The 576,716-nt window shown below is 41.6% G+C and overlaps 1 protein-coding gene across 4 annotated transcripts; it reads left to right on the forward strand.

Moving 5' to 3' along the window:
* The first annotated feature begins 13,350 nt into the window (after positions 1-13,350).
* TSNARE1 (t-SNARE domain containing 1) lies at positions 13,351-483,921 on the forward strand. Of its 4 annotated transcripts, none has more exons than XM_054295392.1 (14): positions 13,351-13,383; positions 28,771-28,869; positions 58,161-58,211; positions 113,935-114,057; positions 167,779-167,856; positions 175,276-175,345; positions 225,217-225,307; positions 228,639-228,713; positions 230,698-230,754; positions 261,311-261,475; positions 297,154-297,226; positions 310,393-310,475; positions 424,122-424,237; positions 482,973-483,921. In XM_054295392.1, exons 4-13 carry the CDS (start codon positions 113,973-113,975, stop codon positions 424,215-424,217), a joined length of 873 nt encoding a protein of 290 aa, XP_054151367.1. In that variant the 5' UTR covers positions 13,351-13,383; positions 28,771-28,869; positions 58,161-58,211; positions 113,935-113,972; the 3' UTR covers positions 424,218-424,237; positions 482,973-483,921. The 4 variants fall into 4 exon arrangements, with proteins under 4 accessions (XP_054151367.1, XP_054151235.1, XP_054151170.1 ...); XM_054295260.1 differs by lacking the exon at positions 482,973-483,921 and adding an exon at positions 447,851-447,869 and having other exon boundaries at positions 261,308-261,475; XM_054295195.1 differs by having other exon boundaries at positions 13,352-13,383; positions 261,308-261,475.
* The last annotated feature ends 92,795 nt before the right edge of the window (positions 483,922-576,716 follow it).

The raw sequence follows: 576,716 nt of genomic DNA on the forward strand, positions 1-576,716 counted from the left end.
GTTCCAACCCCCTGCCATGGGCAGGGACGCCTTCCACTAGATCTGGTTACTAAATTCCCATCCAGACTGGCCTTGAACAATTCCAGAGATGGGGCAGCTTCTCTGGGCACCCTGTGCCAGGGCCTTACCTCCCTCACAGGGAAGAATTTATTCTAAATATCCCACCTAACCCTGCCCTCTGACAGTGGGAAGCCATTTCCCCTTGTCCTGGCACTCCATGCCCTGTTCAGCCCTTTTGTAGCCCCTTTAGCTACTGAAGGGTTCTCTAAGGTCACCCCAGAGCCTGGAGGGGTGGGGGAAAGGTGGTTGTAGGATTTGGGGGTTTTTCCCATTATCACACTCTGATTTAATTGGTAATAAATTCAATTATTCTTTGCCAAGTTGAGTCTGTTTTGCCCATGATGGCTTTTGGTGAGTGTTTTTCCCTGACCTTATCTCACAGCATGAGTCATTGCATTATCTCTCCCCTGTCCAGTTAAAGAAGGGGAGTGACATAGGGACTTTGGTGGGCACCTGGTGTCACCCAGGGTCAACAGAGTGCTCCAGGTGGGGTCTCACCAGAGCAGAGAGGGAGAATCACCTCCCTCGACCAGCTGGCCATGCTGCTTTGGACAGAGGGAACTTTAACTAATTTGGGGTCCAGGGATTCCCTATAATGCAGCATCCTTCCAGCCACAAACTGCAACATCTGTTCAGCTTTGAAGCAGAGAAAGCTTTACCTTGTGGATGCCTCTTTTGCACCATCCAGCCTCTTTCTTGGAGATCTGCCATCAATGACAGCTTTGAAATGGCTGAATAGCCAGGATATTTTAAGGAAGTAGATGTACTGAAGGTGGGGATGAGGCACTAAAGATGCCCAGAGACCACAGCACAGACACAGGTGTGAAGTGCCACTCTCAGTGCTGCTCTGTGTCCTCTCCAGTCAGAAGCACTTCACAGACCTGTGCTCATCTCTCCCACTCACATAACACAAAGAACAAAGCTGTCCTAATGAGAGCAGGGTGTATTTGCACTTAGCATTTATTTCCTTTTAGAAAAAGGATGTTCAGGCTGAAAAGAATCAGTGATAAAACCTCTCCTCTGAAACATACAGCTGTAGCTCACTACAATAGTTAGTAAAAGCTCATTTTTAAGAAGAAAGGCAAAGTAATTTTCCAATCCCTGGACAATCTATTCGAGAGCAGGGATGAGGCTCAACAACATTACAAAGGCCATCCACCGAGGGAGGTAACCTCTATTATTTCATTGGACACCCTCTAGGAAAAAGCTCTTCCATATGAGGATTAGGGAAATTCAAACAAATTCCCTTTCTTTATCATGTCAGACATGACTGTTTTGTTTAACCTTTAAGGTCCTCTGCAGTATATTTTTTACACCCTTTTGATGCTCTCCCCCAAGAGATTGCCTAGGATCCCCTCTTTCATGAGCTGCAATGTCATGTTGCTTTTTTGGCTGTTCCTTCATTGGGTTTATGGAGCTTTAGGGCCCTTTTTCCACACAAAAGCACAGCTTTGCCTAGCAAGATAGAAAGCAGCTTTAACCCAGCTGCATGATTAGCACATTTTTCTAGGACATGGGAATGGTGGATTGGAAACTTCCCAACCTGTGAGACTTGAGTCCAAACCACTCACTTCCAACGCAGGGAAGATAATCTCTATTACACTGCAAAAAGACAGATTTTGCATTACCAGACAGTCAGGACTGTGTCATTGGTGATCATTACATGCACCCAGAACATGATTTTGAGATGAGCTTTCCTGGGGTGTTGGAGAAGAGAACCAGAGTCCTGAATCTCATGAAGTGCTGGGAAGGAACTGCTCAGCTCTGCCGAGAAAGCAGCACCTCTGCATATGCACTAGGGAAAATTTTAGATATCCAACATTTAATACTTCCCATCCCTGGACTCCCTATCCCTGGGGCTCTGTAAGATCAGGCTGGATGGAGCTCTGAGTAATCTGGTTTAGTGGAAGGTGACCCTGCCCATGAAATGAGATGATCTTTAAGGTGTCTGTAGAGGCCTAGAAGATAAAGGGGGCTGAGGTTTATCCCTCAAACACCAATAGCTCAAACACACTTCCTTCTAACATTAAACAGTGGAGCCAGCCAAGGGTTTTTATGTCTGGAAGAAGGGGCTGTATGGAGGTAGGGCAGCCTTTTTGGGGACAAATATCCTTGTTTTGGGTCCTGGAGATCAGGACAACTCAGCAAAGCCCAAGCACAGGAATGAGGTTGAGAATTGGTGTAAGGAGGGCCAAGACCATCCAAGATCCCAGAAGCTTCTGACCCATTTCCACACAGGTCTAGAAGAACAGGCTGTGGATGATAACTGATTTGCATAAAAGTGAGAAATTTATCTCCAATATGGGGAAAATTTATCTATAAAAATATACCTTCACAAAGCCTGGGCGCATGGGCACCCCATAAGCTGGATCAAGACAGGACTGATGATTTCCTTCCTTCCTTCCTTCCTTCCTTCCTTCCTTCCTTCCTTCCTTCCTTCCTTCCTTCCTTCCTTCCTTCCGCCCCTTCCTTCCTTCCGCCCCTTCCTTCCTTCCTTCCTTCCTTCCTTCCTTCCTTCCTTCCTTCCTTCCTTCCTTCCGCCCCTTCCTTCCGCCCCTTCCTTCCTTCCTTCCTTCCGCCACTTCCGCCACTTCCGCCACTTCCTTCCGCCACTTCCTTCCTTCCTTCCTTCCTTCCTTCCTTCCTTCCTTCCTTCCTTCCTTCCGCCACTTTCTTCCTTCCGCCACTTCCTTCCTTCCTCCTCTGTTTAATCCATCTCACCCTCTTCTCTTCCGTTCTATCCATTTATTCAGAACCCACTGCCAGTGCTTACACAGGAGGTCAGGGAGTAACTTAAATAATTTTCCACACCAAGTCTGCAATTTACCTATAAAACTTTGTAAACTTTGTCTGACTATTGTTGTTCCTTTTGCTCAGGAGCATCTACAAGGACTGAAAGCTCCCTTTCCCTTAAGGTGAGATGTCACACTTCCTTCCAACATTAAACATTATGCAATTCTAACAGGAAAAACATTGGCATTTATGGACACAGGTGCCTAAAAATCCCTAAGAAATCTTTTCTCAGACAGTTTTTCAGAGTAACCATCCCAACCTTCTCTATGAAACAGGACCTAATTGCTAAAATTTCTTCATTTGGATCTCATTTCCAGTGCTAGAAAGCCACCAGAGATCCAATCAGTATTGGCAACCTGTACTACAATCACCTTGTTAGCCAAAGTGCCTCGTGTGGGTCTGGGTGATATCTTGTTGTCTGATTTCTTGCTCCCACTATTGCTATATGCAGTCACGACACTGAGAAATTTTAGGAGGAATTTTAGCAACATAAATAAGGGCAAAGAAAAGCATATTTTCCTGATCACAGACTATCTGCCAGCCATTCAGATGGGAGGGGAGGAGCTGATTTAGGCTGCTAAATTTAATTAAAGCATATGTTCTTGAGCTCTGCAGTGGGATATCCTCAAATCTCCCTTACCTTGTCTCCTTTCCAGGTCATTACAAAGTTTAAATCACATTGAAAGGTTTTTGTTTCACTACAATATTTTTTCTCTATTTCCTCCAGAGAAATCATACAGAAACCCCTAGCAATAAGATATTAAGACCATTTGCAAGAGGACAGCAAAATTAAGATGCTTGGAAGATCAATCAGGAAAGCAGTTATCCCTTATTAAAGGTATTAAGAAATATAAGATGATGCCATTTATTGTTAGAAGACATAAAGGCAGATGGAAGATTAGAAGAGACACATGAGGAGCAGCCTGGGGCCACAGACTAAATTGGCATCAATGACACAGGTAAGGGAGGTCCTGTGTGTGGAAGCAAAAATTAGAAACCAAAAGGAAGGTGATGTTCTATGAAGTGCTTCCTTATCTTTTGCAGGTCCAGAGAGACTGGTGGAGAGGCAGAGTATGAATGTAAGACAACTTCAGGCTCAAATGACATGTGTAGAGTGTCAAAATCCAGCACAGGAGAGGCAGAGTTCACCTGTGGCATGGTCATTTAAAATCAGGGAGGCTGTGAGGGAGCTTTTAGAGTGGGGAGTGAGGGAAGTCAAACCAGAGCATACGGCTTGGGATGACATTTCTAAAGATGAAGACACAAAGGTAGGTGCCTCTCAATGAAGAATAGGTCATGGGAAGTAAGTACTCAAACAGAAAATGGAAAACAAAACATTTGACATTTGAAAAGGTTGTGGAGACAGGAGCTAACATGGCAGTTTTACTATGCAAATGCTGGAAACCTCAGAAATGCAGGTGATGGGACTGGCCTTTCTGAGCCTGAATGAGGAGAATGGAAATACACACACCAAAAACTTGGTGGAGGGAAAACAATCAAAGGGACACTGTATCAGGTAAGCCAGATGCTGTCAGGAGAGAGGAAAACAGATCAACAAGAACCTCTATGAACTGAAACTCCAGGCCAAGATGGAACAATGCACCTTTGGGCCAACAGACATTTCTACACACCTGTACAGTGGTACTGACTGATGTAAAAAATCCAAAAATGTAGGAATAGCAGGAAGGGGAATCATAAAATCATAGAATGGGTTGGGCTGGGTTGTGAGGATCATCTCATTAAATATCATCTCATTCAATCATTTTGCCATGGGTAGGGACTATCTTCTACTATTCCACGTTGCTCCAAGCCCTGTCTAACCTGGCCTTCACCACTTTCAGGGATGGGGCAGCCACAGCTTCTCTGGGAAACCTGTGCCAGGGCCTCCCCACCTTCATGGGAAGAATTTCTTCCAAAAATCCAGTCTAAATGTCTCATCTTTTTGTTAAAAAGATTCTATCACAATAGGCCCTGGTAAAAAGTCTTTCCCATGAGCAGCTTTAGGTACTGGAAAGGGCTCTAAGGTCTTACCAGAGGTTTCTCTGCTCAGCTGAGCTGAACATTCCCAACTCTCTCAACAGCAGAGCTGCTCCAGTTCTCTGGGCATCTTCACCTCCTCCTCTGGACTCATTCCAACAGGTCCACTACCTTCTTATCTCAGGGTCCCAAAAGCTGGAAATATAAGCTCAGGTAGGGTCTCACCAGAATTGGGTAGAGGGACAGAATCCCATCTGTTGACATGCCAGACACACTTCTGCTGCAGCCCAGGACATGGCCTCTCACCCACTAGCATCCTGAGGGATTTCAGATCCCTCCATGGAGACTGAGCGAAGATCACATCTGAGTCTGAAGCAGCAGCTGGTGACTGATCCCACAAGAAGATACACAACCCCTGGGCTGCTATAGAAATCTAGTTCAAAATCTCATCATGAAGTCAGCATCCTGCAGCAAATTCCACCACATACCTTGCATCAACATCCCAATGGGAGAAAATGGGCTGAGCATCCACCAAATCTCTGCTCAAATCCAGCAGCAGGACTGGGTAGAAAAAAAGCTCTTACAGAAAAGTTAAAAAAGGGAAGTTAAAGGAATTATATCCTTACAGATGTTGACAGTACCATCAGGGTGTTGAGAAGGAAACAAGTCACTGGTGTGATACTGGTTTGCTCTTGGACAAAAAAATTGAGTGAGTGTGGTTGAACAGGAGGGTAGAACTGATATTAGAAATAAGAAAGAAATATGGAAGAAACAGGGTTGATAAAAATCCCAGACCTGCTTCGAGAGGATGCCTGAAAAAAAAAAGTTTGCATTAAAAAGACAGAATAACCACAGACAAAACAGCAGGGCTGGATATATTTACCCAAGAGTTTTAGGGCAAATAAAAAATTAAATATCTGAATTATTAAAAACAATGTGCAATGTTTCACTTAAAGTGTCCCTGGTATGTGAAGACTGGAGAGGATCCAGGACAGATGCAGGGAACTGCAAACTTATAAACCTGACATCTGAACCAGACAAATTATCTGAAACTTTGATGAAGGAAGGTAAAAAGATTTCACTTCTGGTTAATTGCACCTTAAAGATTTCTTGGGTTTTTTTAATGGACTAACAAGTTGTCAATAGTCCAGAAAATAAACTTATTTTGGATGTCCAAAAAAAGTTTTAACAAAAGGTATTTAAAAGAAATAAGCAGCCTTGGGATAAGATCATCCTCTTATCTGGTCTTAAGTAATATAAATAATCTTTTAAAGGCAGGATGCAAAGGGTGGGAGCAACAATTTGGTTTATTTTGGTGCAAGGACTTGTGTCCTTAAATGAAGGTAATGGAAATTAAAATAAAACAAAGAACATTCTTCATGGAGTAGATGTCAGTCATGAAAAATATAAATGGACATTTTTATGAGCTAAAATCTGAGGAAGGAGTCAGCAAGGATCACAACAGGTTCAGGAAATCTCAGAACTCAAAGTAGCTGGAGATTGGCAGAGTGCTCATCAGAATCATCCTGAGCTCCTTCAGCACCCACTTTTGGTGAGGGGAGAAGATGGGTCAAATGTATGTGGGTCTAAAACAACACTGTTTTTTTAAAAAGTGTTTATTTTAAAACAGAAGGTGTTCAAATTTCTTATGGGCTTAATCTATCCAACCCATCCCACTGAAGAGGGAATTGACTGTCCAAAAGAAAAGATTGTCCTACAGAATACAGAGGCTTTGGGAGACTGTTTGGTCCATCCCCAAATCATCTCGACCATCACAAAAAAACCACTTCTACCGATGATTTGTGATTAATTCTGCTTTTGAAAACTTCCAACAGCCAAAATTCAGGTCTTCCCAGGTAGTTTGTACAAGTGATATACAAACCTTAATACCAGATAGTGGCTTTTCATATCTAAATTAAATCTTCTCCCACCAATCCAAGCCAATTTAAGCCAATGGCTTCTTGACCTATCCTCAGTGGGCATGTACAACAGTTTTTCTGTTTCTTTTTGCAGCAAGGCTTCATATATCAGACACGTTATTCCCATTTTCCCAGATCTTCAATTTTCTAGATTCACCAAGCTCATCTCTTTCAATGTTTGTAAGTAATTTCATTGTCTAGATCGTGGATCTTTCCTGCTGTTGTTCTTTGTTCTTTTCTCTCACTGCCTTATAGTGTGGACAGAAACTTCAACATAAGTTTTGCTCAGTCCTTATAAACACTGGAAAAAGCACTTTTACTTTTGGCATTGAATCCCCAAAACTTTGGTTTTATCTTTGGGCATTTTTAAAATTTTCTTTAGGAAATGGAAGATTTTCTCACATGTCTCAGACCAGTGTTACTATTTAAAAATGATTCTGCAGAGGCATTTGCAGTTTGAACAGAGTTATAATCTGTTGTGAGAGATGTATAAAATCATAAAATCACAGAATCATCAAGGTTGGAAAAGATCTCCAAGATCATGGAGTCCAAGCGTGGAGCCAGCATTACCAAGTCCATCACTAAACCATGTCCTTAAGTGCCCCCTTATGTAGTACAAATGTGTAGAAAACCTTTTACCTTTGAAAATGTGTTATTCAGGGGGAAAAAACTATTTACTGGATGACAGCAGAGGCAGGAAGAACAATTCCTGACTAATGAGTGGTAGTAACTGCAGCTTTAATAACAGTAACCAAATAGAGACTTGATTATGGTAGAGGAAATTCAGCCGTAAAAACAGATGAATAATTAAACCAGAATTAGACGTTTTAAGTCCAGATGTTTTTCTTATTTTCTATTTTTTCCCTATATTTTCTTATTTTCCTATAGATCCACTCATATTTCAGGGGATCCTTTTTCATTATTTCACAAGTGCAGCACAAAAAGGAGGTTTTCAGTTATGCTCTGGATACTTTAGATGCCCCAATGTCACTATAGGAGATGAAATAACACGAGGCGCACACACACTGTTGTTCTCAAGGCAAAAAAGGGAAGTTTATTTTATGACTCTAAAAGAATTTATAGATTTCTAAAAGTGACAGTGGATTGGAGGGTGAAAGTGCCACTTCTCCAATGACACTGGAGGAACCAACAGTCCATCAAATTTCTCTTCTTCTATAAAAGAATGCAAAACAACAAGTTATTTACAGAAAGTGTGTGAGAATGTTACAAGAATGTAAACATCAGAAGGCTTAGAAAATCTTAAAAAATCAGGGTGACACCTCAGAATGGTTTGGGTTGAAAGGGACTTTAATATTATCCCATTCCATCCCCTCTGCCATGGGCAGGGACGCCTTCCACTAGACCAGGTTGCTCAAAGCCACATCCAAGCCAGCCTTGGTGAAGAATTATCATAGGGAAGGAGGAAGCACTGAGATTTTCAGACCTGAAATCTCCTTCCATTCATGTCAGAATCCAGGACATCCCTCCGACTGTTCTTAGCAGCCAAGACCCCTGACAGGGGTGTCAGAGACCCTGGCACAGAGCCCAAAATGCCTGTGGTTTTGATTATGACCCGTGGAGCAAGTTACCAACCTTAGATGAAGATCTGCAAGCCATGACAAATTAAGCAGAATGATAGTGAATTTATCACAAGGTGAAAAAGTAGATTTTGGGGTTTTTAGAATGGGGACTCAGGGGGGCAAGACAGAGGGATCTGCATGTGTCCTGCCTTTCTCCTTCTTCTTCTTGGCCTCCATCTTCTGCTGTGATGTTGGCACTTTTAGATTGGTTCAGAGTAGAAGCTCACTGTCTAACATAGGTGATAGGTATTGGAAAGTAATTGTAAATATTGTACACGTAGTTTTTAGTATAAAGACATAACAACGCCCCAGGGGCAGGCAGAGTGTCTGGACTGTCCTGCTGAGTGGACCTTGGCAAGACAGGAGAAAGAATTTTATAGATAAGATACAATAAACAACCTTGAGACTGAGAAATTAAGAGCCCTGACTCCTTCTCCAAGCGCTGGGCTGGGAAAAGAGACTTTCCAACTTTTCTCGGGGTCACTCTGACCAGCTGGAGATCCCGACGCATTCACTCTTTGCTGTGCTTTCTTTGCATCCTTTGTACCTGCAGCTCCTGGGCCACAGCTCCTCTGTTCCCTCCATTTTTTCCCTCTGATTATCCAGGTGCAGCACTGCTGAACCGAGCGAAAGATCGCCGGTGTTTTGTCATGGAGTTAAGTGGAGTGAGGGATTTGTTCCGACCTCTGAGTTTTCCTTGCCACCAGCCCCGTTCCCTCACTGTTGTGTTACATCTGTTGCTCTCAGCATGGGCTCCTTTAGCTCTGTCAACATCACTTTCAGTTGCCACTTGTCATCCCTGCTCCGAGCTCGATTTAATATCTCCAGCTTCCATAAGCAAAACTGATCACCGGGATTACTGAGAGTATTGGACGTGCTTTATTGAGGAGGTGATTGACTTATCACTGCCTCAAAGTTTTTTACATTGGCTTGTGGCTTTTATTTTCCTAATTCAGATGCAGTCAGATGTCTCCAGAAAAGGAAGGGTCAGATGTAGCAACGCTCAGATAAATCCGAGTGAAATGCCACTAAAATCCAAAGCTATTGCTATTAATCCACAGCTATAACCAGATGTAACTGATGCAGGAATACACAAAGTATTGAAAATCATTTCTTTATGGCTCGTGAGTCTTCCTTGTGACTTACCAGACCTGCCAGGTGGTCACTAGCCTGGGACATATATTGTTGCCACTGCAGTACTTGATGAAAACATCTGTTTTATGCCAGATTTTGCTCGGTCCTGGAATTCAAGTCTCTCTTGGACTTTAAATAGACTGAAATAAGGTTGTTCAGGGATTAGCTGGCTTTTTCCAGACTCCTTTTATTGTTGCTATAATATCTTTTTTATTAAATTGCTCACAGGTAGCAACATGCGGATGTGCTGTGATAAGCTCTCTGAGCTGTGCTGTTTTCAGGGAATCTCAGGTCACTGGATGAATGTCTGGAAATAGGAAATAAGAGTCAGTCTTGGTTTTGTGAAGCATTCAGGCCGACTTGTGTTTGTTGTTGTGCTCCTTGCAGTTGACTGGCTCGGTGTGTAAAGCATTTGAGTGGAAAACAGCATTTTTATCAAATAAAAAAGTGCCTTTCCTACTGTGTGGTTGGCCAATTAATTCAGCATTGAAAAGTTGAGTACTGCTAAAAAAATCGGGTTTTTTTCCAGCAGTCTTCAGGAAAGCCACAAGCCCAGCCTAATAACTGAAAAGGGTAGGAAAAGAAATAGTAAAAGAAAGTAGGAATCTGGAAAGGAAAGAGGAGAATAATTTCTCATTTAAATCTGAAAAAAAACTGGACCAAACAAAGAAAGAAACTTCTGAAAAGAAGTTTTGTCAGGTTTGGTTTGGGTTTTTGTTCATTTGTTTTGTTTGGTTGGCATTTGCTGTTTTTTTGGAGGGTTTTGTTTGTTTGCTTGGGATGGGGGGTTTTGTTGGTTTTGCTTGCTTTTTTTGTTTGGTTTTTTGTTTGTTTGGTTTTCTTAAAGTGGAGACTCCTTAAGCACAAATGTAAAAGTACCTTAAATAAATAATTCCTGGAACATTTTAAAATCTGGAGAAATGTGTTTGTACATGCTCTGGACAAATATCCAGGCTGTCTCCTTCACCTGTTTGCAATGATAAATTGTTCTTTTTTCTTCCCCAATGGTTTAGTTGCCATGTTTACATCTGTGCCCTAATGGGATAAATTAGGCACTCTCTGACACTTTCTTGTGACATATTTTTTATTTACCTCACTCTTCCTGAATTTATTAACACTTCCAGTCAATCCAATACAGGAGAGAAGTAAATAGCACCTTAGACAATATACCTGGTGTTAACAACATAATCCAAATTATAACCTAAACCCCACACTTTATTTAATGCACGTTATTTGTCTGGGTTTTCCTGCTTTGTAGAAAAGTCCTGTGGTATAGGAATGAAATCCCAGTGAGTAATTTGTAAGGATGTAATAAGGTGTAACACAAATTGTTACAGGGAGGCCAAATCCACACAGCTCAGGGAAAAAGTAAGCAAGAGGACAATTGGACTACCTTTCCATAAATACTTCAATAGCCCAGCTATTAAGAGGTTATGATTTAAGATGATTCACAAAAGAAACCTGTGAGCCAAAAGGAAACTCCTTCCAAGGAGTGGAAGAAATTCCCTGAAGACACAGCCAGCCTTAGTGGGTAATCATCCCAACAGGGATGAGGTGAAAGCATCACAGCTGAGTTTATTTAAATGTTGTTAGAGATCCTCCATTTCATCTTCATGGAGGAATAGGGGCAATTTTCCAAAGCAGAAACACACTGACAGCTTCATCCCCAAGTCACATTTCCCAAACCCTTTCAGGTTCAGGGCCTGACCTCCAGGAGTTTTGTTCGTGTGGAATGAAATCGCTGCTTCCACCTTGGGAAACACCACACAGCATCTGGGAAACTGGGAACTTCCTCCCACTCAAAGATGAGGAATACGAAGATTAAGCCGTTTTAATAAAATTTTGGCCCCTGGAGCTTTTGGTTCCCATACAGCTGACTGAATATTTTTCAGATTTATAGATGTTATCACTGTGGGATGGAACAAAGCTGTTAATTACATGGGGTTTTTTCTTCCCTGAATTTAGAGAAAGCAACATCTTAATGACGCACAATGCCTTGCTTATGTAAAAGACCTGACTTCCACACCATGCCAAAAACCCACCCTCAGTCTTTCTAAAAGCTGTTACAGATCAATAAGCAGCTGTTAATAACAAGGACCAGCCCTGCTGCACACAATGAGAAGGTTTGCAACAGCTCAAATTCCTCAGAAGAAAAATGTCCCAAGAGAATGTGCAGCATTATTATTGTATGAATAACGCACGTATTGATTAAGCAGTATTTCTCCAGCTCCAAAATGCAAAACCAGCAAGATGCAGCCTGCAAACCAAAGCAGTCATATGAGATTTATCCCACTGTAATTTTTATGATTGCTGTCCCTTGGAATACTTGGGCTGTTTTATATTGGCACGTGTTTATATATTTCTTTTCTTATTTACTTTCATGAGGCTCACGCTGGAGGTAAATATGATTTGTACTGAAAATTACTGCAAAATTTTCACAGTGGTTTTTGAAATGTAATCTATGCTTCTTGCAGGATTAACTCATTCTTCCTCCACCCTCAAAAAAAAAAAAACACCCAGCAAGACACAGGTCTTTGCACATGTAGCTGTAGTCAGAGGATTTTGCAGACGACAAGCAGATAGCTGTATTTCGTTATCAGTATATTTTTATGTCCCTTCTCCTAAGGGATTTTCCTCAGAGTCCACAGAAATAAATGATTATTAATGCAGCAAAAGATGGAGGCAACTGCTCCGATAGCAGCTCGGTGCTGTAAAACCCTGAAGTTTATGGAGGCTCAGGTGGCCCCTCAGCCCTTTTAAAGCTTTTTTTAAGCAGGGCTACTGGTGCAGAACTCCATTTCTGAACAGGCAGCTGGCTTGTCAGTCCCTTGTTAAAATGAATTGTTGGTTAAAGGCTCTATCAAGAAAATCCTCTTTATAACTCCTTTTGCAAGCCAGCCACCACGTAAAGCTGCTGTCGCTGGGCAAATAAAAAGCGAACTCCTCGCAAGTACAGTTGTACTCCAGACTGTTCTATCAAAGCACTTGGGCTGGGTGAACCTCCAGTCTCAGGCTGCAATTTGTGGTGTTTTGTAGAGAATTAGTGACTTTAGCAGCAGGAGGTTGGTGGGGTTTATTCATTTATTTCTGTGAGCAGTGCCCTGGGCACTGAGGCTATGAAGGAGGGCATGGACCTGTCAGGGAATCACGGAATCATTAAGGTTGGAAAAGACCTGGAAGATCACTGGGTCCAACCATTCACCCGGTACTGCCAAACTCACCACTCAACCCTTTCCCCAAGCGCCACATCTACACTTCATTTGAGCATTTCCAGGAAAGGTGAACCCACTACTTGACCTTTAGAATGCTTGGCCAGCCTTCCAGTGAATAATTTTTCTTGATATCCAACTGGAATCTCCCCTGGTGCAACTTGAGGTCACCCCTTTTCAGGCTATCTCTTGTTATTTGGGAGAAGAGACCGACTCCCCTCATGGCTACACCTTCCTGTCAGGGAGCTGCAGAGTGATGAGGAGACCCCTGAGACCCCATTCTACAGATTAAACACCCCCAGCTCCCTCAGCCGTCCCTGAGGAGGATGAAGGTGGGAATGAGGGGGATGAGGGAGATAAGGAAGATGAGGAGGATGTGGACCAAGGAACGTCCCCCGGAGTGGTGGCAGGCGAGCAGCGAGTCCTGAGGGGCGGCCCCGGGCCGCGCCCTGAAGAGGGAGGTGCTCAGAGGTGGGCGGGGCTCCCTTTGGGCCGTCCCCTCCGCCGATTGGTTGCCGGGTGAATGGGACGGCACTCCGCGTCGCGATGCACTCTGGGAGTTGTAGTCCAAAAGGGATGTTCTGTCGGCGGTATCAGCGGGATGTGGACTACAACGATGAGGGGGGAGGAGGGGACACGTGGTCGCGGTGGGCGGGGCCGAGGTGGTCACGTGATGTTTGGGTGCCGGCGGTGACGGGCGCTCGGCGGCAGGTGAGGTGCGCGCGGCGGTGCCGCTGAGGCGACAGGGGGGGGTGACACGGGCTGGGAACGTGGGACAGCGGTGACACTGGGGCTGTGAGACACGGGAACCGGGCTGGGCTGGCACTGGGGGTCTGTGTGACACGGGGACAGGCGTATGTGTGTGTGTATGTGTGACATGGGCACAGGCATGGCCTGGCGCTGTGTGTGGGCGTGCGACATGAGGACAGCGCTGGCCTGGCACAGGTTCGGTGGGGAGGGCGTGTACATGGGGATGGGGCTGGGCTGGCACTTTGAGGGCGTGTGACATGGGGACAGGCTGGCCTGGGGGTGGGCGACGCGGGCACAGGTGTGTGTGACTTGGGGACACGGCATGGCGCAGGGGGGATGTGACATGGGGACAGGGCATGGCATGGGGGGGATGTATGTGATATGGGGATAGGGCTGGCACAGGAGGTATGTGTGTGACATGGGGACAGGGCTGCCCTGGCATAGTTTGCGATGCGCATGTTACTTGGGGACAGGGTTGGCACAGGAGTTTGGGGTGTGCATGTGACATAGGGACAGGGCTAGCACAGGGGGCACGTGTGTGACATGAGGCATGGCACAGGGTGTATGTATGTGACATGGGAACAGGGCTGACCTGGCATAGTTTGGGGTGTGCATATGACATGGGGACGGGGTAGCACAAGGGGGGTGTGACATGGGGACAGGAGTGCCCTAGCACAGGGGGCAATGTGTGACATGGGGACAGAGCTGGGTTGGCACAAGCTGGGGGGTTGCGTGACGTGGGGACAGATCTGAGCTGGCACAAGCTGAGTGGGTGTGTGACATGGGGACAGAGCTGGGTTGGCACAAGCTGGGGGGTTGCGTGACGTGGGGACAGATCTGGGCTGGCACAAGCTGAGTGGGTGTGTGACATGGGGACAGAGCTGGGCTGGGACAAGCTGGAGGGCTGTGTGATACAGGGATAGGGCTGGCACAGGGTCTGTGGATGGAAACTGGGAGCAGTGGCTGCTGTTGCAACAGTGTTTTTTGTGTGTAATGAGTGATTTGGGGACAGGGCTGTGAGCAGGGAGGGACACGTGTGAGGGTGCTGTGGACCACACCTGTGTCCCATGTCACCAGTGACTGGGTGAGGATGGGATGTGCCTGCGCCCAGTTTGTCACTGTCCCATAGCTGCTGAGGAAGAAACCCTGATTTATCAACTTCCAGCACAATGATAACTCTGGGAACTGCTCCTGGCTTGTCTCGTGCCCCATTTTTTCTCAATTTTAACCTCACACAGGGCATGATGTTGTTTATTTATCACTTTTTCCTCTTCCAGGCAAATTCAGGAGCTTGAGGCAGTGGGATGGCTTTGGAAGTACAAGGAGAGGAAATAAAACCACTTTCAAATGTACAAAGCGCCGCTTTCTGCGGTGGCCCTCGGCTGACTGCAGAAACTTTTTTTTTTTTGGGTTGCTTTTGTAGTTGGAAAAGTGTTTGTGGTTTGAAGCTTTTAATAAAAGCTCCCCCAAGCTGTGGGGTACAATTAACCTCCGGCATCTGGCGCTGGAGTGGACTTTGCTGGGGAAACTTCGTGTTCCCATGGAAGTGCTCGGTGTCTTTGTGTGTATATCAAAAAGCAGAGGGTTTGCAGAGCTAAAAGCACGTTTCATTCTGCCACCAGCACGCTGAATACGCCCTGCAGAACCCTCTTCTTGTTAGCATTTGAAGTTGTCGGTGACATTTTGCAGCTTGAGGTGCATCCTTGTGTCTGGGAGTGCTGCAGGAACAAGGAGATGTTTGTTTGCAAACCCTTGCGTGGGGTGGCGGCTCCAAGTTTTGCTTTGTGCTTTATTCTGCACAGAGGATTTAGGATTCAGCTGACTGAATCCTTAATTTTTACTAGCTGTGGAGTGGGAAGGATTGATTAAAATATGAGGGGTTTTCCCCCACCCTTTTTTTTTTTTTTTTTGGTTAGCAATAAGGTTTATACTTTATGAAGCATTTATCCCTTTTTCCAGGCTGTTTTTTCCCCCTTTGCAGTTGGGCTGTGAAAATACAGTGCTCAATCCTGCCCTGCTGGGCTCTGCTGTGGTCCAGGTGTCCCGGGTCCAGGTGTTTCTGTTCTTTAAGTCACCACTGACTCAGCCCAGCTGCTGTCTGACCCCTTGATGCTCTCCTGCTCTGCTGTCTGCTCCAGCTGTGATGCCCTTTTCCATCTCATCTCCAGGCTGAGCTCTGGCTGTTGTCTGGAGTGTTAATCATGGAATCATGGAATGGGTTGGGTTGGAAGAACTCTCAAACACCATCCAGTTCCACCCCCCTGCAATGGGCAAGGACACCTTTCTCTGTCCTGGGTTGCTCCAAACCCCATCCAACCTGGCCTTGGACTCTTCCAGGGATGGGGCAGCCACAGCTTCTCTGGGCAGCCTCTGCCAGGGTCTCCCCCCACTGTCAGTAAGGAATTTCTTCGTTAAATCCAATTTAAATCTACCCTCATTTAGTTCAGTGATATTCCCTTTTCTCCTATCACCCTGTACCCTCCTGGAAAATCCCTCTTCTTTGTGTTGATGCAAATCAGGTTTTTAAATCCCTGATGTGTCAGGGCATTGCTGTCCTACCCCTTGTTGCCCTCCTGCTTTGCCAGCTGCAACATCCTTTTCTCTCTCATCCTCAGTCTGGTTTCTGGACTTCTTCTAGGGTGTTAAATGTGCTGATTCCCGTTTTCCAGTGGTCATCCATGCAACAAATCACCCTTCCTGTGCTCCAAGGCCTCCCACCTTCCTGGTTTGCTTTTGTTTATTAATGCAACTAAAAATTAGCTTGACCAGTAATGCAGCTTTGATGGATGTGGGAGAGGCTGATCAGTGCAGCCACGTGTCCTGCTTGATCCAGGCTTCTTGTTCAGATTCCATCCCTGTTTCCTCCTGTTCTTGTGTCTAAATCAAGAATTACAGGGTGGTGAGGCAATGAACCAGGCTGCCCAGAGGAGCTGCGGGTGCCCAATCCCTGAAAATATTCAAGGCTGGGTTGGATGGGACTTGGAGCTACCTGGGATAGTGGAAGGTGTCCCTGCCCATGGCAGAGGTTGGAACTGGATGAACCTAAAGGTCCCTTCAATCCAAAGTGTTTTGTGATTCTGTAGTTTATTTTGTTAAGACGGGTTGAGTTGAGTTTAGTTGGCCAAAGAGACTGGTAGAACAGAGATTTCAATATTTTATTCCCATCCTCTCTTATGCAAGCAACCTCATTCATTTTCTCACAGCGTTTATTTATTTATTTAAAATATTTTAAACGTCTTATAATTTACTCCTCATCACCCTCACAACCCTCTGGTGTGACCAGGTTTCCCTTCCTGCTCTGGGTCTGGAGAATCTTTACCAGGAGTGGAGGAAAAATAAATATTCTGTGTCTTGATAAATTTGCACATAAATATTACAGCACTTAAAATGTAATTGAAAAGAAATAAAAAAGAGGGAAGCTGAAAATGAATGAGAGTATGTGCTTCCCCTTCATATATATATATATGTATACATATTTAAAATGGTATTTTGAATTGTTGGTTCTTCTAGGATTTCAAGAATATTTAAATACCAAGTGTGAAAGGGCAAATAATATCAAGATAAAAATAACACTTTCGATTCCCTGCCTGTACCATAAACACATTCTGCTCCATGAAAGTGGAATGAACTGTTAAAAACTTGTAATTTACTTTTCCCATCTTTATTATCCTCCTTCCTACAGTTCACCTGCTTTGTGCAGTGAGGTGAGTTGGGTGGCTCTCACTTGGGTTTTTATGGACCTTCCAAGTGTTGCTGGTGCTTCAGAGGATTGGAAATTGGTGACACCTGAGGGGTTTAGGTGGGCAGGAGGAGACTTTGTTTTATTTAAAGTTGGAATTGTCATTGTCGGGGCAAAGGCTGATTGCACTGGAAAGGACTTGTGTGTCCAGGTTTCGTCCCAGTGAGGAAGGATGGATGGATGGATGGATGGACAGATTGGTGGATAGATGGATTCGTGGATGTGTGGGTGACTGAATCTTTCCACTCAGGACATGGTTGGTCTTGTGTTTCCACCTCTGGTGTCTGGGCTGGGGGATGAACAGATTGAGGCAGTTCTGTGGAGAAGGACTTGAGGGTGCAGGTGGATGAGAGGCTGGACATGACCCAGCCACTGCACGTGGAGCCCAGAAATCCAAGCGTGTTCTGGGCTGCATCCAAAGCTGGGTGGGCAGGGGCTGAGGGGGTTCTTCTGCCCCTCTGCTCCTCTCAGGTGAGACCCCACCTGCAGAGCACAGATGGGACATGGAGCTGTTGGAGCAAGTCCAGATGAGGCCACCAAGGGGATCAGAGGGATGGAGCCCCTCTGCTGTGGAGCCAGGCTGGGAGAGCTGGGAGAGCCTGGAGAAGAAAAGGCTCCAGGGAGGGTATAAAGTCCCCAAAGTGCCTAAAAGGGCTCAAGGAGAGCTGGAGAGGGACTTTGGACAAGGATCTGGAGTGATACAACAGGGAAAATGCCTTCCTACTGGCAGAGAGCAGGTTTAGATTCAATATTAGAAAGAAATTATTATTGTGAAGGTGAGGAGGCTCTGGCACAAGTTTTCCAGAGAAGCTGTGGCTGCTTCATCCCTGGAAGTGTCCAAGGCCAGTTTGGAAGGGGCATGGAGCAACCGGGGATAGTGGAAGGTGTCCCTGCCCATGGAAAGGGGGTTGGAACTGGATGATCTTTAATGTCCTTTCAAGCCCAAACCATTTTATGATTCCTGACCATTAGAATGTGTGTGTTTTCCTATAACATGATCCCCTCAGTCTAAATTTAATCCAGCTATTTATGCATGAGCCTAACTCACAACTGGAGTATCAGAATGTACCTCCATGATGGAGTTTGTGGGGGAAATGCTGCAAAACTTCTTCCACAGCAGCATCACCAACCTTTCAATGTGCATTGTATTTTTCAGAACACTTTTTGCCGCGTGCAAATCCAAAGTGTGGCCCCAAACTGGCGTTGGTGTTTTTGGCACAGGGCACCACAAGGCTGGAGGAAAGCTCTGCCCTTTGTTTGATGCTGAACAGAAAGCTTCATAAAATATTGGTGCTTTTTTCCTACTGCAAAACAGCCAGAAGTGTCTGTATTTTGCTGTCAGAAAGGCTATTTGTGGTTTTTAATAATACACTGTATTTCCCAAAGAATATGGTCAAGATAAGAATCCTACTCCCTATTTTTTTTTCTGCTTGCCTTGCAAATGGTGGCGTCTAAGATTAAAATAAAACAAGAGTTAAATTAATCTGATTTAACACTTGCAAGGAGGTTTCTATTTAAAACTCTTTTTCTTCGAAGTGTCACTAGTCAGGAAATTCAGTAGGCAGGTGCCATCTCTTTGTTGCAGTGCATGGGCACATCTCTGCAGTGTTTCTGATGATGGAAAAAATAGCATTTAACAAAAATAAAAAAGGGACAGGATGCATTATATTTTTTATTTTTTTATGTCCATTTACTGTGTCCATTAGAAAAGCAAAGATTGCACTGATAATCAGTTGCTTTTTAAATATATCCTGAAGATTGGTACAAAAATAAGAAGAAATGGTGTATCAGCAGGTGGTTTTGAATTATTTTTTTTTTCTGGGATGCAGAGGCTGTGGGGAAAAGCTCTCCCAAGGGCCATTTAGGTGTTTTGTCAGTTCATCTGCTGAGATGCTGCAAGAAAAATCTGGAAAATATTTCCCGGCTTCTCCTTGAATGAAGTCAAACTTGGCTGGAATACCTATACTTACTATTTTTATTTTTTGGTAAAATTCCTTTTTTTGGAACTAAATACTGATGTTGGGTTAGGTGATGATCTTTTCACACTCTCTGTCATCTCTTTCTTAAATAAAAGCAGAAAATAACTGCAAAATGTTTGATGCTCTTCATTGCATAATGTTTGTTTTGTTCTTGCTCTGCTGTCCCCCCTGCTGCAAAGCCAGACATTGCAAAAATAAGATTTTTTTGAGGTTATTGAGGACTTTATTAGTCCTCCTTCTCCTCTCTGCATACATTTATTGTCATTCTGGTCTTGAATAACTTGGCCATGTATTTTTTTTCCCCTTGTAGGACTCCTCCATCATCTGGTGCATGGAGTAAAGGAGTGCAGGAGACAGCCGTGCTGTAGGATTTTATTCCAGAGCTGTTGCCATAGTTCTTATTTCTGTAAAATAAAACATTTTCTTCTTCCACGAGAGACTTTGATCATGCTCATTGCTGAAACCTATTGCTTTTTTTTCCCCATTTTTAATGAATCTTCTTGTGATGCTACTGCGTGGAGGAGGGAGGTGCCTCCTTTGTTTTTCTACATGTGAAAAACCAGGCAGATTTGGAGGTGTTATAACCCAGATTTTTGGATTAACCCATTTCTGGGCTGTGTGAGATGCCAGAGACTCAAATATGGTATGAGGGAGCTCCCAAACTTGCTATTAATGGCTGCTTTGTAAAAAATCCCATACAAAGCCAGGAGTTCTGTTTTCTTCGTCCTTCTTCCCCAACTTTGAAATTCCCTAATTTTTTGTGAGAGGAAAAGAGGGAATGGCTTTAAGCTGAAGGAGCTGAGCGACTGGTCTAGTGGAAAGTGTCCCTGATCATAACAGGGGTTTGGAATGAGACAATTTTTAAGGTCTCGTCCAACCCAAACCATTCTGTGATTCTGTGATTTACAGACATGTGACATCTCATGACTGTCACTACAGTCCTCATGCAGTGGTGCTGCCTGCCCAGCTACTGTGCCCCAGTTTTTGGGGTGTCTTAGAGGAACAAAATCCTCCTGGGCTGTTCAGGGAAGATTTGGATGATGTCTCACTGGGTCTATGAGTTCTGGAATAGTCACTTCAATTTTAGATTCATTGAATCACAGAACAGTTTGGGTTAGAAGAGACCTTCAGGATCATCTCATTCCAGCCCCAGCCATGGGCAGGGACACCTTCCACCAGACCAGGCTGCTCAAAGCTCCATCCAACCTGGCTGTGGACATTCCAGGGATGGGAAATGCTCAGGATCACAGGGACCAGTGGTTGCAACTCACTTTAGGTAATTGCAATTAGATTTGAGCTGAATTATTAGCAAATGCTTTACAGCATCCCATATCCCAGCATGGAGATGTTCACCATGCTCCAAGTTCTTCTGATTTTGGAGATAAAAATGCTGCTGTGCATCTGGAGATGGGGAGGTTGATGAGACTGCAGAAGTGCTGGGTAGCACCTTGTTTCATATAACCCTGTACGTGACAGAAATTCTTGTTGGAAGCTGCAGGGCTTCAGATTTCCCTTTGTGTGAACTGAATCAAGAGCTAAACCTTAATACAGCTTTTTACTATATTTTTTCCCCCCAAAAACAATTGATTTGTGATCCTTTGTGACACAATTCGCTTTCTAGACTCTCATGAGAGCCTCCTAATTTCTAAATACCTGACTTATACAAATTTAGACATAGTGTTACATAGCTAGAGATGTGATTCACTTCCAAGTGTATCAAATGTCTTCTATTGTGTGCTGGTAATCTCCAGCTGCTCCCTTACCTGAGGGCCTGTTGCTGCTGGGGTGACCCTGATGTCAGTCCCATCAAATATTCTGCTGCAGGTTGTGGATGCTCAGGGAAAAAGTATGAAAAATTAACCTTATAAAATACATATGTTATTGAATTAACAACTAATTTCTGTAATACAGTGCATAAGACCATATATATAAAACTCAAATATTTATAATAATACTGAATGTGGTTTTGTTTGCTTTTTTGTTCTGGTTTTTTTTTTTTTTTTTGCCTTTGTTTTAAGGAATTAAAAATTTTAGTCTCTTCTCTGCCAAAAGTGATGTGGGATTGATGTGGGCAGGATGAGGCCATGGTGAATACTCATAGCTGTGATCAGGGAAACTTGTCCAACCTCTTGATCCTCCCCATCCTCTTGCTTTAAAATCCCATGCAGGTTTTAAAGCTATCCAGAGCTGCAGCGATGGTGAAAAATCAAGTCATTTTACTAAATCTACTTTTACTAATGATAAATATAGTAAACCCCTAAAATAATTAAAATAATGATGCTTAAATTGTGTTGAGGTTACTGCATGCTAGAGGTTCAGTTTCTCAGAGTCAAGGACCTTCAGCTTCCATTAACATCAAATGCTCAAAGATGGTAGTAGGTGGCAAAATGTGGGTGTGGAAGCCCGAGAAATTCTGTCCAAAGCTTTTTGACACTTGTCTTTTAGAGAAAAACTGTGTGCTTTCCAAAGCTCTCCTAAGTTTTGATCATGCACCATGGGGATGGTGTATGATCATATTTTCATACTTATGGGTTAGTTTTTAAAAATGTAATGGATTCTGTCCTAGCCGAGTGCCCAAACCAGCCCTTGGAGAGACGTCTTAGCAAGTGGTGAAAACAGGATTGCAATATTTGTGTAAAACAGGACACCTTTTAATTTGAAAAAGCAAACTGAGACTCCCATTACAGGTATTTTCCTGTTGATCATCTTCAGAGCTGAGGCAGGTGGGTTTCATAGGATCCTAGAATTGTTTGGCTTGGAAGGGACCTGCTTCCAACCCTCTGCCATGGGCAGGGACACCTTCTGCTATTCCAGATTGCTCCAAACCCCATCCAACCTGGCCTTGAACACTTCCAGGGATGGGCCATCCACAATTTTTCTGGTTTTGTCTCCTTTGTCCCAAACATGAGGCAATCATGAGACTGGAATTCTGGTGGGTTGGGTTTTTTTTTTATTCTTATGGGAATACTGGCAAATTAATTGTCAAGATCCTTTTCCCTGTGCATGGAAGCCAAGGTCTGCTTTTTTATTTTCTTTTTTTAATTTCTATTTTTTGCGTATTGTTCAGGTGTACCTTTGTTTCCTTTCATATCTAAAGATATCACACAGGTTCTGTAGTCTTCAGGCTTGCACTTCTCTCTTTGGCCAGTTCTTTTCCTACTGCACTGTGCTTGCCTTCCATTTAAAAAATAATTATAATTTAAGTGTAATCTCAGAAACAGAGTTGTGCATCCTAGTCCTGTTTGTGTGGCATTTGAGCACAGAGTATAAAGAGTGTACAGAAAATAGTCTGGAGATCCTCCTATCCCCAGGGGCACTCACTGCCTCTCTGCCTGTACTTCCTGAATTTGAGCATCTCTTTTCCTTTTCTTCCTGGTGAGACCAAAAAAAAGTTTTTGAATTTTCCTTTGTGGCTGTTTTGTGGGTTTGAGATGCTGCTGGCTCCTTCAGCACCATCAGGGTGTGAGATCCTCCTGCTGGGATGGTTTGGCTTTTGCTTCTTTCCTCCACCAGCAGAAGGGAAATTACTTTTCAAAGTTTGTGGTTCTTCCTTGGCTGGGGCAATAAGCCAGGTCCTTGGAAGCAAGTGGTGGCCTGCAGGGTAAGGAGATGAGTGGTCTCCACTGGTCATTTACATGCAGTTCGTAGAAGGATTTAGGTTGGAAGGGACCTTCAAGATCGTCTTGTTCCAATCCCCCTGCTGTCAGCAGGGACACCTTCCACTAGACCAAGCTCCATCCAGTCTGGCCTGGAACAGTTCCAGGCAGATGAGTCCCTTGGCTTCTTCCCTCTACAACAACTTGGTCGAGGGACACTTCTGGACTTGATGTCCTCCTTGCTTCTCTCCCACACCCCAGAGAGGCAGCTGGTTATCATGAGTGGATGTCATCTCCATGGACATCATCTCAAAGCTTACCAGCATCATGATAAATCCCTTGTTATTGGCTGGAGCAATGTCCTCTGGTGGTTCTCCAACCTCTATTTCCATTAACTCACCATCCTGGGCAGACTGAGCCTGGATATTTTGCCTGGCTGGCTGCAAAGCACTTTGCTAAGTTCTCCTGAGCAGACCAGGGTGACCTTGCACTCGGTGATTTGGTAGCTGGGCTCCGATGCCGATTCCCTGCGTGGCATCTCATAAATAGCTCCAGTTTTCAGTTTCATTTCCCAGACCTGTTTACACCTTGCCAGAAATAATTACAACCTCTGAGCCTGGGGTTTGCTGGGTGAGGGGGAGGAGGGCAAGGAGAAAAACCTGCAATCCGTGTTTTTTCATGCGCTGTCGTCAACGTGGTGCTGCCAGCGGGATTGGGATCTCCCTTCTGGGGCATGAATCAGGCTGTGCTCGCATCCGCCGGCATCGCTCCCCTTCTGTGCTTGAGAATTCTTCCCCTTCCTCTGTTCAGCATTATCTTAAATTCATATCCCAGGCGGTGTCTCCCTCACCTGCTTTATTACCTCTTAATGTGTTTTCCCAAGAATGTCTCGCACGCGGATAAACCTCTCCCGCTGCCCTTGTAAAACCAGTTCTTTCTGCGCTCTTCCTCCTCCAGCGCCTGTGCATTTTTCCTCCATCCATGCAGAGCTACTTCTCTCCTTCTTGCCATGTTTTCTTGAGCACCTTTGGAGCCTGAGCATTCTCCTGGAGAAGCGGGTGGATGCCATCACTGCCGGCTTTGCATCCGAGCCGGCGCTCGCTGTGGTCATGTGTGGAGCCAGTGGGGAAGGCAGGAATATTTTTAGCCTGCACTTCTGTGAGCTGCTCAGGGGGCCGCCCACAGCAGAGTATTAAAATAATAGCAGGGACATTGGGTAAGCTCTGCAGCAAAATGTTGATATGCAAATTGCCATCTTAAGAGCAAACCTCAAGGCGATTTTTGGCAATGCATGCAAGGCTCCAGAGCGGTGTGTTTTGAATAAAGATTACAGCAAAGGGATTTTGCCTGGAGGCCACACTCGTCTCATTTATTCTGAAGCTTAGCAGAGCTGGTAATTCAGTGTTGGAAGCCAACAGGGTGAAACGTATGCACCTTTAAAAAGGTATTAGATTAGCATTGGTGAAACAAAATGTCACGTCACCTCTGTAACTGAAATTTCCAGGCTTGCAGGAGCAATAAATTCGGTTGGATTTCATTTGCAAGCAGTTCCTGGGCGCTGTCCAAGGAAGAGGCGGCTCTGATGGCAGCAGAGTTGGTTTGGGAGGTTTTGAGGCATTACCTGGTGAAAAAAATGAGCTTTTGCCAGCTGATTCCACATTTCTTGGACTTTTTCTCTTCAACTTGGTGGTGGCTGGCTTGGCTGTTGGAAACCTTGCAGTAAGAAATCAGATCACACATGAATTCCTTATTTTTGTTGGGGTTTTTTTGGTTTATTTTCCTGGCTGTTGAGTTCATGTTGGCACTACTAGGAAGGAAACAGCAGTAAATTTGTAGTATATTAGAACAGTTTGAGTTGGAAGGGATCTGAAAGATCATTTTGTTCTGACCCTCTGCTGTGGGCAGGGATGCCTTCCAGTAGACCAGGTTGCTCCAAGCCCTGTCCAGCCTGGCTTTGGACACTTCCAGGGATGGAGCAGCTACACTGACATTTATAATGTCATGTCGAGCTTCCCATCCACCAATATCCTCAAGTCCTTCCTCTTGTCAGGGCTTTCCTCAATGGAAGATTTGAATTCTTTCGTTTATTCCAGTTATTGAGGAGCAAGGATGAAATTGTAGGTGTTTTCATTATTCTTTGTTTCCTTCACCCATCAATGCCTGGGCATTGATAGGTAAAGGAAAAATTCATATCACAACAAATATATTGCTCTAGAATTGAAAAGTGGCAGTAAATTAAAACAACATGTGAATTTTGGTGGTTTTTTGAATTTTTTTCATTCTTGAAGACTGTTACAAATCCATCCCTTTTAGAGGTTGGAGAGAGATGATTTTGAGTGGGAATACAAGTAGTTGGTAGCTAATTTTTCTCACTTTGAACGAAGCATGGAAGAACCAGGTGGCTGAGACTCTGTGGGAACACATTCTGACTTTGATACAAGTTTGTGTTGATCAGATCTTAGTTCACTTGTATCCTTTTACTTTAATTGCGTGTTCCAGCACCATGAGACTTTTAAATATCAGATTTTGAGAATGTTCTCTGCCAAAACTGCACGCTTTAAGTGCAGATCCTGTTGGCAGGCATCTCAGGAGCTGTTGACTTCCCTCTTTTGCAACCTCATCCTCTCTTGCCGAGTTTTTTCCCTCCTTAAAATTCTAACATCATTTGATAAAATAGCCAAGCTCATGGGTGTGTAGCCCTGTGAAGATCACTGTGTCCTGCCTGCATCCCAACAGAGCCAAGTGAGAACAAGAAAAACATCTTGGAGTTTGGTTCAGGCACATCTTGCTTGGATCTTGTTTGTGTCTGTCCTTTGGTGCGTCCTGCTTCTCCCTGGCCTTAAACACAAGATGCTGGTTTAGTCTTCTCATGTTTCCTTGTGCCTTGATGAAGTATTGATTTTTCCCTCCAAGGTGATGAAACTCTGGTCCTGACTTTGAAATGCTCCAGGTCTCCACCTCTCCATTATTGTTCCTTCTTGATTATTTCATTTGCAGGAATGTTCTTAATTTTCCCTGAAGCTTGTTTTTTGGTGGTGTATCAGGGAACATCACAGCTGACTGTCATGCCAGTGTTTTTGTCTTTCCAGATTGTGTTTCCTGAAATTTCCCATCAAATCTGTGTTCAACTCCTTCTGCGTTCAGTCTCCTATTTTAAGGTCTTTATTGCAGGAATTATCTCTGTAGTCTGTATTTATACAACATTTCATATGATGCAGATGTGATTCCAAAGTGGTGCCTTTGATAATACCTTTAAATTGTTGTCTTAGTAGTTAACAATCTTGAGAATGCTGTCATCTTATATAAACATTTTTATTTATATAGGTCAGAGACAAAAATAAGACATATTAAGACATTGTAGATGTTAATATTTAAAAATAAAATACAAGTAATTAAAATATACATGTATTTTTTTCTGGCCCTACCTTAGTTCCTTTGGTAGTTACGACACCAGCTGCTTTCTGTGGGGCAGCTGAAATGCTGAACTCTGATCTCAGCAGATAAGAAATATTTTTGTAAAGCTGTGCATTTAGACTAATTCTGTCTGCCGTAGAATGTGCTGAGGATTTGTGATCCTCAGCAAGCATTTGACAGATCTTAACTAGTTCTGCTCTGTCTTGTCAATCAAAATTAAACGCCCACCTCACTCCTTCCTACTTTCTCTCTCTTCCAGCCTTTTTATTTAGGTTGGTCATTAAAATTGCTCATAACCATAGAAACGAGGAAAACCCGCCCCTTACTTTCCAGAGCCTCAGAGTGATATTCCTGTACTGACATCATGTGAGTTACATACACGATGGCTTAAAATAAAAACCCCAAAACCTGCAGGTGGGCAGAGTTGTCATTAATTCCTCCCTATAATGGAATTGTCCCAGTGGATGCCAACCAAGGATCACATCCCTCTTGCATTCCTGTATGGAGAATGCAAAAGCGATACAAAGGAGAGGCCCTGCTGAGGAAAAACCACCAGAAACAGATTGAATTGGAGAAGAAAACATCAGTTCGGAGGATGGAACTGGTGGGAGGATGAGATAAGGAGAAGATGGATGGGCAAGAAGTCTCATGTGCAATGTGGGGTGGCTTTGATCATTCCAGTATTGGTTTTCATCCTCCTAGGGCTGCCTTGGGTGCTTTGGGAGAGGGGCATAATGACATTTCTGGGAAATTGGACCACCAAGTTTCTACACTTAAGGACCTGAATCCCCACTTGGCAGGATGGGGTGTACCATGGCTTAGTTTGTTCTGGAAAATTGCAGTGACCACTGGTTTTTTGTTTGTACAGGCAGTTTAAAAATGCTTGTCCCAAGGCTATGTGAAGGTGATAAAAACTCCTACCTAGCATCCAAGAACATCCTGAGATTTCAGTGCTGGACTCTGTGTGCTGCAGAAATAATTCTGTTTTCATTTGGAGCAGGACGGCCTCAGTTTGAGACAAATTTTGTCATTTATTTCTCCCCACCTTCAATTGCAATAAATCATGTGTAGGAAAGTCTCCAGGATGGAGATGTGGTTTGTTCCTGAATTAGCTGGATGTAAAAGTTTCACCACTCTTTTAATCTGAAGGCTTGTCTCTTGGGAAGAGGAATTTTGACCTTTGGCCAGAGAAATAACAAGGAAGAAGTGTTGTGTGATGTGGCATGACAAGGTGCTGCTGAGCAACATCTTAAAATTTAAAGGTCTTCCTTATTTACCCTGTCTTTGAAAGCTGGTTCTGGGTACTGCACTTTAACTTAAAGGCTATTAATCATTATTTTTTCCCCATGTTTTGGAGGTGTTGGCTTTTGAGGGTGTTGAAGTTGATTGTGAAATCAAAGAGGAGGAAAAGGTAATTGGATGGTTTTTCTAAGGGTAGAAAAACTCAAGGCAGGAGCTCCTTTGGCATCCTCTGCTGCTCTCTTTGGCCCTGATGTCATCCCATGTGATTTTACTTTACCATTCCATCATAAGGAGGGATCAGAAGGCTTTCATGGTTAGTCTGGAAGGCTTTCTCCTGTGTGGTGATGCTCCTCCTGCTTAAAACAAGCCCAAAATATCAGCATTTTCATTAAAACACTTTCTTTGAGGAATAATTGCTGTAAAAAGTCTGTAATGTTTTTATTTCAGTACTTTGCCCAGTGTATAAGTGCCTCTACCTGAGTTACCTAAGCCCTTCTTTTTCCTCTTTTCTCTTTTACTTTTTATTAAAACATAACAAACTGCATTAAAAGTGTCTTAAATTCCTTCTGGAGCATTAGTTTCCAAATTTGGGCAAAAAAACCCCCACAAACAGTTGTGAAAGTGTGTGTGGGAAATGAGTTTATCATATCATTACAGTCTCCAGAGTTATCTGAATTTCTGGATTCTTATGGTTGCTGTTCCTGATGAGAGGAAATGGCCTCAAGTTGCACCAGGGGAGGTTTGGATTGGATATAAGAAAAATTTCTTCACTGAAAGCATGGTCAAGCATTGGGCAGAGTGCTGGGGAAAGTGGTGGAATCACCATCCCTGAAAATGTTCAAAAGTCCAGTGCTGGGTCCACTTGGTTGTCTCAGTGGTGTGGTTCTCTCTCAGCAATCCCTATATTTGCATGGGCTTTCTTTTTGTAGGAAATGCAGTAAAAATGTACTAAAAACATCATAAAACCAGTTTAACTGGCTAATACTGACTATAAAATATGACATGGCTAAACAGGGGGAAATGACAGTAATGTGCAGACAAGTTGCAGAAAATGAAAATTACTTACTGTGTTTCACTAGGCATCCCCTAAAGTTTGCACCCTGAAATGAAAAGGAAGAAATATTCTTTTGTTTCCTTTTTTTTTGGTGTGTGTGTTCCATTGTCAACATTGTGTAGGCCAAAAGCAAAGCTTGCCTAATATATGGATATGTTTAACAAATTCACAGGGTGTGAAAACTCCCAGTTGAATCTAAAGATACAGCTAAAACCTCAGTCTTGGGAATCCCTGAGCTTCAGGCTGAGGGAAACAGAGCAGATAAAAGCCTGTTTGTGCTTTTCACATCTGATTTTCTTTTTATTTTCCCTTTTATCTAAACAGGAACAATACTGCTGAGCTGGGCCTTGGGTCCATTGGGTTATTGCTGCCAAGTTCCCAACAAGTTGCTCCACAGCACAGCGGAATAAAATTGTGGGTGAGGTAATGTTTGCTGCTTCCTTTCCTTGATAATCCTTCTCATTTCATTTTTTATTCTTTGATTTTGGATGATTTTCTCCATATGGTTTCAGCTTATTGGAGGTGATGCTGTATGTTGTAGGGGAGTAGGGGTGTAGGAATGCTGTGGGCTTTGCTCTTGCAGATATTCACCTCTGGATCACATTTTCTGCTCTTGCAGTGGTTTCTTTGTTTTAACTGGTTACCACTGGGTGATCTCCATCCAAATTTTCCCTCTGACCTCTGATCTTGGCTGTTCATTAAGCTCCGGGATGTCCCCTGCTCATGGAATGTTGACTTTGAGCTGGGCTTTCTGGCCAAAGCCAGAGTTGCTGGGTGTTCTCTGCTAGGAACAGATGGTCAGTGAAAGTTCCATTTTTCAAGGTGCAGCAGACTGTGTCTGTAAAGCCTATGGAGTTCTTTAACAGCAATAACAGTTTTCTTAAACTGCATCTGGTTTTCCCACCTGGAATATCGTTAACGGTAATTTGTATCATGGCTGGAATGGTTGTTTCATGGGCTCTGGCTTAATAGGAGGAAATAAGTATTTTCTTGGGTATTTTTGGTTTAGTGTCTGTTTTTTCCTTGTTAGAATGTTGTAACAGAATTAGTAAAATGGATGGATTCTGATATATCTAAAATGGTATATCTAAAATGATTCTGATATATCTAAAATGGATACATTTATCTGAATTGATTGGTTATCTTGCATGAAGAAACTGAAGATACTGAAAAAATTTGAAACAACTCCTAAAAAGGTTTCTTTTTTAAATTTTTCAAAAATTAAAAAAGGTTTTTAAATTTTAAAAAATATTTTTCATTTCTCTACTCCTGTTTTCCATAGCCCTTGGAGCGTTGGCTTGTTCCAGCCCCAATTCATACACAGAGCTGAAGAGATTTCGTAACATTCAGTAAAAAATATGCATAAATTGTGCCTATTAGTGTTCTGAGTAATTACCAACAACAGAGTAAATTCGAGGTTAATGAGATTAACGGGGCAGAGGAAGGAAAGCTCTGAGTGCCCCTCCCGGTGGCCCCGGAGCCCAGGGTGGCCCCGTTTCTGTTGACAAGCCCAGCATGGCTGGAGCTGCAGCAGTGATTTTGCTGCTGTTCCCCAAACAGAGCCTAATGAGTTCCTACTGCTGGCATTCTGCTTTAAATGCTGGATAATGTTATTAAATCCCACTCCTTGTGAGGGCTGTTTTTAATAGTTGTGTTTAATAGTTTTGTTTTTTCCCCTGTTTGCTCTGGTTCTGGGGATCAGTAATAAGGTGCGTGGTTAGCCCTTGTTCTCTGACATCTTCTCCCAGACATCTGGTACCCTCCTGGATGTCTCCTCAAAGCCATCAGAGGAATTGACCAAAGTCTTTTCATGTTACTGTCAGAATATTGTACTCAGAAGTACTTTGAGATTAACCCTTGTTTTCTTATCCTAAGATCCATCCTGGCTTGATTTCATTTGTCCTGTGCCTTTTTCCCTCTAAGAGCTCTTCATTACATGCTCTCCAGTAAGTCTAGCAGGGACAGAAAGTCCAATTTCCAAGCAAAATATTTTTATTTTTCTACTCTAGTATCCCTCAAGCCCTCTCTCTTTTCCAGGTTAGTGGGTTTTCTGCTCCCTGTCCATCATCTTCCAGCATCCTCTGGCAGTTTTCAATGTTTTATCAATGTCACTACCTCAGAATTGTTTATTTGAGTTTTCTCCACCCAAAACTGCATCTGCATGGTTCCCTCAAAGCTCTGGGCACCGACTCCCCTTGCTGGTCACGTCACAAACTGCAACCTATTTTTTTTTTTCTGTTTTAAATGAAAATGCCTTACCCAGAGACCTATTTCGTTTACTCAAGATAAATGTTGTACTTATGACTCTGGTTTTTCTTGTTCCGGCAGTTCTGATTAAACCATGAACTTTCCATGTAAACAATTCAGGTAGAATAGGTGCACTGCACATTGCCTAAATGAATTATTCACCTCTTAGCTTTTGTTTTCATTTCTTGGATATTCGTTTTTCTTTTTCGTGTGGGCTTATTTTTTAGATTTATTTTATTATTGCAAGTTGTTCTCCTGTTTCAATTGTGTAGAGCAGTGATTTCTCTCTCCTCTCAGTTCTTTCATGTTTTGTTGTGAGGTTGACTGGTTAAGGGATCAGGAACACACGTAGTGTTCTCCTCTACCCTTCCAGTTGTAGGGAATAATGAGGAAGAACCAGGAAGATCCAGTAGATCAATACCAGGCCCTGAGCCTGGTGTCACCAGCAGATTTTTGGGTTTTCTTATGGGATGCTGTGTGAGTGAGGCCCTTTGTTCTGCTGTCTCAGTGCAGGTAGGGGAAGGAGATCCCTGCAGCAGCAAAGGCACCAGGGTTATTGTTGTGTTTGAAACCATGAGAATGGCCATGTAGGAATTAGAGCTCCTTCCCCAAAAAGAGATGTGGGAATAATAGCCCAGCTGAAGTGCATCTGCACCACCGCCTGGGCAACAAACAGGGGGAGCTGGAACCCCCTGTGCAGCAGGAAAAATATGGCACAGTGGCCATGAGGGGAATGTGGTGGCATGAGTCCCACAGCTGGAGGGACAGGGAGCAGAACAAAGCCCTGATAACCCAAGGGGAAATGGTCAGTGACCTGCTGTGCCACTTAGGCCACCACAAGTTCTCTGGGGCCAGATGGGGTCAAAGAATCACAGAATAGCTTGGGTTGGAAGGAATCCTAAAGATCATCCAGTTCCACCCCCCCTGCCATGAGCAGGTGCAAAAAGCAGGGACATTTCCCACTGTCCCAGGTTGCTCCAAGCTCCATCCTGGCCTTGAACACTTCCAGGGATGGGGCATCCACAGCTTCTCTGGACAACCTGTGCCAATGTTTCTCCACCCTCATTATGATAAATTTCTTCCTTAGAACCTATGATGATGAGGTTTTGATAGGAACAATTCCTCCCCTGTCCTCTGCAGACATGATAAAGGACATTTTGAGGGAGGGTAAAGTAGATACTGAGTTTTTTTGATGGGGTGATCTCTTTTCCTGTTCCCCTGCTCCCTGTTGGTAATTGGGGAGCAGTTGATCTGAGCATGGTCTCTCCATGCCAAGGCCATGATTCCCATTGCTGGTCAGCCTGTGGGGAAATCCTGCTGGTGCTTCCAGATGTCGCAATGCAGCTGGACAGAGAGGTTGCTGAGCTCCAGGACAGCGAGACATCCATAAATCAAGAAATGTGTTAAATCATATCGTCTTAAATGGCCATAGTTTCATTGGGATATTTCTGCAAATAGAAAAGTGATGGAAACAGCAAATGTGTGTGTGTGAGTGCAAGGGAGGGACTTGCACATATTTCTGTGTGAGGGCAGGGGAAACGACTCAGCTTGCTGCAGCTTGTTGCTAATATTTGTGTCTGAGTGCTTAAAATTTCACAAGAGATATTAAGACTTGAGAAATGTGTTTTGCTGCCTTGTAAGTGTATGATTAAACCTTCATCATTTTCTTCCTTTTCACTGTGGGAATCTTTAAGTCGTTATGCTTGTTTTCTTCAGGCATCATACTGAAAGCAAAGAGTGGCGTTGTTATTTATTTATTTTTTGGAACGTGCTCCTCTCTGCCTGTTTTATGGAAAAGCACTTTAATTGATCTTTCAGACAGTCAAGAAGAGGACAAAGAAGAAAATATTTAATGCAGCATATAATTCTTTCTGGTTTTGCCTCAAAATAAAAAGCCACTTTGCAAGGATTTATGTATCTAAACACGTTTTATGTAGATGGAACAGCTACATTTTATCTGCCTACTGCAGGAGGTTGATGCAAAGAAATGCCTTGATCAAGGGTATCAGCTGGTTCTGGGTAACTCCCAAACTGTTCCAGTGGTGAGCACATTGCCAGTTTCTTGCCACCTTGGTTACAATTGTTGTATCTTTCTATATTTGTGATTTCCTTGACTGTTTTAATTTAATCTTCTTGAACGTTAAACATGAAAATGATGCAGGTCCTTTCCTTGCTGTGCTGTACTGAAGCACAGTAACATCCCGTTCAACCAGGAGTCTTCCTTATGTATTTTGCAGCTCCGGGATGCTTTGGATGAGGTGAGAGGACTGTGGCTTCTCTTTAATTCTCCTGCTGCATCCAGAGCTTAGTCAAGCCTGGCACTTGAACATAAATTGCCTGAACTGCAAAGCATCACCTCAGTGTCAGCACCTCCCCTCTGTCTGTTTTAGGTGATACAGCTGCAGGGATTCGATGCTGTTGCTTGCTTCCCTGCAAGGTTTGAAGGCTGAACATCTTCAATGCTGGTGGAGTCAGGAATATTTACAGGCTGGAATCACCTTGCTTTGGCTCTGTTGTAGTCAAAGGTCAAATTAAACAGTGTGTGTCAGGTTCTGTTCCGTGTTTGTGATTTGTTGTGGCTGAGATGTGGAATGCACACACGAGTTAATGCACACTTCTGTGGTTTGCTCCTTCAATGCTAAAGATTTCTGGGCATATCTGGACATGGCCTGCAAGAGTCAACTGAGAGACTGCCTGAAAGCTCTCCCTGAAATAGTGAGCTTTGGAAACCCCTCTGTAGCCTGGGAACACTGAAATGGGGGCCATGGGCTTGTTGTCACCTTCATGTGCTGGAGATTTTGTCCATTTAATTGAGTTAAAATACTTGGAAGAGATTCATCTTTTTAGAAGTTGTGTCAATGCCTTGAATGTCTCGAGTAAGTGAAAATCCCTTATTGAAATAGCTTTTTGATAGTTTGGAGGTTTTCAGCTGCATTCATTTGAAATATGCCTTGTGCCATGACTTAAGAGGGTATTTTCAATATATTTTTGGGTTTCTTTTATTTAATATTAAGCTTGAGAAAGAACAGCCCCTGTCAGCCACTCTCCCCCCCAAAAAGAAGGATGAGTAAAAACAGGAAATAAGCAAGAGGAGCTTGTCATTAAACTTAAATCCACTTACAAACATCTAGTAAAAAGGCATCTTTAGAGGCTCATTCTGTACTTTTATTGCAAGGATGGTGTTATACTGGTGTATATATCAGAGAACTGGGTAACAGCACGTCCTCTGTCCTCAACAACAGCTTAGAGCTGTAGGTTTTTGTGCTCAAGCTGATGAATATTTTAGCTTGATGTCTCCAAGGGTAAAATGAAGGAGTAGCTGCTCTGAGGGATTAATACAGAGTGAATTAGATGTTTGTAAAAGGCATTAAAAGTTGCAGTGGCTGTGTTGAATCCTGGCATTGGAAATGTGAGGCGAGATGCTGGGGTGCATCCCCCTGCTGCAGAGGGACATCCATCTGGATTGCAGGATGAAAACATCTGGTTTTTTGTTAGCTGGTGCTTAGATGACATGAAAAAAGGGGGAAAAAAGCTTACTCCCCACTCCCTCTCCTCTTTCCCAGTATCAATCATAAAAATAGTTGTAAGAAACCTCGGGGATGTTGCTTCTCTTTTCCCTCACAGCTTCAGCCAGCACCACAGGCCGAGTGCTTGTGGGTACCACAAGGATGATGTTTCTTGACCCCAGAAGCTGCATCCTGACTTTTTCTCCCTGTCTGCCAGCTACAAAGCAGGAATAAGATAGCCCAGTGGGCAAGGAGATGCCCAAGGAATAGCTCACAATAGTGGGTGGTGGTGTCCTCTGAATGTCCTGCTCCTACAGCATCACCAGGATGGGAGCCAGGCACCATCTTTGATGTAGGTAAACACTAACTGGGGGTATTGAGACCTGTTTTCTCACTGCCAGGGTTATTCTGGAGCCCCAGCAATGCTTGGAGCAGCCCAGCCCTCGTTCTGCTGGTTGGGCTCAGGGCTGGTTATTTTGCCACCTTCTCAGAAATCTCTGTCAACTCAGCTCGCTTTTTTTAGAAATGTGCTTTCATCATTTGTGATCCGAAAGGCTCTCCTGCAATGGAGGAGGTTTGGGCTGTTATTTTTAACTGAATGTTTCATTGATCTCATTTACAGCACTAGCTGCTGGTTCCTGTGTTAGCAAGAGAGCAGCGAGGCAGCCGTGGTGTGGGACAGGGAGGGAGTGCTGTGGGGAGGTCTTGAGTTCCCTCCCTTGTCAGAGCTAATTCATCACAGAGCTGCAGCCTAAAGATGATTTTTTGCATAATTTCAGGCCAGTAAAAGTCAGGGCTCCACTGTCTTGTAGGTGAATTCATGGATTTCAGCCCTGTCCAACATTTTGGCCTCGGTGTCTTTAAGCCAACACCAGAGTCTGATGCATTACAAACAAAACCCCACCAAGAATAATTTTAAAAAATGATTAGATTTTGGATAGACAAGATGCAGTTTCAGCTCTTATGAAGCAGCTTGTGCTTTCTCTTAGGTTAAATTAATCTTGCTGCATTCCCAGCTGAAGAGTTTGTTTCAGCTACTGGCACATGGTGGGACCTTGGCTGATGTGGGAGGATGGAGGGTGGTTTGTTTCTTCTGGCCACTGTCATTCTCTCCTGGAGAAATGGAGGCTCACCTTATCACTCTCCACAACTGCCTGGAAAGAGATTGTAGTGAGGTGGGTGTCAAGTCTCTTCTCCCAGGTAACAAGTGACAAGATGAGAGGAAATGACCTAAAGTTGAGCCAGGGGAGGTTTAGATTGGATTTCAGGAATAGTTTCTTCACTGCCAGCATTGTTAAGCATTAGCAAAGGTTGCTCAGGGAAGTAGTAGAGTCACCATCACCAAAAACATGGACATGGCAATTGAAGATGTGTTTTAGTGGTGAACATGGTGGTGGTGCTGGGTTAATGGTTGGACTCAATGATCTTGGAGGTCTTTTTCAACCTTAATGATTCTCTGGTTGTCTGTGATGTGGAGAGCAAAGCCTTCAGGGAGTGTAAATGGGACCTGGGAGCACCTGAAACCTTCAATGACAGGCTGAGTGTTAAGCTCAGTCCTAACCAAGTGTGTAAATAAAGCTGAAAGCCTCAGGAGTGGGTGATTTTTCTACTTGATGAGCCAGAAAATTAAATACAAACAGAATATTTGGGGCCCAGGTCCGAAAGTAAGAGCAGATGAGCACTACTGGGTTGTTTACAGAAATATTTTTTTTTACTTTTTTGATAGTTTGAAGTCTCTCACTTCCTTTAAGGCTTTCTTCTGTCGGTGTCTTTCTGCTTCTTCCGCTGAAGTAGGTTGGTTGAGTTAATCACATCAGAGGGAAAAAGTACAGTTCACTGATTTTCTCCTCCACCCAACCATCAATGTATGTATTCACCAAGCACGTAAGGACTTAATATCTCAGTGTCCTCAAGGAAAACTCAGGCAAATTCACTGACTATCTGTTTTTTTGGTATCACACAGTCAATCAGTTAACATGTGTCCAGGTCTAGATTATCCATGTGGGTTGTTTGCTGCCTCTCTGGGGGCTTTGGAGAACAAATTGAGGCATGGATGGGTCCTGAAGCTGAGGAGAGGAGTGTCCATGGATGCAGGGAGGGTGTGGAGAGGTTGTGAGAGAAGTATCATGAGGATATGGAGTAGGAGAACAGGGGTTGTCATGGCAGGAAGTTTTTTGTAGGGAACATAGGTGGGGATTCGCTGTTGATTTCTGCAGTCCTCAGTTTATGCACGACAGAGATGTGTGGGTTTATCACTGCTAAGCCTTGTGTTGACAAAAAAAAGAGTAGAAGAGATATCTTTTTTTTCAATATGTTCTGAAAGTTGGACATTTAGGACATTGTCCATAATCTTCCTGATACAAAATAACTGAATTACTTAAAATTCCATATATTTGGTGTATGCCCTCTCCTCCCCTGGCTCTAATGAGAATGTTAAGGAACTCTGTTGTGAAAAGTAGCACCTCTGTGAGGTTGGGGTAGCTACCTGTGTTTTAGAGATCCTCAGGTGTTTGTTTCAAGGCTAGTGTGTCCATGTGGATAGTCCAAATTTAGAAAGGAAATCAAGGTGAGATTCAGCTTGTCCTGCTAGGTTGAGCTTCTTCATATTTTCACAGAATCACAGAATCTTCAGGGTTGGAAGGGACCTCTGGAGTTCTTCCAATCCAACCCCCTGCCAAGGCAAGGTGACACAGGAACACATCCAGGTGGGTTTGGAATGTCTCCAGAGAGGGAGAATCCATGCTCTCCCTGGGCTGCTGTTCCACCCTCTGTGAAAAGAAGTTCTTCCTTGGGTTGAGGTGGACTTGCTGTGTTTTAGTTTATGGCCATTGACCTTGTCCCGTTGCTGAGCACCATAAAAAGAGCCTGGCACCATCCTCTTGACTCCTTGAGATATTTGTGTGGATTGATGAGATTCCCTCTCAGTCTTCTCCAGACTAACCAGGCCTGGCTCCCGCAGTGTGTCCTCACAAGAAAGACCTTTCTCCCAGCTGGACTTTGAACCATGGAGAATCCACTGAAGCCAATGTGGGTCAGTTGTCTGCTGGTGACATAGAATCATGAAATCATGGAATGGTTTGGGTTGGAAGGGATGTCAAAGACCTTCCCATTCTAACCCACAGCCTCGGACAGGGAACCTTCCACTAGACCAGGCTACAGGCAGTGCAGACTTCCATCATGTTCTTCCAAAAAAAACAAGAGCCTCTCCTTTACTTTAGAAGCTGTGTTTTCATCAGATGATAGTGTTCAGGAGGGAAGAAGTGAACTCTTTACATCGCTTATCTCCTGTATCTCAGTGCTTATCTCCTGGAGCATTCACAAAAAGGCTGAAAGCTGAAGTGTAGCCAGCTCAGGGCAGCAATCCCCTGCATTCTGCTGCAGGGAGATCCTGGCTCCCCAGACTTCTGCACCAACAGGAATGAGCCATCTGGGAGGCAGGAGATGACTCCAGACTGTTCTGCTGGTATGGATGACTTTGCCAAGGAGGAGGTTCCTGTCACACTGGGTGCTACTATTGATGGCACTGATGCAGATCTTGTCTGCTCCATCATGAGTGCTGGAGATGAGCTCACTGCTCTGCCTGGAGTGAGGAAGGCTCTTTGCACACCCAGACTTTCTCTCTGCTTGCTCTTTTCCCTGAGTGGCCAAATAAGCACATTTTTTCCTCTTGAAATGTTGTTTGTAAACTTTTCTCTTATCTTCTGCTGCCTTCAATTTACTAATGACCTTTCCTGCAGCCTGAATGCAGTGCTCCTGGTACTGTGAGCAATGTAAACTGTCTTAAATTATACCCCTTGTCCTCCATCCATCTCAGTTTGGTTTTGCAGGGAGATCGTGTGTTATCACTTGGAGTTTGCTTTCAGAATTGAGGATGGTGATAAATAAATGCTGCTGGTAGCAATGGGAGAACGTGGACTGCTTTAACCAGCTCAATATGTGGAAAAGAAAGAAGAATGGCTTTTTAATTTAATTTTTTTTTCTCCATGAATTACTTGTATAGAGCCCTGTATCTTCTTCACCCTAGGTTTTCTAGGGTTATAGGCAAAGATGCTTCTGTCAGCTGATTTTCCTGCCTCACATCTGGAAATGCCAATTAGGGTCACTGCAGCAAAGGCAGCTGCACTAATGCCAACTCTGCTATCTGTGCCTTCCTTTGCATGCTTCCTCTGCACCTGGAATTGTTTCCCTCTCCATGAAATAACTTTTGATTGGACACCTACAGGTGTGTTGCTGTATTTTCCTTGGTAATCTCTGACACTCTCCTGATTTTTACACTGCAGTTTAGCAGAAGGGCTGTTGAGATCCAGCTGTGTTGGCATTCATCAGTTTTGCTCTGACTTGACTGCAAACAAGACCCTATGCTTTGTTTGCAGTCAAGATGGTGAAAAATCCTTAAAATAGAAAGACAAATTAATGCAATGAATAATATACATCTAATTTTTGGATTAAAGTGACTAAAATCAGGCCACTGTTTAACTGAAGGACACTTTTCTGTTAACTATGGTCCCAATTTCTTCAACAATGGCAGAGTAATGTCGCAGATCCATTGGTTGGAGCACAACAGATTTATGTTGGAAGCAAAATGTGGCATTTGATGGCTGGGCACAGGATACTTGGAAAGCAAGAACAGAGTCTTCGAGCCTCTGGTTGTGGGACACCTGCTTCTTATGGGGGTTTTGGGATACAGTACATTGATACTCTGGTGCTTGTCAGAGTATGTATATAAAAGTCAGGGAATCACAGAATGGCTTGGGTTGGAAGGGACCTTAAAAATCATCTTGTTACAACCCCCTGCCATGGTAGGGACACCTTCCAATAGACCATATTTCTTCATGCCTTGTCCAGCCTGGCCTTGAGCATTCCCAGGGTTGGGCCAGCCACAGCTTCTCTGGGCAGCTGGTGCTAGGGCCTTACACCCTCATAGGAAAGAATTTTTCCCTCCTAATGTCTAATATAAACCTGCTCTGTTTAAGTTTGAAGCCATTTCTCCTTGTCCTATCACTACATGTCCCTCTCCAGCTCTCTTGCAGACCCCCCTTCATGTACCGAAAGGCCACAGCTTTGGTCACCCTGAAGCATTTGCTTCTCCAGGCTGAACAACTCAGATTCTCTCAGTGTCTCCTGACAGGGGAGGTGTTCCATCCCTCCTCATGGCCCAGTTCAGAATTATAGAATCATTTTGGTTGGAAAAGACCTTTTAGATCATCAAGTGCAACCCTTAACATTGTGCTGTGAAATGAAGGTGACTGGAGAACTGGAGCATTAGTGGCTGACTCCATTGCTTTTGGTTATACCACCAAGACTGGCCTTGCTGTGGATGGGGACACCAGCCAGGATGGGGACACCAGCCAGGATGTCACAAAAGAAATGGCTAAAGCACGATCCTGAGAAGGAACATCTCCATCTGCTCTCCACACTCCATCTGCTGAAGAGCAAGTAGAAGGCCCCTCATTTTCCACCGAAGTGCCTTTCACCTCCTGGCATTTCATCTACCACTTGCTGTGTCTACTTGCTCCTCCACCTCAGGAGAAACCATAAACCTAGTTGGTTTCTCATTTGTTTACTCATAGATAATCCATTCACTGGGTATTTGCTGCAAGTGTTGTGCTCTGGTCAATTTCTCTACTCTGGTGTTTAATTGTCTTTCTTTCCTTGATTCATAGAATCTCAGAATAATTTGGGTTGGAAGGGGCCTTAAAGATCAAACTCCTGCCATGGGCATGGACAACTTCCACTATCCCAGGTTGCTTCAAGCCCCATCCAACCTGGCCTTGGACACTTCCAGAGGTATCCACAGCTTCTCTGGGAAATCTGTGCCAGAACCTCACCACCCTCACAGGGAAGAATTTCTTCCTAATAACTAATCTAAACCCACTCTCCTTCAATTTGATTAATTTCCCCTGTGTCCTATCACTTCATGCCCCTGTGAAAAGTCCCTCTCCACCCTCTCTGTAGGGCCCTTTTAGGTGTTGGGAAAGGCTCTAAGGTCTCCTGGAGCCTTCTCTTCTCCAGACTGATCAGCCCCAACTGTCTCAGCCTGTCTTCATAGGAAAAGTGTTCCTACCCTTAAAATTTCCCTTGATTTTCAGGCTGATAGTTATGATTCAGGATTTTTTAAATTTGTTTTTCTTTTTTCTCTGATTTGTTAAAGCTTTCCAACAGCTTCAAGTTACAGCAGCAGCTGAAAAGGCAGGAAATGGGACCAGTCAAAGGGAAGTTCAGCACAGACCTTTGGTGATTCTTGTGTCACTGTCATTCTTTGTGATGATCATCACCATGTTGCTGGGAAAGGCTGAAAAAGTGGTATCTGTCACTGCACAGCCATGGGGCCATTTTGTTTAAACATATCAGAAAATTACAGGATGAGTGTCTGGAGGCAATGCCATGGGAACAAGTAGTAAAGACTTCTCTCTCAGCTCAAGATGATCTCTTTCCTGGAGGGCAATGTCGAGAAATGCATCTCCTGTGACTTCTGCATCCCTTGTGACACAGCATCTCTCTTGACTTTTGGTAGCCTATTTGTGGAAGTATTCAGAGAACATATTCTCCTACATATTCTCCCATCTGTCTTTTTCCCAAACTCACTGGCCTTGGTGGATGCTTAAGAATAGATGTGCTTTCTGCGTTATGTTGAGAAGGCAGTAAAGAATTTATTTTTTGACCTTTCTGTGTTTAGATGATAATATTTTTAGTATCTTCTATGATGGCTGCTTCTGAGTTTATTTGGACTCTCTTTTACCATTTAAATGCAGAGGAGAGAACTTGATCAGTGTCTTAATTCAAAAGTTATTTTGGGTTGTTCTGCCACCTGGGCCAGGCTGTGCAAGAACCCTTTTCATGACTCTGAATTGTTTTTTTACGTTGTCCATAAAACTCTTTTTTTGGGAATGGATGAACTCTGCCTGTAGCATTTACTAGTTCTCAAGAATGTGCAGTTGCTTGGCTGTACAGACCCTGAATAAACATGCAAAAAAAGGGAGCCCAAAATATCATCCTACCATCAAAAAAGTGTGAAATGGGAAGGAAGGAATTGTTTCTCCATGTAAACTTTCTTTTTTTTTTTTTAATTGGCTTCCTCACCACATCAATGTCTTTTTCTTCTGTTTGCCACTTACCTCATCTTAAGCTTGCAAGCAGATGACTCTGGATGGTCTTTTCTAAAGAAAAGGGATAATACAGGCGAGAAACTCTCAAAGGATCTTAAGACTGTGAGATATGGAAAAAGCTTTCTATAAAATGACATCTGTTGGGGATGTGATGTATCTCTTGAATTCAGTGTAATTAGACCCTGCTCAGCTGTGTAACTTTTGACATGGATTGGCATCTGCTTCTCTGAAGGCTTAATGGTGCCTTTAATTATAAGTAGTCTAGGAATTGCCTAGAGAGCCACAGGCTTCATTTAGCTCAAGAATCTCCCTTTTGGATGGTGATCAGGAAAAACGTGCTGAAAAGAAGAGCAAGCAGTGTCCTTATATGCAAATGTGGTGATGAATCCTCCCTGGGTTTCTCCTGATGGTAAATCATTAAGGCTTGGCTTCAGCATTTCATGTTGCAACTTAGTTATGACAACTTTGGCTGGTCTCATTATGTGCTTCCCTGTGCCTTTGGATCCTGGAGTTCTTGCCCTCTAAAACCTGTGCTGTATGTCAGTTATTCAAAAAATTCTCTTATGTCTCGAGTATTTCCTGACTTCTTTTTTTTCTTGAGGGAGATTTCCTGGGTGTTTTTTTTTTTTTTTTCTAGTAGGTTGTAGGAAGCTGAGAAATTCTTCTCTAAACTGTTCCTTGTTGAGGCTTTTTCTGCTGTGTTTGGTGCAGTTTCCAAATCAAACTCACTCCTTCAGTGTGTCCCCTTTCTTCTCCCCAGTCTCCATGGGGCAAGAAGCATTTCAGGTCTTCACCTCTCAACATTTTCTGAGTGGCTGCTTCTCTATTAAAAAGATTAAGAATCAAATTAAACAGCACCACCAATTTTACCTCACAATTTTCCTAGAATTCTACAGTGATTTGGGTTGGAAGGGACCTAAGGATCACCTATTTCCAAAGCCCCTGCACCTTCCAGGTTGCTCCAAGCCCCATCCAACCTGGCCTTGGACACTTCCAGGGATGGGGCAGCCACAGCTTCCCTGGGCAACCTGTGCCAGGGCCTCACCACTCTCTGGTAGTGAATTTTATGTGGTAGTCATCCATAATAATTCTATTTTTCCTTAAAATAATTTTGATATTATTCTGTCTCCTTTCCTATGCCTCCCATTGCTCACCTGAAAGGATTAGCTTTGGGCAAAGTTTCCTTTTGAGGTGCCAGTGGTGACATCCAGTTCCTTTCATTGGATTCAGCTTCTGCTAGGAATGCCTCCTACAACACTTCCTCTCCATCTTTGTTTCACATTTATTGGGCCTGGTGTACATAATTCTAAGCCTTATTGAAGTAAAATTTCTGAATAAGAAAGGAAAATCAACTTGCATGCTCAAGAAGGCAGCGAGTTGGAATTTTGGGGACCATGAGCTGCTGTGAGGGTCTTAAGGTGTCGTTCCCGTTCTTTGCCCATCAGTTGATGTCCTCCATAATCACAGAGCCACAGAATGGTTTGGGTTGGAAGGGACCTTAAAGGTCATCCAGATCCAAACCCCTGCCATGGGCAGGAACACGTCCCACCAGACCAGGTGGCTGATCCTGGTTTTGTTAATTTTGGGGTCAGACAGTGACAACAGCAGTCCCAAAGGACTTGAAGAAGTTCCTGGAGACCTGTGACTCTTTCCATGGTCAGTGGAGCACCTTTGGGTGGCTCTGGTCCCTTGGCTGCAGAGCTGGATTCATAGAAACAACACTTCAGTTACCTGGGTGAACTTGGCTTTTTCTCCCTTCCTTATTCCTAACACATTCAGGGAATTCAAATTGAATCCATGTTAGTGTTTACCATTTTCAGATGTGCTCAACTCAGCACTCTGGCTGCTGTTCACACCCCTGCAAGCCTCTTCTTGCACATCACAATCCTTTGAATGATCAGAAAATCTTTGACAAAGTATTTAATTAGCTGTGTTAGAGCCTCGCTGCCCAGACTTGGCAATATTTGTGATTCTGCTTGTGTTTGCTTCCTCCTAAGTCATGACTGGAAAAAAGACAGCTGTGCATCCCAGTCAAAGCTCACTGGACCTGGGATCCCTCTGAGATCGTGCATCACCCAGGGAGCTGTTTTGAGCTTTCATCTCTTGCTGTTCATGGTGATTTTTCCACATTAGAGAAACTAAGGTGAAATTTTTCTACCACTGGAAGCCCTAAAATCAAAGCAGAGGCATTAACTGCATTCAGAGTTATGACTCAGAGCAGGTTGCCATCATTTTGAATCTTGTGTATTTAATTCCTTTGCAGAAACATCCCCTTGGTACAATAATTCCCAGCCCAGATCCCACCTAGAATGTGTAACATCAACTGCTAAGGTCATCTTTCCACTTTGGGACAAACATTGGGATTGTCACTTGAAGGATCCTCCTTGTTTCTTTGCTGCCTTTTACTTTGTTCCAGACTCCTGGCATCTTTGCAAGGGAGGGAGGTATTGAGAGAAAATAATTTACAGGGCTTGGTGGCATGGTGCCATTTTGTTACAGTGTAATCACGCTTGAAATATTCAATAGAACATCATTCTGGAGTTAATGGGGGAGATTGTTGTTGGATTATATCCCATGTGATTTTTCTTTCTGTGTGTGGAGAGTTTTCTTGCTGCAAATGAGATAAATAAAGGATTATATCTACATTTTTAATAGCTGGTATCAGAAGTGAAGCACTTCCAATAAAGTGTTCCTATATTTTCTTCCCACATAAGACTGTTTTACAAGCTTATGTCCTTCTATTTTTTTACCCTCTTTAAATAATCTTAAAAATCAGGTTAGAAATTGTTTCCCTTTGCCCAAACTCTGGATAAAACATCTCTTCACAAAAATAGCAGAATGATGTTGCACTTTATTTGTTGCAGGAAGAAAAACAGTGTGTTGGAGGTGAACAAAAGAGTGAAGGTTCTTTGAGAAGATGGGAATGGCTTTTTTCTATTTTCTTATGTTTTTTGGTGGTTGTTTTCAGATCTGCAGCAGTGACCTGGTGATGCTGGGCAGGTGCTGCAGCTGCTGGAGGGACAACAGAGAGAGGGCTGTGAGAGCATCAGCAGAGTATTTCTGGGTGTCAGGAGGCTGCAGGATTCATCTTCCCATCAAAGCAGGGCTGAGAGAAATTGAGGCCCTTTAGAGAACCATTTCAGTTCATTTTCAGTATCAAGTCTGGAAAAATCAAAATGTCCTTCCATACAGGCGAGATAAAATAGAGGTAATTCAAGGCAGCTTGAATCTCTGTTTTTCTCAGAGACTTTCAGCAGATATTGGGATTCCAGGATGGTTTGGGTGGGAAGGAACCTTCAACACCACCCAGTTCCAGCTCCCTGTCATGGGCAGGGTCAGGACCAGGATACTCAAAGCCCAGCCCAACCTGTTCTGTTTTAAAACTGGTGATCTTCATGGTTTTATTGGAGATGTGTGTACAGCACCCACTGCCCTATTACTCTTAGATTTAGTATTGGCAGCAGTTTCTTCTTCAGTGTGTTATTCCTTGTCCTTTTTTCTAGGGAAGAAAAGTATTCTTGACAGTCACAAAGGACACTGGAGGAGATAAAGTGTTATTGTATGGTAATTCCTGTGCTCCAAAGTTACAAGGAACCTTTGATCAGTCCTCTGCATGATTATCTTAATATCATGAAGGCTGATAATGTAAATGGAGATTTCAAGCTTGACCTGATTCATAAATAGGATAAGTTAAAATGATGAACGTGATTGAGTTATTTGCTGCAGCTGCTTCCAGGGCTGGATTGATTTGAATTTCTGCTGACGAGGCGTTGAGACCTCTGGGAAGGACATCCCTGAGTTTATTAGCAGAGTGCTGGGGAAGGAGGAGTTTTGGGAATGTGGAGGGTGGGTCGGCTGGGCTCTGAAGCCTTGGACTGATAGTGAAGTCTTTTGCAATAATTGGGTCTGGTTTTAGCAATTTAATATAACAATTTTTGTGGAATGGTGTGTTCCTGGTACTGCCAGTGCAGTCAGTGCATCTCAGTGATGGTTCCTGTTTTGCCTGGTACCGTGGGCATTTAAACAAATTCTGACTTGTTGATCAGTGGTTCTTTTTGGGTTATTTGTGTGTTCTGGTAAAAGCTTGTAATGGCTAAAGATTCTTTGTTGCTTGTTGAGATTTTGTCTCAGAAGCTGTGAAATCAGTGGGGTGAAGGACCCAGGCCAGATCTGTGCTTTGAAAATATTTCTGCTGCAGCATCTCAGTTGCTTATCTGAATGTCAGACTCAAATCAGTTTTTCTTCCTCTGTCTTAAGATTTCACCTGTGTATAACTTCTAACAGAGTTTAAATTGGGTCTGGAATCTTTGACATACAGAAATTTCTGGTTGTGGGTCTGTCTATAGGGTTTCTTGCCTCCTGGCTCTTGATGAAGAAGGAGCATCTCAGTGGTGTCACTTCCCACTAAAGTGAGGTAGCTTCAGCATCACAGTGGTAGCACTTCCCACTGAAGACTTGAGGCAAAAAAATCATGGAGATCAGCCTGGAGAAGAGAAAGCTCCAGGGAGACCTTGGAGTCCCTTCCTGAGCCTAAAGGGGCTCCAAGAGAGCTGGAGAGGGACTTGGGACAAGGCACAGAGTAACAGGGCAGGAGACAATGTCTTTAAACTACCAAAGGGCAGATTTAGATGGGATATTGGGAAGGAATTATTCCCTGGGAGGGTGGTGAGGCCCTAGAATGGAAATCCCAGAGAAGCTGTGGCTGCTCCATCCCTGGATCTGTCCAAGGCCAGGTTGGACAGGGCTTGGGGCAGCCTGGGACAATGGAAGATGTTCCTGCCCATGGCAGAGGGTGGAACTGGATGATCTTGATCCTCACCCTTCCCCATATGCTGTGTGTGGCTGTGTGCTCTCCTGTGCTCTCCCATCTCCAGCTGGGATGTGTTTTTTCTCTAGATATTCACCCCCATCCCCACATCTCATCTACCAACTCTCCTTTGCTTAACCTGCAAAGATTTAAGGCACTTAATGGCTGGAGGCTTTGGCAGCATGAATTGAAAGCCTCTTATAAATCTGTGTTTGGTGGTCTTCACTATTTAAAGGTAAAAATAACTGTGTCTCCTTCGCTGCTGCTTCAGGGCTCTGTCCTTGTGTTAAATTCTCCTTCTTACTCTGTCTCTTCTGTAAATCCTGCGGGTTGTAACAGTCCCCTAAATCTTGCAGATTGCTGTAGAAAATATCTTTTGTGCTTACTTGTTTGTTAGTTTTAAGAGAGTCATTTGTATTTGACCAGCTTTACATAACTCTGTGTGTGTATAGATATATATACACCCATAATACTTCATTCCTTGCACAAATGCCTATATATATTATATTTTTCTTTAAATTCTAAAGAGCTGGGTAAACTTCCTCAACCTGTTTTGAAGTGATGCCTTATTTTTATGCAAGTCAAGATCTCAGTGCACGGCAGATGACCCCACAGAGGCACTGCAATACCTGTTCCCATTTCTGCACCTCATTTATAAAGCACCTGAGATCCTCTCATTGTCTTTAACTTCTCCCACATCCCAGCAAACCTGGTGTTGGCAAATGCAGCAACTCAGCTGATGTGCACTGATTTGAAAAAAAAAAAAAAAAGGTTTTCCTGGTGCTTTAGCTTTGGGAAGGGGATTTTAGTGCATCTGCATTTCTACAGGCATCTGAATTACAGCCCCCTTTTATATTTTGCTTTTTTCCTCTACATTTTTCTCCAGCACTGCTGCTTTTTATGGAACTTTTTAAAAACAAAAATAGTGATTTTTTTTTTTCCTACTCAAAAATCAGTGTCTGATGCTGGAAAGAGCTTTTACAAATGCAGCACAGTGCTGCTGCTGGGAACAGCCTCCCATAGCAACCTTCAGCTGAAAGCTAAAATCACATCCCCCCATACGACAGCTTTATTATTAGATTGGCATGGGAACCCTTTGGAAGGGGTCTAGGTGGCAGCAAAAAAGTTCCTCTAGATTCTGTATTTAGGAGGGTTTCTAATTTATTTTAGATTTTGTGGGGGATTTTGTCACTTTCCAGTTTTGCTTTTGTTTTTTTGGTGGTTTTTGGGTTTTTTTTCTGGTTTAAATTTTCTTTTTCTCGGATTGAATAAATGTTAGGAAAGTGAGAGACACCATTCTAGGGAAGATAGAAGATCTCTACCATGGGGAAAGACACATGATCATGGCTGTCACCAGAGCAATTTCACAGAAAAATAGAATCAGAATAATTTGGGTTGGAAAAGGAACCTTAAAGATCATCCAGTTCCAGCCTCTGCCATGGGCAGGGACACCTTCCACTATCCCAGGTTGCTCCAAGCCCCATCCAACCTGGCCTTGGATACTTCCAGGGATGGGGCAGCCACAGCTTCTCTGGGCAACCTGTGTCAGAGAAGAATTTATTCCCCAATATCTATTTTGTCCTAATACTTATTTCAAGTTTTCTACTTCTGCACATGGACAAGATGGCAGTCCTTGCTGGAAGGCTGGCAGCAGTGGATTTGGGATCAGGTTGTGCTTTTTTGGGATTTGTGTTTATTGCAGTAACATCTGTGCCCTTCCTGTTGTTCTGCCACTTTGCAGACTCGTGTCACATCTCTGTGCTGGCTCTGCTTCCTCAAAACTTATGGTGGGAGGACTCAAAGGACCTGGAGAGCCAGGGGAAACTCCTGACAGTAGCTGGGAGACCAAATCAGGATATTCCAGATCCAGTCTGAGATAAGACTGATAATGAGAGAGTTTTTCTCCTGAGCTTTTCATTGAGCTTGGCGTCTCTGATCTGATGATTGGACAGACTCTTCCTCTCCACTGGAAATCCAGATTGGGTGGAGCTTGGAACAACCTGGTTTAGTGAAAGGTGTCCTGCCCACGACAGGAGTCTTGGAACCAGATGTTCTTTAAGGTCCCTTCCCACACAAACCCTTCTGTGTTTCTGTGATTCTCAGAAAAACAATTGCAGAATAATTGGAGGTGTGTGGCTCACTCTGAGCTGGAGGCTGCTGGGGTGAGAGCCATGAAATGCCTTGTGCTGTTGATGATGCCAACTGGTATCAATCCCCCCTGGTCATATTTCACTGGTGCAGGGAAAGCCACATCCACACTTTTGAGCCACCCGGTCCATGAGAGGAGCAGCATCACTCCTGCTTCAGGTTTCTCATCCCCTCCTCTGTTCTGGGGAGGAAGAAAGCTCAGTGGAGGAGAGGGGGTGGTTTTCTGTGCTGGCTGAGAGTGATGAGACAGCCAGGCTTAGACCCTGGGAAAGCTCTGGTGACAGAGAAAAGGGTTTGGGGTCCATGTGAGGAGTTGCCTCTCTTTATCTGTGGTTCCTTCAAAAGCCTTTCAAGCTTTTCTAACAGGCTTTGTGAGTGTCTCCATCCTCCATTTAAATCCTATTTCTTTCCATCCCTTTGCACTTCATAGAGAAGCAAGAAGTGACTCATTACACAGCCTACAAGGAAGCCTTAATGAATAAATGCATTTAAGAAAAAGAAGAAGAGAAAAAATAGAGTTCTGTCTGGGGCAGACTAGTGCTTTTGCTGTCTTGAACTCTGAAATAATAAGTTAGGCTGCTTCTTTTTTATTTGCTTTTAATTAATTGAGTCACTTTTGTGCTGTTGTGAAGACTAATAGGACTTTGTTGGGACTAGAACTGTGGGTTTGTGGGTTGCTTTTTCTATTTTGGGGTTTATTTGGTCTTAATTTGCTTGAAACATCAAGAGCAAAATTTGCAAATCTCCCAAGCCTCTTTCTTTTCTCTTCTCCTTCAAACCTTGTTGCTGGCAGCGTTGCATGGGGAGAGGAGCAGTGAAGTGCCCTGTGGTGCTTTCTGCTCATCTTTGGCACTAATTGGGGCACAACAGTGTTTTTTGAGGCACCTGCAGTGTTTTGGAGGTTGGTGGGCTCCCCTTGCCTTGCAGAGGAGCTGTGCTATCCTGCCAAGTTCCTGAAACAATTCTGTTTGTTTACCTTCCTTCCTTTGCTGCTCTGATGGAAAGAACCTTGGTGACACTTTTCTCTTTTTCTCCTGCAATAAAATCACCTCACAGACCTACAGTTTTAAAGCCAGAACTTGTACATCCCCTTTCTTCCTTCTAAATATTCTGTTCAGGCTGGAATCTCTGCTCAAGACTCCTGAACAGAGCAAGACACAATGTACATATATATTTTTATATGTCCTGCATTGCATGAATTAAAAATAAAGATAAAAAATTAGTAAAATTTATGTAATTCATTCAATGCATGAATTTTGGAGTGCATGGGAGCAATAGGGGCAGTTGGCTGGGTCTAGTAGTTGTAACTGGGAATTGCACTTGTTTTTATTTAAAAAAAGTGAAAAATGTCCCTGCCTATGCCAGAGGGGCTGGAGCAAAATGATCTTTAAGGTCCTTTCCAACCTAAATGATTCTTTGATTCCACAGTTCTGTGATTCTTCATTTTGAAGACTCTTCCTGAATTCAAAATCTCATTAGGGTTCCTCTTCTCCATGAGCTCCAAGTCTGGGCTGTTTTTTTTCCTATTGTTTAAATACAGCAAAGCAATGTTTCCAAAGGCAAGGAAGAGGGTGAGAAAGAAGTGTGGGTGCTCCTCGGAGATCGAGCCGATCCATTTTTGTCTTGTTATATATCATTTTAACTTAATGCTGTTATATTATTTCAGCTGTGCTTGGTTTTCAGATTGGGTGCAGATACGAAGTTGCTATAACAACATGATGATTCATACAATGAGAGCAACAATCTGCCTGGATTTATTTTTCTATCATGACGACTTAGATGTTTTTGATGGGGATTTCTGTCTATTTTCAGATAGGCCGTGCTGTTATCTCTCTGCAGCGATTTGTGTTGGATTACCTGGGGTTGAGGTGGTAACACCTGGCCTTGTGTAACAGACCCAGAGGTCTTAAAGCACTGCCCAAAGGTCAGGGCTGTGGTGCAGGATTTAGGGTGGGAGATGGAGGCACAGAGATGTGGAGGAGTGGTCCAAGCAGCTTCAGCATGTCAGGTGTGCAAACACAGCACCTGGCACCTTGTACCTGTGCTCAGGTGGTTTTTCATCTCACTTCTTGCAGTGATAGAGCTGCCAAACTGATGATTTCTGAGAGCCTCCTGATCCTGTTGTTTACAAAGAGAAGCACAAGTTGTTTTGAATTTTTCCTAGAAATAATCTTGTCAGTGTTTCTGTTGCCACCTAAAGGTTCTCTAGAATCACTGGGGAATTCAGGGGTAAGACCAAAAAACATTAATGGAATCACAGAATGGTTTGGACCTTGAGAGGGACCTTAAAGATCATCCAGTTCCACCTCCTGCCATGGGCAGGGACACTTTCCACTATCCCAGGTTGCTCCAAGCCCCATCTAACCTGACTTTGAACGTCCAGGGATGGAGCACCCCCACCTTCTCTGGGCAGCCTGTGCTGGGGCCTCACCATCCTCATGGTAGAGAATTTCTTCCTAAATTTAATCCAAATCTTTCTGCTTTTAGCTTAAAGCCATTTTCCCTTGTCCTGTCACTCCATGCCCTTGTCCAAAGTTCCTCTCCAGCTCTCTTGGAGCTCCTCTTGGACAGAAAGGGTGCTCTGAGCTCTGCCTGCAACCTTCTCCAGACTGAACAGCACCAACTCTCTCATCCTGTCTTCATAGCAGAGATGTTCCAGAGGATTTAATTAATAAATCTGTTTATTTTAAATTTTTTTAATGGCAGTCTGCAATAACAAAAATGCTTTATTTAGGTATTTTAATAGGGGAAAAAAAAGATAAATACCTAGAATTAGGGATGATTGATTTTTCTGTGAAACATGACAAATTATATAGAAATATCTATTTCCTGCCAATTTCACTTTTCTTCTCCTTTGAAAGACCAGTCATGTGGGAAGTGTTTCTAGGTACCTCCAGATACTTTCTCAGCTTATAAATTCTGAATCTTGAGCAGTGGAAATAAAAACCTTGAGCTTCCAGAAGCCTCACACTGAGAACTTTCTCCTTCTCTCTCTCCTCTCTCTTTTCTGTCCCGATGTTGGGAGTTTCAGATAACACAGAGAATCACAAAATCATGGAATGGTTTGGGTGGACAGGGACCTTAAAGATCATCTTATTCCAATCTTACTGCCATGGGCAGGGACACCTTCCACTACCCCAGGTTGTTCCAAGCCCCATCCAACCTGGCCTTGGACACATTTAGGGATGAGGAGTTCTCAGCTTCTCTGTGCAGCCTGTGCCAGGGCCTCACCACACTTACAGTAAAGAATTTCTTCTCAATATCTGATCCAAACCTGTCTTCCTTCATTTACTTCCTGCTTTATTTACATCTGTAAATGGAGCAATGTGCCCTGCTCAAGCAACTTTCTTGGAGTTTTGGTTTTCTCCAGTTTTAAAGATGAGATTTTTAAAAAATTATTTATTAATTTTTATTTTCTTTCTAACAAATACTGGATTATTAGATTTATTTTTAGCAAATTTTCCCCCATGCAGAGCTGTAGCAGGGCTTGATGCCTTTTGGAAAAGGGCTCTTCCTCCTTGCACTCTCCTATGCTGATCTGAAAACCATCCAGAGATGAAAACAGGCTTTTGTCCAGCCTGTCTGTTGAGCTGGTGTCTCTTTATTTCCCCTGACAACTGGAATGCAGTTGATCCTGTAAAATGTCTGGGCTTTCTGTCCTGCCTAATTGTGTTAAGCTGCATTTGCATCCTAAAGAGAGCGGCTGGGAGAGGCTGTTGAAGCCTTATATACATTTTTAAGCTCATAAATGCCATCAGCGAAGTCTGAAACATCAGATAACTGACTCTGAAGGCCTTGCTGAAATGCACTGATGCCTTTATGAGTTGTCTTCCCCTGCACAGAGTCTCCAGATCCTACATGTGTTGCTGCCAGCTGTATTAGGGATGAGGAGGAACCATAACTGTGAAAACAGCCCTGGGGGCTGTAAATATCTGCACACCATCAAGGGAATTTTGCGGTTTTGCAGGGGATCATGTTCTTGTTCCTATGGCAAGAAGCTGTTTTCAGGCCTCTCTTCCTGTGTCAGAGGAGCCATCTCTTCTGGTGTTTCTGAGCATGTGCCCTGCCAACCCTCACTCCACCTTTTCAGCAATTAAATATTTGGGCACCACCATAAAAATCCAGTAAAAGTGGAGACAATGGAAAATATATTCCAGTCAATCACAACTTTTTCTGGAGGTCTGTTCCAAAAGTTTAAAGCATATGAGGAAGGTAAATCAGCATGGTAGATGAGATTTTGTGGGCATCACTGAGGGTTGTTGCTTTCACTTTGCTCCTGGGCATGGTTTTTATCCCTTGACCACATTGATCATCCTGACCTGATCCCACACAGCCTCTTCCATGCAGAAAGTTGCAGATTTTTCCTCCTGTGACCTCCACTGCACATGGGAGGAGGACTTTCATGTTTGGCTTGGTGGTTTCTTGGAGGAAACCTCTTTCTGTTCATCACAGCCCTGCAATTTCAGCCTCTGACTCTTGGTGCTGGTGCTTCTTCTCTTGCCTGTGTTTCCTTCTGGGCAGGTGACAGAGCTTTGCCAGTCTGATACCATGGCCTGGGACAAAAGTCTGTGTCTCACCCAGCTCCTTGAGTGCACGTGAGCATTTCTGTGCTGGGTAGAAGATGATTCTCCCTCTGAGTCATGCAATTGCTGTTCCCTTCTCTAAGAAATCTGGTAAAATCAGTAGAAGTAAGGGGAGGGAAGAAATGGAAAGTGTCTCTGCATCTCAAGAGGAAAAGCAACAGCTCCCCCAGGGTAGTTGTTTTGGCAGCAATCTGCATCTCAATTTCAACCCCAAAATTGCTATCAAGGGCAGGCAGCTGTGTTTGCTCTCCCAAAAGGTGTCTGAGAGGGTGTTGGTTTTCTTGCTGTGGTCATGATGGTGTGATGAGCCATGAAGGAAATGTCAGCCACGTGCATGAGGAAAAGAAAAAAATCAGTTGGGGTTTGCAGCAAGACCTTGGGAATGTCTTGACTTGCCATGTTGGTGCCTTGCTGCTGAACTGGGCTTTCACGGTGATTTCAGGGCTGTGAGTCAGGGTCTGTCCCTCTGATAGAACTGCTCATCTGAGCTGGAATTGCAGTGTAGGACCAGCTGTAACTCAGATATCCGGGGTTTGCCCTGGTCTGGTAACTCAGTGTTAGGTCTTTGCCCCAAACCTCTCTGCTGATGTTGCATTGAGGGTGGAGATGTTTCCCCAGGTGGTTCAGATGGAGGGACACTAATCTGATCATGGGACTGGAGGTATGGAGACAGGCTGAGGGAGTTGGGGTTGTTCAGCCTGAGGACAAGAAAGCTCCAGGGAAAGCTGAGAGCCCCTTCCAGTGCCTAAAGCGATTCCAAGAGAGCTGGAGGGAGAGTTTGGACAAGGGCATGGAGTAGCAAGAGAGAATGGCTTCAGACTGAAAAAAGGCCATGTTTGTATTAGATATTTAAAAGAAATTTTTCCATGTAAGGGTTGGGAGCACTGGAACGTGTTTCCCAAAAATGCTGTGGATTTCCCATCACTGGAAGTGTTCAAGGCCAGTTTGGAAAGGAATTGAGCAACCTGGTCAGGTGTCCCTGCCCATGGCAGGGGCTTGGACCAAGATCTTCTTTAAGGTCCTTCCAACCAAACCATTCTGTGATTCTGTGATTCTCAGAAGCTTTTTCTCCTTAGGGATGCCTCACCTCATGAAGTGTCATTGTGGGGTTGTCCCTGAACTTTGTGTTTACTCCCACCTGTCCCTGAGGTTTTTGCAGAGATTAAATGAATTCTCTTCTGGTTTCTTTATTTTACTTCTCTCATGTCAATGTGATGGTACAGTCAGAACACTCATGAACTCTTCAGCAAATTTTTCCTGAGAAAACCTCATGGTTGCCTTTTCCTTCTCCAAAATGTCTGGAAACCACCATTCCCCTGCTTCTCTCATAGCCATTTATACTGGAGGATGATTGTCAGCCCTGTGATGGAGGAAGCTGCTCTAAAAGCAGCTTTGCTGTGTCTCAGACATGGGGTTGGTCTGCTGGAGCAGATGTGGTGGTACGGCTGGAACCCTGCTCTGAAGCCTGGTAGCAGCTGGAAATTCAGTTTTCCATTAACCCCTTCAGCTGTTGGGAATCTCTTGATGTTCTGCCTGGTGGATTTCAGAGAGTGAGGCGAGGGCGGGTGTACATTTTAATTTTAGTTCTGCATGATGGAAGATGCTTGCAAGCCCATCATATTAATTTCAAAACTCTTCAGGATTGTGCTCATTTTTCTGTAATAGTGCAGTGGGTTGGCTGGGGAATAAGCAAGCAAAGCAGGAATTTGGGGAATGGTAAAACCAACCATGCAGACATGAGTTAGTCTGCACAGCCTCTCAGTAACCACCTGAGTGTCTCCCTTGACCCTGTTCCTACCCCTGGAAAAAAGGTTCTGACCCCTGAATGATCTTTGCATCTTTTGGGGCTTGAAAGGACTCCAGTTGTGCAGTTCATCCATCTTCCACTGGTCCCATCTGCTCATTCATCCTCTAGGAGAAGCAGGGTGGATGTGATGCCAGAAGAAACTGTCAATAGAGGGGAGGTCACGGAGAATTCCCACAAAGGAGCTGAGTAATGGAAGGTGATGGCTCCAGCTGGAGCAGAGGCATCTCCACAAAAAGGCTGCCCTTCCTCCTCTCTAATTTCCTTGCAGCTCAGCTTTGACAGCATTAAAACTTCAGGTGATCTCCATGTGAAAGCCTTTGCTTGCTCAAAAAGGGGGAGCTGGTTGCAATCCAGGGATGCCATTTTGGGCTGGGAGGAGGAATACTGCAGGACCATGGGTGTGGATGTGAGGTGGCTCAGCAGCAGGGAGTGAGGAAGCCTGGATTGATCTCTCCATATCAAAAATATTGGTACAACAGAGGTGTTCAGGGGAGTGTTTTTGTTGATTTGGCTTGCTACTGTCCTGGTTTCCACCCCAGAGGCTCTTTAGATGTTTGGAATATTGGGTACATCACAGTTGTGATGGAATTTCCTGGAGAATCCAGGAGAACCCAGCAGGGAAATTCCTCTAGACAGCAGCTGATTGTACATTGTACAAGTGAGATGCAATCTGTGCCTCCACCTCATGAGCTGTGTTGTTGCTATTTTTATTTTTTTTTAATAAATACTGTGTTTGTGCACTTGGATGACATTTCCCATTCAAAAAATGGAGGGGAGGAAGGAATGTGTCACCCACACCCAAGGTGCCAGGCACATAACTCAGGAGAATTACTCATAAAGCCACAACCTCATTATCCAGCTATGAAGGATTTCTGCCACCAATTTCCTCAGTCTGGCCACAATCCTGAAATTAATCTCACCTAAACAGTCAGGAGTGTTCCCTCTCTCAGTGCAGGCAGAAATTGTTTTGCCCCATGGTTGAATTCTTCAAACAAATACGAAAACAGGCAAAACTCCCCAAAATGCCCAAAGTGTACTAATTAAGCTGGTGCATTTGGGGTGTTAGAAAAGGATGCTCCCATCCCAGTTCCAAGCAGATGATGGAATGCACAGCATGGATGGAGCAGACTGGGGAAGACTCAAAGCACGAGCTGGGAAGTTGAGGTGGTTTTCTGTAAAATTGATCTCAGAGTTTTCCCCTTGTGAACATCTCAGGAGGAGGGATAACTTCCTCTTTTGGGGAGCAGATGGGATCTGGAATTTCAGTGTCCTTGTGGGCAGTGGTAGGATGAGCTGAATTTTGAATCCTCTGAAGTACCTGCTGCTGTATTTCTTTCTCCTTCTGGAGTCCCCTGGGGTTTGGCTACTCTGAGTGATGTCCTGCAGGAAACAAGGACAATGAGCCTGTGATGGTTAAAATCCAGACCTAAATGCACCTCTTAAAATATTTTTTTTTTAATTTTTTTTTCTGGAGCAGAAAAGAAAGGCCTGTCAAGTCACAAATTCCCAGCTCTCAGCCCCTGGTTTTTGTTTTTAGGCGGGTTTTTGGGGGGTTTTTTTGTGTTTTTTTTTGTTTTGTTTTTTTTTTTTCCTAAAGAAACAGGATGAAGGAAAGGGGCTCTGGGATGTCCAGGAGAAAAAGCATCCTTATAACCTGAGCAGTGATGGTGTGGCTCAACAAGAAGCTGGAATCCGAATGTCCGGGGCCAAACCAGGGATCTGCACATCACCATGTCCTGGCCACTCTTCCCAAGCAGCAAGTGACAGGACAAGAGGAAACAGTCTCAGCTTGCACCAAGGGGTTTAGATTTGATCTAAGGAAAAAATTCCTCACTGAGAGGTTTTTCAAGCATTGGAAGAGGCTACCCAGGGACATGGTTGAGTCACCATTCCTGGAAGTATTTAAAGATGTGTGGATGTGGCACTTGGGGACATAGGTTAGGGTGGCCTTGGCAGTACTTAGTAGTTGAACTAATGGGTCTGAAAGGTCTTTTCTAACCTAAATTATTCTGTAACTCTGGGAAGCTGAGAGCATTTCTTCTGTCAGCTGCTGGCTATGACTGGTGGCTGTAAAAAGTTTGTGTATTGCCTTTTATCTTGCCAAAGGGCATATAAGTGCTGCTAGGCATGTCCCAAGTGTGGGTCACTGAAGGATGGGGTGGATTAGCACTCATCTGAAGGGAAACAAGAGGGGAAGGAGTGGGAGGATTGAGCTGAGTTGCCCCGTGGTGATTTCCATAGGTTAAACGGGCAGGTCAGTGGGAACTACATCCTCCAGATGTAACAACTCCATAAGATCAGTGTTTACAAAACCCCTCACACAACTGGAATCAAATGCTGATTAAACCTCGAGGCTGGTTGTCCCCAGCCTGCTCAGCAGCACACACTCACTACTTGCACCACTTTTTGATGTTTCTCACTCCGAGCAACAAGAAAATCCTCTGCCACAGAGTGCAATTGGCTTGGTGTGTTTGCACAGAGGTCACCAAGGGCTGGGATTGCTGCTCTGCTCCTCTGGGCAGATATAAATCATTGCTGCAATTTTATTTCTGAATTTTTCTCTCTGGGGAAATTGCATTTTTTTTTTATTTTTTTATTTTTTAGATTTTTTTTCTTAACTGAGCTTTCTGTAGACAGCATGCATGTAGGAAGTATAAGCCATTTGTATAGGAAGCATTTATAAATGCAAAAGGATTATTAAAGTGTTCAGCCCACAGTGACCAGAGCTGAAGGCAGTGTGTGAAGGGCTTCCTAACTGGTGTTAATTGAGCAACGCAAGCAGGAGTATTAATTAAAATGCCTTTTGTGAGCTCTTGAGAGCTGCCTGGTGCTCATCTAATGCAGGACCTGCCCCTTGGGGTTCTACAAGTGCTTTTTTCCTGGCAGCAAAATCTGCTGCTTTTGTAACCAGGGGGTGTTGTTTCTAGAATAAAAGCTAAAATTGGAAATTCTTGGTAGGTAGGAGTGTGTGTACGTGTTTGAAGGCCAGCAGGAGAGAGAAACAAGCAGCTGGTGAGAAATGCCAAGACCTTGATTCAGCAGGGCTCTCCCTCTTCTCTCAGATCTGACACACTGAAATGCTCAACTGGATTGTGGCCAGAGTGCTCCTCCCACAGCAAGACTGGACACTTAAACAAGGGATTATCCTTTTCCATTGAAGATTTTAATTTATGGAGTTTTTTTGTAATTTTTTGTAAGGTTTTAATGTTATTTATTATTTTTGCAGGTGTTCTGCAAACAATTCCAACCCTCTACTTTTGTACTGTTGCTAATCTGGAAATATTGAAACTTTCTAGGAATTTTAAAGATTCATATCAACTTTCTTTTGAAAAGGAGGTGCTGCTCCCCATGCTCAGCTGTGATGTTTTGAGGAGCCAACAGCTGGTTTTGTTCAGGATGTGCCTGGATATCAGAGCTCTTGGTGTGCTGATGGTTTCCATGTCCTTAACCATGACAGCGAAATAAGTTTTTTTTCCCAGTACTTACCACTTGTCTTACTTTTTCTTCCAGATTAGAAGAAATTCTTGTGTGCCCAGGAGAGCAGGACTTGGGAAGCAGCTGGTAAGAGCATCTCTTCAGGAGAGGGTCACCTGAACGTGGAATTATGGGGCTCAGGCAGATGCAAATAAAATTTTTCCATTGAGAAACCTTTTTTTTCCCCATGACTTTCATTTTATAGGAGTTTCACTCCCTTTTGGAATGAGTTGCTTTATCTTCATTCACATAGAAAGCAACCTTATCCAGGAGTTGTCTCAGAGCTTTGGCCATATTTTCATGTTCTCCCTGTGTTCTCATTGTCTTTATCCTTTGCTGGTTTCATGTCTTTATCTCTGGAGCAAACCATGCACAGGAATAAAATAAACATGGAGAATGCAGTTCTTTGAAACTTGGGTGCCTAAGGATGCCAGGCAGAATTTGAATCGTGGAATAGTCTGGGTTGGGAACAATTTTGAAGGTCATAAAATTCAATGAGCAGTGAGATGTCCAATGATGGGACATTTCCAACTTCATCTGCTTGCTCAGAGCCTCATCCCACCTGACCTTGAATCTTTCTAGCCATGGGGCGCCTGCCACCTCTGTGGCCAACATTTTTGTGTCTTTCCAAAATCTTTTATCTCACCTGAACCCCTACCCTCTTTCAGTTGGAAACCATTACCCTGAGACTACAAGCCCTACTAAACTGTCCATCCCCAAATTCCCTGAAATCACTGAGAACTGCCTTGTTCTGCAGATCTTCAGATTTAACTTCATGTTCCTCATCTTGGAAACTCCTGCCAGGGTGGTAAAGCCTTGTTGGTCTCCTGGGCAGTGTGAAAGGCAAGCAGGGGAGTGCTGGTCCGTGTCACACTGTTGGGATGTTCATGTGTCCCCTCCCAGGGAAATTGCTTCTTGCTCCAGCAGCAGATCCAGCTGTGGAGATCCATTTGTGGGCAGCACAGCCACAGACAAGTTCCACTGGCTTTTTCTGGGATTATTCTGTCCCTCCCACCTGGTTTCCCTCCCCTTGGAGGCATAGGGAGGTTTACAGGACTCCTTCTCAGTGACCCTGGAGACAGAAACTGATTCATCCCCCACAAGGCTCATGCTTGGGGAGGGAGCAGTGTTTTGTGTAATTTTCCTGTCCCCTGTGGCAGCACTGGTGCTGAATCAGTGTGATGGGTGTCCTCTTTGATTCAGGTGATGTTTCCCTAAATCCCAGTGCTCATTCCCTTGGATCTGCTCCCAGCAGGACTGAGCCCAGAGCTTTAGTGGTGTTACTGCTGTCCTGAATAGTCCCCAAGCACCACATCTGGCTCAGGAGAGAGAACACAAATTGTCCTCCCACACGGGTCTGGGCTGAAAACCAGAGGATTTGGCTTTCAGTACCAGCTGGTTGTGCCTTAAAACAAATTTTGCTGAGGGCATCTTTTCTCAGCTTTATGGTTTTCTCTTCCCATTTCTTACTTTCATGTGCAGTTTCTTCTGTGTCGCAGAAAGGAGCAGCTACATGGGAGTGTGGCCTCTGGGAACAACCTGGACAATGAAAAAGAAAAAAAAAGCTGTAATTAGCCAGGTGATGGAGCAGATTGTTTCAGCAGTGAGGGGCAAAATAACTCTTGTGGCATTTCTGTGTCTCTGACCAGTCTTGCTCTTGCTGGATCTGGAGTCACCCAGTGCAGGGCATTGGTGGTGGTGGAGTGAATTGTAAGGAACACCAAGTGTGATGAATGTGAAAGTCCTGTGGTGCTTTGGGAGTTGTACTGATGGTGTCAGCCAGGCTGGGCTCAGGATGTCTCTCCCCAGCTCTCATGGTGGTCCTTGGCTGTATTGACAACATTTTAGTCCCCATAAATTTGTTGACTGTCCTGTCCTGTCACTGTCCCTGTGTTTGTTGTCTTTGTGCTCTTGTACACTTGTTGATCGCCCCCTCCTCACCCGATGTGTACCAGGGGTCTGTTGCTCTCCCTGTCTATCTGCTGCATGATGAGAAAAGTGGATAAGTGGATGGAAACCCTTAGGGAAGAGCCACACACTCTAAGTTGGGTGTGGAATGCTCTTGAAAACCTCACTGTTGTTAGCCACAGGTGGTGCTTTGGGAGCAAAGCTATGGAAGGACATCATTACAGCAGAGAGTCCAAATCTCTCCCTGCTCAGATTTGTTCTTCTTCACCTCCTGATACCCTGCAAGTCCAGGCAGTGGAGTTGTTTTGAGCTCTTTCATGCTCTGTGCTGAGTGAGCACTGGTGAAGGCATTTGTGCTGGAAGGGCTGCACAGGGCACAAGCAGAAGGTGCTCCCTGGCCCCAGCCCTTCATCCCCATCACCAAGTGTTTGCCAGAGGCTGCTGAGGTCTGGAGAGGCCACTCCTTGCTAAATAGACCAGCAGGCTCCCCTGGGGACTTTGTTCAACTGGGCTGACCCGTGCTTCAGCCATTCTGGTGATGCAAGTAAGAGAGGTTGACTGGGGCTAAGCTTGCGCCTGGATTTGTGTCCAGCATCAGCTTCACTGCTCAGACTTTTTGTGTTTCACTGAGTGGTTTTCTGGCTGGTCATTGGTGCTTTCAGTTATAGGTGCAGTAATTGGAAAAGCTGTGTTTTTATTAGTCATAAATGTACATCTGTGTGCACACAACTATCTATAAAATAAGCCTTTAAAACAAATGGAGATGTAACATCCATGTGTTGATGTCCTCATTGTGCCCAGGTCCTTGATAGATCTCATTGCATTTTATCCTTGTCTCCATCCTTCTCATCTCTTCAGGTGTCAGTGGTGAACCCCACAAATACTGCTTTTCATGAACACACACGCTGATTTTGTTTTCAGGGGTGTGAAGGACCTGGGTGCTTTGTTTGTCCAAGGGCACATAGAAGGGCTCAAAGCTGGTGATGGGACAAGAGGAAATGGCCTCAAGTAGTGTCGGGGTATTTTCTGAGTTCCCCAGATAGAGGAGGAATTGAGAATCTGACTCCATGTTCTTAGAGGGTTAATTTATTATTTTTTGATCTGTATTATATTAAAGAATGCTATACTAAACTATACTAAAGAACAGAGAAAGGATACAGACAGAAGGCTAAGAGATAATAATAAAAAACTCTCGGCTCTTTTCAGAGCCTCGACACAGCTTGGCCGTGATTGGCCATTCAGTTAAAACAATTCACATGAAACCAATAAAACAGTGACCAGTTGGTAAACAGTGTCCAAACCACATTCCAAAGCAGCAAAACACAGGAGAAGCAGATCAGATAATTGTTGTTTTCATTTTCCTCTCAGGCTTCTCAGCTTCCCAGGAGAAGAAATCCTGGCGAAGGGATTTTTTAGAAAATATGACGGTGACACAAGGGGAGGTTTAGATTTGATATTAGGAATAATTTCTTCACCAAAAGAGTTGCCAAGCATTGGAACAGGCTGCCCAAGGAAGTGTTGGAGGGATTTAACAGGTGTGTGGATGTGGCATGTGTGGTGGTGCTCACAGGGGTCCCAGGACGAGGGAAGAGATGAGAATCTTAACTCCATGTTTCAGAAGGCTGGTTTATTATTTTATGATATATATTATATTAAAATAAAATTATATATTAAAACTATACTAAAAGTATAGAAGAAAGGATTTCATCAGAAGGCTTCAAAGGGAAGGAATGGAATGATCCTAAAATCTTGTGACTGTTCACAGCCTCGACATAGGTGGCTGTCATTGGTCATCAAGTAAAAACAATTCACATGATGGGTAAACATTTCTCCAGATCTCATTCCAAAGCAGCAAAACATGGAGAAGCTGAAGCTTCTCAGCTTCTCAGGGGAAAAGATCCTAGTAAAAAGATTTTTCATAAAATATGTCTGTGACATGTTGTGGTGTGATGTGTATTTAATTCCAATAGTGACAGGCACGTGGGGACATGGCAGAGTGGTGGCCTTTGCAGTCAGTGCTTGGTTAATGGTGGAACTTGGTGATGTTTAAGATCTTTTCCAACCTAAACAGTTCCATGATTCTTTGTGGACTCCTGGTGGACTTGGCTCACAGTGAGCTGCTCTGTGTGCTCACCACACAGGAGATCCCTGATTGTGACACTGCTCTGTGGGATGCCTCTGAGTGTGTGTGGAAAGGAAAAAGAGCCATTATACAACACCCTCGTGTGGCTGTCCCAGCTGCCAGCATGTGATGTGAGTCCTGTGGTGACCCAAAATCCCTTCTCGCTGGGTGGTGGGTTAATCTCATAACTACCCACGCCTGACCTTCCTGGGAATGTCCTGGCATTCAGTGCACCCCCCCCCAGAGCAATGGGCAGTGTCATCAGGCTGCTGGCACATTTTGTGTTTTCTCAAACCACTTTCTTGGCCAGCATTCCAGTGCTGGGGTGGTTTCTGGCCGGAATTCCTCCATGTGGTGGTCCCTGCTCAGTGAGCGGAGCTGGCTTCGCCTCCACAAAGCCTGCAGCTCCCGTCCTGCTGCTTTCCCCCCTGCATCTCAATCCTTGCATTCCTGCAAGGGAACAAGATAATCTCTGTGCTGGTTTTGTAGCAAACTCTCCTCAAAGTGACAGCCGTGGGCAAGGCTGTGTGGCTGTGATGTGCTGGGATTGTTGATTCCTGGGCCGCCCTCCTAATCCCCTTAGCGCTGAGAGTTGCTGCTCTGAGCTCGGTTGTCTTCCTTGAGAAGTGCTGCCTCCAAATAACCAGGGATCTGCACAAATTCCCTGGCCTTCCCTGAACAAGTAGGAAGGTGTTCTCCCACTTGAGCAGGGTGCTTTGTTTTTGGCAGAGCCGAGCATGCAAATGGAGGGAAAGTTTCCATTGTTGGATGCCAGCGGTGCTGTCGGGCTGTGGGAGGTGTCTGCTGTGCACCACATGGGAAGAGGGTTACTTGTGATTTGGGAGTGCTCCTCAGATGGGGAAAACCTGGGTGTTGAGGAAGGATTTCTAATGAGAAGGCTGGAGCACCTCTCCTTGGAAGATGGGATGGAGGAGTTGGGGCTGTTCTGCCTGGAGAAGGGAAGGCTCCAGGGAGACCTCAGAGCCCCTTCCAGTGCCTGAAGGGGCTCCAGGAGAGCTGGAGAGGGACTTGGGACAAGGGATGGAGTGACAGGACACAGGGAATGGCTTTAAACTGACAAAAGGGAGATTTGGATTAGAGATTAGGAAGAAATTCTTCCCTGTGAGGGTGGTGAGGCCCTGGCACAGGTTGCCCAGAGAAGCTGTGGTTGCTCCACCCCTTAAAATGTCCAAGGCCAGGTTGAAGGGGCTTGGAGCAACCTGGGATAGTGGAAAGTGTCCCTGCCCATGGCAGGGGGTGGAACTGGATGATCTTTAAGATCCCTTCCAACCCAAACCATTCTGTGATTTTATAATTTTATGATTTTTTTTTCTTTGCGATGTAGGGGAATACAGGGAAGTGAAATTACAATTATTGCAGTAGGTAAGGGCAGCTCCTGGATGTTTGTAATATTCAAAAATTGAGATTGATTTCCGCTGCATATTAAGGGATTGATGGAAGCTTTCCTGTGCTGTGCAGGTGTTTGGATCAAGCACCAGCACCTGAAAACACATGGATATAGAAATTAATGTTGTTCCCACATCTCACACTAGGACAGCAGCTCAAGTGACCTCTTTTCCAGCCTAAAAACGTTCTCTTTTTCTTCTAAAGTATGGTGGGGGAAAGATGAAACTGTCCTTGTCCTCCCTCTATCAAATGGCTGCCAATTTATGGTTGGGATTCTGTGATAGAGTTGAGGATTTAATTTGATTTATTTATGCATCAAGTTTTTAAAGGATGAGGATTAATTTTTCTCTTTTAACCTGGACTTTACAGAAACTCAGGTCCCAAAATCAAGAGCAGGTGCCTCGTTGTCTCAAGGCAGAGACATCTGTGAAGCCACCTTCATTTCTGCAGTGAGCTGCCAGTGAATCTGTCCTGTGTCAGGCCAGACCTTTTGGCTGCAGCCTCCATTTTTCAGGGCCCATCAGTATATTTTGAATTATCTGCATCCCTGGGCCTTGCAGCTTTCTGTTTTCTCCCTATTGCCAGATTTGGATTTATTTTTTTTGTGTGTGTGCTTTAAAAACATCTCCCCCTCACACAGGCAGGTTCATGTGCTGGTTTGGGATGACAGCCTAGAGCTGGTGTTGTGCAAGGTACCGGCAAAAGAGGTAAATCCAGATGTCCCTTTATTTTCCTGAGCAGAGAGGAAGAAGCTGATGTGAGTTACTTCTGCCTTTAGAGATCCAAAAGGCTGAATGCATTTCTATTTCAGCTGAATGAAATGGCAGGCCTCCAGCTTGCTTGCTGCAAAATTGAGGTTATTTTGTGGAGCCGTGGTTGGGATATTTCCTCTTTTTCCCTGTGCTCTCACAGTATGTAAAGACGCAGATACCATGTAAGGGGTGGTGTCAGAGCAGCCACTCCGGGAATCACAGAATCCATGAAATGCCTTGGGTTGGAAGGGACATTACAGATCTTCTTGTTCCAACAACAAACGGCTCTTCCAGACCTACACACAGCTCAACATTGTGATCAGCATCCCTTGGAGATGGATCACAATGTTGAGCTGTGTGTAGGTTTGGAAGAGGATTGTGTTGGCAGCTACAGAGCAGAGGAAGGCAAACAAGCAGTGATTGCACAGGAATGATCTCCAGAGCCCAAAAAAATACTCACCCAGCATCAAACAGTAAGAGGAGGAAACCCTGTGGCACTATCCAAATCTGTTGTATGAATTCCAAGGGAAAGGACATCACTCTCTTCTAAAATGACAGGTTTTCTATAAAATTTGAAATGTTGATGAAATTTCGAAATTCTTCGTGACTTCCCAATTCAGTTCTGCTTCCCACTCTCATTTTCCAGGATAGCTACAACCCATAGCAGGGCAGGAGAGATCATAAAGTCAAGGAGGGTCAGGATAATGAAGGATAGAGGCCATGGAACAGTGCCTGTCACGCAGGGGGAGCATTTCAACATTTCAAGATGTTTTGAATCAATGTTTGTGGTTTTAATGTTGCTTCTGCAGGTTGGTTTATGCCATCAATCCCAGTCTCCTCAGCAATGTAATTGCCTGAGATGATCTGCTCTGGCTCAAGCTGGCCAGCCAGGAAGGATCTGGAAGTTTTGATTTAGGACTGTATTTTAAGTTAGAAAAAAGTGTTCTCTGTCTGTTTTGAAAGAGCAGCCGGGAAGCAGATAAAGAAATCTATCAATTTTGGTTTTTAAACAGAACATATAAATAAATAAATGCAGAAGTAAATAAAGGAAACCTGCAAGCAGAGAATTGAAAAAGTTCAACTTCAATGCTGTTCTGTGTGAATATGATTCCAAAGGATCAGAGCACCTTTGCCAAATGAAAAATATTGTCTGTGCCTGCTGGCATTGCTCATTCCCAATAAGGTGCAGTTGTTCAGTAAGTTACAATTTTGGGGGTGAAATATCTAGAAGTGATTAAAAAGTAATTTAAAATATCTGTGCTTTCCCATTAAGCTGTTGCCAGGGGCATTGAACAGTCTGTATCCTCCCCTGCACCTTAGAACCAGCCTTTTGTCACACTGGAGGCATTTTTATAATAAAAATACATAAAATTACATCATGTATCGACCAGAGCTCAGTTAACTTAAGCACATGCAAGGCCTCTATTAGGAAACAAAAGCCAGTGGCTGGGGACATTGATTTTTGTAGGAATTAGTAAATTTGGCATATCACTGTATTTTTAAATAGCTCCATACCCTCCCAGTGCCAGTTGAGGAAAGATGGTGTTTCCATTTTTCTCTGACCTGTAAATTGGACAAGAAAAACCCTGTTTTTTCTCTTTCCCTCTTTCTTTCCCCATCAATTTCCCTGTCCTTTTCCTTCCTTTTCCTCTTCTTTTCCTTTCCCTCACTGTCTAGAGATCTGCCTCTTTTCCATTTTCCTTTCTTCCTGCCCTTCCATTTTTCTTTTTTTTCCCCTTCCTTTTCCTTGCCCTACTGTGTCTATAATGTAAGCAGGCTAAACAAAAGCTCAGTGCTGGAAATCTTTACAAGACACAAATCATGGAATAGTTCAGGTAAGAAGGAGCTGTTAAAGGTCACCAAGTCCAATGGTCAGGGACATCCTCAACCACATCCCATTGCTCAGAGCCCCATCCAACCTGACCTGGAATGTTTCCAGGGATGGGGTATCCACCACCTTTTCCAGTGTTTACCACCAACACTGTAAATAATTTTGTCCTAATATCTTGTCTAAATCAACATTCTTTTAGCTTAAAGCCATTCCCCCTTGTCCTATTGAAACAAATCCTGCTGAAATATTTTCCCCACATTTATTTTCAGGAAAGTGGGGGATTTTTAGAAGAAAAGGGTTCTTAGATTGTTCAAGGCCAGTTGGGGTGGAGCTCTGAGCAGCTTGGCCTGGTGGAAGGTGTCTCTGCCCATAGCAGGGGGTGGAACTGGATGGTCTTGAAGGTCCCTTCCAACCCCAACCATTCCATGGTTCTAAGTGCTGTTTCTTGGCTGAGGTGAAGTTTTCCCAGACCTGCCCTGCAGAGGCTGTTGGCATTGACTGGACTAAGTGTTTTTTTCTCTCACAAATTGCATTTCTGATAAGCAGCTCAAATTGCCTTTTAAGAATTAAAATTCAGATTTTATAATACCTTACATAGTCTCTGCTGCTGCTGTAAGGTAGCCATAATTCAAAGGAAAACTTTTCTGTCTAATTTAGCAGATACTTAAACATGGTGAGAGATGGATATGGGTGAGGGGAGGACATTCTACAAGCTGATGGGATATTTGCAATGTACTCTAAAAATTTCAGTTTATAATTACTTATTAGACAACAAGGGGAGGAAAAAAGTTGGGTGGTAGAGAAGTTGACTCATGATATTGAAGTGATAAACAATTTTCTCCTTAAAAAACCCAAAAGGCTGTGTTTTTCAGTAGCTTTTGAAAGTTAATATTTACAGGACTGGAAGTTGATAGACTTTCTATTATGTCTTAACTGATTTTGATGGGGAAGAGATTTCTGACTGTGTCACTGCCAGTTAGATCAGCTTTGGCAATGCTCTGACAGGGTTTGCACGGATCTGATGTTATCCAAGGAGAAGTGCACTGGCACAGACACGAGCTGTGAACCCACCCATAACTTTCTCATGGTTTCTGCAGTAGCATTTCCCTCTAATGAGGGCAAAACAAACAAAATCCCAACTTTTGAAAAGTCCTGACCTGGATAAAACTAACCTTGGCTTTTCTGTCTTGTGTAATTAAGTTCTCCTGTGGCCTTTCTTTTGGTCCTGTTTCTGCCTGCAGATGTTTCTGAAGAAATCCTGAGCTTTGGTATAAAATATAACTCTGTGTTTTAAAAACTCTACCCCTTTTTACTTAATGTAATTGCACCTTTGTTTTAATATATTAAATACCTATATGTCCTGCAGACCTTCAGATAACATCATAGTTTTACTGGTGGCAATTAATCTCATTTCTGAACTGAGGTGTAACTACAGGGCTGCTTTGTTTGTACATGTGCTTGGTTGTATGAGATTTTCAATCCCACTGCTCAAATGGAAAATTGGGAGGGTTTATCCTCCACAGAAGGAAAACAAGGAGCATGTGAGTCAGGAAAAGAAATTTGTGAGGTTTAGTGAGTACCCACTCTTATTTTTTAGTTGGCAAGAGTTTGGCACTGTTTGGAATTGCTATTTGGGAATTTTTAAAGTTGTTGGCAAAGTCTCAATTTCCCTCGTGTCCTCAGCCAGCACCTTGGATATCCTGTAGTGGGGTTATGATGAAGACAGAGCTATTTCAGGTTATGCTGTTGGGGCTGCATCTCCAGGTCCAGATCTTCATACCTTTCTTTTTGGTTTAGCCCAGCTCATGGGAAATAATTGGGCTCTTAATCACAGAATGGTTTGGATTGGAAGGAGCCTTAGAGATTGATCTCATTCTGCCTGGTTGTCTGTGGCCAGGATGTTATTTTATGAACTCCTTTGCCTTTGGCTCGTGGCATTGAAGTTTGCTTAGCCTCTGCCACATGTTGGCTCCATGTCAGGAGTTTTTCATCTCCTCTATCTGAGCAAGAACGGGCTGAGTGAAGTGGTTGGAGGTGCTGAGGGAGATTTTTCAAGCTGGACATGCAGGTGGACACCCAGGAATCTTCCCAGTGCCTGCTGTAGCCAGGAAGGACTGCCCAGCCCTAATTCTTTCCTTTAGACACAGGCACAGTGCACAGTGCACAGTGGTGTCTTGTTGGCTCAATTTCATCCTGCACATCACAATTTGGCCACTTCTGCCTCGCAGCTGGACGCAACATAAATTTGTACAGAGGAGGAAAGAACTCAACTCCTGTGGGAGGTCTGAGGCTGTGAATTTTTCTCTTTCTGAACAAATTCCTTGTTTGCAATCCTCTAACCACTGTCCAGTCTTCCCTGTGGGCTCAGCAGAGATGTCTGGACCACAGCCTTGTTTTTCTTGGCTCTTCCCTCAAAGTAATTGAGGAAGTAATATGAGTCTCTGGGGTGTCTGGGAAAGAGAAGATGGAAGCTGCTGCCCTAACTTTCAGTGCTGGTTTTTCAGGACTGGTGTGTGTGTTCAACAGTTCTTCAATGCATCTGTAGGCACACGGTGGATTCTTGGAGGGCAAGGAGATGGATTTTGATGATCCTTGTGAGTCCTTTCCAGCTCAGGATATTTTGTGATTCTGTGGTTCTGCTGCTATGGCTGCTGCTTGTGTGGTCCAGGCTCCTCACCTGGGCATGATGGTGGGGCTGCCCGTCCTTAATTTTCATTGTCTCCCATTGGTTTGATCTGGAATTTGCTCTCTCCCTTGATTTGGGATATGGGGATTTGCTGACCCATCACACGTGGGAGTGTCTGCAGCAGAATTGTTCCAGGATATTCAGGTGGTTGTTCACAGTTGGGTGTTTCTCTGGCTATTAATGGGATGAGCTTTGGTGTTTAATCCTGCTTGAGCCCTATTTGAGACCTTTCTGAAGGACTTTGGTCAAGCCAGGGGTCCAGCTTTGCTGCTATAGCTGTGCCACACAGCTCTACTGTCAGTTGTTGATGCCGCACCTTTTGAAATATTCACATTTAATGGCAATACAAGGCATGTCTGAGCCCTGAAATGCCATGGAGAAGCAAAGGAGTGGAAATAGAGTGGCAGCAGAGCTTAACATTTCTTGGCTTTTTTTTGTGTAGAGCTATCTGGGTTTTGTGCATTGACTGATCTGCTTGCTTGGGCTGCTGACATTCATCTCTCTTGACTGTCAAATTCAGTGTAGTGGAAATGTTAATCTGACCACAGCCACAATGCAAAGAAGCATCTTCAGGTGAAAACACACATAGAAGCCTTCTTAGGAATCTGTTTAGGTCTGAAGAACAAATCTGTACATGATGCTGGTCATGTTTGCTCATGTTGTGCAGTGAAGTCCCATCCCAGCAGCCTGTGGGAGCTGCTTGGTGGTGTCTCCTCCTGCACAAGACAAATTCAGGGATCCTCCTCTTCCTTAGTTCATGGAACAGGGCTCCCACTGGGATCAGGGGGGTTTTAATGGTGCATATCCTACCACATCTCCAGTCTGGGCTAACCAACATCTCAATATTTAAACATACCAAAGGACATAAACTTCTCTGAGATTCCACTCAAAACTTTGGAACATGGGGATGTCCTTTATTTCCAGGCCATACCTGTGTAGGATCTAAGCCATAATCACAATCCTTTGAAGTTTTAAGCCTCTGTCTCCTTCTGTATGCTCTCTTCTCTGTGCTGTCACATTTGCCTGTCAGGCTGTCTCCTGCTGAATTGGGGTTCCACATTGATACAAGATTTTCTGGTCCCCTTTCAAAACACCTAATTTCCTTCTCCCTTTGTCATTTGCATGATATTAAAGCTGTTTCTTTTTTTGGTGGCTTTCCTGGGATCTTGGACTCTCCTTTGCTGTTCTCTCAAGTCCAGTTCACTCTGGGTAAGGCTGACCTGGAGGCAAAGTTGCTGTTGCTTTCTGAATTTTTGGTCCTTTTTATCCAGGGCATGTTTGTAAATGGTGGCATTCTGCTGGCTCCATGCTACATGGAGAGCACCAGAGCTGTCCTGCCTGTGGGATTGTCCATGAAAATTTAGCTAGGTAAATGATGCTGACATCATTTATCTGTTCAAAGCAGTTTGGGAATCACTGTGTGATCCATAGGGCAGGACTCTGCTGAGGAGGAAATCTCAATGCAGCAGAGATTCCTGTGCTAGAGGTGAGAGTGGAGTGTCCAGGAAGGACAAAACCCCAACCAGGATCTTGCAGGATGGTTTTTCTCTTGGTGTATCTGGTAGGGGTGCAAGGAATGTTTTTGAATGTTTAATTGAGGGACCATTCTGGTGAGTTCTGCCATAGGGAGGGGAACAGGGGCTTCACCTGCAATATCATCCAGGGTGGAACTTTATTTTTTGTCCATTCTTTTTTTTTTTTACTGCTTTTTGGATGGATGGGCTGGAGGACAATGAGTCAATGGATCCTGTGTGCTTGGAACACTATGCTAATTTTGGATAGCTAATTGTGAAATTAAATTCTTCCAGTCCCAGGACCCATCCATGCTGCTCTAGTTGGGTGATGATCTGACTCCCAGGTGATGCTCCAGCTCTGGTTCTTCTATCCCAGAGAGGTCACAGCCTGTAAAATTGCCTCAGTTGCTCTGGATGGAGCCTGAGCACGTTGGAATAAAGCTTTCACCCCCAGGGAAAGCATGCCAGGCTCATGGTGGCACATTTGATGTGTGTGTGGGACAATGAGCATCCAACCTCTGCTGCTCTTCTGCAGAAATATTTTGTCAGGATTTCTCCCCCTCCCTTTATTTGTTGAGCAGTGTGTGAAATTCAGCGCATTTGATGGAATGATAAGATTTACCTTTGAAATGGAGCTTTTGTGTATGAACAAACCTGTGTGGGGATAGATGGAAGGAAAGCTCATAATACCACCAAAGTCTTTAAAAGCTACGAGCCTGAGCCTGCTGTCCTCTCTTCACCTCAATTTCTCAGGTGTGACAAGCTTGAAAGCCAGAAACCTGTCTCTGACTGCACACTAGGCATGACACAGTGAGTATATTTTTGGAAAATGAAGAACAATTGGTGTGTTACTGAAGGAAAAATACAACTGATGCTACTTTACTGAAGGAAATCCCACTGCTGCCTCTTTTTTTTTTTTTTTTTTCCCCTGGAAGCTACAGAATTTACTACACTGTTTATGTGCTGAAAGAAAATGGTGATAAATTAGTCCCTGTAACCAATCCTACTTGTACCACAGAAATAGTTGTATTTATGGAAGTGGTCAGACATGCAGTGGTGTCCAGAGATGTATGGCAATGTTTACCCCAGACCACAGCATTGTGTGATTTCACAGGGCACAGAGCAGGCCATGATGTGTGTCCTAATTAGTGTAATGCACCTTGTAATAGCTGTGAAATAAATTCTGCACCGAAGCTTTTGGCCCAAAAGCACAGGATCTAATGCAGATTCCATGGAGATAAAAGGGGAAAAAAAATAAATTACCTAATGTTGTAAAGGCTTTTGAGTGAATTCTGAAGTACATCTGTACATAATCATTGGAATCACAGAATGGTTTGGGTTTTGGAAGGGACTTTAAAAATCATCCAATTCCAACCCCCTGCCATGGGCAGGATCACCTTCCAGTGGACCAGGTTGCTTCAAGCCCCATCCAACCTGGCCTTGAACATTCCCAGGTTTGATGGGGCTTGGAGCAATATGTAGGTGTCAAGTTTGTGGGCAAAATGTGTGTTAACCTTGTTATTAAATGTGTGTTAGCATAAAAATGTGTGTTAACCTTGCATTGCTCACCCTTTTCCTTCCATGACACAGAGCTTTCCTCTGTCCCATGGGCTCATTCTCCCTCTGTCAACCCAAGGGAATTGTTTATTGATTAATGCATTAATCAGCCCCACATCTTTGCTTGCACCCTCTTGGTGTGGCTCTTTTTAGCACTTGGTAGTTTTAGAGAGAGGGGATGACTGATGATCGTGTTCTGAAGCTCTGTGAGTGCCTTCCAGTTCCTTATCTCTCTTGCAGATGGTATTTAAGTGTGCTGCAAAACAAAATTCTCATGTGGGAGTGGATCTCCACATGGACTTGTAGGATTTCTTCTGGTGTATTGCTGAATGATGCAACCAAAATCAGCTTTTTTTTTTTCCTTTTTTTTTCTCATGGAGCTCCTGGAGGACTGTCAAGTACTGATGTTACCAATTCATGGAGAAGGAAACTGGCTCCCCAAGGGCTTTTGCTGTGAAGTGCTGTCAAGAAGGACTAAGCTGAGACCTTTGAGCTTTGCTTCCCAGCTGAGATGCCCTCCAAGGGCTTGGGAAAACAGAGTTTCTTAGTTGGCGTAGGATGAAATTTCCTTCATTACTTGCTATCTCTCTATCTAGTGTAAAGGCTTTTTTTCCTTATTTTTTTTTATAAAGAACTTTCATTATTCAGATCTTTATTAGGACAGATTTTTATTTTTGGGGCTGGTGCTGTGGCTGGTTTTTTTTTTTTCTGTTCTCTTTCTGTTCTCCCCTTATCTGGTTTTCCTCTGTAGATCATGAGTATTTGATTGAGGGTGGAAGAGTCAAACCAACACAAATTTATTTGCTCTGTCAAACTTCCTTTTTGTAATATTCTTCTCTGTGTAAAAGATGACACAAAATCAATCTCCTGGTTGGCGTTGTCATTTCTCTTCTGGCAGCTTTTGCTCAGCGATCATTATTTTTTGTTTGGCTGCATTTTATTCTTTAATGTGTTTTCAAATACATCATCAGATAACAATTGTTGAGATCCTCCCTCCCTTTGAAGGTCTGAGTGCAGATGTGAATTTGTGTGGCCTTTTTTCAACCTTCTGTGATCATGTCATGCTGTTCTGTTACAGAAGGGATACCAGGGGAAGGAACTGAGTGCCAGTCAGGAATGAAGAATGAGGATATTATCTTGTGGAATGGGATGTGGCTTCCATGATCTTTTTCAAGCAATGCATTTGTGGAAGTTTCTTCCAAATATTTTTTTTGTTTTGTGCTCATATTCTCTCAACTTTTCTCCCCCATCATGCTGCCCTTCACTTTTTCTGGTTCTCCTTCATTTTTGTGGGTGACTGTGAAAGCAGCTGCCTGATTTTAAGTGAAGTGAACCAAAATATGGATTTTTAAATCTACTATTCCAGTGGTGAAATTATTTTTCTTCCTGAATACTTTAATTCAGTACAAGTTCTTTCATACTTTTTTTTTGTTTCAATAGACTTTTTTTAGAACCTTTATATGTGTAGAATTCTGGATTCAGAGGGGGAAAAAAAGAAAATAAAACCATATGGACATATTTGAGCTTCTAATATGAATTGAATGAACTTTTAATATTTTTTGTAGTCAAAACTTTGCAAAGCTTTCTCTTTCCTCCCTCCCACACAATAAAGATGATTTATGAGTTCCATGATCTGAGGAACTGGTCTGTAAAGACTGGGGAAAGTTATTTTTGTTGAGAGAGTATTGAGAATGGCAAAGAATAATGACCAGGAGGACTCAGAGCCAGGGTGAGCCCCAACAGTGAGAGGACAGAGGCTGCTGATTCAACCTCCAGTTCATTTACTGGAAGATCATTCTTTGCCCAAAAATCCACACTGGTGAAATTTTAAATTCAAATTTAGTGAAGGATGTAAATATAAATCTGAATGTGATTCTCTTTGACTGTGAGTTTGTCTTATCTTAGGGGAGAAGATCAGGGAGTTCCTTCCTACCCCCTGAAGTGGATCTGCACAGATTTACCCCATGTTCAGCAGGAAATTGCAGATTTCCAGAACACCTCTGATGGCAACTGTGAAATTACCCTTGCAGTTCTGCCATTAAGCTGCTGAAGAGATTTATTTCTTGAACAGCTGTTCTCAGATGGGAATTTTCATTTCTCTCAGTAGGATTGGAAGCTGGGAAGAAAATTTGGCTGTTAGGTTGATGAGGCAACAGTCAGAAAATTATGAACAAAAAAGGAGATGTTTTCTTCCAAGAGTTTTGCAGTAAAATTCTATTTAATGCTGTCTTCAGCTGTGTCCCATTGATCTTTTTGGTGAAAGCTGTTTGACACATTTGAATTTATGCATCTAAACAGTTTCTTATGATGGTTTGTTGGGTTTTTGTTTTGTTTTACCGTAACACAAAAGGGTGACAGCAGTTTCTCTAAAAAGACAAGCTAAAATCTTGTAAGTTACCATTTTTTCCAAGATGTCTCAGCTCCTGAGGAGACAAACTGCTCTCCTAAAGGTGTTACAACTCACTTTTGAAACCTCAAGATTTTCTTAAGATGCCTCCCTTCTCCAGCAGTGATTAATTGGTGCTCCTGTAACCCAGTGGATGGAGTGGCCTGGTATAAATCCAGGCACATGGAGACCTTTGTTCATCTTTAATCATCTGCTGTCCAGTGCCACAGTGGAATAAATTATTATTGTTGTTATAAAAGCTACAATTTATCTTCGATCAGGCTTCATGGCTAAATTTTTAATTTTTATTTTGTTTTCCTTGAAGCTTGGTAGATTTTTAAAAAAATTTTTAATGTCTACCAATAGAAATTAAATTAAGAGCATTTTAATGTCTATCAATATAAATGAAATTAGGAGTATTTGCAGAGGTACTGTGGCCACACAGCTACTGCTCATCACAATCTGACTGCAGCGATTTCTCTTCAAACTGACCCAGAATAACTCTGGGTGTGTTTCCCTCTGCTCTTGAATATTTGATTCCCAGGCACACAATCCTCCTTTCCCTTCCTCATATCACTTCACTTGATGCATTGGCGAGGGCTGGGTAGAACAAACAGGTATTTTGTCCTCATGAGATATTTGGCAGCTCTTTATTGGCTTTCTCAGCGCCGTTCTCCTGATGTGAGCCGAGGATCAGAAGCTGGGTTTATTTTAGGCGACTTATAAGACAAAATATAAGCTGCTTCAGCTCCTTTTCTTCCTCTGTGTAGGCACAGGCTACACTGTGGGAGCCACTGGAATTATATCTCTGAACAATGCAGCCTTTCATCTTTTCACAGACTGCAGTATATATATATAATCCGACTGGTTGGTTTATTACATTTTTATTGCTGTCAAATTTTTCCAAAGACTAGACTGGGAGGAAAAATGCCTTCAGAGTGAGATCTGTGAAGGTGTGAAATGGGCCCTGAGGAGGCCCACTGGGAGCACCACAGCTTGAGTTATTGCGAGGCAGGCAGCCCAGAGGATGAGGAAATCCCCCCTGGAGGTGATGGTGCCTGGGTGACCTGGCTGGGATGGATTAACCTGTGCTGGGCTCACCTTTCCACAGGTGGGTGGGTCCTGCTGGGAGCAGAATTGGCTGTTCCCTGTTGTCACAGACATCTTTTATGAAAAATCCTTTCCTTAGGATTTTTTTCTTTTGAGAAGCTGAGAGGCCTCAGGAACAAAATGTAAACAAGGGTTATCTGCTGCTGTGGAATGCAACAGGTGCATCTGTGATTGGTCTCATGTGGTTGTTTCCAATTAATAGCTAATCACAGTCCACCTGTCCGGACTGTCTTGGTCAATCACAAACCCTTGTTATCATTCTATTTCTATTCTTAGCTAGCCTTCTGATGAAATCCTTTCTTCTATTCTTTTAGTATAGTTTTAATATAATATATATCATAAAAAAATAAATCACCCTTCTGAAACATGGAGCCAGATCCTTGTCTCCCATCATCCTACGACCCTGTGAACAACACCACACCCTATGAGTCTGTGGGTTTAAAACATCTCTGAGATGCATTTCCAATGAAACAGCCAAAGTTTCTGTGTCTTACTGGACTGTGTTTCTTCATTTTGATGGCTTCTGAATGGTTAATTCCAGATATTCTGTCACTTGTTTAAAAGCCTTTATTTCCCTCCCCTTACTGGGGCCTTTCAGTACCTAAAGGGAGCTTATAAAAAGGGGATGTGGGATGCATATTGCTAGGAGAAGGGATAATGGTTTTAAATTAAAGGAAGGTAGATTTACACTAGAGATTAAGAATCTCTAGTTTCTAATTTTTTTTATGGTGAGGCCATGGCACAGATTGCCCAGCTGTGGCCTCCCTATCCCTGGAAAGTCTCAAGGTGAGATTGGACAGGGCTCTGAGCAAACTGGTCTGGCTGAGGAAGTCCCTGCTCAATGCAGGGGATTGAATCTAGGTGACCTTAAAAGGATCTTTCCAGCCCAACCTTTTCTATGATTCTGTGATTTTCATTTCTCCTGGAGAAATACAAAGTGTTGAGCAGGTGGTGGTCTTAAGGCTGAAATGAAAATGAAAGGACCAAATGCTGAGTGGTGCAATAGAGCTCTTGAAATCAAGAGCTGATGGTTATTTTTCACATTTTGAAAGCTTTCTTGATGGACCTGCTATCTTTATCTCAATTTTTTTTTCTAAAATTTTTTTTTTGGTAATCTGCAGACACACTCCCATTCTGCTTACCAAAGCCCCCATCCTGCAAAGATTGACTTTCTTTTCCCATTTTGGAGGAAAGAATGTCTTTTCATAGGCAAGTGGTAATGTGGGGAGGAACTGCTGCAGCAGAAGATTTGAAAACTTGTCTCTATAAATGGTAAAGGCGAATTCAGCATTTTGAAAAGAAATATTATTTTTAATGTACATCTTGGTGGAGGCTTGAGCTTCATTTGCATGGCTGTACGAATGCAAGCAAGAAACCAAGTTATTTCTAAAAAACTCAACAGCCCAACTTTGCTTTTTCCCCTAGAAAAGCTCCATATATTGTGCAGGGTGCAAGACCTCTTCTTCTCTCCGCCAGGGAAATTTCTGTTCTTTTACATTCCTCCATTTTGCCACAGAGGGCTTCCTTTGAATCACCCAAGACCTGATTAATTCCTTATCCCATATAGATGTGAATCCTGGCTGGATAAGCTCCTCCTTGTATTTTAAGCTAATAATTTGAGCTCCATGGAGGTTATCTCTTGGGGCTCTTCCAGAGAAGAACCTTGCCACATAAAGAAGTTCCTTTTCCTTTCTGTGATTATTAAAAGATGTGAGGCACCATTTGCAAGAGTATGTCCTGAATACTTTTTAGAAACTTTTTTTCAAAAAAAAATATTTTCCAGCTCTCTGTATTATTTGATCTGTTATCTGTTACCTTCACTGTAGAAAGTGCCTTGCTGCATTTCAGTGATAACCTTATTGCTGTGTATCTGAGGCGGTGTTTAGGTTTCTGTAGTGCTTTCATTGTGGCATCTCCAGCAGCTTTGCAAGTGTGCTGGAAAGTAGGTCAGTGTTATTCTCATTTATAAAATAGAGGCTGAGCCTTTGGGTTTCTCTGTAACCAATTTTTTTTTGTTGCTCGCAAGTGGTTCTGGCTGTGGAGAAGTTGCTGACTTTTCCTCTTCACTTTGCAGTTCTGAGCCTCCCCCTCCTTTCCCTGTACAGCTACAAAACCACTTCTGGGATGGTGAGAGAGATTTGCCAGCATTGCTCATCCCAAAATTCCATGTTGAAGTTTCCTTCTGCCCATAGAATGGTTTGAGTTGGAAAATACCTTAAATCCCATCTCATTCCAACCCCCTGCCATGGGCAGGGACACCTTGCACTAGACCAGGTTGCTCCAAGCCCCAAACAACCTGGCATTGAACAAATCCAGGCACTGAGCAGCCGAAAATTCTCTGGTCAACCCTTCCAGTGCCTCACTCTCATTTTTGTCCTTTCCAAAATCCCTTCATCTGTGTCTCCAGGAAAGCTCAGAACTGCACACAGGGGGAAGATGAATGTGAAAATTTATCTCCAATGCAGTAATTCAACTTGACCTTTTCTTGTGTTTTAGTTTAGCATTTTACAATTATTTTTTATTTTAAAATACCATTATTATTAGTTTAGTGTTTGAAAGTTATTTTTTTGAGTTCTTAGAGTTTCCCAGGAGAGGCTGATCCAAGAGTGGGAGGCAAAAAAACGTCAGTCCGTGTTATGCTCTTATTGAATTCATTGAATTCATTGAAATTGAATTCATTGCCTTTAACAAAATGTTCAAAAAATAGTTTTGGAGGGTTTGCCTAGAAGCTTTCTGTTTCCCTCACGTTCACACCTTGGAGTGCTGTTGTCACAGAATCATGGAATTGTTTGGGTTGGAAGAGACCTTCAAGGTCTTGTCATTCCAACCTGGTCATCTTTGAGTTATCTGAGCTAAAATCAGGTGTTCCCCTGTCTCTATACATGAAATAAACCAGTGACTGCCTTTCCTTGGAGATCACAAGTGAAATATTGGAAAATAACATTCCAGTGGCAGATACCATCCCAGAAGGATCGGTGTTCTTGAATTTCTCTTGGATCCCTGCAGCTTCTGTGATCCCTGAATGTTTTTTAATCCTAATGGATGTGTGTAGAGGGGTTTTGGTTTATTGAAAGATGAGATCTGTGGTGCACTTGGCATTGGTCTCTGGGATGAGCAACTGGAAAACAGCATTTTTTGTGTATTTGGCATTTGGTTAAGCAAAATACATGGTGTTTTGAGGGGTAGTTCTGAGTGGTCCTTGACTAGGCAGACAGAAAGGCTTCCAAGCAATTTGCAGCAGTTTAGGCCGATTTTTGTAGCAGATTTGGGTCACTGTATCCCATTTTAAGCTCCTTTTATGGCATTTTGTAGACATTTGATGGCTTTCTATGAGAGCCATCCACAATATCATCTACTTCTGTGGCTCTACTCTCATTCTGTCTTTCCACCCACTAAATGCTACAAACCACGCAGTTACCCTGGAAAAGGAATGGCAAGAGCATTTCTAAGGGTCCCATAATTTTGTGATAACTGAAATTTTGCTAGATGAAGGTGTTCAGGTGAATTTAGAATATGGATTGTGCAATCAGCCCACCCATCTCTCACTGTCTGTGAAGTGTCTGACTCCAAATCTGGCAGCCAGAGAGGATTTATACCTTTGGATACCATTGATCTTCTCTGATTTAACTTGGCATGGGATTTAGAGGAGCTGTGTGGAAGTCCCTTGGAGTCCATGATGCCTTTAAAATGTCATGTTTGACAAAAGAAATCAGGGTTGTGATGGCCTCAGTAAAAGGCAAAGTCCTCCATAGGGCGCAGGCAGGAAAATGCTGAGCAGAAGGAATTGGAAATGAAGGGGAAAGCATCAAGCGCTCTCAGTAAATTTTGGTGTAGGCCCCTGGTGCCTGTAAATAACTCTGTGCCACTGCTTGCAGCAGGGTTGGGAAGTTGGGCTCTGAGTGCCTTCCTGAGGAGAAATCTGCTTTATTTTCCAGCCAAAAGACATCAGCATCTAATCCATTTCTGGTCCATTTCTGCTGCTCCTAGAAGCAGTGATGATGTGTTGATTCCCACAGCTTGTATTTACTGTGGACTCCAAAGGTGTGACATCTACTGATGCATCAAAATGTCCCTGTTAAGCATTAAAATGTGCTTTGTTTGGATGTGTGCATTAAAGTTGGTCTTCTCCCCTTTTCCCTCAATACCAAAAAGCTTCAGAGAGTTACAGAGTTGTAAACAGCTACAACTCTGTTCATGAATTAAATGGCAAATAATTAAATCTAAAGTAGTTTGCTTTTCTCTGCCACAGAGTTGTACTTGCTTTTTGGACTGGGAGCTGCCAGCAGTGTAAATTAAGAAGTTTCCAGTTATTCCTAACCTGTTTTGAAAATAAATGCATGAAAATAAAAAAATAGAAGCATGAGACTCTTTTGAGGTGGGTACTGCCCACAGTCCTCTCCTTCCATGGTGTGGAGTTACAGTTTTGGACAGGAAACGTTGTCCAGAGTGGTAGATCTCAGCAACAAGGCTAGAAGGGATGTTTAATGAATGTATTATTATATTAGTGAAGGTCAGCAGTGCTGCACTGAAAAGAATTCAGATCATGCTGTTTCAAAGGGCTGAAAGAGATGTTGCAAACTACAAGTTAGGATTTATTTCTCTGAAAATAATTATCATCCTTGCAGGCAAGAGAGGGTGCCTGCAGAGAGCTTTGTCCATGGCAAATGTGCCGTTTAAAAGACTCTGCACTCATCTCAAATAGCATCATTCCAAGCCAAAAAGCTACTGCTCTTAGGTAGTTCAAAAGTTGATTTTATTTTTACCTCTTTTTTTTTTTAATCAATTAGCAGAATAAAAATGTCACTGCTATATATGGGCTGTAGAAAGTTAATGTTGCTTTTTGACAGGATGCTCTTGTAGGAGAGCCCAGCTAAGGGGCACAGCTATGGATGCTGAGCTGCCTGTTGGAAATAGCACAAATTCAGCCTTTGATTATTATTTTTCACCATATTACGTCATTTCTCCACAAAATTCAATTTCTCTGTCCTTTGTGTGCTGCAGATTGTCACTGGATTTAAATAGCATTCACTTTGTGCTTGGGAAAAGGGGGAGGTTGAGAGAGTCCCTTTGAGTTGTTTCTCTTTTTTAGAGCAGGGATGTCTGTCAGGAGGGAGGTGGGTTTGGTGGCTGACTATAATATATTTGAATTATAATATATTTATTTTTACATTCATAATACAAAAGGCTTGTTCCTCCAGTTAAACACGTGGGGTTTTGGCAGTTTTGGTGTGACAGAATGCAAATAAACCTCGAGGGCAGGTAGTGAGGCTTTACTGCAAACAGATGCTGCTCTCAGCTCCCCAGAATATTCTCATCCTGCAAAAAATCGTGGAATCACAGAACAATTTGGGTTGGATGGGATCTTTAACACCATCCAGTCCCATCCCCTGCCATGGCTGGGACACCTTCCAGTGGACCACGCTGTTCAAAGCTCCATCCAGCCTGGCCTTGGACACTTCCAGGGATGGGGCTCCTTTGGGAATCCTGTGCCAGGGTCTTATCACCCTCTCATAAAGAAATACACAATTTCTTTCCAATATCCAATCTAAATCTCCCCTCTGTCAGTTTGAAGCCATTCCCCCTTGTCCTGTCACTCCATCCCTTGGGACCTTGTCCCAGGTCCCTCCCCAGCTCTCCTGGAGCTGCTTTAGGCACTGGAAGAGTCTCTAAGATGTCTCCAGAACCTTCCCTTCTCCAGGCTGAGCAGCCCCAGCTCTCCCAGCCTGGCTCCAGCCCTTGGAGCATCTCTGTGGCTTTCTGTGGACTGGAATTTCACTTTTATTCAAAATGTGATCCTGGGTTTGTGGGTGTTCAGGTGCTTATGGAGAAGATTTTGTTTCCCACTTGGAAATGAGATGATTTCTGCTGAGGAAATCAAATTGATAATGGATGGGCTTTGGGAGATGCAGTTCTTGAGCTTTTCACCTGCTATTCCACCACCTCTTTGCCTTGTCCCTTTTTTTTTTTTTAATATCTACGAGTAGATAAATATAAAAATGGGAAATAAGTAAAACAGCTTACTGGAACACAGGCAGCTGTTCTCCACAGCAGAAGGGATTAAAGTGCATCTAGCTCTTTGCCCCTCTATGGTCTGGAAAATGATTCCTTTTATTCCAAAGCAGATACCCTAAATAAGGTGCTTGACTCCATCAAAGGTTGCAACCAGTGGAATCAAGCAAGAAAAGCATGATTTAAACTACTGATACTATTCACCTTCTGCTCTTGTAGTTGTAGACTAATGTATTTATCTTTTTTGTGCTGGGTGGTGCACGTGAGGGGTTATTCTGTGAAATAGTTCCTTGATAGAAGAAGAAAAATGTCTACAAAAGGAATGTGCTAATGCTGTTTCCATGTGGGATGTTTTTATGGTTATCCCACTCCCACCAGCACACACACACATGCAGAGTCCCAGTGAATAACCAAAAGAAATGGTTTTCAGCTTAGAAGTCAATGTGGTATTTATTGACTCTTTAGGGACTATGGAATCTGATATTCTGGTTTTGGGTGTTCCTATTGCATCAGTATCCTTGTTACCCCAGGGATGAAATCCAAGTGGGACTCAGCCTGAGGAAGACGAATAGAAAATGTGTTTTCAGTTTGTGTTTTTTAGGTGGTGTAACTGCTGCCTTAGTGGGAAATTATCTCAACTTCAGGGCTCCCACTGCAAGTCAAAGTATATCTGATGAAAATAGGATTGAGGCCAAGCGTGTGTCCTCTGATTGCCATGACTTTCCAGCTGGATGGGGCTTGTGGACATCAGCTTTTCTCTCAGGGAGCTTCCAGCTTGGTTTCTGCTGCCTGTGGGCAGTTCTGTAACCATCAGCTGTGATGGCACCACTGCTGTTCTCACCTGGTGGAGCTCTTGAATGGCCCTTGGGGTAAATCTTGTCCAGGGAGAAGAGTCTTGAGATGGAATTGAAGAATCATGGAATCTTTAAGGTTGGAAAAGATCTTTAAGATTGTCAAAGTCCAACCTTTTAACAAACACCACCACACCCCCTAAACCATATGGTAAAGTGGCACATCTGCTCATTTTTTGAACACTTCCAGGTATGGTGACTCTGCTGCTTCTCTGTTCCAATGCTTTACCACTCTTCAGTGAGGAAATTTTCCTTTTATCCAACCTGAACCTCCTCTGGCACGACTTAAGGCCAGTACCCCTTTCCTGTCACTGGAAGCCTGGAAAAAGAGGCTGAGCCCCAGTTCACCACAGCCTCCTTTCAGGTAGTTCTAGAGAGCAATAAAGTCTCCCCTGAGCCTTCTTTCCAATTTAGACACCAGCAAGATGATGATGATTTCTGGAGGACAACATCATGAGCTCTCAGGACTTTATTGTTCAAGTCAAAATAGGGACAAGTAGTGTGTATGATTGGCTGGGTGTACTTTTTTTAATTTATGGTTTGTTTGTTGTTTTCCTGAGTGTGAATTGGCAGGATTTTTTCTTTAAGCCTTTTTTGAACTTGGTTATCCTCAATTGCTTCCTCTAAAAATTTCTCTGAGCTCATATCACGATCCATTATTTGTGAGCGCTTCACTGCCGGTAGCAGATATCTGAAAATGGAAACATTTTGCCTGGAAATGAGAGGGATGCTGCACACTTGTGTTGCCTGGCTGGACAGACAGGAATTGCAGTTCTAGGTTGCTCTTGACCTTGTGGTAGAATGTGCTTTGCTGTTTACTGAACCTGGGTGTTGCTATGCATGATCCTGCTACTAAATTAATTTGGGAGAGTGTTGCAGGAGGCAGGAAGATTTCCAGAGCAAGGCAGCAGCCCTTGGGGATATTTGCTCAGAAATTTTGTCCTTGCCTTGCTTTTGTTGTTGATTTGTTTGGTGTGTGTTTTTATTTCACTCAGAGTTCATTGAAGGCTTTGCTGGAAGAGCCCCTTCAGCCATAACCTTTAAAGCTGCCACGTGAAGTACAGTGGCAGTCAGAAAATCCTCTCTCTGAAAGTGACACGGTGGCACACAGTCAAGGATTTCATCCCTCTCCCTTCTTTTTTTGTGCAATGAAAATTCAAATTTGATTTCCCCACTCCTTTCTACAATGTCAGTTCTCCACATCCACCCTGAGATCTTGGTGGTTCTTCCCATGAACTTCCAGGAAAAACATCTGGAATTTCCCATCTCTTTTGTTGCATTCACTTTTTCCTGCCTTTTTTTTCAAAGGAAAAGTTAATTTCTCTGACTCAGAGGAGGGGCAAGTGCAATTGTTAAATATGTTTTATACAGCCTTGCTTCTGGTCACATATTTTGAGTGACACCAGCATCCAGCCAGCCCTAAATCCTGCAAAACTCACCTTGATGTGAATTTTTATTTATCAGTTTTACAGTTCTTCTCTGATTAAAGCCTGGCTGTGCTTCACCTGCATCCCTCTTAGCCAGGGGGAGCAGGACGTCTTTCCATTGCCCAGTCAGATGGATGCTCAGCACAGGCAGCTCCTGCTCCTGGTGCTGGAGGTGTTGGAGGCTGGAGCTGGGCTGGTGAAGCCCTCAGGAGCAGCAGGAATTATTCACGACAGGATCTCTCTGTCCTTGTCCCCTGCAGCTCTGTAATAGATTGGTTTAGGTGTTATAATTCCATTACACTTCCCCACCCCTTCCATTTCTCTCTCTGCTCCTTCCACCCTTCCTCGGGGTTTAATTTATGCAAAGGAAACTCAGAATAAAATAAAAAAAAAAAAAAAAAGAAAAATAAGTAGTGATAGAAACAGGAAGAGAATCCCATTGCTCTTTGCATCATTCCCACCCATATTTTGAGAAAGGATGTAAAATCTTGCAGTTAACATTGCTGTTTTTAGCTGCAGAGCACAGCTCTCTAAATGCAGCCAGTGAATGGGGTAGGAAGAGAGCTGGGATGTTCCCTTGCTCTGTGGGAGCATCCCAGGTGACCAAGGATGAGGGGGAATGGGGAGCAAGGATCTGATCCACCTGGTTCTCAAACCATTAAACCAAACATGTTCAACTGGAAGTTACCAAATTATGTATCTGTATTTGCAGATATTTATTTGTTCTATATAGGGTATCATAGAGTGGTTTGAGTTGGAAGGGCCCTTAAAGACCTTAAAGACCTTTAAGACCATATAATTCCAACCGCCTTCCGTGGGAAGAAGTGCCATGCACTAAATCAGGTTGCTCAGAGCCTCATCCAACCTGTCCTTGAACACTTGAAGGGATGAGATATCCACAGCCTCTCTGGGCAGTAACACGGCTTGCATTGTTTCTTCTGTCTCATCAGCAAGTTTTAATTAATATGGAAAAGAAGGTCCTAAATAAGGGGTTTTTTTTTCTTTTTTTTTTTCCCCACTCCCCATTTGTCAAAGTAAAACTGGTGACAGCTTCAGGCCATGAAAAACACCCAGAAGATTGGGATAGCAGCTGGGCTAGGGATGGGAGTTGCCTCTTTAATTACTTCTTTTCCATCTCCAATCTTTTGCATATTGGTCCAGCACCTCTGAGAAAATTCTTCTGCAGTGTGTTTATTATTTAGCTCAGAATAACCTTTAATAATCTCTATCATTTTATATTTATGTGCTACATTTTATTTGGCAGCATCCTGCAACTCACATATCACATACAGAAATGGTGATTTTGTCACGGAAAGAAACAACACACCAAAAATTGGATTTTCTTTTTAATTGAGGTGTCTAACCTTAATTACAGCAGGCTGTTGGTCCAGCAAAGTTTTTGCTTGAGGAAGAAATCCATCGACAGCGTTTTCACCTCACTGAAAGACATAAAAATGAAACCCTGGATATTTTGTTCTTGTTTGCTAATGCAGAGAAATAACAACTTGGAGTATGAATAATGTAAAAGGCATGCAGTAGTTTGTGGGAGAAGTGAGTCAGTTCTGCTTGGTGAAGCAGGCTGGAAGTTCACCCAGAAAGAAGCACCTCTTGCTATGAATGAATGAAGGAAAAAATGTTTGGAGGTTATTTTTAATAACAGACGTGACATTTTTGAGCTCTTGGATGGCCATGTGGGAATCCAAGGCGTGTGCAGACAGACAGGGACTGTGAAATGGAGCTGTTCGGTAGTAAAAAGCAGTAGTAGAGGTGGTCTGAAGTTCTGGAGAGGTTCTTATGGAAGTGAAATAGGGAGATTTTTTTTTTTATTTTTTTTTTTATTTATTTTACTGCTACTTCATTTTCCCACCAAATAAAGTGGGTTGATTGATTTTTTTTTCCTGGGTAACTAAGTATGATACATAGAAAGGCTGATAGTTTTATAAATCATGAATTTATTGAGTATGACTAAAACTTGTGATTTTTTCAAGGACAGAGAGGAAAGAGGGATGGTGCAGTGACAACCTAGGGAGACTGGAAGGTTCTTCTTTTTCTTTTTCCTTCCTTTTCCTTTTTCCTTTTTCCTTTTTCCTTTTCCTTTTCCTTTTCCTTTTCCTTTTCCTTTTCCTTCTCTTCCCCTGTTCTGGAGTGCTTCATCCAAATGAAAGCCTTTCTACAGATTTAAACCATCACTTTAGCTGAACATTTAACTTCCACAGTGGTGTCTTGGGTTTTTTTTTAGAGCATTAAATGATGGTAAAACTACTAATTTTTATGCATGTGCTTAATTACTTGAACTTCTGCAATTAAATTAATTTTGATTGAAATGTTGTTGCACACATGGTGTTGTTTGGTGGCATCTTCATGATCAGAGTTATCATTAAATCCACTTTTCCTTCCTCTGCTCTGTGACCTGGTTGGTGGCTCTGGGGTGGAGACAATATCTGTAAGGCCAAGTGGGAGAGTAGATCAATATCATCAGGAGGATTTCATCCTGCTTTTATTTTCTGTTTCCCTTTCTCTTACTTTCTTCTTTTCCTCCATGGGAAGCCAGATGTGGATGGAGAAGGCTGTGCACTTAAAGGCTCTTGGTTTAAGCGACATAGGATGGAGCCATGTGTGGCACATCCCTCAAGCAAAAAGAACAAGAGGAAACAGCCTCAGGTTCTGCCAGGAAACATTTCTATTGGATATTAGGGAAAAAATCTTCATAAAAAGCCTTGGAAGAGGCTCCCTAGGGAAGTGATGGAGCCACCATCCCTGGAGGAGTTTTAATGACACGTGGATGTGGCACATGGGAATGTGGTTTAGTGGTGGCTCTGGCAGTCCTGGGTTAATGGTTGGTTTGATGATCCTAAAGGATTTTCCAACCTAAATTACTCCATTATGTGTCTGTCATGCTCTGGTGGTGCATGGAGGCTCAGTGTGGGGAAGAGGAGGAATTGGGGAATCCTGTTTTGACAAGGAATTTGGGAGGACTGGTGTTAATGGATGAAACTCCTGATGGGGATGTTAAAACCACTGCACTCATTTACTCAGCACAGGGTGAGCTGATAAAAGGTGAGTGGAAGGTATCAGGTGTCAGAGAAGTCTGAATTTGGAGTGGAGTCTGAGCTGAAAATGGCAAGGTTTTGTTTGCTGTGAGTTGCTATGCTAAAGAGCATTCCCCTAATGCTCTTTCCCATCTGGAGGACAGAGAAATCAAAACAGGTTATGAAGTCTTTTTTTTTGATGATCTGCAAGAAGAAAAACAAACTAACTAACCAAAACACCAAAAAAAACCTTCCCCAACCAATCAACAATCCAACCCAAAAAATAATCTTCTTGGAACCAATAATAATTTTCAGTGGTTTCTGCAGACTGTAGGCTACCACATTTAATAGAGAAAATGTGTTACAGCCCACACATGTAATCATGTGCTTCCTCATGCTAGAGACACAATCAAAGTATAAAATTACACAGAAATGTGGATTCAGAAAAATAAAAAAAGGTGATGGTGGCATCTTGCAACAGGGAGACAATAAATTGCCAGGAGAGAAAAGGTATGTGTGTACCTCCAGCAAATGGACATGAAAACCAGTAGGAGAAATTGGAGGGGGAATTAATGGATTCAATAATTCATTAATTCAGGTAATTCTTGGTACTCTTGTGTGGACATGGACATTTCTATGGGAGATATCTTGTGATCACATAAATGAGTTAAAAGGCAGCAAATGGGAATTTGACAACTTTTTGATGTTCTAGAAGAGAAGAAACTTAATTCCTTGTTTTAAATTCATGAAATTCTGAAGTTAAAATGCTTGGACTTACTTCTCTGGAGCAAAGGACATTGTCCTGCATGTAGCTAAAATGGCACTTGAATAACTTGTTAAATGTCCATGTCTTAAGAATCCAAAGGGGTGATTTTGTGTGCATTTGTATCATGGCCCATATAATCACTTACAGGAAATGTAACAGAGGTGAATAATAACATTTTTCCTATTAGCTTCATATTAAGGTGGGTGAATCTGAACTTGAGCAATTTGCAGCACAGCAGATCTGAGCAGTCATCATTTCCACATTAATAGCTGAAATCAAATCTGGGGTGAATGCAGATTGGTGGAATTAATTTCATTGTTTATCAGATCTCTGCTGGTTTCTGCTGTTACAGTCTTTCGGTATTTTTTTTTTTTTTTTTTGGAGTCCAGTTCTTTGAAGCTCCATTTTGCTATATTTTTTTTAAATAGGCAATTTGGGGATCCCAGGTGCTGCACAAACACAAGAAAAAAAATAGAAACAGGTTCCATGTGGAATTATTAATTTCAGATTCTGGAGAAGTGTTTTAGAGGGTGCTCATGTGTTAAATATTTTGGTGTAGCAAGAGAGCAAAGGATAGGTTGGAAAATAGCTCTGCAAGAGGGAAATACTGTCATGTAAGGGAATGTGGAGCAAGTGGAAGAACAGCAGTGCCAAATCTCAGGATAAAGGAAAAATTCCATGAATGTGTGAGGCCAGGAGCAGGTCAGGAGAAGAGTTACAGGGACAGGGCCAAGCCTTTGGATGTGGTTGGACCTGAACTTTCTAATTTCACTTTTAGGCTGTTGTGTTTTACACCTATTGCTGCCTGGGGTGGATCAGCCTCTGCAAACCCCCCCCAGCTGCTCATTCCTCCCTTTCCCAGCTGCATGAGAGGGGAAAAAGGGGATAAGGGAGCTGGTGGGTCAGGATACAGACAGGGAGATCACTGAGTAATCACCCTCATGGGCAAAACAGACTTGACTCGAGGAAAATTAATTTATTGCAAATTAAAATGCATTTGGGTAGTGAGAAATAAAGATGAAATTAAACCCACACTTTCCTTCCATACCCCAGATTTTTTCCCGTAATGGAAAAACCCAGGAGCTGTTTCAAGTCATTACCTAGAATAAAATCTGTCTCTCCAAATTTTCTTAGTTTCTGTAGATGTAAATCTCCTATTCTAATACAGGGGGGAAAAAAGGCCATAAACAAACAAAAAAAGTAATTTTAATATTTAATGGAGAAGAGTAAGGCTATGATGTATCTGTATAATTTAAACACTTCTACAGAGAGAAAAACAAAAATGGAATGTAAATAGCTCCTGGGGAAGAGGATGATTCTTTTTTTAAGGACCTCAGACAGCAAAGCTGGGGTGTTGGTGATGCTGCTGTGGACTCCAACCACTGGCTCAAGACCTCCAGATGAGAGGTTACTGATCCAGGGAGGGTGCCTTGGAAGCCCTGAGAACCTCAGTGCCAACAGAGAATTTTTTTCCTGGATTTATGTGACCCAAACTCATAATTTTCTGCTGAACATCAGTTTCCCACTTCAGTTATCTTTGGTGCTGCTTTCCTTCAGGAGCTTCAGTTTTTGCATGCCAAGGCAGTGAGTTCTAAGAATCATGGAATGATTTGGGTTGGAAGGGACCTTAAAGATCATCCAGTTCCAACCCCTGCCATGGACAGGGACACCTTCCACTGTCCCAGGTTGCTTCAAGCCCCATCCAACCTGACCTTGGACACTTCCAGGGATCCAGGGGCAGCCACATCTTCTCTGGACAACCTCTGCCAGGGCCTCATCACCCTCACAGGGAAGAATTTTCCCCTAATATCCAATCCAAACCTTCCCTCCTTCAGTTTGAAGCCATTCCCCCTTGTCCTGCGGCGCTTGTCCAAAGTCCTCCTCCATCTCTCTTGTAGGCCCTCTTTCCTCTGGGCTCTCTTTTGGTGCTTTGTTGGTGTTCCATCAAACCTGGCAGTAGAGTTGGACAGGACTATTCCAATGCCTAATCTATCCCTGTTGGACTGTTTTGGAAACTCACCCTACCTCTGGAATTGGCTTTCATTAATTATAGCCTGATACCTTGGAGTTGATGAGTTTGTTAACTCTGGGACACATCCATTTTCTTTGGTCACTCAAAGTGATGCTCTGTCCCACAGGTTTCATGTCATCAGTGTGGCGTGGTCTTGTGGATGAGAACACTTCCTGAGGTTCAATAAACCACAGTTTCCATAAATCCATACTGATTTTATTATTTAATAACGCTCTCACAACTGAAGTTTCCAAGAGATGAAGGATCAGTGCATTGAGCTGTCCCTTCCTTGCTGGCGAGAAAGGAAGTGTTAAATTGCCCATTGCAGCCCAAAATTAAATAATTCTTCTTTAATAACAGAGACCGACATCAGCTGTTTCTTCTTCTTTTTCTTCTTTCTTTTCATTTATTTTTTTCCTCTTCTTCTCCTGGATTTGTTGTTGGGCTGGCAGGCCATTAATGAGCCCAGCATTGCCTGCTTTACCCTTTTACTTTGATCCCACGTTAGCTTTTTTTCTGGAATCCCCTTGATTCTCTCCAAATGGTGTCACAAATCAGCACTAATGAGCCAAATCGCTGCTTGCCCTGCTCTTTCACAGTGTTTGGTGCTTGTGCTACCCAGGCTTGCTGGATTTAATCACATCTGAGCTGCTATTTTTGGGCTTTCCTGAGCAACCGATGGGGTGGACAATAATTTCCACTTACTTTTAGTGAAATTTTGTGTTTGGATGTTTATCAAATATTTTCCGAAGGTGGAAATAATTTACAAACATTCCTGATTTATCTGAATTGTTCCTGAGTTCAGTCTCCTGACCTTTACCAGCTCCACTGTGAAAATTAATTTTTGCCTCCAACTTTTTTTTTCTTAGTTATTTGGGTTTTTATTTTTTGGCTGTAGATTTCTTGTATCATTTTTTTGTGATGGCTTAGGGAAGATTTTTCTGGATTTTTTCTCTAGTTGATTTGTTTTCTTTTTTTTCTCCCAAATACATATGCCAACGTAAGGTTTTTTAGTGTTTTATACAGTTCTTTACCCCCTGTAGGAAGGGCTGCTATCTTCCCTAGCTGAGAATTGTGGATTCCTTTGAAATTTCTACATGTTGTTATTTTTATCATCTCTTACACTCTTCTATTTTTATAATTAAATACCTTTTTAAAACAGGCCTTTTAAAACCAGAAAAGTTCTAGACTTAATTTTTCTTTAATAGTTTTTGAGGTTTTTTGTTTTTGTTTTTGTTTCTTTTTTTTTTTTAAGTGAATGAGTCATGGTTACCCAAGCAGCCACTAATTTTCAGTTCTTTGATCAATTCCTCTGTATCAAGATGAAGTCTATCACTGAATTCCCCGGAGTAAAGAACAACCTTTCTGAGGTAGGAGACTTGTCATCTGTGATGTTTAATAATTCCAGGGGTGTTTCAGCACTGACAGCAGGAGGCTACAAGCAGATGCCACTTAGGCTGAAGTCCCTCAAGAAAGAATTTTTCTTAACATTTCATAAATAAATGCTGGTCTTTGGTGTGTTTGTTAGTGATGTGGAAGTGCTGTCACGTGTGGGTTTGGATTCTCTTGCTTTGTTGGTCACTCTTGAAGAGGTTAAAACGTGGAAAAGTCATGTCCCAAGTATGCCAAGGCCTCTATGGGTTTTCAGGCATACAATTATTGAATGGTTTGGGTTGGAAAGGACCTTAAGGACCATCTTATCCAACGCCCACCGTGGCAGAAACACCTTTTTTGGTGATATCCATCCATATGTGGCTATCAAATGGAAAGACTTTGAATATTTTGACCACCAAATGCTTTTTGAGAAGATGGTGGTGAAATAACTCCTGTCAGAAAGGTTGGCATTGATACACTGAACGTTTTGTTAATTTTTTTCCTCTTCTGGTGGTTGTACTGAACTGTAATGAAGTTTACATCCCTGTCTTCTTCACTGTCTGAAAAGGTCTGGGTTTATTTGGTCATGAAATGTGTCAAAGAATTTTTCAAATGCTGTTAAATTTTACTTCATTAAGTAAAAAGTTTGACAGGTTTCTTCAAAGGTTGGTGAATGTGGTTTCTGGGTTCTCCCATGGGTAAAACAGCATGAGAGGCTGGGCTGGACTGTGATAGTTGAGAGTTCTGACAGATTTAGGAAAGGAAGAAGCTCTCCTGAGACCACAGCTTGAAATTATTGATTGGTGTTCACCCTCTCCAGAGGATTTTGGGTAAAGGTTGGCAGTCCTTATCTTTATTCGGGATTCTGGTGCCTCTGTTTGATTAATTACAAACTTGTTTCAGAGAGGATCAAATAACATGGAATTACATATTGAGACTCACTTGACAAATCCAAGTATTTTAAAGAGATTCTAGCTGTCTCATTTTTGAGTTATTTTAAAAGCTAATTAAAATATAGAATTGAAATCACTGTAAGAGTGTATGTTGTAATTTTCATGGAATCACGAAATGGTTTAGGTTGGAATGAGTCTTAAAGATCATCTAATCCCAACTCCCCCTTTGCATGGACAGGGACACCTTCCACTAGACCAGGTTTCTCCAAGCCTCATCCAGCCTGGCCTTGGACACTTCCAGGGATGGGAATTTAAAATACAGAGATTTATATAGACGCAAAACTGAAATGGTTTTTTGCTGATGGAGAAACTTGTGTGTGCAGAACTCCTGGAGAAGAGCTAGAGAATGAAATGTCTCAAAACTCATACGGTCTTCTTCTTGCAGGAAATGCAACTTTCTCTTTTTTCTCCTTTTCTTCTCCTTGCAGGAAATGCAGCTTTCCCTCTCTGCTCCACCCTTGTGAGATCCCCTTGAGTAATTTGTCCAGGTCCAAGGTCCTCAACATAAGAAAGTCATGGACTTGTTGATGTGAGTCCAGAGAAGAACATGGAGATGCTCCAAGGGCTGGAGCCCCTCTGCTCTGGAGCCAGGCTGGGAGAGCTGGGAATGTCCAGCCTGGAGAAGGGAAGGATCCAGGGAGACCTCAGAGCCCCTTCCAGTGCCTGAAGGGGCTCCAGGAGAGCTGGAGAGGGACTTGGGACAAGGGCTTGGCATACCAGGACAAGGGCAAATTACTTCCAGCTGAAGTTGGGGAGATTTAGATTGGATATTAGAAATAAATTTTTCCTTGTGAGGGTGCTGAGGCCCTGGTACAGGTTGCCCATAAGAGCTGGGGATGCCCCATCCCTGGAAGTGTCCAAGGCCAGGTTGGACAGGGCTTGGAGCAACCTGGGACAGTGGAAGGCGTCCCTGCCCATGGCAGAGAGGGCAGGGCTAGATTTCCAACTCAAACTATCCTATGCTTTTGAGGCTTTGTTGTTTGTTTGGGTTTTTTCCTTTGTTTGTTTTTGGGTTTGTGGATTTTGCACTTTTTAGTACCTTTTGAGCCTTTAACTTGCCGAACCATCAGTTGAGCTTGAAGAGTCTTCCATGTATCCATCAGGCACTGTTAGCTCTTGTAGCTGTTTTTGGTAATTAAATAAGCACTGAAGGAAGGCTGTGCACACTCCTGCAAACCACTGTCTGTAACACACAAAACATCTTGCTCTTGTATTCTCACTCGGACCAACACGGAAAGAAACACCTTGAGGGTTTATCTGTGTTCTCTTTATTCCTCTATATTTATAAATATATACACGACTGGGAAGACAGGAAGAAAGAGGAGCTTTTTCCAGGGAGTGAACTAAATCACAGAGTAACAATACCAGGGAGGAACATGAGCAGAAGCAGCAAGGGTCAGCCTGCCTTAATGATATTACACCGTTTGAAGTTGTTATTTTAAGAGCTTTTCCATCTCGCTGTACCTGAGCACTAGTGTCATGCTGTTAAATCTGGGAGGCTGAATTGCTTCAGTGTGCTCTGGGACAATGTCCTGATGCAGGAGGGAGGCTGTAATGGCTCAGGTTAACTCATACCTGCTATGTTTGACAGCTGAAGTGCTGTTCCCTGTGCTCGTCCTTCCCTTGCATGGGGGAATTCCAGGAGTGGTGAGTGTGTGGTGGGGATGTGCTGATTATTGCTGTGCTTTAAACAGTGCCTGGGTGTGAACCAGTGTGTGCCCAGCTGGGCACAAAGGCCAAGGGCATCCTGGATTGTATAAAAATAGTGTGGCCAGCAGGACCAGGGCAGTGATTGCTATCTATGCTGGCCACTGGTGAGGCCACACATCGAGTGCTGTGTCCAGTTCTGAGCCCCTCATTTCAAGAGAGACACTGAGGAGCTGGAGCATGTCCAGAGGAGGGAATGGTGCTGGAAAAGGGTCTAAAGAATAAGTCCTATAAGGAACAGCTGATGGAACTGGGGGGGAATTCAGCCTGGAGAAACGGAGGCTTGGGAGGGATTTCCTTTCTCTCCACAACTCCAGGTGGGTGTTGGTCTCTCCTCCCAGGGAGCAAGGAACAGGATGAGAGGAAATGACCTTGAGCTGCATCAGAGAAGGTTCATGTTGGACAGAAGGAGGAGTTTCTTCATGGAAAAGGTTGTTAACTGTTGGAAGGGGCTGCCCGGGAAAGTCGTGGAATCCCTATCCAGTTCTGAGCCCCTCATTTCAAGAGAGACACTGAGGAGCTGGAGCATGTCCAGAGAAGGGAATGGTGCTGGAAAAGGGTCTAAAAAATGCATAATATAAGGAACAACTGAGGGAACTGGGAGGGGCTCAGCCTGGAGAAAAGGAGGATCAGAGGGGACCTTCTTGCTGTCCACAACTCCCTGACAGCAGGGGCATCCAGGTGGGTGTTGGTCTCTCCTCCCAGGGAGCAAGGAACAGGATGAGAGGAAATTACCTTGAGCTGCATCAGAGCAGGTTCAGGTTGGACAGCAGGAGGAATTTCTTCATGGAAAAGGTTGTCAACTGTTGGAAGGGGCTGCCCAGGAAAGTGGTGGAATCCCCATCCCTGGAGGTGTCCAAGAAACAACTGGACATGGCACTCAGTGCTCTGGTCTGGTTGACAAGGTGGAGATCAGTCAAAGGTTGGACCTGATGATCTCAGAGGTCCTTTCCAACCTAGATGATTCGGTGATTCTGTGAATTATGTTGTTCATAAAATACTTAGTTAAACTTGCTGCTATATTTTTCCTCCCCACACTGCTTTTTTTTTTTTTTTATTTCTCTCTGAGTAAGTGATGGTTTTGAACAAGTGCACTTGAATTTGGTTGCCATGGCGTGTGCCTGAAGCCTGGTGCAGCTCCTAGAAAGCGCAGGCTTGACTTTGAGCGTGGATGTCACAACTGAGATCCTGGGTGGCTGATTACAGCCTGCATCTGCCTGGAGCATCTCTGGGATGCTCTCCTGAGGACATGGTGCACTCCAGAATGGGATAAAGGATATCTCTGTGCCTTTCTGAGGAAAGCCAGCACGGGGAGACATCTCTATCTCTGTGTAATGCCTTCCTCAAGATAAAGGCCATGGAAAGCCGGCAGTGCTGGATGAATTTGCTCTGCCATATGCTTGTGGAGGAGTGTTTTTCTGAAGCTTTTATATATGACTGGTAATCATAGATTGGTTTAGAGAGACATTTCTGAAAGTGTGAAGGGAAAGGAAGGGCAGCATGGTAATTTGAATTAATTGTAGTGTTTATCAAGTCAACATCCAGTGGAGACCAAATCATTATGTAGTCTCTTATTCTGCTTGTAAAAAGCATAATAACTGAGTAATGAATCCAAGGTCAGATTGAAAAAAAGGGGTACATCTCCAACATCTAAAACATTTAAAGTTCTTATCTCATAATATGTGAAATGGCTTTGGAAGCAGACCACAGTGGGGTGGGTTTTGCTTGTTTGCTTGTTTTTCCCTTTTAATCTGCAAATAGATATCTGGAGATAGTTCTTTGTGTTGCACTGAGCTGAAAACAGCCAACAAAGACAGAAATTTTGGGTTAGCACATGCACCAGGGAAAAATTTCTCCACTGAAAGAGCTGACAAACATTGGAACAGGCTGCCCAGGGCAGTGTGGTGTCACCATCCCTGGGGGGATTTAAAAGATGTGCAGATGTGGCACTTGGGTACAGGGGGTAGTGGTGGCCTTGGCAGTGCTGGGGGAAGGATTGGACTCAATGATCTCAGAATGATCTTTTCTAATCAATGAAAATTCCATGATTCTGTGATTGTTGTGGTAGAAATTAATGTTTTAAGACCTTTGGCTCCCTTACTGGTGGTGGGGAGAATAAAGATGCAGAGCCATGAGCAAGAAATCTTAGAGCCATGACCTGGACCTTCATCCCTTGAATTTAGCCCACTGTTATTTTTAACATCAAATCCAGAGCTACCAAACTGTGGCTGGATCCACACCCTGAAACAAAAGAGTTGAGTTGCTGGTGTTCAGTCACATCCTTCTCCAAAAGTCCTGCCAGGACTGATGGGATAATTGGCATCAGTTTAAAGGATTGCTCTGTTTCCCTCTGCTCCATCACCCATGGGACCACAGCAAACAGAGAGTCAATCAGCAAGTCATGTACATATAAACTGCCCCCTCCTCCTCGGGGAGCTGAGCTCTGTCAGCCTGGCTGTTGGAAAATGGAATGTACAGATTTAGGAGCAGAAAATTTGGCTGGCCTGAAATGAAAAAGTGGGTGTTTTACCCTTATGACACATGATGAAGTATCTTTTGGTATCTAGAGACAGCGCTGTCAGGGGACTAGGCTGTTAATTTATTATGTGAATGATGGTGGTATCGGGCTGTGCTTATCCAAGCTAAGCCTATTTTAATGATCAAAACCTTGAACCTGGAATTTAGGGAAAAATTTTGGACTAAATTAAGCAAAGGGACAATCTTTCTTTTGTATAGGATTTGTAGAATCAACATTGATTAATTGGAGTTGCAGTAATTACCCACTGATTAAAGTCAGTTGGGTTTTGATGGTTTATTTTGGTTTGTTTGTCTTGGGGTTTTTTTTGGTGTTTATTTTTTCTTTTTTTTTTCTAAATAACTTGATTATATCTTCCATGAGAGTTTAAAACCAAAAAATAAAAATAAGACAGGTGGAGAGCCTTTGGTTTCCACCTCATCAAAAAGAAACGTAAGTTTTGGTGACAGAAGATCTGTAAATATTTTATAGAATTCAGACAGGAATCCATCTGGACCAGATTTCTTTTTTTAGCGTTTCGTTCTCTTATAATTTGTCTTAATTTTATCTGCAGAGAGCAGCTACCTCAACTTTTTCAATTGAGTGTTTGAAGTGTTTGAAGATGGATTTTAAAATGTTTCCCTGTAAAATAATGGCCTGGTAGAGGCAGGTGTTTCTTTTGAGCAATTTAAAGTGGGACTACCCCTCTCTGCTGGCACACCCTCTGTTTTTGCAGTGAAACCATTTATTCTGAAAGATCTGTAATGTGTACAGTGCCTGGCAAAATTTAGTTGATGCAGTTTATGATACCTACTTGAAATAACAGCAATACCTTCTAATTTTTATGGGCATGTGATCATTAGGGGTCAGATTCCCATCTCTTTCATGGAAAACATTTAATCCTTGGATTAAAGCAGCACAAAGAAGGAGGCACTGCTCAATTTGAATTCATATTTCTGGCCTTGTTGTGGAACCCATTAGACACAACTCCCTGCACCCTCCCAGTGCTCTCATGATCTTAATTGCCTGAATTGTTTGTGATTTTGTTTGACCTTAAATTATTTCCTTTATGCTTCAGTTGCAGTGTTTTTATTTTCCTCTTAATAGTGAAATTAGTGGTTGATTTGAAAGGTACAACAGATAAGCTTTTCTATCCTCTTTAAATTTAAAGACAGCTTGCATTTTTGCATAGCTGATGTGTCTTTTGAGCATTATTTTTTTTCAAGTTAAATGTCACTTAATCAGGTTATTTACCAAGGGGAATGCAAATTATGGAATGGTTTATTTGGGTTAAAAACTCATCCAGTTCCAACTCTCTTGCCACAGAAAGGGACATTTTCCACCAGATCAGGTTGCTCAGAGCTCCATCCAACCTGGCCTTGGAAACATCCAGGAATGAGGCATCCCCAACTTTTCTGGGCAACCTGTGCCAGGGCCTCACCACCCTCTCAGGGAAGAATTTATTCCTAATATCCAATCTAAACCTGGCTCCTTCAGTTTGGAGCCATTCCCCCTTTGCCTATCAACTCATGTCCTTGTGAAAACGTTGCATAGGAGCCATGAGCTTGTGAGTGGTTCTGGAAACAGAGAAGTGTCCTTGGACTTCCCATGATTTTTCTTCTTCTTCTTTGGAGCTTTATGTGCTCAGGGACTCAGCAGCCACCACATCCCCTCCCCTCATCCCTTCTAGACCCCTTGGATCCTCCATGACATAGGAGGGGAAGCAAAAACCTCTGGACAGGACAAAAACTCCTCCAGCTTTTGTCCAATTAATTTTTGTACAGGACTTCTTTTGTTGCCTTTGTCACTTTATTTTTTGGTGGTGACAAATCTCCTCAATTCACCCTTTATGTTTTGGACATAAAGTTTGGACTCTTTTTTAATTATTATTATTATTTTTATTATTTTTATTTATTATTTTATTTTGGACATATGTTTGGACTCTTCCTACATAAGCTGTTCCATGCTTTTCACCTCATCCTTGAATCTTCAGTTTCATTTTCCCCATCAAAACACTTTTTGCTGCCACTGGCACCTTGCGGCTGTAATTTCCATGCATTATTTTGTGCCTGTGCAGGTTTGGATGGCTTCCCAAAGCTCTGAATGTAGCACAAGTAAATGGTGCAATAGAACATTTGAAATACAAGTTCTTTTGGTCCATGTCCCAACTCCATTACAGAGGTCTCCTTCCTTTTTTGCTTTATTTATTTTCAGAATGGTGCTTTCTTAAGGCTGGAAAATGGCTTTTGAGTCAAAAAAAATCAGTTAAAAACCTGTCTCATGGCTACAAAGGGCAGGAGGAAACAATTCTCAAATGTGGATCCTATTGTTTATGCAGAGTCAAGTTGCTAAAAACAACGAAACAAAAAAAATAAAGGGACCGCTGAGATTTGACAAGCATGGATAGAGGATATAAAAAAATCAAGTGTGGGTGTCTGCATTTCTACTCAATATTGCATCTCTGTGTAGTGATGTTGGAATAGGAATTCCTGGGTGGTGGAAGTTCTGTAGGAATTGCTGTCACCAGCTGAGAGCAGGCACAGCAGAGCAGAGTCTGTCTCTCACCTCACCTCACCTCACCTCACCTTATTGGGACTTAAATATTTCTATACCTTATAACCACCTTAATTCACATTCATCCTAACAGGGATGCAATTATATGACATAATTGCAGTTCTTTTGTGCAGAGCAGCAAAATGAAGCACAGACAGATGGATCTTGTGCTCTTCATCAGGTGTGAACTTGGCTGCAGTTCCTTCCTTGCGCCCATTCCTGCCTTTAGCCTCCAAAATGTGTTTAAATAAATTCATAAATTCACAGATGGATTATATTTTATCTGCCTGGACACAGAAGGATGCTCAGCCATGAGCCCTTGGTATGTGATAGGTCTCTGTCACTGCTCTTCCTTTCTCCTTGCTCTTTTCTTTCCTCTCTTGGGTGATGGAGATCTTCAGGTTATCTTCAAACCTGGCCCTTGGGGCTTGGTGTAACCTTGTTTAAATGTCAAGGCTTCTCCCAGTGTTTTCCCATGTTCTTCAGTCAGAGGTGGTGCATTCAATACCACACAATGTATTTTTGTTCTTCTCTTTTTCCTTCCTTCTTTTCATATTCCTGTTGCATTTTTGAGCCTGTGTAAGGTTTCAGGATGCACAACAACCTGTGGCATGAAGTTCTTGCTCAATTAGACTTTACATGACGGTTATTTTCTTTCTTTCATTCCTGTCTTCTCCTGAATTTACTTCATTACCCCACCGTTCTTGCACTGGAAGAAAAAAAGAGGGAGGTTTGCTTTTTCCAGGTGACTCAGGAATTCATGGGGTGTTATTTTATGGGAATTCTCTGCAGTCCAACATTCTTTTCCCAGTCTGATGAGACATGGCTTTTTTAGTTCTTCTATTGCAGTGGAAAGAAAGTGGTAGAATTGGTTAAAACATTGAAAAGACTGATGAAAATTATACATTTAAAAGTAAATTTCAGGGATTTAAAAAAATCTGTTATATATTTTAGCTTCCCAGGAACTGCAAACTTCTCCCTCTCCCTCTCTCTGTTGAAAAGTAGGCACCTCCTATGCGTTTTGACTGGGTCTCCACTCTTCACTTAAGTCTCTTCCAGTAGCTTGGGTGCACACTGAGAAGTAAGGGTCGGGTTTTTTTCCCAAGTAAAAAGTGATAGAAAAGAAAAAATAACCTTAAATTGTGGTAAAGGAGGTTTGGGTTGGCTATTAGGGAAAATTTCTTCACCAAAAGGCTTGCCAAGCATTGAAACAGGTTCCCCAGAGTAGTGGTGGATTCACCATTCCTGGGGGAATTTATTAGACATGTGAATGTGGCACCTGGGCACATGATTTAGTGGTAGCCTTGGCAGTATCTGGTTGGACTCAATGATCTTAAAGGTCTTTTCCAACCCAAAAAATTCTGTGATTTAGGTGCCTTAATTTACAGCTGTTTCCCACTCTTCTGCCAGCCCAGAGGGCTGTGCATCACCAGCCAGGTGTCCCAGCCCCACCCAACCCTCAGGACATCTGAGATTTATTTGGCACCCACATTTTGACAAATGCACCCACACTGCGCGACCTGTCTTCACCAGGATCTTACATACAGTTCACAGAGAAAAACTACACCCTCTTTCTTGGTGGAAAAACCAGCAGTCTGCATTTTTAAGGGCAACTCTTCTCTCCTGTCCAGGGTTTGCCACTGAGCTGTTTTGCCTCGGCTCGCTCGGGGCTTGGCGTTGCTCTCGCATGAGTCACGCGCTGGAGCCGAGCTGCTTCTCCTCCTTGATATTTGCTCTCGGTTCCCTTTGGTGCCATCATGTGCTACAAGAGCTCCTCAGCAGGAAGGAGGAGTCCTCCAGTGCCTGGTGAACTGTGAAATTGGCTGAAATGGGGCTTTTTAGGGTCCCTGGTTCATCACTGATTGGAAGCTGTGTCAGAGCAGACCTGACCAATACTTTTCTCAACATGAGGGTGAATGTACCCCAAAATATCTGTCTGTCTCAGTTTGAAAAGACAGGTGTCTGCTAAGGAAGGCAGGAACCTCCCTTGAAATGGAAAATGCAAACCTCCTCCTTCCAAATTATTATAATTTTGAAATTAAGGGGCTCTTCGGCAAAGGTATGGGAGTAGGAAAAACAGTTCTTTACTAGCAAAACTAAAAATACAAATGCAATAGTACAAACAAAACAACACCGACAGAGTCAGAATATGCCCTGACACCCTGTGGGTCAGGGTGGTGGCACAGTCCCATTCCATGGTGGCTCAGCCCTCCTGCAGTGCCAGCTGCAGTGCCCTGTTGGAGTAGGGATCCTGGACAAGGGTGGAGTTTTCCTCTGAAGGTCCAGGGGTGGTGAAGATGGGCCTGGTCTTCCTCTGGGAATCCAGTGGAGAAGAAAGCTGCTCCTCTGGGAATGCCGTAGGAAAAGGCTGCTCTGTTGTTCCACATCTCAGATTATACCCGGGTAGGAGTGCTTGGCTCCTCTCCCTGGCCAGAGCATCTCCCAATGGGATGATGGAATTTTATCAGCCATGCAGGGACACTCACTGGTTCATTAACAGAAGATATCTCGCCAGAGGGAGGATTGGTTAGAAGAGATAAAGACATAAGGAAAACTGCCCAATTAACAGAAGATAACTGCCCCACCTCTAACTGATGGCAAATAGAATAAACACCCCCAGCTCCATCTTACAACCTAAGACACTGTCATTAGGGTGAAAGAATGATGGGAAGGGGATGAATTTAGCTCTCCACAGGCTGCCTCAGGCTGGTAGCTGTCTCTGCTGTCTCACAAATGCTTGGTGAGTGCAGCTGGTCTGGAGAACACGAACTCCATTGACAGCACATATTTACACATCCAGATGTTCTGTGTTCACTGTCTTCTTGTCCTGGCCTGTAAAGCCTTCAAACAAGGTGAAATCTCTTTTCTCTTGCTGTGCTAATCCTGTGCTCTCCTACCATGTTCTGCTGAAAGCAGAAGATGTGGCAGGAGGTTCAGCTCCATTGTGGAGCATCCTCACCTAGTGAGGGTTGGGTGTTAGCATGTTTTCCAAGGATTTGTTGCTGTGTTTTTCTGCTTTGTCCCTTTGGTGAATATCTGTGGTGAAAAACACCTCTACTTCTCGTTCCTCTTCAGTCCATGTTAATATTCATCCTGTTGCCTTGCTGCAAGCAGCCCCAGCAATTCCTTGCCTCCCTGTGACTGTTTCTACTGTGGAACATTCCTTTACTTTTCAAACAGTTTTTAAATGTTTTTTTGTTTGAAAAGAAGGAAAGTTGAAATTAAGATAATGACAGTGCTCATCTTCCCTCCTGGCTTAGGGAGACTGTGTTGTGGTTTAAAAACACAGGCAGAAAGTCTGTGAACATCAGATTGGTGGAATATTAAGAACCACTTGAAATAATTAAGGGAACAACCACGTTCTCCGACAGTGAGAGGTTGTGGCAAAACTGAATTAGTTGGAAAATTTGCCATGGTTGTGTTTCCTCAAATATGTGCAATGGCAGGTTCCCTGTAAGTTTTTTAGCAAATTCACTTTAGTCTGGTAGGAAAATTGGCTCACGGCCACTGCTGACTCTGGGCTATGATTCATGAAAATTTCTTCACCAATAGAGTAGTCAGGCACTGGAACAGGCTGCTTAGGGAGGTGGTGTAATCACCAACCAGGGAATTGTTCAAAAGGCTTGTGGAAGTGGCCCTTGGGGATTTGGTGGCTGTGAACATGGTGGTGTTGGGTTAATGGTTGGAGTCAATGATCTTAGAAGTTTTTTCCATCATTATTCTGTGGTCTGTTGATTAGATTTACACTGGACATAACTAACTTGGATCTTCTTCCATGATCTTGGTAGGAAACATGAAATGAAGATACCAAGTTGTTTTCTGTCTCTTGATGAATCACAGCCAAAGGTAGAAGTATATTCTTTATTTCTCACTGAGCTCTGTGTCCTCACCAGACCATGCTGCTTCTCATTTACCCTTCTGCAAGGTTTATTTATAATGTGACTGGTAGTAAACACTGGTGGAAGTGAGAGCATATTCTGATTGTGTGTATTGAATAACAATATTTCTTCTTTGGGCAGTGGAAACGAGTTATGCTTGTTGATGGGGGAGCAGGGAGCAGGATCCTGGGATTTAGGAATCTATTACTTTATTAATTCACCCATTTTGCCCTGCATCTTCCTTCCCTAAGCAATTGCAGCTCTGTCTATCAAGATGTTCCCGAGGACTCGGAATTTGTTACCATCCTCAGATGCATTTTTCATTATTCTGTTGAAATCCAATATAAATTTATAAATGCCATTTCTAATTTTGTTAAGCTGACCTAGTGTGGTGCAGTTGGTCTCTGTCCATTCGTGCGTGTACTTCTTTTATAATTAATAAGTTTACTCTAACGTCAGAGTAGCAAACTAGACACCAGTTCCCTCTTCCCTGTGTTCCTCCTCCCTGTTTTTTATTACAGCAAATAGACATTAATATTCATCTTTTGTAACCAGTGAAAAGGCAGATGAAACCTAGATTTTGAACTGACTGGAAATTTAATTTTGCTGTTCACTGAAATATGTAATACTTCTGTGTTTGTCTAGCATATGGATAGATTGAGACTGTTCTACATGCAAGGTTCACAAAAAATAGACAGCATGGCACAAAAAAGCAAATAGAAGAAGGCAATACAGGTAAAAAATAGAAATAAAACCCTTGAGGTAGAAGCAACAGAGTTTTGGAGCATCTGTACTTGGGCAGTTCAGAGTTTGAAGTTGTCTAGATCATCTTCTTCAGGAGCCAGAATAAATGTTTAACCGTTGTAATAATGTCAGTTTAAAAAATAGGAAGGGTGACATCACATCTTGATCAAAATGAGCTCAGAGTGACCTGGCACTAAGTCATGGTAAGGCCTGGAACAGCAGAAAACATTACACACAGCTCAGTGCCCAAAAGATCTCTGGTCTCCCAAAGACTCAGGAGGCTCCTTTTCTCTTGATCTTGAATTCGTCAGTATCAGGGAAGCCTGATTGCTTCTCCAGCAGTGAAGATATTTGGGTTCTGAGGGCTGGCCTTGCTTGTGCCGTCACTCTGTCATTTATCACCCTCAGCTGCTGCTTTGGGGAACCAAACTGTCTCAGGGTGTGCTGCCTCGTGCTCTGAGGGTGGAATGGATCCTTCTTTCCATGGCACCTGTGATCCTTTTGGTGGAAGACTTTTTCTAGCAGGTAGTTTTGCTCTCCAGAAGTTTACATACCTTAAAGGGGAGGGAGTGGTAGGGTCTATGAATCTGAAATCTCCAAGGTAAACAAAACATATCCAGCCCTTCTTCTTGGCATTTGCCTAAGGCCAGCCTGTCTCTGGTGCAGGATTTGAAGCCTGTCTTCTGTTCTCTTGTGAGATGATGTGAAGACAGGTAGGTGTGGAAGGAGAGTCTGTTCACTGAAGTGGCAGCTGGGACTGACATGAAAGGAGGATAGCAAGCCTCCAGATTGCTTTCCTTGCCTCTGTTCTTCGTGTCTGACGTGCAGACATTGGTGCAACGTGTAATGTGTGCAGACAACTTGCATCCACCCCTTCTAAACTCTATTGCTTGTGGTTTCCTTCTGCTTTGTGTTTCGTGTCAGTCCATCAGATGTGAAGCCCTCTGACATCAACAGGAGGTCCTGTGTGAGGGCATCCAGAGCTTGGTGGGGTTGGAGGTGCCTTCTGATGGGCAGGAAAGGGTCTGTCCTACCTGATGGGAGCTGCTGTAGCTGCAAACCTTGGGGATGACTGGGTGATGAAAGAAGGGGTTAGACAGGAACTGTTCCTGTTGGCTTTGCGTGGTGTTGCTGAGCTGGGTGAAAAATGAGCTTGAGCAAAGGCTGCAATCAGATGTGCTGAGAGCAGCCAGAGCTCTTGGTGTCATTGCAATTAGAGGCACAGTGAGCCAGCTGTCTCTGCTTGTGGCTCGGTGTATATCTCCATAAAATGTCATGGGTGTCTTATCTCGCAGCCTGTCCTGATTCTATCTGTTCCTGGGACAGAATGCTCTGCTCCTGGAGACATCTACAGTGGCAGCAGGGAAGAGAAATCAAATCTATTGGGAAGCAATCAGGTGCTTTCCTCAAATAAGGGCTTTGATGAGGAAGAACGCAAAAAAGAGAATTTTTGTCATTCTTTCTGAGCAAGACAAATTTTTGTCTTTCTTTCTGGAGAGGAGCAGGAACAGCTCATTCCTGAGATAATCTCTGCTGGTTTTACTCTGCAGCTACTCCACGGTGCCTCCGTGGGCGTTCGCTTTGCTCTGCCGTGAGCTTCACTGGAGGAGGGGAGGCAAGAGCACAGTTCAAGGGATTGAGTCAGGCTGTTCACAGTCATTCCTGATGTCACGCCAGTCAAGCACCACACAAGTGTCTCCAGAAGCTTCTGGAAGCCTGTTTAATTTGTACAAGATTATGGATATGATGCCCTGGGGGTTTTGTTGTTGTTGTTTTTTTTGTTGTCGTATTTTGTATCTTGTCAGCCTAGGCTAGACAGTGAGGTCCTCAGGCTGTGGGGATGGAGATGACTTCATTCTCCAAGGACCTTCCATCAGCTTTAGAATTCATCTGGGAAGCAAAGTGTGAGGAAATATCTGCACTGCTGCTGCACTCCCAGCCCTGCTGCAGGCTGGGCATTGCTCCTGACCACCCACCCTCCTGCCAGGCATTTCTGCAGCTCCTGAGCTCTGCTCTCCTCTCCTTGCCTGCCCAAAGCCACCCAGGGACATGACACTAATATTACAAACTCCGCAAAAGATCCAGAAGGAAATAAATTAACTCAAAGTCATCCCCTGCAGCCACTCTGATTGACCTCTGACAGTTGTGTTATGAGGCACTTGGGGATTTGTGCAATGACACCAACTCAAAGCTAAAACCATTGAGTAAAAACCCAACAAAACAAAACAAGATTATTCCACAGCAGAGCTTGTTCATACGTTCAGGCTCTGGGAAAAAGAGGAAAGAGACATTTTTCCAGGTAAATTCCAGGTTTATTGAGTTCTGGTTTTAATAATTGAGAAAAAAACCCTAAGGAAAGAAGCTGGAAAGCAGAATATCTATGACACAAGTGACAGAGTCAACCCTAAGCAGAAGGCTTTGCAAATATGCCCTCTGATCTCATGATTTCAGAAAACTTCCATATTAACCAAGTTACTCCTGGCTGAAGATGTCCCTGCTCATTGCAGGAGGGTTGTCATAGACCTTTAAAAGGTCCTTATTTTATTTTATTTTATTTTATTTTATTTTATTTTATTTTATTTTATTTTACTTTTATTTTTATAATTATTCTTTTTAAAATTATTCTGTGAGCCTCTAGTACTCTGCCAACAGGAGAGCTCTGTCAGTTTTACAGGCAGGGAAGTGGAGGCAGCTCTATGGAAAGCAAGGAAATTCTGATTATTCTTCCTTGTGGCTCCTGTGTAAACAAAACTCCCAGTGAGAAATGAAAGGAGGTCAACCTGTTTAGTTCATTTAAGGGAGGTTAAAAGGCAAAAGAGAGATCAAACAGCAAAGTTCAGGAGTTGGGAAGACACAGCTCTCCTAACAGTGGCTGGGGATGGTCCTTCCTTAACTGGAGCCTCAGGGAGGCTCTTATGGAAAGAGTGACCTGCGCTGGCCAAAGGCTGTAGGGGTTGATGTGTAAAGATGATTTATGTGAAAATATCTGCAAGCTCTTTATGAAGGTCAGGCCAGTCAAAGGATTTTATCTGGTTAAAAAACCTCAGAAAAAATATGTCTAGGTGGGTCATCCGGAAGTGGAGGTGTCCTCATCATTAAAGAGTTCTGAAGCCCCCAGGGAAGGCACTTCTCCATCAGCAAGGTGGTGTTAGAGCTGGGAATGGAGCACCTGGACAGGACACAGAGGGGGCTGTGTGAACCCAGTGAAGGTCAACAAGTGCAAGTTCCTGCACCTGGGTCAGGACAATCCCAAGCACAAGCACAGGCTGAGCAGAGAATGGAGTGAGAGCAGCCCTGAGGAGAAGGACGTGGGGCTGTGGGTGGATGAGAAGCTCAGTGTGACCCAGTAATGGTGCTCTGGCAGCCCAGAAAGCCAAACCTGTCCTGGGCTGTGTCAAAAGCAGGGTGGGCAGCAGGTGAGGGAGGGGATTCTGAACCTCTGGTCTGCTCCGGTGAGAGACCTGGAGTTCTGGGGTCATCACCATAAGAAGGATGTGGAGCTGCCTGAGTGAGTCCAGAGGAGGCCACAAAGAGGATCAGAGAGCTGGAGCAGCTCTGGAGAGAGGCTGAGAGAGCTGGGGCTGTTCAGCCTGGAGAAGAAGAAAAGGCTCCAGGCAGAGCTCAGAGCCCCTTCCGGAGCCAATGGGGGCTCCAGAGGAGCTGGGGAGGGACTTTGGACAAGGAGTAATGGCTTCAAACTGAAAGAAAGCTGTCTTAGATTTAATTTTAGGAGGAAATTCTGTATTCAGAGGGTGGTGAGGCCCTGGCACAAGTTTTTCAGAGAATTTGTGTCTGTCCCATCCCTGGAAGTGCCCACAGTCAGGCTGGATTGGGCTTGGATCGATTCCTCTGAGTGTGGTGGGATAGTCAAACTTGCTGAGGATACACTGCCCCCTCATTCAGGTCATCAATGGAGATGTTAAACAGGATTGGACCCATTATTGAGTGGTTTTATCACCTCCAGGTGCAAGAAGATCTTTCTCCATGGTGCCTGTTCCCAGAGGTTCTCTATCCTTCCTCATAGACTCTCCCAATGTCTCAGTTCATCTTTCCGGCTTGGGTTTAGATCTATTCCCTTGTCTTGCCCAAAAGGAATAGAAATAATGTTTTCCTCCCTGTCTCTTTGCAGCAGCCTTGCAGAATTGAAGGATTGAGTCTTCCCATCAATCTTCACTTCTGTAGGAAAAGCAACCCCATTTACTCAATCTTTCCTATCAGGCTATGTTTTCTTGACCCGTTGTCATTCTCCCAGTTCCCTCCAGACTCTCTTCAGTCTCTGACAATAAAAATCTTTGCTGCAGAATTTGTTGCTTACAGCTGAGGATCCGCAGTGTGGGGTCAAGCAGAAGGTTTGCTTCCCTTGTTGAGAAGATTGTAATCCTATTTACACAGCCTCTATTACAGGAAATGTCACTGCAGATCCGTGCTCAGCTGGAAGCCTGTGGCATCCATCCATCCATCCATCCATCCATCCATCCATCCATCCATCCATCCATCCATCCCTCCATGCAGCACTGGCCAGCAGCTCCCCATCCCCTGTTGGTGCTCTCCTTTGCTCTTCCTAAATTCAAGCCCCTGCAGTTCATCTGGATTATGCAGAGCCTCATTTTCTTTGTTGAACATTCCTTCTGGTTTGTTAAGATTGTTCTGGAGGCTGGAGCTGTCATCTCACTCCCCTGTTGGGTGCTGTGTGTGCGTTGGATGAGGATAATTCCTGTTCCATCACCCAGCTCACTGCTGAAAATACACATGGAGAGAGCAGAGCTTGGTGGACACCACCCAGATTGTTCTTTGGGTAGGACAACAGTCCACTGAGAGTGTTTAATGGTGAAAGAGAGCAGGTTTAGATTAGGCATTAGAAATAAATTCTTTACAGTGAAGGATCTGAGGCCCTGGCACAGGTTGGCCAGAGAAGCTGTGGCTGCCCCATCCCTGGAAGTGTTCAAGGCCAGGTTGGATGGGGCTTTGAGCAACCTGGTCCAGTGGAAGGTGTCTCTGCCCATGGCAAGGGGTTGGAAGCAGAGGATTTTTTGGGTTCTTCCAACAGTTCTGTGATTCTATGATTTTTCTAATTAAAAAAAAAAATGCTGCAGCTTTTATCAATTTCTTTGGCCATGCAAACATGAGACCATAACAGGCACCTGTGACCGTGTTCACAGGGGTCTCAGGTTGAGGGAAGAAACAAGGATCTGACTCCATGTTTCAGAAGGCTTGATTTATTTTATGATATATATTACATTAAAACTATACTAAAAGAATAGAAGAAAAGGTTTCATCAGAAGGCCAGCTAAGAATAGAATAGCCAAGAATGATAACAAAGGCTTGTGGCTCGGCTCTCTGTCCGAGCCAGCTGGGCTGTTGTTGGCCATTAATTACAAACATCCAACATGGGCCAATCACAGATCCACCTGTTGCATTCCACAGCAGCAGATAATCAATGTTTACATTTTGTTCCTGAGGCCTCCCAGCTTCTCAGGAGGAAAAATCCTAAGGAAAGGATTTTTCATAAAAGATGTCTGCGACCGGCACCCACTGCCTGCTGACTTCTATAAAGAGTTGAAGCTTGATTTGATATGACTTCTTTCCAGCTGCATAGCGGCTGTCAATTCTGGTTTTCACCATACTTTCAGGGGCTTTATTCCGCTGTCTTTACAGGAAATTGGAAAAAAAACAACCTGGTGGATTTGCAATTTTCTTACTCTTTTCTCCATGTGTTTAGTAAATAGGCACAGTAAGGACCCTCCAGTCTGCCAGGAGGGCCATGAATGGCTCTGATGCTGTTTCAGGCATCACAGGAGGAAAATTGCAGAATCCCACAGGTAGGAAAGAACATCTGAAGGTTGTCTTGTCCAACACCCTCCTGAGAGCAGGGTCACCTGGAGCAGGTTTCTCTGGCACCTGGTCACTCAGGGCTTGAACATCCCCAAGGATGGGGAACCTACAGCCTCTCTGTGCAGCCTAATGATGTTTGATGACTCTTACTTAAAAAAAAAAAAAAAAAAAAACCAAAAAAAACCCCCACAAAATAAGCAAAAAAGCCACTCCAACCCCAAAACAAGCAGGTTTTTTTTTCTTTTTTGAAGTGGAATTTCCTGTATTTCAATGCCTCTTACTTCTTGTCCTGTTAAGACCATTAAGAGTCTGGCTCCATCATGTTTGCTTATTTCCATCAGATATTGAGACAGTTTAATACCACCACATCCTTCTCTTCTCCAAGGGTGAAGAGCCCCAGCTCCCTCAGCCTTTCCTCATCCCATCCTTTCACCATCTTTATGGTCCCTCACTGGATTCTCTCCAATATGTCCATGTCTCTCCTCCTTTCCCACTTTTTTCCAGTATTGTCTGGAAATAAATGTTCCAGCTCAAGTCTTTCTCAGCCAATCTCAACTTTAAATATAAATAAATTGTCTAAAGGGCTGTTGTGGTTGAATTCCAGCTGGCAAATAAGTTCCACACAGCCACTCCCTCACAGTCCCCAGCAGGTTGATGGAAATGAACTGGATGAGTAAAAGTGAGAAAGCTTGTAGGTTTAAATAAGAATGGTTTAATTATTGAGATGTAATATAACAACAACAACAACAACAACAACAACAACAACAACAACAACAACAATAATAATAATAATAATAATAATAATAATAACAACTATTTCTTCCATTATGAAATCTCGCCTTTCATTCCCACCACTAATGCTGCTCATCCAAGTGTCTCTAAATGGAGACTGATGGATGTAGGGCTCTTAAATTTAATTTTGCCTGGAGGTTTTACTTGCCAATGTCTTTCCCAGTCCAAGAGATATGGACAAACTCTTTCCTTGAAATCCTACATCCTGCTACTCTAGTCAGGCATGATTGGCTTGTATACAGAATATACAAAGCAAGTACCTAATTTCATTAAAATACAAATTCATGCCCCTTTTTAGTCTGGCTTGGATGTGTTTATTTTTTTTATTTGTATTTCAGTTGATGAGGATAAAGCTGTGATAAAAGGTTTTTTTCTTCTTTCTTATTCTTTTTTTTTTTTTCTGTCTAGTAGGTTAGGAAATGCTTGTTCCAATTTGTACAAACTGCCTTCACAGTAAATTGGACAAGTTTCCCTGAGGAGCAGTAGACAAAAGACTTGGGACGTGCCACGGGGATGGGGAGGGAAATGCTTTTATTGCCAATCAAATTAAAGGCGTTTAGATCTGCTCTTAAATTTTCCTGTAAATATATTACTGTGGGGTAAGAATTTGGCTCCAGAGCTGTATGAATAAGGGATATTTCAATAGCTTGGTAGGATGGGGTGGGAGGTGGCTGCTGCTAAAAAGGTTTGGTTAAGCTACAACAAAATATTTTATTTTCAATTCTTTCTATTTTTCCTCCCTTACAAGGAGAAAAAGCTTTAAAATGGAAACAGGTCCTGAAAATGATAAATCAACATTAAACACTTGGAGTGCTCTAAACCCCCCCCTTCTCTCCCCCTTTCACACCACTCTGTTGGAGAAAAAATAGATGCATTCACTGTTTGCCAAAACAACACTTTCCCAGTTGTAATCAAGGCATTTTACAACAGGGTGGAGACTTTCACTCTGTGTTTGATGTCTGTGGCCTTGGGGAAGTCATGGCAAGAAATGTTTCCACTTGCTTATCTCTAAAGAGAGAGGATGAGTCAGGAAAAATCTGTGTACAGAGGCTGTTTTCAAGCTCTTTAGTTGTCCCAAATCCCTGCAGTGATCTTAAACTGTGGGAGAAAAAGAAAATATTCCTTATTTCTGCCCAAAAACTTTCTCATAACTGTCTTCCATGTGCCCATATTTTCCCAGGTAAATTTTGGATCTTGGGTTGCATTTTGTGATGACGGTTGTGCTGGTAGTTCTGAGGTCACCTGAGACCTGGGAAAGCTGGGGTTTGTTCCCAAGTCCATCACAGACTTCCCAGCTGAATCTTCAGCTGAGTCTTGTAGGTTTTAGTGGTTGTGATCAAGATTTTCCACCAAGACACCACAGAATCACAGAATGGTTTGGGTAGGGAGGGACATTAAAGATCCTCTTGTTCCATCCCCTGCCATGGGCAGGGACACCTTCCACTATCCCAGGGTGCTCCAAGCCCTGTCCAACCTGGCCTTGGACACTTCCAGGGATGGGAGAGCCACAACTTCTCTGGAAAACCTGTGCCAGGGCCTCACCACCCTCTGAATATAGAATTTCTTCCAAATATCCCCTCTAATCCTACTGTCTTTCAGTTGAAAGCCATTACTCTTTCTCCTACCAGTCCATGCCCTACTAAAAAGTCCCTCTCCACCTCTCCTGCAAACTCTCCTGAGCTACTGGAAGTTGCTCTAAGGTTTCCTGGGAGAAAGTACAATTGTAGGGTGTATTTCCATGGAACTCATGGTTTAAGTACAATTGCAGGGTGTATTTCCATGGAACTCATGGTTTAAGTACAATTGTAGGGTGTATTTCCATGGAGCTCATGGTTTAAGTACAATTGTAGGGTGTATTTCCATGGAGCTCATGGTTTAAGTACAGTTGTAGTGTGTATTTCCATGGAACTCATGGTATAATTACAATTGTGGGGTATATTTCCATGGAACTCATGGTTTAAGTACAGTTGTAGGGTGTATTTCCATGGAGCTCATGGTTTAAGTACAGTTGTAGGGTGTATTTCCATGGAGCTCATGGTTTTGCAGTTTTGATGGATTGTTTTGCTGTTGAGTGTTTGGTTTACAAGTTTTCCCTTTGCTTCCTCCTGTTTGCTCCATTTTCTGTCTCCTTCAAGCACACTCCAACACACACCCTCACCTTTTCTCTGGCTGCTTAGGCTCTCACAGCTCAAATTCCACAAGTTTGGGCTGAAGGCTGTTTCCCTAAAATGAAGGATTTCTGCCCTGGGGGCACCTGGAGCCTGGGATGCCAATTATGCGTGTGCGTGGCACACTGAGGCTGGCAGGGGAAGCTGCACTCTGGATTTTCTCCACTTTTAATGGATTTAGCTCCCAACCATTGCTCTGTCAAGGCAGTGGCACTTTCATCCTCTTTTCATGTGTCTGGCCCAATTAAGGGAGGATGGCGAGTGATTTCTTTTGGTCCTGGAGTTCCGCTGTCTGGTGCATCTCAGCGCTGATTTTTTTTTTTTTTTTTTTTTTTTTTTTGCTTGGTTTTGAAAGTCTGAAAGAAAAAAAAAAAAGGAGAATGAAGTACAACAGGTGCCTGAGGCCATCAGGCTGTTCCCAGTACAGTGCAGAACTGGGATTTTCTGGTGCTTTGCTTTGCATGGAGGACAAACCAAAGGAATAGCAGCAAGTATCAGTATCACCCCAAAAGAGACTTTTTCTAAGATATTTGTCAATTAGGACATCATGTAACACCTGGTCTTGTGCCACAGGAAGTGGAGGCCATTGCCAGCTCTCTGTCAGAGGGAAAATGTCTGGTCCAGAACATGAGAAATTTGAATATCCAAGCCCAGAACGATGCATCACAGCCCATAGCATCCAACCTAACACCCCAGAATCTTTCTCAGTGCAAGAAAGTCATGGAACAGTTGGAGCAGGACCAGAGGAGCCACAAAAGGATCAGAGAGATGAAGGAAAGGCTGCACAGCTGGGGTTGTTCAGCCTGGAGAGGAGAAGGCTCTGGGGATTCCTTGATGCAATATTTAGTATAAGAAAGAAAAGGACAGACTTTTTAGCAGCACCTGTAGTGATAGGACAGTGGTTTTAAACTAAGAAAAATGGTAGATACAGAGTAATTATAACGAAGAATTTTAGTTTATGGTAAGGTAAGTAAAACACTGGAACTTCACTAGAAATATTTCAGACTAAAGAAGTTGGACTGGATGACCTTCAAGGGTCCCTGCCAAACCAAACCATTCTGATTTTTCCATCTCACCAAAAATGTTGCTATTCTTGCAAGATTGTAACTATTTTTTTGTGGTAGAAACACCAGTCTGGGGTGTTTTTTTCATAACCTTGGTGTAAGAAAGCAGCAGCTAGGTTTGGTCCTGTATAATTTCCCAACTCATGCAGCACCTTTATCTCCTCTCTTCCTTTGCTACCATCATCTCCATGCCTTTGAGCTGAACTACTTTGACACCAAAGCCCTGGACACTGTTGAAATGCTGGAGGATGTCTGGGTGAGGCATTTCTGTGGATAAGGAGGAAGAAGTTGTCTTCCACTGACTGCTGCATTTATTTCATTCTGCTGCTGCTACCTCAGGCCTTGCAGATTTTTAATTTTTTTTTTTTTTTTTTTAACCAGCAAGGCAAAATAAATCTGGCTCAAATATTTCTGCTTCAGGCCCAAGAGCTTATAACAGCAAACTGTCTCTTTTGAGAGCTCATCAGGGCTGCAGTGTGATGGATAAACTCCAGCCAGCTGTGTACTGGTAATGTTCCAGGAGACAGTATCACCTTTTTTTTTTGATGGAGTGCTTAAGTCTTTACCTTCCAGCTCAGGATCTCAAAGCACTTTGTGAACAGCAAGGAATTAAAAGTTGCCCTTTATCAGTGGAGAAAATGAGACACAGGGAGGTCAAATGGCTTGCTTGCCCTCAAAACCATTTGTAGTCCAGAACACCTGGATTTTAGTGCTTTTAATTTTTTTGCAGGTGGGCATGCTGAAGTTTGGAGATTGCTCCGTGTCTTTTATTTTTCTTCTCAGTCCTATTTTTTCCTTAGGCTACTGAGGTTTAACTGACTTTTAACAGGGCTGTGCCTGTCTCTTTTTTTTTCTGTTTTTTAGGTTTGAAGTGTAATCCAGCATCCATCACTCTCCAGAAAATGTCTTATGGATCCATTGATGGGAGTGGATTTGGGAGCAGGAACCCATTTGGAGGCCCTTCCAGACAAGGCTATCAACCTCTAGGTGAAGTATTGATCCCCTGCTGTAATTTATTCCACCTGAGGGCTGGAGTTTGACTTGCTCAGGTTCACTGTGGCTGCTGTGTAAATGTCACACCCTCACCAGGGGTCATTCCTGACGCCGATTTTCAAAGGTGAAACCCAAACTTTTGCAGTTTGATCTGCGTGATTGAGGCCTGACCATGCTCAGAATTTGAGGCTGTGGCATGGGAGAGCAGCACTAATGAGGGTTTTGGGGGGAATTCTGGGGAACCAGAAGGAGAAATGCAGAATATTCCCTAAAGTGGCTTGTGTCTTTTGTCATCTCCCCATCACCTTTACAAGAAGTTTGTCTCAATGGTTGTTCTCAGGCTGGCAGGTGGAGGGAGTAGATGAGAGGATGTACAAAATGCAGTGGGCTGTGCTTTCCCAGAGGATAACTTTGATGTGGAAGCTGCTTGATTTTGAGAAACATGCTTGGATGTGGCAAACAGGATCAAAAACTCACTCAGGAAATACTGAAACCTAAAAGAGTGGGATTGAGAAAATGGCCCTGGATTCTCTCTTTGTGTTGTTTTTTAAGCAGAGGCCAGACCAGCTCTAGGGCTGATCTGGGTTATCTAGTCTGGCTTTGAGCAAGTCTTTTTATCTGGAACACATCCTTCATTTTGTTCCTGTGTCTGGTTTGCTCTGGTAACATGGCAAAGGGGTCTCTTTTCCTTTTACCACCAGGGAAGAACATCACCACACTCTCCACTTGCCTTTGATTTCAATATTCACTAACACAGCCTGATTTGGTGTTCATGTTTTGAGGGTTGCAAATGTTCTTTGGAAACATTTTTTTTGTTTCATAAATAGTGGTTCTCCCTGGATGGAAATATATATATATATATTTAAAAAACAGAGGTTTCTCTTGTGTTTCTCTCTTCTTAGAAATTTGGGGTTAATTTTGATGGCTTTTTTTCTTTGACTAGGAAGAGGGTATTGAAGTAAGTACAAGTTGTCTGTTCAGTTGTAAGTAGTGATTTTTTAGGCTATTCTGCAAGGCAAAATTAAAGGCATAAAAGCAAGGAAGAATGGGATACTTGGGCACAATCAAAGAACCGTAAGAAAACAGAATTGAAATGTGGATTAGACAAACAATGGATCTTAATGCATTGTAACTTACATTTGAAAAAAAAAAAAAACAGAATGTTTATTGTGCTGTATGAAAGAGCCTCTGTTTTTAATGCAAATTCACAGAATAACTCAAGACACTAGAAATCTCTAAATATTTGAAGACATCCTTTATTGTTCCCAGCTTGTCCTCAGCTTGGCAGCTGGAGCTGTGATGCTGAAGCCACCCTTAGTGGATGGCAAAGAGGAGCTGGTGTGGAAAATTCAGTTATTTTGAAACTGCCACTGTGTGTTGGCTGCCCAGCAGAGCCTGTTGGTGCTCTGGGTTATGGCTTAGACTTGAGAGCTGGTTTCCCCTCCAGGCTTGCACGCATCCTGTCTGGTGGCATTGCCATGGACACATCTCCAGGGTCCTCCAGCCTCCAGCCACGATTTTCCCAGCCAGCCAAAATTGGTTGGTCCCTTAGCTCAGCATCCCTGTAGAAAAGATTGCAAGGGAAGGGACCTGTTTGCACTGGCCAAGGCATCTTGGAGAAGTTTCCTTTCTCTGTGTCTCAATCAGAAATTTGTTCAACCTTGAGAAAAGAAGGTTTAGGGGACACCTTTTCATTTTGTTCCAGCGTTTACAGGTGGCCACAAATGAGATGCAGACTCTCTTTTCACATGGCAAAGATGTAGAGTATTGTGTGCAAGTTACTCCTGGGGAGATTATCAGAGACTCAGACAAGAGGAAAATGTTTTGCCATGAGAGCAATCAGCCTTTAGAATAAGCTCCCCAGAGAAGTGGTGGATTCCATGTGACCATGTTCATGGGGTCTTAGGATGAGGGAAGAGATGAGGATCTGACTCCATGTTTCAGAAGTCTAGATTTATTATTTTATTATATATATTACATTTAAACTATACTAAAAGGGTAGAGGAAAGGATTTCATCAGAAGGCTGGCTAAGAATAGAATAGGAAGGAATGATAACAAAGGTTTGTGGCTCGGATCTCTGTCTGAGCCAGCTGGGCTGTGATTGGCCATTAATTAGAAACATCCAGCATGGACCAATCACAGATCCACCTGTTGCATTCCACAGCAGCGGATAATCAATGTTTACATTTTGTTCCTGAGGCCTCCCAGCTTCTCAGGAGGAAAAATCCTAAGGAAAGGATTTTTCCATAAGAGATGTCTGCGACAATTCCAGAATGTTGGAACAATTTTAAAGTTCATCTGCATGGAGTGCTGGGCCATCTTGTCCAGGCTGTGCTTTTGCCAGGAGAGGTTGGATCAGATGATCCTTGAGGTTCCTTTCCAACTTGGCATCCTGTGATTCTGTTCCATGCTCATCTGAACCTGTGTCCCTTTGCCAGAAGATGGACGCTTTGGATGCCTTTTGTCACAGCATCCCCAAATATTCCATTAATTGAGTGCCAGGAGAGGGTAATGCAGCACTAATTATCTGCCTCCTGCTCCTGGACAATGGATGACTGGTTTGCTAAGAAAAATTGCCTTTTGTATTAGATCATGGTGTGGCTGGAACAAAGGAGCATGGCCTTCCCACCAGCATTTGTGTCTCTGCTCTCAGCAGGGACAGACCTTAATGGGAATGTTCTGTGTGTGCTTTAAACCTCTCCCTCTCTTTGTAGATAATAAATAAATCAAACCAGGTGTCCCTGCAGGTAAATGTCCAACAGTGGTCCAGTGGTTATATTCAATATCCAGCAGAAAACCCTGAGATCCAGCAGCAGTAAAGGTGTTGGGGGTGGAACTGCTTCATCTGTAATACAGACAGCAAAAAAAAGAGGGCTCAGGTTTAATTTGGTTTTGTTTAATGAGGGGTAATACTGCCATGGGGGTTTCCTCTGTGCTTATGCATCTGTTTGCCTTGGCTCTGTTTCTTCCATGCTCAATCCAAATGTGCAGCCAGGATGGGAAAGTTTAATTACTTGAAGGTGATCCCCTTGGCTCTGGGCTGGTGTGATGATGGATGGACTCAGAGCTCGTCCTCAGGCCATGTGGAGGTTAATGCTGCTGACCAGCCTAATTAGGGAGATCCACAGACTCCATCTGCAGAGTTTGGGGAGGATCCTGAGGCAGTGTTTTCGGAAATTTGGTTTGCCCTGCACACCTTGGTGTCAGAAAACTCTAGTTCGGACTCTGGTTTTGATGGTGGATATCCAGGATTTCTTGGGAAAAAATAAAAACTATTATTATTACTATTATTATTATTATCATTATTGTTGTTGTTGTTGTTGTATTGGTAGGTTTTAGGAGGAGGGAGAGAGAAGCTCAGCAGAACTCAGATGTTCTGTGGCCTTAACCAAGGAGCATCCTGAGGTGTCTCACAAGCAGGATCACCAGGATTACCTGGAGTAGAGCTCTTTGGGACTTCGGTTGTCCCACAGCCACTGAGGGACAGCCAGGAGTGGCAGGAGGAGGCATAATCCATGTCCCTGCTTTGCAGCTGGGAGTTACAACCTCCTCCAGCAACATCTGCTTCTCATATCCTCATTCTGATGCCCAAAATCATTGTAAATCCACGTGTTCCCCTGTTTCTTTGTAGGAGCTTCTCTGGGCTTCATCTGAGCATTGGTGTTGCTTGGAAAAATTAGAAAACAGGTAGTAGAAAGTTATTGTTTTGATTTTTCTTTTAGTTTTTAAATTTAAAGCTGAGAAATGGAAAATATTGATGTAAAATATTACTTTTTAAGCACTGTGACATGTCTAAGATAAACAGAGAGCAAACACTGTACAGCAGTAGGGAACTCTGGATCCTCCTATGTGCAACCTGCAGTCTCTACCATCCTCAACCTACCTTCCCAAAACCATCTTTTTGTGGGGAAAATGAACAAAACCTGCCTTACACAAGGAGGCATATAGGTCAGGGAATTTAAATAGCTTGGATTAAAATGCCACAAGACAGGGAATTTTTAACACTGCTTTTATTAACCTTACTGTAACCTGGACATTAAATGCCAGCTCTGAAAAGGTAAGGTTAATTTCATATTCCAGCAGTGCATTGCTTCCAGGTGAGCTCAAGGGACTGCTGGGTCAGTGCTTAATTTGGCTGTGACTTCATTTAGACCATTTCCCCCTCAGTTTCTCCTGAAGATTTTGTGTGGGACTCTGGCCAGGGTTGTACTCAAGATATATCACATGTGAGTCTTTCTCCTGGTTGGATAAGGTTGGTTATCTTGTCACTGAACAGAATGAGATTGGTCCCTGCAAGTTGTCCTTGGCAGTGTTCTCTGTGTATAAATCACCTAATTATCATTTTAATACTTAGCAATTGTTAAATGAGGTTTTTCTACCATTTTTTTTTCTGGAATCAGGTCTATGATTTTATTTTCCCTCCCATCTCTACCACTCACCTGCCTCTGTGCTGTACCAACCAGCCCTTGGGTGGAAAATCATGTGCCAGTGATGCCACTGTCCTGTCATGGAATTGTTTAGGTGGGAAAAGCCCTCTGAGATCCTTAAGTCCAGCCATTAACCCAGCACTACCAGGTCTACCACTAAACCAATTCCCCAAAAACTACACATCTTGTAAATCCCTGCAGGGATGGGGACTCAGCCACTTCCCTGCTCCAGGGCTTGACAGCGCTTTCAGTGAAGAGTTTTTCCCAAATATCCAATATTCCTTACAGATCAACCACCCTTCTCTCTTCTTCAGTCTTATTTCCCTCTTTTTCTAGCAGTTCAGAAAAATGATTTTTCTTTAAAAACACACCATGGAGTTCATGGTTGCCGCCAAGTCTGGCAGAGTCACAGAGCTCCTGTGCTCCATGGGAGGGCATGTTCAGATGATGGTGACTGCTTTGGTGGGCTGGGGCTGGCAGAAGCTCTGGTTTTGGGGCAAAACTCACTCAAAAGCTCAGGTAAAAACCAGCACCATGGCCTGACTGTGGGAAATAGCAAAGGTAAGAAGATTTCTAGAAAGGTAGTCAATAAGCCACAAAGTTAAGAGAGTTTCTTTGTGGTTGTACCCAGAGGGGGAAATGTGGGAAATAGTAAAGGTAAGAAGATTTCCAGAAAGATGTAAAAGCAGGACTTAGAAATAGAAAGAACAGAAAACTTAGAGCTAGCTGTAGCTGCAAAGTCTGAAAGTAGAAAAAGTTACAGTTGTACAGGAAGCAAGGCCATGAGACAATAGCTTGAGTTTTAGGCTTGGCTAAGATCGACCTTAATTCTGCAGAAAAATATACTTAGCTAGATTGTAGAAGGTTTTAAGCTTAACAATGAAATATTGTGAATTGTTAATAGAAAGCAGACAAGCAAGCATTGTGTGAGGCAGGTCTAAGTGTACTTTTAGTGGTTGGTTAGAACAATTGTCTGTAAGCTTTAGCAGTATGCTATTGGCTGGAAAGTTTTTAAAATGCCCTGTAACAAGGAAATCTTTGGCTGCTGCTGGCTGTACATGAGTTTCTGCCATCTTTCTCTTGTCTCAACCACGTAATGAAGCTCATGCTGCCATAAAGCTCAAGGAAGGTGTCCCAACAGTCCCATCCCTTTGTCAAAAACCCCAACACACCTGAGCACCACGTGGGCTCACTGCAGCCCCAGGTCTGGTGCCGAACCATGGGAAGGAATCCACTGCCAGCCCCACATCTCGAGGCTGCAAAGAGATGAAGCACAGAACAAACTCCTGGGTACACAAGGAGTCCCCCTGGGGTTAATTTACTCTGGGCAGGTGGTTAATCCTGCTCTCTTGGGGTCTGAGCACTGCTTTGGCTTTGCTTTGGCTTCTTCAATTAATTCCAGTATGTGGAATGCTTTGCTGAAGGGAATTTGAAACCTGTGGTCATTGCAGTGAAAGGCATTGTCCAGAGGGGCTGGTGGGAGGTCCAGGTCTGGTTGTGGCAACACCATCCAAAATCATGCATTTAAATGTCCTCAGGAAAGAGTGCTAGAAAGAGTTAAAAACAGTGAAAAAAAGCAAGAACAAAATTGTTGATTTTTTGAGGGATATTCAAAGCTACTATGCAATATTAAGAGTGGTTTTTCCAAAGGCTGAAGTCTCAAACTGAAGGGCAGGGCCAGATCACATTCAGTAATTCAAACAAACTGTCAAGTGTGGAATTACAGAATTATTAAAGTTCAAAAAGACCTCCAAGATCATCAAGTCCAAGCTTCAAAGAAGGAAGGACTGAAGATGTAACCTCCTGTAGCACTTTTTCTCTGTCATGCTTAGATGGGTTCACAAACATTACTCCAAGGTTTCCTTCTGGACTTGTCTCTAATTTAGAAAGCTCTAAACAATAATGTGACTTGTCAAATGCTGTATAAAACACTTCTGACAGTCTTAATGATTGACTTTGGCTTCTAAGTCTTAGGTGTCATGGTATTTCTTGACTTTTTGGTCCCACAGAAGTTGAAGAGATGGGTGTCATATTTAATAAGTCATTAATAAAGTGCAAGTTAAAGTCTAAGTGCAAACAGTACAAAAAATCATAATAAGATGATCTCTCTCACTAGACAACCCCAAAAACATTTTTGTGGCATCTACAAAATTATTTCATATTGTTTATCTGCTATTGTGCAAAACTTCCAAAAGTTATATATTTATGTTCTTAGTCCATTTTCACTAGATTTAGAAGATCTTCTCTGCCTTACATCCAGTTTTTGGAGATCTTAGCAATGATTTAATGAATTAATAAGACTTAAATTAAGAAAACATATTAAAGAATAATGAACAGCATATTTTATAGCAAAAGGAATTGCCAGGAGAATTAACTTTCAAACACAAATTGACTTTGAAACTGTTTGTTTTGAAAACCTCTGCCCTATCCCTTTTGGCACTTTTAACGTTATAATGAACGTTTTGCTTTAATTTCAGTATTTCAGGAATTGGAAATGGTTATGCATTTATTTATATAACTAGCAAAACCAGAAGACACTATTGGAATAAATAAGTATTTTAATGAAATATGTGAGGGTGAGGTGACAACTTCTTAGCAGGAAAAAAACCCAAAAATACAACAAAACCAACAAACCAATACAAAAGCCTCTTGGGGAAAATAAACTTTTTTTTTTTTTCTTTACTAATTTTATTTGCTAGTCTTGGTTATCCAAAGCAATTTTAATGCAAACATATAAACCTCATGCTGGCTGTCCCAGTCTTTGACAGAAAATCAAAAATGAAAAAGACTCACCTTTCCTTAGGCATTTCAGCTGGAAATGCATTTAAATATCAGAACAGCTCAGAACAGCTTGCTTCATTTTCCACTCAATTACAGTGGAATTAGAAGTAGTTTAAGAAGATCCTCTGCCCAGAGCTGGCTTGTGTGCTAGAGGTGCCTTGGTAGGGAAAGCAAAACAGAATTTATGTTGCTGGTGGAAACTGTCCAGTGCAAAGTGTCCCTGCCCATTGCAGATGTTTGGAACCAGATGTTTTTTATGGTCCTTTCCAGCCCAGGCCATTCTGTGATTCCATGAATGTTCTTGTGATTCCTTTCTCAATGTGTGCACCTGGGGCTGCCCTTCTGGGTTGTCTTTCCACATGGGTGTATTTTTCTAAAGGAGAAGAGACTGCCCTGTGCTTTAGTTTCAGCTCCTGAAATTAATTTAGCCCAATGTCTTTTCCCTTCTGGCTGCTCTTTCAAAAGCTTTTCTTTGTTTTGGTGGCGGAGGGAAAAAACGTTTTATTAACAAAAGAAAACTCAGCTACTGCCTCATTCAAACTTTGTACCAGCTCTTACTTGAGCTGTTCAGACTGGACAAGACATCAGTGATTTTAAACTGAAAGAGGGAAGATTTAGATGGGATTTGGGAAGAATTCTTCCCTGTGGGGGTGGTGAGGTTCTGGCACAAATTGCCCAGAGAAGTTGTGGAGTCCCCATCCCTGGAAGTGTCCAAGGCAGGTTGGATGGGGCTTGGAGCACCCTGGGATGGTGAAAGGTGTCCCTGCCTGTGGCAGGGGGGTGGAAGTGGATGATTTTTCAGGTCCCTTCCAACCCAAACCATTCTATATTTCTGTGATTCTCTGATCAATGCTTCCAAGATTCTTTAATTCTGTAGATGGAATCCAATTGTGTGGCTTTGAAACTTCCTCAGTTTCTCAAGAGCACTTCTCTGGTCAGGAGAGCAGAGCACTTCTCCAACAAGCCATAAGGGAGTGCTTGGCTCTATTATGAAATTCCTGCAAGTTCTGCAAGTCTTCCTCAACATTTTCTACACCACTGGGCTTCCACCCTGTGCTTTGTATCCTGTTCTTTCCATCCTGGCACTACCCAATGCTGGGATAGGATCTGCAGCCTGTTGATCTTGATCTGTGCCTGCAAAAAAAGTCCACCTGAAACAAGATACAGCTGAAACTGAGCAGCGGGATTGCTGCATGACCTTGCATGAACATCTGTCCATGTTTGCTGAATGGGGATCCATGGGAAATAGGCTGGGGCTGGAGCAACCCTTCTGCAGCTGTTTGATTTTCCATCAGGGCTGTCTCTACCTGCACATCCCAGTGCTCCCCAGGGTCCTGCTGTGCCAGGCAGATGTGCTGCCAGGATGGTTTCATTCTGAAATCAGTGGTAGTGCAAATCAGAGCTTATTCCAGGTTTGCTGGAGTATTTCCAGTGTCTGGTGTAGTGACTGCATCCCAGTTTGGTTCATCGAGCTGTCTCCCCAGGGAGGAAGCAGAATCAGCATCCAGACAGGCTAAATACACAAATATTCCAGCCAGCATTTCTTCCTGAGGTTCTGCAACTCCTTTCCTGCAATATTAATAGAACAAATCCCAAACTTCGCTGGAAAAGGTGGTGTCCAGAAACAGACTGCCATTTCTAACACAGCTTTATCCACTCCATGTTGTATTTCCTTCTTGGGAAGGTGCTGACACTTTTTATTGCCCTTATGGCTGCTAAAAGGTTTTTTTTTTTTTTCTTTTTCCTATTGCTTTTTTGGCTTTTTTTATTAATGTGCGCATCAGGAAACCAAATGAGGTTGAAATTGAATTCAGCCTGGTCTGTCCTAGTTTGGATATCCATGTACAGTGATGCTCTGTCTCCTCCACTATTGCTATAATAACCCCAGTAAATTTGGGAGTGGACATTCCTGGGCATTAGAAGAAGAGCTGCAATAGTTTTTGGCAGGAATTTGCTTTGTCCCAAAAATTCCCCAGGTGTGAATCAGACACTGGCACACCTCAGATTCTTAGCCCAGGTGAGATTGTGTTACCTTACCCTGGTCTTCGGCTGCAAACAAACTTGATATTAACTGTATTGCTCCAAAATTACTTTTTCAGGTTTTTTTTGCAGCTGCAGAATTTCCACTCAGGGTTTTGGCTGTAAAAGTGAACTAATCCAAAAAGTCTAAAACCTGGGATAAAGTTTAGGAAGGAAAAACATCTCTGTTGCCTGTGCTGTTGTGATATGGACAATGGGTGCTGCAGGACATGCTGGGTGAAATGGAACTCTGCATGTTTCAGATGTTAAGATATCATTTATATTAATAATATTAATATTTAAAGTAATAATAGATAAACCAACAAAATCTCTGTGCATAAATGCAGTTTGTAGCTTACCAAGTGTCTACTCTTTTGGAGAGCACATTCATGTTTTGGTTCCTCTGTCACTACTCCATGGTGTGGCCAGGTGCAAATGTCTTAATTTCCCTGTTTTCTTGTTTCTTTCCCCTCCTATACTTAGTATTATCCAACTAATTAAATGTTTGAGGACATAGAATTTCTTAACTGAAATAATTTTCTAATTAGAAATAAAAGAATTTAGCATCCTCTCTGTGTGAGTGAATTTTCCTTTTTCTCTTTGAAAATGCAAGTGGAGTTTTATGGCATTACCTTCTGCCAAGAAAATGGAGATGGAGATTTATAGAGATACTGAAAAAACATATATTTTGGTTTGGGACAAATTTGGAAGGGAACTTTTACAGGGATGAATTTTTAAAGGGCAAAATTTAGTGGCCTTTCCTTTCACTTTTTTGAGAGAAAAAAAAATTCTTTTGAGAGAAGTGTAAAAAACCTGTTTGTTTAATAAGCATTCATAAGCATTAAAAAATGAATACTATTAAACAATAAAACCTTTTGTTGTTTTGAAGAGATGGTAAACTCAGAAAGTCTTTTTATGGATTGCAGAGAGAGGTTTTTGTGTGTATGTAAAGCAAAGGAGAGCTCTTTTTCCTTTCCCTTTTGCTTTTAGAATCAGTCTTAAAGGTGCAGGAGTTAATATCCAGCATAAACAGAACAGATGAGGGTGGATACAATAAAGTCACCCTGGGACAACACAGTTGTGGTTTTCTCTTCTGCAGCCCCAGTCTAAGGATGTATTTATTTGCAGAACACACACAAATCTCACTTCTGTATGTAATGGAGGGGTAGACACAGCTGACCCAAATACGTATGACACAAACAGAATTTGAATGGAGAGGAAAAAAAAAAAAAAGAAAAAAAAAGGGAATAAAGCGTTTATCCATGCTGTCAGCCCAGAAATATTATTTGTGAATATCTCTTTTTCCAGGTGATGTTGGCTTGGAGGCTGACACTGGCAGCTAGAAGTGGGCAGGGATTAAAGATCAGCACGGGAAGGACTCGACAGATGTAGGCAGGTGGATTGGGGATTAGGGTGAATTAGTGTGGATGGAAAGCATTTAGGAGCAAGGAGGGGTTTTAAATTGGATGTTAGCATGTATGCATTGCAGATCTTCCCTGAATTTCTCTGTTAGACTTGGATATTAGTGGTTGGGATTTATGAGCACATTCAGTGGCTGTTGGTGTGGAGAAGCAGCTTCAAGAGGTTCTGAGATGTACAAGTCGTTGTTTAGATGTTTGTAAAACAATTTCCAATTATTTCTTAATCTCAAGCTGGAAAAAATTTTTGGGGATATCTCTGTGTTTCTCACCTTTTTTCCTGGCTGCTGAGGGCTGCAATGGGATGATGAAACTATTATTTTTTTCTATATGAACACATGCTAAGTACATTACAAATTCTATAATTCCTTCTAAAGCCAATATTTTTAGTGGAAATCAAGTTGAAATCAAATCAATCAAGTGGAACTGAAATCTACTTGAATTGGTAGGCAGGTGATTCTTGGGACATACAGTACTGGGATTAAAATATTCCCAATGGGCTTTTTTACAGTTTGTGTCCTATTTTCAGAATCTCTTTAAGGTCAGACCTCAGAGATCTCCAGGTACCTGATGATGCAGCTGTGGGTGTGGGAATGGATAATCCAAGGTTCCCCTTTCTGCTCTGGAAGGTTTTTAAGGATCTCTTGAAATTTTAACTAGTGTAGATTTGGTGTTTTTCTTCGTTTTGTTGGTTTTTTGTGGGGTTTTGGGGTGGATTTTTTGGTGGTTTTTTTTGTTTGGTTTTGGTTTTGGTTTTGGCTGTTTTTTTTTTTTTTTTACAGCCAGTCAAACCTGATTGCTCTTAAATCCCTTGGTGCCCAGGAATGTGCTAAAGTGGAATGTTTCCCATGGATACTTCTGCGTGTTTGGTCATTCCTTGCTTTGAAATCTTCACCCAAGAGATTTGGGAGTGGATTTTCAGAAAGACAAACAATATTCCATACATGTGAATGCACAGGGCATTATTTGGTTAGCTGGGGAATTTTATTTTATTTTTTTTTTCTCTAAATGCTCTTCTCAGGTCCTTAGTGGGGAGGAGAAGAATGAAGAGCTGATCACAACCACGCTGCATAAAATACAATGTTCTCTATTCCTTCTCGTCTCCTAACAGAGATACAGAAATGGACACAGGGATAGAGCTGCAAAGTAGAGGGACAAAGTTATGTAAAGAAGGTTTTTTGAAGTCACAAATCCCTCTGAAGATTTTTAAAGTCATAAATCCACCTTTTGGGGCTGGGAATAGCACTGGACTTGAGCTTGGCATGTAAAGCAGGTCTGTTGCATATGAAGCTGTGTGGAAGCAAGACCACTGGGAACCATCCCATTCTCCCCTAAAAAAAGAGGTTTTGAAGGGAAAAACTATTCCTGGGAGTCTGGAAATTTCAGACCTCTTATACTTTTCCACCTGTGTGGAGGCAACCAAAGTGATGGGCTGAGCAAAGTAAGATTTCTGTATCACTTTCTCCCACTCATTCCTCTGAGTTCTTTTTTATTATTATTTTCACTTCTGCAAGAGGGTGTAAAGCAGAGATTTAGAAAAAGAGTTTGGTGTAAAATACAGTCTGCAAAGAACTTGCGTTTATGACAAAATGCAGCAAAAAAAACCCCTTTTATTGCACTCCTGTAGTAGTCATTTTTCTTAGATTTATTTCAAGTCTGCTGCAGGAGTTAACCAGGTGGAGAAGGAGGAGATGTCAGCTGATTTTCCTGAAGTGCTTTCCCAGCCAGACTGCAGCCAGATGGTTGGGACTTTGAACAATACACAGATAATTCCAAGCCAGGATCTAACAACAATAAAATCACTAAAAAAAAATATGCACGATGTGTATACCTGGGGGGAATGGATGTGCAGTGTGTGGGGGGTTTTTTTTGAAACATAATTTGGAGGTTTCTGTCATATTTGGAGTTTTCTGTCATTTCATACCTCTCCTTTTATAGTCTTACTGCTCAACCAAAGTGCTGTTGATTCATACTTTTAAATTTTGGTTCTGTTAACACAATTTCAGTATTTTCAGTTATTTTTCAATTTTTTTTCTCAACTTCCTGGGGTTTTCACATTTATTGCTCATTAGTGAAGAAGAAACCAGGCCATATTTACATCCTGACAGGGAGAAAAAGTTCAAGTTTATGTACAATAAGAAAATAGCCACTGTGGCAAACAAGAGCTTCCTTTTGGGAGATTGAAATTCCTGGAGATCAGAGAGGTTGGGCCACTTTGTATTTGGGGAATACCTGACACACTCTGGTCCAACAAGATGAGGGATTTTAATTGACTTGTTAGTGTGTCTTAATGCTTCTTTTTCCCTCCATACGCTCAGATTTGACTTGGTAAGTCAAATACAGCTTAGTAAGAATCCAGCTTTTATTTTAATTATTATTTTTTATTTTATTTTATAATATTATATTATTTTATTATATGTAGTAATTTTTTATTTTATTTTATTTTTTATTTTGCTTTTAATTTTATTTTATTTTATTTTATTTTAATGATGTCTAGTTGGTGGGAGGAAGGTTTCTTGTCTTGCTGCTGCTCTCCAACGCTTTTGTTTCTGGTAGAACATCCTGTCCTTTTTGGTCTGAATAGACTATTCCCCCTGCCCTTCTTTTTCTTTTTTTATTGTTGTATTTTCCTTTTTTCAGTCATGTCTGAGATGTCCTCAGAAGTGAGGGAGAGGGAGTGAGGACAAGGCCAGCATTTCAGCATCACCCTAGGCAGTGGCAGTGCCTGCCTGCAGTAGAAAACCTCAGGAAAACTCCTGGTAGCATCTCTTCTCTGTGGAATTTACATCAGGGGGCTGTGAGTCAGGCAGGAGGGGTCTCACTGCTGGAACACCCTGTGAATTCCTCTTTTGGCTGAAAACAAAACCCAGCCTCACTTTTGGGGAGAAATGCTTGGTATTCCTCTTGATTTGCCGTCCCTCTATTTCCTATTTCTAAAAATCCCACCCCCTCCATATCTGATGGTTTAGACACAACAGGAATTCAGCTTTATTCTCCCTGCCATCTTTTTCTTTCCATCTTTCCCCAGTTGTTTTCATTCTGCATCTCTCAGTCCCTCTCTTGCTCCTGCTGCTTTCCGGATTTCCCAAAGCAAAGGCAATGCCATTGTTTATTGCATTGTTTTTTGTGCTGCATAAATACTTTCCCTAGTTTGGCACGAGCATATTTAAATCCACATTCTGCTCAGTGCAGACTGAGGAATGGCTTTGTGCTCAAACCCAACCCTTGCCCTGAAATCCCCTGGAGCTCCAGCTCTGATCTGCATCTACATGGGCACTGCTCTCAACCACTTTCCTGAGCAGTCTGTTTCAATGCCAGACAACCATTTTGGTGAAGAAATATTTTATAAAATCAAATCTAACCTTCCCCTGGGGTAAAGTGAGCCTGTTTCCACTTGGCTTGTTCCTTGCTCCCTGAGAGCAGAGCCCAGACCCAGATCATCAGTAAAGATATTAAATAGGGCTCTCCTCAGTACTGAGCCACTTGTGACCAGCCACCACCTGGATTTAACTCCATGCACCACCAGCCAGTTTTTTCCACAGAAAACCTGTCTAATCCATGCACAGCCTGTTTACTAGAGTATCCCCATGTGTGTCTTGCTTCCTTGACAAGGAAGAGCGGAGGGAGGAGAATGTTATCACTATTTCCTCAGAAGGTTTTCTTTCCTGCCCAGCCTGCAGGCAGGACAGCATTCAGGAGACCAACTTAAGAGTCAGGAGAATTTGTCTTCTGTTAAATTTCTTCTCCTGTTGCTTTCTAAGTCATATTTATTCACCCAGGATGAGTTTTGAGAGCTGATTTGCCTTTCAACAATGACTGTGTCACATCTAAGTGAGGCAGGAAAGGAGGGGAAGCCTCTACAGTGTGTCAGAAAACGAAGATGATTTAGTGGCTGCCGGTCCTAAAGGATTTTGATGCTGAGGTCCTGAGAAATCCTTAAAGGAGCGAAGGTGTCAGATTCCAGCATGAGAAGTAGCTCAGTTCCTGGGAGGAGGCTCTAACAGGCCTTTTAATGACCCCCAGTGGCCAAGATCAGTTTTATCTGCAGCTTGGCAGAAGCACAAGCCCACGGAGGAAAGGCTCTGCAGCAAAAGTCGTGCACAGAGCTTGGCCAAGCGCCGGGAAATGAAATCGTGATTAACCCAAGGCTGGGACCCAACTGGAGTTTCCTTGTGGCAGGGCTGGTTCCTGGGCTGCAGCACATAAATGCTTCCCCCTGGGCTCCAGCTTGGCTTCCTCTGGCTGTGCCTGCATTTAGAAGATCAAAAAAATAGATCAGAATATTGGCTTTGCCTTCTGGGCGGAGCGCCACCAGGTTTGAAGATGAATCATTTAAAAATAAACAAGTTTGTGTTGGTGTGCTCTAATGCAGGAGCTGTTCTGCACCTTTTTTTTCCCTTTCCTTTTCATTTTCCTTTTTTAAATATACTTGATAACTAGCCTTCAAACTTCAGTGATTCAGAGGTCCAAAGCTAATTTTCCATTTGGATGTTCTGGTAGGCTAAATGTTTTGCTTTTTTTAGAGAGGATGTTTCTATTTCCAGGTTTAAAGTTAGAAAAGGCAAAATGCTTATTGATACCTGCATTGGTATCAAACTTGTGACTGCTCTGCTCACAGATAACTTGTAAAACTTGCTGCTTCAGGATTGAAAATTACATTTGAGCTGGAACATTGAGGCTTGAGAAACAGATCAAGTGCTTAAGTGTGTTTGTTTTGAAAATCAAAACCTTGATTTTCCTTCATGGTTTGCCCTCAGGAGGATGCTTAGAACACAAGGCTCTCTAACCATGTATTTTCATACTAAGATGTGTGGATAGCTTAGTTTTTATACTTTGGCATATACATTAGGGAGTTTTTTTGGTTGGTTGGTTGGTTGGTGGTTGGTCCAAAGTTGGTCCAACTACCCATCAGCAAATGAAAGTTGCTGTGGGAAGGCATCACCATGGCCAAAAATTCATCTGAGCACAAAGAGGGAGCAATTATTTCTGTCACCCCAAAGCATATACACAGTTCTAGTGATTGTGGTAAAGGGTAAGGAGATCAAACCCTTCTCCTTTTAATTATAAAAACCTCCTAAAAAATCAAGGCTTTGACAGACCATTCCCTTGTGGGTTATCTTTCCATTTTGTACCTTCTCCATAGGTCCTGGAGGCCATGAATTTCTGTCCTGATCCATTGGCTCAGATCTTGTCTAATATCTCTACTTGCCTTGGGAAAAAAATTATTTGGAGAAAAGTCTTCTAAATTTTCTGCTGGAAGAAGTTTTGGAAGGGAGGGGGTATAAAGAGGATAAAGAATCGGTGGATGTCTGTAGAACAGCACTGTATAAATTTAGGGAGATGAGGGACAAGGCAAAAAAAAAAAAATCGTCTCTTACAGATGAGGTTACAGTATCTGGTTGAGACTTTATGAATGAATGAACAGATTCATAGAATTTATGGAATGGTTTGGGCTGAAAAGGACCTTAAAGATCATCCAGTTCCACCCCCCTGCCATGGGCAGGAACACCTTCCACTATCCCAGATTACTCCAAGCCCCATCCAACCTGGCCCTGAACATATCCAAGGATGGGGCAGCCACAGCTTCTCTGGGCAACCTGGCCAAGATGAGACTCATTTCTGTCCTCAAAAGGTTTTGGAAGGATTTCACATCACTGCCATGTGTGGGAGAGGAATCAAGTGGGGAAAGAGGAGAGAGATGGAGAGAATGGGTGTGGCAATCCCACATGGCAGAGCAGTCCTAAGTTCTTTACTCAGAGGTTGGTGAGGCCCTGGCACAGGTTACCCAGAAAAACTGTGGAATTCTCACCCCTGGAAGTGTCCAAGGCCAGGTTGGACAGAGCTTGAGGCAACCTGGGATAGTGGAAGGTGTCCCTGCCCATGGCAGGGGGTTGGAAGGAGATGATCTTGAAGATTCCATCCAGTCCAAACCATTCTGTGATTCCATGACAAGACTCAGGAAATTGGACTACCATCCTCAGGGCAGAAGAAATGGAGAACAGAAAGTTTCCCAGTCTGCATATTTCAACTTCTTCACAGTAATTAGGGACAGGCCAAGGTAAAGTTGCAACCCCAGCTTGGGTGAAAATAACTTTTCTGGTCAAACTTTACAAACATTGCCCAGTTTTAGTGTCAGATCAGAGGAGAAATATTTTGTGCATGCTGAGTTTCCCACTCTTGAGACTGGAGCAAGAATGTATCACTGACTTTGTTAATAGGAAAACAAGACCATGATGGAACAGAGCAGAGTGCTCACTTGGACATGATCTCCTGACGTTCCTGGTGATTGCATTTTATGCAGGATCAAATACTGACTGTCTTTTGAAGCTTTCATCGTAATTCTTCAAGGTCAACTCCTTGTGTTCCAGAAAGGACCCAGCTGAAAGGTAAATTCTGCCTGATTGAAATCTGCAAGGCAGAACCCGTGTCCTTGCCTCTGCAGTGACATAATTTTGCTCTGGGATTTTGGAGCAGGCACACACAAATGGATTGGAATACAGCAGGCATGTTTGATGTCCTGTCTTAAATCCCAAACTATTAACTTAATTAATGTTGTAGGCTCTTAACACCTTTCCCCACTTGCGAGCTACCTTGCGTGAGACTGGAAAATGATGCTGCTTCACCTTTCCTGGCCTTGTTGAGGCATAAATTTGTGCTTTTTGGTCTGTATTAATTATTTCCCTCTCAAGGTCCTGATCATTCTTTGATGGGGAGCTCCATGTGTGCTTTTAGCTCTGGGGTTAAGCAGCTCTCTCACCTCATGCCAGGGACAGCTGCACTTAGCCAGTGTGTGTAGAGGTACATTTGTAGATACACAAACCAAATTCCACTTTCTCAGTGATTCAAGGGTATTTTAAGGGGCAAAAGAGTTTTTTTCCCCCACTGTAAAGGTGGATAATATAAATATGCAGTCTTTTTATCTCCAGTAATACTGTCCACTGACACAACCAGCCTAGTAATGTGCTTTTGTTCTTTTGCTTGTTTGTTCTTTTTAGGGGTGCAGAAAAACATGTAGAGCTGTTCTATTTGATTTGCTGTTTGTGTGGACAAAGGGGTGGACGAGATGGTTTAGCTGCCATTCACCGTGGACAGTAAATTCTGTTTGAGCAGTGCAGTGATGTGTCACTGAAAATAAACTATTTGAAATGGGTGATTCCTTAATCAGATGCTTTTAGATATTTCCAAAGTGTTCAGATTAGAAGTTTTTCTGAAAATAAAATGGGGCTCAGAAGGCCCCCATTTTTCAATAAGAAGGTCTCCACCTTTCCTCCATAGGAGGAAGGGATGTGGGAATTGTAGAAACTTGGTTTTTCCTAGTGTTCAGGACAAGACTGAAGAGTTGGATACCCCAAGGTCTTACCTCAGACCTGACATTGAATCCATCAGCATTTCAGGGCAAAATCTGACACACCACTTCTTTCTGTAATGATGTTGGCAATTTGTGTTACAAGTTGCTCTTTTCTTTGTAATTTTGAAGCAATTTGAGGATCTTGCTGTGATTACCAAGGAATATTTTTTTTGTTTCCAAGCTGTCAGACTGGGCAACAAGGAAGGAGGAAAAATCTTACCATCTTCCTCCTAGGGATCAAAATGCTGGTAAAGGATAGGGGAAGAGCTTGGGTGTCCAGTGTCCTTCCAGACATTTTGCCTCCTGTTAATTCCCTCGCTCCCACGTGCATTTCATCATCGTAAAAGTCTCACTGCAGATTTTGCTTTGAGTGCTAAAAGCTTTGCTCCCCTCTGCCTTCCTCTGTGATTTAAAAGCCCCAGATGCTGATACATCTCCGAGACAGAATCTATTACACTTCTCCTGCCAAGCCGAGCTCTGGCACTTGCTTTATTTCCCTCCTCCTAACACTCAATTTGCTCTTTGTCGGTGCTCAGCTGGCCCCATTGCTGAGCACCAGCAGGGCTCCCCTCCATGCACTGCCTCCCATTGGCGGTCTCCTTCTTAATTTAATTATCCATTTCTAATGGATGTTTAATATCTGAGCTGAATTTACAGCACCAAGGCCTTCCTGCACCTTCTGTTTCTCCAGCAGTGCTTTGGAGAGGACAGGACGGACCATCCACCACCTGTGCCACAGAGAAGAGCTGTTCTCCAGGGTGGGAAATGCCTTTATCACGGTTTTGTTTTATTTTTTTTTTTCTGGAATGTGGATGCTGGTGAATTCACTTGTGTTTACTAAGCTTCCTGCCACTTTGTAGCAATTTCCAATTTTCCTTCTTTGTTCACAAATTATGAGATGTGTTGAGAATGCCTTTGTTCACTTGGATCTGTTCAGGTGTAAGAAGGCTGCCCAGAGAGGATTTCCAGGTTTCCCAGAGAAGTTGTGGACTCTCCATCCCTGAAGGTGTTCAAGACCAGGCTGGATGGGGCTTGGAGCAACTTGGGATAGTGAATGACATCCCTGTCCATGGCAGGAGTTGGAATAAGATGATCTTTAAGGTTCCTTCCAATCCAAACCATTCTGTGATTCAATGATTTTTGTATGGCATGGTGCAGGGATAACTTGTTCTGGGATTCTTAATGGAAGACAGGGAAACCTTCAGATTTCTGAAAAAGAGATAAAGACATCAAGACCTCTTGCTGCTGGCCTTCTAACTGGTACCAATTGCAGAAGAAGGTGCAGAAAAAAGTGCAAAATTGTTCTATTTGATTTGCTTTTTGTGTGGACAAAGGGGAGGATGAGATGGTTTAGCTGCCATCCAACATGGACAGTAAATTTCTTCCCTCTCTCGTCTTTTGTCCCACATGAAGTGAAATGAATGGCAAAGATGTAATTTCTCAGACATGAAACCTTGTGTGGCTATGTTCTATAGGGTTAAAACAAACAAAAACACAAATGAAAACTGTGAGCTATTTGCTTTCTGGGAAATTTCTTGCTTTCGCATCAAAGCTTCAGCTGGGAAATTCGGGTGTAGTTCAAAAGTGGAAATATAATTTCCTCAGAGGAGTATCTGCTAGAAGGTGGGAAACTAGTAAATGAAAACTGTTAATATTTATGTGAACATCAGTTCCAGAAGCCAATGGAGGGGGATCAGTATTCTTTCCCTGGAAAATAGGGATTAAATCTGTCGCTGTCATCCAGTTTCAGCTGTGGTTCTGGTGCATTTATTCATTACTTTATATTCTCAGAAAAACCTACATTTCCAAGTTGTGTTTGCCCACCGCAGAGGGACAGGCAGTGGAAACTGAGTAGGACAGGTGGTGCTGTCTTTTGGGAAGGCAAGGACAGAAAAGATCTTGCTGATGCTCAAGGTGTGCAGTTGTGACACTGGGGGTTGGGAGAGCAAAGCCTGGGAATGCAATATGTGTGATTTGTTCCACCAGGTATTTCTTGGACCATAGAGTGGATTTAGCTGAATTCCTCTGGAGGGAATTACAGTTTCTCTCTCCCAGTATAACTGATACTCATGTACTGAAAATAAGTCTTTCTCCTTTTCAAGGACAGCTGCAGTAAAGAGAGCTTAGGGATGAATTTACTCTTCTATCTCCTCCAGTGCTGCTCCACAGCAAGAGAGGGTGAACAGGTTTTTTTGGTTTTTTCTTTTTTTTTCACTTTTCAAACACTATTTATGTGGGCTGTAAATATGCTCAGCAGCATTTTTTAACTCTTAAGAAAACCAGAGGTTTAAAGCACTCAACCAAAGCAAGGAACTGTGTTCCAAATTCATCTCTCCCTCTGGAGAGAAGGGAACAGGGGAAAAAGTGCCTTTATGAGAAGCAATCTCAAGTCACTTTGTGCACTTTGCTGGAGGGATGCTGTAAGAAATAGCAGAACCTACAGCCCTCACTCTTTTTTTCATGTCTTTAGCCACTGGAGAGGATAATTCAATACATTCTCCTGAAGGGGCACGAAGCTCTGTGAGCCACCAGCGCAGCTGCCAGTTTAGGATGGCTGGATTTAGTTTAGTGCTGCTCCTAAGCTGATACTGGCAGAGTTATTTAGCTCAGACACCCTGTCCTGGTGTGGCTTCAATCTGTGCCTGGCAGGCTTTGGTCTCTTGGGCTCTCTGGTCTAGTGGAAGGTGTCCCTGCCCATGCCAGGGAGAGTGGGAATGAGATGATCTTGAAGATCCTTTCCAGCTCAAACCATTCTGTGATTTTTTGTGTATTGTAAAAAAAGAAGGGACGGGGTAAGAAAAGTGACCAGACAGCTTCCTCACAGTCTATACCAGTGCTGGCAATTCAGCTCTTGCCTGTGAAACCTCCAGAGGATTCCTTAGAGCTGGGCAGGATTCTTCCCAATGTTTCAGCAATGCAAAGAAATGGTTAGACAGTAATAACAGAAATCTAAAAAAAAAATTAATAAATACAACAGGCCAAAAGAACAGCTTGCTTATTTATTTATTTATTTATTTTCACCACTGGGGGAGGAAAATTTGTTGCTACTTGCAATTTTCCCACAGCTGACAAATTCAAATAAATATATGTAGTTGTAGAATCATAGAGTGGCTTGTGTTGGAAGGGACCTTAAAAAATCATCCAGTTCCAACCCCCTGCCATGGGCAGGGACACCTTCCATCAGACTAGGTTTCTTAGAGCCCCCTCCAACATGGCCTTGGACATTTCCAGGGATGGAGCAACCACAGCTTCTCTGGGCAACCTGGGCCAGGGCCTCACCACCCTCACAGGGAAGAATTCCTTCCTAATATCTAACCTGAATCTGCCCTCTTTTAGTTTAAAACATTAATTCCTTGCCCTATCACTGTCTGCACATGTAAAAAGTTCCTCTCCCTCTTTTCTCTAAGCCTCCTTTAAAGCTGAATGCACATATTTGGGTCTATCAGATGTAAGTATCATGTTTACTAAGCTTTGTTCTTTGCTCAGAAGGACTGGTAGGGCTTAAATGTGCTCAGAATGGAGAAGTTCTCCAAACTTCTTCCAAGCTGTGTTTTCCAGGAGAGAGTTGTATATGTCTCCTGCCCAAGGACACCACTGTGGTGTGAGCATAATTTCCATTTTGAGAGAACAGGATTCATGGGCTGGATGGAAAAGACAGTCCTGACTGCCTGAAAGGAATGAACACCACAGTGCTGAGCACCTGCCTTTCATCCCATCCACTGTTTTGGGTCTCCAACCCTGCTGCACACCCCAGCAAGCTGGTTGTTCTTGGAGGAGCTGTTAATAGACACATGTCTGTGGGATCAGGCCCACCCCTAATGAGCAGATTTAATTAATTAACCTGCCTGGCAAGTTCATGTCCTGGGCTTGAACAAAGAAACATCCGCAGTGGACTCTTGTGGGGAGGAAGGGTTTAACTGTGTGTGCTGTGCTCGTGATGGAATGTCAGGGAGCAGTTCACCCCCAGAAGAGGTGCAAAAATGGTGATTATTAAAATTATAACCATTTATCCTACTAATTCTAGGGTTCAACCAGGCTGGTGATGCCTTTCCCTGATGCTGGAGATGGTGCAATTATTTTCATACATGCAAAACTCAGATAATGTGAGAGTGCCAGTGCTTACTCCGATATAATTATATGAAATGTCAAGTTAGTTTAAGAAATACTTGGGGGAACCCCTACCTCTGTCAAGCAGGAATATGCCAAGTGTTTCAGAAGACAACTTGTTCCTTGCTATTAAAAAAAAAAAAAAAAAATCTGGCCAGAAAGCAACAGTGTGTGCTGTGTAATGTATCTTAAATATTATAGTAAATCTTGAGTATTATAGTAAAGTTGAAACAGTAGATGTGACTTTCCTTTAAAATTTGGAAAGGTGAATAAAACAGCTTTGTGTTGCTTTTGGTGTGACTCACAGATGCCTTTTAATTCTGCTGAGTCTCAAATATGGTGAATAAAGGTAGAATAAAAGTTGGGGGGAAAGGTGTAGTTAGCTCTCACAATGTAGATCCTCTGTCCTCAAGGGGATGGACTTCTGATTTAGAAGAAAGGCCTGGATGAATATAAGGAATGGGTGTGCTCTTTGCTGAGATCAGAGTGTGGGATTTTATCCTCTTGAAGGCTTTGAGGCACAGAGAAGCCACATCATGGTAACAAGTTGCTGTGGTTTGTCCAGTGAACCTGATGCAAATGTGAGATAAATCCCACACACTTAAATCTTCCACATGGGTGTAAGCAGGGCAGATTTATCTCGGTGTGTTGTTGACTGAGAGCACATTGGTTTCATGGGGTCAGTGCTGTGATTTGGTTGTGTGTCACAGTCATCGAAACAGTGACACCGATTGCTCTCACTTCTCACCAAGAATTCAGTCTAAAAGTGCAAAATGCAAACATCCTCTCTGAATCTGATTGTCCAGGAGTGATTATTAAATTCAGACGTGTTTATGGAGGGATATTAAATTTCAGATGTGTTTTATGCTTGGATATAGCCTTGTTCAAGATGTGGATGGCATGTCCTTCTGCAAGAGCCAGGAGGTTCCAGCAGCCTTCAGAAGTTCACTTTTGATGCAAACTACTTTTGAGATGCAAAATATTTGGAAATCTCTTTTGAACATAAGGCTGGATTTAGCAACATCCTTGTGGCATTATTGGATAAACAAGCACTTTGCTCGCCAGTGTCATAAGAGTGTTTGAAGAAATAATTGGCTGCTATTTTGGGGTACAGCTTAAGTAGAAAAATATGAATACGAAGTGAGGAACTTTGTCAGTATTTAAGAAATACTCTGCTAGACTTGGGAAGATAAGTGTCATGTTAAGAAGAACAGACAATAGCTTCTTTTACTAATTATGGACAAAGACTGCCTGAATTTTAAGGAAGCTATCTAGAAAAAGGAAAAAAAAAAAACTTTTACATAGGCATTGAGAGTATTTTTGGTAGTCTTTGAATAACAGTTTTGCCTTCTTGGTAGTTTTCTGCAAGATCAGTAATGTCTGTATGGAGACTAAATATAAGGAATAGCTGGCATTTGATTAATGGTGAAATTCTGCATATGTCTTGCCAAGGTTAGATGGGGCCCTGAGCAGCCTGATCCAGTCAATGACATTCCTGCCCTGATGGTCTCTAAGGTCCCTTCCAATGCAAACCATTCCATGATTTAGCTCCTCTCTCAGACAAAGGTGGTTGCAAGGCTTATCAGTGTGCAGGGATGTTCTCTGCATGGTAGTTAAGACACTAAGACCAGTTCTGGGTGGATCTTGGAGGTCTTTTCCAACCTTAATGATTCTCTGATATTTCAGTCTGGTCACACCTTGGGAAAAGATGTCACAAATTCTACTGGTAAGGGAAGAGATGTGTTTTTGATAATAAAGCCACTGGCATCATTGCTACTCCTCTGAAGCCTCAGATTTATTTTGGGGAGCTGAGAAGACCAAGTTTCTTTTTCTCAGACCTTTGGTAGACATCCAAATTCAAGCTTCTAGGTCCTAAAGGGGGTCTACAAGAAAGCTGAAGGGGAGCCTTTTTCGACTACATGTGGTGATAGGACAAGAGAGGTGACTTGAAACTGAGAGAAGCCAGGTTTAGATTGGTTATTAGGAAGAAATTCTTTGCTGTGAAGGTGGTGAGGCCCTGGCACAGCTTATCCAGAGAAGCAGTGGCTGCCCCATCTGTGGAAGTGTCCAAGGCCAGGTTGGATGGGGCTTGGAGCAACCTGGGGTAGTGGAAAGTGTCCCTGCCCATGGCAGGGTGTTGGAATTAATCCCTTCCAACCCAAACCAGCCAGTGATTTATCCTATTTAACAAATTCTGAAAAATGTTGCAATAGAAAGGATCAAGAGTCTCTTCTGGTTTAAAATATCAGGTTCTTCATCATAACACAGAAATTAGAGGTGAGTTGTTTAAGACTCTCTAATAAGAATGAATTTGTCTTCCTGGACTTGTGCAAGAGTTTGAGTGGGAACTTCAGTTCTATAAATCAGGGTTAATTTGACCCATTTATGAGAAAGTAAGTTATTTGTAGGAGCACAATACACATCAGTCTTATTTCTGCCAGCAAAAGATGTTCCCAGCAGAGAAGGTGCCTTTTGCAGGTCTGGTCTCAAGTGGAGCAGGAGTTGATGTGCTCGTTGTTGAGAAATGCTGGGGACATTTCTGCTGCTGGGTCTGTCTGTCTGTCTGTGTGGGATGTTGCTGTTCTCTCTCTCCTTGCAGTTCTTAAATTATTAACAAACAGTTCTTTTTGGTCATTATCTCCTTTAATATGTGTGAGGTTGTCTTGGTTTGGAAAGACAGGAGTCTGCTAAGGAAGGCAGGAGCCTCCCCTGAAATGGAGAATGTGAACCCTCCCCACCCCTCCAAATTGCTATAAATTTTAAATTAAGGGGCTCTCAGGCAAAAATATGAGAGCAGGAAATAACAGTTCTTTAATAGGGAAAGGAAAAAAAAATAAAAGGCTTAAATCAACAATGCAGTACACTAGAACAACACTGACAGAGTCAGAACCCAACCTGACACCCTGTGGGTCAGGGTGTTGGTACCAGTCCCATTGGAAATGTGGCTGCAGTCCTCCTGGAGTGTCAGGGGTGGTTCTGTTGGAGCAGGGAGTCCTGTAAAAAAGGATGGATTCTTCCTCCAAAGATCCAGTGGAAGAAGAGGCAGTTGCTGTTCCTCTGGAGAACCCAGTGGAGAAAGCCGTGCTGGTGTCTCAAAACCTCTGGATTATATCTGGGTAGCAATGCTTGGCTCCTCCCTCTGGGCGGAGCATCTCACAATGGGATGTTCTAGTTCTTATCAGTCATGCAGTGACTTTCAATAGTCTGTTATCAGCTGATATCCCCTCCCGAGGGAGGAGTGATTGTGGTCACTCAAAGAGAGAGATAAGGCAAACTGCCCACTTGACAAAGGTAATCTGCCATACAGATGGTAATTGAAAACATCTTGCATTGCAATCTTCAACAAAGGTGTTCCCAGTGAATCTGTTCCCAAAACTGACATTGCAGAGCATTTCTGTGGGTATATAAGGGGCATGGATATATGATTATTTTCCCCCTTGTCATACATTTTCTGGTTTTGTGAATTTGTTTAGGTACAATTCCTTGGAACACTGTATGAAGGCTCCTCTTTTTAGTCCTGCAGACCCTGGCAGGACTTTTGATTGGGCTGAGTCATCCTCCTAACCTGTGCCTATGACCAGCACCATGGAATTCAGCCTATTTTTACAGGCAGCTTCAGGGAGATAAAAACCTGCTCTACAGAAGAAAAAAAAAAATAAAAAAGGAATTTTTAAAGTCTGAGGTGATAGGCAAACCTATCAAAAATGTGCTTTTCAGCTCTGAAGTAATGTGAAATCCTTTGAAAAAAATCAAAGTATGTTTTTATGCTTAGGTTATGCCTACATAATTATTTCATAGGTAATCACCTGAGTTCAATCAATGAAGCACAAAAGAAACTCTACAACTTCTATTATCTACTTTCCCTCAGAGCTCTTTCTCTCCTTTTCCCATCAGGTCAGTTTTCATGGTAGCTGAGCACCTGGTTAATACATTTAGATATTTCAAGCCGCATTTGGGGATCTGTGTGTGTCAAACACCTCTGCTCCCACACCTGTGGACATTCCCAACTTTGTTTTTTTCTGCCACTTGGAGAGTTCATGGTATGCACCTCCATAGGCTTGAAGTGCATTTTGGACAGGCCTGCAAACCCTTGGAGGAGCCTGGAAATTTGGAGTGCTCATCACTGCCATGCTCCATAATCAATTAAATGACTCCCAAATGATGTAATTTTGGGCTCAGGCTGACCTCAGAGAAATTTTGCCCTGTTTTCATACCTGGAGTCCAGCTCAGATCTGGAGGTTCTCTCCCCCAAGTGAGCACTGTAACCTGTGTTATCCTAAAGGACCAATAAAAAGAGTTTGTATTAATATTTTTGGCACTGATTGGTATCACCCATTAGCCCAGGGGGAAAACCAGTGTGTGCTCCTGCCACTGTTTGATTTAGTCCTGATGAGTCAGAGCCGTTAATTCTCTCTGCTATGGCTCCCTCTGTAAATTAGGGATAATTATTGCCTTCCTCACAATTCTGAGGTATATTGGAAAGTGAGGTTTGGAAATATATTTTGTTTTTCAGACACGGATGTGTTAAGATTAGAACTTCCACCTACTTTTTTTCTCATCATTCCTGCAATTATAAGTGTTGCATTTTCTGAAAAGCCACCTTGGCATTCTCTGTGGGTTTTGTTGTTTGGGGAAGGGGATCTTAATTAAATGGAGGAATTTCTGTGAAGGTTTTGGTCAGAATCTGATGTGGAAAAGCTGCTGTCATATTCCTGGGATGGTGGTAGCATCACAGAATGGTTTGGGTTGGAAGAGACATTAAAGATCATCTCATTCCACCCCTCTGCCATGGGCAGGGACACCTTCTACTATCCCAGGTTGCTCCAAGCCCCATCCAGCCTTGCTTTGAACACTTCCAGAGATGGAGCAGCCACAGCTCCTCTGGGCAACCTGTGCCAGGGCCTCACCACCCTGACAGGAAATTCAGTTTATTCTAAAATCTAATCTAAGCCTCGGCTCTTTTTTTTTTTTTTTTTTTTTAATTTTCTGGCTTTTAATTTATGGCTAAAAACATAGGCCCATTGATAAAGACAAGGTGGTGATTCTCTCTGCCTTGATGATTTTAAGCCTTTAATTAATCAATTAAATTGCTTTTAAATTCTTTAATATTGATAGAGAAAAATAAACCTTTCTTTGTTGTTACTGTGTTTATTCTCTTGTGGCAGCAAAAACTTCACTTTGTCTACTTTTTATATATTTTTTTTAATATTAATATTTGTTCTTTGGATACAGCCTTACAGCAGCCAGCACCTTCAGTCCTGCAGAGCTGTCTGCCCTCGAGGTGGAAATTCAATGTTCCACAGCCCTTTCCATTGCACTAAGCACGGCCCATAAAGGTACTGGAGTGGTCCTGGCTGGGATGGCTGACACTGGCTGGGTGCCAGGCTCCCACCAAACCTCCTTCTCACTTCCCTCTTTAGCTGGAAAGGGGAGAAAAAAAATATATTAAATGCTTTTGGTTTGATATAAGCGCAAGGAGAGAATTTCTGACCTAGGCAGAACAGTCTCAACGTAGGGAAAACTAATTTAACATTGCTGTTCAAAAGTCAAGTTAGGGTCATGAGAAATAAAAACAAATCTTAAAACACCTTCCCACCACTCCTGCCTTCCTCCCAGGCTCAAATTCTATCAGTGTTTTTATCACCTCCTCCCCTCCAGTGGTGTGGGATCTCAGGGAATGGGGCTTATGGTCAGTTGATCACAGGTTGTGTCTGCTGTTCCCTCCTCAAGGCTTGGGCTTTTTACGCTGTGGTATTTTCTGGGGTCCCCCATAGCAGGAAGGAAATGATGAATCTGACTCCCTGTTCTTAGAAGGCTAATTTATTATTTTATGATATTATGTTATATTATATTAAAGAATGCTATATACTAAACTATACTAAGGAGTAGAGAAAGGATGCAGACAGAAGGCTAAAAGATGATAATGAAAAATTAGTGACTCTCCAGAGCCTCGACACAGCTGGACCGTGATTGGTCATTGAGTCAGAACAATTCACATGAAACCAATCAAACAATGACCAGTTGGTAAACAATGCCCAAACCACACTCCAAAGCAGCAAAACACAGGAGAAGTGGATCAGATAATTGTTGTTTTCATTTTTCTCTGAGGCTTCTCAACTTCCTAGGAGAAGAAATCCTGGTGAAGGGATTTTTCAGAAAATATGATGGTGACATTGCGCTCTTCTCCTGCTCCTCCCATGCAAGACAGCCCTCCATGAACATTTCCAACACCATGGGCTGCAGTTTTCATGAACTGCTCCAAGGTGGCTCCCTCCCATGGGATGCAGCCCTTCAGGAGGAGGCTGCTCCGGCAAGGATCTCTGATGGGGTCACAATTCCTGCCAGCAAACTGCTCCAGCCTGGGCTTCCCATGCAGTCCAGCCCCCTTCAGGCCTGTCGCTGTTCTAGTGTGGGATTCTCCATGGGCTGCAGGTGGATCTCTGCTCCCCCATGGATTTGCTGGAGGACAGCTGCCTCACCAGGGTGAGAGCAACATCTGAGAGATGCTCAGCGGAGAGGAGCAAAGCTGAGCCCTGCTGATCTGCATTTGGTGACCCCCGAGGGTGGCATTGTGGTGTCATAATATGGTTTATCAGGAAGAGGCCACTAGACAAAGCCTGAACAGAAGACCAGCTCTAAATAATGCCATGGAGCAGAGTTTGATTTTTCCCTTTGCTTTCAGCTTTTCTCTGCCACCCACTCAGTGTCCTTCGAGCTCTGAGTGCTGGGAGCTGAGTAATGCTCTGGTGTTTATCCTTCATTTTGTCATAATGAAAAGTGGCTTTGGTTCCATGAATGTGTAATTTAAGTTCCCATCAGAGACCTGAGTGGTCTCAGCCTCCCCCAGAGTCTTTCTCATTTGCACCAGCTCATGCTCAGGTGTTGGTTTTAAAATAGACAATATTTCACAACACAGGGAGGGTGTTAAGCTATTGACAGGAATCTAAATGAGAGCTGCAAAGATGGGGAAGGGTCTGGAGGTGAAGCCATATGAGGCATGGCTGAGGTCACTTGGTGTGTTCAGCCTGAAGAGGAGATGGAGGGGAGGCCTCATTGTGGCCTTCAGCATCCTCGTGAGAGGAAGAGGAGGGACAGGCACTGATCCCTGCTCTGTGTGACAGTGACAGGACCTGAGGCAATGGCCTGGAGTTGTGTTGGTGAGGTTTAGGTTGGATTTCAGGGAATGGTTCTTCCCCCAGAGGGTGGTTGGGCACTGGAACAGCTCCCCAGGGCAGTGGTCACAGCTCCAAGCCTGACAGAGCTCAGGCACAGGCTGGGATTGCTGCAGGGCCAGGAGTTGGACTTGCTGATCCTGCAGGTTCCTTCCAACTCAGGATATTCTGTGATTCCATGATTCTCTTCTGGGCAGACTCCAACACAGTTATTTGTTGACATTTTTAAACAGGCACTGCTGGTTTTACCATACAATGACAGGGGTGGGATGGGATAAAATGGCTCAGACAGCTCAGAAAAGGAAGATTTGCTTTGCAGAATGCTTATTATTTGATTATTTAGCCAGGCAAGAGTTGTCATTTGGAGAGAGAGAGACGAGAGAGATGTTATCAACAAAACTGACTGGATTCTTACTTTTATCCTCTCCACTGTCAGAATAAAATGAATGTCTTTCCTTGAAGACATATGTATTTTTCTTGATTTCTAGAGGATAAACTTGAAGTTTAATTATATTCAGTGGTGCAGTATTACTTCTCATCTTCTGATCACTTTAATTAAATTATTGCAAAGATTGCAAAGTATTAATCTGGTGGTTGGGAAAAGTGAGCAAGCGCTTGGGAAGTTCTGTGCAGTGATTCTTACCTTGAAGCAAATTCTCTGTAACCATCTATGACTCCATAATTCTGTTTTTCTTCCTAATAATCTGCTAATAATCTATTTCCCTGGGTTATTCAGAAGATGGTGTAATACCTAGAAGTGCATGAAACATGTAAGACATTATGGAAATTATGTTCTACATTCATCAGAATGACATGTACATTAAAAACTCAACAATTTCATTAACAGCACACTTCAAATTTTCATGAGAAATTTGGAGGTTTTAGCAAAGATTTAATAGCAGGTGCTTTTAATGTTCTTGCCTTGTAGGACATCTCAGGAAAATATTTACATTGAAACAGAAATATGCTATAAAATGTGCTTTATGTGTATCTATAGCCACATCGCATCCATCTAAATACTGTAAGGTGAAGAATTATCACTAATATTCCAATGGTAACAAATGTACAGAGGAATTTAGATTTTTTTTAATTTACCTGCTTTGATATTCATAAAATAAAGTGTTATTGATATTTTAATATTTTATATTTTTTAATCTTTTTTTTTGTTGTTGTTGTTGTGGACCGGGTTTTTGTTTGTTTTTTCCTTTTAAACAGCAAGGGATGAACAAGTCCCCACTTGATACTGGTGAAGTTTCAGTCTATATGGCTGAATACTCTTATAATGCATCCTGCTGTTGAATGCACCCTATATGTGTTAAATCCACTGAAACTAATGGCAATATCTCCAGGGATTTCCAGGTTTATCACAAAATAGAGCTGGGAGCCTGTGCAGTGCCTGCTTGTGTGCTCACCCAAACCAATTTGCCACAGTTTTCTTTTCAGCCTTTCACAGACTCTTGTGTATATTGGGTAGGGCACACCATTAGAGTACTGGTGTAATGCAGAATTCCATTTTATAGGTGCCATGTATTGCAAAATGATGCATTGTGGTTGCAATAGTAATAATAATTATAATAATTATAATATTAATAAATAATGGATTTTTGTTGGAATTTCTGTCTTTATATATTTTCTGCTGAACTGAAATTCCCATGGTTTCACTTGCTTTCCCTCACCTCTTAGGAGCAACTCTGCATTGTGCTAGAGGCAGGTTTTCTCCCTCCCAAAGGAAACTATAGCTCACCAAAATAAAAAGATCTTCACTTGTCTCAGTGAAAGGGAGCTGCACCTGTAAATGAATTATTTTATATCTATTGATGTCAGATGCCAGGAAACATTTATTAGTATTGATTTGGACTAAACACATCTACAAGGGCTGCTCCCTTTGCTGTTTCCCACTGGCAGGTTCTATGGACACCCTCCCCTCACTGATGTGCAGCCAGGTGGGAAAGACAAGCTGAGAGGCAGCACTGGGAAGTTTTCCTCTCTCTGCTGCAGCTGTAATTAGCTCATTCCCTTGAGTGCCAGTGAATTTCCTGCATGGGCTTCCCTCCTGAGCTGTGTTCATGTGGACAGGATGGGCAGAGTGGCTTGGTGTTGTCATTACATTACAAAGATTCTATTATCATTACATTGCAGGGGTTCCATATTGCTAGAGTTTTGTACCTCCTTGATGTTTCTTGTAGGCACCTCCTCTAGGCACTGACTCTTCCTTGTCCTCACAGCAGCCAACTGACTCCAGTTCCCCCCAGCCAATCAATCTGCTGTTTTATAACACTCTTCTTATTGGCTACAGCTGTGGCCTGTTAAAATCAGGCCTGCTCCTAATGCTTAATAATTAACCCAGCTGCAACTCTTTAGGGGATAAGATTACTTTCTATACTACCTTTATTTACTTATGTTCTATCCCCCTACAATTCCCCCTTTTTCTTTTAATTACAGAGTTGCAGCATTTCTGGAAGGACATGTTCAAATAAATTAACATTATGACACATTCATATATTTCATTCAGAACCAGTAGTTACACAGATGCTCAGACAACATATTACAGTATCAATATATATATATATTTTTGAGTGTTGGTTCAGTTTTGCAACTTTTCTCAGTTTACAAAGTACTTATCTTCAAAATCTTTTATACTCATATTTAACAAACACTAATAGCTGCAATTGATATATTTTACCAATAGTTTAGTATTCAAGTCTTTTTCCCCAAATCCACAGGGTTATATAATCAAATCCTGTTTCCCCAAATCCACAGGGTCACATAGCTTACTATTTAAATACTTTTTCTCCTGAATCATGTCGGGGTCACCACTTTCTGTCATTATATTACAAAGGTTCTATTATCATTATATTGCATGGGTTCCGTATTGCTAGAGTTTCATATCTCCTTGATGTTTCTCATAGACATCTCCTCTAGGCACTGACTCATCCTTGCAGTAACAACTGACTCCAGCTCCTCCTCAGCCAACCAATCCACTCTTTTATAGCATTCTTCTTATTGGCTACAGCTGCAGCCTGTTAACAAAAGGCCTGCTCCTAATCCTTTATTATTGGCTCAGCTGAAACTCTTTTGGGGTAAGATTACTTTCTATACTACCTTTATTTACTTATGTTCTATCTGCCTACAGCTTGGCACAGCAACACCTTCCCAGCAAGGTCCTGGATTGTGCTGTGCAGCCTAAGTGAGGTGTAGGAAGAGGGGGATGCATTGTCCATGAGGGAAACTGCCTCATTTAGGGAGAGCATGGATGGGAACATTGCTTAACACTCATGTTGGCACACATTTCCCTGCCCACATGGCAGTGGGGCAGTGGCTTTTCCTCTGTCCCCACCCTGAGGGCTCCTGGCAAGGCTGGCAGCTCCTCTCAGACAGATTGATTGCTCTGTCCCATCCTCAAATCAGGCTCAAGTCAAAGTTGCTTTATTGACTTAACCATAATGCGAGTGTTGCCAAATCTAATACGTGGGAATTAAATGGCAATTATCCATTTATTTGAGCTGGCTTCTTCCTCCCTCTGTGCTTCAGCTCTCTCCCAGCTTGCAAGGAGCTCTCCTAATTGAATGCTGCTCAATGCAGCGCTGCCAGCTCTGGCTGGGTGGAGGGATGGGGGCAGCTCTTGACCCCCTGGGAGAGGGGAAAAGCTGTTCAGAGCAACCTGGAGCACTTCCAGACCCAAATCTGGTGTGAACATCCTGACTCAGGAAGATTTCCCTTGTGCTGCCCTCCACAGCTCAGTGTCCTCCATCCCCATCCTCCATCCCCATCCTCAATCCCCTGTCTGAGGTGTCTGCAAGAAAATTGCCCTCCATGAGATGGGTCAAGAGGTGGAGCCGTCAGATGAGAGTTTAGCAAGGAACAGGAAATATTTGCAGGCTTTTTAGGGCATCACTATAGGTTTTCTCTTAGAAAACCAGTATTTGATGCTCATATTTTTGTGGGCTGTACCAGGTCTGTATTTAGGCTGTCCAACTCTGGCACAGCTAAGATCTGACCTGGGTTCAGATCCCAGCAGGATCTTCTGTGTCACTGGGTATCTCAGAGCTCACCAGCTGCCAGAAATTGTTTTCTACCATTACCAAAATACACCCAGGGCATGTGGGACTGTGTCTCCTTCATCAACAGAGCAAATGCTTTTTTTTTTTAATTATAAAATCCTACAATGACCTGAGATTTTAAATATCATCCAACCCCTTGCCATGGGCAGGGACATCTTCCACCATCCCAGGTTGCTCCAAGCCCCATCCAAGGTGGCCTTGGACACTCCGAGGGATGGGGCAGCCATGACTTTTCTGGGTAACCTATTTGTACCCAATGACCAATATCACAGAATCATAGATTTTTTAAAATTGGAAAAGACTTTTAAGCCGAATTATAAACCCAACCCTGCCAAATCCACCACAAATGCGCCATAGTATCACCTTGGTGTACTTTCAATGGGGAAACAGGGTAAGAAAAAATAGTCTCCAAAAACTCTGTATATTGCAACCTTCTGAGTAAAAACCTACATTTTGATGAAAGAGGAAAAGAATGATAATGAATTATTAACAAGATGAATCTTGCTAATGTCCTTTGAGTTCTGTTCTTTAAACAAGCTGACTATTGTTTAAGAGATAGAAGCCTCCAACTTTTTAATGGCAGTACGAGAATTTTAACTTTCCATGTCTGTGAAGCTTGTTTTTTTAAATTTTTATTTTTACAATATTTCAAGACAATGGCATGGAAGTCCCCAGATGTAGTTCCAGCCCATTTAGACAGAGAGTGCTTTTAGTGATGCAAAGATGCTCCTTTTAAAAGAGTTGTTTTCCACCTACTCAGTCTATAGGTGCAAAACTTCACTGGAAGTTTTGAAATTCTGTTATTTAGTCATCTTGGGTAAAAATACATCTAACCTTGGCATTAACAGTTAAGTAGCATTAGATATATATTTTTTCTGGCATGCCTTTCAGCTCTCACAATCATGGATTTTAAAGCTGGAAGGGATCATGAGATTATTTTGTCAGTCTTTTTGAATTACCTGCATGCAAAGAACTTCCTGCAGTATTATTTGATGTATATTCAACTCCTTGCATCATCCTTGCAACTGAGACCCAAAGTTGCCATTTCCCCTCAGTCTTGCAGGCAGGATCACAGAGATTTTCCATAGAAACAGGGGACCGGGTTCCAGTGGAGAAGGGAGAGAGCTTCAGATGTTGCAGGACCAGGACTTGGGACCATTCCCCTGCTCTTGCCCCCAGCCTGCACAGACCATGGCCCATGGTCTGGTAAGGTTTTGTTTTCCTCCTGTTTGCCAAAATAACCCAAAATCTCTTGTCAGAGACCAGAGTGGTTCTGCTTCATGGTGCTGTGGGTGCCTGTTGTGGGTCTGTGGGGAGGGAAGGGGACACAAAAGGAGCCCCAATGACTCAGATGAGAGCCCGATCAGGGCTGTACAGGTGATTTTGGCTGCACCAAACCAGCAAACAGCCTTGGGTTGGCTGTGGGTGGGAACATTTTCTTGGAATTATAGAACCAAGGAATCCATAAATCTGGAAAAGACCTCGAAGATTATCAACTCCAACCTTTGACCAAATACCACCATGGCCATGTTGACTCATCTTTTGGTGATGGTGGACTCCATCACTGCCCTGGGCAGCCTGTTCCAATGCTGAGCCACTCTTTCAGTGAATAAACATTTTGTAATATCTGATCTGAACCTCCTTGAGGTTTCCCATTTTTCTCTCGTGAGTTTCCTGGGAGTCCAACCCCACCTGAGCACCACACCTGCCTCCAGGCAGTTGCAGAGAGCAGTGGGGTCTCCCCTGAGCCCTCTTTTCTCCAGACTGAACATCCCCAGGACCCAGCAGCAGCTGGTAGATACAACTGCCCAGCAAGCTCATCTTGACACATTTAAATATTTGGGAAGAGAAATGCTGTGGGATTTGGTAGATCAAAATTCTATTTCTCTGGAGCAACACCAATACCAGCGTGGTGAAAAGCGCCACGTACTCTGCTGTTATAAATCTCAACCTGTATAAATTTACCCCAGGTTTGTCCCTGTAGGTCTTGTGCCATTGCACTGCAAACAGATCCACAGTCACAGTGCTCAGCTTGTTGGCTGATATTTTGGTTATTTTGTGTGTATCTTGTCTCTGACTAAGCACAGATGACGGAGGGGTGTGTGCAAGTTTGCACCTGTGTGTGCCTATGTGGGGTTTTGTTGCTTTTTTTATGACTTGGGACTGTTACACAGTGAGAAAAAAACCCAAAACAATTAGCTTTTTCGTTAATGTCTAGTGGCACCAGTACAGAGAATTTCCTCCTGAATATTCAAGCTTTTCCCCCCAGACATGCAGGCAGCACCTTTCTGAGAAAGACACATTTTAGAGATGTAATTCTCCTTACAAATTGCTTTTCTCTCTCGGTGTGCTCTAATTATAGAAGCCTTGACTGCGTTTGTGCACGCACAGAGGCTGCAGCAGGAATTTCTGATAAAATCAACTCACTCAAAGGAGCTGCTGCTAACTGCTCGGGCTGCTGGGTACAATGAACTGGAGCAGAAGTGCTGATTGACCTCCTCACATCTCTGGGGGAGGTTAAACCATCTCAAGTGTGGAATTAGCACAGCACAGGGAGTGGGATAGGAGAATGAGTGAGGCTGCCAAACTCGTTTCCACCTGTTTTGGGGGAAATCACCTCATGCTGAACTTTCCAACCAGGCTGTGAACTCGTTGGAACAGGATGGGTATTAGGGGGTGATCCCCCCCTTCTTGACAATCCTTCAAGAGCTTCAAGCTGTCTTTTCTTTGTGTCCAGTGGGAGATATTTTCTGTTTTCAGGAGGAATTGGCTACTGTGACTTTTACATACCCAGTGTGGTTTTCTTGGTGCTTTCCTTTAGTTCATTCACCCAGTGCAGACCAGCAGTGGAGAATTTGACCTGCAAAACATCTCGTTCCCCAGCAGATCCATGTGTCCCACCTGGTGGACATGATCTTTCTTGTGGTTGCCCAGTGGGGATAACACCTGGGAGCTGCAACATGATGGGAAACCTGTGGGAGGCAATTTCTGACCACTTGAGGATCAATTATTGCCTCTAAAAAGCACAATTTTACCCATTTCAGCAGCAGTGTAGCAGATTTCCTGCAGATTGTTTTGCTGCCCAGTGCCAGTTCCCTCTGAGCAGGGATTTGGAAAGAAGAAAGGCAGGATATGACCACAAAAGAATCACAGAATCATCAAGGCTGGGAAAAGCCTTTGAGATCATCAAATCCAACCTTTGACTAGAAAATCACTGCGCTCCTGCTCCTTGGATCTTCATCACTGTTTATTTTAAGGAAGAAGAGGAGTGGTCTGTTGAGGAGCTGTAGAATGAGGGAAGGTTGGAAAGAACCTCTGGAGTTTATAAATTCTAAGATCTCTGCTCAAGCCTGACCAGAATGGATGTGTGGGATCTACTAAATCAGAGGGTTTTGGGAAAGCTGCAAAAGGCAGGCCTCAGAGACAGTAGAACTGTGATTAGAGCTAAGCAATAGCCATGAGAGAGGTCAGCAGAAAAATTATTAAAACTGTAGAAAAGCAAGGACAAATAGAACAATGGTTTGTGTATTAACGCTTGTCTAGAATAACTCCCTAAGCTACAGAAAAGTTTATCTAGCAAGAAATTAAGAAGTTCTAAGCTTAATAATGGGGCTCTGTGCATTGTGTTTTAAGGCTTACAAGCAGGTATTGTATTTGAAATAAGCAGGCATTGTTTTAACCAAACGTACATGTGCTTATAGTGGTTGGATGGAATTACTGTCAATATGCCTTTGCTTTGTGTGATTGGTCAAAAAACTTATAAAGTAAGTTGTAACATTAAGTTCTTTGTCTGCTGCCTGGGATGTGAGCTGATGGCATCTTTCCATTGTCATAACCATGTAATGAGACTGATGCTGAAAAATAAAACAGCTCAAGGCACGTTCCACAGCAGCCCTGTCCCATTTGTGATCTGTAAATAGCCCCCAGCCAGCGATATGGATGGGCTGAAATTTGCTGTAGATGACCACAGGCCCTGGGGATGCCCCATCCTGGCAATAGAGATGGAGGCAGTTTTGGGCATCCCTTTGTTTCAGCCTTCTCTTCCTAAGAAGCAGCAAGGAGGGGATTTTTCCCAGGGAGGAATGTGACACATCTCAGTCTCCCTGAGCTGCTTTGTCAGCTCTGCATGGCAGCAGCTGCTGCTGACTTCAAAAGTGGTGGGTGGGAAAAGCAACTGAGAGGCTGAGGGAAAGAAGAAAAGAAAAAGGAGGCAAAAAGAGGTAAAAGGACAAATAAAATAGGTTGGATTTGAAGAAACTTTAAAGATTGTCTGATTCCAGTTCCCTGCCTTTGACAGGGACTCTTTCCACTAGACCAGGTTGCTCAGAGCTCCATCCAGCTGTCTGTGAAAACTTCCAGGGATGGATGAGACACCCACAACTTCCAGGGATGGGATATCCCCAGACTCACATCCAAGGTCCCCATTAGGTGGCCTCTATTGGCTCATGGGTGAATGAGTCCCCTGTCCCAGCCAGAGGCTGTCCCCACCTTTTGTCCCCACCATTTAATGCTGGTGGATGCAAAACCAGCACAAGGGAAGGTGGTGGAGCAGGGATTTGGCAGCAGCCCTGTTCCTTCTGCTGGAACATTGAATTTTCTTATTGCAATCCCAACATCAACAAAAATCCAGAGAGCCACTGCTGGCCGCTATTACAGCGTCCTGAGTGGGTCGCTGCTGGTGAGAGAGAGACGGTGAATCTTGTTTCTTGATCAGAAGGCTGGATTTATTGATATATGATACATAATACATTATAACTAAACTAAATGGAATAAAGAGAGAAGTTGCAGATGCTGCTACAGCTAAGAAGAGAAAAGAAAGAATCTATAACAAAGTTGTGTCCAGGGACTCTGTCCCCAGGTTGCTCCCGTGATTGGCCGTTAATTATAAACAAGCACATGAGACCAATCACAGAGGCCCCTGTTGCATTCCACAGCAGCTGATAATAATTGTTTACATTCTTTTTCTGAGGCCCTTGCTTCCCAGAAAATGCAGAAATCTGAAAGAAAGGATTTCTGTGAAAAAATGTCTACGACAGGCCGCACCCTGCTCACATGTTCACATTTACTATTTATAGAGGTGTGCCCAGAAGGGAATGGTTGTAGGTGTGCTGGAAACCAGGCGTTAACCCTTTTATGGGCATTTGATAGGAATAGGTGTGGGGAAGGGTTTTCCTTGACCTCAGCTGCAGCAACATGCTCAGAGAAGCTGTGGCTTCCATCCCTGGAAGTGTCCAAGGCCAGGTTGGATGAAACTTGGAGCAACCTGCTCTGGTGGAAGGTGCCCCAGTCCTGGATGGAACTGGATGAGCTTTAAGGTCCCTTCCAGCCCCAACCATTCTGTGATTCTGTGGTTCTATCACTTGTCATGGAATAAGTGTCAGAAAATTCCTGTAGCACTTGGCAATAACATTTGAAGAGAGGCTACAGGAGGAAAACAGACGTGAAATAGTTCAAAATGGCATTTCTTGGATTCTTTGACAGAATTACTTCCTTGACCCTTAAATGATTATTTGCCTGAGGGTTCTCTCCTTGATGTGTTCCAAAGGGATTAAAATATTCCCTCCTGTGGAGGTTGCACATCTGCCCGAGCTTTGCTCTTGGAACCAAAACCTTTCAGATATATTTTGGTTTCACCTGTTTGATATGTCTTGTACATGCATTTATGCATTTTTCCCTGCATGAGCAGTGGTGCTGGTACTCAGGGGGGTGATGTAAATGATTCTTATTTACTTGTTAAGCTTTTCCTCCCAACAGCTGTCAATTATGTTTAGAACTTATCTGCAAATGAAAAAAAAAAAAAAAAAGAAAGAAGACTTGCACTAACTAAAGTATTTGGGGGAAGCCCTCTTTTTTTCTAATTTTCTGCTATTTCATTTTTTTAAATATGGGCAAATTTTGAGAACACCGTGTTTCAGTTCAAAATGTCAAAACATCAAAACATTTCCCTTTGAAAGCTTGCAAGGGGCTGCTTCAACGATGGTAAAGGGAGGAAGGAAAAAGTCTTTCAGCTGAAACCAGCTTACTGGGTTTGGCATTTGTGTCTGTTGATCTAAACCAGAATGCTTCAGCTAATAAACCAGTTGTCTAAAAAATTTAACTCAGCCTTTTCTTCATCAGTTTCCTGTCACTTCCACTTTCTCATACTCATCAGTATCATCATGCCGTGGAATTTTTTATTTATTTTTTTTTTTAGGCAAATACTTCAAGCCACGTCTCAGTTTTATTTTGAAAGAAAGGGAGAAAGTCTGTGTTCAAGTATATAATAGAGTCTTTTCAATTAAGATGGAGAGCAAAATCTGGTCTGCAGATATTTAATGACTCCTGCTGAGAATGAGGAACAGAGCAAAGTTCTGCTGAATTAAACAGCAAAAAAGCCACTTTTTGTCTTGAAGCTGAAGGCAGAGTTGACCCTGAGGGTGGATCAGTCCTCCTGAACATGGGGCTGAGCCCCAGTGCAGTGTAAATGCTGCTGGTTTACCCATGAGGAAGGGATATTGTTGCTTTACAAAGGTGCAGAGGACACTTCAATAATGTCAAATTAATGGTAACTCCCATATAGTCCTTTTCTTTTGTGTGCAAGTGTGGGCATAAAGCTCATTGTCCAAATCACATCATACATGGAGAAACTCCATTTCCTCTGTAACTCTGCACAACTTCTAATGAACTTCTCTTTTACTTGAATTTTATTTTTTAGCTCTGTCCCTTTAGGGCTGTGTTGCTGTGCTGAGTTAGAGGTTTCCTTGTACAGTAACAGGTCTGTGATATTACTTCTTATAAGGGTGTGTAGAGGACAAGGGAGAATGGATTTAGATTAGATATGAGTAAGAAATTCTTTACTGTGAGGATGATGAGGCACTGGCACAGGTTTCCCAGAGCAGCTGTGGCTGTCCCAACCCTGGAAATGTCCAGGATCAGGCAGGACAGGACTTGGAGCAACCTGGGATAGTGAAAGGTGTCCCTGCCTATGGCAAGATGTTGGAAGAAGAGGATTTTTATCATCTCCTCCAACCCAAACCATTCTACAACTCAATGTTTATAGCTGAAATCATCTGTGGAACAGCAAAGTAATGTTTTTTTCTATGCAATACATGGCAGTAAGACGATGTTCTCCTCTACTCCTCCCTTGGTACATGGGGACACACTGTTCCTGAGTGAATGTGTACAAAAAATAAATGACTAATCCTGTAAAATGTTTCCCCACATTGACCATTTCACTGTGAGGAACAATAAAAGGGCTGGCCAGCAGCTTGCTCAGGATCTGAGAAATCAAAATTTGGTCCATGTGAATCCCAGGGAGAGGCAGCTGAGCTGGTGCCTCCTGTGCCAGTCCTTCCTTTCCAGGGAATAACTACAGCAATAATTGTGTAACAAGAAACATCCTATGGCCACCGCTACAACCTCTGCTGACCAGCTGCAGATTCCATAAGCTGTGAGTGGCCAGATCCACATCAAATGTCCCACAGAAACAATCCCAGGAGACTTCCAGAAGCTCTAGCAGATGGCACTTCATCTTCCTGAACGACGTATGGGGTCTGGTACATATGGATTATAAAACCCTGTATAGGTTTTATGATTTCTTCCAAAAGAGCTGATTCTTGGAGCCAGATGGTTTCTATTATGGTTAATCTTAAGCAAACAAGAGTAATTTTCCTTCCTCTATTCAGTAATGCTGAGAAGGTATATAAAGTATGATGCATGAATTAGCAGTATGGTTTTCTTATTTAAACATGATAAAGATTCCCAATAAATGGCAAGGGGTGTATTAACATTTTTCATTTCTTTTTAAAATGTCTAATAAATTACCTTGTCCTTTTTTTTCTTTGATGGAGAGTTGAAGCTGTCCAGAAGATGAGGGTGCATCAGTTGGAACTTTGAGTTGGGAAATCTGCTCCAGCATTTACAACATTACCCATGCACAAACCTCTTCTTCCCATAGATGGGTGCCAGCTGTTGCATTGCTCCATTGCTACTTTCCATTGCATCCACTTTGTCTCTGTTTCAGCAATTTCTGCTGTCCTGTCATCCCAGATCTCACTCCATCTCTCCAGGGCTTTTAGTTTGTGAAAACTCTTCATGCAGGTCTCAATTACTCTGCAAGGTCTCTCTGAGATTTTTGGTTTTACTTACTGTGGGAGCAATTTTTCTTCTGTGTCCTTGAAATGGCCTGAATTTTGAGTTACAAAGAAAGTTATGAAGAAAAAGAAAATGAGAAGAAAAGGCATTTTCTGCACTTGAAATTCTACAGCTTTGTGCTGCAACAAGTGTTGACTCTGGAACAAACTTGAGGGTCCAGCATCCTATTTACAGGGAGTGTAGAAATATCAATTTAGCTGGAACATGGAATGGTTTGGGTTGGAAAGGAACTTAAATCATCCAATTCCAAACCCCGCCATGGACAGGGACACCTTCCACTTTGTAGAAATACCCATTTACCTGTGTTTGGGTTGGAAAGAAATGATCCAGTTCCAACCCTGCCATGGACAGGGACACCTTCCACTTTGTAGAAATATCCATTTAGCTGGATCATGGAATGGTTTGGGTTGGAAAGGAACTTCAATCATCCAATTCCAAACCCTGCCATGGGCAGGGACACCTTCCACTGTCCCAGGCTGCTCCAAGCCCCATCCAGCCTGGCCTTGGACACTTCCAGGGATGGAGCATTCACAGTGTCCCATCCCAATGGGATGTGTTTGTTCATCTGGAAAGTCATGGCAAGGTAATATTTTATAGGATTTCTCTTTTTTGTTCATAGGGATGGTTTCTTCTGCTACCACTCACTTGCATCACATGGACTTAATCAGGGAAAAAAAAAAATCATCTCCATCTTGTCATTAATAGCCTGAATCTTTAAAAAGATATTTTCTAAGGCAATTAGTGCTGAGTTCATTAATAAGACCAGAAGAGAGGCTGATTAAGTGCCAGTTTAAAAATAAAAAGAGTATTTTGTGATTTATACCACCAATAAATTTTTAAATAACGACATTTCAAAAATATTTGGATTCTTCATCTTTTTTTGCTGGCTGTTTTCACGTTACACTCCCAACAGTTCAGGCAGCAAGTGTAAGATTAATCATTTCCACTTTGCTTTTCCAGTCAATTCCTTTACATTTTCTCATCCTGTTGGTGCTGTTGTTTGTGTTTGCATTAACACAGGACTGCAGACTATCCCAGGAACATGGCAGTACAAACAAAACTTGCTTTCACTCAGGTTTGATTTATATCCTCATACAGCATCAGTATTAAAAAATGAAACAAACTGTCAAATACCTTAAATTGCATTTTTTGGTTTTTTTAATGACTTAGGTATTCTTTTCAAAAATTCAGGCAGACACTGCCTTAATGCTTGCTTTTGCCACTGCTTTGGAGCATGAAGGAGGGAACATGATTAGACTTTCCATCTTGAAATGCAAGAAGCAATAGGATTTGATAGGGATATTTCAAAAATTAATTGCTATTTTCCAGTACATTGATTTATTTCAATCAAAAATGAATTGTCCTTTTAACTATATCCTAATCCACTACCAGCAAAAATAATACTAAAAAAAACAATACCAAAAACAAAGTGATTTTTTTTCATTTAGAAGGGACTTAACTGCACCTTGGTAAGACATCAGAATTATGCAAAATCTTTTAAAGTTTGTCTCCCCACTGCTTAAAAATGGAGAAAAAACTCTTAATTGTAAAACTGTCCAACCAAAACCAAAATTTCCACACTGCCAAAATTAGCAGCTTCTAAATTCACTACCCAGCTCTGCTCTGCATTTATTCTCCATAAAATTTTGCTTAAAATCCGAAGTCTATTTTGCATTTCACCATCACAGAAAACCAGCTTTTCCCCTAATTCTCCTATCTGGAGAAGAGCACTGCAGCCTGTGTGGATTCCCGTGGTGAAAGTGTGAGTTTTCTGAATTATTTTGTTCATTTTACAGAGAGTTTAAGCAGGTGGAACAGGGCTGAGGATCCCACCAGCTCCCTCCCCACGGGCTGCCAACCTCGCCTGACCTTCAAGTCACTTTTAGCCATTGTGCTGCCCCCATGAAGTGATGGGCTCTTTATTTTAGTAACAGCCTCGTGAGTCTTTGACATTTCCTTCCACTAAACCAACAGGAGCTGCTGTTTTTCTTAGAAATTAGAAGGCAGTGTGTTTGTTTGGGTTTTTTTTTTTTTTCCACGCTGGTTTGGGGTTTTTTTTTTTTTGCTTTTAGTTTTTGTTCCCTGCTGCCTAAGCAGGAGCATAGGATGAGAACAGATTTCTCTGGCAGCATTAATGCAGATGTAGGGAATGTCAGGTTTTGTGCTGAAGGCTGATGTTGTTGTCTGGCATCTTTAACAAGCTTGGGAAGAAAAGAGTGAGAAGCACAAACTGTCACTTTCTGCTGGGAAAAATATCTGATATATTTCTAGTGTTTTTTCAAAAGCATGGAACTTGTTAATAATAAATTGAAATAAACAGTTAGGGTAGTAATGTAGCAAAGTTTGTTGTTTGGTTGGAAGTTTTGTTTGAGTTTTGTTGAGTGTTTTCCTCCCCATCATGAGTTGGAAGCAGCATGTCTGCTTTATCCAGCCCTTTGCTTTTACAATGGAGTGCAGCTCATCTTCTGAGTAACACCTTGTGCCAACAGCTTTTTCTTGTGCTCTTTCTGATCCTCTCTGGGAGTTCTCTGCACCTTGTCAAGATTGTGCTTGCTGATTTTCCAGGAATTTGGTCATGGATTTGCCATTCACTTGCAAAATCCACCCCTAGAACTGGAGGGAATTTGGGCAGGGATGCTAATTGCTCACTCTGGGCTCATGGAATGTGTGGTGTCCCCAAGGAGGAGCCTCTCCACTTGGCCAAGAGTCAGGGCATGGTCTGGCACAGTGTTTGTCTCAGGGCTGGCTCTAGGAACAGTTTGGATATTTCCCTTTATTTCCTCAGTAGCACATGGGTGGGTTTGGGAGGCTGTTTGTGGCTGCTGTGAGAAAGTTGGAGAGGCACCCTCAGGGACATGGATCCAAAGGCTTGGCAAAGCTGAACAGTGAGTTGCTGACACATTTCTCCAGCCATGGCAGGGGGTTGGACCTGGATGATCTTTAAGGTCCCTTCCAACACAGACCCTTCTATGATTTCTATGATTTTAACACAGTTGCAGATTTCCTTGGCCACACTCGTACCTGAGCTGAGACTCTGGCACTGTGTGTGCTGTCCTGGGCACACCAGGTGAGGTGCTATTCACTGGAGAGTCTTTTCCTTTCTTCTTCAGCAGTTTGTTATTAGCATATTTGCTAAAGAAGGAAACCAAAGTGAACAAAAACATCTTAACCAGAAATAATGCAAAGCAAATCTTATTGAATCTTGATTGCACTGTGAAAAGATAATCATAGAACCATAGAATCATTTGGGTTGGATGGGACGTTCAAAATCCTCTTGTTCCAACTCACCTTCCACTACAACAGGTTGCTCAGGGTCCCATCCAACTTTTCCTTGAACATTTCCATGGCTTACACATCCACAACTTCTCCTGGCAACTTATGCCAGTGCCTCATGGATCTCTAACATTTCCTAATGTTTCTTTTTCTCTTTGAACCAGCTCTTGGGTACACAGAGGTTTGTATTTTTGTGGCAGAGGACTTGGTGCTGTGTTTGGAATAGCATGGGGCTGTTTCCCTCATGGTGGAGATGGGAATTAGGCAAAGCACTTCTGGGTTTTATGCTCCTTCTAAGTGGTTTAGGACAAAACTCATCTCTTCGCTGATTTAAATGGGAGTGCAGGAATTGTGTGCAGCCTTTATCCTCAGCTAGGTTGTTCGGGACAGACTTTCTAAATCCTGTATTTTCTTTAATTTCTGAAGTTGACTTTTAGTGCTAATTAATTCCCACCCTTTACCTTCTAGAATTCCATAAGGGATAATTCTCCATGGCTGGAGTGTCCCTTGCAGTGCCTGCTGTGCCACCAAGGGCACAGACACTTGCCAGGCTGACAAGTTTTGGTGCCACTTCCCTAGCCTTAATTACATGGGAAACTTTTGCCTGAATAACCTTTTTCCTTGGCTTCCTAGACTTCCCTTGGGATAGGCAATGTATTTATTATTTCTCTCAGAAATGTGTATTGTCTCTGTATTCAAGGCTTCTCTTGTATTTTATTTTCTAGGCTTTTCCTAGAAAGAACCATGCTGAGCTCCAGTTAAAACTTGCAAGCTCTACCAGGAGCATTGATTATGGGGACACTGCACCAACTTCTCTGGGAATGTGTTAATTAAGTGTAAATTTAGAGGTTTAGAAAAGGTTCAGGTATTGAGACTGTTTCAGAGAGCCCAAGACAAAAATGGGACCCTAGGTACGGTCCTTACCAACCTGAAATGGTTCTCCCTGCCTGCTTTGCCTCCTTGGTCTTATCCCCTCATTGAATTTAGGGCCTGAACTTAATTTAGCTTAGAGATTATGAAACCTCTGGCCAACTTGCTGTAGCTGTGGCAGGACTTTCAAGGGAAAAAAAATCTATTCAGTGAAAGCAGATGTGTTGGTTTTACTTTCATTTTCTCTGTAATTTTTTCTGGGAGTGTTATCTGGTGGGGAAGTGAGGTGGGAGCAATGTCCTTCAAATGGAAGGGCAGGCACTGATTTCTCCTCTCTGGTGACCAGTGACAGGACCTGAGGGAATGGTCTGAAATCATGTCAGGGGAGGTTTATTGGATATTTGGAATAGTTTCTTCACCCAGAGGGTGGTTGGGCACAAGGACAGTACCAAGCCTGTCTGAGGCAAAGAAGCTTTTGGACAATGCTTTCCGACATATGATGTAATTTTGGGATTGTCCTGTTCAGGGCCAGGAGTTGGACTTCAATGGTCCTTGTAGGTCTCTTCCAACTCAATCAATTCTGATTATTTGTTTTCCCTTAGGGAGAGGAGAAGTAGGCAGGTACTTCACTACTTAACACCTCTCCCTTTTAGATAGGTGGGATGAAACATGTTCTTCCAGCTGACAGGAATTTTGCCTTCAGGTAAAACTTCATTTCTAAAACCAGGAAAAATGTATTTTGTACGTTCGAGGGAACTTGGACAAATCAGGAAGATGATTAAAAAAGTTAAAAAAAAGAAAAGAGAACAAGAGTTTATAAGTGTTAATGCAAACAGAGACCTTGAGTTAACCCATGGGGAATTGAGTTCTTGAAACACTGACCCTGCTGTGTGAGGAGGGCTTTGAGGGAGGATTGGTGCAAACACCAGATTCATCCCAATTTTCACACCTGTAATTCCAAATGTGCCCCCTCTTTGTGCTGTGGCCGTGCTGAGGAGACCCAGGCCCTTTTGGACAAATCTGTACCAAAGAGCCTCAGAGCTTTTCCATGTGGAACAGCCTCACATTTTACAGCACTGATGAAAATCACATTGCCTGATGAGTGTGATTTTTGCTTACATTTCCCTTTATCACTTATTTCGCTCAAATTTCATCAGCAGGAAATAAAAACCTCCCAGGCTTGCACACCAGGAGCAACTTCACAGTACACATGATTCTTTCATTCTCTTCCATTTCCTTTTCTATTTTAAGCTAGTTGTTTTGAGGAAAATAACTTTGTTCAAACCTGTCCTTGACCAATCCTTTCTGTCCTGGTGTTTGTTGAAGGTTTTTCTGACCAGTGTTAACAGGAGAGCAGAGGTGATGAGGAGAATCAAGGTTCCTGTGGTTTATATGAAAGGGGAAGGCAGTGGAAGACTAAAACAGTGTTCTGGCAGTGGAAGAAACCAAGGGTTGTGTGGAAAATGGGATCAGACACCAGAGAATCCACAGGGAGGAACACCCTGGGAAGCTTTTGAGTATTGGGGACTAAAGGGCGGAAAGGTCTGGGGTGGGTGCAGGTGTCTGTACCCCCATCACTTCTTGCATTTTGCATTTTCTTCCTTACATGACAATCTGCTTCTTTCTCTTTACTCTTTCTTGTCCTTGGCCTCCTTCACCTTCTTCCACCTTTTCACTTTAATGCCCACTCTTGTGTAAAAACTAAAATAAAGACATGAATTTATCACATTTTTTTCTCCAGAGCAAATCTCTTTTCCTCTCTGGCCAGCAGCCAAAAATCAACCTTTTCCTCTCCCTGGAGTTCATTTCATGGCTCTCATTGTGGATCTCAGTTCTCAATGAGGAATTATTCTCTTGGATAATGGTATGAAAAGGGGGGAACTGAAGCTTTGCAATGGCTTGAGTGGTCCCGGAGGAGGAACAAGATGCTGGATGGATGAGACTCATCCACTCAGCTCAGCTGTGAAAGGGTTAATCCACAGGGCTGGGTGTGATGGGTTTGAATCCCTACTGCTGGAGGTAAATTCAGGATTTGGGATGGATGGCTTGAAATCAGAGTGAGCAGGTTGCTTCCTGCCTGCTTTTTTTACTCCTTGCAGGTGTTTCATGGCACAAAAGAGGAGATTGGAGACCAAGTAATTTTCTGTGGGAGTTTCTTCAGCAAAGGATGATGCTGTAGCCTCAGTTAAAGCTTTCAAAGCAGAGGAGATGCAGGAAATCTGTGACTTTCTTTACCAGACCACAGATATAATTCTTGGTGGTGCTTTGGTGATAAATCCATGGCAGTTTGAGGTGCTGAGTTGCTTTGCTACAGCCACATTAGGTATTGTAAATAGAAAGATCAAATTCTTGTCCTGTTTTTCCTTTTTTCCCCCATTTTATCTGAGTTACTTTAATTACAGCTGCTTCTTCTTTGCAACTTATAGGTTATTTTGAGTTTGCCACAAAATTGAGTTCAGGGAGGGAATTGACTTCACCTGGCTGCAGAAAAGCCATTAGGAGCTCCAAATTAGTGTGAAATAATTAATAGGAAAGGAAGATTAACGTGGCAAACACGGGTGCTTTTCATTAACATTAAGTGAAAGGATGTTCCTGTAGGTTCCTTTGCCATGAGTGTTGTCCTGGACCTCCAGCAATTCCCATTTACATTAATTTTATATTAATTTTATCCAGCTCACTCCAGACAAGACCTTATAAGCCTGGTCAGGCATCGTATTTGGCTTGTCCTAAAGAGGAACTGAAATAAATTCTGCTGGGATTTCTTCTTCCCTACCAAAGCTGCTGCTGGTGGTGCTTGGGTCTATTTTTGTCCTTGGGTTCTATTTTGCTCCAAGAGCAGACACCACATCCCTCCACTGTCCATTCCTCACCCAGAGTTGTCTCCTGTAGACAAAATTGTGATGAATTAAAGATTATAATTGCTCTGAATCGTGGAAAGTGATACACTCTGAGTATTCTCTGAAATAGTGGTTGCAAAAGTCATGTGTAAGGCTTGCATGGATTTTTAAACTTCTCAACCACTCCTTACAATTCCCTGAAGGGAGATTGCAGCCAGGCTGGGGTCTGTCACTTCTCCCAAGTAGGAAATGGTAGAAAAAGAGGAAATGGCCTCAAGATTCACAGGGTGAGGTTTGTATTGGATATTAGGAACAATTTCTTCAATGAAAGGGTCATCAGTTATGGGAACAGGGTGTCAGGGGAAATGACTGAGTGAAAATCCCTGGAGATATTTCAAAGATGTGTAGATGTGACACTCAAGACACAGAGTTCAGTGGTGGTGCTTGGTTAATTGTTGGATTCAAAGGTTTTTTCCAACCTAACTGATTCCATGATTCAGTTTCCTTTTTCTTTCATTTTTTTCTTTTCCTCCTTTTTTGCATTGATCCAGAGTGACACAGGTGACACAGAGGTCTGAGATGCCCCTGCCCAGCAGATGGGTGTGAGGGATGCTGCATGGCTGGATTTAAACTTGCTGAAGCCTCACAGATTTTTGTCCAGAGGAAGAAATTTCTGAGCTAAAACTCCACACCTAAATCACAAATTTTCTCAAGGTCCCACTCACAGCTGAGGTCTTGTGACACACTTTGCTTTGGCAGAGCAGGTATTGAAAAACTCTTTTTTCTATCTCTTTCACTTACCTGGGTGCCTGGGGAGGTTTCAGGCAAACTAAAGGAAAATTAAATAGGCAAATATCAGAAATGCCATTGTTTGCTGCTGCTTTAGGAGTTGGTTGATGGGAGTTTGAGTGACCTGGTCTGGTGGAAAGTGTCCCTGCCCATGGTGGCAGGACCAGATGATATTTAGGGTCCCTTCCAACCCTAAACATTCTGTGATTTCTATGAATAAAAATAAATATAACAGCAATGAATACAGCAGGAAATCAGTATATTCTAGGCAAGGAGGAGGTTGAACTGATTGCAGAGGAAGTTGGGTTGTCCCGGGATCCAAGGGGATTTTCCTGGAAAAATAATTGGAAACAGTACAAATGTTTTGTTTTTTTTTAAATTATCCAGTTCAGAAAGTAAAGGAGAAACCATTTGCATCTGGGATTTTGTAACTCATCCACTGTAAAGCCTTCACAGCCTTGAGGAATCCCAGTGCAAATAAAAGTCATTTTTTCCCAGCTGTGTCCCTGAACTCTCTTAGTGTCAGGGCATGTATTTAATGCATAACATCACTTATTGCATATCAGAAACCTCCTAATCCTTCTTGGGGAATCATAATATTTAAGCATTCACTTGATGTAATCAAAGATGTTTAATTTTTTATCAGACTTCACATCCACTTTACTTCTCAGTCTTGGTCTTTCTTCCTTGGCTTGGTAGCACAGAGGCAGTTTTGCTTTGCTTTCTGCTGCTGTTTTTTAAATTGTTCTGTTTGTCTGCTTGAGCTGCTGCATCCTCCATGAATAGTTACAACATCTCGGCTTGATGTGTTGGAGCTTGAAATTGGAGTAGTTAAAACAGCCTTCCTTGTTACTATTTTCTTTTCTTTTTGCAAAATAAAAACGAAATAAAAGCCAGAACTGGCAGCATGCTGTGACGTGAAATAAAAAGTCTAGGGGCAGGAAACTGCAAGCCAGATACAGTGCAATCTTCTCAGGAAAAAAACATTCTCCTTGAATTGCATTTTCAAAGTAACTGTTTGGAAATTTTGGACAAAAGTTTAATTTGTTTTGTTGGTTGGGGTTTTTTTTGGGTTTAATTTGCATTTTTTTTGATGTGAGAGTGATTGTGGTTGCTGTTGGATAGGTGTGGACTGAGAGGCCTTTGAGGAGGAGTTTGTAAGCTCACAGTCCTCTTCCATTTATATAATTTTGACTACAATGAATACGTGGAGGCTTAAAAAATGAATTATTTCCATGATTTCAGAGTATGATCCACATGCATTGTCTCTTTCCCATTAGGGAATTGTGGCACAGGGTGAGAAAACTGATCTTGCACCAACAAATATAAATAAATCTCACCCTCCCAAATTAGCACCTGAATTCTTTGGTAGTTTTTAACTTCATGGAACAACTCCGGGCTCTCAGCGTTGCTCTGTGTTTCCTTCTCAGTGAAATTGGTGCTTTTCCTGCCTTTTGCAATGTTTGAGATGTTTCATTTTGACTCTTGTTGTGACTTTGGCATTTGAAATTACTCCAGAGGCACCTGCTGGAGGCTGGGCAGGAGTGTCCCCATGTGGGAGCACTCTGGATTCTGCAATCTGGATTATTTGGGGATTTAATTCCCAGCTGTGATTCCAGTTGAACTCCCAACCCTTGGTTTGGTTGCTTCATGGTTCATCTGGGGCTTTGCTCAGTACCTCAGTGCATGTAGATTCAGGATCACTGGGCAAGGATAAAAATCTTTTGAGGAAAATTTAGTGTTTCTAAAGAAAGAATAAAAAAAGAAGTTAAAAAAAAAAACCCCACCAATCCAAAATGAGTTCTATCCCAAAATGTGCAGACCAGTTTTCTCTGGAACATGTTAGCACCCTAAAAATCCAATATAAAAACCTCCTAAAATGGGGTAATCACAGTCTGTAAAGACCTAAAAATCTTTTCCTGTGCTGCTCTTTTGCCAGGGATTTAATGAGAGCTGGACTTTAATGAGTGGGACAGGGGAGCCCACACTAATTTCAGCTCTTCTGCAGCCTCCTCTATAGAACTGTCACAGACACATTTTATGAAAAATCCTTTCCTTAGGATTTTTTCTCTTGAGAAGCTGAGAGACCTCAGGAACAAAATGTAAACAATGGTTATCTGCGGCTGTGGAATGCAACAGGTGGATCTGTGATTGGTCTCATGTGGTTGTTTCTAATTAATGGCCAATCACACTCAGCTGGCTTGTACTCTCTGTCTGAGACACAAGCCTTTGTTATTCATTCTTTCCTTTTCTATTCTCAGCTAGCTTTCTGATTAAATCCTTTCTTCTATTCTTTTAGTATAGTTTTAATATAATATATATAATAAAATAATAAATCAAGCCTTCTGAAACATGGAGTCAGATCCTCGTCTCTTCCTCATCCTAAGACCCCTGTGAACACTGTCACAATAGAACAAAGGAAAGGAGTGTCTGGGACAGCTGATCTAGGAGAAACTGCAGGAATCGAAGAGTGGGAAAATCTCCAGCAATGAGGCCCTGTGCATTTGGATTAAACAGCATTTAATACCCTGGATTTGTGTCATACTGACTGGCTGATCCATGACTTTATTTACAGCTGTTACGGGGCTGAGCCATCTCAGTGAGTGCGAGGAGCAGTGGAAATTCTGCTCTCTGGATGTGCAGCTGCTCCTCCAGCACTGGGAGATGCATCCTCAGCCCTAACCTGAGCTGTGCTCCCAGCAGGCTTCTCCTTTTGCCCAATTTTCCTCATTTTTGCCTTGCTCCATCGTTGTCTTTCTGCTCTGGCACGTGCAGGTTGGGCGTGTGGTGCTTTAGCAGCTTAGGGAAATCTGGTGAAGGGATGCAGAGTAAGTCAGAATTCCAGTCTGCCGACTTAAATAAATGAATCTCAGCTCCTGTTTGAGCCTGAGATGCTTCACCTCAGAGGAGCAGCTGGGGGATAACAGGGGCTGTTGGACTCTGCTGGGTGGACAGGTTCTGAGATGCTTCAGGATGTGACCAAAGTTTCTGGGAAACCCAAAAAAGCTGGCACAGGTGGGAGGGGCAGGATAAAAAAAAAATCATCTGGAAAGCTGCAGCATAAAACTGGTGAAAAAGACATTGCTACAAATGAGTGTTTCTCTGGTGGCTGTGATCAATCAAAATTGAAATGCCTGGTTAAAGCTTATTTGTGTGATGTATCTTTACTTTCTGAGATGGGCTTAATACAGCCATAATTAATGGTGTTAAGCTGAAGGAAGGTGGATTTAGATTGGATATTTGGAATAAATTCTTCCCTGTGAGGGTGGGGAAGCCCTGGCACAGGGTGCCCAGAAAAGCTGTGGGTGCCCCATCCCTGGAAGTGTCCAAGGCCAGGCTGGATGGGGTTTGGAGCATCCTGGGATAGTGGAAGGTGTCCCTGCCCATGGCAGGGGGATGGAATTGGGTGATTTTTAAGATCTCCTCCAATCCAAAATATTCTGTGATTCTCTAGCATAGCTCAGCCCACCAGCACATGACTCCTTCTCTGGGGGTGATCAAACTGTGGATAAGTTGGGGACAGTTTCAGTTTTTTAAAGTTGGGAAATGAAGCTAAAAAACCAAACCTGACCAAAAAAAAAACCCAGAAAAATCCTATATAAACAAAAAAACAACAACAAAACCCTCAAAACCAACCAAACAAAAAGCCCCAAAACAGCAAAATAATAATAATAATAATAATAATAATAATAGTAGTAATAATAATAATACAACCAACCAAGAAATACCCCACCCCAATTCCCCAATTTCCACCAAACCTGAAACCCCAAAATATTCAAACCCTCACTTCAGTGTTCTCCTTAGTGGGCAGATTTGAATACCTTGGCTAACGTGAGGACCTTGGGAATGAAGTTGTGAGAATTTTTCTGTGCACTAGCAGTAAAAAGTTCTGACACTGATACATTGTCCCTTGCATTTGAGCTATCAGGAAGGAATGAGAAGAAGAGGAACCTCTCTTGGGGTTAGGAGAGGAATGTGTGGAGATCCCACTGAGCTCCCAGTTCCCTCCTGCCCCAAAAGCTTTGACCCCACAGAGCGGGTGCCCCCTCCTCACTGCTTTTTCCACAGGCAGGACCTGCTGTGGGCTCTCCTGCTATGGAAAGTGCTGGTTGGCCATCACTTGGCACTGGCGTTTCTCATTCACTCGTGGTTCTGATACTCCCACTTGGTAAATGAGGATTTATGGAATTATTTGTATTCAGGTTGCTGACAATCCCTACAAATGCCATCTCAGTCCATGTGGGCTGCATCCACTGTGTTGCAGCAGCATCTTCATTGTCCTGGTGGTGCTGGGTTTGTCTGTCCAGTCCAAGTTCCACCACCAGGCCCTGTGTAAAGCAGCATCAGACCACCCTACCTGGGCTAAATTTCTGCAGCAAGCAGGAATCTACATCCCATTTGAAAGCACCATCCCCCTTTCAAAGTGATTGGTGGTGTCCAGCATTAACAATTTATTTTTTCCTGTTTTTCTCCTCACAGCCACTCAGATTGATCCCAGTGAGCTGCAGGAACTTTTTCAGGAGACTTCAGCTAATGTCTTCCGAATTAACTCCAATGGTGAGTAAAATGAGAGCTTTCCTGGTGCCTTCTGTGCTGTCCTGCTGATGATTCCTGTGCATGGCCACAGCCCCTGGCAGCTCCTCTTGTCAGGGAGCAAATATTAATGCAGCTTTTCTGCTGCTGCATCTCACGAGCAGCAGCACATGTCCAACACACAGCTCCTTAAAAGATGTAAAAATATTCCGCCATATGTTCCATCCAACAGGCACAGATACATTCCAATCCTTCCTGAGACCACATCTTTTTTTTTTTTTCTATTTTTAATTGTGTCATCTGTTACAATAGAGAGCTGAGAGCTCAGAAAGGTGGAACAAGCCAGGCTCGTTTTCAAATATGTTGCAGCACTGCTGTGTTCAGAGCCTGTCACATGAGCTTGCGAAACATCTATCTCCCTTAAAAAACACCAAAATTCTGCTGTTCTTCAGTCTCTAGGTTGGGCAGGGGTATCTCCCCAGCCCCTAGAGATGCAGAGTCCTCCTTCCTTTGAAACAAGCTGTGGCTCATCAGTTTTGGTGGGTTAGGCTGGAGGAATTTATCTTGCAGACAGATATAAACTATAATTGCTGGGTGGAAGGTAATGCCGCTGTACCCCAGTTCTAAAACATACCAGTGTCAGGCTGCGATCTGAAATTATCAGTGCTGATTTTACAGTAGACCTGGAAATTGCTTTGGAATCATCTGGACAGCTTTTGTGTCTGTTCTTTCTGTTTTGGGTGACAGACAGGCCTGGCCTAGGTGTAGGGAAGGGATTTTAGTGCCTCTTTATTTGTGTAATTCTTCCCTAGTGTGTCCTAGGGGTGAAGCCCTGGTTGTTGTAGCAAACGATCCTTCTTAGAACAGGGATGGGAATTAAAAACTTCTAAAATGTAGTTGTCTCTACTTTTGATGAGTTGTGTGTGCTTCATCTGCCAGGAAAATTCAAGCACCAATTTTTTCTATGATTACAATTGGTGACCCTTGAATTGGTGACACACATCCCATGTAAAAAAGGGATTATGGCCACTGTGGGAGCTTGAACCTCCCAGCTGTGATATTTGGCTTTCAGGTGGGTGAATAACCACACCATAAAACACAAAAGTACCTGCATTAGCACCAGTTTTGGCTGCTCCAGCACAAATAATTTTAATTTGACAATGCCAGTGATGAGTGGTAGTAGCACTTCTGCTTCCAAACTAAAGGCTCAGACTGAATTTGTGCAGCCGTCTCATGAGTCTGTGTGTGCTGTTCCTGTCCAACCTGGCCAGATTAGGGCTGACTTGATGTGCCCCTGTGCTTCCAGCACAACTCCCTCCACAGTGGAGTTTTATCCTGAGAAAACCTAAAGGTGAATGGCACATCACTTTCGAAATACCACAACCCAATTTCTGTTTTCATTCTTTGTTAGAATTGCCTTAACCCCTTCAATTCATGTTTGACAACCACTGTTGTTGTTATTTCTCCTCTTGAGATGGTGCTGATGTGTTTCCTTTTGAGTTGCCTGAACTGAGTGCTCTGTGAAGCAGACAATGACAATACTTGCACTTAAAACTATTCTGCAAAAATGGAGAGGGTGCAGAGAAAAGCCAAAACCGTTTGATATCTGAAAATCAGACTTTAAAATTTGTGCCATCCAAATTTCTGTTTGAGACATCCAAGAGGACTCAATCTTGGTGTGTAAGTATCTCTCTAGGAAGAAAGATATCAAATAGATAACAAGGGGCTGGTTAATCTATTGTTCTCACATAGAAGGAGATCAGGAGATAAGAGTTAAAGCTAGATAAATGCAATTCTTCTATATGAGGGTAACCAGCCATTAGAACTGCTTGTAGAGGGGGCTTGATGGATTTGGCTTTGCCAGGAACCTTTAAATCAAGATTCAAATGTCTTTTTTATAAGATATACTTTAGTCCAGCTGCAGTCCCCAGTCTTGATGGGGAGTGATGGGACAAAATTTTATTGGAGGAAATCAGGTTGGATAATCAGAATTGCTCTCTCTATGGCTTTTAAAATCTATGAATCAATGAATCTATAATGCCCTTTTAAAGTGCTTTCAGGTTGAAGAAACGTCCATAAGATACTTTACTGTTGTTGCTCTGTTCACTACCCATATTATTTTTTTTTGTCTGACAAAATCAGTTTCATTCAGTTTATTTTTTATAGTCTTTCCCCAAAAAAGTTGTTAGAGATTTTCAGGAGAAGGCTGTTGAGTGTAGTGCTGAGATTTGGCAGAGCCAATTCACTTTAGGTAAAGAACATTTTAGGCTTAGAAAATGGGGAAGAATGCTCTTGATTCTTTCTGTAGTATAAAGTCACTTCAGGAAAATCAGGAAGCTCTGGCTTGGAGCATGGAAAATAAGTCAGTGATGTTGTTTGTGGCTGAGCAAGGAACAGGCAGCTACATTCCAGATGCTCACCAGATAATGGGGTTACTCCTTTTGTGCTGGGCATGGTGTGCTGAACATCCTAAAAATTGCATAAATCCAATCACAGCTCCCCTTTCCCTCCTTTTCCTGGCTTGCTGCAGCCTCCCTGGGTTTTTTGAGGTTCCCTGTTGTGTTTGGAGATCTAACTGTGCTCCTGAAATGTTCTTGTCCCTTTTGGGGTGCTGAAGATCATAGATTTGTGGAGTCATACAATCGTTACGGTTGGAAAAGATCTCCAAAATCTGCAAGTCCAAGCTTTGAATGCCACCAAGGCCACTAAACCTTGGGAAGTGCCTTTTCAGTTTATTTTTGGGCATTCCCAGGAATTGTGACTTCACCCCTTCCCTGGCCAGGCTGTTCCAAGCTGTCAGGAGCTGGCCATGTTATGATTTTGTTGTTTAGATTCTAAAAATCCCAGGTTGAGGCCAATCTCAGCAATACCTTTTATGTCTTTGGGGAATGACTATTTTTAATGAAACAAGGAGTCAACTTTGTACCAGGATTTTAAAGCACCATTGAATTTTATTGAGTAACACTGCAGAAGTAATAAACACAGTGTGCTTTGTCCCTCTTTGCTGTCCTTATTCTTTTTACAGAATTCTGAGCCTTTGGGGTGATTTAAATTCTTCTTGGGCCCTTCAGGACTTGCTTCCTGACCAAGGGGGATTTTACAGCTCTGAGTTGATTGTGATTATTCTCACCCATAAATGCTTCCTGCTCCCTTTTTCTGCCATGAAAATGGAAATCTTCCTCATTTGTTGAATAAAAATTTTAGCCAGGACAGCTGGTTCTGTTTATAAGCTACTGGATCACTCTCCTGCCAGGTCATGAGCTTTTAGACTTTTTTTAATGCCATCTATTATGGAAGTATGAAAGGGTAGAGGGAGATTTTTCCTAATCTTTGCACCTGCTTTCTTTCTCTTAATATTTTGTCGCAGCTGAAAATAAGGAAGGTTCATTGAATCAGAGAATAGTTTGGGTTGGAAGGGACCTTAAAGGTCATTTTGCTCCAACCCCCTGCCATGGGCAGGGATACCTTCCAGTAGACCAGGTTGTCACATAGTGCATTGAATTTTGAAACTTTTATGTTTTGGGTTTTTTTTTTAGTTTAGTTGATTTTCCTATCAGCGCATAAAAAGGAACTCAAATACTGCCTGAATTTGTCTCATTTATGGCTTTTTTTTTTAAATCTATACTTTTATCGAGACCTTGCATTTTTTTTTTTCATGTGCAACTTTTAGCTGCCTCTTAGTAAGTATCTTATAAGTAAGTACAATAAATAACCCTCCTAAATGGAGTTGCTCTGGTGCATCTTGCCTGGTCAGTGGAGGATATCCTGGAGGAATCAGGGCTGTGCTGGCCAGATGGAGAACCTGAGCTCTCTAATGGCTCTCTTGCCTCTCTGACTCCTGCTCCTCACTCTTTAATGACTGCCCATAACTAGTTGGTGCCATGTACAGTCCCATTAGCTTGATCTTAAAGGCTGAGCAAAGGATTTTCCCGGATCCCTCAGGTGTGATTGAGTCTCCATTGCCATCTCAGGATGGTTTCTCACCCCCCATTGATTTAAGGATTGCAATGGCACAGGCAACTGGGAGCCAAGCTCTCTGTGAATTAAATCAGTGCAGCTCCAACATCACTGATGCCTTGTGAGTGGGCCTCATTCTGGAGCACTTGGGCATGCCTTTTAATGATAGAAAGAACAAGACTTTTAAAATAAGATTCCTATGTGACGGTGTTCCCAGGGGTCTTAGGATGAGGGAAGAGACGTAGATCTGACTCCATGTTTCAGAAGGCTTGATTTATTACTTTATTATATATATTACACTAAAACTATACTAAAGAGTAGAAGGAAAGGTTTCATCTCAGAAGGCTAGCTAAGCTAAGAATAGAAAAGAAAAGAATGATAACAAAGGCAGCTGCCTCAGACTTTCTGTCTGAGTCAGCTCTGCTGTGATTGGCCATTAAGTAGAAACAACCACATGAGACCAATCACAGATCCACCTGTTGCATTCCACAGCAGCAGATAACCATTGTTTACATTTTGTTCCTGAAGCCTCTCAGCTTCTCAGGAAAAAAAATCTTAAGGAAAGATTTTTAATGAAAAGATGTCTGCGACATTCCTCCAGCAGAGATTGATGTTTTGCTCCTCTGGTCAAATTACTGCTCACATGACCAGAACTGGTACATTGAGAGAGATTTTCCACATCCAGCACAGGATCTGCAGAGATTTTGATAAATTCATTCTTGGTCAAAGCAAGTTAGATTTAGCCCAGAGTAGCTCAGATTTAATTATAGAAGCATAGAATGGTTTGAGTTGGAAAGGACCTTAAAGATCACTTGGTTCCAACCCCCTTGCCATGGGCAGGGACACCTTCCACTATCCCAGTTGCTCCAAACCCCATCCAACCTGGCCTTGGACACTCCAAGAGATGGGGCAGCCACAGCTTTTCTGGAAAACCTGTGCCAGGGCCTCACCATCCTCACAGGGAAGAATTTCTTCCTAATATACAATCTGAACCTGTACATCCTCTCCCTCTTGTTCTATCACTTCATGCCCTTGTCCAGAGTTCCTCTCAAGTTCTCTTGGAGCCCCTTTAGGCACTGGAGGGTGCTCCAAGTCCTCTCTGGAGTCTTCTCTTCTCTGATTAATCCCAGCTGTCCCAGCCTGGCTTCACAGCAGGGCTGCTCCAGCCCTGTGATCATCTCTGTGGCCACCTGGATTTTCTTCTACACATCAACATCCTTCTTGTATGGGAGCCCCAGAGCTGGATGCAGTGAGGGAAGAGATTGGAGGGGGAGAATCATCTCCACTGAGCTTCTGACCACTCCACTTTTGATGCAGCCCAGGGTTCCTTTGGCTTTCCTGAGATTTAGGAAAGTCGTGTTGGAGTTTTAGTCCTGCTGTTTTCCACATAAGAAATGGTGTATCAAATTGTAACCTTTGGCTCCTCCAGCATGCATATCTTGTCATTTTGGGACAACTGACATTTATTAATTTGTCTAAATACTGTGTTTGAATTGGAATATTAGGTAAAATTATTGGATAAGAACTTAATCACGGATCACTTTCTCATCTAACTGACGAACAATTTCCTCACCTCTCGCATTCATATTTCATATTCTTTTCACCTCTTTGTAGGTTTTCCAAAATGCTGAACAAATCTGACAGCCCCTGGGTTTGCCTTGGTGTAAAATAGCTTGAGTGTGAAGTCTTGAAGTGTTTTGTTCAGGAGCAAAACTGCTTCCCACTCCATTCTTCTCCAAAGCAGTGGCAGTAAAACTCACTTTGAATTGTCTTTATTTTTGCAGGTCAGGTTAGAAAGGTTCATGGAGGCTGTAGCTGCTGGTTCTCTTCTGGAATTGCACACATGACATTAACTTGTTCTTACAAATTCAGTGTCCACACAAGTTGTTTATTTACCTTGGCTTGCTGTCCATTCTCCAAGGACCACACTCTGCTCTGTTCCAAAGGGTTGATGGGCCAAAAAGTATTTTTAGTAGATGCAAAATTTTGTATTTGAACTGTACAGCATGTGTATTCCAAGGGAAATTGATTTGTTAGGATTGTGGAGAGGGAAAGAGGGAATTATAGTATTCATGAGATCTCTGCAGGGTCAGTGGTGTCCTTCCACAGAAGCAAATGGTTATTAGTGAAAACTTCCAATTTATTCTTTAGAACACTGTGCTTCCAGCAAAGAAAAATAATTATCACCTCAGTTACAGACAATTCCTTGAGGCTTTATCTTACCGAATCTCCAAACTCTGCAGTAAAATCTGTTACTGAGAACTAGCATTGATGGAAATATGTGGTGGTATTAAAAGTTTTTTTGAATATTCATGTAGTTCAGGCACATTAGTTACTTTTTATGCTGTTTAGTGACTTTTGGTGTCAAGCCAGCAGAGCCCAAAAGAGAAGAGAGGATTTTGTCTGACAGTGGAAATATAATTAAGTGACTTTTTCAAAATTACAGGCCAAGTCCAAGTCTGCAGAGTCATTAAAACAGAGGATTTCTCAAATTTCTGCAGAAATAATTGAACCATGTTTTTAATCTGTTCTTCTTTCTATCCTTAAATATTGAAGCGTGACTGATAACGGGTTATGGGTTTTTACAACTGGAAATGTCCTGAAAGAAATCCCACATGTAAATATCAAGAATGTAATTTATTTAACATTTTCCATTGTGGGAAATCGTGAAGTGCTTTGCTTGCTGGCTGTGCTAAGTCCAAAAATAGTGACCTGTTGTTAATTTGAAAGTGAATTGAGACAGTGAAATTAAAGGATGGAAAAAGACAACAGTATTCCTAGATTTCTGCTTTTTTTATACACACACGCATATACATATAGATATTTCTTAAATCTGAAGTAATTGAAAATTACAAAGCAAACCATGTTTTCACCTTCCAACTGCTTTTAGAGTATTCTCTTCTTCTGATGAAAAAACCCAAGAAGTTGATGAGCACAAACACGGGAGATAATCACATCTCCATATTTTCTGAGCCAAAAGATAGAAAACATTTTGAGTTTAAGCATCTTGAACGAGGAGATGGAAGATACCAGAGTAGACATCAGTGTTCTGCCTCTTAATTATAATTCAGAGCAATAAGCAGTTATTATGCAATTTCTTGCCTCTTCACCAGGGGCACATTTCCAGCTGGAAATGCTCAGTGCACAATTCTGTGTCACCTCAAGGCTGGAAGAGTCAGAGATCTGTGCAAGGTCCATGGAACTGAGGTTTTCCTGACGAGGGGTCATATTCCATCATGTCATGGCATGTTTTACATGGATTCACCATTCAGGCTTCCAAAGAACTCAATTTATCATTCTGTGGGAGTGGCCACTGGTAGATGTTGTCCCTTTTCTCTCATAGCTTGCTTGTTCAAGTACTTAATTGTATTTAAAAATAAAAAATAAAAAATTAAAAGGCAAACATCTGAACTAAGATCCAGTATATTTTTCTCTCTCTGAAAAGGTGTGCTATTTCTTTGTCTTTTCTTTCTCTGCTGTTGACAGTGACCTCTCTGGAGAGAAGTCTTCGATCCCTGGGGACCTCAAACGATACTCAAGAGCTGCAGGATGGACTGTGAGTTTATTTTAAATTGTTGCAGATCTTTCTTTGTCCCAGCCTTTTCATTTTTTTCCCCTCATCTATCCTCACCTTCCATCCTTTTATTATAGCGGGGCACCTTTTTGTCAGGATTGCTTTGGTTCTTTCCGTTCCTGTTGGTGATTAATGGCGGTAGGATGTGTATTGATCGTATAAAGCTTTGCTTGTGCTGGTTTCATGTGGCAGAGAATGGTGTGGAGATAACACAGAAAAGATGGCCCATGGTGAAAGACAGCATTCTGTGGTTCTTGGGGTGCTATTTTTCTGTTGTTTGTTCCTTTTTTGTTGTTGGGGGCGGTGGTTGTTTATTTTTAAAGTGAAGATGGAGTAGGAAACTGTGCTGGTTTGGGCAAGGATGGAGATAATTTTCTTCACAGTAGCCAGTATGAGAGGCTGTGGTTTGGATTTGTAATGAAAGCAGTGCTGATAATCCAGGGATATTTTAGTTACTGCTGAGCGGTTCTTACACAGAGTCAAGGCCTTTCCTGCTTCTCACCCACCCTACCAACAAATAAGGAGTGATTGAGCAGCTGTGGGCGGTTAGCTGCTGGCTGGAGTTAAACCAAAACAGATGTTTCTGTAGCTTTTTCTTGTTCCTTTTCTTTCACCCACCAGTTCTACTTGGCCAAGGTCCATGGACCCAAAAGGAAAGAGAAAAGAGAGGCATGTAGTGACAGAACAGGGAGGAATGACTTCAAACTGACAGACAGTACATGTAGATTGGATATTAGGAATAAATTCTTCCCTGTGAGGGTGGTGAGGCCCTGGCACAGGTTTCCCAGAGAAGCTGTGGCTGCCCCGTCCCTGGCAGTGCCCAAGGCCAGGCTGGTTGGGGCTTGGAGCAACCTGGGATAGTGCAAAGTGTCCATGGCAGGGGAATTGGAACCGAGTGATCTTCAAGGACCCTTCCAACCCAAACCATTTCATGATTCTATGAAAAAACAAAAGAGGGAGAGGATATTTTATAGGAGGAAAAGTGTGTTGTGGTGTTGGAAGCTGCATCACAGCATCATGTGGCTCAGCACTGACAAAATGAAACTTGATTTGCAGTTGCCGGGGACACAGTTCAATAAACTCCCTCTTCCAGAGCTGTGTACACACAAACTCGCACAGTTAGCTCTCCTTGTATGTCTGCTAATTACAGAATTCAAATGACTTCTCCAAATGTAGCACAGTTTATTAAAGGTGCCTCCCTTCAAGCAGCTTGCAGGCAAAAATCAACTGTTAGGATATGTCTCTGATTTCATGTGTGTGGCTGCTGTTCCTGCTGAGATTTGGCTGTGAAGAAAGAGAAGAATTTGGGGTTTATTTCTTTATTTGCCTGATAGACTTGACTGACCTTCTCTATGCAATATAAACTCTCAGACCTGTTTGCAATTTCTCTCCTTTTCTCTCCAATCCATTGCTTTCAGCAGGGCATCAGATCTGCCCTAATTCACATATACCATGTTTTGCAAACCAGAGGATTAAAAATAGTAATAGTCAGAAGATTTGAAAGTAAATTTAGGAGATTGGAGAGGATGTAAGAGTAAAAAGTCAGCCTGTGGAGATTGATGTAATCAGGAAAGATGTTTACATGTACAAAATAATTTGCAGCATGAAGCACCTTAATAACTGCTGGAGATCCTTAACCCAGAAAAGACTCTGCATCATGCAGATATTGTGTTTGCTCTCCTAAACTATTTTTTTTTTTTTAATTTTAATTAAAGAATCAATTCCTTGACTCCTCAGAGCACTCCAGAAGCATGCCTGGATAATTTTCCTCTTTCCTGAGCAGTTACATAAACAGTTGCATAAGGCACTAATTGCACTAATTATTTTTTGATCTCGGAATTATTGTTAATTGTCCAGATAGTTAAATGCAGGTTTTTAAAATTTTAACTGTGCTTCCCTACCCCTGTCATGAGCCCCAGAATTCCTCCAGCTGTCTCCTGGTTCATCCCGTCTCCCCATTGCCTAATGGATCTCCCATTTCTCCCATTTGGCTTTTTGCATCTCCATACAGAGCAGTACCAGGGTGCGCTGCTGAGGAGGACCAGCAGCTCCCTTCCCTTCAGTCCTCCCTCTCTGTCATCCTGTGTCCTGTGTCACAATCCATCCTTACAAACGGGTTTCGTGATGGTTCATGGATTGATCTCAGGGTGCAAAAAACCGACACAGCACAGGGGGTTTGCAGTGATACTCAAAAAAAATGTACATTTATTGAATGACCACAGCAAAATGTGATAGAGAGATTAAGGGAGAGAAAAAGATAGAGAAAGAGAGAGAAAAGAGAAAGAGAGAGACTGAGGGAGAGGGAGATATAGCTACCAAACATAGAGACGAAGTCCTTTGATCCAGTCCAGTCGAGGATCCGCCTGTTGCGTCAGGGAGATCTCAAAATCTCTAGCTAACTATGAGGTTTTCATTATGATAATTCTATTGAAAATTTTGAAGGGGGAAAACAGAAACAATAAGGAATAGATGTAACAGGTAGTCCATGTTCTCAGCAGGAAACCAGAGCCATTGTTTTCTTGGTCCAGTGCTCACATCCTGCAGGCAAACATCTCGCTTTGGTCAGCTTGCCTCCCCCACACACCTCCCCCGGGCTGGGGGTTTCAGTCCCAGTCCTTGGAAGGAGCAGAGGGGCCTTTGCACATGGGGGTTTCATGTCTCAGTCCTTGATGGAGAGGCTCCTTACATCTCTACTTGTCTGTCATGGTGATTATGAACAGGCGAGAGGGCTCTTCCTTTAGACCACCCTGAAGCTTAGGAGGAGACCAGCCAGGCTGAGAGGTGGGGAGGATTCCAGAGCTAATGTGCCAAAAGGGCACGGTGCCCTCTTCTCATTGGGCTCAGTGTAGCACACAGCAAACAACACCTGTGAAAACAATAACTTAGCACTGTGCTCTCAGGTCTCAGGGCCTTTGGCATGTGTATCTTTCTCCTACAAAGCCAGAGATTTTCAGACAGTAGGGGTCTTACTTCAGTGGTCCCCAAATGACGATGGTGAGGCAGATGCGGGAAAATTCGGACAGACTCTCACACCCTGACACTGACGTGTCCTTCCAGTGCCCCCCTTTCTCACCACCAGGCAAACATCCCCGAGTGCTCTACAAGAACTTCAGCTTGTCCCTCCTGAGAGCTGCACCAGCAAAAAGCAGCGTGCCATGAATCACTAGAGCTGGCAGGGCTGCATAGATCTCTGCTCAGGAGGGTCAGCTCTTCAGGTGAGACCTTTGGGGCAGTGCTTTCTGCTTCCACGGCTGCAAATCACGGCTTAATCTTCCTCCTCTGCCTCTTGACCCCTCTCCTTCAGAGGCTGATGCATGGCTCTCCTTGAACACCCTCTAGCTTTGGAGATGGGAGCAGTGAGGGAACATTTGGCAGGTTTATAGCCCTGGCTGTTAGGAAAAGGATAATGGGTTTGGGTGTCTAAGTAGTAAAATTGCCACAATTTCTGCTTCCTTGTTAAGTGGCTGTCACTCTGCCTAAAATGAGGCTGCCTAAAATTAGGCAGATGAGGGAAGGCAGAGTGTTTGGGAATAGGGATTAATGGTGAATTGTTCTGCCACACAGGACATTCAGCTACTTTGGGCTGTAAACTGCAGAAGTGTTTGCTTACCTAGCTGCAGGGTCCTGATAAAACAGAAAAAAAACCCCCAAAGTTACCTGTTTCCTTGCCAAATTCAGGCAGACTTTCTGCCTCTTAAGCCCAGGACTGACAAAGGCATCAGATGAGGGCAGGAGTTTTACTGTCAAATTGGTCTCTTTCCTTTTCTGAAATGGTTTCTCTGCTTTTGAGAGCTGAGTCTTTCAGAATAAGGATTGTATCTGTGGCAAGTAAATTTGGGAGAGTTCATCCCACATGTAGTGCCAGCTCTGGTCAGTGAGACTTGGCTGCTGCTGGGAGCAGGGTATATATCAGACCCAAAGTGAATAATCCTGGTCGAGGCTCTTCCCAGAGCCAGCACAAATATTTGTGTGCTGCATGCTTGGAGCTGGATGTGCTGGCAAGTGAAATGTAAATGCCCATACAAAGCTCTTGGCTGAATGCAACTGACCCTAGATTAATTGGGAAGGGAGTGGGAGCAAAGGGAAAAAAGGTGGAAGGAGCTGGGATGAGGAGCTGAGGCCAGGAGGCAAAGCTGAGGCTTTCTCCTGTGATGCAAGAAAAATCGACTGATTTGTTTTCTCTCTGACCTTTGGTTTAATAATCCAGGTTTCAGAGGCATTTATCTGCTTTCTTAGCCAGAGTGTGTGGGATGAGGGGGTTCTCCAACATCAGGCACTGAGTTTTTAATTTAGACAAATCAAATTAAACACCCAGGTAGAGCACTGTCTCCAAGAGACAGTGAAAACCAATCTCCTTTCTTTTGACTGGTGCAGCTCTTTGGTCTCCCAACGTCTTCCACAAAGTGGAAGTGAAAATGAAAGCCTCCCTCTAACCTAGACAATGCTCTCTGAGAGATAGAAGAAAAAAAAAAATTAGGAATCTTTCATTTTCACACAACCTGATCCTGTCTTATTGTGATCTCAAGAAAAGCAAAGTGACCATGCAGGCTGCAAGAGGCATTTGCTGACTATGTGGAAGCCATGAAACTGAGTTTGAAGGGGCAGTGAAAGGTCCTTGATGTCCTTTCCTTGGAGTTTGGGTGGCTGGAGAAGAGGTCCAGGCTTTCCAAACCAGGCTCCTGCACTGCTGAGTGCCACCTGAGTTTGTCACCTTATTGGACATTTGACCTTGTGTCATTGCAAGGTCAAGAGGAATAAGAGCATTGAGTCACAATCACAGTTTTTTACCATTTTCAAGTGTGTCTGGGATGTAACCCATGAGTCTTCACTCCTTGACTAGTCACTAGCAGAAAAATTTGCCTGTGTAAGTAGGAATTATAAGAGGGATATTTTTGGGGCTTTTAGCAATGATGAGATTTTAGCACTGATGAGATTTAATAAAAAAAGTGTTGATTTCTCCTGATTTGAAAAAAAAAATGATTTTTAGCTTTCACCTCACTTTTCCCACTGGCATTATTTTTTTTTTTTAAGTGCACATTATTGAAATATGTGGGATTTTTTTCTTACACCTGAGAGAAGGCTCAGCTCTACATCTGTACAGTGTGAGAGAACAAACCTGCTTTTCTGGCAGAACTGATACAAAACCTTGGTTAAGATGGTGCAAGTCAGAGAATTCCTATGGCCACAAAGGAGTTCCAAAACATTTTCCAAGTGGGGAAGCTGAGTTTGAGATCTGAGCTGCTTCAGGGTGAGACAACTCAACAGCCCTGGAGGAGATTGAAAATGCAGCTTTTGTATTGCTGCTCTAACCTGTTTTTTCGTCAAATATTAACTTCACTGAGCACCTCATTTCCTTGGGCATGCATGTATAGATTGCTATATTCTCTACTGGGATTGAAGGGAATTCCATTTTCCTTACCCTTCCCCAGGAAATTTGCGTCATCACCAGCAGATATTTTAGGAGCAGTAAAATCAATTAATCTGTTTATTTGCCACCCTAAAACTGATGGAAGCCTAGGGTGAAGTATTGTCAGTTTGGGGTGAAATATTGTCAGTTTGGGGTGCTTTTGGGAAGAGAGACATCCCTGTCCAAGACTGAAGCCACAAGCTCTTCGGGTCTCTCAGGCTCAGTCTGAGGTGCTTTGCTGGATTTGTAGAAGCATTTTTTACACATTTGTTGACATTCAGGATAGAATCAGTAAGTTTGTGACAGATTGGACTCATCTGTGGGTCTTGCCTGGCACAGGTTGTTACAACCTCTTATGGATAAGACCCTTAAAGTGGTTGCTTACATTTTTGGTCTCTGTCAAGCTTCAGCTCCTCCTGACAAGGTCAGAAAATCATGGAATGGTTTGGGTTGGAAGGGACCTTGAAGGCTGTGTAGTTCCAGCACTCCCCCTCCATGGACAGAGACACCCTCCACGAGTTCAGGTTGCTCAAAGTCTCATCCAGCCTGGCCTTGGACACTTCCAGGGATGGAGCAGCCACAGCTTCTCTGGGCAGCCTGTGCCAGGGTCTCAGCACCTCCACAGCCAAGGATTTCTTCCCAATGTCCAATTTAAAGTTGCCCTTCTCACTTCAAAGTTAATTCCCCTTCTCCTGTCCTTCCATCCCTTCTCCAAAGTCCCTCTCCAGCTGTCCTGGAGCCCCTTTAGGCTCTGGAAGGGGCTCTGAGCTCTCCCTGGAGCCTTCTCCAGGTGAACACTCGGAGCTTTCCCAGCCTGGCTCCAGAGCAGAGAAGCTCCAACCCTCAGAGCATCTTTGTGGCCTCCTCTGGGCTCACTCCAGCAGCTCCACGTCCTCCTGATGTTGGTGACCCCAGAGCTGGACCCAGCACTGCAGGTGGGGTCTCACGAGGTCATAGCAGAGGGGAACAATCCCTGCCTTGATCTTCTGACCACACTTTCTCCTGATGCAACCCAGGATGTGATTGGTGACTCTTGGAGCTGTTGAGGTGCCCCAAGGTGTCTGAGACAGTTTGGGAATTTTGGCACGAGACTTTCTGTTCTTTCCCTTCTGAAATGGCAGCATTAGGTGTGGTGGAACACTGGGACATCTCAATGACACTCTGTGTGTGGTGTTTTCAGGGTCCCTGTGGCAGGAAGGAAATGATGAACCTGACTCCATGTTCTTAGAAGGCTAATTTATTATTTTGTGATATTATATTATATAAAAGAATGCTGTAATAAACTATACTAAAGAATAGAGAAAGGATACCCAGAGATAGAGAGATAGAGATAGAGATAGAGATAGAGAGATAGATAGAGAAGGCTTAACAAGTTAATAGTGAAAAACTCGTGACTCTCCAGAGCCTCAACACAGCTGGACCATACTTGGTCATTTAGTAAAAACAATTCACATGTTGGATAAACAATCTCCAACCACATTCCAAAGCAGCAAAACACAGGAGAAGCAATTAGATAATTATTCTTTTCATTTTTCTCTGAGACTTCTCAGTTTCCCAGGAGAAGAAATCCTGGCGAAGGGATTTTTCACAGAATATGACAGTGACACTCTGTGATACCCTGATTCAAAGGAGGGAAGTGTCGCTGGCATTTCACCTTCAGGATGAAAAATTGAGGTGACTCAGTTTGTTCCCACCCAACTCACATTGCACTAAGAAATGCAATAACCCTTTTTGGGGGAAGCTGTGGGATCATTTGTACCTTAGCTGGACCAGAGGGACCTTTGGACATTCCTCTGTTCCTCTGGATGCTCCAGGGAGGTTGAATAGTTCCCCTCATGGCTTGAAGCCTCACCAACCTGCTGCAGAGGTGGATGGATCAATGCCCCTCAGCTTTTCTAAATTGACATGAAACAGTAAAGACTTTTTTTCCTCAGTTACCTTTATCATTTATGAATATTTTTTCCTTCTTCCTTTCTTGTTTCACCATTATGATTGATAAGTTGGAGGTATAGTTTAAATTTATTTTTTAAAGCATCTGTAAAAAAGATTTAAATTCAGATTCATTTAGAGCAGAATGATGTTTTAAAGTCATAATTTGCAGAAAGAAGATTTGTTAAAGTAAATCAGACAGAAGCTTTTAAGTGTCAGCATGTTTAATTAAGGGTAGAATTTAATAATGTTTTATATGGTTTTGTTATACTGCTTGTAGAAGCTTTAAAAAAAAAAAGAGATTTCCATAAATATTTTGAAATGTCGTTTTGATTCCGTTAATATGTTAAACCCTTCAAAGTAATACCTTCCCTGTTCAACTCAAAGCAGTGGGATTAACTTTATCTATCCCCCATTTATCGCTACTGGCATCAATTTCTGACAGGAAAAACCTTCTAGGTTTTGGCAGTAAAAATGGGTTGCCAGATTGCAACATTTGCATTTAACTGTATAATACACTCTCTGCCTTAATAACTGTATTTATGTGACAGATCTCACCCTTAAGAATCCCAGAGCTTCAGCTATGTGACATCCCTGTGATAAATTACAAAAACTGGTGATGAACTGCAGAATCCTCCAATGATGATAAATTCATACACTTTTGAACTGCCTGCCCTGCTTAGAGAGGTCCTTGGAGTATCCCTTCACATGCTCGAGCAGTTCCTAATGGCCACTACAAATCAATCTGTCAGCAAAGTTTTGCTTTTCAGTGTTTTTCTCCCCAAATTGTCCTTGTCGGATTTCTGAGGTGGCCAGAAACCTTGGTCAAAGCAAAAGTGTCTTCCCACATCTAGATGGGTTGTGGATGTAGGCTGGGAATTTTAAACCCTTTTGTAATGGAGGAATTATTTGTTGTGGCAAGGGATGGATCCTCCAGGAGATGACAAGGAATGGTAACCAATAATCTCTTGAAGGTCACTTACTACTGCTGCTGTTTATGCAATTTTTTAATGCTTTAATGTAATTTTTTTTAATGCTTTCATGTCTCAGTTTATGGTTTCTGTCCTCTCCTCAGTGCAGTGGTGGGTCAGAGAATCACAGAAAATCCCAGCCTGAGTGAGGCTGGAAGGCACCACAGTGGGTTGTGTTGTTCTTCTTCACATTCAGGTGGAACTTCCTGGGATCAGTTCCTGCCTGTTCCTCTTGTCCCATTGCTGGGCCCCCAGAGCAGAGCCTGGTCCATCCTCTGACACCTCACTGCAGACACTGACAGAACCTGATGAGATCCCCTTTCCAGTTTCCTTTTCTTGAGTCTGAACAAACCCAGCTCCCTCAGCCTTTCCTTGTAAGAAAAATGCTCCAGTCCCTTAATTACTTTCATGGCCCTGCACTGGACCCACTCTAGGAGCTCCATGTCCCTCCTGTCCTGAGGAGCCCAGAACTGGACAGAGCACTCCAGATGTGCCTCACAGGGCTGAGCAGAGGGAGAGGATCACCTCCCTTGACTTGCTGGCCGTGCTCTTCCCTATGCACTTCTTGACCACAAGGGCATTGCTTGTTCATGGACAACTTCTTGTCCACCAGGACCCCCTGGTTTTCCTTCTCAGAGCTCTGCAGAGTCAAGGGAAGAATAGCACACTCCATGCTGGTGAAAACTGCATTGATTTGGAGCCCAAGCCTGCCCACACATCCTTGTTCCCATCTCCAGGTTGCAGATTTGCCCCCTGGCTTGAACACCAGGGCTGCAAGGTCTCCAAGGTGGATGAGGAGCAGCAGAAATTACCACTGTGTGAGCCATGTCCTTGCACATCTGCTCCAAGGATCTGCAGCAGTGTCCCATGGTCTTTATGCCATTTGGAGCACAGATCTGGGTAAACAATTAGATGATTTTTTGCCTTCTGCCAGAGACTAGATAATGGAAAAATAATTCTTCTCACCCCATTCTCCCCTTTGGTGCCCCAGGTTAAAAAATGTTTGCTCTTGTGGCATCCCACACTTAAGGGGAAGGGAACACCTGAGATTTGTGGATCTTTGTGGCCAAAAGGAATGGCAAAAGTCAGAGGATCCACACAAGCTTACAAAGATTCATTAATAAATTGTAAATTTAGCATGGAAATCAGTATAAATTAATCCCTGACTTCCTGTCTAAGCAAAAGGCAGAGGGTTTTGGATAAGGGGGTAGAGTGGAAAGGAAGAGAGATGGATTAAACATGGGGAGAAAGGGAGAAAGAGAAAGAGAGATCACCAATCCTGGCTCCAGCTTTGGTCCAGCTGATGGGATGTCCAGGATCCTGGAGTGTGTCCATGCTCAGGCTTCACAGGGTTACCTTTTATAGATAAGTTTTCCTTGCTATTTTCTCTCTTTCCATGCAAATCAGTTGTCAGTCACAGCCTGTTCTTCTAGACCTGTCAGAGCCTTCAGGGATCTTGGATGGTCTTGATCCCCACCACAATTTGTCCCTCATTCCCAACCTCATTCCTGTGCCTGCACTGTGCTGAGTTTTGCTGATCTCCAGGAGCCAAAACCAGGATATTTTTCCCAGAAAAGTGATGCCCTACCTCTGCATGGCCCCTTCTGTAACCACATCCTTTTCCTTCTCACAGCATTTTATTACCAACAATCCTTGCTTGGCTCCACGACCATCCAGCTATCAGATTTTGAGACATTCACTTTATCTCCCTTATCTTCTGTGCTCCTCTGTTTTGCATTTTGGAAGCCAACTGCATCCCCCAGTGAGCACTCTATTTGTAGCTTGAAAATTTTACGTTACCAGAAGTGTGGCTGGATATTGCAATGTGTAAAAATATTGTCATGTTTGGGTTGTTTTTTTTTTTATAAATTTATTCTTAGATGTTTATCTGGGAAAAGCTGATTTCACACTGATGTTGCTTTTATTTTTTTGTTTTGTGGGTGACAGAAGGACGAAGAAATAAATAGAATAAAATGTTCCTTCTCATCTCTTGGGCACCACAATAGTTTTGCTAATTTTTCAGAAGCCTTTCTGAGATTAATCATTAAAAAGTATGCAAATTTCCCTTCTTAATATTACCAAAATAGTAGCTTTTTAATTTGGAGTTTGCATCTTTTGACATTTTCATGTATTAGCAATGAAATGTGGGATATGATTAGGTAAAAATTCGTGTTTCAAGCAACAGAGAAAAATTCATCCTCCCTCACCTTGAAAAACAAACTAGCTTCAGATATTTTGCCTCTCTCCTCCTGCGGAGTTATAGAAAGTGCAAGACAAGATCACATTCAGTTAGCATAGCCTGCAGTGGGCAAATAATTTTATATTTGGGTTGTAATATCCACAGGCAGGAAGTTTATCTAATGACTTGAGATCCTGAATGGAGCCACTTCCCTCTGGTTAAGTATTTACAAGTTTTATAAATTTTTTTCAGGCCAAAAAATAATTCTTGAATGGGGGATAGGACAACTCCATGTTTGTGGTGGGTTTTAATGCCATCAGTTCCAAATTGAGCCATGCAGTTCATGTGGATTGGCCAGAGGAACTGTGGGATGAGGTTTGTTTGGGAATTCCTGTCTGGAGTGAGCATTTGTCAGGGCTGAGCATTTCCAGGGGCTCCTCCAGGGCTCTGGCACAGCAACACAGGCATGCTAATGATTGTTGGGATCCTTTTGCTGGTTTTATGTAACAATGATTGTTGGGATCCTTGTGTTGGCTTTGTGTAATAATGATTGTTGGGATCCTTCTGCTGTTTTTGTGTAAGATCTGGTTTATCCTTTGAGCCTGGTGCTGCCCACAGAGCTGGGAGCAATGGCAGAGTGTTGTTTGTTGTGACTGAGCCATCCCACATTTTTGCAGGATGTCTTTTGGAGGAATTGGCATCCTCTGGAAGGTCTGTTGTGCTTGAGGGAGGGAGAGAGAGAGGGAGGAAAAGAGAAGGAGAGAAGGAGAGAAGGAGAGAAGGAGAGAAGGAGAGAAGGAAGGAAGTGGTGGAAGGAAGGAAGTGGCGGAAGGAAGGAAGTGGCGGAAGGAAGTGGCAGAAGGAAGGAAGTGGCGGAAGGAAGGAAGTGGCGGAAGGAAGGAAGGAAGGAAGGAAGTGGCGGAAGGAAGGAAGTGGCGGAAGGAAGGAAGGAAGGAAGGAAGGAAGGAAGGAAGGAAGGAAGGAAGGAAGGAAGTGGCAGAAGGAAGGAAGGAAGGAAGGAAAGAAAGGAAGGAAGGAAGGAAGGAAGGAAGGAAGGAAGGAAGGAAGGAAGGAAGGAAGGAAGGAAGGAAGGAAGGAAGGAAGGAAGGAAGGAAGGAAGGAAGTGGCGGAAGGAAGGAAGTGGCGGAAGGAAGGAAGGAAGTGGCGAAAGGAAGGAAGGAAGGAAGGAAGGAAGGAAGGAAGGAAGGAAGGAAGGAAGGAAGGAAGGAAGGAAGTGGCAGAAGGAAGGAAGGAAGGAAGGAAGGAAGGAAGGAAGGAAGGAAGGAAGGAAGGAAGGAAGAGAGAGAGAAAGAAAGAGAGAAAGAGAGAGAAAAAAGAGAGAAAGACAGAGAGAACAGAAAGAAAGAGAGAAAGAGAGAAAGAGAGAGGGAGAGGGAGAGGGAGAGGGAGAAAGAAAGAAAGAAAAAGAAATAAAGAAAGAAAGAAAGAAAGAAAGAAAGAAAGAAAGAAAGAGAAAGAAAGAAAGAAAGAGAAAGAAAAAGAAAGAAAGAAAGAAAGAAAGAAAGAAAGAAAGAAAGAAAGAAAGAAAGAAAGAAAGAAAGAAAGAAAGAAAGAAAGAAAGAAAGAAAGAAAGAAAATAGACTCCAATCTCAGAGCAGAGTACAAGGATTTGCCAATCTGTTGCTTGCTGGGGAAGTCACTCTGGGATGAATATCTGCATTTTTCCTGTAGTGATTTAATGGTTGACTCCTTTCACACTCTGCTCCATCAGGAATAAACCCTTGGAGCAGAAACCCCCCACATCTGCCCCCTGCAGGAGGCACACCAGGGGTTAAACAGATCTTTATGTTATTTGTGTGGACATTGGGTGCTTAAACCGAGCAAGAAGATGTTTTTTGGCAAATAACACTTCCAAGTTCAGCACTGCTGTGAGGTCAGAGGGAAATCATAGAACCACAGAATGAATTGGGTGGGAAAGGACCTTAAAGGTCATCCAGGTCCAACTCCCTGCCCTGGGCAGGGACACCTTGCACTAGAGCTAGAAATTCATAGGGGATTTGGTTTAAACCCCTTTTCCTTGTTTGAAGTGAAACTGGGTAAGGCAGATCAGGATGGTCTTTGGGAAAATGTATTGGAGAAATAGTAGTGGATAATTCCAGGTGAAAACAGAAAAAAAGGAGAGAAGAGGAAAGGGGAATGAAAAGAGGGAGAAGAAAGGAAAAGGGAAAGGGAAAGGGAAAGGAAAAGGAAAAGGAAAAGGAACAGGAAAAGGAAAAGGAAAAGGAAAAGGAAAAGGAAAAGGAAAAGGAAGGATTTTTAATGCAATATTGACTGGTTGTTACTAATGGCACAGCTTTTTGTCATATAACATGTGAACTAACAGATTTACTCCAGAAAATAATTGTGATCAGCCAGGAGTCCACAACATCTTCTTGAATAACAAAGCTGAAGGTCAAGTGTTCAACAAGCAGATGTGTTTTATTTTTATATAATTGAAACCTCAAGGGGATTTATATGTGTTTACCAGGATATTTTATATTGCTGTCTGCTTATATTCTTTGTTCACAAAACACAGATGCAATTTGTACATGGAGTCTTTCCCTACTTGCATCCTGTGATCTTCATGCATTCAGCCTTGCAGAATAATGAACAAGTAATGTCATGCTTCTTTCCTAGATTACAGTGTCAAAAAATAGGAATTTTCTTTCTAGATTGAAGATAATGAATGGGAAAAAAAAAAATCTTACTTCCCCAGTGTACATCCTTAGGGATTAAACTAGCTGAGGGGGAATTTTCAACCTCCTTTTGAAGTTATTTTTTTAGTATTGATACAGTAAACAGTTACAGAAGGTTCAAACTGCACACTTGAATCCCTGCTCTTTGCAGCAGTAAACAGTTCCATGAAGTTTGAGTGGTTTTGAGTGCCATGAGTGCTCTGCCACTTGGTCCCATGGCAACAATGATGCTATGAAAGGTGCAGACAAAGCAAACTTGGTACAACATTCAGCAGTGTTTTGTTTCAGCTGTATTTCTCCTTTTCTTTCTCTTAAGCTGCAGGAAATGTTAACCCTGTGTGCCAAAGTCTTGTCTAACGCCCTTTTGGAGGGTGTTATAAATTATAATATACCCCCTTCTGGGCAAAAAATGGAAAAATCTGTTGCCTTGAGAGGAGGTGATTATGGCTGGAGTCCAGTCTTGCTTCTTGGAGGCAAAACCTGGGGAGAAATACAAACACAGCAGCAGGAGGTGGAGCAGCAGCTTTTGTTTCTGGTGCTGAATCCCAGGAGGTGCAAACTGAAAAATCCTGGCCAAAAATAGAATGTAGCTGATCTGGTGAGCTTGTGCCACCCTTGAGTCAAAATTCTCCTCCTGGATGTGTCTCTGAGCATGGCTTTGGGCAGGACCTCAGGGCTCCAGAGGAGGCTGATGGAGGGGACTGACCAAAAGGTGTAAAAGAAAAAGGGGTGGACCAAATTGCTGTTTGATCAACACAAAGGATGCTGCCTGTGGGATGGGGGCAGGTAAATTGGTGTCATTTTTTCAGGTGAATTTGTCCCTGGTGGAAAGAGGAGATGAGAGCAGAATGAGAGCCTTGCACTGCAGTTGCAGGCATGCGTGCAGGTTCCACACCTCAAATTCTGGGTTTATTTCTGAGCCCTTCACAACAAGAAAGACATTGAAGGGTTGGGATGTGTCCAGGGAAGAGCTGGGAAAGGCTCTGGAGCAGCTGAGGGAGCTGAGGGGGCTCAGCCTGCAGAAAAGGAGGCTCAGGGCACACCTTGTCTGACAGGAGGTTGTGAACAGGTGAGGGATCTCTTCTCCCAAATAACAAGCCATAGGATAAGGGGAAGCAGCCTCAAGTTGTGCCAGGGGAGGTTTTGATTGGATATTAGGAAAAATATTGTGCATTGTCAAGAATTGGAACAGACTGCCCAGGGCAGTGGCTGATTTCCCATCCCATGTAGGGATGTAAATGAGACACAGATGTGGCATTTGGGAATTTGGTTTAGGCCTTGGCAGAGCTGGGTTAAGAGTTGGACTTGATTGTTTAGGGGTCTTTTCCAATTAGAATTCTGTGATTCTGCAGCCCTGACAATGCAATCTCCTCTGAAACAGCAGAAGCTGGGGTTGTACTGCAGGGAGCAGAGCTGACTGGGGCAGAGCAGGGTTTCAGTGATTGTCTGTGCATGGGCTCCCAAGAACTGAAAGTTTTGTGGAATCACCACTTTGGGAGCTTCCTGTTCAAGGCAGGATTGCAGTGATTTTCCCACTGTGCACTTTTCTTTTCCTCTCAGTGAATTACCCTGTAGCAAAGCCTTGTGCTGGAAATTCTGGCTGTGTTCATGGTACTGCACACGAGTGCATTTGTGTAATTGTACAGCCAGGTTAGAGATAAAATCATCTCAGCTATTTCAGCTGGTGCTGATGGATCATTTCTCCATAGACCACTGAACCTTCTGAGGTAGCAGATTGCAAATGGGATTTAATATGGGTTGGTATTAACTGTTGAGATGTTTGAGAAGGTGGGCAAGACAGCTGAGTTATTTGCCAAAAAAGCAGGTGACAGCAGCAGGTTGACAGGAGATTTAGATTATTACATTGATAAAGCTCCTCAGTCTCTCCTGCTTGATTTGCCACTGGAGTATGAAGGAAAATCCAGCTATGTCACATTGTCTGGAGAGCAGAAATGAAAGCAAGTGAGATTATTGAATTGCTGAGCATGGAAAATTCCCCCAAGCCTTGCAGAATAATGTATTTTAGTGATGCTGTACAGTTTATAAAGGTCAGTTTGCACTTCAATTACAAATCCAGGTTTAAAGGTTGTAAAGGACACAAGAAAAAAATAGTGACTTATTTCTTTTTTTTTTCTTTTGTAATTACCTCTTGGAATGCTGGTAATATTTCAGACTCATTTGTAAAAAGATTTCACAGTACTATAGCAACAGGCATTTTAAAAGCCTCAGTAGAAATGCTGAAAATCTAGGTCCTAGTTTTATTTCTTCATTTTACAGATGGAAAAAAGAAAGCTAGTGAATTTTTAAGGTTCTACAGTGAATTAATCACAAAGTTGGGTAGCAGTCTATTATGAAATGTTCAAAGTCAGACACCAAACCAAGTTTAAATAAAAGGAAGTCATGATCCTTTAATTTTTTTTTTTTAAATTCTTTTTTTTTTTTTTTTTTTACCAGCATTCTGGTTATTAATCATCTTTATTGAATATGATTTCACACAGACCTGGGAGTGCAGGCTCTTTGCATCCTGGTTAATTCTAGAGTTGACTGAGCTGACAAGAGAAAAGGTTTCCCGCAATGAGCAAATGACAAGGGTGAAAAAAAAAAAGTAATAACCTTTTCTCCTGCATAGAAATGCTCTGAATAGGGTAAGAAATGTTAGTTTTAGGTGGGTGAGGAAATGCACTTTAGACAGGCACTCCCATCCCTGGTTGGCAGCAGCCCCATGGCTCCATATGAATCTGCTTTCCTTGGCCATGCCTGAGTGACCACACTGCTAACAAGCCATAAAAAGAGACAGCAGGGTCACAGGGTAAAGGTTGCTGCATTACAGGGCCAGAACATGCTAATTGCAGCCCTGAAAAGTGAATTTGAGTGGATCTGTGCAAATTACTACATTCTCAGGCTGGGAGAGGGAGATTTTTTCCCCCTCGCAGCAGCTGAGGAAAGCTGCCTCCCTTGACACGTGTGCTGCAGCCTATTTTATGAGTTTCTCCGTTCCACCAATTATGCCTGTGAGATGGACAATTAAAAAAGCATCTGTTTTTACAGCAGAGCACGGCTGCCTCTGGCATTTTATGTGCCATGGCGGGTCTGTACCTAGGGGAGGAAGATGAGGGATGGAAAACGTGGTCATAAGGAAATAAAAAAAAGAAAAATAAATATTTGAAAGAGCTATTCTCCAAGATGTTGGCTGGGTGTGCACCCCCTGAGCTGCCTGGCTGGTTTTAACACAGCAAAATGCTGGACAAAGGGGTGGGCAGCAGGGCTGGTGGGAAGCAGGTCCGTTTGGGACTGATGGTTTTGGGATAAGAGGTTGGATCATGGCACTGGAAAGGTTCTTGGGCACCAGACCAGGCAGGTGTCACCCAACAGAGTTCCTGCCTGAGGAGGGAAGGATCCTTTCTGTCACAGACATCTTTTCATGAAAAATCCTTTCCTTAGGATTTTTCCTCCTGAGAAGCTGAGAGGCCTCAGGAACAAAATGTAAACATTGATTATCTGCTGCTGTGGAATGCAACAGGTGCATCTGTGATTGGTCTCATGTGGCTGTTTCTAATTAATGGCCAATCACAGTCAGCTGGCTTGGGCTCTGTGTCTGAGCCAAAATCCTTTGTTATCATTCCTTTCTATTCTTAGCTTAGCTAGCCTTCTGATGAAACCTTTTCTTCTATTCTTTTAGTATAGTTTTAATGTAATATATATCATAAAATAATAAATCAAGCCTTCTGAAACATGGAGTCAGATCCATGTCTCTTCTCTCATCCTAAGACCTCTGTGAACACGGTCACACCTTTCGGCCCTGGAGAAGCAAGTGATGGATTGATGCTTTAGATAGAGGTGGTGCAATTTAGGGCGATTGCTTTTCCCTGTCCTGCCTTGTAGGAAATTCCACATGGCTCATTGCTATGGAAGGAAAGAGAAGCTAAAATTTACAGGACAATATGTGTTGAGTGTTTTCATGTGTCCAAAGCCTTTGGGCTGGATGGGTGGCACATGAGACACCCTAATTCCAGGAGCTGATCTCAGCTTTAGCTGACTCCCCACAAAATTCATTCCCAAACCCACCCACCTCCAATAACGCATCACTTCCCACCATGATTTCTTCTGCATGGGCAGGTGTGGGCTTTTGGATCTCATCCCTTCCCAAGTCTGAGCTCACATTGCGTGCTGAGCCAGGAGAATTGGGGAGATGGGCTGTGATGCTGGCACCCAGCGATCCCAGTCCCACTCAGAGCCTTGGCCACTGCCTGAGGGAAAAGTGCTCCAGTGCACGTCACTGCTGCTGCTCAGGGCTCATTAGTCACAGCCGAGGAAATGTCAGCTATGTTTCATCCTAATTTTTATGAAGCCACTGGGGCTCATTTTCTTTCTGCTCAAGCAGTGCAACCAACAAGAATTATTTTAGCATTTACCTGTTGTCTTTTTTTTTCCAGAAATATAATTAGAGATAAATTATTTATATAGGTGTACATATATATGTGTCTATATACACAGACATATATATGTGTACACTACACAGACATTCTTAAATAAATATGTAAAATATCTTGTTATCCATATAAAATAATCACTTTGCATTTTTGCTTTTTTTTTTTTTTATTTTAAAGTGTCTTGTGTGTTGGTGTGTCTGTTATAAAGACACAAAAATTGAGGCATGGAAAAAGACGAAGTGGAAAAAAAATTGGGATTTTCATTTATCTAAACCCCCATTCAGGGACACAGTTTCCTGGTCCTGCTGCAGCGGTTTTTGCTCCCACTGGAAGGTTTCCTCCTGCTCCAGCTTTCAACACAGAGGTAACAGATGTAAGAATACAACCTGCCCTAGTGGAAGGTTCCCTGCCATGGGCAGGGAGGTTGGAAGTAGACAATCATTAAAGTCCCTTTCAACCCAAATTATTTAATTATTCTAATGAAGAGATAATTTTATTTGGATGGCAACAATGTAAGATCAGTTATACACCTCCTTTTCTATTCCTAGTAAGTAAAGTTCATGAAATAGTGAGTATTTTAGTATTGGACTCGTCTCTCATTCAAGACTGCTGACCATTTTTTTTCCTCCATTGTTTAGATGTTAAACGTGTGAGTATGTGGTGAGTACTCTTCTCACACTTGTTAACTGCCAAAATGATGAATAAAGAGGAAAAAAAGGAATGCTTGGGCTTGTCAGTGATGCTTATATTCTGTTGAAAGCAAACCCCATTATATTTTCTTGTGAAAACATTTCTGAATCCAGCTGCTAGACCACAGAGTCATTGTGAAGTAGAAAAAAAATTAAAATAAGATATATGTATATTAATTATCATTATGTTTATACTCAGAAATCCAGAGCATCTCTTTATTGCCATTGCCCAGATCTCCTTTTCAGAGAAAGAGCATTTTCCCTAGACTGGTCTGAGCAATTTTCCCAATCCACCCATCCAAATAAAATGCACAAAACCACAGCAGCACCTGCTTCCCTCTCTGCATTCAGCAGGGGCTGCGACATGGAGAGGGCTGGGAAGATCTGGTTTATGCATGAGCTGCTGTGCCTGCTCAGCAAAAGGAGATTATTCCTGTGCAGATGGGCAGTGTTCCCGAAAAATGCACCTTGGTGGATTGCCTCTCTCATCCCTCCCCTTCCACCTCAAGGCAGGTGACAGCTACCCAGGATAAAAGTAATTTCTTGCTGGTAATTGCACAGAGTGTGGTTCCATTATTTACAGGTCTGCTGCTCATGTGGGATTTTGCCTTGGATTGTGTTCAAGTGGATCTTTTCCCTAGATTTTGGAGGGGACTGGCCAAAATCAAGGTGTGATTTTTATTGCTCAGCTCTAACTTCTTATTATCTTCTAAAGCATTAAGAAATTATTCAATGCTGATTAGGCTTAAAACTAACAAGCTGTGAGAATAAAGCTGTGGTGCAAAGAGCTGCTCCCTTTGTTGTATAATGCAGGATTCTCTGAACAGTTCACCAGGAACCCTCCTGGCTGGACCATGGCCAAATCTGCTGCTTTTGCATGTTGATTAACACCTGGACAGGAGAATTTATGGAGGGAGATTGGAACTAGATGATCTTCCAACCCAAACCATTCTGTGAGAGGCTCCAGAGCTGCTGGTGTGACATCCCTCTGTGAGGTTTCTCTGTACAGAGTCTTATTAACATCAGCAGGAGCTGTTGGACCTATGGAGAAAATGTGGTAGCTTAATGAACGATGATCCAGGCAGCCTTTTATTCATAAATGATGGTGCAGATGAGGGCACAAAGAGGGGAGTAGGAGCTGAAGGAGGCATTAAATCTGGCATTTTTGGAGTGGGAAAATCATCAGCATGAGGGGGAGCTGGAACATGATGGACTGTTTATTGTGAGAGAGGAGAGATTTATGATGAGCGTGTGAATGGCTCACTGTTTTCCCCATTGCCTTCTGTTTTCGTGGAGGGATAGAGTTTCTAGCTGAAATCAAAGTTTGCCTAAGCAGGAACAAAACAGTGTTCAGAGAAACCAGGGGAAAAAAAAATAAATAACGTGAGTAAAGAACCTCACATGACATTTTAAACTACCCTTGGCACAGTGTAGGATGATTGTAAAATTGCAAAGATGCCTAGAAAACACAAACTCAGAATAATTCCTGGGTGAAACAAGAACAGGATTGGCTTCAAAAGAATGCTGTACATAATGAAGTCAGATAAAACACAGAAAGCTGACACCATCCTTTTGTTTGTACCCATAAGCATCATACTTGCTCTTTTCAGCCCTTCCCTCTCTCATCAATGGGGTTAATAAAAATCACTCCCTTCTTTCATGACCTTTCCTATGGCTTTTATAGCTCGATTCCTTCCACGCTGGTGGATGCAGCAGCAGATTTACACTCTGGCTTGCTTGCCTTGTATCCTGTGCATCCTTATTTATTGTGCCTGTGAATTTGCTGTGTTTTCTGGGGCACTGCTCTTAATATTTTGCTGGCTCAAAGATTTGGTCCCATGAAAAGCAGCTGAGAGAGGTGAGGGTGTTTAGCCTGGAGGAAATGAGTTTCAGGGGAGACCTTACTGCTCCCTAAAATTAATTATGGAGGTTGTGGTGAGCTGGGTGCCAAATTCTTATCCCATGTGACAAGTGTCAGGATGAGAAGAAATGGCCTCAAGTTGCACCAGGGGAGGTTTAGGTTGGGTATTAGGAAAAAATTCATCATGTAAGGAGTTGTCAAGCGTTGGAAAAGGCTGCCCAGGGAAGTGGTGGGAGTGTTCAAAAAACAGGGGATGTGGTACTTGAGGATGTGGTTTAATGGTGAACATGATGCTGGTTGATTAATGACCTTAAAGGTCCTTTCCAACATTAAAAATTCACTAGTTTTGTGATCTAATACAATCACATATTATGACTTTCTTAATTAAATGCTGATTTCATGGATACTCCATTTCCTTGTGACAACAGATGGTTGGTTTTATAAAAGGTTCTTTGACTGGAGCTGTAAGATCTTAGCACACACCTATAGGCAGGAGTCTGCTCACCTGGGGATTACCTGATGTTAATATGCAGCCATTTGTGGGGTTTTTTCAGCATTTAAAGAGGTGCTGCTTGATACATAAATGTCTGAAGCCTTGGGGAAGATGCACAATATTTGTGATGATTTGTATTTTCCTTCAGTAGTGGGTTCAGGCTATTTTGTGGTAATGTTTGTTGGGTTTTTTTAGGGAGTGGAGTGATTTTTAATTCAATTTACTTGTCACCGCTGTGATTAATTAATATGCAAAATAACAATGAAAAGATTATTTTAAATCCATTTTTAATAATTTTACCCTCTTTAGTTTGATGCTGTTAACACATGTCTGTGCAGTCTGAGCTGTGCGTATGGTGGAACATTAAACTCTGGCTTTTGAAATTCAGATTGGTGAGAAAAAGGACAGACAAGCAAAAATTTTAAAAAAAGTACAATCCTTTATTTCCTATAAAGCCTTAAGACTGGCTCCACAGCCGTCCCAATCCCAATTTTATTCAGAGGAACTGTTTTAAGAAAAAAATGTTCTGTACATCCATGGTACTGGAATGTGGTAAAACAATTCCTCTGGAATTTCTTCAACCTCATGCTTCACATATAACCCAAAATTATTTTATTATTAAACAATTTGTTGCAATGTCTTTAGAGTGCAGTAATGCAGAAAGACTAATTTGGTTTTCAAAGGGTGAAACAGAGGAGCCCTGAGCACCCCCATAACAAAGTATGTGCCATGGACAATATTTGAGGCTTTAAGCTTTTAGATGATGTTGGCACCTCCTTTTTAAAGACCTAGGAACAACTGCCCAAGTTATTTTAGCCACCCAGTCTCCAAGAGAGGAGGAAAACAGGAATGCTTGGATAACAAGGATGTGTCAAGCCCGTTGTCCACCCCTCCGCTCATTCCCAGTCTCCAGGTTTGTCCTCTGACAGAAGCATTACTGCACATCCTGGGTGTAGAGCTCTCCTTAATGGGGTGATTAGGGGATGCCTGATTTAAGCACACTAAAAAAGGCCTGCTGGCTTTTATTTACTTATTTTTATTCATTTCTTTGCTTTGATAAATAACCTGACTTGTTTGAAAATGCATAAACTCAAAACTTGTATTTCTGCAGCCCTCCTGGGGTGTCTCTGCCCCATTATGGTTCTTATTGGTTTTATTCCTCAGATAAAAACCTCTGTTATTGCCAAATAGTTTGTTCTGTAAATCTGCATTTCTAGAAGAAACAAGCAAAATAAATTATATTATAACGTGACAACAAATGTTCTATAAAATTAATTTGGTTTACCGTTCACCCTGGGGAAGTAGCCAGGCTTAAATTTGCTCTTTGACTTGAGTTCTTGACTAAAACCAATGTTTCTGGGTAAAATATTACAAGTGAAGTTGCAAGGCTTATAATAATTCATCACAGCCTGAGCATTTGGTTTGGCACACACCTAAATTTATCTCCACCCTGCCTCCATTGCAGGGATGTCCAAGCTGCTGGTATTTGCGATGGTTTTAGTCAGCAGCCCTTTGAACAGCCAAACAAGGTGTGCAAAGCTCCCCCAGTGTTTGCTTTGCTGGGGCAGCAGCTGTGCCAGAAGCAGCTGTGACAGTGGCAAGGATGAGAGAGGTTGCAGGGAGGTGTTTTGGTCACTGTCAGGATCAATATTTCACTCCCAAAGCAGGGCTGTGTCTCTCAGGGCAGGTGCTCTGGGGACTGGAGGATCCAGCAGATCAATCCCATCAATTTTCCTGGCAGTGAGTCCCTGGCATCTTCCAGTCATCCCAGCCTTGCAGCACCTCAGGGTTGTGCATTTTGTTATTCCCCAAAACTTGTTGGGGTCAAAAGGGAGCACAGTGGTTTTATTCTTAGTCCAATTTTCTTGTTAATCTAATTTTTTCACACTCTTACTGTCCAAATTATCTAATTTCGACAGCTGATTAATTAATAATATAATTTAAATTGTTCTTGCTGGTACTTTTGGTTTTTCTGGTTCCCAGTTATTCAGGTTTTTTGTCCTTTTTTGCCTATAAAAAGTCCTCACCATCCCCAAAGTTCTTACCTGTTCACAGGGCAGTGTTTCTGTGTTTCAGACTGGGATTGCTGCTGTTCCCCTGTGCTTGCACTCAGACACTCCTCATTTTAATTCAGGCTTTACACAGAGCAGTCACCTGCTATTTCTGTGAGCTGACACAAAACCAGAACAAATTTAGTCAGTGGCAATCATCCAGATCATTGTTACAGCAGCTGAAATAAGCCCAGATGGGCTCAGGTCAAGTTCAGTCTTTAAAACCCTGCACTGTCAGGTCAGGCCAAAAACTGTAGCTTTTTGCTAAATGATGGCAAAATCATATTTTCTGACTACTTTTCTGGTCACACCAGCAAGAAGAAACAACAAATTTTGGTGTGACTAGTTAAAAAAAAAAAAGTGACAACCCAGATTGTCCCAGAAAAGAGGATTGAGGCTTAAATGTGTTAAGAGCTGAGGTCAGTGTGAGAAATGACCCTGTGTTATGCCCAGTCCTTCCAGATTTGGGAAATTATTTTGGAATAGGGAATGAATGATGCTGCGTGACCAATGTGTCCCTAAGTAGAAATTACTTTTGAGGACCAAGCATCACAGTTCTAAAAAGGGGCAATTCTGGTGACAGGTTTGGAGTGCAGCCCCTCTTTTCCAGGGTTGCTCACTTAATCTGAGGGCAAGCAACAAATGGGATTTACTATTCAATGTGTAGCACAAGTTACCCAAAGGTCTTCTATAGGTTTTATATTGGCAAAAACTCCTTCTTCAAGTGGGTATAAAAAATACTGAATATTTGCACAGATGTGTGTCCCTGAACAAAAAGAATGTGCTCTACAGAAGGTGTTGAGGACTTGCATAGTTTAATTAATAATTAAATTTGATTTATTTTTATTTTTTAATTAATGATGTAGTCAATGGTCACTATTTTTTCATGCCTGATAAATTTGAAATTCCTCCCATTAAAGGGAAATATCAAACAGAAAACATCAGCTCTGTCATTTTTCCATGCAAAGATTCTCTTCATTCTTCCTGTTCTCCTCTTAATAAAAGATTTTCCTACCCAAAGGATTATGCTGCTCATGTGCAACTTTCAGTATTAACTTGGTTTATCCCCACCCCTTTGTTGTGGATTCAGTTTTGTGCTTTTTGTGTGTTTTGTCCCATCTTTCCCACACTGGGTTTTGCCTTTGCTTTTGTAAGGGGCAAACAGACCTAAAGTGATGGAGATGATTGATGGGGGTGTCAGTGTTTTGGGAAGGATAATGTTCCTCTCCCTTTCACAGCTTCTAATTCACCCCCTTTTTTTTTTTTTTTTTTTTTTTTTTGGGCGGGGGGTTGTCTTGTCTTGATTTTTTTTTTGTTTTTGTTTGTTTGTTTGGCATTTTTTGGGGGGTCTTCATTGGTTTTGTTAGGTTGGTTTGGGTTTGTTTGCGTGCTTGCTTGTTTGTTTTTATTGTTTTGTTTTGGTTGATTGGTTGGTTGTTTTTTTGTTTGGTTTGGCTTGGTTTTTCACCTTCTGGGAGTCTCCTGGAATTTCCTTCATTTTTTTTGGTGCGTCTTCCAATTCCTTCTGCATTCCTTGATTTGCCTCAAAAGATCTTCCATTGCTCTGTCCTGAGCCTTTTGCTTGTCCTGGCACTGAACCAAACTATTGGGTGATGATTAAACTAATGAGTGTTGAAACATTTTGTCTTTGCCTGGCAGGGTGGTATTCAAACTCCCTCTTATCATCTGAATCTTAAATTCCACATAAAACCACAATTTGTTAATTAAACTTTCTCCGTCACGAACATTGGATTAATGCTGGTGGCTCATTAATGTCTGAGGACAGCCCGGGTGGTGATCAATCTCTTTGGGATGGGTTTGTTGGGACTGACCTCCACAATCCAGTCTTTGAGGGAGATGGGAGGAGAAGGCTTTTTATTTTTCCCCAGGGACTACTTCAAAACAAGTGTGAATTAATGTGGTGCTGAAATGGGAGCTCTGGTGTGTTCACAGGAGACAAAGAGCATGGAGCTGATCTCTGAGGAGGAGGAGGAGGGAGCAGGGACACTCCTGCAGCCCAGCGAGTCACTGTTTTCATCCATTGGAAAATGTCTCCTAGGAAACCAGGGATTGCAAACAGCCAGCTCCAGCCCTGGGAATGCTGTTCTTTACCTAAATAAGCCATGGAAATGCTGTTCTTTACCTAAACCAGCCCTGGGGGCTGAGCACAGCTCTTGGTTGAGCAAAGCTCCTTTGGTTAGAGGATGGCACTGAGGAATTCCAAGTGCTGAGAGTGGTGAATAGTGCAAAGAAAAATCAGCAGGGCTCAAGCAACCAACCATTCCCTCCTCACATTCCCAGGCTGCCCCAAACCATCTCTCACCATCTCAAGGCTGTGACAAGCCAGCAGGGGTGGGCAGAAATTTCATGGCTCATCCAGAATGCCGAGGTTTTGTGACCTTGCCTGCTGGCTCTGCCTTTCAGAGACCAAACTGGAGATCCCCACCCTGCTGTGCCCCTCCCCTCCACACATGGCTGTGACATCCCTGTGGCCACCTCCTCCTGCATGGGGATAAGGCAGTGAGGGGGACCTGCCACTTTTGCAGATGAGTTTCCTCTGGTGAGCCTCAAATTAGAGGTGGCTTTTATTTTTTCCCTTAATTTTCTTGTATTAATGGAAAGGAAAAGAAGAGTTGTGATGCTGTGTGTGACAGCAGCCTTGCAAAACAAGTCAGTAAAGCAGCACTTTTTGTCTGGGGTTATAAATATATTATATATATTATATATATATATATAATATGTATATATACCTTCATATACATAATATATTTATATAATATACTTATTTATATGTTATATTATATTTTATATATATATAAAAATTATATATTATAGATAATCTATACATGTAATATATATTTATTTTATATACATTATGTATACAATACATATATTATATACATATATTATATATATGGGAGTATCTATAGTATTTTTCGTCTGGGAGGAGGGTGTGTGAGCAGACCAAGCTTAGGCTTTGCCTTGTAAAGACAGGTATTTCAGCACTGTGCTCTTCAGAGAGACCTGGCCTAGTTCAGTCTGGGTGTTAAAGAGTTGGCATCTTTTATTAGACCCAGTGTTAGAGTTGTAAAAATAAATAAGTTTCCTTCAGCTGTACAGGGAGTCGCTTGTAGGCCTAAAGCTTCTTCCAGCTCTACCACTTGTTTTGATGAAAAAAAGTTACCTCTGCCTAAAAATGTCCTACATTTGTTCTCAGGCCAGAACAACTACAGCAATTTACCCTCTGTTACCTGGGGAAAGGAGGAAGATTGTCCTGAGTGCTCTGGAAGAAAAAACTCCATTTTTTGCAGATGGTTTGGGCTGCTGTGGTTCCTGGGTGGGACTGGATTGCAGTGCAAAAATTGCAAGCTGCTCTGCAGAGACATCCCTTCACTTGAAAATGCATCTTAAAGGGTGGAAAATCGAAGCAAATTTTAGGTTTTAAGGCTGTCAGCTGAATCACTGCCTGCCTCTCTCCTCTGGCACTGGGTGGTTGAAGCCAAGAGGTTTAGGATAATAAATTACTGGGAAGCAGGAGTTTCTATTGGGAGGAAAGGGAGATTGTCTTGTGTTAAATGGCAAAGGGAAAACAAATAGCAGCTGATCCTTGCTCTGTTGAGCAGAGACAGCTGAGGTGTGTTCACAGGGAGTGGTGACAATTGTAATAAAAAGTTGCAGGCATGAGTCCTTCAGTCCAGCATCACCAGGATATTGAATGGGATAAGAAATAATAGTAACCATAGAATGTCATCATGTTCAGCTTATCCTTCCCTTCCCTTCCCTTCCCTTCCCTTCCCTTCCCTTCCCTTCCCTTCCCTTCCCTTCCCTTCCCTTCCTCCTCTCCACACCAATGTGGAACTTAAAACCAAAAACCAAAACCAAACACCAAAACATCTGGTATTGGTTTAAGACCAAATACCAAAACCAAACAAACCAAAACCCAAACTGCAACATCTGGAATTGCACTTTCCCTGGTACTTCCCACCTCATTTCCATTCCAAGGCTCTCAGGAATGTCTCAAAGCCATCCTAGCTCTCCTTAGGCACCATCTGATGGGAGGAGCATTTTGCCATGGTCCTGGAATTGAGCAGGAAATCTCTGGCTGGAGGCTCCCTGTGGTTGGTGTTGGAATTTCAGGCCCGCTCTTGCTCCAAGGTCAGGGTGAATAAAACTCAGGAGATTTTATTTTTGAAATCTCACTCTGAAGTTTATTATCCTTCTCTATTACAAACTCTTGAGATGTGAGCTCTCTCTAACAAGTCAAGAAAGTGAGCTAAAATGGTGTCTTTTCAAGGCTACTGAAGTCCCAATTATCCAATAAACAGTTGACATCTGTATTATTTATGCTTCTAACCCAATTATGATCACCCAAAACCCTCAATGTGGACATCTTTCACCCAGTTAGAGAAAACTGTCCAGATTCATGAAGAAGAAGGAAGAAGGTGCAGAAAAGACATGGAATCCACACCCAAAATTCTCCATCTTGGCTCCCATATATCACCATATACAAAACCTCAAATCTAAGTTTTTTTCACCATGTGAGATCACACAATACTATCCAAACTACATACACACACTCAACTTCTGAAGCCTTTTCCAAGGTCTCAGGTCAAATGAGGTATTTACCTAAAATTTACTTTACTTAATTTCAGAAAGCTTGAACTTTTCAGCCATCAGAGTTCCAGCAGGTTGGCAGGTCAGGAATGTGAGCACTTGGCAGTGAGCAGAGGTGGCTCCTCTGTGGGCAGCCATTGCCATCATAAAGGGAAGACTGGATGGCACAAAATCTTGGTTTTCAGCTGGCAAAATGTGGAGGTTTAGAGAAACAGTAAAAGAATTAAACCAGAATTGGAGTTGTACTTGGAAATGTGGAAAAACTGGAAGTTTTCTGTTTGGCAGCTTGTATTTCCTTAAGTTCTCCAAAGGACTTCTTCAAACAAAGGATTTGAATTGTTTGGGCCCCCAGGACAAGAAGGATGTGGAACTATTGGAGCAAGTTCTGAAGAGACCACAAAGATGCTCCAAGAGCTGGAAAACCTCTGCTTTTAGAGCTGGGCGTGATCACAATTATTTTAATTATCTCTTTTAACTGAAACCTGGAAATATTTTTCCCTCTCCCACCCCTCCCAGCCTTCCACAGGAGAGTGCAGGGGACAGGCAGAGCCATGAACAAGAGGAACTCATGGAGCTGATCACTCTGGTTTGTTCCTCACACTCCATCTGTTTACTTCCATTATCCCATATCACATTTTATGTACCTGTTGCCAATTTGCCCGTTTTAACTTTTTTTGTGGGAAATTCCATGTGTAGTATTTGCCTGGTTTGTGTAAGAACATCAAAACACGAAGGCTCTCTAAAATACTGTACTTGCTTAAAATAAGCAACCTAAAAAAAAAAAAAATTAAAAAAACTTCAACAGAGGAGTTCTTTATCTGCATTGTGTGGGGGATTGAGAAACCCTACTGATGTTGCCAAAGCTATTTTAAGCTACGAGAACACAATACATTTGAAAGTTTAATTGCTTGCTGAATAATGTAAACTGTCAAAATAAATACTCAAGGTCTTGCATAAAGGAGAACATTAGGGAAAAAAAAAAAAACCAAAAAGACAAAGAAATGTGAAGTCAGTCAGAAGTGGAATCACACTTCACCCCAGCGTTAGCAGCACCTTTATTCCAGCACTCAGTAACTGCAGCAACAAAAAGCCAGCAGAGGTTCCAGGGGTAACACTCTATTTTCTGGAGCATTTAGAAATATGTGGCTGGGTCCCACAAGTGCAACTGCTCAGAGATAATCTCCCTCTCCCAAAGCTGATGGGATTCTGGCTGCTTTTTCCTCTGACCAACCAGAGGGAACAGTTTAGCTCCATTCTGCAGCTGATAGAAGCTCTCACCCTGCAGAATGCAGAGGCTGTGGGAGCACTGGGATGGACAGGAGGCTTTAGAATGACAGAGATTCCCAGAGGGACGGCTTGAGAAAAAACACCAAACTGCTGCTTGGTTTAGTGGTATTCGTTGGTGCATTTTCCCCTCATTTTACTGAACTTGAGGATCAGGTTTTGTGCATTTTCTTTCTAAATCAACAGGATTACATCCGCAGCACGTGAGTTCTTCAAACCATCCCTTTTCAGAAAGAAGAATAAGGAAACACTCTCCCTATCCCTGCAAAATCCAGGGAAACACAGACATCAAGGGAGGTTTTGTGGGGTTTTTTTGACAGATCATTTCAATTTTGGCTGAGTTGGTGAAGAAGCCAAGCAAAGTTGGCAAGGATTGATACTCTCAGCTAATGGGAAGTTGAGCTCAGAAACAATTAGCATAAAAAACCTTGACTAAGTGAAGCAATTTCACCCTTGTTCTGCAGGTGGATTTTAACACCTAAGATTGTGAGTGACATTAATTAAGATTCTTAAATTCCTTTAATTGGGTTGGGCTGGTGGACCATAGTAGCAGTTTTTTAACAGTGAGCTGTGCACTATGAGATGTGTTGTGTGTTCTCATGTCCTGCCCACAGCAGACACTTCCACTTTCTTCATTAGTCCCAGGAATGATGATAATTTGACTGTGGAGGGGACAAAGAGCCAGTGCTCCTCATTGCCTGATGTAGGTGAAGATGCACTGTCAAGTTGTTAATCCCTGGCTCCTGTGCAGGCAGAAGATGATTTCTGTGAAACTGAGCCCTTGTAAAGGATGTTCAGCCAATCACAATGTCAATGGCATTGCCATTTTAGCCAATGGTCGTTCAGCCAATGGCAGAGTCATTTTGGGGCTGTGAGGGCATTTGAGCCTCGTGGTGAGATGTGTGTCAGGAGCCTGGCATGGATTGTGCAGGTGTGGTGTTACAGAGTCAAACAGTTCAGATGGGGAAAGAGATTTCAGATTATCAAGTCCAGCTGCCAAGCCAGCATTGCCACAACTGTGAAATAAATACAGGCAGGAGACTTTTCTCCTTTTTAATGCCTTTATTTAAAGTGATCACCTCAGGTGGGGAGAACCAACGGGTCTGCACTCACGCCACTGCTGCTCCCAGGAGTGATGAGGAGGAGGAGGAAGAGTGCAGCTGTATCCGCTGGCCTGTGGGCAGAGCTGGGAGTTCCATCCTCATGAGACCATCAGGATATTCCCTAATTTCCTGGTTTAACATTTGAAGTCCTCTGTCTAGCTGTCATCCTTTAGGTTAGGGTGAGGGGTAAAAAGGGTCTTAGCAGGTACTGGATTCTGTTCCTCATATCTAGACATCACTTTGATTCGTCTATTTCGTGTTGGCTCGTTGTTTTTAGGGGGTTTTGGCTAGGTTTGGTGAGGGGTCCCTCCCATTGCATGCTGGTTCCAAAGTCATTTACATGCTAACTCCAAGGTCCCCTCCTCTTCAGCATCTGGGTGCCATCGTCCAGGAAGCAGCAGGGGGGACTCACAAAAGGGGGAATTCTTAACCATCAACAACAGATAGTTAATGAAAATAACAGGCAATTGCAATAACAAACAGTTAAAACTCCACCTTGGCAGCAACTGGCCCAACCTGTGAACTCTGCAGCCTTTTTAAAAAATGGGCAGCTTTTCTACTCATAACAGTCACCACATCCTCAAGTGCCACATCCTCCTCTGGGGTGGTCACCCCACCACTGCCCTGGACTGGGTTAACAATGACAACCCTTCTGGTTAAGAAATTGTTCCCGATACCCAATCTAAACCTTTAGTGAAACAATTTGAGGCTTTTTTCTCTCATCCTGTCACTCATTACCTGGGAACAGAGCCTGACTCTCACCTGGCTGCATCCTCTTGTCAGGGAGTTGTAGAGAGGGATAAGATCCCCCTGAGCCTCCTTTTTGCAGGATGAGCCCCTTTCCCAGCTCCCTCCTGGTGTTTTTGACCCTTCTCCATCTCTTTTGCCCTTCTCTGGGCACATTCCAGCCCCTTAATGTCCTTCTTGCCATGAAGGGCTGAGAACTGCACACAGCACTCGAGGTGTGACCACAGCAGTGCCCAGCCCATTGGGACAATCCCTGCCCTGGTCCTGTGGCCACACATTGGTGACACAGAATTCCAGGGATGGATTTTTAACACCTAAGGTTTTGAGTGACATTAATTAAGATTCTTAAAGTGCTTTAATTGGGTTGGGCTGGTGGTCCATGGTAGCAGTGCTCAGCCAAACCAGTGCCCAGCCCAGAGGGACAATCCCTGCCCTGCTCCTGTGGCCACACATTGGTGACACAGAATTCCAGGGATGTGGCTGAGATATCCTGCGTCTCCTCTGGCTTATACAACCTGCTTCACTTTCCAAGGAAGAAGGAGGAGAATGAATGCCCAGGTCTCACTCTGATGAAGAACTGAACGCTCCCTTGTCACCTAAAAACATTATTCTTATTACCCAAATCTCTCTGCTCTTCTCCCAGCACAGGCACACCTAAGAGGAGTTTTCCTCCATGGTTTACTGAGTCTGAAAGGCAAGATAAGGAGTGTGACAGCTCTCTGCAAAGTTAACTGGAATCAAAACTGAGTATTTCTAATGGGTTTTCTCTGTGCTTGCTATCAGGCCTGATCCTCATAAGTGATTTCTCTTGTCAGCGCTAAGTCGGTGTGAAAATATTTCTACTGGAATTCAGAGCTGGCACAAAGTCCAGGGAAGTCTGAAGGAGCTGAGTTAGACTGAGTCCTGCCCAGCAGCACATTTCTGTAGAGTCAGTCACAAAGTTATTCCAAAAAGGAAATTATCTGAACCATTTTTAAAACAGAAATTTGTGTTGCAAAGCACTGCCCTGATGTAGGTCAAGAAACTCAGCAGGAATTCCCAGGAATGGCATTCCCAGGTTTGACCATTTAACAAGTGAGTTTGAAGGAAGGAAAAGGAATTTTTCCTGTAAAAACTCTGTATAACTCAGGGATTATGCAGCAGGACAGAGTGGAATATTTTCAGTGTTCACAATTTGTGGTTAAAGTATAAAAAAAGATCCTGAGAAAACACAAGCCATAATCGAGATCTATTAAAAAAAAAAAGGTGTTTCTCAGTGAACCTTGTAACATGGTCTGGGTTTTTATTTTAATTATTTTAATTTTTTTTTTTTAATAAATGATGCTGAGAAGTGACTTGTTACAGAGTACAAGCCCCTTCAAGTGGGGAAAGTTCTTAAATCTATCAGGGAAAGGAGTGACAAGAAGAGAGGCTAAAAGGTTGACACCAGAAAAATTAGAAAAATTTAAAGAAAAAAATACAATTAACAAATAGACTTGAGTGTGCTTAACTGGGGAAACCCATCACCAAGGCTTTGCTGTGCACGTTTGACTCCACTTGTGAAATGAAAGAGGCTGAGCAGGTGTCTCAAAGCCTTTTGAACTGTATTTTTCTGAGGAGATGCTCCCAGCACAGGAGGAAATGCTCCCACCCTGTGAAGATAGGCAGAGGCTGGAGGTGAGAAGGTCTCCTCTCCTCCTGAGAGGGATTCTCACCTTGCAGCAGAGGTGTTTTCACTGAGGTGATCACACAAAAATGCTCTGTTGTCAGCCAAGACATAGAGCTGCCTGTATTTAATTGGAATATTCCCATTTGGTGACTGCATCCAGATATAATAATTCTTTTTTTTTTTTCTCCACTTTCTTTTTAATTTGAAGACTATATCCACCACTACACTGCTGAATAATTTAGTATTATTTACAGAGTGTGGGCTAAATAATGTTCTTTGATGATGAACTGGAAGCCTTTTTCCCACCTCTCACTTTGTGATCACCCACCACATCAACAATGATGGTTTCCCACCTGGACTGAACTAAAAACTGGATAATGTCAAATGTCTCTTTATGTTTCTGCTGCTTCACAAATTATCTGCAACGCCTCTTTGGCTCTTCCTTTTCTTAGTCACAAGGTGGGTCATGGGAAGCTGTGTTTAAAGGACAGAACACAAATTCCGGGAGGATAAAGAAGAGGCTGTAGGCAGGGAGCAGCTGGAAATGAGTAAGAAAATTTGTAAAGAGGCCACAAAGGTGTATTCTGGAGAACCCTGCCCCCTTTTGTTCTCAGACATCTGGGTTTATAAATAGGAGATAATGGAATGCAAAGTCCTGCAGGAACCGTGAATAATGAGATGGATGATGTACAAGAGCAAGTGGAGGTCACAGAGATAAACTGTAATAATGCCTGAATTTATTGGGGAGGGGAAAATGAGTTGGAAATGACTTTGGCTGGCTTCTTGTTTTAAATGGTAGGAAAACAAGGTATATAAATCCTGAAAAGCAAAAGTTCAATTCAAGACACCGGTGCAAATCGAGAGTAATTCCATTAAAGGTAATGGAATTACGTCAGGGTAGGACCAGAGGGAAGTTCAGACCCAATTACATCTTGGCCCTAAAATGAGATTTCAATATTGTTTGCCAGCATTTGAAGTGCAGTGAGAGCCCCAAATGAGAGCATCACTTTGCTGTGCTGGGTCAACCTCCCGGCCCCACGGACAAGGCAGAGAAAACAGGAGGAAAGAAGCAGAAATCAATTCTGAGTACAACAGAAAGGGGGAACTGAAGCAGGAAAGAAGCCAGAATGTTAAAACAGAAGTAACCTGGCTCATTAATGCACTTTTTAAAATAGTGCTGTAAAAGGAAAAGCGAGTGCTGTGCTCTCTGTGGGAGCAGTGTGCACCTGGCCAGTGCTTTCAGTGCAGAGGAAAAATTGTCCTTGGAGTCAATTGTGGAATAAAAAACAAAGCCAAACAAAAAGTTTTGAACGGGGAAGCTGATGTGAGACACTTGGATATTTGGCTGGAAAGGAGCAGTCTGGGGTGACCTCAGTTTTTTGATCTTAGCAGGAAAAAATAAGAGACAATCCAACAGAAAATGCAGGGTAGGAAAACATCTCCTTTTTAAGGTTATTTCCTCCAGCTTTTAAAAAATCTTTTTGCTCCTCCACTCAACATCTGAACAAATCAGCTAGTGCAGTCACAATGTTAAATTTCATCTTATTGTGCAAGTGAGGAATAGTTATTTTCTTCAACAACAAAAGGAAAAATTTATTCTGCTGAACAGGAAACATGGAAAAAGCCAGCATATATGAAATAGGCTTTGGTATGGTCAGTGCTTTCTCCTGAACCCACAGTTTTATTAGTTTTTTATTATTATTACTTAACATCTGTGTGGTTTCACTGATGCCTTCTAAGCTGCTTTGAATTTTTAACAATTAACTGAAACTGAAATACCTTGGATTTCCCCCAACCATCCCATCTGCAAACAGATTTTCTCAAGAGACAACAGCTGTTACTGAACTGCTGGGCTCTTCTAACAAGGCATGCTGTCTAAACTCTGGTAAACTTTTTATCATCTCCAATTTACTGTCCTGGACAGTGCCAGGCTGGTTGGGAAATAGCAAAGGAGTGTTAAAAATCAGCTCTCCAGGGAGGGAGGGCAGAAGGGAAGAGGATATTTCTGCAATATTTTCTTTCTATTGAGAAAAGAGTTCCCCGATCTGATTCTGGATGTGATCTGACAAATATCCAGGCATTTGAAAATTTGATTTTCTATCATTGTTAGAAAGCTGCTGCTATGGATTGCTGGTTTTATTTTCTGCTCTCAGTGAGACAGCACCCAAGACCTTTCTTTGTGGTTATCTCTGACATCTTCCAGCCTCTAAAATAATAATAAAGCACACTTTTGAAGTGGCATTAAATTAATACATTTATGCAAAGGATTGATGTGGAGCACTCAAAGGAATACAGCTGACTCAGCAAGTTTCTTCATGGGAGTTTTTAGGGTAGATAAGATCCTGCACTGATAGAGATTTTTTATCTTCTGTAAGAGATAGAAAGTATGGCACAAAATTTTATCTCACCAAGGGTGTAAAATCTGCTGAAATCTTACTGAACTGAAGCTGTGGCTGCCTGTGACAGGGACAGGCAGGGCTGGGAATGGCTGCAGCCATGCCAGGACCATTGTGGGCGCTCTGGTCTGATGGAGCTGCTTAGAGAGCCCCAAAATACCCAGCTAAATGTTGGTCTAACAGGGTGGAATGTATGGGCAGAACATTTCTGTTTGGCAGTGCAGCTAAAAATATCAACAGTTCTCTTTGCTGTTCCACCCAGTGATGACTTAATTTCTTTTAATTTTTTGTCATTAATGAGGAAAAGTAGATAATCAGGAAGCAGTGATTTTATTTTTTAAATTTTATTTTATTTAAATTTTGTGGCTGCTTCAGGGCTTTCCAAACATTTTGATAGACTCTTGTTTTTTTTTTTTTTGACCAGAGATAGCCCTCACTTACCCTTGGAATGAAGTGGTGGAAGGAAAAGGGTGATAAATTCTGGGGAAAAGCACCAATCCAGTAATCTGAGCAGAGCTCAACACATCACAAAATCATGTTGTTTGGGATGGTTTTCTGGTTGTCACCTGGACCAACAACAAGAACAAGGCCAACTCTGATCAGGCTTTTGGCAGCCTCAGGTGTCTGTAGACCTCAGTTAAGGGAGATGGTGGGACTCGTTCCTGTCTTATCACTTACCCATGCTGGCCTCATGCCTCCAGCTGGCTTATATTTGTACCTTCTCAGCAATTTTGGGATAAGGGTGAAGGATCCAGGTGAATATTCCAGCCAGAAGCCAGTGCACAGCTTGTGGGTTGACAGCAGAACTGATTTGTGGCGTTCTCTGTGCAGGAATCGTCAGCCTGGAGAGCGAAAGAGCTGTAAGGGCAGGAAATCTGCCTGTCTCCAGGGAGTTGGTGTTTTTAAACCCATGGAAGGAGCAGACACTCAATTCCTACAGGTTTTTGAGTAACTAGAGAGCCACAGTCTGTGTTTTGGTGCCTCCAGGGTGGTGCAGCCCTGAGAAGAGGTGGTTGGAAGGGTGGCTTGGGTGTCACATGCATCAGTGGTCATGAGTCTGGATCTCACCCAGCGTTTGTGGTTTGTTCACTTGGGAGAAGTCCTGAAACAAAAAACCAAACCAAGAAGTGGTTTGGGATTTGGGATATCTGATACTGACTGTTTTTTCTCAATTAAAGAATTAACAATGGATAGTGAGGGATCCCTTTCCAGCCACTCTGCCCCCAGCCTGCAGCACTGCAGGGAATTGTTGTGACCCAAGGGCATGGCTCTGCATATAATCAACTATCCCAAACGTTTTATTTCAATGGTTTTATTCAAAAAATTATTGATTCAAATCAAACAAGATTATTGATTCAAATCACTCAAAAGCAGTTCAGAAATTTAGAGTTGACATGTGCCTTCTGTTGCTACCACAGCACACATCAACAAAGGGATTTTAGTGAGCTGACAAGGACAGGAAAATCTCTGCTCTATAACAGCTGATCCATCACCATTTATCCAAATATCATGTGTCTGAAATTCTCCAGATTTTCACTGTACTCCAGACGTCCATTTTCAGGTGAACAAACTCTTCTGTTCATTCAGGAAAGAAAAGGAAAAAATTATATTTAGGATTACTCCCTTTAGCTTCTTGCATTTCAGCCTGACCCTGTTTTGATGTCAAATCCTTTTATTTTAAAAAGAAAAGTCAGTCACATGCTTCAGTAGCATCTCTCCTGTGGTGCTTTGGTCCTTCAATGGACATTGCTGCTGGATTCATTTAGGGAACTTCTCAGCTGGATCCATGTGCTCAACTTTCTGGCAGCTGTTGCATAAACTTAGCACACTTACCCATTTTTTATGAAAGGCTGATTTTAAGCACTGAGGCTGCAAGGAAACACGTTTGGGCTGCTCCATCTGGTTTTACAGTGCACTAAGTGTGACTTTCTCTGTTTTCTTCTCTTTTTGGGTCCCTACCTGCACAAATGCAATGTGATTTTCAACACATGATTTTAAATATTTAAATAAATGTAATTTCCTACCCTGGTTACATTTGCAATGGCTCATGTTGAAGCAAGGCAACAGAGGCTCAGTCTCTGAAATTTTTTATTCTGCACATGAGCCTCGATTCAGGGAGAGGAGAAACATTATTGATCTTTCATCAGGTAATTTTCTTTTAAGCGCCTGCATTGGACTCTTAACAGTGGTTCTTAAGCTGAATCCATTTTCCCCCTAGAGAACAAATTTGCTATCAGCAGCAGAGGTTTCTGATAACGGGGCTCACAGTTTTCACATCTGAATGGATTGGAAAGCTTGGATATTTCCCTTGGCCCTCCCTGTAAACAGAGAGTTGCTGTATCTGAGTTCATTAAATGCTCCTGCCAGCACAAAGAGAGCCTTGCCTCACCTGAAACAAACCTCAGAGCCTGGTGATTTGTAATGGACTTCCTCAGGTCTTTCATTCTGTTTGTTTATCCTTTTATTATCTATTTGTACTCGTTTCTTACTAGGGCAGGGTCTCTTTGAAGTTTAATTTTTTGGACGACCAGTGGTGCATTTTAATTGTCGTGGAGGCACAAATCATCCTGGCCACAGTCTAAGCGGTTTTTTTGTCATGGACCAGGGGTGGTGATTTGCACAACTCCTGTAATACCAGCCTCTTTTGGGTGCTGGTGCAAAATTTATTGCCCCACAAAATGGGGTCTTCATTCACATGGCCGCTCTAGCGGGTGTTTTATGGGCCAATAAAGTGCCTTGTGTTTTTGTAATCTAAGTGCTCGTCTGCTTTATGGTCTGATGTCACTTGCAGGGCGGTGGGGAAGAGCGACTTCTGGCACGCTGGAAATTATGCATTATTGTCACCTGAGAGCCTGAAGGATCTTTAAAGTAATGAAATGTGGGGCTGATGAGCAGAGGAGTCTCACTAGTGGCATTTCTTTTAAGATTTTTGCCTGTTTTGGAAAGGTAATCATTCCTGAAAAGAGACAGATACATCTATCTGCCTGCTAAATTAAAGTGTTGCTCGAAAAGCACTGCCAGGCAGAGGGAAATGTAAGGTGAATGGAAAGGACAGTGAAGGAGAAAGAAAAGTATTTGGAGATTTAGACTCTGTATTTTGAGTGCATTGCACTCTGTGTGGGATAAATATATTAATTTGCCTTGTACTTCACAGCTTGCCCTTATGCTCAGAAAGTTGCAGAGATGTCAGATTTAAAGAGGCATATGAAGTATAAGGGATGGAGCAATAGGTGGCAAGTAGGCTGCTGAGATCCATTTCTCTTCCCAGCGCAATTCCTTCCAGTTATCTCTGTGCTTTTGAGAACAAAGTACAGTATGAAAACAAATAAAACCACAACAAAAAATCCTGCTATCAAGCAAACATATTTTAAAGCTGATTCCTGCCTTATATTATGTTCACACTTTTTTCTTCTCCTGTCTTCTGCTCAAAAAAAAAAAAAAAAAAAAAAAAAGAAGAGAAAAAATAGATCTTGGCACAAGCGCCTCAAGGGAGTGTGTTCAGAAAGCGCCAGCACTGTTACCAACATCGACTTTTACGCTTCACTTTGTACTTTAAAATGTCTCTTTGCTCCAGCTGACCTCCCTCTCTGCATAGCACTGTACTCCAAAACCCCTTCCAGCAGAGGAGGAGGTGGAGGAGAGAGGAAAAACAAAGTTATGGAGCACTTGGTGTTTGCTCTTGCTGGGGAGTTGAGGGATCTGCTCAGGATGGTTCAGAGAGAGCAGAAATGGCACTGGTGAGAGCAGAGAGCCCCAGCCCACAGGACATGGAGCAGTTAAAGTCATTCTCAGCAGCAGAGGAAGTGATCACCTTCAGAAGGAGTCATGAAGGTAATTTTATTTTTTCTGTCTGAAGCAGCAGCAGTTTGCAGCTTCCCATTCTGGTCCCAATATTTTTGCACCAGGCAGGCTGAGAGCTGCAGGTCTGGATCAGGACATGGTGATGGGGATAAATGTGGGATGAATTTTGGGTGGGTGAGGAAGTGGTTTGGACATCCCCTATCAGGGAAAACGTGATCTGAGCACCAGTGAGAAGTCCTGGTTTGTTTCCTCATATGCTGGAGCTGGACAGATAAGGACTGGGAGTGGCTTTATAAATGTGTGATGTCTTGGAGCAGGAGGTCCTGTCTTAGCTCAGGTGGTGTGGCTGGGGAAATGTTTTGAGAATGCAGAATCCCAGAATGGGTCAGGCTGGAAGGGACCACAGTGGGGTCACTTGGTGCCACCTCCCTGCTCCAGGCCCAGGATTGTGTCCAGATGGCTCTGGAATACCTGCAGGGAGGGAGACTCCACAGCCTTTATGGAAGATTCCAGTGCTCAGAAGGAAGTTCTTCCTCCTGTTCTGGTGGAACTTCCTGGGATCAGTTCCTGCCTGTTCCTCTTGTCCCATGGCTGGGAACACCAAGCAGAGCCTGGTCCCTGCTCTGAGCCCTCCCTGCAGACACTGACACAGGGATGAGGTCCCCTCTCATTGTTTTTTCTTGAGGATGAACAGCCCCAGCTCCTTCAGCATTTTCCTATCAGAGATGCTCCAGTCCCCACATCATCCTCATCACCCCTCACTGGCCCCATTCCAGGAGCTCCGTGTCTCTCCTGTACTGAGGAGCCCAGAACTGGACACAGCACTCCAGATGTGCCTCATCTCCTCACCAGGGCTGAGGAGATTTACACAGGAATTTGGAATTGAGCGTCTGAGTTTAGGGAGATTGATATAAAAATAGGATAGTAGCAAACTCTTGGAATGAAATTGTTTGGGATTGGTTTGTTTGTTTGTTTTTGTTGTAGGAATTAGAGGACTTCTAACACCTTCTGGATGGTGTTTGGTTTTGGTGAAATTCATATTGTTGGGAGTGTGAAAATAGTATGGAGGGAAAATTTAGTTCCTTCTCTGTAGGACATGTGAGAGAGAGGTTTGGGACCAGAGAGGTGAAATGTGGGACATAAACAAAGCATAATAAGACTGGTTTTTCTGGGACAGAAAGGAGTCTATCTGTGTAATGAGAGGTCCAAAAGATGCTTTCCTGTTTAGAAGGGCATGGACTCTATGGATGAGCCATGTTTGAAGCAGGACTTGTTTGTGAAGTTGCATTTAGATACTAGGTGAATAAACCCAAAATCATCTTGTCCCTCCTGAATGGAGTTTCCAAATGGAAAAGAAAGAGATGGCAGGAGAAACCCAACTTATGGGATCCATAAACATCTGTCTTGGAAGCCAAAAGCTGTGCCATTGCCTCTGCCAGTGATGGTACCAAAGAAAAACAAATAGAGCAGGAGTTGGCTAAATAGTGGATTTCTTTGCATGTTGTGTCACTGTTAGTGGAGTTTGCATCATCTTCAACACCTGTTGCAGATACCAATCCATTTTCATTGCACAGATAGGTTAAATAATTGATATTTTCAGTGCGCTATTTGTTAACATCAGTGTGGAGCTTTATGAAGTCTTTTTATAGTGTCTAAAAAGTATTTCTAGCAAACCTGGTGTCCCCAGTGCTGTTGTTTTGAAACATCGTCTTCGTATTCTCCATCAAGAAAACCAGTGTTAATCAAACCTTGCTCCAGTTTGGTCTGTGAACTTCATGGTGACGTTTCCTTCATTTATAACCTGGGATGAAATTGGGGACCAGGGTAACAAATGTGTTTTCTGAGCTGCTTCCTCCTGAACCCCACAGCTCCTGATTCCTACCAGGGCTGTGCATGAAGGCACCGTGTCCCTGCAGGGCTCTGGATATTTGTCTGCTGCTTCTTAAAGCTGACTTTCCTGGAGATGATAAACCACCTGGCTTTGCTCTTTGGACTGCAGAAGAATTGCTTGGTCATTGCCTTTCTGTTTAGATTTCCTGCTAGTCCAAGGGTGGACATTTTTCACGGCTCTATGAGACAGCCTGTTTGCTCCTCACTGACAATTCCAGGGGCACAATTGCTGCTAATGCCTTTTCCCTCTCACTTAAATCCTGATGGAGGAACCGGGTTTGGGCACATCTCTTAATTTAAGCATACACACAGGAGCATTTGTGCTTTAATGCCCCTAACTAGAAATACACAAATAACCACAGCCAGCTGAAAAGTGTCTCAGGCTGTTTGTTTGCCTTTGATTTCTTGCTCACTTCACAAAATAACAAAAATCATTGCAGTGGTTTGAGTGAAATGGATTCATTTTTCAATTAAAATTGCCTGGATTTAAGCAAAGTTCGGGTTTTTGTTTTTTTTTTTTTAATGAAACATGTATTTTCTGGGATGAAAATGCCTACATCTCAGAAATTGATGTGATTTGTTCCCTTTTTGCAGATGTTTGCTCTGCATGCTCTCGCCACTGAAAAAAATTTGGTGGCAAAAAACCACATGAACCAGCAAAAGCAACTTTCAATATGGAAATAAAACCTAAAAAATCTACATCTCTCTTTACCAAAACTTTTCATCCTCCAAGTACTGGCTCTTTTATTAACAGTGGTTCCATTGTGATTTCTCAAGGAGAGCTGAAGCAATCATTCATTCACATCAGCAAAGAACCCTTCATCTTTGCTTTTCACAGTGCCCTGTCGAGCATTGAATGCATGTTAAATGCTAAAACCAAGAGAGGGAGCGTGGAAAGTATAATAGACTCCATTAATCTGCAGTGCCATTTATCTCCTGTCCATTTGTCTTTCCCACATACGTGTCTGTGAGTCTATGTGTGTGTGCAGGGCACCTTCTGGCACCTTTGTGCACCCTCAGAGCAATCTCTGTGGTTCTTTATGCTGAAACACACAAGATAATCTACAGGAGCATAAATTATGAGAAAACTTGTTTCAAAAGTCATCGTTTTTATCTTCATGAAGTCCTTGGGGTTTGTTTTATTTTGGATTTTGAGTCTGTAGCTTCCAGCCCGTGTTCTGCAACGAGCATGTTGTTAAGAGGGAGTTTGCATTTGTTGGAGCCCACACACAGAAAGATTTGAGGATGAAACTAAGACAGCATCCGCATCTCTGCCATTCCAGGTCAGGGGAATTTTTCATCCCAGAGTCATTGAATGGTTTGGATTGGAAGTGACCATAAAGATTATATAGTTCCAACCCCCCTGCAGTGAAATTTCCACCAGTTTCTAAAACTCTTTCTACAATATATAACATTTTTCTGTCTTTTTCTGGACTACAAGCAGGACTCAGAAAGTCTTTAATTCTCCCCTCCAAGTTGACTTAACTCCTTCTACAGAGCCCTAAAAGCAGCGACCCTGAGCTTTCCCTGCGCAGAATCAGAGTCACCAAATCACAGAATGTCTTGTGCTGGAAGCAACCCTAAAAATCATCGAGTCCCAACTCTGAAAAACCTGGAAAGGCAGCTCCAATCCAAGCTTCAGCAAGGAGCTGCAGCAAATCACAGGAAGGAAGGCGTGATAGCAGCTCTGTAGGTTGAGTGTTGCTCAGCTGCTTTCGGTGACTGCTGCAGGCACCGCCGGCTCTGCCGCTGGGAATTGCTGCAGGAACACATCCCTGCATCCCTGCGACCTCTCTGTGACAGATGCTGAGCTGCTGTCCCCTGGTTAATGCAGGAATGTGAGAGGCAGGGCAGAATTAGAGAGCACGGGCAAAGCAATCAGAGCGGTCACAGCCGTGGTGCCTTTATCTCAGGGCACTAAAAGGATTTTCGGGGCAATTTCGGAAATTTGGGTGAATGTTTAGAGCTCATGGAGGGCAGCTGAGGTCCTTGGGCTGGGAAGGGAGGGATCTGTTTGCTTTTTGCAGAAATCTGGTGCAGGAGGATGGTTTACCTCAGCGTAAGTGAAGTTGCAAGAATAGGTAAGAAGAAATAAGCAGTTTATCAGCACCTGGAAGGAAAAAAAAAAAGAACCATAACTACCACGATCAGTAGGCATCAGAGTTCATCAAAATAAAATTATGACAAATTAAATTAATTTCTGCCTCTCAGAAGCTAAGAGGCTTACTGCATAATGAGGGAGAAGGAGGTGTAATATATCTCAAGTACTAACAGGGTGGTTCCAAAGATTTAAGGGGCTCTCCCATTAGGAAAGAAAGTGAAACTTTTAAAAATAAAACTTCCTTGGGAATACTATGGGTGGGAGAAAGAGAAACAAAGTGAGAAGTGACTAATGGCAGTGACATTGTTGGGCTGCTTCCCATGGGGTCCTTTTTTAGAGCTGTCAGCAATGGCTTGACAGATGGAGTCTGAGGCGGTGCTGAGCTAATCTGTAGGTGATGCAGGGTTAAGGGGGTGTCTCATAAACTGTTTGGCAGATAATTCCATTGAAAAGCACAAATCTGAATTGCTGGTAGTGGTTGATGAGTAACTGGCTGCCTGCAGCTGGTCAAATCCTGCAGGGGAGCCAGCATTCTCCTTATTTCAGTAATAACTGCTTCTTTATTTATGATTATTTAATTTTAAGAAGCCATGATGGAAAAGGTATTTAAAAATAGGTATTGAAAAAGCCATGAAAAATTTTGCTAAGGTTTGCACTTCTGTGATGAAATTTGTGAGGGCTGCTGACAGAAATTCCTGCTTTTTAATGCAGAACCACTGAACAGCAGAAGTGCAAACCGTGTTCCTCTCTAGAGATGGTATTTCAGCCTTGTCAGGGGGGTTTGAAATACCTCCCCTCCTTTTCCCACACAGCCACAGACCATCCCCTAAGCTCCTGTAAGAAAAATAGTGCCACGTCTCCTAATACTTTCAAGTGACAGGTAAATTGGAAATCCATGATGCTTTTATTTTAGAATATTGTGTGGCTTGAAACCTGGACGTAGCAGTCCATATTTCTCCTGACTTTTACTCTGCTGGATGATTTACACCTATGCAAAAGGGTTTGCTGACAGATCAGAATTAGAGCTCTTACTTTGCTCTGTTGTAAACTATTCCTCAACATGCACAATTAGGTCTTGAAGAAGAAAAAGTGTGGGGGGGGAAATGGCTGAGAAAGTCAGTTTGGAGCCAGAATAGGTAGATTTAACTGTTCTTCCTTTGCTGACTGTAACAACACAGTAAATATACTTTAGGGCTTGGGGAAAATTAGTGCAACAACTTAGTCCAGGTTGGATGGGGTCCTGAGGAACCTGATCTGATGGGTGTCATCCCTGCCCATGGCACAAGGTTTGATCTCTGAGGTTGCTTTCAACACAAACCATCCTGTGAGACTGTGATTCTGTGAGTCTAAAAAATAACTTTTCCTCCTAGTTTGTCTTCCTGCTTTGTTTACATCTGCAGTAAATGTTTAGAGGTGAGAGATGCCCCCTGAATTCATCACGCAGAAACAGAGCCATAAGTCCAGTCCTGGATAGGGAAGATGTGTTCTAATGCCTTTATGAACAATTCCATGGGTGAGGGGATGGGTGTTCATGTCTTTGAAATGGGTCTTAATGTCTCTGTTAACTTCAAGGATTGTTACAGAACCGTCAGTTTGACTCCTGAAACAAGTGGGTCTGCACAAGCCTGGGTTTCTGAACTTTGGGGTAAAGCGCCGGGTTCAAGGGGGAATATGGGGTAGGTGGTTTGGGAAGGCTGCACCTTCCTGGTGCCTCACGCAATGGGGAAAGGAGGAGTGCAACATGTGGTTGGGAGTTTGGGATGAGGGAGGCTGCACTCTCCAAAACCCTGAGAGAGAGAAAACCCTGTGGATGTGTGTCGCAGATATCTTTTCATGAAAAATCCTTTCCTTAGGATTTTTCCTCATGAGAAGCTGAGAGGCCTCAGGAACAAAATGTAAACAATGGTTATCTGCTGCTGTGGAATGCAACAGGTGCATCTGTGATTGGTCTCATGTGGCTGTTTCTAATTAATGGCCAATCACAGCCCAGCTGGCTCGGACAGAGAGTCCGAGCCACAAGCCTTTGTTATCATTCCTTTCTATTCTTAGCTTAGCTAGCCTTCTGATGAAACCTTTTCTTCTATTCTTTTAGTATAGTTTTAATGTAAAATATGTCATAAAATAATAAATCAAGCCTTCTGAAACATGGAGTCAGGTCTTTGTCTCTTCCTGCATCCTAAGACCCCGTGAACACCGTCACAGGTGTGCCCTGGTGGACTCTCTCCCTTCATTCACATAAATTGGCTGAACTCCTCTGTCAGCTTTTCACAGCATGATTTTCCATACATCCTGGCATTTCTGTGATTCTCTAAAGTGCAGTGATATAAGGCAGAAAACGTTTCCATCCTACAGATGAGTGTTTCAGCTTCCTCATTATGAGAAGAGGGGAGGCCGACACTGATCTCGCTGGTCACCAGTGACCGGACCCGAGGGAATGGCTGGAGCTGTGTCAGGGGAGGCTTAGGTTGAAAATCAGGAAAAGGCTCTTCCCTTAAAAGGTCATTAAGCACTGAAAAGGCTCCCCAAAGACTGATCATGGCCCCAGGACTGCCAGAGCTCAAGGAGCATTGGAACAATTCTCTCAGGATTGGGGTGGGATTGTTGGGATTGTCCTGTGCAGGGCCAGGAGCTGGGCTGGGATGATCCTCGTGGGTCCCTTCCAGCTCAGGATATTCTCTGGTTCTGCTGTGGGATCATCCTGCCTGTGTAGGATACACTGCAAGGTTGGGTCACCTCTCCAGTGAGGATTCTCTGCATCATTTTGGAGGTGCGGTTGAAGCTTCAGACTAAGTTTGAGAAACTCCCATTGAGTCATGAAGTGCAGAGAGGATCCTTTTCCTTTCTAAACTCCTCTGAGAGGAGCCTGGAGGCAGCTGGAACCAGGCAGCTGGAACTCAGACTTGTCAACAGTCTGAGTTTTACAACTTGGTGCCTCAGATTTTAATGGTGGCAAATCAGATATATGTCTATGAAAATGGATTATTCCTTATGATAAATGATTAGAACAAAATAACTCAATCAGGTTTATTTACTACGCAGCATAAAAGCTAAAAACAACTTAGAGTATCAGACAGTATAGTGCACTAAATCAAAGCAATATTAAAGAAATCATGTTAAAGCTACCAAAACAAACAATTATCAGAGATTGATGCAACTCACCCACCAACTGAAGGCAAATCTTTTTCACTCAGCCTTGAGGGAAGTCCTTGGGGCACATCCTTTACTCAAAGGATGAATGTCCACACAGACTCTAAAGAGGAATAGGGTAGAAAAACCCACTCTATGAAAACTGGACTAGACTTTTGTAATTTAGAAGGGCTGACTGCCAGTCTTGTGCCTCCAGGTCAGTTTGGCAGCTCCTCTGCCAAATCTCTGCCTCACTCTCAGGGTGTTGGTTTGAGGCTGGTGTGGCAGATGGGTTTTATTACAATTCAACATTTTTAATACAATTCAACACCAAACCCCAGCACATGGTGCCCCTCTCAGGTCACCCCTAATAATTTGAAAAATAGGGCATTTTTCGAGGTTTTTGACCATATTCCAGGACAGAACTTCATGCTACAGGTGCCCCCTCCTCCACAAACTACAAAGAATCTCCACTGGATTTTCTCTGTAGTTGAACACCTTTATTAGGTGGAGAAAAGGGAATAGGATCCTTAGGCTCCATTGCTGTCCCTGTGGGCAGTTCATGATGTTTTATCTACATGTATTTGAGGTTTGCTGGGTCCTATCAGTTCCCACAGCCACCAGTCCTGCACAGAATCCATCTGTACCACAGGAAGGAGATGTCCTGTGGTGCCAATCTCCCTCTGCATATTTGATGCTCCCTTTTGCATCTGTCTCCAGTAGCAATGGAATAAATGTAAATGCAGCTGCTCAACCCACTTCTGCTTAAGCCACAGATCCTGCAGCTCAGGGCTCTGCTTAAAGTCCTCTGATTTTTACCTCTTTTTGGATAAGAAAACTGCAGTAAATATTACAGTAGCTTGTGAAAAAGACAAGTTTTGAGTTATGCTGAGCTATCTGATTTAATTCCTGCCAATTCTACTTGACCACTCTTAAGTGCAAAAATTACTCCATTGCTGTGCAATTGCCCTGTGCTAAAAAGGGGGATTCTGAATCTAATGATGTTCAAACCACTACAGCAAAGGTATCTTTGATCTGTACCCAAAAAACCACATTATTGCTGTTCCATTAGGGATCAGATGAAAATAAAATACGCTGTATCTTGTTTTATGAGTGGAAATGGCATTTCCTGCTGGAGCTGGAACACAAAGCTCTTTGGGATTATTGTGAGTATCGTCAGGCACGATGAGGCAGAGAGAACTCCCTCCCTTGCTGGTGTTTGCTGTTGCACTTGGGGCCTGATTATTTTCCCACTGGCTTGACCATTCATCAAGTGTCTCAAAGAAGCAGCAGAGGCAGAAGTTCAGCTCCTTCCTGGTGCTCCCTGTGGATGGAGGGGAGCAGCCTCTCCGCAGAGCTCCTTTTAAAACTGGATAAATAAATTAGAGAGATGATCGCTCAAAGAACAAACTGTGAGCAGCTGGGGATCAAGGATTCACTGGACCATGCTCCTCCAGCAGAGGAAACAGCAGCCGCGGGGAGCTCGTAGGCAGCGGTTTGGCATGCCCTGGATTATTTAGTGCTTTGTCTTTGCAGCATTTGTGCATGCAGAGATGCTCAGCAAAGGATGTTACCCCTCCTAAGAGATGCCCTCTCTGGTGCTCACCCTGCCAGGGTTTGTTTTCAGAGCAGAGCTGTAGGCAGGTAAATCTTTTACTGAGTTTGTATTTTAGGTGCTTGGCAGCTCCACAGATGGAGTATTAACTTGCTGTTGTGTGTGGAGGACTCTTTTGAGAAGGAAATTTTATTTGTGAGAGACACCCCTTTAATTAACTTCCACACTTCCATGGGGAGCAGAATATAAAGACAGATAATAATACTAATAATGTTGTTAATACTAATAATAAAAACAACAACAAAAGCAACAACAACAGCAACATATCTTGTTACCATTACAAATTAAAATAAAATACTGCAGGAAGCAGTGTTTTGAGACGGCTTCTTTTTTTTTAAATAAGATCTTAATAGCATTTAATGTGAATTAAATATAATAATTGTCTGATTCCTGAGCACATCTCTGAAACTGAAGAATGAGAAGTTAATTGTGCTGACAACATAGTGGGAAGTGCCAAAATCAAGCACCAGCATGTTGGTTAAAGTGCATTTTGAATTAAGAGGTGGAAGGCAGAACTTTGATTTTTTTGTACTCCTGCTCCCACTTATTTTTCTAGCAGAGTAAAGTTCGTGCCCAGCACGAATTTATTACGTAAGATATCTAACACAAAATTTACATTACAATGCAAATGAAGAAGGCTTTATTTAACTTTAGAGATTGGGAAGAATCAGATGCAAGAGCCTAACAAGCCATTTTACTTTGGGGATGGGGAATTAGTGGAATGTAAATCCCTGAGTTGTTCTGTGGGCAGATAATTTAATGAGGTCTGCAAAAGGGATGTCAACTCCAGCAACTTGCTTTCTGTTAAGAGGAATTAGGTATGGAAATCTGAGATTTGAATCTACTGCCTGTAGAATTCATGCATTTGGTGGCAAGATATACTTGATTAAGAGATTGGGGATCAGGCTGACTGTGCACTCCTCAATGTTAGCAATGTGACAGGATTCAATTCCCAGCTCCCTCTCTCTCCGCAATGGCAGTGAGGAATACCTGTCTGTGATAGATATGACCTGTTCCATCTCAAATTAATAGTGATGTAATTGCTCAGCTGGTGTGATGAGTCCTGGGATCATCAGTAAATGAAGTGCATTCTGATGAGTTAACACAGCAAATTGTATTTTAATTTAAATAAGCAGAGGTAATAACTCATTATTGGATCTGCTTTTGTCTTCATATGGGATTATTTCTCCTTCTTGCGTGGTGCCAGAAGAATCTATGCCTTCTGTGTGAGTGTTCGTTCAACCATTGATACACATCTGAATTCCTGTTCTGCGACTGAGAGGTGTTCTCTCCATGTGTACTAAGCTTTCACTTGTAGGTACCTTGTATGAACTCAAGTGTAATTTTATTCACTGGGAGAGTGGGGAGACCCTGGCACAGATTCCCAGAGAAGCTGTGGCTGCTCCATCCCTGGAAATGTCCAAGGCGAGGTTGGATGGAGCTTGGAGGAACTTGGTCCACTGGGAGGTGTCCCTGCCCATGGCAGGGGTTTGGAACTGGATGATCTTGGAGGTCCTTTCCATCCCAGGCCATCCTATGGTTCCATGATCCTGGACATCTTTCCCAACTGAGTTGTTTGCACAAAAACATTGAAGTGGGGAAAAAACTGCTGAACTTTGGATTAAGACCTCAACAAGAGAGGTCTTGATGTTTTCATAGTTAAGATTGTGTTTGGTTTGGTGACTGGCCTTGATCTTCAAAGGAGGTGCTGGAAGAGCTGACCTTGGTCTCAAAAGAGCTGCTCTCCTTCTGAACTGACAGACAAAAAGGAAGGACCTGGAGAGACAAGCCATGGGTCTTCAGGACTTAGGGACCCTGAATGGACATTTCGACATTTTTTAATCAAAGAACCTCCATTCACTTCAAATCTCACCACTGTATATTAAAAAAATAAGCACTGACAAATGAGTCTTTGATACAACTGTGGCTCATGCTCATGTGTGTCCTCAAAGGGAGAAAAAATATCATTTTCTCCAGGTCTTTTCCAGGTATTTCTTGAGGTTTTGAATGAAACCTCATGGAAAACCACTTCTTTCTGATGAAAGGATATGAAGTGCTCTCTGGAGAAGCTTAGAAGCTGAGAGTGCTCCATTGACCTTAGAAAGCTTGAGAACTACTGGACTGAGCTAATAAATATCTTTGGGAAGCTTTTATGTCTTTTCCCATTTGTTTGTATGGTCCCAAAGAGCAAGGCTTGCAACCAGTGCTTACAAGGAATAATGGTACAGGAATTTGGTGTGTAAAAGGGGGGGACACCCATGACTGGAGGGGTGACTGGTTTGGCTCCATTCCTGCCTGTTTCAGTGCTGGAGAAGCAACTTTGCACCTTCACATCCCCAGTGCTTTCCTGGAGATACTGTGTCATTAAGGGGCAGATGACCAGGGTAAGTAAATTTGTCCTGCTCCATTTCAGATTTCTCTCCTGAGAACAACATTTTTTCCTGGGCAAACAATCAGGCAAATCCCCTGTCCTGTCTCCTTTGGCTGTACAACCCTTCTTTGAAAATTTGCAGCACCAACCCTCTCTGATGGCCTTGTTCCTTGTCCACCCCCTGTTCTCACCTCATCACTTCCCTTTGAATGGTTCACAGGCATTGCCTTGGTGCTGACAGCAAGGAGAATATTTTGGGCAGCTCCTTCCCAGTAATTCCTTCTGGTTTCCATGGCTGGTCAAGACCCAGGACTCCTGCAGCCCTCCTGAGCCAGCTTGTGCTGCTGTTGTTGTGTTGTCTCAATTGCTCTGCAGCCTGATAGATTTCTCCAAGTGTCTCATTATGCAATTAATTTCAATTGCAATTCCCATCATCTCCTCTCTTCTGCAGGCATGCCACCCAGCAGGAGACTAATAAAACCATCACGACTAGCACCAAAGCCATCAAGCAGCTGTCTGAGGTTGTCAGAGGCTCATCCAGGGTACGTGTCACTCAAGATGCTGTTGGGGGAGAATGATGGGTTTTGTGGAAGGAGGAATAATGAAAATAAGAAGTGGCAGTGGGTGCTTTAAAGCTGTTCAGCTCTGTGTCTTGCTATAACTTTCTTTCCTCTCAAACAAGTGTAGTTTTCACTTATAAATGACCCAGGGGAAAGCGGCTGCAGACACCAGTTCTCCTCCCAAAACTGGATCACGTAGAATTGGAAATCCAGAATTCAGCAACAAAGCCTTTGGCCAGTTCACATCTATCTCAGGGTCTCAGTCTGGGTGAAAAATATTGCAGAAATCATCTGAGTCACATCACATGAGTTTGGCATTAGTTAAAGACTCAGTTGTGGGGTGCAGGTGAATTTGGGAGTCTGTTAAGTGCCTGGAAAGGCCAAAGCCATGGAATATACCTGGATATGACACTGATTCAGTGCAAAGGCAAATTTGGGGGTAGATAAATCCAGGCTGTGGCCAGATCAGAGCAATATTTTAAATTAGCATTTACCCCACTCTGAATTCCAGTTTATCCCAGAAAATCCCATATTTTTGTGTGCAGACTGGGCTGTCATCTCTAGGTTCAACTCAGCAGCAGTGTCACAGGGCATAAATGATCCCCATCCCATTGTCCCCAGTGCAAATAATGGACAAACAGAAGGTTTTTGACCTCCCAACAATGATTTTTTACCCCAGATGTTGCTGCTGACTTGGACCATGATGTGCATCGTGGACAAGAACACAAGAAAACCCTGGGGACCAGATTCCAGCTGGTGTGAGAGTTAAAGGAGAATTTTCACCTACATAACATTTAGCACCTGAAATGAAAATAAGGACAATTTTTCTTTATTTCTGCTACACTCTTGCTTCCAGCATCCATATGGTTTCTAAGTCAGGAACTTTCCTGAGTTCATGTTTTGTTCTCACTCACTACCTGCCGTTTTCCAAAGTCCTGTATTACTTCAACTCTGCTCTCACTGCCCTTCCACCTAGAAATAAGACTGCTCTAAACACACAACTCATCTCTGACCAAGTGGTTTTTACAGCCTGGATTTATGGCACTTGCCAGCAGGCAGTTGAGATGAGGATTTAAAACTTGGATCACCCGGGGCCACCTTGGTAACCTGTGAAGGACCATGTGCAATTCAGCCTGCCTAAAAAAAAAATCAATGGGTAATGGGCTACTCCAGAGGATGGGGAGGGAAACCTGGAATGACTGTTTCCACATGTAGACATCAAGATTAATGCAAGAATAATTTTTAACATGTTGCTTTGACTAGTGATGGATGGCAAGGACTGTTTTGTTTTTTTTTCTTGTTTTCTTGCATAATTACATCTGAGCTTGATGAAACAGAAGATGCTGCCTTGGAGATATGGGGATCTGGGCTTTTTTTTTTCTTCTTTTTTTGTGCTGATCTCCAGGCTCTATTTTGTGACATAAATTGGGTCCAAAGGGGAATCAGGGAAGGTCACATTAAACTCAATTACAGTGCCACACAAGAATGTCATTATTTGGCCTTGAAGCCCATAGGGACTCTCAAGAGAAGAGCTTTTACTGTCATGGGGAGAAAATGGAAAATTGAAGGGAAAATATTTAAGAGCTAAGGAAATAGACACAGAAATAATTTCAGTAATACGAGGAATAAACTTGCTGCTCTCTATTAAATTGTATAATAACATTTTTCTTCTCACTGGTCAATTATTTTAACTTTCTTTTTTTTTTAAATTCTTCTTTTTAACAGTAGAATTTTAGTAATTAAACCTACAAATTTTGATAGAAAGCCTGTAGCCATCATCCCTTACACAGAAGAAATTGTTCTGGTGGATATTGGCTGCTGGTCAGTAAGTCCCTCATGGGAATCTGGGTAGCACTGCAAACTCTCCTCCCATAAAATTACTCACAGCATGAAAAGCCTTACAGAGCTTTATAGTTAGTCCTCACCGATCCATTTTTCTGCGGATTGCTTTGCATGCACACACAGAAAAAAGAAGGCTTTTTTTCCCCTCTTTCTTCCTTATTTTCCACCAGTAACACACTGCCAACGAGATGCAATATGGGATTTTCTCTGCCTTCCCATAAATCTCCAAGTGCTGCTGGAGATATTGGAGTCAGGATGCCCAGCTGAGCAAATTGATGGTATTGCAGGAGCAAAGATGCTGCTCTAAGTGGATCAGTGTGCCACAAGGCAGGAGACTGATGGAAAATGGCTCTTTTAGGGCTTCATTCCAAGCTAACCTCAAAGGATGTAAATAGAGAGGTAGAGCTGGAATTCCATTTTTTGGTAGGGTGAGTGCTGGAGCATAAGATCTGCTCTCCAGGGTGACAATCTTATCTTATTTTGCATGTGGAACAAACAGAAGGTTTATGGGCCTTTATCTGTAAAATGGCAATAATGACACTTGCCCTGCTCTAAAAATGGTTTTAAATCCTTAGATGAAGAACTGAAATATTCTTCTGTGTGTGAAAAAACTAGCATTAAAATTAAAAATGTTTATTTCATCCATTATAAAATCTACTTTTGTAATCCCAAGCAGTTTTCTGAAACAGCTGAAATGGCTGGAAAGTGAACATTTCTGCTCAGTAGCTTTAGTGTAAATTGGGTTTTGCTTTCCACTTGCTTTTTAAGATGACATCCCACTTCCTTGCAGGTTTTTCCTCTGCAAAATCTGGACATGTGAGCTCTTGCATATGTGAAATCTCAAATCCAGGGTGTAGAACAGTTCCAGGAGAACTGCTTGGGTTTGGTCATATTTACATCAGGCTGTGCTCTTCCTTCCAAGAACAGAGGTTCTAGCATTGGAGGATTTTTTAAACACTAGGGTTTTCTTAAAATATAGATTAAAACCTTGCAGGAGCAAGCTCCAGCCATAAAGGCAGTGACATTTGGGTTCGTGCTTTGGAAAACATGAAGATAAGCTGGTTTCTCACAGTCAGACCAAGGAGAGGGGATGTTGTGGCTGTTTGACTTTTCAAGTCCAATAAATTTCCCAAATGAGGTGATCAACTCTATCATGACTTATCCTGTGGAAAATTAACTTTTTATAGAAAGATCCCTTCAGGTATTTTCTCCAGTGCTATCTTGAATATCCAAAGTGGCATTTTTTTTTAAATTTAACCTGGCCTGCAAGACCAAAGCATCACATTTCCTAAAATAAAATCCTGTTGCATCCTGGCAGCCTCGGTGTGACTGATTCTTTTAGGATACAATTGGTGCCCACCTCATTTATTTGGTGTCTCCCACCAGGACAATTTCCCGTGGTCACAGAGCCTGCTATAGGATTTATCTCTGACAGACCTGCTAATAAGCCTTTTTTTTTCCCGCAATACAGCAAGAAAGGCTTCAGCTGGACAGGCTGAAGAACCAACTCTCAGATGCCATCCAGAGATACGGAGCTGTGCAGAAAGTGAGTGTCCCTTCTGCTTCCATCTGGGAATCTGGGAATGTGTTAAATGTAATTCCTCAGAGCCTGGAGCATCTCCACAGGGCTGCTAATGCATGGTTTCCTCCCTGTTTTCTTTCTTTATCAGTAAGAATTTGTGGTGTTATAGAATTAAGGTTGGAAAAAGCTTTTAAGATCTTCAGATCCAACCATGCACCTGAGCCATGTCCCTAAGGGCCACATCCACACATTTATTGAACACTTGCAGGGGTGATGTCTCCACCACTTCCCTGGACAGCCTGTTCCAGTACTTGACAAGCTTTTCTCTGCAGAAATAATCCCAAATATCCAATCTAAACCTCCCCTGGGGCAGCTTGAGGCCATTTCCTCTTGTCCTGTCCCTTGTTCCCTGGGAGAGGACATTGATCCTCACCTGGTTACACCCTCCTGTCAGGGAGTTGGGGAGACTGAGGTCTCCCTTGAGCCTCCTTTTCTCCAGGCTGAGCCCCCCCAGCTCCCTCAGCTGCTCCTGCTCAGATCTGTGCTCCAGCCCCTTCCCCAGCTCCGTTCTCTCCTCCAGCCCCTCAATTCCCTTCTCATTGTGGATGGCTCAAAACTGACCCCAGGATTTGAGGTGTGCCCTCCCCAGTGCTGAGTTCAGGGGAAAGGATTTCCCCTGGCTTAGCCATGACATTATTTTGGTGTGCCTCCACCATTATTTTTGTGTGCCTCCACTCTCAGGGGAGAGGGGATTGCACAGTTCACCTTCTCTGCTTGCAGAAAATGTGCAGGCAGCACGGATAATTCAAATGTTACCCCAACTTCTGGCCCTGCTTTGCTGTTTGGCTGTGCCAGAAACTTCCCAGGCACATCTTGTGGTTGGGATCTGTTGGAATGCTATGGAACATTTTTCCAACAGGGATCTGTCACCAAGATCAAGCTGTTTAATAAAACAAACAAAGCCTGAACTCCAGTACCTTAATTTGCTTCTTGCTCACCCTCCTTACCCTGGGGAGGCTCTGCTGATGAGCAGATTTGCTTTGCTTTTAAACACTGTAGTAATGACTTGAATTTAGCATCCCCAAACTGCCTCCCTCCCTGGCAGTGCAAGTTAGGAGATATATCTGGATTAATGAAAAGGCAACCTGGACAAACTCTGGTGGCTTTGGTATATCACTTTAATGAGTCTGACGCATGCCTGCAACAATGGGAAGGATATATTGTAATTATAGAGGTGTAATGAAATTTGACTGGCAACATGCACTTAATAATGTGTCTCTATTAGAAACACTCTGGACTGATTGATTTCCCAGCACTTGCTGCCTGTGCCTTAAAAATTAAATAAATAAATTGGTGTACATAAAATTGCAGTTCAACAGCGTGTCTGTTGTGTAATAGAATTGCATCATCTCTAGTGCTGCCTCATATTTCAAATCATTTACCTGTTCTATTCAAGAAACTGAGTGTGGGGTCTTTAAATAAAATTATTTTATGTGTTAAATGAGAAGTTGGAATTATTTGGATTAAGAGCTCCACCCTGGTATACACACACACGAATCTTTTTTATGCTTTTTATCCCCCCCCTAATGTTCATGAGTACAGTCCATGTGAACTGTACAGGATTGGATTTCTTTTATTTTAAAAACTGTCATCAATTCAGAAGTGCCAAAATTAACCACTGCAGTTTGTGAATGCCCGGCTGCCTCAGGAAAACAATCTGAGTGATAAATTGCTACTTATCCACGTCCTGGCTGTCATTCCCTAAATGCCTGTTTCAGTTTTGATAACCTTGTCATTCTGGAAGCTTTGAAGACTTTTAATGCCTGCAAGACTGAAGTTTTCAATGCTTTTATACTGCCTTGTTTTTTTTCCTAAAGAGTAAGAGCTTTCTCTATGTCCTTTTCTTTAGAAAGTAGAAGAAAATAGCTTCATATGACTCTTTCCCTAAATATTTGGACTCCTCTCAGCCATTTTCCCTCTGATTTTTTTTTCCTTTTCCTTTTAACAGAAAATAGCAGAGAAATCCAAATCTTTGCTTCCTACTGGGCAGAGAAGCACCAAACAGGTAAGTTCATGTGTGTCTCTGGGTTTAGAAGTAAATAAGGTGCTAAAAAAAAAGCTGTTTTCTAACCCCGTTAATGATGCTGAAGAGCTTGGAGCTCCTTCACTGCACGCATTGACGCCAGTGAGGTGAGATTTTCCAATAGAGATGTATGATGTCTTTGGAGGTGGAAGATAACAGGACTCAGGAAGAAAGATTTATATAAGAGCTGTTAATTATTCTCTGCTTTTCTGTCCTCATGGGCCTGTTTTTCCATTCTTGAGGGGAGTTTTGTCTGCTATGAGATATATCAAAAAGCAGTCCAACACCCCCTTTTCCTGGAAGCTGGGCCTGTAGGTGTGGTGAAATCACATTCCAAGGACAATTTCTTGGAAGAAATTAAGAAGAGTTTTCATCAAACCTGTCCCCAGTTTTAAGAGGGATTAGGTATTCTGCTTTCTTTGTCTACATTCCACTGTGGTTAACTACTATATACATATGCAAATTGAGCCTTTTTCTTCTTTTTTAGCCCATATTAGGAAAGTTTTCAATGAATAAATACTATATAGAATCAGAGTATATGTATTTATTCTAATTTGTGTATACATATTCATATACACTCTGATTACTCCATATATGATGCACATATTTAATTTATATGTACATGTATGTGTATATATATAAAAAATATAAATAGATGCATGTGTACCCATCATCATATGCAAATTATTAAGACTATAAAGATATTTTAGTGTAAGTGTATATGTATATTTATAGAAAAATGTGTAGTCTTTCATAAATAGTAATGCCAAATACTATAGATTTAATATCTCTGTGTGTGTGTGTGTGTGTGTGTGTGTGTGTGTGTTTAAGAAATCTCCACAAATTTCCAAGAGAGTTTGGATGCCAGGAGATCCTTTGGCTGAAGTAAGGGCCCAGAGAGATTAAGTTGTCCTCTCAAATTCTTCATACTAAGAAACTTGTAAGCATTTTCAGCTGATACTGTGCCACCAAAAACCAGAACTATATGTCTAATTTTGGTAACAATTTCTGATATTTTGGATACTTTTTATCATTTAAGGGGCAGTCATCAGGTTTTCTGCTTTCCTAATGGCTTTTCTCTCCCTACCTTGTGCCAACTGGTTTTCTACAACTTCCTTAATATATTTAAGAAACTTTGTAACTTTGAATTTTTCATTCTCTATAAAAAAGAGTGAAATGGTGCCACTGAAACCCCCGTCATTAGTGCAGATCAATGGACCAAAGCTTTAATATTAACTAAGTTTCAAGCAATTACAATTCTGCCTTAGACCTTGCTGCTTGGTTGGTGTAGATGTCAGTGAAATGAAATTTAGGTACCAAAGGACTGATGAATTCCTTTATCCAGAGTGAGGGTTCCCACTGCTACCTGTGGAGAGATTGTGCACAGATGTTGCTTTTCAGCTCTGTGTTTATAAAAATTAACAGTCTGGTTTTGTCCACCAGCTGGTGATCTGTGTCGAGCAGGGGCATAAATAACACATCTTGTAACTGTGGTCAAATCCTACATACATTAAATATTTATTGGGTCATTTTGTGCAAATTAACTTTGATTTGTTTTCATGCCATCTGTATTGCATCACTTCTTGGGTATTTAACCAATTTTGGTTTGACTGCTGTTGGTGGAGTGGGTTGGGAGGGGAACAGCTCTGTCCTTGCCTGGACTACCAAGCCTGGTACTACCATGGCCATTAGGATTGAGGACACTGCTGGCCATTAACCAGTGCAGACATATAGCAGGAGTCCTAGTAAAATATCTGTATTGTATTTAAATATCTGTATTGTATTTGAATATCTGTATATAGGCTTTGCCCTGATAAGCCCAGGTTGCTCTTGATGGGCTGCAGCTGTGATGTCCTTAATTGGGCTGCAGCTGTAGCTAATGGAGATAGCTGTGATAAAAGGGGGTGGGCTTGGCTAGTCAGGGAGAGCCTGGAAGGAGCCCTTACTAAGAGGTGGCAACAAGCAGAAGAAGAAGTCGGTGCTTTGAAGAACTGCCCCCAAGAAATATCGCTGAGAAGGTACAGGACTTTGGAAATATGATTGTGACAGCATGGGACTCTAGATATATGAAATACAACATGATAACAACAAGTGGTGACCCTGATGTGACAGAAGATAGGACAGCTGAGAGCTGTGGCAGCCTGAGAGCTGGGACTCTAGAAATATAATAACAACACAAACAGAGTGAAAAATGCTAATTGCTGCAAGTTGTTGGCATTGGGAGCAAGCCTGGATGAAACCAGATTTTTTGGTGTGTTGAAATTGCTTGATGACTCCAAAACCAACTTTCTTTAGAAGCAGAATTTTAATATAGGAAAAAAAATAGGATGCCAGACTAAAAATACTCCAATTTTTAAGTGAGTAATGGTGGGGTTGGAGCAAAAGGAGGCTGGAGCAAGAATGGGACAGAGACTTCCCCCTTTGCCTTAAACCAGGTAGGAATCCAACCAATCCAATTCCTGCCTTAAACCAAGTAGGAATCCAACCACTGGGAGATTGTGGCAGGATCAGTTTGGTGGGGATCAGGCAGAATCAGCAGAGATTGGGTTAAACTGGATCAGCTCAGGTTGTTTTTCCTTGTGGCTGTTACTTGCAGGTGAAGAGGTTTTGGTGCATTATGAAAAAGGAGGTTGTAGCATGTCCTGGCTGAGACGGTTCTGACTCAGAAAAAGGTTTGATCACACCCAAGAGCAAATCTTTTTCATGCAGTGACATTTGCTTGGGCTGGGGACCCCCTTCATGCAGAAAAGGGGTGAAAATTAATTCACATCTGCTTCAGCCTCCCTGTGTGTCTGCAGCTTCACACCTCTCCTCTTCTTCCTCCCTTAAGTACAGAAAGGAGAAAAATTAAAGGTATAAAACTTGCTGAAGGCAATGTGGTGCAGTGGATAGTTTTAACTTATTATTATTATTTTTCCAGCAGCAGATTGGCCAGGACATACAGATTTATGGTTCCCACAGGAACTGTAACCTGACCACTATGTGAATATATTAAGGCATTAAAGTTAACACCCTATAGAGTAATGCAAAATACTACATATGTTCAGGAGAGCTGATTTATGGGCCTTGTGAAGCTGCACAGTGGCTTGGTGCAGATTCAGCCTTGATTCAAACACTGCCTGCCGGGCTTTGTTCTCTTTTATTTATACTTTAATTTATTACAGCAAATTGTGAGAGGTCTGAAGAATACTCGTTTTTCTGGATGCCTGTCCCTATACTTTTGTCCCACTGGTGAGTGGGAAAGGTGAGATGTTGGGTAACACAAGCCCTAATAATTTCCCTTTAGGGAGTAATTGATTCCCTAGACCCATGTAACAGGTAAAAATTGCCATGGCAAGCCTTGGGAAAATTAGTTTCCTGCCCATTGTGGTTTGTTGTAAGTACTCTTTAATTGAGTTTATTTGTTTATAAAGGCAAAATAAAGGCATTGATCCAAAACTCCTTGAAGCCTGAAGTTATATAAATTCTTAATCAAATATATGTTTGTAGGAATGTGTTTGTGTATAGACAAATCAATGGAGTTCTATAGGTGCATATATTGGAAGACACAACTTTTTACTACACTAAATGATGATTGTTGAATGTGCCTTGTGGCAACAATTAATAAAAAAATGGAAAAAAAGCCCTTTCCCTTGAATCTGTGAAAGTAATTTTAAGCCTTCACCTTTTGGTGACAAAATGAGACCTCAAAAGGCTCATTAAGGGGAATTTTGAAAGGTAGTTTCCAATTTATGGGAATTGCTGGTGCAGCTTACAGCAGAGATTTGGGGATATCTCTGCTCCTGGTTATTTTCGGGACAGATGGGCTTCAAATCCCACTTGTCCTCCTGAACAGATGCACAAAGGTGCAAACTCCTCCTCCCAGGCAGAGCCCAGTGTAGGAGTGGGAGGATTTCAGATGTCCCCTGGAGCCTGGGACAGTGTGGTCAGTGAGGGAGAGGCTGGACAGCTGACCAGATGTGTTCTCTAGGCAGAAATCCATCCCACAGTGCAACAGCTGGATAAAGTATGATAATCTAATAACACAGAATTGATCATCCATAGTATTAAAATAGTTAATGGTAGACTGTGGAAAATCCACAGCAGAGCAAATAATGTCTCTGAGCACAGGAGATGAAAAGAATCCTTGTATTTAATTTTTTTAAAAAAAAAGCGTTATTGTACATCCAACATCATCAGCTTCTGATAGAATCGGTTTTTGTGCCCATGGTTGAACAAGTTCAAGTGATGGGGCTTGGAGCAACCTGGGGTAGTGGAAGGTGTCCCTGACCATGGCAGGGGTTGGACAAGATGATCTTGAAGGTCCCTCCCAACCCAAACCGTTCTGTGATTCTCTGCAATTCTCTCTTCTCCACTAATGGGGAGGAAAGTGGATTTTTCTCACCCTGCAGACTTTGTGGGTGGTTCCCCCAAGGGAGTGGGAGGAGGGGAAGCACAGCTCTGTGTTAGCTGGGGAATGAGTTTTTATCTAAAACCACATCAAAAATCTGAACAGACTTTTTTTTTTTTCTTGAGGAAACTTTCCTAGCAATATTTAGAAATTAAAATTACAGTAATTGTCATGGTGTAATGGCATCCCTCTTCATTTCCTGCTGCTCACGGAGAGAGGAAAAGATAATTACTGCTTTGGAATGTGGCAGTTGCCAAAAAGATGCCTTTGTTTCTTATTCTATGGGCCTATTTGACCCATCTCTCAAAGGTCAGTAAATTATATTTCTTAGGAGTACAAAGATGGGTAATAAATGTCTATTTGCATATACAAGCTTTTTTTTTTTTTTTTCCCCTCATGACTGCCTCAGTTTATTCTGCCTTTAAATGGACTTCCTTCCCACAGGAAGCATCATTTCTCCCTTTCTTCCTGTGTTTATGAAGTTGTTCTTTTTATGTGATTAGAGTAAAATTCTCATTTTGGGGGCAGCAAGATCCAGTCCTTGGCTTTATGGAAGAATAACTTTTTTTGGCAGTAATGTCTGCATAAACTGCATATATCTATGTGAGCGTGTAATGACTTTGGTTATTTGGGCTTCTATTTTTACCAGGCCCTTGTCATGGTAGGTGTTGCATAAGCACAGCTACAAGACTGTGCCACCCTGAGGATCTCACAGGCTAAGCCAACACCAACAGCTTATTCTGAACAATAATTAATGATGAGTTTTTAAAGCAATGGATGCTCCTGATGCTCCTCATGTTTGAAACCAGCATCCACATTTGTGAGAGGATGTGGTGTGTATTTCCCTGAAATGCAAAAATCTAATTTCTCACAATCAAAATACAGCTTTTGCCCCGACAAATGGAGCTTTTTATTTACACATTTGTCTTATTGACTCTACCATCTTATCTCAGGACTCATCCCAGTTCCTAATGTTCCCGCCTGGCTGCCATATCTCAGGGAATCAAGCCTTAGCTTTGGTGATAATTTATCTTGCATGTGTGGTAGTAATTGCTGTGTCTTTTCAAGGTCGTTTGGGATGCAGCTACTTCTGTAAAAAGTGTTATTTCAATAATGTCAACTTTGTTTAAATGACTGTGCATCCTTTAAAAGCCATATTGTAATCAACCCACTCCCCTGTTCCTAGGGTTGTCAATATGGAGCATTTAAATCACACAGTTATTTTTTTCTTGACTTTACTCAAGTGTGGGCTTTTGTTTGGTTTTAAAGGGTTTGGGTTTTTTTTTTTCAAGGGAGTCATTAAAGCAATTTTCTTAAGAAAATTTAAATATTTTCTTTTCTTTTTCTGCCTCTTTGGGGGTAGAGAAGTAGGTTCTCATAAAGAGATTTAATAAGTGGATGGAAATAGATTCACACATAATCTTTTAATTTGTTCCCTGTATTTTCAAGGGAGGTGGAATCTATTCTGAATGTCCCAAAGTATTCTTGCTCTGCTTCCAGTGTGTCTGGGAAGGGAAGGTCTTTTCTTCTCATCATGCCCACGATCTTGAAAAAAAAAATCCAGTGGGCTTTATAGGCACAGAACTTCTCTAAGTAACCATTAAACTCCTCTTTTGTCAGGGAGGCAGCATTTTTCAGCTGTAAAACTTAAAATGAAGAATTCTGCACCAAAGCCCTGGGGAAAACACCCAGGTTCAGGATGCTGGTGGTGGCAGGTTTTATGGGACACCGGGAATGCTCTGGGCTTCAGTAAAAACATGTAAGAACCACCCCAAATGCTACTGTAGCTGTTATTGAAGGAATTGTCAAAAGCTGGAGGTATGAGCTTCCAGTAGCGTTCCAATCTCCTTATCCTAAAAGAGAAGAAAAGACCAAACATTTATAAAAAAGGAATGTGTATCATCAGGTTTAGGGGGAGCTTGCCATTTCGTAAATTGCCTGAACAACTTGAACATTGTGGATTTTCCTTGGCAATCCTCTACTAAGTGCCTTTCAAGGTACCAACCCACTTTGCCTGTGTCTGCTGACAGAACCGGAGACTGCAGCTGCCTCTATCAACACCCAGGCAAAGAACTGCATTTTCGCTAGCTGGGTTTTGGTTAGTTAAGGGTTTTTTTTTTTTTTCATTTGTTTGTTCCCTTGTGTGTTTTACTTCTTTTTTATTTTATTTTTTTAAAAACTTTTCCTTTTGTTTGAGTGAGAAAGGACAGAGGTTTCTGTGTGGGCAGAGGATGAAGGAGAGGGAAGGGGCTCTTTTGTATGAAGCCTCCTCCAGAGCAGCTCCGCTGGCTCCTCTAGCCCGGCTCTGACTCACTGCTGCAGCCACAAACCAAAGCTTTGTTTGGTCTGGGATGTGCCAGCCTTGCCCCCAGCCCTGCTACCACTTGCTTTTATGCTCCCAAATGCTGGGAGACACTTTGCTGTCACCCCAGGCTGGCACAGCCCCTGCTGGGGAATGGTGACACCGGGGTCGCACGGAGGCGTTTGGGGCCACGCGATGAAAACATGGCCATCAGCCAGCTCTGCTGATGGGAGAGAGCACTTGGACAGGGAAAAAAATCCAATATTGTGCCCAGAGGCTGGGACAGATCACTCAGCTGGTGCCCACGTTATTGTTCTTCCATAGCCAGAGACAGCTCTGTAATGTATTTTTTACCCACTGCGTGTGGTGGCTGCCTGGGTGGTTGGTGTGCTTGTGTCTTGTGGAGTCACAGAAGGGTTTGGATTGGAAGGAACATTAAAAATCATCTGTTTAAAATTCCCTGCTATGGGCAGCAACACCTTCCACCATCCCAAGTTGCTCCAAGCTCCATCCAAACTGGCCTGGAATGTTTCCAGTGGTGGGGCAGCCACAGCTTCTCTGAGCAACCTGTGCCAGGGCCTCCCCACCCTCACAGGGAGGAATTTCTTCCAAATATCCAATCTAAATCTGCCCTCCTTCAGCTTAAAGCCATTCCCCCATATCTTATCACTCCATATCCTTTCCAGCCTTTCTACCCCCTTAAGTAACATCAGCTCCTAAATTTAAAGAGTGCTGCAAATGCACATCTCCCACATCAGGTTCATTCAAAAAAAAGCATTTTTCATCTTTATATGAGATCCAGGCATGGTTTCAAGGAATTCTGAATCCTCTTTCCTCCTGAGCATTGCTTTTTACCCAGTGAGTGTGGGCAGTTCATGGTTGCAGTCAGCACTGCTGGCACAGATTTGTATATCTATAAATATATATGTGTACTGATGTATGCCTACATCAATATAAAAAAATACAAATGAAAAATAAAGCATAAGTGTAAATACAGAGGCAGCTGGATGGACACTCACCTTGCTCAGAGAGCTCTGTCCTTGCATGCAGCTTTTCTGGGCAGTGAGGGTCACGTCTGGCAGCCCTGTCAGATCTGTGTGACAGCAGCTGGAGAGGAGAGCACACACAGGCCAAGATCCCAGAGCTGATGAAACGTGGGCTGGGTCTGCAGGATGTGTGTGGCCACAATGGCAGTACTATAATTATTAAAGCATGAATTAAAAGCTTGAATTTTGTTCACTTTTTGGGCTTGACTCCCCTGTATATGACTATTTTTTTTTTAAAGAAGCATAATTATATAGTTCTGCCCATGGAAGTGGATCTGCTGGGGTGAGGGGGCTGCTCATACAACCCCATCCACCTCCCTTCCTTCAACCCCACCCTCCGTAAGGTGCCCTGCAAGAGTCTAAATTGACTTTTGCCCTGGCAAAGATCACATGCAGCAACTGGAGTAACAAATGTGAAATCTTACTGAGTGTGTCACCTTGCTCCAAAGTGAATGCAGTGTTATTTAACACATTTAAACCCCCCTGTGGAGATGAATTATTGAAAGGAAGGAAATTGTATTCTTTTAAACCCACTTTGATGGCTGCATTTATCACATGATTAAATGGGGACAGCAATGGTATTTTCCCACCAAAAAATGTGTTTGGAAATACATTAACCCTTGCTGCACCAGGGTGAAGACAACAATGATATTTATTGACCTTTGTAGGGCACATCTTATTTGTTTTCAAGGTCTAAATAAACAAAATTATAGCCACCATAAAGCCTAATAATATTAAACCCCTTTCATTCCTGTGTAGAAGACAGTGATGTTACCTCCCCTATATTTCATCTCACCTATGAAATCATAGACTCATGGAATGATTTGAGTTGGAAGGGACCTTAAAAACCTTTAAAAACCATCTTATTCAAACCTCTTGCCATGGATAGGAACATCCTCCACTAGACCAGGTTTCTCAGGCTCTTTGAATTGGTCACAATTAATTCTGATTTATAAAAACATGAGGAAACACAGAGTCACACTTTTAATTCTGATTATTTATTCTGTTCATTAGCTGAAAACTGTAACCCAAATTTTTGTTGTTTTTGCCAAGTGACGTACTTCCAGTGATGTACTGGTTTGTTATAGAGTTTCATCCTCACTTTTAATGATAATCCAGGAAATTCCTTTGGAGCTAACTCATAAATCTGGACATACATCAGAGACATAATTTATATATAGTGTCATTATAAAACACAACAGGATCTGTAGGATAAGGCATGTGGTGCAGATAACATTTCAAGTAGTTATTTCTGAGCTGATAGCAACAGCCTGTGTGATAAATAAAATAAATGTGTTCACCTAAACACAGATGGAGGTTCTCCACTGCAATCTCACAAACTTGTTGGTTTGAGAAGATGCCTCTGAAGCAAACAATTCCCTTAAGTTTAAGAGACTTTTTTACCCAATTGTCCCAAATATGAAATAAGGTGATGGTTCAGAGCCATGAGCAAGCCCTGATGAAAATTCCCTGGATGTGCTATTGTAGATAAGAATGGCAAGGTGTGGGACTTGATGGTCCTCAGGGCTCCTCTCTAATTTGAGTTATTCTGTGATTTCTATGAGTGGAAAAACTGAGTTATGAGTGTTGCTCATCACTGCCACTGTTGGGAGCAAATCCAAATTGTGAGGTTGGTACCTGCTGAGCATCACCCTCGTCCCAGCTCATCCCTGCAAGCTCTTAATTAATCCTGGAGAAGTGATGCAGCCATGCCACCACAGATCTCCTCCTGTGGGTGCTCACATGGGCAGTTTGTCACTTCAGCAGCGAGGTGACGGGGCTGCACCTCACTGTGTCCCCTGCGGTACAACACAGTAAAGCTCTGCACTGTCCCCTTTGTTATTTGTTTTAATTAAAGCTGTGCTACCACGTGGTACCCTGGGATGAGCATTTGGTCACTCCAGTGGATTAATTTGGTTTGGTGCAAGAGGAATTTTTCCCTGCTAAGATTTTAATCTCACCTCTTGTCTCACTGTCTTCTCCAGATGCTGGAAGGGAGCTGGGAATGGTAGAGCAAGGAAGGTTCTTCCTCATGGGCAGTGGAAGTTGATCTTCTGCTCCCTTTTGTGCAACTTCCCAAAGCCAAACTCACAGACAGGAGGTTCCCAAGGTCTTTCTTGGCACAAAGATTGCCATGGAGAAACCTACAGTGGCTCAATGGAGAAACTGGATGAAACCATAAATGTTTATTTCCATAAACCCAGTGGCTGTATGGAGAAACTGGATGAAACCATAAATGTTTATTTCCATAAACCCAGTTTTCCATGGGTTCTGTTTCCAATCCATGCAAGCCCTGGGTTTTTTGTGAGCTGAGGTTTGCACACCTCACTTGGATGAAATGAAAAGTTTCAGTGTTTTATTTTCTCCCTTCCCTGAGTCTGTAAAGTCCTGAATGTGATAAAACTATTGAGGTGGTTCCTGGAACCTTAACTCAATATTACACTTGACACAATTGAATCTCTTGATCTGCAACGTTTCTTGCTTTAAGAAGGATTTTCCCTTCCCCTTCTCCTTTCTGTATTGGGTTACATTCACATGCAGAGCTCAGCAGTGACGTGCTGAGAAACACAGATGATTGCCCTGAAAAAAACCCAAAAACCACCCAGCAAACAAAAATTTAAAAAAAAAATCAAAGCATCTTCTTGCAATCACAGCTGATTTCTGGTGAGTGGGGAAGGTGTTTTCTCCCTTCCTGTGCCCAGCAGTTTGTAACTGGTTGGATGATTTAAGGAAGGAGAATGGGAATGTGGCTTTTATGTGCAGCAGGACATAGTGACCTCTTCTGGAAGCTGAGCACTGGGAAGTTTGATGGAGCTGAGAGGGGAGCTCCTAACTTGACCCCTATTTTTAAACATGATTAAAAACACCACTGAAGAGCCAGGCACAGGGAAAAAAAAAAAAAAAAAAAAAAAAAAAAAAAAAAAAAAAAAAAAAAAACACCTTTTCCAGCATCTGTGGATGCTGCACGCTTTGGAGTGCCATCTGCTGGCACAGGACCGGTGGGATGCAGGAGCTGGGTTTTACACTGCTCGGATGAAAACGGTGTCAGGGAAGCCCTGATGAATCACTGAGATGAGAATAAACCCTGTAAAGAGTTGGGGTGAAACAGGATGTTTTGTGTGTCTGCTGAAGAGAGAATACCTTGCTCAGCTGTGGAAATCTGCTCCATGTTCCCCTCTCTGTACTAAGGAGAACAAACATATTAAAGAGAATTTAAATTAGTATAATATTAATGATTTTGTGTATACATATATTACTTCTGAGGCTCCTAGGGAGGAGGAATTTGAGCTTTAGGTCACATCTGCTGTGAGATTGGCAGTTTTTAGTCTCAGTTTCTCTGGTTCTGATCTTTAGTAAATTCCACAGGGCTATGCAGGTCCTCTCCCTACCCAGTTAATGTAATTTTGGCACCCAAAGGTGAGCACAGGTCTTGCTCATCAGCACATCTGCCTTAGGCACAGTAGGGTCTGTAATGCTATCTGATAAATGGCAGAGGGTGACACACTTCTGGTGTACCATGGGGCAGTGTTAATTTGCTGTTTTGGAGTTTAAAAGGTTCAAAATTATTTAAATGAGCAAGAAACCTCAGCTCATGGGTGTGAGAGCAGGTAAAGATAATAACAAATGGTGGTGATCTGTTGGACACCTGCCTGCCAGGTCAGAGCTGCCAGGCAGTGCCAGCCTGGAAAAAGTGGGGTATGAGAGAGAGTTTTGCACAAAAGTAAAGGGGAGAAAGGGCTTTTTGTTTATAGAGAACCGTATTTTTAATTTAAATATTTTGGCATCTGCCTTTTTATTTTTTAATAAGTTTTTATATGTTATAAGTTTTTATATACCTTTTTTTTAATATGTTTCTACCCAAAAGGACTCACTTTACTGAGATGCATTCTTCATATATAGAATGTCATTTGTTTTCTTGTCCTACACCAATCCTGTTTATTTTGAGGCGCATTTTGTTTTGAGCTTGATGACATCCAGTGTTAGAAAAACCTTTTTCTTCTCCTTGCACTGCTTGTTGCTTCCAGGCCTGCAGGCACTGACCCATTGTAGACTTGAGTTCACACAAAATCCCTTTAATCATTCTTTTGCCTTCTTGACTCTCCCCCTGCGCCCTCTTTGGTCTCAGAGCTCACCACTGCTGCTTTTTTTCTCTTCCAAGCTGTGAGGAGCTGGAAAACATTGCAAATTATTAACTGACCACTAAAACAAAGGGTTTTGAAAGCGTGGTATGGAGCTGTGTGGGCTATTTTTGGAACTGCTTTATTTGGAACAGCTTTGTTTACAAACTGGTGATTGAATATAAAACTCGAAATAGGAGGTGAGTTGGGAAACCTCTCAATGCTGAATTTTAGTAGATGCCCCTGCACATCACAAACATTTTGCAAACTGGGTTGTTTCTGTCTATAGGGCGAAGAACCCATCCCCATTTGTGACATGTTGCCCCTGGCTGGATATCAGTGCCCACCAAAGATTCTCTGTCACCCCCTCAGCGGATCAGGGGACACAAAATGTAGTGAAAGGCTCCTGGGTCAAGATAAGGACAAGGAGAAATCCCTCACCAGTTACTGTCACAGGCAAAACAGGCTCAGTGTGGAGAAATTAGTTTAATTTCTTACCAATTTAATCAGAGTAGGATAATGAGAAATAAGACTGAATCTTAAAACATCTCTCCCGTACCCCTCCCATCTTCCCAGGAAAACTCATTCCCAAGTTCTCCCTCCTTCCCACCAGCATCCTGGAGGGAATGGGGAGGGAAGTGGGACCATTCATCACAAGTTGTCCCTGCTGCTCTTTCCTCCTCATCCTCCTCCAGAGTGGGGCCCTTCCATGCGGTCTAAGTCACATCAGTAAAATTGCTCCAGCACAGGCTCATCCCTCCACGATTCCACAGCTCCTGCCAGGGTTCTCTGCCTTCCTCTGTCTTGGGGCTTTTGTTCCGTTTCTGTTGTTCTATTTTTTTTCATGATTCCCAGAAGGAAATGGAAATTGGTGGGTCTGGATGTGTTCATAAGGAGGAATAGGTTGAGTAGATGCCAAGTGCAAGGACTTTTTACATGCAGAGTCTGCAGAATTGATGTTATTCCTGGGTTTCATCATGGAATATTGGGGATGGGACTGGGAGTAGACCTGGCAAGTGAAGTCAGACACTTTTGTGTGGCCCCTCAGTGAGTTTTAACACTCCTGTCTCAGCAGAGGAATCAGGCCATGGTCTCTTCTTGGTGAGGGGATTTGGGGAACATCCTCTTTCTTTCAGTAGGTTGTGTTGTCATTTTCCTTGCTCATAGAGCAAGAAAGGTGGAAGGGAGAATGAAATTTCAGGGAGATTCATCACATGTGATTTCCTCCTCAAGAAAGTTGTGTAGTCATTGCAGAGGCTGACAGGAAGTCATTTTGCAACAGGAGTGATGTGACACTTTCCTCTGTTCATTTCCCTGAGTTTCTACTGAAAAGCCAAGGAATTGGTGGGATATTTCATATTTATCCACATCATTACATCTAACACCTCAGAGCTTTCCTTTTGATATCCTCTGTTAATTCCCAGCATCACAGCAGGAAACAAATCAATCTCCTCGTTCTCTGCTGCAAATATTTGGTGATGGGGTTACTGATAAGCTCTAAATTAGTTCTCATAGTTTCAGAATGCAAAGTTGTAGATGTTATAGCCTTACACACCATGGCAACTGGTTCCTCTTGGCAGGTTCCTCCACTGCCTATGATAAAGATGACTTTGGCTTCATTTCAGGACCAGTGATGTGAGAAGACTGCTTGTCTGCAAAATCTTTTCCATCAAGAAAATTCCTTGTGCTATGATTCACTCATACCATATGTGGAGGAATTAAATGCTGGGTGAGACACATGAAGGAAACCCCACAGGAGGAGAAATGATTTGACAGCTGATCCATAGAGCTCTTTCAGCCACCTCTAAAGAAAATGCTGTGATGCCAGTATGAGTTTCATTACACATCTGGGCTTGACTCATCCGCTACAGTGAGAGAAGAAAGAAACCCAAAGAAATAATTAAAGTTCATTATTGAGTGTATATGAAATAGCATTATTAAAGTATCTCCCTGACATTTATTTATAACCCTTCTTCCTGACAGAGCCTGACATGTTTTGCAAACACCACTGAATGATTATATGTTCTTTGCCCAAAATCTGAGGATGTTGCTCTGCATTCTATTCATCACTTGCTCAGTCAAAATTTACGTTCCTGCACAATCTGTACGTTTTCTGAAATCTCTTTGTGTAGGTACATTACTCATGAGACCTACCAGGCACATTTAAAATAAGTCAGGGTGGAAGGGCTCAAATTTCTTTCAGAGGAAGCCAAGTTCTTCTGAGGAATGTTGGACTGGGCACTGTCACTGAAGTGGTGAGGGTGAGACTGGAGGAGAAGAATATCTCCATCCTCACAATCCACACGTTTTGGTTGGCAGGATGGAGTTGCCAAGGGTGACACTTATCCAGGACAACTGAGCTATCATAGTTCCTCTTGGAAAAATGCCTGTGACTTCAGGATGTGTGCATTGCTCAGAACCTTTTGTGAAACTCAGCCAAGTGTAGTTTCTTTTTTTTGACTATAGCAGTGTGTGACGGTGTTCACAGGGGTCTTAGGATGAGGGAAGAGATGAGGATCTGACTCCATGTTTCAGAAGGCTTGATTTTTTATTTTATTATATATATTACATTAACACTATACTAAAAGAATAGAAGAAAAGGTTTCATCAGAAGGTTTGCTAAAAATAGAAAAAGAAAGAATGATAACAAAGGCTTGTGTCTCAGACAGAGAGTCTGAGCCAGCTGGGCTGTAATTGGCCATTAATTATAAACATCCACATGAGACTAATCACAGATGCACCTGTTGCATTCCACAGCAGCAGATAATCAATGTTTACATTTTGTTCCTGAGGCCTCTCAGATTCTCAGGAGGAAAAAATCCTAAGGAAAGGATTTTTCATGAAAAGATGTCTGTGACACCAGTGATTGTTCCTCTGTACTCAGCTCTGGTGAGGCCACACCTCAAGTGCTGTGTCCAATTCTGGGTCCCTCAGATCAGGAGGGATTGGAGCAGGTCCAGGGAAGGTCAACAGAGCTGGGGAAGGGTTTGAAGAGTCAGTCTTTGAGGAAAGGCTGAGGGAGCTGGGGGTGTTTAACCTGGAGAAAAAGGAGGGATTTTCTTGCTCTCTACAATTTCCTGTCAGGAGGTTGTGTCCAGGTGGGCGTTTCTCTCTTTTCCCAGGGAACAGGAGACAGGATGAGGAGAAATGGCCTCAAGCTGCACCAAGGGAGACTCAGGTTGGACATCAGGAATAATTTCTTCATGGAAAGGATGGTTAAGCATCAGAAGGGGCTGCACAGGGAGGTGGTGGAGTCACCATCCCTGGGAGTGTTCAAGAAGTGACTGACTTGGCACTGGTTGACAAACTGGTGATTGTTCCAAAGTTGGACTCCATGATCTTGGAGGTCTTTTCCAACCTCAATGATTCTGTGATCCTCACAAAACTAAAGCTTAATCAGTGTCCTTGGGAGACTTGGCCAGGACACACCTCAAGGTTTTGTCTCTCCTCTGCATTCCCTCTGGTCTCACCCCCTTCCATCTGCCAAATGAGACCTGAAAATAGATGAGAGGAGTATGGATTAGCTGTGTGGCTTTGGTGTATTAGCACAGCTGTGTTTGAGCTGAGCAGCAGCAGGGGTAAAAGCACAGAGGCAGTGGATGCAAATAAAAGGACTCCAGCAGAAAGGTAATGTAAACTCATCAGGGACTTTAAAATGCTGAGCCAGATCGATGCTCCTTGGCTGATGGAAAGTGTCACCTCCCTCAGCAGGCAGTGTCAGTGGTTCAGGGAGAGCTTCCCATGGAGAAGGCTGGTGTGCAGCCTCATGATTATGATAAAATATGCAGGGATATTGTGGACTCAGTCACCTTCCACTATTTGGTGTGGAAAATATATGTCTAACACTAAATGTGCCAGTTTCTTCACTCAGTCTGATCTCAGAAAAATACAGAGTTTAGTATTTGTCTGGAAAAGCAGGTTTTTTTCCAATTCTTTATTTTACCCATTTTTTTCTTTATTATTAGAAGTACCCTGTGGCCACTTCTTTTCCAGAATGTGGGCAGAATGTTGTTTTATCTTCAGAAATAACTGACAAATATTTCTTCAAGAGAAAAGAGATATTTTTGTCTAAAAATGAGATTTCCTGCTCCCCAGTAGTTGGTCTGTGTATAATAATGAAGGAGAAACAACAGGAATATGTAGATTATTATAATGGCTATTCTGTTTTTGGAAAGATTTTCTGCCTTCCTTCTCTCACCCTTCCTGCTGAAATATATCAGCACTGGCGAGGGTTCCAGTACCTGTGAGGGTCCTATCTCAGCTCCTGTCATACCTTGCTGGGAGATCTGTGCATTTTGGAGGTAACCTGGATCTGCCTTTGGCTTCCTTTCAATTCACTTCCAAGCTTTCTTCACTCTTTGTCCCCTTTCTGAGCACCTTTTGTGTTCCTCTTTCACTCTTGACAGTCCCTGCTCCATTTTTTTTTGTTTTCCTTTGTCACCTTCTCTTATTTCCCCCTATATTTTGTTCATGTCATTCCCCTCTGTAAAATTCTTGACAAAACATGTGAGAGCAAACAGCACTGAAGCCATTTCCTTGTGACACGTTCCCATTTTACAGCATATGATATGATCAGTTACATTTCTGCCCATAGCCATAGGATTAATATTTAAATTGTGCTTATTGACATAATGATACCCATTGTGAGGCGAACAATATAAATATGCTGGAGGAACAGCTAGAAAAACAAGATAAGAGAGTCTCAATGCCCAGGGGACGTTCACAAGGTGGAGAGTAATAGGGGAACATTATGTATTTTGCTCATCAACAATTTTTCAATGAAAGAGGATTTAAAAACTGCTGCAGTTCTCAGCATATTAAGAGTGTGAGGTGAATTGGGATTAGCTTTTGTAGTGACTCTGTGTTGGAACAAACTCCTTGTGACTCCAGCTTAGTTTGTGAAGTTCCTCACTTCTCTGGAGCCTGTAGAAGTCCAAATTGTCCTCAGCAAATATTGCTCTCTTCTTATTTGAAAATTTGAAGAGATGTGAAAGAAGGTTGATCCAGGATTGAGAGTTTGAGTGGTAAAAAAAAAAAATCTATTTTTGCCTGATTTCTGCACTGCCCTTTAGAGCTCTCCTTGGAGAGAAAAGTAGTGATCTTCATAACTCAAAAGTACAGTGTCATGCTGGAAAGTAACCATCTGAAATGCAACAAATGTGTTCAGTACAGGTGTCACTGGATAATTAAATATTAAAAGTCAAATAGAGGTAGAAATAACTTTTGAGAAGACATCATGGGAAAATAAAGGATCAAAAAAGACAGCAATGATAAGCAGGAAAATTTTGCTATAACCTTCACTAGGATCAAAATTCTACCCTCATCACAAAATCCCAGGAATTATAAAGCTTTTCTTGATGATATTCTATCTCTTGATCAGGATCCCTCATTATAGCATGAAAGCTCAGCCTGGAGTTTGGGAGAGAGGAGGGTGGGATCTGTGAGGGAGCCAGCTTCTACACAGTGGCTTCAGCACTGCAGTACATCCTTCTTGGTCCACATTGGGCCTCCTTTGATTGATTTAAATTGGCCGTCAGGCTTCTTCTTGCTCCTGAGCACTAAATCCTGGAGACACTGAGATCTCCTGTCTGACCCAAGCACATTTCATGGATAATCTCTGTGTCTGTTCTGTAAACTCTGTAGCATCTTCAACAGAGACAGCACTGAGCGCCTGCTTCCCCCTCTCTCCCCACCACTGGTTTGTTTCTAATGAAATATTTATTAAGTGAATGATATTTGCAGTCAGAGAAGGAGATAATTCATGCAAGCAATCAGCTCTGGGTTAACTGGAGAATGAAAATGTCTTGGACCATAGCAAAAACTCATAATCAAAGGGCTCCCCAGCTATCCATCAAACAATCAATTACTGTATCCATTAGTCCCCTTTCAGCACACATTAGAACAATTTACTAGACATGCTAATGTCCAGGTCATTGCTCCTTAAGGATGAGCAAACAGCAGGGGCATCTATCAAAGTTTTGATGCAGTCTGATCTCATACAGTGTGAATATATAGCTTAGATCAATTCATATTCTCATGGTGTAAAGTCTATTAAAGATCTGGTCTGTGAGGGAGATGCTGATTGCCTCCTGTTCTCACCAGCTGGGGAAACTTGTCAGAAGAAGTTGAACTTTTCACATGATTCTGCCTTCTGTGTGACAGATGAATAAACAAACTGCACATAGTAAACCAGAGGTGGTTTTGTAATTTATTTGTCACACTAGCCAGGTAGTTTCACATTTGTTTTCTACTCTCATATGTGCCTTGTGGGAAAACAGGATTTCTCCATGAAGAGGGAATCCCAGAGGCAGCTTCTGGGCCATCACCCCAGATCTGTTTTGCCTCTCTGTCCTCACCTAGCTCCTGACAAATCTCCTGGGAATTCAAACCATGCATGCTGAAAGAATCTCTGTTAATTCCTCCACAGTGTGGATTTCTATCTCTGAAGGCAACAAGACACTTTCTACAGGTAGCTGGGAGAAACAAACACATCTTAATGTACTCAGCTGAGCTAAGTATGATATATTGTTTTCAGTTAAAAAAAAAAATCTATGTGGCTTTTGGTCAGGGTTTTTTTGAAAAAAAAAATCTATGTGGCTTTTGGTCAGGGTTTTTTGAAAAGAAAAATCTATGTGTTTTTTTCATGTTGCTTTGGATTGTTTGGGGGTTTTTCCCCATAGTCTCCCTTGGCCACAGCTGGGCATGTGTAGTGTAAATCTCTACTTCTGAGCCTGACATTCAAAGCTCCCTTTATAGTCTGTGGCACAGTCTTGTGTTAAGTAGCTGTCAATCTTTTTAATCTGGAGAACAGGGCTCTTATCTCCATTGGCTTTATTGACCATGTCTCCATTGATTATAGTGGGAGTCTTAATCAGGAGCTGGAGGTCAGTGCCTCAGCTGTGGGTATGTAAAGTTGGAGAGGTGGATTTCTGGCAGTTCAATTTGCCTGATCAATTCAAACAAAGATATCCACTGTGCAAACATCTCAAATTGATGTTAAGAGGGATCCCACTTGCATGTCAATACCACCAGTCCTGAACCAGCATCTGCCTAATTTATCCCTCCTTCTCTGAATGACACTTGATATCTGATGGAACAAATGACAGCTCTGTTAACAGGGTAAAGCTCCTTGTCTCTATTGCCAGTTTGGAGAAAAGGCCAAAAAAATGAAGGGCAGAATTTTATTGGATTGAATCTCCCACTGGAGAAACCCACTTCACGGTTTTGAGTAGAAAAGGAGCAGAAGGAAACAAATTGCTGCAAACACCCTTCCTGTAGTTCACCCCTTGTCCCTCCAGAATTCAGAGGTTCAGTGGCAGTGTCTGCACCCATGTGTGTTAGTAAGGAGCCTCTTGTGCATTGAGAACCTGGGTTTGTGTTATAAAAATCTCATTTTAATGCACACAAACTTTCAGAGGAACAGCAGAAAACTGTTGCCTTTCCACAGAGAGCATCCTGTTTCAATGTGGGTTTGCAGACAGGGGTCTCTTTCAGGGAGTGAAATATGGTTTTATTCAGTGAGTGTGTCCCAGCCTTTCAGAATCAGCTCATTACTTTTTTATTACTGTAGGAGTGGAAAATTATCAGATTTGAGTCCTTTGGGAGTCGGTCAAATAGTAAGGAAAATTATCAAGATGCAGCAAGTCAACCAATCAAAGCCCCATGCAGCATTTTTGAGAGTGGACTTCAGCACATGACAAAATTTCTCCTATGTTTGGGTGGAAGTTTCCAACAGAAATATACTTTTATGGCACAAGCAATGAAATCTTGGAGTTTATGGTTTGGGAAGGGCTTTGGTATGTACAGAGAGAATAAAAAAAGAACATGAACAGGGCAAGTAAAATAGCGTGAGGTATATAGTCTATAAATATCAGATGAGAAAATGAGGGAGCTATGTTAAATAGTCTTGAAGAAGGTATCAATAGAGACATGATTATATGTCTATAAATATTTTCAAGGTGAAAATACAAATGAAGACCAGGTGAATTATTCAGAGTTAAATGATAGAAGCCAGGATAGTCTGATGGTAGGAAAGAAACATGTCGGTTAAGTGCTAAAACTAATAAAGAACACTTGTGTGGATGGTTAAACCCCCATCAGTTTGCAAAGTCAATAGCACAGTAAAGACAGAAGTAAAATAAATAATAATGATAGTGCAATAAAAATCTGTGGTAGAAATTATCTGGATGTTTATCTGTGGCCTCTCCTGCCTGTGACACAGTTAAGACATTGTCCTGATATTAACTGGAAAAATGGGCAGGTTATGGACAATTTTGTTACATGTCACGTTCTGGAGGCGCTGAGCTGAAAACCTTTCAGCATTTTATTTTCATCTTAATCCTTTTGCTGAATGCTTTATTTTGGAAACAGTTTAGGAAGCTTTTCAATCCTCATGAAAGCCTGTATGCTAATGGGGTGGTGTGGGACCGCATGAGGAAAGGTTAACATCTCTGTGAGTGTATATCACCGAGACAGCACCGAGCACCTGAGGATAATAAAGCTGCTCTGCACCGCTTCCCTTCCTGAAACTTCCTATTTCTTGTCACCATTTGGAAGGTTAAATTCACTTCATCCTGCCCTGTAAAGAACTCACACAGGATAAATTAGCAAACTGCCAAATTCTCCCTATTTCATTCTCCTTGGACAAACTCAGAGCAAGATTTTGTTCCCTTTAGCAATGTTTACACTTCATATTTTCATTATTTCACTTTGCAGGCACTTTGGTGCCAAATACACCTCTGTGTCCTAATTTCCCTAATAGTGTTAGCTTCTCTTCCCTGAGACATTGCCTAGATCTGTAATAACTCTATCACTATTCTTGAGGAAGAATATAATTTTCTTTCTGCTGTTCTTGTGTTTTTCTCTAAACCAGTAAATGTTCTGACTTGATTTGACTTGAAATTCAACTTGTCACTCTTCATTTTCTGGAGATTGAAGCTCACATCCTCTGAATAAGGTTGTCGTTGTTAAATATTTCCAGTAAAACAATGTCCTCTTGTCCATGTCAGTCCTTGCTGTCAGAGCACACAGAAATCAGGGCAAGCATTTCCTTCCATTCATTTAAACTCATATTTTAAGGATGTTTACAGGCAGGGAGATTAGACAGAATTGGATGGGAATTATCACTGGCCAGGACAAAGAACCATCTAGACAGAATTGGATGGGAATTATCACTGGCCAGGACAAAGAACCATCAACCCCTCCTGTATGGAAAGGTGGGCATTGGAAAGTTTTATTGATGTTTTGGGAACACTTAGAGGGACAGAAGCCATTTCACCAATTTAGCTGAAAATGTGATCTCTGTTTCTCTGAATGTATCTCTTTAGGAGCAAATGCTACAGAACCTTTTAGTTGTAAAACTTCCTGTCTAGCTGGGCTCTGCTGTGCAGTGCTCTTCCATAATTGTACACTTAAAAAGACAAAGCTGTATTCAAATCCAAATTTCCAAGTGTCTCTATTTCATCCCAATATTGCCACTTGGGTGATCATGTCCCTTGACCTGTAACATCTGATCTTTGGAGGAAAAGGGGAAAAAAAAATTGGTTTGAAGCATGGGAAGATTATAACAGGAAATGAGTTCTGTGTCCCCCAGAACATGAGAAGGTCATGGGTAATTTTTAGTGAGTCCCAAGGAGGCCATGAAGGTGCTCAGGAAGCTGAAGCACCTTGGCTCTGGAGACAGGCTGGGAGAGCTGGGAGTGTCCAGCCTGGAGAAGGACCCAGGGAGACCTCAGAGCCCCTTCCAGTTCCTAAAGAGACTCCAAGAGAGCTGGAGAGAGACTTTGGATACGGGTCTGAAGTGCCAAGAAATGGGCAAATGACCTCAAACTGAAGTAGGGGAGATTTAGATTGGATATTAGAAAGAAATTATTTAATATGAGGGTGGTGAGGCCCTGGCACAGGTTGCCCAGTGAAGCTGTGGCTGCTCCATCCCTGGAAGTTTTCCAGATTGGACAGGGCTTGGAGCAACCTGGGATAGTGGAAAGTGTCCCTGCTCATGGCAGGAGTTGGAGTGAGATGATCCTTGAGGTCCCTTTCAACCCAAACCTTACTCTGGTTTTATGATTATTGAAAATCAGGTTCTTTTGTGGATGGTGCCAAAAGCTGTGGGGGGATGAGGAGGTGTTGTCCCATCCTTCTGCTCAAAGCCCAGCTCCTACTTTCATCTTTCTCTCCCACAAAGGGGGGACCTGACTCTCACAGGGAGGCAGGAACTTTGTCACTTTGTCACTTTGCCCTATGTCCCCAGCCCCATCCCAATCAACTGACTTCCCATCCCCCCCAAGAATCTTATGTGGTGACAAGATTCCTCTGATTTTTGTCCTAACTTGGGATCAGGCATTTGGGCAGTAACAGAATCATCCTGGCAGTGCAGGGGCTGTAAAATGGGCAGATATTTTTTAAAGACTCTCTAAATGAGAGTGATTCTCAATTTCAGGCTCTGAACATTTGCTTGGACACTGAACAGTCCACTGAAACCCTGCCAAAGGCCAGGAACAAAGAGAGATTTAAAAATTGTTGTAAATTGAGTTTTGTAGGAGTCAAACATGTTTCTAAAAATAAAACTGGTTGAGCAGTCCAAAAACAAAATGCAAAATACAAAAGCAGTCTGGTTTTTGGGGTTTTTTTTTAAGAAAGAGACATATTTTCATTTCCAGCAGCTTTCTTCTTTTCCACTGCTCCAGAGTGGCATTGTGCCTGTGCTAGGGGTTGTCTCTGCTGCAGGAAATCCAGCTGAATTTGATTCTTGACTCTGTGTGAACCCAGGGAAAAAAAAGACTCCTCACTATTTTAATGTTTTTTGGTACTAGATGGGTGTTAATGGCTGAGCCAGTGACTCATTCTCCCTCTTGTTTGCCTTTCTAGCAGGAACCTGCTCACCAGCTGTGCAGCACATATGCTGGGAGGCAGAGACATCACGACACTTTCTAGACAGTCTTGATGTGTCTGTGAGCTCTTTCAAGCAGGGCCCAGTTCCACAAATGCTGGGGGTTTCAGCTGCTCAGAGAGGGAGCTGCGAGCAGGGGGTCCCTGCCTTGCATCACGATCCAGGGGCAAAGCAGAGCTCAGCTCTCAGACAGCTCTGCCAGCCAAAACGTGGTGCCAGAGACAGAGAATGCTGAGAAATACACCACAGACAGCTAGGAAAGGGCAGGAACAGCTTGGGGAATGTGTTGTGATGCTATAAAAACACCAGTGAATGCCCTCCTTCCTGACAGCCTTAAAGGAAAAATGTTTATCCACTTGCTCTTTGTGTATGGATGTGACGGTGTTCACAGGGGTTCTTGGATTGGGGAGGAGATGAGGATCTGACTCCATGTTTCAGAAGGCTTGATTTATTATTTTATGATATATATGACATTAAAACTATACTAAAATAATTGAAGAAAAGGTTTAATCAGAAGGCTAGCTAAAAATAGAATAGAAAGCAAAAGAATGATAACAAAGCTTCTGTCTCGGATAGAGAGTCTGAGCCAGCTGACTACGATTGGCCATTAATTACAGACAAACCAACATAAGCCAATCACAGATCCACCTGTTGCATTCCACAGCAGCAGATAACCATTGTTTACATTTTGTTCCTGAGGCCTCACAGCTTCTCAGGAGGAAAAATCCTAAGGAAAGGATTTTTCATGAAAAGATGTCTGCGACATATGGAGATGCCACCTGAAGGTGGTGGCAGACCAGGCAGGTGACTTTGGGGAGGATGGGTGAAGTCAGGCTGAAGTTATTCAGTGAAATAGGTTTGAAAAGCAGAGTATTTTGGGTTACAAAGAGGGGAGGTGTGCCTCTCTTCACTGATGCTGTTTTGTGTCACTCACATCGCTGTGGGAACGTCTACTTGCATGGTAGATAAAGTTGCCAAATCAAGAGGGAAAAAAGAAGGATAAGGCCTGGAAATAGGAACAGAACAAGCTGCTCCTTCCTTCAATCAGACAGGGTGAAAGAACGTGGCAAAACGTAGCCCTCATGATCTACTGAAGTTTGACCTAGAAGCTGATGATCTCCATGAGCAAAATGTGAGTGTCAGCCCCACCATCTAAGCCTGGTAGGAAGGGCATTCCTCCTAAATTCGGTCTTCACTGTGGGGAGAAAATGTGCTGTGCTTCTTAAAAGCACATCAGTTATCAGAGAGCTAAACCACGGGCCCCTGGCTTATTTTCTTTTTCTTCATCTACCAGAGACAGGTCATTTAATTCTCCCACCCTGAGTACAGTAAGATCGACTTTGAACTCAAGCAGCCCTGGGTGATGAGGTCAGGATTGCTTAGAATGAATTTGGTGGAGTAATAAAGTCTTGAAGGCAAGCTAAAGAAGAGGAAAACAGTAGGAGGTATGAACTGGGTACTCTGTTACTAAGTCTCTTCCAGTTCCAGGAAACTGAAAAGATTTTCTCAGTCCTCATGACTGCAGAGACCTGAAGGAGTAAATTTAGAAATGCTGAAAAGCAAACTAGCAAAATACTTTCTGTTAATACGTTTTCCCTGAAATTAGTAATTTCTTGCAGATTCTGTAGTTGGAAACTGGTGGAAAGGGTGGTTTTCTTACTCAATTTCACATTCCTTTCATTCAAAAGTAAACACCTTGATTAAGAGTGAAGACAGAAACACATGAAGGATTCTAGTTAATTTAAATAAAAATGCACTTCAGCCCTTCCCATTATGCTGATTTCCCCATCCTGGTTTCTCTCATGCTACATTGGTGCAGAGTAATCAAATTTGCATAAGTTGAAGAAAATGCTGAATCCATTTCTGTATTTGCCCATGTCAGTGATGCATGCAGGAAGGGTTCAATACATTTCACTTGAAAGTTGTCCTTGTCGTGATAGTTTTAAATTTGGCCTTTTTTGAGTGAAGAGGAAGAGCTGGGGGTGGTTAATTTGTGATTTTTTGGGATGCATTTCTTTCCCAGTTGTTGTGGGAAGCTCCTCTCCTAAGACAACAGAGCTCAGATTACCAATCACTGCTGTGATCTTCCGTGTGAAAGATAATGCAAAATTGTAATATCACTATTTCTCCCCTCTAAAAGATTTAGAAGTCTCAGGCTGCTTGTTCTGTGCCTGCCTGAGGCCTTTCTACCTGTAATTGCTTTGGGCTTTTGCTTGGCATGGCACAGCTCTAAATTTCATTGAGCCTGCAAGGTTAGTTGTTTTGGAAGGATGGTTTGAGCGACACCATCTAATCCAATTTATCTGCCAGCCTTAACCTGGCTGTATTCTGGGGATAGTCGGGCCAAACTGGCTGCTCTGTGTCATTTTTGTCCCAGGCAGCTTTGCAGTGCCAACCTGCCATTAAAAACATGTCAGGCAGAGTAACTCCAGCAGTGCTCTGCACTGTGGCCCTCCCTGCACGGTGTTTTATTGATCTCTAATGCAGACACTCCAGCCTCATTATTCTACACACAATAAAATGTGAATCTCTGAGCCTGGATGCTGCTGAGAATAGGAGATCCTCATAAAGGCTGTTTATGTGTCTATATGTACTATAAAGCAAGAGATAAACATCTCTGCATTTGCATTTGGTTTGAAAGCCAGAGCCAAACGCTACCCAAGGAGATGTGAGAGTTTGCAGGATCTGTGGGAGGTGTAGTGGTTGCTGCTGGAGCTGGCCATATCCCTGCTAGAGGTGCAGGAGGCTTCTGGAGATTGGGGAAGACAGAGCAACCTACCTTGGCTTACTCCCTGAGCCATGGAAAAGCTCTGAAATGCTCTTTTTTCATGGTTCCACAAGATTTCCTTCCTTGGAACTGCCTGCAGTCTGTTGTGCAAAATTAGCTCAGACAAGTGGGACTGGTTTTACCTGTGCTCCTACAAACTGGGAGATAACAAGGAATTTGTGGATGGTGCTGTGTATCTCAAAGGCATCTCCAGGGTCTTACAGCTCCTCCATGCTCCAGATGCCTGAAATGTGAATGGATGAGTGGTCAGAGAAAAAGGAACTTGAGCACCTTCTTATTCTTCAGAATTAGTTTTTCAGTCCAGGTGGGGGACTGTTGGGTCAAATTGAACTTTCTGCCAACCAGGACCCCCAGATCCCTTTGCAAGGGCTGCTTTCCAGCCTCTTGCTCTCCTTCCCCACTCCGACAGCTCTGCCACATCCATCCCAAGGTACTGGGTTTGTATCATCTGCCCAAACTTTCACACACGGAAATTAAACCCTCCTCCCCAGGACACCAGCCTGGTGGAGTTTGGAGTGGAAGGAGGTGATGTAGAAATGGGTTTATGTTGTCTCATTCCAGTCTTAATCAAGTTCCCTTCTCAACTGTCTCCATGCTGAGGTTGAAAGGAGAATTTGTGAGTGTCTTCTTCAGCCCTTCATTCTCCTGTCCCCGTGGTGTCTGTCAATCACCCAGTGGGCAGTCTGTAAATACAGTTTAAATAAATCTTGGTCATTTACAACTCTTACAGTTATCTTTGACAAGACTGTGAGAGGTCCATCTTATTTCTCACCTTTATTATCCATCTTGTACTAACCTGAAGGGACTAACTCCCTGGAGAGAGTTGTATAAATTTTGTCCTCTGTGGTATAATTTTTTTGTCTATATCTTCAGGTTTTGGAGAGGAAATTTTCATTTGAAATCACTAAACATTTCTCTGTCACTTAAAGACACTTCTCATCTGACTCCAGTCAATATTTCATGCCCTGAATTTATGGTAAGGGAACAGTTCTTGTAACTGGCAATCAGGAATGTCATAATTGAAGTTACTGATGTAAAAAAAGAGCTGCAGGAGGTGCCAGGACACTCTCACTGCTTCAGGAGACTCCCAGATCTCTGCAGATGGACTGTGAGGGCTGGCTGGTGTCATGTTAGCTGGAGCTCCCATCAGATTTCTGCTCCTCTGTGGAATAGGGACCATATGGGAGCCAGAAGAGAGGTAATTCCAATGCCTTGCTTGGTGATTTTGTGTGACAAGAGTTGTCAGATTTGTGGTATTCTGTCCCTTCTGATAGACAAATGGGGAGTGAGGCAGGACCAAGGTTGGGAGGGGGTTATTTTCAGAGGGGTCTCAGACATGCAACTTCTGAGGCAAAGATTTTACTGCTGATAAAGTACAGGGGCTGACAGGAGCTGTCACCATCCAGATAAAACCTTTTTTTTTTCCCCCTATCAGCAGCTGCATACAGCATCTCCCCATTGGTCGAATAAATCTGATAAAAAAATGTAGTTGTAAGCAGCAACGATTTTATCCCGGTGAAAAGATTTTATCCGACAAGAAAAATGTTGTGCCTGGGCATAATTTTTCAGATATGATGAACAACAGCATGGTATGACCCTCAGTCCTAAGGATTTCGTGTTAAAAGAACTACTGAGCATATCAGATATACTCAACTTTTTCCTCTGCTATAATTTTTTTTTTTTCATTGGCAGAGCTCAGTTTATAGATACATCTTGACTAAAATCTGCCAGAGGCAAATTTCAACAAAAGAACAACTTCAAACACATCCAATTAACAATTTATGAAAGGAAATCCAACAGAAAATTACACAGAGATTCACAGGGCATAAAATATGGCACTAAATCAAATTTATTGTGGAAATGCCTGTACAGGGAGTTATGGCCCCTTCTAGAGCAGTGTCAAAGGGAACTTTATCTGTGGAGGCTCAGCGAGTGCCCTCCATCTGATCTTTTCTTGCTATAAATAAAATGTTTTGTCAGACATGGCAATGAACATAACTCAGAAGGGAATGAAGAGCACTGATAAGCCCAGCTATATGCAGCTTTCAATCAGAAGCATTAGAAGTGATTAGATTTCTTCAGAGTTTCAGATTTAAGATTTTTTCGCTTTATCACAGAAATGAGGGGCTCAGTACCATGGACAGCACAAAAAAAAAATCACTTGTATTTGTTAGCACAGCGTACAGACCCTGATAGCAGGTCATGGTGACTGTATTTAACATTATTATGGAGCCATTTTTATGTCTGGAAGGAAATATCAGTCCCTCTGCATCCTGTTGTTTTACTGATTTTCTCATTCAGCGGCAGTGGTTGGATTTTTTTGGAAGATGTTAAGGATGCAAACACATGTAATTGCCTTCAGCAGCTCTGAAATTAACTTAGGTCACTATTTTGTTTAGAGAAAAAGATCTGTGTCTAGACCTTTACCTATTTAAACACATGGGTAGCTGGTTTTCTTCTAAAAGATGACTGAGCAGCAGCCCTTGCATTGTGTTTTGTGAGTAATTTGCAGGGTAATTTACAGATACCAGGCCCAGCAAGTGAGGATGACAAATAAAGGTGACACAGGCCAAGATAAAGCATATTTATGGTACAGCTGTGTTGTTCCATGGACTCACCTAATCTGAAGAGCTGATTGCTGCCTCCCTTATTATCCCTGTGCTCCCACATCAGACCAGGAAACATTTGACCACTTGTAAATTTGTCATCTTCCCCTGAAATTCAGACCTGCATAGGACAAGCATGTCTTTGAGTGTCCATTTGTGGGCATTGAGGTCCTTGGTGCAGCATCCTTGCTGTGACCAGAGCACACAAATTTCATCAGAACACATCTCCTGTGTCTCCATAAGGAAAATTCTTGGGATCTTCCAGCCCACTTGGCCATGGGCAGTTTGCCTCTGCTCATCTGAGCCCACTGTGAAGATGAGAGGACACCTTTATCACTAAATGTAGCATTAGAATACCCCAAGTGTTTTTTTTTCCAGTGTCCATTAATACACTCTTCTGGCACTGAAACACTCTACCAGGAAAGTTAGTGTCCAAGGCACATAATAATTAGTGAATAAAACACCCCCAGAGTATCTTAATCCTATTAAAATATGTCTTATAAAGTGTAAATTAATCTTTAACCTAATTTTAAATGATGATTTTCTTCCTGTAACACACCCTTTCTCAGTAGATCCCTGGAAAGCAGAAGGTGAAACAATGTAAGACATTAATGTCAAAGCTTTTCATCTTCTGCTCATATTTTAAAAGATACCTGACTTTTGATGCTGATTTTCCTATTTCCTTCTACTTCTTCCATCACCCCATTTCCTTCACCACGTTGTGCTATTTTCTTTGTCTCCAACAAGATATGGTGATAATAATTTCATAATAGTGAATTAATTTCATAAGACAAAGTCTAAGTGTAGGCAAATGCAAAAATTATTTTGTTTCTAAATACAGGAATTTCATACGTTTAAAGAGTTAAAGCAGAGTTAGAGAGTTAAACAAACATTTCCAGATCAAGTTCTCTCAGTCCTTCCAGTTCTCCAGTCCTGTGCTTTTCTATCTAAATGCCCCATGGCCTCACTTCCTGTTCATGCTGTGGGAATTCCAGGGAATTAATAATTTTGAAGATGTAGTCACAGAAAGACAGCAAAGGCTTTTATTTTTTGGGCATCAATCCCAGTGTTTGGGCTTCGGATAAATCCAGATCCCCCCAAGTACTTGTTTTCTCTTGTAGCTTTCAGAAGCTTTGGGGATGTTTAGGTCAAGGATGTGCTGTGGCCACTGCCATTTCTTCTTTCAACTTCAGAGCATCAGAAGCACTTCGTTTGCTTTTTTGTTGTAGCTTTTGATTTGGAGTCAAAGCTCAGCTCAAGACCAAGTTAGAGGACCATGAACATTGTTTGAAGTGGAATCCTCATGCTGTTGTGAGGTTGGAGCCTTCAGCTGCACCTCTTAGTTCAGAACTTGATCTCAGCCTCGAAACCAACCTTGACTCAGTTCATTCTCCAAGTCCAGCCAGGTCTGAACCTGACACAGGCTCAGAACCCAAAGGCTGGGTGGAAAATACCTTTTTAAACCTCTGCCCCTACTTTTTGTGTAGATCCAACCAGTTCTTGAACAAGGTTTTAAAATCTGAACCTGAATATAAATGCAGCTCCCAGAATAAAATAAAAGGTGTCTTGAGGCTTATAAAAAAAGTTAGGGACTTTAAAAAAAAACAAAAGGGAGAGAAGCCTATTAAACAGGAAGATAGGCCATGGGTGGATGATTTTAAACTGAAAGAGGAGATATTTGGATTAGATATTAGAAAGAATTTCTTTCCTCAGAGAGTAGTGAGGCACTGAAATAGGGTGCCCAGAGAAGCTGTGGTTGCCCCATTCCTGGAAGTGCTCCGGGCCAGGTTGAGATGGTCTTTTCAGCCCCAGCCATTCTGTGACTCTGACTGTGATCAGGTGTGTCAGAAAAACCAGGTAAACTCCACAGAGTGAACTCCACGAACCTGTGAGTTGCCCAAGCTGATCACTCTGCACTCACATCACTGCAGTGATTTCCCCTTTTTTAAGCTGTGCTGTTTATCTCATAAATGGAGAATATTGGAACTTTTGTACTTTGAATGCTGCAAGTTGGATCATAAAGTCTTCAATACAAATGAGTAGGATTTCTCTGTGCCTGAGAAAGTGTCTAATTCAGGAAGAATTTCCAGGGAAATTAAACAAGATAAATGTGTTATTTTTTCAGCTGCACATCAGTGTTTTGTTCTGTCAGAACTGTGGAAAATTGAATTTGAGTACTCAGGCCCTAAAGTAGCTCAGGAGATCTGACTTCAGGTCCTGACATTTCCTTTGAGACTTGAAATGTTTCCTCTCATGTAATTTACTTTTCTCCTCTTCACCTTTCTGCCACTGTTTATGCCATCTCTTATATCAATATTTCCTCTCCCCACACTAAAGCTGTGTAAAACTGGAAAACATTTACACTTCCTTTGCTTTCTTTCCATTCTCCCATCTCAGCAGAGCCCCAAGGCCCCCTTCTCTGACCTGCCTGATGATGAGAAGATCTTTAATGGAGGCGATGGCGTGTGGCAGAACCAGGGCCAGGACCAAGCCTTGCTCTCGGAAATCACGGAGGAGGATTTGGAAGCCATCCGCCAGCGGGAAGAGGCCATCCAGCAGATTGAGGTCAGTAACCTCCTCCCACCACCAGGTTTTGTGAGCTGGAAGTGCAGAATCCTTGCGTTGTGCTTCGCTCAACGTGAAGGAAATCCTGATTTACATCGCTGCCGGTACGGTGTCGCTAAAAATGGGAGATTAGCAAGGATTTCTAAACATGGGATTGGGTGATAGAAGGAAAAGTTGGAAATTTGTGTGATTTGTAATGAAAATGACAAGAGTTAATTAATGCTCATGGGCTGATGGTTGGGTTCTTCCCAGTGAGTCTTCAACAGCAGAGTCTGTGGTGAGGTGCTTTAATTGAGCTGGGTTCTGCAGCAAAGCAACTTCAACAACTGGAATTTGTCACAGGCAAAAACCACTCAGCTTTACCATTAGAGAGAATAATAGGTAGGCAAAAGGAAATAACTTGTTAACCTTTTCAAATTATTCAGTATTTTGCTGTGTCAAAGTATTTGGACGTTCTTGACGTAGTTAAAAGAGGACATACTATTTTTATTCCTCCTTTTTTTTTTTTTTGAAAGCACTGTAAAAATATGCAATAAAAGGAACAAAAAGAGGCCTGAATAAGTTGAACATCCCACATTTTTCTTTTTATACTTCCCTTTTTACGCTTTTGGGAAACTCTTGTTAGTTAAATGGGTAAAACAAGAACATGTTAAACCTTCCTAATTTGTATGCTTTTTACAGACCTAAACTCAAGATGAAGCAAAAGAAGAGGGCTTCACAATAATCAGAACATTTAATTAAGGGCTATACTTTGTCCTTTAATTGGATTGGGCTAATTTTATCAGGATAGATTTTGGGTTCCAGTAGAGCAGGAATTGTGATTGAGTTAACAGTGCAAAAAGGGGACAAAAGTTCCTGCTGGGGGCTGGTGCTCTGAGCTTGGGACCTCTGATTGCAAACAGCAATGGCCACATATGACTCAGCTCTCCAAGTCAGAAATTTTGACAGTTTTACAGGAGCAGGTCTAGGTCAATGTTTGTCTAATTTCTGTTGTGGTTCACTGAGCAGAGATGAATGAGCTTTGTGGACTTGTGTCCATTACTGGGGGTGAAAACTGTCAATGAATATTGTCACACTGAGTATCTTTGGCTGTGAATTGTCATTTTGCACTTTGAGGGATCTCAGTGCATCCAGCAGAAAAAAACTGTAGGGAAAAATCATGTTTTGGGGTTTTGGTGTTTTGATGTTCAGGTTTGGAACAGAAAAAACTGTAGGGAAAATTCATGTTTTGGAACTTTGATGTTCAGGAGGGATGGTAGCAAATGTATTTCTGAAATGATCTTGTGAGCAGCACCACCAGCTCACTGGAGATATGTCAGAACAGCCTGAGCAGAATCTTGTGCTGGGTTGTCTGGGATGGCCCTGCTTGAGCAGGGATGTTGGACCAGATGACCCCACTGTGGTGCCTCAGCCATTCTGTGGTTCTGTGATTTTGTGATCTCTTTTGTTTCAAATATAATCTGAGCCTTTTCTAGTTTGTCTTTACATTACCCCTGTCCTCCTCAGAGAAAAAACCCACATTTAGTAGTTGCCCATTAGGCAGTGGGGAATGACAACACCCAAGGCTGCCTCAAGTCCACCAGCTTTGTAAAATCAAGACATGCAATTGTGTGTCCTTGGAGAGATCTTTATTTATTTTGCTGGTTAAATCCCATTTCTGTGCGACAATCTGATGTCTCTGCACCAAGTTGCACTGGACCATATGGCCATGATGGGGTGGTTGAGGGGGATGAAGTGAAAAAAATCACAATCCTAAATGCTTAAAAAAATAATCTATGTTCATGTATTGTTCAGGGTTTGTATCTGTTGATTTGATCCTGGATACTTTTCTGCCTAATATGAATTTACCTCTGAATAGCTTAATATATGCAATTAATTATTCAGTCAGCTTAAGCAGTTAATGATGTTTAGGCTTTTGCTTCCCGAGCCATTTTTTCCCCATCTCCTCTATCCATTTTGCTTTGCTCTCAAAGATCCCTGTTCATCCTCTAACGAGGGCTACATTCTACAAACATTATTTCAAATGTAGTTTAAACATTTCTCCTCAGGGGGAAAATATTTAGGACCGATGGTATTTTGTTTGACATCTCTTTTGAAAGAAATATAATGAAAATGAGTTTTTTTGGACAGCATTGTTCCTCTCCCCAGCTGTATTTGAATAAGCAGATGGTGCTTTTAAATAATTTTCACTGCGTTTTGTTTTTCTGTTTGTTCACCCACATGAGCATATTTCTTGTGAAAGGACTCATCTTGCACATTAAAACTTCCCTGTTTTCTATAGAAATTGTGGGTACACAGAGGATTTCTTGAGCTCACAGTCACCACAACAGTTTTTTTCCATTATATTTTCACAACCAGTGAGTAGCCAAGAAGGTTAAAATGACACATTATTCCTAACTGTCAAACATAACTAATAAACCAAATTTATTTCCAATTTGATGTATAGCATTTGTTGTCCTTTGTTCTTTGGGGACCAGAATGAAGAACAGAGCTGGGCAGAATTTGTTTTGTGCAAGTAGATTGGTCTCACTGGGATTTCCATGTTGCTGCATATCCAGCACCAGAAACATGCAGATTTTGAGCAGCACAGGAGACATTGAAAGAATATCACATCTTGTGATGGCACACAACTTTAGAGAAGCTCATGGTGCTAGTACCAGTCATGGGTGTTTTTCTTAGGAGACACTGAATTTGCCCTTTTTGCAAGAAAAACCTTCTTCATTGCTGAAGAAATCAGGAAATAAATTCTCTTTTCACCTTGTGTCCTGAAAAACAGGTATAAAATTGTGCCTATAATAGACATTTTCCTAATGTTCCAATGACTTTTTCCCACTTGTGTGTTTTCCAAAATCTCTTCAGAGGTTTGGGTTAATGGGACATTGTTCTCTGTCAGGAACATCCCTCGAGGCACTTTGCAGTTCACAGTTTCCACCTAGACAGATAACAGCCAAGTCAAAAGTTCACCTGGCTGTTCATTTTATTTAAATGTGTTCCTTTTGCTATTGCTTGCAGATTAAAACCAGAGACGTCTGCAAGGGAGATGTCTCGCCAAAACCTTACATTTTGGATAAAGATCTTTATTGCTTGGAAATGTCAAAATCTGGTAGGACACAGCAGCCTTGACACAAGTGTTATTTCTTAAAATATTGCTTTGAACTGTTATATAAAACCTATTTTAACTTGAACTGTATTGGCAGTGAATAATAGATGCCATAACAGCTTTATATATAGCACTGTAAAATGTGCCATCAGAAATACATGAGCTGAACTGTAATGTGCATTGTCAGTGCTCAGTGCTGGCACAAGCTCTGTCATAGCAAATATATAGATATAATATATGTAATTTACCATCCCATACCTTTCATTTGCACCTGTGGTCATCTGAAAAATGGGAGGAGATAAAAGTTTGAGAAGAAATGGATAAGCACTGAATGGGGAACTTCACAGAATTTCAGCTGGTGACTGGGAAGACTGTAAAAAAAAGATTCTAAATGCTGTATTGATTCAGAAAGCCTTCCATTATCACCCTCATGGAGACAGCTTCCACAGGGGTGATGAGAAAGGAAAATGAGGAAAACCTCCCCCAGGATGGTCCAATAACCATTTTCCTCTCTCATAGCATTTCCCATCCCCATGCTCTGCTTCCAGAGTGGGCATTCACCTTGGAGAGTGAGGTGTCTCCCTTCCCATGGCACTGGGGTTGGAACAAAATGATCTTTAAGGTCCCTTCCAACCCAAACCACTCTGTGATTCCATGATATCCTGAGGAAAGCAAAGCACATCCCAGGAACTGCATTTCAGTTGATGCATCCCTTGGCAAAAAAGAAGGAGAGATGGATAGGTTGTGGCAACAGGTGTGAGGAAAATGCTTTTATTTTTAGGAGAGGTTGTTCCCTCTGGGTCGTTGCTGAGAAATGTTGATGTTTATTCCCTATCTGTTTTGAAGAGAAGTGATAGATGCCAGCCTCCACGCCTGTCACTCAAGCCTTTGTAGGCAGACAGAAAATGAAGCACAATAAAAATAAAACAAAAGAAAGCCCCACAGAGTCTGGCAGAGTGTGTTTGTTAGTTCAAACATGTTCCTTGTTCCCTCATTACCACGTATCATTCCTTGCTGAGGGCTGTTTTTGGTGAAATCTCTCACCCATGGTTGCAGTTTGGAGAGTTTAGTGCAAGCTATTTTATACCTTTCATCAGCTTCAATAGTCCAGGGCTTTGACTTATGAGGGCTCTGCCTGTCTCTTCACAGAGGCTCTTTTGACTCAGAGTAATGTATAAATAACACAAGATCATGACAAGCACCATCCGTGAGCGATCCGGCGCCGTGTGAGTGTCGCGCTCTCCGTGTGACAGCATTGGGGACCCTAATTATCCTGAGCTGCAGAGCTGCCTGCCACGTTGACATGGCCATCCCTGGGACTGGTATTGAGTTGTTCCCTAAAGAACCAGCTCCAGTATGCTGCCCAGTCTAATTTAAAATGACCCAAGCTGCAGGACTGCTACCATTTATTTCGGGAGACTATTTCACGGTCCAGCAGGCTTCGGTGTTGATGAAATGCTTCCCTCTGTTCTTGCTAAAGATCCCTTTCTCATTCTCGGCTTTTTACACCTAGTGAAACTCTGCTGGACCCTGCAAATAATTCTTCTTCCCTTTTGGCTTTTAAACTCTTCAAATGCTAGCAGTTATCCTCCTCTTCACAAGTTGGTCTCCCTGGCTTTTCAGTCACTTCAGCGCTCTCTTCTCAATTATTTCCCATTTGTTAGTTCTTTGCTCCTGCAGCAGCAGACTGTATATAGGATTTTGGTGTTGTACCAGAGCTGAGCAGAAAAAATGTGTAAAAAGCCCTGTGGATCCAGTTCAGAGACTACAAGTCCTGATGGAAAATTTCTAGATAATTTCTGCACTAGTGAATTAAACTCAGCAAAGACACTGGTATGTGTTCATTACGCTTTTTAGTAGCTAAGCATATCTTAACAGATATGCTTTTGACCCAGACAGACTTTTGACCCAGATTAGCCAGTGCTTGCCCAGTTATTGCCACAGTTTGAGAGGTAACATTTTCTAGAGGCAGTTTTGATGCAGACACACTGTTCAGAGGGTAAGGGGATTTAATGATGTGCATGCAATGAAGTGCAGTTTCAGTGCCTGAGAACAGGCATTTCCCATGCCCTTGCACAGCTGCAGCCCTATTGATTTATGAGTTGATCACAAAAATTTCCTCTAGTTCTCACTGACATTTAGGGAAGAGGAAGAGCAAGGTCAGTTAAGGGTGAATTTTGTGGGAAACTGTGCAAGCCTGAGGGCGAAATGAGGTGTAGTGAAAATAGCAGCTGGCCTCTTTGAAAACGTGGAGAAGCCTTAGCAAGCCTGGAGAACAAAGAGCAGCCTATCCCAGTGGAATCCTGCAGTGGCCATTTCCATTGAATATTGATTTGACTGTGCCTCCCTCTCTGTGCCCCTGAGGCCTCCAACACTCTACATTGCTGTAAAATACTTCCCTTCATGTCAAAACCACTCAATCTGCACATCTTTAGCATGTTGCTTTCAAACTGCCACTGTCATGCCAGGCACATCTGCAAAGTTTCATTCTATTTAGATTCAGGGGTTCTGTGAGGCTCACAGAATATCCTGAGCTGGAAGGGACCCACAAGGATCATTTCTTCCAGCTCCTGGACCTGCACAGATCCCCCAAGAATGTCCCTGAGAGCTTTTCCCAAAAAAAAAGGTAATTTTTTTGAACTCTGTCAGGCTGGTGCTGTGACCACTGCCCTGGGGAGCTGTTGCAGTGCCCAATCACACTCTGGGGGAAGAACCTTTCTCCTAATATCCAACCTAAACCTCCCCTGACACAGCTCCAGACTGCTCCCTCAGGTTCTATCACTAAAACAGCAAACACATCCCATGCTGTATTTCCCTCTCTTTCCCTTTTCCCACTCTTTATTAAGTGCTACTGTTTTATAAATACATCAATACACATCCATCTATTCTGTAATCCCAGTACATCCAAGAGAGGCAGGAGATTAAATACCACTGGGTAACACATTATGAGGATTCTCTCATCATCTCCTTTCTGCTCACACATCACTTTTGCTGTGACTGCATGCAAAAGTCCAACCTTTTTCTTCTTGCCTGGATAAAACTGTATTTCTTCCTCTCCTCATGGACATGATTAGAGCTTGTATATTTTTGCAATCAGTGTTTCATCAGAGATACGTGTGCAGCCTTGGATATCCCTTTGCAAGACAGCCAGGTTTCAGGAATATATCACAAATCTTTTTTAGCCCCAGGCAATTTCTCATGTCTCAGGTGTAACCTTATGACTAAACTGTGTGTAGTGAAGTGTTTTCAACTAAATTGGAGAGGTTTCCACTGTGTGCTAGAGATAATTTTCCTTTTCTCACTTACATTCCCAGTGCCTTATCCAAAGCCTGTTAGTGTCAGGGAGTCTTGCCCTAAACCCTTTCCTTCATGCCCTATTCCTTCAGTGAGCTTGCATGAAGGAGGCAGTAATGAAAACCTGGATTCAGCAAATCCCTTATGTGTGTCTTAAAAGCTTTGCTGAATAGGGATGGACTTTAGAACCTACTAAAAGTGAAGTATTTCCTCTGCAGAAGGAGAAAATAGTGCTGAGACACACATAATTTGCTAACAATCTGAATTTTAGGAAGACACATCTGCATATTTATATCCACAGAAGCTGAGCTGAGTTAAAATCTCCTGTATGACCTGTCAATGTGCATTGATAGGCCGAGAGCTGGAAAGAGAGAGATCTCCAGTGCTGGTGGTGAAATATTGGTTTTCTTCTGCAAATCCTCCTGCTTAAGTGTTAATATTTCTTTGGTGAAAAGAATGTGTTACTTTCCTCCTCCATTTACTGCACTTTTGCCTAAGTTTTTGCCACCAGATGATGACTGTCTCAACAAAGGCAACACCTTGCCCCTATTTCTGTTAGCACAGACAGTACAAACATCAAATGCCTCATCCACACAGCAATTTCTGTGGCTGTGATTTTCTGCCTCAAAGAGGAATTACCCTCTCACCTGTCAGGTTAGAGTGGTTCACTCTCTAATGCTCTGATGCTAATTAATAACAATCGACATCAATAGACATCAACCAGCGTAGATCCTCTAGCAGTGCTCTAAAGAGCTGTCCCAGCAGGTTTGGCTTCTTACCTTCCTGACTTGAGTGCTGTGCTTTATTTTTAATTATTTTGGGTGGGGAAATCAAGATTTTCCCCAGTCAAGATGGGGGGGGGGGGGGGGGGGATAACAGCAGGTGAGTCTTAAGTCATGGAAATATAAAAGTTCCTGTTGGCAAAGCCTTGAAGCATCTCAAGAACCACTGGAGAGTGAGTCAGCCCTCCCTCATTAGAGCTCAGCAGAGAGGGAAGAGAACCAAGGATATGGAAAAGACCCCACAGAGGTAACAAGGGAAGAGGTGACTGAGAAGGACAATGAAATCCACATTTCACAGCAAGCAAGACCTGCTCCCATTCCCTCCTATTTACCAAAAGGTGCCTGGTCCTTTTTAAATTATCCCTGACAGGAATATTCTCCCATATCCTCACAGAAATTAGACTGAAAATCACATTCTTAACATTGTTAACAATGAATGTCAAATTTTAGAGGCTGATGACAAAGACAGTATTAGCTTATGCCCTCTGCACTGTGCAGGCTCATTTAATTCAGGTGTTCTTTAATTCTTTTAATTGCTCCTTTATGAAAGGGGATGTTACAGAACTGTCTATCCTCACCACCCTGCTCACCATTTACCTACCTAGTGTCTCCTCTGGTTGTCATTTCTTTCTCTGCACTGAAATCACCCCTTCCCATCTGCATTGAGGCTCTCAGATGACTCACTTGAGGCAGAAAGACTATTAGACTCCCCTAGGAGCCATGGAGAATTGCAAATTTTAGTGTTATAATATATTTCCTTCAGTGCAAATTTTTAGCTAGACCCATGAACAACCTGGTCTGGCCTCAGAGCTGGTCCTGCTGTGAGTGAGAGGCTGGACTTCAGCTCTCCTGTGGCCTTTTCAAACCTGAATTATCCTGTGATCTCATGATCCCATTATCTCTCCACCTCCTTTGACTGCACCACTGAGGGCTACCAAAAGTTCACATGTTAATCTTGCTTCAGTCTACAGACAAAACATCTCTATTTCCCTGCCTGTGTGAGCTCCTGAGCTTCATTCTCCCTCCTCTTCCATCCATTGTCCCCACGGGCAGGAGTTCATGCTTTGCTCCTCTGTTCATATCACATTTGCCACTTATTTGGGGAAATAATTAGGAATATTTTACCTATCAGAAAGGTGTATGTCCCTGGAAGAGAAGTCCTCTGAGGTGCCCAGTGGGTTTGTGTGCCATCAGAGGGTTTGCTGAGATGTCCTGGTTTAGGGCAATTTTGGGAGAAAAACCTCAAAAGGGTTTCCTCTGGAAAGCAAATTCTTCTCCCCGTCCCCACTTTCACTCTTAGAACCAATCTTAAAATTGCAAAACTTATTTCTGGGCTAAACAGATAAATAGGGATATGAGCATCATAAAGTTACCCTTGGACACCAGAGAAGCTGCCCCATCCCTGGAAGTGTCCAAGGTCGGGTTGGGTGGGGCTTGGATCAACCTGGAATAGTGGAAAGTGTCCCTGACCATGGCAGGGTGTTGGAACAAGATGATCTATAAGGTCCCTTCCAACCCAAACCATTCTGTGATTTTGCTGCGGAGATATAACTGGAGTCATGTTTCAGAAGAATTCATAATTCTCTTGTCCAGCAATAACTGGAATGCAGAGGTAGTTTGCTCATGTTGGCCTCAAAATTTGCATTTTTTGAAAATGTGGACGCTTATTGATTGAAAGAAAAAAGTTGAAATATCTTATAATTTAAGGCTAAGGGATTGCTGTTGAAGGATGTCTGGTAGAGGGATTTTAGATCCAAGATCAACACATGTCCAGAGAGTTTTTTTTTGTAATTTTACTCTTAACATCTTCTACTAAGCTGTCAGGACTAAAAGGATTCTTCTGGGTCACTCAAAGTGTTGCTGTGAATGTCTAAGGCTTCCTCCTTTCCAGGTTTTAAACTGTTCCATGGCTTTAAACTGAAAGAGAGCAGGTTTAGATCAGATACTAGGAAAAATCCCTTCCCTGTGAGAGTGGTGAGGATGCCCAGAGAAGCTGTGGCTTCTCCATCCCTGGAAGTGTCCAAGGTCAGACTGGCTGGGGCTTGGAGCAACCTGGGATGGTGGAAGATGTCCCTGCCCATGGCAGGGGGTTGAAATAAGGTGAACTTTAAGGTCTTTTACAATCAAAACTATTCCATGATTCTCTGCTGTACCTACAGCAACAAACATCTGCTTATTTTTAACTCTGCCTTTGGAGCTGCTGATTTTTGGAACAAATGCTCCTGAATTTAATCTTTCCTTGTCAGTTCTCCCACGAGGGATAAAAGCTGCCACGGAATTCTCACCGTGCTCCCATTCCCACTTCACAGCTGGAGAAACTGAGACATTGTGGATTGTTTCTCTGCCAGTGGAGCTCCACAGAAATGTAAATGCCTTGCTTAAGACCTGGGAAAGAGTCAGGATCAGTGCCAAGGTTAAAATGCTGCTTGTTCCGTACTTCCAGATCCAATTCTCTTCAGACTGTGCTGGGATGAGAGATCCAAATACAAGATCTGGCATATTTAGCTTCTAATATTTCTCCCTGTTTAAATTGTGAGGCAGAAGGAATGTGCTCTTCAGAAAACACACAGTCATCCACTCGGTTTGGATGAAGCTCAAGGAAAACCCTGATCCTCATTTGTAACCGAAGGCAGACCTTCCCTGCAGGGGGGAATTGCTGGGATATGAAATTTCACCCATGATATTGTGACTTTATCAGGAGATGCTGAACAGCAGCCTCTCTGAAAGCACAGATTGCTTTGTCAGAGACTGAGAACCTCTGAAACATCTTCAGATGTGAGGATGGGGCTGCAGGAGTGAGGACAGGAGGGAAAGATCTGCTTTGTGCTTGTAGACATGAAACACACCTGAGGGAGAGCCTACAGGTGAATGTCAGTGGTGTTGAGGGGTTAAAAGATGAGGTTTTGGGTGTTGTGGGACTGAGACAGATGTGAACAAGGGATTCAGTGCTCAGAGCTGAGTGCTGGAGTGTCACCCTGATTTTTTTAAGTTTTTCTAAGCCTTCTAATGTTTACATTCTCATAACAAACTTTCTCACACACTTTAGATAAATAACTTATTGTTTTGCATTCTTTTATAGAAGAAAAGAAATTTATTAGACTGTTGGTTTGCCCAGTGTCATTGGAGAGGTGGCACTGTCACCCTCCCCCTCCAATCCACTGTCACTTTTGAAAATCTATAAATGTTAGAGTAAAAAATTAAAAGTTCTCTTTTTACCATCAGAAAGCTGCGTGTCCACGTTGTGTTATTTCATAACCTATAGTGACTTTGATCAGCATGTGCTGATTTTCTTAACTATGCTTTATTGCAGAAGGAATCTTTGCTCATTTTGCCCCTCTCATGGTCCTTGGCAGACCCTTTTCTCTCCTGGAAGTGGTGAGAGCCCAGATATGTGTTGGTGTTGAGGAGGAGCAACTTTGAATCTCATGCAGCACTGAGAGCTCTTACACGCTCTTTGAAAAGGCTGTTGGTTCCTCATATAGGAAAAACCTGACTCCATCTGCAAGACGAGTGGTTGGAGGTAGCAGCTACTCTCTCTTTGCCTAACCAATTTTAGGAACTGGCCACAAATCCAAGTGAGTTTGAGGAATTACAGTATCATAGAATTGCTTAGGTTGGAAAAGATCTTTAAGATCATCAAACTGTTGATCTGATGGCCAAATTCACCACTACACCATGTCCCCAAGTGCCACATCTAAACCTCTTTAAATCCCCCATGGATGATGTCTCCACCACTGTCCTGGGCAGCTGTGCCAGGACCTGACAACCCTTTTGGGAATTTTTTTCCCTTTTATCCAACCTAAACCTTCCCTGGTGCAACTTGAGGCCAATTCCTCTTGTCCATTGCTTGTTTACTTTGGAGAAGAGACCAAACCCCACCTCACTGTAACCTCCTGGGAGGACAGAGGACAACACTGCTCGTGCTCCTGATCCCTTAATCAGTCATCCCAAGCTCTTGGAGTTTCTTGATTGTCTTTTTTATTGCAACTTCATTGCTACCTAGCAGGAAAAAAGTCAATAATGGACAATAATCTGAGGATTGTAGCAGGATAGGAAGTTTTCTCTTCACATCTTTAGCCTAGAGAGGCAGTGGACTGCTCTAAGTGGGTCTGGTCTGCACATTGGGCTTTATTTTCCTTCAGAATGAAGTCTTTTCAGCTGCTCTGTCATCTGTACCAAACAGGTAAACCAAAGTGCCTTCAAAAAACTCCAATTTAACAGGGATTGCATTAATTTTATGGTTCAGTCTCAGACAGGAAAGCACCTGCCCAGAATCCCTGCAGCTGAAGGGGGTTGCACAAAGCACCCCATGTGCTCTCCCCACTGCCCAAAGCAGACACAACTACACCTGGAGAGTCTCCCTCCTGTGGTTTCCAGGGGTTTGTGTCTTTCTCAACAAAATTCAGGTGAGAGCAGAAGTGACTCTTTATTTTTGGCATTTTTAGCGTGGGTTGGGGGCTGTCAGGAGTGGGAGATCAGTAAAGAGGCAAAGTGAAGGATGTCTTGATCAGCAGTGATTCAGCAGAATTTCATCTTTAGTCCTGTTTTGACAGTCTGTATAAAAATCCTGCAAATTGCTGCAAACTTCATTCCTTCAGCCTGATCTGATTTCTGGGTGCTGTGAGCAGCCCAGATCCAAAAGTCACTCTGTAAGCACCCGCCCCTGTATTTGGCATGATCATTTAAACAGTCCTTAAAAATGAATTATCTGGAGCATTTCAGTTGTCACACAAGGTGTTTCTCCCCATCCTCTTTTTCCTTGCTAAAGGCATCCAAAAAATGTAAATTGGGGATGGGAGGGGTGGGTGGAAGGAAATTCAGAGCAAACCCCATGACTCCCCTGCCTCCCTGATTTCAGCTCATGCTTGTAAATATAAGTCTCAGCATTGGGATGCAAGGACTTTTGGGATTATGTCTTTCTCTCCTGAGTGTATCTGGAGGAAATAAAAGGAAATCCTGCACCTTTGGTGCTGGTTGCTTAGGAGGGAGTCACCTCCTACTGAAGTCTGACAGGGCTAAGTCGTGTTCCCTCAGTTGTTTCCCCCTGATGTTCCTTCCAATTTACATCACTGAGGAGGGTTAAGGAAGGTGACTTCAGGTGTTGCCATTAGAAAGTCAAATTGCAAAAATAAAGCATTAAAAATAAACGCTGCAGCAGAATTGCTGAGCCAGGGAATAAAGAGCTTTAAATGCAAGCAGGGAACTGGCTGTGCATTTCTCCACCAGTCACCTGTCTCCCTATCTGAGGATTAAGGACTCTGTGTCTTTTAGTCCTGCATCTTCCCATTCAGCTCCAGGTGCTGCTGAATGTCACAATTTTTTTACAGCTTGCCTATTAAGATTTAGAGGAACTTCCTTCCTTTTATTTGGATGGCAGGAGGAAGATTATTGCTTGTTCTGAGGAGAGATCCAAGGAGAGTCTCTCAGAAAAGAGTAGATTTTAAATATGGCTGGTATTCCCTAAATAAAGTTCAGGAATTTGGTGAGCGGGTAATTTACTTATAGGGTGGATCCCCAACTATGGGGAATTGTTACAGATCCACTGACTGCCATGCTGCCAATGAACTGGTCTCTCCTTTTGAATGACTTTCAAACTCCTCCACGGAAAAGCATGAACAGCATTTCTGTCGTGCACAGCTTTCCTCTCCCCTGGGTGTTTTTGCAGGAGCACAAGGTATTTTACAGCCACACTCAAACAGATCTTGCCACACTAGATCATCTTTCAATGTTTTCCTGTCCTTGTCCCTCCCTCAAGGTATATCATGTTATCCCCTAAATCTCAGGCTGCGCTGGCTCTTTCCTGTTCGCCCTGGACCTTTGCTGGGGGGTGGGAAGCAGGCAGATGGAATATTTTTAGGATTCCTTGCTGCTGTGTGCTCCCAGAGCTGAGAAGACCTCATGGGATCACGAGCAATCACCATTATTGCTGCAGGCAGAGAGAAGTGCAGAAGGATTTTAGGGCTGGAATCTTTGAAACCCAGAGAAGGTCTGGAGCAGGCTGAGGGGCAAGAAGAAAATCTCCAATATCAAATCATCTCCTAGCTGGGGACAGTGCCATATCAGGAGTTTTTACAGCTCTGATGTCCCCAGGGCACCAGTTCATCCCCACCAAACCCATGCAATTGTTACACCATGGGGAACAGTCTAGGCTTCAAATCCAGCTCCATCTGAGCTCTCTTTTCTTCTTCTCCATCCCTCCACACCCCATAAATCTGGTGTTGATGAATTGTGCAGCACTCTGTGTGGGAGCAGTGAGGTTTGGGTTAGAGACTATTGCATAAATACCTCTTGCTGTTCTTTTCCCCCCAATTCCTATGGAGTTAGAGCACCTATTGTTGTGTGCCATCAAACAGGCTGCCACAATAGCTTGGGAGGAGCCAGCGCTTTGTTTCCCAGATGGGTTTTCTCTGTTGGGTCGAGTGGGTGGCTGAGCAGATGGCTCAGCAATCTCAGATGGTACTGAGGGCTCTCTGATGCCTGGTGACCTCCAAATGAGGTGAGGCAGGACCCCTGTATGGGGTTAGAATGTAAGAAAATAAAGACAGTGCATAAGGTAATTTCACCCCTGAGGAGTTGCAGCTGTACTAATTACCAGAGATTAAGAACAGGCCTGCCCTTAACGGGCCACAGCTGTGTCCAATGAGGATGAGTGCTATAAAAGAGTGGGTTAGCTGGTTGAGAAGTGAGTTGGTGTTTGTTGGTTGTGCTGTGAAGAAGAAGGAGTCAGTGCTGTGAGGAGTTACCCATGAGAAATCACCAAGAGGGTATGGAACTTTAGCAACAAGATGGCCACAGAAAATCTGAAATCTGGGGTCTGAAGTGTCACTGAAGTGCCACCTGCCTCAGCCACGTTGTTCCTGTCAGCCCCCAAGGTTCTGGCACTCTCTGGCTGTGTTGCATTAGCAGAGGGATAAATGAATCCTCTCTTCCTGAGAGAGGTGGAGCTGGGAAGTGCTGCCAGCCCTGTGTTACTTGGTGCCTGGTGCATTTTGTGTCCTCATACATTGTTTGCTGTTCTGGAAGGCACCAGTGCATCAAGGAATGGTTTTCCTTAGGCTGCTCAAGCCTCTCTGCTGGACTTGTGTGCCAAATGTGGGGTCTCAGGAGCTGAAGTGTCACTGTGGTATTTTATGAAAAATCCCTCTGGCAGGATTTTTCTCTTGAGAAGCCTCAGAAAGGAAATGTAAACAATAATTGTCTGATTGCTTGGAATGTGGTCTGGAGGCTGCTTACCAACAGGTGCATCTTTGATTGGTTCCATGTGAATTATTTTTAATTAATGACCAATCCCAGTCCAGCTGTGTCAGACTCTCTGATTCTGTCACAGGTTTTTATTATCATTCTTGTCCAGCCTTCTGATGTATTCCTTTCTCTATGGTTTAATATAGTTTTAGTATATAATTTTCTTTTAATATAATATGATAATATAATAAATCAGCCTTCTGAGAACTTGGAGTCAATTCTCATCTCTCACTTTGTCCCAGAGACTTTTGCAACACTGCAGGAGGAGTTTTAATTTCCCCCTCTCACACTTGCATTCATCAGTGTTGAACATCATTCTCAGTTGTATTATTGAAAGTTCTGAGCACCTTCTGATGTTTGCACATCCCTGTCCAGTCTGGATGAGCCTGACTACAGAAATGCAGTGTGGTTCTGCCCTGTGATTGCCCCCAGGCATTGTCTTCTACATCTTTTGTGTACCAAGTCTGTGGTATTTTTGGGGTCCCCAGGATGAGGGAGGAATTGATGAATCTGACTCCATGTTCTAAGAAGGCTAATTTATTATTTTATGTTACTATATTTAAACTGTACTAAAGAATAGAGAAAGGATAGTTACAGAAGGCTTAACAAGATACTAATGAAAAACTTGTGACTGCTTCTGGAGTCCTGACACAGCCTAACCATGATTGGTCATTAAGAAAAACAATTCACATGAAACCAATCAAACAACCGCATTCCAAAGCAGCAAAACACAGGAGAAGCAATCAGATAATTATGATTTTCATTTATCTCTGAGGTTTCTCAGCTTCCCAGAAGAATAATTCTGGGCGAAGAGGTTTTTCCAGAAAATATGACATTGACACCAAGTCCACGCAATTAATTATTCCATCCATTCCAGACAATGTCCTCTCATGCTCTGCACACTGGGCATGGTTCTGGATGCAGCCTGGCATCAACATCCAGCTGGCACATCCTACAAGGTCCAAACTCAGCTGCCCAAATTCAGTCTGGTTGGATTCAGGCACCTCTTAGGGTATGTTGAGACCTGGTGGTGTTTAGCCAAGTCCTCCCCAGGTTTTGGGTTCACCCTGCTTCTCACCAGTCAGCCAGACTCAGCTCCATGTCCCATTTTTCCTGCCAGGTTTTTCCATCCTCCAGTCTCAAGGCTTGCCTGGAGATTTTGGCTTTACCTGTAACGCCTGAATAACTGTGTCTGCCTCACCTGTGTAGCCTCCCAATGAGATTGTTCACGTGGTCCTGGGTTTGTTGATAATTCTGTGTCCAATTCTGCCCCAAGGGAGCTCACCAAAAGTTACAGTCTTCTGCACGTGAATAGAGCTTTCATGTTAACATGGAATTTGCAGGATTATCATGATGATAGATTGAGATGGTTTTGGTCTTCTTTTTTGGGATTTTTTTTTTTTTTTAATTGCCTCTCCCAACCACAGATTCACCTTCCTGGATAAATATATATATATTTAACAATGTGGCATCCAACAAAATGCCTAGAGGAAGCTGGCTGTTAACCTTTTGTCAGGATGAAAACTGACCTACTTTTAATTTTGGGTTGGTTTTTTGTTTGGTTTTTTATTACTTCTTTTTTCTTCTTTCTTTCTTCTTTCTCCTGACCTGCTTTTGCATTTGACATTGCTTTGTACCTCTCTCCATGGTAGTTACCTCCTGTAGTCACCTGAGGAGTGACAACATCACAGACCTCTACAATCTGAAGCAAAAAAAAATTAAAGCAGCTGGTTTACACTTTCCTTTTCATTTCCACTGAGTTATGGAGTTGTTTAAAGAATTGTGAGGGCTGAGTGAGCTGTGATTTTCCTTACAAGGGCCAGCCTTGCATGTGCTTTGTTGTTTTGTTCTGTTTTAGCCATTTCACCACGATGTGTAAGGTTTTATTACTCTATTCATCATTCAAACAGCCAGGATTTTTTGTAAAGCTCAGTTGTTTGTAACTGGCAATCTGCAACAGGGCTTGTTGCTAAACAGGGATTAGGTGTTCCTGTTAGTAACTCAGGGGGATTCTGCAGGTCATTAGGATTCTTTGTCACCCAGAGCAAGTTACTTTTCCCATAACTGGAGGTTTCCAGGGTGTAGATGTCTCTGCCTGACTTTAAGGTCTTAAAATAATCTATGAAAACACACTTTTAGAACACAGTTCATCCATTGTGATTTTAGACATCTGTTCTATCATGAGCTGACCCATTATCATCTTTCTCTTAATGTACTGTATGGAATTTCCTGTTGTTTATCTCAAGACCTCAAACATACATCCATAACCAGTGATAACTGTAGGCTGCTTCTTCACCAGACTGTTTGGACAAAATATTTTGTGGATTTTTTTTCTTTTTCTTTGAGTGGTAGTGATGCATCCTGGATTCTGTCACCCCAATGTCTTAGAGCACTTTCTCCCTTTTTGTCTAAGTTGAGAAGATTTTCGTCACCTGATTTTTTTTTTTAAATTTGAAGTTACATCTATAGAATCATAAAAATCAGAGAAAAATAGAAAAATTTGGGTTGGAAGGGACCTTAAAGATCATTTAATTCCAAGCCCCTTGCCCCCTAGACCAATGCCACCCACTAGACCAGGCTTCTTAGAGCCCTCTCCAACCTGAGCCTGAATAATTCCAGGGATGGGGCACCCCTGGAAGTATTCAAGGGAATAACAAGTATTTGTTTTTCAGAGACCATTCTTGTCCTACTTGTTTTGTGCTTCCTCTTCAAAGTATGGCAGAACCAGATGGTTTCTAGGGTGGCTTCTAACGCAAACCTTTCTATGATTCAGTTCTCCTGATAATCACAGACTGCTGATCTCGTGAGTAAATGCACTTATAAGCCATCAGTCTGGATAATGAAATCAGAGAAAAACAATGTCCTGATTTTGATGTGTACTTTTAATTGAACAGATGAAAAGCCTTCCATTTCAGCATGCCAGGGTTATCTAAGTAATATTCTGGCACGTTGCCCTTTTTCACCATCGTGACTGTACATTCCAGCAACAATATGGGCAAAAAAATCGATTCCATTGGAAGAAAATCCCAGTAATTGAATCTCCTGTTAATTGCAGCTCAGAAGAAGAAAATTGTTTCTACTGTTTTATAAAACTAAGTGAAAATTCAACTAGGAGTATGGTTGGCCTTGTAAAGAAGAAAATTTTTCTTTTGGTCTTGCAGAATGATGCAGGATGCAATGATGCTCACTTTGATAGGACCTTGCAAACCAGTGACAGTGTCTTGACCCAGGCCAACATTTCTGGTGCTGGCAAAACATTATTTTTTTTCTAGAGGGGAAGCCATACAAGAAGAGGCTGAGGCAAGTTGTTCACCCTGGAGGAGACTGAGGGGACACCTCACTGCAGTTACAATTTCCTTGTGAGGGGAAGAGGAAGAGCAGGCACTGATCTCTTCTCTGGTGACAGTGACAGGACCTGAGGGAATGGCCTGAAATTTTGTCAGGGAAGGTTTAGGTTGGATATTAGCAAAAGGTTCCTTCCCCAGAGAGTGATTGGACACTGGAACAGGCTCCTGTGCAGTCTTCTTGCTATTTAAAAGTCTCCTTGCTGGAACACTGAGCAAAACCATTGAGCAAACTCAGACTGAGACCCTAACAAATTTTCCTTGGATCGTCATGGAGAGACTGATGAGGGGGTCAGTCTCGTCTCCAAAGGAACAAATGAACAAGAGGAGGTGGGCTCAAGCTGTAACAGGGGAGATTTAGATTGGATATTAGAAAATAAAACTCTTCACAGAGGGCTTGTCAAGCACTGGAACAGGGAAGTGGTTGTGTCACCATTCCTGGAGCTGTTATTGATGTGGCACTTGGGGACATGAGTTTAGTGGTGGACTTGGCAGTGCTTGGTTAATGGTTGGACTCAATGGTCTTAAAGGTCTTTTTTATCCTAAATGATTTTATGGTTTTATGAAATACAAGTGTTGTGGCAAGAAGGGAGCTGTCTCAAGGAGGTTAAAAAAGTATCCCTTGCGTAAAATTTCTCTCCTCCTGTGCTTTGATCTGGATTGTAGCCTATTCTGGTTTGATTTAGGTACTTCTGGATGGCAGGAGGATCACAGCAATCAAGAACACAAAGTACTTTCCCTGGGAGATGAACAGTCCAATTTCTGCATAGCAAGGGAGCAGAGAAATTTTATCCCAGGAGCATTAATGGAGAATTTGTCAGAAAAAAAAAGATAAAAAGTCCAATAGTCAAGTGAAATGTAGCTGAACTGTCCTGAATTTTTACTTTTCCTTGCTAGCACACTTCACATTATGGGATTATTATGGGATTATAATGTCTCTGTGTTAAAGGGGAGAGGAAATCCTCAGCGTTTGTTGCACTCATCTAACTCCCTTTTCTTCTGGAAATAAAGGGCAAGATAGGGAAAGGAAGTGAGGGCAAAGAAAAGAAAAAGAAGAAAATTAAGATTGGAATGAAGCCTTGAAATTGGCAGCTGTCAGCAGCCCTCAGGACAAGTGATAAAATGCTGCATTAAAGCAGCTGCAGTGTGAAATGCCATTGACAGAATAACGAGGATGGGAAATCACTTTATAAATGTGCTTACCAGGATAAACAGATGTGACTGAGGGCAACTCCACTCTGTCACTAAACACTTGAAAGGGCAAAATTTATGGCAATCTATTTTCTGTTAAAAAAAAAAAAAAAAGCCACAATGGAGAGATACAAACCTAAACTCAGAGAGGCTTCAAACAGAGGTGAGGGTTCAGTGCCTGTGTAAAGGTGGGAATCAGGGCAGGAACACTCTCCTGTAATAAACCATTTTGAAAGCCCAATAAATCACAATGTGGCAGGGTGTGATGGTGCTGAGGGAGGGAGAGGGGGCTGGTTCCTGACATTTCACACTTTGCAAAGGCAAGAGCCACTCTGCAGGCAAGGCTTGGGGTCTTTCATGGGCAAAATATGCAAAAGGATGTTAGTTCAGTTTTCTGCTGAGCTGAGGCTGGCTGGGCATGATGGTGGCCCAAATTTAAAAGATCAAGGAGCCTTTGGACAACACTCTCAGGCACAAGATGTGACTCTTGGGGCTGTCCTGTACAGGGCCAGGAGTTGGATTCATGATCCTGATGGGTCCCTTCCAACTCAGGATGTTCTATGTTTCTATGTTTTTTGGGTTTGGTTATGGTAACGGAAACTTTATTCCATTTCTGTTATAAATTGCCTCCTTGTATTACTAACTAAAGAAATGCTGCAGTTGTGGTTGGTAAGGACTGGACAGAGAGGAAAACCCGTGAATTTGTGCCAAAGAGTCATCAAACAGTGAGAACTTATCGTCACCAGCCAAAACCCCAGAAAATGGCTGTTTCCTCTTGCTTTTAGAAGTGTTTGAACTACTACAGTGACTTTTCAGCATTGTTCATTAAGACCTGATAAGAGTATTTGGATATTACTGAGTATTAAAAAAAATTCAAATATAAATGTGGCCTCAAGTTGCACCAGGGGAAGTTCAGGATGGATATTAGGAAAAAATTCTTCAATGAAAAATGATCATGTCACAAACATCTTTCATGAAAAATCCTTTCCTTAGGATTTTTCCTCCTGAGAAGCTGAGAGGCCTCAGGAACAAAATGTAAACATTGATTATCTGCTGCTGTGGAATGCAACAGGTGGATCTGTGATTGGCCCATGTTGGATGTTTGTAATTAATGGCCAATCACAGCCCAGATGGCTCAGACACAGAGCCTGAGCCACAAACCTTTGTTATCATTCTTTGCTATTCTATTCTTAGCTAGCCTTCTGATGAAACCTTTCTTCTATTCTTTCAGTACAGTTTTAATACAATATATATATAATAAAATAATAAATCAAGCCTTCTGAAACATGGAGTCATCCTTCCCCAACCCCTGTGAACACTGTCACATGATCAGACATTGGAACAAGCTTTCTAGAGAAGTAAAGGAGTCACCATCACTGGAAGTGTTCAGAAACTGAATAGATGTGGCATTTCATTATATGGTTTTGGGGACAGGTGGTGTTTGGTCATGGATTGAACTTGATGGTCGTATTTTTTTTCCAGCCTTAAAGATTCTGTGATTCTGCATCATACTCTATGACAAATCATAATGTGAGGTATGACAGGTCTAAAGTCCTCTGTGCTGGACAATTATTTCTTTTGCCAATCTGAAATAAGTTGAGTGGAAAAAGCAATGAATTACCTGCAGTGTTAACAGTAATCAGCAGCCTTTTCAAGGGATGTTCAGTCTGAAAGCAGCTCCCCAGTTCCTCCAGTTCTCACCCCACCTCCCTAGATCCATCCAGCTTTTCCAGTGCTTTAGGATATGGCTGGAAATGAGCTGAGCCATCCCCCCTTCAAGTCTAGACTCTCACCTGCCTCATTTGCAAATTAAAACAAAATTAAAATAGCCCATTGAAAGCTAATCTGAACTCAGGGAGCACAAGCTGAGCATGATTGAATATAAATGCTTAAAACTTTCTAATAAACTGGAGAGCTGCATCCAAATTCTCCTAAATTAGCATTTCCTTGGGGAAGGGGCAATGCAGGTGGGAAGGAAGGCAGGATAACTCAGTTCTCTGCTGAGTGACTGGTGGGTTTGTAAGAGCAGGAGGATCTGCTCTGTCACTGCAGATGTGCTTGACGGTTTCTAAATGCAGCCCCTGGGACAGGGGCTGGCTCTGGTTTGTTGTCACACACAGCTGATAGATGGCACACTGTTGTCAGGATTCCCTGCTGCAGATGCTGCTGTTCCTTGCTGTTATCTGATTGTTATCTGCTGCTATTTAATGGCAGACAGTGTCTTTGTGGCTATTGATAAGTTGGTTAAAGCTTATTGAGCTTCACCTTTTGTGGTTTTTTGTGCACGAGGATGTTTAACAGAGCAGAGATTTGCTGAATTTGTCTTAACTTCGAAAGGCTGAGGGAGAGGTAGGCATGATTTAATCAGTTTAGTGATGGAGCTGATGGGGAGTTTGTGGCTGCATTCTGAAACAATCCCTCTCTCCTTCTGATTTCCAGGGTTTGTATTGATTGCATTGAGTATCAGACAAGCGGAGTAAAGAGCAATCTTTAAACATCATCAAATCCTCTTCTCAGCTCTAAGACAGGATCAACAACCTGAATCATTAACTTCTTATATAGATGTCTCCTGTTGCAGTTTCAGTCCCTGAATTTCTGTCATGTGGAGGGGGAATGTGGAGAACAGGTTATTCCCTTCCTATTTGCAACAGTTCCACTTTCATTATCACATCTGTTGTGTCCCCCCACCTCTCCAACCCCACACATCCTCCTTTTTCTACATTAAAAACCGCACTAATTCCTGTTTTTATCCTATCAGACTATGTTTTTAACACTTTTGATCATTCCTATGGCTTATCTCTGAGCTGTCTCCAGATGGTCCCCCTGAGATTTGTTGCTCAAAATTGGACACAATATTTCATCTCAAAAGTGCTATCTTTGTCCCCAGCATCCCTCAGCACCTTTTCTTGTTTGTTTGTTTCCCTTTTGAGGACTTCTGCCCAGGAAATTGCCTACTATTCTTTATGTCTAACTGTAGAACTTTTGTATTTTCGTTATTTGGCTTCGTCCTTTTTCCTTTCTGTGTTTTCTCATTTTAACAAGATCCCTTTGAATTCTAATAATGTCTTCTGACAGGCTCAAAATATTTCTGAGCTTCTCTACACCTTCTCATTTATGACCTGTCCTTTCTGTGCCATCACCTAAACCATTCCTGAAAAATATTGGTTATTCCTGGATCCAGGAAAACCACAAAAAGTCAGGGCATGATAAAATCCCCTCCCTCAGCTGCTGCTCACTCTGGTTTTGATGCAGCCCAGGACATTGGTGGCTTTCTGGGCTTTGAGTGCAAATGGCTAGCTCATGTCAATTTTTCATCCACCAGCTATTCCCACTTCCTTCTCTGCAAGACTTCTCCCATTCCATCTCCCAGACTGTTCAGATTCTGGGGATTGTCCCAGTCTGGGAGCAGAGCCTTGTATTTGTCCTCACTGAGCTTTGTGATGCTGAAATCCTTTCCATGCATCCTTCCAGTCCATTACCAAAGAAAATTTACTGAAAAAATAGTTTTAAACTATGATTTCTGAGCCAGTTTTACAGTATTTTCATCTAGTCTTGATTTGCTCTACTTGTGTATTTGTCATCTGCTGCTTTTCCCCCTCCTCAGGTGTTGCCCTGTCCTAGAAAGGCACCAGGTAACCTTTGATAAATGCTCATTCTCCTGCTGTGTTTTGTGCAGCAACAAATCATACATTGGATTATTTCCCCCATCATCTGTGCAACTGGGGAAGCACAGGGCTGGCATTAAATATCTGGCCTCTAATTCCCAGACTTTTGGATTTTCACTGCTCACTCTCTTTCCTCTCTTCTGATTCCCCATGAATTTTCAGTTTACAGCTCTAAGGTTGTCTCACTATTTCTCTAAAAATCTCACCTTAGTATTTATGAGTCCCAGACAGTTTGAAAATGCTTCACCTTTAATCTGAGCTCTACAATCCCAGTGTTGGCTCCCCATTGACTCTGAAGTGAGCCAGGGCAAATTGCTGAGCAGTAAATGTAGAAGACATCAACATATAATTCACCAACTCAATACTATAAATAATTCCTCCTTCTTTCTCTAGAGATTAAAATGACCCAGACTTTGTTCTCTGGGAGCATCTCCCCCATCTGCCAGTGACACATAAGCAAAACTGTCAAAGTAAAATGGATGATTAATTGTTTGAATTATATATCTTTTGATCAGAGAGCAAGCTGCTTGTTGTTCAGACCCATCATTTTAATTACTGGATGGAATTGCAATCCACTATTTTGATCTGAGAATGAACACAAGATTTCTGGATTTGGGGTGGCAGACAGCAGCTGGTATTGTACTGTTTCTGCAAACATAAGAGCTCCAATGCCCACAGCATGAGCAACAAACAGGAGGAGCTGGAAGCCAATTATGCCACTGGAAAACTGACTGGAAATGGGGTGGGATGGCTCACATAGCCAGAGTGCTGCAATGGATCTCTGTAAACTCTTCAGAAGGGACAGCAAGGCAGGAGAGGCAGTGGAGTAGCCCTTGTGTCAATAGGGCTGAGTGTTTATGGGCCAGGATAATGGGAAAGGCAGCAAAGCAGACAGAAATCCTGGTGGGAATCTGTTGCAGACCACCCAGCCAGGATGAAGAGATGGATAAATTGTTCTAGAAGTACCTGGGAGAAGCCTCATGATCACTGGCCTTTGTCCCCATGGAGGAATTCAATTTAACCAGGTGTCTGCTGGAAATACAACACAGCCAAGAGGAAACAGTCCTGGAAGTTCCTGGAGTGTGTAGAAGATAAATTCCTGACAGCTGGTGAGAGAGCCAACTAAAGAAGCTGTGCCACTGGACCTGTTGGGTACTTTTAACCAGAAATTGGAAATTTTCAACTGGATACTGAGCACAGACAATTGGAAAATAAAGTGAGCTGTCACACAGCCTTTAGTGTCTGCCCCAGACTTTGGCACCTTTTGTATGATAAGGAGGTGTGTGAGAAATGAGAGCATTTTGGCCTGCTTTTTCTATTAGAAATTTGGAGGTGATCCAGAAGGAAATAAATGAGGAAGAAGTATTAAGTATAATTTATGAAGAGAGATTACAGGATTTTACCAATTGCAGGCTCAGAAAGTGCAGCAGTGATTAGTTGAGCCATGATGACTGTGTAGAAATACTTGATGTGTAATAGCATTGAAAAAAGGGTAGAATAATTTAAAATATTAAGGTTGAAGGTAGTAACAAATTACCAAGCAGTAACTAAGGACAGAGAGAAATAAATTAAACATTAAGAAAAAATTCTTGAATAATGAGATGAATCATTTTGGATATAATGGATATTTTTAAAATAGGCAGTCTCTCCTGTATACAGTGGAGAATAAAACTATGTGAGGGTGTTTGGGAGAGTCAACTTGCAGGAGGCAATACCCATCAACCTTTATTTTCTGAGCCTTTTAGCTGCAGTCATAATTAATTTGTCCTCAGATACTTTAACACAGCATTGTACCTTTAAAGTAACCTGCATTATTGACTGAAAATATGTAAGAAAATTGTCAACAGTAGAGTCTGCAATCCACAGAGACAAAATCTGGAAGAGCCTACAAAGATCACAGCATTTGGCTTTGAAATGCACAGGGAAATGGAGGGCATAGAGGGTTGTTTTTTGTTTTTTTTTTAATTGTATGGAAAAAGTATCTCCTTTTTGCCCAAATTTACCATTGAGAAGGTGAACCTTAGGCAGACCTTGGATGTCGAGTTACTGATGGAGCTGGTGCTCTGTGGAGCACTGGATGGCCTGAACAGCCATTCCCTCTTTTTTTGGCTGTGCCTCTTCAGTCTCCTGAAGGAAGAGGACAAGATCTCTCCTCTGGAGAGACCCCACCTGGACCTCTGGGACCCCCAACACAAGAGAGATGTTGACCACTTCAAACAAGTCCAGAGGAAGCCACTAAGCTGTTCCAAGGGCTGGATCCAAGGGCTCTGTTCTGGGGCCAGGCTGGGAGAGCTGGGGGTGTCCAGCTTGGGGAAGAGAAGGCTCCAGAGAGAGCTCAGAGCCCCTTCCAGAGCCTGAAGGGCCTCCAAGAGAGGTCAAGAGGGACTTGGGAAAAGGGATGGAGTGACAGGAGAAGGGGGAATGGCCTTGAGCTGAAGGAAGGTGGGTTTAGTTTACAGATTAGGAGAAAATTCCTTCCTACAGGAGGGGTGAGGCACTGCAAGAGGTTGTCCAGAGAAGCTGTGAATGCTCAGTCTGTGGCGGTGCTCAGGGTCAGGCTGGACTGGGTTCTGATTAACCTGGTCCAGGTGCCCTGCCCATAGCAGGAAGGTGGAACCAGATGGTCAGTAAGGTCTCTTCCAGCCCAAACCCTTCTATGATTTTATGATTCCAACCTTCAGTGACCTCTGTAAGAGATTGTGACTCCCTTCCTCTCTTGCACCAAACCCATGAACTCTATTTGTAATAAAACCTGATTGACTCTGCACAGGGTACAGCAGCTTCAGCCTTTTCTAAACAGAGGATTGGCAGCATAGCAGTGAGTTGTAAAAAGCTGCTGTATATTTCCTTATTCCTTTGTCTCTTTCCTTTCAGTTAGATTTTCTTTTTTAAATTGTCAAGAATAAATAGTGCACCTAAATGAATCACTCTGTTGATAGCTGCAGATCAGACTCTGCAATCAGTGTTTTATTTAAGTAAAATAATTGAGCAGCAATTGATAATACATGACAGCTTAAGATTGCTCTAATTGCTTGGCTTCCCAGAACACTCCTAAAAAGAAAATTAATTCCTCCATTGTATTTTTTTTTTTTTTCTGGCTGCATGACCCTCATGGAAATAAATCCAGAGTGGAGAATTAATAGTGCTGCAAACAAAGTGTAGAAAGTGTTGAAGTTTTTGTCATAATCTTTGCACGGTTTCTATTTTTGAAGATAACATACCACCTGCAATAAACTGCCTTTCCTGGGGCTGGTATCAGTCAGGGTGATAGATTACAACTACTTCCCTCACTGCTGCTATTAGTTTATACATTGCAGCCTGGGGCAGGAAGCAGGAGATGCTAAAGGAAAAGTCAGCATGGAACAAACTGAGTTTGGAATTTGCTGACGGATTTCCATCTCTTCAGTGACTTGGTACTCAGGAGACCTTCTTCTTCTGAGCAGCTGCAAAAAAAGTGGAGCTGTAAATATTAAATGCATTTTATTTTCTTATTTTAAAAAGACTAAGTGTCCCCAACAAGCATTTTTATTGCATATAAAAAAATAATAACTTTTTTTTTCACAGGTTGCTGTAAGAACTCGTATATCTCACTTTCTGCAGTTGAGACCAATGGCTCCTTGGAGCTCTTGGAGAGCAAAATAAATGTGCAATACAGACAAATAGTTCCTGTTGGACAGGTACCCACCACATGAAACACTCTGTGACAATTGCACCAAATCACTGTGGTTACTGCCCAGCTCTTGCAGAAAGAAAAGGGATCTGTTGCCCATAAAAGACTTTTCTTGGACAAGGCTGTGGATTATTGGCGGACAATTCTGCTCTCATTTGCATGGCTTTTATGTTTACCTTTTGTATTATATTTAATTTTTGCTTTCTGTGTGTCGGGCCAGGAAATTTCACAAACCCTAAGCTACAATCTAAATTTGAAATACAAATGGATTTCCTCTATTGGGAGAACCTTCATTTTCACTGAGTATTTTTATTCCTGGTCTACAAAGGCCACAATGTCAGGCATTTCATTATCTCTGTTCATTTTGGGTCCTTCATGTGATTACTTTTGTGCCATTTGATTAGCCTATATACATATGTGAATTAACCCAGAAGGAACTCCTTAATTCAACTCCAGGGAGCTGGGAAAGGTGAGAAGGCAAAAAATCCCACAAAAACCTTTCTATCATATCAGAAAACAGAAGCAATATTTCTGATCTGTGAGTCTCTTTCATATCCAGCCCAAGGGTTTGTTGAAAAGCAAAGATATTAATCTTTCTTTAGTGGTAAAGTAGATAGAAACTTGGCTGTAGGAGAGCAAAAGTTTGGACTCATAGTGAGGGTGCAGAAACTTTCTTCTGCAACCATGAGAAAATAAATCATAGAATCATAGGCTGGTTTGGGTTGGGACCTCAAAGATCTCCCAGTTCCAACCCCACTGCCATGGATCAGGTTGCTCAGGGTTATTGCTTCCAAATATGAATTGTAACATCCCAGAGTCTTCTTCCAGCTGTGCTGACAAGGTACAGGAACATCAGACATACAGTAAAGAGAAATAAAATTGAGGCACATTCCCATTTGGAGAGCAGAGCTGATGTTCACTCTGGAGAGTAATGAAGTCACTTCCCTCTTCATTTCCTTATTTTGTGCATTTCCCTTCCTCTTTCACTCTTTGTTGATTTTTTGAGTGTCTGGTGGAAGAGGAGAGTGGTGGGGATGAAGGAAGGGCAGGGCTCTGCAAAATATGTAAATTTACATGTTCTTCTCCATCATGGGTGAAATTTGAAACATTCTCCATTTGCTCTGCACCTCGAATTTGTAGCATAATTCTTTTGTTGTCCACACTCATGAAGCCCCACCTGGAGCACTGATTCCAACTCTGGAGAGCTCAAGGCCAGGTTGGATGGGGCTTGGAGCAGCCTGGTCCAGTGGAAGATGTCCCTGCACATGGCAGGGGTTGGAACTGGGTGATCTTTAAGGTCCCCTTCAAACCCAAACTAATCTGTGACTTTATGATCCTGATTTCATGATCACACAACTGCTGCATATCAGTTTTCTGATGTGCCCCATCACTCCTGCTCTCCCTGATATCAAAACTTTCACAGTATTAACTTGAAGACAAAATGGAATCAACACAGCTTTATTTTTTTTTCTTTTTGGTTAAAACTAAGCAAGGCAAACAAATTTTTCTTTTCTTTTATTTTTTATTAACTTGCCTGTTATCAGATCATATCAGTGTTCATGCTTATTTTACATCAGAATGTTTAGCCAGGAAAAAGAAGCCTGAGATTTAGGGTCTGTTTTCTGCTACTGTAGACAGAAATAGGCTATGTTTATATCTCTGCAATCTGCTAAGCCTCAAATGTTCATTTAACACCTGGTGTATGTTCAGGGCAAGTTAATCTTAAAATTATTAGTGTCTGTCTCTATACAGTGGCTGTTTATACAGGTGGGAGTGTTTGTGGTACATAAGAATACCTGTGTTTATGTGCCTGTATAAATACCCACATGAACATACATAAGGGAATTCACAGGCCTTTACAAACTGATGAATTTAAATGAAATTTAGGGTGTTAATTATTTGAAGATCAAAATCAAAGTCGGTAAAAATAATGCTTTATGTGATCTTTGATGCTTTATTATAATTTCTAAATATGCCGTGAAGATATCTACATAAAACCAGAACTATTGATGACCTCCTCCATTGACACATCTCCTATTTCCAGATCCAAAGGGTTTTTAAAAGGTCAAATTACTCTTCCTATGTTTGTATTATTATATTTCCCTTAGACAGCCCTGACAAGGGGGAATGACTTTAAACCAGTAGCAGGCACATTTAGATGAGATATTAGGAAGAAATTCTTCCCTGTGAGGGTGGGGAGGCCCTGGCACACCCAGAGAAGCTGTGGCTGCCCCATCCCTGGAATTGTCCAAGGCCAGGTTGGATGGGGCTTGGAGCAACCTGGGAAAGGGGAAGATGTTCCTGCCCATGACAGGAGGTTGGAATGAGATGATCTTCAAAGTCCCGTCAACCCAAACCATTCTGTGATTTCATTATTCTGATTCCATGATGATAGAACTGTCAGGATTTGTGACCCTGTGGGGGATCCACTTGAAGAACTGCAGCCCCTGGGAAGGACCAGGTTGGAGGGGTTTGTGGGGGGACTCTGCCTTGGGAGGGACCCCACAGAGCTGGGGAAGAATGTGAGGAGTAAGAAATATGTGACAAACTGACCACAGCCCCCACTCCCTATTGCCCTGTGCCACAGCAGTGGAGGAGGGAGAGAACATGGAAGTGAAGTCCGGGAAGAAGGGAAGGCTGGTGTCTTGGTTCAGGGCAAATTTTGGAGAGAATCCCCCAAAGGGACTCCTCTTGGAAAGCAGATTCAATTGGCCTCTCCCCCCAGCCAGTCTGGGAGAAAAATACCTCCTTGGAGAAAAGTGGAAAAAACCTGTTTATTAAACAATAAAACCTAAACAATATTAAACAATAAAACCCCTTGCTGCTCCAAAAGAGATGACAAACTCAGAAAGTGCCCTCTCCAGCACTGGAAATGTCGCAGGCCAGGCCTGGCCTGGTGGGCCTCAGGTGTGAGGTGCCGGTGCTCTTCTGGTGTTCAGGCCAGAGCAGGTTTAAACAGCGCCAAAGAAAAGAGAAAAAAAAACCACAGTGCAGGGAACTTCTTTGCCTCAGCTAGCTAAAACTAACTAAAACAAAGGAGAGCTCTGTCCTGCTGTCTGTTCATCCGCAGACAACACAGTCAGGAGCAGGAATGTGGAGGAGTGAGTGCCATGTCTGCAAACAAACTGCTGCTTCTTCTCTCCTCCTTCACTCTCTGGAACAACCCTTAAAGGTGCAAAACATATTATTCAGCATAAACAGAACAGACAATTGGGGATAAAAGCATCATATAGTCAACCTAGGACAGCTGGGTAGAAGTGTTTTAAGATTGCATATTATTTTTCATTACCTTACTCTGATTTTGTTTGGTAACGAATGAAACTGATTTACCCAAATCAAGTCTATTTTGCCTGTGGCAGTAACTGATGACTGATCTTTCCCTGTCCTGATCTCACCCCAAGAGCCTTTTGTTGAATTTCCTCTCCCCTGTCCAGCTGAGAAGGAGAGTGACAGAGCAGCTTTGGTGGGCATGTGACATCCAGCCAGGGGCAGAATGAATAAAACAGCAGCTGGCAGCTGGCAGGATCTCTGTTCTCATCCCTGTTGAGGTGCCCTCTGTGGTGGCCTCAGCTCTCTGATGAGTTTGAGGCATCTCATCTCCCACAGGCTCTCCATGTGGATTTGGTGGTCAGGAACCCCCTTCCTGTTGTGTTTCCTGGGCTGGTGTCCCCAGGTAGGTGCTGGACTGGCATCCCCAAGCTCAGCATGACTACTTTAATTATGCAGCATGGTTTTACACTCCCTGAGATGACACAGACCTCTAAGACAGCAAAAGAAAGAGGAAACGTACACAGGCAAGAGAGGGACAGAGAAACTCCACACTCTGGCTGTTGTTGAGTCCCAGAGGAGATCTAACTCAGTCTGTAATTGCTGTTCTGGATGGCTTCTGCCCTCAAAACAATTTTCTGCTGGTCTGTTGTTGCTTAGGCTGAATCAGGTTGATTTATTGAATGTCATTTTTTTCTCCCCAGCCATAGACAAGAGAAAAATATTTGTTGAAAGGCTGTTGCAGCAAGATTTAGTTTCTGCCTATCCTGCATCAGAAGCTTGCTCATGTTTTATATTATTTTTTTTCCTTTTCCTTTCCTTCCCCTGCCTCTCAGAAAGGAATGAGGACAGACAAACACCATGCTCTGATTTGTTTTTCCATGTCCATACATGCTGGACCACAGGGTAGGAGATGCCCCATGGCTGTTGCAGAAGGGACAACACACAAGGAACATCTCAGCATCTCTTTGCTAAAACATGACAGAAACTACAAAGGGTTGTTGGTTGATCTTTTTTTTCTTGTTTCTTTATTTTTTTCCCCCAAAGATAACAATCACAAGGGGGTTGTTTTTCTTTATTGTGTTTTGGAGTGCTTCCATGTGCAGAAATGCACACATGGGCCTTCTAGGACATCTTTCAGGATCTCCTTGGGGTTTATTTTACAGCTCTCCTGGCTGCTTGCTGCAGAATAAATGACGGGTCAGAATGTGACCTCGCTTGTAAAAATTCAGCAGCTCCTGAATATTGAGGCAGCAATTAATTTAAATGCTAATTTATAGTCCTTTAAAAAATGGATGGCTGGTTTGTGAGTAAACACATGTGCTAAATAGGATAGACCACTGATACTTTTGATCCCATTTTTATACAAACCTAAGGCAAACATTCCTAGAAATGAGTGCTCCTTCCCTTGAGGACCTGAGCTGACACTGATAGGGCAGGCTGGGATCTGTCTCCATGTGAGAGAGGAATTATTGACTACACAGATTTGTTCTGTGTCCTTCTGAGGAGAACGTGTTCTCCTCTCTGGTTTATTTAACACCATTCCCATATCTGGAATACAACAATGTCCTCAGGATATCATTAAGGGCAGGGTGTCTTGGTTTGGAAAGACAGGAGTCTGCTAAGGAAGGCAGGAGCCTCCCCTGAGATGGAGAATGTAAACCCTCCCCACCCCTCTGAATTGCTATAAATTTTAAATTAAGGGGCTCTCGGGCAAAAATATGGGAGCAGGAAATAACAGTTCTTTAATAGAGAAAAGGAAAAAAAAAAGGGATAAAATAAACTAGAACAACACTGACAGAGTCAGAACCCAACCTGACACCCTGTGGGTCAGGGTGTTGGTACCAGTCCAATTGGAAATGTGGCTGCAGTCCTCCTGCAGTGTCAGGGGTGGTTCTGTTGGAGTAGGGGGTCCTGTAGAGGAGGATGTATTCTTCTTCCAAAGATCCAGTGGAAGAAGCAGCTGATGTTCCTGTGGGGAATCCAGTGGAGAAAGCCGTGCTGGTGCCTCAAAACCTCTGGATTATATCTGGGTAGCAATGCTTGGCTCCTCCCTCTGGGCGGAGCATCTCACAATGGGATGTTCTAGTTCTTATCAGACATGCAGTGACATTCAATATTCTGTTATCAGCAGATGTCCCCTCCCGAGGGAGGTGTGAATGTGGTCACTCAAAGAGAGAGATAAGGCAAACTGCCCACTTGACAAATATAATCTGCCATACAGATGGTAATGGAAAACATCTTGCATTGCAACCTTCAGCACAGGGTAATGTTGGAAGTCTTCAGTGTGAATAAATCTTCACCCCACAAAGCATGAAAGTGGAAGAGAGGAGAGGTTTGCTTATTTTCTGTCATGGAAATACTTCAGCAATGCTCATTCTGTGGGGAAATGGGCTGTTGGGATTTATTGTTCCCACATTGGTGACAATGTCTGAATTTTATAACCTGACTTGCTCGCAAATTAATTTAAAAAATATTATAATCTTTATCTTGTTAAATCAAAAAAATGGGAAATTGAAATTTCTGGTTTATCTGCAAAATCATATTTCCAACCATTTTTGTGTCAGGTTTGGTAATTTAATTTTTTTCCCAAAATCTCAGTACTATGCAGTGACATTATTCACTTACTGAGTCAGGTTAAGTGACTCAAATAGTCCTGCCATTTTAACTTAGTACTTTCTGTTAAGAACTTCCCAAACTAATTTTCCCTAGTGAGAGTTAATCCTCTGGAACTTAAGGGCCTCATTCTTTTGCATCTCTGCTTTTCTCCTCTATCACTTCTCTGCTTTTCTGGCCATCTTTAGCTGCTGCCATTTCATTTTATTGTTGACTAGTTTAATTCTTTTTGTTCCAGAATGAGTGATATTAAATCCTGGCTACTAATCTGAACAATGGATTTCTCTTTTTTGGGGAGGAAAAAAAAAAAAAAAAAAAAAAGAAAAGAAAAGAGGATTTATCTGGAACAGTTTAAATCTGTCTCCCTCTTGCTGCAGAATACAGTGAATGAATTGTTGCCAGCCAGGAAAGAGTGGTGTTAATTAAAACCCAGGGAGCCCCAGCCTAGTTACCTGGCAGGGAGACAGAATTTTGGGAATGGTGGTGGCTGCTGCACTCCTGGGTTCTATGGAGCCAGAGATTTATGAGGAGCTCTATTTCATTGTGAATTCTGCAAAGTGTGTGCAAACATGGGGAACCAAAGGCAATCTGATTTTCCTAACAAACTCTGATGCCTGGCAAGTTCAGAGGGATAGAGCAGACCTGGCAAGAAGGAGCAGGAGAGTAGCTCCAAGGTATATTCCATTATGGAAGGTCTTTATTTCCTGGGTATTTTTCTTTCTTCTATTTCTTCCTTTGTTTTCCTTACATATATCAAGGACTTTGAGACTTCACATTGCCAGGTTAAATTATTCAGCAGATTTCTTGCTTCAGGTCAGGTTGGTTTTGTGCTCTGTGCTTTATAACTCACCCCTGTTTGGTTTTCCTCAAGTGCAGTTTTTCCTTCCTCACAACTCAGCGCTGGCTCTCACTGATGCATATTTGCTAAACAGTAATTTTAAGTGTTATTGCAACATTATGGAAAGGATCTGTACTCTGCAGCTGCAGATGGTTTGGTTTCAAGTACCTGAATACAAATGGCAAAGCTGAACCAGCACCATTTGCACACAATGTTGAATTTTCTTCCTCATTCTTTTCTACTTCATCCAAATCTGGGGATCAGGACACACACACAGCCCAAATCCTCATGGCTAAATTAGCTGGGAAGGACCCTCTAAGAATTCAATGTATCATCTGTTTTATTCCAGTGGAAATGCTTGGGATGGGTGGGGGCATATGTAATTCAATATATTGCAATGAACCCTGTCTAGGCAAATGTACTTACAAAAACAAATTTGTGAGTTTTAAGCCACCTTCACTTAAAGTGCTGAAAAAGAAGCCCAACAAAATAAAGCAGATTGAAGTGTAGCAAGGATTGTGTTTATATTACAAGGAACAGACACAAAATATTATGTCAGTGACAATTTAGCCAAGAGAGAAAAATTAGCATTCTGGGCGTTTTTAGTATTATTATTTTTTTTGTTTTTATTTTCCTTAATCATCTTTTGCAAAGCAGTTAAACAATAGCAGAGCAAGACATTCAAGTTAATTCTCAGTTCTTCATATTTTGCTAAACTTTAACTTTCTCCCTTAAAATATTTTTACAAAAAGCTCAGAAAACTTCCCTACACAAAAAAAAAAAATCACCACTAATTTTTCCTCATTTCCCAGTAATGATTTACTAACACACTGTGCAAGTACAATCTCAAATTACTTAAACTTCATTTTTTTGCAAAATATTCTGCAGTATTTACAAGTTAGGAATAATACCATCCATAATTAAAGCTTCATTATGCTTGACAAATGAAGGAAAGAAGTACATTTTGTGGTGCATTACCCAGTCTTTTTTGGGGGAGTGGTTTTTTGCTTTATTATGATTTCTCACAGCTTCTTCAATCTTTTGCTTTTCCTCCATCTTCAGTTATTCAACAATTTGGTCTATTCTAGCACTCACAGTGGGACTCCCAGACCTCATTTTAAATTGATGCAGTTCTATTGCATTATGTGTTGAAGTGTTTTGCCAGTTATATTCTCATAGCAAACTTCAGTAGGAGGACATGGATTCATTTTGCACCATTTTCTGAATTTGTTTGTGGGGAAATGGAGTTCTTTAAAAAGCATGGTGGAGGCAGTTGGATCTTTTGGGATGAGCATGGAGTCCCAGAATGGGCCAGGCTGGAAGGGATCACAGTGGGGCCATCTGGTCCCTACCTCTCTGCTCCAGCCATCCCAGAGCACAGGCTGCGAAAAAATCCCAGAGCAAAAGCTGTGAGAAATCATAATAAAGCAAAATAGATTGTGTCCAGGCACTTCTGAAACTTCTCATTATCCTGCTCTGATTTTGCTGGTAATAAATTTAATTAATATCTGTCTGTTTTGCCTATGATGATATTTGGAGGATGAGGTCTTCTGGCCCTTAATTTATGAGACCTTCATTATATTTTTAGCCCCCTGTTTGCTCACAGAGGGGAGTGGTAGAGCAGATTTGGTTGGTGTCTATCATCCAGTCATGCTCAAACAACTCTCAGGGTTCCATGGGCTCACAGTTTGCCAGACAGTCTGTGGAATCTCCATTCTTGGGGACACACAAGCCATGCCCTGAGCACCCTACTTTAGTTGTCTGCTCTGAAAATGGCTTTTGGGCTAAATAATTTCCAAAGGTTCCTGCCCATTTCAATGTTTCTATGATTCTCTGACTAGTAAGGGTGAAAAAAAAAAAATAAACATCCTTTTTTTAGAGTCTTTTTTTCTGCTCTGGTAGTGCTGCCTTACTGGTAGTGCATTTAAATGCGTCTATATTATTATGTCTATTATTGCTAAACTAATTCTTTTTACAAGACTCAGTGTCATATGATGTCAACATATGCTCACATATGCTCTTTTATATGGTAAGTGTTCAGAAATGAAGGAAACAAACCCATGGGTAATTTGCTGTGTTTTCACAGAGAAAATTTCAGAGCTGAATGCAGTTACTTTTTTTTTTTTTTTAACTACTTGAAAACATATAAATGAATCAGTTCATCAAGCAGCATTTTCCTTATTGCCCTATCAATAAGGTAATTTCAAATTCAGGGAGTTTTTGATTGTATCCATCAGTTTATGAATAGCATCAGATGGATGCTGTGCTGAGAGATGGCCTCTTTTTGTGTAGGAGAAAACAGTCTGGGAGGAATGGCCTGCAACACCAATAACTTTTGTAGAAAGGGTTTGCCACTGTTGTTTTTATTGTTGTTTTTCCTTAGTCCTCCACAACTCTGAAAAGCAAGCATAAAATGTGATCATTCCACTTGCTCCTCTCACAAAGCTGGAGTCAGCTGCCTGACTTAGATCCAGCAAACCATGTCTGGACCTAATTCCATGAGGGAATTTTTTACTATGGGAGCATTATAACTTCCCCTTTTACTTCTACACCACTGAAGAATTCGGGGTTTGTGTTTTTCTTTGCCAAGCTGGACTGTGGAACGTGCCTTTTGTACCTGGATATTCCCCATTCCTGGGTAATGGTAATTAGGATTTCTGTCTTTCCAGAGTGACATGTTGGATGTGAACCAGATCATCAAAGACCTGGCCTCCATGGTGCACGAGCAAGGAGACACAATAGGTAGGTGTCACATGAAAATTATGGGCTTTATTACCCTCTTCCACCATTCCAACATGATCTTGTCCCTCACACGAGCAGCCCTTTGTTCATTTTCCCTGTGTTTTGAGCATTTTGTACATCCAGAGATGTCTGGATCTGACAAGCTGCCCTGTGCAATAAGGTTCTTATGTTATGGACAGTTTGCTGGTATATTTAGCATAAAATAGAATTCACAGGGAGATGAATCCATTCCCTTTTGACTGCAAAAAAGGAAGCTGGAGGATATATAACATTAACTGGAAAGGGATCCAATTCTTCCTTTCTACCTGGAATTGTAATTAAAAAAACCAATAGCAGTGGCAATTATTATGATGATTATTGATGAAATTAGGGAAAATTAAGGAGCTTTTTATTTCCAAATAGAATTTTCATTCCACATAGCAGGGTGTGTCTAATTAAATTTACAGAAGCCTGACATCAAGATGTGCTTGTATAAAGTCTGAAGTTTCTGCCCATTAGTTGATCTCCTCTTGTTCTGCAGCTACCAATGACTAGGAAAAAACAGGGTGGAGAAAACTGGGAAAAGAAATGAGAGTCACTCCTAGTCCTATCTTTAGGAGCAGCCCATCACTGGGAGCCACCAGTTCTTGTTAACAAAGAGAAAATACACTAGATCAGCTCTCTCTGACTTTAGTCACTGCTCTTTTCTGCTGATGTGAAGAAAAATCAGACTTTTTTTTCTCTATCTCTTGTTTTTTATATGCCCAATAATAATATGTGGTACTTCTGAAACAATTGTCCACTTCCAAAATTGGGAGCTAATTATCCTAAAGGCTGGTTGAGAGACCTAAACTCCAGAGCAGCAGGATTTATGGGGATATTTCTCACCTAAAGGCTCAGCTGGAATTCTCAGTGGTGCTCCTGGGAGCAGAAGCAAGTCCTGAGACAGCCATATGCAGATTTTAAGAGCAGAAACTCTTCTCTGCTGCTTGTTAACCACTCTGGATTTCTTTACTGGTTCATATCTCTGCAAATTTCCATTAGCATAAGATACTTCCTTTTACACTGAAATGAGTGATCTACACCCCTCTGAGAAACACCACTCAGGTTCACAGGGGCAGCAAAAAGAAAAAAATCAAAATTATATTTAAAATCAGAGTTTTTGTATATTTTCATTTTTTCTTTTTCTTCTTTTTTTCTTTTTTTTTTTTTTTTTTTTCTCTTGATGCTGTTTTGAAAGCTTATTTTTTTGCATGGATAACTTTGGAGCCTGATTCATCTCTAAAAGCACATCAGATGCTAATGCCTTGAGGGACATGACAACATACATCAGCTAGCTTCAAGATCCTCACAACTCCTTTTCTTCAGGCAATATTTATTACTTTAAGACTTTACCCATGCATAGAAGCCATCCCAGTATTAACTTCCCTGTGAGAAGCTGTTAGACTAAGTAGGACATTTTGTCTTTGAGCCAGCATAAGGTTTTTGTGGGTTTTTTTGTTGTTCCTCTCTTACACTTCAGCAGATTTTTAACAGTTTTTTTAAGGACTATCTTTTAATCCTGACAGGCAATCAAGGTATCTTCAAGCAATTGCTGCAGGGTCCCACCGTTTATCTTGTGACATTCATATTGCACAAAAGTAAGGGAGATAAAGAATCAGGAGGCAAGAGATGCTGAAACCCCCACAGTGAAAATTCCATGATGACAAGAGACAACTCTCTTGGCACTTGTTTTATTTTTTTTTAGTCCATTCCTCTGACATGCATGGAATGAAAGCTCTGTGTGTGCTTGTCTAAGAAACTCAGGGAAAACACAAAACCAGCAAATATGAGATGAGCCCTTCAGCAAAATGCTCACAGAGAAAATCCCTCTTTGGTTCACCTGAGCTGGGGAGAATTGTGGGAAGAGTTTGTGTGGTCTGTGCATGGCACAGGCAGAGTAACTCTTGCTTCTTACAAAAGTCTAAAAATCTGAAAGGAGTTTTCCATGCATGTGGGCCAGCTCCTTAATGAACACTCTGATAACACTGTGTCGTGGTTTGACCGGAAATGGGACATCTGGGATATTTTGTTTTGCTGTGATTACCAATGGGTAATTGGAATTTAAGATGGGCACTTAGTTTGACCAGTGGGACATTTGGATCCGCCTCTTGAGACTACGAACTCAAGGGGTTAAAAGCAGGGCTCTTGGCCTTCGGAGTCCTCTTGGGATTTCCGGCGTGAAGAAGTCTCTCCCCCGGCCCAGTTGCTGGCTGGGCTGGGGGAGGGGAAAGCCACGTGGCCCATCTACGGTAGGCCCGGGTTCGGAGGAAGGGTGGCAGACCCTTGAGCGACCAGTTTATTCCCCCCCCAGAGAATGCAGCCCGTGCTCGAACTGTATATCTTGAAACTTGATATCATGTGCCGGCAGGCAGCACGGCTGGGAGGAGAAAGGGGGGGGGGGCAGCGGGCAGTCCGGCCGCCTGGGAGAGCTTTTAACCCTTTGGGGAATGAAGGCTTCGCAGAACATTGCCTTTCCTGGGAAAGGGACAGGAGTGGAAGATGAAGGAAGAAAATTAGGCCAGTAAGGAGGGTCTGGCAAAGGGAGAAGAGAGATGTTGAAGGAATGGAGGAAGATGGAGTGGCAGTTTTTGCTGGACTCTTTTTTGTTGTATTTCCATGGACTGTTTCCTGGTGAGGCAGAGGCTGTATTGCAGGGGGAAGCGGAGGCTCGGCGTCAAGAGAGTTTGGTTTTGAGACCCCTCGGCCCCAGGGGGTATAGAAGACATGGGGGGGACAGAGGTCCCAGGATTGTGACTGTACTCTGCTTGGAACGAGACGAGGCATTCTTAAAAGGCCCTGAAGGCAGGCCCCTGCCCCATCCCATGCCAGGTGGTGAGAGCACCTCGGCATGGAAAGGAGATGTCACGAGGTAGCAAGATACCGGGCGGATTGCTGATTGTGACAAGAAGTCCGTGGCACAAGGAAGGACTCCGTCTATCCCTTATGAGCTGAAGATTTGATTTTTTTTTTCCAAAGGGTGGTGCCAGACCGAGTGTGGATAATTTTTTGGGAAATGTAAATGTGTTTGGGAATTTGGTGGGAGGAGGATAAGGAAGTGTTTCTGTGTAGTTTTCATTCTCCTTGTTTTTTTTTTCCCTGTGTGTGTGTAGGTTAGTAATTGTGTGTGTAGTTTAGTTAATAAACTTCTCTTTATGTTTAAGTTGGAGCCTGCTTTGCTTATTTCCTGGCCACATCTCACAGCAGATATCAGGTAAAAGGTATATTTATGGGGGCCCTGGCTTTGCCAGGCCTAAACCATAACACACTGAGAGAGCAATTTCTGTCATGCAGGGAAGAAATAGAATGCAGATTTAGAAGAGGAGATCTCTGTTATTTGCTTCTTCTGCAAACAAACTCTGTGCCCAAGTTCCTGGTTATGGCATCTCTTTGATACAAATATTTAATTATAAATCACCATATCAGTGAGCCCAAGCCTTTGAAACCAAACCAAGCCAATGGCCTGGGTTAGGTGGGAATCAGCAGAATCTTCCCAACAGAATCCTACAGGAGCTCTTGGCAAAAACATCCCAGTGCAGCTTCATCACATGGGCTGCTGGTGAGGGGAGAAAAGACAAGTAGTATGACACTAATAGGAGAAAACCATAACTGTAGACTTGGTGTTGGTGTCATGGTTGGGGTTCAATGGGACCCTGTGTGGGGATTTTGAGCTGCTTGGAGAGATGGGATCCAGCACATAAGGAGAATTTTAATAATGGTGGGAGAGGGAGGGTGTGACCAGCAGTCCTGTGGGAGCAGAGGACAGGATTGCTGGAAAAAGGGCATGGGGTGGTGTGGTAGGAAGTGTTCCCAAAGCCACCAAAATGAGGTGTGGGCAGGGAAGTGCCTACCAGGCACCACCATCATAGACAAATATCCCAAATCCTCTGCAGGAGCTGAGCACTCTGAGGTGCTAAATGCACAAAGTATCAGGAATAAACCTGAGGTGTGAAGTTGCAGGGCTACAGTTTTGTTGGGATGATGGAGATGTGGTGGGTTGGCCCCTTGATGAAGTGTTGCCTTGGAGGGATGAAGGCTCTTTTAGGAAGGGCGGGGTAGGAAAATGAGGAAGAAGAGTTGCCCTTTGTAGAGAGAGCAGCTGGAGTGCATGGGATGCTGCCTGGGGATGGATGAGAAGCTGATGGAAATTTTATGGGTCAGGATTAAAAGGAGGACAGGCAGAGTGGATGAGCCCCTCTGCAGACAGACAGGAACAGCCTCACCTTTTCAGATTCCTTCCTTATGGTGGATTTCAGCCACCCCAGTATCAACTGGAAGGACAACACAGCAGGGCATAAATATTCCAGGACATTCTGGCATGCATTGAGGACAGCTTTGGGGATCTGATGTACTAATGGCAAGATCTCTAGATGGCCAGCAGGGGTTCATCTCCAATAAATTTTACTGTCATGGCAGCAGAAGGATTCTGAAGCCAAAGCATCCAAGGATTCAAGGCTTGGCACTGTGAGAAGTAAATTCTGTTGGAGGTGGTTGCAACAGCAACAATCACTCCTTTCCATGCTCCTAGATGGCCACTCAGCTGAGCTGTAAGTTCCCCAAAAGTCCGAAATATTCCCAGTACTTCCCACTGAGCATCTCTATTTTATATTTGTGAGCTTGTACTTTGATTGGTGGCACTGGGATGTGTATGCAGACTTCCATGGAATCAGTTTTGTGTCTGCTGTTAGGGAGAATACTTAAACCCTCACTTCCTCTGAAGAAAGTGTCAACAACACAGCAGCCAATATTTGTATTGGAACCTGATGAAAGCAAGTGCATATTTGTCCAATTTGTAGGCTTCTGTTTGTCTTGTAAGTGAGAAGAAAGTTGACCTGAATAGGAGTTAGTGCTCTTTTTTTTTTTGCCCATTGCAAAAGGAAATTATCTGTGTTTTAGAAAGGCTGTTTTTCCATGCCACCTGTGTATGGAACCTTAATAGTTATGCCAAAATAACACTCAAAACCTACACGTCTTATCAAAACTGCTCCAATTCAACTTCCACCACTTCTATCACTGTTTACAGCTCCATTGCATTTCACAAAGCCACAAGGAAAGACCCACATTGTTCTGAAAACATTTCACACTTTTAAAAGCATCACATTTCTGACTCTTGAACAGTTTTGGAACCAAGCTTTGTGTATCTGTATCCTTTCCTAAAATGGGAAAAGATCCCAAGCTCACACAGTCACCACCTATTTTAATATCACAAGAACAGCAACACAGGAAAGAATTTACCACTTCTTAGAGGAATTTACCTCTTTGTCCAAAATGAATGTACACAAATCTATATTGCACAGCAAATCTCACTGGCTGAAAGAACCATGGAATCATAGGAGAATTTGGGTCGGAAGGGACCTTAAAGATCGACCACTTCCAACCCCCTGTCACAGGCAGGGACATCTTCCACCATCCCAGGTTGCTCTGAGCCACATCCAGCCTGGCCTTGGACAATTCCAAGGATGGGGCTTTTTTGGGAAACCACAACTTCTCTGGGAAACCTGTGCCAGGACCTCCTCACCCTCACAAGGAAGAATTTCTTCCTGCTAAACCTACTCTATTTCAGTTTTAATCTATTCCCTCTTGTCCTGTAACTCCAGGCTCTTGTAAATAATCTCTCTCCATCTTTCTTGCAGGCTCCTTTCAGGTATTTGAAGGCCACAATTAGATTGGTAAAACCCTTCTCTTTTCCAGTTTGAACAGTTCCAATTGTCTCAGCCTTTCCTCTTAGGAGAGGTGCTCCATCTCTCTAATTAACTTGGTGGCCTCCTCAGAACAGATCAATGTCCTACTATGTCAAGCTTAAGATTTCCTCAGACTTTGTTTTTAGACCAATACTTATCCAGACTTAGATGTTGGTGCTACCTGGCTTTCACTTCACTTCAGTCTTGAAGTCCGGACTTTTTGTATCTAAAAATAACTGGGTGAAAAAAATTCTTAACATGATCTAAAGTCGATGGTCCTTCACTTAACAAACATCTCTGCCTGGTATCTGTCAGGCTGGAGCCCAGAGACCTGGAAAAAGAAGTAAAAACATGGCAGCTGTTGCTTTTCTTTGGTCAGGAGGAACTTCTTGATGGGTCCATGAGTTCAGCCCTTGAGTGGTGCTGCCATTCACTGAAGTGCCACATTGTCACTTATTACCTAGTGATGGCAGCAATGGCAATGAGCTTCCTTCAAAGGAAAAGGGATTTGCATGAATGCAAATGTGTTGCTTATTTTGGAAGCTTTGAAATGCAGGGAGAATTTTTCAGTTTGGGATTTGCTTTTCTTTTTAATTTTGTTATATTTTTTTCCTGTGAAATCAAGTCAAATCAGGCCTTTCTGACCTGGAGGCTGGTTTGACACGTAAACACTGTCAAGAGGGCCCATCAGCACGTCCTCCTCCAGTCTGACTGCCTGGATGGCACAGCCAGGAGTCTCTTGTCAGACTGCAAACTGAGCTGGGAAATCATTCAACTGGATCCTTAACTAAACCCTCCCGAGTTATGTGCCTCAATTTTGACATCTGCAGAAAATGAACACATCTCAGGAACAGCCCCCAGATACCTGAATTTAACAGCTTTAATATCTCTGATCAGTTGAATGTGGCCTGCAAAGTCTCTCATTTGGTTGAGATCCCTAAGTGATCTCAGAGGAAGCTGTTATGGGAATGTTAAATGTACATTTATGGTAAATGTACATTTATGTTCTTATTGGTTCCTGATGGATTGGGAAATCTTCTCTTGGCTGTGTTGTTTTCAGCCACTTGGTAAGACCCAGAGTAAAGTGTCAGTACAGAGCAGAGCCCATGAAGAAAGTGTACACTGGGGTGTTCCTGAATCTATTCCACTTCCCACCTCTTCGTCCACCTTGAGTTTATGCCCTGTCATCAGTTGTGTTTCCTCTAAATCTAACAAAGCTTTATTGCAAACCACCTCAGCTGCTGAAATTGTATGGTTTTATTATCCTTATGGTGTTATTATCCTTAATTACCTTGTAGGCAACAATTTGAAGGAGATGGTCAGTGGGTCACTGGCACAGAGTGACAATTTGAAGGCCATGGTCAGCGGGTCACTGGCACAGGTTGCCCAGAGAAGCTGTGGCTGCCCCACACCCCTGCAGGTGTTCCAGGCCAGGTTGGATGGGTCTCTGATCAACCTGGTCTAGTGGAAGGTGTCCCATGGCAGAGGGTTAGAACGAGATGATCTCTAAGGTATCTTCTAAGCCAAATCGTTCTGTGATTCCATGGTGTGTTCTATCCCACTCACCTCTCCCTGTTTACCTGGACTGCAGCAGTGGTGGCCTCCACTGAAGCTCTCTGGACAGGGCTGGACATCCTCAGTCTCATGTGAGGCACTGCTGGGTCACCTCTGCTGTGACAAAGTTTTTGGAGCCATGTGTGGGCTGCTGTGATCTCTGACCAATTCATTTTACTGAAGATTACAAGCAACACAAAAATTGCATGAGGTTTTGTGTTTCTCTCCTCTTCCTGCTCTCTGTGAGTGTGATTTTTGTGTCTTCCTTTGCATGGGGACTCTCACACAGCTCTTGTGCTGGCAGTGCTGCTAAGGCAGCCCATGCTGGTTTACAAGGAGAAGAGTGATGGGCAACTCTACACTTGCAAATTTCCTAACGCCTAAAGATCTGTCTGCTGTGTTTATTTCTGTGTTTGACCCTCATAATGTGATTGGGCTGGTATAATTACAGTTAATGAGCCAGCTAATTTTGTACAAGAAGCAAAGCTCTTCCTTCCACGAGGTTTATTGCCACCCGTAGGATTCTTCTCACATCAATTTATCCAAAGCAGTTTTTTGGGGAAGTTAGAACTGCCGTGGTCTCAGTTTCTAATAATGCTGCAATTGAGCAGTAAATGTCAGAAAGGCAGAAGCTGCTCAGGTGGGTGGTTTATTTCTGCTGGGAGGTGCAATTCTCTGCCAGACTGTTTGGGAAACGTGGCTTGAGCTGTTTAAGTAAATCAAACGAGCCATGTAAAGCAAAAGAGGTCAAGCAAGTTGTAAATATCAGTGACCTTACTTGGTAGGTAAAATATATGATATTTCCAAGACAGCAAGCAGATATAAAATATATTTATTTCTATGAATCCACACCCCTACCAACCTTCTTATTCTAGTGACAAACTCAGAGTGAAACTACTTTCATCAGCAACAGGACTTGGTAACTCAGCTGTGGGATGAAAAGTGAGTTTTGTGTTAATTATAGACAAAACCAGACTTCTGACAAATGCTGCACACAAATGAAATTAAAGGATTTATTCAAACTTTTAATTCACAAGCTGGATTTGGAAAAAAAAATTGATCTTAACTTCTTTTTTTTTTTTTTTTGTAAATTTAAAGAAACATATTTTATTTTTGCTTTAACTTGGATGTCTTACAGAATTTAAAAAAAATTTGTATTGAGTGTAAATGACAAGGGAAAGGTTGCCCAGAGAAGTTATGGACTCCCCATCCGTGGAAGAGTTCAAGGCCAGGTTGGACAGGGCTTGAAGAAACCTGGAATAGTGAAAGATGTCCCTGCCCATGGAGGGGGTTGCAACAAGATGATTTTAAGGCCCCTTTCAATTCAAACCAGCCCATGATTCTCTGATTCTGTGAAAAGAAAGGGTGTGCTACAGGCAACTCTCTGGAATTTCCCTTTCAAAGCTATTTGAGCTGCTTTGCCCTGTAAATTACTTTCAGAGATTATTTGGGGAATAAAAAAAAATCTGACACACCCCTAAATTACTTTACAAAAAAAATCCTTCATGTTGAAATAAATTTTTGATCAGCAAAGGAAGGAAATAGGGAAAAAAATTATTCAAGGGTGTTGTTGTGATGTAATATCCTCACATGTGCTAATTTTGTGGGTTTAAAGGATTGATTATCCCAGGCCACGTGAGAGCATCCTGTGGGAATTGAGGAGCCCTTGGATGGGTGACTGAGAGTGTGCAGTGGTCACTGGGTCCAGGACCTGCACCCTCAGGACACTGCTCATATGCTGACCCTTCTTCTGTGGCAAACATCAGGAATTTGAGGCCACTTTTCTCTGTAAGAAAGAACAGCAAATTATTTTGTAGATGCCAAAGTGAAAATATTTCTTCACTCTGCCATTTAGCACCGAGCAGGTGATAGGAGGTGCCTCATTCTCTTACAGGATGTGTTGTTTTCCAACAGGAAAATGTTTTAAATTTAAATCTCTGGGCGATGTATCCTGGCAGGCATGGCAAACCCCTGGCAGGGCAGTGCCATTTTTCAGCACATCCATATGCAGCAGATGCTTGACATTTCCAAGATGCATTTCAAGGACAGTATAAATCATTCAGGAGAAAAAGTGCTGGGAATTTATGCTGGTGTTCGACCATTGCCCTGTAGCTACTTTTATTCATTCAGACCAAGGGGTTTGGGCTGTTGGCTGAAAAAAAAACCAACAGTAAGAGCTGGTTGTGACATTTTAGGGTACTTTAAATACTCTTTCCAGGCCTGCCTGGAAAATGGTGCTGAGTGGTTGTTCAGTGCCTCAGTCCTTGCCTCTGAGACTGTGATGTGTTGTGTGGCAGAATTAGAGAGCTCTGCTAAAATCAGATGGGAAGGTAAGTTCTATCTGCCTTTTTTTGGAAGCAATAACCACAGCTCCTGATGACTCACAGTGCTGAAAATTGTATTTTCTTGCACCAATCTAAGCCAGTGTGACCCATTTAGCCTGAATTTAACATATGAGCATGATTATTTTGTAAATCCTCTCGTGTGCAGAATTTACAACTCGATGTTTACATTGAAGTTTGCAAATTACTAACCCTGAGCCATTTTAAACTTTGCTCTGGAAGAATTGTCATAGTTTTCCTTCCCTTTAACTGCCACAGTTCTGTCTTCACTAAGCCTGAGGGCCTTTTGTTCGTGGAATGACACTTAAAACTTTCCAAGTACATGGCAATTCAAATGGGCAAAATTCATTTTCATGCTGAAAGCAATTTCCCTCCAAACTTGGCTTTTAATTAGGAAAGAAACCTCTATGCATTACCAAAATACTCCTTTTTTAAATTTTTTCTTCTTCTTTTTATTGTGCCTCTCAGTGTGCTATATTGATTATTTTTAGCCAGAAGTTGTAGCCATAAAAGAGGGTTAAGCTTATTAAAGTGCTAAAAATAAAAGCATACTATGAAAACCTGAAGGGGCCCATTTTGGTTACTGCCAAGTGGGAGCATTTAAAAATTCTCATTCATGAGCTCTCACTTTCCTGTCTTTCAAGTGATTTAGCTGAAATTCTGCCTTGTGAAACCAATCCATTGTTGCTGCTGTAAAAATCCAGGCCATGTGAGTGATTCCTTGAAAGATTAGGGCATCACCCCCACTCCAGCCACTCTCAATCCAGTAATTTCCCATATAAGAAATGGTCATCAGAAGGGCTTGATCTCAGGACACAGATAAATAGCTGGAATTGAAAGATACCTCTTGTGGTCATCATTATTTCCATCTCTGTGTGATGAATGTGTCATAAAATCATAAAAAACTGAATCTAAAGCCTGGCTAGCTCTGTCACTTTCACTACTGCTATTGCAAGACTGTGTTTTAGATGAAAAATTACAAATATTTTCCTAATTCTCTGATGTGTTTGGTTGCAAACACCATCTGCTTTGGTGCAACCCTATCCCTGAGTTTATCAAAATGTCGACTGCATCCCCTTTGGATTTTTTGTTCTCAAACTGTAAAATAAATTTGTCACCAGAGTCTGAAGACAGAAAGCTGTTGTGGGATTCAGTTTCTTTGAGAAATTCTGGACCCAGGGCTGGATTATCTCATCTGTTTGGGAACAAACTCACTGTCCCTTCATGCCAAAGGGAAAGGAAAAGGCAGATCCCTCCAGCAGGGTTTTTCAGCCTGCTGAGGACCCTGCCATCCTTTTTTTTCCATCCCAAGTGAGGTACTTTGGGAAGGAGCCTGAAAGTGGCCAAGGCAAGGCTGTGAACCATCACTTGTTCAGCAAAGATTCCATGAAATATCTATCAGTGACATATTCATCATTGACTTATTAACATCATTGAATTATTGCTTATTTATCTGTGATTTCAGCCAAATTCTCTTTCCTCTCCTCGCTTCCCTGTGTTAATCAGCAGAAATATCTGCCTAAATTGCTTTACATATTTATTGTAGAGTTTCAGAGCTGGATTGGTGGGGTTTTTTGTTTGTCTTAGTTTTTCCCCTGTGCCTTAGGATTACAAGTTGCTTCAAAAAATAGGATTTAAATGGGAGCTTTGCTTATTCCAAGGCTGGTATTCCCCCACTGGCAGAAGGAGTGAGCAGAAATAATTCCACCAGGGTCCAAGCTCCCTCTGTGACTTGACATCAACTCACCCAGGACAAGGAGCACATCCTTCTTACCTGGGAAAGCCTGTGCTGGGAAAAACAGAGACGATGTTCACAAAAGCTCTGCCCAATGTGTGGCTCTCCCATTCCAGGGAGCACTAAAGGGGTGTACACAGTGTTTAATTTTATCTAACAAAGGCAAATCTCCTCAGGCCTCCCTGCAGGCAGAGGAAAGTGTTGGGTTCCTCTGGGGGGCCTTTTAAGGGAGCTAAATTAAGCTGCCTCTATGATTTCCTCCTTCCCCAGGAGATGTGCAGACAGATTACTCTTGTTTTAGAAGGATATATTTAATACATTTCTCCTCTGTAGCTCCTCTCTGCCTAAATGATTCTTTTTCTGAGGCCAATCAGCTTTTAAGAGATGCTGAGCAGTGAAGGGTGTCTGCACTAAGATCCCAAGGAACTTTATACATGACCAAATTCTGTTACATTGATTAGGTACTTGGGGTTTTGCTCTTTTTCTCTTTTGTTTGTGGTTTTTTTTTTTCCTTTTCTTTGCTTTTCTAAAAATGTATTTTATTTTAAGTGCATAATTACCTTAACAGACTTTAACTCTGTTTCATTTAAAAACAGCAAAAATGTGAATGCAAGCACTTTCCACAAATTATCTGCAAACCCTCATTTCTTTGTCCACCACAAAAGTGGCAAGATTAATTCCTGTTCTTTCCTTTAGAACCTTAAAGAATAAATTGCTTTAATCTTTTGTGGCATGTCTTAATCCAACTCCTTATACTATTAATTGAAGAATTTCAGTTGATTTTATTAAGGATTAGAGAAATCCCTGCAACTTTGTTCTCCAATTTCTACCTGAGGCTGAGTTCTCCTGATCGAGTTCATGCACTCTGTGGTTTATTTTGTGTTCAAAACCATCAATTTGATCAAGAAATAGACCAAGGGCACATCCTTTTCCACTATGAGCAGAAATTATTGGTTGCACATCTCTTGGGGGTAGAGATTTCCAAGATTTCTGCTGGAAAAACAAAACCTTATTTGTAGGTTTTATATCATAGGTGTCAGGAGTCAATATTTGATTTTGGTGGAATTGGGGACCTGCCAGTTGTGATGGGTAGCTGATAATCTTTCTTTTCCAGTCTCATTTTGATTCCCTCTGGTTCATCCAGGCTTCCCCCAGTGCCAAACATAGCAATGTAGGGTGAGATTCTTCTCATTTCATTGTAGATTCCAGCAATTTTTCTCAATCTGAGCCATTTTACAGACCTCCACTGCAGCTTGGAAATGTGATCCAGGAGTTTGGCTTGTCGTTTATTTAATCTGATCAACTCCTGGAGAGTGGGAGGAATTTGCTCCGTGGATTTGCTCTTTGTGATATTGTCTGAGATTATTTGATCAAGAGCAGACACCTGGGCATGGTCAATAACCCACATGGATTCACATGAATTTGATAAAATTCACCTGAGCTCTAAGAATGAGATAATTTCAAGTGCCATGTCCCTTCTGTAATTTAATCCAGTAAATTTGTCAGTCTTGGGCACTTTCTGTTGGATTCCCTGTCACTCTTCCCATTGATTTCAGAAGGAATGGGATGAGAGGCAACCTCCATCCCATCAGAGGAGAGCTGTCAGTCACTCTGCCTCTGACTGATGGGTTGGATGTTCATCAAAATGGGTGTTGGTTCTACTTCCCTGCAGAAATGCAACAAACAAGAGGCTGCTCCCCTCTTTATGCCCATGAGTAAATTGCTGAATTGCTCTTGGTGTAAAACCTTTGTTTTTTGGTTTAATTTGTCATTTGTAATTTTTTTTTTTTGTATTTTGGTTTAATTACCCTGTAATTATCTTCTTTTAATTTGCAGATAGCATTGAAGCCAACATTGAGGCCTCTTCTTCCAACGTAGAATCAGCCAATGAGCAGTTGGCAAAAGCAAGTCAGCACCAAGTAAGTGGGACTTAAAAAACCCTACAAATGCTTTCAGTGATAGTATTTACAATAAACAAAACACCTGGCAGCTGTAAACCACTGGGCACATGGATTTGTGCTACCTGGAAAGATTATAAAGCATATTCTAAGTATTCTAAACCTTTTTTATAAATAAATATAGATATATACATATGTATGATTAGATTACCACAGCACAGCCAATTTGCTTTAGAGTAGTCATTAAGAAATCTGCATATTAAACAGACATTTGCCAGTAGGAAAGTCAACAATTAGCTACTGTTGTTCTTGGAAAGACACCATAAAAAGCACATCATTTAAGTGCATATGTGCTTCTGTTTGGTGTGTTTCCCTATAATCAGGCAACAGTACTTTAAGAAAACAAGTTGAGTTGTCAAACAGCGTGATGTGGTTGGTGAATAATGGCTGTGGTGGTGGTGTTCAGCACTTTTCAAAAGCAATTTGAGGGAATTTTTTGTGATTTTTTTTTTTTTTTCTTCATTGGATCAAGAATAAAACATAAACACACGCAAACACATACACACACAAACATTAATCTTTTTGAAAACAGCTTGCCCAGAAAGAACTCTTTGATGGTTATAGTTAGTACTTTCTAGGGGGATGAAGGGGGATGGGGGGATGAACAATCAAAAAATTGTTATCATATGCATTCTGACTGACAGAAGAAAAACCTGCTAGTTTTCTTTTTTCCTCAAGCATAAATTGGTGATTTCCATGTGTTTGGAATTTTGACAAAATTTAGCTGAGGTCGTTTTCAGACCAAAGGAGAAAAGCTCACAGGCATTCTACTCTGATGCAATAGAGTGACGTGATTTTAAAATTATCTACAGCTCATTTTCTGGTGAAACACATTGTCCCAATTTAGGGTAATAAGGGTGAGTTTTGTAGAACTTTGATATTGCAGAAAATAAGTGCTGTCTCTGGCTCCATGTTGGTTTTTAATGTATATATATTTAAGATAATGTGCGTCACCCTGCATGTAATCCTGCATTCACTTTGAAAATAACTTGTTACATGAAGTCTAAAATGAAACTGGAATGCATTTAATACTTGACCTGACTGTAGAGCTGATTGCAAAGCTGCAAATGAGTTAATGATGACTTTGGCTAAGAAGGTCAAAGAGGAGTCAGGCAGAAAATGAATGCAGCACAGTCTAAAGGCTCTGCTTTCTTCAGCCAGCAGGAGCTGCTGAAATAGCCTGCCCAGACAGGAGGCCCTTTTTCCTCAGATATGTTCATCAGGAAAAAGATAAAGCTAGTTTTAGCGAGGCAACCCCTGCCAGGGGCATAAATATGAACTGATTGGTGTACATGAGAAAACAGAGTCTCTCTTGCACTTGAAACAAGCCCATAATGACAAAATCACTTAAGAAACTTTGGCTGCTAAAGGAAATGTGCAATCCAGATCTCCTGTGGAGCACAGGGAACTGTCCTGTGCCCTACTGGATGTGGATCACCAGAAAAATGTGTATAAACCTGCAGAGTCCTTGCTTCTTTTTTGCCAGGGTTGGGATTAAATGAGTGAGACGATATTTCTTGTTCGGACTCAGATGTTTATTAGTTCTTGTTTATGTTGCAGTCTCACAAACCCTGAGTTCTACAGCACTTCACTATAACAAACTGAAAATTGAGACCCATCTCTCTTTCTACAAGGCTTTTTAAGGATAAATTTCTAATTAAGAAATGACACCTAAATTATTTTTACTTTTAACCCAATAACCAACCACCCCTGGCTCGAAATGAGGATTTTTTAATCCAATTGCACAAAACCATCCAAACCCATGGAGAAGAAGGTGAAGAAGGACCAGCCTCCTTCCTAAAACCTCCATCTTGCTTTATATACGTATTACTGCATTCTAAAACTTTAAACTCTAAGTTTTCCACTGTTATGGTTTAGGCCTGGCAAAGCCAAGGCCCCCATAAATATACCTTTTACCTGATATCTGCTGTGAGATGTGGCCAGGAAATAAGCAAAGCAGGCTCCAACTTAAACATAAAGAGAAGTTTATTAACTAAACTACACACACAATTACTAAACTACACACACAATTACTAACCTACACACACACAGGGAAAAAAACAAGGAGAATGAAAACTACACAGAAACACTTCCTTATCCTTCTCCCACCAAATTCCCAAACACATTTACATTTCCCAAAAAATTATCCACACTCGGTCTGGCACCACCCTTTGGAAAAAAAAATCAAATCTTCAGCTCATAAGGGATAGACGGAGTCCTTCCTTGTGCCACGGACTTCTTGTCACAATCAGCAATCCGCCCGGTATCTTGCTATCTCGTGACATCTCCTTTCCATGCCGAGGTGCTCTCACCACCTGGCATGGGATGGGGCAGGGGCCTGCCATCAGGGCCTTTTAAGAATGCCTCGTCTCGTTCCAAGCAGAGCACAGTCACATCCCTGGGACCTCTGTCCCCCCCATGTCTTCTATACCCCCTGGGGCCGAGGGGTCTCAAAACCAAACTCTCTTGACGCCGAGCCTCCGCTTCCCCCTGCAATACAGCCTCTGCATCACCAGGAAACAGTCCATGGAAATACAACAAAAAAGAGTCCAGCAAAAACTGCCACTCCGTCTTCCTCCATTCCTTCAACATCTCTCTTCTCCCTTTGCCAGACCCTCCTTACTGGCCTGATTTTCTTCCTTCATCTTCCACTCCTGTCCCTTTCCCAGGAAAGGCAATGTTCTGCGAAGCCTTCATTCCCCAAAGGGTTAAAAGTTCTCCCAGGCGGCCGGACTGCCCGCTGCCCCCCCCTTTCTCCTCCCAGCCGTGCTGCCTGCCGGCACATGATATCAAGTTTCAAGATATACAGTTCGAGCACGGGCTGCATTCTCTGGGGGGGGGGGGAATAAACTGGCCGCTCAAGGGTCTGCCACCCTTCCTCCGAACCCGGGCCTACCGTAGATGGGCCACGTGGCTTTCCCCTCCCCCAGCCCAGCCAGCAACCGGGCCGGGGGAGAGACTTCTTCACGCCGGAAATCCCAAGAGGACTCCGAAGGCCAAGAGCCCTGCTTTTAACCCCTTGGGTTCGTAGTCTCAAGAGGCGGATCCAAATGTCCCACTGGTCAAACTAACTGCCCATCTTAAATTCCAATTACCCATTGGTAATCACAGCAAAACAAAATATCCCAGATGTCCCATTTCCGGTCAAACCACGACATCCACCATGAGATATTACACTTCTACTCAAACTCCACACCCATAATCTCAGTTCTATCATTCAATTTTGGAAGCCTTCTCCACAGCCTCAGTTTAAATGCATGTTCTCTTGGGGGTCAGTGCCTGTCAGCACAGAAAGTCTAAAATTCGCAGCAACCAGGGTTCCAACATAAACCCAGCTCCCTCTGTGTCACCATGAACAGAAAATGAAGTGACATTTTTGTCACTTCCACTGCTGGCCTGGGACTGGTCAAGTTGCCTCATGTGTTGTGTGCCACAAAATCTGCTCATCTTACACAAAAAGGGGCACGGTCCCCATGGTGGGACAGGAGGGTCCCTGGTGCCACAGCCCTCAGGGATGCTGCAGGGAGGAAGGCTGGTGCCCCTTGCAGACATTTGGATAATACAGTGTGAGTGCAGGCCGTCCTTCCTGGTGTTTTGCCTGGTTTTGGATGATTAGGAAATATCTGGGATGGGTTTGGGAGAGCCATCAGCCAGATGGCCCTGTGGGTGAGCTGCTTTTAAGGGACCTGCCAGAGCTTTCCATGCTCCAAATTCCATCTGTGCTCATCTGTGCTGCTCAGGGACCAAAGGCACAAACTGTTTCTTAAATCTTACTGGGCAGTTTTCCTTCTCATGTTAAACTGCTAATTCATGAGTGTGTTTGCTTGTTACTTATGTTACAGTGTGATTATCCTGTAAATGCAGCCTGGCTTACAAACATTTGTTATTTATTACTGTTTATATGTATATAAACGTGTGTGTGTGTAGGCAGTATTTTTATTAGTCAGTGTAGTGTTTTTATTAGTCTACGAACAAATGCATGCATAAATTGAGAAATCAGAAATGTCAACACCACTGAAACATTTGAGTTTAAGACCTTCTGTAGAACTTAATGGAGGGATTTCTGTCAGGAATAATGATTCAGTGGCTGGTTATTTAGCATAATATTTGCCTGTAACCCATGCAGTCACTTCAACAATACAACTTGGAGAACCAGTCCCAACCTGCACATTAACATAACAAAGAACCAGTAAATTGTTTTTACTTAGCTACTAGAAAATAAGACATTTAGTTTCCCTGAAATGCTAGAAATGTTTAAAAAAGAAGTAAATATCTTCACAAGGAGCTCCTTTGTCTGCATTTTAAATTTGGTAAGGTGCTCCTTCCTCTTGAGATGTGTGTGCTAACAGCAGTGTTTTATTACTTTGAGTGAATTCTCATGTGCCCCATCTAAACTCTAAAAGATTAGTGGGAGCTGTCAGAGCTTTGGAATACTTATATAAAAGCAGATTTTCTTTTTCTTTCATTTTAAATTATAATTGGAAAATAATTGTTTCTGCCTAAACTTTTTTTTTACTACAAGTCACAGTTAAGCTGCCTCGATGCATTATCTGTGGGAACACACAGGGTTAAAATGCAGATGAAAGCAATAGGAGTTGAGTTTTGATACAAAAAGGAAGTTTTTTTTCCATATGAAAACCCTGCTGGTCACAGAAATGTGACAATTTTGACTTTTTTTATCCTACTTTGACTAGAAAATAAGAGTTTGAAAAATGACTGAGAGGCAGACAAATGTGGCTGGGAGAAGCCAGTAGAAGTTCTCACCTGCACTGGTCCTGCTTCCATGTCTTTGTTTTCAGTGAGGGTCTCATTTCTCTTGGGCCTTGAGCAGGAATGATGACTCCTGCCATTAATACCAACAGCCCAGATTTGCCTCTTGAAATTTCCTTTTCCCTGCCCCCAGAGAAAATGATTCATCCCACCCATCTCAAAACACCGATTTTAACTTGGGTCAAACTGCTCTTTGGAAGAGAGGGATTTATTGGACCAGATATGACTGTGTTTGGTGGTGATGGGTGTTTAAGTGTCTAAACCTCCTTTCCATGATACGTGAGGAGGAATTGCTTTCAGCACATCTTGTCTCATCCCACAGGAGATGTCTGACATAGGGAGGTCTGCTGGCTGCCTCTTAGGAAAAGCTTGTTCTCTCCTTTGACCATTAAATTGAGATTATATCAATTATACTACAAATATTCCATGGAAAATCAATCCAAATGTCTCTTTATTAGGAAAAAGGGAATATCTAGACACCCAACCTGCCCCTGAGGTTAGTTTAGGTGGGCTGGACATCACACCAAAGGGGTGGTTGTGTGGAGATGAGCACTTTTACTTTCCTCACTTTGCTCAGAGCTTTGTGCAGGTGGATTGAGAGGAAGGAGAAGAAACCAACACAGACTCCATGGGTGCACATTAAACCAGTTGCTCTGATTTTTTTCCATGCAAAGTTTGGCCTAAGCTCAGCTTGGCCTCACTGACTGAAGGACTCTGTGTGCTGACTGCTGAAGCTTATTTGTTTTGGAAGAGCTGCTTGTGTTGCTCTGATTCATGCTGGTTGCTTTCCTTCCCTATATCCTCTGTGGAAGTCAAGCTAATTTGGATTCACTGGCATTGAAAGGCAAACAACAGTTCAGTGACCCACTTGTGTAGTCTAAGAACAATGAGGTTTTTTCCAGTAATGAAGCAATTCCTGGGTCTGGCTTTCATGGCTACACACTTTGAAGGCTGGAGCTCTGAGGAAAAAAAAGCCTCATAAATCTGTGATATTTGCAGAGATCTTATTGCCTTGGGACTACTGATAAGGGACTGTCTTCAACTTTTGCTCAAATAACTCATTGGTACTTTAACAACAAAAGAAAATTTGAGTTTCAAAAATCAGCTTCTCAGAGTCATTGAAGTTTTCTGGCATGGTATACTCTCAAAGCACTTGTTGCTCATAAATATTGTGATAATGAAGATCATCTCCTCCTCTTCACTGTAGATATGATCTAAGACCTTGTGTTTTGCTGCCACTAAATATTTTTAAAATTAGTTTTTATAATTAAGAGCCAACTGGCACCATGATTTCACCCTTACCTGCTCAGCAGTCATGCAGCAACTGCAAAGCCATGGGGAAACAACGTGGTTGGATTATCTTGATGCAAATTGAGGCCATTTCCCCTTAACCTGGGGAAATTTCCCCCTTTACCTGGTGGAAGAGAGTGACCCCATCTGGCTACACCTTCCTTTCAGGGAGCTGTAGAGAGTAAGAAGGTTCTCCCTGAGCCTCCTTTTTTCCAAGCTGAGCTCCCTCAGCTGCTCCTCATCATCATGCCTCAGGTTTTAGCTTCTATATTTTTCAGAGTCTGTGCTGCTTTAGTGTGTAATTCTGAGGTTCATATTAGGGGATAGAGATTGTCTCTCTATTTAACAGAATAGAGAGACAAAATTCCTGCTCTAGCTGGGGGCCAAGGACAACTGATCCAAATTTCAGGCCCAAGAGCATAAACAACACAGAATGAAGAGAGAAAACCAAAAAGGATGGGACTTCATGGGCTGGAGCTGTAACTGGACATTTAACTCCAATATGCAAATGTACTAGAACATATTAAATGTGAGACTCTGTGACCGGTCATGTATTGTGCTGCCAAAGGTGGATCTGTTGAGGCCTCCTAATAAATCCCTCCTAATAAATCCCTACAGCTCCCTGAAAGGAAGGTGTAGCCAGGTGGGGGTCGGTCTCTTCTCCCAGATAAGAAGTGACAGGTTAAGGGGAAATGGCCTCAATTTGCATCAAGAGAATCCAACCATGCTGGTTCCTCATGACTTTGCAGTTGCTGCACGACTCCTGAACAGGTCAGGGTACAATCATGGTGCCAGTTGGCTCTTAATTATAAAACTAAGGTTAAAATTATTTAGTGGCAGCAAAAGGCAAGGTCTTAGAGCATATCCACAGTGAAGAGGAGGAGATGATCTTCAAAATTGTGAGACCCCGTGACTGGTTGTGCATTTTGGGACCATTTTTGGTTCATCTTGGATGTAGCTCTGGCTGGGCTCTTGTGCTACCCAAGGTGGATCCATTGAGGCCTCCTAATAAATCCCTACTTTATTCTTTAGCTCTGTCAGTCTCTGTTCTAGGTCAGCCTTCTCAAGGCATCAATCAGACTCAGACTCGTGCTCTAGACCCTTCACCAGCAGCAGCTGGTTGGAATAAAACTTCTGCCTCCTTTTTTCCTTGCTCACTGGCTCCCTGTAAACAACAGGCTGAGTTTTCAGATTGTAGAGTGCTTTATTTTGAAGCAGCTTCTGCCTTTGCCTGCTTTTTTACTGTATTTTAATGCAGCCATTTACAAAACAGCTGCTTTCCGTGGGAAGTGGTGTTTGAGTCAGCGCCAGTCTGTGTGATAAATGAACTGTGAGAATCCAGCAACTTAACCTCAGCAAGGTCTGAGCCGCAACATTTATTTAAAACTCTCTTTGTTTTCTGTAAATAATGGATCTGTGTGATCAAATATTTATTAAGAAAGGGGTTGTTTAGAGCTTTTGGATGTCGTGTGTTCCTGTGTGTAAAGGTAAAATCTTTCAGGCTGTTTTTAATCACAGCAGATCACTTCTTCATTTGTACCATCTAAAAGGGGGAGATGCCTGATCCAGGTAGTACCTTAGTTTGTTTTTTTTTTTTCTTCCCTTTATTATAAAACACCAACTGTGAAATTTTGGGAGAAAAAAAATAAAAATTATCCACCATGAGCTCATTTTTTATTTAAGCACAAACCATTCAAGGAGGAAGTGGAAAGGGGATGAGTAGAGAAGGGAAAGAATCCAGAGGAGGCCATGAACATGATTTGAGGGATGGAGCAGCTCTGCTGTGAGGAAAGGTTGAGAGAATTGTGATTGTTCAGCCTGGAGAAGGGAGGACTCAAGTATAAGCTTGTTGTAGACTCCAGGGTAAACTTATTGTGGCCCTTGAGGTACCTGGAGGGGGATACAACAAATCTGGAGAGGAACTTTTACAAGGGCAGAGTGTTAAGACAATGGGGAATGGCTTTGGACTGACAGATTGCATGTTTAGATTGGATATTAGGAAGAAATTCTTCCCTGTGAGGGTGATGAGGCCCTGGCACAAGTTTCCCAGAGAAGCTGTGGCTGCTCCATCCCCGGAATTGTCCAAGGATGGGGCTTGGAGCAACCTGGGATGGTGGAAGGTGTCCCTGCCCATGGCAGGGGGTTGGAACTTGATGATCTTTAAGGTTCCACCTGACCCAAACTATTCTGTGTTTTGCTGTGATATGAAAGACTTGGGAGCGAGTTTAGTGGTGAGCCATTGGTGATGAATCTGTTTTCTCTGGTGAGAAGATGAGTAGATAGGACACAGATTTTACTGAGTGTTCACCTTGGTGGAATGCAGCTCTGGGGCTGTTCCAAGTCAAGAATATTCTTATTTTAAGAATATCAGTTGCATTGATTATGGTGGCCTGCATTCAGCATTTCAAAGGCAAGAATTTTCTCTTTGAAAGCTCTGAACAAGTCTGATCTGTGATGAGTCAGAGATGGCAGAAGGAAATCACAGACTGTCTTTTGTTTTTCTAATTCATTTGTTTAACAGAACCTCTTTCCAGGGTACAATTTCATTTTGAGGGGTCAGAGATTAAAAAGCAATTTTCCCTTGCTAGCAGCAGCATAAACTAGTGAGTTACATTTCTCTTAATGGCCTCATTTAACAGAGGAGTGAATGGAAATCCTTGGTTACTGACTGGAAAACCACACTTAGACTCATCTTTGTGCCCAGTGGCAGCACATATAATAAATTGCACTGCTCAAAGGTCAAAGCTTTGAGAAATTGTATTAAACTTACCTCTTAATGGGCTAGAGATACCAAGGAGTTAGGAATATTATCACTGGAGATGCATACCTAGCTGGGATCCATGGAAATGAGGAACAGAATTTAAGTATCCTTGAGTCCCAGCTGTGTAGCCTGAAGTGTTATTGCACTGGGCTGTGAGCTTGTCACATCTCATCAAGCAGCAAAATGGTCAAGCTTGGTCAGTGTTTGCACTGGAAAGCTCTGCTGAAAATCCGCACAAGCAGGCAGCAGAGTTCTCCTGCTCAGCTTTCCTGTCTGCTGCACGGACTCTGTCCAGGCAGTGTCACCATTCCTCAAGTATTTCATGTAAAGTCACTTGTAGACACTTTTGTCCTCACAGAGAAAATCAAGGCAATTTTCCCAAGAGCATTTCTGGGATTCACATTCTCTGAACCTCAGAGAATGATCAAAACAATTCTTATCTTATTTGCTGTGCCTATATTTGTGCAAAAGTAGAATGCAATATGGAGATTTTTTACCCAAAGTCATGGTGTTTTGTTTCCTTGGCCTATCAGGGCCAAGCTTGTGTGTGTGTTGGGACTGTTGGCTGACAATCAAAAGATGTGCAATAAAGTGCAGTTGAGTGCTTAGAAAATTCAGTTTAAATGTAATGTAACATAGTGTAATATAACATAGAATAAAATAGTATAATAAAGTGATTAATTAGCTTTCTGATAAGATAGAGTCAGATGCATCATTCCCCTCCCCTTGTCGGGGACAAAAATGTTATCAATAGTCACTGAAGCATCAGTGAGTCAGAGGAGGCCACAAAGGGGTTGGAGGTGTCCAGCCTGGAGAAAAAAAGGCTCTTGGGAAGACTTTAGAGCCCCTTCCAGTGCCTAAAGGGAACAGACAGGAAACCTGGAGAGGGAATTTTAAGAAGGGCCTGGAGTGGCAGGACAAGGGGCAATGGCTTTAAACTGACAAAGGGTCAATTTCTGTTAGATATAAGGATGAAATTCTTCACTAGGAGAGTGAAGGCCCTGGCACAGATCACCCAGAGGAGCTGTGGCTGCCCCATCCCTGAAAGTGTCCAAGGCCAGGTTGGATGGGGCTTGGAGCTGCCTGGGATGGTGGAAGGTGTCCCTGACCATGGTGGGGGGTTTGGAGAGAGATGATCTTTGAAGTCTAAATAAAACCACTGAGTGACTCTAAAGATGCCTGATTGGTTTTCAAAGCCACAGTGAAACTAATAGTTGAATTCTACTATGGGGATTTATATTCTAGTCTCTGTGTCTTGATTTTCAACTGGATTTGTTTGATGAGCACCAGTTTAACAGCCCATCTTTCCATAGGGACAGTGTAGGGGATCTGCAGTCAGTACAGTGTCATCTCATCAGACTTGGTACTTAAAATTTAGGCAGCTGGAAGAAAACAGGCTAATCTTCCTTTCCCATGCCTCTGGAAGATTGTTCATCCTGTTTCTCTTGGATATTGTACCTCAGTCTGTGATGAACAGTGCCCAAGAAGCAAGTAACTTCAAAAAACCACTTTACTGGACAGTGAGAGTTTGACTTCTTTGCCTAAAAATTAATATTTAGTATCCTTTTGTGCTGAGTAGGGAATCCTGCTGGCCTTCTGGCTTCTGCTGTTGTTCCTCCCCAAATCACCTTCACCTGTGTTTAAATGCTGTAAAGAACTTGGGGCATCTCCAATGGTCAGGAAGCAGCTGAGAAAGTAAATGCTTATTCCCCTGGTGTGCTTTAATAACTGTATTGATCATGAAGGGAAAATGATATGTAAGGAGAAAAAAGCTACAGAAAACTAAATTGCTTTTATTTCCATTTTGACAAAGCCTGGGAGCACTTTAATCAAAGGTGTTTTCCATATTCCTGAAAGAAATCACAGGCCTGGTAGGACACCTTTGTGGCACAGCTCTGGGGTCGTGGCCTGGCACTATCAGAAGTGGAGAATGGGAATTGTTAAGTTCAACTTGTGCTCAAGAGGAGAAAAGAGAGTCAATTATAGCCTTTCTAAATCTGACTTCAGCAACATGCAAAGCTCTTGGAAGCATTTTGAAATGAGGAATGAAAAGCAAAGGAGTTCTGTGCAGGGTGGGACAGTTTGGGATTTCATTTCACTTTGAAAGGGTCATTGCATATCTCTCTTTGTGAGGAGAAGGGATTTCCTTAGACAGAGAGACACTTGACTTCCTGGTCTCCAGAGAAAGATTTTCTATAATTCCATCACATGAGGATTGTCCTTGTTTAGAAGATTTGTAGGAGAAACTTGTTCTTCTATGGCCAGCTCTGATGTCTCTTAATTTTGTTCTACCTCACATCGTGTTATGAGTTCAGGATTGGCAGCTCAAGCCTTTCACAAGGTTCAGTCATTCCTAAATTCCCTGCTGGGGAATTAAGGGATTAAGGTTTTCTGCAGAATGAATTTAGGAGACCGGGAAACATCTACAGGAACCTGCTCCCCTTCACAAAGCACAACTTCATTTTTCTTTTTTTTTTTTAAAGTGACTCTAGGAAAAACAATTTACAAGGTGGTTCAAAAATTCATTATGATTTTTATGTTACAGTAAGTGCTGCATTTGATCCATTTTTAGTGGGCTTGGGTATATTCTTCATAGTTTTTTGTTTTTTTTCTAGTGAGCCATGAGGTATCATTCTTCCTTTTTACAGACAACAGTGCTGTCCATTTAAAAGAAACAATTCTTGCATCAGTTCTTTTTTACTGTAGAAGACATTTTTCTTACACAGACCTGAAGCATATAAAAAGTAAAATAAACTCTATTTGTATTTATCTTTCCTCTTTAGAGTCTGTCCCAGTGGATATTACCTTTTTTCTGAAACATTTTTTTTTGGTTAAGAGTTTAAAGAAAAGGGAATAATCTGTAACTTCAGGCTTTCACTGATGTCAAAGGCACATTAAGGGAAGGAGAATAGAGCTTTATCCACTGTACAGATCACATTTGCTGATTTGATAGTACTGGGGAGAATTCATGAGTGTGAAGGTAAGTTTTTTTTTTTTCCTAAGCAGAGAAATCTTAAATTCTGCTCACAGTCTCCAAGCTTTCCCTGACTCTTCCCAGCTGTGCCTTTAAAAGGGTTTATTACTGAATATTGAGTAGTATAAGGATGCTAATCTTGCTCTAGTTTGAGGGATTGCAATCTTGTTAATACTGGGCCATGTTTCTCCCTATCCAGGCAAGATTTAAATAGATCTGACACTAGTGAAGAAACAATTAAACCTAATTTTTGGTGACTATCAGCATGGTTTCCTTACATCTCAAGAAGAAGAAAATTCAAGTGCTGCTTTTCTTTGCCACGAGCAATGAGCGTGGAATTCATTGCAGCTCAGCTGATGCATGAGGTGGGATCCATCTCACCCAACTTTGGGTGTATCCAAATCAGGAATTAATCACTGGCTGAGTTGCCCAGGTGCCCTACATCCTCACCAGAGATTCAGGAGGCATTTTCATTTCATATGGCTGCTGGAAGCTGGGATCAGTGATGCCACAGGATCACCCAGACTATGGGGTTTGTACCAGCCCCAAATGTGGCCTGTGCTGCATCCCTCAGCTCCGTGTGGATGTGCCAGACCCCACAGGGCAGCTCATATCCAGATTTTTGTCTTTAGATGGGAGTGAGCCACACTGAGCAGGAGAGATCCCATTTCAGGGCAGTTTATTCTGCCTGGCTTGAGAACACAAGCTTTCGTTCCCTCACAAAAAATAAATCTCTAATTAATTTTGCTTTAATGCGGCTTTAATTAATTTAATTCTCTATTAAAATAATTAATCCTAATGTGGCTTTTGTGTGAGTCTTCATCACATTAGGACACTTTAATCTTCTTTCTGGTGCTGGGCACTCCCTTTGAGGCACTTTGGGGCAGTTACTGAGGGCGTGGGAAAGCGGCAGGAGGAATCTGAGAGCCAAGCCAGACTGCAGAGGAAAGATTACAAAAAGAGTTGCTTAAGCTAAAAAAGAAAAGATAGAGTTGAAGATAAAGGTCTCTTGGTACATAAAAGTCTGCTGCATAGAGGAAAAGAATAATCACTGCTTTTTTTTCTTTGTTTATTACAGTTGGGAAGAACAAGAAGTAATGGACTTAAGCTGCAGCAGGAAAGAATCAGGGCTGATATTAAGAAAAGCTGTTTAATGATAAGGAGATTGAAATACTTCCTGGGGAGATTTTAGAGTCTCTAGCACTGGATATCTGTAACAGTATCTGGTGAAGCATATTTCAGGAATGGTGTTTGTATAATTGCTTTTACTGTTGCCTGTCAGATCACGCTGCAAGGTCCAGTGTAAACAGGACATGTTCATATTGTATCACAAAGCATCATTATCTAATCAGAAAATGCTGCAGCCATGAATCATTCTTTGGTTTTCATTGTCATCCTTTCCTCATCCCCTGCCTTCTCCTCTCCAAAGTTCCTGTTTGGAAACTGCTTTAGGGGCCAAAATTGCTGATTTAGTTTGACAAAGGTGATGAGATTGAGCATTTTCTGTCAGGTCTGCTTAGAATGGGTGCTGGGGACAAATCATAGAATCATGGAATGGCTTTGGTTGGAAAGGACCTGAAAAATCATCCAGTTCCAAATCACCTTCACTATCCCAGGTTGCTCCAAGCCCCACCCAGCCTGGCCTTGGACACTTCCAGGGATGAGGAAGCCACAGCAGCACCCTATACCAGGGCCTCACCACCCTCACAGGGAAGAATTTCTTCCTAGCATCCCATCTACATCTACCTTCCTTCAACTTAAAGCTATTAAATTCCATAAACCACTTTGTCCCAGTATTTTCTATGTGGCTTCCAGGTGTCCCAGATTTGTTGTCCAAGCGATTTCCACAGAAGTGTGGTCAATAAAATCCTGGTGTGTGTCCTCAGCAGTCCTTTGGATGAGGCAGCTGAGCCACACAGGCATTGATTTGACATTTGTGGGAGCTGGCATTGTGCTCTCTTTTAAGGGTAACAGATAATCACCACATTTCACTTTAACAAGCTGTTGGAATTCTGAGTTCTGGTTATGTTTGATTAGCATCAGGGCTGGAAATAAGGAGGGTTTACAGGAAGAGGGAAAATGAATGTGATGGTAGAATTCAGGAGGGAATGTATCCCTACTGCTGAATTAAATAAGGCCGGGGGCTGTCCTGTGAATCCAAGGCCTGGTTATGTCCTCATGATTAAATTATGAAATAGAAACATGGAATGGCTTGGGTTGAAAGTGACCTTTAAACGTCACCTAATCCAACCCCTTCCAATGAGCAAGGACATCTCCTGTGCAGAAAGGGACAGAATCCAAACACTCCACTGGGAAAGGCCCTTGCCCTGAGCTACACAGGACCATTCCTGGGGCATTCCTGGGGAGAACAGGACAGAGCTGCACCCAACACAATGCATGGATGATGAAGAGCCACCATTTGTGTCTCTGCCTCATCCCTCTTTGAGTTATGAGTACAGAAGCAACTGCTTTGTGCCAAAGCTTGTGCACAGACACTCTTTGCTTATTTTCCCCTTGCCCCAGGGTTTTTGTATGACCATGATTTAGACCAGGTCTGAGACACATCCCTCTACATCCTTGGATTACAGAGCTGTGAGGTGCCTCCATGGGAGCAGCACCTTTGCCTGGGAGATAAACTGAAATTCAGCCCCTTGCTCTTGGTCCCTTGGTGCCATTACTCTGCCCTTCTAGCCCATACACTGTGCTGAACCCAACTTATTAATTTGTCTCTCTGTCTTGGCCTTGGATCTCCTTGATTTCCTCTCTGGAGGTCCCTGACCCTTAGGGTGACCCTGATTTTTGCCACTGGACCTGCTCTGCTCTTGCCTTGGATCCTGAACCCTTGTGTTGCAGACAATTTTTCATGAAAATATTTTCATTAAGATTTTTTCCTGCTGAGAAGCTTCAAAAACCAAATGTAAGCAATGGTTATCTGCAGCTGTGGAATGCAACAGGTGCATCTGTGATTAGCCCATCTTGGATGTTTATCATTAATAGCCAATTACAGCTCAGTTAACTTGGACTCTCTGTCCGAGACACAAACCTTTATTATTCTTTTCTTTTCTATTCTTAGCTTAGCTAGCCTTATAAAATGAAACTTTTTCTTCTATTTTTTTTAGTATAGTTTTAATGTAATATATATCATAAAATAATAAATCAAGCCTTCTGAACATGGAGTCAACATTCTCATCTCTTCCCTCACCTGAGAACCCCTGTGACCACTGTCGCACCCTTGGTGATGAGGGTGCTGACCCAGCTCCCCTTCCTGTCCCTCCTTTCCTGGTTTGCCCTCCCTGGAAGAGCAGCTTGAGCTTGCAGCTCCCTGGAAACTCAAAAATTGTCTCAGGGGTGCATAAACTTACTCACTTTGAATGGTTTTTAAGAAAGCTGAGCCCAATGTTCACCAGCTCTGGTTGTTGTGCTGTGAATCAGAAGAAACCTAAATTTTATTTCTGATTTTCCAGTCAGAGATGAACTTGGTGTGCTCTTTGTTCAATTCAGTGCTTTTTTGTTTTGGCTTTTTCTGTTTTATTTTTTTTTTTTTTTTTTTGATAAAACAGAATAAACAGAAAAAAATTTATAAACAGAAGAAACATTTTTTGACCCATAGATTTTCAAATAGCTCTGGTGTGATCAGTGAGGATATTGAATAGCTGTTTTACTACTGATGCTACTTTTCCAGGGCCAAAAGAAATCCTGAATTTGATAAGACATGGCTTTTTTTAGTGCTAAAAGAGATAATAGAGTCAAAGTGAAGAGGGGACTGAAGCTCTACTTGGACCCTTGGGCTCTGATAGAGACTAATCCCAAATAACACATGGAAATAAATCTTTTCCACCATGATCACAAAGCTGATGGTCATTAATTGTCCAAAAGCCTCTATAAATGGCAACTAGAACTCACAACTTTTAGGAACAGATATGCTGGAGGACAAAGGAGAGATGACATATTTCTGTATCAACCTGGAAATTCACTGTAGAGAGTAAAAGAATGCTGAATATAGGTGCTGCTTGCATAAAGCTGAATTGTGTTGGCAGGGAAGACATTGAATTCTGGATATTGCATTTAGAGAGGATTTAAACATAGCAGAGGATCAGCAGCAAGCCATAAAGTAAGACCTGAAAGTCCAAGGATTTGGAAATGAGAGCAGCATGCCCAAGACCAGGCAGCAGATTGATCTATGCAGCAGGAAATGAGAGCACAGAGAAATACAAAGCAGCAGAACTATGTGGGAGACAAAGTCAAGCTTACTTTTAATTTTTTTTTTTTAATTTAAGTTTCTCTCTAAATACTTGGAGTGCTCTCCAGCATGCAGCAAAAGAGCCACCAAGTCATAGCCTGCTTTGGGTGCCATTGCCTTGGATCTGGAGAATCATTGTGGAATTGGGACAGGAATAATCTGGCAGAAAGAAAGCAGAATACAGCCCCCACTCTGACCATGCTGCTTCTGCACCAGCTGAGGGATTTTGTCTTGTTGTTATTTAATTCCAATATTGTCTGCTTTCCCCAGCCCCAGAGATTGTGAAATTCCTGCTGTGCCTGCTGGCTGTGGCACTCACCCGCTGCATCCATGGCCATTGCCACCAACACCCAGTGGACACCAGGGTTTGGATTTCATCCCCAACATGTTCCCCAGCCTTTTTGAGCAGCCCTGCCTTCAGTGACAGGCAGTTTGGGTATTGTTTTATTGTTTTTCCCTGGTCTTCCTTGCATTTTAGCATCCAAAGCTAGTTAGGATTGAACAACAGAAAGAAGTTGTTGAATTGGTGTTCTCCAGCAGATCAATCAATTTTGGTGTACCTACTTTGTTTGCACAAATGAATAAATGTTGGCCCCTGTGTAGCCATCCACAGATGGCTCTTTGGGGAGAAACAGGCATAAACTTGCAAAGCTTTGCCTCATGGCTGGGGTTTTTGTGGTCCAGCCTCTAAATGCAGTTCCAATCCCTGAAGCCCAGGTAAGGAGCCAGCAGAATTTCTTCATCATAAAATCAAAACAAAATAATTTCAGATCTATTGATGGAGAGCAATAAGAAAAGGACTCACCTCCAGAAGGTGGAAGGGAAGACCTATTTTTCACAGAATTGCAGAATTGTTGGGGTTGGAAAAGACCTCCAAGATCACTGAGTCCAACCTTTGACTGATCACCACCTTGCCCACTAAACCCTGTGAGAAAGTGCCACATATTTTGAACACTTCCAGGGATGGTGACTCCACCACTTTCCTGGGCAGCCTGTTCCAATATTTAACCACTCTTTCAGTGAAGATTTTTTTCCTAATATCCAACCTAAATCTTCTCTGGCATGACTCAAGTCTGTTTTCATTGTCCTGTCCCTAACTGCCTGGGAGAAAAGGCTGATCCCAAGTTGCTGAACTTACCTGGAGCAAGATGAAAGATGGGGAGGGATATGTCAGGGGTAGAGCAGCATCAGGAAAAGACCTGAGTAGCTTGAAAAATCTTAGTAACTTCAACTGTAACAACACACCAGACAACAACTTGTATTAGAAGGGCTTCAGCACAAGTGCCCAAAACTCCCCAACCTCAGAATCACAAAATCAATAGGCTGGAGATCCTCAAATCCAGCCTATCACAAAACACCGCCTTGTGTTTTGTCAACCAGATGATGGCACTGAGTGCCACGTCCAGCCTTTCCTTAAACATTTTCAGTGATGATGACTCCACCACCTCCCTGGGCAGCCCCTTCCAGTGTCTGATCCCCCTTCCAGTGAAGAAATTCTCCTGATGTTCTCCCCTGGTGCATCTTAAGACCATCTCCCCTTGTCCTGTGGTTGTCTGGGAGGAAAGACCAACCCCAGCAGGCTATGTCCTCATTTCAGGGGGTGGTGGAGAGTGGTCAGATCCCCCCCTGAGCCTCTTTTCCCCCAGGACAAAGCCTTTGTAGCTCCCTGCAGGTTCATTCAGTCTGTCAGCACGCTGAGTGCATTTATGTGCAGTTAAGCTGCACCCTGAGCTGCCTCTGGCTTGACACCTTGCTAACAAAACATGCTGGCCCTTGAAAGCTCTGTCAGATGTCAACCTGGGAAAAGCTGCAGATCGATCCAGCCCTGCTGTGGCAGTGCAATTCATTGGGTTTTTTTCCCAGTGTGGATGTCCCTGCTGGCAGGGACTGCTGGCAAAACAGAGACTACAGCACTAAATGTATAAATTCATACCAACATCTGCACCCCAAAGGTGGCAGGTGAAGTTCCTACTGCTCCTGTGTTGCCATGGAGCAATATCCATGTCCATGCCATGTCAATGTCCGTGCTGGATTTGATTGACAGTCAAGAACACAGGATTTTTAACAAAAAAACAAGATTTACTTGCATTTTGCTCAGTTTCCTTTCAATCACCGAAACCATGTAATTTCAAACTTCCTGTGACTTTTCTTGTGATAATCATAAATGGTTTAGGTTGGAAGGGACCATAAGGATCACCTAGTTCCAATCCCCCTGCCCTCAGCACTGTCTTGCTCACTCTTTTTTAGATTGTATTTGTATTTATGCTCTGTTGTGCAGCTGGCTGGGGAGGATTGTGCTGCAAAGCCCATCACCCACCCCACCAGCATCTGGGAAAGCCCTGTGTCACCTCCAGCTGGGAATGGTTCAGCAGCACTCCTGTATATTAGCTGGTCTCATTCTTCTTTCATTTTTTGTTGATTTGGTTGATTGGTTTTTCCCATGTTTCAAAGAAAAATATGAGGACTTTCTATACTCCTGTGAGAAGTATTATTCACTCCTGTCACATTGATCATTTACTTGAATGGCTTTTTGAGAATGGTTTTTTGGTCTTCTTTGGGAAGCACTAAATATCCCTTGCCATGATGTTAGTCCAACACATTTGGTTTGATTTCACTAACTACTAAAAAAACATCCTTTTTTATGAGTTTTTTTGGTATTTATTAATTAACCTATCTCCCTAGGCCATATTTTCTCCCAGTCTTTTTCTAAACATTCCACCTGTAGCTGATTTTTTTTTACCAACCTTCACATAGGTGTGGATGCTCCCCTCCAAACTCATTTGTCTCCAGGCAAAGCAAATCAATCTGTGACCTGGTGATGCTCAAAATGAAAGCAGAAAGAAGCAGAAGCAGTGAATTATGGTATCTTTCTTGCATTTACATGAATTTTGTACATCAAGGCTTAGCCATTTCTACCTTCACCAGGACAAGGGAGGAGAGCAGGACTAACTTTGCTAGAACTCTTCCTTTATTTGAGGAGAATTTTTCATGGCTCAAATGTCAGCATTTTTGAGGTGCCTAAAATAAACAGATACATTTAATTCCTTTATGGAATTCTTATGGGGTTTTGTTTTAGGGTTTTTTGGGTTCTTTTTGTTTATTTTTGGACTAATGCATGAAAATCCAGTGAGATTCAGATGTGCACATCCATGCCCTGTGGTGAGGATGTCTTCATGTCCTCAGCTGGTGAGCATCTGGTACCCAGAAGCACTGAGTGTGAGGTATCCATGTGATTCTTGTTCTGCAGATGCTGCTCTTGACAACAAGCCAGTCTTCCATTGAAACTCACTCCTGTTTGCTTGTTTTATATTCCTTGTATTTCTCCTCCATAGCATTCTCCATCAGAGCACATCAGTGTTTCATTTAAAATTTTTCATTCCCAAGTCTATGAGGTGTCTTGGACTGAACTTGTATGTAGCTTTATTTCATTTATTGCATAGCACTTTTCCATCTTTCTTTCTTGTGGTTTTTTTTTTTTTTTGCTTTTTCCAAGCCAAACAGAAAATTTCTCTTCAGGGTGAAAAGTTGCCTTCCCCTCATGCTTTTTCTCTTAATCTGCCTCAAAGTGAGGAATGATCAGGATGAGTCAATGGCAAAATAAATCTTTTTGAAGCATTTGGGAAAAAAGGAGGTAACTTGATGCTTCATCACTTAAGTTTGTTTTGGTTTTTTTTCCCCTCATTCACAATCAATATTTCTTATTTTTTCATTTGTGAATTTCTACAGATATTTACCCCATATTCAGGGAGAGGTCAGGGGTGATAACGTGAAAGTCAACGTTTCACATTGGAAATCCCATTTTTAATCTTACAGGAAAATCCTATTCAGCAGATTCCACTTCTCCCTACACCATGAAAAGTTAAGGACATCCTTTACCAAATGATGTCCAGAGTACCAAAATTAATTAGGAATTGAAAAGGTGTTTTCTGTGGATTTGGGGTGGTTTTAGGATTTTCATGGACCCAGGATGGATCCAGGCTGAATTTTTCCCTCTCTCTGCACAGTTGCCTTATTTTTTCCATGGTCCAAGGTTTGGCAGTAAGCTTCACAAACAAATATTCTGCATTTCCCCCTGACCTTCCTGAGAGTTTCACTGAGCAAAACAAACACCTGTCTTCTCTTTAAGGTGCCCATTGCTCTTTCATCCCATAATACCAAACCTGGCCACAGCCATCATTGCCCAGAATGAATTCAGTTTATCAAGTCTGGATTTTCAGCCCTCAAAAATCTTCTTTCCTCTCCCTCAAACAAGAAAACATAAAAACTATTCCTCTGTTTGCTTTGCAGCCTCCTAACAAAAGAACACCGAGGGCGTTTGTTTTGCCACAAATGAAGAAATCTGAACTTGAGATTTACCCTACCTATATCCCTCTTCCACATGTCTAAATCCCTCAGGCCCAAATTATTAAAACTATGAAAAGAAAATTAATTCCTCCTGGATAAATGGGACAGAAGGATTGTACTGCCAGTGCCAGCCTCGATGGCATATCTGGGATGCTAAAGGGTGGTACCTCAGGGAGAAGTGCCTTGGAGTAAAGCAGCTTGAAACATGGCCTAATTGAAATATGTTTCTTTAATTGCATTAATCAGGGCCTTAATAGGATTAAAACAATTGCTCCTTTCACTTTTATCCTGTAGCTCCTTTCTTTCTTCACAGAAATTCTATATTTATGGCTGTTTGTGATTGTTTGTATTTCAATTCATATCTTAAAACAGTCTGCTTCCAGCTGAGCTCACTTTCTAACAAAGAATGGAACAGAAAATCCAACTTAGAATAGATTTCCTTCTCCTGATCTGAAAAGGTATTTGCTGTTGCGTGTCCAGATCTAGTGACCAAATCAAATAACTGATGTTTTCTGTAGTTACATTTGGAGCTGAAGAAAGGTAAATTTCAGTCTCAGATTTCCCAGTTTCACACTAGGATAAATTCAGGTAACAAGACTATTTTATAATTTGTTTTGCTTTGCTCCCCTTTTTTTTTTCCCTTCTGTTTAGAGTGGATTTTTGGAGGTTTAAATTACAGTTTTATTGTAAAATATTTACTCCAACTCACTCCACTATAAACTCAAATAAGTGCTGAAATCAGAACTTTGTCCAAGTGTGTTTTCAGGGCAGTGAAAGCAGAACTTCACTTATTGTTACCAGCAGCAGCCACCCCCAGAAAATTTCTAATTTTCAGGTGCATAAAACTAAATTATAAGGAAGCATATTTCACAAAAATCTACAATGGGCTTTAACAAATCAGAACTCCCCTGAAAGAAGCATTTTTACAAATGTCATTCAGCTGATCAGATTTTTATAAATTTGTACTTTTGTGGCATTATGTACCATCCCTGCTGTGCTTATGAGAACTGCACATTTAATTATTGATTTTTCCCCTCTTTAAAAGCAGAGGGCTGGTTTCCTGTCAAGTCTCTTCATATCTCCCTGCCTTTGTCCCCCTGGTTTCAGAAGCAGTGGTTGATTTGTTTCTGTTATATGCAAACGTTAATGAAAAATATGAAAATGACCTTGAAAAAATTTTAATCAGTGTGTTCTTTCACAATAACTATAAGGATAGGGTAGAAAGGAAAAAATTGAGCTATGGCAAAATATCTAACGGTAAAAAGAGGTCTTCCAAGTTAAATGTGAATACATTTAACATAATTTTTCAACCTTTTATCCCACCAGCCTGAGAATTGCATATATAGGTGTAGATATATTTCCTTAAGCATTCATAATAACTGCATAAATATGGAATAATCTGAAGGAAATCACCCTCATTCAATTTATTATGTTTCTCACCCATCCTGTACTTGGACACCAATCACATTATCCTACAGCAGACAGCTGAAATTAAAAAAAAAAAAAAAAAAAAACAAAAAAAAAAAAACCAAAAACAAAACCAACCAAGCAAGCCAATATCCTAAAAAGCAGCTATCCAATATCCTTTTCCTGGATGTAAGGAGTGTGAGGAGGGCTTGGCTGGCTACAAGGATCTCTCTCTGAACCTGTGCTGAATTCTCAAGCTCTGCTTCATCACCACTTGAGAAAGAGCAGTGCCTGTAGAAGATCCTCCCCCTTTTAAAAGATCTAATTCAGGATTCAGTGACTCACCCTGGCTGTTTAACCACCTGGCATTTACATTTTTAATGCCAAGTGAGTTGAACCTTACACACTGAACGTTCTGGTTCGTAGCCCAAAGTGCTCCCTAAGCAGAGGTACCTCAACAGACACTCCATGCTGTGACCAAACAAATCAGGTTTGATTCTGGTGAGATTTTTGTCCTGAAAGGCTGAAATAAGAGATGGTGGGGAATGAGGAATGTTGTAAATATCCATCTTTCCCCATAAGTAAACAGGACTAAGTGCAGGAGTTTTAAATTTTTTTCTCTTCCAGAACAGGATCATGAGTGTGGTCAGGACTAAGAATCACTGAGTTTATTTTTCATGGATTTACTGGTAAAATGACTGACAAACTTTAGGGAAAAGCAGATCTTCATAGTGACCACCAGCATAATTTTTGTTTCCAGTCTTGCATGGGTCTTACATAAGACGAATAACCCTGGCTTGTCTCCTAAGATTCCCATAGAAATCGATTGGCCCTTTAATTTTTCAAGAGCTTTGAGCTGATGAATATTGAGTTTTGCTGATGACCACTGAGTCTTTATAATTAGTCTCAGTTGCCAAACTCCAACCAAGCATTTAAGACATTGAAAAAGACTTTGTCCTCTGACCACTTACAATTCTTGCCACATGGGCCATGCTCTTAAAAAGTGGCACAAAAAACATCAATTTTTTAACTATGCCCTGAGTGGAAAAAAAAGTATTATTCTGTTCATCGCTGTTTTCAATTGTAACAGTTGCCACTACTCTATTTCCATTATTTGCTTCCAAGTTATTAGTGCTGTTATTTAATTAATCTGGGGTTTTTTGCTTGTTTGTTTGACTGCAAACAGGCGTATCTGCAGTAGGGCACTCTCTGATTTCTACATAGGCTCAAGAATAATGACCTTGAGTAGCATTATTGTATTGAAAAACTCTTTTAACACAAATCAGCTCTACATTCCCAAGGATAAATATACCAGCCAGTTCCTCTAAAAGGTTGTGAGGAGAATTAAATTCAAAAAAGAATAAGCTTGTGAGCAGTTCAGAGGTTATAGGAGGAGGATTCATATAAAGAATGTTCGATAGACTGCCATGTCCTTCTCCTCTTGGGAAGTGTTTGTGCATCACTTTCAAGAAATAAATGGCATTTTGTATAGAAATGCTTTAGCAAAATCGGTTTGCTTTTGATGTATGTGAAGTCATAATCTTGTAGGGGTCTTTTCTGTGATTCAGCTGCCCCATGTGACATTCAGCTCTCTTTATGTATCTGGCTTGCAGAAGGAAATGCATGTATCTATTCCACTAAGAATGGATGTTTTAGCAGGTGTCAGGTCATAAAATCACTTTATACCACTTCTTGGAGCAGTTTATGATCACTGGATATTGTATCTCTGGTCCATGATATGGGGCATTGCCATATTGATTAAATGCCTTAGGCTGTTGCAGGGGAAAAAAATAAGGATATTTAATCAATAGACCTGTGCTTCAGTTACTGTTCCTGTCAGGCTGGAACAGAAATAGCTCAAGAAAGGGGCAGCTTCTCAGACAATCTGAGGGAGTTAAAGTTTGAAGAAAGCTAAATAATGCCTTTGCAGACCTGTGAGGGAAGATAATCAACTTAGCAATTGCAAGAGTGGAGATTGAGTTACCAGATCAATCTTGCTTAAGGGTTCAAAAGGGCTGAGAAAGGGACTTGGAGACTTAAAAGGGAGCCCCAATGAAACAGTGGCTTAAACATGAGTGGAATAAATTCTTCTGGTTGCCAGTGATGTGTCCTGATCCTGAATGTTGCATGTGTGAGGATTAATTACTGCTCAGCTAAAGCACCTCCTTCAGTGAGAGACTCCAAGGATGAGTCTCTCTGTGACTGTGGTGTAGTAAAAGGGAAGAATAAGTTTTCCCAAGATTCCCTAACACTGTTATTGAATCTCATGGTTGTGGTGTTTTCTTGCCATTTTTATACCTGTTATTACATTACTTTAACTTCATACCTATATCTTTAGATATAATCCTTTCAAGTGGCTATTCCACCCAGTAGAAATCCAGGACAGGTGAGTCCCCCTGAGGATGTAGGAGAAGGATTTAATCCTGCTTTGAATGGTCAAAAATAGGCACCTCTTTCTGCCACATTTCAAAAGGGATATGGAAAAATCCCAAGCTGAAAAGAATAGCATGTATGAAAAAACTAGAAGTGTGTATAGATTATTGGAATGAAGACTTAGAGCAAAGTTTATTGTAATGTACATGCACTGTGCTTGCAGGAGAATACTGAGCATTGAGGGCTCTGAAATGCAGCAGAGAGAAAACACAACAAGAATCAATGCCCAGAAGCTGGAGCCAGGCACTTTATACTTTACTTCATTATTTCTAACAGAAAGAGTAATAGAAAACTGGTGGAGATTACTAAAAGAGGAGAAGGTTTTTCATCTTCTGCTGCATTGCAATCCACTCTGCTTGCCTTCCTCAGGGCTGGCTTTTTCTCTGAGGGAATTGTTTGTACCTGATGCTTGTGAAACACTGTCACAGGGAGAGTGGCAGCCTCAGACAAGCCCTGCCCTGGACTCAAATTTTCACAACACTTTAAGGAATCGCTCTGGCCCACAAGTACTAAAGATGGTAAATCGAATCTATTTGTAAAAATTAATGATTTATTAAGCAGATAAGAGATAACGGAGGAGAGATCTTAATCAGAGTTACTTACTGTACAGTGTAAACTAAAAGAACTTCTGGTAGATCACAGCATAGCATAAAACAGTGCACTATATCAAGGTGCACTATAATAAAGCCAGCAAAAAAAATAGTATTGATTAGGAGTTGTGTCACTATAGGACACGAAAGAACACAAGCTCACACCGCTGCTCTCAAGGTGAAGAAGAAGGGGGAAGTTTATTTTCTGACTCCAACATTTATAGTTTTCCAAAAGTGACAATGGATTGGAGGGTGACAGTGCCACCTCTCCAATGACACTGAACAAACCAACAGTCCATCAAATTTCTCCTCCTCCAAAAGGAATGCAAAACAATGAGTTATTTACAGAAAGTGTATGAGAAAGTTCGCTACAAGAATGTCAACATCAGAAGGCTTAGAAAATCTAAAATAATCAGGGTGACAGAGTTGATTGTAACACAACAAAATTATGATAATGTACAAATTCCTTCACTCTCCCCCTGGGAATTACCACAAAGCAATGTCCCCCACTCAGAGAAAAAACTCCACGTATTTCCAGGGAAAAGTATAGAAGATTTCTACCTTGTGAAAGTTTGGTGTGGCTTTTAAAATTGTCAAGAGAGTGTCTGTCAGCCAGAAATCCAGCTTAATTTGCCAGCTCTCACTTCAAAAGCAAGATGTTTATTGGCAACTGGGAGATGCCAGGCCAGTGGTTACCCCAAGGCACCAAAATAACTCCCTAAAAGATTTATTATTATGTACAAGAATTATTATTATATACAGCTTGTCCTGCTTGAGTTATCTGGCAGGATAACAATCAACAGATAAGGTTTTGTGGGGGGTGAGGCGCCCTGCCACAGCCTGAATTAATGAAGGTGACATAATTGCTCTCCTCATCCCCAGCCTGTGGGAACTCGTGGGATAAACCCCCTGTCTTTGCTGGCTGCCTTTTCCCATTTTAGCAGAGAGGAAGGGAGGGATTGGCTCCCCAGCAGGGCTCCTGGAGCTGGGTACACTGAGTCATTCCTGCTCGGGGTGCAAAGGACTGCTGTATGTATTCAGGAACAAATACAGCTTGACAGCCTACAAGCTGTTAAGACAACCTGACCTTTGTGTGTCTACTCCAAGAACAGTAAGTTCAATTAGCTGTAATGCTTCCAGGTCCTGTACCGCCATTAGGAAATGCCTTATTCAGCTAAAGCTGTGATTTTTTTTTTATTTTCTTTTTTTTTTTTTTTTTTATCAGAATAAAAAGCATTAAAGAAACCATTGTAAGTACTGCCAGCAATAAGGGGAAGAGTCTCATATATTCAGCAAGGTCTAAAAAAATTAATTAGCTTTATTCCTTAAATACAAAATAAATACATTCTGTCATAGCCAAAAGCTTCAGGGCTGAGTTTTAGCCAGTTGGGTTCAAGCCAAGCTGACAGCCCTGGCAGCTGTTGGAAACATTTTGGAGTAGAGTTTGGGCTGGTCCCTGTCAGTTTAGAGATCAGCTGAAATCACCGAGTCCTTCTGCAAAGACAAAAGGAATGTTTATAAAAAAGGCCAATACAGTGGAGAGAGAATCTATTCAAGGTCCGTAAGTAGTTCACATGTCCTCAAATGTCATTTAATTGCCTCAGTTTACCCCTTCTGAGGGGGTGTTGTGATCTCTGGTGATCTTGTGTGTTGTAAGTGGTTAAGTGAGGTCTTTGACATCACCACAGCATTTCCAGAAGCTTCCAGTGTCTGGGGGACAGCAAGCAAAGATAAAGTGTTGATTTTTCTTGGAGAAGAATAGAGAACTACAGTGAAAACAGAATCATTTTTTATGAGGTTTTGAGGGATTGTCAGATGAATTTGCTTAGATATTGGAGTTCTGAGGCTTCCTGGAGTGAGAGTCCATGGAAAGTTCCATATTTTTTTGATGCAGGATGTTTTTGAGATTCCTGGGAGCTATTTACCACTGAGGAGCTGGAGAAACAACAGCTTTTATCATGTTTACCTGCTGTCCACATCACACCATACAAGAAATGCTCCTTTTCTCTCCATTTCTTACATAGCATTATATGTTAGTGCCTCTGAAACTAATCTGGACCTCCATCATGGCAGATGTATCACAAAAGAAAATCCCCTCCTGAGGGAGCCCACAATTTAAATAGACTGTCCTGGGCATAGATCACCAAAAGATGATTCTGAAAAACTTTTAGTGCTGCTTGTGATATTTCAGTGGATTCAAGACACCCCAAATTAAATCTCCTTTTCCATGTGAGGTACAGGAACACGACAAACTCGTTCTGGGGCCTTCTGGATCAGCTGAAGGCCCTTTGGAATGCCCCAAAATTTTCAAATGGCACTGGGCTCTGAGACATCTGAACTGAGGCCCCACATTAAAATCCTGCTGCTTCTTTCCCTCTTGCTCCTGCCTGAGGAGCTGCCTACCCAGATTTGTGCTCTTCCCTGCCACTCAACAAACACCTCACTAAGGAAACACCTTGCTCTGATGCTCTGGTGTCCCACTTTTAATGGCATGGATAGTTACTTTCTCATGTACTATATTCCAGAGGTTTGGAATTGCTTTCCCTTTATCCATCATACATTTCTCAATGCTTATTTTTCTTCAACTGGCACCCAAACACCTTTTGAAGTCCTTGCTTCGGCTGGCATCATAGCTTCTCAGTAAGGGAAAGAAAAGAGACATTAATCCAGTTTTAAGAGCTGTTCCTCTGTCTCTCTGCATTGATTTGTGTGGAGCTGTCCTTTTAACTCTCTTTTCTGGCTGACTTCTCATTGCCTTCTGATGAGAGCCAGTCTGAAAGTGCAGGGTTGGATTTACATCGATTATTCCCTTTGTTGTCTTTCTGTGACCCTTTCTGAGCTATGAACTCAGAGCTGTGGCTTGGTCATGAAGGGCTTTTATTCCTCTCACACTGACTATAAATATGGATTAACAGCTGAATGTGACAGGCATTTGAGCTTGTTTCTCTGAACAAGGGGAAAAAAACCCTTTTCACCCGGTATTAAACTGCAGTTTGTTCCTAAGAGAGAAGCATATTGGAAAAACCAACAGCAACATCAAACTCTGCATTTAAAGTCTTTGGGATGAGAGGGACCAGCAAAAAAATGCACATGCCTTGATACCATTAAGCATTGTAAAGTTAATCTTTACAAAGAACAATCTTTACAAAAGGGCAATTTTAATTAGCTTTGTTTTCGTAGTGAGTACTTTTTTCATCTGTTTAATATATTTTTGGAAGATACACAAAGTGTTAATTTATCTATTAGTCTTTCCTTTGGAACACAAATAGTAATTACTAATAATGTGTGCCTAAATGCAATTACAGATAATAAATCTAGGACCAGTTTTCTCAGGTTTTATGTACCTGCTATTTTCCCCTGGATTTTTTATCTGTCTCTTATTCCTTTTTCTTTGCCTGTCTCCTCACATGTGTATTCTCTGGCTACACCAGAAATCTTTGGAAATTTCCTCTTTGAATAAAATACATCTTTCCATATACCAGCAACAAATCAAGATACAGCATGTAATACCAGTTTTCAACAGTTGCTAGAGTCAGTTATCGGGTTATAAAAAATCCCCCAGCCTTTATCTACTCTTCTTAGCAGTAGAATAATTCATATGTGTCATTTAGTGAATTTTTGGAAGACCAGCAGGATGCAGTCAGGATTGTATTATATGACCTTCATCAGTAAATAAAAAAAGTGTATTCCTTTGGTATTAACTGTTTTTGAATACAGATTGTCAGTGAATTTTTTGAGGAGAGGAAAAAAAAAAAGATATAATTACACTTTTGTTTCATCAATGAGTACCCAGCCCAGCTTTTATTCCTTTTTGACCTTTAGAAGTGATGCATCATCACACAAGGGTCTGAGCCAGGGTCCTCAATCCATGTGGTCATCACTCTTTGGAGAGGTTTGAATCCAAAATTTTTCAGTTTTTCCCTGCTCCATAAAGCATCAGAATCATATTATTGATTCAAATGCAGTCAGGCTCCAAGACAATGAAAAATAAATGCAGGTATAAACACAGTGCTTTGACTACTGTTTTCCATTATTGTCTTTTACATCATGTGAAATGCATGATGTGATCAGCTGGTCCATCTGCACATAACCACAGGCTGTTTGGAGAGGCCTGCCAGGAAAACCCCGCGCATTTCCACCAGCTCCTCTTCATCTGGACTTCACTGCTGGGAGAATTGTTTTCTGTGGCCATCACAAGGGCTGTGGGACTGGTGCCACAGCATCCAGCTTGCTCCTGCCAGTGGGGACAGACTGTGGAGCTGTGGTGGGGTTGTTGCTGCTGCTGGAGCTCCTCCTTTCTGCCCAAAGCCCTGTGCATCCCCCAGGCTTGCCTCACTGAGAGTTCCATGCCTCTCTTTCCCTCTGGATTCCATAATACTGATGGCAGAAACATCAGTAGGGATGTAGAAATCCCTCTCAGTAGAAACAGGAGAGGGATTGAAAGACGTGGAAAGCACCAAGTGGTCAAGGCCATGGATGATGGATGCCATTATCACAGGGGCACAGGGCTTTTGAAAAGTAGTGATCATGGATTCCAATGGAATTGTCCATGGATCCCAGTCATGGAATTGTTTAGGTTGGAAAAGGCCCTGAAAATCACCAGTGCCCAGCATTGCCAAGGCCACCACTGATCAGAATCCCAGCTGCCACATCTGAATGTCTTTTAAATCCCTCCAGGGTTGGTGACTCCACCACTGCCCTGGGCACACTCTTCCAATGCTGGGCCATCTTTTCCATGACTATTTTTTTTCCTAATATTCAATCTAAGCCTCCACTGGTGCAACTTGAGGCAGTTTCCTATCAAGAGATGCTCCTATCACTTTCATAAAAAGTGAATGTAGAAATGATTTCAGCAATTCCTTCTGGTCCATGCTGAGGGAAGTGAAAATTTAAGTGCACCATAAACAGTGTATGTACACTATGGAATACAGACATATAAAATGCCGACTTGTATTTTGATCAGTTGGTAACAGTTATGCTTTAAAAATACATAAGTAACATATGGTGATTATGGCAATGTTGATTTAATGAAGCTTTAATTGAAGTGATTTGCTGTACTGTGAAGAGAAAGGGTAACAAGCAAGATCAAATAAGCACAAAAGGAAACCAAACCAGTGCTCCTGAAGGTCTGTATTTTACCAGTACAGCTAGAAACACCAGAAGAGTTTTAAAAGACAGCTTTAATTTTCAAGGGAAAATAAGTCTAGGATTTTCAACTTTTCAAATAGATTTAAGCAAATGAAGAAGCACGTCAGATTTGACATCCTCGCCCCTGCGGCTTCATACTTAATGAAGTGTCACTAGAATCTATAAGATAAAGCAATATTTAATCCAATATCTGAAGCTTCCTCCCCTTGGACTGTGTTTTCAGCTGCAGAACTTGGCAAAGCCCCAGCCTGTGGCACTACATCAACTTCCACCTCTTGCCAGTCTTGTCCTTTGTGACGTTGACTCTGATGGATTTTACTGAAACACATTAGGTTTCATCTCACTCGTTTTTTTGGCAGACTGATGGAGCTACAGCAGGGTGGATGTTGTGGTGCTCTGCCTCGTGCATCAACAACAACACAGTCATTTAATACTTTTCTGTAATCTCTGTGAATGATGAGGATGAGCAGAGGAGAAAGGACGGACATCTTGATAATCAAATCCCCGGTGAAGTTTGAAACATTGGCTCTCAGAAATAAACTTTTGGCATACACACTGATGAAATTCACACTAGAAGAAGAGAGAAATGTGGAAAGTGAAATGATTAATATTCACAGTCGCTTTTCTGATCGCAACAGCAATAAGAGAGCGAGAGAAAACTACTAAAAATAACTTTCTGCATAGAAAATCAGTCTAAGCAGAGCCAAATATGTGAGGCATTGCTTTTTCAAACACACTGAACAGGCACTTTAGTCCATCAGGTGTGGAATGAATCTCTTAACACATTGACATGACCACAGTTCAGTCTGTGTAGCAGTAACCAATTAGTCCACTAAAGCATCCCTGTTTTGTAAAGGGGAAAGGAGAATAATCATAGAATAATGGAATCATAGAAGGACCTGAGTTGAAAGGCTTTAAAGACTTTCTCATTTCAACTCCCCCATGCCATGGGCATGGACACCTTCCATGAGATCAGGGGGTTCCAAGCTCCTTCCAGCCTGATCTTGAGCACTTCCAGGGATGGGGCAGCCACAGCTTCTCTGGGAAACATTTGCAGTTTCTCACTACCCTCTGAGTAAAGAATTTCTTTCTAGTATCTTATCTAAATCTCTCCTCTTTTAGTTTAAAGCTGTTCCCCCTGATATCACTATCTGCCTGTTTAAAAAGCTGCTCTCCTATTTTCATAAAATTCTTTCAAGTACTGGAGGGTCACAGTGAGGTCTCCCCAGGGACTTCTCCAGGCTGAACAACCCCAAACACTAAAAATTATCACCTCCCTTTTGTCTGAGTGTAAATAAGCAAGGTATGAAATATTCCTTGATTCTAACATCGAGTTTGATCTCATAGTTCCAGACTAGAAAATAATAACTTTGGATTGTCAAAAAAATGAAATCCCAAAACAACAATGCATTGTTTATTCTCATATTTAATGCTGCCAGGTGTTGGGGAAAACAGAGCTTTTTTCCAACCCTTTCATTTGTGGGATACCTCAGGCCGGATGATATTCTTGTACAAGTTAGCTGTGTTGTCCCACTGTTATTCTCTAGGGAGTAATGGCAAAGTAAATATCCTCAGAGAGGTGAGAAGAAGTTCAGCCTTTCATCACTCCTCTGAGAAATGACCACAGGAGTTTATTTTCCTGTTTTCCACTGAATGTGAAAAGAAACTCTCTCCACAGGTCCACAGAATTCACTGGGTAGAGATCCCTTAATCCCTGTGGCCAACACAAGGTTTCAGAGGGGTGAGGTCAGATGGAAAGTCCTCTGTCCAAATTGGTTTTCCAACAGTTTGGCTTTGGATTTGAATTTTTAGAAACCAGGATGGTTCTTTTTCTTTTAAACCTCCCTTCTTCTCCTTTCCACTTTGTCTGCAGACATGTTGTTTCCAAGCATGTGCCATTTGTGGGTCTTTGCCTCTGTGTGTCCTTTCTATTAAGCATAAATTTACAATTATTTAGCTGATTTCTATCAAGTTGGCCAAAGCAGGAATCTTCAGTTTTACATTCCTACAAAATTTTGGAAAAACGTCTACCCAGGTAGAGGAGAAATACTATTAATAACTCCACATGAGGAATGGGTATAGGGCAGGTTCATTCCCTGCTAGATGTGAAATACCCTACACAACAGAAGGCTTGAGAAAAACAACTCTGGCAGTGTTGGTGCTCTCTGAGTTATTAAATTTTGAAGTAAACTTCAAAAGGATCCACCATGACTACAACAGAGAGCATGGAACAAATGGACTTCTGTGTTTGTGGTGCTCTGAGATAAAAACCCAACAGGATCTGTAGTGAAGATTATGTTTTTTATTAGACTTGCCCAGATATCTGGGACAAAAAAAAAAACCCCAAGAGATTCTCTCAGGAGTACAGACCTGGGAGTGGCATAAGTTTTCTGCCTCTTCCCTCAATTATATTTGCTCTCTCTAATAAAGGATTTATTCTCCTCCTACAAAGCTTTTTTGAGTGACATCACACTGATCTAAATTAGCTACAATTCCTCTATGACAGCAGGATTGGAACTAGGTGATCTCTAAGGTCCCTTACAGCCGGACCATTCTGTGATTCAATGATGTTATGAAGTGAAGTAACAGTGTCCAGACAAGGAAAGATTTAAAAAAATAATAATGATAAGAAAAAAAAGTTATTTAGTTATTAAAGAATCAAGCCCTTGAAAATCTGTTTATCTGGGGCTTTTATAATGTTTAAATCTCAGATTACAATGCTGTTGCACGCAGCATGGACAGACACAGACAGCTTTTAGCTACAAGAATCTTCAATTTTATGGCCATAATTTTCCCCCTCACTTGCACAAAGTCCTGTGCCCTCTGACTGAGCACACACACAAATCAAAACCGTACAAATGAGGAGGTGGCTGCCGTGGTTATGTGTAGGTACCAAGAGATTTTCCATTTAATAGAGCCCAACACCTGGCTATTTAATAGAGGTCACCAGCTAAATCAGTTAGAAACGGCTTAGGCAGGCATGTGGAAGCAGGGCTGAATTAGAAATAAGTGAATCCTAGCTTTGGCCAAAAATGTGTGGAAAATGAAACTAAATTAAGTTGCTTCAGCCCTTTCACTGGCACAAACTGATATAAATTGGTTTCATTAAAAAACCCTAATATATTTTAAGGCTGCAGTCCTAACCTATTACGTTTTGTGTGGTTGCTGAGAGCAAGTAGCTTAGTGGCATTTTATGTAGCAAATGAACAGGGGACAAATAGAATTTTATTGCTTTGTAAATGAAAAGGCTGGGAAGTTTTGGAATAAAATTGATTTTCACATCTGGAAAAGTTTGCCTTATCATTAGTGCTGTGCTTGCTCTCTCTCTCTTACTCGACTTATTTTTCACTCCATTGTTTTCCACTTATTTTGCAAGGCAGCCGTGTAATTTCCATTCTCATTCATTCATGTTCCCAAATTGTGTTTTTCTTTTCTGAGCTCAATGTTTGAAAATGTTTGCACAGGGGCTGCTCAGCTGAACTGTTCCTTGGATGCAGTGGGATGTGTGTTGGTCTCTGCCTTTTTTCATCTCAGACCTCTGGAGATAATATTTGCAAAAGTGGTTTTGGAGCATTTTTAGAAACTCTGCCTGTGTTTAATGGAGTTTTTATAAACTCCATGATCCACTGGTCTTCCCAACTTTTCTGTGTGTCATGAGGAAAATGCACCCATGGTATGATGCAGCATTATATGGAAATACAGGAACAAACTGACCACCTGAACTACTGTGGGAACACCATAGATATTTGGAAGGGTTTATTAGCTCAGGTTAGGCACCTCCTTGAAGCTTTTGGAAGAGCTGGGTGGCTTGGCATCTCTTCACAGACTGACTTTTGCCACTTACATGAGACACTCTTCAGAAGCTCATCTGAAGATCACAGTTTTTCCCATATTTAATCCCTGTTCAGAAACCACAGGTGCTCCATTTGGCAGTGGCAATTTGGCTCAAAATAGAATTGTGTATCGTTGTGCCAAACAGTATTTTTTTGTAAATTGGAAGTGCCAGTTTAGTAAGGAAGGGGCTAAGGCTCCATTCTACATATCCATAATTTGCAACCTGTTCTCTGTGCCACAGGATGATGCAATTTGTTCAACACAGAGACAGCCCAAGGTTGCTGGATGTGTCTCACACCTCTTTTCACAGAACCATACAATTGTTTAGGTTGGAAAAGAATTCTGAAATCATCAGCTGCAATTGTCAACCCAACATCACCATTGTGCTCACCACTAAATCATGTCCTCATGTGCCATTTTTTAAACACTTCCAGGAATGGCAGATTAGATATTAGAAAGCAATTCTTCCCTGTGAGGGTGGTGAGAGCCTAGAACAAGTTGCCCAGAGCAGCTGTGGCTACCTTATTCTGGAATCTTTCAAGTCACGGTTGTATCTTGATTTTAGCAACCTAGTATAATAGAAAGTGCCCCAGATCTTGGCAAGAATGTTGGAAATAGGTGATGTTTAAGGTTCCTTCAACCCAAACCATTCTATGATTCTGTGATTTTATCCTTGGACATTATCCTTCTGTATCACAAAAATGTTTACTGGAGCCTGCACTGCCCCTGCCCACTGCAGTGGTTCTGTGCTTACTTTCATTAATTTCTTTCACATTAAAAGGCATAAATTCTTCACTCAATCACCAAAAAAAAAAAAAAATCTTATCACAACAGTCAGGTGTGTATTTGGGTTAGTGATTACAAAGTATCTTGGGTTTAATATGGCCTTCTAGATAGATTAAAACCTGGAAACTTCCACACCTTCCCTTTTGCTTTGGTTTGCTAAGTCCCATTAGGCACAGATGATTTTCCTAGTGAAGATCTGCTTCTCAGAAATTTTGCCTCCAGTGAGGTCAGCTGGTCACCTTTTCCTGACACTGCATGCAATTTAGAGTGAATAAATTCAGTAAATTCTTTGCCAAGAATTACTCAGCTCTTCATGCCGAAATATTAATCGATAACGCCTCTTAAAATTTCTCTTCACTCCAATCATTTTTATAGCATTCCAATTTACTGCATGGAAAGCAGGGTAGTAAAAGATAGAAAAATCAGCTGTTAAGTCACATTATTATTAAAATTTATCTGTCATTTACAGAGTCCCAAAAGGTGTTCACAGCACTTTTGTGATGCTCAGCAAGCCAGACAACACAACAGCTTTCCCAAGGACTGCAGCTGTAAATATGTAAATACAGGACAAAGACATTTTCTAATCAGAGAAATGTCTTCAAACAATCCCATGGAACTTTCTGCCATGAATGTCCTGACAAACCTTTGTGGGCTTTTAAAATGGGGATAGGAGGAGCACATGCAAATTTATAGGAACACAATTCTCGGTCTCAGACTTTGACCAAAGGAAAATTCATTTAGCCATGAAAAGGAAGATAAAGTTATGTAGAGGTATGTGTAGGACAGAGGACTCTGATTTAGAGCCAGGAGGTATTTTATTTTGGTTTGGTTTGGTTCTGTTTCTCCCTTGGAAATTTTCCAATATTTAATTTCTTATACCAAATTTACTCTGGAGTACATCTAAACATTTATGGGTTTTCTTCCTATTTTACTGCAATGAATAGAATAATTTGGCAAAAACTCTTTTCTCAACACCAGAATGCTGAAGATGCCCATGCTCAGAACATTCTTACATGGGCTCAGGTCATCCAGGGTCTTGTCATTTCTTCCCTTTTCTGTGTATCCCAAGAGAAAAGCCTGATTATTAGAGCTGGTGTTACACCAGGGAGAGGTTTTGGTAAAGAATTAAATACTCTCTTTTGGTAAAGAATTAAATTACTCTTTAATTAAGAAAGAATTAATTACATACTCAACTGGTGATGAATAGAATCTCCCTCAGCCTCAGAGCTGCAAAGTGTTGGAGAGGAAGACAAAACAGCTCCACCAGAGCAGCCTCAAGCTGCTGGTGAGAAATTCATGGGGCTCCATCAGTTCAAGGCTCAGAGCTGGACTGAGGACAGGAATATTTACAGCCCATTCCTCAGGGGCCTTTGTTTTATTGAAACCTTTTCCTTGTGTTTCTCTGTTAGGTCACAATGCAGGACATCCACACATTCTTTAGCTGCAGAGCAGCTCACCAGAGGTTGAATCAGTTACAGACACTTCAGAGTGATATTAAATGTGGTGTGCCCTGAAGAGGATTGAGTAGGAGAGGTAGAAGCTGTATTGGTGAGGGGAAAACAGAGCATTGTGGCATATTTTAAAATGTCACCTTGACGAAGGTTACAGAATTAGAATTATAGTCATAAAATTGTTTGTGTTGGAAGGGACTTTGGGACACTTTCTACTATCCCAGATTGCTCCAAATCCTGTCCAGCCTGGCCTTGGGCACTTCCAGGGATGGGGAGTCCAGAACCTCTCTGGACAGGTCATCTCTGTGGGAAATGAATTTGTAGAGAATTTTCAAAGCCTGACAGAAGGCTCACATAGAATGTATCTGTATGTAAACGTTGAGATGAGAAACGTTGACTTAGAAATGCTACAGAATAAGATAGATATTGTTAAGAGAAAAATAGAACTAGAAACAAATTTCAAAAAGATAGCTTTACAAATAAGACTAAATACTTTAGAAAAATAGAACTATAAAAGATACATTGTAAGACTTACAAAAGGTAGTTTTAGATTATTAGCTTTAAGACATTTACAGCCTACCAAAAGCTGATAGGCTAAGAAATGCTTATAATGGATTGTAATTAAGAAATAGTTAGCTAATGATTGCAATATAACATTTGTATTATCTCATTCTCCACGTGAGATTGAAAATAGAATAAAAGTCTTTTAAATGCCTCTCAGTTACCCCATCTCTAAGTCAAAAAAAAGCTTAACCCAACACTCTTGATTGGCCCATCTTGCAATCAATGTGGGACTGTGCTCCTCAACACCATTCCCTACTGAACTTGAATTAATAAATGGGGAGACAATTCACAATATTTCTTCCCACATCCTGCCCTGTAATTGAGAGAATTTCACTCAGTGCTGGAAGAGCTATGTGATTCAGCATAGGGCAATGGTTTGAGAGGTCTGAAGAAGAGCAGAGTTCAGGCTTCAGTGGTTTTCAGGCATTCAAAACAGCACAAATGTGTTTTTATAACCAAAGTTCCCAATAGTGGTAATTACACTGATTCTGCAGTGAATGTCTTGTTTTCATGTTTTATAAATCCTTTATTCCTTTTCTGTTGTGAGTGGACGGGAGAGTTGGCTTTTCTCTGATAAAAATATAAGGATAGAATTTCATTAGTTACTATCTGTGAGCAGCAGCAGGAAAGCAGTGTCACTGCAGTTTTCCTTGCCTAAGAAAATCAGAATATCACATGCTGAAAGTATAGCAGTATCCAGTGTCCAGAATGAAGGCTTGATAGATGAGTACCACCTTGGAAATGCCAGTCGATCTTGGTCTTCTCAGGCTGCACTTTAAGGGCTTGTCAGTGGTTTAGTGATATCCACCTTTCCCAAACACACAAATTGTATTGTGAGCTTTGACAGGTATTTCAATAACAGCAAGATTTTAGACGAGACAATTTCTCTCTTTACCTCTCTATATTACCTATCCATCCTTTAAAACTCAAGATTTATTTATTTTTTTTAATCCTAACATGAAGTATATACTGCTGACATTTGAGAAATATTTGGAGGAACTTTGTTTGCATCCATGTTTTTTTCTGAATTCCTGCTTTTGCAAACCATGGTTCATTGCAAAAAAAAAAAAAAAAAATCATAAATGCTGAAGGAAAGATTCCAACAGTCTGCTTTGGTCACACTGGATCAGCTACTCTCCCACAGAGGGGGCAATATGAGAAGAGTTTTCAGGACACTGTTTAGTCACACTTGGAGCTGGGTTTAAAATAAGAAGGCACAATATTGCACATGATCCCTTCTCCAGTTTGAGAGTTTTCCTTACTGCTGCTTGCACAGCTCATGCTGGAATAAAAGCTGATTTCTACTGGGGTGAGACAAGTACATGAAGAGAGGGCGCATGTCTCTTGGGAAGAAGGATCAACATTTCAATGTCAGAGTCTGAAGAGAAAGTATTTCAATCTTAAATTGGGCTCCTGGGACATTTGTCACCAGCTGTGCACTGGGCTCATAATACATTTCCTGTGTAAATTAGAAACACTTGGGATCATCTCAGACAATGAGGACGTGAGGTAAGGAGAAGTGGGTGAAGAAAAATGGTGAGTGCACACTCTTGCCAAAAAAACCCCAACCAACCAAATCACAAAGAAGAGGCCGCAGGGAGAGCTCAGACCCTGAAGAGAAGAAAATCAGATTTCCTTCTTTCTGCCCTTGTGAGTGCAGGCTCTGAACCTGTTCCCTAAGGCACAAGTGGGACATCACTTCTTGGCCTCACCTCTCACCAGCTTCCTTGAGGGTGGCCAGTGAAACAGGTGCCATTTGCCTCTGCAGTTTGGAGGGCCTTAAATTACTTTGTAAGGAGCCTTAGAATGCTTCTGAAATCCTGAAGAAAATGTAAGAAAGTGGATTTCTGTGAGTAAATTGTGAATGAGTAGTTTTCTCTGAGCGGTTGTTTAATTGAGCTGCAGCTGGTGCTGATTATGTTTGTTTTTCCTTCAGTGTCTCTCATTTCCTTTAGTTTCCGTTAATTCCTGCTTTCATTGGGTAACTGTTGCTGTACAAGATTTTAAGAGTGGTAAAAAAAAAAAAACCCAAAAAACAAAACAAGAAATAAAAAAGTGCATATTTTAGGATCTTTTTACAACAGTTGTTCCTGGAGACACCTGTAAACCATTGAGCTGAATTGGGCTGCAGCTGCTGCTGATGACATGGGGTGTGAGGGAGAAGGGGTGTGACTCATTCTTCTGGTTGTTCCACCACCCTGTCCTGTGGCTGGGCCTGCTGAGGTGGCTGTCATGTGTGCTGTCTGTTCATGTGGGTCTCTGGGTCAAGAAAATTCTAAACTCAGTGACTGCCAGAGGCTGGGATGGGAGGATGATGGAGGGGAAGCATGGTAGAATCACAGAATATCCTGAGATGGAAGTGATCCACAAGGATCATCCAGTCCAGCTCCTGGCCCTGCACAGGATCAACCCCAGGAATCACTCTCATTTCAGCCTGGAGAGGGACAGGACATTGGTCTGGACAGAGGTGATGTGTTGTGGTATCTCAGGTGGCATCTCTGCCCTGCTCAGGTGAGACCCCACCTGCAGAGCTGCCTCCGGCTCTGGGGCCCAGCACAGGAGGACCTGGAGCTGTTGGAGCAAGTCCAGAGGAGGCCACCAAGGTGATGAGAGCCATTCTATGATTCTCTGATATCACTGCTGTATATGAGACGTCAAACTGCCACATGTCCTGCACAGACAGTGACCTGGGTTGATGGATAATGAATTCTTTTTGGTTTTTTTTTTTTTTAATCTACGTGAGCAAAAAGCAAAGATGGTCAAGATAGGCTGGCATCAACCTCATGAACTTGAACAAGAAGTGTTAAATCCTGTACATGCACTTGAGAAAGTGGCTCTTGGACAAGGGGGTTGAACCAGATTCCAAAGGTCCCTTGTAACCTCAAACATAATGTGATAATGTGATGTTGTAAGATCTGTCAGTGGGGAGGATTTTAGTATTTTCTTTTCTTTACTGTGGTCTGTCTGTTCTGCTTTGCTTATGGTGCAGAACATATGCTGTGGAAAGCACTCACGTTCCACTGGAACTGCAGGGGCTGCCAGGTCAGATTTTCCATAGAATGTTCTCCCAAGAACGATTAATATCAGAAAACAGAGGGCATGTTGTGGTTTTCTGCAGTGCAACACATCTTATCCTTGAAGGTCAAGTTAATTCACTTTTTCAACCCCTTTTTGATTCCATGTCCATTTACTATCTGTGACATTCTCGACCATGTGAGCAGTCAAAACCTCCATTTCCTGCGAGTGTAGTAGTTTGGTAAAGAAAGAGAGAAATCCTCCAGAGACCTTTGGAGGCATGACTAGATCAAGATGCTGGCTGATCTGAAATAAATAAATAAAGAAAGATAGATGTTCACAGGCTCCAAGTCTTTTGTTCCCACTCACACTGAGCAAGAGTTTTATCTGGAGAATAAAATCCATTGTTCAGGAATTCTGCATCACTTTACTTCTCCACCAAGACCATTTCTTCTTGGTATCTGCAGACTTCTGAGGGCCACAGTCAGCTTCTTGTGCTGCTTAATTATATTTATGCAATGAGACAAATGTGGAAGCCTTTGCTACTTTGTTTTGTGTCAGGTGGTTCACTTCCAACTCCAGAAGTTCTTTTTTGTCTCCTCTGGTTGTAACATCCCAGTTGTCTGGATGTGTTCTGGATCTCCAGGCTCTGGACATCACTCTGTGATACTTTTGACTTTCCTCTTAACATTCCTGTGAGTGACTTCTCAAGGTCACCACTATGTAAGGCAGTAATGTGGCCATTCTTGTGTTATTTTCACTATTAACAGCTGTTTCTTAAAAACTCCAGGGTCACTGAACACATAAAACCCAATTGAGCTCAGTTTTCTCCCGGGATTTTGTCAATCCTGTTTTTCTCAGTTATGCAATGCTAGAGAGAAATTCAGGGTTTATGGTCTATCACCATGGCACACCACCATAGGAAAAGAGCTCCTATTTTATCACTGAAACTGGGACTACATGCCGTCTTTTCACCCATTTGAAAGTTTTTTGTGCAACTAACTGAGAGCCACTAAAAGATTTTGGTCACATTTACAGGCAGAAATTTGAGGAGAAGCAATTGAGGAGCAAGTCACCACAAATTATTCATGGTGAAATTTCTCTTCTTTGGGACCATACATCCAAATTTCCTGCATAGCTCTGTGGAAGCTTTTAGGAACTGAACTTGTCCCCAGTGGCTGATGTTTTTAAAAAGCTCCTTTGGACAGGGTCCCTTTCTCTCCTTCAATTTGTGATTGCACAAATTGTGCTGCCTTTTAATAGCAGTGAATGCATAATTTTGAATTACAGAATCACAGACAGGGACAGGTTGGAAAGGACCACAGTGAATTATCAGGTCCCACCTCCCTGCTCAAGCAGGGCTATCCCAGAGCTCATGGCACAGAATTTTGCCAGACACAGGATTTTTGTGTCCAGACACTTCTGAAATTATCTCCCATTTTCAAACCATATTTTCCTGTAATTTTGCCTGAGCATTTGGATGCAGAATAGGATAGGGTTCCCTTCACCCTGGTTTTAAGGCAAATTTCCATCTTAAAGGCAGGTTCCTGCCACTCAGCAGATATTCCCCTGTGGAGTATTGCTGACTTTTGCATGGCATTGCAAAATTAGAGGCAGAACTAGTCTTCAAATTTGAAGCAACCAGAATTGAAGCAAATGCACTTGCTAGCCTGTCCCTTCAGTAGCAGATTGCCTCATCCACAAGGCATGTCCTGTGGGAGCATGACAATGACCACATTTCAGAGCAAACCCTTGTTCAAACATCACCTACTGAGTGTCACAGCAGTGCAAACAAATTGGCAGCTCCAAGGAAAAAAGCCTGTTTTAAAATGTCCCTTGGGGAGCCAGAAACAGGCAGGGTTAATTTGTGTTTTCTGCCTGTGCTGAAGCAAAATCTTGTTTAGTTTTCTTTAGGAGAGAGAAGCCAGTGCATCAATCCACAGCAGCTCCTGGTCTGCTTGACATCCTGCTTTTCTGGAATGAATACATTTCCTGCATTGCTGCATGCTTCTCCCAGTGTAGATATCTATGATTAATATGCCTTGTCTTTTATAAACAAACCTAATGCAAAGCCAATAATGTGAGTCTCATTTCTTTACTGCCAGCCCACAGCTCGGCTTTGTTTGGGTATATATGTAAAGGAAGAAAGATGAATGTTCACTCAAGCTTGGGAGCTGAAGCCATAACAAATTTATGGGATGGAAAACACACATCAGTGTGAAGCAAATACAGCCTGGGAAGGTCTGTTTGGCTCCCTCCTTTAATTTTGCTTTTTAGTAACAACAATACTGTGTTGTGCACTCAGTGAACATATGTTGCAATATGTAAGTACATTGCAGGGGGAGAAAATGTGTGGAAGTACCAGGAAGCTTTTATCAGTTACTGGATTCAGCCATGGTATCCTGAATGATGAAAGCAGAAGGAACTGCTGGGATTACATTAAGTGACCATTAGCCAGTGAATTTCACCCAAATCAGTTTTGACTTCCACTAGCTCACCTTGGAGACAAAGAGAGGTAGAGGGAGGAATTACAGTTTGAAATTTTGACTGATGAGATGCCTGACCATAACCTGCATTCTGCTTCTCTGATGGAAATTCCCTCCAGTGCTCAAAACCCACACTGGATTCCCAAAGTGAATTTGTCCATCCAATGAGTCTTACCATGGTATTTTATTTTTCCCTTACATCATCTATCAAAGCCCTCATTAACAAAGTCATAGTCCCCAACTAACCATATCCTGGTGCCACGAGAGGCTGCCATTTCTCTTTGATAAGGACAGTTCATACAATTTCCTGGTCCCATTCCCTTCCCATGCGGGTTTTTATTTGTTTCTTTGTTTGCCTGGCTTTTTTTTTTTCCCTTTTTTTTTTTTGAGCGTAGGACTGTTTAGTTTTTATTTTCTTATTTTTCAAAATCTTTCGTAGCTTGTGGATCCCAGATGTGAATCTCAGTACTTCAATAATGAGTGCTGAAAATGAGCTCTTCTCATTCCTGCTGGGGAGTCCCACATTGCAGGATCTCAAATCCTTTTTTAATCCATGTCTGGATGTCCATCTGTCCCCACTGACTGTTTTATTCTTCTGGATATCCTTTGATACCTCTGTAATGAGGATCCTGCAATAATCTGTCTGTGTGATAGATTTGTCAAGTTGCTGATAGAAATACTCAGTTTGTCTGAAGGCAAACCATATCAACACTTTGTTGTGGGATATTTTGTGTGATATTTTTCTGGTTACTGGATTAGCCAGAGATGGAGTTCTTGGCCATCCTTTGTTTGGTATCATTTGTGTCCTATGGATTCATTGCACCAGTCCAGACATTAATTTTACATAATTAGCCTCATCTCACCAACTTGTTCTATATCTTCACCAACAGGGACATAACATTTATTTAATGAAGTCTCTTCTCCAGAAGCCAGTGATGATTGATACAGATTTATATTAATTTTCTTAAATTCTCTATTAATAGAGTCCTATATCAGTTGCTCCACTATTTTGACTAAGATCAATGCTAGATTGACAGGCCTGTAATTACCTGACCCATCCCTTATTTTGATCTGTCTACATCATCTGGCTTCTTCACAAATAATGGACCTAAATGTTCCTTTTTTTTTCCCCCCCTCAGCTTTATTATTGATACTCTTGCTTTTCACTTACAGTAATGCATTCTAGCTTAAGATGGTTTTGGTTTGTCTTTTTTCTCATATATGGAAAATTCTTCTTTATTGTCCCTACTATTGCCAGACACAGTTTTTGTCATGTGCCCTGTAGTTCACCTGAATGAATTTTCTTCATTTCCTATCCTCTGATTTGTAACACATTCTTAATTTTTTCCCTGCTTGTAAAATATCTGAGGATTTTTATTGATCATGCCCTACAGAAAAGATTGGCATGGGAAATAAGTCCTCTAGAGTGAAGATGCCAAATGCCAATTTGGTATAAAATGCAATTTAGTTACAATTTATGTTCCTACATTCATAAATAAATTTTAGGAACATCTAAGTTACATGCTTAGCTGCCACTGCTTATTTTCTGTTGATAACATTTCTGGGATTTGTATTCCAACCATTTTATATCAGAATCAGATCTTTTACATTCCAGTGCTGAATTTTCTGATTTACAACTCTATGAAGAATTATCATTAATTCTTATGACTTTTCAACTGGCATCTAACTCAGATCCAGACAACAACAGTTTAAACAGAAAACTGCACGAGTAGTGCCAGTGTGGAAATATTAATCCCTTTACCATGGAGAACTTTCCACTTCTGATGAGATTCTAAGTTCATCTCCCTTCTGATTTACACGGCAGGAAATAAGCAGAGTTTATAACTGAATTAACCAAGAGACTGGACAGTAAATCATTTGCAGAGTTGGGCTGGAAACCTGACTTCTCCCTGTAAACAATGCTACATTTTTTTCTTGAAGATGAAAAGTTCACATAGGAAGAAGTATTGCCTGCACTTAATGTCTTTTCACTGCACTTAGTTCAAATTTTTGGGTTGAAAATACATTTCCCTAAATATTATTGTGGTGTTCTTTTGGAGTCTTTTCTGAAATAGGGAAGCTCGTGGTTGATTAGCAGGTGGTTATCTTAAAGGGTTGGGTTTACAGTGACTCGGAGTGGTTATTCTGGAAATATTGGAAATACGTGTCAAATTGCATGTATTCTGGGTTTGTAAGGAAAAACAAGCTTTTAGAGGGAGGAAGAATGGAAATAGAAGACAGTTTATATATTATGTGGACAAGAACACTGAAGATAAGGGAGAAATGGGAATTTTTGAAATGTATTACTTATTAAATGTTTCTATAGTGCTTGTGAGATGTCAGTTCTTGAAAACTCCCTATCTGGAGGAGGTCCTATTATTTAAATGAAAAAACACTGATGTTAGGGTAGGAACAGTCTATATATTTTTTTCTTTTTTCTAAAAGAATTGGGGAAAATGTTGATACATGTGACGACATGCTAGATTTCTTACAAGAATCCTTGCAAAAAAAAAATCAAAAAAACTAAAAACAGAAACCAAAACTTTTTTGAAGTTTCCATTGAAGGATGAATTCCACATGGATGACTTAAGGCAGGACATTTTGGGTTGGAGTTACAGCCTTTGAATTTATGCATTTCATTGAGGTACCCAAATTAGGGCTTGGGCCTCTGAAATATCAAATTGAAGTATCAAATCATCTACTGGAGTGTCACAGAATCATATAAATATCCTGAACTGGAAGAAGCCCATTAGGATCATCAAAGCCCAACTCCTGGCCCTGCAGAAGACAGTAATTATTAATTTTCTTTTAGCTGAGAAGGTCTGAGAAAGATTTGCTTGGTAAATGTAGGTCTAATTAAGATAGCTGATTTTCATTCCTCAAGAAGCTCTTCAATCAGGCCAACAGGAAACACAGAAGAGGAATCCCCCTGAGGGGATGAGGGTGTCAGCTGGGCAGAAGGGACTCTCATCCTTTGAGGAACAGAGCAGAGGACATCAAAACTTCAGTGAGGCGCTGGCAGATGAGTGTGGAAAAGCAGTGAATGCAGACCTTAGAAAGCAACAAGAAGGAATTTTGCCTGGATGTTCTGAGGAAGATCTTTAAGGAAGAAGTCAGGATGGTCAAAATATCAAATCTGGAGTCTGAGCATTGCTTTGCTCTGGGAATCAGAGAACTGTCTGAGAAGCAGAGAAGTGTTTGCATTAGCTGAAACAGAAAAGGGTTATTTACCCAATCTCTCCTGATATAACAAGTGTTCAAACCCTTTGTAATTCTTGTTGCTCCACCAGGACTATTAGCTGGTGATATCTACAATTTGTGAAGTGCAGAGTCCACAATCAGCTGCAGCTCTTGACCCTGCTGGCACTGAGATCCCCTGGAAAGTCTGCTCTGCCTGACTGATAATGTTCCATCAAGACATTCCCAAAGGAGTTCTGCTCTTCTGGTACAACATCACACTGTTGCTTTATAGGGAGTTCAAGATCCCCTTTCAGCACCAGAATTGTGTCTGATATCCTGCCAAACATCTTTACATTTGTTCTTTTTGCCCAGAAGAGCTGTAAAGATGTGGATACCGCATCCCTGAAAGTATTCAGTGCCACTTTGGATGGGTCTTGGAGTAACCTGGTCTGGTGGAAGTTGTCCCTGCCCATGCAGGAGATTGGAACTGAGTGGTCATTAACTCAAACCATTTTATGGTTCTATGATTTAACTTCTTAATCCTTGGCATAGCATATTGTATGTCTGCAAATTAATTTTTTTCCTCCTAAATTCACATCTCTCAATTTTTTTCAAGACCATTTTAGATTCCACCTCTGTTCACTAAAATGTTCCTGATATTCACAAGCTTTTAGTTATATTTTTTTTACTAAAACAAGTCAGGGGTTGTATTTGAAATAGAAGCAGGTCTAAAAAACATCACCAAGATATCTCATTTAAGATCCCCTTCTATTCTGATGCTAAGAAGCTTCTGACAATTGCTCTTCAAAAGTGATTTGCCAATTATCCCTTCCTCACTGCAATTGGTTCTTCCTAACCTTGCTGTTGATAACTTTTCTAGGCTCATGTAGCATCTTATTTTGCCATCTTTCTCTCATCTGGCTTTTTCTAAGTGAGAATTTAAATTAGGTTTTTTGGAATTATTTCCTATAGTACATTTGCATTTTATTTATTTGTCTTTAAGAAGGTGATTATCTTCTCAGTATGTGCAGATGATTGCTTAATAATTTCTTCTAGCATCTGCCCACAAATTGAAGTTAGGCCTAGCAGTCTGTAATTTCTCAGTCATCAACTCTGCTTTTTGCAGGCAGGTTCTATATTTGTCCCTCTTCAGTCTTCTGGTACTTCTGAATCTTCCACAAACTCTTGAACATAATCACTAATGACTCAGTTTGCTTTAGCTGGTTTCCTGCAAAATCTTCAAGACCCGACTGATTCAAACATCTCTGGCATCATGAAATATTTCAAACCCACTCTTCCTGTGACACAACATCCATCCAGTCTCCTGCGGTAAGAATAATTCTGTCAGCATCTGCTCACAGGTTGCCATCCTTGCCAAGACAAGCAAAACGTCCCTGGGGTATCTCAGATCTCTCTGCACCTTTATTAACCATCACTATTTTATTTCTGATTTCTAGAAGCATTATTATCTTTTTGATGGTGGACCTGAAGCTCAGGAGTTGCTTTCTCTCTTTGGAAATGGGATTCACCCATTTACATACACTCCTGTGTATTCCTGGCCACTGAAAAAAGCAATTAAGTGGCAAAGTGGCCTCATCCCTATTATGCTGCAGGAATTGCACTTTGATCACACTAAAAACCATGCTGGGAAAACAATCCAGGTGGGTTTTTTACAAGGAAAGTAATAAACCAGAAAGAAATTTATTGTTTTTCCCAGCACCATGTGGTGATTTCATGAATTCTTTCAGAGCATGTGCACATCACAGAATCATCAAGGTTGAAAGAAACCTTCAAGGTCATTGAGTCCACCCGTCAGTGCAGCACCACCATGATCAGCTCTAAACCACATCCCCAGCACCACATCCTGACACCTCTTGAATCCTTTAGAGGCAGTGACTCCACCACCTCCCTCAAGGGCTTATTCCAATGCACAATCCCTCTTTCAGTGGAAAAAAAGAAATAAAAATAATCTAAACATCCCCTGGCACAACTTGAGATTGGTTTCTCTTTCATTTGAGACATGTCAGAAGAGAACAACTCTCCCCTCACTCCAATCTCCTTCCAGGTAAACACAGCAGGGTGTAGCTTCATGTGACCATCTGTAAAAGGGAGAGAACACATTTCCCTTTTCCCAAAATCTTGTGCTTCACCTTGCTTTGTGCTGGTTCTGATGTTTGCCCAGCGCTGTGGAGAACCAGTTCAGGTTATTCACCTAGCAGGGAAATTCCTCAAAAGCAGAAAGGAGCTGCAGTTCTCAGTCCAGGACTGGAGCTGGCACACTCTGGCACTTTGGGTGGGTGAGGAGGGACAGGAGTTAAGGAGCAAGACACACATTTCTTGAGAGATCTGTTTTTACATCATCTCAGCCAAGTGGCACAGCTTCACCCTGAAGGGACAGTGAGCCCCAGTGCCTTGACAGAGAGGGACCACTGGGAGCCTCTTTCCAACCAGATAAAACCTCTCTTCTGACTGTCACTCCTGTAGGTGTTTTCTTTTAGACTTTATTAATCTTTGGATCAGCCTTTGGAACACAGCAGCCAGTTTGCCCAACCTTCTGTAATCTTCCTTCCCATGTAATGCTCCAGCTGTAGTGTTCCTTAGAGCAGAATGTCATCATTATTATTAATGATGGAAAGGGCTTTGTAAAGCATCTGAGGAGGAAGCTCATTCACTTTCCTGCAAGCCCGTCCCCCAGACCCTTTTATCCCTTTAAATATTAAAGATTCCGTTCAGTGTAAGCATCAAGAGCCTGATTTTAGGAAGTGCTGAGCTCCCATTGTCTTCAGCAGTTCTGAAAATCAGCCTCTCAATGATCAGCATATTGCAGAAATATTTAACAGCTACATCTTTCCCACCCATTCCCTTTCATTCTCAAGCCAACAAAACTCCCTATCCCACACCCTGTCCCCTATGGAAGGACCACTTTTGTCCCTCTGTCCCTTCACGTGGCACCTTGCAGGTCGTGCTCTTCACCTGGAGCAGGTTTGGTGGGAGTTGTCTCATCAGCTGTGATTGTCTGCAGTGTGGGTGTCAGGATCTGGGCAAATCACCCTGGATTCTGCTCACAGTCAATGGAAGGTGAGTCAGCAGAGTCAATGGAGCTCAGGGTGTGATTTCCCGTCCCAAAATAGGCACCCACATTTGGCCAGATGACTCACACTGAACTTCATTAACTGCATTTTCTGTACCTCTAGTGTCTTCAATGGGAGACGAGAGACTCAGGTGGGACACCCCTATCAGATCCTGAAAGTGAAATTAAATTAATCCCACCCCTCCTGTGAACCATGCATTGATTTGCTGCATAAATCACACTCACCTCCTTCTTTGAGAACTTCTGTGTTGGTGTCTACAGGGAATGAATCAGGTAATAAAAAGTAGCGAAGTAGAAAGATAATGATAGGTCATAGCAGAAAGTCAGACTGAATCGTAGGTTGGATAAAGTGGAGCAGATTTATTGAATCCTGTGGAGTTTTTCTCCTTCATATACGAATTTTGCTCAAGAGAATTTAAAAATAAAAGAAAGAAAGGAAAAATAAAAGCTAAGTGTGACAGTGAACTATTCAGGTGTACTTTAGCCATTTTCTTCCCATGTAAATTTATGGTTCATCCTATTTTTCTTCAAACTTCACTATTACTCTGTAGATTAGGGAATTTTCACCAGGGATAGGCAATTTCTCCTCCTGGCCCTTCCTGTGTGCTGTGTAATGCTCCAGGACCTCCTCACTGATTCCTGCTCTAGGGACTGATAGGATATGTTGGGATCTCTGTAGGACAGGCTTCAACCTCTTCCAGTGTGAGATCACCCATCAAATACCCTCCAAAAACACCTCCTTTGCAATAAAAACAATACAATTTTTTTTTGTTTGCAATACAAACTCACCTTTATCCTCAGCTGTGTGCTCCAACTAGAGACTTTAAACTTTGTTTCCTTCTAATTTCAACATTCATTTAGGATTTGGGAAGTTCCCTGTGGACTGTCAGATTTCTGTTGGCAGGAATCAGCAGTTAATTTCCAATCTAAAATGTTTACCCCAAACAAAGTGGCTTTACCTGCTGCATCCTGGAAACTTCAAATGCTTTTCAGAGCAGCTTAGGAAGCAGCACAGCAGGAGGAGCCTGGTTATGAAACAGATATGTAATAATCAGCATGGAACACGGAAAAATAGAGAGTAATAATAATAAATTGAATTCAATTAGTTCTCCTCTGGTCTTCATTACCACTATCAGCATCTTTTGCTGTTGCAGTTCATCAAGGGTAAGCACAGATGCTGTTGCCACTTTCTACATATTTAAAAGACCAAGTCCACACTCTCCTCTCTTAGATATTTAACTCCCTCATTCATGACACTTTCCAGTTTAAAATGGCCCTTCTGTGTAATAAAACCCACCACAGAGGCACACCAGCCTCTGCCACAACTGTCCCCTCTTCCATTATCAGCAGGCATTTCCTGGGCTATTTCTGCTGTCAGTGTCTCCCCTACAGCTTTGACTTTATCCTTGTGTCCCTTTGTTCTGACTCATTTCAAACAGAAGTTGAAAACAGCTCATCTCTCCCCGGCTCCTGACTGTTAATTTCTCCTTCCCTCGCTTATAATTTAGCTGTAATGATCTTATTTAACTCAAGACCATTTCGTGGGTGCAATTGGTATGAGAGGTTCTGCATATCATGGTAGGTTTGGGTAGGCAGTTTGTCATGGGCTACATCAGCTAATGAGCACTTTGGATCTGATTGGGCTGAGTTGCTGAGGACAGGCTGTGTTACCAAATCTCTCCTTTTTTTATGAAGATTGAATAACACGCTCCATTATTACACGGCATAAAATGCTGAAGAAACCAAACTGTCACATTGTCTTTCTTTCTCTTGTCTCTGCATGCAGATTTGTGAGTGTGCAGCACCTACTGACACACAAATCACTGAACAATATAAAAATCTTCCATAATGAAGCCCTGAGATGTGTTGCTGGTGAAGGTTGTAGTGTCACTCAGGGACTCGTTGACAAGCTTTGAGGAAAGAGATGGATTCCCAGGAATGAAAGAGCTAACATCTATCAGCCATAATTGAGCAAATTAATAGCTTTGTGAAGTCTCTTTTTTTGGTTAGGATCCCATGAAATGACAATAAATGTGGCAGAGTTTGTCTTGCAGCCTCCTCTTGCCTTTTTTATTTTTTTTCTTTCTGCTGTTGTGTACAATGCATAATTACTCTGAAACAAAGGGAACCTCTACAGAACCAGCTGCAGTTTTATCAATGAAACACAGGTGTGAAAGGTAAAGACTCAAGTGCTTTTATCATCCCCCTCTAAAGGAGGGAGAGAGGATATTTGAAGGAGGATTTCTTTGCATTTGGAGACCAGTTCTGCCACAAATATTGTATCAGTCACAGCAGGAATCAGTAAGGAGCCAGTGATGGGATCTGGAAGCTGTCTCAGAATCACAGAATCATAGAGGTTGAAAAACACCTCCAAGATCATCAAGTCCAATCTTGACCAAAGACCACCACAACCACCAAACCATAGCCCAAAGTTCCATGTCTACTCCTTTTTAGAAAATTTATAGGGATGGTGACTCCAGCACCTCCTTGGAGAGCCTGTTCCAATCCTTTCCCACTCTTTCAACAGAGAAATTTTTCCTATATATTTGTCCTGAAACTCCCTTCGTGCAACTTGAGGTTGTTTACCTTGGTCCTATAACAAGTTGCCTGGAAGAAGATCCCTATCCCCACCTTACCACAGCCTCCTATCAGGTAATTCAGTTATCTGCCACTTCCCCATCACTAGGCAGGAACTTTTTGGCTCATTTCTTCCCACTTCTCCACTATTTTTGACCATCAATGGCTGTACTGCTGCAGAAACAAACACTGCCAAGTTTTCCTTGAGACATGGACTTTGTTCTGTGCTTGCAACCTGAAGAATACATTTTTAGGAGGAAAGTCTAGAGGTATAAAAGCTTAGCAAGAAAGTTTAGTAGCCTCTATTGGAGAAAAGAAGGCTGAGGGGAGATCCTATTGCTCACTACAAATGCATGAAATAAGGTCATAGCCAGCTGAGGGTCAGGCTCTTCTCCCAAGTTACAAATGACAGGACATGAGGAAATGGCTTCAAGTTGCTTTGGAAAAGTTTGAGTTGGATATTAGGAGAAATTTCTTTATGGCAAGGGCTGTAAATCACTGAACCAGGCTGCCCATGGAAGTTGTGGAATCACTTTCCCTGGAAATGTTCAAAAACAACTTGGATATGGCACTGGAGGACACAGTTTAGTGTGAACATGGTGGTGGTGGTGGGTTGATAGTTGGGCTTCATCATCTTAAAGGTCTATTCCAATTTTAATGAGTCTGTCATTTTATGCTTCTAAGAACCACCAAGTGGGTGATTTGCATTCCCATTATCAGAAGAAAATTTAAAATAAACAGTTTGGGTCTCTGTAATTATTGTCAGGTCTCTGTATTTTGGACAACTCACTGCTCTTGTTTTGTTTGTTTTCTGAAGTCTAAGAATGGTAGAAAATTTTTGGCATCAATGTCTTTATACAGGACACAGAAACTTTGGATACAGCCAGGGTGAAGGTGCTGCTGCAGGATCAAGTTGTTGTTATTTGGACCAAACCAGTACATCTCAGTACTCACCCAGCTGAGTTTTACAAGTAAACACAGATAAGAAAGCAGGGCCTGAATTCAGCTCCAGATGCCCTAATATCCAGTGTGGCACAATATTCTGTCACAGTCCCAGGCCCATGCCTTGACCTGTTCTCTTTTTTTGTATAAAAGAGAAAGCCATCCTAAGAAGTCAATTTATCTCCTTGACTCCTTTAAGCTTTTCCTTCAGCTTTAAAATAATATTTGTTAATTTTTCCCACACACTGTTTAGTTTTTCTTTTCTTTTGCCTTTTTTTTTTTTCCGAAAGACAGCAGGTTTCCAGCAGTATTTCTCTCATTACACCATTTACAGAGTAAAACAAGGTTGTGCTATTTACTTTTATTTTTCTAGTCTCTGAAATATCTCAGGTCTTCCAGATCTATTAAAAATAAACCTAAGTGGGTCAGTCTTCTTCTAAGAAAATTCCTTTGTGCAGAGCTTGCCTGGATTGGTTTTTAAAGCCTTTCTTCTGAAGTAAAAAGCAGGAAGAAAGAATCTCAATTTCTCAGTGTTTTCCCAACAGAACCAAATATCTCTCACATGTCAGTCACATGTCACTGGATCTGATCTGTGAACACTGTGTAGTTTGTTAATGTTCTCAGTTCCAAGTTGTAAGACCAGATGAAACATTCACAGTGAGAGCTTCAGGGACGTGCAGTCCCTGTGCTTGATAGCTTTCTTTGCAGCCCAGCCCCTAATTCTTCTGGGGTTGGAGGATGGTTCATTCTCTGATTTTTTTCCTAGGTGCTTTCATTGTTTTTGTTCTGTTGTCTCCAGCTAAGATTTATAATTTATGTGAGTATTTATTTATTGATTCTCTGGAGGAGAAAAACCTGGAAAATACAGCAAATTAAAACACAGAACTGTCCTTGAGTCCCCAAAGTTTGTGCGCTAACAGGGAGAGGAGAGCTGGTTGATACTTAGTGCATGCAACCAGCATTATTTATTCATTATTTAGGAATATAAATGCATCAGTTTCTATCTTGGTACCTATCAGTTTGTTCCTTCCCACATCACTTCCCACTCTGGCTGTTCCAGAGCTTCACAACTCTTATGTTGACAGCCTTCTAATTTTTAGTCTCCGTGTCTTTGTGGCTAGTTTGCAAAAATTTGTCCTTGTGACAACTTTTTTCAGTTGTTTTATGTAGCTTGTCTCCCTCCCTGATGTGGATTCTCCTGTTTTATTCAGAGGTTGGTCATCCCCTTCCTCAGCCTTTGGTGTCCTGGTCTGAACCAGCCATGGGTGGTGTAAAAACACACACACACTCAAAATGAAACACACAATTGTCAAAACAACTCTCATGGGGTTTGAACTTGGTTTGTTGGAACAAACAGCCTCATCCAAACCTCCCAAGCCACAGAGCAGCTGTAAGACCTCACAGTTCTACTTTTTGAGAGTGGCATTGCTCCTTTCAGGCTTTCAGAACCAGTAGTGACTTTTATGGAGTTAATTGGAACACTTTCTCCTGGCATCAGACAATCAGATCCAGTTCCTCTGTGGAAAATATCATTATTGTGCAGAAATATGAGGATTTTTTAGGTTAAACCCGAGAGCAGGGTGTCATACAGGATCTGACTGATTTTTCCTTGCTTATGGGATATGTTAGGAGAATTTTGGGCTTAGCACAGGAGATAAAAAGATGTGATTGATGTTTATCCATTGCTGTCCTCCTCCAGTGTCCTGTCATCCATTGTCACAGCACTGATTCCTGTGTTATGTAGCTTGTCTCCCTCCCTGATGTGGATTCTCCTGTTTTATTCAGAGGTTGGTCGTCCCCTTCCTCAGCCTTTGGTGTCCTGGTCTGAACCAGCCATGGGTAGTGTAAAAACACACACACACTCAAAACGAAACACACAATTGTCAAAACAACTCTCATGGGGTTTGAACTTGGTTTGTTGGAACAAACAGCCTCATCCAAACCTCCCAAGCCACAGAGCAGCTGTAAGACCTCACAGTTCTACTTTTTGAGAGAGACATTGCTCCTTTCAGGCTTTCAGAAGCAGTAGTGACTTTTATAGAGGTAATTGGAACACTTTCTCCTGGCATCAGACAATCAGATCCAGTTCCTCTGTGGAAAATATCATTAATGTGCAGAAATATGAGGAATTTATGGGTTAAACCCTAGAGCAGGGTGTAACTGATTTTTCCTTGCTTATGGGATATGTTAGAGGAATTTTGGGCTTAGCACAGGAGATAAAAGGATGTGATTGATGTTTATCCATTGCTGTCCTCCTCCAGTGTCCTGTCATCCATTGTCACAGCACTGATTTCTGTGTTGGGGAGTTGCATTAGGAAGTTTACAGGGCTAATTACTAAATTGTCTGGCTAGGGGTTATGCCATGTAAGAGGACTGGAGCATCTCTTCTATGGAGACAGGCTGAGGGAAATGAGGTTGTTCAGCCTGGAGGAGAGAAGGCTCCAGTGAGGCCTCAGAGCCCCTTCCAGTCCCTAAAGGGGCTCCAAGAGAGCTGGAGAAGGACTTGGGACAAGGGATGGAGGGATAGGACAAAGGTAAATTACTTCAAACTGACAAAGGGTAGGTTTAGATTGGATATTAGGAAGAAATTTTTCCCTGTGAGGGTGGTGAGGCCCTGGCACAGGATGCCCAGAGAAGCTGTGGATGCCTCATCCCTCAAAGTGTCCAAGGCCAGGCTGAATGGGGCTTGGAGCACCTTGAGATAGTGGAAGGTGTCCCTGTCCATGGCAGGGAGTCAGAACAAGATGATCCTTCCAACTTGAGCCATTTTGTGATTCTCTGGTTCTGACATTGGCCCTAAATGATTTCCTCATGCTGTGCATTCCCCAGCCATCCCTTCCAGAGGAATTCCACTGCTCACTCTCCTGTGGGTCTCAGATCTGTGCATTCACAGTTCAAAGGCAAGGAGAAACTCACATTTAATTCCCTACAGCAGTACCAAGGAAGAGGAATTCTGGACCACTCTGGCTTTCCACATTTAACTAACATTCCACTTAGCTGCTCTCTGTAAGCTGGGGCTAAGCTGCAGGCCATCATTTCCTCTGAAACCTGAGAAGCTTCTGCTGTTCTCTCAGCTTCCCTGTCAGCTTGCTCTTGGCAAAGTTAGAGTGCATGAAGAAGAAAAAAACCTGCCAATTATATCCTCACTGTCTGCTGCTCAGGGGGCAAACACATGTCTTATACATTATGATTCAGAATCCTTCTTGCACATGCATTTTTTTTTGCCAGCTTCTGAATTCTCTGTATTGATCTGACAGCTAAAGAAAAAAGAAAAAAAAAAAGATGTGAATGAGGAGTATGGAAAAATGCAAATCGTGTTTGGGTGGTAATTCAGGGTAAAAACTTACTCCCACAAAAGGGCAAGAAAGCTTCCTACCAGACTTTGTTCCCAGCAGATACAGTTTTGTCCTCATGAGGAAAAGCCACTCAAGAATTTTGGTGACTAAAAATTAGGTGACTGCAAAATTAGGTTTTATTATTTATGTATTTATTTATTTTATTAGGTTTTATTTGTAAATGGCTTTCTCTTGACTTAAAATCAGAAGAAAAATCCATTTTCGTTTGACTTAGATTCATTGTTTGCTTCTGGCCTACAAAAATAGCTCACTGAGTCCATAACTCAGGGAAGGTGACATTCTAGGATCTGGCAGAAACTCCTGAGTCAACATGACCTTTCCTGGGTATGAAACCCTCCCAAAACACATTTCTTTGTTTATTTTTCTTACCTCCTTTAGGAAACAACTCCCAGTTTGATGCCCATCCCCTGCTTTCTGTACAGGGCAGACAAATCCAAACAATCACCTGGAATCTCACCAGTGGGAAGGGTGGCTTGTGGTCTGGGAGTGAACCCAGCAGTATGGGCAGTGACAGGAAACATGGGGATGAATCCTAAAATGATGTTTGCTGCACTCACAGAGAGATGCTGACACTGCTGGAAGAACAGCAGGGCTCTATTTTGTCACACTCCCATTCGTCCCTTCCTTAGCAGATTTCCTATGTCAAGCTAGGAGCAGTCATCTGGCACTAGAGCTGTATAAATGGCAGAGAAATTCCCCATCAGCTATTTCTGGGAAAAATCAATTCTCTCTGTATTCAGGAAGCTCTGAGCTTGCTAAGCTCCCTACCTTTTAACTGCAAATTACTCTACATATTTTTCCCTTATCATCAATACAGCATAGGGAAGCAAATCCAGTTTGAGGCTGAGCTGGTAAATTTTCAAGCCAGTTGAAGCCAGATGTTTTATTAATTGATCTTTACCTGTGTGTGCAAAACAAAAAAAAATGTGTATTGAAAGCCATGGAAGTCCTGCTTTGATGCTCAAAATTGTCTAAACCCAACCATCTGGTGAGGATTTATGTCAGCTACTGTATCCTTGGGAAGGGATGGATGCTGGAACTCCTGCCAGATCCTCTAAAATCCTAAAAACAAGCAGCCATGAAGCTGGTGGCCATTAAGTAAACAGAGAGAGGCAGGGCAAGGAGTTAGAGGTTTCAAATCCAAACCTGAGCAACCTATGGGGAATGAGGCCAAAAAGTGCTCCAAGAATTCTTTGTAATCAGTGGGCACAATATTGATGCTCAGTTTGTTCAATCTTGGCCAAATTTTGCTGAATCATAAAATCTCAGAGTGGGTTGGAAAAGACCTTAAAGTTTATTCAGTTATAACTCTCTACCATAAGCAGGGACACCTCTCAGATTGTTCAAATCTTCATCCAGCCTGGCCTTGAACACTTCCAGGGATGGGCAGCCCACAGAAACTCTCTGCGCAAGAGTTTCTCCCCACAGCATCTCCAGGGAATGGCTGTGGCAGAGGCAAACACCAGGACCTGCTGCTGCCAGCCCCATCAAGCAAGGGTTTGTACAACCTTTTCAGCACGGTACAAGGCCCAGAATGACTTGTCTTCGAACTGCTGTTGTAATTTCTGTCAGAACCGTGCTTCTGACTTTACACACTGTGCTTTACACAATTTATGACAATATTTCTCCCTCAATAGCTTTTTGTAGAATGTGTACAACCTATTCTGCAGACTGCTGGTTTCCTTACTTAACATCTATTTTATGGGCTGCATTTTAAATTCCTTTAAGTGCAAGCAGTTGAGGAACAAGTTTCTGAGAGAGAGAGAGATCACTACTCAATCCCAATTCCCTCATGCACAGTCTGTATATTCTTTATAGGCCAAAACCTTCTCCCCCAGAGACTGCAGCATTTCAGGAGCAGACAGAGCAACCCCAGCCTATGTAAATCACTTAAAATTATAAAGTCCTGTGAGATTCTTCCATCTAGAAGATGGAATGTTGGTATTGATATGACAGTAATTTTTTAGCTGAGATTGCAGACCTCCCATACCAGGCATTACCCAAATCCATGGGGAAAATTTGTTCCTGCTTCACGAACCTTAAGTTGTAAAAATCAGTATGAGATAAAGGATGGAGGAATAAACAAGGGCTACAGCAGAAGATGCATCTACACTGTCAAATAACTCCCACACCCTGCTCCTCTGATCATCCACATTACATAAATATTAATTCCCTGGGTTCATTTTTTTTTTTTTGTGTGTGTGAACCAAATAGTCTACACCAAAGTGAAACCTGGATGATTTTGGGATGAATCCCCTTTGTGTGAATGGAAACACACCAGGTTTGGCTTCTTGCCCCATCCAGAGCACTCCAACACTTCACTTCACTGTGAGCCTCCAATATCCCAATATCCTCATACAATCATGTAATAAAACCCAGCTGTGGTGGGTAGCAGTGAAGATTTCAAGTGTTTCAGGCAGCTTTGACATGAAAAAAAACCCCAAAAAATATCAAAATACCTAAACATAAAACTTGATAATTATTTCCCACTGTACTTGGCACTGGTGAGGCCCCACCTTGAAACCTGGGACTGGTTTTGGGCCCATCACAGCAACAACAACAAAGACTTTGCGGTGCTGGACATGTCCAGGGAAGGACAGTGGAGCTGGGGAAGGGGCTGGAGCACAAGGCTGATGAGGAGCAGCTGAGAGAGCTGTGGGGCTCAGCCCGGAGAAGAAGAGGCTCAGGGGGACTATGTCACTCCTAAACCACCTGACAAGAGCCAGGTGGGATCAATCTCTTCTCCCAGGTAATGAGTTGCACCAGGGGAGGTTTAGATTGGATATCAGGAAAAATTTCTTCACCAAAAGGGTGGTCAGGCATTGGAACAGGCTTCCCGTGGGAGTGGTGGAATTACCCTCCTCTGGAGTGTTCCAAACACCTGTAGATGTGGTGCTCGGGGACTGATTTCAATGGTGGACATGGCAGAGTTGGGTTAATGGTTGACCTTGAAGATCTCTGAGATCTTTTTCAACCTTAATGATTCTGTGATCCCATATCTTGGAGCTGTGAAGGCATCTCAGTTAGACCTGGTCCATTCCAGAGGAGCCAATCCAGGATGAGGTAGATAAAGCTACTCTGCCCTTTGTAGTCAGAGTCCCAGAGCAGACATTCTGCAGCAGTGTAAATATAAACAGGAGATAATCCTGTGATAGAAGAGTTAATTCAACTCCCATTGCCTTTCTCCCAGTTCCAGCTTCCTTGCCACTGAGCCCAGCTTGGGGAAAAGGGTTTGAATGGAAGATTTAAGCCTAACTTCTTTCCAAGGGGTGATCACAACATGATCAGAGAACATTGAGCAGTGGGAACATGGAAACACAAGAAGAAAAAAGGAGCCTGCTTTTCTACATCCCATATATGCTCCCAGCCCCAAAGCCTTATAATTCTGTGTGTATTTAGGGTAAGGTGTTCACTTCTGATCAGATGGTCTTCTGCAAAGCACAGGAATTACTCAAAACCCCCCAAAATCCTCTGTGATCCAGCAGGTTTCCTGGCCCTGTGTACCCAGCAGCTTGCTGTAGATCCTGAAGCCTTTAAAGGCTTTAGTGGCTGTTCTGGGATGGGATGATCTGCACTGTGTGAGGTCTTGTTTAAACTCTTGAAATGCTGTAAAAGGCTTTACCAGCAAAGGATAAAACTTGGTTGGATGGCTTAGGAAGACAGGTTTTTTTTTCTGATTCTTATGGGGGCCTAGTAGAAAATATGGGATTTTTTGTGGTTGGAAGAGTTAATTATGTGCCTCATGGTGCTGTATTATTATTATTTGTAATAAAACTTCATTTCATATATATGTGAACCATGTAGCCATGGCCATGAGACAGATGCTTCTCTTCCTTGCTGTTAATCTCACTTAATTAAATTAATTTTATTTCATTAATTTCATTTGTCTTTTCTTACAAGAAGAATTCATGCTTGTAAAACAACTTCCATCTGCCTCACCTGCTCATTTAAGATGCAGATGTTTTTAAACCTTCACAAAACAAAAGCATAAGTTGTAATTCAGGAAATCTACTCAGTAATCTATGGCACAAAATTCTTATCTCTACTTTCCTGTCTCCTGTCCTATTCTCACAAGGCTGTGTTCTCTTAGTTTTCCCAGATTCCCTTCCGCCTATCCTTTCCCTCTCTTTTTTGCTTGGTTTTCCTTGTGCCAATCACAATCAATTCTGCTGTGTGAATTCTCTTCTCTTCTCTTCTCTTCTCTTCTCTTCTCTTCTCTTCTCTTCTCTTCTCTTCTCTTCTCTTCTCTTCTCTTCTCTTCTCTTCTCTTCTCTTCTCTTCTCTTCTCTCTCCTCTCCTCTCCTCTCCTCTCCTCTCCTCTCCTCTCCTCTCCTCCTCTTCTCTTCCTTTTCTCTTCTCCCAAGCTTCTGCTCACTTTCTTTACCTCTTCCAGCCTCCTCCTCCTCCACTTCTACCTACTGTGTTTTATTTCATGGCACTTCATTTCATTTAATTTAATTTCAATTTTGAGGCAGTACAGTGAAACTTGAGCACAATATTCCAGGTGAGGGCATCTCATTAAATGCTATAATGGTGCCACTTCCACTGTTATTCTCACTTCCATGCTTTCTGCACAATAGGATTTTCTTTTCTTTTGCAACTGCCATTGTGGATATGGCAAATATATTCATGGAAATATCCATATTTGGACTCTGAATGGAAGAATTGAGAGTCCCACAAAGGTTACTGCAGGCATCTGTACTGCAAGCTCAGAGATATACCTCAGCAGGCAAACTCTTCACTTATTTTCCAGAGTAACTTTTGTCTGGCTGTAAAGAAACCTTAGGCTGAATTGCTTTGGTTTGTTTTGTTTTCATTGTAGAGGAGGTGGAGGTCCAGGGAAGGAAGTTTCCTTTTCACTACAAAAATAATTTGGATCTGAGTTCAGGTCAGTTCTTGACATAGAAAAATAATGAAGAAGCTGTTTTGTCTCAGTGAGTTTTTATTCTCCAGCAATAAAACAGCATTTTCTAATCTAACTTCTTATTCACTGGGGTGGCAGCTCTCTGGAACTTGGAAGGAGTATTTCCTGAATACTCATCCACTTCCTTGAGCCTCTATTTCCTCCATGAGACTCTTTCCAGAAGATCTTTGACTTTTTCCCTTTTCAGCGCCTTAGGATTTCTGTCTTGTGCTGTAGGCAGTGCAGGGTAGATGTGGTGTGAGCACAGTGGAGGCATCTTGGGCTCCAGCAGTGAGAATATGAACAGGACCTTGCCAAGGGACCTGGTCTGGGACTGGCCGCAGAAACAACCACTCTGTGAGAAAAGATTTGTTAATTTCTTCTTCTGGGTTAGGGAAGTTGGAGACAGGAACTGGTTATGCAGTCAAGACTAAATTAATCTTCATAAACTTCCAGTGTTGCCCGTGCAAAGGATGTTTTTTGGGAAGATGAGCAGGAACGTGCTGAGTTCTGTTCAGCATCCTGGGCTGCTGCAAAGAAAGCCAAGGTTCCCAAGAATTCCATGGTCCAGTGGGAGCAGAGATGACAATCTGGGCATTCTAGAAAGATCTGGAATTGCTGTGTGCAGAAACCTGTGCTCACACTGTATTCACTGTACTCAAAGTGACTTTATCAACATGCAGAGGCGCGTTCCTGCCAGCCACACACCTGGCAGGGAGATCAGTTCTACTCACAGGAGCTTTGGGTTGTATTTACTTCTTGCAAGTGGCACAGGGAGACACTGGCACCGTGTCAATGTGGATATTTTCATACTTAAACACTTAAGCTCTTCAGATCTTTTCCTTCAGCCAGCCTTCTCTATACCTTCCCTCTTACTCTGTGGTTAACCTGTTCCCACAGCATCAGTTTTATCCCAGCTGGCATGTGCAGTTAAATCCTAGACACAACTATGAATTTTGTCTTCACAGAGCCTCCCTGGCTACTCAAACAATTTGAGAACAAAGTTTATAGAAGAAAATTCCCTTTGTCTCTTCTACTCCTTGCTACATATGTTAGGTGGTGGGTTTTTTTGGTTTTTTGTATTGTGTTGATCTAAACACAGTGATACAAAAATATGATAGCCTTGGGTTTCCTCAAGAAAATCAGAGCAGTGAATTTCTTGTTTTCCAGTGTTAGCAGATTTCAGAATGCTGATATTATAGAAATATCATGGAACTATAGAATCACAGAATGGTTTGTGTTGGAAAGGATCTTAAACATCCCCCAGTCCCAACCCCCTGCCATGGGGCAGAAATCAACAGTGTTCTTTTGGCTCTTTTAAAAGAGGGGAAGTTTTGAATGAAATAACCTTTACATTTCAACATTCTCCTGTAAATCAGTAGAGTAAGAGAAAATATTTATCCATTTCTATAAATTTAGAGATTTTGTTTAACCATGGGGAATAACTGTGCAAGTCCAGCATCTCCTACACCTTTTCCCTTCATTCACCAGAGCCATTTGTTAAGTGTGGAATATCTGCAGGCAAAAATATTTATCTTGATCACCTGCAACGTGGGAGTGTTCTCCTAACTGACTTTTTGTCCTCCACCATCCCAATGGCAGGAATTTATATCCTTCTCTGTGGGAAAAGGCTGGGATATGGTTTCCATTTTTCCCCATTGAGAGGACAGTCAGATTAAGGAGGGAAATGTATTTGAGCAGCAGCCGGAGTTACACACAATTAGAGGCAAAGTCAAGTGTTTGCCTCAGAGCTGCCCAGCAGTCCTTGCCCTCTGATCTTCCCTCATCTGCTCCTGTTATTCCTGTTATTCATCAGAGTCCTTGGCCTCTGATCTTCCTCGTCTTCCCTGTTTCTGATTCCTCCCTACAACTGCACCTCCTTTTGTCCCAGCTGTGTAAAACTGGAGCTTATCTGATGAGGTATTTTGCCAAGTAAACCTATTTTTAGAGTACTGTGGTCTATTGGGTACAATGTGAAAATGCAGAGAATGGAGAGTATGACACAGCAAAAAAGTGATAGAGCATCATCCTTTTTATTCAGTTCCTGCTGGAATTGCCATCTTTGGGTCCCATTAGAAGTTCACCAGTTAATATAGGAAAAGGAATACTAAAAGGAAAGACATTGTTAAACCACAGGTTGCTTCACTCACTGGTTTCTTGTCTTGATCTCCATTTAGCTCTGAAAAAAAATGTATTTTTTAAACAGGATCTTCTTAGAGATCCTGTTTAGTGCTCAAATACCTCAGCCCAGACCCTTAATTTTTACAAGATATAAAAGTTGTTTTATACCCAACTGCTTACACATTTAAGCCTCTGAATCCCTCAGCTGGTTTTAATGCCACTCTAACAATGAAAAGGGCTAATTCAAGATCTGTTCTTAATTTTATAGCACCATAAAGAATGTTCAGAGTAAAGACTTCATTTGCATACATCATAAAAATAAACAAAATAATTTACATAAAAGTCTGTGCATGGAGCAGTGTTTTGGCTGAGTGAGGAATCTTGGGAAATATATTTGTAAGATGAGAAAGAGATGGGGGAGAGAAAAATTACTTTCCAGACAGGAAAGTGTTCATGGAATGTGATACTCAGCTTCTTCAGGTTGCTAAATCCTTGGATATTTATTTACATTTTTGAGGCAGACTTGGGCTATAAAGATCCCTGGGAAGCCCTTGAGAGGTGTTAGGTGATTGTGGCAGCTTCTCTGGGTTGGAAATAATGATCACTGTTTTTCCCAGTCAAGTCCAGGATTCTACTGGCCTGGTCAAAGCTCAGGAGAAATCCCAGTGGTTGGCTATGAATATTTATCACACGTCATTTTCCATCTGTGTCGGCATCCTGGGTTTCTCTGTGGTGTGATTCAACATTGCTGAAGTCAGTGGCCTGCACTGGAACTGCACTGATTTATTCTGCAAGGTGAGAACATGGGCCAGTGGCATGAAGTGGTGCCTGTTAAGGAATTACTGGAATGTCACACCTACAGCATGGAAAACAACCCTGAAAGCCTCCTCTGATGGTGTTCATCTTGGCCATGGTTGCATCACTTTTTACTGCCATATTTTTATATTTTTTTAAAGAAAATAATTAAATCATTTTGCTTTGTGTTTTCATTACTTCTGTTTGGAAGGGTTGGCCTTCATGGTGCTCTGCTTGGAGAAAATTTAAAGCCAGAGGAGTTTGAATTTAAAAGGTACTGAGGAAAACCAGCTTCCTACAGCTTTTAAAAGTGCTGGGGGAGGTTTTTTGGGGGTTTTAAATATACTATTTCAGATCTTCCCAGCTCCTCAGGTCTTTCAGATAGAATGGTTTGTGCTGGAAAGGACTTAAAAGATTATCTCATTCCAGCCCCTGGCATTGATACCTTCCACTATCCCAGGTTGCTCCAAGACCCATTCAACACGTCCAGGGATGGGGCATCCACAGCTTCTCTGGGCAGCCTGTGCCAGTGCCTCACTACCCACACAATAAAGAATTATTCCTAATATCCAATCTCATTTCCTTATTTTCCAATATCCAATCTGATGCCTGTGATTCTTCCCTCTAAAATCATTTTCAGAGGCTGTGCTGCACTCAGAAACAGCCCAAAAGGTGCTGTGCAAACAGTACAAAAATAAAGGTCTTGAGAGCTAAGTGAAGTATCCTAAAGAGTTTTCTGACAGCTTGTGGCTGTCCTGAGGTCTCCTCTTATCCAACTAATGAATGTAAATCAAAATTGCTACTGGGATGGAAGAGCCTCAGGAAATATTTGAGTCCTATGCTTGAGTAGCTGTGTGTAAAACTGGGGTGATTAGCTGGTGCTGTGGGGAAAATGGCTCAATACACATCAGGATTCCACAGCCACTCTCCTCCTGCCTAATGTGGAGGTTAATGGATCCAGGAGCTGCTGGAGCACAGAGAATTTACCCAGGGAACCTTCTGACAAGGCAGCCCATGAGGAATGCAGGTCCAGTGCCTGTCTGTCCACCAGGCCACTGCCAGCACAGCCTGGGCATCTCTGTGGAATCAGGGGAGGGAAAACTGCTGCCTGCATCATCATGAGCTGAAAATATCCACCTGCATTTCACAGGCTTAATTAATAATAAAGTCTGTGTTTGCCTCGTCGCGTTTCAGCGGTTGCAGAAGACTCTGTGCTATTAGAAATCCCACAGAAAGCAATTTGCAAGATTTCAAGTTTCTACTTGTCTTGGCCCAGATCTTCATGCAAAGACCCCTCCTTGCCACCCTTTGCCTTGCAATCTGAATGACAAGGAATGTGCCACACTTCACAGGCTGGGAGCGTGCAGTGTCAGCTCCACACAGACACAGGAACAGCCTCACTTCAACAAAGAAATAAAAAATATAAGGCTTAACATCCAGCTTTAACAAACCAGATTGATTTTGGCTTCAGCAGCTGGGAGTGGTATCTTTTAAAACTGGGGGAGCATTTTAAACTTATGGAGTGTTGTCATCCTGCTTCTGCTCCCCAGCATCAAATGGTTTTGGGTGTCAGGTCCCCCAAACCACACCAATTCCAAGCTCTGGGTCTCTGAGCTCCTGGCCTGAACTGTGGTTTCTTCCTGCTTTGAACACCTTGGTGCTGTTGAGAGGAATCTCCACAAAGGATATGGTGAAAACCAAAAGGGATGAAAGCAGGGGAGACTGCAAAGGGCACTTTGGTTTTGTGGGCTCTGTGGATTTTTAAGGCTCGGAACTAAATATTAAGCCATGCATATCAAATTACTCGTAGAATCATAGTAAAAAAAACTCAGGCAGAAGACTTTTCTCCTTTCTCATGCCTTTATTAAGAACCTACAGGTCCACACTCATGTTGCTGCTGCTCCCAAGAGTGGCTCAGCAAAGACAGAAGTGAGCAGAGCTGGGGGTCCCATCCTCATAAGAACACCAGGTGAATCCCACCCTTTTGGTTCAACATTAGAGGTCCTCTGTCTAGCCAACATCTTTGGTTTAGGGTGAGGGGTAAAAAGGGTCTTAGCAGACACTGGATTCTGTTCTTTGTGTCTAGTTATCACTTTGATTTGTCAATTTTGTGTTGGCTCGTTGTTTTTAGGGGGTTTTGGCTAGGTTTGGTGAGGGGTCCCTCCCCTTGCATGCTGGTTCCGAGGTCATTTGCATGCTAACTCCAAGGTCTCCTCCTCTTCACTGTCTGGGTGCCATCCTCCAGGAAGCAGCAGGGTGTCACAAGACAAAAGGGGGAATTCTTAACCATCAAGGACTGGTAATTAATGAAAAGGACAGGTGATTACAATAACAAACAGTTAGAACTCCACCCTGGTAGCAACTGGCCCAACCTGTGAACTCTGCAACTTTTTTAAAAAAATGAGCAGATTTTCTACTCATAACAAGTGAAAGCAGGAGAGGCTGCAAAGGGCACTTTTGTTTTGTGGGCTCTGTGGATTTTTAAGGCTTGGGACAAAATTCAAGCCATGCATACCAAATTATTCATAGAATCTTTGAGGCTGGAAAAGACCTTGAAATCAACAAGTCCAATTGCCAACCCAGCACGACCACCATGTTCACCCATAACCCATGTCCCCAAGGGCCACATTCACATTTTATGAATACTTCCAGGGACTGTGAATCTACCACTTCCCTGGGCAGTCTATTCTTCTAGGGCTTTACAAACCTTCCCAGGAATAAATTTTTCCTAATATCCAACACAAACCTCCCCTGGTGTAACATGAGGCCATTTCCTCCCACCCTGCCACTTGTTACCTAGAAGAGGAGACTTGGTTCCCTTTCTGGCACATACAACATTTAGACCATAAATGCAGTGCCTGGAAATCAAAATATTGCACATATTTTGGAATTCTTTTGGCCAGGAGTGGTATCTTTTCAGCTCCGAAGCAGAATCCCCTGCACCATGAGCAGGGCAGACAGTTTGGGTGTGGAGCTGGCCACACCAGGCAGTAATTATAATTTATCCCACATTGCCCGGTAGGGCAGGATCAGCTAATGAAGAGCTGCCTAAGTAAATACTCATTTGTGTGGCTCCCGTTAAACCTTTGGAAGCGTTTCCAGCAGAGCACGAGGCTGTAATGGATATAATTATTACAAATAATAATGCAGAGCCAGGTGCACAGGGAGGCTGTGCCATCAGCCCTGTGCAGCCACAAACCCTGGAGCTGTACCTTAGCCTGGCCAGGATCAATCCTTCCTCGCACCACCTAGGAGGGATTCCCTGACATGAGCAGCATCCCTCCCTCCTCTGCCTGTCTGCCTCAATATTTGCAGCCTCCAGTGTTCCTCTCTTCCTTTCCAACCTCGTTTTTACCACTGTACTCCCTCCAGGATTAGTTCTTTAATTATATTTTTAACTTTTCTTTTTTTTTTTTATTTAATTCTCTTTCTTTCTTTCTTTTCCTTTCTGACCAGCTTGCTCTAGTGGAAGGTGTCCCATGGTTGATGATCTTAAGATCCTTCCCAACCCAAACCATTATATGATTCCATTATGTCTATTTTTAATTTTTTTCTCTCTCTCCTTCTCCATTTCTGCTTAACCATACCACAGAATCAGAAAACAAGAATATCCAGAATAATAAAGATCATTCTTTGTCCAGTTCTGGCTCTTTTCCTAGAGATAATGCATGAAAAAATCAAGCCAAATAAGATCAGTCTGTGAGGTTTCTATCATTTTTTTTCCCTTTCTTCTTCACCTTATTAATATTGCAGCTGTCTCACTCTATAATCTCACGCATTAGCTTCACCCAGGCACACAGCTCTGTGTTGATTCGTTTATTTTAATCAAAGTTTCGTCTCCTGATATTTTTCCTTGTCCAGGCTGGAACAGAGAAAATGAAATTTCAATAGAAAACACACACACAAATCATTAATATTTGACCTCTGAAAAGAACTCATTTATTAAATTTTTTTTTTTTTCATCCCTTCAGGGTATTCAGAGACGTAGTTTCTCTGTGTGTTACTTTGACAGTAATACTGGAGCATTTCCCTTGGGCTTCTCTAAGTGATCTCAAGTGTGCACTAATTGTCCTTTGCCTTTGGCTTTTATGAGTATAACACACACTTAGTCACAGGATCCCCTTAGGGTCATGTGGGTTGGTTTTCTTTTATTTAAGTATGGGGATTTTTGTCTTTTGGGGTTTTTTTTGTTGTTGTTGTTTGGGATTTGGGGTTTTTAAATTTTTTTTTTGTTGTTTTTTGAGGTTTTGATCTTGGTTTGATTCTGGCCTATTTTTTTTGACAATTTACAAGGAGGGGATTTATTATGTTTCAGTGAGAAATACAGAAGCCTTCTGCTGTAGCTCTGCGGTTTTAACAGATGGAGAATATTAAACCTTTATATATACATATACATATACATATATATATTCATATATTTATATATATTCATATATATATATGTATATTCATATATATATGTATTTGAGTGTATAAAAGGATTGATTGCCACTGACCAAGATGCTGGTTGTTGGTTTTCCTCATCCTGAAGCATGTTCTCCTCCTGATGGTAAATGGCTCCAGAAAAATGTTGACCAATTGATCATCCACTCATCTCATTCTGGGTGCCAGATGTCCTTAGAGACAACTTAGAGATTGAAGGGCCTGGAAGAACATGTTAAAGAAAATTAAAAATCCAATCAAGACAATATAATGAAATCAAGAACCAGAATTGCAATTGCTACACTTAGCACTAAATCTTGGTTGGGGGTGTTCCAGCAAGCTGTTTGTCAGAGCTTAACAGGAGAAATCTTCTCCACACTGAGGTGGAAAATGGGTGTTTCTGGTGGAGGAGGACATAGGATCATGTTGGGACATGGTGTCAGTGGGATCACGTGGTAGAATTGAAGAGTTTGAGCATCAGTGGGAATTTAAATATGTTAGAATTGGCAGTTTCCACAGCTTGAGGGTGAAGCAATGACTGTGGAGCAGTCCCTGGTGCTCACAGCAGCACGGGATGTGGGACATTGTCACTCCTCAGGAGTTAGATGATGTAAATAGATTAAATAGATGTCTTTTCTGTTGGAGTGGGCAAAGATCTGGGACTGTGGGGGAATGCTGGATAGTTTGGTCACAGACTCATGGCATCATAGGGGATTAGAATATGCTCAGTTGGAATGGACCCACAAAAATGAACCAAGTCCAGCTCCTGGCCCTACACAGAACAATCCCGAGAGTCCCACCATGTTCTGAGAGCATTGTCTGAACACTTCTTGAGCTCTGTCAGGCTTGGTGCTGTGACCACTTCCCTGGGAGCCTGTTCCAGTGCCCAATCATCCTCTGGATGAAGAATCTTTCCCTAACATCCAACCTAAACCTCCCCTAAACCATTCTCTCAGGTCCTATTACTGGTGCCCAGAGAGAAGAAATCTGTGCCTGCCCCTGCTCTTCCCCTGAAAAAAGTTACAGACCCCACTGAGGTCTCCTCATTCTCCTCTTCTCCAGGCTGAACAAACCAAGTGACCTCAGCTGCACCTCATACATCCCCTCCAAACCCTTCATCATATTCACAGCCCTCCTTGGACAGTCTCTAATAACTTTATATTCTTCTTGATTTAGTGGCACCCAAAAAATGTGCCCAGTGCTCAAGGTGAGACTGCTACAGTGCAGAGCAGAGTGAGACAATCACCAGCTCATCCTAGTATGGGTTCATACTCTCTCCTCTGTTCCTCCCAAAAGCTCTTTGCTTTTATTGTGTGGAGTATCTGAACAAGCTGTGTGCAGCTCAGACCCAGGGAATCTGCATTTACCCCTGCAAGTGGCCAATTTCTCACCTTGTGCCAATTCCCAGATAAAACCCCAAACTCAGCCCATTTCTCCTGCAAGACCAACGCTCTGCTTGCACTGCCTGGGTCATGGGGCAATTTCTGGGAGCTGGAATCAGAGTTTTCTCCATTCCAGAGCTGCCCACATGTCCTGTCCTTCAGGGGAACAAATCTGTGTGCAGCACTGAGCCCCTGAAGCAGCAATTAGCAACAATTCCTGAGTTTTCTTGGTTTTAAACTCTCATTGTATCTCACCAGCCCACTCCTTCCCTCCACCCCATCCAGCTCCTTCTCGAGATCTATTAATATCCTGTGATTTACCTACACACAAAGAATGTTACTTTCTGATTCCCACCGGGCATATGGAACAGATGTCTCTTTTCAAGGGATTTATCAGCAATTACAAATAATGCAGTGTAAATAAGTTTTCCAAGACCTTCAATTATGCTCATTAGCTTGATGCTAATGAGAGATGGGATCAAATATAAATCCAGCAGCCTATAAATTTGGGGATGAAGAAGCTTGCTTAGGTCCACAGCTTTAACAACTGAATGTGATGCCAGCACAACAAGGCACTGAAGATATTTGAGGCAAAGCTCCTCAGGATTTTACTGGGAGCTTTGCATGAACCAGGATCGTGACTGAAACTCTCATATTTTTACCCTGGACATTACATAACGTTGTCTTGCTTGTGCCTTTAAAGGGGCTGCTATTTTACACCCTCAGGGGGGTAAAGCCTTCGAGGAAAACCCTTTTTCAAGGGAAATCAGAGGGTAACACAAATGTTAAGATTCTGCTTCTGAGGAGAGAGGAGATTTTTAGCTGTTGGGAACACAGGTATTTTTAGCAGCACGTGCATGAAGTGCTTAAGACCTGGGGACTGCAAATCAAATTTCTCATTAGAGTCCTCCTGGTTAGAGTTTTGGGGGAAAAGCCTCAACAAACCAACAAAACTATAAAATCCACAAGAAAACAGAAGACAACAGATTTGTCTGGGGGTTTTTTTTGTTTTGTTTTGTTTTTTTTAAGCATTTTGATTTATCAGGACCATTTTTGCAAACTGATCCTTGCAATGCCATTTCTTCTTCACAGGAAAATCTCAAAATCATGTCATTTATACCCACATTCATGGTATCTTCTACCATGGATGTTTTTTGCTGTAAAGATTAGAAATAGTGCAATAGAGCAGTTTCCTCCATGTCTGGATTTTGTTAAGAAAAAGGGAGAAGAAGAGAATGATGGGCAGAGAAATGTGTCAGCCCTTCATAGTTTCATATCTTCAAGGAGAACATGTCCACTGGTCCAGCCCAGACGTGTCTCAGGGATCCTTAGTATAACTGACATGTATTTAATATGCTGATTTTCTGTTGTTGGATCTTTGCTGGAGCTCAAGACATGAGGCAGGATTAAATACATCCCAGAGAGATAAAAAAGGTATGTCTGGTGCAGGAATGTGAAGCAGCCTTTGAAGTCTGTGGGAGGTATGACTGTTTCCTCCAGCTCAGGATTTGTATCAGACTATTGAATTCTTTTCAGAACGGTACATTAACAGATTTTTTTTTTAATAGTGCAGCTTTAAGCAAGTCAATGAGCAGTCTGTGGCAGAACTACTGTGTTACACTTTTGCTCTCTGTGTCAAGATCAATAATAAATCACCAACTCTACTCCTCAGTGTAAAGAGAAAGTACATTTCTCCCAGAAAACGATCTGTCTAACAGAGGAAACCTTTTTTTTCCTTCTCCCTTGATATATATTTAGAATAGATAGATAGGTACATTCTATTTTAGTAGAATTAAGTCTCCCCATATATCCATAATAGATATAAAAGTGAGGAAAGGGTTGTTAATTCAGGAGGATATTCTGTGACCATATCCAACAATGAAAAGCATCCTGGAAAATTCCAAAATGTGTTTTTAAATATCATCATCCAGCACGAGGTGCCCAAATTGACTTTAGAAGTACATTGTTGTTATTAGGAGTTGCTATAATAAGCAGAATCAACCAGCAGCTATTTCCTGATGGGGTTTTATAATTGCTTGTCGGGTATTTCTGGGTTTTGGCTCAAAGCCTTTTATTCTTGTTGTTAACAGAAAGAAAAAAAGTGTAATAACCAGTAGCTGCAGCCTACTGTGGAGGACACCATCCAAGTTAGGAGAATATGTAATGAGCAGCTTTGATTCACATTCTCTTACTCTTTAGAAAATAATTCTAGTCTTTAAAAGGCTCCATGCACCACTTAACTCAGTAATTGGCAAGAGGGGATGGAAATACAACATTCTGCAAGCAAAGTTGCACATTTCAGATTGCTCTGTGAGGAGAGCAGGCACATTTTTTCTCATTTATTCATAAATTCTCTCCAGCACTCAGTAACCATCTGATATCAGGCTGTTGGTTGAGTCCTGTTCTGCCTTGCATGTTCAGATGCTGCCTTTGTGATCTCTGGGGTATTTTACAGGCACAGATGCTTGGGGTGCTTCCATGCCATATTTTAAGAGGCAGGAATTTAATAATTTCATGGCAGGGTAATAGAGATAATAAAAGAATAGCTTGGAGCTCCTGGAGCAGGTCCTGTGGAGGGCTGCAAATAGGGTTAGGGAATGGAGCATTGCTCTAATAAGGAAAGGCTGAGGGAGCTGGGGTTGTTCAGCCTTAAAAAGAGAAAAGTGAGAGGAGATCTCATCCCTGTCAGTGTCTGCAGGGAGGGCTCAGAGCAGAGACCAGGCTGTGCTTGGTGTTCCCAGCAATGGGACAAGAGGAGCGGGCAGGAACTGATCCCAGCAAGTTCCACCTGAACAGGAGGAAGAATTTTCCGAGCACTGGAATAGATCGTCCAGAGAGGGTGTGGAGTGGTAAATCCCTCCCCACAGATATTCCAGAGCCATCTGGACACAATCCTGTGCCTGTGCTCTGAGATGGCCCTGCTGGAGCAGGGAGGTGGCACCAGGTGACCCCACTGTGGTCCCTTCCAGCCTGACCCATTCTGGGATTCTGTGAGTCTGTGAAGTGGCAAAGAACAGGAGGAAATGTGGATGAGAGAAATCCATCCAAAAAAATGAAAGCATTTCAGGGTAGAGAAATGAAAGGAAAAGGAGAGAAGGAGAAGGAAAAAGGAGAAGGGGAAGGAAAAGGAAAAATAAGGGGGAAGGTTAAGAAAGGAAAGGAAAGGAAAGGAAAGGAAAGGAAAGGAAAGGAAAGGAAAGGAAAGGAAAAAGGAAAGGAAAAAGGAAAGGAAAAAGGAAAGGAAAAAGGAAAGGAAAGGAAAGGAAAAAGGAAAGGAAAAAGGAAAGGAAAAAGGAAAGGAAAGGAAAAAGGAAAGGAAAAAGGAAAGGAAAGGAAAAAGGAAAGGAAAGGAAAAAGGAAAGGAAAGGAAAAAGGAAAGGAAAGGAAAGGAAAGGAAAGGAAAGGAAAGGAAAGGAAAGGAAAGGAAAGGAAAGGAAAGGAAAGGAAAGGACCATGCAGTGTAGATTTAGTTGTCACTTTTTTCCTCTCACACACAGGATTTCAAACCAAAATGCAAAGCACAGCAGATCCTCATTCATATTGCTTTCTACTTTTATCAGCAAGGCTAAAATTCAAAGGGAATCACCTGACCTTTTCACCAATCTCAGTGCTGTGTTTTCAGTAGAACTCCCAGGTAGTGAAAGCAAAGCTCCCCTAGCACTGAGAGTCTCTCTCAATTTACTTAACCTTCCACAGTCCTCCAGGAACTTGGGCTGCAACAAGAACATTCTTAAGGTACAAAATTTTCCTTTCTAGTTCACTGAACATACAGAGAGCCATGTGTTGACATTATCTGCCCTGTATCTTCAGGGGAGACAGCGAGTCATAAGTGGAGAGGTTTGTGAAATTCATTTCCAAAAGTCAGGGAAGCAAACAAGCAGAGAGATAAAACATTCCTGACAGGACTAAGTTCAATATTACAAAACAGAGAGGGGAAAAAAAATTAAAAAAAATGAATGGTGGGATTTAAAACTAGAATTTAATCAATTAGTTTCTCTAATACTTGTGTATTCTTTATGAAGAGTTTAATTATGGTGAGATTATTAATTTGTTAAATGATTAATATGGGATTATATTAGAACAGACAGATTTCTCATTACAAATTTCTTGGTTTATCTCATCCCTGCAAACTACAGTGCCAAATCTTGGAATGTTTTAGTTCTGTTCTTCCTGAAGGAAATGGGGAGTTTTATATTCTAGAAAAACATGCAATATTTGCTTGAAAGCACACTTGGATACTTGGACAACAATTTAGACACTGGAATTCTGTTGTCCATTGTTGAAAGATGTCACTTATGTCCAGTGAATCTTGGGAAAAATTCTTTACTTTTGTCTTGTTCAAATATTTTCTGTGCAAATTGAAGATGCAATTAATCTGATTCACTCTGTTTGCTCTTTAATTAAACTGTAATTTCTTTGGGGGAGATGTGACAAGATGACACTTTGTTAAGAAAAAAAAAATGTATGTAAATTCATGTTAGCCTTAGTTAGCATACAAAGCTAAAATCAAACAAAATCTGAGTGTTTTTACTCTTCTTTTTTGACAGCAGAATAACATAAGTGATGGAATTGTAATTGCTGTTTGGTTCAGTCTAATTAGGCCTCAAAAATCTTATGGCAAATTATGATCTGAACTAAGACAAAATGGGAGAATTTTTGCCAACCAAAATTCAGCCGAACTTCTTTAACAAATGATGCTCCACGGATTGACTGCCTCCTGAGTGAAATCCATGGCTAGGCTTTGCAGGAAAACTCCATGAATTTCCACTTCCCCCATTGTCACAAAGTCATTTAAATGTCAGGATTTCCCCCATCAGGAAATGTCAGGATTTCCCTCTAAACGTTGATGTGTTGAGGAAGCAAAAGGTAAAAGCATTATCATCATCATTATCATGTTGTAACCCAAATGCAAGAAAGGCCTGAAACACAATCTGGGTGATGCCAAAGCTTTGTCTTTAGGGGCAGACATTTTCCTGAGCTTGGTTTGGGATTTGGGAGCCACAGTTTTTAATGCAGGCAGTCTTAGGTAATTTTAGCAACCTTTCTAAGGAAATATCTGCATCCTAAATTGTGCTGATTTGCAGAGTACTTGAGAAAATTTGGGTAAGAGAAGTAGCCCTTTCTTTGGTGCAGGAGAACTCACTCACCTTTGGCCAGGTCAAAGGAGAAAATTCAGGGACAAAGAGGAGAATCCATAAAGAATCTTAACCTAAACATGGAAAGCAGTGGGGAAAACATTCCTGTGGTTCTGTCCATTTTTCACTGGCTCATACTGGTGTAGGTTTCCATCTTCATGACCTGATCTATTTCCTGTGAGGAATTACAGAATTGTTTAGTTTGACAGTGTTCACAGCGGTTCTTGGATGAGGGAAGAGACGAGAATCTGACTCCATGTTTCAGAAGGCTTGATTTATTATTTTATTATATATATTACATTAAAACTATACTAAAAGAATAGAAGAAAGGATTTAATCAGAAGGCTAGCTAAGAATAGAAAAGGAAAGAATGATAACAAAGGTTGGTGGCTCGGACTCTCTGTCTGAGCCAGCTGACTGTGATTGGCCATTAATTACAAACATCCAACATGGGCCAATCACAGATCCACCTGTTGCATTCCAAAGCAGCAGATAACCATTGTTTACATTTTGTTCCTGAGGCCTCTCAGCTTCTCAGGAGGAAAAATCCTAAGGAAAAGATTTTTCATAAAAGATGTCTGCGATAGTTTAGGTTGGAAAAGACACTGAAGATCCTTGAGTCCAACCAGCCCTGCCAGGTTCACCACTAACCCATGTCCCCAGGTACCACATCTACACATCTTTGAAATCCCTCCAGGGCTGGGGACGCCACCACTTCCCTGTGCAGCCTGTGGCAATGCTTGACAACCCCTTTTGTGAAGGAATTATTCCTTATACCCAATCTAAATTTGTCCTGGTACAACTTGAAACCGTTTTTGTCTTGTTGCCTGTTATTTGGGAGAAGAGCCTGACCCCCACCTGGCTACACCCTCCGGTCAGGGAGTTGTAGAGAATGAGAAGGTCCCTCCTGAGCCTCCTTTTCTCCAGGTTGAGCCCCCCCAGCTCTGTCAGCCCCTCCTGGTGCTCCAGACCCTTCCCCATCTCCATTCCCTTCCCTGGACATGCTCCAGCCCCTCAAAGTCTTTCTTATCATGAGAGCCCCACATCTGTCTCCAGATTTCAAGCTGTGCCGTCACTCACCAGTGCCCAGCACAGAGACAATCCCTGCCCTGGTCCTGCTGGCCACACTATTGCTGATCCAAGCCATCATATCCATTTGAAGAATTACCTCACTTTTCATGCACTTTAATGTCTTAAAAACTGGCCAAATTCCTCAGTGATCTATGTGTTTAAGCTGCCTGCATTAAGAGGGGAAAAAAAAAAAAAAAGGAAGGAATAAATGTAATAACCATTGAGTGGATTATTTTCAGCTTCTAATATGGCATTGATTTAAGCCTCACAATGAAAATATAAGTGAAGAAACACAAATGAATTTGCTTACATAAAATCCGCTTATTAAAAGCGATAAGCGAGGCTTGGAGAGAAACATTTCTGCAATTCCTCTTCTTTGATCATTTCTTGCCTGGCTGGGCAGGACATCTTGGAAGTGACTGCCAGAGCAGCCTGGCAGTGGGGGATGGCAGGAAAAGGGTGGGAATGCTGTGGGAGGCAGGTCCACATGTCCCCCCCAGGTCTGAGCCCTGCCTGGCACACAGCAGAGAGTGGAAAAGGCATCCCCAGAGCCTGGTTCATTTTCTGTCCTGGCATTGAGACTTCCACCAGATGGGAGATGAAGATTTGTATTTCCCTTTGCTGTCCCACATACCAGTCTGATCTCTGGCACTCTGCTGATTTCACCTATTCCATGGCAACCACTTCAGCTCCAATCCTTCATTAAAGGACTGACGGTGTTGAGAACCTGCGGAATGTAAGAAAATAAAGATAGTGCATAAGGTAATCTCACCTCTGAGGAGTTGCAGCTGTACTAACTACCAAAGATTAGGAACAGGCCTGCCCTCGATAAGCCACAGCTGTGGCTAATAAGGAAGAGTGCCATAAAAGAGTGGGTTAGCTGACCCAGAGGTGATGGAGTTTTTGCCTGTGAAGAGAACTGGAGTTTGTTGCTTGTGCTGTGAAAGAGAGTTGGAGTTTGTTGGCTGTGCTGTGATGAAGGAGGAGTCCGAGCTGTGAGGAGGTGACCATGAGAAATCACTGAGGAGGTATGGAACTTTTACAATACGATGGTAACAAGACCAGAGGACATAGTCTCAAGCTGCACCAAGGGGAATTTAGGTTGGATATTAGGAAGAAGATTTTTTTATTGAAAGAGTGATAAGTTCTGGAATGGCCTGACTGGGGAAGTGGTGGTGTCACCATCCCTGGATATGTTTAAGAAAAGATTGGCTGTGGCACTCAGTGCCATGGTTTGGTTGAGGTGTTGGGGCTGGGTTGGGCTCAATGATCTTGAAGGTCTTTTCCACCCCAGCCATTCTGTGTGTGTGAATTTGTACCATGCCTGGTACTCTTGGCCCCTTTTTAAGTACTGCCATAAGCATGATTAACAGTATTTATTATCACTGAACATTATGTGTTTTACAAGGCTTCTATACATCCATGGTCTTTAAAACATGGATTCCAACTACAATTCTACCTATGCCAAAACAACATGAGAATTGTTACACTGCAAAAGAAATAAAAAAATTTTCAATAACACTTTATTAGCTGCAGAGGGAGTCACAAAATTTTTTCTTTATTTGGCTACAATTGTTTCAGTATAATTTCACCCACACCTCTCTTTCAGGGATCATATTCAGATTCTATGTGCAAGGATTACAACCCTTGCTAGGGGTATGCAGGCAATGCATGGAGTGGAAATCAGAAGCTTTTAATTCCTGGGCTGTTCCATATTGAAATTACTAGACTAGACACTATAGGTCAAAACCATGTAGGGATGTGTTATCTGTATTTTTCTGTGTAATCTGTTTTTAGAGGCCAACATCCATTTGCTAAATCAGCCACAAAAATATTTATTTTATGATAACATTCAAGAGTTTTTAGATAAGGAAATTAAGCTGATGGCATGCATGTAAAAATTCAGTGAGCTCTTTGATATATTATCACTTGGAAAGTGAATACTTAATTTGTAAAAGCTGGAGATTACAGGAAACACTTAGAAGTGGATAAAGCGCTGGTTTAAGGGGAGATGCTGAGATATGATCAGTAGCTTCTGGATTTGAATTGGCAGTGCAAACTGGGCTGATCTTGTTCAGGATTTTCACGTTATCCTAGCCTGGTGCTCAGTCAGGAGGTATTGGGAGTTAAGGGAAGAAATAGATATCACAGAGAATACCTTTACCCCTGCTAGTGAAGCTGCAAATACATTTCCTAACAGAAAGTGCCAGGTTATTCACTTAGGGACTAATAATTTTTAGTGTAAAATGGTATCATAGCAGCTGAAACTGAGAAAGAAAAGAGCTTGTGCATTCCAGAGTGGGAATAAATTATTAATGCTCAGGTTCCTGAAAAGACATATGTGGCTATAAGATGTGTTAGACAAGATATTTCTGGTGCTAAGAGGGGCCATTGCCACTGTAGCAGACACTGTGGGGACTTCAATGGGAGGATTTGGGGTCATTCTGAGCAAAAACCTGAGTTCAGGCAAGAGCAGAGGGGACATGATGGGGAGAGGAGGGTGTTATCTGAATAAATTCATTTTTGCCTGCTGCAATCTGCAGCACTGAAATGTGCTGGCTTGCTCAGATATTGCAAACACTGGCAGCGCCTGGACAAAGTTGCAGCATGGAAATTCAGCTGTTTACCCCCCAAACACCAAACCCAGAGCTTCTGCACCTGACACTTCAGTGAAGTCACTCAGCACTGAGTTTTTCTCTTTATGATATGAGAGCAGAGCTAATGAAGGGCTGAGAAGAGCTGTTTATGCCTCACTAATACTGGAAAAACAAACACACCATACCCATGAGTAAATTAATGCTAAATTTGGATTGAGACTGTCCAGGAAAGACAATCTGACCCAGGTTTAGGTGTACTCTGATCAGTTGCAGATATCAGAGCACCAATGCAGATGCCTGATTCAGTATATGCTCCAAAAAAAAAAAAATAAAGTCAGAGTAAGGAGCACATTTCAAGAAAAGTTTTGCAGCCTCCCCTCTGCAGTTCTTAATTCAGGAGTCTTCACTGCTCCTCTGCTCCCCATATCACAGAGTCATAGAATCATTATGGTTGGAAAACCCCTCCAAGATCATAAAGCCCAACCTTTAACTTAGTTTTAGTGGTACCTGGGACCTGTTGTGCAACTATTTCTTAGCACTTTAATTCCTTTATATGACTTCAAAGTAATAGTATTGCATTATTTTAAGTGCAGTGAAATAGCCAAGTATGATTACGTGACACAGTTCTCTTCAAGAGGAGGAGATTGTACCTAAAAATTTAGGAAAGCACCTTCTTTTTCTTCATATTTTAGTTTTAACTGTTCACAGCTCCTGAGAATTGTGAATCTGTTCTGCCACCAGCTGTTCTTGAACCAGCCCAGAGAAAACACAGCTCATGTCCACGAGCTTTGGATTGTGTTTGGTTTGTTTTCTTTGCCTGATCCAAACCCAGCACTTGTAGTAAAATAATCAGACACCTTTTTCTTCTTTGCATAATTTGTTCCTTTGAAAATTCATCTTACTTTTCTGGCTGTCATATCTGTTTTGTTTTTGTTTAGGATGCTTCTCTCTGTGCTTTCCCAACTCCCTTGTATTTAGATTTTTTTTTCAAATTTCAGTGCATCTCACCTGTGCATTGCATTCCACGGGTACTACTTCAGAGAAGGCCATTTATTTTATTTAACGATGCAATTAAAAAGGGATGGTGTTTATTACATTAGTGCACACATCCATGTCAGACTTGTCTCCAGGAGAATTGGGATCATTTGTCTCATTTGGGACCAGTAACTTCACACCTCAATTATTCTGTGCTGTTGCATAAGTAACATTGCCAGGATCTCTATTAGATGGGGACACCAGGTGACTTAAGGAAATTTAATACTCTGGCATTTTCAGCTGCACAGCACTTGGTCCTGTTATTAATCAAGGCTCCAGAGCCTTATTCATCTCCTGATTAAAGATTTCAGCAGAAGGGAATCACACAAGCTTTAAGTACAGTATTTTTAATTAGGGACAAGTTCAGGGTATCACTATGCATTACTTCTTTAGTAGGTGTAATTAAAGAGCTGATCTGTAACGAGCCCACTTGGATAAAATACCTGTCTTTAAATCCTGGCAGCCTGCTATGAAAAATAATAAAAAAAAAAAGCGCTGAGGAAAAGAAATGGGATAATAAATCTATCTCTCAGAAATACAGATGGGAAATTTCCTGTGGTTATTGTGACCACCTTAAATATCTTCAAGGAAGGCAGGTCCAGACACAGGACACAGTATGCAAAGCACACTCAGCCTTCACACAGGCTAGAAGAGAGTGGAGAGGCACTTCAGTTTAAAAAACAGTTTATGAGTTGTCTGTAAAAAGCATCAGGATTTGCTGTAACTAATTTACACCATCCAAATATGATTTGCCTGCTTTAAACTAAGTCATGTGGGCTCCTAGTGGGAAAAGAAAGACTCCTTCAATAAGGAATTCATCCTACCCCCTCAGTGATAAGTGTTTGAGATTGGTTATCACTGCAGACTGTGATGCAGCACACAGGCTTTAGACACTCAGGAAAGAAATTTGTTCCACCTGCCATCAGAAGCCCCTCTGGCTTGAATATATTAGTAATTTCTGCTGCAGTGGCTGCTGCAGCTTTCTTTGGGCTGAAGCTTCCCTCAGATTTCCACTGTCTCTTCACAAGCTCCTTCCACTGTGAAAAAAGCTCTTCAAGATGAACCATGTTGGGTTTGTAAGGCTTCCATGGTCATAGAACACAACTGCAAACCATGGGTGTGTGATACAGGACTGAGATGGGAAATTTCCCCAAAGGAATATGGATTTCAGCTGAGATAAAATATTTAAAAATTAAAATCCCATTATTGTGGGAAGCACATGCACCAAAACCAAAATAATGTTATTTTGCTAATTTATCTACTGTTCCTTAGCAGAGGTTCATTTCCCATAATCTGTTTGGAGCTGACCTTGAGTTCTAGGAACCATCAGGGAGTTTTGAGTCCTTCCCAATTCTTAGCCCAAAGGTTCTCCTGGGCTAGAGGGAATACAAATTTAATCTAATCTTGCAGTCAGGTTAGAGCAGCTGAAAAAGCCTCCACACCTCAACTTCCAATTAACACCTTTCAGATGAGCTGCTATGAATGAGCACTCACTGTTCCCAGGCTGTTCCAGCAGGAAAAGTAGCAGGGACGGCATCTTTGCTGAGGAGGCTCCAAGTAGGGCCCAAGCAACAATAAACTCCCATTTTTTAAATGGAAAGAAGGTGTCTAACCTCAGATGTACTGCTTTTAGTGGATGCTGAGATGTCTGAAGGTGCTGGCTCGTGGAGAATGCCAGACTGGCTTTGTTGGATACACCTGGGTGTGAATCCACATCATGGAAAAGCTTATCTGAGAATTCACCACTGCTTTTGTTACAGTTGTTACAGTCAGTCACTGGAATAAAACTAAAACATCCATGAGCTTCAAAAGAAAAGAATATATATTTTTTTTTTATTAAAAAGCTCATGAGGCTCTGAAATTTGTGATTTGAATGACTAATAATGAATTTGAAATGCTGCATCAGTGCAACGTAATGTACTGATTGTCTAAAGGCATTGATCAGGTTAAAATCTGTTCAAGTTGGCTGGACTAGCCTGCCATGACAGACTGTAGGTCAGCCAGGGGTTGTATTCAGTTTCTATTAATTTTCTGTAAAAGCAAATACCACATAAAGACACAGCCTGAACTCTGATGTACTGAATAATTCAACAGAAACATGATGTCCCATTCAAATTTGATCATTGGCTGGTGATTTCATAGAATCATAGAATAATTAAAGTTGGAAAAGACTTTTAAGATTGTTAATCCAAGTACCAACCCAGCATCACCACCATGGTCACCGTTAAACCATGTCCTCAAGTGCCACATCCACACATTTTCACATTTTTTGAACATTCCAGGGATGGTGATTCCACTGTGTTTTAATTCAGATTTAATCTCTAGGGCTGCAGAATCACACTCTGATTTTCTGTCCTCATCAATGGCAAAAGGGGACGTTGGAGGCTAAAGGGTACATTGAGTGTTACTGCAGACATGGAAGGCACAGTCGCAGGCACAAATCAGCTTAATTTCCTTGAGAAAATTGTCCCTACTGGTGTGGAAAATAATAATTTAATTTATTGCCCCTTTTTTTTCAATTATAAAAAGGTATATAATTAAAATGAGCTAAATTTTTAAACAAAATCCAATGGCACATAAAGGGAAAAACATTATTTACCTCGCTAGGAAGAGTGCCTTCAATGGCAATCATTCCTTTTCAATTAACCAAAATTACCTCAGGGAATTGGTATGACAGCTGCAGGAAATAAAATGAGAATGAGAATGTACGGAGAGAGTACTGCAGGAGATGAGGACCTGCCTCAAATTTGGGTTTCTGCATAGAACATGCATGACCATGTTTTGAAAAAGTTTACTTCATAATTTCACTGGGGAGAACAGCAGGGACAGAAATATGATGGTACATCCCTGACACCACTTTCCCTAGCTCAGGCATTTTCTTATCCATGCTAACTATGTGCTTAATACTCTTTGATGGAAATATATTTATTTTTTTTCCATTATTTTCCCACTCCATCTTGCAACCTGCTCTAGTGGAAGTTGTCACTGCCCTAGGAAAGAGGGTTAGAACTAGATGGCCTTTTAAGGTCCTTTCTATCCCAAAATGCTGTATGATTCTATGCTTTTATTCATATTTTGCAACCATGAAGACATTTAGCATCTACTCTCTTGTGTAGGAATAATTTCCACAGTCTGGATTATTATGACAGGAAAAAAAAAATAAAATCCATCATTGTGTTTCAGAGTTGCCATATGATATTTTCATGTGAAGGTCTGGTTTGCTTGTATAAATTATCTGAGTGGGGGAAAAATAAACCACAAAAAAAAATCTTCCCCAAAATTCCATCAACATCAGCAGGTTAAAAGGGTAAAGGAGGGGATTCTGCTCCTCTGTTCCACTCAGGTGGGACCCCACCTGCAGAGCTGCCCCAGCCCTGGGCCCAGCCCTGGAAGGATGTGGAGATGTTGGAAGAGTCCAGAGGAGGCACCAAAAGCATCAGAGGGATGGAGCAGCCCCACTGCAAGGAAAAGCTGAGAGAACTGGGATTGTTCAGCCTGGAGAAAAGAAGGATTTGGGGTGTTTTAATTGCAGTCTTTCAGTACCTGAAGGAGATGGCAAGAAAGATGGAGAGGGACTATTTACAAAGGCTTGGAGTGACGGGACAAGGGGGAATGGCTTCAAACTGGCAGAGAGTGAGTTTAGATTAGGTTTGAAAACAAAAAGTCTTTACTTTGAGGGTGGTGAGGCCCTGGCACAGGCTACCCAGAGAAGCTGTGGCTGCCCCATCCCTGGAAGTGCTCAAGGCCAGGTTGGATGGAGTTCTGAGCAACCTGGGACAGTGGAAGGTGTCCCTGCCCATGGCAGGGGCTGGAATGAGATGATCTTTATGATCCTTCATAACCCAAACCATTTTATGATTCTGTGATCACCACCACACACAATTTATCTAAAAAAATTATGGAAAGAGGCTGATCCTCACACTTATTTTGGGGATATAAAAGGTATTGGGGTAAATCAGCCTGCACCCTTCCTTGTGAAGTTGAGGCATCAGAAGAAGAATAAAAAAGGACTGCATATGATGGAGTTTCTGTCTGTGAACCATCAATAAGTTTATTCCCTTAAGACCTGGAGTTTCCTATGCCTGCTCAAAGGTTCATGCCCTAATTTTGCTCTTTTTATCGGTGGATAACATGGCCAATTCCAATATCCCAGTGCAGAAATGGGAGCTAGGCCATGGGTACTTCCTCACGACAAAATGCAGGAGGAAATATCAGCGCAGAAGGCAAGGGAGAAAGAAATAAGTGATCCTGAGGACAACAAAGAGGTGGAATTTAATATCCCACGTCATGCATTTGGGGATGAATATTAAAGAAAATGATCCTACTATCATGTAATTTAGCCCATATTACCAGAGACAGCAAGAGGGATATGAGCCAAGGATTAGGATGCTGAAGAGCTGAACTCCAATCTTGGCTCTGCAAATGGCTTGATGTATGCCCTTAGGCAAATTCTCTACCTTCTCTCTTACAACTTCTCTTTCTGCATTAACAGGATAATAATATTTAGATGAGCTTTGCAAGGACTAATTAGTTAATGATTATAAAGTGCCTGAATATGTAAAGTGCAATGCAAGTGCAAGGGATTATTATCATCTTCGAAATAATGAAGAATGTTTATTAGTTAGTTATTGTGATTATTTCTTTTAAACCTCTTTATTGCTAAGTGCCTAAGAGGCTGTCAGCCATAAAGTGGGTTTTACAAAGGGATTTAAAAGGGAGGGGTGGAGGAATGGTTTGGAGGCACAGATGTAGTTTTAACACTGTTTTCATGCCAGCTCCTACCTTAATATGACAGCTGGTAGCCCAGATTGGAGAGCAGAGAGGAGCAGCATCTGCAGCCTCTGGATGGAGTTTTTCTTGCCATGTGGGTTCTGTGACCTTGCACTGCATGTTTTTTGGGTACCACTGCTTTTTAACTGGGCACTGCTCTTCTCACTGCTCTCTGCAGTCAGGGACACTCTCTGGGACACTGTAATGAGAGGAAAGAGGGGCGGCAAAGCAAAACAGACTCTTGGGTCAGGACTATGAAGGCTATGTGTGTCTGGGAGCTGGCTAGGAATGCACTGACAGAATCACAGAGTAATTCCATTTGTGGCATCTCTGTAGAAAGCATCATCCAGGCCTCTTCTCAATGTAGGGTCACAGAATAATTCCATATATATAGGAATAAAAAAGAATAAATAATATAATAAACAATATAAAATAATAATAAAAATAATAATGATAAATAATAGGAATCACAGAATAATTCCATTTGTGGCATCTCTGGAGAAAGCATTGTCCAGGCCTCTTCTCAAAGCAGGGTCAGCCAGAGCAGGTTTCTCAGGGCTGAGGTTTGAATATCTCCAAGGATGGAGACTCCTTTACCTCTCTGGGCAAGTTGTTCCCATGTTTGGTCACCTTCATGAAATAAGAATGTTAAATCCTGTGTTTAAAGGAAATTTATTCTATTTTAATTTAAGAGTCCCACTGCCTCTTGTTCTCTCACCTGTCACCCTTTAGGGTTTCTCTTCAGGTACCAGAACACACGGATAAAATACACCTGAGACTTTTCTAGGAGAAATCCCAGCTCTCAGCCCTTGCTAGTGTGTGGGAATATTCCTCCCCAGATGTAGAACTACAGACCTAGGACACACAAATCCAGAACTGGGAATGAAAGGGTTAATTTTCCTAATTTTCCACATTATTTAGCTCGTGGTTTGGGTTTGGTAGGTAATGATTTTTTTCCAGGGGAGTGCATAACATTCGTTGATCATTCAGGCTGAAAGTGACTTCAACAGCTCTGCAGTTCAAACTATAGCTGCAAACCTGCTGCCTCTGCCCCCTGAGTCCTGCCTCTGTGCACTGGAGCCTGTCAGGAATTTTCTTCATAGCCAAACTCGTGTTCTAATATATCTCATTGTATTTTGAGTGTTGGGATGCCCTATTCCCACCATTGTTGTGCTTAGAGGATGCTGACTTTAAAACTAGTTTTAAATGGAATCTGCGAGTTTTAAAATCTGCTAGATTTTCTGAACTCCATTCCTCTTCAGAATAGCCTCACATGGAATCCACTGACTGGTTCCCTCAGCAAATGAAAACATGTTTTCTTGAAGTCTGGGGTTTGTACTGGGTTCCTCTTTATCCGTTTAGGATCTTGAGCTACACTAACTGGGGCTCAAGATCCTGAAAGGATGAAGCCAAGACTTCATGAGATTATCACCTGTTTGCTTCATACAGCTAAAGGGAGATTACAACATGAAATTATTAACAATAAACAGTTAGAACTCCAACTTGGCAGCAATTGGTTTAACTTGTGAATTTTGCAACTTTTAAAAATAGGGACAACTTTTTACTCATAACACACCTGCACCACACCTGGAGCTAAAATTGGGCTAAAAGTTTCCCATTGAGCTGGCTGGACAGTGGACACTTTGAATCTGCAAACCTGCTTCCAGAGTGTTTAGGAAAAAGCCAATTTATGGTGGTTTTCTTTACCGGGTCCATTAGCAGGAGTGACAGTCTCAGTTCCACACAGCGTCACAATGAGGAGGTTTATTCTCACTCAGCCCAGGATCTGTGCAGCTCTTTCTGCATGGTGCAGAGTGTTTCTACATTTTCCCCAGCATCCTAATCCTCCTTGAGCACTTTGCTATCAAAGCCCCTAAAAGTATGTTAATGCTTAACCTGTAAAAGCTCTGCGAATCTTTCTCCTGCCCTCCCACTATCCCAAGCAGAAAACTGCTGACAAGTCTCAGGATGAGATAAACTGGCTCATGAGGGTGAGGAGATGGAAAGAGACTTAAGCTGACAGGCTTGATCTCCTTCCGCCACCCTTTTCCCTCAGAGCTCCAGCACAAGCTGCACGTGGAACAACTTGTACATGACAGCATCCCTCCCCAAGAGCTTCTTAGGGGAGAAACTGGATTTATTCCCATTTCCCTGAACTTCTGTGCAGTGCAGCCCATCCCTGTGCTCTCACTGTCAGATGGTGACAGGGTGATCTACAGGCAGCTTCTGAGGGGGAAACTAAGCTTATAAGTGCCTTAAAATTTCACATGGAGATGGGTTTTCCATTGTAATAAGAGCTGACGGTACTTTTTGTAATCAAAATGCAAACTCCCTTCCACTGCTCAGTGCTCAGGAGCACAATTGAGAGTGACAGAATTCATTACACAACAGAGACAGATGGAGTACTTTAAAAAGAACCATACATCAAGAGCGGAGGTCTGTGAGTGTGTAGATAGTGGGCAAAAAAGCTTAAAAACTTCAATCCCCTCCATACTGCTGAAAATTACCAATCTTCTTATCTTGGCAAAACCTTATTATGCAAATAGTTGTCAAGTGGAACACTCAAATTGGCAAAATTGCTTTATTGTGGTACTTTTTACACTCCTTCCAAGAGAAGTCTGTTTTGCTGGTGTGATAAGTAAATGATTGATTACCCATGCTGGTCTGGAATAGCAGAGTGGAAAATGATGTAGTAACACCGTCAGTGGCACAAACTCCATTTAAAAAGGGAACACTACCAGTTTTGAAAGGAGTGCACCACTTGAAAATTGCCAAGTCAGTACCTCTTCCTTCTCCTACTTAAACTAAAAAAAAAGTGAGTAAACAGATTTTTTTTTTCAGACACCAAATGATTGAACCCTTTTTCTTGAATCACTGTGAACTTGGGTTGGTTTTAAACAAAATATAGAACTTGCCAGCAGTTCTTCCCTTCCTGAAGTAGTAGAAAGTTTAGTTTTTTTCCTTCCTCTGAACAGTTTTTTCTCTGTGTACAGCATGGGATGCTTCAGTCTCACAGTTGTGGACTCAGCTGTGATGAATTTTGTGTTCATTACTTTGACAGAAAGAGAATTATTTCATTGGATTTTTTCTTGAGAAGGCAAGAACTGGAAATGGCTAATGGAGCAGAACTGCAAACTCCCTCTCTGCAGAAGTGTTCAGCTCTTCTCTCCAGGGCTGGTTGAAACCAGCTGCTGAATTGTGGGCACAATTTGCCAGGTACACTGTGGTCAGATGTAGTCAGCACTTCTTTTAGTACTGAATAATAAATGGCACTGGAGAAGAACCAGATGAAACAGAAAACATATTTGATATGGTTATGGCATCATGAAAGTGATTCTGTATCATAAAATCATAGAAAGGTTTGGGTTGGAAAGGACTTCTCAAGGCAATCAAGTTCAGTCTCCTTGCCATGCACAGGGACACCTTCCACTAGACCAGGTTCCTAAAATCCCCATCCAACGAGGCCTTGACCTCCAGGGATGGGACATCCACAATTTCTTTGGACACCCTGTTCCTGTGTCTTGCCACTCTCATTGCAAAAAAGTTTCTTCTTTTTGTCAGACCTAAATGCCCCCTCATTTAATTTAAAACCATTTCATGTTGTATCCCTACAGTGACACCAAAAGTCTGTCCCCATCTTTCTCCAAGTCCCCTTGAGGCACTGGAAGGCTCCAAAAAGGTCTCCCTGGAGCCTTATCTTCTCCAGACTGAACAACACAGCCTCTCTGTGTCTTTCTTCATAGGGGAGATGTTTCCATCCTTCTGATCATTTCTGTGGCTCTCCTCAGGGCCCACTCCAGCAGGCCCAAATCTTCCAAATGTGGGGACCACGGCACTGGGTCTCACCAGAGCAGAGGGGCAGAATCACCCCCCTCTCCTGCTGCCCACCCTGCTTTTTTTGCAGCCCTTGTCATGGATGGAGTAGGAGCTTCAAAGTTTATTAAAGAAGCCCTGAGGCTGAGTCACGAGGTGCTAAAAAGACCCCCTGGCTTTCAAAACCCTCCTCAGAGGAGTTTAGAGACAGCTGGCTCCAATCTTATCCTCAACAGTTTAAGTTTTGAAACTTTGTCCTGTAAGTTTTAATGATGATAAATCAGCTATATTTATGAAAGATGTTTTATTTATTAGGGCAAATGGACAGACAGAAGATCTGAATCAGAATTACTGCACAGTATAAAAGCAAAAAACCAATAATTGACTATAACATTAAAGGGCAAAGTGCACTATATTAAAGGAATGACATTAAAGGGCAAAGTGCACTATATTAAAGGAATAACATTAAAGCAATCATATATTAAAACTAGCAAAAAAAAAAAAAACATTAAGGAGAGAGTGATGTATGTCACCACTCTCCCTTTGTTTTTGGGGTACTTCCCCTCTTCCTCTCAATCCCTGGGAAGCAACCATGAAGAATTGTCCCATGGAAAAGCTACATGTTCTTTGAGGCCTATATGGAAGAATCTGACTGTATGGAAGGCATTCTGGATTTACAGGATAACAGAGCTGCCAGTCACATCCCTTTAGGGCAGTTTAACAGCTTATCTGCCAAACCTCACCTCAGAGGGACAGATGTGTGCTTGAGAGCAATCAGCTAGATTGGTTTTTGAGCAGATTCAACACCAAAAAATCCCCACCGGTGCCTCAGGTAACTCACCACAGACAGCTTGTACTGTTTGTGTCTCCTGACTGGGTTCTAAGGCAAGCAGGTAAGATTTATTGGGGTGAGGCATCTTGCCACACCCACACCCATCCTGCCACACCCATCCTGCCACACTCACAAAACCACTGACAGCACCTTCACCCTGCTGGGTCCTGGCCAGCTTTCCATTCACCAGAATCCCCAAATCCTCCTCTGCTCTCAAACTTCCATCCCCAGTTTGGTGAAACTGGGGGTTGTTCATCCTAGGTACAGAACTTTGCTGAGGTTTGTGTGGGCCCCCTACTCATTTATTTATTTATTATGGGAGAGAATTCTTGGAAGAACAGCCGTGCTGCTCACAACAGGTGGTCCTGCTGTCTGCAAGAGCAGATGGGAAATGCTAATGATGCATTTACAGGCAGATCCCACCTGTCTTCCAGTAAGGATTCCTGGTGATGGTGTTGGGAACAATCTGGAGTGTAGGATCACTTGAGTTTGCAGGGGCCTGTTTGTCTCCTTACCTCCCACCTCAGCTGCTGTAGGTGACAATAAAATGAGTGAAAAAGAAACCACACCATTCTTTCTCAGAGCAGGGAATGGAATAGTTGAAAAATGTGCCTGTGGTTTGACACTACAGAAGAGTTTTGGAAGGCAAATAGTGATAATTTCCAGGAGCACAGAAGTACTCCAGATTTTTATAGACATGATTTATGTATTTTCACAAAGTTCTTCATAACTACAAGACCATAAAGAACCTCATGAAGACGCCTTGTTTCACCCTAGGTGACAAAAGCTTTTCCTCTTGGATATCACAGGATGGTTTGGCTTGGAAGGGACATTGAAGATAATTTAGTTTCAACCCCTCTGGATGGGAAGGGATGTCACCCATTAAATATGGGTGACAATGGGTTGTGGTTCTGGGTCCTCACAGAAGCCAGGGAGGGTTGGTGTGATGAAATCATGGTGAAATCATCATAACTGGAGAAGTTATTAGTGAGATCACCATGAATTTATTCATGGTGATCCACCATGTTATTAATGAGATCAATACTTTGCCTTCAAAGAAAATAGTGTGGTCTGTGTTAGCTACCTTTACCAGAGAACTGATAAATGCTTTTTGTAATTATAATTTCTCAGCAGATTTGTTGTTTACACATCCATGTGTTTTGGTACCCTTTTTTATGTCTCTCCTCAGTACAATGCACTCTTTTATTAAATGTAGCACTGTAGGCAGCACTACTTAAAAAATAAACACATTTCATCTGGATCTATCTAAATGGTGTGTTCCTAGAGTACTTTATCTGACATGTAGTCTAAATATAAACAAATTATCCTGAATTATATATTTTATGGATATATTTACATAGAATGCATTTACACAGTTTTGATAATTCTGTTTGGAACTGGTGCAGCTCATGTTCAGGGCAAGTGAAACATCTAGGCAATACAGATGCTTTCCACTTGGCAGAAGCACACAACCTTGCTGCATCAAATATTCCCTTTTTTGAGTTAAAGTGGTGACATTTATACTTCTGAAACTTCACGAAATTTATGGGTAGGTCATTGATGATGCATTGATTTTCAGAAGTAATTAAGAGATCTGTCAGATTGCTTATATCCCAGCCCAATTACTTGTCCATTCAATCTCATAACTGTGTTTTTAAAAAGCATTTTATTTATTTAAAAGTATTTATTACTCCAACGTGTTAAGACTTAACCAGCAAACCAGATTCAGGAATTAGACCATTTGTCCCAGTGGTTAATCCACCTCCCAAGCACCACACCTTGTTTCTAATTAGAATATAATTGATGTTTCCAATTACACTCTTTTTTGTTGTCTTTCCCATTAGCTTAAAGGATCTTTTAATAGATGGCTTTTGTTTTTCCTGTCCCTGGATTTATTTAAAGGTTTTAATGTTCTGTCTTTTGCTGGAAGAGTTTTATAAGCCTTAAATAATTTTTGTCTTCTGACCCATGTTGTGTTACTTAACAACCATTTTAACCCAGTACTGAAATGTGTTGAACATTTTAGTCCCAATCTCTTCAGAGTCTCACAGCCATGAAATCTACCAAGGTTTGCATCAGACCCATGGCCACATGACTGCACCAAGAGCTCATCTCGAGCTGTTTATCTGCTTTGACTCCTAAATCCTCTGCACTCTCTACATATTAAAATATATTTTCCCATTTCCAGTGTGTATATTTGCAATTCTCAGATGTTTAGATTTACATTTATCTGCATTGAAATGCTTTAATTTGTTTGACTGGGTCTCTTTCATCATCTCTATTGCCTTGTGCTCATTGCGGCACTTTGAGCACTGGTGCTAAGATCAGAAATGTCAGATCCAGTGGTTGTTTCAGAAAATCACCTTAGAACTTGTTCTGTTCAATGAGTTCCTCAACAACAGCATGACAAATTGGAAAGCTTTGTGGATATGACCATGTCCCAGGAAATGGATCAGGAGGGATTATTGATGGTCTCAAACCATCAATCCCTTTCCTTTCCTGAACTTCATTTCTTAATGATGTCTACACTGGTAATATGCCCACATTTTTATTTGAAATTTAGATGTTTTAATGGTGTCCCTGCCCATGGCAGGGGGGTTGGAACAAGATGATCTTTAAGGTCCTTTCCAACCCAAGCCATTCTGTGATTCCATGGAAACTTCTCAGTGCTGCATTTTCCATCAGTGTGTTCTGGGCTGTGGAAGTCAAGGACCTCATACTTGACAATTGGATTGTTAATCACTTTCAGCAATCAATTCAGTTTTTTCTCTAATTTCAGAGTGCAAGGCAAATAATCTGAATAATTAATGTTTTTTAAAAATTAAATATTTATATATGTATCTATTGTTTACTTCTGGTCCAGCCTAACACTTCAATTCATTCTCAGTTGAGTCCTGTGCTGTTGCATTCTTTTGGGGTCAAGCAGCACAAGCAGTTACTTGTCTCACTGCTCGTGTGTTTCTTTTCTCTCATTCTGCCCCAGATCTCCAAAACTTTTTTCTTTAGCCAGGCCAGGAATTGTTTCTACTGATGCTTTTAGCTTCTCTTTGTAATGTGACCTTACCCATTAAAAGTGACCTTACCTATTAATAGTACATTTATGTTTTTAAGCTCCATCTCTTAAGAAAATGAGGTGCATTTAATCAATCTCTGTCACAGTCTGTCACTGAGACTTGGGGATATCAGAGGAAGGTGGGGTTTGGGTATCCCTTGTGGAGATTCCAGACTATGGATATGCCATTTGTGGCATCATTCATTGTAAGAGAATTAAAGAACCATGGAATGGTTTGGGTTGAGGGAACCTTAGAGATCCTTCAGTTCCAAGACCTGTTGTCACCACTGCAGGGACATTTCCAGTCTGGATGTAGAACTGGAGAATTGCAGAGAACCTCCCCCATTCACAGGACAAATCCTTCAACTTCTAGTTGCTGCCCAGAATTTATCACTGAATCAGGATGAGGTTTTAGCTAAAACTTTCAATTTTTTGGTGTGAGATCAAGGCATCCTCACCAGTTAATGGGCTGTTCTTTTGAGCACACTCAATTTTCCTTCTTATTTTCCTATTTACACGCTTTCTGCTGTGATTTTTTTTTTCCTCAGAACTTTCTCAGTTTCAGGAGATGTGCCCTTTAGAGGCACCAATTACATACATAAGATGGTACTGATTGAGAATTGATTCTGTTTTTCATCTTGAATGTAATCAAATCATGATCACTCATCCCTGGGTGCCTACAGATTTCCAACCCAGTAAGTAATTCATCTATATCCCTCATAATCAGGTGCAACCAAGGCATTTTGCTGTGGCTACAGCAGCCTAAAATAAGGAGTAGCAGCTGCTGGTTTTATGCATTAATAGTGACTCTTTGCAACCTTAATCATATTCCTCACAAACAGAAATTTTGCTTCCCAACACAGATTCTGGTTTTAATTTTTTAACCTTCTCTCATCAACAGGCAGGTATTTAAGGAGTAACTTCATTTTCTCTCTTTTATTTGATAGTTATAACAAATCCCCTCATCTGTGTCTGCTCCTGGGCTTTACTTAGTAGGACTGAATTTCAGAAATGTGAATTATTTTGCATTAGTGGTTCAGAAATAAAATTCCTAATTAGTAATAATTGTTTAATAAAAAGCAGTATCTTTGATGAAGAGTTCTTATTACTGTCCTCTCCACCCCTCTCACCTTTTTGAGTCTTGTTAAATAAATACTAAACATCAGAAGTGGTTTTGTTTGACTTTCTGGGAAAGCTGAGGAGGTGAACATCCCCAAATGTGCTCTCAGCTCACTAAACTGCCTGGTAGAGATTAAATCCACTGCCCTTCTCTCCTCACGGGCTACTTCCTCCCCTTCCAAAGACAGGGCTCAGCATCTGCCAAGGTGCAGAACTTTGAATCTCCATATCAGAAATGCCTGTACACACACCACACACAATAATGTTCTGCTGTGAGACCTCAGACTTGTCCTTTTATTTACATCAGTCTCTGTGACCCACTGAGAAGCATTTTAGAATTCAGCAGTGTTTTACAGCTGTTGTATCTCAAATTATCTCAGCTGAGCTGCTGGGGAACAGCTGGAATCAAACAGGATAAAAAGGGGGAAAGGGCCTTAAGTTGCACCAAGGGAGTTCACGTTTGATATTAGGAAACAACTTCTTCACGGAAAGAGTGGTCAAGAATAGAACAGGCTTCTTAGAGGAGTGATGGAGTCACCTTCTCTGGAAGTATTTAAAAAATGAGTCCATGTCTCATTTCTTGACACAGTTTGGTGGGTGTGGTGGTTTTGAGTCTTCATGATCTGTTTTTTTCCAGCCTTATTTTTTTTATGATTCTACAAAAGATCAAGCCAGTTTCTAAATCAGACAAATCTGGGTAAGAAGAGCATCCTCATTGGCTGTCCTGGTGAAGATGGAGTGTTGAACAGGCCATGAGCTCAGAAAACCTCTCCTTTGAAGTGTTATTCTCTTGCGATGCCACTCCAAAGTGTCACAAGAGATGAGGGATAAGTGAAAATGCTCTTGCCTATATTGTGGGGCTTTTCTTCTGAAATACTTGGATTTTTGGGGCCTGCTTACCCACAACTTCTATGCTCTTAAAAAAAAAATTATAATATTTGAATCATCCACTGAATGGAGATGCAAATAATAAAATGAGGAGGTCTAAGAAAAAGAGAAACCTCCTTTAAAAACCACACAATTTCTCGCTCCTCTCTCACCACCACACCCACAAAGTCATTCATTGATTCATGGCAGTTACAAGTTGACAATCAACAGATCAACACCTGAGCCCAGCTAATGAGATTAGCAGAACTAATTACAGAGAGATGGTAATTATTGCAGTTCCACTGCTTTGAACATCATAGGCTGATGCGTCCAAAAAGGCTCCAGTTGCAGGGATTTTACAAACTGTGTGAATTTGAGAAATTCAAAAAATGCTACATGTGAGATCCCCACCCACCTCCCCTTGTAAGCTGCTGTTCCAACAGGAGGTTAAAAGGAGGGACCTGTTTTTATCTTTTCATTAATATCCAGGTGATAGGTACTGCTAAACTTGAGAGGTAAAATCACCTTTTTTCTAAAGTATAAGCTACATCAGATGGTATTTCTACACAAGCACCCAAGGAGGAACACCTTGGCTTTTTCTGCAGTTTTTAGACCTAAAGGCTGTGAGGTCTTTGTGATCTGTTATTAATGGCAATGTGCTCTGAGGGATTAAGCTATACCAGTTCAGACAATTATCAAAACCCCAAATATTCCAATATGATGTTTAGCTGTGTGAAGCAAACAGATCATTAATAATTTCCCCCCACAAATCTTTTGATAAAATGTCTGTTCAATTGAGCAGGTGGAGCAAAAAAAGACATTGATTTTTTTTTTCTTCTTGGAAACATCATCTTTGTGTCTTTCCAAGATGAAAATATAAGAACACTACATTCACCTGCCTGCCATCTGGATTGTTTTCTGAGCCTTATTTTTAAAAAAAAAAAATGAAAACAGTTCCAAGATGGGAAGGGAAGGGAAGGGAAGGGAAGGGAAGGGAAGGGAAGGGAAGGGAAGGGAAGATTTGGCAAGGAACAAGGTTTAGAGCTTAATGCCCAGAGCATTATTGAAGCCACAGCTCCAACATCCCTGGCCATTCCTTTCTCCCACCCTTTGGCACCAGTTACACCTTATAGAGACGACAGCACCTGGCAATATTGTCATGGCCTCAATGTTCCTTGCAGGATGAGATATCAGATGTTAGTGAACAGCTGGAAGGCAACAGGAGTCCCAGATTTACAGCTCCCCTGACATCCTTCATGGCCATCCACCATCAACTTCACTATGATGGTTCACATCACAGGTGCAGCTGAGCTCACCTTTAGGCTTTTCCTCCTGTTTTTCACATGCTTTTAGTAACTGGAGATCTCCTGGAGGAAGATGGGCTGAGACTACAAAGCAGAAAATCTCTTATTCAAGAGCAAAACCTCCAGGGAAGAAACAGCTGCCTGTGAAGGCAACCTTTGCTTCCACCTTGGTTCATTTTTTGATTAGATGTGGAGATGTGAGCATAGGCTAAAGTTCATGGTCAGCTCATCTTTGGCCTTACTACTAAAAGGCTGGGAGCAGTGTTTGTTCTTGATCTCATTAGAATTTTGTCTGCTTGCTTCAGAGGCATGGCTGCTGTTTCCTGCTTTTTCAGGTTTTTCTTGGCTGGATAAATTGAGACCAGATCCAAAAGGGACCTTTGCCTTATAAAGAGAAAATAACAGAAAAATTGAATTATTGTTCCATCATATCTTTGCCTGTGACAGGTTCTTCCTCAAATAGAATCACAGACCCAAAGAAAGTCCTGAGTTGGGAAGGACCCACTGGGATCTCCCTGTCCAAATATTGCCATGCTGATCTGCTGGGTCTGCAGAGGGATCCACAGACTGCAGCTGTCATGGGGAGCAGGACATTGCATTTCACTGAGTCCCAGAAGCATTTCCTGAAACTCTGGGAGTGAAACCCAAGTTTTTCTCCAAAGAGCAGAATTAAAAATTTCTAATTTGCTGTCAGCTGTGGCCATTCTCACCCTAATTTTATCTTTTTCTTGCATTCTCCCCTTTATACTCCACTATAAATAAATTGTAAGAATATTGTATTTCCAGAAACTGCATTATTTGCTGCTTAAGCAATTAATTTCTGCCTAACCAAAGAAAGAGATGTCTTCTCTACAAGGCATCAAGTGTCCTGAGAACAGAAGTACTTTAGATGCTTCATTTCTCTCTCAGATGTGATTGAATTTGGCAAAGAAGTTTTGGAGCACTTTGGAGCAGGAAAAGGACTGACAAACAGAATACCTGCTTTCCTGCAAATTACAGGCTACTGACTGAGCACATCAATCCTGCTTTAAAAGGATATGTGTAGAAGGACAAAAAAAAAGATTTAAAAAACATGTTGCTTCAGATTCAATTTTTTGTCTGTCAGCAATGATCCCACAGATAATCTGATCAGCATCAACTGTTTGCAACATTCACTTGTAGAGCAGCATTTTGGGCTATTTATTCAGGGCTTCCCCAGTTAGAGAAGTAATTTACACCCACAATTTAATAAGAAATTTTGATAAGATTTAGCAGGATTATGGATTAAAAAAACCAAAAAAACCCAAAAATCCCAACAACTCAACGGTGAACTAAGCAAAGCAGTTCATTGACATTCCCAATTACTCCTCTTTTAAATGGCAGCCAGCTACTGCGCGATTTGAAAAAGAGATAGAGAATCCCATGGTTTGTGTTGGAAGATACTTTAAAAATCATCCAATCCCACCTCCTGCCATGGGCAGAGACACCTTCCACTATCCCAGGTTGTTCCAAGCCCCATCCAGCCTGGCCTTGAATATCATAGGCTTCATCTTCCAGGGATGGAGCAGCCACAGCTTCTCTGGGCACCCTGTGCCTGGGCCTCACCATCCTCACTGTAAAGAGTTTCTTCCTAAATATCTCGTCTCTCAGTTAAAAAACATCCCCCTTTGTCTGATCTACCTGTCCATTTCAAAAGTCTCTCCTCTCCCTCCTTTTTAAAAGCCCCTTAATGGACTGGAATGAGGTTTCCCAATGGCCTTCTCTTCTCCAGGCTGAATAACCCAAATTCTCTCAACCTGTCTCCCCAGCAGAGGTGATTCACTCTTCAGAGAATCGTGGTGGCCTCTGAAGACAATATTGTCATGGCCTAAGACTTCTTGGGCTCACTCCAAGAAGTCCAAACCTTTCTTGTGCTCGAGAGCCCAGAGCTGGACATTGTTCCAGGTGGGATCTCACCAGGGGCAGAATCACCTCCCTTGATGTGCTGGGTCATGCAAAATACAAAAAAGACAAAAAAATTTAGATGGTTTTTCCTATTGTTCAGGCTAGGTTGGATTTCAACAAGGATTTTTCCTAGCTTCCAACAGACTGCTTATTTGCATCCTGGCAGGGAAGCATGCTTAAATACAGGAATTTCCCCAAAAAATAAGGTAAAGGAAGCAACCAGCTCTTGGCTATCACAGAAGGTAAAATGCTGGAGAATTTCACTGAATTGAACCCCCAGAAGGTAAAAACCTCCTGTGTGCTGCTCTCTTGTACCTACAGCAGTGCCAGACCCATTTTGGAAAGAAGTCACAATTAATGGTTTCTTCTGCCCATCTTTGGTTAATGGGTGCTTTTGCCTCATCAGACTTCTCTGACAGCAAGAAAATATCTCCAAAATGGGAACTTGTGCTCTGCTGAGCAGCACACATGATCATTTTTTGTCCAATATTTTTTGCTAAAATAAGGGAGCCAAATTCATCAGCCATGGTGTCAAATTTTCCTTTAGAAATTTGATTCTGTGTACTCCATCCATCTTGAACTGGTTTCTGGCAGTTACACAATAAATTCATCATATTTCTGATGGAAAATTTTCACCGTCCAGCTGTCAAAGTAGTGTTGCCACTTCTGGTATGATTTTTTAGCACTCTGTCATGAATAACCTAAAATTGTACTTTACTTTTAAATATATATGTATATTTTCCCCTTTGGGGAATAATTATGTAGTCTAATAGAACTTGGTGCTAAAGCTTTTTCTTCCCTCAAGTTTAAATTGCGTTTTTATTTTTTTTTTCTTCAGAGGCATAATGTATTCCTATTACCCCTCATGGAACACTCTAAACTATTTTCAGCTTATACTTTCATTTCTAGCTTCCCCCTCTCTGCTTCCCTACAACAATTTCATCACGTTTTTTTCCCCTCATTTCTTTATTTTTTTGCTTCAAGTTATTAACAAATAAAGACTTGGCTCCATCAGCTCCTTGACGTTTTTTGCAGGCATTCTGACAACGGATTGAATAAATTATATTATCCAGTGTTAGCCAGGGTAATGGTCTATTATGAATGGAGAAAGGCACCAGATGAAGGCATTTCTGCTCCTGCAGCACGTGAATGGATGTTTTATTGAATCCTGCGCTGCTGCAGCAAGAGCCAAACAATCGCTGAGTGCCTGAAGGTGGTGAAACTTGTCCATCCCTCTGACCTTTTGCTGTGCTGTTCTTCTTTTCTGCAGCCCCCTCTTTTTATCACCAGCTCAACACCTCGTGCAGCACATTTTGGGTCTCAAGGTGCAATGGAAGCACAATAATCTCTCCAAAGGAATCCAGATTTCCCCTTCCCCAGGCCTGCAGTTACAACCAACTTCTTCAAGCGTCACCACACCATCAGCTGTCAACCAGTGCCATCCAATAAAGTCATCCATGATTAATTATTCTTAAATGACAGCAGCATATTGAAACAAGCTGATAGCTGCTGACAGTGGAAATCCAATTAACCTGAATTACTATCTTGATTGTGGCCCAATTAATGTCAGCTGTGCCATGTCAGAAGTGAAGGCTTGGCTAATATAATTGTTTAATTAATTGGTTGCAGAGATTAGCTGATGTGAGACTGCTTTTACACTGATTTTCTTATTTTCTCCCCTCCCCCTGTGAACATTAAATATGAGGGAAAAGCATAAACAGCTTTTTGTATAGAGCCTTTTGCTTGAAGTGGATAAATGAAGTTCTATCTTAAACCCAGTTTGGAAGCTCACAGAGGGTGTAGGGGAGCTTTTAAACTTCTGCAAAGTCTATTGTGGACCTTTGTTTCAGTGAGTTTCACTGTGCCCCTTTGCTGAGATCCAAAGGGATTATGAGGAATTTCTTTGATGCATTCAAACTGGGATATGATGTAGTTACGAATTCATGATTTCTCTGGCTGTTAAAGCACATCTAGGTAACAGCAGGAAGGGTGGTAATGGTGAGGGGTGGATTTATTTGTCTTTAGAAATAGAAACTTGAGTCAGAGGTTGCTGGGGGTTTGTTGCTCATGGTGTAATATCTGCCTGGGGCCTTGAGATTAATTTATCTTCTGGGACCTCTTGTGCAAAGACTGTCCTGCATGACAAATAAAGGAGCATTAAGAAATGCATTATGACTAATTTTAGGAATGACTCATGAAGGAAAAGGGTCTGTTGGTGGCTCCTCCAGTTGGAGCACATTGCAGTAGCTATTACCACCATCTTTGCCACATCCATTTCCATTCCTCCATCTCTCTTCTGGTCAGCTTTCAACAGCCTTAATGCATTTAAAAGTAACACTTCCATTCATAATGGTTGTAACTCAATGGTTCTTGAGGGGATTTTCAGCCTAAATAGTTCTATGATAATATGGTTGTATAAAGGATGAGATAGAAGTGCAAAAAACTGACTGTGGAGTAAGTGTTGCACTGAACCACTTACTAATAATAAGTTGGAGTTTGTGAAGTAGAGCAAGAGAAAACTTCCCTTGATCTTCACCAGAAACTTTTAAATATTCTTAAAAAACACAGACAGGCTCAGACTGATTACCAAATAAGAGGATTATGATGAGAAAAGGATCTCTAATGACTTAAAGGAGCTAGCATTAAAAAGTTAAACTTGGTAAATTAATATGTTAAGTACAGAGGCTCTGACAAGCAGTGAGGGGAAAATATACACACATCCTTACAGACATCTATATGGGCTTTTCCCCACGTGGAGCTCAACTAGTTAAGCTCTTGTCATAGATGCCAGGAGAAAAGGGATGGAGAGTTAAAAGCTTTGATCAGCTGCCTGTAAAAGAAGCTGGGACACTTCACAAGTTCAGAGGTTCCCTTCACTTCTCCAGACTCTTCAAAAATATCTGGTTACTTCAATGTCAACCTCAAAAATATTCCATAAGCAGGACCTCCCTGGAGATGTCTCTTTTTGAGCTGTACTCCAAATAGCACCAGGGCATAATCTCCCATGGAGGTTTCAGCTTAGGTGGAAGTGCTCAGAACTACTTTAGAAACTTTCTCAGAGCTTCAAACTACTCATTCAGTCCAGTTTTCAGGACTTTAGGAGAATTTGTCGATAAGTTTGGGAGGATTTTCAGATCAGCCTTATCCTAAAAAGTGATTAATGTCCTCATCCTCTCAGCAGTGTAGGAGAACCACTCAGCATGTTTTAAGAATACTATGTCATAACAAACTGGACTACATAAATCCCTTTTCAACTTAGCTGGCAGTTTATGAATTTGTTTTCTGTGCACCTCTAAGAATATTTTCTTTAGATGGTAAAGAAGTCATGCGTAGTCCTAAATTTGTAAGTTATGTGTAACTTAAGTTAGACATAGTCATGTGTAACTTAAATTTGTTTTTGTTGGCTGAAAGGTAGTTATTGTTGAGTGATATGTGGCCTTTTGGCTGCATGTCCTGGGTTCTGCCATTCTGGAGAATCCCATCTCTCTGCTGTTCTGTTAATTGGAGGAAATGTTTACAGGTTGTTTGTTCCTTACCCAGCATAGCTGGATGGAGTAGATGAGCTTTCTACTGTCAATCTGGCTCCAAACTGGCACCATGACAGAAACCATAAACACAAAGTTATGTTGGATTTAATGCATTTCATTGCTTTCTGCCCCCTTCCATGCTTGCAATGACACAAAACTCAAACACGAGGGCTGTTTTAACTTCCACCCTTACAGACTCGTGATTTAATTTAATTCTTTCTCTTCCAGCCTGTCCTCCCGTTGCTGTGAGGGATTGATATGCTCTGTAGGACAGCCTGTTGGCACTGTGCTCTCTGACATTCCCAGAGCTCTATTATGTTGTCTATCACAGTCCAGTTATTCCTACACTCTTCACATAAGGAGCCCTTTGTGCTGGCAGAGCTGACAAGACTCTGCCCAGACACGGGAGCTGTGATTCTGACCAGCAAGGTCAGGCTCCAAGGCCATTTGTGAAGCAGTGCTGATATTCCATTGTTTGTTACAATCATCTCTTTCATTCAGAATCCACTGCAATTTGCAATTACACCATGATTTTGACACAGAGGCAGGAAACTCTCAGCTTTGATGGCAGTGAATAATTCAGGATGCTCTGAATGCTGTCTCATTGCCAGGGACTGAGGAACACTGAAACATTTTGACCTCTGGTCATTCTCAGCTTTCATATTCATTGTCCCCTTCAGCTCAGACCAGACCAAGCTCCACTTTAGGATGTATTTAAGTGTCACACACATATTTTCTGAAAAATCCTTTTGCCAGGATTTCTTCTCCTGAGGAGCTGAGAGGCCTCAGAAATGAAATGTAAACAATAATTATCTGCTGCTGTGGAATGTGGCAGGTGCATCTTTGGTTGGTTTCATGTGGATTGTTTCTACTTGATGACCAATCACAGGTCCAGCTGCATTGGGACTCTGGTCAGTTCACAAGATTTTATTATCATTCAATTTCTTTTCTTTCTTTGCTAGCCTTCTGATGTCTCCTTTCTCTTTCTTTAGTGTAGTTTTAATATACAATTTTCTTTTAATATAATATAGATCATAAAATAATAGATCAGCCTTCTGAAGCATGGATTCAAGATTCTCATCTCTTCCCTCATCCTTGGGACCCCTGCAAACACCACCACATTTAAGGATGCTGCTGAGAGTGGTTGTTTGAGAGATGAAGGAAGGGACAAAAACTTATTCCTCTGTAAGATGAGCTCCAGTGTCATATCCATAACTCTACTGTGTGACTAAATAATTAAAGAGAAATGCTTTCATCCCAGAAGATTTTAAAGGTTTTAAGTCAGAAATGGCTCAAACAGTTTACCTAAAACAAAACCAAAAAAATCCCATCCCTATAAAAACCAGATAGTTAAAAATATGATGTTTGTGTGTTGATCTTGGCAAGCAATGGCTCCATCATCACAGGGGTCACTATTTTTGCTCTATTTATTTAATGAAGTCACATCCCTGATGTTACAACATGGAAAATGAGGAATGAAGAAATTAAATGACTTATAAATAGCCACATTACAATTTAATGAGAAAAGGATGAATAGTGCTATATCTCCCTGTATAGTTCCCCTCATTGCCTGCTCTTTTCAGATTTATTTTTGGTATTTATATTGAAATGCTCTTCTTACCAGTCCTGAACTTTGCTCTTTGACGTTTTCTGAATCTTCAGCTGTTAACCTGAGCAGAAAACCTCAGGAGAAAACTGTCTCACACAAGATTTCCCAATACTTGCTGCTTTCCCCTGGAGTCAGAAGTTCAGTATCAACTCAGTCTACCTCTTGCCATTTGTGCATTTAATCCACCAGAAAAATGAAAATGAAAAAACAATAGAGAGTCAAAATCCTCTTCAAACCTTGAAGAAGTTGTTTGGGTTTAACCAAAGGCTTAGATTGGGTATTTTGGCAGCCTAACCAGTTCCCCATGGCTTCTAAGGAAAATCAAGCTGCCTCAAATTTAATTCTGTGCCACCCAATAAAATGATATGGTGGCTCTATTTCTGCTTAGTTTTACTGGTGCTACGCTAGATGTGACTTTATCCACTTCTTTTTTGTGACAGACATATAAGTAAGTAGTTAAATGGAAATATCCTTTGTCATTTTGCAATTATTTAAGAATCTCAGCTTTTATGTCTCAGCTGTACTTTGAACAGGTGAAGACTCACATTTGTAAAAGTATACATGGGCTTAAGAAGCAGTAAAATACATTTCAGTCTGTATTAGGCAAGGTGTGAGATTTGCATTCCTTGAGTTCCTAGCAGACAACTTGTCACTTTTCAAAAGGAAGGTTTTCATGCCTGGGCTCTGTGTAATTTTCTCACTTTTCCTTAGCCCTCTGCTCACAGGTATCCTGAAAAGGAGCAGCAGGGACATGGTGGGTGCTTGTAAATATTTTCTGCACTCTTTGGATTTCACTGCCAGGAAAAAAAAAAACCAAACTATTAGAGGTCTATTTAAAATTCAGTGCAGCACAAGTTCAGCTCTGTTCTATGATGTTACAAAATAATTCAGGGTAGTTTGTGCCTGTCAACCACTGTTCGACATGCTAATGACAGGAGTATTTTAGTAGTAGTAAAGTTAGTAGTGATGTTAGTGATAGTGGTAAGCAAATTTTGTAGGAAGTAATGTTCTATATTAAATCAATGGACACAGTTAAAAAAAAAATCCCAATTGTATCAATAAATTTATTGAAAGCACAGAAACTAGACACTGCCTGTTATGGTTCTGTGACATCTTTGCTCTGGAGATCCATCAGCTCCTAACACTGACTTTCTGAGCCATTAATGGCATGGTACTTCATGGAACACTTCCAAAATTTGACTTTTTACTTGTGGTTCCTAGGGCTGGGAGGAGCTTCTTGTGTATCAGTTCCTGTAATGTACTGACTCCCACTGAGGTACACAAATACCTTCTGGTGATAGGGTCAGACCAGCTTGGATCTTCGGGTTGTTGTTTAGTGTCTGAAAACTTGCACTGAGGATAATTTATCTTTATTACTGGTGAGTTGTGAAGGCAATTTTGGGTTCAAGAACATGGTGCCTTGAAGACAGAAATCCCTTATTTCACTCCCAGCATGAACAATATTGTTGTACCACAAGAGGAAACGGCCTTAAATTGCACCAGAGGAGGTTTAGGTTGGATATTAGGAAAAAATTCTGCACTAAAAGGGTTGCCAAGCCCTGGAAAAGGCTCCAAAAGTGTTGGAGTCACCATCCCTGGCAGGATTTAAAATGTGTAAGTGGGACATGGCTTAATGGTGGTCTTGGCAGTGATGTTTGGACTTGATGATCTCAGAGGTCTTTCTTAGCCCAAATTCTTCTGGGATTCTTTCTTTACTACCCCCTGCAAGTTCCTTTGTTTTCTTTATTTTCTTTGTTTGTATTTGCTTGAGGATATTCAAGCTGATGCTGCATTCTTTTGTAAAGCATTTTATCTTTATTAGAATTTTCATCTATATTCTTTTTTGTACCTTTATACAGAGTAGTGAGGAGAAATTCTTAGAATGATTTGGTCCAGAGTCTCATCAGAGTACACTGGAGTTAAGCCAGACTAAATGCTTTTTTTGGCTCTGGTCCTTTTAAGATTTTGCAAAGTTTCATCTGGTTGTTGTTGGCAAAAGAAACCAGTCTGGGGAGGGTTGAAGTGGTTTTGGGAGCAGAGGCTGAGCTGGTTCAAGAATTAAATCTTTCTGCCCTGAAAGAGAAACTGATGATGTACAGACCAGATAAGAGGTTGGTCGAAATCTGGATGAACTTATGGGCTCAAAATGCTGAGATTGGCAGCACAATGAGCCAAAATCTGTCATTTGCAATCCTTCCAAGTAGACCCATTCATAAAATATTATAATCTAACTAATCAACACAGCTCAGCAGGAAGATTTTCTTTGAGCACTGCACAGCTTTAATGTGGTCAAATCACCGCTCCCTTGCAGTGTTTCTGGGTTTGAATTGTTGGGGGAATTAAATTCTCTCTGAATCTGCCTGTGTGGGGCTTTTAAGCATCTCAGGGTGGTTTCTACAAAAGTGTAAGTGTTTGTTTTGCTACTCTGGGTGAATTCTGATTTGGGAAATGCAGTCTCTGGTGTTTCAGGTGCACACACTAGTCATTACCTGCTTTAAATTGCTGGCTGGGTCTGCTGTGTGGAACTCAAAACAGCTGCCAGAAGTAGGTGGCTTCATTCCAGAGCTGGTAAAAAGATAATCCTCTTTATAGTGAATTTGTAAATCACATTGAAGGTTTGCTGCCTTGAAAGGCGTGCTAGAAATGTAAGCCATTATCATGTGTTATTACAAATGATGTCTCAGCCATTAGAAAAACAAGTGTATTAGGAGAATATTAAGATTGCTAATTCAAGCATTCAGAAGGTAGAAAATGCAGCAATTAAATCTGTGTGTGCAGGCTCAACATCAGCCCCTGTCAGCTTTTAGGCAAGCCAGCACAGAAAGCACTGTGCTGCCATCCTCATCCTGATAGATGTGGCCGATGGTGAAAATTATCTCAAATTTTGAACTAGTCAAGAGTGTACATGAACAAGGGTTTGAGAGAAGTCATATCTTTCCTAAACTGAGCCAAATTTCCCAGAAACCCTAAAATGAGGACCCTCATCAAAAGGACAATCCTCTTTCTCCCTAATCTTCCTTGCACAGGACAAGGGAAAATGGCTTGAAGTTGCACCAGGGGAGGTTCAGGTTGGATATCTGGGAAAATTTATTCACTGAAAGAGTGGTCAAGCATTGGAACCTTGCCTAGAGACAGGGTGACTCAACATCCCTGTAAGTGTTCAAAAAACAAGCAGATGAGGCACTTCTCCATATGGTTTAGTGGGCAAGGTGGTGATCAGCCAAAGGTTGGACTTGTTGATCTTAGAGGTCTTCTCCAACCTCAATGATTCTGTGATTTTTCTCCAAAGCAGGGAGAGACTAGAGAAAATATTTCCATTATCTTCTCCAGGATGGAATACTTGGAAATTTTTTTAATAGTTTTCTCCTTTGATTTGGCTGGCATATTTTCATTTAAAAGAAATATCTTGAGGTAGATTCCAGGAATGGAAAATCCAGTCCTGGATGGTTGACCCAGGCTAAATAAATGGGAGAAAATACAGTTTTGCAGTAGGCTATGCTGAGGAATCATACATGTAGATGGCATTTGCCTTCACCTAGGTTATATCATAAAAACATGTGGGATCATGGAATGATTTGTTTTGGAAAGGACCTTAAATATCATCCAGTTCATCCCCTCAGCCATGAGCAGGGACACTTTCCATTAGACCAAGTTGCTGAGGGCCCCATCCAACCTGTCCTTGAACACTTCCAGAAATGTATGCAAAGAAAATTAATTAATGAGGAGGGGATCATGAAGAGACTTATGGGGAATGGGAAAACTGCACAGAATTAGTGGAAAGCAGAAAATACATAGACACATCATGGAAAGCATGGAATCAGTCCAAATGACATGCAAGTGAAGGCCCAAGAACCATATGTCAAAGCCAAGTGATGTATTTCCTTGCTGCTGTGGGCTGGCCTTTCCCTGTTGCTCTCATATCTTGTGGGTTTTATTCATTTGCAACTTGTCTACTTTGTTCTCCTTTAAAAACACTGTAAGTGCTTAATAATATTCCTGGCCTTTTCTAGCCTGCCTGCAGAAGCAGTGATATTTGATAGCAAATTCATTGTAGCTCTATAAGGAAGCCATACCATAAAGGTCACCAAATTTGGTCAGTGCATTTTAATTTGTACACACGTTAAAGGTCATGTTCCTCTCTTCCACTGCAATAACACGGAGTGTTTACTCTCTTATCAGAACTGATTGTGTATGGCTTAGTTAAGGGAGCTTATAAATGCAAATGGAATATGAAAAAAAAATTATTATTACTATTATTATTATTACTACTACTACTACTACTACTACTACTACTACTACTACTACTACTAATAATAATAATAATAATAATAATAATAATAATGCTGTTGCAAGTGTAAGGGGATTTTTTTCCCCTCTGTATGTTTACATAATTCTTGGAGGTAACCACACGTCTACAAGGTCTGGCTTTCCACTGTGTAGCTCCAATATTTTCTTTTCCTCTCCCTCTCCAGCCTTCAGCAGATCTTTTGCTATTGTCCACTGGAATGACAGCAGTTTCAGATTTATAATATCAGCTCTGTATAAACACATCCAAACGTAATTAAGAACCTGGGCTCTCAATCCAGCAGACCTCAAATTAGCTTTCAAAATGCATATTAAGAGTATAGACAAATGCTTTCATGAAATTCCAAATGACCTCTGAGGTCAGGGTGAACAAAATTGCATGAACCTCTTTAATGTCACAAAACTCTGTAAAGAGATTTGCATATAGAATGAACCATTTTATGTCAAACAGATTTTTTAATCTTACAATAAAGGAAGCAGCACTTGAAAATTAATCAGGGTGGGTTTTCATTGCCCAACAGAGGCCCTTAAAAGGACCTGACCCGATAACTGGAGGCTGTTATTGTGTGGTTGCTAAATTTAATAATTTTTGTTTTTTATCTGCTGAACGGGTTTGCAGGAAATAAATTTCCAGAGCAGATTAGTCTGCAATGGTTTCTTTGCTCCAGTAGTGGAATTGTACTTTTAGAAGTTCTTGCACTTCTGGCTCTGTTCAAAAATGCTTCATGAATTGTTCTTTATTTTAAAATTGTGTTTGAAACATGGGTAAGCATTTCTGTAAGTAAAATGGATTTTCTTATTGAGTGCGTTGGCATTGAGTACATGGGTGGATTTTTTGCTCGCTGACCATAACAACCTAAGAAATGATAATGGAACACCGGTCCCTTTTCACTAGGAGACAGATTCTTGCCCTAACAACCAAACTGGAAAGCTCAGAGCATTTCCAGACCTGTTCCTTGTCCTCACTCCTGAGCTTTGGAAGCATTGGAAGAGGCTGCCCAGGGAAGTGTTTAAAAACCTGCGGATATGAAACTCAGGGTTTAATGGTGAACATGGTGGTGCTTGCTGGGTTGAAAGTTGGACTTGGTGATCTTAGAGGTCCTTTCCAGCCTCAACAATCCCATTTTTCTATGAATGTTTCCATTATTTACCATTGCAGGAGGGAGAGGCAGTCAGGTGGTCTCGGGTTAACCCTTTAGGGAAAGATCTTTGGTTACTGTCATCATCTTCATCCCAGTGCCAGGGCTGAGAGCTGGGAGTGATGGAACAAGGGTGAGATACTGGAGAGATTAATTTAATTAATTTCTAATGAGAGCAACCTGCCCAGTTTTGTCCTGCACAAGACCCAGAAAACTCCCCAGCCATGGAGTTGTAGGGTGTGACTCTGTTCTGAAGTGGTGTCACACGCTCTGATGTTCCCAGAATGAAGCAGCTGCTCTAGTACAAATCCCTGCCTGAACTAGAATTCCTGTTTCTAGGGATTTCACCTCCTTTGTGGAGGCAGTTGAGAAATCTCATCTCCTGCCTTACAATCCATAACTGCCTTACTCCTCCCTGCCTTACAGTCCATAATGTAATCAATCCACCAAGGGTGGAGAAGCTCAATGCTGCTTTTCTATATGTGAATCAAGTGCTTTTTTATTTGTTTGTTTTTCTCCATTCAATATAAATACAAGAAAAACAGTTTCCTTTAGCCTTTTCTATTATTTGTGCTTGGCCTCAGCTAGTTTTTGAATCCTTAGCAAGAAAGCTTTTATTTTCCTCCCTGTAAATGTGTTTGCTTAGGAATTTCCAAGATGAAACTTACTCTTCTGGGCCCGGGGCTGTAATGGGCTTTAATGGGTTTTAATTACTTAACTATCTGTTGTGACATAATTAAAATATTTTTCAACATTTCACCCCCAAGAAATAAATATCTTCTAGGCTGTAAAATATGACTTGCGGCTTAATTTTCTGAAACGATGAGGGAAAGGTTTCTTCCAGGCTCAGTCACATCCAGTTTGCCTGTCAATATAAAGTGCTTCTCAGCTGTGTCCCTAAATAGCCTTGCTCATTCCTTCCCTGCTTTTCACTCCTATTTCACATGTGTGTTTAAAGAGCCTCTGTCAGGATTAAAATATATCTTTACTTATTTTGCTAAAAAACCCTGAGAGCCCAGAAAAAATAACTGTAAAAAGCCATTACATCTTGCTACAGGATTAGAATTTTTTTGGTCCCATGTTGCATTCTTTTCATCTTGGGAAAATGTGTACAATGAAAATAGATTAGCTCCAATTTAATCAACAAATTCTAGGTGTTAAGGGAAATGGACTTACAACAGGTTGGGACAGAGCTATAAAACCAGAGCAGTGCTGCAGCATAGCATTCAAGGTTTAGAATAAGCTAAGATAATTAAAATGAAATCAGATAGTGGGCTTATAATTATTTCTCATACATTTTCCAGCAGAAGATAATCTTGTAGCTTTGAACTTTTCCCAAATTCAGCCTGAAATTGTTTGTTGCATTGATTTCTCTATCTCTATTTAAATTCTCATTTTAACAGATAGTTAAAGGGGGTCAGTACTTTCCAAGGTGGAGTTCCAGGATAGATATTTCTGAGAGGAATATGAGTTTTGGGAGGTTTTGTTAAATTCCAGCAGCTCCTGTTTGTGGACAGAGTTTTGCAATTTAACAGGAAAAAATATGGAGAAAGCAGCTGAAGATTTTTGTGACCTCCAGGAGTGTTTGCAAAACCTCCAGGTCTCTGGGGAAAAAAACCCCAACAAAACAGTTATTCCCTCAGGTTTTCTGGATACTTTGTGAAGTTGAGGCGAAGACCATCCAAGTTTGGTTTGTACCAAAAATGCCCTTCAGCTGTTGATCCATCTGCTGTGCCAATGACCTTGGGTATGTCTTGTTTGCAAACATCTGACTCCAAGGGCAGGTGGAAGATTCTGGGTAAAATGTCCTTAAAATTGCTCCTGTGAGCAATCATGGGTGTAGTTGCAGGAATTGAGAGGAGGTCATGTTGCCTCAGAGCTTCCAGGAAAATCAAGGAAGATCAGGAATAGGAATAATGCAGAGTGTGAGAGAAGGAGCCTCAGCAGCTGAGGGGAGAGAGAATTGGGGAAAAACAAGTGAAATCCACTGTAGTTTAGTTGAATTTGTGGGAAATGTTGCAAAAATGCAAAGCTCCCTGAAGAATTATGCTATAATATAAATGATTCATTTTACAGTGGGTTTGGCTTCTTGGGGGTTGTTTCAGTTTGGGTTTTTTTAAATTTTTCCTCAACTTTTCTGTGGCTGTGGTTTTGTTTCTCTGACACTACTAAAATTATGACAGAAACCTGGTAGTGTCTGTCTCAGGCAGGAAGGAACTTTTCCTGGTGAGAAATCCTGTTACAGGTTTGGAAACAGTTTTCCATTTCCATGTCAGTGTAGATTAACTTTGATGCAAAGGGTGGCATCATTTGCTTTTTATCCTTGTTTTTTATGCCTTGGGAAAACTGGAACTCTCTTGAGATCAGCTGTACTTTCACCCATGGGATGTGTTTCTACTTCCTCCACTTAAAATGGATATAACCCCATCATTGCATTGATGTTTGGGATGGAAAGCATTAATTATATGACTCTGCTGTCATGGAAACCCCTTGAAAAAAATCAGGATCTTTACATTAAGTGAGAGCTTTGCGTGGTCTCATGTGAACATGACTTTAGATAGATGTCCTAAGAAAACCTGAGTAGATCAGTAAAATTTCTAAACATGTACGATGTACACAGCATAATAATAATTCCCTTACTGAACGAGGCAGAAATCCTGCTTTAGAGAAAGGCAAAGATTGCTCCCTGTAAATGCATACATATAAAACATGGAATTACTTCACTGCTCAGTGCTTACATTTCTGAGGTTGCTGTGCTTCCAGTGTGCAATGTTACCTCAGGGTTCTTAAAAAAACTCTTTGAAAAACTCATTAAAATAGATGTGTTTGCTTTTGTCTCTCAATGCCCTTCAAGAATGGCAGTGGGGCATTAAGGCACCATTTGTAATTTCAGTTTGGCAATCAGATTCTGTTAACTTAAACTAGGGGATGATAGCAGAGTTAGTTAGATGTAATATTATTATTTATGCTGTTTATTAGTGAATATTTATGTAATATTTAAGTGAGGGTGCCTATAGCACAGTTTAGATCCTGTCTGGTGAAGAGAATCTGTTCAACACATTCTGTTCTTGCATCTTTCTCCTCTGATAAAAGCAGGAAAGGGGTTCCAAGAGCTCACAGAAATTCGGGCTGGTGCTCTCCACAGGACAGGCTTGGTGAGCTTCACAGGGTATCATAAAATCATAGAATATTAAGGTTAGAAAAGACCTCCAAGGTCATCAAGTCCAATCCTCGTGCCAAGTCTCATTGAAGTGATTCTTTCAAGGCTCTTCCTGAAGCAGAGTGTGCACCTGTCCAGTGAAGGGACATGCTACTTTTGTTCATATTTCAGTATTTTTCTAACAAAATGACAAAACCTTGGGGTGCTGGTATCCTGCCAATCTTCCTCAGGATCTGTAGGAAAGGTGGTGGGTCCAGGAAGGGATCAGAAGCTGCTTCTACTGCTCCACCAGCATGTACAGATTTATGGCTGGAGACTAAAGCAACTCAAAGAACTCAACATTTTCCTTATTGAAATATAAAATAAGAAAACAAAAACAAAAACAAGCCAAAACTAGGAATAGACTGGAGAATCCTGACATGGGTTTTATGGCTGTGAAGGACAGTTATACTAAATATGCTCAGAGATAATTTAAAGAACAGGAATCATTGCCCTGACTTGCCAGCCAGGACAAGATCATAAAATGTGAACCAAATCTCAGGATTCAGTCTGGACTGCAGCTCTCCTGTCATCTGATCAGTCTGTTTATGGTTTAGTTGGTTAAAAGCAAGGAAAAGGGGAAGGGAGAAGAGACTGTGCAAATCCAAAATAAAACTGACTTGGACTTTTTAATGCTGGAAAAGAGGAAAAGAAGAGAATCTCTCTGCAAAGGGAATGATGGAAAAGCCATGTGAAGTGATAATTTTGAGGCTCTTAGCGGACTATTTGAGAATTCTGCTTGAAGCTAAATGACCCATTAGCATCCTCTGCTGACCAAACACAGGCTCTGACTTTAGAAGTGGACAAGGACACCCAAGTGCCTTTGAAAGTCTGCAGTTTGAAACAGAGGTTCCCTGGTTTGATTTGGAATTAATGAAGGTTAAAATTAAAGGGGAAGCAGTAGCAAGTCTGTTGTCTCATGGGCTGAGCTTTCCGGATGCATTGCAGTTTCTTCTGAAGAAATTGAAGTGTTAGGTGAGGATCTACTTTGAAGAAACCTCCTTTTGTGTATGCAAAAAAAAAAGAAAAAAAAATAAAATCAGAGAATCACAGAATGTTTTAGGTTGGAAGAGACCTTAAAAATCATCTCATTACATCCCCTGTCATGGGCAGGAACATTTTCCACTATCTCAGGTTGCTCCAAGCCCCATCCAGCCTTGGACACCTCCAGAGATGGGGCAGCCACAGCTTCTCTAGACAGCCTCTGCCAGGGCCTCACCACCATCACAATAATTTCTGTGGGCATTTTCCCACTGATGTTCTCCCCCACAGTCACAGTAAACTGATGGAAAAGCATGAAAAAATCTGGACTCCGAAGTAGGGGTTTTGGGAAGTGGAATTGTGTGCCCTCACACACTCCCTCCTAGCATGCCTGACAAGAAGATCCCTCCTGACAAATGCACTTGGAATGATATATTTAAAACTTTTTTTCTCATCCAAATCAAAGAAAACTTTTCTATTTGAGTGATTGAAAAGCTGATGGAGAGCCACGATGATTCACTGATTATCTGTTAGGGAGGCAGGACAGTACAGCATTTTAAGGTGCAAAAAATAGTAATCTGCAAATCCACACTTTTGTAAAACCACAGTTTGATTGGTGGTTGATTCTGAAAGAGAGAACAGGTCATGCATCACTGTTCCCTGCTGGAAGTGCTTCTGCAGCTTGTTTGGGCACTGAGAATGAAGGACAGGATTTGGAGCACCAAGGAAGAGATGAATCTCCTTTGCAGTGTAGAGACCAAAACATCCCCAGAACAGAGCAGAGCAGCTGGAGAGCAATGGCTCTGGGGAAATGCAGTGCAGAGTGATGTAAAGCAGTTAGAGGAAGATCCAAGGCAGACTGGGAGACCTGATTGCGAGGAAGGGGAAAGGGGAAAGGGGAAAGGGGAAAGGGGAAAGGGGAAAGGGGAAAGGGGAAGGGGAAGGGGAAGGGGAAGGGGAAGGGGAAGTGGAAGGGGAAGGGAAGGGAAGGGAAGGGAAGGGAAGGGAAGGGAAGGGAAGGGAAGGGAAGGGAAGGGAAGGGAAGGTTCCGGGAAGGGAAGGTTCCGGGAAGGGAAGGGAAGGGAAGGTTCCGGGAAGGGAAGGGAAGGGAAGGGAAGGGAAGGGAAGGGAAGGGAAGGGAAGGGAAGGGTGGATAAGAGCAGTAACATTAACATCTCTCCTGTGAGAGTGTTGCTTCAGTTGTAAGGAAGGTAAAGAACTCTGGCATAAAGCAACTGGTTTGTCACATGAAGATGATGTTATCAACTCTGGTGGCTGGAGGACTGGTTGATCTGGTCTCAAGGAAAATATCCAAGTTAAGGACTTCACTGAAGTTACTTTTTTGTGTGTATTGGATAACAGGACTCCTTACACTGTGGGATCATGGAAACACCCTTCTTCAAATCCATCTAAAAAGGAGACGGGGGAATTGGATTATCTGCAAAGATTTTAAAAAGGAAGAAACAACATCACATCCACAAAGGTCACTAGAAAGACTGATGGGTTGAAGTAGAAACAGACATCAAAATTAAAATTCCATAGAATCTCTTTTACCATATGTGAAAGTGAATGAGGTCAGGGTGGTTAGCACTGGGAGCACATTTGCCTGCCCTGTGCACAACCCATGTCAGTGCTTGTCTCGATTCTGTTGCACAGCAGAGTGGAGAGGGAACTTTTCCTCTTACAGGGGACAGTTTTCTCCTGGCTGAAACATGAGTCTCCTCAAGCCAGGTCTCATGAGCTCTTGGAGATCTATTTCACACCCAAGATAGCTCAGCTACCTTAGAAGGCATAAAATCAGCTGGATGGCTTCTGTGGTAATATTGGCAACAAAAAGATTTTAATAAAAGGCAAAATAAGAAAATTCTTTACAGAGAAAAACTGAGCCAGGTGCAAGAGGCCCCCTGCCCCTGGTAAAACACCTCACAAAAGCAATTAGTTTCTTTGTTCTCTTCTTTTTCTAGTAAAATGCTCAGGCTGGACTTTTTGGCTTCTGTCCAATTAGTTATCCTTAATTTTGAGGTGAAGTCCTCCAGGTCCTATGAGATGTCTTTTCACCTAATTGAGGAGAGAAACTTCTGGGCTTATTTCATTTTTAAGGGGACAAAGGAAAGTTTTGTCACTCTGTCAACAGGGGACACATTCCTATACCTGGCAGCCAGATGCAGCTCTGACACCCCCAGACCAAAACCAAACTGAGTGGCCTTACGAAAGTTCAGCCCTCCAAGCAGAGCCTGGAAGTTTAGCGTGACACAGTGATTTAAGCAAGAAGAAAATACTGTAGAAAAAGGGATTGTATCCAGGAGGGGATATCTGAATTATCCAGAAGGATAAGTCAGTCCAGAAAAAATAAAGGAATTCTCTATGTTGCTTCAGCTTGTTCCAAACCATTCTTTCAATGGAAAAAAAATAACATTTTACTGGATTTAACCTCCATGAATTAATTTTCTTGTCTGTCTCCCCTCAGCTACGAGCCAGGAAGATGAAGTGCTGCCTTCTGTCCATCGCCTTGGCTGTTCTGCTGCTCGTTGTCATCATCATCGCGGTCTCCGTCAAGCGCTGACCTGGCTGAGCTTCCCACAGGTAAAACCCTTTGGCCAAGTCTTTTAGCATTCTCTGTAAGGTGCCTGAAAGACAGTTTAGGAAGATAATCATGGTAAAAAAAAAATCTTCACCTGCAGAGTCAGGTCTGGCATACTAAAATATTTTCTTTTAAAGGGTGTTAGAGATATTCTTAATGGATCCTTAAAATTAAGCCAAGGTGTTATTGCAACAAAACAACATATGACCCTTCCCTCTGCTGTTTGTGCCGTGTTTGATTTTACAGAAATCTCATAGCAATACTGACTAATGGATCCTAATTATTAGGATTAGGAGTTAGAGGTGCAGAAGCAGTTTTAAAGACTCCAGGCTGGAGCAGGGTCAGGGGCAATCCAAGCCCAGAGGTGTTCCCGAGTGCTTTTGTCTTCTGAGATGTTCCAGAGACCCTTCTGAGGAGCAGGAAGACAAACAACTGGAGATTTCAGTAGGGGTGAAAAATAAAAATTTATTTTTGTTGATCTTTGCTCTGGATCTACACCTAGAAGGAATGTTGGTCTCTAGTAAGAGGATTGGGCTGTAGCCTTAGGAATATAGGTGAGATATCAAAGCAACTATTAGTGAAATTTCATCCATAGCATGTTTATTTTGTAAAACAAAATGTGCTTTAAATGTAAAGTATAAGACACAAAAAAAAAAAAATTTTCTTTCTTGTCCCTCATTGCCCTGGGAGAATGACTCATCAATTATTTTTGATATTCTCTTTCTGATGCAAAGCATGTCTGGGTTTCTCCTTCTCTAGAAGGTTGCCAGGCCATTGTTCAAGGAGAGATATCAGATTTACAGATTTTCTGCCCTCCAAAAGGAGGCTGTGACCTAGAATACAGGCTGGACAGACTTAAAGAATAAAATGGAGATTTATTAGAAGGCCTCAATGGATCCACCTTGGGCAGCACAAGTGCCCAGCCAGGGCTACACATAAGATAAAACCAAAATGGTCACAAAATGGATGACCATTCACGGGGTCTCACACTTTTATAAGTTTTGGTTCATTAGCATATTGGAGTTAATTGTCCAATTACAGCTTTAGGTTATGAAATCCCATCCTTCTTGTTTTTCTTTCTTCAGTCCACGTTGCTTGTGCTCTTGGGCCTGAGATTTGGATCAGTTGTCCTTGGTCCCCAGCTAGAGCAGGAATAGTTTTGTCCCCCTGCTCTGTGCACAGAGCTCACCATCCCCTAATATGAAGCTCAGACCCACACACCAAAGCAGCACAGAATCTGAAAAACACAAAAGCTAAAACCTGAGGCATCATGGTAAAGTCAGAACCCAAAAGCAGCAATGGGACTTATCCTGCAGACACTAACTGTCCTGTGAAACTATTCTTGGGAAAGCCAAAGGACTGAGAAATTTTGTTAATTCTTTTGTTTAGCAAGGGTTCAGTTGAAAATGCTCTCCTTCCACGTGAGAATGAGGCTTCTAAAGTGCCTTCTTTCCACTGAGAACTAAAAGGAGTTGGTTCAAAACCATCATAGAAAGATGATTCTTCACACTTCTTGAGTTTTGTCACTTCTTCTGCCATGACATTGTGGTCGTCAAAATTTCGGTACAAGAAGGAATTGTACAAATCAAAAAAAAAAAAAAGAAAAATGATTGAAGGAGGTCAAGAACCATCTCACTGGTTTGGATGAGGATGATCACAAGCCCTACGTCATTGCTAGGGGAAATAGGTAGAAATATTTTTCTACACTTGAATCTTTACTTAGGTGTTTGGCCAGCCCTGAAGCAAGGCTGCTATTGGTGAAATGGACCTTTAATTGACTGAATATTGATGTTCTTACAGCTTATCTATCTATCGAATCTATCTATCTATCTATCTATCTATCTTTCTATTTATTTATCAATTCTATATATATTTTTATCCCATTTTTACAGAAGAGACACTTTTTATGGGTGCAAACAAGGATCTGTCCCGGTAATTTAAATCTAGAGCAACTACAATAATTTCAATTGCATTGCTCTGCTTTTAGTCTGCATTAGTTTGGAAATTTGTTCCATCAGGATAATCTGTAATATAACACAATTTATTTTGGTATAGTTAAATATTCCTATCTACTGGAAATTACAAATCTTATCATCAGTTGACTACATCTAGGCACATTTTAATCAAAATCCCTTTAGTGGAGAAAGTCAGAGAACAAAATAATCTTACAATAAAACTCCATTGGAAAACTAAAATTAATCTCCTGTTATGAGATCCATGTCTTGAGGGAAGTGAACCTAGAGATACTAATGAAAGCCCCAGGAAAAATATCATGCTCTACTTTTCATCATCAGTTGTGAAACTAATTATTGAGCTTCTAAAACAAGAGTTACTCTGCAGCAGAAGAACTGGAGGCAGGACCTGCATTGAATTATACAGGAGCAATGATGATTTCTGATCTTTAAAAATGGTTCTAAGTCTGGCTTAGCCCTAGTGGTGTGCAGCAGATTTCATATTTATGCTTTGAGGACTTCTAAACCAGGATGTTTTCAGGGTTTCTGTGTCCATAGTGATAGAGGAAATTCTATTCAGAATTTTAATGCAAACAGATTTTTAAAAAATCCATGGTTTGTAAAATATCAGTGTATATAAAGATTACCTCAAGAAACAGGTTCATATAAAGCTTTCTTACACACTTTAGGGAGATAAGGAACAGCTGGGGTTTAATGTGTAACAGCTCTGCATGACTTCAGACAAAATAAAGAGAGGAAAGCAGGCGAGGGAACTAATTAATAAATAGTGTAGTTGGCACAGGACATATCACTAAATAAAATCCAAAAATTGGTCTTAAGAACTTCCACTTAACATCTCCTCAAAATGTTTGTTCCATGCTGGATGAGTAAGGGGCCAGAAGATAAAGCCCCAACGACTCCATTCCATTGGTTTAAATCCCATTTTCAGGGTATTAAAGTTAGGCTTCTTTAACTTTCATGGCTGGTGATAGGAAATATGAAGGTCACTATTCAGTGAATTAAAGAAATTGTGTCATTAATATCTATGATTAGTAATTATTGTTTTGATCATTAGCAGATAAGGTATTCTTATTTTATTTTTTTTAATTGCTTGATGTTTCTGCTTTTGCAATAATGATACTGAACAACAGTATCAAATACATAATATATATAATGGTACTGATCAACAGTATCAAATCAACTTTTTCTTCTCAAAAGAAGAATTTTTTTCCCCACACCACGAATCAGACATGGCTTGGACAGACAAGCCCATTCCTTCCAGAGGGGAGATCACTTGGTGAGTCCTGCAAAGTGAAAAGCAGTTTTCCCTGTGAGTTTCCCAGGCAGTTGTGCCATCACAGAGGGGGAGCAGCTGCTCAGGAGAGCTCCCAGCCCTGGCTTTGCCTGTCAGGGCCCTGCCATAAGTGTGTCACTGCTCCCTTGGGGCAGTTTTGTCTGGCAGAGAGAGAGGAAAGTGTCTACAGTGAATGCAGAGAAACTCCTGAGGACTTGTGTCTGTACATTTGTTTGCTGACACCTTAGGAAAATAGCCCAGGAACTTTTGGGTCACGTTGTGTGCATCTTGGAGCAACACTGCAGCTGCTCTTTTCTTGCTGTTCCATCAACATCAGCGACCATTCAAAAGGACAGGATTGCAGGAGCAGTCTGAAAGGAGCTTTTTTGGGTAGTGTCAATATTTCAGCTAGGCAAACCTTCTGTGCCCTTCTTTTGACTCATTTGCATGAATGCACACTTATCCAAAGTGACAGTCAACACTGCTGAAATCTTAAGTTTTAAGCCTTCTTTATAGGAAAATGGGGGTGATAAACTTTGAGAAAGATGCTGTGTGTGTGTGACAGCTGGAAAATATGGTTTTCAACAACCACTTCATCATCTCAATCCCATTGGCCAAAGACCGAGAGAATCAATGATGACTTGACTGAGCCCTGTTTTTGGAAGCAGCAGAAGGTGCCTTCACCCTTACCAAGACACATTTCTGTCAGATAAAGGGTACTAGATTAAGCACACACACTTTACCATGTAGACTCCTTAAATCCTGTGGGATATGACTCAACAGATTCTCCCAGCATTCAGCAGCTTGAAACTCAAAGCCCTCCTGATATAGGAGACAAATTATTAAATCTTTAATGGACATCGATTCATTCCTTTTTTGATAATTTGACCATTTGGACTTTGAACCATCCTAAACTTGTAAAATGTTGACTATCCTGAGTGAGGAGTTGCACTCTGATTACAATGTCCATGTAATCTTGAATGTACAGACATAAAATTCTTAGAATCACAGAATGGTCTGTGTTTAGATGGCACCTTAAAGATTATCCAGTTCCAAACCCCTGCCATGGGCAGGGACACCTTCCCCTATCCAAGGTTGCTCCAAGCCCCATCCAACCTGGCAATGAACAATTCCAGGGATAGGGAATTCACAGCTTCTCTGGGAATTCCCTTCCAGGGCCTCACCACTCTCACTGTAAAGATTTTCTTTCTAATATCTCACTTAACATCTTGGACAGTGTCTCCTTAATTGGGCTGTAATCCATGTAAAACATAATAATCAGGCTCCAAGTATGTGTTTCCAAAATATGCAACTGTCTTGTTTTAAATTTAAATTGAATTATCATAGAAAAATATAAAATATTGTTTTAGTTTGGATTATTTTTCCCCTCCCTCACAGTTACAGCTTTCCTTGCATAATTCATTTATGGGTTTCTAATGTGGTTAAGTGTTTTATGTAACCTGATCAATGAGGATGAGGTTCAGACAGCTGATTTTACACAGCCCATCCTTGGTGTTTGTTTTTCTTTCAGACCTTATGCTTTTTGATTTCCCTGGATTATTTTAGTGCCTCGTGCACGACACTGTCCCTGTGTGCTGCTCCTCTTGCCACCAACAAATGCAGTCACAGCATCACAGCCTTGTCATGAGGGTCAGGGTGGCAGAGAGGGACAGATTGACAAGTGGCTTTGTGGCACTTGGCATGTGCAGGTCTCTTGTTCCTTCCAAGCAGGAGACAAATCTGGGCACCCTCTGCTGACACACACAGCAGAAATTCTGACATTTGCCCGTTTCAGCTCTCACTGGCTATGTCAGGCTGCTAAAGCACAGCAGTTCCTACTCAGTGTTGAACAGAGAAATAATTTAACCTAAAGAACTTTGTAAATAAAGGCAAAGCACTAAGAGTTTTGTTTCATGGTATTGCTTTTGCTTTTTAAATTGTTATCACAGGGCTTTTCTTGGTGTCTCTATTTTCACCACATATCTATATGTGGCTTAATGTGTGAGTGGCTGAGTTTTCAACCTTGTTTCAATCTTTCAAGCTCTGTAAGGGTCATAATATTTTTGGCAGCTGTCATTGAAATCCTAAAATAATTCACCCCTCTGCCCTGGCTGTGGCACTGCTGCCGTGTTTGCTGTGCAGCACAATCAGGAATCAATAGCTCTGTAATATTTTTTTTCCCCCGTATCCTATTACTTTGAAAAAGTTCCTACATTTAGAGTCAGGTGTCAATTCTTGTCATTTCAGTTCTTGTCTCTTAGCCTATAATTAATTGCTCAGATCCTGACATCCCTGCTCAATTGTTGCTCTGACAAGAAGGCTGAGGTACATCCTGATTCTGCAGTAACTTCTTGCTTCAAATTTAATATCTGAGAAATTAGGCCTGGATCTTCACTGGATAATATATACTGGGCCTGGGTTTATCATTTGGCCCAATTTCTTAAATTAGGCTAACATTTGTATTCTCTGAGACATTTCTGATTCCACTGGCCATGTGTCCACTTCACTCTGCTAAATTATTTCCCTGACAGCACAATAAAAATGTGCTGCCACAAATGTGCAGAAGAAAGATATTACTATTAGTAGAAAAATAAATTTTAAGAGATAAGAGTCTGCTTTGTGAAAAAAATCCCTCAAAATAACAGGGCAAGAAAGGCAGAAGTGCCAGGAAATAGGCAGATTAATTTCTAAGAATTTCTCAGAGTTCTTACTATTGAGACAAACTTTCAAATAGATTAATATTTTGATGGGACATCACACAATCAAGTTACTGTGTTTTAATGCATTTCAGATTATGGTTGTTGCCCATTTTATGGTCTTTGACCTTTATAAGTATCACATAATGCCAGGTCATTAACTCTGTGAGAGAGTGAAGGGGGATGTATCACGTTACTTTTGCTTGAGAGTCAATGTGCAGACAGTTCCTGCAGCTCAATTAACTTGAGCTCATTGATTTGATTCCAAAGTCAGGAGGACTTTGGAACAGCCAGAAGCTTTCTCCATCCCATCTCAGGTTTCTTTGCCATCAGTAGGAAAATGGGATACTCCCACTGAATGTACAATGCTGACCCTTCTGATGGATGCCAAGTCTGTGATCTGAGCTTCCCAAAGCACTCTGAAGACATTAATTATTTATGATCTGTAACATCTTTAACCTAAACCATCCTGACACACCTCTAAGGACCTGGCAGAAGAGGGTGATTTTCAGCACCTTCAGTCTGAACTGTGAAACAGCACAAAAATGGATGCACTGATTCAGACCAATGGTTATTCTCTCACTTTCTGTCCCATTCACAGATGTTTAAGGAAATAACATGTGAAAAGCTGATATTTCAGCAAGAATTATGGACAACACCAGCCCAAGTGAGGCTTTAGATGACCAAAATTTCAATTTTGACTTGGAAAAGATTGTGATGAGTGTAAGTCTAAAATATTTGAATGAGTCAATGCCAAGTGAGCTCTTCCCTATGGGCAGTGTCAGTTCCTCAGGAGCAGTGGTGTCTGAGGGAGCAGTTGGTGCTCAGCTCAGGGAGCAGTTGCGCTGATTAATGGCTCAGGAGGGTTCTCTGAGGCATAAATCTCTAGCCGCCAGGAGAAGGGAGGATTAAACTCTTGTTTAGGATCAACACAGAGTCAGAAACTGCTCTCACATCACTGCAGCACTATCAGCTGATATTTTCAGTTGGCAATGCTGGAATTATCTGTCTCATTGAGCCCCAAAAATGCAGTGAGCTTGTGCTGTTGTGAGGGACAAGAGCAAAGATCAGCATCATTCATCCTGGTGCCACGGACTGTGGAGTGAGTGGACTTGCAGTGAAGTCAGCTTGGGAAGGTTTTTGGTTCTTTTTGATAAAGCTAAAGCAGTGAATTCCTCTGTGGAGAACAATTCCTCTTGTCCTGGGTGTGGTGGGGACATGGGTGATGTTGCTGCCACTGGGTGCAGAGCTTGGTGTTTGGGGGTCAGGGATGGCCAGTTCTGTTCTAGCATGTATGGATCCAACACAAGCCACAAATTCTGAGTATTTTATCATCATTCCAGTTATCTCAACTGGCTGGACATTGCCTGTAGGTGGAAAGTAGAGAATAAATCTCCCATTTTCCTTTGCTTCCATGTGCAGCCTTTACTTCTGCCTTATTAAACTGCCTTTATCTTGTTCAAATGTTTCTTTTGTTCAATCTTATTTTTTTCCACTACTGCAATCCTGCTGAGGAGGGGAGAGACAGAGCAGCTTGGTGATCACCTGGTCAACCCACCACAGAATCTCAGAAGTTTTCTTGGGAATAGGGCAGCACAGAGTTCATCAGAGCCATTCCCTACATGACAGGGCCTTATTCCTATTGTTATTTGAGCTCCTTGAAAGTGTTACTGGATTGTTATCCTTGGTGGTGGTGTCAAAGCAAGGTAATTTTGGATCAGTGTTGTCTAGAAGAAAACCTGAAAATCAGCCCAGGAGGTTTTCTTTGGTAAAAGTCTGTTAAAGAATAAATATTTTGTGAGTTTAGCTGGAAAATCTCATGTCCCAGCAGGGCAGACTCTTAGAAAGGCAATAAATCTGTGATTATCTCTTTGCGAAGAAAGATGTTGGAGGGGACAGTGTGTCTGGTGTCGTCACTCTCAGAGTGAGGTAGATGCGAAGATTGTTCTGTTTCTTCAGTTCCAAAATTCGAGTGCTGTCTAAGGATGTTCAACAGGCTGGAAAGTGTTTTAGTGTCAGAGGAAAATCACTGCCAGTAATTAAATCTACTCTTTGAATTGTTGTCCTTTGTCCCAGCCATTTCCTCTGAAGCCCTGGAGGTGGTAAACCTTTTTTTTGGGACATGGCCTTATCCCATGATGTGCTGCAGGTTGTTAAATTCTCCTTTGGAGCCATGCGGCTCTTTCCAAGCCACCACGATGATCTGGGATTTATCCTTTCAAACTGAGAGTGAAATCAGGGCTCCTTCAAAGCTGTTTTGGTGGCCTCCTTTTCTTCTTAGGAAATAAAAAAATATAAAGTTATAAAAATTGTAAAAATAAAAAACTAAGATAAAAATTCTTAAATTCCCACTTTACTGTGTTCTTTCTCATGTAGTGGTAACCATGTCCTTGGTAGCTCTCCACCTCCTCAAGTAGAACTAGAAATGTCCACATTTTGGTAATATATCAGTGAATTTGATATATGAATATATAATATATTCAATATGTAGATCGTGACCTCCTAATTGCGATCATCTCTCTGATGTGAGATTCTTCAAACCAACTTTAAAAAGAGAATTATAATTCCATCCTACTCAGTGAATTTTATGTATTCCTTGTATCTTCATTAAGCTTTACAAGGAGTTGGAATCTGCTTCACAAGGATCACTCATTTACAGAATGTTCTTCAGCTCCTAAAATAGGCTTTTGAGGTGTATCTGGAAAAGGAGACTTTTGACTTCAGTCTTTGTTTCTTAAAAAACTGCTGGAGAAATGCTTTTTTTACTTTTGAGTTTGGTATGGACATTGCTTGAGCTCTGACAGGTTCTTAATTCCTCAAGAGCCATATTTTGACACTAAAATAGGAATTTTTTTTCACATTACAGTGTTGCTGCATAGCCCATAAACCATTTAATTCCTCTCACAAATAGGCCACCAGAAATCTCTGCATTTGTGGGTCTTGTCCAAAGAGCCACCACATTTCCAGCTGTGCACCTCACACGGATCTCATCCTCCCAGCCCAGAAAATGGGCAAAGCTCCTTGTCACTGAAACAGAGCAAGGTGGAGTGCAGGGAGATGACTTCAATTAGCAATTACTGATGTTGATTGAATTACCTCTCGTGTGCTGAACTGCCTGGCTGCCCATGCACAGCCTGCTGAGGGTGCAGGGTGAAATGCATTAGTCCCGATGCCACGTCATCAAAACTTGCCAAGAATAACATCCCAGCCATTGCTGCCTCTCAGCTGACAAGCACTAACTCATTAAACAGCACTCATTTGATCCCTTTGCATTGTCTGCCTCCTCTCAAGAAAAAAAATAAAAAATCTGTATCATCTTGTATCATCTGTAGAATATTTTCAGGGCACCTGCTTTTTCATAAAATCTTTTCCAATGAACAAGAGTTTCTTTCTTTAGCCAAAAATGGAATTTCCTCTGCTTCAATTCCTGCAAGGATTGGTGGGGTTTTTTTGTTTTGTTTTGTTTTTTGTTTTTGATGTATAGTACTGTGCCTGGTAAGAGTTTGCTCTATGAAGAGGCATTCTTGTTGATTATTTGGAACAAAATTGTTCTCAGTTTTACAACTGCCATTTGTATTATGTTTACAACGTGCAATTAAGGACTTCTATTAAATGTTCTTACAAGGCAGATCCCAATGACCAATGTTTATTTACATTTTTTCCAGAGCACAGTATTGAAAAGACAATAGAGAAGAAATGTAATGCAAGAGAGGGGCTATAAAACCTCCATTTCAGCTTGTTGAACAAATTTGGGCATTCACTGGCCTAGAAAATCTTCTCTTCTGACACTCAAATATTTCTGTGGAGTAATAGGCACAAAAATTTCCTGGAATCCCTTTAATTTGTAACAACTTCTCCTTTACTGAATTACATATTTCAAAGAATATCTTGTTAATGACCAGTATATAGGAAATGTATTTTCCAAGCTTATTAGTACAGAAATAATTGCAAGTGGCTGCTATAGTTCATTAAGGCTTATTTATTTTATAGTTCATTAAGACTAATTTTATCAGTACAAAATATATTTTAATAGCTACTTTTGCTTCTTTTTTTTTTTTTTAATGTTTCTCTGCCATCTACTGCTAGCAATAGTTTCTGATTTTCTTCTTTGGTCTTGGATAATTTTCCACTGTGTTTACTGTGAACTACTTAGTTGTGGCTTTTAATCAACAGTTTTTCTGGGCAATAGTAAATGCTGATCTTGAGTTGGGCATGTATTAATTTAAATTGTGTTTTTCTTGGGTCAAAAAGGGCTGCTATAGTTTATTGTTTAATATAAACAAAGAATATCACAGTAGCTTCACATGCAGTTATACTCACCAGTTTTCCAGAGATAATTGGAGACCCAATTTTCCAGGCTGGATTTGAGTTAAATATTTATTGTTTTGTTGTTTGTAATGAGCTGTTATATGGAAAACTGAGTTTCCTTGTGCCTTTTGCTCAGTATCTGGCTGACACAGAGAGTTCCTCATCCATGGCACATCTGGGTTTGATATCTGCCAGAGAGAGGCCGATTTTTCATGGCTCAGGTTTTCCAAGAGATCACCAGGGCAGGTTCTCCATCTCTGGTGCGTTCTTGATTTTGATCTGAAGAGAAACTAAAGAGCAACTCTACCTTACATCTAATCAAATTATCTCAGAGACAGAATGATGCTCAGTCTGGTAAAGGGAACTCACACCAGCTCAGACATGGGAGAGAGAGGGAGAAATCAATTTCTTTTCCTTACATCTTTTCCACTTTCAATGAATACTTAAATATTTATTGATGAAAAGACCAGAATTTGAGTGCACTGCCTCTCCTTCCTGTATTTGCCATCAAGCAATGGGACTGTGCCTCTTTAATGTCTGTCTCAGCAGTCATTTACAATTTTGGGACAGTGAAGCAACTACAAAACAGATTAAATGGTGACCTCTCCTGCATGCCTCATACCCTCCTGGCTTATGGCAGAATCCAGTTCAAATGCTTACTCAGGGTTTAAGGCAAGATCTAGGTCTGATTTCTCATTTAACCCTATAAATATAAAGCTAGAAAGAATATTGTGCAGAGCCCTAAACTGTTCTCCTTCACTCCTGTGGGATTAAAGGAACCAATGTGACAGAATTCAGGAGTACCCAAAGGCAGAGCCATTCCTGTCCTTCATTCTCACAGGGATAAAGTGAAATTTGAATCTCATACAATTGTTGAAAAATGTGGGTGAGGAAAGGCCATGGCCTTGGGATTTCTTCTCTAAAATTGTGGATATACTGAGTTTTAGTACATCTGGTGCCATTTTGGTGTGGCAATTTCAGTTCAATTTTCTGTTTTTTAGGTGAACTCAACATTCATTTTTTTTGCTAGAGCACACACAGACGTATATGCACACACACATACATCTGGAATCTGGGGTTATCAGCAACTAAAAAAAAATCCTAAATTTGGTGTGTGGAAAAAACTCACAGAAATTATTACAGTCAAGGATAAAAGTAGAGATTGCTCCAGTTATGAAGAGGAATGAAAGTGCAAGAGGTTAACACACAGCCAGCTTTCCCTTCCATTTTCTTGGAGCTGAAGGGAAAAGTACTAACAGGATTAGGTACTATGTGCATGAATCTGTGTGTGTACATATGTGTTTTTCTGTTCATATCTATGTCAGACAGTCAGATTTGGGGTTGTTCAGCCTGGAGAAGAAAAGGTTCTGGGAAAATCTTAGAGCACCTTCCAGTACCTTAAAGGTGCTGATTAAAAGAAGGGATGGTGACTTTTTTTGTACAGTGACAGGAAAAGTGGTTTTAAACTGACAGAGAGCAGGTTTAGATGAGATGTTCAGAAGAAATTCTCTATTCAGAGGGTGATAAAGCACTGGCACATGCTGCCCAGAGAAGTTGTGGCTGCCCCATCCCTGGAAGTATCCAGAGCCAGCTGGGATGGGGCTCTGAGCAGCCTGACCCAGTGAGTGACATCCTTGCCCATGACAGGGGCTTGGAGTGAGGTGATCTTAAAGTTCCCTTCCAACCCATGCCATTCTGATTGTATGATCACTTTCTTTGCTAAAACCAATTTAACTTCATTTCATTTGCACTGTGGAATATCATACAAATTGGATACTGTTAGTTTCAGTTGTTTCAATACAAAACAAAGGGCTTTAAGATTACACTCCATTTCTGTGAATAAGCACTGAATGCTTTCCCTTTGAAAGGCTTTTTCTAAGTCAAAAAAGGTGGCCATTCTTTCTTTTGTGTTGTTTATAATGAATGGTCATGAGGGCTGTTTTTGTCTAAACACCAGGGAAGTTAATGAGCTTACTTCCATGGGAACAGAAAATCCCACTGTGAGTCCATGTAATGCCTTTTCCCAGTAAGATCTTGGTGCACACAGGCACCAAGTGGAGAAAAGCAGCAGTAGCCAGGAAACCAGATTTTCATCTTCCAGGGCAGATTTTCATCTTCCAGGGCACTGCACCACTTTTCTTGTCTCATCCATGTGAAACTGAAATTGAAGGGACCTTTGAGACCATCTCATTCAAACCTCCCACCATGTTCCATCCTTCCACCTCCATCCAGTTCCAGCCTCCCACCATGGGCAGGGATGCCTTCCTCCAGACCAGGTTTCTCAAAGCCCCATCCAGCCTGGCCTTGAGCACTTCCAGAGAGGTTTCAGTGCCTCACCACCCTCGCAGTAAAGAATTTCTTCCTAGTATTCAGTCAAAACCTGCTCTCTGGCAATGTGAAGCCATTCCCTCCTGTCCTGTCCCTCCATGCCATTGGAAAAGATCCCTCCCCAGCTCTCTTAGAGCCTCTTTAGGCACTGGAAGGGGTTCTGGGGTCTCTGTAGTTCCATGCAGGGACATTTTGGTTTTGTAAGACTCTCCTGGTCATGAGAATTCCTCCTCCTGCCTGCCTAAGTACGAGTTCTTCATCCAACCCCTGCCACAAAATAATCAGCCCAAGCTTTACACTCAGAGAACAAAATCCCTTGCTAAAACATGCTGGGAAAGTTTAGGCCTGCCAGAAATATTCTGTGAGCCTGTCTTGGGCTTTTCAGTGAAAGGCAGGGTTTTGCTCTCTGTCAGATTTTGATTTTTTATTTTTAATCTCCTTTTGATGAGCTTCCTTCTTCTTGGGTTTTTAGCTACTTACAGTAGAAAGTTAATTTTTTAATTGTGGCTTCCAACCAAAAAAAAAAAAAAAAAAACCCAACAAAAAACCCTCATCACTTCAGAGTCCTTCTTGCTTTCATTTTTTCCTGCTGTTGCTTTTACTCTTGACATTCAGCCTCCTCAAGTCCTGATGTGACACTCCATAAAATCTTTATCCTGTCAAAGCCCTGCTGTGAGCATTGCCCAGTGCTTCCAGAATTTGCATTTAGCATCCATTCATATGACTCTATTGGTGGGGCTCTCTTATCACTGAGTAGCCCTCCAGCTTTATATGAAAGGGCACAAAGTTAATGAAAACAGCATTAAAACTCAATTAGCATTTAGTGAGATCACTAAGACTTGTTCTGAACTTAATATTAGCTTCCGAATTATTTTCGTTTTTAACTCGCAGTATCCAGAACCAGAGACAGCAGAAACAATTCCATCAAAGAGCCTGTTTTTCAGGTGAGGATGTTATGTCAGAAGGAAGGGAAGGCTTTGATTTTTAAGGGGGTTGTTTCAGGGTTAGGGGAAATTTTATGTGTTATTTCATCCTTTTGTCTTTTGACAGAAGAGTCACTCATTGGAAACGATGTCTCTCTTCTGTACATTTTGCCTTAAATTCCTGGAGAAATGAATCCTAGAGGGAGGAAGATCTCTTGAAAATGTCACAATATACCCAACTTATTTCAGAGTGCTAATGAGGATTTTTCTCCAGACATAAACTTTGCTTGCTGTTGCTTTTCTTGGGGGAGAAGAGGAGTTGAAAACTCAGTGTAATGGTGGTAGAGATGGGAAAATTGCCATGCCAGTGAAAGCAAACTAAATTATGCTTGAGTATAAACATTTGTGTATTCTCCATTCACAGCCGTTGCTCTAGCTCAGGGCCTCAGGTGTGTTGCTGATTTTAAAAATGCCAAGAATATTTCGCTGGCCTCAGGGCTAAATTACGTCTTTGTTACTTGAGCAAATCCTGCAGTTCCACAGTCTAGGGTAGCATCTCATATTCCTTAATTCTGAGTCTTCTCTGAGTCCTGTGTGGTTTTTTTGTGGTCCTAAGACATTTTTATACATTTTTAGTTGTATTTCTGACACTGGAAGTACCCACATTTCTACACACTGCTAAGGAGGATGAGAGCACAAGTCAAGATGTTCCACAGAATTTGCTGCAAGAGGTGTAGAGATTTTTTTAGCTTCAGTTGGGAAAAATTTTGGAATAGCTATGGTTGCTTGTGCCTAAAACTTCTGTGTTTGAGTCATTTCCAGAGAGCCAGCAAGGAGAGGATTTGTGGTAAGGGTTCTCAAAGGCGTGGTGGTATTCAGCAAAGAGAGAGGATAGAATAATTGGAATGGAATGGAATGGAATGGAATGGAATGGAATGGCCTTGAGTCATCCACCCCTAGGAAGATCCTTGGGCAGAAGGAAAATGGTGTGTTCTGCCTGAGAATATCAGTTCTACCATAGAGAAACCTTCAGGTTGCACAGATTTTAAATATTTGAATGCTCTGATGTTGTTGGGGACATAGACATTGACAAAAGTGAAAACACTTCTGCAAGAAAAGCAACTCCAGCTGAGGGACTTCAGCCTTTCTCTTTCTACAGAAGAAAACCCCAAGAAACAATCAAACAATTAGGTTCCAGAATGCACAAAACCTATATTTTATTTTCATTTCTTTGGACTGAAAGACTAATTTGATGACTGATATGGAACTGGATGGAAAAGTGACAATCCCAGCTTAAATCTCAATTTTGACCTGTCCCTTTCCATGGGAAATCAGCCCATTTTTGTGCTCATTTCTCTTTCCCAGATTTGGACAGTGGTGTTTGGACCAATTGTTTCAATCATTTGGGTCGTTTAGGTCAGTTCTTCTAAAAATGGGTGTAAATCTCTGACCTGAAGGTGTGTTTTTATGTCAAATCACTGAGTATTCCTCACAGATAATACAGGAACATTAAGAGAGGTCACATAAGGACTTAGGCTGATAAAAGGACTTAAGAAGAAGAACTGGACAGAATAATCTGTCATGTGTTGAGTCAGCTAATAAAAAAGGTAGTTACTTAAAATGTCCACAGGCACCAAAGCGTAACAGAAGTCTTAGACAAAGGAAAATAATTGAAATTACTATGGACATAATGAGAAATGCACTATCAGGTTTTGCAAAGGCTGAGACCAAGGGTTTGATTCCTGAGCAAGAGGCAGCAGAATTGCAATGTAGCCAAGTGTAAAAAAATAATAAATTAAAAATGGATTTATAAAAGGACATTGTGGAGGCTGGCATTAAGTGAGCCCAGGTTGTCAGTTCTGTAATTCAATGGGAATCCAGGTACACCTTTTTGTTAGAATCAATAGCAATTGAAGCATTTAGTGCTGAGCAGTGTTGTTTGCCTCCCATTCTTACAAACCTGTGTGCTGAACTGAAGATGCTGTAGCACAAATATAAATAAAAGCCCTGTATACCTTTCATCCAGCAGGTCTCAGCTTACACTCCGAGCACCCCTCCGAGGGGCAGAACTTTCAATATTCTTGTTTTAATGGCAGCAAAACTGAGATGTAAAGAGATTAAAGTCACTTTGCTGGAGGCTGTTAGAAAAGCTCAATTGTGTCAGTTGTTCCCCAGCTCTCACAATTCAAGCTCAAAGAGATTTTATTTGCACCCCACTCTTTACAAAGTACGTGTTTAGATAAGTGAAGGGAAAATATCTGTGGCATAAATCTGGTGATTTCAGCAGAAGTGTTTTGGGGATTAATTTGATCTGCTCATTTCTGGGTAGGTACCAGGAATTCTGCTGTGTGTATTTAAAGCACACTGGTCCCACCTATTGGGGCTGCTGGGGAATTGATTTTATTGGGTTGCAGTAGGTCGTTTGTCTTCATGCTGATAATTTTGTTTGGGCTTAGTAGTGTTTCATTATTTTCCACTCCAGTGTATTTTTCACCATCTAAGGGATTTCAGGTGTAAATGTATTCCCCCACCATCAACCTCTGCTAATAATTCCACTGCTGTCTTTGGGTCAAATATTGATTGTGACCCCGGCATGAGGAAGGTGTTGATATTTAACATCAAATTTTCTTTCTTACACCTCGTTTCATGCAAAAAAAGAAAAAAAAATATCCCCATGTGTGCCAGCTGTAAGGATTCCTAAGGAAAAGCAGACTGAAGTCAAATGAACAAAGTCAGATTCACAATCTTGAACTTGTCAATTTAAAAGTTAGATTTTCAGCCTCAGTGAGCTCTCTGAACTCTCCTTTGGACAGCCAAAATTGTAGCTATAAATAGAGGCTGAGCAGTTCTGCCTCTCTTGATGTTATCTCAGATGATGAAACAGCTTTGGGAGCTGCCTGCTCCTTCCTGATGGCTTTGCACAGATCTGGGTGAATGCCCTTTGGAAAATTAAGGGGAGGGGAGGAAAGAAGAGAGAGAAAGAGAAAGAGAAAGAGAAAGAGAAAGAGAAAGAGAAAGAGAAAGAGAAAGAGAAAGAGAAAAGGAGAGGAGAGGAGAGGAGAGGAGAGGAGAGGAGAGGAGAGGAGAGGAGAGGAGAGGAGAGGAGAGGAGAGGAGAGGAGTCCAGCCAGTCCACAACCATGATTTTTGATGGGACCTACTTAGAGACACTGAGGAAATATATGAGAAAAAAAAAAAGAACAAGCATTTAAAGAAGCCAATTAGAGCATTGCTAAGTTTAAAAAATAATCCACCATGGAGTTTAACTCAACTTTTTCTGCTTATTTACTCTAATTTACCCCACTAGACAGTGAGGATGGTGAAATGCATGGAGATTTATCCCATGTGTTTGGGAAGAGCCCATGGCTAAAACAGAGGACAAAATACAGAATAGGACAAACTGGTCATGGGTGTAGGCAAGGGGGCAGTTAGATCTCAAATAACAAAAATTTATATTTAGTTTATTGTTATTTCCAAGCTATTGCTCATTTTCTTCAGCCCTGGTGTTACAGTCAGGACATGAGATGAACAAAAATCATTAATTACTTCAAAATAGTTCTCAAAACTTACAACATGCCAATGAGAAAGCTCAGATTTCTGGCCTGCTTTATTCCAGCTGTTCCAGCGTTTTGTGTTCATTTCTTTTTGGCTTTGCTAAAAAACCAGAGAGTAGGAGCAGCATTTTAGTACCTTCCAAAATGACTTAATCTTTACTGAATGCCTAAATATTTTAAAGAATCGAGCTCCATATCCAGGGAGCCTGTACCTGGAGCTAGGACTACCGTCTTTTTTTACTGTGATGTGATTCATAGCCACAATCTGCTCAATAAAATGGACAGAACTCTACAAAAATAATGTGGTGCTTCTGCAGAAAAACAGGGTTTTTTTCTCCTTTGTATATGAAAGATAAAAACAAGGCAAATATTAGAATGAGGTGTCTAAAATGAAATTCTTGTTTATGCTTCAGACCTCTTGCTTTAAAATTTACCTTGAAAATGTAGCTGCAATGACATCATATATAATTTGCTTTCAGCTACCAGAAGCAGAGTGTTGTGTCTTCTGATAATTCTTTCTTTTTTTGAATAATCTAAAATTCAAAATAATTCTTATATTCAGGTGAGATACTAGTTATGCTTTTATTTTATGCCTTGAATGATTCCAGAAATAGCTTTCTATTTTCCTTTCTAAATGATACTGGAAACTACAGAGGAGGAAACAACCCTGGTTGTGTCCTTTTTTACCCTATAATAATAACAATAATGAAAAGCAGAGGCATTCTGTCTGCTGTGCAGCACAATTTCTCATCTGGAGACCTCCAGATGCTTTTGAAAGCCCATGATATTAACTCTGCTTTAGTGACTGAGGAAACAGCAGCCCACAGTTTAGCAATTTTCCCAGTATCACGCTGAAAGTCCACAATAAAGAACTTTAAAGCACAGGACCCTGACTCCTCCTGTTTTATTACCACATGGTTATTTCAACTGCAACATCATCTCCATCCTCTGTCAGCTGAATTTCCTGCACCCAGCTGTACTTGGTTAGATGTGATTTAATGATAAATCCATCTTTTAATTGTTAGCCTGGTGACAGGAGGGAAGGAATCTGTTCCTTTCCAAACTGATCATTGTTAGGATGCAGTTTGGTCACTGAGGGGAGGAGTTGCTTGAGACTGAGAGATGAATAAATAACAAATTATTTATTTATCTGTTTATTTTTAATAATTAATTAATTAATTCTGATGGGAGTCCTGTGCTGTGCTCATCCCTGAGGTTTCTCAGCACATGCAATGTCACAGGAAAGTTTTCTTGCTGGAAGGCTCATGTTTGGGGGGCTATAAATGAGATATGGCTCTGAATCCTGTAGGACATTAAATTGCTCACAATAGTGAGGCCAGGACTAATGAAGGATGCACAACATCACAGTGAATGTACTGCTCCATTCTCCAGTTTCTCTCACAACACTGTAGGGCCTAAGCACAGAGGAGATGCAGCTGAGGTACTCCTGATGTGTATCACCACGTGCTACACATGAAGTATTGAAAATAGAGAAATCTAGTGTAAATTAAAATTTAAAAAAAATCACCATTACTTCCATTTTAAAGGAATACTAGGAAAACTACTTTATGCTAATTTTCATATAATTAAGATGTACAGATCATTCCTAAAATTGAGGAGAAGTCCAGCTGCCAATTAGACAGGTTTCAGGTGTCATGAGATTAAGTTCTGGGCTCCACCTTCCCCAGAGTAGTCTGGTATTTAACTGATGGGCTGCTTTAATCGTTTTGACTGCCTAAAGCCTCTGCTGGAAGCAACTGTGAGTTAATATCACTGGAAAACAGGCCTGAAGAATTAACTGTAGCACCAATGATTTTAATTCTTGGTGGCCAGCCTTACAAATCCCTTATTATTCATTCATGGAAGTGTCATATTTAAAATGCAAATTCCTTCCCATTGTCCTCCCCTCGTCTCAATGCATTTCCTTTGAAGTATCCCTGGAGCTTTTTAGGGGCCACCCACAGTGGGATCGCTGTGATCAGCCTGCTTGCAGAAGAGTGCCCTGCACCAGCTCAGGTGAATTCACCTGGGTCCTGCTCAGCAGTCCCAGCTTTCAAAAAGCATCCAGATTTTATTTAAGAGGAAGAAAAAAAAAAAAAGGTAAAATAAAGGATATCAGGCCAGGTATTTTTACCAAGCCTTTTTAGCAAGGTTGCCTCTCCTGAGACACATCCCACGTTGTGACTGCCACCATCACATGGCAGTGAGGTGAATAACATTAATAACATTAATAGATCTGGTTTGTCTTGCCCATGTTCTGCTGGTTTGGGAAGAGCTGAGCTCTCCTATGACATCCATTACAGAAAAAGGTGTCAAGGCTCAGCTGACAGAGTTCCTGTATGGATGTAGGGAATAGCCCATTGTCCTTGGTCCTTGCTACCATTCAGCCACAATTACAAGTTTTCTAAGAAAGGAAAGTTTTCTAGGCAGGAGTAGCTGACCCAGGCCAAAATTGTGATAGAAATAATTCCATGAATGGGGAAAGGCCACTCTGATCCACTGCAGGAAGCTTGGTGAACATATTGGAGGCAATTATTGTGTTTTCAGGTGAAGTCCAGGCTAGTGAATGCATTGTCTGATTCAACCTTCCAGGAGCAACATAAATACTGATAATAATGACCTTAATAGCAAGGTAAATTGTATTATCAGTAATGGCTAAATAGTTTAATAGTCTTCATCAAATGACTGAGTACCTTACCCAGCAGAGAGACTTGCTGGCTCCTGTGTGCTAATGCAGCCAGTATTAAAACTGGAACCAATGTATTTTTGAGTAAAGACTGCACTACTTGAGTTAAAAACCTATTTTTTTCAGTTTGATGTGGTTTGTGGGGAGAGTTCATGCCCCCTAAGCAACCTTTGAATCTTGTGGCAAGACAGTTGTAGTTTAAAATTTATCAAAGTTTATATAATATTAACGGGGTCCTGGAAGAATAATGTCAAATTATCAATGTCATTTCCCAGTATGAGTGCAGGAAGCTGTGGCATTCTTTGTCAACAGCATTTTCCTGAACTGGTAGAACAAAACTACAAACATACTGCTGGAAATTCATGGGTTGTGAATATATGTATATATATACATATATATATACATAAACATATACATATATATATTTACATATATATATATTAAATGTTTTTTTTTTTTTTTTTTATTTGATGGAGCGGACAAAAGGCAGCTTCAGAGTGACTTTATTCTCAGCTTCAGGTACCTGAATGGAGCCTACAGGAAGGCTGCAGAGTGACTTTTGACAAGGGCCTGTAGTGACAGGACAAGGGCAGTGGTTTTAAGCTGACAGAGGGCAGGGTTATATTAGATTTTAAGAAGAAAATCTTTATTCAGAGAGTAGTTAAGCCCTGGCACAGGTTATCCAGAGAAGCTGTGGCTGCCCCATCCCTGGAAGTATCCACAGCCAGGTTGGAATATGGCTTGGAGAAACTTGGTCTGGTGAAATGTGCCGCAACCCACAGCCAGGGGTGGAACAAAGTGATCTTGGAGGTCCCTTCCAACCCAAGCCATTCCATAATTCTATAACATGATTCTCTGATTGGTAATGATCCACATCCATGAACCAACCATCCTGTTGTCTCCCTTAAAATTGTCTTCCCCCTTGGTTTAAGACTTGTCCCACTCAGCTTGATGTCCTCACATGGTTGAGCACTTTGTGTTACTGCCCAGTCTGTAACTCAAATTCTGCATCTTTCCTACTTTTTAAGCAAGGTCTGGATGCCCTTAAGAGAAATGTTGGTGCTTTTAATTAAAAAAAATAATGGTCCTACCAGTTATGAAAAAGCTGTCTGGTAAATTCTGTGGAAAATGTCCTGAAGGTGCTGGTGAACAGGAAGATGAGCAGGGGCCAGCAGCAGGACTTTGCTGCAAAAGCAGCAGAGGGAATCCTCAGCTGCACTGGATGTATTGCCAGGTGAGGGAGGTGATCTTTACCTCTGCTCAGCTCTTCCAAGCCACACCTGAAGTGCTGTTCCCAGTTCTGGGCTCTTCAGTACAAGGGACACATGGACATAAAGGAGAGAGCCCAGCAAAAGGGCCACAAAGAGGAATCAGGGTCTGGAGAATCTCTTCCTGAGCTGGGACTGCTCAGTCTGGAGAAGAAAAGCTGTAGGGGAATCTAATTAATTCCCAAAATATGGGAAGGGAGGGAGCAAAGATGGAGCCAGGCTCTTTCCAGTGGTTGCTAGTGACAGGATCAGATGAAATGGGCACAAACTGAAGCACAAGAGGCTCCCTGTTGACATCAACCCTTTCAACCTCAGCCATTCCAAGACTCTCTGATTCCAGGTGCTGATAATTAGAGAAAACTGGGAACATTGTTGCCTGGACAAGCCAAACATCCTCAAACAATGGTGTGATCAAGTTTGCAACTTGTCACAAATTTCATTAGCAAGTAGATAGTGAGTGACATGAACTTCCTTTACCAAATCCCCTTAGCTCTGTTTGGATTTTGTGCTTTGTATTTGGCTCCATGGATGTCTGGGAGACCTACTGCTGTTTTTATATGTGATTTGTGGATTTATTAAATGGATTTGGGAGTTAATTGTGTTGGGACGGTCCTGCCTGCCAACAGGAAACGAGGGCAGCCTTTTCAATGCCCTTCAGTCCGCATAATCTAAATAAATTCATGAATGCACAGAAATTATTCTACCTTGTTCCTTTTGCCCAGCAGAATGTGTTGGCTCAAAGAGCTCAGATTTGCTGTAATCGCCTTTTCCTCCCCAGTAATTCCTTAGGAGTCAGCCATCTCCTTCAGAAAACTGCACAACTGCCACCAAATCTAATTATTTCAGATTTTGTTTCCTTTTTATGAACTTTCTGGCATATTTTGTAGAAGGTTGAGAGAGTAATCAGTAACTTGTGAGTGAGAGAATCACAGGGGCACAAATATTGGGAGGACACACTCCTCAATGATACATTTGCTGAAGTCAGGACTGCTTTGAAATTCTGTCATTAATTCTTAGTAGTTTAAGAAATTAATCTCTTAAACGGGTTTATCACAGAAACAGGATTTTGGGACTCAAAAATAAAACTGTACAGGGACAAAATTTAGATTTTGGAAGGGTGAGAACAGATTCTTTTTTGTATTACCAAAATGCTCCCCCTTTTTTTTTTTTTTTCCCGCTAAGAAACAGTGAAAACTATGTAAACTTAAATACCCTTATAATCTTTCTATAGACTGTGTTGTTCTTAAAAAATGCATTCCCAGATAAGGTATTTTTACTGCACTAGATGTTCCATTACTTAAAAGTTATCTTTACACAACCCTGTTCTGAAAAGGCATCAGAGGTGAAAAAAGAGAACATTTGTTGCATTGCACTGTAAAATGAAAGGTTGTTTTTAGTGTCTATTTAGTTCAGTTCTACAAGAACAAACCAAAGAGGGCTGAACTGTTTCTGTTAAGAGATAATTCCTTGCTCCTGCCTGATGAAGCATTTAACATTTGTCCTCATATATTATCTGGTCTTTTTTGTTTTATACTTCCTATTCTGTCAGAGCAGTCAGCACAGGACTTCCTTCTCCTGTGGAAAAAGCTATGGATTTTGGTCTTGGAACATTAAAGATTAATTTTGATTACATTTCCACCAAGATTTTGGATTTTTTTTTTCTTTATGTGTGACTAGGAAAACTCAGCTTTACTTATTTATTAGGAATTTCATCAATACTTCTAGCATTATTGTGAAAAAGAACATCAGTTTCTGGCTCACTTCAGATGTAGTGAGATCTTAATGCTGTTTCTTGGAATGTTAGAAAACAGATTTATGCTTTGTTAATATCTTCTCTCCTGCTTCTGGGATCTCAAACAAGAATTTGTTTGCATGGTGGTCACCTGCATATTCTGAAATAGTTGCAGCTGTGCAGGACATGTTCTGTAGGGCCTTTTATCTTCCCTACCTTTACAAAATACATGTGAATCTCTCCCATTTCACATAAAGACATAAAGGAATTGAGAGAGACAACAGGTTTTTACTTTCTGTCAATCCCACTTTATCATTTTTTAATGATTAAAAGACATAACTTAGAATAAAGAAAATAAAAATCATTGAATCATAAAATGGTTTTGGTTGTAGGGAAGCCAAAATCATCTCATGGTATCATCCCATAGGTAGGGACACCTTCCACTATCCCAGGTTGCTCCAAGTCCCATCCAACCTGGCATTGAATTTTCCAGGGATGGGGCATCCACAGCTTCTCTGGGCACTCTGGGCACTCACCACCCTCACAAGGAAGAATTTCTTCCTATTATCTAATCTAAATCTCTCATTGTTGAAGGTTGCATGCAAGATGTTTTCAATTACCATCTGTATGGCAGATTACCTTTGTCAAGTGGGCAGTTTGCCTTATCTCTCTCTTTGAGTGACCACAATCACACCTCCCTCAGGAGGGGACATCTGATGATAACAGAATATTGAATGTCACTGCATGGCTGATAAGAACTACAACATCCCATTGTGAGATGCTCCGCCCAGAGGGAGGAGCCAAGCATTGCTACCCAGATATAATCCAGAGGTTTTGAGACACCAGCACGGCTTTCTCCACTGGATTCCCCACAGGAACAGCAGCTGCCTCTTCTCCCACTGGATCTTTGGAGGAAGAATACATCCTCCTCTACAGGACCCCCTGCTCCAACAGAACCACCCCTGACACTTCAGTAGGACTGCAGCCACATTTCTCATTGGACTGGTACCAACACCCTGACCCACAGGGTGTCAGGTTGGGTTCTGACTCTGTCAGTGTTGTTCCAGTGTACTACATTGTTTATTTTATCCTTTTTTTTTCCTTTTCTCTATTAAAGAACTGTTATTTCCTGCTCCCATATTTTTGCCTGAGAGCTCCTTAATTTAAAATTGATAGCAATTTGGAGGGGTGGGGAGGGTTCACATTCTCCATTTCAGGGGAGGCTCCTGCCTTCCTCAGCAGACTCCTGTCTTTCCAAACCAAGACACTCATCTTTTAGCTCAAAATATTTTAAAATATTCCTCTTTAAAATTTCATCAGAACTTCAAGATTACTGGACATTCAGCATTTTTGTTTGCCATTCCTGCTCACAAGAGCAGTTGTTTCTTCAGTACTACAATGAGTGTAACATCTCACTGCAGTGAAATCCAAAGATAGCACATCTCCAGTGGAAACAGAAAGGGAAATCACTCCTACAAAATGAACTGACATTTCTACGTGTCAGTTGGAAGTTTTGTTTTTCGATACAGACCAGATCATGCCTGGGATATGACAATCCCCCTATTCTTTCTGAATCACCTATCATTGCTAATAGTACACCCTGTCACAGATACTCAGGCAAAATATAGAGTGCGTTATACAGGAGGCAGAGTAGAACCCATCTCATTTTCCTCTCAGTGATAGTTTAGAGAAACAAAGCTGATTTTCACCAACAAAGTGCAGAGACACTCAGGGAAATGATGCCACTTCTTTCCTTACCCAGGGACTTGGCTGATTGGAGGGTGAGGCATTGATGTGGGATGTTCAGGAGGCCTTTTTCAATTCATCATTTCCAGGAGGGACACACAAACAATTATGGCATTGCACAGGCAATGACAGGATTTCCCTCTGGAATACAGCACATACTTATGGCTTAGAAATCTAAATTCAAACTGGGAAGGTGGAGCAGAGGGAGAAGCAGTTACTGCTCAGTGATTCACAGACTCACAGAATCATTAGGGCTTAAAATACCTCCAAGATCATTTAGTCCAATTGTCACATTTACTCCAATTGTCACATTTAGTCCAATTGTCATCCAAATACCACCAGGCCCACTAAACCATATCACAAAGTTCCTCATCTGCTTGTTTTCTGAACACTTCCAGGGATGGTGACTCCATCACTTCCCTGAACAGTCTGTTCCAGTGTCTGACCACCTAATTCTTCCTAATAGCAACCTCTTCTGACACAACTTGGGGCTATTTCCCCTTGGTCTGTTATTTGTTAGTTGGGAGAAAACACCAACCCCTACCTTGCTACAGTCTCCTTTCAGGGAGTTGTAGAGAGAGTTAAGATCCCTTCTGAGGCTTCTTTTCTCCAGGCTGAGCCCCTGCAAAGCTCCCTCAGCTGCTCCTCTTCAGACCTGTGCTCCAGACCCTTCCCCAGCTCCATTTCCTTCCCTGGATACACTCCAGACCATCAATGTCTCTCTTGTGAGAGGCCCAAAACTGACCCAAAATTTCGAGGTGTGGCCTCTCCAGTGCCCAGCTCAGAGGGACAATCCCTGCCCTGGTCCTGCTGGCCACGCTGGTGCTGACACAGAAAGTCAGGAGATCATCTGGGCACACTCGGGCTTGTGTTTGGCCACTCTTGGCCAGCACCCCCAGGGCTTTTCCTACTGAGCAGCTTTCCAGAAACTCTGGAAATGTCCTGGCACACTGCAGGGGCTTGTTGTGGCAGCAAGGAGGAGAGCTTGTTATAAATAAGAAGCTTGACTAGGACAATATTCAAGCAGCAATCAATTTATTGATTAATATGGTAAAGTATGAGCAGTACAGAGCTGGGTACAGTGGGGGAACTTTTCCCTCCAACTGCACACAGATAGTTGAGGCATACAGGTGTTTATAGGGGTACTCATCAGCTTTCTCAGCAGTTTCTATTCCCAATTTTTACTCATCAGCAGTTTCTATTCCCAATTTTTACGCCACAATTCTATACGCTATTGTGATTTAGTTTTTCTCAGGATGTACATCCCAAAAGGAGTATCCCAGGTGGTGGTAGTCCAGTTTCCAACAGAAGGAAAGAGTATTTCATCTGGTGAAGTCCAGTTTCCAGATGTGGGTCCACCTTTTGATTGCAAGGACTATAAATCTCATAACAGTGATGTCCAGCTTCCCTTGGTCAAACCTATTAGTCCTTGAGTTGATGTCCATCTTCCTTTCTCAAGCTGCATGTTTCCTTTTTATATATTCTAAAGCTATAGTTTCAAAAGATCCTTACTACAAGCAATATTCTAAAATTATACTTCAAAAGGTTATTATTGCAAAACTCTTTAAGGCTTACAAGCAGAAAGTTCCTGTCAAAAAGCAACATCCTTAAAGCTTTAATTCAAATGTTCCTAAATCAACTTAAGACTTATAAAGGTTAATTGCAAACAAAGGATAGGTTCAAAGGCCTTCTTCCATGCTTTATTTTTCTCAGTTATTATTAGAATTAGTTTTTATAACTGTCCCATGGTTGGTTCCACAAATATTGCAATCACAAATACACACATTGCCTGTATGTACCTGACACAAAACTCAACTTTGAATTTCACGACCTGGTCTTACAAAAGGTGTCGAATGAGGTTCTACTGATCAGCTGAGCTCTGGAGAAGCCCCAGTCAGCTCAGCTTGGCCATGAGCAGGGCTGTGTTTCATTCCTGGGCTGGGGCACTTGGTCCTGTTCAGAGGTAGTGGAGGTCACTTGCAACAGTTTTCCCAATTTACTGTGAGCTCTCCTCCAGCACTCCCATGTTCCTGTGTGCAGTGAATTGTGACAGAGCCCACAAAGGGCTTGTGCTGCTTCTTTCTGCAAAAGGGAATTTGGAATGGATGCAACCCCTTGCTGTAAATCGATCACAAATATCCAGCTAAGAAATATTCACAGATCCAGTTTTTAAACCTGTGAATAAACCAATGCATTGTCCCAAAGTTCTCTTTTGTATGTAATTTTTCCTCCTTTCCCTTTCATGTCCCTGATACAGATCAGTAGACAGTTTAGAAGTCCGTATTCAAACTGCTTTTTTTTGGGAGGTTTTTTTGTTGCTTTTCAGTCCTGTTTCAAAAATGCTGACTGAGACTAACAAAGAGTTAAACCATCTTGTAGTGGGCAGTGAGACACACACAGATTAGGAAGGATTAAATCTCTAAATGTCAAAGGGAGAGAAAGGAAGAGTCTGTGCTCCAATCTTGACTGAGCATCCCATCATTCCCTGACTCTAATGCTGGGGAAACAGAGATTAGAAAATCTTCTACACAGCTAAGTGCAGACTGCAGCTCGGAGATAAGTGAACCAGAATATCTACTCTGAGCTCATTTGTTCAACTTCACTCATCCAGAGCCTTTCTGATGGGGAAACACAGATCTCAATACAAAATTCAGCTCTGCTGTCACTTCCTGAGCCACTGTCGCTGTCACTTCCCAAATCTCTGCCACTGTCACTTCCCAAAGCATTCCCACAAGTCAAGATCTATCCTCTGCCCTGCTGAAGTTCCCAAGGATGGGTTCTTGGGTTCAAGCACTCAGCTGGGATGCCCACCAGGGATTTAATCAATGGTGCCTCAAATTAGATAATATTTTTTTGTTCCTTGCTGCTGTTGGCCAAGAAGCCTTGAGAAGAATTGATGGAAGAGTGTTGGTTTATATTCAAAATACAGTCTCCTCTCTTCTGAATCAACATGAAATGGGTATTCTCAGGAAATACTTGTTTTGCAGATTCTGTTGTCAAACTCGTGGTCATTAAGAAACTCTAGCAGATTTTCCCAAATTTGAGGACAGATCATTCTATTCTATTTTATTTTTCTTTCATTTTGAAGTTACAAAAATTTTCATTTAGCTTCTGTGATATGATCCAATCCCCTGAGGGGCAGAAAATCTACAGACAAGTCAAATCTGGCCTGATAAACTGAAGAGTAAACAGTAAATTTTACTTATAGAAAAGTATAAAAATATCGGAAACACTGTCTGATATGGGGAGATGACTGAAGATGAAGTTGAAGAAAAAAAAATCACACAGATTGTATAATATTATCCTTTATTCCTCTATTTCACTGTGAAGAGGGGTTTTTTTAGCTATCAGCATAGTGGCATTCTGGATAGAGTTTGACAGTGATGATTAATTGATAGCCTTGGGTTTTAAAACACTGAGAAAATACCTCAGGCCCTGAAGTACCAACTCCTTTCCCATCCAAGTTTGGTTTAAAAATTGCTCTGGAGGTGCTTTGCAGTTGAGATGATTTTGGCAGAAAATTGAGAAATGCATTTGGAAGTGTAAGATAAAGGGTAATTTAATTTATTTCTTGGTAATTTTCAGTGTCTTCCTGGGTATTTTTTTGTTTTCCAGAATAAGAATGTGAGGATTGCTGGGTAATACTGTCAGCACACTGGTTTCAAGGGTGATAGGAGACAAGGAAAAACAATTTAGAAGTCAGTGTAAAAAGTAAAACAGCAATCAACCATCAAGAAACCAAAACCCTTGTGTTTCAAGGATGATTTAAAAAAAATGTTTCTAGGCCTTAGGAAATGCAATTTGCTAATAGACTGTAGTGCAACGATTAAGGGGAAGCGATTGTAATTGTAAATTACCCTGTGCCACGTGGAAGGCACTAATACACTTAAAATACAATAGTGCATACATCTATGACTGGTAATGAAGGTGATAATCACCTTATATTCACAAAGGAAATGATGTAATAAATCCTATATAATGCAGTTTACAGGTTACCTTGGCAAGGGCACTTGAATCGACAAGCAGAGAACAGGCCCTCCACGAGCTGCAGTATATATTATAATTAGGGGCATAAAATTCTAATGAAATGTTGTCCTAAGTGATATTGATTCCAATTTGGCAGCCTAGGAGCTCGGTGATGTCATGATATTCAGGTTGGTTGGTGCACCAAGGGATTCAGGAACACCCATACTACCCTTGATAGGGCCCTTTCCAGCTTTTCCCTCAGTAAAACTTGTTCTCTGACTCCAAAATAAAAAGGAGAGAAAAGATCCTGCAAACACTCAATTGCAGCAGAAGCCATTTTCCAGCTTTAATTAGCATAAGTGTAACATTCTATGCAAAAAAGCAATGGAACTGCAGACCGTGCAAGCTGAACAAACCCTCCCCAAAGTGTTCTTAATTTCACATCAATCTCACTTAGTATGGGGGGCTGGAGAGGTTTGCAAGGAGAGTTTCATGGTAAAGTGGTCCTGTAAGGAAAGGGAGAGATCCACTTGGGGTGGGAAATTGTGGAAGTGAATCAAGGGCAGCTTTGTGGGATCAGGATGGAGGTCTGGATAAAAAAGACTGGTGGGAGATTGGCAGAGGTGCCAACAGGAGCAGCACAATATCAAATATAGTATTATTTTTATTATAACCCTTATAAAAGTGGAAAAATAATAAGGAAAATAGCAGGGAAAGACTGGAGGAGTTAGACTTGCTCTTTCTGGAGAGGGAAAGGCTCTTTATGGTATTCTAGGAATTAAAGGGTGGCTACAAAGAGGGCAGAGGCTCTCTCATCACAAGGAGGCACATGGGCAGGACAAGTTGGACAAAGCAAGGTTTCATCTTGAGAGAAGAAATAATTTTTTTACAGTGAGAAAAGCCAATCACTGGGAAAACTTCCCCAGGGATGTGGAAGAGTCCCTGTCCCTGGAAGCTTTCAATCTGTGCCTGGACAGAGTCCCAAATGGAGTCACCAAGGCTCCCTTTCCCAGAAAATGTTGGACCAGATGATGCTTTGCGGTTCCTTCTAGCCTGGGCTGTTCTATGATCCAGTGAGTCCAATGACACATGAAAATTATTTCTAGTTGTTGATATAGACCTGTAACAAAAAATTTATTTTTGAGGCATTATAATTACTACAGTCTTCCAAATAATTTCATATAAATTGCTTTTATACCAGCTTTGTCTGAGTATTGCCCATCCCAGGGTAAAAACCATATGATACTCAAGTTTTGAAATAACAACTGAACACAACTGCAAACACAACAAACTCTGAAAGTCCATTGTATACTTTACCACAATAGTCCCACAGATCTAATAAATGTATTAAAATAGCAGAGAGCTGGATGTGCAGGTAATTATCATGTGTTTGTTGTCAAAGAGAGCTCAGAAGTTCAAGTTTTTATTTTTCTTTATGCATGCCTTACCCTTGTTCGTGTTATGGCCTCTTCCAAAAGCCTGAGCCCAGTTCCTCTGAAGTTGATGGTTGCCTCTGAAAATGAAGATTACCCTTATTTTTAATCAGAGAAAATGTCTTACATAGAAAACAGCAAGACACATCTGTGTCTTTTTTAGCCAGGCACTCAAACTACCCAGATTTTGGACAACCAGGAAGAAAACAAGATATATTTTTTTGCACCCTTTATTTATAGTTCTGTACCTTCAGTGCAGTTAATTTCCTTCAGTAGGAAAATAGCAGCCTTGTACTCATAAAAACTCAAATTAAAACATTTTGGAAGAAGTGAAAGCAGATGTTTTCAGGAATGAAGGAGTGCAGAGTTTAATTCTCAGTGACTTCCCTTTCAAGTGATGAATCCTACATTGATTGCCATTGTGCCCTATTGAAATTCTTATTATTCCATCACTGATAGCACTGAGGCAAAGGGAATATCTCACTGACCCAGTCAGTCCCCATAACTCAGCTTGTTAGACTTCCAAAGGGGCTCCTGCCCAGCAGACAAATAAACTCAGCTTGATGTTATAAAACCCGTCAGACGTTTCAGGGCAAGACTGGGACGAGCAAAACAATGTATTTTTCAGACAGCTGGGTGTGCAGTGTAAGCAGAATGGACTGCAGAACTGGAGATCATATCCTTGGAGATTTACTGGAAATGCATCCCTGCCTGTTTATCTGGTTTTATATCAGCACAAGTTTGCAGTTCCATATGCTGTTCGTTATCTGGGGTTTTGTCAGAGCCTCTGCTTCGCTCTTATTCTGTCTGTGCCTGTTCTCCTTTTGTGAGCCTCTCCCAGCCTGGCTGGTGCAATTTCAGTGGTACAAACTTTAAATGACAATCCAGCAGGATAATGTCTCAAAGGAATCTTCAGCACTGCTGGGTAAGTGAAGCACAGCAAAAAAACCAAAATTTTTTTCTTATTTTTTATATGATCAGAGGGTCAGATGCAGAGAGCCAGAGCCCAGAGTGCACAGGAAAGAACAAGTGGTCAGCACAGGGGGCTTTGATTCCTACAGAGTCCTGCACAAAATAAATGCTTCCACATCCACATTTAAAGAAGCTGTCACAATGTAAGAGAGAAGGTTGATAACTAACAGTGAGAAAAAGATCAGAAACAGAAGAGATCAGAAACAAGGTGATTAATTTTCATAGTGGAGGAAATTATGAACAGGAGCCTTGGCTGTGCTGTGCATAATGCTCTTTCAAGAAGTGAGGTAATGATCTGGTAAAATTACTGCTGACAGAGAGTTATTCAGGTTATTTAGAACTAAAGAGTCTTCAAATTATCTCAATGACTGCACAAAAGAATAAAATTCACTGTTGACAAAAACAAAAATGGGTGCATAGGAAAAAATATGAAAACAGTGTGTAATTATTGTCAGAACTCAAATTATCTATTCCAGCTAAGGGGAGAAATTGTTAAGTCATCACCTGAAAAAGCCAGCTCAGTGGCAGCCAAAAGGGCAATTATAATGACAGGAATTATTTGAAAACTGTTTGAGAACAAACCAGAAAACATCATTAAGCTGGCCTGTAAAAATTCACAGGATGCACTGATACAGAAACTGCATGCCAGACTAATTGCTCTGCCTCTGGAAGTTGTAGAAACATGGAACAAAAGATAGAGGGAGGCAATGATGCTGATCACAGATATGGAATGGTTCTCATGAAAAACCATTTGATTGTGGAGCTGCTTGCTCAGATTCAGGCCTGGGAACAGCTGCTCTCCACAGGCACCACCTGGAATACAACACTGAGAGAGGTGTGCTGTACAGAGAAAATAAGAGAGTGGCTTGGACACTGCAGCATGTGTTGGAGTGAAATAGGAGGACATGGAAGTAGTCTTAACTGCAGGATTGGTTGCTTTCTTGATTCCTTTTATTGCTGCAAATTTATTTTATCCTTCTTCAAATAAAACAGAGAGGGACAAAATAGAAATGTCCCTCTTAGTTCAGGAAAACTGCCAGTGCTCAGATCCTTGCTGGGAAAAATGCCAGCACTCCACTCATGCAATATCTTTCTCACTTTAAGCACACTCTTTAGGAATTGGGGGAAGAGTGCAAACCAATGAAACCTCAATATAGGACGTGGATTTTCTTTATGCATAGAGAGAGAGAAAAAAAAAAAAGGACCTAAAATCATGAATTCTCAGTCTACTAAGCTGTACAAGGGAACTCTTTTATTTCTCCAGGATTATGGCTTTTGCAAGTGCTCTCTTCACAGAACTTTGTAGCTCTCCATCATTGGTTATTGCTGCTGTGCTGCCTGCAGAGCTGCTTAAGTTCAGAAATACCTCAGGCAGGAACAGAGGGAATGGAGATATGGAAGGGTGTTGCAGCCTAAAAGGTGTTGAGGTTCAGGAGGGATCTCACAATCTTTTTCCCTCTCAGTGTGAAGCTGATGCATTTATCTCAATGCTGTTTGAGTTATGCTGGTGGTTTCAAGTTATCATCTGAGGTTCCAGTTATTTTGGAAGATGCATAAACATGGGCTGGTGTAGCTATGTGGATTTCTTATGAGCTTTAGTGCTTATTTGGGTAAAGGATGTACACAGAATGAGTCAGCAGGAACATAATTTTTTTAATGAAGAAAAAAAGAGAACTTCAAAGGTCCAAATCAAGTGTAAAATGTTATAAATCATTGCTGTACAGTGAGAAAGAGACTGTGCTTTTGTACCTTTGAAAACCTTCCTCCCCACACCTAAATCATTTCCCTCAGCCGATACACATTTTGGTTGGAAACAATTAGAGTTTGGAATATCTGTGGGAACAAGATGAGCCTCTCATGTCTGTCTGAAATCATTCACATTTCAGCTGAAGACTGCCCATGGAACAGCTCAAACATGGTTTCATTGCTATCACCTGCCCTAGATTATCTCATATGTAAAAAAGGAGAATGAAACAAAAGCAACAAAAAAAGCCAGACCAAAAAACCCAAAACAAAAACAAAACAACAAAACAAAACAAAACAAAAAATCTCACTGGTGTCTGGAAATTAAACCCAACGGGTTTCACATTTTGGGAGAAGACCTGGAAATGCCTTCATTTTAGGTCACCATAACTTTTCCCAGTGTTGGAGCAGATCCATGGATATTTAGACAATATATATTGAAGTTCACCAGCCAAACCACTTGGTGATAGAATCTCCATCCCTTGAAGTGCTCCAAAACATCTGGCTGTGGCACTGAGGACATTGCTTAATGGTGATCATGGTGGTGCTGCCGGGTTGACAGTTGGATCTGATAATCTTAAAGGTCTTTTCCAGCTTTAATGATTGTGATCCTGTCCCATTAACTTGATTGATCCTGCAGTTCCCAGTTCTGTCTGCAGACAACAGGATGAAAATTTGACACTTTAACTCTCATTGTGTATCTGTCTGTTTAAAAGTGCATTCTCACTTAGCAGAACAGATTGTTCAGGTCTTTCCCCTTCTCCAGTCTCTCAAAACAGGACAGAGCAGGAGGGGATCTAAGCTGGGACATCAGGAGAGGCAGAGCAATAAGGTTAATTAAGACTGTAAATTGTCATACTAAATTGATTTAAGGATTACATTCTGAAAGACTTTAGAAATACCCCCAAGATAAATCAGAAGGGGAGACAGAACAAGAAGAATCAAAACTTAGTTTTGTCTTTATTACCTTGGCCTTACATTTCTGCCCACAAACACCTCATGCTGTGGTGTGGAGGTGCAGTATTGGTTTTACTGGGGAGCTGCGGGGAGATCTTTCACCCAGCACATGGGAGGACTCCACAGCCTGCAAAAACCATCCCTGAGCACAGTGGGAGCACCTGAACTCACCTCAGGCTCTTTTGCATGGACACAGAGCTGGCTGAAGTGATGGGTTATGAGAAATGCTACATGAAAAGGAGGGGAAAATGAAAAATGTGGAGGAAGGACATCTTTCATGGTTGAGAGAAAAGTTTTGTTCCAGATCTCTGTTCAATGTATGAATGGTGTGCCTTATTTCACATCCTCAGTCATATCCTCCCCATTTCACATCCTGAATTTGATCTGCTAATTTATGTAGCTTGGGTAAAATTGCATATACACATATATAAGTGTACATATTTCATCTGTGAGGAAGAAAGTGTTATCAAAATTCAAGAAATTCATGAGTGATTAAGGTTTCACCTAAGGTCGTACAAGACTTTGTGCCTCTCAAAGGTTTTGACTCTCAAAGTGACTTTGAGAGACAGCACAAAGAATTTATCCCCTGGCACCTCTCCGACAATATCAGCAGCACAGTCACAATCATTGGTACCTTTAACCATCAAGGCCTTCCAGAAATGGGGATGAGGCCACTGATTTGCTTTGGAGAGGCTGCAAAGTGGCTGCCACCAAATTGAACCTTCCAGCACTGAGAAGCTGAAACCATTTTCATCTCAATCTCTGCAGCGAGGCTCCATTTGAGCATCTTCAGAAAAAAGGTGCTGCTAAGTTTCTCGTAACCTGCTTCTCTGGCAGGAGACAGATGAAAGAATCATCTCTTTATATGAAGATATCTTTGAAGGCTCTTGTTAGCTGGTGGGACCTCCCATTGGCAGTAGGGTCTCGACTGCTGTGCTCCCAAACTCTGCTGTAATGGATTCACTTTTATGGGGATTTTCTCACAGTTCATCCTGGCTTGAGTTGTTCTTTTTGTGAGAGCTGTAATGGATGAGACAGTCTGAGAGCAGAGCCTGTGTGGTCCTTGATAGTCAGCAGTGCTCCCTTGAAGATGCTGGTCGGTCCAATTCTAGAGGTCAAAAGAACAGCAGAATGGTTTGGGGTTGAAGTGATCTCAAAGATGATCCAGTTCCAACCTCTGCCATGGGCAGGGACACATTCCACCAGACCAGGTTTCCCAGAGCCCCATCCAGTCTGGCCTCAAATACTTTCCGCTCCTTGAGCTCTGTCAGATTGCTGCTGTGACCACTGTTGCAGTGCCCAACAACCCTCTGAGTGATATTTTCCTAATATCCCACCTAAATCTCCCCTGACACAACTTCAGGACATTCCCTCAGGTCCTGTCATGGATCACCAGAGAGATCAGTGAGAAAGCTGCAGACCACAGCTGGGCAGCATCAACCTTAAACAACCTAAAACCACCAATCTTAAGTCACACCTGGACCATGATAATCCATGAAAAGGGCAAGGAATCCCCTTTGCTCTGGCTCTCCATCAGAGACACTGTGAGCAGCCACTGCACGATGCTTCTGCTGTCCCTGCCCAGGGAGGAGAGTCCAGAGCACTGACAGGGAAGCACCAGGCCAGTAATGAGTCCTGCACTGAGCAATTAAATTCAATGAAATGTGAACAATGATATTGAAATCACAGGGAGCCTCCTGCAAGCATCAGAAGGAAGTTGCCATGAATGTGAAAGGCACCTCAGCCTCTCCACACTAAGGGAGGGATTGGTTTATTTTTAACACAGCCTTGACAAAATGAATATTTTGGAATCTCTAACTTCCACTGGCAACTGGCTCCTCCAACAGGGAGTAAAGAACCCCCTGAAGGCACATCCCATTGAGTTATATCTGACACCCAGGGAGAGGCAATGAGCCTTCAGCAGCCAGGCTGCAAAGCAAGATGAACCTCGTAAAAGGGGAGCAGCCAGCTGTGCAGTTAGGGCTAATCCTAATTGGAACCTAACAGGAGAGGAATTCTGTGGCATTTGGATTTAAACAGGCTGTCCCCAAAAAATGTGTGGCATGGTGTGGCAAAGCACCTAAAAAAAGAGAGGAAAAAAACTGTCATGTCTGAATGAAGGATTTTGCGTTCAGTGCTTGACTTTCAGTGTTGTCTAGTGATATTTTAAAATTAAACAACAATTCCCATGTATGGATTACCACTTTTCCACATATATTGAACTTAAATTTAATCTGTTAAGAAAAAATAATCACATGATTCAGCAACAAAGCAGGAGCATGTTTTATGTGAAATGAGTATAAACTATTTAGGCAAAGATATAGAACTTTAAAAGGAGCAAGATATTTAAAAATTGAACTATTGTTAGCAAAGATAAAAATTAATATTGTTTCTATAATTTATTTCAGCTCTCTTTTGTATATACTCTGGTATGATATAAATTTCACTCATCTAAGGAACTTGACATTAGGCACAGAATGGCCAGTGAACAATCATTTCTCCCTCTCATTTTACCATGTGGTCACAGGTCTAATTTACTGCACACCACTCAAACCGAAAATGTAAGGTTAATCTCCTCTTTGGGAGCATCCATGTCTCACTTAAACATTGCATATCAAGAGCACCCCTTTTATGTAGGATCACCCTTTTTTGATCAGATTTTATGAATGAGGACCCAAAGTGCAGAGATGTTTTTATCAAAAGTGATTGGTGGCCTTTGGATGCTGAATTATTCATGCTTACAGCCTGTTTTATTCTGAGAGCTGAGCCATAGGACAGCCTGTAGGCTCACCACAGGTCTTATCAGCAGATGTGCATTCCCAGAATCTTGCAGATACCCAAGTCTTTGGATGGTTGTTTCCCTGTGAGTGAAAGTCAAGGGAGGCATGGAAGAAGCATTGCCTTTGCCTGCACTTCCTAAGAGCTTGTGGGATGAAGACTGGAGCAACTGGATGGATCATGCAGGTGACATTTCTAAAGAATTTAAAATTTCTGAAGAATTCAGAAGTGGACATCCTTATGCTTATAGTAAACACAGGCAAATCTAGCCCTGTATCTATTTTTCACATGAATGACCAAAGCAATATTCTGGGTGCCACTGCCAGTATCAGTCCCCTGTTCGAAAAATGGCTACATTAGAATTTCTCAGCAAGGCATCTGAAGAATATTTTAGGGCTGTGGATAAAAAAAGAGCAAAGTTTAATCAGTTTACTGAGTTTGCATCGCTGTATGAGGTGATCTGTGGTAATCAGCAAGCAAAAAATGACCCTCATTGAAAGGGAGGCAGAGATGCACAGGATGTTTCAAGCATTTCTGGCAGTGAGTCTTTCTGGGTAAGCTCATTTAAATGGTTATGTGCCCCCTTATGGCCTCATCAATGAGGCTATTAAAGCTAAGGTTATTTCCAGCAATGGATACACTTGCACATTGCAAACTTGGGAGAAGAAGAGAATAATAAAAAAAATAAAAAAAAGAAGTCAGCAAAACAGAGAGAAAAAGAAGTAGGGGGAAAAAAAACCAACCAGGATTTTGACAAAGCCAATTCTTTCCTACTGCTGTTCAGAGATAACCAGTGATGGAACAGCCACGATAAACTGTGTGACAATGGAGATAAATCCTCGGGGAGCGGAAATTAAAGCTTGAAATAAATGTAGGCGACTGCAGCATAGAAAGGTGGGAACACTGTGCTGTCTAATTATAGGATAAATACATGCAAAACAAATGGTACTAAAGCACATGGGTCACTGTCTTCAACAGCTGTTGCAGTAGAATTTTGAGCTTTATATTATCCACTTCTGTGATGAAAAGTGAATTCTGTCATCTGCTCATCTCACAGCTCTTGGTGAGCCATTTGAACTCCTTGTGGCTCAAAATGCCTGCAAGGAGTCTTAAATTCAGGTTTACATTCATCATCTGACACCCAAAACACAACAAAATTCCCCTGGGATGAAAGCTTGTGTATGCAATATCCTAAGTCAAGCAAACTTTTATTAACAGCTCACTGTACCTGGAGTGAGACATTGGTTATGGGAGCAGGAGTGTGGCAGAGTCCTTCTGGCCTCTGTTGAAACAGAGGTTATTATTTCTAGATTTAAGAATTTTGCCTTTTCAAATTCCTTTGACTTTTAAAATAGTTGAATTTGTAGCTTTTCCTTGTGCTCTGACTCCCATTCTAGTTTAGAATGATTTTATGTAACTTCTGAATCACTCAGGCCTGCATCAAATCTTGTGAGAGCCAGATGTAAGGGTGAATACAGAAAAATAATCCCTGAAAATAAGAATATATACAAACTTCCCAAGACTTGAAGGTACAAAATTATCTTTAAGGCCATCGTGCTGCCACAGTGCAGTCGGGATGCTGGGGACAGAGGTTCCTGTCTGGCTGAGGTGCTGTGGTGAAGTAATTTGTCTGGTTTTGTTCTAAATGCATCCCACTTCAGGACTTTCACCTCTCCCCTCTTCCTAGAACATCATTGATTTACTTCTGCTCTTACTCTTCAGCCCATAACCTCCTTGACTCAAGTTAGGCTGGAATCACAGGAGAGGAGCATGCCTGAGCTCTGGTGCAGAGATTTGGAATAAAATGCAAATTACTTTAGATAGATGAAAATATTTCCTCTCTCATCTTGACCAAACTCTACTTTCATACTATTTTCTAATTCCCAAAGTAGGGGTTTAAAACTATTAACAGTGAAAGTGTGATACCCTCTCAATACTTAAAAATATGTTGGGATGATGTTTGATGGCATTATTATCCACACCTCTAAGAATTGTTCTACTGAAACCTGAAATGCATCACAGGGCAGTGGGTTTCACAATCCAGATGTAAATTTATGTGTGGGATTTGTCAGTCATTTGGAATACAGCTTTTCAATTTATTCCCCCTCCATAATTCTATATAATTCTGGATGAAGCCTGAGTTATAAATTGACTTTGGTAAAATGTGATTATTTTACATGCTTTTAACTACATTACCATGTCATTGCATTTGCGTAATAAACGTCCCAATCTTCTCCTCTTGTTTGGGAGAATATTTTCCTCTTACCAGTCATTCCATTCTCACCATCTCTTCACCTGATTCTCGTTTGGACTCTAAATGTTTGTCCTGCCATTTCTAATGTTATATTTTCCATTGTTACAAATTCTCACCATATTCCAAAACCACTAAGGAAAATTAACTACATTAAATTTTAATGTTTCTTCCCATGAGTCAGTTCCTCAGTTTTGTTTCAGTACTTGGTGTCCTTTCTTTGACTTTTGTGTATCTACTTTTTTGGTAAAGAAAAGTGATCTGAACTTTTAAATAAATCCCTTGGGCTAGATGGTCATTTTAGGCTCATTCCTATTCTATTCTATTCTATTCTATTCTATTCTATTCTATTCTATTCTATTCCATTCCATTCCATTCCATTCCATTCCATTTTTAAGTATGTCATTATCTTTCCAAGTGAAACTTCTCTCTCAGTCTTGGATTGGCCTCACAAATAAAAGTTGGTCTGAGGTTTTTACTGAGTGGAGCTGCAAAGCAGTCATGGAATGGCTGATTTGCCTTCTTAATTCTTAACAAATTGCAGGAATTTCTCCTGCTGACACTCACCTGTGTGTCCTGGCTCCAAGAACCAATGGCACAATTCCTTCCTTTCTTTTTAACCTTTTGTGATGCTCCAGTGCCTTGAGTGTTGAGCGCCACAACTTCAGCTGATTTGTAGTGCTCTGGGGTAATTTGTGGCCATTTGTCATTTCTGGACAGGTTTTCAACTGAATAAAGTATTCAAAGGAAATCCTGAATCTTTCATATTTTTGGGAAGTTTGCTCAGGTCTGCACTTGGTGCTTTAGGTACCAAAGTACCTCAGAAAACTTTACCTTTAGCAAGATTTCTGCTGAAAACTGATGTGTTGGCTGGTACATAACCCCATGGCTGAGTGCTCACAGCATATCAAGACAACTTCAAAAGCCCCAGCCCTGCAAAAAAACCCCAAAACAGCTGAAAGCAATTAGATGAAAGGAATTTCATAACTTTTCTATGACAACAACCTTTGGTATTCTTAGTACATTTTTATTTTGAGCAGTGAGTCACACAAATGCAGCGAGAAACAACAAAGAGGACGTCAAGTTCCATTACTGTAGCTCGATGGTGGATGACAAGGGCATCTGGTTGATAGAACAGAACAGAAAATTGCACTTTGTCTGGCAATTAGGGGAACAAAACGGAAAAAATTGTCACTGTCTTATTTCTGTTTAACTTCAAAAAGTACATATAATTCTGCCTGGGGAAGTTCTGTAGGTGGCTGCCTGCCTTGTAGTCCTGCTGAAGCATCAATTTGTGTTCAAAGTGGAGAAGTAAACTGGGCGATGAAATATTCATCTGACTAAATTTCTGAGGTTTTTTGTTGTTGTTGTTTTTGTTTTGCTTTAAAAAAATGAAATATGAAAAAAGAAAAAAAGTCCCATTGCTGACTGGCTTCAGCTTCGGTGTTGATGTAACCATTCATGACAGAATATTGTTTTTTAATGAACTTTGCAGCTGGTTGGAGTTTGGTGCCAGAAGGACTGAGTGATGCTGTGGACACAAGAAATGAACTCCTTTTTTTTTTTTCCAAAAAAAAAGCCAACCTTATGTGCATCTTCTAAAAGATCTAACACAACCCAGAGATCCCTGTCCTGTGCTCCACTGAGGCTGAACACAGTCCCTGCAGTCCTAAGTCTTTCATATTTTGGAAAGATTGTTCAGGTCTGCACTTGGAGCTTTAGGTGCCAAAGTACCAAAAGTATCTGCAGCTACCAGAATAGGGATAAAAAAGATAACAATTTTGTGACACAAAATTTTTCCCATCTTTACAAGATTCCTGTCTCAATAGTCAAAAGGAATTTGAATAAGTTACCCCCAAAAAAATTATTTCAAGCTGTAAATAATATTTTTTGTTCTCTCCTTTTTTTTTAATTTTTTTTGTGATTTTGAAAAAAAATGTGACTTTTTTTCTCTGAACACAAACCAAATCCAGCCCATTACCAACTGGATTTAATATTAAAATCCAAGGAGGATTTATTTATTCCCACAAAGGGAGTTGAATTCCAAAGTCTTCCTCCCTGTGCCAAGGTGGAGGTCACAGAGAGCACAGTCTGCTGTGATGAAGCTGCACAGAGCAGCAGTAGCAGCAGAACTGGGTGAATTGGGACCCAAATTACGTAGATTATACATTTCCTGTACTTTCTCAGGTTTCTAATTCCATTATTAAATTGTTCAGCATTATCACTTAATTGTTCCTAATGACTTCATACATAACAAGCCACTGTTAAAACAGAAAATTAGACTGTCTGTTCTCTCCGCCTTCCAAATGTTTTATGAAAAGAAGAGGAAAGCACCCCACAATCTGCATTTATTTATAGCCTTTAAGGAAACCCAGTGAGTCACACCACAAAAAACATTTTCAGATTTTTCACTGAGAGGGAAGTCAGTTGCTGGACTCAGCAGGGAAGTGGTCCTGGCACCAAGTCTGTCAGAGTTCAAGGAAGGTATGGACAAAGCTTTTAGTCAGATGGTTTAGTTTTAATATGGGTCCCTTCCAACTTGAGATAGTCCATGATCCTAAATCAATTTTGGGGTCAGTACCTCTTTGCAGAACATCACTAAAGCTTTTTGATCATTCAAAGTGCTCCATATTGTATAACACTTAAGTGAGACCTGGATTTTCCAGTTTTTCACTTCAGGCTCCATGAGGTCCTTCTGCATTTTTTGCCCATCCCATCCCATCCCATCCCATCCCATCCCATCCCATCCCTTCCCATCCCATCCCATCCCATCCCATCCCATCCCATCCCATCCCATCCCATCCCATCCCATCCTAAAAGCAAGAGTAGCAAGATAGGGAGTTCTATTCTTCAGAGATAAGTCAAGAGCCCAACTTCCCAGTGAGTTTTTGTTTATGTTTGGACATGGCTTGTATAATTTGTAGAACATGTTTCTACAAATTGTAGAGCCTGTGATTGAGAGACAGCGGGTTTGGATTAAATAGGGGAAAAATTCTTTATTCAGAGGGTGGTGAGCTGTGGCTGCCCCATCCCTGGAAGTGTCCAAGGCCAGGCTGGACAGGGCTTGGAGTACCCTGGGATGGTGGAAGCTGTCCTTGCCCATGGCCGGGGGTGGAATGAGATGATCTTTAAGGTCCCTTCCAACCCAAACCATTCTGATTCTTGTATTCTGTGAACATAGCTCATATTTAGAGTCCACGAGCTAAAAACTGCAAGGGTTCAGGGCTTCATGGCACAGTGTGAGCAGAGATAGAAAGCAAGAGAAAGTAGCAGAACCAGGACTGTCCCCTTCAAATGAGCTGTCACCTCCACAAAGGCACTGCTAGCATGTGACACCAGGGCCTGTGACAGAGGTTTTACTTTCAAGCCATCCCTTCTGTGGTCTCATCCCCAAATATGAGATAAGAAGGAAATGCGGTAGAAGACTTTTAAATTAAATAAGAGAAGGGAAATGGCGTATGGCAGGAGGAGATGGGTGTGCTGGCGATGGAATATTTAGGGTTTTTTTCTAGAATCCTTTATGGTTATGTTGAAATGTGATGTTCTGCTGATGTTGAGGGTAGCCCATGTGGTTCTGAATTTTTCAAGGGATTATTTGCTTCAGCAAACTCTCCTTTTATCTCTCTTCCTTTAAGTTAAGAAGTGGGATTTTATAGAGTTTGGAAATCCCTCTATTCAATTTGGAAACAGATTCTACAAAGTGAGGATCTTTCACTGGCAGTCCTTTAAAACAAAACAAGCAAACAAACAAATAAGAATCCAAAGAGAAAAGCATTAAGCAAAAAGATTGGCATTAATAGGAATTTCTGTCCTCCTGATTGCAAAGTTTAGAAAATGAGAATCCACAAAATTACACAAACATGTTTTGCATTTCCAGAGCTAATTAGTGCATACTGGAGGGGAGAAAATTACACCAGCTTCTAAACAGAAATGTTAATTGTCAGCCTTTGTTTTTCAAGGCAGTAAGTGTACCCTGGCATTTCTGCCTTCTCGATCCCTGCATAGGGAAAGAGAAGGAAATCTATTTCCCCATTCATCTTCAAGTCCTTTATTAAGACATCCTCTGTAATGACTACCCCCAAAAAAAATTAAAAAATAGCCTGAGCTACAAATTCTCTTTATGTGTGTTTTGATTTCAAACTCTGTGAGTAGTGAGTCAGAATTCCTCGAGTTTCCAAAACACATACTCCTGTTTTATGTTAAAGTATTATGTTAAAGCCTTTGTATGGTTTTCTGACTATACTTCAAAGTATTTTGGATGTGATGTTTTGAATTTGACCTTTTCTTTACTGGATTTAGGATTTCTATGTGTCCTTTTTTAATTAACCAGAAGAAACCTCAAGCCTGGAGCACATAATTTTGTCAATGAGGTTTGCAGAGATTCCCATGAGACATATTTTTTCACATTTTCAGTTATCCCAAATTCAAATATTCTATGTAAAAAAAGTTTCTTCAACAGTATTTCCATACCATAGAGACACAAACCATGAATATCTATGAAATTTCAACCTACAAGAGAACTTAGGTTTATGTAAAGAATATATATTTTAAAAAAATATCATTTTTAGTGAGAAAATGCAAAGAGTATCTGCATGGATTGCAATTGCTTTTTTGTAGTCGTACAGATTTTTCCTCCTAAAAAGAACAGCCTTGATGCATTTATAGTCTTGGATTTCTGAGATATTTCTCTCTTGCCTCATAGAAATATAACACCACTGCAAAACACAGCTCTGAGAGTACCTCAGAGATCTGAATATTTGCTAAAATATAAATGAAATGATGAAATATCAGAAATTTGTGAATTCTTTTTTATTGCTTTCCTTTGGGCACCAACCAATTTCGGATAGAGAAAGACAAATATGACCATAATAATAAACAAAATCCCTACATAAGCAGAAACAGTGAGTTTCATAACAAACAATCAGATGGCTCCCAAGTCATTAAAAAGGTTATTACATTTGAAGGTAAAGGAAATCTCTATTTCTGTTCTCCCAAAGCATTTCTTTCATGCAAGGGCAAATATTTTCTGTCAGCATTTTGAAACTTATTCATGGTACACTATTTTCATTTATCATTGTTATCTTTGCATCATTTTTTACTCACAGAAGAAATGTGAAATGAGGCTTATGAAAACTTTTACCTTTGAATAAAATGCTGACAGTTTTAAATGATTGAAAGACATGGATTTATAGAAATTACTGTATCCACATCTACATTTAAAAGGCCAAATTAATCCTACTTGTAAACAAATCAAGGCTTAGGCTCTGTATTAAATGTTGCAGTGCATTTCTCTTGGGTGGATGGATGGATGGATGGATGGATGGATGGATGGATGGATGGATGTGACCCAAGTATTTTTTTATTTATAATGTCTCTGTGCTGACTTTTAAACATTGCTATAAAACAACGGAAGTAATTTCAACCACTGTAGAAAGCAAATATTAGACTCCCTAGGCCTAATTCTCATTAACTTTAACGCCAATTTACACCACTCTTGCAGTGCACTGGGGCCATAAACTGAATTACATTAAGCATAAAATGTTTCTAATGTGAAAACGAGACCCAGTGTGCTTGCAGCAGTTTTACAACCAACTTCCCAAAGATGCTGCAACCCTTTCCAGTTTCCTAACAGAGGGTTCATGGCTGTTTTCTGACTTTCAACTTGGAAGAGCTTCTTCCTTTCAGTTTACACAGTGTTGAATTAGCTAGAAATGTTTAAAAAAAAAATCCCTTTCCCAAAAAAAAAAAAAAAAATTAAAAAGGTGCATCGCTGAAGCTCTGTTGTTGACTGCATGAACCCTGTGCTGGACTTAGAATATCTCACCCCTTTGTACATCTGATCCATGAGAATTACTTCTCAATTATTGGGTAAAACCTGACCAAAACAGGCCTGGCCACATAGGAAGAAACAAAAAAACAAAAAAAACACCTCTAAACATATAAACAAGGTAATTCCAGTCAAAATCTCAAGTGTGTTAAATAAAAGGAAAATTTAATATAAGAATTGATAATGTTCTAAGAATAAAATTTGATGTCATGGCTGGCATAACCTTCTAGGCCCATCAAAAAAACTTCCAATGGTACAGCCACAAGTAGATATAATTTTCTCATGCAGGCATTCAAATCTGACACAGATGTACAGATTGCTTGGGAAATACAATTTGAAACACATATAAACATTTTAACACATTTCCATTTATTATTCCTAGCAGTTAAAATTCAGTAGAAATCCAATATGAAATCTGTGCTTTGTTGGAAACATACGGTTCTGCCTTTTTAAAATACTGAGCTATTGCAGAGAATGATGAATAATAATGAAAATAAAAACTCTACATTAATTATCATTTTCTTCATAAGGAATTCAGATGGAGGATTAAAATAACAAGAGATTTTCTCAATAAAGGAATTAATGCTCTGAGAACACATTCACAGAACATTGTTTTTTATGATACACTGATAGACACTGGAAGATAGAACAAATAGAGGAAAATCACTGATTAAATAAATATTTAATATGTTTAATGGATTCACAGTTTTTGTAGAACAAGGTAACACACAGAGTGTTTGATAAAAAGCACACATTAAATACTTTGCATGTTTCGTACCCTTGCAGAAGGAAAACTGAGCTGCTGCAGGTGCTTCACCCTGGGTGATGCAGTCCCAGAATTGGTGCAGGAATATCAGCAGGCAGAATTATCTGCAGTGCCACATGGAATGATGCTGCTACTCTGCATCAGAGCTCCCTAGAATGGGGTCCCAATCAATCCCCAGAGGGTAAAACTTGCCACAGGACTTTTAGGACAAATTAAACTTACCCTGTGAAGTGGGAGACAAATACATGGGATGAAGGGAATGGTATTTATGGAAGTATAGTCAAGGAAAGACAGGAAGGTGAGACAGGAATCACACAATGTTTTGGGTGAGGCAACAAAGCTATGAAATGGCAGCCTTCCAAATGGATCTGGGAAGCATTAAACCATGCAGCAACCTCAATGTAAATGGAATAATGATCCTTTAGCCCTGTGGTCCCTTTGGTTGATAGTCTTGTTTGCTGAATGCAATTGCTGCAGTTAAAACCCATAGCATTTCCAGATCACACAGAACCACAGAATGGGTCAGGCTGGAAGGGATCACAGTGGGGTCACCCCCCTGCTCCAGCAGAGCCATCCCAGAGCACAGGGGATATCAGTTCTGGAATATCTGGACAGTTGTCCAGGACTATCTCCAGTGAGGGAGACCCCACACCCTCTCTGGGCAATCTATTCAGGGCTTGGTCACTGGACAAGGAAGAAGTTCTGCCTCATGTCCACGTGGAACTTTGTGGGATCAGTTCCTGCTTGTTCCTCTTGTCCCATTGTGGGCCCCCCAGAGCAGAGCCTAGGTCCTCTCTGACCTCTCTCTGCAGACAGGGACAGACAGGGAATAGGTCTCCTCTCAGTTGTCTCTTTTTGAGGCTGAACAGCCCCAGCTCCCTCAGCCTTTCCTTATCAGAGATGCTCCAGTCCCTTCATCATCTTCATCACCCTTCCCTGGACCTGCTCCAGGAGCTCCATTGCTTCCCTGGTCCTGAGGAGCCCAGAGCTGGACAGGGCACTCCAGATGTGCCTCACCAGGGCTGAGCAGAGGGGCAGGATCACCCCCCTCAGTCTGCTGGCAATGCTCTTCCTGATGCATCCCGGGATCCCATTGATCTTCTTGGCCACAAGATCAGGATCTATCTGAAAGCTAAATGTTTCAATGAATCAGTTATTTTCAAATAGGCGTCCCATTTCTGACTCTTTTCTTGGATTCTCTTTACCCTGTTTCCCCAGCAACATGTCTGCACTGACTTTCCCTTCTGAGGTCTTCTAGTAATTCTCTGATGCAGCCCAAACTTGTTGAGACTGTGATATACAGGGGCACAGGTACAGCAGAGGAAACACTGTAAAAGTTTCAATCCTACTCCTAAACACATGCAGGTATTTGTTGAAATCAGCAGTGGTATTTCTGCTGCAAGCACAAAGCCTCACACGGTAAATCTGCTGTGAAATGGTTTGTGATCAGTGAGTCTGAGTCCAAACAACAGAAGCTCCTTCTAGGAAAGAAACAAGACCTCAAGCTGTTTCAAGCAGAAGTGGAAGAGTTCAATAAGAATTCATTATTTGAATTTTGTCTTTTTCTTTATTCTCTTTCCTTACATTTTCTTTCATTCTGCCCTCTGCTCCAACCCCAGTAGCTTGCACCCATCTGTTAAAATATAAAAAGGGCTCCCTCTGCTAGTGCCTATTAAAGTGCCATATGGCTGAGGTATAGCCTGAGGTGCTGAGCATCACAGAGTACAGCTCTGCAGAATAAAGATTCCTGCACTTGAGGTTTAATTAGGTAAGTGCTTTTTAAGTAGCATCGCTGTTTCCCCTTAAAATATTTACAACTCCTCTCCAAAGAACAAAGATGAAGCTGGTCTAAATCACAGCCTGACCTGTTCCAATGAGTGTTCCCCTCCTTTTCCTTTATCCTCAGAGTTGGGGATAACAGGCAAAGTGGTCTCCCAAATGTGTGTGATCCCTCCCACTGTGGAGGAATCTTCCCAACCTCATCACTGCTGCTGCAGACCAGGGTGTGCTCTGAGCTCCACCTGCTGCAGAGGAGGAGGAGGGAATTCTTTATTTCCAGGTGCAGCTGCACTACAGCTTTATTGAGGGGGAAATACAGAGAGGAATTGTGTGTTTGAGGTGTCACTTCCAGTGATGGGCTGGGGTGTGGTGCTGGAGGAATCTGCCACCTCCAAAGAAGGAATTCCTAACTAGGAACCCAGTGAAGAGAAGGCAAAAGACATCTAAAGAAACACTTGGCAAGGTGTTGGCAACTTTGAGTTTATTCTGATTCTTCCAGCTGCTGCCAGCTGCAGGTGAAGACCAATAAATATTATGCCTTTGATTTTTTAGTTTGATTGTTTGCTTGGGTTTTCAGTGTTGCTGTTATTCTTGTTAAGAGGAAAGTTCAATGTGACCATGTGCACAGGGGTCTGAGGATGAGGGAAGAGACGAGGATCTGACTCCATGTTTCAGAAGGCTTGATTTATTATTTTATTATATATATTAAATTAAAATTATACTAAAAGAATAGAAGGAATAATTTCATCAGAAGGCTAGCTAAGAATAGAATAAGAAAGAATGATAAAAGTTTCTGTCTTGGACAGAGAGTCCAAGCCAGCTGACTGTGATTGGCCATTAATCTATGAGACCAATCACAGATGCACCTGTTGCATTCCACAACAGCACATAACCATTGCTTTCATTTTGTTCCTGAGGCCTCTCAGCTTCTCAGGAGGAAAAATCCTAAGGAAAGGATTCTTCATAAAAGATGTCTGTGACAGTTCAGTATCTGAGGGGAAAGGATCTCCACTTGCTTGGTGCATGTGAGGTGTAGGCTTTTGTTCAGACCTGTAAAACATGATGTGCAGTAAAAGCCCTCTGAAAAAGTCCATGGGAAGTCCCAAAATTCATTGCTAAATACCATTGTCTTGGAGATCTTGGTTGTGCTGGACAGAGAAGGCTGGGCATCAACTACCAAAATTATTCTGCTTTTCAAACTCCAGAGACATAAAGAAAACTCAGAAATTTCTATCCATTCCATGGAATCACAGTAACTCCCTGGAATTTCCTATCTTGTATTGTGTCTACACTAGTTCTTCACTTTTATGTTAAGCACCTCAGTCACTGTAGTACACCAGATCTGTTAAAACTGATCCCTTTTATTTTGTTCCTTTGCCTCTTGTCTAATAGACTTGAGCTGTAAAAAGGCTTTTTGATACCTAAATGCTTTCTCTCTGTCTACTGGAGCCCTTAAATACTTCATCTCCCCTCTTTTCTCTCTTAATCCCTTATAGCACTACAAGCTAAGGAGTAGGTAAAATCTTAATCATTTCTGCTCCCAGAAATGGAACCAGAGGCACGATGCAGAATATATAATGTATAGCTGACTCTTCAGTGATTACTCATGATTGTCTTCCCTCCCCAACAAAATCCTGTTTCTTTCCAAAAGAAAATGGAGACACTTCTAGAACTCTGCATAATCCCTTTAGTGCTGGTCTTCCCAGCAGTGATAATAAACAGGGAGGAGTTAAATGGATGCAGCACCCTGATAAATCTGACACAGCTGATTTTGGGGATTTTAGGACACCCAGCCTGGCCAGCACAAAATAATATTTCACCCCTTCATTGTCTCCAGCAGTACCCATGAACAGGCACTCAAGGAAGAGTAATAACAAATGATGTACATAAAACATTCCCTGGGCACTGTCCAAGCTTCTGATTATTTCCTACTCAGGGAGTTCTGACAGTGTTCCTTGCTCAGTAACTCAGAGATCTTTCTTTGAAATATTTTTCTATTCTTCCTTTCAACCTGTACGTTTTATTTTATTCATTTTTGGTGAGTATGGTAGGAGAGCATACATAATGGAGGATAGGATTGCTTTTCTGTACACAAAGAATATTATGGGGAAAACAAGATGGGAGTTGTATCCATGCAGTAACTGAAGAGTTTATAAGGCTTTATTTAGACGGGTCTCAGTAAGATCTAACATGAGAGTTGATACTTATCCTTATTTCCAGTAATGCTACCCAAGAAAATGAAGATACTCTGGATTCCATATGAAAATGGGAACTCTTTGTACATTAAAAAAAAGAAAGGAGGGAGGAAGGAAGGAAGGAAGGAAGGAAGGAAGGAAGGAAGGAAGGAAGGAAGGAAGGAAGGAAGGAAGGAAGGAAGGAAGGAAGGAAGGAAGGATGTACAAGGCACATTATGAATTAAGGCTTCTTTCTGATCCTAGTGGTTGCAACACTCATTTATCTGGTCACTGAAGATTTGTTTATAGAAAAAATATACAAGGTAAACCATAAAAACCTGTGAACAGAATAAGGTAGTACAGAAATATTTGATCCAGAATTAGAATATTTTAAAAAAAGAAAGATTATATTAGTGTCACTGAAGTTTAGACAACTAAACCTGAACTTGTTACTTGATGTTCCCTTTCAGGCTAAGGCATAATTTTTTTTTTCAGCTAATGAATGGATTCATTAAAGTTGAGCCAGATTGTCCTCTCTAAAGAGAAATGAGAGTGATTTGTGTTGATCTGGAACATTTGAATTTGAATGCAAAGAATCTCATCCATAATATTCCATATTAACTAATCTGGAGCAGTAGAAAAGGGAATAAACATCCACTAGGCAGGATATTTCACCCACCCACACTGGAAGAATGGTGGAAGAAATCAAAAGGAAAGTAAACTCAGCTGTTTTCACCCTTATTTATGAACAGCCCACTAAGGTCCAAATGAGGAGGTGTCCAAAAGATTTACCAAGGTTATCTACAAATATCAGAGTGAAATCCCTGACATGTGTGCATTTTCCTGCCAGAAGCAGGGATCAACTGCATTAGTGTCTCCCTGGTGTCTACTAAAATATCTCTTTTCTGATGGGATTAGGGTTTGCATTAATCCAGTGCTGACTGCTAGAGTGTAAGCAAAGCAAACATGTGAAGCTTCCCTCCATCCTGTGCCTCAGCCCTGGCTCCATCTGTAGGAATAACACCAGCATATGCATGTAAAACCAGCATCACCCAGAGTTAACAACAGCTAGAGCCCAGATGGATGAAAAAAATGCATTATATTTACATCTAGAGAATTTATTAGTTCTTTTTTAATTAGCTCTCTATGCAGCAATTTATTTCCAGTGCTGTTCTTAATGAAAACGTTATAAGTTGCAGTTCTATTTCCAGTGTTAAGAGTTTTGTCCATTCCATCTCTGTCCTCATTGACTAAAACCAGTTTTGTTTCCTTCATAGTTAAATAGTCTTTAAAAAAATTATCTGAGGAAGGTACTTCTTGTGTTTAAATATGCATTGCTGCTACTCTGAAAACACCCATCAGTGTGTGAGACAGCAACTCTTGCTATGCAAGTGTGTTTTTCCTTCCTGATAGGGAATATTTTCAGCTCTCATTTTCCCTAGTTCTGCACAAACCACATTATTCTGCCACCAGCTCCCTTTCAGCAGAACTGGAGCATACAGCTCCTGCTCCCTTAGCTGGAATAGTTTAATGCCAACCATTTTGTGTGTCTTCTGTGGGCTTTTTTAAGGTTTATTTCCAGTAACACGTGAATGAGAATTTAAGGGTTTCTGTCACCTTTTACAGCTGTGATTTGCTTGCTCTGTAGTTAAAAGCAGCTGCAAGGTGAAAGCCTGGTATTTCCCCGTGGCAGGTTCTCAGGGATGGTGGGACAGTAACGAGGCACTGGATGGGCACTGAGAGATTTGCATCCTTGGCAGCCTTGACTGTGGGCTCCAGTGCTTAAGCATCCATCTCCTTGAATCTGTCCTGCAACCAGACACATTTTAACATAAGTCAGCATTTTTCCTCCTGACGCTTAATCCAAGATGAAAGTCAAATGCCAGTAACTCTGCTTGTTCCCAAAAAACCCACAAAATTTGCCACACTGGTGCAAATGGATGAGTTGCCAGGTCTGCTATCTAATCTCTCTTAGTGTCTCAGCTGGCCAGTGTTTTATGTCTCTGGTTTTTACATTATCCTGAGTGCTTCCCAGAATAATTCCACATATTCATGAAGCTGCTTTTCTCTGTCCTTCCTCCCTCCACACCGCAGGAGTTGCCAAATGTGAGTCAGGGAGCCCTGTCCTGCTAGGGAGACGCAGTGGCTGCTCACACCAGAGGAGATGTGGCCTCTTTCACAGAACCTTCTTGCAAATAAGCAAAGTTACTGCAGCTTAAATTGCAAAGTGAACCCAGGGATGAAGAACAACCAATGGTATTTTTTTGGTCATTCAGTCATTTAGATTTAGATCACACATTGCTGGAAATTTTAACCTTCTTGTCAAGGCAACAAAATAAAGTCGTAGCCCTCCTCTGTAACTTGAGCCTCACTCTTCTGAGTTTCATCCCTCAGAAAAAGATGATTTCACATAAATTTATTTAGTTTGTTATTTGGAATGTTGTGAAGGAATTCCCAAATTACAAGGGTGGGGTTTGTTTGAGAAATAGAATCATAGAATTGTTGTGGTTCCAAAGGACCTCTAAGGTCATTGAATTGAACTGTCCACCTATCACCAGCACCACCAAGTTCACCACTGAACCAATCCTCAGGTGCATATCCACACATTTTTTTCCACTTCCAGGGATGGCGACTCTACCACTTCCATGGACAGCCTGCTCCATTGCTATACAACCATTTCCATGAAAGAAATCCTCTTAATATCAATTCTAAATCTTCTCTGGCACAACTTGAGACCGTTTCCTCTTCTCCTGTCTTTTGTTACCTGGGAGAAGAGACTGACACCCACCTCACTATTATTTCCTTTAAGGTAGTTGTAGAAAGCAATAAGGTCACCCCTTTTCCTCCAGGCTAAACAGGGTGACAATGCTTCTACAAGAAAAGTAATATTAAGAGAAAATGAGTACACATTTCTTTGGAGGAAGCATCTCCTGTGACTTGTGACTTTGAGAAGAAGCAAGGCCTAATTATTAGGTGGGTTTGATTCTTTCTCTTTCCTGACTTACTATGGTACAGGAATGAAGTTTGTGCTTCAGTAGCTCCTGAGGTTTCCTGTCAGAACTTTCTGGGAGAACTTGTTAGAACCCAAATTTTAAACCTCACACAACCTCAAAAAATTCATTTGGGACTTATACCAGGTCCATCACTCAAAAAAAAAAAGGTTGCTGGAGGTTGAAAAAGAGCTTTTTCTTGTATTAAACATTGTCATGTTAAAGAACTATGCAATGACTTTTCAATCATCCCGAACTCTGCCACGCACAGCGGGCTATGAGAGAAAAAATGAGGTCAGCTCACTCATAAATAGATTTTCCCCTTGTTTTAATGTGATAAGACAATGCTGCTGAGATTCGCTCTTCACTTGCCATTTAATCAGAGCTGAGTTTGCAATGTCATTACCTGATGTTTCACATATTCAACACCAGGTAATTTAAAAATCTTTATGCAAATGGCCCTGCTACTTCTATAACAGCATTTGTTTTTAACAGGTTGGGCAAAATTACTCTAATTCATTACGTGTCACCTCCCAGGCTCTGGGCATTCCACCTCTGTGAAATGAATTTTCTCATGATCCCCGAAGTTCAGCTAGCAATATTCACTTCTGAAATGTGATATCACCCATTGTATCCCTGGCCATTATTATGTCATCTTCTGCAGCTTTGCCTCCCAGGTGCAAATTCTGAGCTGCTGCAGACCTTCTTTGCATGTTGATATGAATACCAGTTGCATGTTTCTCAAAAGCTTTGCCATGTACAGTGTACTGCTAAAACAATTCTTTAGGGGTCAGACTGAAATGCACAGGGGTAAATTCCCACTGGGAACATGACTAAACATGAAGATGGAAAAGATTTGGGATTTCCTTTAGTGTAGTGAATCCCAAGGAACTGATTTGGATAGACAACACCCTTCTTGGACACCAAACAGTGCCTGGACTGTGGGCTTGGGATGTGTGGGTGGGGTTTTGTTTTGTTTTGTTTTGGTTTTTTCCCAGTATCATCTAATTCCTTGGTTTAGTTTTGCCTTAGGGTTAACCCATACTCTCCATAAAACACACCTATGCTCTTGTGGTGGTCCCTGACAGATACTCATGCACTTGCATTAATATCTTTAATATCTTTATCCAGAACTCCTATTTTAACAATGAGTTGCAGCTGCCAAATTTGAAGAACTTCACATCAGGGCCAAAAATACTCTAGACTTACAAAGGGCCTGGATTTCTACTGGGCCATCTTTCTAAGCAGAAAAAGAAATTATTTCAGTGAAGTTGAATCAAAGGTGGCTTCTGGGAACCATTGATGCAATTAAGAGAAAGCACAGGGGAAATAAAAGTGTGAGTGAATATTATGCCATATTGCACGGGGTATATCATCACCCTGCCATCTCATTTTTTTTCTGACAGAAGACTCTTGGGTTATTAGGCCTGTCCTATTTTAAGAAGCTGCTGTTAGAACTCCAGAATAAGCAGAAATGACCAGAGTGGCTGAATAAGAGCAGCAGCTTTCCTGCTGTGGGCAGTCGTGCACTGAAGAAATTCTGCAATGAGAAGTGGACATCATTTGCTTCCCTAGAAAATTAGTGGGAAGGATTCTTTAAAGAGATGAACTTTAACTGATGAAACAACAGTCTTTACTGAAGGCAAAATCTCATCATTGTGTACTACACTTGTAAAAAGGCCCAGCTAAAGGCATGGAAGGTTTACAATGTCAGAAATGTAATTCTCAGACTAATCTGCTATCTGATTAACTTCAGCTTCAAAGAGGCAGGAAACATCACAGGCTTTCTTAGTATTGTGACCTTTTTCTTCCTTTCCTTGTATTTTCTTTATTTTCTATCCTGAAAATGCATCATTAAAATTTATGTATAAAATAAAATTTTTGTATCAAGCCCATTTTGAAACCTTAATCAGAGTGATCAGGAAGGGTTTTCAGAAGCCATTGCCTGCCACCACAGATGGAAGAGATTAGTTTCAAATGAGTTAAGCCATGAATTGCACCCCAACTGCAGAGAAAGGTTATCTGACTTAGGATAAATTTGATGGTGATGTCCAAAGCTGGTGATCTGTTGAATCCTAAACACAGAAGCAAAGTATATTTACCATATTGTCAGGAAATGAAAATCAGAATATTAGCAGCTACAAGGAACTAGAGCCAGAAAAATGTAAACAACTATAGATTTCCTGGTTTCCCTTTAATACTCTCTTAGGGGTTTCAGAAATAGACAATTTAGATCCTCATGTTATAAGATGCTGTCTCCACTGTCAGCCTCACAGATTAATTTAGGTTCTATATTCACATCATGAATGAGATGATGTCACAGGATTTCAGCTTTGAGATATTTGGAAGCTACTTTGCAATGTGCATCTGAAACTATAAAGTATGCAGCAGTTTCAGATGAAAGCAGATAAAGTTTTGACATGGATTTAATTAGTGTAAATTATGCATATGGGAAAGTTTCAGTTTGAAAATATCAAGACAGTAGTGCCTTGGAAACAGGTTCACCAGAACACTGAAAATCAAAATCTAAATAAGAAGAAACAAAACTGAATTAAACAAAAGAATGGCAAGCTGAAGTCAAGGACTTAACATTTCCTTTCTGTGGGTTTTCTGTCTTTCAAGATGCCTGTGCTGAGGGTCCAGCACTGGCACAGGCTCCCTCCCTGCCGAGTTTGACACGTTGGGAAGGGCCTTTAAATAACTCTGAAGAGATGTTTCCATGTCCATGTTTTCAGTGCTCACCACCAAAATCCATCTGTTCATTCTATGACTTTGCAGAGCAGCTGCAAGACCTTTCCTATGGGCTGGATAAAGTCAGTGAGAGTGTTTGCATGGACTTTATTGAGATTTGGGTCATCTCTGCCCTTTCACTGAGGCAGAATTCCACTTGGTAATTTCATGGGCCACCTTCAGTCATCTCAATCAGCTTCCAATGATTGTCATTATTTCACACTTTTAAAGAAACATTCAACCACCCAAAAGTTCTGCATATATAATTGTCGCCTACTATTAATAATGGACTATGATTTGTCTTGATGAGCCTTCTCCAACAGAGAAGTCCTTTGAGATTTGTATCTATAAGAAAGTTCTAAATCCATGTAAATTTGCAAATGTCAAAGGTTGTATTATCACAGCTTATTTACACAGTGTTATACACATCCTCATATTTGCCCAGACAGAGATCTCACTTGAATTGGAACAACAGCAGGTAGGGACAAATTATTATTTATTACTTTGAATAATTTATCTTCCCATGAGACCACCTCTTTAATTCACAGCCAGAACAGCCCAGACTAAATAAATGAGCAGAGTCTACACTGAAAACCTCAAAGAGGGGAAAGATTCTTCTCTGAGCTAAGGAGAGTTGGAGGGATGGATCCTTACCTCAGGTTCTTGTTGCAGCTGTTTACAGGCTGCTTTTACACTTCTCAGTAAAGAGATCTGTCAGCTTATAGAAGCATAATTTTAGCACCCTGATGGCAGCAGGGTCTCCTTTCTTTATTTGCCCTCTCTCTTTATGTATGAAAAAAAATCAAGATAAATTTATCTGTTTCCTCTTAATGGTTATAAAAATAATCACAGAAATAAAGACAGACAAAGCCTCAAGTCAGACGCGTTTATACCAGTAAAGTTCCCAAGACATTAAAGAAAACCTAGGATATATTCCAGCATAATTTTAATTTATTTCTTTCCAAAGATTGTTATTTAGTTCTCTGTTTGTACAGCAACTAAGATAAGACTGTGTGGTCCATGAGTAGAATTGCTAAAGTCAGCATAATTATTACTACCCAAAAAGTAAAAAAAAAAAATTTTAATCAAAACCTAAGATTACTCTCTCTCAGTAACCTAAATTCATATTCAATTCATATCAAGCAAACCTGAAAGGTATCTGAAGTCTGTTGGGTTTTTGGCCCACAATATCTTTTAGCCAGTTTGTGTCTGGAGAATCTCTCTTGTTGCACTCCAAGCCTGTAGATTACCTATTTCTTATCCAAATGGCTTTTGCATTTAAATATTTATATTTAAATAAATATTTTCCCTGCCTGCAAATCAAAATTCAGAATCTCCAGCAGCTGCAGAGCCTGCTAAGAGCAATGGGTCTGTGCTGGACATAGGGTTTGGTTTCATATCCAACCCATCTTCATCCCAGTGCTTGGAGAATTCTGTCCAAGCTCCAGAGGATCTGTGTTCTTTTTCTCCTGGACACAGGCATGTGTGTGCCTGCACAGGACCTCTCTGACATGTGAGGAGAGGCTGAGAGAGCTGGGATTGCAGCCTGGGGAAGGAAAGGCTCTGGAGGACCTTTCCCAACTATAAATACCTGAGGCAGGGGGATAAAGAAGGTAAAAGCTGGCTCTTCTCAGTGGTTTCTGCTGTTAGGTCAAAAGGCAGTGATCACAACCTGAAAAAAATGAAAAAATATTTTGAGCAAATGAGAACACTTTTTTTTTTTTTTTTTTAATATAAGATTGACCAAATGGGGAAATGGGTTGCTGAGAGTTGTGGAGCCTCCAGCTTTGGAGCTATTCAAAATCTGACTGGGCACAGCCCTGCTCACCCTGCTTCATCTCCAGAATCTGTGAATTTCTGTGATTCTGTAACTTGAACAGGTGCTGAATGTTGTAGACTGGCACCTGCAGAAATATTATAGAATTCTATAATGCCATAAAATGGTTTAGGTTGGAAGAGACCTTCAAGGTTCACCTTAGAGCCTTTCCTCTTTAAAAAGTGCTGGGAAATATGAAATAAACAGAAAAGTGAGAATAGTTCCCAAGTGGAAGGAAAGAATGAATGATTAGTAGCATGCATCCCCTTTCCAGAGATGCTTTTTTATTTGTGTGAGTGACTTGAGCAACTCCTCTTGTGACATTAAAAGGACTTTGGCTGCTGAATCTGTGCATCTAAATTTAGATGTCAACAGTGAACCTCTCTGCATCTGGGAAAGTCATCCTGAAGATCCCTTTGCAGTTAATGTGAGTCAATACCAGCCAGTGAAATTTAGGTCAATATGGAGTTGATTACTTTATTCAAATGATCCCCACCCTAAAAACCCTAAAAATCTTTGGCTGTATTGATTAGATCTGTAATTACTGTAATAGGAGCCTGGAGCCTGGGAGTCATTCTACTCAGATGGAGGTGCTTAGACCTTAAATTAGCTGGGATGAATGTCATCTTCAGAAGGGTACCCTTCCATTAGAGTGTTTCTATTGCCTCTTTGAGGTGTTTATGTGAATACAATGCAGGAACCCTCATCTCTGCTTTGTATCTGCAGCACAGCACATAATGGACATCTGGTTTCAAAATTATTATCTGAACAATCTTATAATGAGCAGTTTAAAAATTAGCATAAATGAAAATATGTTTGTGTCTGTATTTGGGTGCTTTCTGTCTGATCATGGTCTATTTTAAAACCTTGTTGGTTTGCAGTAAAGCATAATTAAAACAGTGTTTCTGAGGCTTTCACCTGTATCAAAAAGAACTAGAAAAAAGAAAAGAAGTTGTTATCAGTCATGCCTTCACTAATAATAATGACAATCCAGTTTTTCATTCCTATCCTCACCCTGGATAACAAGTTTAACCTGATTTTCTTAGACGGCATATGTACACAAACACAGTCACTGAGGAAGCAGAGGTAGAATAAACACAAACACCACAAAAGCTTGCTGATATATTTCAAAGTGGTGCTTCCTACAAACACTCAGGGCTGTTTCATAGGTGGTGAGTGCAAAAATACAATCTGTGTAACCTCAGAAGTGCAAAGTGCTGATCTTGGAGGTGCTATCCTACTGCTGATGTCTTTCTCAGGAAGTTTCTTTTACAGTAATTGGAGAGAAACAGACTCTTTGATCAAAAAGTGCCCCTTTTTAAATTCCATTAACTTGTCTACATGAATAGTGTAAACATTTTATGGTTTAGATCTACATGTTTTTGATCTCTAATTACACATCTACAAGTTATAATGAGTTGTTCCTAGTCAGAGGAAGTGCCTAAGGTTTTAGTTTTTTCATGGCATGGAAAAATGGGAAACAATACAATTTCCCAGCTCTATTCTGTCCAGCAAAGTGCACCAGTGCCATGCTCTGTCTTCTATTCTTTGTCCATTTTGCAGAAAATTATATTTTTAAAACTAAATGCGCTTTTCTCCAGGCATGGGAACTGCTGGCATTGAAGGGAACACAAAATTTACTTTTTTCCTTGCTACAGGAGGTTAAATGCTGTATTTTCTTGATGAATTTGTGTTTTCTGTATTCTGAGACATAGAGCCATGGAAAAGTTTGGGTTGGAAGGGACCTTAAAGATGATCTCATTCCAACCTCTCTGCCATGGGCAGGGAGTCCTTCCTGGTTATTCACAGCCCCTTCCAACTTGGTTTTGAACATTTCCAGAGATGAGGAGCCCACAACCTTTGCGGATAATCTGTCCTAATCGTCTCATCCCTTCCACCTCCACAATTACCTTAGCCTGGAATCAGTGAAAATACATTTTCCTGAGCTTGATCTGCTTTGTTGCTGTCTGTGCCTTTTGGGAGCAGCCACCCTTCCACCAGTGACACCTCTGCACCTGAAATTCTCTGGGGGTCCTGTGAATACTCACCAGTTTTTCTTGGTTTTACAGAGCCTGTGGTCACCCTGGAATGGATTCTCAAGGCACTGCGCATTCAGGCCCCACGTCCGTGTCTGCATTTCTGATCACGTCATGTTAATCCTGCTATAACCAACAAGCACTAATTGTATGAAGGAAAAGCCAAGTTTTATACTGTGTGTTGGTATCATTGTGAATAATTTTGGCTATTTTTTCCCCTTTCATCACAGGCATGTTTTACCTTATGTTACAGATTTTAATTGTGCCCCCTGTATCTGGGGAATTCAATTTCTTTGCCTCCAGATTTGCTATACAATGTGCTGTAAGACAAGTAGCTGTTAATTCATCTCTGTTGTTTGTGTTTTTAACATGCTCCTGATCTCCAATTCTGCTCATTTAAAACCGTGAAAGTCAAGATGTTTGTCTGGTTCTTTTTTTTTTATTATTATTATTTTTATTTTGTTACTCTTTTTGTATGTTTAAAAATTAATTTAGCTCAGATTCCCCTGCTGTGCACTGCTGCTTTAGAATTTGCTCTGCTGGATCTGAGCTAAGCACTTCCACAATTTCATGTGCCGTTTACAACACATCAATTAGATGCTTATTTGATCCCACTGTATGCACAGAACACCATATTTATTCATGAGAAACCTCACTGAAAGAGCAGGACAAATAAACAAAACATTATGTTATGATTTTTTGGTGGCCTTTAAAAAAAACCAAGAAAGATATCTCATGAAAAATGCCAAATCTTGCTCCAGACTTCATTTAATAGGTTTCAATGCAACCAGCGTTTGTGAGTTTGTTCCATTTTCATCCATAATGTTTTCTACTGACAACATGATTGAAAATGCCATTGAAATTCATCTTTAAATGTGTCGTGTGTTATAAATGCAGTTTTCCTCCAGTAAATAAAGCATTTCAAAAATGGTTTTAATTAAAACACCATAGGAATTATTAAAGAGAATTTAACAAAATTATATATTTTTTACTCTTTAGGTAAAGCAAAATCTTTTGATTTTTAAAAATATTTCTTACCAGAAAAAGGAAAAAAAGGAAAAAAAAAAATGTTACCTCTGTATGTGATGGGGGTTTGGGTACCATGGAGTTTTAGAAATGAATAACAAATATTAAACTGGATTATCACCTGCACTGATATCAGTTACATGCTCCCTTTCCAAAGAGCTGACACAGTCTTTCATCAGTAAAGGCTGAGCACAGAAAATGCTCAGAGAGCATTTGCAGGTGCTTAAGCTCACTCAGGGTCAAAACTGTGAAACTTCTTAAATCAGCACAGTCAGGTTTGGAGAAGAAACACAAGTCACAGTTTCTGGTGGCTTTTCTTTAGATTTATAAAATCTACCTAACTGGATTGGTATATGTTACATTAAATATTCATTAATTGCTATTAAGAAAAGCTAATGAACAGAGTGACACTCTTCTTTTTCTCCAGCCGAGCTTCGTGCTGGCATGAAATTAAAAATTATGACACCTATGGCTTTACCTTACCACAGAGAGTTTACTTCTGAACTAGAACTCCCCTTTTCTCTCCACCACAAACTGCAGATTGCCTCCATCAGTACATTTGGCAAATCCTGCAGAGATGAAAATAATTTTCATCTAGTTAGTGAGAGTTGAAACGAACCCAGCTCGTGGCTGATTGCAAGCAAATATTTTGAGAGCTTTGAGCTGCATTTGAACAAGGGATCCAGGACAAACAATCCTTGCCCAGTCACTAATCCCATTCATTAGCAGCTCAGTGATTACCTCATTAGTATGATTGAGCTTTCCCTGGGCCAGCTCACACAGCAGATCATTTGGCACTGATGACCCAGGTAAAGAATTTCTCTGCTGAAACTACAGAGGTTGCCTGGCTTCAAGAAAGGAGGAAATCAAGTGGCAACAAAGATGGGGTGTTGTGCATTAGAGATTTGGTTATAATGGTAAATGTTGTTAAAAAAATACAAACTATTCACGAGGTCATTATAAAACAATATATTCACGGCAAATCATAGAATTAGAAAATGGTTTGGTTTGGCAAGGACCTTCAAGAATTGTGTAGTCCAAGTCCCTGCCACAGGGATCTTCCTCTAAACCGGGTTTTTCCAAGCCCTGTCTCAACCTGGCTTTGAACACCTCTAGGAATGGGGCAGCCACAGCTTCTCTGAGCAGCCTGTGCCAGGGCCTCCCCACCATCACTATCAACAACTTACTTCCTTTTGTCCAATATAAATCTCCCCTCTCTTAGTTTAAAGCAATTGCCTCTTCTCCTGTCACTACACGCCCCAGTGAAAAGAATCTCTGTCTTATAAGCTCCCTTCGTTAATTGAGATGGTGCAATGAGGTCTGTGCAGAGCCCTCTCCTCCAGGCTGAGCAGTGGAACCCCAGCAGCACCCAGAGGAGTGAGAATGTGTGAGAACATCCTGCAGACAGCCAGGTCAGAGCAGAAGGAGAGGCAGGAGCTGCTCCAGGAGCTGAGCAGAGATTTCCCTGCACCCCTTGGAGAGGCAGCCAAGCCCCTGCAGCTCTTGGGGGCTCCTGGCAGGACCTGTGACCCTGCAGAGAGAGGAGCCCATGCTGGAGCAGGTTTGGTGATCCTGTGACCCTGCAGAGAGAAGAGCCCACACTGGAGCAGGTTTGATTGTCCTGTGACCCTGCAGAGAGAGGAACCCACACTGGAGCAGGTTTGGTTGGCCCCACAAGCAGCCCAGAAGGGCTCAGCGTGATCCTGAAGGATTGCCCCCTTGGAAGGGACCACGCTGGAGCAGTTTGTGAAGAAGTGCAGCCCATAGGAAGGACTCACACTGGGGAAGTTCCTGGAAAACTCTCATGTGGAAGGGACCCCACAATGCAGCAGGGGAGGAATGTGAGGAGACCTTCTCCTGAGGAAGAAGGATCAGCAAAGATGGGTGAGGAAGTGACTGCAAGGCCCATTCCCTGTCCCTCTGCCCCACTGAGGGGGAGCAGGCAGAAAGACTGAGAAGTCAAACTCAGGGAGGAGTGGGGGGAAGGTGTTTTAACATTTGGGTTTATTTCTCATCATCTTACTCTGATTTCATTGGTAACCCAAGTCGAGTGTTTTGCCCAGGGCAGGAACTGCTCATGGGGTGCAGGACTTTGCTCTTGGCCTTGTTCAGCTTCACACAATTCACATTTCCCAGGCCTGTCAAAGTCTCCCTGCCCAGCATCCTTTCCTTCTAGTGTATCCTTCACAACCCTGCAGAAGGCTGCCCTCAGTCCTGGTGTCTGTGTCATTTATAATGATATTAAATCATGCTGGCTCCACGTGGACACAACTTCTTACCAATCCCCATTTGGACAATGAGCCATTGACTGCAACTGCAAGTAAAGATTTATTTTCTATTTCTTCACTCACATCATGGATACAGTTTCCTTTGCCCTCCTCATGGAAAATAGAATATCTAACAATGCCATTAAGCAGCTGTTTTTGTTACTGCTGCTTTGGGAGAAAATACAGGCACAGTTTCTTCTTCTTTACAATATCTCTGGCAGAGACACAGAGCTCAAAGATTTCCAACAGCAGGCAGTTCACTTTGGCAGGTCCTGAAAACCACCATGGTGTAGAGGGTTAATTGGTAACAAATAGTGGCAACAAATAGGTGAGAATGGGATATGACAGGGGAAAATTCTAATAAAACCTCTTTGCAAAGGCACTACGAGGAGTGAGAGCATGCTGGCAACAGTGGAAGAGAAGTTCAAAAGATCCTGACAAAATCAATTAAAAAGAGGCACATCAGAGGCATGGTGAGCTAAGTACCCAGTTCAATTATTAAGTTGTCAGGTCCTCTTAGTCTGGAGTGGAATAGGAAGCAGTTTTTTCTCTGGTGCCTTCAGGATAAATGTGAACATGAGAAAAAGAAATCTGTTTGGGTGCCTCGTGCTGCTGCTGACAATCCATGCAGGAGCCAGGGAAATTCCTCAGCTTCTGAGACCTTCAAAAATGACTGTTTGCCAAAACTGAGTCTACAAAAGGAGACAGATCTCAAAACTAAGAGTGTTGCACATACCATCAACTCTTCAACAATTTCTTGACTTTTTCTCCCCTTTCAGGACACACGTGAAAAATTTTACTGCATATACAATTCCAAGAGTCAGACTTTGATGAACCTTGTAGGTCCCTTCCAACTCGGGATTCTGGGATTCTGTGACATCTGCTGTGCTGGGAAAACAGCTGCTTGAACTAAGCAGGGGGAAGCCTTGAGGAGCCTTCTATGCCTTCATCAGCACAAGGTAGGACATGAGGACAATTCTACTGCCCCAGCTCAATGCTACACATCACTCAGTATTCTGTCTCCAGCAGTGGCAAAAACAAGTAAATGGGAGACAGCAAAACTTTTCTCTCTAATAATCTCACAGTCTTCAATCCTAATTTTTCCATTGAGGGGATTTCCAGGTGATGGTGTGGTTTGAAAACAAGTTTCAAAGGTCTACTACCAAACGGGGAAATAAAAAAAGAAATCCCTGAAATCCCAGGGTTTGTTTTTGTTGTTTATTTTTTTCTCATTTAATTTGGCTCCAACTACTATAGTTCCATATTCATTTTCTCCTTCCATTGACAAAAGATGTTGGCAGTCTGTTTCAATACACACTTTCCACCTCATCATAATTCCATAGCCTGTTAAACAATGGATATAAACCCCAAAGAGCAATGATTTAGATTAGATATTAGGAAGAAATTATTTATTATTACGTGGTGAGATCCTGGCAGAGGCTGCCCAGAGAAGCTGTGGCTGCCCCATCCCTGGAAGTGTCCAGGTTGGAGTAATGTGGTCTAGAGGAAGATGTCCCTGCCCACAGCAGGGGATTGGAACAAGATGGTCTTTAAGGTTCCTTCCAACCCAAACCACTCCCTGATTCTGTGAAATGCTGACTTTTAGAGAGCCTCATCCAGCTGAAAGGAGTTCAGCCTTTACCCTGAGCTGTTTCATGCTATCAGGGGACCCATTATCTCCTGTGCATGCTGCATTTTGATACAATGCCAACTGAACTTATTGAACATGTCAAGCATTTTGTTTTTCTCTTTCACCTATTTTGATAATTTCTTAGTCAAAAACCAGAGAGAGCCACAAAAGTGAAAATGCAGAGATTGACACATTCCTACACTTGAGCGTTTCGCGCCTCTATGAGCGGATGGAGCGAAAGCCAGGAACGATGGAGCAGGTCAGCAGATCACTCTCTAACAACTTATTAATCTGCAGTTCTGTCAGTCCAAGGGGACTTGAAACACTGAAAGTGGCTGCAATTCATCCATTTAGTTTAAGTGTGTTAACCCACATAATGAGGTGCAGTCTCTTCCAAGGCAGCAGCCCAGAGCATATTAATGATCCCTCACATGGAGTCTGGGCTGTGCTTCTCATGTGCTCACTCATTACAGCCTTCCACACCGTGGAACTGAGCTGAACCTAATTAGACCACAAAGAAATATGGTTGTAATTGGTCTGGGGCAGCTCAGTAATACGTAATAAGGAAGTTTAATTGGCTTCTTCTTTGTTTTACTGGTTCTGGAATTTATCATTTGCTTTGGACATTGGGCTAACTCCAACTCACCTTGCCATGGAAAGCAGATGAATAAAAATATGATGATGATTAGTAATTTGGTTGTCGATTATACACAGTGATGGCAGAAATTGCTGAGTTTCACAATAAAATATGGGAATTCCTGATCCTTGGATGCTGTCAGTAGCAGGAATATCAGGTTTAAGAGTATCAGGTAGCATTTAGAAAATGAAATAGGACACTGTTGCTTTGTGATTTTTGTTTCAGTGTAATGGAGTTATGACCAATGCCAAAATCTCTAACCATCATAGCTAGAAATCATATATATACATGTAAAAATTAAATTAGAACCTACTTCCAAGGTGAACATGTTTTTGGTTGATATAAACAGAGCAAGGAAGGTCATATAGGGGTTTTCTGGAAAAATGTGTAGGAAAATTAATATCTGAAAGACATATTCTATTAGAAATTCCTTCCTTCCTTCCTTCCTCCCTTCCTTCCTTCCTTCCTTCCTTCCTCCCTTCCTTCCTTCCTTCCTTCCTTCCTTCCTTCCTTCCTTCCGCCACTTCCTTCCGCCACTTCCTTCCGCCACTTCCTTCCTTCCTTCCTTAAGTCTAAAGTGACATTTTTCTGCCCCTGAAGTGGAATATTTGAAGCTTCAGAAATAAACTCCAATAAAAATGAATTCTCACCTCCATTGAGGGGGTCTTAGCAAACACCTGGGTAAATTCCTCAACATCTCATCTTGAAATCACTTTTCAAAATATTTTGCTTGAATTTTCAATCTCCTATTGCAACTTCTGCCTGGCTGCTTTGCTCCCTTTGACAGGATCTCTCTGTGCTCAAGAATCACAAGAGTACAGTAGGATATGGTGAATCAGCCCCATCCTAAGCCTCCTTTTTATTTAAAGGGGAAAAAGCCAAAAAGTTCATGACAGGTGTAGCTGGAGCATCATTTTCCATCCTTTGTTCATACAGCTTGTAGATATGAATGAAAGACTTTGTAGCAGGTATTTACTGGATGAACTTGGGCTTTACATGGGTCACTACTGGCACTGCACTGTGTGTCTCAGGGGGTGACACTGCGCAGAGACCCTGCAGGGTCTGGATGTGTTTGTGTTGCTGCAGAGGTGCTTCCATGCTGAGTGCAGTGACATCCCTGCAGGATGTGAACTCTGGAGGAGAAAAGAAGTGCCTGAGAGACAAATCAGAGAGCCCAGGGGACTCTGGCTCGTGCTGGCTGCAAAGCATGAAAGCAGCATCAAAGAATCACAGAATGGTTTGGGCTGGAAGGGATCTTAAAGGTCATTTATTTCCAACCCCTCTGCCATGCACAGGGACAGCTGCCACTATCCCAGGTTACTCAGAGTCTCATCCAGACTGGTGTTGAACACTTCCAGGGATGGGGCAGCCACAGCTTCTCTGGGCAACCTGTGCCAGTGCCATAAAGAATTTCTTCCTAATATCTAAACCCAATCTTCTTCAGCTTAAGAATATCATCCCCCATCCTAGCTATTCATGCCCTTGTGAAACGTCCCTCTCCAGATCTCTTGGATCCCTTTCAGGCACTGGAAGAGGCTTTTGGGTCTCCCCAGAGCCTTTTCTTCTCCAGTCTGGACAATCCCAGCTCTCCCAGCCTGGATCCACAGCTGAGGTGTTCCAGCCCTGGGATCAGCTTGGTGTCCTCCTCTGGACTCATTCCAGCATTTTTCTTGTATTGGGGGCTGAGGTTTGGCCACAATACTGAAGAAGAGGTCTCACAAGATCAGGGTAGATTTTGCTAAAAAGAGATCCCAGGAGTGATTAGTGCAATCCTCTAACTGTGGCACTAACTTTTTAGTACCCAGCTTGCTGTCACACAAGATAAAGAAAGGAAGCAAAGCTAAAAAAGACTTCATGGAGAATGTTGATGCACCAGATCAGCTCCTGGAATTCCTGACCATCAGGCAGTTGGCAAAAGGCAGAAGTTTGGGATGAGAGGCACTGCTGACAGCAGCAGGCAGGAAAACACCAGGCAGCTCTGCGGTGTCCTTTGCCTTTTCTTTCCTGGCTTTATGATTCCACTGGGGCATTTCTGACATGCTCAGCAGCAAGGCCAAGTGCTGAGAAGCCTCTGCCAGCATCCTCCAGCCCTGCACATTCCAAGCACAGACTCAGCAATTCTTCAATCTGCAGGATGGCTTTAGCATTCGTTTTCTTTACAGGTAAGTTGGATTCAGTGCTGAGCCCAGATTCACCTTATCTTACTTTAAGCATTTTAAAATGAGCACAGCCACTTTCAGCTCCTATTACAGTCAGTGGAAAAAGATCTTGGGATAGACTCTACTACCCTCTGGAGATTCTGATGTTTCCCAAGGGCTGATGTGTTCAAAATTTAGAGCCTCAGTTAGGTAGGGTGAGTCTAGACTGATTTTCCCTTCACAAAGATCCAAGATAAAAACACTCTCTGGTGGGCTATAAAGTTCCATCAGGGCTGCTTCTTCCCACTTTTCCAAATCCCATATTGATCTTTCCTGTGCTTTTAAGTGTTACTAACCTTCTGAGCCTGCATCTTCATTTGACATAAGACCAAATAAAATACTCCGCAGAGGTAGGCAGGCAGGCAAGAAGAAGTCAACCTTTATAAATGCCCTGAAATATTTAAGGTCCCCCAAGGAGAAAATGCAAGCACAGTGCAAAGACTGAAAAAAAGGTCACTCTTCATTCCCTAAAGTCGTTAGAGGATTCATCAATGGCTTTATATATTACTAAAATCAGAAAACTTTGTTGTGAAGAACTTCACTGTAGATGACACCTGAGAAATTATATCTGTGGGTTATGGTCACAAAACTCTGGCACTGGACAGTGTGAAGGGATTTATTGGGAAAACTCAGAGAAAGAAGATACATCCACAGGGAGGGAATTGAATGCCAGCTGAAGAGAATTCAGATGATATGGATATATAGTAAAGACAAAACAACTTTTCATGTTTGAGCCAAGATAGGCAGGAGTGGAAACTGTTGCTAATTCTTCAGTTAATGTGTTTTGTTCCTCCAAGTCAGGTGGTTTCCAGGTATGACCAATTCCATGTTGGATCTATAACAATAGAATTCAGCTTCTGATCTTTGATCCTACTGAGAAATGACATTAAATAGTCTGTGCTTTAAAACATAAACAGGATCTATTATGCTATCCTGACAGTCAGTCACCCCTTTCCATGATCAACAACTTCTATGGAGTGTCCATGGGCTAAAAATCATCAATATTTCGTGTTAGAAGCTGAAGAATAGCCAGGAAAGGAAAGATCACTTCACTTTTGTCAGCTTCTTACATGAGGTGAATATTTCTGCCTTTCTCCAGCCACTCAGTTCATCGAGGTTTGCCCTCTCCTGAAGGGCAGGGGCAGTTTCCAAAGACTAAGGGACAACAGAAAAGCACTGAGAAGACAAATTGTCATCCTAGTATGCTGTTATTCTTCACAACTAATTAATCTTTGCCTGTACATGAGCTTGATTTTCTCTGCTTTACTAATGAGAAGTGTGCATTGGGTTTTTGCTTCATTTTTCCTGGTATGGGGAAATGAAAGTTTGTAATTGAATCAGAAAGTTCATTGTTCTGTCAGCTGTGGCAAAAAAAACCCCAAAAAAACCTGTGAGATGGCCCCAAAAGGCAAAACACTTGTCTGGCACCTCTGGGATCCTCACTCTCATTTCCAGCCCTTAAGGCATCAAAAGTGTGGTAGAATTCCAATGGAAGAATGTGAAGATGATGTCAGGCCTCCAAGAAATACAGGTTAAGAATAAAAATGAGAGAGGATAAAGGGAGATGATGAGTTAGGAAGACAATCCAGTGAGGTCTGGAGTGATGAGGATGTTTGGGAAGATTCAAAAAGTCACTTTTCCCCTTCCACCTCTCTGTCCACAGCACTGAAACCTTTTTCTTCTTCACAGTCTCCCATGGATTTCTCCCAAATTCATGACAGTATAAACAGGGGTTTGATCTGTGCAAGCAAGAGCACAGATGCTCATTTTGGAGTAGAGATTTCCCCTTACCTGTGGCCAAGAGAGGCAATCCTGGCACTACCTTCTGAGCTCATCAATTCCCTGCTTGATCAGGAGTAAATGCTTGATGCTGCTGTGTGCATTGTTTGCTTTGGACTCAGACTGTGTTGACAGTAAAGGATTTAAGGATTGTATTTAATCTCCCAGTAAAACACTTTACAACTAAAGGGACAAAATATTATAGAGAAGTACTGAGAAGTACACTGCTCTCCTGCTCTCAGCAGTCCCTCCTACATATTATTAAACATAGCTTTCTGCCAAAAAATGTGATATTTTTACATTTTTGCCCCATACACAAAGATGTGGCATTATAAGATATAGATAATAGATATATAGATAGATATATAGATGATATAGATATAGATGATATAGATATAGATATAGATATAGATATAGATATAGATATAGATATGGATAGATGGATCTATATATCTATTTATATTGGACCCAAAGACCCTGCAGTTCATATTATTGATCCTCCCAGTTTCAGCAGTCTTTGATTCATATCCTGATTTGCTGCCCACTTGACCACACTCCCATTCCCTACTTTTTGCCACGTGGAAACTTCCACATTCCTCTCCAGAAAATTACTTCTGTCTCTGCAAAACCCCCTCGAGATATGGCAGGCACTAAAAGCAAAAACTGGAGCTAAGAATAGAAGAGCAAGACGGTAATCATGACAATAAAACCTCCCAGATCACCAGTCAGAGCAAACATTTCCATGCTCCTTTGGAGAGTTAATGTTCCCCAGCCACAACTCAGCGCTCAGTTCCATGGGGGCAGGAGATGGGGGTGGGAGAACGGCCCCTTGCTGGTTTCCATCACAGCCAATAAGTGTCACAAAAACAAGTATGAGCCAGGGGAAGTGGCTGGGCCATGTCAGAAGGCCTGAAGGGATGATTGCAGGTGAGGCAAAGCCCCTGGAGTGGAACAGGAGAAAGAGAGGTAATTTGGAGGGTGAGCCACAAAAGCCTCAGCAGGGTTGGTGAAAGCTTTTAGTGTTTATTCCATGATCACACAACCACTGCTCATGTGTAATGAAGACTTGCTTTGTCTTATCAATCCATTGCTGGTTTCACCTGGCTGGTTTTGCATTTTTTGTAACAAAAGCTATGCTGCCACAGTTTTATAAAATAAAGTTTTTAAAAACTACTTATTTTCCTCTTAGTCATCTTTCCCCCTTGATTTTAATGGACAGTTGTAAAATCCCTGAGATCTGTCACAATTTTTAAAGCCCCTGCTGCTAAAATCCCTTGACATCTGAGCTACAGAGAGGAAAAATCTGGAAAAATGTTGTTCAGTTCAGATGGTGGAGGCAGAGATCCACAGGATAAAATGACCCCAAGAGAGAAAGAATCAGAAGTTTGGGGAGGGAATGATGTGAGTGAGGAGGGAAATGTGATAGGAGAGCACTAAAAATACAGTTCACAAGAAAAATGTGATGTGTGCCACTGTGGAAATGTGTCTCTTCTCCTTTGCTTTCCCTTTTTAATCTGTTTTTTGGCATAGTCAATGCATTCAGTGAAAATCCAGTTGCAGGGTCCCAAAATTACACACCCCCTCCACTGTGTCAGATTTGTTGTGGCTTCCAGCTCCTGAGAATTTGGAAACTTTAAGCCAGATGCTGCTCAAATTTTTTATGCTTTTTCAGGGCCTGACAAGAAGTGTGCTGCTACTCAGGAGATTTTGTCCTCAGCAATGCTAATCTGGATTTTTTAACTCTTTGAAAGTGGCTAATCCTATATGGTGAATTGTTTCAGATGTTAAATTCCTTCTTTTAAAAGAAGAATAAAAATAAAACAACAAAAAACTCAAACCTACTGAAAGTTTCCCTGCTTCCACTTGCCAGAATTGTACCTAATCTGTTGATAATTTTCTTGTCATGCTTCTTTTCCTAAAGATGGAGCCCAGCTTTCCTGGGGGTAACTCAACACCTGCCTACCCATGGGAAGCAGGGAGTGAATTTCTTATTTTGCTTTGCTGGTGTGTGCAGTTTTACCTATTAAAATGTCTTTATCTCCAATCATGAGTTTTCTCATTTTTAGGGGAGTTGAGAGTGGTTTTGTGGGGCTGAGTTCCCAGCTGGGGTTAAGCAACAAGAGAATTGTATCAGTAAAGTCACAATGCTCTCTTCAAGATAAAAACCATCTTTTATTTTGACACCAAGAAACTTGTCATCAGACAGAAAATTACTTGTCTGGGTTAATTAAAGTAAGTGTGATATAGAGTCTTCATAAAATATAATGATATTACATCACAGACTATGACAATACAGTCTGAAAGCTAAGGGAAAAACAGCAATATTACTGAATATTACTGGAAATTCTGTGAAATATTTCTAATAATTCTGTCTCTGAGATGCATTAGAATTTTTCTCTTTACATGTGCTTTATTTTTTTTTTTCCCTTGCTAAAATATTTCATTGACACTAAAGAACATCTTTGGCCTTCAGAGCCTTTGTGTGTGGCTCTCCAAAGGACAGTTTAAGAGAGAGCTGTGAATTTTGTAATGTGACCTTCCGGGTATTTTTCCACTCATTGGGTGGTCTTTTAGTTCAAGAAATTGTAAAGAAAAAAAAGGAATGAAAGAAAAAGAGAAAGGGGAAACCTGTTCCTCTTAGAGCCTGGGAAAAGGCAGTGATTTAAAAACACATTTCTGCTTTTCTCTGTTAGTGATATCAAGTGGATTTGCCTGCAAAGAACACAGCCTATGGGTTTCAGCTCCTTTATATAAACTCTCTCTCAATGGAAACACCATATTTGTCCCATAGATCAAAATATCAACAACAGACAGTCATTTATCTTCAACCCTCCCAGGACTGGGATGGTTATTGTTTTTCTCATTAAGAAAGCTGCTGAATCCCAGGGGAGTCTGGGGTTTACAGTTTCCACTGATACTCATTTGTCATATTTCTATTGCTGGTTAGAGGCACATAAATTTAGGTAAAGAATAATAATTGCTGCCTGAGGTCGGTCTCATGCCCCCCTTAAGAAAACCAGGGGGTTATGAAGGGAAAAAAAGGCACTCTTTAGGAAGAGAAAATATGAAGACCAAGATTATTTTTAAAACCTAGGCACTACTAAGGTGTTGGATTATTGCTTGAATCAAAAAAGGTGGAGTTGTCACTCTGGACTTGGCATTTTCTACATAATTTGGGACAAGGAGAGAATAACTGAGTCTGCAGAGTCATGGAAAACTGCCATGGAAGAACAAAACCTGTCCCATTCACATCAAGGAGATGTTGAGTAACTATTGACACATCAATATTTTTGTGTAATTTTCATGTTTTGAACTATTTCGTGGCTGACGAGAGAAGAATGAAGCTGCACTTTTTATGAAGTTTGAATGGCTGTCACAGAAAAGACAGGATAAGGTCAAAATGTCACCAGGACCATTGTGACAAGAGATGCAAAAGCAGCAGAGGAAGCTCCAAAATGAGACCCCAGAATGATTCCTCTGTGCAATATTTCATGGAGCAGCCCCACGGTAACCTGGGTGGCTGTAGAGGCTCAGAGTCTGGTGGAGTTGATCTCAGCATTCTTTGCTATTTTCAAAATATGCTGTGGGGGCAAAGAGATGAACGTTGAAACATCAGATTACAACTTTATTAAACCTTCAGGCAGTGCCCAGAGAAGCTGTGGCTGCTCCATCCCTGGAGGTGTTCAAGGCAAGGCTGGATGAAACTCTGAGCAATCTAGTCCAGTGGAAGGTGTCCCTGACATGGCAAGGGCTTGGAATGGGATGATTTTAAAGGTCTTTTCCAACCCAAACCATTCTTTGATTTTATATATATTTTAATTATTTTTTAATTCTGTGTGGATTTCTTACCAGGACAACTGGAGTGACTCCCCACCAGCAGTTTATGGAACAAAGTCTGGACCAAAACATGCAGCTCCTGCTGCCAGCTCAAAGGGATTTCTGTAAATCGTTAATGCTGTACCTGTCCTGCCCCCATTCTTCAACAAACAGCAAAGTTCTTATTATTCTGGTGAAATAAATATCTGGTGAGGACCCTGCAGGGCACATCTGGAGCCCATTGGTTTTATCCAGTGCCTTGGGGATGTTTTCACAGGTGTGTAGTCAAACAGAGCCTCTGGGGTGTGCCCTCAATATATTTCATCACAGCTGCATTAGGTTGTAAGAAACAAAAAAAGAAGAGTTAATAAACCTACAAACATCGTAAGATTCTATGCAGTTTTGTGGTTTTTTTTTTTTTTTTTTTCTAAAAAAGGGAGAACAAAAAAATCTTGTTTCTTGGCAAAGGTCATTTTTTTCAAGTATCACATATGTTCACTGGTTAAGTATTTCATTACAGTGCAGATAAAAGTACAAGATGTCTCCAGTGGTTAGTGATGCCATGTTTTATTTATTACCTTTTGTAGCTTTATTCATCATAAAGGACACCTACATGTCTTTTTTTTAACCTCCAGTTGAGTTTAATTCTGAATGGCAATTCAATGCAACGAGAAAAACCCCAACTAATGAACCAAACCAAAGCAAAAAAACATGTATCCTTAAAACATATGAAAATCTACCCCTAAATGATTTATTTCATTTGATTTCTACAATGAAAATTGTAAAGATCTGGGTTTCTTATAGCAAAAGATCTGAATGGCCTGATACATATCACCAGATAAATGGTGGTGATATAGCACTGGTGTTCCTCGGTTACAACATTATCTCTAAAGAGATAAATAAAGATATGATGTTTATCTCTTGCTGCTTGGATTCCTGGCCCTCATTTATAGAAAACTAAAATAACCCAAATCTTCCTTTTCTCAGAAAAATTAGGATCAAGGTTTGGGCAGACTGAAGCTTCCAGCTATCCTAAAGACGAAAAATTCAGCTTCAAAGGTAGAAGGATACTGACAACAAAGATTTTTTTATAAATTATCAAAGAGAATTTAAAGAATGACAAAAACCCCTCAAGCCTGTGGAAAGTTTGATATTTTACTCTATTCCCAAAACTAATATCCATGTATCCATATCCTCCCATCCTCTCCACTTCCTTTGGACAAGGAGGTATTGGCTTCCACAACCCTCAGGGCAGAGGGGATGTAAAAATCTTCCTGGTGGCAAAGACTGCTCCAGGTTGGAAATGTTCTCTGTATCTTCAACATATGTGATATACCAGTGTAAAAAAGACGTTAAATCTTGACTTATTTCCACTTTTTCTTACCCAACAGACAGCTCCAGTCTCAGCTGGATGAAGCCAGGGTTCCCATCTGAGTCCAAACAAGACCCAAGAGAATCGGAGACACTGGTGGGCAGTGACTCATCTGAGTCTCAAAAAGTAAAACAAATAATAAGAGAGACAAGCCAAGCATTACCACCTAATTTGCCCCCTAAACTCTGTGTTCTGACATGGCAAATTAAGGTGTGAAAAATGGTTTTCAGACAGAAGAAGTTGTGTCAGGAAGAATGAAAAAGCCCACAAAGGGATTGCAGAGTGTCACAGATGAGCTCTGTGTGAACTTAGTAGGACAAAAATCAGAGTTCTTTTAAGATGCAAAATTCAGCAATAGTCTGGGTTATGCATTAGTCAAAGATAATAAAAAAAATCTTAAAATTTGCTGAAGATACCATGGAGTAAAAGGGAATAAACTGTTCTGTTTTCAACATAGGTAGAAAGCAACACACACACTTCCCAGGAGGGAATGTTCATCTAGTTTTACGTCAAACCTTTTGACAGAAGGGATGGTGAGGCTTTGGAAGAGATGGTCTCGCCTCAGGAGTGTAAAGGCAACCCCTATCCTTGGGTGATTTAAAGAACATTGATAAAAACCTGCCAGACATTTCAGGGACTGACCTAATGACCTTCTGGATCCTTGTAAAATTTATTTTCTTCCTTAGCAGTCCCCTGACACTTACCAAAACCAACCACCACTCCTTGGGCATCTCAGTATCCCATATAAGCGAGAAAAGGCATTTCCTTCCTCTCCCTCCAGCTTTTGCATTAAATGTGGCTCCAGGACTGATCCCCTGAGAAGACTGGGACTGACAGATTTGTCAAAAAGATTTTAACCAAGAGACAGAGAAGCAGAAAACAGAACTGCAAACTGTGTTTAACAGATACACATATTTAAAGGGGTTTCCAGGATTGCTTTCAGCAGTTTAATGTCATATGGGAGGAAATTAACGATTTAAGAGATTGTCCTGAACAAAGCTTTCTTCCTGGGAGCCTGAGGGAGGTTTCAGCAAGTCTATGGCATAGTCCAAGAAAGAATAGGTAGGAAGATTTTTTGAGTTCAACACTTTTCAAGGAGAAGCTGTGGATGCCCCATCCTTGGAAGTGTTCAAGGCTGGTTGGATGGGTCTTGGAACAACCTGGGATAGTGGAAGGTGTCCCTGCTCATAGTAGGGACCTTGAAATGTCTCTTGAGATGATCTTTAAGATCCCTTTCCACACAGGCAATTCCATGGTTTCTGTGATTCTATGATTAGAATCACAGAAATCAGTTCCCACATCTCACTATGCACCTTCAGGTTGCTGAGAGCTTTTGTGGGGTTTTTCTTTGTTTGTTTGTTTTTAATAATATCCAATCTAAACCTTCCCTGAAGGGAAAAAGCAACTACTTAATCCAGTCACTGGCTAAATAAATATGTGGTCACATCCAGTGCAGCTCAAGGAAAAAGAGGGAAAAAACCATTTCTTCACAAGTATCTCCTTTTCTTTCCTCAAACACTTCTATCATTATTAATGAAATTCAATTAACCTCCTTTGCCCTCCTCTTTTCTACAGAGATTTCTGTAGTTATCTATCTCTGTCCATCACATAGACTGGAAATTTTGATAAATTGCTCAGACTAATTTGTACATCACTTGAGGCAGATGAGATAAATCATTCAAAAAGCATCTAGGGTCTCACAATAAAAGATCACCAAACTTGTCAAGAGGGTAAATGCACTTTGACCAACCTGGTCCAGTAGGAAGTGGACTGGCCCATGGCTGTGGGGTTGAAACTGGATGAATTTTATGTCCCTTCTTACTCAAACCAGTCTATGATTCAAAGATCATCTGTCAAAATTTCCATGGCTAACTAAGTTTGATAGTAAATGGGTTTGTTTGCAGCTTGAGGCTGTTGTTCAGAGTCTTTGGCAAAGCTTGTGTGTGAGATTGGAGAATTCACTATCTGGTCACTCAGAGCACGGACTTAGATTTTTGACTTTCCTTGCTTTATCTTGTAAGTTTTCTGTGTCAATAAGCAAACACTAGGGTGGGAGATGTGGGGGTGCACAGCACTGGCGTGGGACTGAAATCAGTTCTGCTTTTACGGGAACCATTGTTTGGGTAAAAAGAGACCTAAAATATCACCCAGTTCCAACCCCTTGTCTTGGGCAGGGACACCTTTCATCAGACCAGGCTGCTCCAAGCCCCATCAACCCTGATCTTGGACATTTCCAGGGATGGAGCAGCCACAGCTTCTCTGGGCACCCTGTGCCAGGGCCTCACCATCCTCAGAGTGAATATCTAACCTTAATCAACTCTCTTTCCATTAGAACCCATTCCCCCTTGTCCTGTCACTACCTGCCCTTGTAAACAGTCTTGCCAGACTGGATTGAACTGAACTGGGTTTCCAGGTCTATTCTAAATTAATAAAATGCAAAGTCAACACTGTTTCTAGTGGGTTGTGGAACACACGCTCCAAAGAATATCTGTGACTGGAAGTACTTGTCATTTGGTTCAGTCCTCCTGTTTATCCACCAACATTGATTGTGTGCTATCAGCAATGATTGGAATAACCAGGATCTGCAGAACTCCCTCCAGGAGCAGTTCATTTGCTTTCTCATTTTTTGGTTTGACATTATGTATGAACACTAACGCATATTTAAAGGGTACAATTCCCTGAATGTACCAAACAAAGCAGCAGCCTCTAATTTTGAATTTCCCTGGAGCTGGGGAGAAAAAGGGTTTGTCAGAACTAATAACGGGTGAATCCCAAAATGGGCTGTGAAGAGAAATTGTCTAATCCTAATCATTTCCCTTGGTAGCCAGCTCCACTTTTACTGGGAGATTCTGCCTGGAAAAATTGTATTCAATAACATGTTTTGTCTATATGGACGTATTTCAGTACAGTTCCACTCTTGGAGACCCATCTGAAGAATTGCAGCCCCCACATGTCAACCATTACATAGGCAAGCAATCAAATGTTAATTTTGGCTGTGATATATTCTTTGTTTTACTTTAATTGGAGGAAATCCCCAAATCAATCAGTTAGGAAGCATTTGCTTACAGTGGAGGCTGGAGGTTTCTAGAAAGGGCTTTAGTTACAAATAATAAATTATCCCAATAATAAAGAACTGAATTACAACAGGGAACAAGGAATTATGCAGCGAGTCTTCCCAAAGCAAATCTCTTCCCACTGCTGTGCAAGATGCATTAGCATGTGTAACATAATGTTAGGAAGCAGTTTACTTCTTTTAGGGAGAAGACCTCATTCATCAGAACAAACATCTGTCTTCCCACATGATTTAGTTCTGTGGGTCACAATTTAGTTCATCTGGGTCTCCCTGGTGTAACACAACACTGAGGTAACAATTAATGGCTTAGTTCCACCCTGCTAAGAGCTATTACTGCCTGCTCTGTATTCCCAGAGTGCCTTCCCTTTCCTGGAAGGCACACACAGCCACTGCTGTTCAAGAAGTGCCTGTGCAGAACCCTTAGGGTTCAGACAGAAACTCTCTCTGGGACAGAGAAAATATCTCCTTAACTGAGTAGCTGGGACTGCCTGGATGCTGCAGTAAAGTCTCAGACCACAAGGCTGGTTGGACCTTTCAAAATATGTGTTTAAAGCCTCGTTAAGTCATAGAATTTTTTTGGTTGGAAAAGACTTTTAGGATCACGTATGCAACCGATCCCAATAAAATATGTCCCAAAGTCACACATTTTTAATTTTTTTTTTTTTAAATCCATCTAAACATGGTGACTCCACCACTGCCTGATTCCTTCATCCATGTCATTTGCAAAGATATTAAACAGGGCTGACCCCAATTCCCAATGCTGGGGGACACCACTGGTGCCTGGCCCCAGCTGGATTTAACTCCATTCCCCACCTGGACACTCAGCCTGGTTTTTACCCAATTAACAGAGCACCCACCCAAGCTCTGAGCAAAGAGTTTATCCATGACAATGTTGGGAAAATAGTGACAAAAGCTTGGCTAAAATCCACAGAGGCATCTCCAGCCTTTCCATCATCCCTGAAGTCACCTTGCCACATAAAATGGGATCACGTTGGCCAAGGAGGACCTGCCTTTCACAGCCCCTGGTGTCCCCTGGTCCCCTGGGGGCTCTGCACAAGCCATGGGATGCTGCTCCAGGTGATTTACTCCAAAACATGCTCCAACGCTGAGGCCAGGCTGACAGGCTGTAAAACAACTCCTGTCAGGCAAAATCTTCCACATTCCAGCATTTTGCCTTCAGGCTCACACCATAATTATGTGAAAACCACACTGTATACCAAAGGATAACTTTTTATATACAGAGCAAACAATTTAATTTCATGTATTTATTTCACTAAAAAAAAAAAAAAAAACAACCAAAAAACCCCAAAAAACTGCAAAAACCACTGATTTTTATCTATTGTATATTCAGCAATGTGGTTAAGGCACATGGCTTGCATGAAGTCTGGGTAAGGATCGTTCCTCATGAAATGTAAAGTAATGCAGTATAAAAACGGAAACAGTCAGCTTTCTTGTGATATTAAATGAATTTTACATGCCCAGAATGCGTTATCTGTGCTCTAGTTTCTGCATTCTACTCTGTAGTTTCTAAAATATATACACTAGATTTGTGCCCATTAAAATAACATAATATAAAGATAAGGTGGTTCCACTAGACAGTTAAATCCAGTTCCAACCTGAAGGTTGGATTTGCAATTTAAACAGAAGGTGAGAATTACAGAGAGTTAAAAAATTCCTTCATGTCATGAAATGCTCTTGTATTTGCTTTGCCTTAATTCCCCTTTCTTTAAGAGGAAGACCATTCTTTTACCTCACTGCAGACTGTAGAGGATGAATAGATGAAGGTCATTAAATAGTCAAATAATGGGCAACAAAAAATTGTTCTGAAGTGACAAACAGACAAAGCTAGCACTAGTAAATAACTGCTTCTGAAGTAATTTAATATTTTTAAACAGTCACATGAATTATTGAAAACTGTTTTCAAAGAGAATGTATTTTCATAGACTAAAATATGGTAGGTTATGAAATTATTAATCACTATATAAGTTCCTTGAGAAAACAAGACTTTAGCTGTTCTTATCTCAGCCTCTTTCAAGCATAGTAGAAACAAGACTAAGGGCAGATGTCAGAATGTTTTCCACATAAACCACTTATTTTCTTTATCTATGACACTAATTTTGTTAATGCATAGTTTTATTTATAAGAGTTTTAACTGAATATTCAATTTTTATTAGTCATGCTTGTTTGTCAGATGTTTTATTTAACATTAAAAGGTAACATTTTGTATTCATGAACATTGTACTGTGAAATATTGGTTTAAAATACCTGAAAGCATACCTTGACTTCTCTTGATTTTTCTTCATTTGGGGCTTTTTTCCCCCTTTTGATCTGTGCTGTTTCATCTGTAATGGCTTTAACACATACAACAACAAGCAGTCCTGTTGTTTCTCTCCTACTGAAAACCACTCTGGATTATCCTCTTTCACTGAGATTTCCTTTTTGAACTCGTTTTGATCTCTTTGTCAAACACAGGCACTTCAAACGATGGTGTGAGAGATATTTTATGTTCTTTAAGAGCCTGATCAGATCCATAAACATATTTCCCTGCCAAGCATGCTGGCTTTGTTACTCACCAAACACTGGGATGCTGAACATTTAACTTCTTTATGTGCTGGTAACTGTTTCTCCCTTTTTGTGCCAAGGCTCGATGCCTAAAAATAATAACTGGAAATATGGAGTAGTTGTGAATATTCTCCTTTCCCAACTTTTGCTCCATTTCTGCTGCTGAGTCTGCAAAATCAAAGTATTTCAGGTCACTCTGCTGAAGGCAGTTGGAATATTTCTGGAGATATCAGCAGAAAAAAAACCTGAACAATTCAATTTTCTGATTTGGATTATCTGCAAAATATGGGACAAACCAAACTCCTTTGCTTACACATCTTGTCTCTTCTGCACTCCCCACCTGCCACTCTCCCAGAGAAAGTTAAAGGGCATAAATCTGTCAGCTACCAAGTGATCTGAGAACCTGACGTGTTAAGGAAATTTCTAAAAGAAGCAGCTGAAATCCCTGAGTTTCTCCAGAAGATCAGAAACCAGCTGAACTCGTACAATTAATCTCATATAGATGGAAATACCAAGGTCTTCTGTAGAGTACAGTTTGGTCCCTGATAAAAGAACTAAAATGTGCTTTTTTACTCTTTTTTGGAAGTGCACAATCCAGCCATCTCCACATGAACTGAGGGTTTAGGCTCTCACATTTAACAGCAGCAGGCTCTGTACCAGCAGAGTCAATGGGAGCAAGGATGTGACTCATCCCAATAAAGATGAACATCTTGTTTTAAGCTGAGCTTCACCCACTGCTGTATGGACTCTGTGTGTGTCAGGAGTCCAGACTGCCTCACACCCTTAGGCTGGGACAAACCCACACTGCAGCCACCCACCTTAAAACAACTCTGAGGATTTGCCTGCTTTGAGCGGGTGCAGATTTTGCCTGCCTGGGATTCAATGAATTGCCTCTTGTCTCTTGCTATGGCATTCATCTGCATCTCTACTGACACTCTCAAAATGATGCTAAAACCAGAAAATGCACAGAGATGTGAAGATTTATTTGTTTGCATGCAGAGTTTGACAGCAACAAACTCGGGTTTGGTTCTCAATGAAGAGAAGCTGAGGATTATGTCAAAGTCACTTGTCCTCCCATAGTCACTTTTTCATCCATCCTTCCTTGCTGTATTTGGGCAGGACAGCCTTGAAGAGCTGAAGTTGCCTTTTGGGAAATGCATCTGCAACCTGTAGCTCAACAGGGCTCTGCTGTCAGGGGATAGTGCCAGCTGCTGCCATCAGAACAGCAAAAAGCTGTGGAGGCAGCTTTTTCTTCTGTGTTTTCTACCAGGAATGGAAAAACAGAGTGAAACAAGCAGAGACAGATGGTGGGAACAACAGACAGCATAAGTAGCATTAATCTAATTCACTCCAACAGCATAAAAATTGGGTTTCTATCTTAAACAAGTTCTTCAATGCACAATTGAAACACAGTGGAGCCTCAAGAAAGTAAATATTTTCACTTAGTTACAGATATTAGAATTGTATGGATTACACATACTGCAGTAAGAACTTATCTAAAATGCAGCCTCCAATCTGAGCTGCCTTTAGTGAATCTTGGTGCCTTTTGAATATGGAATGTTTAAAAGCTGTGTGGATTTGGATCATTCTACAGGACAGCTGGAACCTCAAATCTCTGAGATGAAAAAAAAACGAAAGCTTTTAAATGCAGGAGGTTTCTAATATGATACGCTGGCATGTTAGCCAACATGATTATTTCATTAGATACAAACTAGTTAATAATCCATGGGGGATTTTTTTTCTTTTCTTTAAGAAAAATGTGCTTTTCCCCTACTGCTCATTTAAGAAAAGCTTTTAAAATTTTCTTTATGAAAAACCTCCAAAAATTGCTACTAATTTCCCCCTTTCTCTGCCTTTATACTGCTTGTAAATCAGATGTGATAATAACTTCTGAGGGAGATGGAAAGAGCATATTTATCTCCCTGAGAAAGTTATGAGGATGACAGCTCAGTGCTTCAGCAGTGTCAGAGCTGTTACATTTCCATTCATTAACTTTCCCTTTTTCTATATAAAACCACATAATTGGGACTTCCCTTAGTGGAAACATTTAGTGCATCTTTAATGGGCGACTCAGGATCACAGCATTTATGCCTTTATGCCTGAATTTAAGAGTTATTGAGAGCTTCCTGAGGGCTGCCAAATGTTGCATGTTCCCATAGACTCAGCATCTTTCAGGATTGGACTCTCTTCATATTTGTAGCGTTAATAATGTCAAATCCCCTGTAGTATTTTCCTAATCTATTTACAAAAATGTCTCATGCTGAGCGTCTCCAAAATTATCTGTTCTTTGGCTTGTTTTTTTTAAGTGTGTTTTCTCTTAGCCTGAAGTTATTAAAATAATGTAATTTTTCCCCCTCTTCCAGGTGAATTTTCTGGCTGAAATTAATGAGAAAAAATAAGTGTTAATTCCAATTGCTGATGGGGAGGTTGAGACTGAAAACTGTAATCCGGAGCAGAGAAAGAAAAATTTCGTCATGACTGTCTTGATGCACCAATATCCACAAACAAAATACTTTGGTGAAATTCTAGGTTTGTGAGATTTCCAGTTTCACACCTGTGAGGTAATTTGTTAATTTAAGGCTCACCTGACCATCAGCCTTCAGGAGAGAAGAATGGATCAGAGTTGGAGCCCGACTCAATGGAATTCTGAGCTTTTGGGGCATTCTGCCATGGGCTTCAAGCACAACTCAAGAGTTCAGTACCCACAAAATGAAGAACTCACAAGGAATAAAATGAGAAACATAAAAGGAATTGGCATCTTAGAAGTTACTTACACAGAGTCACAGAATCTCCTAAATTCATGGAATTTTAGAATAATCTCAGTTCCAAGGCACCTGCAGGGATTGTTGAGTCCAACCCCTTGCCTTGACCACAACTGAACCTGTCAGACAAAAACCCCAAGCACTAAACCACATTTTTTCTTAGAGAAAAAGCCACTGCCAGATTTCCCATGGTTCCTTTCCTAATAAACTTCACCTCCCTCAAAGGCTGCAGTGAATCCCAGAAACATTTTCCTCTTTACCTGGTCCTGCTGCATCCCCAGAGCAAGCAGGGAATTTTTGGCATAATAAAATGTGATATCATGAGGATTGAAAAATACTTTTGTGTGTGCTTGACACTTAATTCCCAAAACTATTACTTAAATTTTCTCCTTCTGCAATAAAACAGGTAGAACTCAAACAAATCCCTCAACATTCCTTTACTAAAAACTGCCATTGCAGTGTATTTTTTCCTTGAGAAAACTGCATTTTTGAAATTATACTCTCAATCACTGCATGAGCACTGAGAAAGAAGACCTGATGGGTTTTTTATTTCTAAAGGCAATTAACCAAATTCAAAATGCAGTTACTTCAAGATTAAATTTAATTTTATTTATGTTTTCCACACCTCCTGGCATTCAGACACATCTCATACCCCCAGATGTGAGAAATCATTGCTGTGATAAACCACCACATGGGGCTCTGAGTAACCTGGTCAAGAGGAAGGTGATGAAATGATCTTTAAGATCTCTTCCCACCCAAACCATTCTGGGCTTCCATGTTTCTATATAACAGACCACCCACAAGAGTATTGAATGAAGGACTAGCACCATGGATAGCTCAAATTCCTTTAGTCTGTGCTGAAAAACCTCTTAATTAGAACATTTGGTACCTCCTTAACCACTTAAATACCACAAAAAGGAATGGAGACAAAGGGAGCCTCTTGCTGTGCCTGTAGGAAATACAAATTCATGGGTTTTTTTTAAGTTCCCCTCTCTCACTATATAGAGCAGTGACCAAAAGTGGATTCTTCATGAAAATATGGACTTAGTTTTCTTTAAAGTTTTCTGTTGCACTATTCAACATGTCCTAGAGGCTGACACACTGAAATTGGTGTTTGTTTGTCACTTGCTTGTTCATGGAGTGCTTGAAAAGGGGATTAGAAACATCTGGTCATATATTCCCCGGGGTCTTCAGAAGATCAGGAATCTGCTCATGCAAAGAAGGAGTGAAGGAACAGTAAATCCAGAAACAAGGACTAGTGTCAGGATTGTGTGTCAGGAGGGATCTTGGTCTTCACACTTGGGGTGGCATTTAGCCATGTTAATTCCAGGATAGTCTCTGATCAGGGACATGGAAGGAAAAGATCTGAGTGCCTTGAGACAGAAAATGAGGAGTTGTCAGCAGGGCCCTATGAGGCAGTTGCCTGCAATAATTGCTTCTGGATTTGATGACAGTGGCAATTTCTCCAGCCTAATGCTCCTAATTTATGTCATGTCCCATGCAGGACATACAATGAAGACTGGAAATGTTTTATATGAAAAAAACATCCCGGTTGATTGGTCAGGATTCCACATTTTGATGATGCTGGGGAGAAACCTTTCACAATACTGATGACATTTGAAATGTTTAGGGGAAAGAAAAGGATAAATGGTTATTAACAGCTGTTTCCTCAGTCTTTCTTGAGTCTACATGCACCAAGAACCAATGCTATTTTTGAAATCATATGTTCTTCAAAGACCAGATGTTTTCTGTTGTATTAGTGCCTGAAATTCAAGTTTCTCTTCAAAGGTCAGTCTGTAGAAACATAATGGAAAGACCTCAGTGGGAACCAGCTGGGGGATCAGTCTCTTCACCCAGAAAAACAGTGATAGGAAGAGGAAAAAGGCCTAAAGTTGCACCAGTGGGGGTCTAGATGAGATATTAGAAAAAAAGGTATCATAGAAAGGGTTGTAACCATTGGAATAGATCAAGTGACAACGACAGGTGACAATGGAGTCACCATTCCTAGATGTGTTCAAAACATGTGTCAATGTGGCACTTGAGGACATGGTTTAGTGGTGAAAATCTGGTGGTGCTGGGTTAAAGGCTGGACCTGATCTTTAAGTTCTTTTTCAATTGAAAAGATTCTGTGGTTCTAGGAGTACGGTGTCTCTTTTAATCACTTTATCTAAATACAGTTTGTTGTTCCCCATTATCCAGTAAGAAATACACAAGAAGGTAACATAAGACATATAAAAATGCTAATAAATAAATTAATCAGGTCACTTTAATAACCACTTAATTGCCCTAAATTTAAAAAAAAACAACAATAAACCTCTTTAAGAAAATAAATTAATTTGTGTATCACAACACTGAATTTTCCTTTTGTGGGTGTCTAAGCTATTGCTACCTAGATTCTAAAACTACACAGTTTTTCTCCACTTTGGGCTTGGTTTAGGTGTTTTTCTGCAACTCATAGATTTTCCTTGGGCTGTGGAGGTAATTCTGCCAAGTGTCCAGATAGCTGAGCTAATCATGAGTCTTTATTAAAGGCAGGGAGCCTGAAGATTACAGCTCTAGATCTTCACTTTTCACCTGTGACCTTAATTTGTGACTTCTTCTGGCTCTTTGTTGTTGTGGTGCAATATTTCTTAATAGACTGAGACCAAGGAATACAAGATCCATTTGACATTTTAAAGAGAATTTAGGCAGGGCAAACTGGAGATAACTGTGTCTGGCCAGGGGATTAAATTCGCTGATGCTGTATTTGCAAAGAGAGCAGGAGATCTTTCTTTGCATGAGGAAAGAAAGTAAATTAAAAAAAAAAAATCCCATTTTCCTGTTTATGTCTCAGCAGAATAATTCTGGGGGTGCAATGCCATTGCTTTCAGTGAGACATCTGAATCTAGTGGATGGACTCCCTGGCCATGGCAGGGGGTTGGAATGAGATGAACTTTAAGGCCCTTTCCAACCCAAACTATTCCATGATTCTATAATTAAATATGATTTGTAAAACTACCATTTACTTTGGATCTGCCTGAGAAGTTCCTCATCCAAACATAGCCCCAAGCAGCCACCCTTGGGTCTGCCAAGGTCACAAAACACAAAAAAACCACCTCCTGAACCCTAAGAAAAACTTTATCTTGTTCTGATTCATTCATTCAGCTCCACTGAGTTAGAAGTCCCCCTGCTCTCTGCTGCCTGCACAATGAGCCAGGGGGTTGGGAAGCAAAGCAAAATGAATATGTAGCTGTTTCACAGGGTTATAATGGGAATTTCAGAGTAATCTGATCAGATCTGTTCCAATATACCCTCAAACCACTCCTGCCATAAGCATGATGGGTGAACACATTGAAATTTGAGCCCAAATTGTGGGACTAATTCTGAGTTTATTGAAATGAACAAGGACAAATGAGGTGCTACTTTCTCTCCCTGACACACAATCAATTTTAGAAGGGCTACAGCACCTTTATTGTGAGTTTTAAGCTGTAAATCACATCAGAGATTCGACTTTTCACTTTGGCTATGACTACAGTGGCTTGACTCCTTGACTCCATGTGTAGATAATAAAAAAACAAAGATCATTTGCATTTAAACTTGGTCTGCTACTATTAAAAAACAAAAAACCCAAAAAAACAACAAAAAAAAAAAACCATAAAAACCCCCCACTTAAACAGAATCAATCTGAAATCAGCCTGAAGTGCCAGCAGGACACTCTTTGGCACTTTTCTAGGTATGTTTCCCCCTTTTTTTTTTTAACATTAATCATATTCAGCATTTGCTTTTTATTTGCCTATTTCTGACCTCACATAACCAGCTCAGCCGAATAAACTGCTTGGAAATGCTTTGAATGGAAAGAACATTCTTTAGCCTGGAGGGCAAATCATCCTCTTAGGATGTGAGAGAGAGTTTTAAACACCTGAAGCCAAGGACATCCTAAAATTCCTGTCTCCCACTTCTTGAATAAGCATTCAAGATACGATGAGTTCTGGGTTATTGTGGCCAAAGTTTGCATTGCATTTCCTTCTCGAGAGATTCAGTCTTGCACAAAATAATTCTGATTTAATGAGGAGTGCAGGGTGGGGTCAACAGATTCAGATTTTATGTTAGGGGGGAAAAAAGGAGGTTAATGCAGTACTGGAACAGATCATCCAGAAATTGGTGGGATCTCAGCCATGGAGGATTTTAGGATTTGGTGAGACAAAATCTGATCTACTGCTGGGCACATTCTTGTGATGTGTAGACCTCTAGAGGGCTAAGCAATATTTCCATTGCCATAGGATTCATTTGGCTTGGAATTTGTGTGAGTGAATGAGAGAGGATCCAATCATAAATTAATGGGGCAGGAAACAGGCACACAGGTTCTAAGAACATACTGAGAAGGACCTCATAATTCCTGATGCCAATAGAAATGTCCTTATATCAAAGATTGAATTTGGTTTGATTTTCAGAATAATTAATTTAGAAGAGTGATTCCCAGATCTCCTAACCTGTTTGATAGAATAAGATGAGTTACCTTTTCCATTTTATTCCAGTATTTTGCTTGCTGAACTAAAGGCCCTTTTAGACATATTTAAAGTGACTGCAGGAGGTAACTAAGAAGTTTTCCTCTAAATGTTGCTAAAGCTTCTAAAATATCTCAGACTATTACCAGTAAATAATTCTACAGCAAATATGTGAACTACTAAAATAACTACAGCAAATAGACTTTTCATCTCTTTACATTAATGTCTTATTGCTCTTAGCATTACTGCACCATTAAGAAAATGCAGTTAGGGATAATTCCTGAGTTTTGTTTTCTTCCTGAATGGTCGCCATGGCAGATTAAACAAAAATAAGATTTAAACGTAAATAAAGAAGCTGCTTTAGACAGGCTCTTATGAATCCCTCCCCAGTGATGTTGAACTCTGCCAAGTGGATGAGTTATCTTCTGCCAGACTGTTCAGAGAGACTGAAACTGCATTCCAGGATTAAAAAAAAAAAAAAAAAAAAAGACATTTGGAATAGTCTTTGGGAGCCTTTGAAAGCAGCAGATAAGATGCTATAGCCTTTAATTCTCCTAGAATACAGAGAAGAGGAAGCCAGAATTGGATTGACAAATGACCATCATAATGACAGACTGGGACAATTACAGGAACAAGGAAGAGGCAAGATTTTATTTTTCATGTTCTCCAACAGACCACTCATAAGGAAAAAATTAAAAGGAGTACATTAAATTAGAGTGGATTGGTCTGATCTTTTTTTTCTATGTCCTGCAACAGAGTAGGAGAACCTGAAAAACCTGAAAAAAGAGATGAACTTAAAAATGGCCCAAAGTAAGTTGCAAGGACTGGGGAAAAAATAGTGCAGAGCTCAAAAATGTCATGTTACAACCCTAGACACTACCCTCTGTGTAGCATACAGGCCTCAGCTGTTGCGGCTTGCTCTTTATTGGGTTTCAGATAGAAAATTTCAATTTTCACACTTGTCAATCCAGTGTTGTGCACCAGCTCCTAACCACATACACACAAATGCTGTGTAATCGTTTTTTTGAGAGATGTTACATGTAAACCTGTCAGAAGGAGCTTTGATAGCTCTGATTTTTAAGCATAGTTTGCATTTTTAAGGCAATAAATAAACATATACAACTGAACTGACTACAAAACACCTGTAATCAAGAGAAAAGCTTCAACCAAACTTGATAAAAAACATGAATATATCAGATACCTGGAAATGCCTGTCAGGTATATAGAGTAGCTAAGTTCTTCCAGAACTAAAGAGAAGATAACAGCTTCATTCTCAATTGCCAGCACATACAAAACACTTTTGATATGTGATGTCCTTCTTAGCTGGAATGTCAGAGTGCACAAGAGATCCTCAAAATAGTTGGGAGTTTCCTTCAGTTATCTAAGCCTGTTCTATGTACGTGAAAGGAAATGAGGAAAAAAGTGCACTCTAAAAATCTATTCTCACCTTTAACTTGCAGCTAAAGAGACATCACATTTTAGACAGTTACAATTCCAATGAAAATGAAGTCAGAATTAAGGAAGTAAATTCAAATCTGAATTACTTTTAAAGAGAAATGAATAGTTTTTACTCTCAATCAATCCATATGCATGCCTAAAATCCCACTATTATATTCTCACTTAATTAAAAAAAAAAAATCAAACTTTTTACTAAGGAGCTGCTCTGAGCTCTTTTCATCTGGCCACAAATGCTAGACTTTTTGATGGACATGCTCCCAGCCTATGACAGAGGCAGGTTAGGAATTCCTATTTCCTGCCCAACCAAGACCAACATGGACAGACTGATAAGAATAACATCAATTTAGATGTAACATGCACTGAAAGATGCTGATCACATTCACATGGATGTGACACAGTCTGGTGTGGCTCCAGGTGACACCAAGTGCAACCATACAAGTCCTTATGCTCTTCTAGACCATAAAGACTGGATGCTACTTCAGTTTAAATTACCTGTTTGTTCATTTCGTCCATGATATTTCAGGATACATGGAGAAAACCTTTTATACAGTTTGGAAATTGGACTTGGGTTTTCCACACTGCATGGTCTTCCTGAAAGTTGATACTGGGTTGTATATAAAAGTTGTGCAGCACCTGCCTGGTGTCCCTGAGGTGTTTACCTTGAAGGTAATAAGAGGTATTCATTTGAAGCAGTTTGTGGCAGGGTAATGAGAGTCCAGGGAGCACAAAATTCAATTATGGGAAGTGTGTAATGTATGTGTGTTTTCATGATTTGTATTGATCCATGTGCATGACAGATTGGTTAAAAATTGGGGAATATATTACCTGGTAAATGAAATACACTGGACTGCAGCAGCACATTAGGTGGTGTATTGAATTCTCATGGCCACTGTGACATTTTATTTGTGGGTGTAAGAACCTCTGTTATTGCGTCTGTGTGTGTTTGTCTGGTGTAATTGTAATTTACAGGTGATACTTGACTCATTTATGGAAATATTTTGGCACCACAATACATCAGGTCACTGGGTGCCCTTGCCATGGGTGAGGGGAAAGGATGAGTCTGTCCCTTGGGGAGTCAAGAGTCTCCAGCCAAGCTCATGGTCACACCTTTCACAGCCTTGTCAGCCTCAAAATGAAAATATCTCTTGGTGAAAACCTTGGCACATCAAGTTTCCTTCAAGTCTGAATCTGGATCATGTCCTTTTTCAGGAGCATCAAAGCCACCACCACAAAAACAAGAAAACAAACCAAAGAAATCCCCCCAAATCATCCAAAACCCCTAAAAAACTTCCTTGTTTATTGAGTGTGCTCCATGGACATTTCAGTAAAAAGAAAATGCAAAGGAACAAATTCTATTAAGGAATAAGTAGCAAATGGAGAGTTTTGAAAGCGCAAAGAAAGTGTCGTTACATTCCTTTTGCAAAGAAATTAAATAAAGAGAATAAGACAACATTTTTTCTCTTTACCCTGATGATTTTGGCTGGCAAAAATGCAGAGGCAAACTCCAAAAAGTTTGTTTCTTCTAGAGTGGGAAGTGAAAAGAAGATTTATTACACCTTATTATTTATACGACTTCTTATAGTTGCAAATGTATTTCAATAATCTTTATAGAGTTCAATTATACCACAGCCAATTGATATGAGTGATTTCAGTACTTCTTAATATGCTGTTTAAAACCTCCAGTGAAAACTTTTCTTAATGCATGGTATAAAATATATGGCAAACTCTTTTAATGTAACTAAGTCCTGGTTTTATTTTGTAGCTAAAATGCAGAAAGTGCAGAGATTGGGTTTGTATTAGTCTATAGAGATGTTTACCTCTTTCCAGTTCTGTCAGTGTTTCCACTTCTAATTTGGCAAAGAGTTCTTGCACTGATCTTATTTATTTGTTTATTTCAGGGAATAATTATGTCTTCTGTTCTTGATTTATGCCTGATCTTGGCTGTCTGAAATTCTGTGCTCTGTGCTAAACTGGAGGTTTATGCTCATCAAAGTGCATCCTCTTAACTTTAGCTCCACTGTTACAGCACTGTGTGTGGTAATTATAAAGTTATTAATTATGGGATGCACTTGGGCTGGAGATTTACCACCTCTAAAACATTCTATGGGACTCAAATCCTGGCATCAGTATTTACCTGCCTGATCCCTCCTTGGGCATCTCATCTTTTAGAAAAACTCTGTGCAAGAACATGACAGGGGGCAACACTTCTGCAAAATGTTTCTTGTAAAAACCAGATGTATTTGTGACTTTTGAAATCAGTGGTTGGAAACACTTTTAATTGCTGCTTTCATTTAACAGTGGAAGGTCATGGAGTATAAATTTTTGTTTATGAAGGAAAGACTGAATCTAGGTCTTAAGAGGTGAAGCTTCCAAAAATGAAAGGCAAGTCTCAAAAAATCTGCAAGGTAGTTGTAAGGTAAGTTGTAAAGATGTTCAAGTAAAATAGGATGCCCATGTTGAACTGAATAGTGCTTTATAGAGGAGTTAGTTTCCATAATTAGCCCAAGATTTATGATTAGTCCTGGTGACATGAATATCTCCTTTCTGGAGCTCTTGCACTCACACAGCCCAGGTTCCCTGCATACCACAGCCTGAGGTGCTTCCATTGCACTTTATTAATGTTCTATTTCTGCTTTGTTTCTCTGTTGTATCAGTCTCCACCCGAACTTCTGGATACCAATTCCCTAAAGAGGAAGAAACTTTGACTTCTGTGGTAATTCACACCTCCTGTCTTCAGTACTGTCCCTCGTCTGAACTTTCCTCCTCATGTTATGAACCTGCAGTGCATAGCCCCTGAGAATGACAACCTGTAAGCACAGAATTCTGGTGGCAGGTTGTGTTTGTCTCTCCTCAGTCGTCTGTACAAAGGAAAGAAATATTTAGAATTAAACAGCAACCTGTAGCAGTACTGTGTAACTTGACAAGCAGACATAAGTATATTTAGCAGCTTAATGCTGTCTGAAATTAGATTTCTTCAGAATAACAGTGTTTTCCAGACAAGCAGGAGGATGATGGGCAGCCTGATTCTTTGCAGGAAATTAAAAACCAAGTAGTCTTTACGGTGAGAATATTTATCTACATAAACTGGATGAAATTATGATCTTAGGTGTATTATTTTCACAGAATCACAGAGCAGTTTAGGTTGGAAAAGACGTGCAAGACCACCAAGTGCATCCTTTGACCAACCACCACTTTTAGACCAGAGAACTGAATGCCACATCCAGTTGTTTCCTGAAAAACTCCACAGATGGGTATTCTGCCTCTTCCAATACCTGACCACCCTTTCCAGGAAGAAATTCTACTTGATGTCCAACCTGAACCTCCCCTTGTACAGCTTGAGGAATTTCTGTCTGTCCTGCCCTTAATTTCCTGGTAGAAGAGGCTGAATCCCACCTGGCTCCAAAGAATAAGTTCATGTTCATAAGTTCATGTGTCATTTTCAGGGTGATGTAGAGTGATAAGATCTTCCCTGAGCCTCCTTTTCTCCAGGCTAAACACTTCCAGCTCCCTTAGTGACTCTTCCTATGACTTTGTCCAGGTTTGAAAAGACAGGTGTCTGCTTAAAGAAGGGTGGAGCCTCCCCTGAAATGGAAGATTTGAACCTTCTCCCTCCAAATTATTATAATTTTGAAATTGAAAGGCTTTCAGGCAAAGATATGAGAATAGGAATAACAGTTCTTGATAGGAAAAACTAAAAATACAAATGCAATAGTACAAAAAAAGAAAACAAACCACTGACAGAGTCAGAATGGGAGCTGACACCCTGTGGGTCAGGGTGGTGGCACAGTCCCATTCCATGGTGGCTCAGCCCGCCTGCAGTGCAGCTATGGTTCTGTTGGAGCAGGGATCCTGGAGAAGGGTGGACTTTTCCTCTGAAGGTCCAGAGGTGATATAGATGGGCCTGGTCTTCCTCTGGGAATCCAGTGGGGAAGAAAGCTGCTCCTCTGCGAATGCAGTGGGAAAAAGCTGCTGTGGTGTTCCAAGTGTCAGACTATATCCAGTTAGGAATGCTTGGCTCCTCCCCCTGGGTGAGGCATCTCCCAGTGGGATGATGGAATTTTATCAGCCATGCAGGGACACTCACTGGCCCATGAACAACAGAGATCTCCCCAGAGGGAGGATTGGTTGTGGAAGAGATAAAGAAAACTGCCCGATGAACAGAAGATAACTGCCCCACCTCTAACAGATGGGATGCACATCCCCAGCTAAATCCTTCAACCTAAGACAGACTTGTTCTCAACACTTTTAACAAGCTCTGTTGCCCTTCCCTGGAATCCCCTTTTCACTTTGCCTGAGACAATTACACATTTCATATGAGTAATAAAATATTCTTAAAGATTTTCCTGCCAGCCCACCAGGTATGAACTAACAGGAAAAGCCACAAAGTAAGAGGATGAAGATAACATTGACCAAGTAAATATTCTTTTTTCAATGAATGTGTGACATCTGCACAACATCCACTTTGAATTTTTGACCAATGTATTTTTCTGAACAGGGAACAAGTGACACCATCTCTTCCCTTTGCACCTGCCTTGCCTTCCAGATCTGCCTGCTCTGCATCTGGCTAAAATGCACAGTAGCACGGGATGTTCCAGCTGAAACTCTTATTTTCATTCATATTTTTCATACTTCACAAAAAACCTTCTTGATGTTTTTTTGGCTAGAAAAGTAGAGGTCTCACAGTTGCATGACTTTGTTGCCACCAGGAAGTCTCAGAGAAACTCAAAGGAATTCTGCTTTGTGGGAGGAATGAAAACACACCCATTTTCACTCAACTGACTCACACAGGGTCAGGGTTTTGCCTCCCTTTCCACTGTTCTTCTTCCAGGTAACAAGCAACAGGACGAGAGGGAATGGCCTCAAGTTGCCCCAGGGGATGTTTGGATTGGATATTAGGAAAGATTTCCTCACTGCAAGGATGGTGAAACATTGGAACTGGATGCCCAGAGAAGTGTTGGAGTCACCATCCCTGGAAGTGTTCAATAAATGTGTAGACTGTAGATAAATGTGCAGCACTTCAGGACATGGTTTAGTGGTGGACCTGACAATGTTAAATTAATAATTGGACTTAGAGGTGTTTTCCAGCCTTTTCCAGCCTCTTTTCCAGTGATTATGTAATTTCATATCTGTGCCCCTCTGGTTATTTCTCTGCTCATGGTGAGATGCAGAGTTGGAAGTTCATATCAGCTTGTATGGCATGTTGCCTCATGGAAAACATATTCTTCCCAATTACTTTGGACACTAATTGAGCTGAACTGAACAATGATGTGTTAACTTGGTTTGCTTGCTATGACTCAAAAATTTACAAAAGATAACCCATTTAGGGCTCAAGGTGCCTGTTCTAATTGTTTTCCTGAACAATGCATCTTTCAATCACCTTTTCCATTATCCACGTAAATTAACTTCATTGTCTTTGGAAGTAATTGACACTGTTTTTTATTCTTCTATCATCTTATAATGATGTCAGTGTAAACATAGCCAGAGGTAATTAATCCAGCAAAGGGGATAAATTCTGCATGCTGTGCAAACAAAAATGAAAAATCCAGGGAGATTTAGTCAATAGCACTATGAGCTTAATCATCTCATAAGGCACGTTAATAGGGATAATATCCAGCTTTGTTGTAATTTATTTTCCTCCAGTTTGAAAGTGTGAACAATGGTTGCCCATAAGTATGAAACAATGGTAACTGATAAACCAAGGCAGCTGTTTATACCTAAACCTTGGCTCATTGTAGGCAATGGCTCATGAATGTTAATTTTGTAACAATGACTAATCCACTTGACCACACTCTCAAATAAAGAAGCCAAACTATTTTTGTTCAAATCAATTTTTTTTTCTGTATCATGAGCCATCAAAGTGTTGTTTGAAGAAAAGAGTAAGAAAACCTTTCAAGATTTTCTTTGGTAGGCTTTGTCTAAAATGGCTTTGTAGACAGTAATTGAGGCTTAAACTACTTTGTCCATTATCTGCTTATCTACTTGTTTGGAAAGCACACAGAAAGGATATATTGTTTAATCAATCTGCCTCCTTTTTCAGGCATAATTTCTCTTTAGACTCTGAGTTATGAGTGCAAGAATTTTGTGTTAGGTTGCACGGCGTTGGGTACAAAATTCTCAAACTGCAGATCAAGCTCTGACATGAATTACAATTACAATAACTGATCATTAAGAACATTGATTAAAGGTAACAGCTAAAATCATCTGCATCACATTCAGCTGAGAGCAATTATAAGTAGATGGGAATACTCCCAGGTTTTGGTTGCTATAATCTGTTAATTATGTGCAAAGCTGTGTTTTCCCAGACTGTTACTAAATGTTCTGTCAACTTTTTGGGGGAGAAAAAGTCATTCAGAATTTCTGAGACACAGAATGTTTTAAATGAGAACTTAAAGGGCTGACTCTGGAACGAAAGTTTCCAAAAAGTTACTCAGGTTTTACATTTTTGGCCGAAGTGCCTTTTCCAACATGAGAATACAATTCAAATTCAGCTAAATATCTGGGACAGAGGATGGAGAAACACATTTCCTAGTCTATAACACAGATTCCTGAGGGAATCATGTTTAATAAAGTCCTTCCAAATATTTTCCAGAATGAAAATATATTAAATTAAACAACTGAGTTAATAATTAAATATATATAATTCAATAGAACTGAAATATAATAGTTGTATACAAATATTCTGAGTTTCAAGTCTCATCTATATGAGGCCTTAGAGTAAGTTCATGTGTCATAGAAGAAGAGGGTCTTGGTTTTTAATTGGTAAAAAAGTAAAACATTAAGCAGTAAAGGGCTATTAGACCACACACTAATTAGTAGAACTCAGCAATAGAACTGGACAACAATTTTTTCTTGTTAGCCTCACATTTAATCTTATGAATTCTCTTTTTGAGAAGAAGAAGAAATTTCACAAGGATAAATGTTCTTATTAAAAGCAGCACACTTTTGTCTGCTAGACTGCCTTTTAACAGTTTATGGGTGGACAAAACTATAGTTCAAGGTACTAAAACTACTCAGCACTGCATATTGTCCTTTTACTCCTACAAAGGCAGCAGATAATGCCAGGTTCTTAAACATATCCAGCTCTCCTAAAATGTACCAGTCCAAGAATATTTTGTTGATCCAACAGACCCAGCAGAAGAGGGGATTTTCTGGTTCTGAGTGTTCCTCTTTTTCTGTGATGATTAATGTTGTTTGTATTGTCACATATGTCCTGGGATCAGAACTAACCTTTAACAATGCTCATTTCTTGCTCTTCTGTCTTTGCTGACACAAGAAGATTATTATTATGGGAAAACTGGCTCATCTAAACCAGAAAAAATAATTTTTTACATTAGAGTTAATTTGGCTTTAAGTAGGACTTTTTTCACACTTCTTTCTCATTCTAGGTAATTTCAAACAATCAAAATAATTACAAGTTGTTTTGCTTATTATTTTGCTTTCAGTTAGTTTAATGACACGCCTGAAAATGAACCTATTGATTATTTTCATTGAAACACCTAAATATAGATTTTTCAGGAAAAAAGTCCTGCAAACAATATAGAGTGCAATGTCTTCTGAATTTATCATAGCCCCCAACGTTAAGATCAAGTTTCTTGTAGATTTCTTTGGCTGATGTCTAACACCTTCCAAATCTGATCATATTACTGTATCTGTTTTACTCACTGTTTGTGCAGCCAGGTTTCACAGCATATCATAAACGAATCCAGAATAAAACAACTCACCAAAATTATACTTACAGTATACATGAATACATATTTATTGAAAGAGGGATAAAACAGAGGTAGAGAGAGACTTTCCACAATGATGTGAAGTGATAGCAAAAGGGGAAATGACATTGAGATAAAGGAGGGTAAAGTGACATTAGATATTAGGGAAAAATCTCTTTATTTTGAGGGTGGGGAGGCCCCGGCACAGGCTGTCCAGAGAATTTTTGGATGCCTCATCCCTGGAAATGTTCAAGTTCACACTGGATGGGGCTTGGACCAAACTGGTCTGGTGGAAGGTGAATACCTACAAGGCCCTTTCCAATTCAAATTGTACTGATTAAATGACTGAGTGATTATTTGGCATCTTAAATATTTCCTTAATCCAGTTCACCAAACAGTTGCCAGTCTGAATCATTCCAGCACAATGCCTGCAGTTGTTGGAAAAACCAGCTGGAAACTGGTGGGAAGGGAAGAGGGACTAAATTTATCTAAGTTGGCTGCAGCATCAGTACCACCGAATGTGCAAGCAAGGAAATAGTTCCATTTTGCTCTGAAAATTAACTTCTTTATATGGAAAATATATGCAAATCGACCAGATGCACTGAGAGGGGAAACATAGAAGTCCTGATTTAGCAAAGTACTTAAGCACACTCTTAAAGTTGATCATGTGCTTAAGTCTATTCACTGAAGCACTTGACACATGTGTGTGCTTTTGCTGAGTTAATGTAATAAAGCAGAGACCATAATGATAGTCCTAGGATAAACAGACAGGCTGAGTTGTAAAAAGCAAAGCATGTGCGAGCTCCTGCTTCCTATATCCCATCCTAAAATAGGTCTCTAGAGCAGAGATGCATCTCACACTGCAGGCACTTCTCCCCTTCCCTTGAGGGAACTCAAGGATTACTTTAGAATAGAAAAAAAATGCTCACAAAGCCCAGATTCAGTGGCACGAGCTGGCATCGTGGGCTGAAAGCTGCCTTTCTTTCAAGCAGCAGCTCCTTCTCCTGGTCAGGGGAGTTGGAAGTTTTCTGGGAGAAAAATGCAAAAAGATTGATGTCTTGTGGAAAATTATGATCTCATCCCCTAAGAAGATGGCTGAGCCTATGGCGTGCTCCTCTCAATACTGGATCCTTGTTAAAAATGAATGAGCAATTGCTTCCTGCTTACTACCTGCTAAAGAACCCCAAGGAAAAGTGTTGAATTATGGAATCATTAAGATTGGGAAAAACCACTCAGATCTTCAAATAAAACCATTAATCCAGCACTTCCATGTTCAGCACTAAACCATACCCTCAAGTGCCACATTTTACACATATTCTGAAACTTCCAAGGGGAGTGATTCACCACTGCCCTGGGCAACTTGTTCCAATGCCCAACCACCCTTTCAATGAGCAAATTTTTCATAATATCCAGTCTAAGATCATGTATGGGAGGTTTGCTCAGACTAGAACTACTGTTCCTAGGATGAACCTGCACACATGAAATCAGGCAAGCAGTGGTGATTCAGAGGCACAGTTACCACAATAATTAAATCTTAATGGGAAAACATGGACCCTATTTCTCATTAATGAGCATATACATTGTCCATGGTCATTAACTGCTAAATGTGTGAGTGAGCCACAGGTGAAGACACCTGTGAGGCTGTGGACTCCCCAGTCCTGGAGATGGTCAAGACAGGCTGGATGGGGCTTTGAGCAATCTGATCTGGTCCATGGCAGGGGTGTGGAATTAGAAAACCTCTAAGGTCTCTTCCAACCCTATCCATTTTATGGTTCTGTGACTGTAATTTTAGAACTTTGCTTATAGTTGTGTACAGGAGGAGATGTCAGAGCTCCTGTGACACTCTGGGGAGATCAGGTCCATCTAATTACAGGAGCCTAGAAAGTGAAAGAGCTCATCCTAAAAATAATTGGCTGTTCAGCTAAATTCTTTCTAGTTTTTGTGTATCACGTGGAGTTCATCTTGGTTTCCATGGAATGCTCACATGTGGGTACTTACCTCTAAATCTTTCACTGAATCCTGAGTGAGTTAAATTGCACAAGACACTCCTGCGGAGTGGTAAAAACAAAGTTAATTTAGTAAATATCTTGTTTTACCCTCTTTCTCTGGGAAGCTGGTTCTGTTGAAGGTAGGACACTCCTGGTCAACCTGGCAGGTTGTTAAACTACACGGAGTTGTTCACTCACACCTCCCCAGTGGAAAAAAAAAATCTAAATAAAGAAAAAAAAAATCTAAATAAAGAAAAAAAAAAGCCAAAACTCATAGGTTGAGTTAAAGCACTTTAATAGGACAGAAAAAGAAGGGAAATTATAATAATAAAAGGAAATAATAATAATAAAAGGAAATTATAATAATAAAAGAATGTACAAAGAAATGATGCACAGTTTCTCTCCGCCTTCTGACTGAGGCCCAGCCAGTTCCTGAGCAGAAATTGCCACTCACTGGTCAATTCCTCTGAGTTTCTTTGTTCAGCCTGATGCCATAAGCATGGAATTTCACTTTGGATCAAATGTCCCAGCTGTGTCCCCTCCCAGGTTTTTGTCCATCCCCAGTCTCCTCACTGGCAGGGCAGTATAACTGAGAAGTCCTTGACTTAGAGTAAGCACTAAGCAACAACTAAATCAGTGTGTTATCCACATTATTCTCATCCTAAATGCAAACCACAACCCTGTACCAGCTACTACAAAGAAAATTGACTCTATTCCAGGTGAGAACAGGGCAATACTGAGCAAGGTGAAGCCTGCTCTGACTACTTCTGGCTTTTCTTACATCCTGACATCATGTTGTGCTTATACACAGTCACTGTTTGCCTTGTGTTCAGTAGTAGCACTTGACTGTTTTGTACTTTATTCTTTCACCAGAATTTCAGTGGCTTTTTACAATCTCTGCAGTGCAAACCCATCACTTTCCTCATTTTCATTTTTTGCTTTATGCAGAATTTTGCTCCGTTGGCATTTTTTCAATTTTTACCTGTTTCTCATAGCTCTTAGCAACCAAAGCCTATTGTAGACTTGGGAACTCGTGCCAAGACATTCAGAGGGATTCCAGGATGTCAGCCAACTATCATTTCAACCTTAGATGCAACTTAAAATGGTTTTTTTTCCTTCTTTTCAACACTGTCCTTTCCAGGACTTAACATTCCACCAGCTGTTTAGTCACCACAGAATCATAGAATGGTTTGGGTTAGAAGGGACCTTAAAAATAATTTTGTCCCACCTCCTGTCATGGGCAGGAATACCTCCAACTGGACTTTTTCCAAATCCTGTCCAGTCTGGACTTGAACACTTCCAGAGATGGGGCAGCCACAGCTTCTCTTGTCAACTTCTTCCATTGTTTCCAGACCTTCACAGTACAGAATTTCTTCATAAATTGTTTCTACCTAACAAAGGTACTGTGCTATTACTTCATTGCACAGAACAATTAATTTACCCATTAAATCCTCACAGCTGTTTTAATGGAGTGAGTAAAGTCATATGTGTTTATCATCACTGTCAGAAAAAACCAAAAGAATATATCTTCATTACTCCAAAGAAAGGCCAAAAGAAAATTTCTATGTGTTCATCAGAAAACCAAAAATTTGGGTCCAGTGTGCATAAAAGCAATTTAATATTTCCTTTTTGAAAAGGAGTTAAGGGAAACAGGACAACTTTTGCAGAATGGTCCATGGACTGAAATGGAACATGTTGCCTTTTCTACTCCCATTTAGCATCTCACATTCTTCAGAGGCACATTTTAATAACATACGTGTAAGATGCATATTAATGATTGTACGCATTCAGTTGAAAAAATAATACATTAAAATAATTTCAAATAGAGGGGAAGATGACAAAAATAGATTTTTTGCCTATAAATAATAAGTAAATCACCATAAAATGTTGCTGCCAAAGCCCCTGTTGCCACTGGTGTAAATTTGCAGTATGGAGCAAATATGTGTGGGTTTGATTCATCACTTGTGCTCAAGTTATGCAATACCACCAAAATATTCTATATAAATACAGTTTTGTTTACTTTTACCTGGACTTGGTAGACTGCAGGAGAACATAAAATCAGATCCCTTTTACTCACTCTCTTATCAGTCTGCTTATACTCCCTTTTCACAAGAAAAAAAGGACCTTGAGTTTACAAAACATGAAAGAAGTTTATTCTTGTAACTCCCATCTCCCTATAAATTTTACACTGTCATGACCCTATTGACTGAAGGGGAGTCAGTACTGACTTAATGACTGGTCAGAAAAAAGTTCTTTTTTAACACAACTGCTTTATGAGGTAATCTTGATGCCTGCACTGGCTACAGGATGCATTTGCTGAATAATGATGATATTGGACATGGAGTTATTTTATTTGGTGCAGGCATAAATGGATGCAACTGCATTGACTTTTCCAACATATATTTTACACACCAAATTTCCTCTGTCTATGAAATAATAATTACTCATTCATATCCTGTGCATGGAGGAGCTGCGAGCTCCTATCTGAAGCCTGGATAGGTTTTGTAACAGTTTAGACTGGAAGAAAGAGCTTTAATGAGAAATCAGTGTGACTGTAAAATATACTAAATTAGGATCTTCAGGAGTTGGTATCTGCAGTGCACATCTGAGGAAATCACTCTGGGTTCCTGTCAAAGGTAATAGAGAGCTCATTTGTGTAGTCAATGACTTCAGGATGTGATTCATCTCCTTAAATAGGCACCTGCACTCAGTTCAATATAAATTCTGTTGACCAGCTTTTTACTGACTATTTTAAGAGCCTCAAGAACCATCTCTGAAGCAGATGCTCTGCTGCAGATATCTGGTGTTAGGTGAGGGGAATTCATCAGCGTTATAAGTCTCTTGTCTGAGGATTCCAGCCTGATGTTACTGCTGTGTGCAGGTTTGGGTCACATTTGGGGTAACTAAAGAACCCTTAAAAAAACTTCTACCTTTTATTACAGAAAATAAAGGCTGTTCAACAGGTGAACTGTGAAAGTGCAACTTTTATTCCTTTTGTTTTCAGAGAATCATTGAATTCTTGAGGCTGAAAAAGACCTGTAAGATTATCAAGTCCAACCATCAATGCAGCAAACCCACCCTGTTCAGCACTAAACCATGTCCTCAGGTGCCATTGTTATGAGTTTTTTGAACACTCCCAGGTGTCTTAGGTTGGAAATAGGGGTGTGGATTCTATTGCCATCTGTTAGAGGTGGGGCAGTTATCTGCTGCTCATTGGTCAGTTTTCTCTATCTCTTCCACAACCAATCCTCCCTCCAGGAGATCTCTGCTGTTCATGGGCCAGTGAGTGTCCCTGCATGGCTGATAAAATTCCATCATCCCATTGGGAGATGCTCCACCCAGGGGGAGGAGACAACCATTCCTGCCTGGATATAGTCTGACACTTGGACACCAGAACAGCCTTTTCCCACTGCATTCCCAGAGGAGCAGCTTTCTTCTCCACTGGATTCCCAGAGGAAGACCAGGCCCGTCTACATCACTACTGGACCTCCAGAGGAAAACTCCAACCTTGTCCAGGATCCCTGCTCCAACAGGGCACTGCAGCTGGCACTGCAGGAGGGCTGAGCCACCATGGAATGGGACTGATGTCACCACCCTGACCCACAGGGTGTCAGCTCCTGTTCTGACTCTGTCAGTGGTTTGTTTTCTTTTTTTGTACTGTTGCATTTGTATTGTTAAAATTTTCCTATCAAGAACTGTTATTCCTGTTCCCACATCTTTGCCTGAGAGCTCCTTAATTTCAAAATTCTGACAATTTGGAGGGAGGGGGTTTACATTTTCCATTTCAGGGGAGGCTCCTGCCTTCCTTAGCAGACACCTGTCTTTTCAAACCTGTACATCAGGGAAGGTGACTGTTCAATCAGGGCTGCCTCTGTTTCAAGACTTCTCTGTGTTTCTTCACCTCAAACTCTACTGTAGCTACATGGAGCTTAAAAGACAAACATTTTTAATGAAGTTATGCTTGGTCAGTTGTGCTTTTGGACTGGTTTTTCACATGACTTCTTGAGCCACAATGCCTCCTCTTCTCACACAAAAACAAACTGTAGGATCTGTTTGGCTGTTTTTAATTACCTTCATTCAAATAGTATTGCCTCCATTCTATGAAAACCAGGCCTTCAGCAAAAACTTATCTCTGAAAATGCATCAAAACCATTTTATGACTTTATCACTACTTATTTTGTGATATTATGGACCAGTGTGAAAGTGTTCCTGGTAAAAAACCACCCCACCACCAAAATGTCCCTTTTAAAAATGTCCAAATCTCACTTTGGTAAATCAATGGAACAAAAAAAGCCTTTTTACTTACCCTTCATATATTGGAGATGTCAGATCATGCTCATTCAATAAACTTTCCATAGACCTTTTTCTAGTTTAGATGAGAATCAGCATATCTTCATCAATGCTGGCTTGATAATGCAGAAGAACAGTGAAGGTAAGTGAGATTATAGATGATGAAAAGTTAAATATAAGTGGTATTAAAGAAGAATATCCTACAGTGTCTGCTTGACATTTAATGTCAGATTTTTCTCAAATAAAGTAAGATATTAAAGGAGAAAGGTGGATCTTGATCAACAGCAGAATATTGTGCTTGAAATATCAAACCAATGGGCAATTGCAGAATCACAGAATAATTAGAGCTGAAAGGGACCTCTGGAGATTGTCTGGTCCAAACCCCCTGCCAAGAGAAGTTCACCTAGTGCAGATGATGCAGGAAAACATCTAGGTCAGTTTTCATTGTCTTCAGGTGGGGTTATTGCCATGGAAAAAGTTGCAAGTAAATTGTATGGTGAAGAAACATGGCAGTCTGGAAAAGTGAATTCCCTTACTCTGAGCTGCTGTTCACCTTGTGCGGAATTGCTGAGCAAGACATCAAACACTGATGAATCCCAGAACACAACTCAGTCTGACCTTGCATGGGAAAGAATCCATCAGGTAGGGCTTAGGTGAAATTTACTCTGTCAGACATCCCAGCCTGAAAACAAGCAAGGATGGATTTGGGACACTCCTCTTCTATTTTCTGGCTTAAAAATTCCCACCAATTTTTCCAAGTCCTATCAGTAAGTAGACATGAAATTGCCTCTGTGATTCCAGATTATCACCAAACACTTTGACACCTCTACTAAGTGTATGTTAGAGGAGCACAATTTGCTTCCATCCCTTTCCTTTTCCAGATTGCTTGCAGATTATTGCTTGCACACATTCATTCATGCAGCTCCAAGCAGTTTTCTGGGACTGGGAACTCCAAATTGTCAGTATTGCAGAAGCACCAGTAACCTCAATTTACTTGAATGACCACTGAATCAACCTAAGTATTTGCAATTACACCTGCGTGTGTGCGCTTGGGCCATGAAAGGCAACTTTATTTCCTTGTAGATGAAAAACCTCTCTGCATGTGAAGTATTAATATTATTCCTTCAAACCACAATCTCTAATTTAAAGATCTGAAGTTATTACAACAACAAGACACATTTGTCATCAGCTGTGGGTATTACTTAAAAAATTTGTGCTTTGCTGGTTTAAATATGCATTCAAAACACTAAAGGCTTTTTGTTCAAACATCAAGATCTGAGTATTACACTGAAAATCCTTAGTAATAATTAATTTTATGATTTCAGCAGTAAAGCTTCTTGAGCTGCTAACTGAGGGAGGTGCAGGAGATGCAGAGTTTGACAGTTGATTTATATTTTGGGGGTTTCTCTGCTTTTCTTGCCAATTCTTTCAGGCACGTCAGACTTGCAGCTTTGGTGGGACCTGATCCACTTCCAAATGATCTGGATTGCCACAGGTAAAGGACAGAGGAGGTCAGGACTGAGTGAATTTGATCTTTAAAGGTTCAGGTTTGATCTCCTCTCACTTTGTGTAATTATCCCTCCTTCTGTGGTGTGGATCTTGGCTTGTTTCCTCGTAGGGTTCTCATTATCACCATGGTCATGGCTTCTCTGCTTAGGGTGGCAGAGGAGTTGGGCTGACAGACTGGGCAGACTGGAGGCCACTGTGGGAAGGAAGGGTGACACTGATGCTGCTGCCACCTCTGTATTTCCTGGGAGCACACCAGAAACTCCTTGATTTCAACATGTATGGATTTTTCATGAGCAATGCAAGGGAAACAGAGAGACCAGAGATGACTTTTGCAAGCTAAAACTCTGCTCTCACTTACTGGTGAAATATGATGGTGCAAACAAGGGAATTAAAAGTCTTGATGACTCAGTGGTCATTTCCCTCATCTAATTGAAGCATTTGTACATTATCTGCAAAGTATTTATCTAATCGCTTTAGTTTGTTCAGATTTTTTCATTTGTTAACATATCTTTCTAATGCAGTATCAGTGCCTTAAAAATCTCAGATATGAATGTAAATGAGAGAGAGAATTCTAAAGGATTGTGGTTTTGGCATTTGATCAACATGCTTTGTAATTAAACTTCTAGTGAAAAGCTGTTTTAACATCTTTTTGTACCCAGAAATTTCTAAAATTCCTCAATCACAGCAAAGAAATCACCACATTAGACAGCTCTACGTTGCAAGTACTGCACAAACCAAAGGTTTCTTGTTTATTGCAGTAACTGATATATTTACATATAACTGGAGTGAGTTGTAGATCATGTCAGGGGTTGTGAAAGATAAGACTATGACCAAAGAGGGGAGAGAGTTCGTGTGTTCATGTGCACATCTTAGAATCACAGAATGGTTTGGGATGGAAGAGACTTCAAGGATCATCCAGTTCCAACCTCTGCCATGGGCAGGGACATCTTCCTCCAAATCAGGTTTTTCCAAGTTCTATCCAGACTGGCCTCAAACACTTCCAGGGTTGGGAATGCACAACTTTCTTTCTGGGCAAACTGTGCCAGGGCCTCACCACCCTCACAGGGAAGAATTTGTTCCTAATATCCAATCTGACTCCATCCTCCTTCAGCTTGAGGCCATTCCCCCTTGTCCTGTCATTCCATACCTTCCCAAAGTCCCTCTCCATTCTTCCTGTAGGCCCCCTTTAGACACTGGAAGGAGCTCTAAATTCTCCCTTGAGCCTTCTCTGCTCCAGGCTGAGCTGCCCCAACTCTCCCAGCCTTTCTCCATGAGAGAGGATGTCCAGTTCTGTCATCAACTTGATGGCCTCTTCTGGACATTTCAGCAGGTCATAGTCCCCAGGTCTGTCTTGCTTAGCCTTGGGCACTGAGAATTTATTTTTGTGAAAGTGTCGCAGACATCTTTTTATGAAAAATCCTTTCCTTAGGATTTTTCTTCCTGAGAAGCTGAAAGGCCTCAGGAACAAAATGTAAACAGTGATTATCTGCTGCTGTGGAATGCAACAGGTGGATCTGTGATTGGTCTCATGTGGTTGTTTGTAATTAATGGCCAATCACAGTCAGCTGGCTCGGACAGAGAGCCGAGACACAAACCTTTGTTATTATTCTTCTTTTTCTATTCCTAACCTAGCCTTCTGAGAACTTTTACTTCTATTCTTATAGTTTTAATGTAATATATATCATAAAATAATAAATCAAGCCTTCAGAAACACAGAGTCAGATCTCTGTCTCTTCCCTCATCCAAAAACCCCTGTGAACACCGTCACATGAAAGGGAAGATGTCCTGATGGTCACAATTTTTAACGTTTTTTTGATAAATGTGAAAAACAAAGGATGATCATTGTAAGAAATGAAAAGTAGATTATGGAAAGTGGAGCAAGAAGATGAGAGAGTTCTGTACAGGCATGGAGAGAGGCAGAATAGGAGCCACAGAGCTGCAAGTAACAGGCAGATATTCAGGGAAGAGTGCAGATGACAAAGTGCACGTAACTATTCATTGCCTTTTTGTTAAGAGGAGTTCACACATCCCCAGACAACCCAAACAGAGACTCACACAATGAGACACTACTGAGGGGAAAACAAAAAAGAACAAGCATGAATGGCAGGGCACAGACTTTGCTCTCAGTCAGCTTACACTACATTTCAGCTGGCAAGTGAACAGTCTGACGTTCTCCAGCTCATTCCCAAAGCAAGAGAGGAGCAACATAAACCTTTAGCTCCGCCCACAACAGCACCGAGAGCAAGGCTGGAAGAAACCCTGTCAAGGAGTCCTTCTTTCAGCCACAAGGCAGCAAAAGCTCTCTGAGATAAAGATCTGACCAAATGTCTGCCTGACCACATCTCTAGGCACACCCAGCCATGAAATCCATGTGTCAGCTCTGTGAAATCTTCCATGCACCTCCACCTTCCACAGGAAACATTCTTTTTTCCCCCTAAGCATTTGCTGAAATTTAACTGTCAGGGTACTGTCAACTCAGTTGCTGGAGTACAGGCATTTAGCACCGTTTGAGAGATCCTGAGGTGTCCAAATGTCCACATGGACTGACAGATATGACAGAGAAGCCACAGAAAACTCACACCCATCTGGAAAGGGAGTGAGGCCAGACAAAACAGTGTAGGAAGTGTCAGATTGTGTGAGTGGTGATAAATGCCATACAATTCACTGAACTGGAACTCTAAAATCTGATCTAAATCTTCCTTATAGAATTTGATAATCCCCCTTTATGCTTTATTGGAGAAATCTCCCCTGTCATAGAATCTGAGCTGAGGAATTTGGACTGTGTTATTCTGCTGGTTTTTCAACAGAATAGAAACAGAAACAAAAGGAACATGAAAACTTCTATGCATGGCATCTAAACTGCTTAATATCAGAGCAGAAAGTGAGTTTTCCTTACCAGCTGTGGCCAAAACTAAAATGCTGTTTCACATGTCTAACAGAGCACAGAGCACTTCATGGTCCTTGAGCTATTTCTTCATTGTTCTTGTCTTTTCATGGAATCCCAGAGTAGTTTGGGTTAGAAAGGACCTTAAAGATCATCTTGCTCCAACCCTCTGACATGGGCACTAGACCAGGCTGCTCCAAGCTTCATCCAACCTGGCCTTGGACACTTCCAGGGATGGGGCAGCCACAGCTTCTCTGGGTATTCTGTGCCAGATCCTTTCCTCCCTCATAGGGAAGATTTTCTTCTTAATATCTAATGTAAACCTACTCTCAGTTTAAAACCATTTCCTCTTCTTCTGTCACTCCATACACTTGCAAAAAGTCCCTCTCCAATTTCTTGTCACTTTCTTGTCACCATTCAGGAACTGGAAGGCTGCAATTAGGTCATCCCAAAGCCTTCTCTTTTCTGGGACAAAACCCCCCAATTTTCTTGGCCTTTCCTTTTAGGAGAGATGCTCCACCCCTCTAATCATCCTGGTGGCCTTCTCTGGGTTTGGTCCCACAGGAGATTGATCTCCTTCCTGTGCTGGGGATGCCAGAAGTGGATGCAGAACTCTGGATGGAGTCTTTTGGTTTAACTGTGTGGCCCTAAACCTCTGGGGAACCAGTAATAATCCAGATCCTCTGCTGCAGAGTGACTGTCTGGCCTACATTTCTCATCTGTATCTACATAAAAAAGATCAAAAACCCTTTAGATTAAAATATTCATCTGCCCTTAGTGAATTGCTGCATAATACTTTCTTCAGTCCACTTTGTCAAGATAATTTTGTTGTGTTTGTGCTAATCCTGTCCTCTTGGTAGTCCCACCCATCACAGTGACACCTACAGATCAGATAAGAATATCTTTTACTTTCTGTTCTGACTCACTGCTCTGAGGACTGATAAGTTCCTGACAGTTCAGAAGGGGATTCCTGCCACAGTGATCTCCTGATAATCACACCACAAACATGATATTTCTACCAGTTATGCATCTACATCACAGTCATTCTGTTTAGATCCTGTTCAGGATAAAAATACCTGAAGTGTTAAATACTTTCCAAATCTATTACAGAGGATGTCTATTACTTTTCTATATCTGTGAGGCTTTTACACTCTCACTATATGATTTTAGAGGGCTTGGAACAATTTTATATTGACAAATCTATTTCGGTTTTAACTCACCCTTTTGTTATCTTCTAAGTGTGTACAGATAGTTTGATTATTTGTCACTGTGGTGTGCCAGGAACTGAAGTTAAGCTCACTGGTTTAGAGCTTCTTGGGGTTTCTCTTCTCTCTGAGTTTCAAAGATAAATATTCAGATTTCATTCTGCCAGTTATCAAGAAATTCATTTGCATTTCATAAGTTCTTGGAAATGTCCACGAAGAAATCTGCAGTTACCTCAGTTTTCAGCTTAAGCACCCTATCATGAAATTCATGAGATCCAAAAGACTTGAAAACTGTTTCTTTCTCACTGTGAAAGCTTCTGCCTTTTTTCATTGCTTGCTCTCAAATTTCATTTGCAAAGATACTTATGCTGTGGGGCTAAGGTTTTTTCTTTCTTCAAACAACATGCATGGTGTAGGGTCCTTTCAATTCTGTTCATTTTCAGAACCAATAAATTGCCTTTTTTCCAATATTGATTTGACCTTGTGTTTCACAATAACAAGTTACAGCCTATTCATGACTTTCAGAGTATTGTTCTTATTTATTTGCTGATGTTTGTGTTCTTACCAAGAACTCAGAAAAGTTTCTGCTGAGTTGGTTTAAGAATTGGTTGGCTGTGCAGAGTTTAGCAGCTGTGAAGTGCACAGAAGTCTTTAATATTTTTTAACATTCTCCAGATATTACTTACTTTTCCCCATTCTCCAGAACTTACTTACAAAGTAATTCCCTCTTTTGAACCTCCTAATCCCTTGCATATTAAGTTTTTTTATCTGGGGAAATTATCAGAACTATCTCAAATGTTTCAGTGTTTATAGGCCTATTAGTTCTCACCTCATCTCTTTTTTTTTATTCAGTAGAGATTTCTCTGAGCCACAGAACTCAGTCTGAGTTGCAGCCAGTTTCTAGTTGTTTACAGTAAGTATTCTTGAAAAGCAACATTTATTAAGTCATTAGAAATCAGAGTTTTAGTGCTTTGCTTCTCAAGGTAAATCACAGAGCTTCCACCACCCTGTGTAAAAGGAACATTTGCAGACCTTGGTGTGTTACTTATGAATCCTTTCCTCATATCCATTTTACATTTTAATAGGAATAATTTCATTATATGCCACCATTCTGCATTGTCTTATTTCTACCCTCCACACATTCTATACATATTTACCTGCAGTTCCTAAGTGCAGCTCAAAAAAGCCCAGATTCAGCCTTTTTCAAATTTCTATGTAACTGGAAAGGCAGTGTGGATCTAGACCTTTTCCTGGCCTTGGACACTTCAGGGAATGAGACATCCTCAACTTCTCTGGGAAGAAGGCTGTCTGAGAAGACAGCCTCACCACATTCACAGGGAAGAATTTCTTCCTATTATCTTAAATAAATCTACCCTCCTTCAATTTAAAACAGTCTTCATTTTAGACCATGCTCCCTGATAAAGATGAATCCCTCCCAATCTTTCTTGGAGCCCTTTTAGGCACTGGAAGGAGCTCTAAGCTCTCCCTGGAGCCTTCTCTTGTCCAGGCTGGACAAACCCAACTCTCTCACTGTTTCCTCACAGTAGAACTTGTACCATCTGAATTGTTATTCATATTAAAAAAAACCCACAAACATCCAAACAACTCTCTGCACCAGGGAAACATAAAAATTTACATTATCTGTAAAGCTGAGTCAAGACACCAGACAGATCAAGGAACCGGTCAAAGTCACATTCAGGCAATAAGTGGAACTAGTGGAAGGTGTCCCTGCCCATGGCAGGAGGGTTGGAAGGAATTTATCTTTAATGTCCATTCCAACACAAACCATTCTGTGATTCTGTTTCCAGGGATGCAGGTATGGATTTCATCTCCAGTATTACAAAGAGAATGTGCCTAAAATAACATTTCCCCACTTCTATTATTTCTACAAGTTCATATCCCTGTAGTTAGGATAAGAGCAATAGAAGAAATAACAATAATTCTTGTTCCCATTCTAGATTTTGGGAGCTAACTGGATTTCAGGTAGAACTGTGGCTAAACCACAGACAGCAAACCTGTCCCAAATCGTGATGATGACCAGGCTGAAATTTGCTTGCAACAGATTCAATGACATTGTACAAAACAGATCTGTAATCTTCCACTGCCATGGATAGAGGATATGTAATTAGCTGCTAAAATTAATTACAATCTTGCAAATGGAAGCCAGGCATGTAAAATGTACAAGTATCCAGCCTTGTCTGCATCATTAATAAGAGCCATAATCCCTTCATCTGAAATGTGGAGCACATGTGAGTTGTAGTGTGAGCAGTAGGTTATTAAATCAAGAGGGCTTGGCAGAGAGGATAAGTATAGAAATATAGATTTGCCCATACATGGATAAATTCCTATATTAACAAAATTTTAATTTTTAATTGAAATATTTTGAACCAGTTCAATTTCCTTTTTCCTTTTCTCTCATTTGATTCCTATCTTAAAAAAAAAAAAGCCACCAAATTTCAAAAAATCAAAACTTAAGAAAATTATTTTTCCTTTCCAGATTTACAGCCTTTTGGAGGAAAGCTAGAAAAAGTATTTGGCAAATCAAAGTGCAAATGAGGAGCTCTGTGCATTTGCTGGGAGCACACACAGAGATTGACTACTCCTGGACTCCAGGAATGACTTTAAACAAAAGTACTTGGGGTAGAATGAAGAGCAGAAAGTAATTAGAATGCCAAAGGATAAATTTTCAAAGATGCTTCTGGGAATTTGTTGCCGAATTTACATTAGAATTAAATATTGTCCTGGTGCAAACCCTGTCTGAGGATCACTGAGTTTAATAAGGTAGAACCAGTGGGCTATACAGGAAATCAGAGAAGGGCGAAATCTTCCCATAAAATACAGGAAAAGGAGTCATTTGAAGGTACAAGTGTGTATGAAGTACAGAGACGTGTGGGAATAACTTCTCAGGTGAAAATAATTGTGTATTACATTTGTGGCACTTCTGTGCATGAAGTAAAACAGTAAAGGAAGCAATAAAAACATTTTATCATTTATAAAAACGTGGATGCATTACAAGAGTAATATCCCCAGCTGGTATAAATCAGCATACACCCTTTTAAGCTAAATTGATAACTTTTGGTAAGAATATCTGCCTTGCCTTAAAAAACCAGTTAGTTTTCATATTTACTCTGATCATACTTTTCAGGAGGCAAAGATTCTGCTTACCATGGGGTGCACTGTTCCAAGAAATCCACAGTATTTACAAATTTTGCATGTGTTAATGTGTTTTATAAGCAGTTTGGGGCAAAGAAAAATCTCTATTAACTTTATCATTGATTTCTTGGTAAAATGCAGCAGAAAAACTCTGAGGGTACCCAGGAAAAAAAGAGCAGCATCAAATTAGAGTGATGTAGACATATCCAAGCCTACACAAAGCGTTGTTACAGTTTAGGATGACAAAAAAAAAAAGCAGGAATTAGTGAATGTATTTTGGGCACTTCTCTTAATAATTCTGTAAATCCTGAAATAATTGACAATATCATTGCATTTTCCCTGATTTCTAAACCCAGTGATTTCCCAGCCACATTGGAGCCCTGAATACAATTTTCAAAGGCCCTCTCCACCTTTGTGTGGCTATTGTAAGCTCATTAAATGGATAAGTGCTTTGGATGAAGCCTTGGCCAAGAAGAAATCAGTGGGAAAACTTCCATTGACTTCAGCGGGGTCAAAATTTCATTTTCAGCATTCATCTTCCTTTCTCTTAGAGGAATGTTATTTTTAAAGCCTCCCTGCCATGCTTTGTGCCTATTTATAAAGAGAAGATGTCAAAGTGTGCCTCTCCACTCCTTTCAGACCTAGAGCCAGGGGTTATTTTGCCTGGCAAAGGTCTTCCCAGTCAGGACATTCAAGGCAGCTTTTTCATTAGAGAGGGTGAGCCAGCAATCAAGAGGTCAGCACCCAGTGGGTTTTGAAAACCCTCAATCCTCCAAAGCAGAACATTTCCCAGTGGGATTAAGAGGGAATTCTGCCTTCAACTCCTCTGTGTGTTTTATAGCTCCTTTGTATGGAACAACTTTATTTTAAGAGGCTGGGGAATGAGTGTAGATGCCAGCAGGTCTCCAGCTGGTTTATCCCAGGTCCCAGGCCCGTTCTGATGATCCTCAGATATAAAAGAGGAGGTGGGTGGGCATGGTTAAAACTGCCCCACACATAGCAATGGCCAATTAGGGAACATAACTCAGTTTGATCCACTACATACAGGCAAAGAGTAAATGGCTTGATATTAATAAATCAGTTAAAGACGATTATTTCTCCCTCTTTAGAAATTATAAATGGTTCTATCAAGTGCCATTATCGGCTTTAGCGGAAATAAAATCTGACATTTGTCTCTAGAGCCTGTTACATTAAAGCATGATTTTTACAATTACATTCTCCAAACTTTTAGTTCACTAATGGCAGGAAAAGAGGCATAAGGGCAACACTTGGCAAAGAAAGGAAGCTCATTCTCATGCATGTAAAAATTAAAGGAACACTTAGGAAAATTCAGGAAATGGGAAAGGTCACATTCCAGTCTTCAGAACTCTAGATGTACACAACAATTTTAGAGTAATAGCTCACTTTCCTGTAGTTAATAAGGGTATCTGATTGCATTTTAAAGAAGAGAAGAAAACTTTTGGAAACAATTGGATTTACATATCATAGGAACTGAAATAGGCTTTATTGTAGGTTATCATAATTAGTACATTTTTAGGTCTTTTTTACACCTTAAAGTGACCAATATGAAAGTGGCCAAGGTTCCCAAAAGGGTCCTGTACCAAATGAGTGATCACTCTCATTCACTGTGATGGGTCTGATGGCTTTCATTAGTGTTTATTTGCCCAAAGAAAGGTTACTGAAGGTTGTATTTCTATAAATAGGACAAAATTGGTTTTAAGATTCATACCTCTTATTCCATATGAATCAATCTAACTCACCTTAGGATGGAGTACAGGAGCTGATGAAAACAGTGCAATCCTACACCAGGTTGTAAAGACATGAGTAAAACAAGCATTGTAAAACCTCACCCTTCACTGACTCCGAGAATGAGAGAAATCATTGTGGTTGGAGGGGATCTTTGGAAATCTCATATCCTGCAGGACAAAAAACCAACCTTCCCAAGAGTGACCTGGAAAGAACTGTGAGTTTCTGCTCTATCTTGACCCACAGTCTCTGCTGGCTGGGCTCTCTTGAGGAGTGTATGGGGAAAGAGTGGCCAGGGACTCCATGGACATGGACATGCACCAGACTGGCTCTTGGCATCTGTGGCCTTCAATGAATGCCCCTGTCAGCTCCTCTGACAACAGAGACACTTCAAGGAGGGTTCTCTTCAAGTATGTTCAAATTATCTCCCTCCTTCCTGGCTCATGGATGCACTGTCAAAATATATTAAAACTTTGGACAATGTCTTCAGGTTTTTTCCTTCTCAGGATTTTCAATCAATTTTAATTTTTTTTTTCTATATTCACTGAAAATATGAATGTTGTTACCACAGGATCACAGAATAGTTGGGATTGGAAAGGACCTCTGGTGATCCTGCAGTCCAATCTTCCTGTTAAAGCAGGGTCACCCAGAGCAGTTTACACAGGAACGTGTCCAGGTGGGTTTGAAATGACTCCAGAAAGGGAGACTCCACACCCTCCCTGGGCAGCTGTTCTAGGGCTGTGCCACACTCCATGGAAAGAAGTCATTACTCATGCTGAGGTGGAACATGTTGTGTTTTAATTTATGGTCATTCCCCCTTATCCTGTTGCTGGACGCCACTGGAAAGAGTGTTTGTGCCTGCCTTGGGTTGACAAGATTTCTCTTCTCTTCTCTTCTCTTCTCTTCTCTTCTCTTCTCTTCTCTTCTCTTCTCTTCTCTTCTCTTCTCTTCTCCTCTCTCTAATCATCCCCAGCTCCCAGTCTCTCCTCACAACAGAGATGTTCCAGACCCTCCATCCCCTTTGTGGCCTCCACTGTGTGGTTATTTTAGAATTAAATCTTTCTGTGCTCCAACTGAGCCCTTACAAATGCTTTTATTGGAACAAGAATCTTCTGCAGATCTCATCCTTACAGATCTTCACTGTTACTTAGGACAAAGCATCGATGTCTCAAATGCATCTGCTCCTGCCAGGGCAGCACCAGAGCACCCCAGGGAAAAGCAGAAGGGGCCAGCAGACCTTGTAATGAATGCTCATCTTTGGATAACACTTCATCTTCACTTCCCTCTAATTAACACTAAAATAAGTACTCAGAACAGACTGCTTTTACATAAAAAGGAATTCCTGATAGAGATTGGCATTTATAATTAATAGCTAGCTAGCTCAAGTGCTGGCTCTTTACTTTTAAGAGCTCCATTATTTTAATTTCTCCTGAAATTCACTGTAATAACACTGATCACAAAGAGGCCATTTCTCTTTGGTTTAAAGAGCTGTTGCCAATGATGGCAAGGCAAAGATTTGACCTACATAAAAACATAAGGGCACGGGCATGCTTTAGCACTTGGACATATGGAGCTACAAGAGCCTTGTGGATGATGATGACAGCACTCAGCTATGCAGTTGACATGAAGGAAATTTTCAAATGCCCCCCTCTTACAGAAGCCTCTCCTGACTTAATAGTGTTGAGGTGCAACCATCTGAAGTCTTGCCTACCTCATTTGTATTTAAATATTCTAGCTAAAAAACACTGAGGAATTTTTTATTATGAAAATGCCAGAAGTTCTGGGCTTGTGTTTGACCTCCAATTGTTTGACACGAGGAAATTTTCTAGTCCCCTCGCTGTTTACAGGGTGATGAGATAAAGCCAATAACCCCTTCTGGGAGAATGTCTTGCTGATCTGTGCGACAGCAGAAGGTGTTTAGGGGTCTATCCTATACGTGTGACCAGAGTTAGGGAAACATAACACAGAAAATGTGTAAACTATTAAATGCACAAAGCAGCCAAGCATTCACTTGGACAGTCTTTGATCCTATAATCTTTGATTAAGAGCTATGGACAATAAAGTTAAAGGTTAATTAAGGAGCAAAGCAGCCTCACATTTCTAAAATATAAAATTACCTGCTTAAAAATCCTGTAATGAAGAAAATAATCTAATGATGGTACCTAGGCAGAGGCAGACTTCTAAGTTCAGCTCAGTTTTTTAAGCTAGGGAAATATCTCACCTAAGTCACATACCTAAATGATGAAAGGTTTCAAATAATAATGCGCTCCCAAGGTGAAAAGGAACTCCAATCTCTTTTAGTGCTGCTACAGACCTCTCAGAGATGACTGCTACAAAAATAAAACCAATCTTATAAAACCAATGTCCAATTCACTTAAACTTGCTGAGGGAACTCCCTCAGAGCTTTAGTACATGCATGTTACAGGTTTCTTCATCACTCTAGCCTATGTGGATCAGAAATTATGGGCAGTCAAGTTAAAATGACCTTAGATTTCAATTTTTTTTCCTCAAAGCTTTCATTGAAAATAAAAACAAATGGAAAGGGGAACAAAAATACGAGTCTGGATTAAATTTCTTGCTGTTGGTTTTCATAGAGCTTAAGAGAAAAAAATCAACCACAGCAATATTATCCATATGATCTGTTAATAAACTAAACCACAGACTTTTATACACTCTGACAGACCGTTCCACTACAAAAAATTGTAATTTTGTGCCCAGTACAACTGGACTAGTTTTGCCATGTAGCACACGCAATCCTAAATGATTTCCAACTTTCTATGTCCAAAGAAACAATCCAAAATCCATAATAGAGGTTGCATTTTCCATTTTTGTAGCACCTGAAGATCTTGTAGCATATTCCTAAATAAGATTCCAAGTTCGTGTGTATGAATAGTTCACCTTTAGTTTTGCAAGGGCAAACAGAGAAATGGAGTAATTTATTTAGCTGACATTGTGGGGGCATTGACTTTGCTGAAAATAGAGTCCAGATCTCCTGGTTCACAGCCCTGTGCTGGAGAGAGCACAGTTCCCTTCACAAGTAACCTCCCAAGAAGCCCATAAAATTCCTAAGTGGCAGCTCTATATATAATGCTGATCCTACATTTGCCGTGGGTAATGTTTTACTGTAGATCTGTTGCAAATCATTTCTTTTAAAGCATTCCTCTGTCTCTACCTAATGATTTATTCAGTCTTTGTTGCCTAGTGTGACTCTTCCTTGGAAAAAACAATATGCAAATCCATAAAAATGCAACTTCAGGGTTTTTCTTTTCTTTCCTTTTTTATTTTTAATTTTATTTCATTTTATTCAAATCATAAATCTTTACGTTGTGGGAAAGAACATTAAGAAACCTGAAGCAAACACTTTCTAAGCTAATTTATTTAAGCCTACAAACAGTGCATTTTCTCTCCCCTTCAGAATTTTCTGTAAAAATGGAAATGGTGAAAGGAAAAGATGCCAAGATGGTTTTTAAGGCAGTGTTTGGAAATGAGAGGCTGGAGAAGAAAATGGTATCCCTCTGGTTACAGTGTTTTAAGGACATTTGCTTATCTTTTAATTGATTAATGTTAGTGTACCTGCCTATAGTCCGCAATGTGACACAGGATTTCCAACAAAAAAAGTTCTCTTTGAAAGGCCAAAAAGGAAATAAACATTGTCCAAGTAAAGAGACAACACAAAATATCCCTGTCCTCGAGCAGAGGGCTTGAGAGAAGTAGGGTTTTTTGGGACATGACAGAATATGTGTCAAATGTTGGAACTGAACTCCAACCCACATAGAGGTATAATTGATTTAATTAATGTTAGTTCTCCAAAAGCCAAGAGTCATGTTTGAAACTTAGCACCAAAACCCGTATATCAAAGGAGAAATGGTGATTAGCAATTCTAAGTAGCTTTCTGGGATAAGGAAAGTGGAGAGATTGAAGGAGAGAAGATTAAGTTTAGTTATAGGGAGAAATTCTTTGCTGTGAGGGTGGTGAGGAACTGGGATGGGTTATCCAAGAAGCTGTGGATTCTCTATCCCTGGAAGTGTTTAAAGCCAAGGGTAGATGGGGCTTGGAGAAACTGATCCAGTGGAAAATGTCCCTGCCCAGGGTAGGGAGTTGGAACTGGGTGATCTTTAAGGTCCCTTCCAACTCAAGTCCATTTCAATGACTCTATAGGACATCTTTGACCAGCTTTTAACAACTTTTGTGTTTGAGCTTCTCTTTTAGTGGAAATAGGGTTTGTCTTTCAATGTGTGCAAGAATTCAAGTCTTCCATTTGAATATCATTGATTTATCTATGCTTTAGCTCTAGGCCAATTGCTCCTTTTCTATAAAATATAAATTATCTCATATCATATGACTTAGAAAGATAACCCTTGATTATGGGGAATCAGAGGCTTCAGCAGTGGAGATTGTGGCATTAGACTAAAAGGAGCTGCAGTAACAGCTATGCAAATAAACTCTATGAAACAGTTTACACTGGATTGTCCAAATGTGTCTGGAGAACAAAACTGGGAAAATTTCTTTCCCTTTCCTCAGTCAACCGTAAAAATGCACCTTGTAACAAGGCTGGTACATACAGAAATGTAACTTGCCCTAAGCCTACCCTCTCAAGCAGACAATAACAGTGCTGAAAAAGGAGAGTTTGCTGAATTAACACTCATAATAAAGGTGTTGTGTCCCACACTTCTCTTTTCCTTGAACTCACTGTATTTTGATGTCTCTCTTTCTGCATGTTCATGCTCTGTTGGTTTCGTGCTCATTGATGGCTGTCCTTTAAAAAGAACCCCTCTCACTTGCCTGCATCTTTCAGCAAAAAAATCAAAAGGAAAGGAGGAAGAAAAGGCTGACTAGCAAGAAGCTGGCTGAGTTTCTCAGAGCACCTCAGACTTTGAATATAACTCATCAAATACACTGATCAACATCAGAACTGGGTTAGTAGAGCTCCCAAGCTCCTGTGCCTGTGTTTTGGATGTAGCCCAATTTTGTGGGGTTTAGAAACAGGGCCAACCAGTCCCATATCACCTAAACCTTCCTTTAGGTGGTCTAGAATCCTCCATACCTGGCTAAGAGATGAGCTGACCGAGAGAAAAGGCTCTCTGGACATGCCATAGCATGAACACACACGGCACAGAGTTTAGACTCAGTCATTGTGATTAAAGTAAACATCACTTTTAGACAATTATTTATTCATTATTATATTTATATGATGTATATATATATATATACACATATATTATTAGGTATATTTTATCTATCTATCTATCTATCTATCTATCTATCTATCTATCTATCTATATTACTCCCAAGGCATTGCTGCTCTTCAAGATGACACCAGTGAAGAAATAGCAATTTAATCACTACTATAGATTATTATTATTATCTTAATTTTAAAAAGTAAGATTGCATGCTTCAGGCAATCCGTTTTGCTCAGGGGAAGGTTAAAAATCCCTGGCATTGCTCCTGAGTTCTTCCATTTTCTTCTCAAGTTACCATGATCTCCCCTTTTCAGTTTTGATCACGGTTTCTCTACAGAGTGATTTCATACAGAGCCTGGGACAATTGACTTTTCATAATTTCTTTCTAGGAATAAACAACCAAAAGGCTTTTGCAAATAATTTGTTGAGTGGGCTCCCATCTCATTCTGCACAGGTTCTGAAGAGTTGAATTGCAGATTTTTACTTGATGTCATTGATTTTACCTCTTTTTTCTGAAGAGATGTTGTCCTAACTTTTGTTTAATCTTGTCCTTGCTAAGCAGTTCCATTGTTGTTGCTATGCCTTGGTTTACACATTTTAAATTTAGGGATGATAATTGTAATAATCTGTGACCTCTTTCTCTCCTGGGAAAACCAGAAAATTAATTAATGAATGTACTTGCAACTGCCCTCTGAGAGGGTAGAAGATTGCTGGTCATGACTATACAGTTAGAGAGCCCTCAGGAACTGAAAGCTTTATTTTTCAAGTGGTAGCCTGATATTAATATGAGGATTTCATATAACTTGGTGTTAAAATATGTATTTTGGACACCTGTCTTTTCAAAAGAGCCTGCCAAAGAATTTTTAGCAGAAAAACAATGAGAAATGGCTGTCAAATTAACCTGTATGTCATTAAAAAGAGAGGAAATTTAATGCTATGACTCATACATGGAGCTGAAATAGTCTGTCACAGCAGCCCAGGGCAAGTGTCTCTCATTCCTGGCAGCACAAAGCCCAGCTGATTGATCCTAAAGCCTTCTGAATTCAACAGAAAGACTCCCAAGCTACCTCAGACTAATTAGTTCTTCTGTTGGTCTGAATATTGTCACTTACAAGAGGCTTTGAATAGCAGGACTTAGAATTGCTGGCAGGGATAGCGAAGTACTGAATTTTCCCAACCCACCTGAAAAATCCTGAGCTCCTACAGCAACTCTGACTACAGCTACAGCAAGGTGTTGCATAAATTATAAGTTTATCAAAGGTGAGAGCAGTAGAGGATGTGACTCTTTGTGTTAATGTCACAGCAGGGAAAGCTGCCAGAATGATAGGAATTATGCTAATATATGGGAAAATTTCAGGATTTTCCTTACTCTAAAAGTTTCTCAGTGCCTGAAGGGAGCCTAAAAACTGTTTGTGAGAAGCCTGCCAGAAAACCCACTCCCAGAGCGTTGTTTGGGATCTCTGGTGGCTCCAGTGCAATCTGTGGCTTTCTCTGGCCCCTGCTGCAATGCCAGAGCACAAGGCTGCAAAATCCCAGAGTGCATAAATATTGAACTTTGCAATGCAAGATGCTTTCAATTACCATCTGTATGGCAGATTATCTTTTGTCAAGTGGGCAGTTTGCTTTATCTCTGTCTTTGAATGACCACAATCACTCCTCCCTCGGGAGGGGACATCTGCTGATAACAGACTATTGAATGTCACTGCATGGCTGATAAGAACTAGAACATCCCATTGTGAGATGCTCCGCCCAGAGGGAGGAGCCAAGCATTGCTACCCAGATATAATCCAGAGGTTTTGAGACACCAGCACGGCTTTCTCCACTGGATTCCCCACAGGAACAGCAGCTGCCTCTTCTTCCACTGGATTCTTTGGAGGAAGAATACATCCCTCTCTACAGGACCCCCTGCTCCAACAGAACCACCCCTGACACTGCAGGAGGGCTGCAGCCACATTTCCAATGGGACTGGTACCAACACCCTGACCCATAGGGTGTCAGGTCAGGCTCTGATTCTGTCAGTGTTGTTCTAGTGTACTGCATTGCTTATTTTATCCTTTTTTTTTTCCCTATTAAAGAACAGTTATTTCCTGCTCCAGTATTTTTGCCTGAGAGCCCCTTAATTTAAAATTTGGAGGCGTGGGGAGGGTTTACATTCTCCATTTCAGGGGAGGCTCCTGCCTCCCTTAGCAGACTCCTGTCTTTCCAAACCAAGACAATAAAAAACTCAGCTGCAGTTCAACATCATGGGCTGCCTGTTGGAATCAAGGCACTTCAGCCACCCTGTGCCTCAGTCCCCTCAGTCCTGGTCTATCTTTTTATCCCTTTGCCTTCTCATGGTCACTGGCACATAGAGAAAAGTGACCATTTCTTATTCCTGTGTGGTTGCTGCTACATTTCCTCTTCCCCACTGGATGTTTGTATGAAGCCAATAGATCCACAAACTGATTTTGCTTTATTTTTGTTCATGCAAGAAAATGTGTGAGGGGGTAAGTGTTTGAAGCAGGTTTGATGTACCACAAGGTCAAGGATCCTCACTACTTTTTGAAGTTTTTGAAGGCAGCAGGGTTTTGTTTTGCAGAAGGTGCTCCATGTATTCATTCTCTGCTTTGTTATTGCCAAGTTATAATGTTACCTTGCATTTTTACCAACTTTTATACAATGTGTGGCCTGAATTCCCAGCAGTGAAAAACAGCAAACCTCAATTAAAGTCAGGATAATAAAGGCAACATTAGATAAACATCTACCTTATTAGACATTATTTAGTACCAATTTTTTGTTATCAGTTTTCAATTTACCATTATTACTATTATTTATTATCAGGCTTATTTCCTCAGACATGATGAATCCTCCTTACATAAATGGATTTGGACATACATTACACCCCCAAGGCAGCAAGATGGAAATATGAAGAAGCTTAGATGATATTTTCAAGACATCTAATTAGTTCACATCCAAAAAGCTGTGATATAATGGATCTGCTGTGTATCTTTGACTGATGGAGAGGCAGTGCCAGACTGGGGATAATGACCAGGACCCATCTGGTGCACAGGGAGTTGGCAGCAGGCTGGAGATGCCTCGTGATGGAGCAACTGTCAGAGGTTATAGTGATGCAAAAGCTCATCTTACATCGGTGCCTGATATGGGGTTCACGTGCACAAATTTCATGGAAAGCACGAAATTTGACCTGCCAAACCTCAAGAATTTTCTCTGGCTGTAACTCGAGGCAGGAGGATGAGTTGTGGCACATGCTTTTGTCTCTGGCTTGGATGTGATGGATTTGGGCAGGGGGTAGGAGGGAGATGTTTGCAAATCAAGACTTTCTGCACATTTCTCGACAAACACTAAGAAAGGGCTGGAAGGAGTCTCTGAGCAGGTGCTGCTCTCTCCACTCTATCACTCTGCCCTCTGGAGAGAAGGAGATCATCACTTTTAAGCTGCTGGGCTCATTTTCCATGGATTGGAAGTTTCTCTGTGCCTACAGCCAAGAACCAATGACTGCCCACTGAGGTATGGCCTAATTTTCCACCCTGCTACCTGTGCCAATCACTCAGACATCATGGATACATGGAAATACTGCCATAGTGTTAGAACATGATGGATGTCATGGTTAGTGAATCTTCATTTTCATGGGTAATGAGCAGAAGAGGCCTCTACATAATTCTGCCTCCCTAGAACAATGGTGAGGAGCTGAGACAAGCCTAAATAATGTTCTTTCATAATGCTGTTATTTAGCAGGAATCGATGTTCACACCTGTTTATTTCTCTTTCAGACACAAATGAACACACTATGCACAATTAATATAGTTAAACTGAAAAATAGCCCAGTATTGATCAGCCAGCTTTCCATTACACTGCACAGCATCACTCAATCTCTCCCAGACACCAGGAGAAACCTAATGGGTTTTTATTCATCACAGTCTGAGAAATCCCCATGGAAAACTTTCTCAACCCAAACCAGTAAATCTCAGGAATTTTGTTTCGTTCCACTGACTAATATCTTCACTGCCTGCACCATAAGTGAGAGTCACATCCCAAATGTTTGTGGCATTTTTCAGAAGTGTTTGGTTCCCAGCAGCCTGGCAGTATTGCTGGGTTTTGGCCTCATTTGATGTGTTTTGAGGTGTGTTGTATATAAAACCCAGGTCTGATTCCAGTTTAATTTTCCCAGGTCTAATTCCAGTCTCATTTTCTGTTCAAGCTGTTGGAACCCAAGTTCTCTGCTCTTCATCTCTCTGTGATCTCAATCCCCAGATGGAAATGCTCAGGTCAGAGACAGGGCTGAGCTGGCTTCAGATGGAAAGTGAGACAAATTACAGCACAGATGTATCCAAAAAGCTGCTCTCAGTTATCTCTCATCTCTGACCTGCTGCTGGCTTTGCTTGTTTGGACGTCAGCACTGGGCATAATCACAGCTGCCATCCCAGAGCAGCTTCATGAGCGAAGAGAAGGCTTTGGGAAGGAATTGTTGCGCAGACCTGCTGATTGCTGATTTGCAGGAGAGCTCAGTCCAACTGACAAATGACAAAATGCCACAGGTTTCAAAGGGCATAATTGAATTTTAGTTTCACAACAGAAACAGATGTGGTCACTTAGGGTGAAAATATCACACAATTTTTCATAGAATATCCTGAATTGGAAGGGACTCAGAAGGATCAATGAGTCCAACTCCTGGCAACACACAACTGGAAAGTTAAATGCTGTATTCAACGCTGTTGCCCAAACACTTCTTGAACACTGACAGGCTGGAAGTTCATGACCACATTCCTTTGGAGCTTGGTCCAGTGCTGGACCAAGCTCTCAGTGAAGACCTTTATCCCAATATTCAATCTGACACATCTTTTAGCATTCCCTCACATGCAATCACTGAAGAGATCAGCACTTTTCCCTCTCCTGCCTCTTATAGAAAAGTTCTACACAGCAATGAGCTCATCCCTCAGGTTATTTTTTAATATTTTTTATTGCTATTATAATAACTGACCTTTAGTAAATTTGCAAAAAAAATCTTAAAATCACTTATAAAAACAAGTGTAAAACTATGAATCTCAAATTTTTTTTCAATGAAAAATAAATCAAATAGCCATGGTTTTCAAGCATTTTTTTGTGGATTTTGGCTCGTGGGTTCTAAGAGTCCATGTCTAAAGATGAATACTGGGGATAACATTAAAAAATGCAGGATATTTTGAGTTTCAGTTTCTATTTTGCCTTGTGATGATCTATATTTAAGACATCTTTAGAAGCATACAACCTCTAGTGGAAAATGTTCAGGGATCCTCTAAACAAAATGGGTGGAAAAACAGTGCAAACAGCATAGGAAGTATGCCTTGAAGTGATATACAGTAATTCCACTACTACATAGAAGGCCTCTGTGGATCTGAGAAATCCCATAAATGTACTTTAACACATTACAAAGAAACTAAAATGTAAAGACCCAGTCCAAACTCCCCATGCTCAAGCTGGAATTTACTAGCTAAGTGAATGGTTTAGTGAAGATTTATGATCTCAATATTGTCTGGAATTCATGGGTTTCCCATAGATTTTGTTACTCTGTGTTCCTCAGATGCTACACTTTCATTTCTAGAATAATGAAAGCCCTTTATTTTTGTTTGCTCAAAAACAGATGTGGAGAGGGAAAGCTGCCTGGGTTTGTAAAACAATAATTATGGAGTATCACAGACATCTTTCCACGAAAAATCCTTTCTTTAGGACTTTTCCTCCTGAGAAGATAAGAGGCCTCAGGAACAAAATGTAGTCAATGATTATCTGCTGCTGTGGAATGCAACAGGTGCATCTGTGATTGGCTCATGTTGGTTTGTTTGTAATTAATGGCCAAACACCATCAGCTGGCTTGGACTCTCTGTCTGAGACAGAAGCTTTGTTATCTTTCTTTCCTATTCTATTCTTAGCTAGCCTTCAATGAAACCTTTTCTTCTATTATTTTGGTATAGTTTTAATGTAATATACAACATAAAATAATAAATCAAGCCTTCTGAAACATGGAGTCAGATCCTCGTCTCTTCCCTAATCCAAGAACCCCTGTGAACATCGTCACAATGGAGGGCAAAATTTGGTTAATTTTTCTAAATATGTAGATGGGAAGGATGAAGTGAGCACATGCCACAGGGTCTTGTGAAGCTTCACCTGAAGAATCAGCCCAGCTTGTTTGGTCAGTGTCCCACATGGTATCAAGTGTAAAGATTGGGGTGGAGATGAAGATGGAAAGAAGATTTGGGTAAATGTGATCCCTCAGCATCTGTCTCATATTCAGGTATCCAGGTGCCAGAAACCAGCATAAATTTCTGAGACAGCCAAAGAGAGAACATAGATCTTATTTTCCATCTCAGATCAGCCAGAATGTGTGCATTGTCAGCGTGGTGCCATGTTCCTTCTCCTGCCTCATGAAAGTGGGGATAAGGTACAGGTCATCAGATGCCTGAATTCCCCCATCCATGGGATCTCTGCATGGGAGTTGTGTGGCTCAGGGTGGGAAGGAGGAAGAAACTCTGCTGTTTCTCTGGGGTCATGCCTTCTAATCGTGTCCTGATGACCAAGACAGAAAGTGTCTTCCATGACACAGGATCACAGAATCACAGAATGGTTTGGGTTGCCAGAGACCTTAAATATCATCCAATTTCAACCCCCCTGCCATGGGCAGGGACACCTTCCACTATCCCAGGCTGCTCCAAGCCCTGTCCAATCTGGGCTTGAACATTTCCAGGGAATGGCCACCCCCAGCTTCTCTGGAAAATTTGTGCCAGGGCTTCACCACCCTCATGAATTTCTTCCAAATATCCAATCTAAACCTCTCTTTCAGTTTGAAGTTTCACATCCAATTTATGTTATTTCACTTTGAAGCCATCTCCCCTTGTCCTGTAATTTCAGGCTCCTTAAATAGTGTCTCTCCATCATTCCTGTAGGCTCCCTTTATGTACTTAAAGGCCACCATCAGGTTACCCCAAAGATTTCTTTTTTCCAGGTAGGACGATCCCAGTTCTCTCAGCCTTTCCTTGTAGGAGAGGCGCTCCATCCAACAGGTCAAGGTCCTCCCAGTGCACATCACAGACAAGGAAACTGAAGATGCTGATGAAGGTTAAACACTTTCAAAAAATCCCAAAGAGATGCAGCTTTACTTTATGAGATTTCACACAGCAAAAAGTACAAAGCAATGAGGCAACAAGGCCTCAACAAAATCTCACCAGCAGACATTGCAAACTCATCAGTCCTGCTTCTGCCACTCACCCAAAACAATGGGAACGATTATTCCTAATTACACAGAAGCTGAAACACAGTTAATCAATTTACTTTGAGATACAGGGCTTGTTCCTGGGTGCAGAGAATTAATTTTCTTACAGGAATGCCTGGGAAAGTAGAAGATTGGTTCTGGTTGATTTACGGTGTCAGCATTTTTTTATTATTATTTCATGAACAACATCCATTTAATCACAAGGCATCTAGAAATTGAATACAAAAGGAAACCTTTCATTATTCATAGATAGTATCTCCCCCAATCGCAGATTTGTTTGGTTAATAATAACTATCATTAAAAAAAAATTGCTCAGGATACCCTCATAGAGTATCTTATTTCTTTCTTTTCTATTTTAATACCTAAAGGGATGCTGAAGATGAGCTAAAATTCTCCTCTGCTGCTCTTAGGATAAAAGGAAGATAAAAGTAATTTTTGTTTTCAGATTATCTTTGCCTCAACATGTGGCAGTTTGTGTATTAAAATACAGTATTACAGGAGTGAAAAAGTTTCTGGTCTCTGCAATGCAACCACTGCTCATGGTCTTGTTGCTGCTGCTTGTGCACATCCTGTGCCAAGGCTGACCTAGGACCTCCAGAGGAATAATTAAGTATTTTATGTCTGAACTTTGACAACAATTTCTAAATAAAAACTGTCACATGTCAATCTGAATTTTTGTAAGTTTTCAGTGTCTTGTTGTCAAAGCTGGAAAATGTGCAAGGGAAAAATTATTTAATTATTCTGCAGTTTCTGCTAGGAGGGGCTGATGGCTCTGGATTATTTGTCTAAGCCAAAATTTTCCAGAATAAATAAAAATTATAAAGAATTATCCTTCATAAAAATTCTACCTCTAGGGAAGTAAAATAAGAGCTAAAAGACGTTTTTGGTTCCCAGGACTTAGAGAATTATTTTCAAATACTAAGGATGAGTAGTTTCTCCATGCACACAGTGCACATAGAAAACCTTAACTTTCTGTTTGGGTTGCTGGAAAAGTTGGTTTGCTAATGCTTGTAAAGTGCTTTAAAATTTTCAGCCATAAGAAGGTAAAATGTAGTAATTACTTTTTAATGAACTAGAAATACTGAGCAGTAGGTTTCAATGTTTTTTTCCTTTCCTCCAAGAACGTTTCCTCTTAAGTTATGTATTTAATTCCCTCTATGCATCTCCCTAGATCTGTTTGTCTTAAGATCCACATCACGATTTTATCTTGGCACTGATGCACAGACCAGAGTTTGCTTGTTTCTTTCCCTGACAACTTCTTTAGCTCATTAGTATCGATTTAGGAAGTATTGAAGATAAATTAAGAAGTGGAATCAGCAAGCAATGAGGTGCCTCCAAGGGTTTCAGGCCATGAGATGAACTACCTGCAAGCAAGAGGTTGGGACAGGGATGTTTCATGAGCTCCTCTTGCAGGAACTGCTAAATTTCCCCAGGTATCTTCTGTAAAAGGCAGAATTTATCCACTGCAAGGAGAAACAGCTCAGTGAGCTGCTCCATTTGGGGCACACCCCATCTGAACCCTGATTTCACTGACCACCACTGCTCACACAGATTCAGCAAGATCAGAGACTTGAGAGCTTTGCCCTTTGGGCATCACAGATGGGCTTAAAGCAACACTCAGTGTATGATTTCTGCAATAGTAAAAAGTGCAGAGCACGAAATAATTTCCTGGGGTGAATTTATAGACTGCTATTGATTCCATGTGCATTCTAAAGTCTATTCTTAATTCCTAAGGAGTCCTTAATTCTCTTGCTTCATGGGAACCTTCCTAAGGAGAGAGGCAGTGCCAGGTTTTGCAGCAATGTAGTGAGGAAAAATAAGAATTAATCTGACCATCATCTGAAAAGACAACATAGTGCTTTACATCATCAACTTCTCAGAAAAGGCTTAAAACCAAGCTTTTGTGTGTGCAGTATATACCTGTGGTGCTATAGCAAGAGATAAAGGTTGTAATAACAGTAATTAAGGATTTTAAATAATTGATGTAACTGCAATTTTTTTTGGTAATAGCAGCTCCTATTCACTTCAGAAACTTTTCCAAGACAATTACGTTTATGTAAGACCAGAATCTGATGGGTAGGAATGTTATTCTGATTCAAATACTCTTCTTTTCCTCAAATATCCTATGTCTGTGCCATCAAGAAAATGAATGGCCACTGTACAGGGTGACATTGAAGAGATTTGTATATGCTAGGCAAAAAAATACATCTTATTCTTGCACTGATGGGTACAAAAATATAGGTCTACTATTCTAAAAAGGTTGCTGTGGATATTCTAATAATTTAAAAACTTCAGGGTAACTCTATTGAGAGCTCTGCAGTAGTATTTGCCTCATGTTAGAAAAGTGTTCCACTTCATCTGTTGATACACAGCACAAGGACACTTAACTTGACCAAAACCAGAAGTGGCTGTGTTTGAATTTTTCTTCAATTTATTCAGCTCTGTGTAGTTTCCTTTGTATCCATTACTTTTAGAGTGCACCTGAAACCTCAGGATGATTTTCTTCCACACTATGAGCAAAAATGCTTTCTCAAAACAGAGAAATCAGGCACACAGGATGGGTCAGGCTGGGAGGGATCACAGGGGGGTCACCTGGTGCCACCTCCCTGCTCCAGCAGGGCCATCCCAGAGCACAGGCACAGGGTTGTGTCCAGAGGGTTCTGGAATATCTGCAGGGAGGGAGACTCCACACCCTCTCTGGGCAATCAGTTCAGTGCTCACTAAAGAAATTCTGCCTCGTGTCCGGCTGGAATTTCCTGGGCATCATTTCCTGTGGTATTTGCAGGGGGTCCCCAGAACGAGGTGAGAGATGAGTGAATCTGACTCCATGTTCTTACAAGGCTAATTTATTATTTTATGTACTTATATTACATTAAAGAATGTTATACTAAAACTATACTAAAGAAAGAGAAAAGATACAGATAGAAGGCTTAACAAGAAGGAATAATAAAAACTAGTGACTCCTCAGAGCCTTGACACAGCTGGCCATGATTGGCCGTTAAGTTTAAAAATTCACATGTTGGATAAACAATCTCCAGACCACATTCCAGAGCAGCAAAACAGGGAGACGCAATCAGATAATTATTGTTTTAATTTCTCTCTGAGGCTTCTCGGCTTCCCAGGAGAAGAAATCCTGGTGAAGGGATTGTTCCAGAAAATATGACAGTGACAATTTCCTGCCCATTCCTCTTGTGCCACTGCTGGGAACACCAAGCAGAGCCTGGTCCCTGCTCTGAGCTCTCCCTGCAGACAGGCACACACAGGGATGAGGTCCCCTCTCAGTTTTCTCTTCTCAAGGATCAACAGGCCCAGCTCCCTCAGCCTTTCCTTGTAAGAGAGATGCTCCAGTCCCTTCCTCATCATCACAGTCCTGCCCTGGACATGCTCCAGGAGCTTTCCCTTCTCTTGAGGAAACCAGAACTGGACAGAGCACTCCAGATGTGCCTCACCAGCACTGAGCAGAGAGACAGGATCCCCTCCCCTGACCTGCTGGCCCTGGTTTTCCTATGCAGCCCAGGGTCCCACTGACCCTCCTGGCCCCCAGGTCACACTGCAGCTGGTCATAGGCAGCTTGTTGCCCACCAGGACCACCAGGTCCTTCCCATGGAGCCATCTCCAGCAGCCTGTGCTCATGCAGGACATTATCAGGTGTAACAACATTTAGGGAAGACTAAAGGAAAATTAGAGACCACTGTTACGTGTTCATGGACAGGCTGTGTTCTTTGGGCAGTCTGTAGGTGGCTTGGAGGCCATTCATGACCGCAGAAAGTCTGCCTGGGGTAAATCAGACTGTCTTTTAATACAGATAAAGGAAATTTGGGGTTGATTTGATATAGCAAGGTCATCTGCAACCACTCCTCAGGCGACAGCAAGTGCAGGGTGTCACAGACATATTTTCTGAAAAATCCTTTCCTTCGGATTTTTTCTCCTGAGAAGCTGAGAGGCCTCAGGACCAAAATGTAACAATGGTTATCTGCTGCTGTGGAATGCAACAGGTGCATCTGTGATTGGTATCATGTGGTTGTTTCCAATTAATGGCCAATCACAGTCAGCTGGCTTGGACTCTCTGTCTGAGACACAAGCCTTTGTTATCACTCCTTTTCTATTCTTAGCCGGCCTTCTGATGAAATCCTTTCTTCTATTCTTTTAGTACAGTTTTAATATAATATATATCATAGAATAATAAATCAAGCCTTCTGAAACATGGAATCAGATCCTCGTCTCTTCCCTCATCCTAAGACTTCTGTGAACACCATCACAGCAGGGAGTGTGTGCAAGCTGGACCTGCCTCCTCCTCTGCCTCCTAAAGAAGTCTGGACAACACATCCTTGCTTAGATTTTTTGAAAGAGACTGAAAATAGCTTTTTTTTCCTTCCCTTTGGTTGGGATTTGGAAGAATGACTGCTGAAAGGAGGGAGAGGGAACACAGATACTGCCAGAGAGATCTAGTGATAAATTAAATGGGATGAAGGAGTTGCTAAGATAATGTATGTTAGATGCATTTTAGTTTTGTACAGCAAAACCAGCAATTTTCAGTGTCATTTCCTTTCCATAGTCTTCCTTCTTTGACTTTCTCTTTTTCCTTCCTCTTGTTGCCTTTTTTTTTAATGCTTCCTAAACAACCTGATTTGAAACATTGGCAAGAAATTGCAAATGCATAAAATGAGATCTATTTCCATTATAAAAGGGATTCTTCTTTCGCATGGTCATAGATGTAAGCAGTATGAGACTTTTCCTCTCTAGATTTAGCAGTGGGATTTGGGAAAAAAAAAAGGGAAGGAAAAACCAGCAAGTGTAGTCACAGCCTTAGATTAAACTGCAGGCAGAGCTCTGCTGTCTCTGGGCATATTAAATAGGATTGCCTGTTTTTCAAAGGACTCGAGAGGAATTTTTAAATGGTCCCTTAAGAAGGCTCCATAGGTGTTGGTACTGTAACCATGAGGCTTCTACAATGGTGATTTCTGCATTAAATGCAGAAACATATACAGGTATACAGGCAAAGAATCTTCCCAGAGCCACAACAGAAATCAAAGAAGCAATTATTTTATTTGATCACTCCATGTGCTGATTTATCATCCTTCTGAAGGTAGTAGGAAGGCTGATTCAGGGCTTAAAATGACACAAAGGTGTTCCAGAGAATGGGATTTTCCTGCACCCCAAAATTCTGTGTCTTGGGCAAGTCATTCAGGAGAGCTCCAACTTTCACTTCCAGGCATTGGAACAGGGAAGAGGTGGAGTCACCATCCCTGGAAGAGCTCGAAAGGTCTGTGGATGTGGCACCTGTGGATGTGATTTAGTGGTGAACACAGTGCTGCTGGTTAATGGTGGAACCCGATGATCTTGGAGGTCTTTTCCTCTGGGAAATATCTCTGAGAATAAATCACACAGGACTCCATTTTCTTCATGGTGGAGAAAGGCCTAGTCTTTATTCAAAAGCTCCTTTTTATACAGCTTTATAGACCTCGTGTAGGACTCTATCGCCCTGTTCTTCTGAAGTTCTTCTAAGCCTTCTGATGTTTACATTTTTGTAATAGAGTTTCTCATGCACTTTTCATGGAAATAATGATTGTTTTGCATTCCTTTCTAGAAGAAGAAAAAAGTAATAAACTCTTAGTTTGACCAGTGTGGTTGGAGAAGTAGCAATTTCATCCTACAATCCAGGGTCACTTTTAAAATTCTATAAATATCAAAGTCCAGAAATAAGTGTGCCTTTTTTGCATTAGACATCTTAAAGAGTGAATGTCATTCATTTTGTGTCATATTGCAACAGGACTCCAATTGGTTAGTAGCTTCCTTTCTAATTACTTTTTTTGGTTAATAACAAGGTATTCTGTATTGATTGGTAGCCCAAACTCTTGGTGCAGGGATGTTGTTTGTGAAAGAGAGTTTTCATTTTTCTGTCTAATGGTGCAAAAACAGTTAATGCAGGTGCAAGTTGTTTTTTACCCAGGAATAGATTGTTATACTAATGAATTGCTCACAGCAGAATTGCTTTCACATGGGAAGTTGCAAAGTGCCAGCTTTGACAAGGCCAGCCACTGATTCCAGGAGAGCAGGCTTGATTTGATGAAGCCTTTCTTTATGATTTTTCTACCTTACTATAACAAGTATCCTCATTAGTTTCTGTGTTGCCCTTATATGCATGAAAGTGATATTTTAAGGATCAAACAGGGATATAAATGTTCTGCTTCATATGGCTGTTGTGAGGTTAAAGACATTAAAAACATTCTAGAGACTAGATGCTGTGATGAAAGAGGCTGGAGGTATCTCTTGATCAAGCCAGCCCAAGTTGCAGTAAAAATCCACTTCAAGTACATTTTTACCAGGCCTGCACCACTGGAAGCAGGTGTTTCCCTTCAGGTTTTAATTTTTAAAAAAATAAAGCGGCTTTATTTTAAGCATTGCTTTAGTAAGGGTGAGATAGCCTTTGAATGTTGTGATAAAGCTGTTTGCACCAAAAATATTCAATATTCAAAATATTCAAACCTGCATAGCTTTTTAAGCCTATGGTAGCTCCAGACATGCAGTGGGTTAATAGTGCAAATTTAGAGGAATTGAGAGCATGGCAAAAAGTCTGTGAGGGAAGGGAAGGGAAGGGAAGGGAAGGGAAGGGAAGGGAAGGGAAGGGAAGGGAAGGGAAGGGAAGGGAAGGAGCAATCAAACTTCAGGGGCAGCAGGTTCCCTCTGCTGCTCTGTATTTGGAAGGTTTTGCTATCCTCTTATTTAGGGAGGATTTTTGCCAAGTGAAATGTGTATGTGTCTGGGTGATAAATATACATTTTCCCAGAAGTGCATTCAATCATGCTTTACATTTCCAGCATTACCTCCTGAACCCTGCCATGGACCACCACCTCTGACTCCTACAGACCATTGGCCATCCAGTATTTTCTAACAATCTCCTGCTGTCCCAGGCCCTGCTGCAGAGTTGATCCCTCAGTTTTTGTTCTAGATGATTAACTCTTGCTCCACTATGAGTGCTATTTTTGTAAGGCCATGAAAATCAAGAAATCACAGCCTTCATTTTGCAGTCAAAAATGGAAGTGCGTTACCTGTAATTTCCCAAGCATTTCATTTCCTTGGAAGATTTATTTGTAAACAAACAAGAGCTTTATTGTTGCTTGCTGCAGACACACCATAAATTAGTTTTTTCCACACTGAAATGCAGTAGCATAAAATCCTCACTCGAGGAAAGTACTGACTGGCATTATGGCATTACTTTGTTAATTATGTTGGCACATACACTGATGCTCTTTAAATTATTCCTGTACACCAGAAACACTTCATACCTAATGATTTCCTGAACTTCTTGTACGTTAGTTCACGTTTAATCCGATTTAAATCATTGTCAAAATGACAAATGCAAAGAAGACACGGACAATGTTGAAAGCAACATGGTCAGGAGTCAGTGAGTTGTGGTCACAGGAACTACCACAGCAAAGATTAATTTTAATATGCTGAATTTGGCTTTGACATGTTTGACAAGATTCTGATTCATTCTTATCAGTCTGACTTGTCATTTTAAAGCAGATTAGATTTCCCACATGCTCCTCTTCTCTAGCCAGTTCTAAGTTATTTCATTTTTGGTTGTTGGTTGCCAGTGGTATGTAATAAGATAATGAACTTGGAAGACTATGATGATAAACTTTATTTAGGTGGTTGTTTAGGACTAGAAGGTTCATCATTAATCCATGATGTAAATTATATATACCCCAGTGCTTATCATTGTTTGACTGCAACATTCCTAATGGAAAAGTGCTTGATTGACACAGACATCTTCCCAGATTCCTTCTGTGCTGTTTACAGCAGCAGCCCTGTTACTGCGTGCCAAATATCTTACAAAACCAATTTATGATATTTTACCATCCCACTCTGAATGGAGCTTTTCAAAACTGCAAGAAATGTCAAGACATCTATTATGGCAGTCACCACATAAATTTTCCCTGAGCTTGAGCTCAAAAGGGTCTGTGAAAATCTGTTTAGAACATGCAGGAGAGACACAGGCTCTCTTGAAATTTGAATTCAGCACTTGAGTTCCTGCCTTCCAGAGATAGTCAGTGATGAGTCTTGCACTTATAAGCACTAAGGACTTTGTATTTAATACTTTAGTCTTCATAAGTACTAAGTGGACAGAAAAAGTTTCCAGATTTGTCTCTTGGGGAGCAGCCTCTTGCCAAAGCACTTTCCATCCAGCTGGAAGGAGCATTCCTCAGCTCTGCAAAGAGCAAATCCAGTGGGAGCCATCCCAGCTCTCCTGGATAAACATGCAAACATGGGATGCAAAAAGGAACATCTGCTAGGAGGGAGATAGAAAAGAGGGGAAGCAAAGCCCAGATTTGTGTTTTCAATTCCCCACCCCTCTGCCACTCACGTGTGTTACTCAGGGCTGCCTGGAGAAATGCCATGGCACAAACGCTGTCACAACAACATGGCTGGGTTGACTTCTACAATTTGTCCAGTGGAAGAAAGAATGACAATAATGCTGCAGGCAAAGGGCATGATAATTATCCCAAAGACCATTTCCATGTTCATGCACAGCTGCTTGTTTCAGGGTGCCAGGAATTCCTCATCCCAGATAAGCTCTGCATGCACTTGTTTGCTCAGATTTGCAAATTATTTCCACCAAATCAGTGATTATTAACCACTGACAGTTCTGCTGGGCAGTGGGATGATCAATGTGCTCCAGGACACCTTCCATATAGGGTGGAAGGAGGAGTTTTAAGTCATGCCTTGCACCTTCATTATTCCACTTACATGTAGAATGCAGGTTTTTGTCCATGACCTTGACAGAGATGGGGAAGAATCTCTGTGTTATCACTTGTGAAATGGGCTTTCTTTCTCTGCAGTGTAAGCATATCATTACTTTTAATACATTAATTTTATGCCCACAGTTCCTACGTTGTGCTATCACTTCTCATTTTTTTCTAGCATCATAATGTTTTTCTCTCACAACTTTCTAGGAGCTTTAAACTATTTTTAAATTGCTGTCTATTTTATTTTAACTGTGATCTCCCATCCCTTTTATAGTTCCTTGCTATATTTCCCTCTGGTTTTGCTTCATCTTCTAATTTCATTTTCCCTGGCTTCATTATTTTTATGCTGGCTCTTTGAAGATTGTTTTCCCACACGTAGCTCTTTTGTTCCATGTACCACTGAATTGTTATTTACTCTTTGAAACAGAGATTTGGATGCCTCCACTTAGCTGGTGGTCACATCTCATATATAATGTGTTATCATGGATTGTAAAAGAGTCCACCTCAGTGGTGATTATTTTTATTAACAGTGGCTCACCCTGGGAAGATGCTGAGTGCACATCAAGAACAGGAGCTGAGCTCCCCTCAAAGCTGATAAGGGTTTGCTGTGACAAAGCCTTTGTGCTTTAGCTGGAGCAGTGATAGAGATCATTTCCAGCAGAAGGATTTTCTCTGGGATTATGACTACACAGGTACTCAACCCATTCTTGAACTTTAAAAAGTGCTAAACACTTGGTTTCCAGATTTCTTAAACCTTAACCTGACATATGAGATGTCACCCTCCAGGAATTTGGGGGCAGCAGTTATGACCAGACACAAACCACTTGAAGCAGTGCTAAAACCAGCCCAGATACAAAGTGTAAGCAGAAATTTCTCCTTTTCTGTCTGTATTGAGGTGAAAAACAAACAGGCAGGTCACTTTTGCTCTAATGTAAGAGATTATCAGTTTCTTTGTGTTTGTCTTTTGCCAATGCCAGTGAATGAATTGTGTCATGAAAGTTCAGTATGTGCTCTGCAGCAGGGCTGCAAATTAAAATTTCTGCTGTGTATTTTCTTTTGAGGAAATTTAGGGAAACCCTTGATTCAATGGGCAACTAAATTCCTGCCTTCTACCTCCCCTTTATGAACTAAAGCCTGGACAGTGAAAGTACAAATTGTCCTTTTTCTTTCCTCATTTCCTGTCTTTGTAGCATAGTAGCATAGACAAAAAACATTATTAAAATAGTAATTTCACAGAATTTAATCCTTGTTTAGCAGGAAGCCTGCAAGTTCTCTTTGTTTCTTCCCTCGCCTCCTCGTTTCTCTTTTTCATTCTTAAAACTTTATGGTTTATCAGTGTAAAGTTCAGCAGCAGCACATTTAAAAGATTGAAATGGAGAATCAGCAACATCTTGAGATGGAGATGGGATGGGGAGGGAGGAGAACAGAGGAGAAATATACAGCTTTTACTGCTGTATATTAGTATTATAATTAATATTATATTAATATAATAATATTTATATTATTATAAACATGCCAATTATTTATATTATTAATAGATTAATATAATAATAACATATTATATGTATTATTGATATATAATATATTAATACTATATACAACAACTTATTATTATTATTATTATTATTATTATTATTATTATTATTATTATTATTATTACCACCACCAGAAGTTCTTCTGCCATAAATATTGTTTCATTATTGGAAATCTGGTTACAAGGCTTGTGGTTTTGATCTTGGACAGGGAGTATGAATTTCACAGAGGTATGGACACAACCACAGACTTTCTTTTGGGGCAAAGCCAAACCCAGGACCGTGAAATAAAGTGAATTCAGACAAAAAGAGAAAACCCTCTGGAATCACTCCTTGTAATGTTTTACAACCTCAGTCTCTTTCGATTGAACTCCACCTGCCTTAGTCTATATTTGACTTGTCACTTAGAGAACTTTATCTATAGTCAAAATTGTCTTGGCAGCAGGAGGATGTTTTGTATTTAAGACTATTTAGTTCCTCGGAACTCAGGATATTTTCAGGGTTTTTACTTGGCAAAATAAAGACAGGCATCAGAGATAAGCTTGTCCTTTTACTTTCTGATCTGAGAATTAAAAAAAAAAAATAAAATAAAAAAAAAGAGAAAAGAAACCTCAGAAAGTGGCATTTTCCTCTTGTCCTACCATTTGTTGTCTAGGCCTGGCTACAACCTCTTGCCAGGGAATTGAAGGAGTGATAAGGTCCCCCCTGAGCCTCCTTTCCTCCAGACTGAGCCCCCCAGATCCCTCAGCCTCTCCTCACCAGACTCGTGCTCCAGCCCCTTCCCCAGCTCCATTCCCTTCTCTGGACACGCTCCAGCCCCTCAGTGTCATTCCATGACAGCAGCACAATCTCCTGGACAAGAAATCAGAAATACATTAGAAAATTGACCATTGCTACCAAAATACCCCAGATTTAGGGCACAGTTTTTATTATCATGAACACAATGTGTGTCACTGTGTGTGTGGGGTGTCACTCACTCGGGGTCACCACATGTGGTGGTGTTCGAGGGTCCCCAGGATGAGAGGAGGGAAGAGATGAGAATCTTGACTCCATGTTTCAGAAGGTTGATGATATGATATGATATATGATATGATATGATATGATATGATATGAAAATTATATACTAAAACTATACTAAAGAAAGAGAAAGGAGACATCAGAAGGCTGGAAAAGAATGCATAATAAAATCTTGTGACAGATGGAGAGAGTCTGACACAGCTGGCTGTGACTGGCCATTAATTAAAAGCAATTCACATTCTGGGCAAACAATTCTCCAAATCACATTCCAAAGCAGCAAAACATGCTTCCCAGCTTCTCAGGAGAAAAGATCCTGGCAAAGGGATTTTTCAGAAAATATGTCAGTGACACTTGTGTGTCCAGTTGGGCTGTGTAGTGGATGCAGAGGTCCAATGTATTCTTGTATGCCTAGACTAAGGAAATTGATAGCTTTGATAAATTCAAAAGGAAGAATTTCACCTACAGGCATTTTTCAATCTCTCTTTTCTGGATTTTTCCAGTCTTCCATAAGCAGGTGGGGTTCTCCGTGATGTCCCATGACCATCTAGAGAGAAAGGATGGAATGAAACTATCAACACTCACATACTGCTTCTCACAGATAGTGATTCTTAGGAGTATTGAAACACATTTGGGTGATTTAGGAACATATTCACCTTGATATGCAAACTGGGGTTTTCTAAAGTCCCCTGCATCAGAAATAATAGAAACATAAAATGTTTTGGGTTGGAAGATCAATCTTTAAGATCATTCTGTTCCAGCCCCCTTCCAAGGGCAGGGATGCCTTCCACCGTCCCAGGCTGCTCCAGTCCCCATCCAACCTGGCCTTGAGCACTTCCAGGGATGGAGCATCCCCAGCTCCTCTGGGCCATCCATGCCAGGGCCTCACCACTTTCACAGGGAAGAGTTTCTTCCTGATTATTTTAAACCTATTCTCAATATAAAGCTGATGTTTTCTCATATCAAAGACCCACACAGAACCACAGAATTCCAGCCACAGGTTGGAAGGGACCACAGCGGCTCATTTGATCCAACCCCTCTGCTCAAGCAGGGTCACCCTAGAACAGGATTGCATCTGGAATTTCACACGGAATAAAAGATTTTCTTTAATTCTCCCAACATGTTTGCCAGAATTGCTCATTAAAAAGTTGTCAGGCCATCAACATGGCAGGTTGCCCTTTGTTACCTGTTTGATTTCTTCTTATGAAACAATACAGCAAATTTGCCGTGATTTCTTCTTCACCAGAGGGAAAAATAATAAAAGTAACTTTAACAACACTACTTTTTGCCTTCAAATTCAGGTTTAAAAGGACTTGAACATGCAGGGAGGAATCCCCCTGTTACTACACCAAGGCTTAATTATCTGGATTTTAAACACATTTTTTTGATTTACTAGTGCTGTCTGATAATTAGCTCTCTGCTTTATTTTTTCCCTTCACTGACTTTGTTTGATAAAGCTTTTACAGAGTCTTGGCATGCATAACTCTGCAAGTCCCATTTGTAAGGCAGCACATCCCTGTGCCTCTCTCTGCTCGGTCCCAGCTTGGAGCAGAACAAGAGTCTAATTGGCACTGTGTACAAGCCCCTGCACTTGGGAAGAGCTGTGCCTCCATTTGATAAATAAAGATGCAAGAGATGAGAAAATTATAACTAATTCATGCCTTGAGCCATCTAAAAGTTAAGAAAGAAAGAAGTAAAATGGGAAAAGAGGCTCAAAAAGAGAAACATTTGGAAGGTAAATAGTCTACTTTGTAAACATAGAATCTGGAGTTTTTTAAGAAGTGGTTGAGAGCAATTGATGATTTATGATATGTGTTGGATCAATAAAAAATTCCCATGTTAAGGTGGAGAGGTTAAAAATAAAATAAATTAAATAAATCTAAAAAAAATAGAAAGAAAGAAGAAAACAGAAAAGAAAAAAGGGAAGGGAAGGGAAGGGAAGGGAAGGGAAGGGAAGGGAAGGGAAGGGAAGGGAAAAAGAATAAGCCTTTGCAGGACTTTGTTTTGCCCCACTTTTTAAGGAAAATTTCTATGATAAATCAGAACGTGGCCCACATGGACTGCATGAAATCTGGATCCCTGCCCTACAAAGTTTCTGTTACTGTTTACACAATATTTTTTTTAGTTATCTTAGGCATATGATTTATCAGAGTCTTTAAATCAGGTGTCTGTACCCTGGGAAGGGGACACTGTGGGGACAACCCCTTGGCATTACAAGGACAGAGCAAGAATTGAGCCATACCCCTCTAGAACAGCATTTCAGCCTGTGGTGACTTGCTGTGAAGGAACTTCCAAATCCAGAGATGTCTTCATAGCCTGTAATACCCTTCAGCAACATAACAGAATAATGGTTTTAAGCGCTCTTTAATAGTACCTCACTATGTAATCAGAAGCATCACTGATCTAATAGTGATGGTGAAAGTCATTCAAATGTTTATCTTTATTTTTTAAATTATCTGATAGAAAATAAACATATTTTGTCTGCTGCTTTATAGCTTACAGGTTAGGATGATAGTTCAGGCTGAAAGGTAATCATCCATATTCACTGGAATCTAATTGTGTACAGGAGAATTGTATAATATAGAATAAGAATATAGAATTGTATAATTGTGTTTGGGAGAGCTTTCTTCCTTTCTTAACTCTAATGGATTGTAAATCAACTTTCATGTAGCACTAAATCCTCTGAACAACCTGAAGTACTAAATCACTTGAACAATAAAGCTTTTTAATTTAAGGAGTCTGTCTGTTCCCTGTGGGAAAACTGGGAAAATCTTCTTTTCTGGGATTGAACACCAGTCCTGGCTGCTTCTCAGCTATCCTGGGACAAGATGTGAGTTGAAATGGGGAGGTACCCCGAGGGGTAGAAGGGAAATGGCAACAACTCAAACAATTTTTCGTGGAGCACAAAACTCTTGATTCTAACATGCAAGGAAGGAAAGGGACCAGCATGGCTGAGTAAGGAACTCATGATCATAATGAAACAGAGGAAAATTGCCTAGGAAGGGACATTGACATTGGGGAAAATCTTGGGATGTTACAGATAAAGTACTTAACAGTGTTAAAGATAAATTGGAAGAAGCTCTGAGTAGCCTGATCTGATGTCTGATGTCCTGGGCCATGGCAGGATGGCAGGACCGGGTGATCTTTAAAGGTCCCCCCTGCCCCAAACCTTTCTCTGATTCTCTGAACCATTTGTCTGTGTCGTGTCTCTGCTCAGTGCATTTGGGAGGAGCTGTCATCCTGCTCTGTGGATGTAGTTTGTGGATTAATAAGAATTTCTAACATAAAGTGTCGTGCCAATTCCAGAGTTCTTTTTTTATTAATCAATTCCCAGAATGGCCTGACATTTTAATAAAGAGTTATCATCAGATGTGTCCAGGGAGGAGGGATGAAAGGAGGATTCTAGTTCAGTGGAGCCATCAGCTACACTGAGGCATGCACCTGTTTACTAACCAGCAAATATTACTGTTTCTGCCCTTCTGGTGTGTTTTATTAGATCTGAAATAAAACAAGCTCTCAGATTCCTGAAGCAGAACAAGAATAAAACCTGAACTTCCTTTGGAAAAATGGAAACCCAATTCTGAGATATGGGAAAACCTTGTCACACAAAAATTTCAAGACAAAAACCATCAAAGTTTGGTGTCATACCTGAGATTTTATTACATTTTATTTCCATGACCTAAATAATGATTTTTGAAGGACAGGTGAAAAATATTGACATCTTCACCATATGTGGGAAAAGGCTTTTTGGCACTGTAGGTGCAGCACACAGGAAAGGTTTTGAAATCACAGACAGTGAATTTCTGGGAGATAAAAGGGCTGCATGAGGAAATGTAAACTTCCTCTAAAAAATCCTTGTAAAGCCACAGAAGAAACACAGTAGCTGACAGCGCACTTACATTGGCTCTTCAGAACACTGCATTGCCAGCTGAAAGTTTACAAAGGGTCAACCAGTTCTGAAAAATTAGGAATTGAGTGGTCTACAGAGAAGCAAGCAAGCATTTAAAATTATTAGCTCCTGTGTGAGGGAAAATGAAAAACATTTATTGAAAATAAAAGAGAGGAGAGAGTGTTCTGGAGTTTACTCCATGGAGCCAAAATACACTTCTCATTTTTTTTTCCTTCAGCTTCACTTCAAATATCATTGCAAAATATCACACAGGTCTGGTCTCTGTGGATTCTTGATTTGATTTCTGAAGAGATCTTTAGCCTAGGAAAAAAAAGAAAAAAACTAAAACCAAACTTGCAGAAGGCATCCACCTCCTTTATAGCAGAAACCTTGAGATTATCTAATGAAGCTAAAGATGAAATGAGCAATTTCAGAGTCCTGCAGCCAATAGATCCTGACCTGGGGTACTGCTAGATGGAAAACATCTGGCAAATTCAGAAGTGCAGGACGGATTTAGAAAGGTAACAGCTTGCAAGGGCTGGAGGTGAAGGGCAGAGTGAGGCTGGGAAGAGGGATGGGGTAAAGGGGTGGAGGAGAGATGGAGAAAAATGTGGTTTTGAAATGTGAGCTGATGAAGGGATCCTATAGGGAAAGAGGAACAATTCTCTTGGTTGGGGATGGCAGGACATGAAATATTAACCTTGAACTGAAGCAAGTAATGTTGCTCCAGGGCATTTTTGAATAAAGGCAGCACAAATAACAATCAGGCAAAAACCTAATGGATCTGAGAGTGTATGAAGACAAACACAAACTTATTTCTCAAAGGCTTCCCCAAAAACATCTCTGCAGTGACAGGACAAGGTGAAATGGCTTTCTGCTGAAAGAGGCTGGATTTAGACTGGATGTTAGGAAGAAATTGCTTTCTTTGATGGTGGTCAGGCACTGGCCCAGAGAAGCTGTGAATTCTGCATCCATGGAAGTGTTCAAAGCCACCTGGATGGGGCTCTGAGCAACCTGGGATAGTGGGAGGTTCCCTTCACATGGCAGGGAACTGGCACTGGGTGATCCTCATGGCCCATCCCAACCCAAACCATTCTAGGATGAAAAAATCCACAATGAATTAAAGCAACCAGAGGAAACAATGACAACCAACTGTTCATTTTTCAGCAGCAACAATTGCAATCTATGCTGATGAAATTCTGGAAATTTTCAAGGATCTGCTACTTAGAAAATGGCAAGAAGAATTGTCCCCTATCTGTTTTCTCAGAGTTATCCCTGTGAGTGATTACCACAGCTGCTGACTGACATCCCAGCCATCAGATGTCTCATCACACAAGTCCACAGTCTCATTTGACAACTGGTTGGGAATTGAAGTGAGTCAAGTTTGCCCATGGCCACACAACCCAGCAGTGCCAGCAGCACAACAGAGCAGATTTCTTGAACTTCCAGCCTATTATCTAAAGTGTTTTAAAGAATAGGAGCTTTTTTAGGTGAAAGCAACCAGTTAAAATGGAGACTGGAAATTATTATTATCACTAATGACCTAATTATGGGACATGAGAGGCCAGATAAATAGATGGATGAATAAGTAGTTCAGAGGAAATCTGGTAGAAAGAGGATTCTCCCTGCTACAGCTTAACTTGCCACAATTATCTAATAATCACAGTAAATATGGAGATCAGCAGATTATTTTCTCAACATCGAATGACTTATGTGGCATGTCAGCAAAACACCCAGGAGAATAAAACACACCAGCAACTGCTCTCTAATTACTCTTTTCAGATGGAGTAATGATCTTTAATGTGCAGTGGATCTCATTAATTAACTCTCAGATTTTAATTAACTCTTTGCCTAATTTACCTGCCATAATACATTATCAAAAATGTCATCTCAACAGGTTTTTTGCTCATTTGGGGAGGAGAAAGAGGAAACTGTATGCTCATAAAGGGTTTTTGTTTTGTTTTTTGTTTCCTCTTTTCTGGAGACTCTTCTGGTAATAAGCAACTTTCCTAATACAGATATATGGAGCAAGAACCTATTGAAACCTCCAATGTGTTTGGTAGCCCAAATCTAATGAATTAAAGGAGACATAGAGGATTATAACCTTCAAATGTGCCTCACACATTTTTTAGGGTTTCTTTAGGTGCTTTAAAAAATTGTTAGCTGAAGCAGAACTCCTCTCTTCAAAAGGAAACAGCAAATCTGTGGGAGTCAGAGCTAGTTTGTGATGTCCCAGGTCTGCTACACCAGCCACTGAAAGAAATGTACTCTAGGTCTTATTTGTTGTTAACAACTGCCTCCTTAAACGCTGGATATTCTTCCTGTCCATAAAAGCAAATATCTGAGTGCTCCCTACACATTTAAAAATTTATTTTTATTCCAGGTAGTGTATCTAAAAATAAATACAAATATTTATACCAGATTAGCCTGTGGCAGGAATGCCATGGACTGATGAACAAGGTTCTTCCTTGGGTTTACTTCATTAGTGTTGCCCCTATCGAGGAGCACAAACTTCATGGTGAAAATTAATCAATTTGGGGTTTCATTGCCCTCAATATGAGTTTTGCTCATGCTGGAGTAGATTTATCCTTGCTATTCCTTCCTAGGGAATAGTGGTAGAGTCAGTATCTCCTCACAGTCGAGGAAAGGTCTTTCCTTAAGGTCTTTTCTTAGAAGTCCAAAGTGAGAGCTCCCTCAGATTTCTTCCTCCCTAAAATTCCTCCTCAAAGAATGGAGACTAAATTATTGTGTTCCTTTGTGGTTTGTAGATGAGCACCTGATTTTCAGTCCTGTCTTCACCACTATGTTCCTATTAAATCCTTGTTTCTCTCATTCTTCACACTTCTCCCACTTTTAACCCCACTTTGTAACCTTAGTAAATCATAGAAAATCAGGGAATATCCTGAGTTGCAAGAGACCCCCAAGGATCCTTTAAGTCCTGATCCCTCAGAAAGCATTTTTCCCTTGGCTTGGACAAGAGCATAGAGTTTCTATTTCATGTAGCACTTAAGGAGTAGAGGAAAATAAACGTCTTCCTTACACTGACATTTTGGCTTACAATTTTGCAGAAGATCTATTGCATTTTCTCCCTCCCTCCCTCCCTCCAGTATTTCCCAGCATTTCGAAGGATATTTTTAGGCAAACCTCAGTGGAGAGATGTTCTGTTTATAGTCAGGCACTTTTGAAGATGAATTTGCTGTAAACAATGACTGTGCTTGACAGTGATCCTGCCCTGATCTTACATTTATTGATGTAGGAAATTAGAGACTTGTGCTAAGCTGAACTAATTGCCATAACTACAGCTGCAGACAACAGAGACCCATTAATTACCTAAAATAATAACAATAAAAGTGTTCTAATTTGTTTCAGGGATATTAGATTTTGTCAGATTGCCCTTACTTTATCACCCCAATATTCATGGATCCACAATATTTTTTTCTGATGTTTCCTAAGTAGGAGAGCAAGTTTATCAAGAGACATGACAAACTTCTGGAATGTAGACTGTGGAAGGATTTCTGTAAAGAAAAAAGAGATGGCTGAAGTCACTCATTTTGTGTTTGGCTGTGGTATAAAAGTCAAAGACATAGAATCTGCTCTTGAAGCACTTGAAACCAACATTTTCGTGAATTTTAAATTGGTTTATTCCTTCTGTTTTCAGGCAAGTTATTTTATCTTCAAGATGAAGTGGTGAGATTTCAAGAACATGGTGACATTAGAAAGACTGTTGACTTTAGATTAGGCTTCTTCTGGTCCTTCTGAAAATGCTTCATTAAAATCATGATCTTGCAATAGCAAAAATATACTTAATAAAAGTAATAATTTGATTTTGCTCCTCGGTTATAAATTTAATGTGGATGCAAGATTTGATAAGGAAGCAGCAAGAGGTGAAGAACTACTGAAAGTTTTTCAGTCACTGGAATAAAAAAGCAGAAATGTTCAGGTAAAGTTCTTTAAAACTACATCCACTGCTGTGGCTGCAACCTTTGGAGTGGAATGTGGCTGAAAGGGATTGACCAGATATAGCAGCAAGTTAATGGTGAGTTAAATTCTAAGACAGAAAAAAATTTAGAGGTGTTTATCTATCCATCTTGCCCTCAGGTCTTCAAAAATGATACATTTTGTTGTGAAGAGCTTAATGATGTTAAGTGAAATATTCCTCTCTAAGTTGCAGAATCTCTTGCCTGCAACAAGAAATTGCTCATTTTTGGTAACTAAGACATTAACAGCCAGATAAATATTTGATCCTAAGTTGCCCAAATAGAAACTTATCCACTTACAGGAAAATGGCCTCCATCCTTGCTGTGGCTTTTCTTGATCCAAGAATGTGACAGGAGCCCTATGGATGTTCATTATTTAACCCAGTGCTTGAACCTGCACTGTGGGAGACCATTACACTGTGACCCCTGCTGAAAGGGATGTATTCCACAAGAAATTTGAATTTTGGGGGTTTTTTTTAGAATTCCTTTCAGGTATTTCTTGAATGGGCACATGAATTTCCCATTTTTAAGCCATTATCAACTAGATTAAAATCCCAAATATATGAATGTAACACGATGTTGGAAGACAGAGCATCTAGCATTTGTATCCCACATCCTGTAATTTCTTCCCTTCTGGATCTTACCCATATTTATTGCTTATTGCCCACACTTACTGGAAAATTACCATAGGTGGCTTCAGTTTTAAAAAACTTTATTCACACTTTCAGGAAGGCATGTCCCATTTTAAGTCATTAGATAAAGGGTTCTAGGTTTGTGTTTCTACTTTTTTTTAAATTGGTTGATATTTGTCCATAATTCCCAGTATTGTAATCATAGATGGCAAGAGGCTGAACAAAGCCCTGATTCAAAGGAAAGACAAATTACCTCTTAATCTTGTAACATCATCCTAAAGGATAAACAAAGAGAGAAATGTTGGTAAATTGTTGCAGTGGTGTGGGTCCCCAGGATGAGGTGAGAGATGAGAATTGACTCCATGTTCTCAGAAGGCTGCTATTATATTATATTATATTATATTATATTATATTATATTATATTATATTATATTATATTATAAAACTATACTAAAGAAAGATAAAGGAGACATCAGAAGGCTAGAGAAAAATGATAATAAAAACCCATGACTGATCAGAGTCTGACACAGCTGGACTGTGATTGGTCATTAAGTAAAAACAATTCACATGGAACCAATCAAAGATGCACCTGTTGGTAAGCAACCTCCAAACCACATTCCAATCAATCAGATAATTATTGTTTACATTTCTTTTCTGAAGGCTTCTCAGCTTCTCAGGAGAAAAATCCTGGTGAAGGGATTTTTTAGAAAATATCATGGTGACAGTAAACACTGAACAGAGACCTGCAGAGTCTCTGGCAATCTGGAATTTCAATTTAAGTTGTCAGTGCTCTTCTGATCCTAATACCCACAGACAGCCCAGCACTTTTCTGCCTAGGAAATTTCACAATTGGGTGTATCCCACACTGGATCACACCCCAAGTGGGTGAGTTAGATGTTCAGCATGGAGAAAAACAAATTGATAAGTCCTCAAGTCAGTGACATAATTGATGAGGACAGCGAGACATCAGCTGGGAGAATCCCCTCCTCAGAGCAAGAAATGCCTTTCCTCTCTTCACAACAAAGTAGAGCTCCCAAACAGCAACATCCCCTTTCCTATCGTTCACCAGCATCTTGATTTACAGCACAGGGATCTAGAATTGTCCTGCTGGTCTCCAGTAGTTGATTGATTGATTGATTGATTGACTGATTGATTGATTGATTGAGTTCCAGTGATTTCCAGCTATCAGTGATGCAATGCCCAGGGGAAAGGCAGTTGCTGCTCTCCCACTATTGGGTCAAGGTTAGATATTTTCTGATTCAACCCAACTTGCCCAGTTTACAATGGGAAGATGGGCCTGCATTTTCTTCCCAGTCTAATTGTGCAACTTTGGTGCTGATTTGCTGGGCTTTAATTAAAGACAAAAAAGAGTTCTTTCAGATCATTGCGAACACTGACTTTTAGAGGGGCTTAATGACACTCATTAGATGTTTCACCGCCATCCCTCTATTTATATCCAAATGAAGGAAGCTTCCTCAGTGTGGCCTAAAATATCTAATTATGGATTTCTGGCTTCAAACGGGACCATGTAGGTTTCCCCAATCATTCCCTGTAGTTTTCCAGCACTTTGTTTTATCTCAAAAGCTCATAACAAGGCTGGAATAACTCCTCTGATGACAATTCCACAACTTTCATTGACAATTACTTCTAATCCCAGAATGATTGTTAAGTTATGATATTTCTTTTCATGTTACTTTCACGTCCTCGTTAGTGAAGTCCCCCAAGTTTTGCACACCCTGCTTTGTTCTGTTTATGGGCTCCACTTGACTCTAAGAGATGCTTGAGCCCTTCCACAGCAACTCTTTAAGCAATGGCTGCATCATTTTCTCTGAACAGAGGCTGCTCAACTTATTTTAAATTACCAAAAGCCTATATACAAAATTTTCATCTTTATTTCATATCTCCCCTCTCAGGTCTCTTCGAAAGAACTGCTGTATTGGGATAACTTCAGCATTTGTAGTCCAACTCGTTAGTGTTGTATAGATTATTATATTTTCTTGTAAGCACTCCCTTTTGAGCAGCCATGCAATTTTTTTGGATGTTTGAGGAAGTCAGAGGAAGAAATTTATTTTTTTTTGTTTTCAGTTATTAGGTTTTTCATATGCTCAAAGACTTATTTAATCACACATAAATAACTTGGGCTGTTTGTCTTAAAAAAGGACAACCAAGAGGTGACTCTATTATGGTTTAAATATCTCCACAGGGAGAAATACCAGGTAGTAAAAAGATCTTTAATTTAGTAGAGAAAGACATAACAAGAAACAGAGCCCAGAAGCAAGAAACATATAAATTCAAATTAGAAACCAGACATGAATTCTAAAACACGTGAAAAAAATTAACATAGACTAAAACTCCCAATGATCTTAGTGAATGCTCCTTCTTCCTGGGCTTTACAGGCCATATGCAGGTAGTTTTTGGGTTTTTTTTCCTGGAAGGTATTTCTCACAAATATGCATTTTGGATTCATCATATGAAAAACAGGAAGAAAATCTTGGATTTTTTTTCTTCAGAAAGCTATAGAAGATATTTTAATAATTCTTTGGGGCCTCAGAGCTTGTGAAATATTTGATTGACAAGACAATCCTGTTGCTATGGATATTAGAAGAAAAACTGACAACAGCAGGATGGGAACTTAGTTGTGAGACAGATAGCTTGATGTATAAAGGGTCAGAGCAAATTTAATTTCTGTGTGACACATACACACAGAACCTGTCTTCACTAACAGAAATATATAGAAACAGGCACACTGAGGAGGAAAAAACCCTCACAGAAGCATATGGGCCATCCTGCTCCCAGATCTCGCTCTGGATATAAGTGGGTGGAAGAAAAAATAGTGTAGGACAGATATTAATTCATATACTCACAGAACAGCCTAGGTTGGAAGGGACACCAAAAGACCATCTGGTCCAAGTTTCCATGGGAAAGGGAGCTTAGATGAGGTCATCCAGCACCCTGTCCCATCCCATCCCATCCTGAGAACCCCTCATGAGGTTGTTTTGTTGGTTGATTGTTCTCACTATAAATATTCTCTCCCTTATATCAAGATGAGACCATTGCTACCCATTTCTCCTCTTCTTCTGCGAGTGGCTCCTCACGAAGAGAGAGACTGTTCTTCTTGAGCCACCCTCTAAGTACTGATACATTTTGCTAAGGTCTTCCTGAGCTTTCTCTTCTCCATGGTTCTCCAGCCCTTTGACCATCCTTCCCAGCCCTTTGATCATCCTTCCCTCCTCTTGAGCTGTTTTCCCAGTTTTCTTGAATGCCAAACTTTCATGCTGGATTGCATTTTCTCCTTGTGAGCTTGTTTTGTTGGTTGATTGTTCTTACTATAATATATATCAAGATGAGACCTCTGCCATTGGTACCCATTTCTCCTCTTCTTCTGCAAATGGCTCCTCATGAAGAGAGAGGCTGTTCTTTCTGAGCCACTCTCTAAGTACTGAAATATTTTGGTGAGGTCTTCCTGGGCTTTCTCTTCTCCAGGGGAGAGAGGTTCTCCAGCACTTTGATCATCTTTCCCTCCTCTTGAGCTGTTTTCCCAGTTTTCCTGAATGCCAAACTTTTGTGCTGGATTGCATTTTCTACAGAAGAATGATTCTAATTTTGCTTTAAGAGACTCGCTCTATCAATCTGAGCCCCACATGTTAATGTCTCAAGATCATTTCGAATGTTAATCCTATCCTTTTAAATCCTTTAATAACCTCTTTCTTTTTAATGCCTGAAGTGCTTTTCCTATGGCATCTTCTGCATTTCTGGTGAAAATACTGAAAATATAAAATCCAGAAGCAGTTGCTATTTGATTTTATCCCTAAATTCTGCAACATCATTATAGCCAGCTGCACATTCATTCTACAGTAGTTACAAGGAAAATGCATATTCCCCTTTTTAAAGACTTCAGGAGGATTCTGGTAATGAAAGGGTCTGGGCCTGGCTCCCTGCCTTGTCAGTTTTAGCCATATTTTGCTAAAAATAACAAGGAGAAATGGAAGATCAAAGTTTTGTGCTGTAGATGCTTAGAGATCTCAATAGCAGCAAGATCTTGAATAAATTTGCAGTTTTGTCTGCTAATCTGTAAATATTTCTCCTTCATTTAAGGTTGAAGGAGAACCTGGATAAATCAAGGACCACCTCAGATTTAGGATGAAATTCTTTGCTGACATGCAAAGACCTTGTACAGACAGTTACTGCAGGAGAAATGAGCCAACAACAATCTGACCTGGTCCTAATTTCCTTTTCTTTACTTTGGCAAATGTCACATTGAAAGAAGTTCAAATTCATCCCGGTGAAGTTGCTTCTTAAATTGGTCACACTCAATTTTATATATTTTGTTCCCTTTTGCTCTGCTTTGGTCACTTTGTAGCTCCTTTCACCAAAATAAAAATGAAATTGAACCCCTTAATACACAGGTCTCAAGCTCACAACAAACACATGGGGCTCTGAACATTCATTTTCCCACTTCTAAAAGTTTGATCCTTCTGAAAGCTTTGGTCACACCAAATCATAGAATCATGGAATCCCTGAGGTTGCAAAAAGCCAACAAGATTATCAAGTCCGAGCTTCAACCAAACACCACCCTGCCCATTAATGGGCCACATTTGCTTGGTTTTTGAACCTTTATGGGGATGGTGACTCCACCACTTCCCTGGGGAGCCTTTTCCAGTCCTTAATGGTCCCTGGAACACCACTGATAAATGAAGAAACCCTTCTTATGGATTCATTTCCATTTCCCAGGATGTTTTGCTGTTGTCAAGCATTTTACATAGCGCGTGTGCCTTTGGGACAAAAACCCCCAGCGTCCAGGGACAAGTGGTCCATGCTTAGCCTGATGGATCAAAATACTGCAGGAAAATAGGATTTTATTCTGTGCACTGTGAGGACTGATGCAGTTGCTCATGCAATAGAGATGTAACGACACCTCTGGGTTATACACACAATTATTTCAGTGTAAACACAGGAAAACGTTGCCTACAGAAATAGTTACCCGCAGTTCCAACTTGGTCTGCTCAGGTATTTACCTAATTTGAAACAAGAAAGGCAGTCATTATGCATTAAACTCTCCCAGGACACAGTGAACAAGTTCTCCCTGAATAATTGTGTAGATAGCTCTGAAAAATTGGTCTTGGAGTGCCTGTAGCAATGAGAGCACTACCAAAATGCTATATTTAAACTTATCTAAGACTGTGAGAAAGTGGGAATCTTATTAATGCAATTGTATTTGCAAACACAATCTAGTTAAAGAAGAATGGAAGGAATACAGATAACTCTTCCCCAGAGAGAGAGTCATTTTCTCCAGAGGCTAATAAAAAAATGATCTACACTCAGGAGGTTATTTTTCTAAGTTAGTTGCACTCAAAAAATCATAAATAAATAAAATAATATTTAGCACTGTATTAATTGGTAGGAAAAACACTTTCAACACATCAGACATCTGTAATATGTTTTTCTACACACCCATATTGTAATACAGATAACGGATTTAATTAATGCCTATTTGTTTGCAGAAGTGTTCCCATCATTTATTTTAATGGCATCCATCATGGAAAACCATCTGCTGTTCACAGGGATGTTATTTATATTTCTATTGAGATTCCATTTAAGTATAGAATTATCAAGTAATTGTCTATCAGATGTTAAAAAATATTTATATCCTCTCAGTTTATTTGAAATGAAACCTGCTCAAGGTGTGATAATCTCTGCCTGTTTCAGTCTCTAGATTTAATCAATTTAAGGACTAAAATAGAAATAAGTTTTTTGTTTCAAATTTTTCTACATTGTATACAGACAATAAGTGCAAAATATACAGAAATAGGGTACACATCTTCCTCCCTAGAGAAAATCATCATTTCAGGCTGGCTACTGAGGCTCCCCCATGCCACAGAGGGATCTTTAGAATCTTGAAATCCTGCAAGAAGAAGGCAGCATGAAAAACTGGCAGCTACCTAAGCTACACCTTTAAAAATGGATGCCAGAGTTACAGGAATTTAATAACTCGGTCTCCTGTAGCCCTTGTACATATTTTCAGGAATATGACACGTCATTTTCTTATCCCAGGTAAGTTATAACTAATCAGACATTTCTATGGCGATGATAACAAAGATTTTTGGAACAAAATGTGTCAAAGGAAGTGTTTCTAACCACAGGATGGATTGAGACTCAGCTCATCATTGAAGCAAGAGATACTTAAGGTGAGTATTAAAAACAGGGAGCAGGTGACACAAGAAACAGGTTTGTACTGTGAGGAGGAAAACACAATTCCCAGGGCCTCATTTCTACTTCTAATGCTTCCATGTTTTATTTACTTCTCACTGGAACAGATTCTTGGATAATGCAGGGTGAAGACCTGAGTGCAGATATTGGTGTGAGGTGTTCAACAGATCCATGTTCATATAGAGATTTATCTGTGTGAGAACATCAGCCCTTCTCTTGGAGGTCTGCAGCTGCTCTGCATCTCCCTCACCAGGAAGATCTAAGATCTCTGCTCTCTGCTGAGCAGCGACAGGACCAGAAGGAATGGATGGAGCTGTGCCAGAGGAGGATTAGGTTGGATATTAGGAAACAATTCTTCATCCAGAGGGTGGCTGGGCACTGGAGCAGGCTCTCCAGGGAAGTTGTCCCAGCACCAAGACTGCCAGAGATCAAGAAGTGTCTGGATGTCAGAACACAGAAAATTCCTCTGGCTGCCCTGGAGGACTCAAACCCCTGTCCTGGGGGCTCAGAGACCTTGGCACAGAGCCCAAGAACCCTGTGCCTCTGATTTAGCCCTTGAAAAAAAAATTACCAACCTTTATATGAAGAATTACTAGCCATGATCAGTTTAAGTAGAATGACAGTGAATTTATCACAGGGTGGAAAAATAGATATTTTAGGGTTTTTAGAATGGAGGTTCAGGGGGCAAGATGGAGGAAGCTGGGCGTGTCCAGCCTTTCTCCTTCTTCTTCTTGGCCTCCATCTTCTGCTGTGATGTTGGCACTTTTAGATTGGTTTAGAGTAGAAGCTCACTGTCTAACATAGGTGACAGGTATTGGAAAGTAATTGTAAATATTGTACACATAGTTTTTAGAATAAAAAGATAACACTGCCCTGGGGCGGCCAGAGTGCCTCTGACTGCCTTGCTGAACAGACCTCAGCTGGACAGGAGAAAGAATTTTATAAATAAGAAACAATATACAACATTAAGACCGAGATATGAAGAGCTCTGACTTGTTCTTCGAGCACCGGGCTGGGAAAAGAGACTTTCTAACTTACCTCGGGGTTATTCTGATCAGCAGAGATTCCGAGATCTGGGCAACTCTCTCAGGCGCAGGGTGTAACTCTTGAGGTGCCCTGTGCAGGGCCAGGAGGTGGATTCACTCATCCTGATGAGTCCCCTCAACTCGGGGTGTTCCAGGACTCTGTGAAGAAACTGGAGAGTGCCAGGAATATGTGATTTATAATATGGACAATTCCCTCACGTGGTACAGAAATAGTCTTGGAATCCTTGAATACCAACTTCAAAATTCAGTCAGGTGCAATCATCATGAATGGCAAGGCTAGAATAACTCACAAGTTCTTTTATTTCATTTTTAAGAACATGTGAAAAAAGAACAAGGGAGAGGAAGGCCAGGCTGGTTGGGGCTTTGAGCACGCTGCTCTCATGGAAAGTGGCCCTGCACATGGCTGCAATGAGATGAACTTTAAGGTCTCTTCCAACCCAGGCCACTCAAATATTCTGTGAAAATATGAAAATATGAACTCTTCAGACAGAGTTCTGCAGGCATCACTGTGAAAATGCCAGAGCGTGTGGAAATATGACAAACAAGAATTCCTTAGTGGCTCCGGATTTCTTACAACTTCACTTGTCTAGAAAATCTGCTTGAAGCTTTTTGTCTTTTACAGCTTGGATTAGGCAGATTTTGTCCAAAATGATGACTATCCCACCAAAGACATTTCTCAGATGCAGAAATGAAAATTGATGTTGTTTGATCTTGTGTAATTCTTCCACATAAACATTTCTTCCTCTTTGTTGGAATTTAATCATA

Source organism: Melozone crissalis, unplaced genomic scaffold (genome assembly GCF_028551555.1).
Source record: "Melozone crissalis strain CALT ecotype California unplaced genomic scaffold, PUWL_Pcris_2 ptg000002l_1, whole genome shotgun sequence".
Taxonomy (NCBI): Eukaryota; Metazoa; Chordata; class Aves; order Passeriformes; family Passerellidae; genus Melozone; species Melozone crissalis.

Bases quoted from the DNA above. Each gene is read 5' to 3' on its own strand.
- TSNARE1 (XM_054295260.1), top strand. From the start codon at position 113,973: ATGTCTTATGGATCCATTGATGGGAGTGGATTTGGGAGCAGGAACCCA. The intron at 261,476-297,153 runs GTCAGTAACCTC...CTGTCTTTCCAG, and splicing joins AGGCCATCCAGCAGATTGAG to AGTGACATGTTGGATGTGAA. The intron at 310,476-424,121 runs GTAAGTGGGACT...GTCTCCCCTCAG, and splicing joins CAAAAGCAAGTCAGCACCAA to CTACGAGCCAGGAAGATGAA.